The sequence below is a fragment of the Saccostrea echinata genome, unplaced genomic scaffold (assembly GCF_033153115.1).
Source record: "Saccostrea echinata isolate AGI-Se365-2 ecotype Australia unplaced genomic scaffold, CSIRO_AGI_Sech_v1 ptg000054l, whole genome shotgun sequence".
Classification (NCBI taxonomy): Eukaryota; Metazoa; Mollusca; class Bivalvia; order Ostreida; family Ostreidae; genus Saccostrea; species Saccostrea echinata.
The window spans coordinates 55749744-56324891 of record NW_026889803.1 but is presented as its reverse complement, the minus strand read 5'-3'; the positions used below and the strand labels follow the sequence as shown (position 1 = coordinate 56324891).

Below are 575148 nucleotides of genomic sequence, written 5' to 3'. Positions count from 1 at the left end.
AATATTATTTTTATGACAGAGCAGACTTTGTACCTGGAGAATTGAATGATTTTTAAACGCTATGAGAAAATCAATGGGCGAGTCTTTAACATTCATATGTCGCCATACATTAGAGCAGTGGGATAAGAGACGAGGGGCCATCAGTGAATCTCTACTGACGAGAAGTCATATAGTGACCACTACAGAAGGGAAAATTACTTAGCTAGTCTTGTGACTTGTTAAGCTTAGAACCCTCTCGCAAAAAAGTAAATGCACGTGTAATAAATTTTGAAATTTTTAAAATAGACACTCAAATTACCATACAGTTTGAGATAAAGGTAACTTTAGTTCATTTCGATGCAGGTATCATACAAAAATATTTTAGGAAATAGACTTCCAGGATATGCCTGATAAGCGTACAACAAAGGAGAAGTTTATAATGAATGTAAATAAGACCCAGTCGACAGGGCACTAAACCATCAAATCGTGTACATGAAGAATGGCTCCTTGGAATGGATGACATTTCTATAGTTTGTACTCCAAAATTTCACACACATTCATAGCGTTCTCACAGGAAAATAAAACAAAATGTAAGCATTGGTACAGTCGTTATGTACAGGGGGATTAACAGAATGAATAAATTCACAAATTCGCCATTATTTCCATGCAACGGTAAATTCGCCGCCACACATCTGAGGGAAAGCGATCCCCCACATCAGACTTACCTTCTTTGACAAACTTCATCTGGGGAAATGATCTTACGGCAAATATATACATGATAAATATGACTCTGCTAGGAAGAAAAGCCAATTGGGAGCACTTCAGATCACTAGAGAATGAATTACGGACCATAAGCGCTACCTCTCACTATTCATTTTCCCGCGTTTTCATATTGCTTCGGTGTCAATTGCCAGGGTCATTGAATACCCCCATCTTCAAAGGCGTCTGGGTAGATCAGTTATTGACTGATTTTACCAAAATAGCTCCCTGTCCTACCTCTCCTGATTTATGATTCTATTAAGCAATAAAGCACCAGCGACGACCTGACATTAGGTTGGACAGTCAATTTTTTTAGCTGATAGAAATTTCAGTTCTTGAAAAATTTATTTAACGATAATTTCGGAAACAGGCATAGATCAATTACATAGAACTATTGACAACGAGGAGAAATATAAGAGAAAATAGTGATTTTTTCAATCATTTTTAATTTCAAAAAGTTTAACACTAAAACTAATTGTCAGGGTATGGAATTTTTTTTTCAACATGTCTGTATAGAATTAGACACATCTTCGACAAGGATTCCATGCGAAGGTCGAAGATCGCGAAGATTAACCAACTTCCTGAATAATTAATGATGGACAAATAGAAATTACAATGATGTGTTTTTTATGTCTTGTGTAGCAGCATGGATAAAATAATCTGTAGAGTGTCTATTTACAGAAATCCACAAAATCTAAGATAATGAAGGGCATTTAACAAAAATCATTACTTTTAACAAATACAAATGAATCTTATTAAAATGCGAAAAATCATATTTCATTTTTCATATTAGATCAGGGAAACACCGCAAGTACTAGTAGCATCTAAAAAAATGTTAATAAGAAATCAAATCACATTCAATAACTGACCTTCTTGGTGATTCGTTGGCGCTACATATTGTCCACGTCCTGTTTCTATACTGTTTATGATGCTTCCATGAATGTTCCATAATTTCTTATATTAGATCTAACTTAATTGAACACGCACAGTGTATTTTTTTTTTCATTGCACACATGCACTTGAACTGTTAAGCAACTGGGTTTATAACAAAGGGTTCCGTGGGAAAACGGAATAGAATACATGGCTGTCTTAATCAAATTAAAGTTCATGACCATATAAAAGCATCGTGTTTCAATTATGAAAACATAGGATTATTCTAAACAATAGATTTTAAATGGCTCATTGTTCTTGTTAGTTAGTTTATGGGAAATTGCACAACATTAATTCTTAGGTTGAATTGGCTTAAAATTGGAACATTTAAGGCAATATCAAAATCTTATTTCGTGTGAGGGGATGGGGATTGGGGGAGACAATTCAATAAAGATTATTTACTTTCGGTACAAAATATTAATTAAAACCCTCAAAATCACATCGCCTCTTATTGTCATAGTACCTTTGCCGGGTACAGAAGCTGGATTCAGAGAAAGGGCACAGCAGGTCTAACCCCCCCCCCCCCCCCCCGTGCTTTATTTTAGCAGACAAAAAGATTAAATAACACGTTTATCAGAGATAACAAATTATTAGCTCAGACTGAAGAAGCAAAGTACATGTACCATTTCTTTTGATATTGCAATATAAATATTACTATTCATGTCCTAGTGGGCTACGGCCGGATACGTTTCTAGATATTTTTGAGCTAAAATTGGTTTAAATTGCATAATACTTATTGATTATACTCTTTATTTAGAGACTAAGGGTTTACTTACTCCCATCTTTTTTTTTTCAAGCAAAAACCCTTTTCGTGATCCAAAACAAGTGACCCCATAAAACACACAAAAAGCTGATGCATACTTTTTTTTTAATCTGAAAAAAAAAGAGCTCAACCTGGAGAAAATTAATCATTAGGACTACATTTATTATCAAAAGGATCAGCTACCTTTTTATTTTATAATTAATTAATAACCTTTAGAATATACCAGGAAAGGAAGCAGTCCACTAAGACTAGAGGTACTGTGAGCACTGGGCTCATGAAATGATACCCCACACCAATATGAGTATAATCTTTTTCTATGGAAAACCCAAAATATCTGTTCGATAAAAGCGTAAAATAGGAGGTACACAATGGCACTATCTGATAAAGATTCTGTGAAAGTGTCATTAAATTTCATTCAGTGGTATTATATAGAGGAGTTGCGAATAAGGGATGGCTAAACAACCCCCCCCCCCCATTCCCCAAGTCTGACGGATACGGAAAGACGTAAGAACGGACACCCACATCACTATGTAAAACCCCCCTTTTCAAGCTGGGAAATAATATTTCCTAAAATAATATAAGTGGGTCACCTGATATGTACCGTTTGGCCGAGAGCAGATTCATATTCTTAAGAGTTATCTCCCGTTGTCGGCGTATCACTCATTTTTCTCACTATATCCCTTGTAACTTATCTGAAAATATTTTCAATCTTCAAACGCTGTCGGACAATTTTGACCCGTTCCTGTATTGCCATAGTATGGGGCAACATAAAAAAACCATAATGAACATATTCATGCAGATTAAAATTGTAAGGCATTGTCCCATAAACTTGGTAATGTTATAGATTGTAAATTTCATATGTCAGCATTATTGTTAAATTTTTAGTCATTTCTTTTTTATATGCCCCCGTAAACGAAGATTCGGGGGCATATAGTTTTTGCCCTGATCGTCCGTCTGTCTGTTTGTCCGCAAAAACTTTAACCTTGCCCATAACTTTTGATTAGTTGGAGCTATGGCTTTCATATTTCACATGTGTATTCCTTGTGACAAGACCTTTCTTTAGGTACCATCATATATTTGACCTTGACCTTGAAGTTTGACCCACTTTTGCAAAATTTTATGAGACTTTAACCTTGGCCATAACTTTTTGAACACTTGGAGCTTGGGCTTTCAAATTCACAAGTGTATTCCTTGTGAGAAGGCCTTCCTTTGGATACCACCATCTTTGACCCTTTGACCTTGACCTTGGAGTTTGACCGACTGTTGAAAAAACTTTTACCTTGGCTATAACGTTTGAACAGCTTGAGCTAGGTCTTTCATATTTCGCATGTGTACTCCTTGTGACAAGACCTTTCTTTGCATACCAACAGCTTTGACCTTTTGACCTTGGAGTTTGACCTATTTCAATTTTGAAAAAAATTACCCTTGGCCTTAACTTTTGAACAGTTAGTGCTAGGGTTTTCATACTTCACATATGCATTCCTTGTAAGAAGAACTTCCTTTAGATACCAACAACTTTGACCCTTTGACCTTTACCTTGGATTTTGACCTACTTTCGAAAAACTTTAACCTTGGCCATTACTTTTGAACAGTTGGTGTTAGGGCTTTCATACTTCACATGTATATTCCTTGTGACAAGACCTTCCTTTGAAAACCAACAATTTTGGCATTGACGTTGACCTTGAAGTTTGACACTTTTAAAAAAAATTAACATTGGCAATAACATTTGAACATTTGGTTCTAGGGCTTTCACATTTCACCTTCATGTGTATCACTTGTGACAAGAACTTCCCTTGGGCACCATTTGACCTTGACCTTGCCGTTTTACTTACTTTAAAAAACTTTAACCTTCGCCATAACTTTTCAACGGTTTGTACTAGGGCTTTCATATTTCACAGGTATATTCCTTGAGACAAGACTTTTCTTTGGGTACCAGCATTTTTGATTTCTTGTCCTGGAGTTTGACTTGCATTTAAGAAACTTTAACCTTCGCCATAAGCTGCCATACGGGGGTTTCAGTGTTTCACAAACACATCTTGTTTTTATGCCCCCGTATCGGAGATTCGGGGGTATATAGTTTTTGATCTGTCCGTCCGTCTGTCTGTCTAGCTGTCTGTTTGTCCACAAAAACTTTGAAATTGCCCATAACTTTTGATTGGATGGAGCTATGGCTGTCATATTTCACATGTGTATTCCTTGTGACAAGACCTTTCTTTGGATACCATTATATTTGACCTTGACCTGGGAGTTTGAATCAGTTTTGCAAAATTTTACCGAACTTTAACCTTAGCCATAACTTTGGAACGGTTTGTGTTAGGGCTTTCATACTAAGATATGTAATCCTAGTGACGAGGATTCCTTTGGATACCAACAACTTTGACCCTTTGACCTTGGAGTTTGACCTACTTTAAGAAAACTTTAACCTTGGCCATTATTTTTGAACAATTAGTGCTAGGGCTTTCATATTTAACATGTCTATTCCTTCCGACAAGACCTTCTTTTGGATACCAACAATTGTAATCCATTGATCTTGACCTTGAAGTTTGGCATACTTTTGAAAAACTTTAACCTTGGCCATAACTTTTAAATGATTGGTGCTACGGCTTTCGTATATCACATGTGTATTTCTTGTGAGAAGGCCTTTCCTTAAGCACCATTAATTTTGACCATTTGGCCTTGACCTTGATGTTTGACATACTTTTGAAAAAACTTTAACTTTTTCCATATCTATTCAATTGTTGCTGCTAGGGCTTTCATATTTCACATGTATATTCCTCGAGACAAGACCTTACTTTGGGTACCAACATATTTGATAATTTGCATTTGAGAAAGTTTAACCTTTGCTATAAGTTGCCATACGGGGGCATCAGTGTTTCACAAACACATCCTGTTTCAGGATGCTTTTTATAATAAGTATTATTCAAACTATTTTATTTACATAAAATAAGATTACCCTGTATATTTATTGCCATGATTACATCTAGTAAAATATGATAAAGCCTAAAGTGATAAGGTTAAAAGAAACAATTTAAGTGCAGAAAGGTCAAGTTAATTGAACTGTTGCTCAGTAAGATGCACACTGACCCCCATTTTCTTTGTGACTTTGAGTCATGCTATATGAGTAGATATTTATAATATACTTCTCAAAAAAATCCTTGATATACCTTTTGTCAGGATTGACATAATATAAGGGAATTCCTCCTTGTTCAGCAAGAATTAAGGAAGAAATCTGAGAAAACAGTAAAAATTGTCACAGACAGAAAATGTTTCAGTCAATAGTGTCACTATACACCTGTCCACCTTCATTTACCAAAAAATTGTGAAGCCCACAGGATTCTGTGACCTCCACTCCCCCTCCCTCCCTCACTCCTCCCCTTCCTTACACACACCAGATGGCAAGTCAGATTTCATCATATCAGTATGTATGCCATTCTAAATCCGAAACATCAGGATTCATTTTGTTAATCATTATAATGTTCAAAAGACTTGGTAAAATGTTTAAATATGTCAGGCACATATTTGATTGCTTCACAACTTTAAGGAAAATATTAATGTAGTTCAGCAGGTCAACAGTTAGTCTTTAGTTTTCTGGAGTAGAGTACAAATCACATTAGTTAAATTTTTCAAGAAAAAATTAACAAAAATTGTTTTTTTCATGCACACACACACACACAAATCTTATTTGCCCCACTTTTGTGAAAGGAACATGAAATCTCATTTGTCTGTCCCATAGGCACTCCCCAGCTTAATATTTAAAAATATATATCTACTATACAATAAATATTATATTTATAGGTTAGTAGATATATATATTTTTAACAATTAAGCTGGGGATTGCCTATGGTTTGTCTGTCCATCTGTCACACAAAGTTTAACCTTGGTCATAACTTTTGAATGAGAAAAAAATTTCCCACCTGCATTACTTGTGACAAGAACTTTCCTAATATACTATAATTTTTGATCCCAAGACCTTGACCTTGAAGTTTGACCTACTTTTAAAAAAAATATATAACATTGGTAATATTTTTTGAATGAGCATCCTCACATCATCAGGGATTCTGATTTCACTCGTGGCTGTGGGACCCCTGAAAAACTTCATTTGTTTTTTTTTTTTTTCCAGACTTGCTTTTCTCATTCAGAAGTACCAATCAAATTTGGGCTTTTATAAATAGACAGAAAACGTATACAGAAAGTACACAGTTGAAATATCAATGCAGGTTTTTTGTCAATACAAGGCTAATGTGATTGGTCAATAGATAAGAAATACAATCACGATTTGTAATTTTTCCGACCAAAAGATGTCGCTGCAGTCAGCCTGTAAAATATGAAGTTGTCAGGGGTGTCACGGCCACAAGTGGACTCAAAACCCCTGACGTTACGGCTTGTGAGGCATGTTGAACGAGAGACGATAAGCTTGGTCATAACTTTTGAATGAGAGAAGATAATGCTTCCATATTTCACATGTGTATTACCTCATTTATCTGTGACAAGATCTTTCTGAATGTACTATAATATTTTATCCCATGACCTTGAAGTTTGACCTACGGTACTTTTCACATTGGTTAAACTTTTGAAAGAGAAAAGATAGGGCTCTTATATTTCACTCATGAATTACCTGTGACAAGAGACCTTTACTATTGTTTTTGACCTCGTGACCATTACCCTAAAGTTTAACCTACTTTTCAGAAATTTTAACGTTGTAATAGTTTTTGATTGAGAAATTATCATTTTTGACCTCATTACCTCTAAGTTTGACCTATTTTTAATGAATAAAAAACTTTGGTTATAGCTTTGTTCTTGAAGAAACAGGACATCATATTTTTATGTGCATAACCTTGACCTTTTCCAATATACGATTTTTGACCCCATTTCCTTGACCTTGCAGTTTGACCTAATTTTCCCAAAAAAAAAATTACCTTGGCACAAGTAGATGGGCCTTTAATTCTTATTTCTTAAATATATGTATTACTTGTGACAAGATTTTTCAGAATGTAAAATGATTTTTGATCTCATGTCCTAGACCAGTTTTACTTTCAAGAATTCCAAAATTTTGCACCAAAACATATTGCTTCCAAAATATAAAACATATTGTTTTTTTTTGCATGGTGGACAAACAAGCCAGGACAGACAAGATAGTTAATATTGTAATATGTCTTAAATCATAGCAACCCAACCAATAAACCAACTAAAAGTGGGGAACCACAATTCTCTGAATTTGTTTGTTTCACATTACACTAAAAAATCAAATGAGAAAAAAAACCCTGCTATTTTCATTACTTTTATTTTACAATTTATAATATTATAATTCTACAAGTCCTTTCCCATTCTGTCACCAACTAAATCATCCTTTGACCATATTGATTCTCCGAGCCTATAAAATCTTCTGTGTTTAAAATCCTGGTAAACAAAATTCTTATACTTTCCTTCAGTTAGATCATCCTTAAATCGACGACTTTTCCCAACAATTTGAAACTGCCTATGTCTTTTTTTACTTGTACACTCAACAAATAGTTGACCATGTCTGGTAACAAAATAGCAATGTCTGCATCTTAACTTTGGAACACCTCTTGGTTGATATGCTCGTGTTTGCTCTAGTTTAATGATGGATGGCATTAATAAATGTTGTGTGGAGGTAAACTGTGTTATATAGGAACTGATAGAACATTTCTGGTACACCGTGGAGAAGCTTCTACTAATGCTGCTGGTTTGTAGCAAGGGGGGAAGAAGGACTCTGGTTGCTCTCAAGAAAGAGGATAAGGAATTCATCATAACTGTTCACTTGTACTTCAAGGCTACAAAAGAAAATACATTCTAATATTCAAAATTTAAAAAAAAAATTCCTTTTCACCATCAATGAAAACTACCATTATTCGCTGTTGCTTTCTGAATTTGCACATCTGAAGGAGACATTAACTAGGACCATGAGACATTAGAGATGAATATAGAACAAATAGTTATAGAGCGTTGGTCATGTTGGAAGGTTGGCGAGTATGTAGATAAGTCCGAATTTCCTCTAATGAAACTATTTTATTACACAAAGTATAACGAGGCGTTGAAACGCATTAACAACTAGGAACATATTTCTTTTTGTATAATAAACTTTTTAACGTGTACCTCAAGAGTCTGATTCATTGTCAATAATACCTGAATTAACAAAACATAATGGTCATAAATTCACGCATATGCAGGTCACTCACTGGTTCCGGAAAACACAAATTGAAATCGGTTTGGCTTTTACTAAATACTAATAGTACGTACGAAAAATGATTCGGATTTGATGTCTGTGTTATAATCCAATGATACATGTAAATGTGAAAGTACGTTCAAGTTTTTCACAGATAAATATTAAAGGGGGTGCTGGTCGCTAAGAGATTATCTACATAATATTCTTTGCTTTGAAGTCACTGAACATAAATGGGGGAAGGGGGGGGGTGATAAGTATCTAGCGTAAAAGCCTAAGAAAAAAGAAATTGACAATCCCCCCCCCCCAAAAAAAGAAGATTATTCATTACTTGCAAATGCACTGAAAGAAAACATGTATCATAACAGTGAAAAGAACTGAAACAAATTAGGAATATCCTGTGATAATATATTTTCAAAAAAACAAAACTACAATCAGAAGTATATCAGTGATAAGGCGAAAAAAGAGTTAAAGATAAAGTAAAAACTTGCCAGAGAATGTGCTATTATTTGGAAAGGTAAATTACGAACATGTGCTTTATTTAAACCAACACTAAGTAGAGAGGAATATTTTTCAACACAGTTCAATTTTACATGATGTTACAAGATGTACTCATTCAGGTGCTGAACAAATTTTCATGTAACTTCTCATAAATTTAGTAATTGAATTGACAGATATAGAAATACATGTATTCCTGTCGAAGATGGAAAATGTAGAAATTGCAACTCAAACTCGATAGAGGACGAAAATCATTTTACATTTGAATAGCTGTTGAATGTCCTAGATTTGAACCACAAAGAAAAGAACTTGTTAGAATACATTCAAAATCAAAATGAAATTTCCTCCACTTTATCAACTTAGAATAAATTATGTGGCTCATGACAAGTGAAAATAGTGAAATAGTAATTAAATCGTTTACAGAATATATATTGAAATGTTTTCAAACAAGAAACAATATTATCACAGGATGAATATACATGTTTAGCCATTATATAAAATTTATCTGAATTATTTGGAGATGTATTTCAACATTTATATAATTTCTGTCTCATTGTTTGTTTGTTTCTTCTGTTATCTAGTTTGATGTTATTCTTATATGCCCTCAATGGGCTCAAAATTGGAAATAAATATAGTTAGCTTACTTACGAACAATATTTACCAGCTTATCGGGGACCTACTATCTAGTATATAAATTCCCTGGTACTTACTTATAATAATATACGTTCCTGTCATAATCAGGGACCTATGGGTCCCTGAAAACACTTGCTATGTTACTAATGTCTCTGATATCACTTATTTTATAAAAAAAATAAATGGTAAAAGTCCAAAGAGGAAATAATTACTCTCCCCCCCTCTCTCTCTCTCTTTCTCTCTAACTCTCTAGTGCGCGCGATTCCTTATCATTTTTAACCAATCAGAAACCTGATTTTATTCCATGTGTGACAGGGGAAAGTGTCGGCTTTTGTTTTGCAGTCGAACGCGACAGTGAAAGTAGAGAGCTTCTAGCACTATTATTTGGGTATGTTTTGGAAAAATGTACATGTATGATGTATTCAGTATCACGTTCCCTTATATGCAAGAAAGGAACTGCAGACTGACCTATATTGTAGGATCTCAGCTGTTCATGCCGTTTCACAAATTCACGGCGTAGATTACATTTGAGCAGCACAGTTTATCAGTTCATGAGACATGTGCTGATGTGTGGTGTATGGCATTGAATAGTTGAATTCTTTCTGATTACAACAAACTTTATAATTGGATGCATATTATTTAGAGCTAATGAATCCCAATGATCTAAGAACAATATCGGAGCACAGGTACTTGGGTCTTTGTTTATAAATATGTACCTTATTGGTATGTAAATAAAAAAAAATAATAAATACTTTTTTTACATACCAATAAGGTACATACATGTTTATAAACCAAGACCCAAGTACCTGTGTATCAGAGTGTTATATTATGTGAGATATAGTATTGAAGGAAATTTAAATCATGCTTGAAACTGGGTAGATGTTACTTCACCGGTCCCCAATCTGTAAGATCCACACGCTCATTGAACTATGACATATGATTTACGTTACTCAACTGATAAGAGTTTGTCTTGCACACCACTCCTCTGACGAGGGTTAGTCTTGCACCCCCTAAGAGGTGGTTGTATCTTCGTTCGCCCTATAACTTGTTCGCCCTTGATGCTGTTCGCCCTCATTCCTGTTTGCCCAGAGTTCGATCGCCCTAAAACTTGTTCGCACAGGGTCCGTTCGCCTTATTTATATTGCAGAAAGTTGAATAATGAACCAATGGATTTTTAAAATAAATTATATGTACATTGGTACATAAATTGCACACAGGAGACAACAGACGTATGCATGTGGTCACACTATAAATACCTGTACTATCAAAGACCCGCAGACCAACAGAAATTAACGTCTCAGTCCTTTAATTGTTTTCAAAACATAATGGAAATTGTATGATCCCCTAAATTACAGTGACATTATTAAGTATAATTAAATCAATTAAGCATGTAAAGAGCATAAATATCAAATTTGAATTATTTAAATAAGATTACGGTAATTAAATAAAAAAATACTGTAGCAACATTTAAAAAAAAAACACCAAGTCGCAAAATATTGAATATAATTAATAATAAATGTTGATATTTACTATATACTGTATATATAATAGGGCAAACGAGATATAGGGCGAACAAGAATAATGGTGAACGGACTCATGCGAACAGGTAGATAGGGCGAACAAACCTGATACCGTAAGAGGTTAGGGTTAGTTCTAGCACAAGTATTCCACTGATTAGGGTTAGTTTCGCACCCATCCAAGAAATTAGGGTTAGTCTAGCATTCACCTGGGAGATTTGGGTTAGTCCTCTCATACCACCCCAGAGATTAGGGTTAGTGTCTTGTTCTTTCAGATAAATGAAGAAATTCTGGTGCATCTGTAATTTTTTGCAAGATCTTTCACATCTCCTTCATGGCTTGGTTTGCTTACATGATAAAATGGCCAAGTACAAAAGAAACAACATTAAGCATGCACCCAAGGCTCTAGATTCTCTATAATTGGGGCCTTCGAATGGCCCCGTTCCCAATGCAAAAAAGGTACCTTATTTCCCAAAAGAAAGGTGTAAAAATCTCAATTTTCTGTAGCAAAATATTTTTCAAAAAATCAAATTCAGTGAAACTTGTTCGCCCAAAAACAAACACTTAGAAGTGAAAGTGAAACAAATAGGTTCTATGTACGACTGTATTAATTAGTTCACGTCATACATATTTGTAAACTGGTTCAGGGAACCAGGTTATTGTTATTACGGACTAAAGTAACAATGAGTCATAATGTGAAGAATTTTGTCTGACTCAATAAAATTTACAAGAAAACATCATCTAGGTGCCATAAAATAGACATTTTATTTCAACAAGAGTAAGCTGCGCCTAGCACCACGTGCGCCAGTCAGTTTCACGCTTAATCTGAAAACCACGATGACCATATGATCGAGGAAATTTGAGAGGATGTGACTAGCGACTGTTACTCAGAGACAAATAACCACAATTTCAACACTAAAATTTAGTAATGAGCAAAGCCAATGTACTTCCATAAATATCCTATCCATATTTCTTCTGTGTAACAATTTATTCAAAACCAGAATTGATGACAAAATGCTAGAAAAGCAAAATTTGAGGGTTTTTTTTAATGAATGTTGGATTTCCCAATTTTCCCAAAATGATGGTAATTTTTCAATTTGAACAGCCCCGGCCCCAGTCCCAAAAAGTGGTGTGAGAGCCCTGGCACCACACAGGTCCTGACAAATTTTCATGGAATAAGCAGAAATATTTATTGAGTGTTTTAGAGAACAGGTTAAAAACTTTGTTTAAAAACAGAGTTTTAAACTAAATTTTTAACCATAGAATTCAATTTTGGAGTCAGAAAGACCTTAAATTTCATACTTTAATTTTTTTTTAATTGCTCAAGAGATCTCATATATATTGAAGTTGCCAACAGCAACACTGTATTCTAGTGAGTTTTTCTGGGGACTGGTAAAATCGTTCCGAAATACTAATTATTGACAATCATTTGTTTTATGTGTGTCAATACATGCAAATTTGTTTGCCCACTGCAAAATTTATGCTTCTTGGGCGGTCAGGTGCACGGTTATTTCAAACACTGCAATAACATCACATATCAATCAAGCACATGTTATGGACTTCATTTTAGTTTTCAATAGGGCTGTCATGGTTCCCCGAAATAACCGAAAACCGCGGACCAAGTTGTTCGGTTCGGTTTCAGTTCCATTTTTTCGGATTTTGGTTTGGGTCAGATTTATATTTTAGAATCTGTTTTATACGAAAAATGGTGTCGAAATTAAAAGAATGATAACGATAACAGTGATAAGTAAATATCACAACTGAAATATACTTCATCCATGACAAAATTCTTGTAACGAAAGGATGGGATTATTATCAAACGGGCAAGAATGGTCATGTATTAGCTAATCGTCGGCTTCGTAGTCCCAAACACAGATATAAAGACGTTAACATGGTTAAGACTATTTTTCGTGGTGAATTTAATGTAACAAATAAAGATTTCTTAAGTTTTATTCTTGAAATTAAGGTTTAAAATAGAAGTAAATAACCGAACCGAAAACGAACTGAAAATTTACAGAACAGACCCGACCCGAAAAATTCTGGAACCGCGACAGCCCTAGTTTTCAAGTTAACAGAATAAGAAGTTCGGTTAAGTAAATGTCTTGGTCACTTATCCGAATAGACAAGTAGGAAAAAAAGTTAATATAGAGCCCTGAGTCATTATAGCTAGTTGGGCTAGTTATCATGAGGTCCAGTTGTGGTGAGTTAGTAGGTGTCTGAGGTACTTTTGTGATGGCAGTCATTATACTTATAGCTAGTTGGGCTGGATATCATGAGGTCCCATTATAGTGAGATAGTAGGTATCTGAGGTAGTCTTGTTATGGCAGCCATTATACCGTATATACTCGCCTATAAGTCGGTTTTTTGGGAGTTAACTTTTGGTCCAAAACTCTATGTCCGACTTATAGGCGAGTCATCAAAAGCTTGGTATTTTTCTAGACGATGAAATGTAGTATTTTTAACATAACTCTAGTGTTTAATCTAAAGCAAACTAGCATGGCGCGGCGCCATGCCCTTTTCTCTCGGCGCCATGCCCTTTTTTCCAGCGCCATGCCCTTTTTTCCTTGCAAAAATATATAAATATGCCTAGCAGAGGCAAGATGGACTAGCGGCTTTGTTTATTCAGTGCATGCTGATTAGCCCCTTTGTTTATTTAATGCACGCAAAGGTGTGAATTCAGGACAGGAAATCACTTCTCGCTTGAACAGGTCTAGGCGGCCTCTGTTTTTGGAGGATAGATTTTATCCTCTGAAAACAGAGGATAGCGGTCTTGCCACCTACCGGAATTTTCAAAACTAAGGGCAGTTAACTCCTAAGTAAACAAATAACAGCAACTCTTGCATTTATGAACCGTACGCTGATTTTGAAATCAAAACAAATAAAAGGTACAATTTTATATGATTATGGATAATTCCAGATATTAAATCAATATAACTATATTTTTTAATTGCCGTCAATCAGTTATTCGGTATACAGCTTGGAAAACAAATATTGCACTTAGCCACTTACCTGCCTGTGACTGAGGTTAATTATAACCACGCTGATTTTACAGTACCGTAATTATGTGATAAGCAGTTTAGAAATTTTGATAAACAATTTTTTTGAAAAATTAAGTTCAATAATTTATTATTTCTTTCATTTAATAATTCTTAAGCACATCACTTTGTAATATTTTATTTGTTTGTGTGTACACATGGCTGTATGAATATATGTTAATTTCTTAGTAAACATGTCAAATTATTTATTTTATTTACTTATGCTATTCAAATTATTTATTTATTTTTTATAATTATTCTTTCAATCCATTTGTACTTTTATTTGCGTAAATTATAAGGCAGAGTATATTTTGCTTTTAAATATGCTTAAAATGTGTTTCCTTTTGTGTTTCCTTTTTTTGAATTAAAAGAAAATATAAAAGAAATATTAAAGTCCTTTTTCATTTGTCTAAATGGGGAAAAATCATAAAAAATAAAACAAAATAACAAGAAATATTCAGTAATAATGGAGCGCAAAAAGTGCTAACTTTGAAAATAAATTGCAAAATATCTAGACATAGAATCTCAAATCGCCACATACAATCCATAGTTTAATGTTTGAACTTTTATTTGCATGTACTCTGGTGCTTGCACTTTTTGATTAAAGGTAGGCACGAGGTGTTTGAAAATTACCTGTGTTATCCTCTTAAATCGGAGGATAAACTATCCCACAATGCAACGCGGTTTCCATATATGGTAAAAATTTTGGCCGCCATATTGAATTTAGCTATCCTCCAAAAACGGAGTCCGCCCAGACCTGTTGAACGCACACAGCCACCTGGCCAGGTAACATGCCTCAGGCAGTTAGGGTATAAGAGATAACACGAGAAAATATCATTTGATTGCATTGATTATGCAAGAATTAGTCCAATGTCAAACGTAGATTAATTTGTAATTTAAAATGTTACACATTTTAAATCAGGATCGTTTTTTTTAAATTGATAGTAGAAAAAACAGAGTTGATGAAGAAATGTGAAAAATAAATCTGCTGGTGAATTAAGTCAACTTACAATGTACAGTACCAAAAAAAACTGAATATTATGTGTGAAATGGGCTAGGAAACAACGAAGTATGAAGTTAGTTTCTTTCAACATGTTCAGTGATTCTGTGTTCTAACTTTTTGGGTTGACACCCAGAGGCTCAATGTTTCTAAGCCAGAAAAAAAAGTTTTAACCAATTTTTATATTATTTCAAGTTTAATTTTTTGGTATGATCAGTTTTCACTTGATTTTGTTGGTAGATTATTTTCAAAATAAAGAGAATGCCCTCTACATTTATTATCCAAGTAGCCCCCCCCCCCCCCCCTTTGCAATTTTGTTCTGTTATTTACCTCATACACAAATAACAATATTAAAGCAAGAAAAAAATTCATACCCCAAACTAAAATAATTCTTGAGCAAGTGACAAAAAGATAAAAGATTCACACCTATTACTTTTTAAGCATAACCTTGATAACCATACTAATTTCTTGATTAAAAAAATTTGAATTTAAATTTTGGCAATAATTGCCCTCTCAGTGTGTATTAAATGAATTAAGCTGACAGATTTATAATTTTTTCTTTTAGATACTTGTATAACTAAAGATTTCAGTATTAAATAATAATTTAAGTACATAAACATGATAAAGAAAATATTTTATAATTTCAAAGACGTTAAAAAAGTGCCTTCATGAAAACTTGTCGTGGTGTAAAGTGCCCTTTTGATTATTGGATTACCATGCCCTTTTTAGGGTCTGGATTTAACACTATAACTCCGACGATTATCGTTGAGAAATGTCTGGATGTATTATATTATTTATGTATTCTAAGATTATATATAAAGTACAAATATTTACATGTTTTAATGATTTTATTTTGATCTTAAGTGTATATTATTTATTTGATTAATTATAAACAAAAATATTTCTTTAATTAACTTGTGACTTACTGTAAATCTATTGTCTGTCGGTAAAATTGAATTGCGAACCCGATATACTGGTAATACGTTCAGCATTAATGTATAATTATATGTACTGTGCAATGTTTTTGACAACAGAAATAATATTCTTTAAAAATAATTCAGAATATTATTCTGGGGATATTAAAACTCGATTGTTTATGAAAATGCTTCCCATGTGTAGTACATGATTTTCTCAGGGCGCATGCCACTAAATAAACACAGTGTCAGGTAAGGGATACAGGTAATTAAGAGACAATAATTGCTAATAAAAGATTAAACATAGCTTTATTAAAAACTATAGATATGGCTTGGACATTGAGCACCTCCTAATTAAATATCATCAAAATGTTACTAGCCTCGTTACATAGTTCTTCACCATGCCAAAGAGACCGAGATCCGCCTATGATCGAGATCGGTGTATAAAATATACAAGACAAGGAATTTAACGCTTAAACAAAACAGTTTAATTATAAAAAAGAAAACTAAAATGGTAGTGGTTTGGTTTGTTGAAAAATAAAAATATTAATTACCGATGTCATATCCTAACATATTATTTGAACACAGGTAAATACATTAGAGTATTGATATGGAATTTATAAGAGAAGACAAAAGAGAGATAAAATATCGGCGTAAATTCTCAAAATATTATTTGAAACACATGTTAAAACATTAGAGCATTGATTTGAAATTGTCCACCGATCCTGGCAAAAAGTTGTACCGACTTATAGGCGGGTCAATGGCAAATACCTCCAAAATAACCTCAAAAATCACAACTGACTTATAGGCGGACCGACTTATAGGAGAGTATATACGGTACTTACAGCTAATTGGATTGGATATTCTGAGAGCTATTGGATACCATTAACATTGACAGCAGAGTGATCAGAAACTTTCTGGAGCAGGTTCATTTAACTATAAGCCCTAAATGGACCAAACTTGCATTTATGATACATCTAGTGATGCACACTACTACACTTGCTTTGGAAGCTGGATCTGGCTCAGGGGTCATTATACTTTTGATCTTGTATCACTTTTACAAATACATTCCTATTGTATAAGTGAGACTGATATCAAAAAGTAAGCTCATATATGTTTTACATGATGAGCTTGATCTAGAGCATAACTATAAGCCTTATGTTGACTTAACTTGCATGGATGATGTATCTAGGAATACACGCTACCAGACTTGTTTAGGATGTTGGACCTGACCTACATTTTCCAGATGAGTGAATAGGTTAAAGCTTTTTGAGCAGGTCAATTCCCAAGTAACTATAAGCCCTACTTAGACAAATATACATGGATGATTCATCTAGGGATGACAGCTACCAGACTTTCTTTGATTCTGGATCTGACCTAGATTTTCTGATGAAGTTTTTTATACCCCCACGCAACAAGTTGCTGGGGGTATAATGTTTTTGACCCGTCCGTCAGTCAGTCCATCCGTCAGTCCTGTTTTTTTGTCAGCGCAACTCCTCAAAAACCTCTGCACAGAATTTCATCAAACTTTACAGATATTTAGGACACAATCATCTTCGCTAGCCAAGAGTTTCTGATTCGCTACTCTCCTCATAAGCCCTTGGCATACGGTGTTAAAAAAAGTTGGGATTTTTTTCTCAAGTTGTGATTGGAGTTGATCGACATCGTTCGACCAATCAGCAATTGTTTTTTGTAAATGACGATATTTGCGTTTGGGATATATCTTGACTCTTTAATATCGGTAATGTAAAACGCAAGTAAACAATAGTCCGTAAGATAACATGCCATTCTATGAATAGCTATATGGTGTCATCCGTGCAAAATATGTGATTAAGAATCTATACTGAAGATGTAGATTTGCATTTTTACATGTTTAGATAACAAATTAACATAACTTGATACCTTCTTGTTTATTATTCTTTAAAAACAATTTTTTTTTTAAATACGCTTTTTATTTCTTTCGATGACGCAATCTGTGCGTACCTGGTAAGAATCATGATCACGTGACAAAAACAATCCCGTCTTTTGTCAGCACCGTATGCCAAGGGTTTATGAGGAGAGTAGCGTATCAGAAACCCTTGGCTAGCGAAGATGGGACACAATGTGTAGATGTGCATATTACCAGGAAATTCTGATTCCCTTATTTTTCTAGGAATTTCGGCACTTTTCAACTTAGATTTTCGGCCATATCTTGAATATAGAGATGAACAGTTTGTCAGTGCAACTCTCTTAAACCGCTGCACAGAATTTGGTCAGACTTTGCAGATATTTTGTACACAGTGTGTAGATGTGCATATTACCAGGAAATTCCGATTCCATTATTTTTTCCCTAAGAGTTTTCCCTATTATTGAAGAAACTTTCCAGCTAGGTAATAAGGAAATCCACTGGAATCAGCTTTTGTAATGAAATTTTATGCGAAATATTTTATGAGTTTAAAAGACCCCTATTGATTTTGAGATCAGAATAACCCCCCCCCCCCCCCCCCTCAAATTGGTGCTTTGCCTTAAATAATTTCATAAGTACAGTATATAAACAAATTCATATGACTACATCATAACTTTGTTTCCATCAATTATTTAAATGTGTAAATTGTCATGTGTTGAAAATGGACTTACACTCATTAACAAATCGAAATCACTGAGGAATTTAAATAACAGTTTGTCAGGATAACTCCTGCACTGAATTTCCTGAAACTTTGTAGGTATTCCAAACATAATATATAGATTTGTATATTACCAAGAAATTTTTATTCCATTATTTATCTAGAAAATTCAGCCCAGTTAAAGAGCAATATATGATAAGTGTCTCAAATGTCCCCTTAAAATGATTATCTCAATTTTACTTTGTACATAGCTTTACCGGGTACTTTGAACAGCTATACACGTAACCTTTATTCGTAATTTTCAATATGATTAAAATGCCATTAATTTAGAAATATGACCTCAGAAAGTTCACCTTTTCCCGCCATATTAGCATATTTTGTATAAAACTGCTTATTTTAAGTAGTTTTTCTTTCAGAAAATATTAATCCTTTGTAGCATACAAAAGATTTGAATGTTCTTATATATGCAAGAAGTTTTGATGTGATGATTTTTTGCAAGTTATGCCCCTTTTTGAATAATACTGTGTATTTAAAATGCACTGTGCCATTCATTACCTGTTGCATTGTCGAGTTTTGCGGGAGCGTGGGGTATGTGAGCTTGCTCACTTTTTCTTTTATTTTAAAGAGATTTATTCCCAGGTTACTGTATGCCCTTTGCTGACCAAACTTCCATCTAGGAATGCACACTGCCAGACTTGCTTCAGATGCTGAATCTTACTAAATTTTCTAGGTGATTGAACAAAAAAAGTATTTTGAGCAATTTCATTCCCAAGTAACTAAAAATCCTACTCACACCAAACTTGCATTAATGTTGCATCTAGGGATTTTCACTATCAGACCATTTGTTGGGTGTGAGACTTTGCTTACTATTTCTTATTGAAGCGAGCTTTGTAATTTTTTGATTACTTTTGTTTTCCAAATCCTTACAGTTATTCTTTTTTTTTTTTAATTTTAGAATCATCCTAATGTGAAAGCAAGCTGCAGTTAATCTGTAAGTAAAGTTCATAGCAATATAAGGATAGGAATTCAGTGATATTTGTATAATGGTAAACATGGTAAAGACATAGTTATAACATGTATAAATACAGTTGATATGGACTGAATGTATTCTTATTGCCACTTTCTTGAAAGTGCTGGGACATTAAATCCCATTTATCCATCTGTCTTACCTTCTGTCTGTCAGTCTGAGTGTCAAAAGGTCATATTAACTTAGAGGAGAGATAATGCTTTCATATTTCACAGGCTAAGCTATGACATTTCTGAATATACTATAATTTTTAGCCCACCTGAGCTGAAAACTCATGACCCCTGGGGGTAGGGTGGGGCCACAATAGGGAATCCAAGTTTTACATTGAAATATATTGGAAAAATCTTAAAAAATATTCTTCTCAAGAACCACCGGGCCAGAAAAGCTGAAACTTCTGTGGAAACATCTTTGGTTAGTGTAGATCCTAATTAAATTGTCAAAATCATGACCCCTGGGGGTAGGGTGGGGTCACAGTAGGTAATACAAGGGGGGAAGCATGGCTGAAGTTATTCAGGTGAGTGATGTGGCCCATGGGTCTCTTGTTTACCCATTCCTGTATTTATTTTTGTAAATGGGGCAAACCATTGCTTTAAAATAAGACTCATTTACATAGTTAGCTCACCTGAGCCAAAGCTTAGAGGCATATTTCAACCAAGTATACCACAAAGCATCCATGGGTAAAGAGACTAAAGTTTCCTATGCCTCCTTTCAGTGGGAAATTTAAAAAAAAAATGGTGAAAATTCAGTAGCATCATTTAAAAAATCTCAAGACTCACTGGGCCAGAAAAGAAATCTTATGTGAATTCTTCATTTCTTCATTATATGGGTATATTCATGTTTGTTCAAATACTCTCTCCCCCCCCCCCCCCCCAAGGCTCAAGTGAGATTTTTTGATTGAAATTTTTTTTGCAATTGTTTTCATCGGTGTAATAAACTTTTCACATTTTCATTCTCTTAAGAATCACTGGGCCATTTTCAACTAAACTTGCCACAAAACATCCTCCTTGGATTAGGGAATTCAAGTTTGTTTAAATGAAGGGCCATGCCCTATTTTGAGCGGAGATAATTACGAATTAGGGAAAATTTAATGGCATCTTTTAAAAATCTTCCTCTCAAGAACCACTGGCCCAGAAAAGCTTCATTACATAGTGTAGATTCAAGTTTGTTCAAATCATGTTCCCCAGGGGTAGGGTGGGGCCACAATGAGCAAAAGTTTTACATAGGAAAATAACACGAAATACACACGAAAATTTAGGAAAAATCTTTCACAATAATCTTCTCAAGAATAACAGAGCGATAATTATTAATATTTATGAGGAAACATCCTTAGATATGTAGATTCAAGATTGCTCGAACCATGAGGTAGGATGGGGCCATAATGGGTGATCAAAGTTTAACACAGGAATATATAGGATTTTTAAAAAAAAAAAAAAAATCTTCTTCTCAAGAAGAGCAAAGCTGTGGTTACCAGTAGTCATATTTATACAGAAGCATCCTCAGGTAGTGTAGACTAATGTTTGTTCAAATCATGACCCCAGGGGGTAGGATGCAGCCACAAGGTGTGATCAAAGTTTTACATAGGAGTATATAGGAAAATCAAAATTTTCTTTTCAAGAACAGCAAAGCTATGATTAGTCATATTAATACAGAATCTTCCTGGGGTAGTGTAGATTCAAGTTTATTCAAATTTTGACTTTGGGGGTAGGGTGGGGTCACAAAGTATATGGTCTAAGTTTTACATAGGAATATATATAGGGGGAGGGGGTGTGCTGATGCAGACCATACAGCAGGACCATAGTGACTCAGGTGAGCATTGTGGCTCATTGGCCTCTTAAAGTATGAATATTGCATGCAAAATTGAAGGCAAACACTGGGAAAGAAGGCTTCATTTTTAATTCATTCAATATTACACTATTAGAATACTGTACTTGTTCTTGAGTCATCCTTTAAAATCTTCATTTCCAATTCTAAAAAAATTGCACTCTTCTGATAATCAATATAACAAATTAGATATAAATAGATTCAGCTTTTGCTGATAGTACTGAAACTAATATGTTAAAGAGGAAAATCATTGCACAAAAATGGGTATACTTTTGTAATCTTCAATTTCTTTTATTGAAAACCACACCTTATTAAGCGCACATTGTATTTACTTGAATTACTCAAAGGTAGTTAAAGCCAACCTTCCACCCTAACCCCCCTCCTCCCTAATAGGGTACTTACTAGGGCAAATATGTGGCAAGATATACTAGTGCTTGTTACTGTAAATAGTAACATGTTAAAACTATGTACAGACATCCTTATATTATGGTTAATTGGTAAGGAAGAATGGTATCAATGTAGAACATAACCTCTCTTTGTGTAGTCTATGTAATAATGAATCAATAACAAACATGTCCCATTATCTCAGCTGCTGCTCTACTTTCAGAATTTTATGTTTATCTCGGTCAAATAGAAATCATTAGTGCACTTAAGTCCAGCTCAGTGCAGACTTGGTACACATTAGTGCAGATTGTATGCTCAGAGTTCATGAAAACTCGACCATTTGAGTGCAAGTAAAGTGCATGAGGGACATGTTTAGGCAGATAGGGTAATGACTGTAAACTGAGAGGAGAAATAATAATAGACAGATCAAATCAATACCTGTCATTAGTTTGTAATAACATGTAGAAGTAAATAGGTTTTTAAGCATTGAAAAAATTGTGTGTGTTGTTTTTATTTTTCAATTACATTTTGCTATAACCTAGATAGCATAAGATTTTATGGGAAAATAGTGAAAAAAAAAGAAACTTAAGACATTCAAACCTGACACAGAGAAAATAATTTATTTTGGAATTGATTTCAGCATATCTCCGGAATTATATGGAATTTCAGAATGAACTTTAGTATTTATGTAGATTGTTTATATACACTAGACAAAATTGCTAATGCACCACTTATTATTCTTATTTGTGAATTGATCATTATCCTGATTGGTACTAGTATATAAAATATGCCATCTTTTCCAAAACAGTTGGATTGACAAATGTCTTGGTGTCATGTCAAGACCCTTAAAGGACCTTCTTGTCCGAAAACCAATTTCCCGATGTGCACTGCGCACCGTTTTTGCCAAGATATGAAGTTGTTGATTACCGATGGTGGTCCGTGACGTTGCGACGGGAGCAGTCTCCCACTTAAAAATCAAATGATATACCCTGATTGACTACCATATCGCTTAGTAGTCACCCAGTGCCTTGGTGTCCCTACCAAATCCACCCAACTTCCAGTTGCCCCAATTTTGTGGAACAATCTTGATATTATTGTGTAGTGCTCACTTAATGCCTTCGATATCTATTATAAACATTTTTATGATGGTTAATTCATTTTCAACAATTTTTCACCTGAGAAATTCATAATCATTTAATTCTTTTAATTTCTTACAAATTTCTTCAAAGGAACCCCCTGTAGACACCATACTGGCTGCCTTAGCACGCTCTTCTAGAGTCAAACGCCGCATACGGTGTAACTTTTTTTCTGAGTTTTTAATAAGTACAAACATAAAGAACACAACCACAAAGAAAAAATTAGAAATTAATTCCACCAAAAAAGTATAAATGTGATTTTAATTTTTCCTATGAAGTGGTTACACTTCAGTAAACATTGTTGTTATTTATCAGTTAAAGCATTAAAAAGTCTCATTTTATACTAAAGTAACATAATTACATATCAAAAACATCATAAACAAGTTTTGAAAAGAAAAATGTTAATTTATTTAGGTGGTGCATTAGCAATTTTGTCTAGTGTATGAATAGATATGAATAGAAAGTAAAATTTAAGTACATTTGATTTAAAAGTATTTCATTGGCAAAAGTGGGTACCCCCTGTAAGGAGTTCCATACCTTAATGGTCTAAATTTTTTGTAAGTCGGATTAAAGTGATCTAAAGGCCTGTTTGAAATATGCCTGAAATTCATAGTTTTGTTTTTTTTTTTTATAATATTCAGATAAGTTTCTAAACAGATTTTTATAATAAATTGGTCTGAAAGGCTCTTGCAAAATACCGGAATATAAGACACAAAATTCTACTGAAAAAATTGAAGATTATATATTGACTTCAGAACTGTGTCCATGCCCATTTAGTAGTCATTTTTCACCTTTGTGCAATTCATGTTTTACAAATTTATAAAACTGAAGACACTGCTGATAAAAACATACAATCAAGCAGAAAGATTTCAGCAGCTTCAAACCAGAAAAGTACCTACTTCTACTTTATTTGTCCCAACAAGTGTTCATGCTGATTGCTATTGCCCTTTACGTTCTTTATATATGTCAATAAGTGCTTATGTCCTATAAGTGCTCATGTCCTATATGTTCCAATAAGTAATGTCCCAATAAGTGTTCATCTTCCAGTGTCCTTACAAGTGCTTGTATCTTGTCTAGGGTGCAATGATAATATTGGTATACCACAATACACAAAAAAATTGTACCATATTGTGGTACTAAAACTATATACTTGTGTATTATGATATACATGACGTATAACATTTAAAGCAGTTTATACTTTTTGTTTTTAGTCTTACCTAATACAAGTGATTTCCTTTATTTACTTGTGCTGTTTTTATTGTGTTCACAGCTTTTTAAATGTTACATAATGTTTTTGTGAACTCAAGGTATAATCTAAAACTTCTATCTTTTCACATTGTGTTAGAGAATTTCTCATTTCAGAACAGAGATTCACAAATTAAATTAAAAATTATGAAGGGTGTAATAATTTCATAGGTTTTACCTACAGTTTTTTTTTATAATCATCTTATAGAAAAGTTATGCATGTTACTTAGGAAAGAATCTCTTCACGATTATGTTTTCTCTGATGTGTGTTAATGTTAAGCAAGTATTCCTTTTTGGACATTTTAAAGGACAAGGAAGGATAAGAGAGCCAAATTTGGCCTTATAGATGTAAAAATTAGAACACCCTTAAAATTCTTATAGGTTTTGTTTGAAAACACTAACATAAAGCTTGGTCAAAAGCTAATAATGATTTTTATCCATGGATTTAAAATCAATTATATTGATTTTTAAGCATGCATATTGCATAGTCACATTTGTTATTGTGAACTACGGCATATCTGCCCATCATCCAAAAGGGGATGGCCAAAATGGATTCTTATTCTACCTTGTTCTAATGTCTAACAAGTCCCATTTTCTATTCCCAACCCTTAAGGTATGTCACTCGTCAGCCTTTTAGAAAATTTCAGTCAGAACCTCTTACTTAAAAACTATTTATTACAATTCAATCTTTATAACATATTTATATTAAACAATGTAAAATGTTCAACATTCAATTAAAAAACTGCTCAAAAATTCACAAAGAAATAAGATTTATAAGGGACTATTTCTTGTGGCGGAAGGATATTTAGCAGAAAATTCTGCAAATATACACATTTATTAAATTTAATATCTTGGAACTTTAGCCTCACATACTTTTACTCAGAGAATATTTTCCGTTATGATATGCCTGGAATATTAAATATAGGTCTCAATTTATATTTTTATAACAAAATTTACACCTTCGCTCAACAAACATTGCCAAGCAATGAAGATATATTAAGGAAGTCGAGATAAAATTTACACAGTTTTTTGCCTGAAAATCGCATATTTTGACCAATATTTCAAAATTTACATCACTGACCCCAACTTTTTCTTTCATTATTTTAAACTACTCGATACTTTTGACCAATCAGCACTTAAGTCGTAAAAAGTTTGATACAAGAAAATATTTTATTGCCTATTTAGATTTTTAATAAACCAAATATGAGACTTTTTTAGTGCAAAAAGGTCACACAATAATTTACGCGCATTAATTTGCATGATTTGTTCAATGATAAATATTATTCAAACTATTTTACGTAAAATAAGATTATGTTTATTGCCATGGTTACATCTTATAAAATATGATAACGGTTAAAGTGATTAACCAAAGAGTTACAATTTAAGTGCAAAAAGGTCAACTTAATTGTACTGTAGCTCAGTTAGATGCACACTGACCCCCCATTTTTTCTGCGATTTTGAGTCATACTATATGAGTACTTATCCAAAATATACTTCTCAAAAAATCCTTGATATAACAAATTTCACGAGTGACATACCTTAACACCCTTACTGGATTGTAGGGCTGTCACGGTTCCAAAATTTTTCGGGTCGGGTCGGTTCCGTAAATTTTCGGTTCGGTTTCGGGTTTTTCGGGTCGGGTATTTACATCTATTTTAACCCTTAATTTCATGAATTTAACTTGAAAAATCTTTATTTGTTACATTAAATTTACATTGGAAACAAGTCTGAACCATGCGAACGTCTAGACATCGGTGACTTGGCCTACTATTAGCCACAACCTGACCATTCCTGCTCATTTTGATAATTATCTAATACTTCTGTGACAAGTGTTTTGTCATGGAATGAAGTAGATTTCAGTTGTGATGTTTATTTAGCACTGTTATCGTCATCATTACTTTGATTTCGACTCCATTTTTTGTATTGAACAGACTCTAATATATAAACCAGACCCAAACCAAAATCCGAAAAAATGGAACCGGAACCGAACCGAACAACTTGGACCGCGGTTCTCTGTTATTTCGGGTACTCGTGACAGCCCTACTGGATTGAGTACAGAACTGTTACATTCCTAACTATTGGTGTATTCATTTTGGTTGTGAACATTATCCATCCCATATCAAGGAAGACTGAAATGGAAGCCAGTGGACACACCAGCTACTAATTTCTTTCTGCAGTTTATTGACACATCTTGTTGTTTTGGGTTTGAAAATGTTGATAATCGATATTCATTTACAGATACCATCAAGTTCATTGTTGAGAGATAACTCCATATTAGATTGCTTTAATTTGTATGCCAAGGATATTTTCCATGTAACTCACCTTCGATGATCCTTTTCTAGCTTACCTGAGATCAAAATTTGTCTGTTGTCTGTTATTGTTGTAAACTTTTCATATTTTCAACTTCTTCTCCAGAACCAATGGGCCAATTTCAACCAAACTTGGCACAAATCATCCTTGGGTGAAGGGAAGTCAAATATGTTCAAATGAAGGGCCACACCCTCTTTCAAGGGGAGTTAGGCCAGCATTTTTTTATTTTTAGGTTTACAAACCTGCTGCTCAAGTTTTTGAGTTTTCAGAAAAAAAAATAAAATTGAGAAAAATGGGATTTTTTTCTTTGCGATGTCAAATTTGAGTCAGGATAGAGATTTCAAATTTACTAACTCGTACTTCCGGTTTAAGATAAACATGGCGGGTAAATTGAGTAGATCTGCAGAGTCTATAGCAGCATCACAGCTTGGTTTAGGGTAAAATTTATCAATAGGAGTGCCATTCAAAACGTTTCACCTGTTCAGAGGACAAATAAAATAATGACGACTTTGTTGCACAATGACATGTTGGTGAGATAATTATATATTGGTATTCAAAAGTATCTGCATGTAAATTAATTTCCTTCCACAAGTTAAAAACTGCCCCTGGTAGCTATAACCAGAGACATTGTTCAGGTCTCTGCTATAGCTTACAGTCCAAGCAACATTCTTCATAAAAGGATCACTTATGCATAAGATGTAATGAATAAAACTATGGGAGAAGTTAAGTCCATTGAGGGTGAAATAAGATATAGCCTAAAGAAATGAATAGGGCTGTGCTGTGCACTGAAAATTTCGGTGCACCGCGGTTCATTCTGTTCGATTCGGTGCACCGATCCAGAATTCCGGAATTCGGTTGGTTCAAAATTTACATAACACGTATAAACAAAAATGGCCGCCAATTGGAGATCAGAAGTGTTTGAAACTGTTTGTTTTCATGATTTTAATACTTTTTATAATGATTGTGCCAGTTTGAAATCAGTGATTTAGTTTTTTTTAATTCCACAAACGTCTTTTCCTTTTTCAATAGGGGCTAGTTTACATTGGTATGGGCTAGTAAATAGCCCAACGGGCTAGTGAAAAAGTAGCAGGTATTTTCCAAGTTTTGCTTTTAAATCCCAAATCAGTGAAAAAAAAAATCAAAGAAGTGTGGTTCTCTTGTTCATAAACCTCATCTATCTAATTCTTTTAGCACTTCTACATTATTTATTTCTAAAGACCATGAAAAAGATCGTCTTTTTTTACTAATCTGAATTTCCTCCATCCCGATTTTATGGAAAATACATAAAGGTATCACATTTATTGATTAAATTATTTCCAACTACTCAACTGGTTAACTGAAGAGTAAATATTTACAAGGGTTATAAAAATATTTTAACATTGTATTTGATAATATGAATTAAAAAAATTAAATCACTAGCTTTCACTTCATTTTGGAAGAGAAGTGCAATGATCAGAAAAAAATGTATACTACTATGTTAGAAGGTATCCAAAACATGATTGTTCATTCTATTAAGTTCAGCATTAAATAATTTCTCTGATTATTTATTTATTAATGACTCAAAAGAAAAATGTAAATAGAGAAAATAAGCAGAAGAAAAATGAAAAGATTGATTGATTGATTGTATGTTGTTTAATTCCCTCTGGAGAATTTTTCACTCATATGGAGACGCCACCACTTGCCGGTGGAGAGCTGCAAATTTTGTCCTATACTCGGCACTTACGGCCTTTGAGCAGTGAGGGATCTTTTTCGTGCCAGCACCTACTGCGACACGGGACCTCGGTTTATACGGTCTCATCCAAAGGACCGGTCTTCACGTCCCACAGTGGAATTCGAACCAGCAACCTAAGGATCAACTCCTTACTTCGCGACTCTAGAGCAGACGCTCTGACCAATGCGCCACGCCGGCGACCAAAAAAAATGAAAAAAAGAGTAATTCATTATGAAATGTAAATGGAATAAAATAATACAACAAAAGTTTCAAATTTTATTATGTTTCTGGGTTAGTAGAAATTTTACTTTTGCCAGTAAAAATATCAAATCCACTAGCCCCGCTTGTTAGTGTCTCAGAAAAATTTTTGTGAGGACTGAAGTAAAGGAGTTTTAATCAGTTTATAAAGCAGAGATTATTATTTTTCATTAATGATGAGAAATATTTGGACTGTTTAAGGTTAAATTGAACGGAATCGAAAAAAACTGAACCGTATCATTCTGAACCGAAACCGAACCGAATCGATTGAACCCTGAATCGTCCCAGCCCTAGAAATGAAATATTTCAACTATTAAAGAAAACAAGTATATGCAAATATATACAGGCATGTAGTATTGTTTTTCAGTGTGGCAGCCAGAAAAATTATTTTACACTTAATTGAAAAAATTTAACCCCCCTCCCCAATACTCCCTGTCTGTTATATGATATGAATTTTTACTTAGGTCTCAAGTATATTTTAAGAACAATTTCTACAAAATCATTTCACACATATTTAGAAAAAATGAAGATATATTGAAAGAGTTAATTTTTTTTTTTAATTTGTATTTTGACCAACATCTCAAAATTTATATCACTGTTCCCAACTGGCAGACAATGAAATAAACAATTAAAGGTTCTACCTTCCTATTGTAAGCATTGTGTTGCCAGTGGCAAGGAGTCCTTTAAAAGAGCATCAAAAAAGAAGCAAAAATGAATGTACAAAAGTCAATAATTTATCCAAAAAAATAATTTTTTTTTAAATTTCCTCCTCCTACAGAACTTTTTCATTCTGGTGTTGGTATACCTAAAAATAAAAAAAAAAAATGCTGGCCTTATTTAAGAAATAGTGAAAATTTGGTGGTGTCATTTAAAAATCTTTTCTAGAACCACTGGACCAGAAAAGATGAAACATGTGGAAGCTAAACCTGACATAGTTTAGATTCAACTTTATACAAATCATGGTTTAATAGTGTTTGGGAAAAAATGTTTTTTAAAATCTTCTCAAGGACAGCATGGCTATGATTATGCATTATATTAATATGCAATCATCTTCAGATAGTGCAGATACAAGTTTGTTCAAATCATGGCCCCGAGGGGTAGGGTAGAGTAAAATAAGGGGATCAAAGATTTATGTTGGAATATATAGGGAAAACATTTATAAAATTTCTTCTCAAGAACAGCAGGGCCAGAAAAAAATAAAACTTAAGTGAAAGCTTTCGTACATAGTGTAGATTCCAAGTTTGCTCATATCATGGCCCCCAAGTTTAGGGTGGAACTACATTAGGGGATCAAACTTTTAAATGGGAATATGTAGGAAGAACTGTTTAAAAAAAAACCTTCTTCTCAAGAATAGCAGGGCAATGAACACTCTCTACCATTGGCTCATTAATTCAACTCTTGGCTTGCTTATATCATGATTACGATTAGCACAGTATAGTGCATCTGTTTTTAATTCATTATATTTCAATATTTTTTTAATCCATTATACACTGTATTTCAATATTTGCATAAATTTTTGTCTTTTAAGGCACATATTTACTTAGTTTATCTAGAATTATAATTTGAATTTGAATTGATCCTTGGAATATTCTTTTTACTCCCTGTCAAAAATCTTGATGTTAGTCCATTGCAAAGGTGTCTGAGCTAGGAATGTACAACTGAGCCATAAGTGATATTAATATTCAAGCATCCTTAGGTGAGTTCAGATTCAAGTTTGTTCCAAGTCATCCCAGTGTTTTGTAGATTCAAGTTCAGTTTAATAATATTAACCCTTGGAGCTAAAAGTGGTGCCAAAATATGGCTTTAAAAATTTTTCATTGGAATAAAGAGGGAAATTATCTCTCAAAATCTTCAGATCACCAGGGCCAAGGTGACTCAGGTGAGCCTTGTGGCCCATGGGTCTCTTATTGTTATTTGTTGAAACATGGACTTGGTTTCAATGGCAGAAAGCATTTATGGATAAAATTTTTATACACAACACTCTGTCTTTGTAGTTGAATAAAGACGTCAGATTGTTGAGAATTGGTAGGTATATATATAAACAAAACTGTATACCAACTCTTATTTGTTGATACATGCCACATTTTATAACTATGGTATTAAATTTTGTTAAATATTAATTCATGAAATTTATAAATACCATTCAATTGAACTCAGTTTCTTAATTTATCTTCCATAGATAAAAAAATGCAAATAGATGTTGGTGCACAGTATTTTTAATTATTAGATGTAGTTCCAACAATCTCATAAGAAACACAGTTACAATGAATACCTGATCATACATAATATGGTAATTAATATAAATTGGCATTTCTCTGGCACTGGGCTTTCAATAAAGGGTGGCTGGAGTTTCAATGATGATTAGAATTCTACGCTTCAAATTTCATAACTGGCAAAATGAACTATTTGTAATAATTCTTCTTCAAATTGATAAATTCGCCTATTTACTTCAAAATTATTGAAAGCCTTTCTAGCAGGTCAAATTAATATTACAAAAATTATACAAATGCATATTGTGATAATTAATTATAACAAACAATTCAGACTCCCTTTTCAGAGTTTTCATTGCAGCTATGTTTTACTACATGTATATTGGCAACCCAAAAGTAAATAAATGGTTATATAAGCTGCATATAACTTTCATGCTTTTCAAAATTGATAGATCTAAAATTACCGGTATCTGAGGCATTTCTTATGGCTTCCAAGATTATCAAAGGATATATTATGTTATAATCCTATTTTATTTATCTGAAAGGGTCCAGAAGGATTTAATGTGAAGGCATTTTATTTTATTTAGATTCTGAGTTCACTTCTGCATTTCTGTCTTGTAGACTCATGGAAATTTTCAATTCAAAAAATATTTTATTGTTATACCTTTAAAAAAATTTTCCTGTATAAATCTATACTTAAAAAAGGTCTAACATTTCCAATGTTTTACTGAGCAGTTCAAACAAAATCAATGTTGGAGCACTGAGTGAGATATTGGACCTGTTGATGAGATATTGGACTGCTATGATGTTTTTTATGTCACTGTAAATGTTACATGTATTTGCATTCATTGATGTTCGACAGATACGAAATTAAAACATAATATCGCAAACATGGAAGCCAGTGCAAAATATGTCAAAATAAAAATTAGAAGGTAATATAACAAAACATTTATTAAGTAGGATCTCTGACAAAATGTGTTTTGTTGACCCTTTGAACCAAACTATTTGCCTTCGGCCTAATAGCCCCATGCAGGCAAACAGTTTGGTTCTTGGGTCCGACAAAACATGTTGCCCTCTAACCCCGTCAATAAATGTATATTCCTTTCTTTTTATGTTTCTTATATTGACCTTGTGGTAAAATGAATATTTCAGATGTAGATGAGGTATAAATTATTGCTTTTATTATTACCATAAGTCCATAACACTTTTTTTATATAACTTCCCATCTATTTTTATGATGTTTTATTTGTCAGATGAAATGTTCAATTTACTTGTGTGTAAGAATAAATTTACTTTAAGAGTGCATACAATTTATTTTCCATATGAAAAAATTCCAGTGTAACGTTAATTTCAATGTTTCAGAGAATGAACTTTTATGGAGCCCCCACAGTAGACAAGAGCAGTCTTTATGGACAGCATGGGTACCCAGGATCTGGATATCCCCCCTCCCAGCAAGGTCTGCTGCCAGGGTTCTCATCTGGACCTTCTCTAACCCAGCCTAGGTACGCCAGCCCAGCAGGAGCCATGGGCCAGCAGTACATTGGGAACCCTATGTCTACAACAGCTCCAGCCATGCAGGGCTTCAGTACTATGTCTGGATACCCTGCTGGTAACTTTTCATAGTAACTTTTCCTATAATGATAAAATCAGATGAAATAAAAATAATAAATTCATTTGTACATGTAATGCGTATGTAGGTTTCTCTGCCAGAAATAAATTGCATATGACCATCATGAAGCTAGATTACTCAGCTTATTTGTCTAATAAGCTTTTACTATTTTATCCTCAGTTTATTAGTCTAAGCTTGTAGATATTTCATACAACTTATTTCAGGGATTCCTTATCCCAGCAGCACTTTAGCATCTTCAGCTGGGCCTTACAGACCCTCCCAGCCTGTACCTCACCCCTCGCTGTCGACCATGCCTCCTTCCACCCTAGCCTATCCTGCCACAGCCCAGTATCCTTCCATGACCCCCACATACCTCAACAGTCCCCACCCTCTACAACAGAGCTCCAACTATCCTACTGCTAATCCAGTGATATCCATCCCAAGTGCTCTTACACATCAAGGGGCTTACCAAGGATTGCCTGTAACCAGTGTTCCCAGAGGATATCCTGTGGGAGCCCCAAATACCATTCCGACTGGCCTTCCCAGCTCTATACCTGGAGGAGTATCCCCTTTGGGGTATCCCAGTGGTTACCATGGACAGGGACCTGCTTATCCTTCAGCCAGTCTTTATGGGGGTGGTCAATATCCAGGGATGTAAAATGTAGTGCCACTGACCAGGAAGCAAGATCTGATAACTGAAAGATATATTGGAAAATTAACAGGGTTGAGAAAGCTGTCATAAGGAGGAATATGATCTCTTGCTTCAATTTTTCTACAGTTGATTTGTCTTTGGCATATGAATAATAGTAACTCTCACTACAGTTGATAAAACAATACAATACCCATTATATTGTTTAACCATAATTGAAAAATACTTTATATTGATGTACATATCATGTGATACTATTACGAAAACATGCAAAATAGTGCAAGAAAGCATACAAAAGAAATTTTAAAGGTCACTATATGTATTGTACAAAAGGGTATGTGAAATTACATATGTATGCATATGATATTTATGGGGTTTTTTGGCATTCCTTAAAGAAATGCAAGCAAATGTGCTTAAAATCCTGAGATGGCTTTAGCAAATTTGACTTTAAAAGTTTTTATAAGAAAAAGTTTCCTTTATAATGTTGAAATGTTGCTCAGCAATACATTGTTATGGAAATGAGATGTATATGAGATGCAGGACTCGCACTGATAATTTATCCAGCCATGACTTCATAGCACAAAGGTGCAACATTTCTGTTCAGTGTGTTAACTTTGGTTCTGAAAAATCTTATTGTAAACTAAATCATAAAACACAAAAATTAAGAGTTACTGAAGTATTTGGAACATCTATTTGTCTGATTTTAAGAAAATTCCTTGTGAACAAGAGTTTGAATTTTTTTGTGCCAACTAAAAATCAGCTTCATTTTCTGTCAGCAACAAAATTTTGTGCTTTGGCACAAATTAGATTGACTTTGGTTCTTCTGTGAAGAACATTTGTTAAGATCAATATTTATTGTCATTAAGTTTTAACTTAATGCATGTTTTGTGAATCTTTGAGCATAGCTCACTATATGTTCAATGAGTTGTATGCAGGTTTATTTTATACCTGCAAGTTAGATTTTCCTCATTCTAAAAAATGCAACCTGTTCTTTCACAAATCAGCATAACTGATCATATGATAATTTTTTGTTTTTATTTTTCCATTTTCTTCCAATCATGTATTCTTGACTCAATCTTTACATCAGGACACTTATTGATAATTTTACCAAAGAAAGTGTAATTGTATTACCCAGAACCACAAACTATGTATTTCTTCCACAGGACAGTTCATATGTACACAAAATTCAATGTAAGGTAGCCATTTTGTATTCCTGTAGAAAACAGGTGTAATAATTTTCTGTGCCAGCGATGTGTTTTCCTCAGCAAGATATACCATGTATGTCATGATTTTTGGATGCAAACATTGTACAGCTTTTTTATTTTTATATCATTTTTTTTCCAGTTTTCTTTACATGACCTTTTGAAACCTGTCAGCTTTTTAAACTTAAGGCCATTTTTATACAGCAATTTTTAATTTAGACTGGTTGTTTTTCCCAGTATACAGCACTTTATGTTATTATAACAATGTTGTATCAATAAAAGTTATTTCGGATTAATTGAATATTTTTTCGTGAATTTGAAATAAAGGAAACCTGTTGGACTGTCATTTATTCCAAGACATAAACTGGGTTCTCGACTTGCTTTACATTCAAACCTCATTATCTTGAACTCAATGGGACCAAGAAAAAACTTTGAGATATATCCAAGATTTTGAAATATGGAGTGTAAAATACTTAAAGAATAAGTGGTTGGGATTTCTAAATCACTTAAACATATCCAAGGTACATATATTGGTTATTACGATACCGAAGTTGAACTGTATATCTTATCAAAATGATATACAGTATAAAAATATATTAATTAGTATAATATAATGACACTACATGTATTAGCAAGAAAATGTGAAGTACTAAACTCTGAAATAATTTGGATAATGAAATCAAAATTTTCAATGTGTTTGAATTTGTGTATTATAAAAATCTGTCAGATTTTATGCATATATGTTAAATGGAACTAGAAATATTTAAAATCAAAATTTTGACTTAAGTCTATTATCAATTTATGGTCTTTAGGCCTGGTCACCTTTAAATTAAGTATTACATGTATTATTATTATTAGTAGTAGTAGTAGTATATTGCAATATGATATTCACAGTCGGGTAAAGGTGGGGGGGGGGTTATTTGCTGAGCATTTGAAGATTGTACAATAGTACTTCAGAGCAAGATGAGAAAAGTGAAGTAATCGTGAATTAAATACAAATGTACTTAATTGCCTTCAGTATCAAGTAGCCGACCCTATTTCCGAGGGAAAAAAATCTCTGCAGTTTGCAGCAGGCTATGCTTAATGTAGTAAGACAAGTAAAAGGTTCTGAAACCCAACTATGCAGTTGTACAATCTTTTAGGATACAAACCGAACCAAAGTATTCATCCCTGATTAATTAAATGTCCAATATGTATCAATTTTTTCACTTAATGACTTGCAGTGAAACGTCCATCCACATTAATGTGGTAGTGTACTTGTAAAAACAGAACACAACAATTTATATGTCATTTATTCTTCAGAGGTGAACCGAACACCACTAAAAAGAAAAGTTTATGGTCACATCAAAGATATAGCAGTCTACATTATTGGTAGAATGTGTATCAATAAAAACAAAGTAATGATAGGTACATGGTATTTCAGCCAATATTTAAATACATGTATCAATAAATAAACTGGTGATAACTTAAAAGCATTCCATAATTTACTCTCAGTTTCATTTTACAAAAAACAAGAAGTCTGTGAGCAAATGCTCACTAGTAATACCCCGGCTCTGTTGTGAATATACCCTCTCATGTTGACATTGAATTCATACAAAAATGAATCCCATCATATGGCATGCCTAAACAAAGAATGTGCTAAAATTTTAAGCATCTGTGATGAATAGTTGCTGAGAAAACTGTGATGGAAATTTGATACCGACATACACACTGACACACAGACAGCTAGACACACAAGGGTAAAACAGTATATCCCCCTCTCCTTCGGAGCGGGGGTAAAAAAAAAACATAAACAAAATTGTAAATTCATGATTAACATAATAAATTAAAAAATGTATGCATGAAAAAAATATATATGAACTGTAAAGAAAAAGAACGATATTGTCTAGTAAAATTCGCCATTACTCGTATATTGATTGTACAAGTGGATTTAACCTCTTTGAGAAAAAATAGCATCAAAGGTAATATTTGAATTTGCTGTTACAGGCCTTACATGAAGAATATACATAGCACTGGGAATATTGAGATTACTTGTAATGAATTACAGATAAAATGTAATCTACAGTCATACAGACACTAGAGTACTGTAATGAATTATAGATCGTATTTTACAAGCATAGAGAGGAATGCTATCACACAGCCAAATAGGATGGAATTCAAGTATGTCTAAAAAAAGTAAATGAAATTGCACAAATATTCCTATGTACTGATGGTTTTCTTGTTCATTGATTCAGAGACACTTCTTGTAAGAAATAGTTTTCCAAAATGATCCAGACCCTGTTATTCCTTTCTCTATAGCACATAGTCTCAAGTAAGCTTGGCATTCTATAGCACACAATCTCAAGTAAGCTTGGCATAGACTGGTGGAGAGAATTTCTTTCGTATGTATTTTAGGATATACAAGGGTATACAGCTGACTGACGTGATGACCACTACCTTCCAGATAAAATCCCATGTCCTCAAGAACGTCCCATCTAAAATGAAAACAATTAATATACAATGAATCTTTTTTTTAGGTTGGAAAATGAATATAACACTTACTCCATACAGGTATATCACATCGATACAAGTATACACATATATACAAAATGAATGAGATATATTTTTGTAGAGCACGTATCAATCATATTGAAAAATTTACAAAATGAGCTTTAAGATACATATTTTAAAGCCCCCCCCCCCCCCAATAAGATTGTTTTTTTTGCCTGCATAACCTAAACAATACTCTCTCCAGGGAAAAGAAACTTACCAAAGTAATTACGCAGTACGACAAGTGATAAAATATAAATGGCTAAACTGAATACTTCAGCAACAACCATTGCCCAGTGCCATGTTCTTATTGTCAACGCCACCATGAGCAGCTCAGTCAAAATGAGGGAGGTAAATGTAATGGACACAACATGAACGAAGTCTTCATCAAACAGCCACAGAGCACCGTAAATAATGATACCACCTGTAATCAGATGTGGATCAGGTCAAAATATTTTACACTCATTTCCCCAAATCACTGTACATGTTTGATTTACCTTCTAGTGAATAATGTAAAGATATTTTAAATTCCATGCATATTTCATGTGCTATAGATAATGAAGAGATTTTAGCATAATATTTAATAATAATCTACAAATGTATTTTTACACCTCCATATGTACTGTAAGATATTTTTACAAGGTAAACTTCTGCAATGTCTACGGAAAAAAAAGCATATGCGTAGGGACTATTTTTGTGGAAGTTAATTAAGAATATACAAATTGTGTACGTTTGTTGTTTAGTATGGTTCCTTATATGAAACCGTTCAAATGCCGATAGATTTTGTGAAACTTTACTAATCGCAGAATTGGCAAAAATTTCCCACAAGCAAACATTTACACATTGACAGTATGTGAACAATCACTGAAAAGGTTGATTATTCAAAGAGTATCTGATATAATACTTCATAACTTACCTTGATAAATACTTATAAGAACCCACAGGAAAAATGTTTTAAATGAAAGTGATCTCCCCTGAAACAAAGCATACAAACATTAATGAAGCACTCAGGATTACTGCCAAAAACTTCCAAAACATTCGATTAAAAAGATAGAATCAAAATATGAGAAGGAACAGTAGAGTATTCTGTTACCTTGACCAGTTCCTTGTACAGTTCAGGATAGGTCATGGCCGTCTCCGCGGAAACATCCTTATCCAGCACCAGAGAAAACACGGGGTACATTGTATATACTGTAGCATAACTGTAACAATTAGAAGTCTCTGATGAGACTGGAGCTCTACTGGTTTCAACTGAGAGAAAAGTGACACTTGGACACTCACATTTCATATTTTTAAAGTTTTAGATTTTTTTGTTTTATATCAGATGACTTGAACTTAAGGTTTTAATTGAATCAAATGAAAACTTTAGGAGTACCTACAGTTTATCCTATTTACTATAGTAACTATGGCAACATCACACATTGAAAGAAAAAAAAAACTTTGAAATTAAAACATACAGTTAAATTTCAGTGTATCTCGAACACTGATATATCGAATACCATGGATATGTCGAAGTGATGTGGAAGTCCCAAGCACTTTTTCTTTAAGTATTTTACCCTCAATATCTCTTACCCTTGGATATCTCGAAGTTTTTTCTTGGTGCCATTGAGTTCGAGATAACGAGGTTTGACTGTATATGGTGATATAATCTACTTGTTTTTTACCTGACTCAAACCATAACTGTAAGAATTCTTTTTTTTTTGAATAGTTTAATGATGATTATCTTGTAAATAGCCATGGCAATATCCTCAGGGAAATTAAAAATTTGAAGGTAGAATTTTGTACCTTGATGTAATCTACATGTGTACCAAGTTGTACTGATATTGAAATTTGGCTAAAACTGAGGAGTAGCATTTTGGATAAATTCAACTGACCATTTTTCTAAGAAACCAAGGGAACACTGTTCCAAATTCAAATTTGATAAAAAGAATTACAATATGTATCTTTCAGTATCGGAAATAAAGTATCAAACTGCACTTAAAATCAAGCCTAAACTATAAGAAAAGTAGCAATTTGAAAATACATGTAATATACATGTAGAATATTCTTGTATTTTAGCATCCAATGCAATATTGTTAAAAATTAAAAATTGACAAATTGAATAACATATGTACCGGTATGTATCTTTTTGTAGTCTACTTGTATACTTACCCAGAATTTTGGAAGGAGTATCATTTTGATTTTGTTTTTTTTTCCCAGATGCCTGACAGACAGATGATAAACATTTAACCAATGCATAAACTCCTCTTGTTATCAACACAGTAGAGCTTATAAAATTGAAATAGGATGTTCAGTATAACTGCAGCATTTAATAGTATACTCCTGCTGAACAAGGAATTTCTGGAGAATATGGATTTTAGAATAATTTAAAGATCCTGATTAAAGAACATTCTTCATTAAAATGGGAGTTCAAAATGTGAAACAGATTTTTCTCTCTTTATACAGTTTCTAACACATACATTTATATTTTTGTCAGATATGAAATGTGATATTTAATAATAATACAGTCAAACCTGTATTAAGCAGTCACCTGCGGGAACCATTAAAAGTGACCTTTATAGAGAGGTGACCTTTGAAAAGAGGTTCATCTTTTTTCATGAAAAATTCTTTTGTAATTTATGTAAGTTCTGAGTTTTGAAACACTACATCATAGAATATTAAAGAAAGATGTGTTTTGGACATCAATGGTCTCAGTTAGATTTTTTTTAGAAATTTAAATAGTCTCAAGGTTAAGTTCAAGCTAAGTTTGATGACTCCAACAAAAATATATTGAGTCTAATACAGTAGGGCATTGCATTATCCTCCCTCCAAACAACAACAAAACTTTCTTTTATTATAAGATTACATTATCATGTTGTGCCATGAATAAAATATAATGTATTTTTTATCTAAACTGCCTCTAAAAACAAGTTTAGTTAGTTCTGATAATTGTATGTTTAACAATACATAAATAGTAGCGTAATAAACAGACAAGTCATAATATTCTCAGTTTATCAAAGCAGTGCATAATACAAACTGATATCAAATTCACAGGTGTTGTGAGCAATGAAGCGTGACTAATCCTAACGGTCGTCTTACCTAATTGAAAATCACGAGATAATCAGGACACATTGAGTATACAAAACCATTAATTAGGGCTTCTACAAATAATATGTTTCCTATGTGTTAAAATCGGCCTGTCATGCGTTTACACAATTACACCTATCGTAGTTGAGCATGCCAAACGTAAACTAATAATTAGGAAACACCTAATTATTGTATCCATTAATAGATAAATAAGGATGCCTTGTGTATTATTCAGAATTTTTTAAACTATATTCCAATTAAATAAGATTAAGATTCTCGTAAGTCCGTTTTCCTGATAATTTAACCTTTTCAGTCACAAGCACCCTTGTTTAGTTTTGTTAAAAAAAATAAATAGATTATCCAATATTTTAAATGGTTTTAATAAGGCCAATTATTTTTTCCATGATTTCACTCCACACAAGACCAATTATTTACATTAGTGACAAAAATTGGGAGTCACCTGACTTTAGATCTGGTCATGTGATTGGACAAAATTGCCGCTATATACGAGGTAAAAAGGCGATTTTACATGAAATTTGATGACCGCGTTACGCAGGTGACTGCTAAATAGAGTTACATTATATAGGAAAATTCATTGGGAGGAAATAAAATGACCGCATAGGACAGGTGACCGCTGGATAAAGGTGACCGCTATGACAAGTTTGACTGTAATTACCCAATCATAAGGAAACCAGGAAATAAAGCAATGGAAGCAAAGTAGAAAACAGAGCTGAATACAGCCTGCATTGTGGAGATGATGAGGCCTCGATGCATGACAAACTGACTGAGGGAGGCTGAACGCTTGTAGCTGAAAATAAAAGAGGCTCTCATAAAATGAAGGCAAACACAAAATACTCATTGTTTGTCAATAATCAGGTTCCTCATGTCAAGAAATTAAATAACTGATTTGAAGTTATTCAACCAGAAGAATTCTCTGCCATTTTTTACAAAATTGATTTCCCCCTAGTTTCTGACCTGTTTCTGCCATGCACCATTAAAAGCCTCCCGATATGACTAAACTGAGTGATAGAGAAATCAGCAGCTAGTGAGGCCTGTTTTCCTTCCTACAACATAATACAAGAAAATAATCACATCTTCCACTATAATTACATCACTTGGATAAGAGGCATCATACAGAATTCAATAAAATTTTACCATGACAGACATTAGGATTTGAATTTTTAAAAAAATTAAAAATACAGTTTGTTTTTGTGAATACATAACACATTAGCTGACTTTGAAGTGACAGAGATGTGTTTACTTACTTTACCCACAATTCCAACACCAACATTAGCTGCCTGGATCATACTGACATCATTTCCTCCATCCCCTATAAATTAAAAGGTTTACATTTTATTAACTATAGTACAACATGGTATGAAATCTGTTGCAGATATTTTTCAATCAACTTTCTACACAGGGGCAAATAATCAGAAATACTGTATACAGGTTTATTTTCACCCCATGTTATTTTTGCCCTTTCACACGTGCAAGCAATTTTGCTCCATTTTAAATTCGCCCAGTCACAGTTCTGTTTAAGAAATATATATGTTCTTTGAATTTGTCCCGTTTCAAATTCACCCACCTGTGAGTAGGGCAAAAGGGGCAAAAATAAAATGGGGGTGAAAATTTCCCTGTATACAGTAGTCTGCTTAATTAGACAATAACAATAACCTATGAACCATGTGCATTTCCCATTGCAATTCTGTGGGAGTTTGATCTATGGAACATGTGTGTTTCCCAAGGTGGTTCTGTAGGAATTTTGTTTCTTCTTAATTATCCAATCAATAATCATTACCAATGGAATGTACATTTCCCTGAGTGGTTCTGTAGATGTTTGTACTAAATTAAAATACCTACACATGTATGAAATGTGCAGGTGTGGTTCTGTAGGAGTTTCTACTTAATCAATTACCTATGGAACATGTGTGTTTCTTGGTGTGGTTTTGTAGGATTTTCATTTTAGTTAATTACCTATGGAACATGTGCGTTTCCCGGTGTGGTTCTGTAAGAGTTTCACAATGTCTGCTTTCTGAGTTGGTGAACATCGACAAACAACAACAGATGGACACTGACAGGCTAGCTCGACAAACTCATGCTCATAGTATTTCAGACACACCTGTCAATCAAATACCCGGTAACCAATGTCCTTTTACAACACAAAATTATAAGAAGAAAAAACAACTAAAACTATGCAAAGTTTTCTCATAAAGTCTGATGTTAAACTTAAAATGTGACAACACTTAATGAAGATTTGATGAAAATTACAGTTGTTTGGTATCTCAAACACCAATATCTCTAATACTATGGATATGCCAAATTAAGTTGGAAGTCCCAATCACTATTTCTTTATCTATTTAACATGGATGTCTTGAATCCTTGGATATCTCTTGAATTTCCTCTGCCCCATAGAGTTCGAGATAATGAGATGTATTTTTAGAATACTGAGGTCATTACCTGTAGTGAGTTTCCTGTGATTATTAAGGCATTGTCCTGCTTTCTCCTCAGTGCGTTCAGCTGTAAATGAGCCTCGGTCCGGCCACTGACCACTCCAAAGATGTGAATGTCCTGTGTCCTGGACACAAGCTTAGAACTCTTAGCGATACAAATAGCAGTTTCTAGTTTATCTCCTGTCAACATCCACACCTACAAAGGCATAAAGTCATTAACCAAGTTGTATTATGAAATTAAAGGTAAACTTTGGTATTGAGATATCGGTGGGACTATTGGAAAATGTGGAGATATCAGAGTAGAGTCTCAACATCCAAGATTTCATTGCATAGCAAAACAATGATTACTTTATTACGTAAATGAATTCAATAATTCATCTTATTTTCAGCAATTCCTCCTGTCATTTATTACAAAATCTATGAAGTCATTAAAAAAAATATTATTGATAAAATGTTTTCTTTCTCCATAGCAAAAGCTTTCTAAATTTACTAAATTTTCCATCAGAGATTTCACATGTAACTTCAAATCATAGTCGGCACACAAGAGAAGAAAAAAAAACACCAAATGTATATTTTTAAAATGCTATTTCAGAAAGAAAACTTGTTAAAAACCTCCCAAAGTTTTAAAACATTTTGTATACTTGAACTAATTCAAACTAAACTAAATAGATTTTTGAAGATTGCATTAATTTTGATGGTTTTGGCCCCATCCTTCAGGCCCTGGGGAGGGCAGGGAGGCAAGGGCCATGAATGCATACTTTTTGTCCCCCTTTGACATGATGCTATATGCCAAAATTGGTTAAGCACTTCCAGAGAAGAAGCTGAAAATGTTCAAATGTTCACGGATGCCTGACAATGCACAAAAACAGACAAAAACCAGAGTGACTCAGGTGACCTAAAAACATACCCTATACATGTATCTATCAATTTCTGAAGTTCCGTTTGTTGTACTTTGGTCCTTTGATAGGCCATTGAATATTTTCTGTCTTCCAAAAAAAAATTCTGTTTTAATTCAGTCCTACACTGCACCTAACAACTGTCCTGGAATGTTTGCATTTTGATTCCTTCTACCAAAGACTCCAACAACTCTAGAAATCTCCCCATTTCATGATTAAATTGGTTGGCTTGAGATACAATTGTTACCGACATTGATCCTTGCATAACCATTATACAGGGAAATGTACCTGATAATGGATTCAAATATTTTGTGCATTTCCTTTTCCTTTGCAAATTTAAGTTGAACTTTAAAAATTCAATAATCTTAGATATACCATAGAAGTGGAAATTTTAGCAAGACACAAATTTAGTGATTTGTTCTTAAAAATAAGTTTTAAATTTTAGTAATTTTAGGATTTAATAATGCCTAAAAAGACTACGGTAACCTTCAATGCAGAATAAATTGTTAGCAATATTCAATTTTAGCGATCTCAACACCTTTGCTAAAAATACCAAAATAAAGTCCTAATTAAAATTTCTACTTATACGGTATATTATGAATTGGTGACTCTATTTGCAGTGTTGAAATACTAGTATTATACATCTATCTACCTTAATGCCAGCATTTTTCAGCATTTCCAGTGTAGGTCTAACACCTTCCTGTAGTTTATCCTCCACACCAGTCAGACATAACAACTCCATGTCCCTCTCTAAACTCTCAATCACTCCCTGTATTTTAACATTTCTGTCCTGAATGCTCATTTTGGCTTGATGATAGCGAGTCTGTAATACATCACAGAGGAATTAAATTTTCAACAAAAAAAAAAAAAATTAGCTTAAAACAAAATATTTTGTTTTTCACAAGATCTTTAAAAATATTGTTTTTTTTTTTTTTGTTTTTTTTTTACATACGGTATATACTCGCCTATAAGTCGGTTTTTTAGGAGTTAAACTTTGGTCCAAAACTCTGTATCCGACTTATACATAAGTTATAAAAAGATTGGTATTTTAACAGGTCAATCCCTCTAATTTAAGCTTAAAAAATACAACCGACTTATAGGCGGATCAACTTATAGGTGAGTATATAAGGTACAAGAAAACTCTTGCATCAATTTAATTAATAATAAAGAGACTTACATCAAATTCTTGGTACTGATCTTCTGTCAATATTTTTTTAGCAACAACAAGAGTTCTGAGTCCCTCTCTTGCCATATTTCCACACTGTTTTAAAAAAATGCCATGTTGTACCAATAATTATATCAAAATGTTGCACTACTGGGATGACTGCATAAATACATCTTATGATATGCTTTTATCATGCTACAATTCATCATTAGGGCAGTTAATATCATTATTGTAACTTTGATCTTAATGATGGGAAAACATTAAAGAAAAAGTTTAATGAAGCACACAATAATATATATAACATAGGTGTCCTACCTCTTCTTCTAACCAATCATTATATTGCACAATTGTCTGCATTACAACATCAGCACCTTTCATGTAAAAAGAAATCTCTCCTGTTTTCTCTTCCTGATAAATAAAAAAAATTATTATAATACAGATTTTTCGAAGATTTGAAAATTTAGTTAATATATATAATCATTGTATAAATTTTAAGTTTAAAAAAGACACACCAGAATACATGGTACCTTAACTATAAATGACAATATCAATGAAAAAAGAAGAACATACTTTAACAATGATCCCCATTCTCTTGGTCTCTGATGTGAAGGGGAAGATGTGGAGAATATGGTAGGTAATGACTGAACCATTAGGAGCTCTCAGCTGCATGGAATTCAGATCTCTCTTCAGTAAAGTCAGACCAACACTCTCTGTCCAGGTAACCAAAGCAACCTATAATGAACACTGAGAATACAACAAGATTTCCAGAGGCTTAGAATACTCTTCTGATAAAATGCAAAACAAGCAAAAAATTCAAAGTGTTTTAGTTTCCAAGGTGCATCAAATGACATGGTTGATCCAAGACCTCATAGTGTGCATAGTGTGTGGGTGTGTAGGGGAGGGGGGGGGGGGGGAGGGGAGGACTTCAGATTTAAAATATCGGAGAGGATTAAATTATTGCTGGTAGACTTAAGAGATACATTTACATGTATAATGTATCTATTACAAAAAAATAACATTTAAGAAATGAATTTAATTTTTGAAGATTCATGAGGACATGAACTACGACACTTCACACTGGCATATTTCATGAAGCGCGTCAGCGCTTCATGATAAATATGCCAGCGTGAAGCGTCGTAGTTCATGTACCTCATGAATCTTCAAAAATTAAATTCATTTCTTATATTTACATTATTTTTCTGATGAGTTGCCACAATTCAACTGTCATTTTTAAAACAAAACAGTTTGCACTATAGTTTTGATGTCAAGTATGGTATTATGATGAAACAATAGAGATATTCATGCTCACCCATTGTAGTTCATGAGAAAATGAACAGTCTTCTAATTTGCAAAGAATCTTAAGGAAAATGTATTGGAAATGTAAATATTTGAAAATGAATAGCTGAAAATTCCAAAAGCAGGTCACTGTGACCTGTATTTTGGATGACACACCTTGAGACCTGATGATGATTATATTGCAAGATTTCATGACACTATCCATCACAGTGTTCAACATATGCATAAAACTGAAAGTAGACAACTGCAAAATTCTAAATGTATGTCAGAATGACCTTCATTGTACTTTTGGGTTGTTACACACAGAGACCCCAAGATGCATCACCTGATAAAATTTGATGATCTTATCATTTTATGTCAATTTAGAGTGATCTTGAAATCACATCCTTTCCCCTAGTTAATGCCTTGAACAAATTCACAATAAAGCCTCATCCTTCTGTACAAGTTTGGCATAAATCTGCCCTAGACACTGTTTCTTCAGAAGATTTTAGAGTAACTACCTGGTACTCCTTTTTTAAAACATTTATTCCCAAATTACCTCTTCTTGTTTAATGGTCATATTCCTTTGTATAATATTGATAAAAGCCCTTGACCCGAGCCTACTTTGTGATAAATATGATAAATGCCAATTATTCTTGAGATATGGCCCATATTCCAAAGAGTTTTCATACATCTCACAAATGGCTATTGTCTCAGCTCCTTCAGCCATTAAAATACAGAAAGTAAACAGCATCCTCTAAGAAATGAAGGAAGGGGTAAAAATCTACACACATTTGTACATGTACTAGTATCACAAACATCAAGGAAGTAATAATACAAAAAAGTCACCAGAGGAACCTATATCAAACATCAAGGAAATACTAACACAGGAAAGAAATTGTGATTGTTCAGTGATAATGCTAGATTTTACAAGATTTACATGTATTTTAGAAAAACATACAATTTTTGTAGGAATTTCATTTTTGACCACTCACCATAAAAACTAAATCTTAAACAAATAACCAAATGTAATCTTCATATTTTTTACATTCTTTTGTCATGTCTGGAGTGAAATATTTATGATCAGGTTGTGGACAGATAAACAGACAAGAAGAAAAAGACAACACCATCCCATTTTTTACATACTCAGCTATATGGATACTTATGCGAATCCCATCAATAATCAGGCATTTTTTAAATTCAAAACTTTATGCTGACTGTGTTTGACAGTTGCAATATTTACTAACTTAACATCAAGCCACTATTACAATCAGCATTCTATCAGCCTCTCTTTGGTACTGACCTCATCAGGACTGGAAGCCTGGTACACCACCTGTTGCTGACTCTGTTGATCAGCCTCAGTTTCGTATCCAACATCACTATTCTCACTCTCCTCATACACTGGAGTCACGTTGTGACACAGAGCAAGTGCCCTGACTGCCTCAAACACTCGGGTGATCACTGTCCTTCGTACGGGACCACCACTACGAGAGGGGGTCATGGAGGGACCTAAGAAAGGTTGCTGGGATGGTTGTGCCTCCTTTTGTTGTTGAGCAAATGTGGTTCTCAAATGGGACTGTACCTACATGTGCAGGTATTTCAGTATAAATTTATTTCAAATAACAAATTCTTCAATTAATTGCTGGAGTATCAATATCAAATATTGAAATAACCTCTGTATTTGAGCGATAAATTATACTTCTGATAAACAATGTGAACAAAATGAATTTTTACCTCATCCATTGTTTCAGGGGTAAATGACACAGTTCCCAGATGTAGTTTCTTGAAAACCTATCAAAACACAGAAAATTAATCTTTATTTCTAAACATTAGCAGGCAATTATCTCAATGAGCAAACTACAGCACCGTATTTATGCAAGTGAGTTGTACACATTTCAGTGGAAGAGATGAGTTGTACTCAGGTCAATTACCATTTCATTTTGTGTGAGTGTGCCAGTTTTGTCAGACATGAGGTAGCTAACACGGCCTAATTCCTCTGGAATCGTGGTGCTACGAGCAATGGTTTCTGGGATTGATTTATCTCGCTGGATCATGAATGAGTATGCTGCCTTCCCCATGTCCAGATTGATTCGCAAACTAGACAAAAAATTGAAAGACACGAAGCTATTGGCATAAAGTGCAAATGTATACATATAACAAAAACTATGACTATTTTCAGATTTTTGTACTACCTGATAGGAATAATGTAAGAGAAGAGAAGTATAAATCTGAAGAGATATCTGTACCAGGGGCCATCAAATCCCTGAAATTAAAAACATAACATCAGATACTCATACATACTGTATTTATATCTCAGATATTTCTTTCACTCAAACAAAATTTAACACTATAGTAAACTATACAAAGTTTTAACAAATTCCTTTACTGATTACAATCGCATAAAAATACATGTACTCTACAGAACTGTGAAATTAAACTCTTTCCTTTATAAATCTTTGAGTTTAGGACAGTCTTTGAATCTCCATACATGTACTTTTGTATTTAAATGATGCCTTACTGAATTTAAATGAAGACTTACACATGCAACATTTACAAACTTGTGAGTTTAAATGAAGTCTTACCTTTAGAGCTAACATAACCACAGACAAAATTATTACAGCAAAAAACAACAGCTTAGTCAGTGTGTTGACTTCTAGATCCAGGAGACCAACCTACAGAACAAGAGAGATATTCCCATTAACATAAACATATTCCCATTATTAACAGGTACCAGTAGTTTGTGTACTTGTATTTAAAATAGTTAATTAGTCACATGATTTTACATTCTGAAGGGAAAAATTAAATTTTTCAAAATTTAGAACTGATCCTGAGAGAATTATTCATGAAACAAAACTGTACAAGGTGTAAAATTATACAGTGTTATGATTTTTTGTAAACAAAATAACTGGTCAAGTTAGATTTTAAATAAATCCTGATGAGGCATACTATGACTTGTACCTTGGATGGTGGCTGGGAGGTGTTCATTACACTACGAGTCTCTGACCCTGTGTATATCACCACCCCCAGGGCTGACCCTGAGGCTACTACAGTATTGGACCAGAGAGTATTCTCAACACTGAGTGAGTCTTCTACAGGTTCATCATACTGTAACAATACAAACACACGTCTGTGGTACAATCTTAATTAGTGAGCTTCTGTGAGTTCCTAGTTTCTGACTTTTGAATAAAAGTTTGTCATTGACAATGATAAGTATGATAAGTATTGTATATAGATGAAATACTTTATACTCAGTTACAATATTACTTTGGTATCAGTCACTATATTATCATCACATTTAGATCGATGAGAAATCAATAACTATCAACATGAGACTTAGGATATAAAAAGTAGATATAAACATATTTCACTGATAAAGTATCCTTAAACTATCCCTATACCTAAAATGAAATTATATATTAATGAAGTGATGAATAACAAACACAAAACAAGAAAGATGACAATACTCACCCGTTTAAATGTACCAACAAAACTGTGAATGTCTTTCTGAGGAGCCTCAGCATACACCTCTGCTGTTATATCCAAAATATCCTGCAAAGGAGTGGTTTTTGGAGATGTCATTCATATACATTTGTTTATCTTAATACCACAGTTCTGACAAAAGTTACAACTCACCACATTGACATGAAGTTTCTGGGTGCTTTGTACTGCTAGCTTTAGTTTCCAGTCTGTCTCTCCATCCAGCTGATCTGTTCTGATGAAACAAGCACCTGTCTTCTCTGTGGTCCTCAAGAAAACCATGTCAGCTGGCACTCGCTGATCCTAAAAATAAAACAAGAAAACCATGTCAGTCGACACTCACTGATCCTAAAAATAAAACATGAAAATCCTGTTAGCCAGCACTCACCGATTCTAAAAAAGAAAATAAGAAAATTATGTCAGCCTGCACTCGCTGATCCTAAAAATAAAACAAGAAAATCACGTCAGCCTCCATTTGCTGATCCTAAAAAAATAAAACAAGAAAATCATGATAGTCGGCACTCATTAATCCTAAAAATCAAGAAAACTATGTCAGCTTGAACTTGCTGATTCCTAAAAATCAAGAAAACCATGTCAGCTGGCACTGGCTGATCTTAAAAAAAAACAAGAAAACCATGTCAGTTGGCACTACTTGATCCTTGATATCAGAGAATTTTGTTGACTGGCATAGGCTAATCCAAAACAAAATGGAAACAAGAAAACTAGGTCAACTGACACATACTGATCCGAGACAACAACAATCTGAATAAGAGTCATCATAAGAAAGTATCCAAAAATGTCAACAAATACAGATCAATATATATCACAGGTAATAAAATCCAAAAATGTCAACAAATACAGATCAATATATATCACAGGTAATAAAATCAATATGATACCTTATCGACCACAATAAGATCGCCCACTCTGATGTTACTGCTGGGAACTGGTACCATGCCATCTCGTGTTAGCTTACGGAATTTCTGCGAGTTGGCTTCTTTGTCACGTCTGTATCTTCTGTAATCATCGAGGGCCTCACGGCACATCGTAACAAAAATCACAAAACCCTAAAATGTGACAAGAATTATATTGCAGGTCATCTAGACAAGTGTTTATATATTGTGCTTGTTATTATCAGATTAAGACTTGAGCCTTGCTCAAATTCTTGAATTAAAAAGATTTCATTTCTAACAAAGCAACAAACTAGAGCTGTCCTAGCAGAACTAATTCCTCTTTCCAAAAATCAATTTATTCAAGTTCTTTTTCACTTCACAGTCACTGAAGTGTAAACCATAGGTCAGATGCATCATTAAAAAGCATGTATCAAACTCTACATTATTTAACTAAATAAATTAACAATGATTTTATTATAATTAAGAACATTTCTAAATGACATTAATGTCAATTTACGTCTATATCTAGGTAATGATTTTTTTTAACCATTTATTAAGACTGTTCTGAAATTTAAATGAAATTTATGAGTTAGGCATTTAAAATTATATTCATCAGAAAAGCATAGCATAGAAAAAGGCAACCTAGTTGTAAGTATAGGTTTATATGTCATTCTGTGGTTATCAATAACTGAACGCGAAAGGTAATGAAACAGAGGCAACATCTGCCAAGAAGGATACTTGTTTAAGTAACAGCTGGGCAGGGTAAACAAATATATATAGACTCTATTTATTTCCTTATAATGAGAACTTGGTGGTATAACAATGTTACATACTATTCCTATATAAACTAGATAAGCTGTAATTCACATACAATTGTCAGGGATTCTAGTATTTTAACACAAACCACAAATAAAAATCATCAAAGTTGACATTCTAATAAACATAGCTAAACTTACTTTAGATTCATGTAATGTTGAGTTACTTTAGATATGCCGGTAACTATTAATGTATAAAGTATTTGAAACATTGACTATTTTCTTTCAAAGGTTAGGAACAATTCTGTGTGTGTGTCGTATTACCAGAGGTAACCAGTATGTATAGAGGTAGCCACTGCATGTGTGTGGTACTTACCAGAGGTCCCCAGTACATGTTAAGGTAGCCATTGTGTGTGTGGTACTTAACAGGTACCCAGTATGTGTAGAGGTAGCCACTGTGTGTATGGTACTTACCAGGTACCCAGTATGTGTAGAGGTAGCCACTCTGTGTATGGTACTTACCAGGTATCCAGTATGTGTAGAGGTAGCCACTCTGTATGGTACTTACCAGGTATCCAGTATGTGTAGAGGTAGCCACTCTGTGTATGGTACTTACCAGGTACCCAGTTTGTGTTGAGGTAGCCACTGTGTGTATGGTACTTACCAGGTGCCCAGTATGTGTAGAGGTAGCCACTGTGTGTATGGTACTTACCAGGTACCCAGTATGTGTAGAGGTAGCAACTATGTGTATGGTACTTACCAGGTACCCAGTATGTGTAGAGGTAGTCACTGTGTGTGTGATACTTACCAGGTACCCAGTATGTGTAGAGGTAGCCACTGTGTGTGTGTGGTACTTACCAAAGGTCCCCAGTACATGTAGAGGTAACCACATGTGTGTGTTTGGTACTTACTAGAGGTCCCCAGTACGTGTAGAGGTAGCCACTGTGTGTGTTTTACTTACCAGAGGTCCCCAGTATGTGTAGAGATAGCCACTGTGTGTTTGATACTTACCAGAGGTCCCCAGTATGTGTAGAGGTAGCCACTTGTATGCATGGTACTTACAAGTGGTCCCCAGTATGTGTACAGGTAACTAATTGTGTGTGTGGTACTTACCAAAGGTCACCATTATGTGTTGAGTATGTGTGGTACTTACAAGAGGCCCCCAGTATGTGTAGAGGTAGCCAATTCTTATCTCAGGTATAAACTGGGACAACGCCATCACCAGAAAGTACAGATTTAAGAAGAACTTGAACTGTTCAAATAAGACCTGAAAATGACAAATAATTCACTTACAGAATATATTCTGGAGAAAAAAATCTTGTACATTATGTAAGTTTAAACATTGTCTTGAAAATTTGTTACATGCATAGTAAAGTACATGTACAGGTATATATTTTCATGCACAAAATTATCAGGGTAATTTGTAATTTTTTCTAAATAAAACAAACAAAAGCATATCATAAAAGTTTAGGAAAATTACAAAATCATATTCTCCTACCTTTGGTATAATAATAATGTTGTATGTACCTGCCTACCTTTGGTTTAATGTACTGAAGCTATATAACAGCCTTACCTTGGTATACATGTAATGATCTGGTATACATGCCTACTTGTACATGTATTATGAATGTACATGTATACCGTATATTATAATTAGGCTATGTAATAGGAAAGTAGAAAATTATGGCTGGACTGGGAATCTAGGCTATGTAATATGACTGGACAGGGAATCTAGGCTATGTAATAGGAAAGTTAGAAAATTATGGCTGGACTGGGAATCCCTGCATTACTACTCAGGTGCTCTAACCATTAAGATATCCAAGCTTGTGTCCAAGGTCCATATAATGCAGAGCACTACCTTCATCCCTCCTTACATTATCATCCAATGGACTGGCCCAGGAATTGAACCCCAGGCCCCTGCATTACTTTACTATTCTGGTGCTCTATCTACTGAGCCATCCAGACTGACATCCCCCTCCACACAACACAAACCACTACATTTTCGAATTATATGTATACAGCATCAAATGTAACAGGAAAGGAGAAAATTATGGCTTCACTGCAGGGATTGTGAATCAAACCAGGATCAAATCATAGTTACATGACATCAAAATGTAACAGGAAAGGAGAAAATTATGGCTCAATTGAGATTGGGAATACCTGCTTCAATGGCTATGTGTTCTAATCACTATGCTATCCAGGCCAATATCCACAGTCCATATAACCCAGTTCACTACAGCTGTTTACTTGCCTAATTTGGGTATAAATGTGATGACAGTACACGTATCTACCTACCTTTGGTATAAATGTAATGACGCTGTATTTCTGATTGCGAATGACATTCTTTGGATATTTTTCATCTGATGATCTTTGAAGTCCTATAGGTACAGTCCTTGCATGATACTCCTTCCTCCTGTTGCACAGCTTCTCCCAACACCTACCCACACACAATGATCATAAAATTGATTCATTATAATGTTGATGTTTCCAAGGGTCTCTTTTATGAAAGAAATAAAAACAACAATATCCACTTTTTAAATGTTGAATTTTTCAGTGTAAAATATTACCTTCCACATGACCTAGCCCATCCTTCATTAATGTAGTATCCTATCCTGGACTGATTAAAACCTCTGTTTCGTCGTCTGTTGACGAGAGAATCACTCTCATCCATTTTGAAACTTACTTCATTACTATACATTAGTGGCATATCATCCATACAAGTCCCATCTTCATCTTCAGTGTCATCATCACTTGATTGCTGTCTAAAATCAAATGGGGAATAAGTAACAGACAATTTCTCTATGGGTAATCGGTCAACAGAATTATTGAAATAACATTCTCAACTAGGAGAATTATCAGGAACTTAGATCAATCACATGATACATCATACAATACCCTCCAATAATAAAATTGCCATTATGACTCAGGGTCATGAAAAGATACTACAGTACAGTATTTCTAAACCCTTCTGTCCCCCGTCAGAAAAAAATGACCATTAAAAATATATTTTAAAATAATCAAAGTACAATAAAGACCTTGTTCGCCTTTTACCGCGTAGAGATCGTTTAGCAGTGCCGTAGAAGTTCCTAAAACTCATTCGCGTTCAATATTTTTCTAGCCATTCTAGTCCCATAAATCAATGATCATAAGATTGCCGGTAATTAACGAAATCAAACATTAAATGAGTATTACGAATCATGATTTTTTTAATCAATAAATTTTATGGCTGAAAAAAAAGAATAAAGCTGGTCAAAGTTAAAAAAAACTGTCTGTAGTATTTTTATCATCATTATTTTTACGGGCTATAAGGGATATAACCGGAAGTGCAGCAGGTGCTATGGTGCCTAACAACCAGGACGCAATGAGATAAAATTATGTGATCCATTTTTACTTTCCCCCATTGTGTCTCGTCTGTATTAATGTAGTTTTGTGTAAATATGTCTATCCAAGATCACAAGGTAAATATTTTTTACCTATTCCAGGTTCTCTTAAGATTTTATTTATTCATGGGATCACAAAGTGATGGAGATCGAACAGTCTTTGATTTAAATACCACTTTTGTTTTGCATGATGTTTAGTCATGGTCGATTTATCTGAACTACATAATTCCTCATTTTTCAACAGTAAACTGCTTTGTTTGTTGATTTAAACGATATAAAGCTGAAACTTGGTTCCTCTACTTTTGTCACAATAAGCTACTTGTTTGTAACTTGATGAAACATACTACAGTTATAAAGGGGATCTCTGTTCTTGGAAGAAATAATTTTACAAACATAGTAACCAGTAGAAACTAAATTCCGTAAAATTTAGCTTTCATTGAGGATGGACATTGTAAATGATGTATTCACATGAATTATCACTTTACTGACAAAAACTTGGAGTTATTAATTTTATTTGGGACATGTTATATGTGGCATTTTCTTTGTTTTAAATTAAATTAAATGGCTCTTATTCCAAGGTATCGCTTAGTAAGTATGACATTTTTTTTTTACAATACAGGAATATGATCATTTCTTCATGTATTTGTCATGTGTGTTATTCTTCAAATTTAGACATATTTTTTATTTGTTGTAAATTAATTATTTTGTCCCTTATTTTTGTTTTAATGGACACACCCCTTTCTTTTTTAGTCTGATGTAGATCCGTTTATGTGTACATGTGGTCCCTGTAAGAAATTTTGGAAGGACAATTTCAATGATGCCTCAGACTTGCTTCGTGAATCCTCTTTAAGCAGAGCACAGAACACTGCACCTGTGTCCTCTAAATCCAGCATCGTTAAAGTGGGAGACAGGGTGGAAGTATATGGCAAATATCCAGGTAAATAAATTCATGATGATTTAGGCTGTTTCATTGACTTAGCATGTATATATCTGAGCATTTCAAAACAAAATTCTTTTGCCTTTCTTAATTTATTTATTTTTAATATTGACTTCATGTGACATTCTAGTACATGGACATCTTGCTACAGCAGGTACATTGTAAATGCCACAAATCAATAACATCACTGTTGTGCATTGACTGTTTAAAAAATTAATTTTTGGTAAAGTGAATACATTATTGCTTTATAGACATGAACATGTTCGATAACAGTCACTTTTTTGTGTACTGTGTAAAATATAATCCACAATCTAATCAAGCTTACTATATGTATTTGTGTAACCCCACATATTAAGGCTTGTACCAAAGTAAAGTGTTATTATACATATGACTTCACTTGTGTTTTAAGAATTGTTATAATTACTTTTTTACATGGTATTTGAATTACTAGCACAAATAAAATATATTAAGGACGATTGTCATGAATGTACCACTGTATTTTTAGCTGTTGACCTCTATAAAATCTACGCTGAATCAGAGGTCTGTAAAAAAAATCCGGGTAAGTGTGTACAGGTGTAACAAGTAGGAAATCTGTAGGAAAGCACTGCTATTTTTATTGTAGCCTTGTTTGTTGATCAATCTTATATTTTTGTAGATGTTTTTAAAAAGTGTAACATAGTTTTATCCTAAAAAATTATTTTTTTGGTTTTGATTCTAGTACAGTCAAATTAGTGTGTATGATTTTCATGAATGTAGGTTGGCATGCCCCCTCCCAATAATTTTGCCCCCGCCCCCCAAAAAATTTTTGCCGATATATAGAATACTATAGAAAACATAGCTACTATATGCTTGTGCTCCCTCAATAATAATGTCTGATGACCTTTTTTTTTGCTTCAATGTCAAGGAATTTTTGGTAGTGCCCCCCCCCCCAACTGAAAATGTTTGGTGTGCCCCCCCCCCCCCCCCCAACTGAAATTGCTTCCTAAGGGCTGGAAAGAGTCCTATAGACACATCTGTAATTATAAACATGAACTTAACTTGAGAGAGTAAAATTTTTTCAAGGCAACTTTGTATATCCTCAAGCTTTTATTGATTGCATATCTTAGTATAAAATAAAATGATATAGTTATATGTACAATTAAACCAATTTGAGTATTGGTCTGAATGGTGGTGTAATTTCAAGAGTAATCTTATTATTTACTTTTTTTTATGTCTCTTGATGTTTTAAGTTGTTTGTTTGTAGCATTTGATGATTTTTTAAACATTGAATCACCGTGGTTCAACAGTAGCTCCATCAGTAGTACATGTATAAAGTTGCTGATTGTACCATATTAAGTGTGTACGGTATATACTAGTAACATGAGGAATGTATCTATACAGAACATGTTTTGTGCACTCCTATTTCTGCTTCTTAGGGACACCTTATCAAGCATTTAAAAAGTTACTGATTTCCAATCTAACTTGTTTGATTTATAGATTAAGAGTTTAAAAGTATTCCAATTTAAACATGAATTGATTGACATGCCAAGCCTCAAGCAGGTAATAAAGTAGCCTTATTTTGTAACAGGAGCAGTAGGTGAAATTAATGAAACATTTGAAATCTGTACCTTCTGCTTCCTCTACTACAACCCAGGCAGCAAATGAAGTTTCTTATCCTGGTATTTGATTGTATTTATAGATTTGGACCAATTTAAGTTACATGAAGGCTTGGTACTTTAATTTAAACTTTTGTTAAAACATAAAGTGTCAAATGAATTTTAAGATATGTGTGTGTGTGTAATATTATCATATAGCTATGAGATCAATAATTCTGTGAAAATTAGTCTGCTTTGCTAAAACAGGGGTTTTTTAGGTCTTAAAATCAAGGGCCTGGGCCTTTCCATTTGGGAAAAATAGTGACATGTGGTTGAAATTGGAGAAAATATCATATTTAACATTTTTCTAAATAATTTTTTTTTGATTTGCAAGGTATTTATTGACTTATTTTACATTCAGTCAATCAGTTTTTGGAGCATGCCTTTTAGATTTTTTTAACACTTTCCTGATATATACATGTTACTGAGTCCGGACGTTTTTTTAACCAAATTTATTTATTTCAATTGCCCTTTGGGAATTTTTTTTATGAAATTGGGAAACACACACTTTTTACCATTGGATATGGGGCAGAATACAGGTCCCTATGACCCCTAAAAAGTCCTGTAAAGAGAAAAAATGACTTTATAATTAGCTACAATGTACCATAGGCAAAAGTAATAGCTAGTGGACTTTAATAACACCATTACTAAATGTATGTAGCAAGGTGTTATCTGTGCTTTTCAACATTTCATTTCATTTCAACGTCGACTACATTATTACAGAATGAGTGGACTTAAGAGTCCTCAAATTAAGTGTAGTTGAAGTTTTATAAAATATTTATTTCTTTCCGTATATCACCAATATCTTAACTCACAGTGAATTCTCGATACATATATGGATTTAAAACAATCCTTCAAAGGAAAACCAAATTAAGCAAATCTGTTTTGATTACCCGGTACTCTGTTATAATTTTTTTGTGTTCTCACAATATTAACTACAGAAATATTGACATCTCAGTTAAATGTTAAAAACTGATACCATACACATTTTCAAATTTCTAGAGAGAAAGTGAGAGATATATGCTGAAATGATGATGATCGATAGCCCTGCCACCTATTAATATTAAATAGGTGACCTAAAAACCATTCTGGGTATCTTGTGAAATTGCGGATAGTGACACTAATGTATCATTATTTACTTCAGTTTTGCTTCATGACACCAAGACATTGCTTTTGTTCAAATGCTCTGCCTATTATAATTATGTTTATGTTGAACTCGCCATTGCTAATGTTAAATATTTTGGCTTCACTTCATTTACAGCTTGGTAGAGAAAATGCATAAAAGACCCAAATTATGGCATTAAGGCCACTCATTCTTTGAAAACTTCTTCTTGATTTTGCAGGTACTGTAAAGTTTGTTGGGGTTATTGATGATAATGCCATTGCCCCAAACCTGTATGTGGGAGTAAAGTTGGATGAAAATGGTATGTTGTTATTAAATATATATATATATATATATATATATATATATATATATATATATATATATATATATTCAAAATAAGAAAAATAAATAAATAATGGTGAAGAGAACCAGCGTGAACTGAGAACCTGATTCAACACATAATTTCAGCTTCTCACTTAAATTAGATGATTATCTATCACCACATTGGCACAATTCATTAAGGTAGTTCGATCCTCATGCAGGTTCTGAAAATCAGCTTTTCAGTACATGTAATTGAAAATGCTCACAAAAATGTCTCTGCATGATTTCTTAAGTAATGTGTATTAATTTGCCCAAAGTATTTCTAAAAGTTCATCATTAAAGTTAATCATATTATATAGGGAAAATCATAAAATTTTAAATATATTTTGAGTAAATGTGAATAAAAGCACTAAATCATCTTCGCTAGCCAAGGGTTTCTGATACGCTACTCTCCTCATACGAGACATACAAATGTCAACTTTTTGCAATACCATTTCTGAGACTTCAAAGAACCTTGAATCATACTGAGATACATAAAAATGAAAACTGTTGCAAGAAAATATTTCAATTTCAAGCTTCATTTTGAGATTTTTTAAATTAAATGATAGTTTTAAGAGTTATTGTTCCTAGCTGAGGATCGAATATCCTTAAATGAAGATAGATTAAAAATCACATTCACATTTTTTTAAAAAAGAATCTGAATTAACAATTTTTGGTATAAAATAATAGGTTTTAGATGCCTTAAAGTGGCTTTTGCATTCAAATTTTCATATATTCAGATAAATTTTTACCTCTCTTTCAGTGAATTCTGTGCACAATGGTTTATATAAGGGTAAGCGGTACTTCCACTGTACCCCTGGTCATGGTGCTATGGTTAAGTATACAGAGGTCAAACCCCTGAAACCTCCCAGCAAAACTCCACCAATAAAAAATAACTACATGTTCCCCAGCTGGGACGAGGTCAAAAAACGTAGGAAGGAAAGGAATGAGAAGTGAGTTATTTGACTTTTTTTCTTTGTTTTATGTCCTTTGACAAAGATTTAATTATTCTAAGTTATAGTTACACTATAGATATTAATTGGCTATCGGTAAATACACTCACAGTTTTTCATTCACGAGGGGCGGAGCCCCGAGTGAATAAAAACTGTGAGTGTATTTACCGATAGCCAATTAATGTCTATTGTGTAAGTTACTTGTACCAGAGGACCAATGAGAGAAAAGCAAGTTGATAATTAGTACCACCTACTACATGGTGTCAAGCCACGGTCCGGAGTCTGTAGTATAAATAGCCGTCTCCATCTGCTAGTATCATATTTTGCTACGGTGCTGCTTCAAATCACTGATAAAAATTCGGAATGGGTGCATGTCATGATGTTGTACTTTCGAAATGTTGAAGACACAGAAGACATGATTTTTTGGTCAGGTACAGGGGTAAGGATTGTAAACTTAACATGTATTATACTGACGCCGTCAACTCTAAAAGAAAATTCATCTTTCGAGATCGTTATTTTTAAAGGGGGGGGGGGGTCAATGGAAAACATCGCCGTTGAAATTTTTATATCTGGCAATCGACGTATAGAAACAGGGACATATATACTGTCTAGTATATAGGTCCCTGATAGACACTATGAAATAATTTCTGACATTTTAATGAAAGTTTGAAATGCTTTATGAAGTAAAAAAAAAAAGCAGGGACTTCTGATGTTAAATTGCTACATGTACTTGGAGAAAGAAAATAGAAAGACGAGAATTCGAGATAGAACGTATCATTTACTAAATAAACGCATAGAAAAAATACGGAAAAAGATTACGAGGCGAATTTTGGCAAGTTAATGTTAGTATTTTTTAAATTAAAAATGTTGACTTCATTGATTCATCAGCCATTGCCAAGGTCTGGAAATTAACATCATTCATTCATCAGTCAAGGTCTTGTCACAGTATGGCTTGATGCCAAAAGGTGGGCGTGACTTAAAAAAACTGTGATTCTTCTGGCAAATACACCACAGCAACATCAAAGCAAAATCTAAATTTACCGCCAGTCCTATGGTACAATCAAAGAGACAATATTTGTAGGATCTCTATATATTCTTGAGGGGTTTCCTCATTTGATACAGACTGAGATATTGTTTTACCTATTTGATACAGACAAACTGAGATAATTGCTGAGATAATGTTTGATCTACTTGATACAGACTAGCTGAGATAATTGTTGAGATATTGTTTGATGTATTTGATACAGACTAGCTGAGATAATGCATGATCTATTTGATACAGACTGAGATAATGCATGATCTATTTGATACAGACAAGCTGAGATATTGTTTGATCTGAGATAATTGTTGAGATATTGTTTGATCTATTTGATACAGACTAGCTGAGATTTATGCCAAAGCCGGGGTATCTCCCACTCCCTCCATGCTCAGTGAAACTTCCTTACACAATTCCAAGACGGAACCCATCATCAACATTAATGATCCAAATGATATTGCCATAAAGGTCTGTATTACAAAATTATGAAAAACTGGTATTTAAGCCAGCTTGTATTATTGCATATTTTACTGCATGTCTGACCACTTTATTAGAAATTTTTCATGTGTGTATAGTAAACTATTTCTACATTTTTAATGGCATATCCTTTGTGCCACAAAAGTGATATTTTGATCATCCAAATGCTGCACATGTCTTCTCTGGCCTGGGTTAACAGAGGTAGAAAATTTCAAAATCAAAAACATTCTCTTCATAATTAGGCCCTTGTAGTTTAAGTAAGCAAATTTAGTGGTGACTGGAGTCCAAAGTTTTACATGGAAATTGATGAGAAAAAAATATTAATTTCTAGTAATATTGCAAGCATTTCAATGTAACATCAAATTGTTAAAATAAAGGGGGGGGAGCTAAAATTAAATAATTCATGCAGTTTGTCTCCATTATGCATATGGGTACCCAACTGAATGTCATGGCTCTTGGGCCTCTTGTAAATTATATCTGGGCAAAGTTTTGTATGTAGTTTCAAAAGAAGATGGGTGAACAAGGCGTGCCGAATGCCTATAGCTTCCGATATTAATAAAATCATATTCAATTTATGAATTAAGTCTTTAAAATAAAGTTCTCATTATTCAAATTTATTAAATTATGATCAACAAAACTTTTCTGAGAAAAGAAATCTCGGAAAAAATTATTCTTTTATTAAAATAATAAAATGGTATTCGTGGGATTCGAACCCCTAACAATAAAAATCCGGAGTATCATATTGTATTGAGACTAACACGCTAACCACTACGCCACGCAGCTCCTGACGAATAGTGGCATTTAAATCATGTTTGTGATATGACCCTTGACTTAATGGACTTCAAGTATTTCTCGGAAAGATGCGAATGCTTTGTCATAAAAGTGTACTTTTAAGGTATAATGGGTCTTTGCTCCATGTTTTTGTAAACCAAACAATGTATATTTTTATGCAAACTTTTAGGATCAACTTTCAAAAAAATGGAGCGAAGACCCACTCATATCGAAAAATTTTGTTAAAGTGTGAGAAAATGATCCTTTTTGTCCTCTTAAGTGTGTGTATGCTATTTCGTAGGCAAATAATTTCAGTCTTTGTGAGATTTTTGTAAATTGTAGAGATTTAGCATAAAATATACTTTAATGTTAGATGAAATATCAAAGAAAATTTTTATAAAATTGGGATTTTATTTTTCACTTCATGTCTGTCGCACTATAGGCACTTCGCCCGCCTTGTTCACCCATCTTCTTTGTTTAACTGATTGAATGCAGTAATACAATGTAGAAAAAAAAACATATTCAGGATCAAGAAAGAAAACGAAGAGCTGAACTCCGCAAGCAGAAAGTTCAGGAGGAAGATCATGAGAAAAATGAGCTTCGCAGATTACGACAACAGTTTGGTGGTGGGCAAGATGCAGATCGTATGGCACACACATTACTCAAGCTACAGCGAGCTTACCAGGAAGGTCTGCAACTGACCAATCGGAGAGGGACACATCACGAACTGCACAACTCAGAAGATGATTACTGATACCATTTACTTGCTAGAAATTGAATTTTTAATTTATGTCAATTTCTGTAATTAATTGAACCATAAGAAACCTTGATTTAAAAATTGTTGAGATGGATTAAATTTTAGATAAACATAGTGAAGATCCCACATTCTAATTTATTTCTGTTTATTATGATGACTTCATTCACACCATACGAACTGTTATTTTACCAACAGTTTTTTGCGAATAAATTGAATAAGAAATAAGCAGCATCCTGTATAGTGAATATGAAGTTTATCATTTTATTGATTGTTTATCAGTATTAACATTGGTCTGGCTTGAGCTAGTTTTTTAGTGCAAGCAACCACTTGTACATATGACTGATGTATTTACTGGTATGTTGATTTAAAGTTTTGCATTTTACTAAAACTGTATTTTGAAGATACATGATATGATGATAACGATACTAATGTTCAATAAAAAGATAAGTGTTGTTATTTGTACAAAGCTACAAAAACTTAATTTTTGGTATCATAATTTTCTCCAGAAATTTTTCATATTATTTTACTTGCAGAGCATTTTTATTTGTGAAACTGCAGCCTTTGAATTTTATCACAAACACTTTTATCAAATACTGTATATTTTTCATCAAAGATTTGAAAGCCATATAGGAATCAGTATTGTAGAAACAAAACATGTAATAATCTTTACTCAATCAAAAATATTTAATGCGATTTAATCCAGTTCACATACATCTTTGTAATGGTACCTGCCAGCAAAGAATTGACAGGGTAGGGTAATTATGATCATAAATAATGTTGTAAGTAATTAATTATAACCCTTTTTTACTCTGCATACTTCAGTAATATTTGAATGAAGTGTACTGAAAATGGAAAGTACCCATAAATGGAAAGAAATACCATGGGAAACTGAGGTTCATTAAAATACAGGGAAATAGCTGATTTCAATCCTGCATGTCCTCTGTGTATGTATTATACATGTACGATGTAATCATTACTAAATGATTAATATTCTTAGCTCACCTGAGCCAAAGGCTCAAGTGAGCTTTTCTGACCAGAAATTTTCCATTGTCTGTCATTGTCATGGTTGTTAACTTTCATCTTCTTCTCTAGAACAACTGGGCCATTTTCAATCAAATTAGGTACAGAGCATCCTTGGCTGAATGGAATTCAAGTTTGTTCAAATGAGGGCACACCCTCTTTCAAGGGGAGATAATTAAGAATTAGTGAAAATTAAATGGCATCTTTCAAAAATCTTCTCAAGAATCACTTGGTCGAAAAGATGAAACTTCCATGAAAGTTTCATTTAATGGTGTAGATTCATGTTTGTCCAAATAATGACCCCCAGAGGTAGGATGGTGCCAGAATGGGCAATTAAAGTTTTACATAAGACTATATGGAAAAAATCTTTGAAAAAAAAAACAAAGCCATGATTAGTCTTATTTATATGGAAGCATACTTAGTGTAGATTCAAGTTCAAATCATAATCCCTGCGGGTACAGTGGGCCACAATCAGAGATCACAGTTTTACATACAAATATAAAGGGGAAAATATCTGCTTAGGAAAAGCAGGGCCATAGTTTCTCAGGTGAGTGTTGTGGCCCTTGGGCCTTATGTTAATGATATTGTACTAAAAATCAAACTTAGAATATGCAGAATGCACTTTTTTCAACTGCTTCTGTTATAGCTCTAATAGTTAAATGTTGAGATTTTTTCAATTTTGTGCATTTTTGGTAGTTTTGATGGCAAACATGCATTTGTTTTGTATGAATCTTTGACTTTAGTTAGTGTTTTATGTTTTTGTTTAGTTCAGTTTTATTTTGCTTGTTTTGTAATTGAATTATATTCAGCAATTTTTGCCCATCTGTGATAAAGAACAAAAAACACACACAAATTACACTTTATACAGAGAATTGATACACTGTTGATGCATAAAGAATATTGTACAAGTAAGCTAATTTTTTTAATAAATGAGAATAAACATGCTTTTAAATATAAATTGAATAATGTGAGACAGGAAGCCATAGTCAGTATACACATATATCTATATATACTTTGATCAGTGTAAAGAAAATATCACACAGTACAACTCTGCTGTTTTCTAAAATGTATTTTTATTATTAAGTTATTTAACTATGTGTACAAACTTTTACTGTACTCTTTATATTTGCATGTAAATGGTTACATATACATGGTAATAAAATCTTTGAATATTGAATTTCTGCTTTGATATCTGACAAATGAGCTTATATCAATGCCTGATGCAGTGTTAATATGAAACCAATTAATTTAGTTTTATTTTGCATTACGAAGTATTGGCTTTGCAGAGAAAAGCAATGTTCAACCTTAACACCTGTCCATCGGCCTAAGATTGACAAATATTTGGGAGGATTAATAAATTAAAAAATTTAATAATTTTTCAATAAATTGAATACATCTATGGTCTTTTGTGTATTCCTACTATTATATCAATAAAGATGAAAAAATATTATAAATAAATGAAAAGCAAATATTAATACAGACAAAAAGTAGAGCACATGTATATGGAAAATTATGAAAATAAGAATTATTAAACCAGGCTTTAGAAGCTTGATATTTTATAATTAGACCTCGATGAAATTAATCGGCATTTGCAAATTATATATCTTGAGAACTGAATCATAATTTCAACATCTTTTTGCCTAATGACCTTGACCTTTGAGATATGATCTGAAGTAATGACAAGGACTCGTATCTCGGTCAACAAAAACAATTTTGCAATCTCATTGTCAGTGACCTTGACCTTTGAGATATGACCTTGAGAACATGACCTACCTTTAGGTCATCAGTAACAATATACTCAAAAGTTCGAATGAATTCCAGACAAAGTTCCAGAATTACAACCCAGACTCAATTTAGCAACCTTATCCACCAGTTATCTCAATCACCGAGGAATGACCTTGCAATATCATTTTCAACTTTTGAATGCATTCAGAGTTATCATCAGGACATTAAAAAAAATTTAAGTGACCCATTGTGATTACTTCATTTATAGCTTGACTATTCATTCGCTAGTTGTTGAATAGTTAACTATTCAACTGCAATTGAATAGCTGGATAGGTATCCAACTGCTGTTCTCTATTCATATTTGAAATGATCATCCAAATGATTCACATGAAAAAAGTGCAAATGAAAATTTATTGGAAAACAAGTTAAACTCCATCGATAATTCACCTTCCTTGATTTTGGTACACTTCACATCTTCAAACTTTTAATGATCGGAAGATTCACATGATAATTTTTCACTTTTGTGCACTTTCACACACCTTTTAATCCCTTGAATAATGTCTCCTCCTTTATGACCTTGAGTTAAAGGACAACAGCATCAGAAAGATTCAGTTAAACCAAAACAAAACTTTCATAAGCACAAGGTCAGAATCATATCCTTTTTTGAATTACTAGTATTCCTTTATTTATTCTGGTTTGCTCAGTTTCCAATATTTTATGACATGTGGCAAAAATTTAATTAAAAATCCTTTCTATGAAAACATATTTTCCTCCTGCTAATGGGTTTATATATATTTAACTTAATTAAATTTCTTTCTGCAAACTATCATCACAATATTGTGTTAGATGTTTAAAAAAAAATTTTCTTGGCCCTCTTTCAGTCTTGCTCATAGTTTCCAAACACACACCATAGCCTAGGATTTCTGATGTAGTGAATTCTCTGTACTTAGATCTTCATTTCTAAAAAGAATTCCAAATACTGGAGATGCCCTGGAAAAAAAATGAAGTACTCTAGAGCTGAACATTTCATAAGAATAGCTGATGCACTAGTTTTGAAGATAATGTGCATTAATACATTAATTATTATATACAGAAAGTGAATAAGATAAATCTAAAACAAGAGTTTTCTCCCCTTACCCTTAATAGTCTGCAGCAGAGTTGTATCCTCTGTGGACCACTGTTTGTACAGGACTGATTCCTGATCTCTATCTGACAGAGAAAACTTGTCTAACAAATGTTTCCTGATCAAGTATCTGGCAGTGTCAAAGAAAAGTTAAATGTAACAAATATCCACTATCTTCTTTGTCTCATGTAATCTATGTTTCCCCTCCCCATTTCAAAAACAAAGGTCATAAAAGATTTTGAAGCTCACCTCGATGAATATTAAACTGAAGTAAGGCATACTCTCACACTAAATGAAAGTCTGGTAATGTGCATTCAAGTTTGCTTTTGGGTAGGACTTATACTTAATAATTTGAAATGGAATGCTCCAAAAACTTTTAACTATTCAATCATCCAAAAATGTAGGTCATATCCAGCATCTGAAGCAAGCCTGATAGTGTGCATCCCTAGATGTATCATCCATGCAAGATCCTTCACCAAAAGGTTGATTGCTTCTTGGAAATGTACTTGCCCCAAAAACTTTAACCTGGTCACTCATCCTGAAAATCTGAGCAAATCCAGCATGAAGCAAGCCATCTGTGTGCATCCCTTGATGCATAATCCATGCAAATTTGGTCACCACAGGGCTTATGTTTGGGAGTGGACTTGCTCCAAAAACATTCGAAGCAAGTCTATTAGTATGCATCTCTAGATGCATCGTCCATCCAAGTTTGGTCCAGGTAAAGCGCATAGTTAATGGACTTGCTACTAAAAATTTAACCGGGATGCCGATGCCAATACTGAGGTATAGCATAAACTCATCTTAACTTCATGGAGGTGAGCTAAAAAATGATGGCAACCAGATGCCAAATCACTCCCATGATTTAATTTCCTTTTCCATAAAGCAAAAAATATTCATTAAGAGATATCTTGTTTGCTTTTATTTTAGCTTTTTACTGTTTCAATACCAAGTACATGAGTGCTAGTAAAACAAGAAATCACCTTGATCAATAGTCTGAAAAGGATACTGATTCATCATTAAGTATTCACTATCTTGCAACCATTCAAGCATTTCTACAGCAGATGGGCAAGTGGGTGACCTTCGGGTTAGCATGTTAAGGTCTTCGTTGGTTTTGTTGTAGACTACCTGGCATCTTGTACACTGCTTTGAAACTTTGTCACATACTTCTTTACAAACATCACTATAAAAGTAAATTAAATTTTTGTATTATGAAAATGTCAATAAATTCTATAACATAGATTTGAAAAAACTCTAATTATGTAAAATATTTAATATATTTGTGCAATGTCAACTGAATTATATGTAATATCATGCTTATGTACACAATAATGAACATACACAGCTTTGTAAAGATTAGCCATATTGTTGTCGATTTCCTTGTTGATTTTGTACAGAAGTTTTTCCCTGACGTCAGGAAACCTTTGCACTATCTCTCCTAACCCCTGAGCCTGTACACAGCAATGATGTTGCTCTGACAAGTTCTGTACACTTTTCAAATGTGGCTGAGACTTTGCTATAGCTTCTTCCCAGATACTTAGACCTGATTTCACGACTGAAAATGCTTTATGTAGCTGTTGGAGCAAATGCACGAATCTTGGATCCTTCCCAGTTTCCGGAAAAATATATTCCATGTCAAAATGTCAAAGCTCGTAACACTGACACTGAAATCCAGGTTAAACCACATGTTCTTGTACATCAAATAATATATCTACCGGCCATATAAGTTCTATTGATTTATAATATTCATGTTAAGAGTAACAACTTCTAAACTGCAAGCACGTGGCGAAAATGAAAGTAGAATATTAGGATGTCGATCCCGATGTTAAAAATTTTAATAAATCCACTGTAGCTACAAACCAATCTTCCACAAATTTATGTTATTATTATGTTTTGGTCTGCTTGAGGTATTTCAGGATCAGTACTTTTTCATTTTTTGTTCAATTCTGCATAGCCCCACTTCAAATAAACATCCTCTTACACCACATTGTGTTTTATAAAGCCCATTGTTTAAATCAAGTCTGTGTGTAGGCTATATTTAAATTCTGAAAACTTAAAAAATTTTAAAAAACTTTTTATTATGCTATAACCAAAATCATTTCCCTTTTGGGATAAATATAAATTACCAGGGTATATTTTATTATGTTAGTGAAATTAATGTAAGAGAAAGGAGCTAGTTTGAATAACAACATGCAAATGGTACTTTAGTAAAACATCCTTTAATGATGAAAATTCAGTCTTATGATATGACACTAATACCAAGCAAAGGCTAACTTTCATAAATATCAACAAGTATGCATGCTTTTTGGGAATGAACATGACATTATCTATGTAATTGTTAATTACATAATGCTAGTCAGATCGAACTGTCAAATGAACTGGTAAAAGCAATTTCTCATTCACACACACACACACACACACAGATGGATGGAGGTCTGCCTATATCATTCACACATGGTATGTACTGCTAATACAGATGGCGCTTGCTTGTCAACTCCAAACTTTTTCCCATTTACAACTAGCACCAATGGTGAGTTAACACGAATGCTGCTGAATTCAAACTTCTGAAAGAGAAATAATTACTTCCTTACGTATAATACAAATATATTCATTGAGGCTTACTTGTCTTTGAATGAACAAAGTACCTCCATGAAATTGCCAAATAAAAATAATCATTAACTGTACAAATAACACATATACAGTATTCTAAAGTTATACAGTAAGAGGTTGACCTTTTTCACATTTAACTGACCTGATTTTTGTGGTTGACCTTGACATCTTGAAGGTAGGGTTCAGGGATAGCCACACTGTCACCAATTTTAACACCACATCCCTGGGCCATGTTGTACACTGTGACTGGGAGGCAAGTCTCTTCTTCATCCACCATACAAAAGGAGCTGAAATAATCAGACAAACAAAATCTTTAACAATATTGCAGATATTGTTATTTGACTGCATGCAAGTTTACTGATATCTAGCTTTTGTAACCATAATTCCCTTAAAGATTCTTCTATTCACAGAAATATGAATAACCCCCCCCCCCCCAAAAAAAAAAAAATGATAACAATGCTTTAATAGTTTTGTTTCTGTGAAAATAAAATGTTAGCAACTGTCTTTTACTAATATGTCTTGTAAGAATTGGTCCTATGCTTATAAAACTATATACAAGAAAGAAATTTTCGTGAACAGACTGTCTTGCATAATTATGTGAAAATAAAATTCTCAGGAATAAAAAGTGATGTAAAGTACTTAGTATCTGATAATTATTGAATTTTATGGTTTCTTACAATGGCACCGGTTGACTGGTGGTTATGGTACAAACCACCTTGCCCAGAATGACTTTGTTTTGGTTGACTTCTGGCTTTAGGTCACTGAATTTACACTTCACTAAATCCACTGATTTCCCGAGAGGACTAGTGTATGTTCCTCCTCCATAAGGTCCAAGGTCGGAGGGTTTAATGCTCTCTATCATGGACTGCAACTTTTTTGGCTTAATTTTTCCCTAAAATTATATATATTCACTTGCAAAAATCGTCTATTTTGTTTGTGTTGAACTCCATTTGCTCTTCAGAATTTTCATTTCTGTTTAAGTTTTTTATTCAGTAACGAAATATAATATCTCTTGGTCATTTATTAAATTTGAAAATCGTTAAATGTTTTAAACACACTCCAAAACCTCATCGTAGCTGTAAATATTATTTTTTTAGGGACAGATTCCTAATTAATTTCTTTCTTTTAAAATTAATATGTTTGAATAATTAGACACTGTATTTGTTAATTTCAAATGTTATAATGAATATTTGACCAAAATCTTTCTGTCGTTATGGTCGTTGTAAACTAGTGACACAAAGGGAAGTAATTCGAATTCCACATCGTGCATGCAAAACGAAAGAGTCATGAATAAGTCTACAATGATTTTTACAGACATGCTAAACGCAAACATCACTATCACTCGTTCTTTTCGAGTTTCCTCGCCTTACTTGAGCCATAAATGATTTTTTTTAAATCACGTTTGTTAAAATCTAAACTTTCGATACAGGATAGATCATTAACGGGACAATAATTACCCCACGCGATACTTCTCTAATGACCAGCTGGCACAGGTAAAAATAATTGGCCGGATTAGAGGAGATAATTTGTACTAAATATGAGCAGTTTGTTCTTTAAATAGCGGCCGGTTTACAGAATAGGCAAGATCCGGATTGAACAACATTTATTGAACATAAATTATAAAGAAAATTCAAGGGACTAAAATATTAAGCTGGACTGAACAACATGCCGGAATGCACAACATCCGGATTCAACAAGTTTTACTGTATAAGACTTCTCAGGATATGACATATGACAGAAAACTTTTACACAAAACATGAATATTAATTTACTTGATAAGATTTCCAGTCCTTTGACAGTAAGCATTACACATTGCAACAGTAATCATCTGATGGATGCTTCTTATTTCATTATCTAATTTCTATTCTAAAATGTTATAGTTAAAATACATCTCATATCAATTCTTCAAAATATAAGAAAACATGTTGTTAAATCAATTCATGTAATATACTTGGATGAAAAAAAAGGCATTTCAAGGGCAATAATTCCAACTCATTACAAATAAATCATCCATGCACCTTATGCAAAATCAGTTCAGTCACTTGTTGGAATTTTTTAAAAATCTTCTCTAAAGGTAATTTGGACAGAACTTTACCTTGGATTGTGTCAGTTCTGTGACGTTGGAAAGGAAAGTCAAAAGGTGTGATTCATGAGTCTGGGGGTCAGGCCAGCTGGGATCCAACTGAGAAGCTCTGGAAAACCCAGACAAGGCAGCGGTGTAATTTTCCTCATATTTGTAGGCCTGCAACAGAACACATCACAACAATTCAAGTATGATATCATATTGATAAAATGAGCACTACAAAGCATTCATGCACATAGTAAAACTTTCCTTACAAAAGGTCAGATATATGCCATCTCTGACAACTTTAATTCAACCAAAATTTTAATGAACTGGTTACATATTATGATATACTGTACAGCAGGAAATTAACTCATGGAGTTAATATTCGCTATATTCGCGGTAATAAAAATTCCGCGAATTCAACATAGAGTGAATAATTCTTCAAAAATTGATAAAGATAAATTAAAATATTACCGATATCTGTGATTAGATTCGTTAACTCTATTTGTGTTCCTTGCAAACCTTAAAAGCAGTAATTGATATATAGAGGAGATGTAGACGGTCTTCCTAATTATGCGGGTGTACGGATTAATTACTTACACATAGTTGTTGATTTTTTTAAAACTTAATTGATAAATAAACATCTATAACTAACAATTAATTCTCCCACCCAGTAGAGGTGCGATGTAATTATCTATAAAACATGTATTGTTAGATTTCACCCGTGCATATCACTCATCTTATTATCTTTAATCAAGGCACATAGTAAAGACAACACTGTTACACATTAATTAAATTTAATTAACAGTTCAACATTTTGACTATCAGTACTGACAACTGATTTAGATTCAGAGGGATTTAAACATACTGCAGTAAATACTACTCTGTACTCTACTTAAAACGTACCTATGAACGAACACCTGCCAAAGGGCTTCTTTTTTTTTTAAATGAATGTTTTGGATACGACTTGAAATCACTTGAATAAATCACTCGAGTATATAGACTAAGTATTTCAAAAATATTCAATAAAAAGAAAGAAAGAAAACACGAGAAAGAAAGAAGAGAATTTATCTGAATGCATAACATTGTAAATCGTACGAATTTTGTCTTCTAATCCAATCAGGATCAGTACGGTGTTTCGTTCTATTTAATCGGGTTCAGAATAGACACAATATACGCAAGGAAAATATTTGCAGTGCTGAAAAAGTTTTTGTATAATTTTTCCTTTCCGCGAATTCAAACGACCGCGATTTGCTGCAAGTTGAACAAATCGCGATCTTTTCCGACCGCGATTTTAACCTGCTGTACAGTACCATGTATTCCTAGCAAATTAAATATATTATATGAACCCACAACTGCTCTGTTAAAATGTAGGTCAGGATTGTCTCGTGCCACTGGATCCTTCTCCTGTAAAATAAATAATACCAATGTTCTAGTGGTGAAAGTCACTCTGATTCAGAATCAACTACTTGTAACTTTATGAACTTAAGTTAAAAATATCTTTATAAATTAAGGAAATTTCAAAATCATAATACTCACTGCTTGTGCATACGCCTTCATGCTCTGGTCCAGAGCTTGTGATGCTTGACCAACAGCAAAGAACAGGGACATATACGCATTACCCAAAATCACTGTGAAAAACAAAACTCCTAGGTAAATAATTACATAAATATAGGTACACTGTAATCAAAAATTACAAAGCTCACCTCAACAAACATTATTTAGAAGTAAGGCAAAGTCTCACACGAAATGAATGTTCTGGTAGTGTGCACCTGTAGATGAACAATCATGCAAATTTGGTCTGGGTAAGATATATAATTACTTTGGAATGGACCTGCTCAAAACTTCAATTTGGTCAATCTTCTGGAAAATGTAGGTCTGATCCAGCACATGAAGCAAGCCTGCTAGAAGTGTGCATCCTTAGATGTATTATCCATGCAAGTTTAGTCAAGATAGGGCTTCCAGTTACCTGGGAATGAGACCTATTCCAAAAACTTTAACCTGCTCAAAAAAACTTCAACCTGCTACAAAAACATCAACCTGGTGATTCTTCTGGAAATAATGGCTGAAAATGGTGCACACTTGATGGATCATCCATTTAAGTCTGAACAATATAGCACAGAGAGTTACTTGGAAATAAATCTGCTCCAAAAACTTGAATCTGAGATGCTGACACCACGCCCACTACTTCTTCAAGATGAGCTTTTCTTTTTTAAAAATGAATTAATATATAAGGCTAGGGCTGAATACTCTGTTAGATGAAAGGATATGATCCATACATATAGAGTTGCTAGTCCCATTAGTATTTACTGGTGCAATGCAATAGACTCCAGTGAAACATCATTTGGAAGGATAAATAAATGTTAATACATGTAGGTATCCCTTTTATAATGCAACACCACTGTACAAATTAATTTAAATGGAAACAGGTAATCAGAGATTACAGAGCTCACCTCAACGAATGTTGTCTTTAAGTAAGGCAAAGTCCCACACTAAACTAATAATCTAGTAGTGTGCATCCCTAGATGCAACATCTATGCAGTTTTGGTCTGATAGGGCTTGCAGTTACTTGGGAATGGACTTATCTAAAAATTTTAAACTAGTCACTCATCCAGAAAATGTAAGTCAAATTCAGCATCTGAAGCAAGTTTGAGAGTGTTCGTCCATGCTAGTTTGGTTGAGATAGGCCTTATAGTTACTTGGAAATGAGATCTGCTCTAAAAACTTTAACCTGGTCACTCATCTGGAAAATGTAGGTCAGATCCAGCATCCGAAGCAAGTTCAGTAGTGTGCATCCTTAGATGTATCATCCATGCAAGTTTGGTCAATATAGGGCCTATAGTTACTTGGAAATGAGACCTGCTCCAAAAACTTTAACCTGCTCCAAAAACGTTAACCTGGTCATTCTTTAGCTGAAATTGCAGCATCTGAAACCTTGACTGGTACAATGAAACACACTAGAAGCATCCTACATGCATCTCTGATTAACATAGGGCATAGAAGTACTTGAAAAGAAAACTGCTCCAAAAACTTTAACCTGGGACACCGACCCCGAGGGTATTACATAAGCTCCCCCAACTTCGTTGAGGTGAGCTAAAAATTAATATCTTATAGATGACTTATGTATGTTAATTGTTATGTACATACACCATGAGGTTCCATCCTGTATGTCGAGCTGTACAGCTTCCTTAGCTTTTTCCACACTCTCCTCTACAAGTTTAGCACGCTCCGATGGATTACCACCAATCTGCCGCAGCACCATTGACAAATTACGTAATGATATTTTATTCTTTGCCTGGAAAAAAAAACAGAGTGAGGTCAATATTTATAATGAATGATAAAAAAACATTTTTGTGTTTCCAAGAAAATTATTATACATACATGTATTTATTTATGGCATATTTTTTAACAAAGTACTCACATGATTTAAGGCCCCTGTGAAGCAGTTTTTAGCCAAGGGGACATCACCTTTCTTCCAGTAATTTTCTCCAAGCTGGTTCCATGCCTCCACAAGCTTGGGATCAAGCTTGACAGCTTTAGACAGAATTTCTTCAGATTGTGGACTATGAGTTGGGAGAACATTAAGGGTTTTACCTTGTAACATATAAAACACTGCCTTGTCCTTGATGTTGTCTGCAATACAAGGAAAAGTAAATATAATACATGTAATATAGAGACATTGTTTTAAAACAAATAACATTTTAAGGCTTGTAAAAGTTGAGTTCTAAATGTCTGGGGATCTTTCCTAAGATGGGTTGAAATTTGTTTTTTTTTTTCTCAAAAGTGAGATATTTGTATGTATTACTGCAATCTCTCTAAAAGTCTCAGAAGTGGGGAAAAAATACTCCGGAGTCTAAAATCATTTTAAGAATACATGTACAGTATTACAATAAACTGACAACCTTTATGGGTTTCTAATGTCTTCAGAGTTTCATTCATGAGCTTGCTGACTTCCTCCGTCTTTTGAGCTGCCTTCTCAATCCCATGATTCTCCACAAAATGATCTCGAAAACTGTACAGGTCATCCACTGCTTTCTGTGATAGCCAATCATAAAGTTATACTTAAAAAATGTTGTTTTTTTTTCTGAAACTCACATGACTTTACCACGATTTATTAAATATTTTCTTCTTTTATCTTTTAAATTTTTGATATCAATGAGTTAGGTTTAACCATTCTTCAAATTGTCAGAAATTAACTTCAATCAATATTTTGAAAGTTCTTGTGAAGTGTGCCATGTTTGGATGTTTTGTATGGTCAAGTGATGTTGCCATTTCTTTTTACTCTGTGTTTCTAGTTAAGATGACCTGACTGACTGAAGACAGACAGTTTTTATCCAATTAATATATGCCAATTGTAATTTTTGTACACAGTGCAAAAAACACAAATCCCCTTTTATATTCCTATTTTTCAGAACATTTTCCTACAGGAAATACAACAAAACCAAGGATACAATTGAAGTACTGATCACTTATGTGTGATGTCCCATGCCTCTTTCCTCTCACTATTGTTTCACAGATAAAAAATTGAATTCTCCAGATTCCTTGTAAGTTTTCCATTAAATTACAAATATCTTATTTGTATCATATTGGTGTTGATTACATGTTCAACATATGTGGTTATGACTCAAGTGGTTTCAGCCCACTTATATATATAGAAACACATTAAGCATCAGTATACAGTAGCTGTCCACACATGTATATAATAAATGGCTTCAGAGATATACTTGTCAGCTGGTCATTTCTTTCGGTGTAAACAGTTAGAAGCATTCTGACCACTCGGGTCAAACACTCAGGTCGGAACATTACCACCCACATTCATCTTATTCATATTAATAAATTGTGTGACTCACTAACAAACAATTATATAATTTAATTGCTGTTTGTCTTACTTTGAATGTAAAGTATTGTCTTATGTGTGACTGCACCTTCTGAAAATATCACAAAAACTAAATAAATCTACTGGGGTTCTGTGATTTCCCTCATTTTGATAGTGTTAGAAAATACATATGGCACGCCAAATTCACAAAAATGAGCTAATCATAGTTTCACAGTTGATAAAGTAGGTTTATCGATCGTAAACTATAGTTTATGAACTGTAAACTATAGTTAACGATTCGTTAACTGTAGTTTGCATTTGTAAAACTATATTTAACAGTTGTATAGTGTAGTTTACGAATGCTAATCTATGTTTATCTGTCTGTATATAAACGTTAACAATAGATTTTGCTGATAAATATAGATTCTCATATGTAAACTATAATTTACATTCGTTAACCATAGTTAAGAGTTGTTAATCAAAGTTTTACAAATCGTGAAACTATATTCATCAGATAAAATATGTTTTACATTCGTTAACTTTAGTTTCCGGTCGTAAACTATAGTTAACTGTCATTTATACTCACACACTATATTTAACAGACGTAAACTATACTTATCGATCGTAAACAATAGTTTTGAGAGCTAAACTATGATTCACATTTGCTAATCATAGTTTATCGTCATAAACTATAATTCACACTCGTAAACTATAGATAAGAGTTGTTAAATATAGTTTATGAATCTAAACACCTGTTAACGATAGTTTTTAATTCAAAATTTTGCGGCACCAATCGCGAGAAGGAATAATGGGATCAGTGCAGAGAATATTAAGGACACGTGTTGGGCATTATCTAAAGCAAAGACTGAGTTATATATAATCAATATTACTTTCTATATTTAAACAGGATTAATTGTATTTGTTTTAAAATGTCGTGTATATATACATTTCCTATCGGAAATTTTTAAAATTATGATAAAATTTTTATTTCTTAAAAGACAGAATATTACGAGATTTTTGCTCAAGCAGGAGGGTGAAGCGCGTTTTACAATGTGCCAAGCATTTTCCCGCCACATCTTATAACCAAAACAAAGAACTGAAGGAGAGGAAATGTAGTGGCGGATCTAGATGGGGTTGTGTGGGTTTCAACGTCCTCCTTTGAATTTGAGAGAGAGAGAGAAGTCCCAAATATTTGTTGTGTTTTACTAAAGTAAATGTTCCGTAAAAGGCCACTTTTATTTATGTTAGAAGAAAATTCGGTTGTTGAAAGATAAATTCCGCGCCTGCAATGTTACATATGCACTGGGTATGTCTATATTTACAGATTAATATAAGATATACATGCATTTTATTAATAACAGCTCACGCATTTCAATTTGTTGCCTCATAAAAGGAACAATTGGCCGATTTGTGGCCGATTTTTGACGCTTGCGTCAATATGTTTCTTGTTCATTAATTATTGTTTGATCAGCACAGAAGGTTGGAAAGACGGCAAGGATAGATATCAGCGATTTCTTCCGTTGCTGAAGACAAATTTGGTTACAGACCGTTAACATGCATTTCCCTCTATTTTTTTTCTCTTTTGAATTAAAAAAAAAATTTAATCAATAATTTTCCTGTCATTTTTCTTTTTATTTCCAACTAGATTTGCTTTAAAATAATTGAACATTTACTTTTAATGCCAACAAGAAATATACATGCATATAAATTTAACAACAATTGTCGTTACATAGCTAAATCTTATAATGCAGTAACTAGGCTTAGCCGATATATAATTTACTAAAAAAAACTATTGTTAACTATAGTTTTGATCGTAAACTATAGTTTAGAGTCATGAAATCTAGTTTCACAGAAAATTGTGCATCTGCGATACAAAATAAGAGATTCTGTTCTTAAACTGTGTTTCTCAAATGTAAAACTATGTTTATCGCATTTTTGTGAATTTGGCGCTTTGTATGTCTGTAAAGTATACTTTACAAACCCTCAACTATAATTTACATTTGTTAAGTATAGTTTAGAGTTGTAAATCATAGTTTACAAATCGTGAAACTATATTTATCAGATAAACTATATTTTGCAGTAGCAAATGATTGTTTTCCGTGTTAATTATAGTTTACGATTGTGAAACAAAGATTATCGTGTAAACTATAGTTTACAGATGTGAAATATAGATTATCATCGTTAACTGTAGTTTACGGTCCGTAAACTATAGTTTACAGTCGATAAACTTAGTTTATCAACTGTGAAACTGTGATTAGCTCATTTTTGTGAATTTGGCGTGACATAAATACAGGTTAAATAGGAGACCAAACAAATTGTGATATTATATTTTGCTGCACTTTAGACTATTGCATAACTAAAACATTTACTTCATACAATTTAAATCATTCTGTAGCATTTTTTCATTGTCTTTCATTTTGAACTGATGATAAATAACAGTTTTAGCCTGAGTTTGCTATAAAGTATCACCAGATTCATTGAAGAAAAAAAAGTTTTAGTTGTAGGATTTTCAAAATGTTGTCATTAAGGTTTGAGTGTCATTACCATAATAATGTCTAAGCTCGTCATTTTGCTGGGTATTCCTGATTTTCTAAACCCATGTACCGTGTTTCTGTCATAACTTGTTTACCATTCTGAAAGAGTAACCAGGCATGAGCAAGTTTTGATGAGCTGAATTAATTGAATATCGAACCCGATGAAGATCAAAAATACTAATATTTATTCTGAATAAATTGGTGATCTGTTTTATTCATGCTTTAACAATTTATATAAAAAAGAATTTGTTTTCAATCAAACTCATCTAAATTAGATGAAAATGTTGACATTCTTTTTTACGGATTTGTAACCCATGTTCAACTCGTCTACAATTTTCAATGTTTTGAAAACATGGCGCTCACATTGTCAGAAGAAGTCGTTCGAAACCGGGTGAATCTACAGCACGACAATTTAGGTGAGACTAATACAGTTTTGAGATGCAAACGTACCTTACATTCAAAGATGCTAGGTTTTTTATATTTACTAAACTTCCAACTGTTTATGCAGTGGTTTAAAAGCATGTGCTACAGAACTATGTCCGATGTCGGGTCTCTGTCAACACTCATCATCTTTCATAAAAGATTTTACTTCTTAACACTTTAAAAATTAGAGTATGATTTTTTTTTCGTTTTGCAAAAACAATGACTTTTGTAACATATGCATATCATTACTGAAGGATATTCTGATCGTCATTCATTGATTTAAGTTTGGAAGTGGGCGTGTCGAAACATGTTCGGCGGTGGTCAACATTCTTACTGTTTGAAGATAGCATTGATTCTTATCAGAAGTTGTAAACAACAGATGATTGTTTTCAACTTCAAAATGTTAAATTAGAGGAGAATTATTAGCATTTTAAATGGTAGTAAACTACCAATAAACTGATAAAAGTTGACATTCAAGCTGTATTTCAATCCTTAAAAAGGGTTTAGCAAATATTGTGCCTGGTTCAAATGGACATTCATTCATTGAAGGTCTTCAAATACCCGTAGATCTTCAATTAGGTATTCCCCATTCATTTGAGGCCTAAGAAAAAAATATGTTTGTTTAAGGATGTACAACACACCTACCCCAAAAATTTCCTGTTGTTTAATTTTCTCTATTTCTGTATATCTTATACATGACCATATCTACTATGTGTATGTACATTTTGGTCAAAATCGTTCAAGCCGAATTTGGACAGGAAGTTCCTAAAGTTACCCCCCTTTGGCTGATCACGAGTACAAAAAAAATTCAACAAACTAACTATAAAATCCCTTATTTTAAAATATTTAAGGTTAGCCTAGCTGTCAAAATTTGCTGAATCGTTCGTTTAACTATTAAACACACAAACAAAGTGAATTTGTAGAGGTACACTTCGAGAAAAACGATTTTGAAGAATTTAAACTGAAAAACTATGGTTCATTTTTGCATTGAAAAATGCGTGATTTTCAAATGAAATATTTTTTTATGAAAAAATCTGTCGTTTAATTTTGAAAAAAATTATTACTTCTTGTAACTGATGATCAAAATGTTCTTGATAATTTTTTGAAAATTTTTTAAACGACGCGTTTTGAATTTATAGAGGAAAATCTACCCTCCCCTCTCTCCGTAAGTTACATTTCTCACAGCGTCTTTCAGACTTGGGACGAAAACAATGCTATGATTCTACAAATACAAATAAAAATTCCTAGCTGGAAAGTATATTTTACTTAAAAAATGTAATGCACATTATATTTATCACAAATATAAAACTTTACATCTGCATTTAAATGAAGATGAATAAGCAATTTCTGCAAATTTAAGACCCCCCCCCCCTCCCCTCCATTCTTCTCTGCAATGCAGTACATTCGATCTTGAAAAAAAAAAAAGCATCGGTTACGTCTGCATGATAAATATAATTGGCATATTGAACTCCTAAAGTAATGTCCTTCATTCGTGTATACAGATTAGATATTGACTACTAATATTTTTTGTTATTCTAAATACTATTTTTTTTTTTTGTATTTATATTTAGTAAAACCATTTTTCTAAGGATTTTATGACCACGTGTCCGGTTTGGAGTTCATGCACACAGGTGCAGTTTCAAACCTTTATATGACCTACTTGCATTGAATATTATTTTTTAAGTGAACCAACAGTGGTGTATGTACAACTCTCTTGTGATGAAAATGGAATATATGTACATTTAGGTTTTAAATTATTTCTGTTTTCAAACGAGAGGGGTTGCCCCCCCCCCCCCCCCCCCCCCCCCCGGGGTTTTGTATCCCTCTGTTGTTTCAATGAATGGAAATGATGTTTTCGTCCATGTTAACTTCAATCGTACCAAATTGTAAATTATTTATCAGTATTAAAATTATTCATGTTAATCATCTACAATGGTATCATCTACATTGGTATCAATCGTTTTGTTTTTATTCGAGGAAATGCGAACTGATTCTGTTTACAGTAAAAGATTTTCTCAGTGGGATGCAACCGTTGTATTAATTTCAGTAAATAATTTTAAACTGTTGATACTTACTTTAATTTGTATAAACTTTGGCTTTTAGTTCTTGTGTTCATTGCAACATACTGTAAAATCTTTAATGTATCTGTGTATTTGTGAGGGAAAAAACTCATAATTCGTCGGAAAACAGGAGGAATAACTCAGCTAAGGGGAGGAAAGACATACACCTCCACATTTTTAGAGTTGTTTCTCTTTGATCAGTGACCCTCTGAAAACGGTTACTCTTTTTCATTTTTTTTTCAAAGAAAAGAAAAGAAAGAAAATGTTTATTTTCGTAATATGATAATATTTAAACATACCAGTAATATTTATTCTCAATGTTATGCGGCCGATTGCAACGGGAAAAAGCAATGTAGAGTACCATTAACATTTTTAGATTTAAAAAATGCCTTAGTGTATATCATAAATACAATATTAAAGAATTAATTAACTAAATTTAAATTAAAGAAGTTTAGGGAACCTGTCCTTTTTTTCTTTTTTTATGGAGTGGGGAGATTTATTGCAATTGCGCAAATGATCAAGGATAGGATTTGGTATTCCTAAAGAAACCACAATAAAAAAACCTCTATTCTATTTTTTGTTTTTTACATTAATTACATCGGGTTCGTATCGCTCGTCATTTTGACGCTTCGTAATTAACGTCAAATTTAACGTTATGTTAAACGTTTTATTGAAATCGCAAGAGTTATCTCCCCCAGTGTGTTGTACGTCTTTAAGTTACCTGGCTGACCCTGAATTTTTGCACCAACCCAATTTTTTTTCAGTGACTTTTTCTAAAATAAAAAGTAGCCTAATGTTCAACTGAAGATTCTTAGTGCAACATTTAGAAGAAATATCAAAGCATTTTACAACTTGTGATAGGTGGTAAAACAAAAAAGAATTTGCCGCAAGAAAAAGTAGACTTCAGACATTGGTGACACTGGTCCAAATATTTGTATTTCTACTTCACTTTCAAATGTAAAAAAAAAATAATAAAGAAAAAAGAAAAGAAATCATACCTACCAACTTTATTTTTTAGCTCACCAGAGCAGAAGATTCAAGTGAGTGTTTCCGATTGAAGAGTGTCTGGCATCAGTTTCAGTGTCTATAATCCATCATCTGAAAACTTTCACATTTTCGACTTCTTCAGAACCACTGGACCAATTTCACCTTAACTTGCTACAAAGCATCCTTTGGTGAAGGAGATTTAAGTTGTTCAAATGAGGGGCCATGCCCTTTTTCAAGGGGAGAAAATTTTTAAAGAAAAAAGTGAAAATTTGGTGACTCATTTAAAAAAAAACTTCTCAAGAACAACTGAACCAGAAAAGAAACTTATATGACGGCCTGACATAATGTCTAGTTTGTTTAAATCATGGCCTCTCAAAGTAGGTTGGGGCCTTAATTAGGGATCAAATTTTTACATATACACATGTAGATAAATAGAAAGTATAAATGTATTAAAAATGTTTAAAAATTCTCCTCTCATGAACCACTAGACCAGAAATGATAAAATCTATATGAAAGCATCCTGACATAGGGTAGATTCAAATTTTTTCAACATCATGGCCCCTGGGGGTGGGATGGGCCACATAGGGCATCAGATTTTTACATGAATTATATGGGAAAAAATATTTCAAAATCTTCTTCTCAAGATCTACAGGACCAGAAAATTTTAACATTATATGACAGCTACCTGACATAGTGTAAATTTAAGTTTGTTTAAAACAGGGCCATTTGAGATAGGATTTACTTCTGCTGGGAACTATTTTTATACTCAGTATTCTTTTTGACTTCTGATAACAGGGCCTAGGTGATTAAGTAAGCGTTATGGCCCATGGGCCTCTTGTTATTTATATGTAATAGTAAACAAACATATTTTTTTCTTAGGCCTAATGTGTTATGCATGTAGTTCATTTAAATTGCCTTGAAAAGCCAAAGGTCATTTACATACAGTTGAAAAGGTTTGGGCCATGGATATCTGGGTAGCAAAGTTAGTGGAGCATCTGACTAGTGATACAGGGGTCCTGGGTTTGATCCCTGGTCCAGCCATACATTTTATCCTTTCCTGTTACATAGTGAAGGAAAAATCAAATTGGCTCAACTAGATAAACTGTAGGCATATTGTTTGTTTAATTACACATACTGCATACAGTCTGAACATGTAAGAAAAGGCAAGAAAATCTGTTCCTTATATGATTCTTTGTTTTTCATATCAGTAGATCTGATTCATTTAAAATATTTCAGAGGATGTTAAAGCTTTGTCACTACCAGGCACCTATCATGAGAAGGTTGTTTGTCTGGGAAATTCTCTTCGGAAGTTTTCCAGATTAAAATCCCTAGATCTCTCAAGGAATTCCATAGCTAGCCTACAGGTAAATCTCAAATTCTGAAGATGATTTCTGTTTTAGCTTACCACAATGAAGTTGGGGCTCATATGATACCCTTTACATTGGTATCCCCATCCTCACAATGTCAAGTTTTTGTGATTTCAGAACTCCGAAAGTTCTGGAGTTCCGAAATCACAAAACCTTGACATTGTGAGGATGTGGTATCCCATGTTAAAGTTTTTGGAACTGTGAACAGAATTCTTTTTATTTTATGCTATACGCATGTGAGTTAAGGCTAGGTATAGGCGTTTCTATGCAAATGAGCTAATAAAAACAGGTAAGAGGTATTATTTATTATTCAAAGAATGTTTTGATTTATTTTCTTATGCATACTTAGTACCCATGGTATGTTATAGCCAGTACACATTATGACGTCATATTATGACGTCACTGATCTTACCTACTGAAGGTAATAAAACACATCAACAAAACAGCTTCGGCGCAAGGGATTACCCGATTTATTTTAACATAAAAATTGTATAATGCTAAGAAGAATTTTCTATAGATTAATAAAACTGCTGCACAAATCTTAGGTATTTTCGCATTTGATTGGAATTTGAGGAAACTTATACGTACTGTACATTTTTACCCTGATTCAACTTAAAACTTTACAAATAGAAATTATACAACTTAGCTGTTGAAATTTGTGCAGCAATACCAGCAAATGTTGGAATTTTTTGCTTCTTAATATACCTTGTTTCAGTTCAATAAAATAGAGCATGCCCTTGCGCCGAAGCATTTTTGTTGATTTCCATTATAATTTTGTGTAGTAAAGAACAATGACGTCATAATATGACGTCATAATGTGTACTGGCTATCTCATGTCGTGGGTACCAAGTATGTATTAGACAATAAGTTTTAAATTTCTCTGTATAATAGATATAGTCCTTGGGCATTTTAATCAGTTAATTGCATTGAAATGCCTATACCTAGCCTTAACTTACCTGCATATATTGATAAGGGGTGCATGGATGATGCTTTAAGTATGTTTCATTGTATCAGTCAGGTTTCAGATGCTGCATTTTTAGCCAAAAAGTGACCAGGTTAATGTTTTTTAGAGCAGGTTAAAGTTTGAAGCAGGTGTCATTTTCAAGTAACTATAAGCCCTATATAGACCAAACTTGTAAGGATGATACATCAAAGGATTCACACTACCAGACTTCAGATGCTGGATATGACCTACATTTTCTGGATGAGTGACCAGGTTCAAGTTTTTGTAGCAGGTTCATTCTAAAGTAATTGTAAATCTTATGTTGACCAAACTTGCATGGATAATATATCTAAGGATGCACACTACCAGACTTATTTCATATGCTTGATTTAACCTAGATTTTCCGAATGAGTGACCAGGTTAGTGTTTTTGGTGCAGGTTCATTCTTAATTAAATATAAGCCAGGCAGTATGCTGACTAATCTTGCAAAGATGATACCGGTACATCTGTTGATGCACACTACAGGACTTGCTTTAGATACTGGATAATCAAGTTTATTGCTAAAACTCTTGTGTTTGCTTATTCACAAAAAGGACACTCAAAAAGTGCTTAATGAAATCTTTGCTAACTTGTTTAGAGATCAATTTCCACCAATACCGTACACGCCAAATAACATACATTTAGGTGTTCTCAACTTTTCCATCATCAACATCCCTAGTAATATTTCAACATCACCTGCATATATAGTGTTCATGAATGTTTCCAACTGTCAAATTCGGTACGCAAGAACATGTTCTGAACACAATCAATTTTAAATGAGGCAGACTAATGACAAATAAGTTGATGTCAACCTAAATTTATGGAATGAGAGACCAGGTAAAAAATTATGGAGCAGGTCCATTACCAAGAAACTATAAGGCCTACATGAACAAATCTGCATGGATGATGCATCATGATGCATCAACATGATCAAGGGATGTATACAACTAGATTTGCTTTGAATGTTGGATTCACCTATAATTTTAGGATGAGTGATTAGTTTAAATTTTTGGAGAAAGTTCATTCCATTTTAATTTTAAGCCCTCCTAGAGCAGACTTGCATGGATGATTCATCTAGGGATGCCAGGGATTTTTTTAAGGTCTCTCCGGGGCCGAAAACAACCTCGAATGTTTTAACATCACACATTAAAAAAATATACAAGATGGAGTTGCTTCCTATTTATTATAGAAGTGGAAAGACAGAGTTAAAAGTCACTCTTGTAGTACATTTTAGGTAATATCTTTACATTCAATAAAGTTGAGCTCCAAACTCTACAGATAAGAAGTCTCCCTACATTTATTTCAAAGTTTATGAAAAGGGGGGTTGTCATGGTGTGTACGTAATACATTCGAGGTTGTTTTTTTGCTTGTCGGAAAGGCCCGAGAAGTTGCAATTGGGGATGCACACTGATGAAATTGATTCAGATGCTGAATCTGACCTACATTTTTAGGATGAGTGACCAGTTTAAAGTTTTTTGAGGAGGTTCATTCCCAAGTACATGTAAATGCAAGCCCTACCTGGGCAAACTTGTAAATGTTGCATCTAGGGATGCACACTACTAGATTTGTTTAGTTGGGACTTTTCCTTACTTAAAGATAACATGCATTGAGGTGAGCTATGTAATCTTTTACGTATATTCTACATCTAGTTTAATTTAATTTGTGTCTTATTTATATAAGAAATATGATATGGAATGTTACTGACCAATATAACTTTAAAATGTCTTTTTGATGTCTCAGAATATTATATTTGCAGGGTCTGGAACATTTAAAGTTGCTGGAGAAACTCAATCTGTATCTTTTTTTCGCAGTATTTATTCAAACTTAACTTTTTGTTTGCTTTGTCCCATGTATACCGTATATACTTGCCTATAAGTCGGTTGTATTTTTTAAGCTTCAGTTAGAGGGATTGACCCGCTAAAATACCAATCATTTTATAACTCACGTATAAGTCAGATAAAGAGCTTTGGACCAAAGTTTAACTCCAAAAAACTGACTTAAAGGCGAGTATATACGGTACTTTCTATAATTTTAAAACAAAATTAATTTGCTGTCCCTTTTCAATATATTTTCTCAAATTGTGAATAAATAATAGATTTATGGGTCCAAAGTCTGGGGTGATTCAGTGTTTTGTTGAAATACTTTTGGTTTTGAGTTGTTTATGTACCAGGTATTTAGAAAATAATATTTCTTCAGTTTACTTTGAATACAATGTATTAAAATTTTCATCTTTTTAAATGTACAAACACCTACATGTACATATTTTTTCCATCACACAAATCCTTAATATGTGTTCAGATACTACAACAATATAGAGACAATGGATGAGTTGAAGAGGTTGCGATTTAACACTAGCCTAAAGGATCTAGATCTGCGACTGAACCCCATCACCCGAACAGAACCTGATTACAGACTCTACATGATTCACATGCTACCAAACTTACAAAAACTGGGTAAGATATTTTAGTGTGAAAACTTAATGATATTGGATGATATGTAAAATGGCAGATTTTAAGGAGGTGAAGGACCTTTGGGCTAAAAAAAATCCCGTCATTCATTTTTTTTCATATTTTGTATATTTCTAATTAAGTATGTCCCACACATCTTAAAGCAATTAAATCATTAGGTTTCTTACCTTATTTTAGAGATATTGATTGACAAATACTATGCCTTCGAGTATCTAAGTGGAGTTTTAATTCTCCATGTTTCCCGGTCCATTACTCTGTCCATGATTGGATTTTTTAAGCATAGATAAAATATATTTAAGGGGACATGTATCTTTTAAAATATTTCAGAGTATGGATAGGGTTTAAAATTTGAAAAAGCAAATTTCTTCTGTCACACTGCATCTAGATAGGGAAAATTCGTACTTTTTAAGACAACTTAAACAACAAAAAACTAGATTTGCAAAATATTCTATCATTCAATATTTTTAAATTTACGTTGAAATGCAAGTCCTTCACATTATTGATTAACTGTAAAAATTTCAAATGGTGAAGCTGACCTCAATATTGCACAGGACATCGTTAAAGAAGACATAAGCATGACAAAAACGTGTCATTTTTACATTTCTCGAGTACGGGAAAAACCAACTATGACGTCACACGTAAGCTGAATAAGCAAAATTAGATATACCTACATAAGATTTCCGTCATCAGCCATGCAAAAATAATTTTTGTGTTCCCCATTTCTCAAAATATTTCATCATATACTGATTATGATTATTTTTACATAATAATACCGCCCCTGTATTCACCGAGTATGATCTTGCTGTACTAACAGATCGTGTATGACGTCACCGACATGTTGGATGTGCAGTTTAGAGAAACAGAGGAGTGGATCAAACAATTTCATAATTTGTTAATGTTTACAAGAATGTTAATTTTTTTTTTATTTTTCTATATAGGTTGGTAATTAAAGTAAAAACAAATTGTCAAAAATTATACAAGAACTTATGGTTTACACGTTTTGCACTTATATAAACAGAGACTATGACGTAGTTAAACAGTCATGTGACCATGTGTCCTTCATCCCCTTAAATCTCAGAAGTACATTGTGATACCAGACATGAAGTGTAAAACATATTTTGTGACTAGTTATAACCAATTCCATTTTGTAATGGAATGAGATGTATTCAGCAAAAGGGAAAAATATGACTACATGTATTTTTATATTAGGGATACGGGTGAACATAGATAGAATGTTCTATCGTTAAAATGATAAATGTCAAACGGACCCAGTTTAACTGTGGTGAGGGCCTGTCCCAAGACACAGTTAGATTATTCTAACTAGGGTGAACACAGTGAGCAAAATATTTATAGCTTAAAATGTATAAAAGTTATATTCAATTTGTGAATTTTAGTTTTTAGAGAAAGTTCTTTTCATTGAAAGGTATGAAATTATGACAAACAAAACTTTTCTGTAGAGAATTCTTTGGCAAAATCATTATTGATTTTAAAAATTCTGGTTATCTTCAGCTTCAGTCATTTTTGCCCGTTTTATATGTGGATTCTGTTTCATAGACATATAAATTCAATCTTTTTGAGACTTTGCAAATTTTGGAGATGAAGTATACATTAATGTTAACTTAAATATTAAAGAAAATTTTGCCATAATTGAGAAAAAAATTTTCACTATCTTTAATATTTGTCACACAATAGGCATTTTGTTTGCATTGTTTGCCTATATTATCTTTAATCAATTTCAAGAGTAAAAATACTGTTATTTTGAATTTTTTTATAAAGAATAATTCTGTTTGATTAAATCTGTGATTACTTTTTTCTGTAATTGTAGAATAGATAACAGATAATTCTGACTTACATTGAAATATATTTACATGTAGTGGACCATATTACATGTACTAAACAACATTCAAGTTTCAACTTAGAAAAGTTAAAAAATATTATGATGTCAGTCATATGCTTAAAAACAAATATGAAAATGCATTTGAATCTTTTTTCAAAACATTATTTTTAAAAAAAATCTTTAAAAAAAAATTTTGGCAAAAAAAGCGGTATTTTTATTTTTTAAGCTGATCATATAAAAGATATACCATGGCTACTGACAAAAACTAAATGTATTCAGTTACATGTATCTTAGTACCTGCTAAGTTTTTATAAATTCTTGTATGAAAATTTTCTATTGTGCTTTAGATGACAGAGGAGTGAGGGACAGAGAAAGACAGGCAGCGCTGGTCCACTTCAGTTCTAGCCAGGCCACAGAGATGACCCATCACCCCCATCAAGAGGAGCCTGAACACAAAGCATCCAACCCACGGGCAGAGATGGTCAGGGGGGTTGGCAAGGGGGTCAGCGGTAAGTGTCATTATTTAAATAAGTAATGAAAGGTCAACAAATGCTAATGTCAGTGGTGAGATTAAAGGTGCTTAGACACAGATTTTAAGTTAATATTTACTCAAATTTTCTGTATAATTTCATGACTTATATGTTTCTATAGCATTTCATACGAAAATTTGATAAAAATCTTATTTTATCTGGAAGTTATTGAAACTTCCAATTTCGGGATGCGTTTGATAGACACATTCTTGCACTTTCACAAATTTTAACTTTATCCTTATTACTTTAAAAAAGTAGCAATTGTGTTGTTTATTAATGAAAATTATTAAAACTATAATGCAGAAATTTCAGAGTAGAAATGTAGAAAGCAAACTCCTCTCACCAGTATTGTCAGTCCGTGCTCAGTGGTGTGTGCAGAGTTTAACAATTGAACACACCAGGTGAAACGTAAACATTAACAACAACAGAGCTCGTGCCCTGTTTACAAAAACAGTTTACGTTTCACAGGTGTATTCAATTTGTTAAACTCTGTACACAACTACAAAACACTAAGCACGGGCTGACAATACTTAAGTGAGTCGGTTTTGCTTTCACACATGTTTACTCTGAATTTTCTGGATTATAGATGTAATATTATTCATTAATACACAACAAAATTGCTACTTTTCTTAAGTATTAAGGATAAAGTTAAAAATTGTGAAAGTGCAAGGATGTGTTAATCAAACGCCTCCCAAAATTCTTAGTTTCAATAATTTCCAGATTAAATAAGTTTTTTATTTTATTTTCGTGTGAAATGCTATAGCAACATATAAGTTGTGATATTATACTGAAAATTTGAGAAAATATAAACTTCAAATCTGTGTCTATGCACCTTTAAAACTTAAGGTGTAGTTTGGAGATGTCATGGATTTGACATGGGAAGTAGAGATCAGGTTGGGAATCTGCAGAGTATTGTGTAAGTAGTGGTCAAAACGACAGAGGAAGCTTAATTATAAAAACTTAAGATTAAGTTATAAACACTTCAGTAGTACGACTTGCTTTGAGGGAAGTATTTTTGATTTGACAGATTACTTGTAAAATAAGTGTTGAGTATTTGTTTACAGTTGAATTGAAATAATAATATATGCATTGTATTCTTAGCCCTTGATGATGATGATGTAGCTGTCCTTGACCTAATAGCAAGGTCAGGTGGTGACCTTAGTCGACCTCGTCCAATAACTGGGTCATCTGCAAAGGAAGACCAGGCACAGGAGTACTCATTGGATGGTAAATATCTCAACTGATCTCACCTGCTTAGTGTACAGTACAATATATATAGGGAACAAGCTTATAATGATTACCTACTTGTAATAGTATTTTTAATATCAGGAAAAAGAATAAGTGATATAACAAAGTAATTTTAACTTACTGCAGAGGTTTATTGATTTAATGATATACTGTACCTGTGTAATCATTTAAGGATGATATACTGTACATGTGTAATCATTTAAGGATGATTTACTATACCTGTGTAATCATTTAAGGATGATTTACTATACATGTGTAATCATTTAAGGATGATATACTGTACCTGTGTAATCATTTAAGGATGATTTACTGTACCTGTGTAATCATTTAAGGATGATTTACTATACATGTGTAATCATTTAAGGATGATATACTGTACCTGTGTAATCATTTAAGGATGATATACTGTACATGTGTAATCATTTAAGGATGATTTACTGTACCTGTGTAATCAACTAAACATATGTAATCACTGAAATGTGTGAGAATACAGGGTAAAGGGTTATCACAATTATAGAAGGTGATAGTTCCTGATCTTACCGAGAGTCTTAAATCAAGACCAAAAAGAACAATGTATGTATAAACATAATGTTTTACATGACCTTCAAGTACTATGGTTTATATGAATTTGAATGTATAATCATAAAAGATTTATGCATTTTACCATTAGTGTTGAAAAGCCTGGATACAGAACAAACAGATAGCCCAAGGGAGGTAAGAATTAGGGACTAGCTATAGTATTGATATGCAAAAAATGTATCGTAATTTATCAATATTTTTACTAATATATCATGATAGGTATTGATACGTATCACTTTTCATTTTTGTTCTATAAAAAGTTATAAAAAATATTTTCTTAAAAGTTATCATTATAATATTGTTGGGATTTATATATATGACTTCAAGCAAAACATATCACATTATACTGGTATATCATTACACCCATAGAGAGAATCATTGTGTCTGACCTCAAATGACTTTTTAATTCCTGGCCTTCACTTGCACTAAATTTTAGATTCAGTGAAAAAAGTGAACATACTTGTAATACAGCTTGCTGATTGAATTTTTACTGAAATTTATACAGTGAAATTTGTTGTAATAGAGACCCACTAGTCCAACACCTGCAGTTATAATGGATGAAAGGTTAAAAGGTTATGCAGAGAAATATCCCAACATTCCTGTGGTGAATGTTACGTCTTACGATGATCCTCAGTCACGGTAAGGTCTTATCATTGTATCTGACTTGGATAAATACTTAATTTATAACAATTATGTACATGAAATTTCATATTTAAAAAAGATAAGCATTGGAATTAATTTTTGTTATTAGGAAGCTCTAGAAACAACCAATTAAGCTTACATTTATATACATCAAGCTACATGTATTTTATTGATTTGACAAAATATAACTCTAAGAATATCATCTATAGACTATTATCATGGATTCACCACTGGTATTTGTACGTTTAGTTACAAACTTAACACAAAGAAGTGGTTTGAATAAGTAGGAAAGGTTAAGATTAATATTTACATATTTAAGAATAATTTTACTCTGTGAAGTAAGTAAGAAATTTAATGAAACTTGATATTTTTTCGCAGGAGGATAAAACATATGCTCAACTAGGACCTCGGGTCACCCACAAATAGTTCGTCATTTTGCTTAGTAATAAAACATTATATGAACTCTTCAGGCATTAAAGGCACAAAAGTAAATTCATCTATATCAATATGGTGACCTCGGGTCACCCTATATTTTGATTGAATTTTATTTAAAAAAACAGTTTTCTCTGTCTTACTCCAATACAATTATATAAATAACTTTATATAGATCTTTCTAATAGATTAACAGAGACGTGAAGGTATGGTTTTAAACATTTAAACATGACAACAAGTTGATGTCATAATTAAGGCTCGGTGTCTGACGTCCCCCCCCCAGCCCCCCCTTTCACAAATGTTTCACTGGTTAACTGTATCAAACAATACATGTATTATTATCAGCAGTTTGAGAACCAATGTCTTTGTTACTGTGTTAAAAATTACACACAGGGAAATTGAGACTTTTTCTTCATTCGTTCAGTCATAGACCTAAAGTGTTCAATTTAGGTCAATGGTTCAGTATTATCATCAGTCATCTACGATACTTAACTCTGCTTAACTAAAAGACAAGCTTAACTAAAAGGCAACGAAAAAAAAAAAATAAAGGCAAAAAGAATGAAAATATTTCTTTCACTCTATAATTTATCCTATCTTACATCTGTTCCTATAGAAAAAGGAAAATCCACAGACTTTGAGAACTTTAAATGAGAATAAAATTAAGTCCAAATTTAGTTTTAATATCCTGAATTTGTTTTCAAATTAACTGATTTTCAACTACAAATTCAAATAAAAAGGTTGAGATACCAAACAGAGATTGATCTCAAAAATCCTATTAACAAAGGAATTTGAAAACAGAGTATAAAACATGGATTCCTAAATTCCTGAGATAGGATCAGATGCATGGGAGGGATCATCCCTGGTCACATCAAATTTATTGTCACAAGCCTGCTTTGAGCAATATCTTGCACATGGAATGATAAAATAATGTGTCATATCAATGCGGAGAATGGAGGTCATCAGGTATTGTATATCAATAAGGAGACAAGAGTGTGCAAAACAGTCACCAGATACCACCAATGTGGAGACTAGTGGTAAACTAATGTTTGAAATCAAAACGGAGACTAGAGGTCACCTTATATTGTACCTCAGTAGGGAGACCAGAGGTCACCTTCTATTGCACATCAAAACGGAGACCAGAGGCCACCTTATATTGTACATCAATAGGGAGACCAGTGGACACCTTATTTTGTACATAATTAGGGAGACCAGAGATCACCTAATATTGTATATTGTACATGAATAGGGAGACCAGAGATTACTTTATATTAAACAACTTGTTTCCCTATTAATGTACTTTATAAGTTGATCTCTGGTCTCCATGATGATATCTCTCAGTTGATGCAATACGGAAGAGCATGTTCTACGTATGAACAATTTTTAAAACGAGGTGAGTTATTGACAAAGAAGTTGATGAAGCAAGAATATCAGTAGTCTCGTTTAAAGTTATCATTTCGTAAGTTCTATGGTCGATACAATGACCTTGTTGGCAATTAAGTCAAATGCTGACTGACTTTTTTCAAACTGATTGTTAGTCCATTATTCACACACTGAGTTGTCCACGGATTTTTCCGTTTTTTCCGGAACATGATAAGGAGCACACGGCGGTTGTGACCGGTCGGCATGGGATGCTCACTCCTCCATGGCACCTGATCCCACCTCTGATATTTAGGAGGTCTGTGTTTGCTCCGCTCCTATTTTGTAATGTTTAATAAACTTTTGAGCTCGAATACTGTTCGTTATCTCCACATATTTCATAATCTTTATTTGTGTTATGATATAAAAGAACTGTTGCAATCTTTGTTTATGTAAGATATGAGAAATTATGGAGTGAAAGAAGTAATTTTTTCTTCACATAATTAAATGTTCAGAAGCTTATTTCCATAATTATTGCCTTTATTTTGTTTTTGAGTTGTCTTTTAGTTAAACAGAGTCTAGTATCATAGAAGCCTGATCTCTGCATCCATATAACTTATGATATCTGGTCTCCCTAGAACACTGTAATGTACAATATATGGAGACCTCTGGTCTCCGTATTCATATACAACTTTACGTGACCTCTGCATTGTCTCCCTAATTATGTTTTATATAAGAGGACCTCTGGTCTTGGCATTTGTATAAACTCTATGTGACCTCTGGTCTCTCTAATGATCAACATGAGGTAACCTTTGGTCTCCACAATGAAGTACAACATAAGCCTACTGATATACAACATAAGGTGACCTCTGGTTTCCCTGTTGATGTAAAATAGAAGATGTCCTCTGGTTTCCATATTGATGTACAATATAAGGTGTCCTCTGGTCTCCCAACTAATGATGATATAAGGGGACCTTTGGTCTCCCTACTAATGTACAATGTAAGGTGACCTCTGGTCTCCCTATTGATGTCAAATATAAGGTGTCCTCTGGTTTCCCTACTGATGTACAATATAAAGTGTCCTCTGGTCTCCCTACTGATGAAGGATATAAGGGGACCTTTGGTCTCCCTATTGATGTACAATATAAGTGATCTCTGGTTTCCCCATTGATGTACAATATAAGGTGTCTTCTGGTCTCCCTACTGATGTAGGATATATGGGGACCTCTGATCTCCCTAATGATGTACAATATAAGGTATCCTCTGGTCTCCCTAGAGATGTAGGATATAAGGGGATCTCTGGTCTCCCTACTGATGTAAGATACAAAGGGACCTTTGGTGTTCCTATTGATGTACAATATAAGGTGATCTCTGCTCTCCCTATTGATGTACAAAATAAGTTACCTTTGGTCTCCCTAATTATGTACAATATACAGTGTCCTCTGGTCTCCCTATTGATGTACAATATAAGGTGACCTCTGGTCCCCCTAATTATGTACAATATAAGGTGTCCTCTGGTCTCCCTATCGATGTACAAAATAAGTTACCTCTGGTCTCCCTAATTCTTTACAATATAAGGTGTCCTCTGGTCTCCATATTTATGTACAATATAAGGTGTCCTCTGGTCTCCATATTCATGTACAATATAAGGTGACCTCTAGTCTCCCTTTTGATGTACAAAATAAGTGACTGTCCCTATTGATGTACAATATAAGGTCCCTATTGATGTACAATATAAGGGGACCTCTGGTCACCCTAATGAAGTACACCATATGGGGACCTCTGGTCTCCGTATTCATGTTATACACAGCCTTATGTGACCAGTGGTCTACAAATGATGAACAATATAGGGTGTCCTCTGGTCTTCATATTCATACACAACTTTATGTGACCTCTTGAATAATGTACAACATAAGATGCGATCTGGTCTCCGTATTTATAAACACTTTTATATGAAATATGGTCATTCCAATGATTAATAAAATAAGGGGACCCCAGGTCTCCGTATTCATGTACAATATAATGTGACTTCTGGCCTCTCTATTAATGTACAATATAAGGTGACCTCTGGTCTCCCTATTGATGGTAAATATAAGGTATCCTTTGGTCTCCCTACTGATGTAGGATATAAGGGGATCTTTGGTCTTCCTATTGATGTACAATATAAGAGATCTCTGGTCTCCCTTTTGATGTACAATATAAGGTGTCCTCTGGTCTCCCTATGGATGTAGGATATAAGGGGACCTCTGGTCTCCCTGTTGATGTAGGATATAGGGGACCTCTGGTCTCCCTATTGATGTAATATATAAAGTGTCCTCTTGTCTCCCTACAGATGTAGGATATAAGGGGACCTTTGGTCTCCCTATTGATGTACAAATGAACCCTGGTTTCCCTATTGATGTACAATACAAGGTGTCCTCTGGTCTCCCTAAAGATGTAGGATATGAGGGGACCTCTGGTCTCCCTATTAATGTTGGATATAAGGTGACTTCTGGTCCCCCTAATTATGTACAATATAAGGTGTCCTCTGGTCTCCCTATAGATGTAGGATATAAGGGGACCTCTGGTCTCCCTATAGATGTAGGATATAAGGGGACCTTTTGTCTTTCTTTGATGTACAATACAATGTGATCTTTGGTCCTCCTAATGATGTACAATATAAGGGGACCTATGGTCTGCCTATTCATATAAACTTTATGATTCCTCTGCTCCCCACATAAAAAATATGGAAACATGAGTTTGTCTTATATTGTACATCAATAAGGATATCAGAGGTCAGACGAAGTGGTATATGAATCAGAAGACCAGAGGTAATCTTGTATTGTTCATTATTAGGAAAACATGAGGTCACTTGAAGTTATAAGAAGACAATTTAAAAAATGTGGCATGTGAAGAATTATTTTTCAAATTCACTCCAAACAAAAATTGAGACCCTGATTTTTTTTACAAGCAAACAATTTCACAATTTCTCCAAATTAATTCTCTAAATTTATGTAATTGGATGGGGGATGACATTAGACAACTTTTCCTTCATATACAGTATATGTATCCCACAAGCAATTGACAATGGGTCCATGTTTTTTAAGTTTATTATTTTGGAAAATATACTAGTAGTTTTGATTCGTTTATGAATTTGATAAGTGTAAATTCCAAGGAAAGGGGAGGAGAACTGCAGCCTCCATCCTTGCAAGACTGGGCATACATCTACTCTGTAAGTTTAATATTAACCAGAGGTTTACTAGAGTGTTAAACTGATAAGGTCGCCTATTGAGGTATGACCTCAAAAGGGAGACCAAAGGACACCTAATATAATTTATTACCAAATAATTATTCCATTATCTTTAAGGATCAGTGAAGAGTCCGAGCGTGGTGGGGGGCAAGACCTACAATGTACCTCCTCCCCCTGCCTGTTAGATCTGCGAATGCAGAGACAGGAGGTTGCCTACCCTGATATATTAATAAGGAGATCAGAGGTTAGGTACTGTGTTAAATAGATACTGTTGCCTTACATGGAATAATAATATCATTAGGGAGACCACAGGTCACCCTACGTAATCCATTGCTGTATAACTTATGTTTCATAATATATTGCAGTCAATGTTGCTCCCCCCTGTATCTTTTCTCATATCAGATGATTATTCCTTTGACAAAAATAGATTTTCTGTTTGTTGTTTTACACTGTAAAGGCTTCACAGTAGTGCGATTTATTCTATTTTCACTTTACGGTTGCAATGCACTACATTTTGTCGCGGAGTAAACAGGTTTGATAGTTGTGAACTGAGCCAGTGACCTAAGGTCCTAGTTGAGCGTACGTTTTATCCTTCTGCTATTTTTTCAGACATGATGCAAATCTTCAGTATGAGGATGAGGCAGAGGCTTACAATAAGTTTAAGAGTCACGGCTACTTTACCCCCCACCCTAATGCAGGTCAGTATCATAGATAAAATTATAGTCAAATCAAGATATTGTTTGTTCTTAGTATTTGTAATATTTTCTTTTCATATTATTTAGTGGTTATTTATCACAACATTTGTAAAATTTTGCATATTATGTAAAAATGAATAAAAGTGTCAAATTGTGAGTGATTTGAAAAGTTAGCTGCATTAATTTTGTCTTGGTTTTCTAGAATTCGAGCACAACTTGAATCAGAGGGAAATAACCCAGGATCCCCCTCGTGTACCGACACAGAGAAGGAGATCGTTTGGTGAGGATGAGGACATGCATCAACGATCAAACAGTGCTCCTTCAAAAAAAGTAGAGGTAACATTATATATATGTAACATTTCTGACCTCACATTTCAATACACTTCGAACAGCTGGAAGTCATCATCAAAATCTAAGGATTTTAGATTCTTAGTTTACTTTAAATATTTTTGAAAAAGAGATAAAATTCAAATTAAATTGCGAGATAAAAGTAATTGAAAATCTAGCTTATATAACCTTTACTCATTTAAGATTATGAGTACTACATGCAAATTCATTTGAAAATAATTGTTTAAAGAATTACTTGGTAGTAAATTAGTTATAATATTCTGTTATAAGGATGACTTTGGGATCCACAGAGTGAATGGAACTGACCATCCGAACTCTCCAGATGATTCTAAAATTACCAGTGGAAGTATAAGGGGCATGGCTCCTGAAACACCTGAAAACAGGGCCTTCCTTTTCAAAATCCTTGATTTAGTTGATAGATATTGGAATGGTTCAAAGTCCCTACATAAGCATGCCAAGTTCAAAGGTAATTTTTCATTTTACTGAATATGCATTAGACTGTTCTCTAAAAAAAAAAAAGCAAAAAGATGGTCAAATAGAGTAAGCAGCCCCAAAGAGCAAATATAGAACAATAGAAAAGATATGCAGTGTTTGAATTTAAATTGCAAAAAATAGGAATAAATGATATCAATACAGTACATGTACTGTTGTTTTATTTCTATTGATTTGAATTCATTACAGCTCTTGCCTATGGTGTAATTGAAAACTTCATGAAATCAGACAATGAAACAGAAAAACGACATCATCTAGAGGGTCATCTAAAAACTCTCCAAGATGAGAACTATCGTCTAAGGAAGTACGAAGAAGCCGCCAAAGCAAACTTAGCTGATAGCTCTGTCAATGAGACACAACTGAAAAACTCACTCACAAAGGCTTATAAAGATGTGGTATGTCATTGTCAAGGTTAAATGCTATATAGTCAGTCTATTAAAAGTTCTGTGTTTAATTTTGTTGGTGAAGCTTTGAAGCATTTCTTATGTATTTTGCAATAATTGCTAGTGTTATTATTAGCATCATTTTCTGAAAAGTGTATGTGTTAAAAATCTTTTTGAGTTCTTAATGAAAAAATAGAAAATCAACACTAAGTTTAGATTTTTTTTTGTTGAACAGGAACAATTAAAAGACAAGTTACAAAAGTATATGAATGAAAATAGAAAGCTGTCATTTCAACTCAAAGAAGTGGAGGATTCAAAGCACAATACAGTCTCAAGTCTCAATCCGGCACAACTTGGTATATTTTACATTTCTTTTTACTGTGGAATCATCACTGTTTGTGGGGAACCAATGCTCATGGATTTCAAGGGACACCTTTACCCCTAAATTTACATCGAGCGAACAATAAGTTTGTCAGCATATTGCTTCTATTTATGAGTTACCACCGAATTTAGGTTCCCACAAACCAACAGAATTTAGGTTACCCACAAACTTTAACCCCAACCCCACCCACACCCCCACACACCATAATTATTTTTATAAAAATTGTTTATTAATTATTATTTTTAAATGGGTCTGTTAGTCTTTATGCCCCCACCATAAAATGGCCAGGGCATATAGTGTTACCCTTTTCCATCATTCTGTCATTCCATCATCATTGTATCATCTCAGCAACAGTTGCACACATTCAACGCAAATTTGACATATGGATACATCATAGGAATATGCAGGTCAAGTTCGAATTTGGTTTACCGATGATTTTTGACAATTATCCCTCTTGAACTTAGAAAAAAATAAGAAATTTTCAGTTTCCGCTCTCGAACTTTTGTAGGGATGTATGTATAAGGTTGAAATTGCGCATGCAGGTATTTTACCAGAAAATAGAGGTCAAGTTCTTATTTGGTCCTGGTTCGATGAATTTTGACAGTTATCCTACTTGAACTTGGGAAAGATTTAAAAATGGCTACCTGCGGGGGGCATTCGTGGCATTACAACACATATAGTTTATGTAGATAATAATAGTACTGTTTTAGTTCATGTACAATTTTATTATTATTTTGGAATTTCACTTAGCAGTAGATATTCAAACTCTCTTCACATTAAGGACCCTCTCTACACTGCACCCTATTTTCAGGGTACTTTTGTGTAATTATGCTGACTCACCATTTGACATATCAGTAGAATAAATTGCAATCTGAACTGTATCACATAATTTAAAATAAATCCAAGTATTCTAAACATTAGACCAAGATTTGAAAACTTTATTTGCATGTATTTTATCCATTTGAATAAGCGAAGGTAATTTTTCTTTTCTATTACTTCATTGTCTTTGAAGATTTTTCCTGAATAAAAAAAAATAATAATAAAAAAGGCAGACTCCCAATATTAAAATGAGTTAGTTAATTTCAATATATCCTCCTTTATGCTATATAATTTTCTCAAAGTCCAAAAAACATTTTTCATCAGTGTATAGAGGGTCCTTAAGTTGCATATTTCATAAAAAAGCATGTTATGTACATGTATCATTTGTAAAAGTCAGGTAAATTTCATAGGGTTAATTTGATGCATGGATCTGATGAACAAAACGGTGAAGTTAACATCATCTCATTGTTGGCAACAAATCAAATTGAAATTGCCCTTATGCCCCTATATATGAGAAAAAATCCCATATTAGTGTATTTGCACAACATTTGGAAAATCTTAAGTTCTGCATTGAATTGTAAATTTTGGACATTCAGCATGTCCCAACATGGACAGCTGGGTTGACAAATTGAATAAGGCAAGTTAGCTTTTTAATTAGGATGACCTCTCTGTCTGTGTTATGGTGATTTGAATGATGAAGCTTTCAACACACTTTACAAGGAAAATACATATGGAATGTAGATATTAATCCATGAACATGATAGTAACTAAACTGAGAAATACTGTTAAAGAACTAAGAATGAACTGAATTGGAATTAATTGCGTTTTACAGATGATTTACAAAGACAGAATGAGATACTTAAGTCTGAGGTGGAGATGTTACAGATCCGACTGAAACAGTTTGGTCAGGTCCAGGAACTGGCCAGCATGTTACAGGAGAGTCACAAGTAAGTCATGGTGGAAATAAATTATTATTTATATGCCTAATGCAATTAGCATACAAGTGCATGAGTAGTATTCAACTAAGAACTACTATGCAGTACAGTTTTACTGTATTATTGTAGTGCTTGTGCAAATTTTGAAAAGGAAATATTCCAAGTACAAGTTGTCTTGCATCTTCCCTAGCCAAGGGTTTCTGATACGCTACTCTTCTCATAAACGCCAAGGGTTTATGAGGAGAGTAGCGTATCAGAAACCCTTGGCTAGCGAAGATGGTTGTCTTGAAGAATTGGCATTGCATGGTATCGAATATATTGTTTTGTAAGAAAAAGAGAGAGAAAGATATTCCACGTTTATTTTTAGATATTTATTACAAATGGCAGATCATATTTTAGAATACAGTACCTGTCATTTAGAGAGCTTGCTTTGGTAGTTTTTGTGGATGACCTTGATTGGTCGGCCTCTCCACTAATTCTGTGAAACTTTCTGTAGATCGTTAGTGAATACAAATGATCATCTGCTGAAGGAAATGGAGGACACAAAACGTCGTCATCACAATGAAATTCAGCAGATGAATTGGAGTTATGAACAGCTGAAGAAATCTATGAACCTGTCTCGAGAGAATGCCAGCTTGGTTAGGGAGGGACTTTCTCGGGGTCAGGCAAGGCAGGACTATAACAGTACAGATAAACTGTCTGGATCAGCGCTGTTTTACAGGGATACAGAATCATAGCTCTTTGTTCCTTATTTTATGATGACATACTGATCAGATAGGGTTCCGTAAACAGTATCAATATTAAAGCATTTATTTACAGTAAAGCCATTGTTTCAGTCTTCAATGATGATGAGAAACATTTGAGTTATTTTAAACTTTGCATGCAAGGTAATTAAGCAACACATTCTAATGCAATTGTTTTGTAATCTGCATTTTGATTGGCCAATACACTGATTTTTGATGGAGTTAAATGAGCATTAACAAGAATGAAAGGTTTTGACTGTGACATCATAGAACGATACAAAAACTCAACGTTTTGTGATGTACCTCATTTAAAAAAACTGAACAAAATAATACATCAACACCAAACAAAATGCATGAATTGCATTAGAATGGGAAAAACATCCTTTTTACCCCTGATGTGTTGCTGGTAAAACTCAATTTGCGACCATTAAATCTGCATTAAGGGTCACAAATAACAAATGAGAAGGTCATTATTTCCTAAATGAATAGACCCTTTGGATGTAATAAAAACAGGAAAAAAAATCGCAAACTTTCAAAATAATGAAAATATGGTTAAAAACATCTCTTTTTTTCAACTTTAAAAAATGTTTATTAGAGGATGCAAACAAAATAAACATGCAAAAATATTTTAAAGAAATTTTTTATTTTTTTATTCAGGAAGTAAAAGAAAATGGATTTTTAAAATATCTATGATAAATACTGAAAAATGCATGTTTTTAAGTCACTGTATGGATCATTTTTATGTTTTGTTATTGACAAATAATTTTGACATGAATTGCTTTCCAGTCATTGTATAAGTACATGTATGTACAATGTATTACTTTCTGATGATCTGAGAATTGTACATAAGTTTCGTCATTTTTATTTAGCGTGTATCTGGTAATCAAACACCGAATACTAAGTATTGTTTTACATTATACCTTTCATTTAGTGTTTTGGTCTACGTATTTTGTGCAATTTGGGGTTAATTTGACATCTCAGTGTAAATGTCCATTAGAAATAGTAATCTCTGTGTAACATATGATATTACTTTTTTATTTGCCGTCCAGACATACGTATATTTAATGATAAGTCTTTACTGTAGAGGTTGTAGATTGATTCTACAGTAAGATTACAGTTATGTGCCTTGCATTTTATTTTGGTGCAGAAACATTTTGTAGACAAATGCCTGATACATTGAATTCCGTCCATGAATTTCTCATTTATTGTACATTTTAAGATTGTAATTTAAAGATTTTTTGACCTATAAGTCACCTCATATGTATATCAGGTACTTGATCTTGATAACATTTACAGAATAAAATGCATTATTACACACTGATTATTAATTCTTTAGTTTACCAAGACACATGTGAATGTTGCTGGTAAGATTTGCTTGTACATATAATATTAAATGTGGAGGTATACCAAAATATTATCAATAATATTTTTAAGTCAATCTTTAAAAAAGGGGGGGGGGGGTCATATGCATATGCTCCATTCAGACAGCAAAAGTAAACACGTACTTTTGCCAGGAAACTGAGGGGTAAAAGGACGTCCAAAGCACACAAGAAATTTTCAACAATTATCTTTGGCAATCTTATGGAACATATTCTCTGAATGAGATTTATTTTGCAAAATACTAAAAAGAATTTTATGTCTGTATAAATTTTAAGTTTCAGGAGATTCTTCCCAGGTGGCCAAAATTTTAAAATTTCACCAGTGGCCTGATTTTGGCTAGATGAGAGTGGTGTACATGTAGTGGGAGGGAGAGGACAAATTCTACAAAAGAAATTAATTATAGTTATTGATTAGGTACATGTACGAATGGTTTACATGTAATGGGGGGGGGGGGGGAGATCAAAAGAAATGAATTATAGGTTATTAATTAGATGAGGAATGGTGTACATGTAAGGGGAGGGGGAGAAAAAGGAAATTAATTAAAGGTTATTATAATTAAAGATTGTCCATTTTAGATTGTTTTAAAAATGTGATGAAAGTTGATGATGCAATGAATTATAAATAACAATTTGTCTCTTAGCTCACCTGAGCTGAAGGCTCTAGTGAGTTTTCTGATCACATTAATTTTTATCAGTCTTCCATCCATCCGTTTGTCTGTCTAAAAACTTCTCACATTTTTGACTTCTTCTCGAGAACCACTGGGTCAATTTCAACCAAACTTGCCACAATGTATCCTTGGGTAAAGGTGATTCAAGTTTATTCAAATGAAGGGCTACTCTTTTTTCCAAGGGGAGATATATTAATTATAAATAAGTGAAGAATTAATGACATCTTTTAAAAATCTTCTTGTCAAGAACCACTTATTTGGAATAATCCTCGGGTAGTGTAGATTCAAGTTTGTGCAAATCTTGACCCCTGGAGATAGGTGGGGCTACAATGCTCGATCAAAGTTTTACATTGGCAAAACCATGATTGGTCATATTTATATGGAAGCATCCCCAGGTAGTGAAGAATCCAGTTTGTTCAAATCATGCCCCTGGGGATAGGACAGTGCCACAATAGAAAATCAAACGTATAGGAAAAATTCTTGAAAAATCTACTTAAGCTATGATTAGTCAAAGAAATATGAAAGCATCCTCAGGTAATGTAGATCTAAGTTTTTCAACCCCTCACCACCCCCTTCCCCAGGACCATATTTATATTTAAACTTTTCAATACTGAACTTTTTTCTGCTTTTTCCTACAAAAGTGCTCCTGTGAGCGATGTGGCCCATGGACCTCTTGTTTTAATTAATTGCATAAAAAATTTATTTTTAAAATGTTAATTTAAGCAGTGATTTACTTTAACTCAATGTCAACTCTGTTTACTAGTAATCACATACATACTTGTAAGTATTGTAATCAATTCTTTTGAAATCTTGAATATACACTTCTGTTCCTGATTCTTGTATTTGGATGAAAATGAGACTAAAAACTGAATATATTTGTTATATATCTTTTTTCATATCGCACAAAGAGACAACAATGAACACAGTAACATATTACTATCTTTAATAATGGAGTAAGATGACTTATGCATAAATGTGCTTTCCACCTAAGTCTTTGTAACATATCTGTGAAACACGGGACATACTGGCCAAAGTCTTCATTGCTCTCTAACATCCTCCACTTAATATTCTTAAAGTATATGTTGGTAAACTTTTCCCGAGCACCATGAGATTTGGTGCCGCGCGAAGCGAGGGACCAAATCGAATGGTGAGGGGAAAGTTTAACATACTTAGTACATGTTTTACACGAGAAATTATACTCTTTGTGTCTCTATCTATTTCATTACAAATCTTTGCGAGTTTCTCGTTATCTAATCAAAATAATGATGCATGATTTATTCTGACTGGTGCCATTTTGTACAGGCTCAGATGTGATAATTATACCCTCAGGGGTATATATCTACCTAACTGCAACAGGTCAGTTGACGATCCACAGTGAGTAGTTTTCAAAACATAATTAGGTTCAGCTGCATATTCAAAATCTCTGTATGAAGATAGTCATGTCTTTTTGTCAGGAGCTTAGGTGCCTTATGGACATTATAGTACATGTAAAGATTTGTTTTTGGATGTAAAATGATCATGTTGATTCAGATCGAAATGCAAAGAATTCCACAGAAAATGCGACCAAAAATCTGTATATGTTGGATTGTCTTAGTTTATAACATGAAAAATTTACACACTATTTGAGCAATATATGAAAGTCCCTGTGTATTTGAAATTTGTAATTAATCATAATTTGACTTCTTGCTGTGACCTCTTGGAATCGAAGACAAGATGATGAGTATCTTTTATTTTTTGCACTTATTGATGGGATATAATTCAGACTGAAGTATTAGTGACACTACGGAAGTATGTAGGTGCAAGGTTTTGTTTGTTGTTTAACGTCCCTCTCGAGAATTTTTCACTCATATGGAGACGCCACCCTTTGCCGGTGGAGAGCTGCATATTTTGACCTATACTGGACACTTAGGGCCATTAAGTAGTGAGGGATCTTTTTGGTGCCAGCACCTACTGCGACACGGGACCTCGGTTTATACGGTCTCATCTGAAGGACCGTTCTCCGTGTCTCACAGTGGGATTCGAACCCACGACGGAAGGATCATATCCTAACTTCGCGACTCTAAAGCAGACGCTCTATCCACTGCGCCATGCGGGCGACTATGTGCAACGTAGAAAAAATATTTTATCTGGCGGCCGCCAGATGTGTTTCTTGCGGCCGCCACATAAATAACTGGCGGCCGCCAGATAATTTTCTGGCGGCTGTCAGATCTATTTATTTGGCGGCCGACAGAAAATTATATGGCAGTCGCCAGATAATTTTCTGGCGGCCGCTGGTTATTTATGTGGCGGCCGCCAGTTAATTTTTTTTTCTACCCGGTACCTACCGGTTTTCGTATGACGCAGCATAAATCCTCAGTCAATTAAACCTTGCTTTTTCTGTTTTAATTAAGGAAAATTTCCCTCTAAGCGGGGCACCCTGTGCGTTAACAAGATTTTGTTTCTTACCGTTAGTATTTTTATATACCGTAAAGAGCTAATCTCTAAAACTGAACAAAAAAGAAAAATGATATCAGATATCGAAATATAGGAATGATAGACTAGGAATCCATGTATTTTTAATAAGTTTTTGTGTCTTATGAATATTCTCAGAAGCCTTGAGGAGGGAAGGGGGGGGGGGGTTACACCATCCATTCGTCGGGTGCCTGCACTAACTCTCCAGAATGTTGTTCATGATCTGCATTCTTCAGAAGGCTAATCAGAAGGAAAATACAATTTTGGCTAGATGGGAATAAACATGTCCTGGAAAGGTTTATTTCCTTTTTACAAAGGATCATCTGATTATCTAGTAGAGGAATTAGTGTGCGCATAAATTCTTTTAGAGTAACAATTCAACTAAAGAGATCATTATTTGAATTATTGGTATGCTGAATTGAAGATCTATATCACATATAAATAGTTGCTTCCCCTAAAAGAATTGCTGCACGCATTAATTGAATTAATGATATCATTTATTTAATTGAAGAGAGGAATAATTCAATTAATGCACGCATTACAGCGTTGTAATTGAATTCATGCGTGCAATAATTCGTTGAAGAGAGCAACAATTCAATATTACCGGTATTGCTCGAATTAATTGAATTGTTTCGCTCTTCAACTGAATCATCACTATTCAACTGAAACATCACTATTCAATTGTTGATAAAATTAATTCCTTTCAAAAGAGCAACGATTCAATTATTGCAAGTTAGCAAATGAAATGACTGATGATATCAACAATTGAAATTATTCGCTAAATCAGAATTGAAAATATCTTGAATTGTTGCGCGAATCAAATGAATTAAAGATATCTTCAAAAAGTAAGCGATCTCTTTAGTTATTACTGATACATTTAGGAATATGCTTGTTTAGTTATACTTCAGATGCTGTATTTCAGCTACAATTTCTGGATACGAGGTGTAGGTTTTTGTAGTCATGTATAAAACATATTTTCATTGCTTTTTATCTTGTCTCCTTTTCAAGTGTATTTTGATTTACCATTTTAGGGTACACAGTAAATTCCAATCCGAAATCACAAAATATGTGACATTGCACAATCATTGTGCCAATGCTGAAACTATTTGAAATTTCAGTGTTTCTGTTTCATATAATTTGGACGAAATATATAATTTCTTGTGACATAACAGGTTCGTCACTTATAAAATATATACGATTTTCATGAGTTGTTCATTTTTTCTGCTGAATTATATTGCCTCATAAAATGTCTAACTATGCTAGAAAAAAATCAAAATTAACAGTACGAATAGTATTCCAAAATTATACTTCACATGATAATATTATTATTTCTTTCGCTCAGTTTCTAAACTATCTTTAATAAGGTACGTAGATTTTGTTAAACAAATCGCGCATGTGTGTGTGTTTTTCACACACGTCTTTAATTCTCTGAAACTGGAAAGAGTAAAGTCCCCGAAAAAGTAGACTGGAAGCTGTTGTCCAGCCCAAGGGTATTTCCGTGCACTTCATGTCCAGAACCACAGCAGGTTTGTATCCAAACATGTTCCCCCTTCTGAACATGAACAATCACCAAAGCGGATCCTGAATTATAACTACTAGTAACAGAGGTTGTAGTTGTAGACATGACTTTACCTCCTACCAAAATGTTTGTATACGCAAGATCTCCATAGTTATTGATGGTCCAGTGGAAGAGGTATACACCTGACACCGGGGCGATAAATATCCCGTCCTCTGGGTGGTAGTGATTTCCCAGGTTCAGTATCGTCTTCTCAAACTTGATGATGTGTCTCTTGTTAAGTCCACCCTGACTTTGGTTCTTGTAGGCCGAAAAGGAAACGTGTTCGTTTCTTCCTGTGGACGCTGTACAAGAATCAAAATTGCAATTCTTTTAGCTGTAAATTTGTTAAGTTGAGGGAGAAGTAGTCAATGGGCCATAAGTTTACTACTTTGTTTAACTTTATCATCAACGTCTCCCATAAACTGAAACATTTTCGTTGTGAAAGACGGACAGACTAATCTGCATTTGATTCTTGTATTCAAGTAAACCACTCCTCAGGAGGTACAGTGTAACAAAAAAGTTATCTTAAAAATCATCATCTGACATTAGCATTTTAACTTCTTTATTTCAAGTTTTAACAGATGATAATTAAGTAGTCATAAATAATACGTAAAGAGAAAGGTCCTTGGTATTTAAAAAATGATTTTGACACGAATACACGCGTGAAATATGACAGCCAAAGCACCAACTGTTCAAAAGTTATGACCAAAGTTAAAGTATTTCAGAAGTAGGTCAAAATCCAAGGTCAAGGTCGAAAGATAAAAAATTAGTGGTACCCTAGGAAAGGTCTTGTCACATGGAATACACATATGAAATATGAAAGCCCTAGCTCCAACCATTCAAAAGTTATGGCCAAGGTTAAAGTTTTTCAAAAGTGGGTCAAACTCCAAGAGGAAGGTCTTGACTTGAGGAATACATATGTGGATTATGGAAGTCCTAACACCAGTTGTTCAAATGTTATGGCCAAGGTTAAAGTTTTTTAAAAAGTATGCTAAACTCCAAGGTCAAAATTGTTGGTACCCAAGAAAATGTCTTGTTACAAAAAACACATTTGAAATATGAAAGTCCTCTCACCAACTGTTCAGAAGTTAAAGTTTGATAATATTTTTGCAAAAAGTTGGTCAAATTCCAAGGTCAAATATGTTGGTACCTTAAGAAAAGTCTTGTCACAAGGAATACACTAGAGTAAAATATGAAAGTCCTAGCTTTAACCAATCAAAAATTATGTCGAAGGTTAAAGTTTTTGCGGACAGACCGACAGACAATTAGAAGGACGGACAGACCAAAAAATATATGTCCCGAATCTCCGATTACGGGGGCATAAAAATTGATAAAAAATCTTACCAAGAAATTTTAAAACATCCACAGATGAATTACCGGTGACCAGTTGTCCAATCACCTGTTCAAGGTGTCCTAGTCTTTTTTTTATTTCGGCTATCTCATCATTCTGTTTCATCTTATCGGTTGTTGAAAGTGCGCATACACAGTTTAAAACACACAAGAAAAATACAACTGTTGTGCTGAGCTTCATAATGAATTGTTATATCCGAAGAAAGAAATGTTTTGCTGTTTTATACCAGACTAAGTCCTCCAAAGCAATGTAAGGGTCGAAGATTCCAAAACCGTAGAGGTGGTTAGAAACAGAGACGCTATATTCTATTTTGCAGTTTATAATGAGGGATGATCAAACCCAAACCCCCTTCCGACTTTTGTAGCCCTGTTATTTACACATCTGGAGCTTAGATGTTTTGAAGCGAGGCCAGGTTATATAAAAATTTTGAAAACAGAGCAGTTGTATTGTTTGTTATAATATAAACAAGGAACAACAAACAGGGCTTTTCTTTTGTATGAACAGTACTGGTATTCCTGACATAAAACATAAAGTACTTTTTAATTTGAAAACTGTAGTAGGTGACATCCCGACAATATTAATGTACCCGATGAACATATTTTACAAAGTAAAAAAAAACTAAATTCAGAAAGTGTTATAGTGTTATTTTCCCCATAAATGATAAAAAAATAGATTCCTTTCTGATATATGAACAATTGATCTTCACAATAAAATCTTCCCATCTTTAAAACTGTGGTAGGATTAATATGGACAAATAATGTACACTAATATAAGCAATATTTTGCACAAAAGTGACGAAGTTTAACAATTGGTTAATCAAAATCCAAGTATCATGCTGCTTGCACATCTCTGATACATGTACAATAGATCTGCAAAATTAACAACACTGTAGGAGGATTGATACGTACAAATGATGTATTATTTTTGTCAGCCGCCAGCTTCCTGTGCGCCACTTTTACCATATTTCAGTAACCGGAATTTTCCAATGAAAACCCGGTTATTACAGCATCAAATATCTGCATTTTTTAGGCAATAGCTCTACTGAAAATTTAAAGTGTCTGTCTTCCTGTCTGTAACCATTTTTTTTAAAACTCTACTCCTCCTCTTCTTTTGGCTCTATTTCAGAAATATTGGTACCCAAGTAGAATACACTGAAATGTAGTATTCTGTTTATATATGTTTTGTTTCGATTTATGGGGGGTAATCGTGTTCAAAAATCCTGGCTTGTAACTTTGTTAATCCAAACTTGCAATCGCATCAGTACCTACTTAAATATGTAACCTATGAAACTGATACGATTGCAAGTTTGGATTTACAAACTTACAAGTCTAGATTTTTGAACACGATTAACCTCCATATTCGATTAAGTGGCTCCACGAATTGATTGTTTGCAGAACGAAATTGAACCACGTTCGTAAAAAAAAATAATAATTTGTCCATAACGGGTTGATATTAGGTTTGTGTCCTGCAGGTAAGGAAGATCTCTTAAATTTTCCTAACACAATACATGTATTCCCGGAGGAAAAAAGAATCTATATCAAGAGTCCAGGAAAGAATGGAATTTTTTTAAAATTTACATTCATTATTATACATGTATGTACAAATTGATTGGTGAGGCCAAACTCCATTTTGCTCACGATTGTTGATACATGAAATGTGAAGATGTGTCAGTTTTCGCCCCTAAAACTCATGACTTTTTGCTGAACATGACCATGTGATATATGGCTTTATTGTCAATGAGAGTGACCAATTGATTCCCTGATAAATCAAAGGATGTGTGCACGTAAGGACATGTGAAATTTGAGACAAAATAAACTTTCAAAAAAAGCATTTTTCTTTAAATTGCAAGGATGATCAACATCCAATCTACAACTTTATGTAATTAGCTTTAATAAAAGTGTGTATTTACGAAGTTCGAACCTGTTTTCATAGGCAGGGGTCATCACAATTTCTTGATTCTCTGTTCGATGATGAGGAAGCCCAATTTTTTACATTAATAACGATGTGTCAAAAGGAGATTGATAGACAAATATTCGCTCATTGTTAAAAAAAAAGGGAAAAAAATGTTTCTTTTTACATTCGCTCTCTCTGATATAATCAGGGTTGTGACTTGTTGAATATTATAATTCATCTCGTGATTTATTACCTCAGGTAACCAGGCGCGTAGCCAGAATAAAAATGATGTGTACGCAGAGAACGGCAGGGGTTGGGTAGGTGGGGGGGGGGGGTCCTGACCCCCCCCCCCCATCAGTGTTTAAGGGCTCTGGTCAGGCACGTAATATAGTTTTTGCCAGCCAGAAAAAAATTACAACTTTAAAAATTTTGACAAGCAAGGACGAAAAAGGAAGATTGTCAAAATTCGAAATCCTATTTCTTGGGTGTGTGTTTGTTGGGGGGGGGGTCTATCTTTCACAAACCAAATTTTTATTAATACATTACAAATTACCATGATTTAACAACGGTGCAACAAACAGTGGGGGTTCACCCTTTCAATGCACATTTTCAATAGTAAAAGGTTAGGTTTTGGGAATAAGTAGGGGGAGGCTCCCTTGATACTACATGCCTGCTGGTGAGGACTCAGAAGCTCCGGAGTTTTACGAAATATTTCATTCATTTTCTTGAAATATAAAAATTATGCCATTTAGCTTTTGTTTAGGAAATAAAAGACATAGTAATATTGATAGTTTTAACGAAAATTAATATTCCATGGAAACTTATTGTACATATAATTGAGGCTAAAAATTTAAGCGATATATTAATTCGTATCATATAATCATTCTTAACGTTTAAAAACACGTATACAAAATTTTAATTATGAACAAAAAAATATCGTATTGTAAATCATACTAGTAGATCATAGCATACAACGATGTGGCTGAAATTTAATTTTTCAAAGATCTTTAAAAAAAATATCAATGTATGATAGAACAATGACAAAATAATGAATGATTTATTTGGATTTGGCAGTTATTAAATAAAAGATTTCAAATTTTATCATACAGCCATGATGATTTAAAATTTAATCGACACAGTATGACACAAAATAATTTGAAACACAATTTTTTTTTTTTTTTTTTTTTTTTTTTTTTGCAAATAATGTGTACGCACTTGCATATTTGCGTATAGGCAGCTACGCGCCTGGTTAGTAACTTTGTGAATATTAAATTCCGTCACGTGACTTGTAACGTAGCATGTTTTGTGCTAACTAGGACAATGTTTTCGAACACGTTAAAAATCTGGCATTGATTTAAAGGTGCTTAGACACAGATTTATAGTTTATATAAATTTTCTGTATAATATCACAACTTATATGTTGCTATAGCATTTCACACGAAAATAAAATTAAAAACTTATTTAATCTGGAAATTATTGAAACTACGAATTTCGGGAGACGTTTGATTAACACATCCTTGCACTTTCACAAATTTTAACTCTATCCTTAATACTTAAGAAAGTAGCAATTTCGGTGTGTATTAATGAATAATATTACATCTATAATTCAGAAAATTCAGAGTAAATATGTGCGAAAGCAAAACCCACTCACTTAAGTATTGTCAGCCTGTGATTAGTGTTGTGTAGTTGTGTACAGAGTTTAACAAATTGAATACACCCGCAAAACGTAAACTGTTTTTGTAAACAGGGCACGAGCTCTGTTGTTGTTAATGTTTACGTTTCCCCGGGTGTGTTCAATTGTTAAACTCTGCACACACCACTGAGCACGGACTGACAATACTGGTGAGAGGATTTTGCTTTCTACATTTCTACTCTGGAATTTCTGCATTATAGTTTTAATATTTTTCATTAATAAACAACAAAATTGCTACTTTTCTAAAGTAATAAGGATAAAGATAAAATTTGTGAAAGTGCAAGAATGTGTCTATCAAACGCGTCCAGAAATTCGAAGTTTCAATAACTTCCAGATAAAATAAGATTTTTATCAAATTTTCGTATGAAATGCTATAGAAACATATAAGTCATGAAATTATACAGAAAATTTGAGTAAATATTAACTTCAAATCTGTGTCTAAGCACCTTTAAAATCTTTAATTACATAGACGTGCTCATATTGTTAATTTCGTTTTGAAACCTTTGTCAGTAGTTTACTTGTGCCATAGAGAATTGAGAGGGAGATAGGAAAGAGTGATCACTTTTTTCATACATGTCATTGTTATTTATTTCATCTAATTCTTACAATGTTAGCTCCACCTCTCATACAAACCTAATGTTCAATCAAGGGCAGGTAAATGTAAATTCTGCATATCTGGAAAACAGTAAGGAAAAAAAAAATATAGAATCACTTTATTGTATCACAGTCTAAAATTATTTTAACATTGAAATTCGGTTCCATATTGACAGGATTCTTTCATAAATATACCAAAGTGAAATAAGGTTAAGATATAAAAGCAACAGAAGCGACCGAAAGAGACCCAAAAGCCAGTGTTATGTGCAGTCATCCTTTGCGAATTATATATACATGTAGTGTTCCCAGAAATTTTTGAGAATTTTTTAAGATACATTTATCTAAAATGTTTGATTAATTACAATATAATTTAACATTACTATTTTATTTAATGACAGTACCCACACTTTCTTATGATACATGCAGTTTTCATTGATAACCTCCCATTTCTTTTATATACATGTACTTCCTGTTGTCAGATGATGCTCAAAATTACTGCTATGTATTAGTAATTGATTGTTAAATATGGTGATATTTCTGAAATACCGAGTATTTCACCGTCTACTTTGTATTGTGTGGATAAAAAGATATTTAAAAAGAAATTTTTAAAAAGGAATTCAGTAAAGAAGAAGAGATTGTAGGCCTAGTAAACCAACATTCACATGTCAAATAAGGCTTGGATATTTGTTCAGTAAAAATAACATCCAGTGTAGAAAATTTGGGTTTCATTTCTAGCCCTACCAGCTCTTTCCCTCTGCCGAATTCCTTTCCATTTTTCAATATTTTGTCCCACGTGAATCATTAATAGACAGTGGAATACTCAGTGTTTCAGAGATATCGTTAGTTTTGCAGTTCTTTGATACTAAACATCTATAATAGGCTTTCTTTTTTCAAAAGCGCTCATATTGAAGATTAGCAATCAACCGGAAGTATACAAAGAAAACGATAAGTTATTCATGAAAACTACATAAAATAATTAAGTAGCAAGTATTGTCGTTTTATTTTAAAAAACTGATTCCAAACTACAAATATTTTTAAAGTATTTTGAAAAAACATTTCACGAGAAAATTCTCGATAATTTCTGGTAACTCTATATAAAGAATATTACATATATGATATTTTAACCAATTGCAGTTTAAGAAAAAAAAGTCCGTAATATTGTAGATTTATATGTATTGATAGTCTTACAAAAATGATGTGTAAAATAAAATCTTAATGAAGATCAACTTGAAATTCAACAACAGAGGAGTACATATTTAAAAAATGTATACATAACTCCCCGGTAATTTCAATTGACGCTATTATTTAATTTATAATCCTAGTGAACACATATTTATCTAGAACGCTTGCATACAATAAAAAACATGCATATTCATGAAGCAACAATTATAATTATGATATCAAGTTTTCTTGATTCCCCCGTCATCGGAAGATTCAAGGGTATAACTGTTATAGTTTTTTATCTGTCCGTACGTCTGTCTCTCTGGCTGTTAATCTGTATGCGCGAGGGTTGATCCAAAAAATGTCAAAAATGCTGTATAATCTTTAATAATCGAATTTTATCCACAAAATTTTACATACTAATACCCTTATCTATTTTGATTTTTGCATTAAAATTTCATTTAGTTATATGAAATACTTTTTAAAATATTTAGATAAACACAGCATTAGGTTTTGTCTATCGCCGCATGACAAGAATGTATAAGAATGTTATAAATGTGTTTTTACGTTTCTTTTTGGCAATTATTTTCAGTTTATCCGCATATCTTATTTAACCTCTCATGTGCTTTAACAATAGTAATGACCATTTTGCCATAAAGCATCTTGTTTTGAGTTGTGGTATTAAAATCATATGAACTTTGTAAAATTATTATTTCTAAATATATTACTTAGTGCCAGGGCTTTCATATTTCACAAGTGTATTTCTTGTGACAAGATTTTTCTTTCGATTTCATTAGTTTTTACCTTCTTCTCTGGACCTTAGAATTTGACTCCTTTTGAAAAACTTTAACCTTGACCAAAATTTCTGAACGCTCCTATTTCACTTGTATATTTCTAGTGATAGCATCTTTCTTTAGGAACAAATATTTTTGACCTCGTGTCCTTGACCTTGGAGTTTGACCTACTTTTGAAAAACAAACCTTGGCCATAACTTCTGAATGGTTGGTGCAAGGGCTTTCATTTTTCTTTTGTTTATCCCTTGTAACAACACCTTTCTTTTGTACCATTATTTTTTACCTCATGACCTTAACCTTGGAGGTTGACCTCCTTTTACAAAAACTTTCACCTTGGCCATTATCTGCCATAGGGGGGGGGGGGTGTTAATTGGTCCACAAACAAATCTTGTTGGATTTGGTTATACCTTCTACAATTAACTGCTTTTTTCATCTTTCATCCTTATTTCTTACCACCCCAGAGATTAGGGCTATTGCTATGTTTGACTAAGTCCCAGTAGTGGTTTTAAAGGGGGTTGAAATTAACGTTTACTATATTCCTGCTTCCTGTTGGTTCATGTGCCGTTCTGGAAAGATCGCAGTTTAAGAACGTTTTAAAATACTGCTGTCATACAGTGCGGACTAATAATAATAAGGTTGTGAGTGATTGTCTATCGGTTTGTAAAGTGATTGTTTCTTGTTTTGCAGGAACGAGGACCACTGTACTGGTATAAAAATAGCAAGATATTTCTTCTGTTGATGTACTTTTTTTTTATAATGAAGCCCAAAACAACAATTGTATTTATCTTCTGCGCTTTAAACTTTGTAAGCGCACTTTCAACAACAGATGAGATGAGATAGAGGAGATCAAAAACAGACTAGGACACCTGGAACAGATAATTGGACAACTGATAATTTATTTTGGATGCTCTTAAATTCCTTGGCAAGAATTCAACAGAAAAATGTGTTTTTGGTTCACGTTCATTTGATTTCAAACCGATAGTTGGATTTTTCTGTTGAAATTAACTTAATTAATATTAGTGAACATATTAATCGCATCATGTTACATAGCTGATAGATTTCCATATCTATGTTGTATGTCAGGTGCTTGTTCATTAAACCGAGGAAATTTTATCCATCTTGAATTATTGTAAATTATGAATTATCTCCGTATACATACCATAAATCCAACGATTAAAGCGATCGGGTCTTTAAGGTTTACTTTAAAATTATTTTTTAAAAAGTGTTTTATTTGCAATATATTTAACGTGACAAACAAACAGCATGGATTAGTATATGAGATTCCATAAAATGGTGGTGTATTCTAAAGATTTTACGTTCTAATTGCTGATAATGTTTTCCAAACACTTAAAATTCAAAAAATGTTATTTTAACTCTTGAAAATCACTTAAACTGCTTGTATAGTCAGAAGATAATAGTTTTATGAACATAAACTAAGTTTGCTATATTCTGCAGCCTTGGAATATCTATATAACAAGAACCGAATTATGCAGATTAGTCTATAAATCTTTTGTGATGCATATGTTTGAATTTATACCAGATCTGGAGACAAATTTCACTTTGCTGATTACATAATATGAATATTATAGGATCATGAATTAATGGCTTTTTTCTCTTTCAATGTAAGTTTAAAGAATCGCGATTTGGTTTTTTTCCTACAGCGTCCACTGGAAGAAACGAACATATTTCCTTCTCGGCCTACAAGAACCATTCCCAAATTGGACTCCGTAAGAGACACACCATCGAGGTCGAGAAGACAATACTGAACATTGGTCACCATTAACACCCAGAGGATAAGATATTTATAGCCATATATTTATAAATATTTATTTATTTTGGTGATTGTTCATGTTCAGAAAGGGGTGCATGTTTGGATACAGACCTGCTGTGGTTCTGGACATGGATGAATTGGACGGAAATACCCTGGGACTGGATGGTGCTTTCCAGTCTACTTTTCTGGAACCTTACTCTTTCAAGTTTCAAAAGATTAAGATTAATTGCCATTTTAATATTTTGAATAAAAATTATCAATAATTTCCATTAATTATCTAATAATGTAAATGAGTGCATAATTTTACAAAATCTCAATTCCGGAACCTTTCATTGGTGTGAATTATGTTTTTGTTCTTGGTTTTCAAAAATGACCAGTAGTTGCTGTACCTTGATTCTATCGACGAACGACGTTTGCAGTCTTAGACACGGTAACATCATTGTACAGTTTTCTTTATTGCAGTGGTAACAATAAACAAAATATCTTAATTACCACATTTCATTGGCTCATCTTTGGGATTGCTTATATCTTGGAAACGAATCATTGACCACTACATTGTCACTAGTTTTTTGGAATTTCTTGACGAATTACAACCAAGTTATAGGAACAACTAGATCTCCTCTTGTAATTGGAACACCGTCTATGTCGTTTGGTACCATAGACTATGAATTGTGTTTTTCGGCATTTGAACTTCTCGATTTGCATAGATTTGACGCATTAAATATTCTTTTCCTTGGTGGTATATAAACAGAAAATATAAGTTAGTTCAAGTGCAGGCAATAGTTAACAGCATGAAGTTCGTCGTGATGCTCGTATATTTCTTGTATTCAGTAGAATGTGTTCGTTCACTTTTAACTACAGATAAAAAGGACCAGAAAGATGTTATAGTGGACATGCAAACCAGACTGGGAATTTTAGAACAAATGGTGGGACAACTCTTCACAAATACTTCCTCTCCAGATGTTTCAGATGTTCTTAAATTCCGCATTGGAAGTAGTTCTATTTCAACACAATCAAGTAAGGAGAGATGATTTGCTCTTGCTGATTAATTGAACTCGACTGGGAATAATATTTTACATAAATTATATAATAAGATAATAAGGATGGATTTTTTTTCACTGCTAGATGATAAGAATTTATATAAATAGATCGTAAGGTATTTCAATTTTTATTGCTTCTTAATTATTTTGTATTTACTGTACATGCAGAAAAATTTAATGATGATTTACTGTACATGTGTAATCTTTTAATATGTGAGAGTACAGTGTACTAATGTGTAGCGCGATGTAATTGTTGTAAAGGGTTATCACAGTAATAGAGGTTGATAGAATCTGATCTTACTGACAGTATAGAGACAAAAAAAGAACAATGTATATACTGTATAAACATAATGTTTTACTTTACTTTCAAGTACTCAACTTTGGTTTATATGAATTTGAATGCACAATTATAAAAGATGTATGCATTTTTAGATTTATTTTTACCATTTAGTGTTGAAAAGCCTTGATACATAACAAACAGATAGCCCAAGGGAGGTAGAATTTTAAAAATAGCTTTTTAGTTCCTTTGTTTGCAAAAAAAAAATTAATTCAAGGGGGAAAAAAATAGAATATTATTTTTTGTTCTTTAAATACATGCACTTTCTACTTCTTGAAAGACCCAAGACAGTCCTTTAACAGTCCAATGAGTTTTAAAAATCTGCCCAATTTGTAAAATAAAGGACAGTATTTTAAAAACTTATTGGATGGCTACAGGTAAATTATTGGATTTAAATCATCAACAACAACAACGACACATATAAATATTAAACATATAAATATTTTTAAGCAATGAATTCAACATGTTTCACAATATAATGAAATATATATTCCAGGTCACAGAAACAAAAACTAAAACTAAAATTCCAACTCACAAAAACACGAAAATAAATGTGTACTTGAATGACAATACTTAAATTTGAATGAAGTACCTCCGAATCCTGTTTGAATCTCACTTGCACCTACCACATGTTCGGGGATATTACTTCTCCTTTTTAATGCTTTCCTCCAGGAATTAATCAATTAGGTTTTTCTCACTCTAAATAATTTTGCTCATTTTCTGCTGGAGCACATTATTTCTTCTTTTGTAGGAATGCAAAGATATTTGGTCAATAGTCTTTGCACAATTTGTTTCTAACTTCAGTTACAAAGAAGCTAATAATTTTGTTGATTTCTTTATCACCCATCATCATGATGTCCTTAAGCATGAAAACATCAATGTTGGGTACGGTTTTACATACACATGTATTATTACTAGATTGCTCATCATATCTGATTTATTTTTTTTGGCATAAGAAATATGCTCCCTCCCTCAGAAGAAGACGTGCTTTCAACAAGAAAATGGTGTTTGAATCCCAAATCTTGTGTCAAATATTCTTTGTTCAGTCACCGGTATATAAAAATAGCACATACAATGCTTGATATACAGCTTGCTGCTTGAATTTGTACTTAGATTTACCAGTGAAATTTGTTGTAATAGAGACCCACTAATCCAACACCTGCAGTTGTAATGGACGAAAGGTTAAAAGGTTATCGGAAAAATATCCCAACATTCCTGTGGTGAATGTTACGTCTTAGGATGATCCTCAGTCACGGTAAGTTCTGGTCATGGTATCTGATTTAGATACTTCATTTATAACAACTAAGTATATGAAATTTAATATTTAAATATGGATAAGCATTGAAATTATTTTTTGTTATTAGGAAGCTCTAGAAACAGCCACTTTAGCTTACATATATATATCAAGCTACATGTGGTACTCTAGTACTTTATTGATGTTACAAAATATGACTCTAGGAATATCACCTATAAACCATTAAAATGGGTTCACTATTTGTATGATTCCCTACAAGCTTAAAAAAGTGTTTTGATTAAAGCAGGAATGTTCAGCATTTATATTCACATACATACTTAAGAATAACTTTCACTCTCTGAATTAGGAAATTTAATGAAACTTGATATCTTTAGAGACATGATGCCAATCTACAGTACGAGGATGAGGCAGAAGCCTACAGTAAGTTTAAGAGTCACGGCTACCTTACCCTCACCCCCACCCCACCCTAGTGCAGGTCAGTATCATAAACAAAATTATAGTCAAATCAAGATAATGGTTGTTCTTAGTATTTGTAACATTATCTGTTTCATACTATTTAGTGGAAATTTATCACAGCATCTGTAAATATTTCTCATAATCTAATGATATATTGGAAATCTTTTTATGTAAAGATGATTAAAATTTTTAAATTTCGAATGATTTAAGAAGTTATCTGCATTATTGTTGTCTTGGTTTTCTAGAATTGCAGCACAACTTGAATCAAAGTGAAATAACCCAGGACCCCCCTCGTGTACCAACACAGAGGAGGAGATCATTCGGTGAGGATGAGGACATGCATCAACGATCAAACAGTGCTCCTTCCAAAAAAGTAGAGGTAACATTATCTATATGTAACATTTCTGACCTCACATTTCAATACACTTCGAACAGCTGCAAGTCATCATCAAAATCTAAGGATTTTAGATTCTAGCAGTTTACTTTAAATATTTTGAAAAAGAGATAAAATTTAAATTAACTTGCGAGATAAAAGTACATGTAATTTAAAATCTAGCTCATATAACCTTTACTCATTTAAGATCATGAGTACTACATGCAAATCCATTCGAAAATAATTGTTTAAAGAATTACTTGGTAGTAAATAAGGTATAATATTCTGTTTTAAGGATGACTTTGGGATCCACAGAGTGAATGGAACTGACCATCCAAACTCTCCAGATGATTCTAAAATTACCAGTGGAAGCATGATGGGTATGGCTCCTGAAACACCTGAAAACAGGGCCTTCCTTTTCAAAATACTTGATTTAGTCGACATATTGGAATGGTTCAAGGTCCCTACATAAGCATGCCAAGTTCAAAGGTAATTTTTCATTTTACTGAATATGCATTAGACTGTTCTCTAAATAAAAAAGCAAGAAGATGGTCAAATAGAGTAAGCAGCCCCAAAGAGCAATTATAGAACAATAGAAAAGATATGGAGTGTTTGAATTTAAATTGCAAAAAATAGAAATAAATGATTTCAATACAGTACTGCTGTTTTATTTCAGTTGATTTTAATTCATTACAGCTCTTGCCTATAGAGCAATTGAGAACTTCATGAAATCAGACAATGAAACAGAAAAACGGCATCAACTAGAAGGTCATCTAAAAACTCTCCAGGACGAGAACTATCGTCTAAGGAAGTACGAAGAAGCCACCAAAGCAAACTTAGCTGATAGCTCTGTCAATGAGACACAACTGAAAAACTCGCTCACAAAGGCCTATAAAGATGTGGTATGTCATTGTCAAGGTTAAATGCTATATAGTCAGTCTATTAAAAGTTCTGTGTTTAATTTTGTTGGTGAAGCTTTGAAGCATTTCTTATGTATTTTGCAATAATTGCTAGTGTTATTATTAGCATCATTTTCTGAAAAGTGTATGTGTTAAAAATCTTTTTGAGTTCTTAATGAAAAAATAGAAAATCAACACTAAGTTTAGATTTTTTTTTGTTGAACAGGAACAATTAAAAGACAAGTTACAAAAGTATATGAATGAAAATAGAAAGCTGTCATTTCAACTCAAAGAAGTGGAGGATTCAAAGCACAATACAGTCTCAAGTCTCAATCCGGCACAACTTGGTATATTTTACATTTCTTTTTACTGTGGAATCATCACTGTTTGTGGGGAACCAATGCTCATGGATTTCAAGGGACACCTTTACCCCCAAATTTACATCGAGCGAACAATAAGTTTGTCAGCATATTGCTTCTATTTATGAGTTACCACCGAATTTAGATTCCCACAAACCAACAGAATTTAGGTTACCCACAAACTTTAACCCCAACCCCACCCACACACCATAATTATTTTTCAAAAATTGTTTATTAATTATTATTTTTAAATGGGTCTGTTAGTCTTTATGCCCCCACCATAAAATGGCCAGGGCATATAGTGTTACCCTTTTCCATCATTCTGTCATTCCATCATCATTATTCATCATCTCAGCAACAGTTGCACACATTCAACCCAAATTTGACATATGGATACATCATAGGAATATGCAGGTCAAGTTCGAATTTGGTTTACCGATGATTTTTGACAATTATCCCTCTTGAACTTAGAAAAAAATAAGAAATTTTCAGTTTCCGCTCTCGAACTTTTGTAGGGATGTATGTATAAGGTTAAAATTGCGCATGCAGGTATTTTACCAGAAAATAGAGGTCAAGTTCTTATTTGGTCCTGGTTCGATGAATTTTGACAGTTATCCTACTTGAACTTGGGAAGATTTAAAAATGGCTACCTGCGGGGGGCATTCGTGGCATTACAACACATATAGTTTATGTAGATAATAATAATACTGTTTTAGTTCATGTACAATTTTATTATTATTTTGGAATTTCACTTAGCAGTAGATATTCAAACTCTCTTCACATTAAGGACCCTCTCTACACTGCACCCTATTTTCAGGGTACTTTTGTGTAATTATGCTGACTCACCATTTGACATATCAGTAGAATAAATTGCAATCTGAACTGTATCACATAATTTAAAATAAATCCAAGTATTCTAAACATTAGACCAAGATAGAGTACTTGAAAACTTTATTTGCATGTATTTTATCCATTTGAATAAGCGAAGGCAATTTTTCTTTTCTATTACTTCATTGTCTTTGAAGATTTTTCCTGAATAAAAAAAAATAATAATAAAAAAGGCACACTCCCTATATTAAAATGAGTTAGTTAATTTCAATATATCCTCCTTTATATTATATAATTTTCTCAAAGTCCAAAAAACATTTTTCATCAGTGTATAGAGGGTCCTTAAGTTGCATATTTCATTAAAAAAAAAGCATGTTATACATGTATCATTTGTAAAAGTCAGGTATATTTCATAGGGTTAATTTGATGCATGGATCTGATGAACAAAACAGTGAAGTTAACATCATCTCATTGTTGGCAACAAATCAAATTGAAATTGCCCTTATGCCCCTATATATGAGAAAAAATCCCATATTAGTGTATTTGGACAACATTTGGAAAATCTTAAGTTCTGCATTGAATTGTAAATTTTGGACATTCAGCATGTCACAACATGGACAGCTGGGCTGACAAATTGAATAAGGCAAGTTAGCTTTTTAATTAGGATGACCTCTCTGTCTGTGTGATGGTGATTTGAATGATGAAGCTTTCAACACACTTTATAAGGAAAATACAAATGGAATGTAGATATTAATCCATGAACATGATAGTAACTAAACTGAGAAATACTGTTAAAGAACTAAGAATGAACTGAATTGTAAATAATTGCGTTTTACGGATGACTTACAAAGACAGAATGAGATACTTAAGTCGGAGGTGGAGATGTTACAGATCCGACTGAAACAGTTTGGTCAGGTCCAGGAACTGGCCAGCATGTTACAGGAGAGTCACAAGTAAGTCATGGTGGAAATAAATTATTATTTATATGCCTAATGCAATTAGCATACAAGTGCATGAGTAGTATTCAACTAAGAACTACTATGCAGTACAGTATTATTGTAGTACTTGTGCAAATTTTGAAAAGGAAATATTCCAAGTACAAGTTGTCTTGCATCTTCGCTAGCCAAAGGTTTCTGATACACTACTCTCCTCATAAACGCCAAGGGTTTATGAGGAGAGTAGCATATCAGAAACCCTTGGCTAGCGAAGATGGTTGTCTTGAAGAATTGGCATTGCATGGTATAGAATATATTGTTTTGTAAGAAAAAGAGAGAGAAAGATATTCCACATTTATTTTTAGATATTTATTACAAATGGCAGATCATATTTTAGAATACAGTACCTGTCATTTAGAGAGCTTGCTTTGGTAGTTTGTGTGGATGACCTTCATTGGTCGGCCTCTCTACTAATTCTGTAAAACTTTCTGTAGATCATTAGTGAATACAAATGATCATCTGCTGAAGGAAATGGAGGACACAAAACGTCGTCATCACAATGAAACTCAGCAGATGAATTGGAGTTATGAACAGCTGAAGAAATCTATAAACCTGTCTCGAGAGAATGCCAGCTTGGTTCGAGAGGGATTTTCCCGAGGTCAGGCGAGGCAGGACTATAACAGTACAGATAAACTGTCTGGATCAGCGCTGTTTTACAGGGATACTGAATCATAACCTTTTGTTCCTTATTTTGTAATAAAAAATACTGATCAGATAGGGTTTCATGAACAGTATCAATATTAAAGCATTTATTTACAGTAAAGTTATTGTTTCAGTCTTCAATGATGATGAGAAACATTTGAGTTATTTTATACTTTGCATGCAAAGTAATAAAGTAACACATTCTAATGCAATTGTTTTGTAATCTGCATTTTGATTGGCCAATGCACTGATTTTTTAAGGCAGTTAAACGAGCATTAATAACGAGAATGAAAGGTTTTGATTGTGACATCATAATAGAATGATACAAAATCTCAACATTTTGTGACGTACCTCGTGTAATAAAACTGAACAAAATATTAGTTATACATCAACACCAAACAAAATGCATAAATTGCATTAGAATGGGAAAAATATCTTTTTTTACCCTCGATGTGTTGCTGGTAAAACTCAGTTTGCGACCATTAAATCAGCATTAAGGGTCACAAATAACAAATGAGAAGGTCATTATTTCCTAAATGAATAGACTCTTTGGATAAAACAAAAATACAAAATAAATCACAAACTTTCAGAATATTGTTAAAAACATCTCTTTTTTCTACCTCAAAAATGTTTGTTAGAGGATGCAAACAAAAAAAACAGGGATCGACATTAACGGTTGTCCGATTGCCCGGGACAAGTAAATCGACAGTTCGGGCAAGTGAAATTGTCAATGTACTTGTCCGATAAGGCAAGTGATTTCTTTTTCATTCATATGTACATATTTATTTAGTTTACATTAATTTATAAATAAAACAATAAATTGAACACTTTATTTCTGTAACGTACCTGACTGACAATGTTTTTGCATTCGGAATCCCTTGCTAGATTTTCAGTATTATACCGTTCATTTAAAAATCTGGTTCGTTATTTTCTTTCGTAGTAAATACACTCTACGTCTAACAAAATTTTGTTAACTTCTTATTAGGAAATTAGATTATTTATTCACGCACAAAATATAAGGACAGTGTAACAGGATGTATCCTGATCAAGATAAGATGTATGTTTCGTAGCAACTATCTTCCTTTAGCGTTGCTTCACAGTTATCTCTGAAAAATCACGATTCACAAAAGGATCCTACCAAAAAAAAATTTTAATGAATTTTATTAAAGGGAAACGGAGGGTTAATTCTGCATGGCAATGTGTGCTAAGGTTAAATTTACAAGTACAGTGGTATACATTTATGTACAAATGCAGCTCAACTTGCCAAATTGACAGAAGTGTACTTGGTCACATTTTTCTTATCATAACGTTTACAGTAATTAATTATTTTCTTCTTATAAGTTCTTTCCTAATTTGGGCAACCAAGTTTTGCATTCGGACAAGTCAAAGTTTGAGATCACTTGCCCGAAGGGCAAGTAAATCTGAAAGTTAATGTCTATCCCTGAAAAACATGCAAAAATATCTTAAAGAAAAAAATCATTTATTTTTTTAATCAAGAAATGAAAAGAAAATGGCACCTTTCCATGAAATTTTTAAATATCAATAGTATTTACTGAAAAATCCATGTTTTTTAGTCATTATATAGATCATTTTTATGTTTTGTATTGTTATTGATGAATAATTTTGACATGAATTGTTTTCCAGTCATTGTATAAGTACATGTATGTACAATGTATTACTTTCTGATGATCTGAGAATTGTACATAAGTTTGGTCATTTTTATTTAGCTTGTATCTGGTAATGAAACACTGAATACTAAGTATTGTTTTATATTATACCTTTCATTTAGTGTTTTGGTCTACATATTTTGTGCAATTTGGGGTTAGTTTGACATCTCAGTGTAAATGTCCATTAGAACAAGTAATCTCTGTAAAATGATATTACTTTTTTATTTGCCATCCAGACATACGTATATTTAATGATAAGTTTTTACTGTAGAGGTTGTAGATTGATTCTGCAGTAAGATTACAGTTATGTGCCTTGCATTTTATTTTGGTGCAGAAACATTTTGTAGGCAATTTAAATGCCTGATACATTGAATTCCGTCCATGAATTTCTCATTTATTGTACATTTTAAAATTGTAATTTAAAGATGTTTTACCTATAAGCCACCTCATATGTATATCAGGTAATTGATCTTGATAACATTTACAGAATAAAATGCATTATTACACACTGATTATTAATTCTTTAGTTTACCAAGACACGTGTGAATGTTGCTGGTAAAATTTGCTTGTACATGTAATATCAAGTGTGGAGGTCTACCAAAATATTATCAATAATATTTTTAAGTCAAACTTTAAAAGGGGGGGGGGATCATATGCTCAATTCAGACAGCAAAAGTAAACACGTACTTTTGCCAGGAAACTGAGGGGGAAGAGGACATCCAAGACACACAAGAAATTTTCAACAATTATCATTGGCAATCTTATGGAACATATTCTCTGAATGAGATTTATTTTTCAAAATACTAAAAAGAATTTTCAATCTGTATAAATTTTAAGTTTCAGGAGATGTCTTCCCAGGTGGCCAAAATTTTAAAATTTCACCAGTGGCCTGATTTGGCTATTCCTTCATGTAAGAAGTCACGAAAGATTACTTTTAGTTTATAGAATACCACAAGTACTAAGTAATATCATGGGTAAGATGTTTTAAAAAACTTTTCTATTTAAAGAGTCAAAACATGGTATTTGTCCAACACAGTGCTTCTGATAAAGTCAGCGGCATTGAGCGTCATTTGTCCAAAACAGAGCTTCTGGTAAAGTCAGCGGCATTGAGCGGCAATTGTCCAAGACAGAGCTTCTGGTAACTTCAGCGGCATTGAGCAGCATTTGTTCAAGACAGAGTTTCTGGTGAAGTCAGCGGCATTGAGCGGCATTTGTCCAAGACAGTGCCTCTGGTAAAGTCAGCGGCATTGAGCGGCATTTGTCCAACACAGAGTTTCTTGTGAGGTCAGCGGCATTGAGTGGCATTTGTCCAAGACAGAGTTTCTGGTGAGGTCAGCGCATTGAGCGGCATTTGTCCAAGACAGTGCCTCTGGTAAAGTCAGCGGCATTGAGCGGCATTTGTCCAACACAGAGTTTCTTGTGAGGTCAGCGGCATTGAGCGGCATTTGTCCAACACAGAGCTTCTGGTGAGGTCAGCGGCATTGAGCGGCATTTGTCCAACACAGAGCTTCTGGTGAGGTCAGCGGCATTGAGCGGCATTTGTTCCACACAGAGCTTCTGGTAACTTCAGCTGCATTGAGCGGCATTTGTCCAACACAGAGCATCTGGTAAAGTCAGCGGCATTGAGCGGCATTTGTCCAACACAGAGCTTCTGGTAACTTCAGCGGCATTGAGCGGCATTTGTCGGTCCAAGACAGAGCTTCTGGTCACTTCAGCAGCATTTGTCCAAGACAGAGCTTCTGGTCACTTCAGCGGCATTGAGCGGCATTTGTCCAGGAGAGAGTTTCTGGTGAGGTCAGCGGCATTGAGCGGCATTTGTTCCACACAGAGCTTCTGGTAACTTCAGCTGCATTGAGCGGCATTTGTCCAACACAGAGCATCTGGTAAAGTCAGCGGCATTGAGCGGCATTTGTCCAACACAGAGCTTCTGGTAACTTCAGCGGCATTGAGCGGCATTTGTCGGTCCAAGACAGAGCTTCTGGTCACTTCAGCAGCATTTGTCCAAGACAGAGCTTCTGGTCACTTCAGCGGCATTGAGCGGCATTTGTCCAGGAGAGAGTTTCTGGTGAGGTCAGCAGCATTGAGCGGCATTTGTCCAACACAGTGCCTCTGGTAAAGTCCAACACAGAACTAGCAGCATTCTTCATCTAATATACTGAATAAGCAGTATTCTTCATGTTGTGACCATAAACAGAATGAGCAAGTTTTTCATGTAATTAGCATATACAGAATAAGCAGCATTCTTCATGTAGTGACCTTATACGGAATAAGTGGCATTCTCCTTGTAGAGACCTTATACGAAATAGGCAGCATTCTTCATGTAGTGACCTTTTACCGAATAAGCAGCATTCTTCATGTAGTGACCTTATACCGAATAAGCAGCATTCTTCATGTAGTGACCTTATACGAAATAGGCAGCATTCTTCATGTAGTGACCTTATATGGAATAAGCAGCATTCTTCATGTTGTGACCTTATACGAAATAGGCAGCATTCTTCATGTAGTGACCTTATACGGAATAAGCAGCATTCTTCATGTAGTGACCTTATACCGAATAAGCAGCATTCTTCATGTAGTGACCTTTTACGGAATAAGCGGCATTCTTCATGTAGTGACCTTATATTGAATGAGCTGCATTCTTCATGTACTGACCTTATACAGAATAAGCAGCATTCTTCATGTAATGACCTTATACGGAATAAGCTGCATTGTTTATGAAGTGACTTAATATAAATTGAGTGGTATTCCTCATGTAGTGACCTTATATGGAAGGGGCATTCTTTCTTGTGGTTTAACTTGTATTGAATGGGGGACATTAATTAGTCCTTAGACTCTAAGTTAGACATCTATTTTGTGATAATTTTGAAACAAATCTCATTGTTAAGCTTTTTCTAATGTACCTCAATTTATGGACTCTTTACATATTTTCCTTAATTTTAAAATTAAAGATCAAAGATATATTTTTGCTACTTATGCATGGGATGCCCTTAAGTTAATATTAATAATCAAGCAATATCAATGATTACATTTCTTAGAAAATTAGAATATTGAAGCCAGATGATTAACAGTATGTGCCTAATCATCTTTGGGTTTTAAACACTTGCTAAGATTTTGGGACAGAATCACACATTGGTGATAAGTATGTATCTGACTGTCATTACTGTAATGCTTAATTAGCATGCTTCTTCGGTGATAACAGGCCAGGATTATGCTATTTAGTGAAGTCAATTTAATCAATATTATTGTATTATCTATGTACTAATGAAAATATGATCAAAAGAAAGGGAGAAAACATAAATGCTAATTAATGATCAAATCCTTGCCATTTAAGAAAAACAAATATCTTTACAGTACCTTTCATAGATAGAATGGTAAACCTTATCTTAATTATAAGTAATTCTGTCAGTAGAAAAAGAATCAATTGTATTTCAGATTCTTCTATCCTTGGTCTAAACAAAACATTATTTATGCACATATTAATTTTTCAGGCCTTCTGTGACTCTTTTTAAGGCAAAAGAATTTTCATTGTACAAAAGTGAATAAAACATTTTTTTTTTTTGAGAAAAGTTCAACTTTTCATATAACTTATTTAAACTTTGCAACTAACTTTAGCAGAAGTACCATGTTGGACTTAACTAGACGCTGTGTGTTGGACAATGCCGCTCAATGCCGCTGACTTCACCAGAAGCTCTGTCTTGGACAAATGCCGCTCAATGCCGCTGACTTCACCAGAAACTGTGTTGGACAAATGCCGCTCAATGCCACTGACTTCACCAGAAACTCTGTCTTGGACAAATGCCGCTCAATGCCGCTGACTTCACCAGAAACTCTGTCTTGGACAAATGCCGCTCAATGCCGCTGAAGTTACCAGAAGCTCTGTCTTGGACAAATGCCACTCAATGCCGCTGACTTTACCAGAGACATTGTGTTGGACAAATGCCGCTCAATGCCACTGACTTCACCAGAAGGTCTGTCTTGGACAAATGCCGTTCAATGCCGCTGACTTTACCAGAAGCTCTGTCTTGGACAAATGCCGCTTAATGCCGCTGACTTTAACAGAGGCACTGTCTTGGACAAATGCCGCTCAATTCACCAGAAACTGTCTTGGACAAATGCCGCTCAATGCCGCTGACTTTACCAGAAACTCTGTCTTGGACAAATGCCGCTCAATGCCGCTGACTTCACCAGAAGCTCTGTGTTGGACAAATGCCGCTCAATGCTGCTGACTTCATCAGAAGCTCTGTGTTAGACAAATGCCGCTCAACGCTGCTGACTTTACCAGAAGCTCTGTTTTAGACAAATACCGCTCAATGCCCCTGGCTTTACCAGAAGCTCTATCTTGGACAAAGACCAAACACCAACCCATTTCTTTTGATTTTCGTGACTTCTTACATGAAGTATGAACCCCTGATTTTTGCTAGATGAGAGTGGTGTACATGTAACGGGAGGGAAAAAACAAATTTTTCAAAGGAAATTAATTATAGTTATTGATTAGGTACATGTACATGTAAGAATGGGGGGGGGAGATCAAAAGAAATGAATTATAGGTTATTAATTAGATGAGGAATGGTGTACATGTAATGGCAGGGGTAGAAAAAAGAAATTAATTAAAGGTTATTATATCTAAAGATTGTCCATTTTAGATTGTTTTAAAAATGTGACTAAAGTTGATGATGCAGTGAATTATAAATAACAATTGTCTCTTAGCTCACCTGAGCCGAAGGCTCTAGTGAGTTTTCTGATCACATTTTTTTTGTCACTCTTTCATCCATCCGTTTGTCTGTCTGAAAACCTCACATTTTTGACTTCTTCTCAAGAACCACTGGGTCAATTTCAACCAAACTTGCCACAATGTATCCTTGGGTAAAGGTGATTCAAGTTTATTCAAATGAAGGACTACACTTTTTTCCAAGGGAAGATGATTACAAATAAGTGAAGAATTAATGGCATCTTTTAAAAATCTTTTTGTCAAGAAACACTGGGCTAGAAAATATGAAATTTAGTTAGAATAATCCTCGGGTAGTGTAGATTCAAGTTTGTTCATATCTTGACCTCTGAAGGTAGGGTGGGGCTACAATGCTCGATCAAAGTTTTACATTGGCAAAGTTATGATTGGTCATATTTATATGAAAGCATCCCCAGGTAGTGAAGAATCAAGTTTGTACAAATCGTGTCCCCGGGGATAGGGCAGTGCCACAATAGAAAATCAAATGTTTAGGAAAAATTCTTGAAAAATCTACTTAAGCTATGATTAGTCAAAGAAATATGAAAGCATCCTCAGGTAATGTAGATCTAAGTCCCCCCCCACCCCCACCCATCACCAACCCCTTCTGCTTATATTTAAACTTTTCAATACTGAACTTTTTTCTGCTTTTTCCTACAAAAATGCTCCTGTGAGCGATGTGGCCCATAGACCTCTTATTTTAATTAATTGCATAAAAATTTACTTTTAAAATGTTAATTCAAGCAGTGATTTACTTTAACTCAATGTCAACTCTGTTTACTAGTAATCACATATCACATACATACTTATAAGTATTGAAATCAATTCTTTTGAAATCTTGAATACACTTCTGTTCCTGGTTCTTGTATTTGGATGAAAATGAGACTAAAACCAGAATATATTTGTTATATATCTTTTTTCATATCGCACAAAGAGACAACTATGAACACAGTAACATATTATACTATCTTTAATAATGGAGTAAGATGACATGCATAAATGTGCGTTCCATCTAATCTGTGAAACACGGGACATCCTGGCCAAAGTCTTCATTGCTCTCTAACATCCTCCACTTAATATTCTGAAAGTATATGTTGGTAAACTTTTCCAGAGTACCATGAGATTTCGAGCGAAGCGAGGGACCAAATCGAATGGTGAGGGAAGTTTAACAACATACTTAGTACATGTTTCACAGGAGAAATTAAACTCCTTGTGTTTCTACCTATTTAATTACAAATCTTTGCGTGTTTCTTGTTATCTAATCAAAATAATGATGCATGATTTATTCTAACTGGTGCCGTTTTGTACAGACTCAGATGTGATAATTATACCCTAACTGCAACAGGTCAGTTGACGATCCACAGTGAGTAGTTTTCAAAACATAATTAGGTTCAGTTGCATATTCAAAATCTCTGTATGAAGATTGTCATGTCTTTTTTAAATGGATTTAAGTCAAGAGCTTAGGTGTCTTGTGGACATTAGTAAAGATTTGTTTTTGGATGTAAAATGATCATGTTGATCCAGATCGAAAAGTAAAGAATTCCACAGAAAATGCGACCAAAAAATCTGTATATGTTTGGATTGTCCTAGTTTAATTATAACAGGAAAATTTACACACTGAATTTGTAATAAATCAAAATTTGACTTCTTGCTGTGACCTCTTGGAATCGAAGACAAGATGATGCGTATCTTTTATTTTTTGCACTATTTGATGGGATATAATTCAGACTGAAGTATTAGTGACACTACAAAAGTCAGTAGTAGGTTTTGTTTGTTGTTTAACGTCCCTCTCTAGAATTTTTCACTCATATGGAGACGCCACCGCTTGCCGGTGGAGAGCTGCATAATTTGACCTATACTCGACAGTTAGGGCCATTGAGCAGTGAGGGATCTCTTTCGTGCCAGCACTTACTGCGACACGGGACCTCGGTTTATACGGTCTCATCCGAAGGACCGGTCTCCATGTCCCACAGTGGGATTCGACCCACGACGTAAGGATCAGCTCCTTACCCCGCGACTCTAAAGCAGCTAACCACTGCGCCATCCGGGCGACTAGGTGCAAGGTAGAAAAAATATTTTATCTGGCCAGATGTGTTTCTAGCGGCCGCCAGAAGCTTAACTGGCGGCTGCCAGATCTATTTATTTGGCAGCCGCCAGAAAATTATATGGCAGTCGCCAGATAATTTTCTGGCGGCCGCTAGTTATTTATATGTGGCGGCCGCCAGATAAAACAAAAATTCTACCTGGGCCGGGTTTCACAAAACTATCCTAAGTCTTAAACGGCTGTTTCACAAAACTATCTTAAATATAAGAGAACTTGAGACAAGTCTTAAGGCAATTTTTTTTTGCTTCAATATTACAGGGAAATTTATATATATATATATATATATATATATATATATATATATATATATATATATATATATATATATATATATATATATATATATATATATATATATATATAAATGTCTGCTCAAAGTTTAGTGGTCTTTCTTTAATTTCCTTTTAAATATTGAAGTAATGGTGTGTCTCATATATTTCTTTTGCAGTTATACTCTCGAGAAAAAAACAACAAACGTTTTATTGCATCAACTTCATTGTACTTGGTTGGGGGGGGGGGGTCAGAATAACTTAATTTGAATAAATTTCAATTCAACAAATTTATTGAATAAAATTTGCGTAAATGTCTTCTTGCTCAGAAAATAGTAGTTGCTAACAAAATGTATGTGATACTACTTAAAATTAAATCCACTACTGCATTTGTGCCTTTGCAAATAATGAATGATTTTCCACTAAATTCAGTTGAAACACAAAATCATGTTCAAAATCCCCGGGGTAAAAATCTATGAAGGTATCTCTGAAACGTTGAACTACCGCAACGAAATAACAGTGGTAACATACGAAGTAGAGAAACTAAAGCAGAATTTAACAGTTTCAAATTATACGAAGAAAACATTTAGCATCAAATATTACAGCAGTGTTTAATTTTGTAAGACTGAAAGACATGTTTAGCTTCAAGAAAAAAAAATCACCACAATGTAATAAAATACTTTAATAAAAAAACGTCTTAAAAATGCAGTGTGGCTACACCAAAGTTCGATTTTTTACTTCTATGGAAGAGACTAGTCCAAACCATAAAAAATTCAAATATTTCGTATTTTATTTATCTAAAATGTATTTACTTACCATATCAATAAATCATCTACGTTTATCTCGAATTGCGTTAGATAGCCATTTTCAAAATTGCATAAGTTAACATTGATTCGTCATAAATAAAACGCTGTTCCTGCGGGGAATTAAATTCAAAATTAAATAATTTTGATTAAATATGTAAATAATATCTGGATCTTGATAACATGTTCATAAAAAGCAATTTCTGGGGGAGGGGGATAACTTCAGTTGGGGACACAACCAAACAAAAATTCGTCGAAAAGAATAATGGGGCACAACCATGAAGTAGCTACATTTTATGTTTTCTATCATATTGTATTTACTGGCAAAATTGTTACATGTACCCGGAGAGGGGGGGGGGGGGTCATTGTTCCGATTGGCTTGATCTAGTGCAAAGGATTAATTGTTTATCTCTAAAAACTGTTATCTTAAAAAAAATCCTTCAGTTTTTATCCAAAAATATACCGTCGCATTGTTCACTTTAGACTTAAGACAGGTATCAAGTTGTCTTAAGATTAAGATAGATCTTAAAATTTTCGTAAGATATGACAGTCTTGTGAAACACCTATGGTGTAATCTTACGATAATTTTCGGTCTTAAGACATATCTTAGTCATAAGATAGTTTTGTGAAACGGGCCCCTGGTACCTACCGGTTTCCGTATGACGCAGCATAAAAACCTTCCTTAAATTTCTGTTTTAATTAAGGAAAATCTCCCTCGAAGCGGGGCACCCTCTGTGTTTACAAGGTTTTGTTTCTTACCTGTGGTATGGGGGGGGGGGGGGGGGAGGGGGTTACACCATCCATTCGTCGGGTGCCTTAGGTGAAACATGTACTAACTAGAGAAAGAACAGCTGCTTCTCTCCTGAATGTCGTTCATGATCTGTATCAATCAGAAGGAAAATGCAATTTTAGCTAGATGGGAAAAAACCTGACCTGGCCAAGGTTTATTTCCTTTTTACAGAGGAGCACCTGATTATCTGTAAGAGGAATTAGTGTGCGCATAAGTTCTGTTAGAGTAATAATTCAGTTAAAGAGATCATTATTTAAATTATTGATATTATTGAAGATCTATATCACACAAAATAGTTGCTTCCCCTGAAAGAATTGCTGAACACTTTAATTGAAATAATGATATCTTTAATTGAAGAGAGGAATAATTCAATTAATGCAGGCATCTGAAGTTTTATATACTAGTATTTCAGATGTTGTATTTCAGCTACAATTTCTGGATACGAGGCGGAGGTCTGTGTACAGTCATGTATAAAACATATTTTCATTGGGGTTTTTTCCTGGTCTCCTTTTCAAGTCTATTTTTATTTACCATTTTAGGGTACAAAGTAAATTCCAAGCCAAAATCACAAAATATGTGACATTGCACAATCATTGTGCCAATGCTGAAACTATTTGAACTTTCAGCGTTTCTGTTTCATATAATTTGCACGAAATATATAATTTCTTGTGACATAACAGGTTCGTCACTTATAAAATATATATTTTCATGAGTTGTTCATCTTTTCTGCCGAATTATATTGCCTCATAAAATGTCTAACTATGCTAGAAACAAATTAAAATTAACAGTACGAATAGTATTCAAAAATTATATTTAACATGATAAAATGAGTATTTCTTTCGCTCAGTTTCTACACTAGTCTTTAATAAGGTATGTCAATTTGTTAAAGAAATCGCGTGTGTGTATGTGTTTCACACACATCTTTAATTTTCTGAAACTGGAAAGAGTAACGTCCCCGAAAAAGTAGACTGGAAATTGTTGTCCAGTCCCAGGGTAGTTCCGTACACTTCATGTCCAGAACCACAGCAGATCTGTATCCAAACATGCTCCCCCTTCTGAACATGAACAATCACCAAAGCGGATCCGGAATTATAATGTCCAGATACCACCGAGGTGGTAGTGGTAGACATAACTTTACCTCCTACCAAAATGTTTGTATGTGCATAATCTCCATAGTTAATCATGGTCCAGTGGAAGAGGTATACACCTGACACCGGGGCGATAAATATCCCGTCCTCTGGGTGGTAGTGATTTCCCAGGTTCAGTATCGTCTTCTCAAACTTGATGATGTGTCTCTGGTTCAGTCCAGACTGGGTTTGGTTCTTGTAGGCCGAGAAGGAAACGTGCTCGTTTCTTCCTGTGGACGCTGTACAAGAATCAAAATTGCAATTCTTTTAGCTGTAAATTTGTTAAGTTGAAGAAGTAGTCAATAGACCATAAGTTTACTACTTTGTTTAACTTTATCATCAACATCTTTCATAAACTGAAACATTTTCGTTTTGAAAGATCCACAGACTATTCTGCATTTGGGTGTTGTATTCAAGTACACCACGCAGGAGGTACAGTATAACAAGAAATTGGTCTTAAATATAAAATCATCATCTGACATTAGCACTTTTAACTGATTTCGATTTTTTAAAATCTATTTCTAATTCTAAAAGTTTTAACAGCTGATAAGTAAAGTCATAAATAATACGTAAAGAGAAAGGTCATTACCACTGTTTGGGGGATCTGGGAAGGAATGAAAAGAAGCAGCATCGGTGTTATCATTTCCTTCCCTCAAAAATTTAGACAATTTCTTTAGTCATTTACATGAAAGTTTAGTGAAACTCGTGGTATTGGTTCCCAAAAATATGTAAAAGCTGAAAAAAAAATTAAGATTTGGCACAAATAGGATCGATTAAATTTTGACATTTATGTATATGTAGTTAATTAACAGGAAAGAAAATATACGCACCGAAGTAATGAAAATGTAATGTAACTTCAAAAAAATTACAGTAAGAGGTACAAATGTAAATATTTTCATAAGTAAAGATTTTTTTCCTTCAAAAATAAAAAAAAAATCGTTATGAAATCATCCAAACCTTAGCATTAGTTGACATTATAATTATGTACTCTGTATAAATATAAGTTAAAATATGAGTAGATGTGTATGACATATTCAACATATATGTGACCCCCCTTTAAAAAAAACAAGATGTGTTTGTAAAACACTAATGCCCCCGTATGGCAGCTCATGGCGAAGGTTAAAGTTTCTCAATACAAATCAACTCCAAGGTCAAGGTAAGGTCATGATAAAAAAAAGTTGGTACCCAAAGAAAGGTCAAAAGGTCAAAATTAGTGGTACCATAGGAAAGTTTTGTCACAAGTAATACACCTGTGAAATATAAAAGACATAGCTCAAATCATTCAAAATTAATAAGGTTAATTTTTTTCAAAAGTAGGTCAAACTCCAAGGTCAAAATTGTTGGTACCCAAGAGAAGATCCTGTCACATGGAATACACATCTAAAGTATGAAAACCATCTTACCAACCATTCAAGAGTTATGATTAAGGTAAAGCTTCGGTAAAATTTTGCAAAAATTGATCAAAGTCCAAGGTCAAATATGCTGGTACCTAAAGAAAAGTCATGTCACAAGGAATATACTCGTGAAATATGAAAGTCTTAGCTTTAATCAATCAAAAGTTATGCCCAAGGCTTAAGTTTTTTCGGACAGACGGACGGACAGGACAAAAACTCCGATTACGAGGGCATAAAAATTGATAAAAATCTTACCAAGAAATTTTAGAACATCCAAAGATGAATTACCGGTGACCAGTTGTCCAATCACCTGTTCAAGGTGTCCTAGTCTGTTTTTTATGTCGGCTATCTCATCATTCTGTTTCATCTTATCGGTTGTTGAAAGTGCGCACATACAGTGTAAAACACACAAGAAAAATACAGTTGTGTTGAGCTTCATAATGAATTGATGATTATCCGTACCAAGAAATGCTTTACTGTTTTATACTCCTAAGCAATTAAAAGGATCGAAGATTCCAAAACCACAGGGGATGGATAGGAACAGAGACGCTATATTCTATTTTGCAGTTTATGATAAGGAGGTATGATCAAACCCAAACCTCCTTCCGACTTTTGTAGCCCTGTTATTTACATTCCTGGAGCTTAAATGTTTTGTAGTGAGGCCAAGTTATATAGAACTTTTTGATTTTGAAAATAAAGCAGTTGTATTATAAACAAGGAACAACAAACAGGGTTTTTCTTTTGTATGAACAGTACTTATATTTCTGACATAAAACATAAAATTCTTTTTAATCTGAAAACTGTAGGAGGTGACATCCCGACAATATTAATGTATCCGATGAAAATATTTTGCATAAAAAATACTAAATTCAGAAAGTGTTATTTTCCCCGTAAATGATCAAAAATGAAATTCCAGGTACATTGTACCATGCACATTTCTCATATATGTACAATTGATCTGCAAAATAAAAACTTCCCATCTTTAAAACTGAAAGAGGATTAATACGGACAAACAATGTACATGTACACTAATATAAGCAATTTTTGCACAAAAATGACTAAGTTCAACAATTGGTATTTTTCTCATTAATAATCAAAATCCAAGTATTATGCTGCTTGTACATATACCTTATATGGCAATTGTTATTATGGAACACAGCGAGCTTGCCGTGAACAATTGTCCAATAGCAAAGCATGATGATCTACTACATGTTTACATTTTACTGCAAACACGTGGTTCGGGTCTATTTATGAGGTTATGTTAATGAAATGAGGGAAATACAATTGGAACTCATTTTCATTGCTTTTCTAAAAAATACAATGATCAGGTACTACTAAAGATGTTGAATGCTCACATGAAGAAACGAAATTGTTTTCCTGAGTTAATACACTGAAATTCCTTTACAAAACCATCAAAATACTAGCATTTATAACTTGAAATGGCCAACACATGATAATACGTGTGGGCATCTTAGTGACTGTAATCTTGGTCCAGGGATTCCACGGGAAATTTGTATTCACTGAAGCTACAAAACGGGAATACAGACAATCGCCCACAAGTCGCCTTAGATAATAGAATGGAGAAAACTAGAATTCTACGTTTATAAACCAATTGTTTGTAAATGAGAGCATGAAAACAGTAGACAATAATGTACATATTGAATTTAATCTGTGAAATGCAGGAAAAAATTATGATGTATTTCCTAAAACTAGTAGAAACACTGGCATAAAATTTTAGACGTATTCTTGTATAGTAACCCATAATTTAGAGTATTGGTCAGTGTGTAAGTCACGCCGGTACCTCATTTAATATGTAAATTTATTTTGACGTCAATGAATATACTTATAAACAGGTCCTGTTTATCAGTCAATAAACACCGCTAAACATGTACAGATTTCTTAAACAGTGGCTCTTCCATCAATGAAACGTAAAATGATGTTCATATCAAGTAAGACAATATTTAATCTATTTAATCCTACTTTATTTGTACAGATATAAATATAATCGATAAAATGTCTTTCTTTGTTAGTATGGGCATTAACGTTGCAGCTGTTGCAGAAAAAATACATAACCCGCTAACACAGGTTATGCATTTTTTCATTAATTCCCATACTTATAACTAATGAAAGCCTTTTAGTGTTTAATAAAAGCTAATGTAAATATGTAAGCTTTTTGCTTTATAAAATGTTTGTTTATATTGTGAACATGTATTTTTTTAATTTACATATGATTATGTACGTTTCGTTAGTTTATTAAATCATAAATCCTTGCATGCCATTGGTGTTATAAATTGACCAATTGCATTGTATTACACAAGAAAACAACTACTGTAGATCACTAAATTTTCGCGACACCTTATTTTCGCGAGATAGTCATTAACTCATTATTAAAGAGAGAAAATTTTCACGAATTGTGGTTATTGCTCTATATAATCTTAAGAAATTCTAATATACGCGAGAATGAAATTTTCGCGGGCTCATTGTCTCGGGTAATTACGCGAAAATAAAGTTCTCGCAAATAAAAAGTTGTTTACAGTTTGCTCATTGTATCAAAGTATGGGATTGTGTTAGTTTTCGTCCTAAAACCTATGATTTTTTGGTGAACATAACCTCGGATATATGGCTTTATTGTCAATGAGGGTAACAAACTGATTCCCTGATAAATCAAATTTGCAAAATAAGATATAAAGAATGATACATATATAATATTTTAACCAATTGCAATTTAAGCAAAAAGAAAAAAGGGGTACTTATTTACAGAAATGTATACAAATCCCCCAGTAATATCAATTGACTCTAGTATATAATTCATAAACCTAGTAAACACGCATTTTGTAGAACGCTTGCATAATTGATATAATGAAGCAACAATTCTAATTAAATATCATGTTTTCATAATTAATCGGAAGATTCGGGGGTATAAATGTTATAGTTTTAAATCTGTCCGTCTGTCTGCTTCTTTGGCTGTTAATCTGTTTGTCCGCACAAAAACTTTAACCTTGTCAGCAACTTTTGAATGGTTGATGCTAGGACTTTCACATTTCAAATATGTATTTCTTGTGATAAGAACTTTCTTAAGGCACCAACATTTTAGACCTGGTGACCTTGACCTATGAGTTTGATCTATTTTTGTAAAACTTTTACCAACTTTCACCATTACCATAACTTCTGAACAATTGATGCTAGGACTTTCAAATTTCAAATATGTGTTTCTTGAGATAAGAACTTTCTTTAGGCACCAACATTTTTTACCTCGCTACCATAACTTCCAAATGGTTGGTGCTGGGACCTTCATATGTCACATGTGTATTCCTTAAAAGATCTCTGTCTTTGAGCATCATTATTTTTGACCTCGTGTCCTTGACCCTAGAATCTGACCAACTTTTGAAAAATTTTAACCTTGGCCACAACCTCTGAACAGTTAGTGCTAGGATTTTATCCTTATTTCTTACCACCTCAGAGATAAGGGCTATTGCTATGTTAGACTAAATCCCGGTAGTGGTTGTGGGGGTTGAAATTAACATTTACTATATGCCTGCTTCCTGCGGGTTCAGTTTGAGTACTGCGGTCATACAGTGCGGACTTTGTATAATAATGTAGATTGTGAGTGTTTGTTTGTTGTTTTATAAAGTGATTGTTTCTTGTTTTGCAGCCACGAGATTCACTGTGCTGGCATAAAAACAGCAAAACATGTCTTTCTTTTGATATACTTTTTATAATGAAGCCCAAAACAGCAATTGTTACTGTATAATTTTGTCTTGTGTGTTTAAACTTTGTAAGCGCACTGAGATAGATTTCCATTACCATGTTGTATGTCAAGTGCTGGTTCATTAAACTGAGGAAATTATATTTTCTTTAATTTTTGTGGAATCTAAATTGTAAATTATGAATTATCTCCGTATACATAACATAAAACCAACGATTAAAAGCTATCGGATTTTATGGCGAGTCTTCAAGGTGTACTTTAAAATTATTTTTTAAATTAAAGTGTTTTATTTCTAATATATTTAAACACACAGCATGGGCTTCACCAAGCTTTTAGTTTATGAGATTCTGCAAAATAATGGTGTATTTTTAAAGATTTCACGTTCTAGTTGCTGATAACTTTTTCTAAACACTTTAATGTTTAATATTTTATCTCTTTAAAAATCCCTTCAACTGCTTGTGTGTCATTAGATAACGATTTTACGAACACAAACTTAAGTTTGCTACATTCCACAGCCTTGGAATATATATATATATACAAGAACCAAGTTGTGCAGATTAATCTATAAATCTTTTGCGATAAATATTCTTCAATTTATACCAGATCTGGAGAATAATTTCATTTTGCACACAGAATACTTGTTATGAATATTGTAGGATCAGTGACTTATTGGTCTTTTCTCTTTCAATGTAAGAAATTTTAAGTTTTAAGAATCGCAATATGTTTGTTTGTTTTTATTTTTGTTTTTGTACAACGCTCACTGGAAGAAACGAACATATTTCCTTCTAGGCCTAACGTCATGTCCACCACTACCACCTCGGTGGTATCTGGACATTATATAATTCAGGATCCGCTTTGGTGATTGTTCACGTTCAGATGGGGGGGGGGGTGTTTGGATACAGATCTGCTGTGGTACTGGACATGAAGTGTACGGAAGTACTCTGGGACTGGATGGTGCTTTCCAGCCTACTTTTCTGGGACGTTACTCTTTCAAAAGATTAAAATGTGATATTCATTTGATTTCTGTTTTCAAAAACCAAATCTCGTAAAAGAATTATCTTAAGAGAGATAAGATTAATAATTGCCATATAAATGCTTTGAATAAAAATTATCAATAAATCCCATTAATTATATAATAATGTAAATGAGTACATAATTTCACAAAATTTATTATGGTCTGAATCCGTAAGCCAAGAATAAAAAGGGTTGTACCTGTATAAGGCAGAGGGAGGGTGGAGGTGGATTAAAACCGTTTTCAATTTCCGGTAAGTGTTAAGCAACCAGCATCCTGAAAGAAAGACCCGAGTGACGCATCCACAATTTTCCTACGAAATAAGTTCAATGGTTCTTTGCAACACAGTTATATGTAACTGGCCCGATATAACGATATGAAGATCCTTGAGGCTTGGTCGAGTAAAGCAAGAAAGAAAACTCTTGCAAACCTGATAAATACATTATCAATATCAATTAACATCAAGCATTAATTGTCAGAAACCTTAAAATTCTTTTATCATTAATTGATAATGTTCAAATCTGTAACGACCAATTCAAAAGCGAACTGAATTCTTCCAATTCACTTTAAAATTTAACCTTTTGGAAATCTACATTCCATCTTCATTGAATCCATTTCATAATCCAGGTATGTTATAACTTGCCTGGAAATGGAAACCTATTTTGCTTCATCCATAGATTAAATACCCTTAACATTTGATTGATTGATTGTGTGTTGTTTTACGTCCCGTTCGAGAATTTTTCACTCATATAGAGACGTCATCATAAACCGGTGAAAGACTTCAAATTTAGACCTTTCATCGACACTAAGGGTCATTGAGCAGTGAGGGTTCTTTATCGTGCCACGGGACCTCGGTTTTCAAGGTCTCATCCGAAAGACCCGCATTTTTCACTCCAAAGTGCCGAGCGCTTGGCAAAGTAATAGTTGCTACCTATTTTTTATCGACTTAAGTTAGTTGCGGCCGTGATCCGCACCCACGACCTACCATTCATACCATTCACGGAGAGAGCGCTCTACCGACTGATCTACCGTGGCGGTTCATAACATGTGAAAACAGAAACACTGTTACAAATGTAGAGTAATTATTTCAGCAGAGGCATAAAAGTATCTCTTACAAACTGTCTTGACGATATTGAGGAATTAAATCATTTAACTGGTTTCGTTTGACTTTCATCAGACTACATTAACAAATGAGCTTTCAACTTGAAAGTATACAGTGATAAATGATTTAAAGTGATCTTTAGCAACGAATGATGAATAGGTGAGAATTATTTATTATTTTTTTAATCAAAATGAATCTGCCGCAAATTGAAATGTTGACAAATTGTTACCAGTCACGACATGTGGATGTGGAGTTAACAGACTGGTATTGTCACTGTTTAAAATCATCATTGCGCAATTATTATTTTTTATGATTACAATGTATATGTGTTTGCTAAAAATACTGTTTCCCCACTTTCTTTTAGATATATTGGTATGCTATTTTTTAATTAAGTGCATGTACATGTAGATCTCAATTCTGGAATGAGTTATGTTTTTGGTCTTGATTTAAAAAAAGACCAGGTCGCCCGCGTGGCGCAGAGCGTCTGCTCTAGAGTCGCGGAGTAAGGAGTTGATCCTTACGTCGCGGGTTCGAATCCCAATGTGGGACGTGGAGACCGGTCCTTCGGATGAGACCGTATAAACCGAGGTCCCGTGTTGCAGTAGGTGCTGGCACGAAAAAGATCCCTCACTACTAAATGGCCGTAAGTGCCGAGTATAGGACAAAATTTGCAGCTCTCCACCGGCAAGTGGTGGCGTCTCCATATGAGTGAAAAATTCTCGAGAGGGATGTTAAACAACATACAAACAAACAAACAAACAAACAAACAAACAAAAAAGACCAGTAGTTGCTGTACTTTGATTCTATCGACGAACAGCGTTTGCAGTCTTAGACACGGTGACATGATTGTATAGTTTTCTTCATTGAAATCAAAACAATAAACAAAAGTATCTTAATTACCACATTTCATTGGCTCATCTTCGCATTGGGATTGCTTATATCTTGGAAATGAATCATTGACCACTACATTGTCACTAGCTTTTTGGAATTTCTGAACGAATTACAACCAAGTTATAGGAACAACTAGATCTCGTCTTGTAATTTTTAGAACATTGTCTCTATCGTTTGGTACCATAGACTATGAATTGCGTTTTTCGGCATTTGAACTTCTCGATTTGCATAGATTTGACACATTACTGTGGAATCATTTTAATTCGTGGGGGTTAATGTTCGTGGGTAAGCAAAATTTTGTTGGTTCGTGGGGACGTAATTTCGTGGGTAACTCGTATATACGGAAGATTCAATGAATAAATATGCTGACAAAATAATTGTTCGTTGGGATGTAAATTCGTGGATAAGGATGACCCCCGAAATCCACGAACATTGGTCCCCCACGAACATTGATGATTCCACAGTAAGCATTCCCCTCCTCGATGGTATATAAACAGAAAATATACAGTAAGTTCAAGTAGCAATAGTTAACAACATGAAGTTCGTCGTGGTGGTCGTATATTTCTTGTATTCAGTAGAATGTGTTTGTTCACTTTTAACTACAGATTGATTGATTGATTGATTGTATGTTGTTTTACGTCCCATTCGAGAATTTTTCACTCATATAGAGACGTCACCATATACCGGTGAAGGGCTTCAAATTTAGACCTTTACTCGGCACTCAGGGCCATTGAGTAGTGAGGGATCTTTATCGTGCCAACGCCTGCCGTAACACGTGGCCTCGGTTTTTAAGGTCTCATCCGAAGGACCCGCAACTTTCACTTCAAAGTGCCGAGCGCATGGCGAAGGAACAGTTGCTACCTATTTTTTATCGACTTAGGTCTGTCGCGGCCGAGATTCGAACTCACGACCTTCCGATCACAGAGCGAGCGCTTCTACCGACTGAGCTACCGTGAACGGTTTTTAACTACAGATAAAAAGGACCAGAGAGATGTTATTGTAGACATGCAAACCAGACTGGGACAACTCTTCACAAATACGTCCTCTCCAGATGTTCCAAGTATTCTTAAATTTTCAGGTAAGATTCCGTAGTGGACGTGGTTCCATGTCAACCCATTCAAGTGAATGCTCTTTCCTTTTAACTTTGAGTTTAATAGGTGATTCAACTTCTTGTAATAAGTGCAGGAAAACATATCACTCTGTATACAAGTCAGAAGTCAACAAAGATAGTCTTTATGACATAAGTTCTGTCCAACTTTACATATAATTGTTTTTGTTTGACCAACTGCAATCTGAACTTTGATTTTTTTTTTGAAGCGTCCACTACATACCGAGAACACAGAATAGCTTTTTTCTGCGTACAAGAACCAATCCCAGTCTGGACTGAACCGGAGACACATCATCAAGTTTGAGAAGACGATACTGAACCTGGGGGATCACTACCACCCAAAGGGCGGGATATTTATCGCCCCGGTGTCAGGTGTATACCTCTTCCACTGGAGCATGATTAATAATGCAGATTATACACATACAAACATTTTGGTAGGAGGTAAAGTTATGTCTACAACTACCACCTCGGTGGTATCTGGAAGTTATAATTCAGGATCCGCTTTGGTGATTGTTCAAGTACAGAAGGGGGAGCATGTTTGGATTCAAACCTGCTGTGGTTCTACAAATGAAGTGAATGGAAACAGACTAGGATTGGAGAGCTATTTCCAGTCTACATTTTCTGGAGTACTACTTTTTCTTGTTTCTTAAATTTATACCCTGGTTAATAATATAATTTTATGACCTACACATATAACACTGTTTGCCTGCTTTCCATTTCCAGCTACATATTTATATAAGATACTCAGACAATATTGGATCTACTTTATTCCGTCAACTGGCACTAGAAGCTGTATTTTCCGTTATGATACTAATACATGTTATATTGCTTAATTAAAGTAATTCCTTTTAACGATCAAATTAGACATCAGAGTGACATCTTCTTCAGAGTCATCGTTCATACGTATGTAGACACAGTTTTTAAAGTGTTTTTTTTTTTAAGGTAAGAGCAGAAATAAAACAGATGCAAAGATTTCCCGCTAAATCATTTTCTTCATTCTTCAGTGGCATTAAAAATTTTACAGTTGACTGCCTTATACATGTATGAAATTCCATACATTAATTACTGTAAAAGGATGCGAAATTAAATAATGAATTCGAAAGGATATTAAATATTTTGTTCTCGCAGTTTGATATAGAATCTTTTTCACAAGTGGTAAAGCATTTGTTTCATATTCCTCGAGTGAAAATATTAAAATAAAAACTTTCTCACTCGTGAAATAAATTGCATATCCAGAAAACATTGGATTTTTTTGTTTTTGCAATTTTTTGGATTTCCCTTTTTGATTTTATTAGTTTTGTTAGAGTTGTTATTTTCACACTGTGAAAATGATACTTGTTATTATCCTATTGAGAATATAAACCATGTCTGTGAAAATATTTATTTTATTCTAATAGATGAAATATGGAGATGACGAACAGTATTCAAACTCAAAGTCCATTAAAACAATACAAATCGGGAGCAGGGCAAACACGGACCTCCAAAAACATCAGAGGTGGGATCGGGTGCCATGGAGGAGTGAACATCCCCTGCCGACCGGTCACACCCGCCGTGTATTCCTTGTCATGATCGGTAAATAAAAATCTGTCGACAATTCAATGTGTAAATAATGGCCTGACAATTAGTATGAAAAACGTCAGTCAGCATATGACTTAATGATAGATTGTATTTGCTGACAAGGTAATTGTATCGACCATAGAGCTTACGAAATGATGACTTTAAACGAGACTGTTGATATTCTTGTTTCATCAACTTGTTTGTCAATAACTTACCTTGTTTTAGAAATTGTGCATACGTAGAGCATGATCTAGCGTATCGAATCAACTGAGAGATATACACCCCACATGCAGGTGATAAGGGTATATTGCTGCATAAGTAAGGGAAGTTGACGATTGAGAAGTTGAAGCATCATAAAGCTTTGTTGTTAGATTAACGTCTTTTTCTAGGAAATTATCCAAATATGAAACAGATGTGTCAGACTCTGTGGTATCTTTTATTTCAAGCTCACTGGAAGATATCGTGTCGACACATGAATGGAAGTAACTATTGTTAATTGATAATACCGGTACGTCGTCGATATATCTAAATTTCGAGTTGAAGGCCACAGCAAGAGATTCCTTTTTCTCATGTGTGAGATTCTGAATAAATTCTGCTTCATATGAATACAAAAATAGGTCTGCTAACAACGGGGGCGAAATTGGTTCTCATGGGAATTCCAATAGATTGTTGGAAGACCTGGGCTCCAAAAACCACATAGATATTGTCAATCAGAAACTCAAGCATCTTTTTAATATCAACTTCAAGGTACTTTTTTTTTAACAAAATAATTTTGCAAATGACCAATGACAAGGTAAGTAAATTTACGAGTTTTATTTTTATCAAAAAAGCGGCTGTCAATGATGTCAAAAAGCCTGGAATTTAGTTTATCGTGGGGAATGGTTGTATAAAGTGTTGAAAAGTCGTACGTTTTGATATTATTGATTTTGTTAAAATTTTGTGGTTTCAAATTTTCTAAAAGTTCCTTGGAGTTTTTAAGTATCCACATCTGATTTGCACCACTTCCCCAATATACTGTTGTACACTGCTCCTGAAGTTTCTCCTTCACTGCTGTAAATATTTTAGTGAGGAGTAAAGAAAGAGGCTTGGAAGAACATTTACTGGAACCCGCTATGTATCTTTGTTTGTAATGACTTTTATGAAGTTTCAGAATCCAATATAAATATGGTAATTCAAATTCATTTTGGTTGTTGGGAATATTAAAAATATTTAAAACTGACATATGGTTTTGAAGAAATTCATCCTTAGAAAGGGAGCTATGGGTATAAGTTGGATTACCACTTGCAGAATGAAATCCTAGTTCCTCTTAAACACAATTCAAATAATGAAATATAATTCATATAAGGTTTAATTAAAATTCATAAATAGTTTCTTTAAAACTGAGCTTAATACCATTTTAAAGTAAGTGAGGTCAAGGTCAAATGAAAGGCCAAGATCAAAAATAAAATGTTGATGCAGTTGAAAAATTCTGATAAATATGAATAAGCATATAAGGTTTGATAAAAATATCTTAAGTTTCTTTGAAATTGAGATAATCACTAATTTAAGAAGTGAGGTCAAGGTCAAAGAAAAGGTCAAGATTAAAAATGTTTATGCACTTGAATGAATTTCATCAATATAAATATGCATATGAAATTTGATTAAATATCTTGAATAGTTTCTTTGAAACTGAGCTACACGCAAAGTGTTACGGAAGGACAGACGGAAGGACAGAGGGACGGAAGACGGACATGACAAACACTATATGCCCCGGCCATGTTCATGGCGGGGCATAAAATATTTCGATACATTGAATAAAGATAAAGAACTTTCCTCTAACATTGAGTTAAATTTTAAATAGCGTGCATTTATCATTCACATCGATTTATCTATATTACTGTCTTCAGTGTGCCTCATTTTTTTCGCAAGTTTCCTGCGTCACGTAAGCATAGACTACTTTTATCGTTATCTTTTCCTTTAAATATTTGAAATATCATTAATTCCTATTCAAAGGTCGCCATGCACAGGAAGAAAATCATGTTCCTGACCGTCAAACTGGCTAAAGAACTAGATTTATTTTTAAAGAGTGGGTATACTACATGTAGTGCTCATATCTTATGATAAGGGATTGCTAGAGTATGCTTTTTTTCCCCTTTTCATTTTTGATTTTTATTTCTGAATCATTTCTTTCATCCTGCGAATCTCAATTATGTACCTGAAATTGGAAACATTAATCATACAGGTTAGTTCAATATATTACATATAATCATGCTATGAAGATGTATATTTTCTAAACATGCATTATTTTGAACTGTCTACGTGTGCAAGTGTCAATAAGTATTAACTTACTATTTCAACCACCAAATGTGTCCTGTATAGCAAAAATGATGAAAAGACAGAAAAAATTATCCATATTAAAAATTCGAGCATTCTTACTGTATTACAGCTATAAATAATGTAGAAAATTTCAAAATACCTCAAGTTTTGAATATGAAAATAAGTTGAACAGATAAGAAGTCTCTTGCTGTGACCTTCAATTCGACATTCAGATATATCGACGACGTTTTAACAATAAGCAATATTCTTTTTCATGCTTACGGTCATTCGATTTATCCCATTGAACTCGAAATAAAAGAAGGGGAAGACTGGACATTGTCAAAATGGGTTAATTGAATGGATTTTAAAGGAAGTATGCCAAACATCAATCCCTCCGTTTTCACCAAATTGGAGGTGATAAAAGAATGAGAAAGACTACATGAGCGATATGTTACGTTTCCAGCAGATAAGGCTTGTAACAATTTAGCGTCTTTGTTTGTGAGGCTCATAATTATAACTGCATTTTAAAAGAACTGGTTTTAATATCTTACATATACCCACAGTTCACTTTCTAAGGACGAAATTCTTCAAAATCACATTTCAGTCTTTCATACTTTTTACATTCCAGTCAACAAAGGTCAGTTCGATATCTGTACTGGATTCCTAAACTTCATAAAAAAATCCTTACAAAGAAAGTTACATTGCCGGATCCAGCAAGTGCTCAACCAAGCCAGGGCTATCTTCACTCCTTGAGCACAAAGTATTAACTGCTCTAAAGGAGAAACTTCAGACGTACTGTGCTACAGCATATTCTTGAAGTAGTGGATTCTCAAAATCTCCTAAGAACTTTTAAAAAAATTAAATTACAAAATTTTTCAAAAGCATGTAACATTAAATACTTTTCTACAATTTATACAACCATTCCTCACGATAAATTATAAACTGGGCTTTTTAATATCATAGACAACTGCTTCAATAAAAATGGAACTCGATAATTTTCAAATCTTGTGATTGGTTATCAACAAAATTACTTTGTTAAAAATTACTCAGATTCTTTACCTTTACATGAGAAGAAGACAACACTTGCTGTGGCCTTCAGCTCGACATTCAGATTATCGACGACGTTTTATTAATAAGCAATTCATCTGTCGACTCGATATATCCTAGTGACGTCGAAATAAAAGACACTACAGAGTCTGATACCCCATCATACTTGATATTTGGATGTTTTACCGACTATAGACGATAAAGGCCAACTGTCAACTAAACTGTATGACAAATGAGATGACTTCAGCTTTTCCATCGTCAACTTTCCCTTTCTAAGTAGAAACATTCCACTATCACCTTCGTATTGTGTTTATGTCTCCAACTTATTCGATAATCAAGGACATGCTCTTTTGACTGACATATTTCACACCAATTGTTAGGTCCTTGTTTTTATACTTAATTAAAGGCAGAGAATTTTTGTCGGGTGGTAAATCTCGGGTACAGGGAGGGGCTTAATTTTACAGGTGTGAATATTCCGTCTACCTTATCAATACATAGCGCTCACGGCAGGTGTGACCAGTCGACACCTCTGGAATTCCGGGGGTCCGTGTTTTATGCCCTGTTCATAGATTTGTATTGTTTGTAGCCTTTTTTTAAAGACTATCACTGTTCGTTTTCTTCACCTTTTTCATGTATAAGTGTTTGAAGTCCTTTAAATTTTTTTGTGGATACAGAACTTTAAAAAATGGGGGGGGGGGGGAATTCAAATGTCAAGATATGACGGAACGTCGGAAAAAATTAATCACATTGGAATTGCTCTCATCAATACAATTCACTGTCTGGATTTCAATGAAAATATTTAGCATACTTTATTTGAAAGTCAGCTAAATGCAAAATAGGATAGGGTGAAGAGTGAAGTCAATGTCAAAAGGAAAACATAACAACTAGTACTGGGTAGAGTCCACTAAATAATTTCTCGTAGGCAGCAAACTTTAAGTCAGATAGCAATTTCTCTACATGTATTTGTTTAGCAATCAGTGACGGCATCAAATTATCTTTCCTGGTTAAAATTTTGTATTGGCAATAAAGATTTAGTCTAATAAAACCTATCAAATGAAAGGAAAAGTACAACAGGGAAATCCATAATCCGCACTAAGATGCAGGTGATCTTTTTAAATATCGGTAAGAAGCTCTGTCTTTGCTGACTCACCGGAAGCAAAATCTCACAATCTTAAGTGTTTTCGATTTCATATGTGTTAGTCAATGTGATTTTAATAAAGTCTTGAATTAATTTTGAAATACTTTGTCAATATGTCATAGAAAAATAATTTATGAAAAATAAGTTGAACTGAGAGGGTAAAGGGCCGGGAGAGGTTGTTCGTCCCACAGTACATGTGCTATATGCAAGGTTTTTTCTTTTCTCAGAATTATTTGATCAATAATTCAGTCAACACACAACATATTTATACTAATGCACTAACATGCAAAATAATTATTTCTAACAATCAAAATAGCATGTAAAATATTTTCAAAGGAAAAATACAGAAAATAAATGTCATTCTAAATTATGTTTTATCGTGACACCTTACTTCCTAGGTGGTAATTTTCTCAAAATATAAGAAATTTTGTTTAGTAAACATACTTATTAGACAAGCGCCTTAACTAGTCAACATGAAAACTGATGGCAAACAAAATAGTTATGTGACATCGCAGATGACCCAGATTTTTGTTGATTTTAGAAAAGTACAATTTCTTAATTTTAGTGGAATTTTAATTAAACCAACTCTGTTTTGTTAAAATGTGTAAACTTCAAATTACTGAAAATATCAAGTACGAAATGCAGCAATCTATTTCCCACATATTTATGCGGTACTATCAATTTTGATTAAATTTAATAATTACAAATACATGTATTTTACTTGAATGTAAAAGAGACTGATTTTTTTCGTCCATTAAGCAAAATACGCAGTATCTTGTAGGCTAGTAGGAAGTAATTTAAGTTTGGGGTTCACAACCTTAGGAAAGTATATACTAGCAATATAAAGGGACACGCCTTCCCCCGGTCCTATCGTGCAATAAATCCTTGTTGACAAAGATAGGTTGATGTTGACATCTTTGATATAGAAGTAATACATGCATGGGATACAGATATGCAACAACACACTACAAACCTGGACCTCTAGGATAATATGAAATCCTGTCCCATGCTTTTGAAATTCTAATAATAAGTCCTACATCATGTAATTTCAACTATGGGCCAACGAAACAGAGCAGATCATTGTAGTCATTTTAGTGCAACAGACGTGTTTCAAATAATTTTGTTTGAATGTATCGTTATAGGTGAGTTTACCTATTTTGTAGAATATCGTTGTTAATAGTATCGGAAAAGCCAGGAGCTTATTGTCCTTTCTGGCATATTTTATTTTGTGAAATAACATATGCAAGATGCAGATTTTAGTTGACAACAAATAAATATTTCAGAAAGGAAACTATGAAAGTATTTAATGAAATAGCTTCTCAGAAACCAAGGAGTGAGACTAGTGGCTACCTATGACGTTGTAATCTATTATAAAAAATTATTTTGTCAACTTGTCACATATCAATCCAATTTTAAATAATCAAGCTTTTTTAAAATGAGTTTTAATTATTTTGTCTTAATAAAAATGTTCCTAATTTAGTCTGTCTCAAATTTTGTTCCGTATGATAAGCTAAAGTTGCTTATCTCCAACTTAATATAAAAAGTTTTAATTACAGATCTTATTAACTTAATAAAATATGGTCAGTAACTTTACATTCATTTGTATATATCGATATGAAAAAGTACTTAGCAGACATTTCTCATATGCCAAAGTTGTGGCGATTCTGAAAATTGCAAATAATCAAAGCCGCAAATCTTGTGGTGAAAAAGCAGTTTGGCGACCTCATAAACTTAGCCTTAACTATATTCTCTGTATAAGAGCTAAAAATATACGTGAATATGAACAGAATTCTATTTTAACAAGTTTTACACCACACAAAGATTGTAAGGACCGATTTAAAACTAAACTTTATGATAAACAAGAAGCCTTCAGCTTTTCCATAGTTATTTTCCTTATTTATATAGTAATATTTCGCTAACACCTGTATATGGTGTTATTTCTCTCAACGACATGCTCTGAGTAAGGTCAATATTTAAACTGAGGCAAGCTACTGAGAGATGGTTGATGTAACAGGAATTTCAACATCCTTGTTTAAAGTCAGCATTTCGTAAATTCTATGGTCGTTATAATGATCAAGTTAGCAAATATATAACCTATTATTGGGTTGTATTTTGACCGACATACATGTATTTCAAACCAATTGTGAGGCCTTTATTTTATACTAAATTTGAATACGGCATATTTCGTCTATCTGATCAGTACATGGGGCTCACGGCGGGTGTGACCGGTGTCGCATAATATTTGGTCCGCCTCGTTTAAAGGTCCGGGGGGACCTAATACGATAACATATAAGGTCCGCCTTTTATAAGAAAAGGTCCGGCCCGTATAAGAAAAGGTCCGCCAAAGTTTAAAGGTCCGGGTGGTGCAAAATGTTTTAATCTTGACTTAAACACATAAAATTAAAGAGAGTTTGTTTACATCATATGAAGAAAGATAAAGGATTTACCCTAGCTGTTGTCTTTATTTTTTTGTACAATATATCTCTTAGGGCAGGAATTGCTACTCCATGTTTAGTGTGCTTTTAGCAATACCGTTTAGGGCAATGATTTAAAAAAAAAATGTCGCATTTATTGGGCTTGTGTTTGTTTTTCCCCAGCATTTGCTTTTTGTAAATTAGGACGATTAAAGGTGTGAAATCTGCCGGTGTGTATAGGCAATAAAACAATGGGGGTGTGAAGTATTCGTATACCTGACAGGTACCCGCAGGTAGAGCCCGCGGCAGATAGCAATGACAATGTAATGGTCATGTGTTTGCTTTAAACCAATAGATATGAATTCTCTATTTTAATGAATTATGCTGAAGAACAAATTATAATACTGTTATGATATTCATGCGTACACATCAAAATTGTGTTATAATTATATAATAATATATAGTCTATTTTTATTACAATATTTAAAGAAATTTCTTATTCCAAGTGTAGAGTTTAATACTAAGACCGATAAAAAAAATAAAAGTATGTATATGCTTCCCTTTAGTTTTAACAATTAACTTGTTTTCAGTTTATAATAATATTTTGCCCTTTATTTGTGGATAGGGTAATATATAGCCTAATGTTGTATTTGATCTGTATTTACTGCAGAAACAAAATACATGTAATGTTAAACTTAAAACAGGTAATTCAATATTGAAAACATATACATCAGATTTAAAGTATAATCATGGTTTGGATTTAATTCTTTCTTATAAAAATATCACTCTTCCTCGTCATAATGAACTACATATGAAATAATATTTCGTTTTTGTATTTTTTTTTTTTTTTTTTTTTTTTGCCAAAAGAAAAAGAAAGAAATTACACATTTTACTGTGACTATAATAGACAGACTGTGTGATAATCTATCAGGCTGTATTGCATGACCGATTAAAATTTGAAATCATTATTGTAAAATATTTTCTTTTATTAACGACATGAAGCATTTTGGGCAAAGTTGAATGTCCAGTTCTATATACAAGTTATTTATGTATCTCACGTCTGTATGAACGGGGGAAGGGGGAGGGAACATCAGTTGATCCTCTTCCTTTTTTTGCGTATCAAGGAATTTCTATTTTCTACATTAATTTGTGCTATAACCCCCCCCCCCCCAAATGCACCCAGAAATATACTGATGTTTCTGGGGACGTTGTCAAGCGTGCGTCATATTTCCCATTTCAAGCTACATGATATGTACATTTTCGTGATGTCGACTAGAAGCGTTTCAGTCTAATTTTAAATCAAAAATATATTTCTTTTACAAAACGCTGATTATTTATGATTATTTATTTTATTCATTTATGGAAAGTGGCAACTCACGGCTATCCGGAGAAAAAAGGTAATTCATGGGGTTTTCCATCATGAGAGTCCAAGTTGCAGACAGCTCAGTATTACGTTACGCTACAACTCCATACCAAGTATTCTCGGAGAATTGACACTGTATGGAGTATGACTGAGAGTCATACTCCATACTCTCCGGGACTTCTTTCCCTATGAATAATGATATGGAGTAATACTGAGCTGTCTGGAGCTTGATTGAGAGTGATCTCCCGTGTAGAATTTTCTACGCGGTGAAAACCAGTAAAGTGTATTGTTTGGTACCACTACACCTGCTCAAGAGTTTTTTAAAAATTCTTTACGAAAGCTAGGAACTTTGCCAATCTCCTTTAATTATCCTTTTCGAAGTTCTCAGTCATTCTCCATGGTAACCATGGAGGAAATAATACAATCGGTCTCATGTAGTCATGACAGAATTTTTGAAGTTCGATTTTCATAAATGCTTTACATTGCACATATGTCGTTTCGGATATTACCTAACAATTTTGAATAATGATTATACAGGCGCGGATCAAGAATTTTTCCGGGGGGGGGGGGGGGGGCATCCCAGTCAAAAAAATTTCTAACCCAAAAATTTCTTGACAAGGAAGAAAAAAACGTAAAATCCAATTCCATTTCTAAAACTGGAAAAACATCTATTTCGTGGTGGTGATGGTAGGTTCCATGTTTTCTAAGGGGGCCCAAAGTAATTTTTTATTTACTTCAGTATATACATTTAATAACTCTGCAAATTCCAGATGGGGGGGGGGGCCCAACTCCCCCCCCCCCCCCCCGAGATCTGCGCATGTTATATGAATAATTTCGGTAGTGGCTGGAGAAATTTCCGGTAATACATTGCATCTCAGGTGAGGAAGAGAGGGGGAGGGGTGGCAATAACACCTTCTTTAAATTTCCATCTGCTCCTTGCGTATCAAGTACGTAGAAAATAAACACCATCTGGTGTATTAAAGATTTCTTTTTACTTGTCACACAAGGCATTTACCACATACATTATGTACGTAGTGTTGATGAACCCCTTTCTTATTTTTAAGGTGATTATTTTCCCAATTCATTGTATGAATACAGAAACAAATACTCCCTCTTTTTCATGCTATATTAATCAAAGTCTATAGATACGGATACAGTACAACTAATGATCATTCTAACATAACATTTTTGTGATATACATGGATAATAAATCTGAACATATCTTTTGATTGTATGTGGTGAATATATTCTAGATAAATATACATTGTACAACCATTATACATTCAGATTCGTCACTGCCTTTTATAAAAGAATCGTCCTACGATTTTCCAAGACCTTGACATAAAATAAGAGGCCCATGGGCCACAACGCTCACCTGAGTCAATAAGGCCCTGCTGTTTTTCATCAGCAAATTTATTCTAACATATCTTCCAATGTAAAACATTAATCACTATTGTGACCCCACCCTACCCCAGGTGTCATGATTTTTTATAGATATAGCGCTAGCCCCACCCTACCCCTCGGGGTCATGATTTAAACAAACTTGAATTTACACTACCTCAAGATACTTCTATATCAATGTGACTAAACATGGCTTTGTTGTTCCTGAAAAAAAGGTGTTAGAATTTTTTTCCTATACATTCACATGCTAAACTCTGATAGTGCATTCTGGCCCATCCTACCCCTAGGGGGTCATGGTTTGATTGATTGATTGATTAGGGTTTAACGCCGAGTCGGCTATATTTCAGCCATATTCCGGCGGAAAATTAATTTTATATGACCTGTTATCATGGTTTAAACAAATTTGAATCTACAATACCTGAGGATGTTTCCATATCAATCTGACTAAAGATGACTTTGCTGTTCTTGTGGAGAAGATTTTTCGATATATATATCCTATGTAAAACTTTGATCCCCCATTGTGACCCCACCCTACCCCGGGGTCATGATTTGAACAAACGTACATCTACACTAACTGATGATGCTTCCATATTAATATGACTAATCATGACATTGTTGTTCTTAAGAAGAAGATTTTTGAAGACTATTTCCTAGATATTCCTATGTAAAACCTTAATCCCCCGTTTAGATCTATCTATTACAAAGAGAAAATTATAGACAGGGTTTTTTTCTGTAGCATGAAAAATAGAGAAAGGGGCAGGGCGGACCTTAAAACGCAGTATAATAAAAGCCCCGCCTTCTGTATTTCAGATATCGTACTATTACAAGGCGAAAACTTTGAACAGGGTTTATTTTCGTAGCATAAAAACTAGAGAAAGAGGCAGGGCGGACCTTAAAACGCAGTAAAATAAAAGGTCCGCCCTATGTTTTTCAGATATTTTACCATTAGAAAGCAAACATTTTGGACAGGGTTTATTTCCGTAACATAAAAACTAGTCAAAATGACAGGGCGGACCTTAAAACGCAGTATAATAAAAGGTCCGCCCTCTGTTTTTCAGATATCGTACTGTTAGAAGGCGAAAAATTTTGAACAGGGTTTATTTTCGTAGCATGCAAACTAGAGAAAGAGACAGGGCGGACCTTAAAACGCAGTATAATAAAAGGTCCGCCCTCTATATTTCAGATATCTTACTATTACAAGGCGAAAATTTTGAACAGGGTTTATTTTCGTAGCATAAAAACTAGAGAAAGAAGCAGGGCGGACCTTAAAACGCAGTATAATAAAAGGTCTGTCCTCTATAATTTATAATTAGATGTCTTACTGTTAGAAAGCAAACATTTTGGACAAGGTTTTATTTCCGTAACATAAAAACTAGACAAAACGGCATGGCGGATCTTGAAACGCAATATAAAAAAAAGGTCCGCCCTCTATATTTCAGATATCTAACTATTACAAGGCGAAAATTTTGAACAGGGTTTATTTTCGTAGCATAAAAATTAGAGAAAGATGCAGGGCGGACCTTAAAACGCAGTATAATAAAAGCCCCGCCTTCTGTATTTATGATATCGTACTATTACAAGGCGAAAACTTTGAACAGGTTTATTTTCGTAGCATACAAACTAGAGAAAGAAACAGGCGGACCTTAAAACGCAATATAAAAAAAAGTCCGCCATCTATATTTCAGATATCTTACTATTACAAGGCGAAAATTTTGAACAGGGTTTATTTTCGTAGCATAAAATCTAGAGAAAGAGGCAGGGCGGACCTTAAAACGCAGTATATTTAAAGGTCCGCCATCTATAATTCAGATGTCTTACTGTTAGAAAGAAAACATTTTGGACAGGGTTTATTACCGTAACATAAAAACTAGTCAAAATGGCAGGGCGAACCTTAAAACGCAGTATAATAAAAGGTCTGCCCTCTGTTTTTCAGATATCGTAGTATTACAAGGCGGGAATTTTGAACAAGGTTTATTTTCTTAGCATACAAACTAGAGATAGGGCGGACCTTAAAACGCAGTACATGTATCTTACTATTACAAGGCGAAAATTTTGAATAGGGTTTATTTTCGTAGCATAAGAATTAGAGAAAGAGACAGGGCGGACCTTAAAACGCAGTATAATAAAAGGTCCGCCCTCTATATTTCAGATATCTTACTATTACAAGGCGAAAATTTTGAACAGGGTTGATTTTCGTAGCATACAAACTAGAGAAAGAGACAGGGCGGACCTTAAATATCGCAATATAATAAAAGGTCCGCCCTCTATATTTCAGATATCTTACTATTACAAGGCGAAAATTTTGAACAGGGTTTATTTTCGTAGCATAAAAATTAGAGAAAGAGACAGGGCGGACCTTAAAACGCAGTATAATAAAAGAATATTAATGTGGGAGGAAAGTCTACAACATCAGTACTTTTTAAACTATTTGACATGTATCAGCATAATTTTGCTATACCTCACCCACCAAAAATACAACAACACCATTTATAATCTTTTCCTTTTTTGGGGGAGGGGTGTTTTATTGCTTAAAATGTTCAACTCGATTGACTTTGGTTTGATTTTGCCAATTAATGCACATCTTCCTTAACCAGTGTTAACCCCGGGATAATATCAAGTAGAATGAAATAATCGTTAGTCTTTAACTGGATAAGAAACGATGGTTATAAAAACACGGGGGATATGCGACTTCGTCAGGTGAGACAATAGGCCTACCCCCCCCCCCCCAAAGCACAGACAACGGGATAGGCTAGTACGCCGTAACACAAGTCCCTGTCAAAGTGACCCTCCAATTATTTTATAGTTAGGTACAATATGAATCGTAAGAATTATGCATAATTATTATTAATGATATAATGAAATATCTTTCGAAAGATATGAAAATTCTTTTTGGGAAGTGGAAGTCGAACGTTGTTAGGAAAGAGACTGTAATGAAATGATCATTGTTGGACTTACGAACACCATATACTGAACAATGTGCCAGTGAAGGTATGCGTATTATATATATATGTATTTTTTTTTATTTTGCAATGATAATATTGATATCACTTAAACTATAAAAGACACATGTCGTACATGATTTTCCCATAAGGTAACTCGATCAACAGATCTTTGCATCTTTATATTTTTTGTTTTGTGCACTACCTGGGAGGTATGTACTACGATAAGGAGCTAACAGTTAATCAGTGCTAACATCAAATTTTGAATAATTTTTTGATAGATAATTTGAGGTTTTGTACTGAGATATATCATAGTATTAGAAATATAATTAATTAAAATAGGCTAACGAAATCCAGCAACTAGCGAGATATCGCAAGACTTGATCCTTTTAGTATATATACAATGTACATACATGTACGTCCCTGGAACTCCATTTTGCTGAGAGGGACACTTTTATAACAACTATACCTTAAATGATTTAAAAAGATTAATAAAGCAAATTCATTTCGAATCAATAAAGGAGAAAAATCTGCATATTAAACCGAAGGCGGACCTTTTATTATAGAGGCAGGCCGGACCTTATATGTTATCGTATTAGGTCCCCCCGGACCTTTAAACGAGGCGGACCAAATATTATGCGACACCGGCCAACAGGAGATGCTTACTCCTCGTAGGCACGTGATTCCAACTCTGGAAATCCAAGGGGTCCGCGTTATATGCCCTTTTTAAAAATTTTAGTGTTTGTAGTTTTTTTTTTTACAGATCTATCACTGTTCATTATTTTTACCTTTTTCACAAAGTCGCGTTTTTTTTCCAGAAGATTTTTTCTTTGGTAGACTGATAAAGCAACTTCAACATGCAACTTATCTTTACTTTACAAGCACCTTAACTAGGTTAAACATATTATGTATATCAATATTACATGCAATTTAAATATGTTGAAATGCTACTATGTTGCTGGTTATGTGATATCTCAAATGTCTAAGAGTTTTTATGATTTTGAGACAGTGAAAATTTTGCTAAAAAAAAACCATAATCTTTGCGAAATTTGAATTATGACAATTTTGTACTGTTAAACTGAAAAGCGTAAACTTATCGTGCACAACACAAGTACATGAAATACAGCAGCCAATTTCACATTATACTTATGTTGTATTCTCTATTTTGATGTTATTTAATGATTTCAAAATTCCTTACTTTGGAGCATCAAGTACTCAATTTTTTATCTATTAACAAAGTAGGAAGTATTTGGCATTCTTTCCTCTGTTAACATTCATTGATGTCGACATGTTATCTTCCATCTTCGACATTATCTAGCATCCATGTCAACATATTCAATAGAAAATAAATGTGTAGATATGGGGCAAAAAAATGCCAACATAGATACCCTGCCAATTCAGGGACAATATCAAGTTTTCAGCGTTCTGCTTAATTTTGAAACTCTCGCATCAAGTGATTTTATTTCATAAAACTGAAGTAAGGTGTGAAAGCTTCCAGAGAGATGTTTTACCTTATTCCAGTTTTATTCAAAAATCTAAGCGCACCTTAAAAAAAATCCAGTTTCAGTTTCATAGAAAGGGCACTCGAAATATTGGCCAATGAAACAGCACAATATAAAGATCAGATAATTTTAGTCACACACCCTCTTACATTTTCTACAATCTGCAAGGACATACTTGTACATCTAAACGTAAGTTTACCTTTTTTATAGCAAATAAAGTAGTGGGAAACCAGAGTTCTGGACAAGTATCCTCAGAGTATTTAAATGGAAAAGCCTCGATCGTTCTAGTCTCCAAATGAGTGAGGCCACCGAAAATGTCATATATAACCAATGTTTAATCTATTAGCAAAAATGATAAATCTAATTTGTCATCATTAATCAAACCATATTTTAATTAGCGAAAGTAAAATTATTATTATTTGGATGAGTTATGTTTCACGTCAATGGGTTCCTTTCTGAGAGACAGAGACACAACTTTAAAATTGATAAATCTTTTTTCTTTATGCTAAAGTTGCTTTAATTTCTGCATATTGATCTTCTGTTGAACTATATTTTTATTGTAATCTCGTCCGTAACAGGTTATTGGTCCCCTACCGGTGAAACCGGAGGGGACTGTAGGTTTCCATCTCGTCTGTCCGTCTAGCTGTCCCTCCGTCTATCTGTCAGTCTGTCCCACTTAGTTTTCCGCAGTTTTTTTTCTGAATGCCTGCAGATATTGAGCTGATTTTTGGTATCTGACTTTATCTTAATTAGTTACAGATCAAGTTTGGGTTTCGATCCTCTTCAATGATTATTGAGAGAATAACGTACGGTCTTTTTAATTTTTAAGGCTTTCCGCACTTTTTCCTAAATGCTTGCAGATAGATATCAAGCTGATGTATGGTGAGGCTACCTTGATGAGTTTTAGATCAAATTTGCATTATGTTCCGCTTCAATGATTTTTGACGGAATTACGGCATTTTCAATTTTTAATAGGAACCAGATTACACTTGCCGGTAGAGCACTAATATTGCTATTGCAATACTCCCAGAATGTTTGTTTTGATAGAAAGTAATTCTTAACAGACGAGTGTCTTCCCTTACCAAATTACGACGATTCTGAAATTTGCAAAATTGAAACCCTCAGATCTCATGAAATTTTAATTAAATGAATGCAGTTTGACGACCTTGTAAACCATGTACTTGTGCCATGTGTATACAATACATGAAATAAGGATTGCCCCGTTTACAAAAATTCAGTCTGAATTGTAAACAGGAAATGGTTGCATATCTCACCTATTCCTGGAAAAGGCGCCACGAGTGGATATTCCAATCTTTCGATAGATTTTTTATCTTTATGTAACCGATATGATCGTCCACGGACGTAACTCGATTGATATCGCATCGAAATTTTTCAACCAACCTGAACCATGTTATGTACTTACACCAAAATAGCCAAGATAGTACAAGAGTTTTAATCATGAAGCTTTCGCATGATATCGAAGTATTGATTTTTTTTTTAAAACCAGTTGAAAACTTTTCACTCATGAAACTTATCAAATATCCTATGGAAAGCCAACGGGCTCAAAATTCCAACTCGGTAATTCTTAAAATGTACCGTCCACCAAACTCAAACATTGATTTTTGGGAAAAATTTTCATGGTCCATAGAAAGAATAAGTGATGTGTTTATTAATATTATTATACTCGGAGATATTAATGTTGATTTTCTTCAAATAAATCCAAATCATGAAATTTATAATATTATGAATACTGCTGGGCTTTCAAATGTAATAAATGAGTCTACGAGAGAAACACAAGATAACAAAACGTTAATAGACCCTATTCTTATAAGTCAAGAAAATTTTTTGTACGATTCAGGTATACTAATGGTTGACAAATATTAGTGACCACAAAGGTACGTAATATATATACAACAAAATTATTGTAATAGTTCTTCGTATAAACGAAAAATATGGAGCTATAAAGAAGCAAATTTAGAAGAACTTAATATACTGTTAAGAGACTTTGATTGGGAAAGTATTATTTCACAACCTGTTGATATCGAAACCGCAACAACAAACTTTACGCAACAATTTATGGTGATTATACGCAAATGTGTACCTGAAAAAACTGTTACGATAAGACCCAACGACAAACCATGGATGGATTCTTTGTGAAGAAGAAATATGCGACTACCCAATAGGTTAAGAAAAAAAGCACAAAAGACCAAAAAAGAATCAGATAAAGAGAAATTCCGGGAAATTAGAAACAAAGTAAATAATATAAAGAAATATGCAATAGCAAATTATTATGACAACATCGATTCACATCTGGCGGCCGCCAGATAAAATATTTTTTCTACCTGGCACCAACCGGCTTCCGTAACATCTAAATGACACAAATAAAATTAATAATAAATTATACTGGAAATTATTAAAAGATGTCTTTCACGCTAAAATTACATGCGAAATACCCCCTATTCAACAAATGAATGGTAACGGTGATCCTATATATGCATTTTCCGATAGAGAGAAAAAATTGAATTGCTTAATAATTTTTTTTACATCGATCTCTGATATAAAAGATGAAGAATATGAGTTATCAGCTTTCGAATCCAAAGATGTTAAAAGATTTAGTGACTTGTATATACAAGAAAGTGAGATTATTGATATTATCTGTATCCTTCCCCTAAATAAAGCTGTAGGCCCTGATTGTATTAGTTACAAAATGTTAAAATCTTGTAAAGAAACAATAGCTAAGCCACTTTATTTATTATTTAATAAATCCCTAAGACTCAAAATTTATCCTGAAAGTTGGAAACTAGCACATGTGCTACCTTTATTTCAAAAAGATGACCCATCAGTGACTTCAAATTATAGACCTGTATCTCTTTTGAGTTGTGTGAGTAAAATATTTGAAAGAGTTATTTTTAAACATGTATATAATTTTTTTCATACAAATAATTTGTTCTACAGGTGTCTTCCCACTTAGCCAACATTTTGAAAAAGTACAGGTAAAACACAGGTAAATCTGTGTTGGCTAAGTGGGAATGGGGTGCAGATTGAGAACAAAAGAAATAAATTACAGGTAGGCTATAGTCTGTTTTAAGCTACATGTATAAGCCGAATAAAATAATTTATTTAATTTGTAATAAGAACACCATGAAGATGTAATATTTTTGTGATAAATTGAGTTTCAGTGCAAGTACAAAAATATCTTTTTTAAAAAATATAATAATAAATGATATATTAATTACAGTATGATTTAATTAATTATTTTTAATAATTAACGGTTTTATTCTTCTTTATTGCTGTGTTGTATCACAATTTGATTTTTTTTTAAATTTTCTTTGTCACATTTGTAACATCTTTGGCGAGAAATGTTTTTAAATATATTTATTATAAAATAAATATTCAAAAGTCATTCATTGAATATATTTAAATTATTAATAATTATATCCTTCTTTTTTTAAAATAAATTATTATAATAGCTCAACTTGAATCAAGCCTAAAATTTTAAAGTTTAAATGAAAAACACATAATATGCTGCAACATAGAAATTAATATTCAAACTGTATATGAAATTCTTTTTAAAAAAATGTACAAACATTAATTCTTTAGTAAATTTGTAGTTTTTTTTAACATTTTCCATGGCAGAGTAAAAATAAAACAAAATGACAGGAATCCCCCCCCCCCCAAATGTTTCATTTTTATAATATAAAATAATACTAAGTATATAGGCCCTAATAGAATCATATATAATTAAATAAGACAGGGTTGTGAATATCAAGTATGAAATGATTTTCTAAGTTGATTTTTTAAATCAGATAATGAATCAGTTTGTATCAAAAGATTCTATTACTGTGTTCATTATCACGATCGAATATTACATACTCAGATCTATATTTTTAATCACAACTGATAAATATATTTTAGAATATTCAAAATTGTTTCTACATTGTAATATACACTTTTTTGGTATCATTTAAAATACTTTATTTCTTAATCAATTTTCAATATTTTCTTTCAACAATATTCAATTTTTAATTTAAAAAAATTTCAGATTTATATTTATTTTGTACTACTAAATTAATTCTTTTTTCTAGAACTTCAATTTTTTTTAAATTTAAATTTTATGTTTTGACTGAAGTTTTCATTTTTATTTTTTCATTATTTTTTTCAAAGGTAGCAATTCTCAGGTAAAGCACATATACCTGAAAACAGACTATAGCCTGTTGATCACTCAGTTGTAAAAATCAAAATGTTGGCTATGTGGGAATAGGATTTTTCAAAATGTTGGCTAAGTGGCAGGCAGGTTTTTTGCCTGGTCACTCAACTGTGTACCAACTTTTAGAGACTTATCATACTATTGTAAAAAGCATTAATGAAGGGAAACATTGTTGTATGGTTTTTTGTGATTTATCTAAAGCTTTTGATAGAGTTTGGTATAGGGGATTGATTTATAAACTGAAAATGTATGGTATCTCAGGTAATATGTTAGAATGGTTGGAAAGCTACCTTATCAATAGAAAACAAAAAGTCATGTATAAAAAATTTATTTTCTTCCGTGAAAAACGTGCATGCTGGGGTTCCCCAGGGCTCTGTCCTAGGTCCTCTTTTATTTCTAATATACGTGAATGATGTTGCCGAAAATATGATATCCGTTTTGCAGACTATTTGCAGACGATAACTCTTTACAAGAAAGCTCAAATGACGTGCGCATTACTGAACATAACCTAAACCATGATTTAAAAATTCTGGATGAGTGGTCCAAAAAATGGCTATTAAAATTTAATCCAAGTAAAACAAAAGTAGTTTTTTCAGCTTAAAAAATACAAATCAATTACCTGCATTATTTTTTGGGAGCTGTCGGCTAGAATATGTAACACAACATAAACATCTTGGTGTTATTTTCTCATCTAAGTTAGGCTGGACTGATTACATTGATAGTATTGTCAGTAAAGGCTACAAAAAACTTGGACTTCTCAAGAAACTTAAATTTTCAGTGTCTAGAGATACTTTATCCAAAATTTACGTTTCCTTTATTCGACCACAACTTGAGTATGCATCTGAAGTTTGGTCAGGCTGTTCGTTTGCAGATATTGAAAAACTTGAAAAGGTTCAGTTGAACGCTGCAAGAATGTGACAGGTCTGTCAGTATTAGCGTCAAGAAACTCGTTGTATGTTGAAACAGGATGGGAACCTCTTATAATAAGAAGGGACAAAGCTAAACTTTTAACAATGTTCAAGTTAAAATCCACAATAACCTAGTTCCTGGTTATTTAAAAAATATAGTACCAGTAGTTAGAAACAGTGTTTCAAATTATAATACTCGTAATTCAAGTAATTATTTTTTTACCGAAGTGCAGGCTTGAATTTCTAAATAAGTCATTTGTCCCTGATACTATTCGCAAATGGAATTCATTGAGTAACGAAATAAGGGAAATAACTTCAATAGGAATTTTTAAAAGAAAATTAAATAATAATAATGACAAGCCTCCCAAGTATCTATCATACGGCAAAAGGTATTTGAACATTTTACATACAAGATTAAGGCACAATTGTATTTTAAATCATGACTTGTATAGATGTAACATTATAACGAATCCAAATTGTTCTTGTGGATATAAGGAGGATAGTCATCATTATTTCTTTGTATGTAGAAAATATCTTGAAGCTAGACGTTTAATGTTGAATGCATTACTTGTAATTAATAATGTAAAAATGTTAAATGTGCATAAACTGCTATGGGGAGATGAATCATTATCTTTGCAGGAAAATGAAAAAAATATTTGGTATTGTTCAAAAATTTATTCAGGATACTGGTCGTTTCAATTAACACTTACATGTACTTGTATTTACTACCTTTTGAAACTATTTAAATATGGTTATTGACGCCATTGTAATCATCATTATATAAAATGATATTCCTTAGCAATAATAACTGTTGTCTTTGTTCTTCTACGTTCATGTATAATATTGTAAAATTGTAAATCTTTGTAAATGTTGCATGTATGGGAGAGGACTATCTAAGTTTTTAGAACTTGTGTCCAATCCCTTTGACACATTGTCAATAAAATATGTTCAAAACAAAATGTACCCACGTAAACCTTAATTTGTAAATTGTAAATAATAATTTCAGAATTTATCACAATTTGTTAATTGCAACTATTCTTCACAACTTATCAAATGTAAAATATAACACAGGTTATATCAATGCTAACGCATACGCAAATTGTAGCAAAATTTCTGCTTTGCACACGATACAGACGAAAACTTGACCAGTGAAGTCCTTCGTAACGAAACAAATAAACAATGAAATAATACAAATGAAAAATTATCGAAGACAAATAAGAAATTATACAATACAAATAAGAATTATACAATACAAATAAGAAATTATACGATGCAAATGGAAAATATAGAATACAAATAAAAAATTATAACATTACAAATGGAAATTTTTAGAATACAAATGGAAAATTATAGAGTACAAATTAAAGAATATACAATACAAATGGAAAATTTTAGAATACAAATAAAAATTACACAATACAAATGGAAAATTATAGAACACAAATAAGAAAATATACAGTATAAATGGAAAAGATCAAATATTGCAACGTTTGACGTGCCATATATATGTAGCATTGTTTTTCATAGGGGACAACTAGAAATATAATTGACACCTTTATCTGAAAAATCGGAGGGGGGGGGGGTCTTTACGCTACTTTATAAAGCTGAAAAGTTTCTCAGGTTCTATTTCCCCACCCCTCGTAAATATGAAGAGTGGAACTTTGTCTTTAGATAGGAATATCAACTTCTTTTTTCTGTATTCAACCATCTTATTTGTAAACAGCTAAAGAGATCGTTTAAAGGCATAATATGCATGTATATTACAAAACTCTATTCAGTTGAGGATCTTTTTTTTTTTTTAGCTATGAGGCAAAGTAACTTGCCATCCCTATAGCGCCCTCTTTCGTGTTAATAGGCGTTAGCATAATGTAATCTCGCATAATTTACAAATCACGAAAGAGTACAATCTACATTTCACAAGTTGACAACTCGCAAGTCTACCGTGACGAATTATACGTTTTACACTTGTCAAGTTATGTTGGATAGTTGCAATTAACAAATTGTGATAGAAAATTGACAAATTATGAAATAATGATTTACAATTTACAAATTAAGGTTTACGTACATGGGTACATTTTAAGAATTACAGAGCTGGAATTTTGAACCCGTTGAATTTCCATAAATATCCGACATGTGTTTTGAGACATGTTCGTAACACAAGCATTTTGATAGAAAAATTTCATGTACATAGTGTTTAATAAAGTTCTGATCTATCATTATGGAAATCTATCTGATTCAATAAATGATGAATAATTAACTTCTTATGTAATACTTTGGAAGTAGAATTTATTTTATTTGGGTCAATCATCATCATTAATATAATAATAAGATTATAAAGAGATACTACAGGATCAAAAAAAAACTCTCACGAAATACATGTATTATTATTCCAGTAAACATCAATCTTTCACGGTTATCAAAATATTTCTTTGTATTACAGAATTTCATTTGAATAAATTTGTATTCCTATAATTAATGACATTTAGTTCAATCAATTTTCGTAAATAAAGAAAGTCTTGTACTAAAAAAAAAACCGGTTTCCAAATGAATCTGTGAAGCCAGAAATGTTTATAACTCAGATATTGGATGCTTATGAAATACTGGTCGATTTCTACTATGGAGCAATATATATATATTTATATATATATATATATATATATATATATATATATATATATATATATATATATATATATATATATATATATATATATATATATATATATATATATTATTGACCATTAATACACTGTATCTGGGAAACGAAGAATATTATAAAATGAGTTTTAATTTTGTCGTCTCCTGTGAATGAACAATGAACTTCTCGAAAGATGATAGCGTGGATAATGGAATAGCTTTATTATATATCTTATCATTATAAGTCAAATCACTGCTTTATTACTGACTGATGTAAATCAATGTATAAATCATTTTTGCCAACATTTTAAACTAGCATACAGTTTCTTATATAATATTCATATACCTTTTTTTTCAAACAATAAAACTTTAGGTTCAAAGCTTCAAGCATGCACATGAAGACCAAAGAAACACACAATCTAACGCCAAAGAAGATTCTACTGCTTATGATTACTGTCTTTCTAATCAAAGAATCAAGGGCTTTAGAAGGTAAGATTTAAGTATCAAAACTAATCTCGGAGAGAAGAATGATATACTTAGTATTTTGAGTAAAAAGGAACAGAACATATGAATTTCATGCTTTCACGCCTAGGGATATAAAGATTGAACGAAAACCTCTAGCCTTAACAAAAAAAGTCCGTTACACTATAAAAATGTTGATATTTAATTAGCTGAAGTGAGTGAGTAAGAAAGCAGGTAGATTAATTCTTTCCAATTTTGGGCCCATTAAGGGCATACTTTATAAGAACATCAAACTACAAACAAACAATAAAGAGGGCAAGAGATCCAAACGATAGATAACAAAGTTTGAGACAGCAATCACAAAGGTAGCAACAATATCCTTCTCTACATAGTCTTATTTAAATAAAGCATATTTTGACAAATTTTTACTCCATATTTATTTAAAAAGATATTTAGCAAATCATTAACTAATAAAGCATATTTTGACAAATTTTTACTCCATAATTTATTTTAAAAAAGACATTTAGCAAGTCATAAATTTCTGATTGTAGGTTTTTTGAAAATATATTATCACAAGATTTCAGTAAGAAATAAACATTACCCAAACAACAATTCCTGTTATGACATATAAATACATTTATTGACTGGGTTCGAAGGCAACATGTGTTTTGTCGGATACAAAAACCAAACGAAGGCTAGCAGTTTGGTTCGATGGATGGACACTATTCTAGTGTTATAGACTTGCATTGATTAAAACTCTGTATTTTGTGGCTTTAACTGTGTTGGATTAGAGATAAAACATAATTCTGTGCATAGCAGAGTTACAGATAAATTTGATTTTATTAGTATTTGACTTTATTCGTGGGAGTAATGGGCCTAGCTGCAGCTATAATGGGCCTTTCTTGACTCAAAAAAAATCGACGGCAATTTTAGACCTTTTCAGTCAATCTTTGGTATAAAAGTAGGATAATAAAACCAATATCTGGTACAAACTGGTATGCATAGCAGAGTTAGAGATTAGTCCGAGTTGTCCTGTTTCAAAGATTCTTTTTTGCGAGAGTATTTTAGAATGTTATATGTTCTATATATATATATATTTTAGGGGAGTATTAAGTCCTTAAAGTTGTTTGAATTTTGATATATTTTTTACTTTAAAAAATGATTTAAATTGATGAATGTTTAAAGAACCAATGTCTTACATGTATTTATAGAATTCTTTAAAATTTCAAAAATGTCACCGCATTTACGGATATCGATTCTACATTTTGGGGGAGGGGAGGGGGTTCACCAATTTTTATACTATGATTCACATTATGAGTGATTATTGAAAGTAGTATATTTATGAACTGCCAATCCTTACAACGAAAATCATTGTATCAGCCTTATGTTAAATTACATAGAAATTTTCATCCATAAAAAATGAAAATTAATTTGTAAAATAATGTCAATTTATATTCAACTTTTTATTTGCGTATCCATGACTGATGATTTTTCTTAAAGTTTCAGGAAATTTTCACGCCAAGTACGAATCATGGATAGAAAAATATAAAACAAGTAATGATCCTCCTCGATACTGCGAAGGCTGTTTAGAGTCAGCTGAGGAAAAGGCCCATTCGTTTTCATATTACAACCAGGTGGAAAGGGATGCGGTTGCTCTTATTAATCTATACACACAGGATATGGATTATGATGACGAAAAAATTTACCTGCACCTGAATTCTCAATTACGAAGCGGTCATCTTACACAATTGATGAGAGAATATAGGGAACTTTTAGAAATTTCAATAACAATGCTGTCTTCAAAGTCAGGAAAATGCTTCGATACTGTATTCAGAGGCACTGATTGTCAAACTATAAGCAAAGCGGAACAGTATCATGTCTTCCCACAATTCCTTAGTACAACTACTGAGGCTAGTATTGCTTTTGATTTTGGTCGCCCAGCTGACTCACCTACCTGCAAAGAACTCATTGTTATTAAAAATGTTATGCATAAGCATGGTCTTTTTGTCGAACCATACTCTGATTTTCCGGATGAGGGTGAAGTTTTGCTAAGAAGTAGCTCTACGATCAGAATTACCAAATACTATAATGGCAAATCAAGCGTACTTGACAAAATTCGCATTGAAAATGTAACTATGCATCTAGGTTTAACCAATGATGTTCAAGTTTATGTTGAAGGATTCGTAGTAGATAAAACAAGAAGAAAAAGAAGCATTACATGTTTAACAGGTTCATCAGATACACCGCATCCCTCAATATTAACGTTCATAATGATGATTGCAATATTAATGACCCACACACGAACGTAAAATCTCTAAGATATATAAATCCTATTTCGGGGGGGGGGGTCTCCTACTTTTCGGTGATTTTTTCTTTTCTTTCACACTGTGTAGCAATAAAAAGTTGGGTGGAGTGCAAGCAGCATCCAAATCAAAATTTACTTATTAAAATTACAGCAAAGACTATTCTCAGAGAGGGGGGTGGCTATTAGGGGTCTGTGATATCTATACCAGTAAGCGGCATAAATCCAGAAGTATATCATGCAGTATAAAGATGACTACATATAGCTGTAGTCTTCGATTCCTGTTGCAAGTTTTCAAATATTTAGTCCCCTACCAATGAAAACAGATGGCCGGGGACTATGCATGGTTTCCTCTTGTCTGTCTGTCTGTCCCACATCGTTTTTCTTGACTTTTTTCATACGCTTGCATTGATCTAATTTTTTACTGCGTAAGTCGAACTTTCTGGTTTGCATTTTGCCTCGATGATTTTTGTTGTACGTCTTTTAGACTTTGACTTTAATTTTTTAGGGGAACCAGACAAACATACCGGAATTTGTCTGGTATATTGCATATGTTATACTCTCAGAATGATTTTTCATGTATTTTTTATCTTAAAAATCAGTTATTTCAATATGCGAAGTATTTAATTCAAATTCTAATCATACTATGTTCCAAGTGTGACTTTACTAATTATATCATAATATTCCACGTGTATATTTCAATAACTTCGTTCTGATCTTTTTGATATATAGTTTTTTTTGGTTTGGTTTGTGAAATACTATTGTGTATATGTGAGCTTTGAATTAAATCAACTCTTCTGCTTTGGAATGTTTTTGAAACATTCAGCAATCTTTATCATTGTAGAAATATTTCCTGATTATTTTGAAGTCAATGAGTAGAATGATTATCAATATTATATTCAAAACCGAATAACTCTTTTTATTATATTTTCTACTGTGAAATACTGTAAACTTATCTGTTAATAACATATCGATAGTCACAGGTGTTTCTTCACACTGTAACTGTTATTTAACTTAGTTGACAAATGAAATATGGAGATAACGAACAGTATTCAAGCTCAAAGTCCATTTAGACAATACAAATCGGGAGCAGAGCAAATACGGAGCTCCAAAAACATACAAAAGGTGGGATCAGGTGCCATGGAGGAGTGAGCATTCCTTGTCGACCGGTCACACCCGCCGTGTGCTCCTTGTCATGATCGGCAAAAACGGAAAAATCCGTAGACAATTCATTGTGTAAATAAAGGCCTAACAATTAGTATGAAAAACGTCAGTCATCATACGACTTAATGACAGGTTGTATTTGCTGACAAGGTCATTGTATCGATCATAAAAGTGGTGACTTCGAACGAGACTGTTGATATCCTTGTTTCATCAACTTGTTTGTCAATAGCTTACCTCGTTTTAGAAATTGTTCATGCGTAGAGCATACTTTTGCGTATCAAATCAACTGAGAGACAAAAACCCCATATGCAGGTGATAAGGGTATATTGCTACATAAGTAAGGGAAGTTGAGGATTGAAAAATTGAAGTCATCAATTTAATCATAAGCTTTGTTCTTAGGATACCATTAAAGTCTTTTTCTTATAAATTATCCAAATAATATGAAACAAATGTGTCAGACTCTGTAGTATCTTTTATTTCAAGCTCACTGGGATATATCGAGTCGACATATGAATGAAAGTAACTATTGTTAATTGATAATACGTCGTCGATATATCAAAATGTCGAGTTGAAGGCCACAGCAAGTGTTTTCTTCTTCTCATCTAGATTGATTGATTGTATGTTGTTTTACGCCCCGTTCGACAATTTTTCACTCATATGAAGACGTCACCATATACCGGTGAAGGGCTTCAAATTTAGACCTATACTCGGCACTTAGGGCCATTGAGCAGTGAGGGTTCTTTTTCGTGCCAACGCCTACCTTGACAAGGGGCCTTGGTTTTTGTTTGTTTGTTGTTGTTTAACGTCCCTCTCGAGAATTTTTCATTCATATGGAGACGCTACCACTTGCCGATGGAGAGCTGTAAATTTTGTCCTATACTCGGCACTTAGGGCCATTGAGTAGTGAGGGATCTTTTTCGTGCCAGCATCTACTGCGACACGGGACCTCGGTTTATACGGACTCATCCGAAGGACCGGTATCCATATCCCACAGTGGGATTCGAACCCGCGACATAAGGATCAACTCCTTACTCCGCGAGTCTAGAGCAAACGCTCTAACCACTGCGCTATGCGGGCGTCACCTCGGTTTTTAAGGTCTCATCCGAAAGACCCGCAACTTTCACTTCAAAGTGCCAAGCGCTTGGCGAAGGAATAGTCGCTACCTATTTTTTATCGACTTAGGTCAGTCGCGGCCGTGATTCGAACACTCGACCTTCCGATCACGGAGCGAGCGCTCTACCATCTGAGCTACCTTGACGACTCTTCTCATTTAGAAGTTTCTGAATAAATTCTGCTTCATATGAATACGAAAATAGGTCTGCTAACGAGGGGCACAATTGGTACCCGTGGGAATTCTAAGAGATTGTTGAAAGACCTGATCTCCAAAACTACATATATATTGTCAATTAGAAACTCAAGCATCTTTTTAATATCAACTTCAGAGTACCTGTGTGTACAATCAGAATGCTTTTTAACAAAATAATTTTGCAAATGACCAATGACAAGTATATTTACGAGTTCCATTTTTATTGAAAAAGCAGCTGTCTATGATGTCAAAAAGCCTGGACTTTAATTCATCGTGGGGAATGGTTGTATAAAGTGTTGAAAAGTCATACGTTTTGATGTTATTGATTTTGTTAAAATTTTGTGATTTCAAATTTTCTAAAAGTTCCTTGAAGTTTTTAAGTATCCACATCTGATTTACACCACTTCTTCAATATACTGTTGTACACTACTCCTGAAGTTTCTCATTCACTGCTGTAAATATTCTAGTGAGGAGTAAAAAAAGAGGCTTGGTAGAACATTTACTGGAACCCGCTATGTATATTTGTTTGTAAGGATTTTTATGAAGTTTCGGAATCCAATATAGATATGGTAATTCAAATTCATTTTGGTTGCTGGGAATATTACAAATATTTAAAACTGACATATGGTTATGAAGAATTTCATCCTAAGAAAGGGAGCTATGGGTATAAGTTGGATGTCCACCTGCAGAATTAAATCCTAGTTCCTCAGAAATACAATTCAAATAATGAGCCTTACAAACAAAGACAATGTTGTTACATTTAATCGTATCAAAGTCTTCTTTTTCATATTTAGCCCATCTTCTGGTGTGATCTTCTACTGAATTCATAATATTTATGAAATTATGACGCCAGTTGAAAGATAGGGGTTCCCTAAACTTTGGCCCTCTTATAGTAAGTTATTTGGGGTTCTCATTATTAATTATATTACGTCACCAGTAATAACGTGTCCAGCAAGAGTATAGTTGTTGGGTGAAGAAGGACATGAACACGTAGGAGGATTACGTATCAGATGTCCGATATCTGGGCATTGTAGAGTTTTTTTTGTAATTAAAAAGTTTTGGAAGCAATTGTCGATGTATATTTGTAAGAAATACAAGGTATGGACTTCAACTTGAAATATAGAGGAATATACAAGACTGGACCTTTTTGTGATGAAGAATATTACTTGTATAAACTGCGTCAATTCCTTTGTTGGTATATTGAAGTTAAAGAAACAAACAGGTTGTTTGAGAGGTATTTTCTTCCGCGAAACGTGGCAGTTTAAAGGTGCTTAGACACAGATTTGAAGTTAATATTTACTCAAATTTTCAGTATAATTTCATGACTTATATATTGCTATAGCATTTCATACGAATATTTGATAAAAATCTTATTTTATCTGGAAGTTATTGAAACTTCGAATTTTGCGTTTGATAGACGCATCCTTACACTTTCACAAATTTTAACTTTATGATTTATCCTTATTACTTTAGAAAAGTAGCAATTTTGTTGTTTATTAATGAAAAATATTAAAACTATAATGCAGAAATTTCATAGTAGAAATGTAGAAAGCAAAATCCTCTCACCAGTATTGTCAGTCCGTGCTCAGTGGTGTGTGCAGAGTTTAACAATTGAACACACCCGGTGAATCGAAAACATTAACAACAACAGAGCTCGTGCCCTGTTTACAAAAACAGTTTACGTTTCACGGGTGTATTCAATTTGTTAAGCTCTGTACACAACACTGAGCACGGGCTGACAATATTTAAGTGAGTGGGTTTTGCTTTTGCACATTTTTACTCTGAATTTTCTGGATTATAGATGTAATATTATTCATTGATACACAACAGAATTGCTCCTTTTCTTAAGTATTAAGGATAAACTTAAGAATTGTGAAAGTGCAAGAATGTGTTAATCAAACGCCTTCCGAAATTCAAAGTTTCAATAATTTCCAGATTGAACAAGTTTATAATTTTATTTTCGTGTGAAATGCTATAGTAACATATAAGTTGTGATATTATACAGAAAATTCGAGAAAATATAAACTTCAAATCTGTGTCTATGCACCTTTAAAGAGCCTATGATTTGCAATATCCATTATCACAGATCCGAGCCTGTCTTCTGGTGTCGAAGAATCCAAATATGGACTTTCCTTGACATTAACGATAGACTATTCAAAACTTTCAAAGGTACAGAGTAAAGTTTGGTGCGAATGTGATAAAGGCCTAACTTTTTATTTACATAAGGAAATAGTGAATCAAAGGAGACATCGTGTATAATAGGTTTATTGTTAGACCGATTTCCATGACTACGCTTACGTCTCTGTGTATTGTTAAAAAGTCCATCAATCCACATTGCTACACTGGGGGATTGAAAGATTATCAACACTATAGACATTGTCAGTGCTACCATATGGAAAGGCCGTGCCTTGTTTTCTTATCCAATATTCTTCTCGCTGTCTACAGAAAGGTGTACTCAGTGATGGACTATTAGTGATGGTAAATCTTTTTTTTAGAATTCTAACTTTCATTGACAAAATAGAATGATCAGGTAAATTAAAATGCTTGTATAGAAGCTGCTCGCCCCCGCTGTTAATTTGAAATATATCCCCGATATTCTTTTATTAAGTGAACCCTTGGTTTTACCAACATAAATAAGCCCACAAACGGTACATTCTATTCCGTAGACAACATTAGAAGAATTGCAATTCAGATTTTCCCAAGTTTTGGTATAGAAGCTCTGTTCAGTAAGATTACTAGTAAACGAAGATCTAGTAATCAAAATATCACAAGTTTTACAGTTTTTGACAGAACATTTTGAAATAGAACACATGGGATCGGAAAAGACATCGTCAAATATATCTCTAATAGAAACTTTACATTCCTTCAATTTTTTTGTATGAACTGTTGGTTCTACACCAAAACTGGAAATCTGAAGATTGCACATATATGGAATGGGAAAATAACAACTGGAACACAATTTCGTGACAAAAAGTGCAATTTTCCCCAATAAACGAAAAAGTTATAAGAGAACACTCCTTATGGTTATAGCGACTATGAACATACCATCCTAGATCCGACTTAAACAGCCAGAATTTCCTCAAGTTGTTGCTAAAAACAATGTTTACGGTTTTCGACATCCACTTCGAATTTTCGGTTAGTAAATCGCCCAGAATATTAATCCGTGATAAATGTTATCAAATTACAAAAAAATATTAAATTGATTCCGTCAAATTTTTACTTTGAATTTCCCATAATAAGGTTGATTTAAAGTTGTCTAAATGTAGTTGTTTAAATTCATTGAGTTTTCTTTAAAACTTGCATCATTCTTATGGAATTGCATTGTTTTGAATTTCAAGTAAAAAAAAATCACACGGGGAAAAGGAAAGCCAAAGAAAATATCATAGATAAGCAGTGTAAAGTTTTGTAGTAGGTCGTGGAATTTATTTTACATGTGAAAAAGACATTTTTGATATTTTACGCCCTGCTTTGCACTCATGCAAATATTGGAAAATCCTGTCCAACTCGTGATCCAAATAAATTTCATATCCAACTACAAATTACTGAATATCATTTATGCATTTACTCAAATTCAAGATCAAAAAAAGCATAATTGCGCATTTACTACATGTCTTAATCAAAATAATGCAAAGATCTCAAATTAATTCCCTTTTGTATAAACTTAATTTAGACTAGAAGTGCTAAAATACATAAAATGCTTTATAAACCCATTTTCATGAGAGGTTGTTTTCTGCGAACTTGAAAATTGGATAAACTGTATAATGCATCGTCAAGAATCAAGCCATAACAATGCAATTATTCTAAAATCGTGGTTGATTATTCCTTGTAATAAAATATCTAGATAGAAAAGTTATGAATTTCTTTATTCATTCAATCTTGCATCAAATAATTGTAATTTCGCGCTTGTAACACTTTAAAGGAGAAAAATATTTATACAATTAAAATAAAATACATAAAATCCCTGTATTTAAAAACATCAAAATTTTACAACAAAAAAAAAATTCTATCAAAATCAAAAGAACAAATCAAAATGAATGTTATAAATGACCTCATGAGTATAACACAACACTAGGCTGAACATGAATTATGACTATTTGCTTTGGAAATACGCTTTTTTTTTATTGATTAAAAACAATCACATATAAAATTTACACCATTGTTTTTATTCATAAGTTTTTTTTCTAGTGTTCTTTTTGTAAATATTCAGTCAGAAGATTTTACCTGGTAGAAACCTACGGATTCCGTGTTATTCACCAAGTAATCATCTGCGAAACGAAGAATTTGACGTAAAGACAGTAGACTAAGAATTGAAACATTTTGATTTAAATCCATTTCACACTCGTAGTTTTTCAGTGGCATCACGTGAGAGCGAGGTATACCAGTCAGTTTCGCTACATCGTCCACGAGCTCCTGGATAACTCTATTGGAGAAGGTTTTTGTTAAATCATTCTCAACAACCTCGCTTACTTTGTCGATCTTGGTCAAGAGAACAACTTGTGGAATGTCTGAAAATAATGATTACTGAATAATTATCATTTAATGGCGTACAAAGAGTGTCTGATGAAGAAAATAACAAAATAATCGCTTACCTGAGCACTTTGGCTAGAGAAAAGCAGAAATCAGCTCAGTATTGAAAAATTTAAATGTATGTGGTCCCCCTTAACCCCCTGGGAGGGGCAGAGGAGGAGGCATGATTCAAACAAACTTGAATCTATACTACCTGATCTCGAGGATGCTTCCATATTAATGTGAAATAATCATGGCTTTGTTGTTTTTGAGAAGATTTTTAAAAGAGTTTTTTCCCTATATATTCCTATGCAAAACTTTAATTGCCTATTGGGGTCCTACTGTGGCCCATACCTCGAAGGTCATGATTTGAAAAAAATTGAATCTATACTGTATAATGAAGCTTACACATAAGTTTAATCCTTCCTGCCCCAGTGGATATTGAGAAGATTTTAAAAGATGTCATCAAATTTTCACTAATACTTAATAATATCCCCTTGAAAGAGGGCGTGTCCCTTCATTTGAATAAACTTAAATCCCCTTCAGCCAAGGATGCTTTGTAGCAAATTTGGTTGAAATTGGCCCAGTGGTTCTTGAGAAGAAGTCGAAAATGTGCACGTGACAAGTTTACGAACGACAGACAAACGCCGGACACCTGTCGATCAGAAAAGCTCTCTTGGGCTTCAGTGCAGGTGAGCTAAAAATCATTAAAATGTTTTGATGCGTACCTCTCTGGTTCATTTTTGTGCGAAGATTCTTCAGTTTAGATATAATTTCATCTGATAAGGTGTTATATGTACTTGCATCAACCACAAATGCGACAACATGGATCTTTTCTTTCATTTCAGGGTTCTTGTTGAATCCTGGAATATCGGGTCTGGCTTGACAGGATGGATTGAACTAACATAATCAAATTAATTGAATTACGATGTATATACCTACATCTAATCAAATTATTAATTACTAGCTTTAACAATTTTTGAATTGTGTAATGGACCGTTGTTTACTGCATACAAAATTTAAGTCCGCTACAAGTAATAGCTTTTCAAAAAGCTTGCCTGACTAATCAATCAATAGCTATGGAACGTATATGCAAGAGAGGTGCTAAACGTTTCCGTCATCAATGAGCGACATAGTTGCGATACTTCATTACACAAGATGTACAATTGACTTTCTCAAATGTAATAACCAAATACTACAGATTAACGAATATCTAAGACATGCCACTATTTGGTCATTTATTACTTAGCCCACGGGCTGACTAGTTACGTTGGGATGAAACTGCAAGTTCGCTAGCGTAGATTATAATCAAAGGCGAATCCAGCACCGGCGCGCCGGGCGTGCGTCCCCCCCCCCCTCCAAACCCCCGTTTGAATTTTTTGTACATAGAACTTATATGTTCATTTTCCTAAAATCAACGAAAAAAAAAACATCTTATTTGTAAGAATTCGTCAGCTTCCGGGGTCTTCGCTCCGAACCCCCATCAGGGCTTTGCCCTGGACCCACTGTTGTTTCAATACAGCCCCCAGACCCTCTGCCTTTTACTGCGCCTTTCCGTTATGAAATTCCTGGATCCGCCTCTGATAATTCTGGGAAAAATAGTTAGATGATTCGTTTTAAAGAAATTCATATTACATGTACTCTCTTACTAGAGAGCGCGCTTCTTCATGCACACTCCCTGGTCAGTGATAGATTGATGAGACGGCCTCTATTTATAGACTGGTCTGTTTTCCGTCGTTCTCGACGACGAAGTAAATTATGAATAATTTTAACTGGGAAAGTTGTCTTGAAGTGTTTGAGACAAAAATGCTTCAATGCTGTTCTAAAAATCAAAATAAATGACCTGTACACTTTATAGCTAGCGCAAAACAAGATACATGTACTAATAACCCCCACCCCCCACCCCAACTCCCGGACAAAACTCACGCGATGATGGTCTTACCATATACATGTACATGTTTTATAGATGAGTTTAAAATACATTTATACAGTTTTGAAATGGTTTAGTTTTTCTTTTCAATCGATTTCAGGACCTTTCTCATATTCATAATAACGTGCTTTTTATGAAATGAAAACCAGTACAGATCATGTCTTCTTCATTTTGCCGATTCTTTACTTAGAACCTTACGGGAGTGAAGACCATTCCTCTACTACTGACCTACACTCTTGTCACTGTATTAAAAGGAAACCCTTGTTCATCACAAAGCATGAAGTAATATGGTACTCGCTGACTTTCTAAGCTTTTTTAAAAACCTAACCTTGTAACGTACATTATTTATAAATGTAATATTGAAAGAAAGGCTAGGTGGAAAACAGACTGAATCAAGAAGGGATGTCCCATTTACTAGGTGGAGGGAGTTTGTTTATGATAAGACTAGTCCATTTATGGGATAAATAGTAAGAATAACCAGCAGATCCATTGCTTTAGTGTTGCCTGTCCATATTCAATGTGTTCTCTTAAAAAAAATGATATAAAATTTACTGTCAATAAAAAATCTGGAGCTTAAGAACATGTTAAAAGATAAACTTTATTTATTTCCTTAGAAGTTATCACACCCATTCAATAGAACAACCCAAGAAAAAGGCGCGAAGATAATTTACATGTGACATTTGGCGCGAAATGATTGTGTCACCCCTTTCGTAGAAGGCAAATGGACTGATCTAGTAGTTTAGAAACGCAGAAAAAATGTTACACGGACATGTCTGTACAAAGAATCGCAAAGAATAAACATGTGCATCCAAAAAAACTGAAGGAATTAAACACATCATTATTTTGCATCAGTTATATGATTCTTTCTTCTGCAAACTGTATTTGTTTAAATGCAGGTAACAAATTCTGATGTAAATCAGCTTGCATAAAATCTAGTTCATTAAGAATGATCGCTTAGTTTCGGATACCTGAAATATTAATCCTTATACTGCCTGACGCACGTGGCGTCAGGCAACAAAATTACCGTATATCTATCTGGTAAATTCCCGTCCAAAATGTAGCAGAGTTCTTGTGAGTCGATTCCTTGATCTTCCTCTAGTCCACGGGTGTCATACAAATGAAAATTAAGTGGTTTTCTTGATATCTGACTCCTTACTTGGTAAATCTTCAGCTATGAAATACAGGTGTTTACTGTTACATGTATCATTAAATCGTTATCAGCAATTAGTAAATATCTCACTATAATAAATAAGAAAATTATCATAATCAATAAATGTAAATAATATGAGTTAGGTCTTATTATCTTTAGATTGTGATAGTTTGAAATACTTTGAAAGAAAATAATCAAGATAAATTCCTTGCATTCTTTACCAATTTTTACAAATTACGAATTCTTCCGTACAACAATTAAGCCAGAATGCATTCCGTCTAGATCGAATTCACTGACCCATAAGGATTTTTTTTTATTGTCCAAGTTCTTTTACATAAACGAAAGAGTTTGGCTTTCTTGCGCACAAATTACCACACATTACTTTGAACAAGAATATTTTCATCGTACATTCGATTTTTCTTTTGAGTAAGGGACGAGATTTCAAATCATTTAATATTTATAAATAATGAACAAGTCTTCTCGCCACTATACATATTTTTTGAATGTGTACTTTTTAAAGCATTATTATTTCTAGTGGTTTTTCTAGATATTGTGAAACTTGTCTAATCCGGATGTTGTGTGTTCCGAAATCTTGCTTAATATGATGTAAACTAAAATAATGGAAATACCTTTAATTTTTACATTAATTTGTAAAAGATTTAGTCTTTTTCAAAATAACTTGGAAAGATATTTTCCTGCAAGCAATTTTGCTCACAGAATCATTGATTATGCAAGGTTTTACAATCAACTGAAGTGTTTGATCTTAATCGTAAGTTCTTTTGTAAAACGGGCACCAATAGTGTCCGGATAAGACAAGGTTTACTATATTAAAGATACGCATAACATAAATATTTATTTAGTATTTATTTACTACTGACAAAGCCTTCAAAACCCCTTTAAAACATAATATCAGAAGATGATTATAACAATTTCATTTTCTGTATGGAAGGATTTATGATGCAATTTCTTTTGAACACTCGAAAATCCCATGTACTATTTGATATTTTTACCATTCATCGCATGCTTTTATTCCTTCATTTTTCAAAATGTAGTTTACCTTTAAATCATACTACTACAACTTATAATAATATATTGAAAGCAGAAATAATCTAGGTTTTGAACATTTTTTTTCTAAACAATACAAACAGAGTTTGTGAGGCTGTGGTCTGATATCCCTGTAATGGCAGGGCTGGTGATGTTTCCTCTGAAAATCGAGTTGATTGTGTTGATGAAGCTTGACTTCCCGGCTCCGATTTTTCCAATCAACAGAATGTTTGCCATTGGAATATTTGTCTCCTCCAATGGTCTGTAATTCTCCACTTCATCTTTCAACTCTTCCAGTGTCTGAATCAAAGATTTTTGAATTAAACAACCAACTAAATGACTTTGGTGATGATGATATAACTAATCACATGGCCTTGAAAAATAACAATAAGATAGTTTTCAATAAACACGAGTCTTTCTTACGAATGTATACATGTACTGATAATCTTTTTTTTTCAAAACAAGATATTGCCTCTCTATATGCCTTATCATTTTCTTTTATTCCTTTCAAAGAGGTTCGATCCTGAGTTTTCGAGCAGATTTTTGTCTGGACTTCTATTTTAAAAATTCTGCATCATATTTTAGTTCTTCAATAAAGTTGGATTATAGAATGCCAATTAACTACATACATATTCAATTTAAATCCCAGGATTAAATTTCATACAAAAGCATTAAGTGAGGAACTATGTCTTGTAGCGGAAGGGTTTCTATTAGGGATATCAACGGTGTTTTTCAGATTTCACAAAAAAGGTAATAAATTTTAATTAGAACAGTGATGGAATTATCCACGTTTTATTGACTAGCGATCCCCTGATATCCCCTGATATCTTTCGCTACTTTCTTATCTGCTAGATCTTCTAAATTACCAGGGGTATTTCATTTTGAGTAAGGTATAAAAGAAATAAACAAGAATTATTAATGTGTTATACAAAAAGAACTTTCAATAGTTTAATATGATCGGATCTAGAATCGAGGACAATGAAATAAAACCTTCTTGAATGTCTAAGAGACGTGAAGAGTTTAGTTATGAAAAATAAATTTTATTGATCATTGAATTACATCTTTGATAGAATCAGCCTGTAATATTGTAAAGGGCTCGATTTCAGAAAAAAAACCTTTTATGCTCCCGTATCGAAGATTCGGGGGTATATAGTTTTTGCCCTGTCCGTCTGTCTGTTTGTCCGCAAAAACTAACCTTGCCCATAACTTTTGATTTGTTGGATCTATGGCTTTCATATTTCACATGTGTATTCCTTGTGACAAGACCTTTCTGTGGGTACCACCATATTTGACCTTTTGACCTTGGAGTTTGACCCAGTTTTGCAAAATTCTACCAAACTTTAACCTTGGCCACAACTTTTGAACAATTGGTGCTAGGGCTTTCATACTTCACATGTGTAATCCTTGTGACAAGACCTTCCTTTGGATACCAAAAACTTTGACGTTTTGACTTGACCTTGGATTTTGACCTACTTTTGAAAAACTTTAACCTTAGTCATAACTTTTGAACGGTTGGTGCTAGGGCTTTCATACTTCACACGTGTAATCCTTGTGAAAAGACCTTTCTTTGGATACCAACAACTTTGACCCTTTGACCTTGACCTTGGAGTTTGACCTACTTTTGAAAAACTTTAACCTTGGCCATAACTTTTGAACAATTGGTGCTAGGGCATTCATATTTCACATGTGTAATCCTTGTGAGAAGACCTTTCTTTGGATACCAACAACTTTGACCCTTTGACCTTGACCTTGGAGTTTGACCTACTTTTGGAAATTTAACCTTGGTCATAACTTTTGAACGATTGGCGCTTCGGCTTTCATATTTCACCTGTGTGTTTCTTGGGAGAAGAATGAATGCAATTTTGTTTGGATTTGGATTCCTATTTTCCACGCAGGCTGAAAACAGTTACTTTGTGCAGTGAAATGTTTTGCACTGGTCCTAAATTATCTATTGAATTAACTGCCATGAATGTAATTAACATATTATGACAAAATTTGAAAGTCCAGAAAAAAAGTCCCAGTTTAAGCTTAAAATAAACACTATTTTAGTAGTATCTAAAAATTATACCCTCACTTTTAATTTCGTTTTTATACCCCGCCATAAAATGGCCGGGGCATATAGTGTTACCCTATTTCGTCATCATTGACTCTCGGCAACAGTTACACACATTATATGGATACGTCATAGGAATACGCAGGTCAAGTTCTAATTTGGTCATGGTCCGATGATTTTTGACAGAGTTATCCTCTTGAACTTAGAAAGAACAAGAAATTTTCAGTTTCCGCTCTCTTAATATACTTAATATGTAGGGATGTATGTTTAAGATTGGAGTTGCATATGCAGAAATACAGGTCAAGTTTGAATTTAGTCGTGGTCCTGTAACAGAGACATTAATGTGCCTCTGCTGGGGATTGAACCCGGAGCATCTGACTTGCCAGTCCAGTGCTCTACCGATTGAGCTAAAGCCACTAGCCGAAGTAAGTAGTATTTTACACTACCACATTGCCCCCTCCAGAAAATGAGATGTCCTCATCTCTTTTGGAGTGCCGACGCCTGTAGATTGTTCTGGAGACAATTACTCTCACCCGCCAGAGAATACCCGGGTTTAATCCCCAGCAGAGGCACATAAATGTCTCTGCATGATGAATGATGGTCTACATCAACCTTTCTCCTTGTGAGAGCTATAGTGAACAGTAAAAGTTTTGTGCTGGCTGACTTTAGCCTACATACATTAGTGATTAACACTGTGAACTTTGACTTTATACTGTGACTAATCTGTGCATTAACTCTGTGGTGATTCAATTAGAATTATTCCACCAGTGGTTAGTAAGACAGTCTACCTTAATACAACACTTGTTTACCTAACCAGTATATACTTAAGATTATTTGTGTTATTATCTGCTATTTATAGCCATGCATTAGAAATAACTATACTGAGAACAAAGCATTTGTGCCCTATCCGTATTGTACTGGTAACTAATACATGTATATACTATATAGTTTCATATTGAAATTCTTTCAAAATAGCTCTTTTACTAACAACTTTGCATTGCACTGCATGCTTTATATTTGACAATTGCTGACTGCTGACTGGACTGAACTGATGTTGTTAGAGCTGTGGTAGCTGTGGCAGATGTACATACAAGGTACAGGTAAGGTCCGGTCCCAACTTGGGCGGCAAATGTAACAGAGACATTTATGTGCCTTTGCTGGGGATTGAACCCGGGGCCTCTGGCTTGCCAGTCCAGTGCTCTACCGATTGAGCTAAAGGGTTAACCCACTAGCCGAAGCTGGTCGGATGCCGTGTATTTTACACTACACAGTCCGATAATTTTTGACAGAGTTATTGTCCTCCGCTTTCACTGAAAATGGGGGGTATTAATTTCGGTCTGTCTGTCCGTCCGTCTGTATTTCTGTCTGACTGTAGCACTTTCGTTGCGCGATATCTCGAGAAGCTTTTTAACTCACCTGAGCCGAAGGCTCAAGTGAGCTTTTCTGATCAAAATTTCTCCGTTGTCTGTCGTCGTCGTCGTCAGCGTCGTTGTTGTCGTAAACTTTTCACATTTTCATCTTCTCCTCCAGAACTACTGGGCCAATTTCAATCAAACTTGGCACAAAGTATCCTTGGGTGAAGGGGTTTCAAGTTTGTTCAAATGAAGGGCCACGCCCTCCTCCAAGGGGAGATAATTATGAAATAGCAAAAAATTAATGGCATTATTGAAAAATCTTCTTCTCAAGAACCAGTGGGCCAGGAAAGATGAAACTCATGTGGAATTATTGTCAGGTAGTGTAGATTCAAGTTTGTTCAAATCATGAATATATAGGAAAAATCTTCAAAAATCTTCTTCTCAAGAACAGCAAAGCTATGATTGGTCATATTTATTTGGAAGCATCCTCAGGTGGTGTAGATTCAAGTTTGTACAAATCATGACCTCCGGGGGTAGGGTGGGGACACATTGGACGATCAAAATTTTACATAGGAATATATAGGAAAAATCTTCAAAAATCTTCTTCTCAAGAACAGCAAAGCTATGATTGGTCATATTTATGTGGAAGCATCCTCAGGTGGTGTAGATTCAAGTTTGTACAAATCATGACCCCCGGAGGTAGGGTGGGGCCACAATGGACGATCAAAGTTTTACATAGGAATATATAGGAAAAATCTTCAAAAATCTTCTTCTCAAGAACAGCAAAGCTATGATTGGTAATATTTATGTGGAAGCATCCTCAGGTGGTGTAGATTCAAATTTTTCAAATCATGACCCCCGGGGGTAGGGTGGGGCCACAATGAAGGATCAAATTTTTACATAGGAATGTATAGGAAAAATCTTTAAAAATCTCAAGAACAGCAAAGCCACGGTTTGTCATATTTATACGGAAGCATCCTTAGATAGTGTAGATTCAAGTTTGTTGAAATCATGACCCCCTCCCCCCCCCCCCACTCCCTTTTTAGGGGTAGGTTGGGACCACTTATGCATTTAAGCTTTTCAATACTAAACTTATTTTTCCTTTTTTCCTAGCCACAGTGCTCAGGTGAGCGATGTGGCCCTTGGGCCTCTTGTTAGCTTTGGCAATGAAATTTTACACAATAAACTCCCTATGGCCTAAGAAAGATCCCTATTTATTTTGAGGTCAAAGGTCAAGGTCATAAATTATCTGCGCGATATCTCGAGAAGCCTTTGAGCAATTGCAGTGAAAATTTATACCACAACTCCCTATGGCCTAAGGAAGACCCCTATTTATTTTGAGGTCAAAGGTCAAGGTCGTAAATTCATGCATTCTGTGTGTGTGTAAAACTTATTTCCGGGCGATATCTCACGAAAGAAAATTTTAAGTTTTTATAATGAAATTTATACCATAACACCCTATGGCCCTTCTAAAAGTGCCCCCCTTTTCGACCCCTCCCTCTAGATCCGCGCATGTTTTTCTTTTTTCCTTAAGCGGGGGACACAGATTCTCTGAATTAGCTTGTCCCTCTTGAATTAAGAAAAAAAATTAATTTTCAGTTTCCGCTCTCGATAACTTTTGTAGAGATGTATGTATGAGGTTGAAATTGCATACGCAGGTATTTTACTAGAAAATGCAGGTCAAGTTCGAATTTGGTCGTGGTCCGATGATTTTTGTCGGTTATCCTCCTTGAACTTGGAAAAAATTTAAAAATTCACGATTTCTAATCATTATTTCGGCTACAAATGTGTAACTTACAATTTGAAATTTGAAATTTTGGCTGTCTGCGGGGGCAGTCGTGGCGTTACGACACATCTAGTTGAATAAATAAAATATCTTTAACCATTCTGCTTAAATTCACTAAAATCTTTAGACTTTAAGATTATTTATTGCTTGTTAATTCTTTAATGCCAGATAATTGACTTTTTTAGTGCAGAAAGGTCAACAGATTGACTATGCGAAGTAGCTTCAAACTTTTTCGTTGTCACAAATTTTAATGTCTATTCAAGATAAAATAAGACTGTATTTTGATCCATGGTTTATTTGGATAAAAATATTGGAGGAAAAAAAGATTTGTATGTTGGAAACAATTACAGTGCGGAAAGATCATATTGAATGCTCCGTATTATACAGCATAGTGCATATCAAAATTATCTCGTTAATTTTTAAAAAAGGCTGCATTTTTTTAAACCAAGGAAAATCGCTTTTGTTTACTCCAATTGAAATTTAAACGCAAATAAAGTTTTCAATTACTCTATCTCGGTCTCATATAATGTTTAGAATACTTGAATTAATTACAATTTTAGTAATACAGTGCAAATTGCAATTAATTCTTTTTCATATTAAATGATGAATCAATTTAAATAAAAAAAATATTTGATATATACTCTTTAAACAAATGTACCTTTGAATCCCATTCAGGACATTGTCTCCAGTTTGACTCCATTTCCTCCCAATCAGACAACACTGAAAATCAAAACGAGAGTCATTAAAGATATACCTAGACAATAACACTATACAATAACATACTATTTTTCAGAAATTCAAAATCAACACATTACTAGTATCATATATAATATTTTCCATATAAAACATTTACTTTGTCGATGTGTGTAGATTCATTCCATTTGATCAAATGGAACTCATGTTACTTTTATTTAAAATCAACGTGTTTTGTCACCACAGAGCACTTTTGACAACATTTTAACGTCAAAACCATGACGTCATGGTACTAGTAGTTTCTCAAAAATACCCCCTCCATATTTTTTTGCTTTTTGATGATGTGATGTAAATGAAAATTTGGTTTGGTTCGTTAAAACATTACCTTCTCCTAAAAACTATTAATTATTTCAACACATATGTTGGTAAACAAAAATTTCATGCATATAATTTTATCAATAATGGAATACACGTACATCATTTCGAAAAATATGTGTGATGTTGTCCTTGTGTTGTATCGCTAACATAAATGACTCGACCCTACAACATCGCCAGGCTGTACTTTTATTTTAATTATAATTTGCAATTTTCAAACTCATCATTACTTTGGATAAGAAAAATATTACACTAGTCTGCCAGGTACTAGTATTTTTCTCGAGCGAAATGCATTTAGTTACAAAGGACAGTGTGCAGCACTTCAGGAAAACTGATTTTTCTTTTCAATCCCAACTCTTCGATCAGGAATGATCGGGAAGCGATATCATATACCTTTTTCGGAAGGGGGGGGGGCACTTCTATATATAATGTTTGCATTATAAATTCTCACCATTAAACTGGTAAACTTCTAAATCAGAAACGTTCATATGACCATCTGCAAAGTCTGAAAAGTTGTTTCCATTTGCATCGTAAGAATTTCCAAGGTTGCATGCTCCGCCCAAGCTGAATACAGTTTGTTCATATATATCTCCGTTTCCCTGAAAAGTCTGTAAATCGGGACCTGATCCAAAAGTCGGTCCTTTATTATTTATGCATTGGATGGCATTATTCCCCTTATTTAAAACTGGATACTTTCTAAAAGAACAATTTCCGCTTTTACGAAGTTGGAATAGAAATGCTTTAGGGTCATTGCCGTAGTAACCGCTTCCCGTAGGACTTGTCCAGCTTTGAGATGTGTATCCCCCATACACGGTACCGTTGGTGTTGTAGAGAACAGTAACAGTGGGACCTTTACAGTCACATTTTGTATGAAAAGTTGTAGCATTCCATCCATCTCGGCTCATTTTGTAAAGAAGGGTGAATTTTCCCTTCTTTCTCTGACAGATCCATTCCTGAAGCTTGTTTTTTTCCTCACATGAAAGTTTGATGTCGTCCCCCATTTTGTTATCGCACTTGTGACATATTTTATCAATCTTAGATAACAAATTTATCATTTAACGTCAGTAAATAAACCGCCAGATCATATTACGGGAAGACCATTCGATTTTGCCAGCCCCCCCCCCCCTTTCCTTCTGTGTGCCAAAAAAGAAATCTTATGGCGAATCTTCAGTTTATTTCATCAATCAATGCCGAAATACAAGAGGATGTGACTCAAATTATGTTTAACAAGTCCAGGAAGTTTTGTATCATCTTTTCAAAAAGTTTGTTAACGAGTAAGGAAATAAATACCATCGTTTTTTAATTAATGCTAAGAAAAAAAGTTCACCGAAAGCTTTTAAAATTCCATCCTTTACTTTGCATTGATGCTACAATGTATTGAAGAAGGAACCATTTATTATTTGATGTACTAAGAATTTTAAATCGGTGATATCACTCATTCGAATAAGTACGGAAGCCCATTTAGGACCTATCAAAAAATATTTTCAAATTCGATATAACGAATTGTAGAATTTTGATAGGTCCTAAATGGGCTTCCGTATCCGTAAATAAGTGATATCACCAATTTAAAACGAAAAATTCAAGTGAGTGATTTTCTGGTTTTAATCCTTTGCCAGAAAAATGGAGGGACAATACAGTTACACAGTCATAATTGACCGTCCATTTTTTTTCTTCTGTCATGTTCTAAATTTTGACATTTTTTTTATGTGTTTAGATATATGTATAACTTTAATAATAATAATGCACGTCTGCACATTAAAAATGCAGAATGATATATCTTAAATTAAAACAGCCTACCGGTATGTCTACATATGAAACTCTAAATACCACCATTGGGCCCTGATTTGGTAATAAATCCTTTTAGACGGACAGACAGCTAGACAGACTTACAAGGGTAAAACAGTATCCCCCCTCTCCTTTGGAGCGGGGGTATAATATTAAAAAAAACTTACATGCAGTACACAAAATATGCACTATTTCTTACCTGTGCAAGAATATCCAACATTCACCATGCTTAAAAATTGATGAGGGAATGCCAACATATGCGAAGTTGATGGGAGCAAATTGTAGCTAAACCAAAACAAAATGATAAATGAACAGCATCCTCTTGTAAATATCTTTTATGCATTGATTTATTATCAGTCATGTCATCCTTACAATGTCAAGGGACCTGGGTCTGATAGACGTCAGATGAACGAAAGACAAGTTTTTACCCGAAAAGCTAATATTCATCTCAGGTGAGCTAAAATAATCTGAGAATTTTATTAACACTTGGTGCATTTATCATTATCTGAACCTTAACCATAGAAACTTTATTGTGTGAAAATCAAAGCAGAGAAGTGTCATGTTCTAAATTTTGAATTTACCGGGTGGGAGTAAATACAAAATTTACTCCCACCCGGTAAATTCAAAATGTCTGATACATCAACAAGAGGCAGCAAGAGTCGGTGCTAAAGGATATACAGAAATCCACTTCTGCCTCATGTAGAATAAACAGATACATAATCTATGGAGAAGAGTATAAAAAATTGTATGTTGAAAGGCATATATTTCCATTTCTATTTGTTTTCTCTGTGATAACTCTTTGAAAGTTAGTTGAGTTGATTTCTTGATCATTCTACCGGAATGCAGAGAACTAAGTACGTTACGTATTATCAGGGACCTATATACTAGTATATAGGTCCCTAGTATTATTCGAAGGCCCACAATTTTTCGTATTTTTATATACATGTTTGAAAAAATATTACTACTTTGTACATTTAGATGAAGATTGGAAGTTTTGATATACGCATAACAAAATTTCGCAAGTACGTTGATTAGAGGTATTCACAGGATTTAAACATCCGTTCTTTCCGGAAATTGCTATTTTTTCCACTATTTTTACAACAAATTCCCAAAATTGAAGTATTGCAAACCTCTCGAGCAAAATAAAACATATATATTTGAAAATAATTTGTTAAAAGACAAGCAAAAATAATGGTAAGAATTTGCTCGAGGAATGTGCAGTATGTTAATTTTGACATTTCATGACTATTTCCGGTGGCGGATACAAAGTTAGTGGAGAGGCGATTTCTTATCTAGGAGTAATAGTAATAGTGTATTTCGTGTAATAATGTTAGAAAATAAATTTATCATTGATTGACCATATCTATATTGCTTATACAAATATATTTGTAATGAAAATAGCATATAAACTAAAAAAAAATATTTTATAGAAATGACAAACTGCGATAATATTTTATACAAATAAGCCTTACACTTGATAAATGTTGCAAGTAAGAAGGGAAGAGATCAATTTAATATACTAAAGCAATAAATAAAAATGTTCAGCTGACAAATGAAATCACTAAAAGTATTATTGCAGAAAAGAAAATGCTTAAATCCTAGCCTTTATTTTATTTTGCTACTGAAACGGCCTAGTTGACGTCTGCACGCATTTATGTAAATAAATTACGCAATAAACTCAAAGATGACGTCACAATAGGTCCCCTTGCAACACATTTTTTTTTTTGATTGGGGGGGGGGGATAAATTCCCAATCTTTTGGATGCCGTTGGTTAGGACTGATCAGATTAATTAATATTCTGAAGTCTTGTATTTTCAGTCATTTATACAAGTGCTCGGTTGATGTTTCAATATATTTTCAGATTTTATAATTCCACGCACAATATAACCGTGTTGCATCTGCATAAGTTCATACTGTAGACATTGTCCATAATATTAACTATGCATATAAAAACGAAGGCTCATAATTCACCTTGTAAAATTTATTTTTTACCCGTATATTCTACTTAAGATCATTCCAAATATACCAGAGTTGTAATTTCTTATCTGGTGAGGATCCAGTGAAGTTAAAATAAGACTGGAATGAGAAAGCGACAGAAAGGTGCAAAAAATAATTTGGGACAAAAAATAAAATAAAAATCTGTATCGGATGAGGGGTTCACTTTTCAGCAAGGTTACCTGTCACTAAATTCTTTCACCCCATTACGGCGGTGTATGTGTATCACACAATTTAAATATAAGAATATACTGTGGAACAAAATTATCTGTCAGTGTGGACAAGTCTGAAAAAAGTTATTTATCAGGCACGAAGAATCAGGGACGCAGGGCCACTTCCCACTTTTTTCCAAACTTTGAAAATGTTCATTGACAGACTGCCCTTCCCCCTCTGTTTGCTGTAGCATAGGTAAAGTTTAGGAATTTAGTCAATCTGATTAAAATCAGATCTTTGTTACGCTCCGAAATTCAGACCATCAGAATTTCGGAGCGTAACAAAGATTTTAATCAGATTGGGAATTTAGTGTATTGGGGGAAAAATTGGTTGTGAAAAAAAATTGTGGAAAAAGTTTGAACCTACCGAGACACGGGGCCTCGGTTTTTAAGGTCTCATCCGAAAGATCCGCATCTTTCACTTCAAAGTGCCGAGCGCTTGACGAAGGAACAGTTGCTACCTATTTTTTATCCACTTAGGTCGGTCGCGGCCGTGATTCGAACACACGTCCTTCCGATCATGGAGCGAGCGCTCTACCTGAAATGGATTGAAAAGCAGGCATAAATGCCTGTGATCCTTCTCTCCATAGATTTGGTATCGAAGGCTTACAATCTATACTTATAAATTAACAAATTTTGCAAATAAACTCCGAAACGGGTGCACCAGAGGTCTTACTTACTCCCCTAACAATACACTATATACAAGATGATGTCCGTAAACTACATTTGGATTTCACTCGCATAGTAAGTATCGTACATTAAATTAAAAGTCTACTTTCATTTTCGATAAACAGCCATGAAATAGGAAAAAAGAGAGTACGGTGGCGTTTCCGGTTGGCGGATCTAAGTTACTGGCAATTTTTAATGAAACTGATAACATGCAATCGTTTATTTATATCATAGAACTTCATCACTGAATTATTCAATCAAAACTTGATTTAAATGATATAAAAGAAATAAGTTGTGATAATTGATTAAAAAGGGAAATGTGCAAATTACTTTCGTCATTCACCGATCTTCATATTGACGGAAGCTTCTAGAACGGGAAAATCTATAAGCCCGTTATCTGAAACAACCGGAAGCCCGTGAAGTCAAGTACACAAAAAATGCATACGTCATTTTTACTTTCGCTTTTAACTTGCAGCCGAGCTATCGACAATCATTCATTTGAAAGTGATCAGGCTATGTGTAAATATCTTCAATGGCAGAATCGGTAACAGGGTTTAGATTAGAAAGTAGAGACGAAAAGTGTATACGAGGTTGGGTTTTGTCAGAGGAAATCCTTCAGCAATTCATTGAAGTACATTCAATCAGCACGGGATGTCAATTTGTGTCGTAGTAAGTATAAGATTTGTTTTAAAAGATTAGTATTTTTTCGGTCGGAAATGTTAATTTTATGAAATATGCCCATATCTTCGAAACATGTAATCTATTTAATAGACTAATTTATAGTTACATGTTATCAATAAATGACATTTTCATTAGATCTATTTAAACTTTCTAAGCCCGTTGCAAATTTACGAATTATTTTCTTTTAAGAAAATTAATTACGGAGAGGAAATATAGACATAAAAAAGTTCCGTGGAAAGTTTTTAACTTTAAAAACTAATTTATAATTCAGTTTTAAAAAAGTGACCTTTATAAAAAAATTAAACAGACATAAAAAATGCACATACTATTTTTTCAGAAATTCATATCCAAATAAGGGGGATGTATCATATTCTATCAGAAAGATAGATTCCTTACTTCTAAATCAGGGCCCGTTCAGGCATCACAAACAACAAGCATTCATGATTTATACATGTACAATTACAAACAGCACAGACTAATTTTATGTATACTTAATAATATAAACTCAAAGGAAAAAAGGGGGAGGGTTGAGAGTCACCCAAAAAATTCTTGAAATCACCTACTGATTTCAAAGAAAATAGTTCATATTACCCTATGTATGCATGGCATTGTTCAAACCAGAAATATGACAATCTTGTTAAATCAAGATCCAGTACGGAGTAAGAGGCCCCTGATTTCAATGAAGCCGTATATAGAACTGAGTCTGAGACCCGTGACTTCACCAACTCCCTATACATGTATAGAACTGAGTCTGAGGCCCGTGACTTCACCGACGACCTATATCGAACTGAGTCTGAGGCCCGTGACTTCACCGACACCCTATATCGAACTGAGTCTGAGGCCCGTGACTTCACCGACACCCTATATAGAACTGAGTCTGAGGCCCGTGACTTCACCGACACCTTATATAGAACTGAGTCTGAGGCCCGTGACTTCACCGACACCCTATATAGAACTGAGTCTGAGGCCTGTGACTTCACCGACACCCTATATAGAACTGAGTCTGAGGCCCGTGACTTCACCGACACCCTATATAGAAGTATAATAGAACTGAGTCTGAGGCCCTTGACTTCAATGACACCCTATATAGAACTGAGTCTGAGGCCCGTGACTTCACCGACACCCTATATAGAAGTATAATAGAACTGAGTCTGAGGCCCTTGACTTCAATGACACCCTATATAGAACTGAGTCTGAGGCCCGTGACTTCACAGACACCTTATATAGAACTGAGTCTGAGGCCCGTGACTTCACCGACACCTTATATAGAACTGAGTCTGAGGCCCGTGACTTCACCGACACCCTATATAGAACTGAGTCTGAGGCCCGTGACTTCACCGACACCTTATATAGAACTGAGTCTGAGGCCCGTGACTTCACCAACACCCTATATTGAACTGAGTCTGAGGCCCGTGACTTCACCGACACCCTATATAGAAGTATAATAGAACTGAGTCTGAGGCCCTTGACTTCAATGACACCCTATATAGAACTGAGTCTGAGGCCCGTGACTTCACCGACACCCTATATCGAACTGAGTCTGAGGCCCGTGACTTCACCGACACCCTATATAGAACTGAGTCTGAGGCCCGTGACTTCACCGACACCTTATATAGAACTGAGTCTGAGGCCCGTGACTTCACCGACACCCTATATAGAACTGAGTCTGAGGCCTGTGACTTCATCGACACCCTATATAGAACTGAGTCTGAGGCCCGTGACTTCACCAACACCCTATATAGAAGTATAATAGAACTGAGTCTGAGGCCCTCGACTTCAATGACACCCTATATAGAACTGAGTCTGAGGCCCGTGACTTCACCGACACCCTATATAGAAGTATAATAGAACTGAGTCTGAGGCCCTTGACTTCAATGACACCCTATATAGAACTGAGTCTGAGGCCCGTGACTTCACAGACACCTTATATAGAACTGAGTCTGAGGCCCGTGACTTCACCGACACCTTATATAGAACTGAGTCTGAGGCCCGTGACTTCACCGACACCCTATATAGAACTGAGTCTGAGGCCCGTGACTTCACCGACACCTTATATAGAACTGAGTCTGAGGCCCGTGACTTCACCGACACCCTATATTGAACTGAGTCTGAGGCCCGTGACTTCACCGACACCCTATATAGAAGTATAATAGAACTGAGTCTGAGGCCCTTGACTTCAATGACACCCTATATAGAACTGAGTCTGAGGCCCGTGACTTCACAGACACCTTATATAGAACTGAGTCTGAGGCCCGTGACTTCACCGACACCTTATATAGAACTGAGTCTGAGGCCTGTGACTTCACCGACACCCTATATAGAACTGAGTCTGAGGCCCGTGACTTCACCGACACCCTATATAGAACTGAGTATGAGGCCCGTGACTTCATCGACACCCTATATAGAACTGAGTATGAGGCCCGTGACTTCATCGACACCCTATGTAGAAGTATAATAGAACTGAGTCTGAGGCCCGTGACTTCTATGACACCCTATATAGAACTGAGTCTGAGGCCCGTGACTTCACTGACACCCTATATAGTACTGAGTATGAGGCCCTTGACTTCATCGACACCCCTTATAGTATCGAGTCTGAGGCCCATGACTTCACCGACACCCTATATAGAACTCAGTATGAGGCCCGTGACTTCATAGACACCCCATATAGTACTGAATCTGAGGCCCAAGACTTCACCGACACCCTATATAGAATTCAGTATGAGGCCCTTGACTTCACGGACACCCTATAGAGTACTGAGTATGAGGCCCGTGACTTCACCAACACCTTATATAGAAATGAGTCTGTGGCCCGTGACTTCACTGACACCCTATATAGAACTGAGTCTGAGCCCAGTGACTTCACCGATACCCTAAGAACTGAGTATGAGGCCCGTGACTTCACCGACACCCTATATAAAAGTATAATAGAACTGAGTCTGAGGCCCGTGACTTCTATGACACCCTATATAGAACTGAGTCTGAGACCCGTGACTTCACCGACACCCTATATAATACTAAGTATGAGGCCCGTGACTTCATCGACACCCCATATAGTATTGAGTCTGAGGCCTGTGACTTCACCGACACCTAGTATATAGAACTGAGTATGAGGCCCGTGACTTCACCGACACCCTATATAGAACTGAGTCTGAGGCCCGTCATTTCACCAACACCCTATATAGAAGTATAATAGAACTGAGTCTAAGGCCCGTGACTTCAACGACACCCTATTTAGAACTGAGTCTGAGGCCCGTGACTTCACCGACACCCTAAGAACTGAGTATGAGGCCCGTGACTTCACCGACACCCTATATAAAAGTATAAGAGAACTGAGTCTGAGGCCCATGACTTCACCGACACCCTATATAGAAGTATAATAGAACTGAGTCTGAGGCCCGTGACTTCATCGACACCCCATATAGTATTGAGTCTGAGGCCCATGACTTCACCGACACCCTATATAGAACTGAGTATGAGGCCCGTGACTTCACCGACACCCTATATAGAAGTATAATAGAACTGAGTCTGAGGCCCATGACTTCACCAACACCCTATATAGAACTGAGTCTGAGGCCTGTGACTTCACCGACACCCTATATAGAACTGAGTCTGAGGCCCGTGACTTCACCGACACCCTATATAGAACTGAGTCTAAGGCCTGTGACTTTAGCAACACCCTATATAGAACTGAGTCTGAGGCTCTTGACTTAACTGACACCCTATAGAACCACTATGGACCGTCAAAGTTGTGCATAGGAATATTTAGGAAAAATCTTCTTCTCAAGAACAGCAAAGCCATTGGTTGGTCATATTTATATGGAAGCATCCTCAGATAGTTTCGAGTCATGTTTGTTCAAAGTATGACCCCCGGGGGTAGGGTGTGGCCACAATGAAAGTTGAAATTTGTAGGCAAAAAGTCACAGTTAGTCAAAAAAAATATGTATGCATCCTTAATGACTGTAGATTCAATTTTGTAAAAATCATTCCCCGGCCCGCCCTCATCCCTGATAGGGGTAGGTCGAGGCCACTTATACATTTAAGCTTTTTAATAATAAACTGATGTTTGCTTTTTTCCTGGCCACAGTGTTCAGGTGTGCGATGTGGCCCCTGGGTCCCTTGTTATCATTTTTAGCTCACATGAGCCAAATGCTCAAGTGAGCTTTTCTGATCACTTTTTGTCCGGCGTCTGTCTGTCTGTAAACTTTTAACATTTTTGACTTCTTCTCAAGAACCACTGGGCCAACCAAACTTGATACAGAGTATCCTTGGGTGAAGGGATTCAAGTTTGTTCAAATGAAGGGCCACACCCTCTTTCAAGGGGAGATAATAAAGAATTAGTGAAAAATTAATAGCATCTTTTGAAAATCTTCTTCTCATGAACCACAGGGCCAGGAAAGATGAAACTCATGTGGAAGCATCCTCAGATAGTGTAGATTCAAGTTTGTTCAAATCATGACCCCCGAGGGTAGGGTGGAGACAAAATGGAGGATCAGAGAATTACATAGAAATATATAGGAAAAATCTTTCAAAATATTTTTCTCAAGGACAGCAAAGCCATGGTGAGTTATATTTATATGGAAACATCCTCAGGTAGTGTAGATTCAAGTTTGTTCAAATCATGACCCCTGGGGGTAGGGTGGGGCCACAATGGAGGATCAAAGTTTTACATAGAAATATATAGGAAAAACCTTTAAAAATTTTCTTCTCAAGAACAGCAAAGCCCTGATTGGTCATATTTATATGGAAGCATCCTCAGGTAGTGTAGATTCAAGTTTGTTCAAATCATGACCCCCGGGAGTAGGACGGGGCCACAAAGGAGGATCAAAGTTATACATTGAAATATATAGGAAAAGTCTTCTTCTCAAGAACAGCAAAGCCATGATGAGTCATATTAATATGGAAGCATCCTCAGATAGTGTAAATTCAGGTTTGTTCAAATCATGACCCCCGGGGGTAGGGCAGGGCCACAGTGGAGGATCAAAGTTTTACTGAGAAATACAAAGGAAAAATCTTTATAAATCTTCTTCTCAAGAACAGCAAAGCCACGATGAGTCATATTTATATGGAAGCATCCTCAGGTAGGGTAGATTCAAGTTTGTTCAAAACATGACCCCCGGGGGTAGGGTGGGGGCACTATGGACTATCAAAGTTTTACATAGAAATATATAGGAAACATCTTTAAAAATCTTCTTCTCAAGAACAGCAAAGCCCTGATTGATCATATTTATGTGGAAGCATCCTCAGGTAGTGTAGATTCTATTTTGTTCAAATCATGACCACCGGTGGTTGGGTGGGGCCACAATGGAGGATCAAAGTCTTAAATAGAAATATATAGAGGAAAATATCTACTGAAGAAGAACTGTAAAGTCATGATTAGTCATTTTGATATGGAAGCATCCTCAGGTAGTGTAGATTCAAGTTTGTTAAAATGATGACCCCCGGGGGTTAGAGTCAGGCCATAATGGGGGATCGTAAATTTTACATAGGAACATATAGGAAAATTTCTTCTCAAGAACTGAAAATCATGTTTAGTGATTTTGATATGAAAGCATCCTTAGGTAGTGTAAATTCAATTTTGTTCAAATGATAACCTCTGGGGGGTAGGGTGGGGCCCAATGGGGTGTCAAAAGTTTTACATAAGAACATATAGAAAAAATATTTCTTCTCAAGAACAGAAAAGCTATGTTTAGTGATATTGATATGGAAGCATCCTCAGGTAGTGTAGATTTAAGTTTGTTCAAATGATGACCCCTGGGATAGGGAGGAGCCACAGTGGGAGATCAAATTTTTACAAAGGAATATATAGGAAAAATATTTTAAAATCTTTTCAAGTACAACAAGCCATTTGTTATATTGACATGACATCAGGTAGTTTAAAATTCAAGCCCCCCGTAATCTTTTCAATACTGAACTGATTTGTGCTTTTGCCTAGCCAATGTGCTCAGGTGAGCAATGTGGCCCATGGGCCTCTTGTTTTTTTTGGTCATGGAGGCCTTGATTTTGCATTAGAAAGAAAGAGGAATCCTTCATTTAGGAGTATTTAATGAGTTTTCTAATACAGTATTTGAACACCCTTTCAGGTCAATATATACCAGATACCACACTTTTACAGTTCTTGAGAATAACATACTAATGAGAACCTGTTGAGAGAATATCCAGTGTAAGTGTTTCTTTTTCTTTATTTGTCTATCACCATCCCCCTGGGTAAAGAATATGGTAGTTATTGGGGTCTGTTTGTCTGTCCTATCATGAGCCTGAATTATGTAATCTCCAGCAGCTTGATTTTGTAATATTAGTTTAAAACTCAGCATTGGTATTTCTTATCACTAGTAGATGACTTAAAGTGCTTTTTGTGCAAAAATGAAAGTTCATTCTCAAAGAATTAATATTGAAAGTAAGCTCAGGTCATTAATAATTGTCATATTGGAAATATATGTTGGGTCCACAATTGGTGATCAAAGTCACATGGGAATAATGAAAAAAATCTGCTGATGAAGAACAGCAATGCCATACTGACTCAGGTGAGAGTTTGGCCCATGGGCCTCTAGTTATAATGTTAACAATGTAATTATTCAGATGTCAATTTGAAAAAAAATTTGCAGAAAAATTTATTTATACCAGATATTTAATTTAATTTAATATTTACATGTATTGCACATTTTTATAAACATTTTCAGTTTAGGCATGCACATCTTAAATCATGCAACGTCTTGATGAAGGAGGCCATATTCCTTGATCTGTGTTTGGGAACTGGAATGTCAATTAATAGAAGAGGCAGAGAAAAGATCAGACAACAAACAGAAATGTTTATGAAGAAGGCCAAAAGAAAACAAAACAATTGAAATGCATACATGTATTACATGCTGGTATTACTGTATCAGTACTAATTATCCGCAATCTTAATGTCACATTTAATGCATTGCTGATGCATGTAGATACAATAAACATTTATAACTGGTGTTATATTTGAAATTTAAGAATTTGTTTAATTGTTACCATATGTGCAAGTTAAAGTGAATTCTATTTAACTATAAATTTGAAAGAATTTAAATGACAATTAATCGATAATCATTTCTTATATATTTTTAAGTCACCTGAGTTACTCAGGTGACCTATTGCTATCTCTTTCTGTCCGTCGTCGTGCGTCATCCGTCGGTCGTAAACTTTTGAACATTTTCAGCTTCTTCTCTGGAACCAGTGAACCAATTTCAACCAATTTTGGCATATAGCATCTATGGGTGAAGGGGAACAAAAATTGTGAAATTTGTGGCTCCTGCCCCCCTGGGGCCTGAGGGGTGGAGCCAAAACCATCAAAATTAATGCAATCTTTAGAAATCTTCTTCTTTACTCCTGAACATCAAGCAGTCAAACTATTGGCATGATTGTAATAAGCATTGAGCCCTTTACCAAAATTGTGAAATTCATGGCCCCAGAGTCAGGGGTTCTGGTTCTAGGGTGGGGCTATATAGATCATATAGTGAAAGTGCATTATTTCTTTGAAAATCTTCTTCTGTACTCCTGGGTATTATTGAAACAAATTAAATACATAGTTATGATAAGCAAGGGTGACTCTACCAAAATTGTGAAATTCATGGCCCCAGGGTCAGGGGTTCTGGTGCGAGGGCGGGGCTTTTTGTAGATCATATAGTGAAAGTGCATTATTTATTTCTTTGAAAATCTTCTTCTCTACACCTGGGTATTATTTACCAAATTAAATACATAGTAATGATTAGTAAAGGTGACTCTACCAAAATTGTGAAATTCATGGCCCCAGGGTCAGGGGTTCTGGTGCTAAGGCGGGGCTATATAGATCATATATAGTGAAAGTGCATTATTTCTTTGAAAATCTTCTCTACTCCTGGGTATGATTTGAACAAATTAAATACATAGTTATGATAAGCAAGGTTGCCTCTTCCAAAATCGTGAAATTCATGGCCCCTGGATCAGGGGTTATGGTGTTAGGGCGGGGCTCTATTGATTATAAAGTAAAATTGTTTTAATTCTTTAAAGATCTTCTTCTCTACACCTGGGTATTATTTAAACAAACTAAGTACATTGTTATGATAAGCAAGGATGCCTCTTCCAATATTGTGAAATTCATGGCCCCGGGGACAGGGGTTCTAGTGCTAGGGCGGGGCTATATAGATCCTATAGTGAAGGTGAATTATTTCTTTGAAAATCTTTTTTTCTGCCCCTCTGTATTATTTAAACAAACTAAGTACATTGTTATGATATGCAAGGATGCCTCTTCCAAAATTGTGAATTTTATTACCCCAGGTTCAAGGGTTCTGGTGAGGAGGGGGAGGGGTTTCTTTTGATTATAAAGTGAAAAAGCAAAATTTCTTTGAAAATATTCTTTTCTGCTTAAAAAGCAAAGAAGCCAAGTGTATAGTTATAATGAGCAAGAGTGCTTCTTCCAGAGTAATGAATTTCATGACCCCAGTGGGTCAGATGTGCTGGTGTAAGGTGGGGCTGTTGATAATATAGTGAAAATGCATTAATTCTATTAAATAATCCTGTTTTGCTACTTAATGTTAAACAGATAAGCAAAGTATAAAAAAAAAATCTTCTCTGCACCTAGGCATATCTGAGGCAAACAGAGTAAAGTTTTTATAAAGAAGGGTATTTTTACCAGATTTTTGAACATCTGGACCATTTGGTCAAATGTTCTGGTCCAGGCCAGGGCTCTATTGATTTGTATTCTACTTAGAGGAGTTATTCCCTTTTGCCATTTACTTTTGATAATTAATCACTGTAAATAATGTACTTGAAAGGTAAATAGGATAAGAGAATTATGCAAGAAATTCAATTTTTATTGTCTCAAAAAGTACTTTCATAGTTTTAATGATCAGGTTGTAAGTAGTAGATAAATAAAAATGAGACAAAAATAACTTGTCTTATTAAATGTTCATCAAAGACCAAGAGAGGCCAATGTAAGAGATATCAACAAGGGATTAAAATAGTTCAGAAGCATTGATAATTTGTTAATATACTGTATGGTGATATTGATAAATGGGGAACAGATTAGGACCTAATTTATGAACTGTTAATGAAAAGTAAGACTAATTATTTTGTTTATCCTGATCACCCTATTTTTCTTGCTTTTGGGCAACAAAGCTTTACCTTTCAGTTCATTTTATACTCGATGCATCCTTTAAATTGTTGTATTACACTCAGGTGACCGTTAAGGCCCTTGGGCCTCTTGTTTTTTTAATAATGGGTAATTTTATTATACATAGATGAACATGATGAAACTGCATTGTTGTACGTTAAAAACAAAGTAAAGGACTACAAACTGACAAAAAAGTGTGAATTTGTGTGTACATTTGTTCACTATTGTAATGAATATTTCTGCTCTTATAATGTAGATTGTTATGTTTATTTCATGGAATACAGTGTAAATGAAGTCACAGGCATATTTCTTAGTACTAGTACTATATATATATATAGGGATGTCAATGAAGTCACGGGCCTCAAACTTAGTGGTAAATAGGGTGTCGGTGAAGTCACAGGCCTCAGACTCAGTTCTATATAAGATGTTGGTGAAATCATGGGCCTCATACTCAGTACTCTGTACGGTGTCGGTGAAGTCACGGGCCTCATACTTAGTGCTTTATAGGGTGTTGGTGAAATCACCTCATACTCAGTTAAACACAGGGTGTCGGTGAAGTCACAGGCCTCAGACTCAATACTGTATAGGGTGTCGGTGAAGTCACAGACCTCATACTCGGTTCTATATAGGGTGTTGGTGAAGTCACAGGCCTCAGACTCAATACTGTATAGGGTGTCGGTGAAGTCACAGGCCTCAGACTCAATACTGTATAGGGTGTCGGTGAAGTCACAGGCCTCAGACTCAGTTCTAGATAGGGTGTCGGTGAAGTCACGGGCCTCAGACTCAGTTCTATATAGGGTGTCGGTGAAGTCACGGGCCTCAGACTCAGTTCTAGATAGGGTGTCGGTGAAGTCACGGGCCTCAGACTCAGTTCTAGATAGGGTGTTGGTGAAGTCACAGGCCTCAGACTCAGTTCTATATAGGGTGTGGGTGAAGTCACGAGCCTCATACTTAGTGCTTTATAGGGTGTTGGTGAAATCACCTCATACTCAGTTAAACACAGGGTGTTGGTGAAGTCACAGGCCTCAGACTCAATACTGTATAGGGTGTCGGTGAAGTCACAGACCTCATACTCAGTTCTATATAGGGTGTTGGTGAAGTCACAGGCCTCAGACTCAATACTGTATAGGGTGTCGGTGAAGTCACAGGCCTCAGACTCAGTTCTAGATAGGGTGCCGGTGATGTCACGGGCCTCAGACTCAGTTCTAGATAGGGTGTTGGTGAAGTCACAGGCCTCAGACTCAGTTCTATATAGGGTGTCGGTGAAGTCGCGGGCCTCAGATTCAGTTCTAGATAGGGTGTTGGTGAAGTCACAGGCCTCAGACTCAATACTGTATAGGGTGTTGGTGAAGTCACGGGCCTCAGACTCAGTTCTAGATAGAATGTCGGTGAAGTTACGGGCCTCAGACTCAGTTCTAGATAGGGTGTTGGTGAAGTCACGGGCCTCAGACTCAATACTTTATAGGTGTCGGTGAAGTCACGGGCCTCAGAATCAATACTGTAATAGGGTGTTGGTGAAGTCACGGGCCTCAGACTCAGTTCTATATAGGGTGTCGGTGAAGTCACGGGCCTCAGACTCAGTTCTAGATAGGGTGTCGTGAAGTCACGGGCCTCAGACTCAATACTGTATAGGGTGTCGGTGAAGTCACGGGCCTCAGACTCAGTTATACATAGGGTGTTGGTGAAGTCATGGGCCTCAGACTCAATACTGTATAGGGTGTCGGTGAAGTCACGGGCCTCATACTCAGTTCTATATAGGGTGTCGGTGAAGTCACGGACCTCAGACTCAGTTTTATATAGGGTGTCGGTGAAGTCACGGGCCTCAGACTCAATACTGTATAGGGTGTCGGTGAGGTCACGGGCCTCATACTTACCTTACAAAATCGAGTTTACTATAAATATATACGTTCATTATTTTTGTGAATGTCAAAATTCATTAAATTCTTAAAAAAGACAGTAAGTTGGGCTAATGTTTTGACTGTTTATCAATACGTCAAGAAAATACACGTAAACGGCTTACGTATCAAAATGTGTGTTTGCAATCGAAATCACGGGCTTCCAACATTGAGTTCACGGGCTTATAGACTCTCCCTTCTAGAACATCATATAGCATCGAGCCCGATGTTAAAAAGAAAAACGAGGCGATTTTGCTGCATGAATATAAAAAAAGCTTTTGTGTGTATGGTCATTGAAATAATAGTAAATCATTGATAACACTATAAGTTGTGAATAATTTATATATCGAAACACTATTACATATATATATAGTAGGTTTTCCTAATAAATTTATCGGTAAAATTTGTATATATTCCTTACTTAGAGCATGACGGCAACGAACCCGACGTACAATATTTGTACTTCGTTATAAACTTGCTCACATGTAAAGAGAAAATTAATGAATAAGGTATTGTTCAAATACAATTAAAGCTGTAAAATTTTGTGCTTTAATCAAAACATTTCTTTTTTTTTCTCTGAATACAGTCTTTTGTATCAAATACTCGGTCTATTCATAGGGCGTTAAAAGCTAATTTTGTATGAACCTTATTGATATGTAAAAAATGCAATTAACTTTTTTTTTACATATCAATTAGGTAAATGCATGTTTATAAACCAAGATCCAACTACCTTTGAATTTTTAACCCCCCCCCCCCAAAAAAAATCAATTTATCAGTAAAATGTGCATATTCGCTGCTTTTATTCTTGATAATTAAATAAGAGGATCTAATCAAAGTACAATATCCGTTACATAGTATAACAGGTTTCACAATAAACGTCGATTAATGAAATTGTTATTTTTCAAGTTTTTACAAAAGGAGGTCGGATGGGGGTGGAGACGTACACCTACTTCATGCAGGATTTTGAAAAAGTATTTCTTCCTGCTATAAGCCTGTAGGCCATCAGTAGAAACTACAATATACGTTCTGTCTTCTTCAAGCGACAGTATTTATCTATAAATATATGTACGTATTTAAAAAAAAAGATCGTAAAAGTGTTCTTCAAAGAAAGTAAATGTTTACACATGTTTATTTTTATTTTATTTTTTATTTATTTATTTTTTTTTTTTTTGGGGGGGGGGGGAAGCTATACTGAATCGGTGAAAAAAGCCTCAATAAGTTGCTAAAGAAAATGCGATAGAAAGTTGCCTATGCCAACTATCCAAGAGAAGTGCTGCATCTCTACCAGCTTGTAAAGGGGGGAGGGGGGGTGTGATACTTGATTCGTGCATTTGAGAAGGACCATCCGGTGACATATAGAATTATTAATCGAATGACAGTACTTTTGCAGGTTTTTTTTTTTTTGGGGGGGGGGGGACTTTTTCAGATGACAGAAACGTTTTAAACACATTTTGTTTAGATAAATTCGTGTATGACGCCGCGACTCGTTGGAAAGGATGGGCTGGGGACTTTGCCCTTTCGATGTTATCTATTAATTAAAATTTCAAATACTTTTTCGAAAATATCTTTAATGCTTTCTCATAAAATTTTATAGGGAATCTGACATTCTATAAAATAGCGTTAAAAGTTTTAATGCAATCTTAAAAACAAACCAAGGAATTCGCATAAAAAATAGTCTAGCTTTTGAAAATTAAACTCTTGCTTGAATTGAATATTAATCGGATACTTATAATAAAAGTACTATTAAATATGCGTTACGCATCTCTCTCTTTCCCTCCCCCTTCTCTCTCTCGTTTTAAAATCATATAAATTAATCTTTCATTTGTATGTATACTGTCGTACCCCAAAACCAAACTGTTTGTGAGGCCGTTATTTAACCGATCGATGGGTCGAAAAAACGCATTTTGCCCGAGAACAGAACATATAGTCAATAAATGTTTTGTTATACCTTTGTATCTTGTGCTAGATTCCATGATGTAAATTTACTTAAACCACTGCGGTTAAAATTGGTCAATTTCGTCACTGTCGAACACCGAACACCAACGAATGCAAATGAGATTTAGCTGATCCCGGCCACAATTTTGACGTAAGCGGTCCAGTTTCTCATCGACAGGTCAAATATCTTACTCCGCGGCCAAACATCAATTTTTTTATGACCGCTCAGTACAACATTGGGAAAGTGTATAGATTTATATAGAAACAAATTTTTAAAGGTATAACAAAATTTTGTGTTGTACTCTGGAAATCTATAGAATAAACTCTGAAAATATTGTAGGGAGCAAATGTCAAAAGCGATTTGTGCATATGTGTATAAATGATAGAGGCTGTATTCGAATGATTAAAACTCTGTATCAGACAAGGGCGGTCTGTGAGAAAATGGATAATCTGTGAAAAAAAAATCTGAACAGAAACTTTGAGTTGGTAAAGTCATGGAAAGAGAAAGGCGCTTCACAGTTGCTGATCTTGTAAATGCACAGTTAAGCTGTGGAATAAAAAAAAAATAAAACATGGACACACAAATTTAAATTATGCTACATGTACTTGTACGATTGTTAGCAAAATAAATTAAATTTGATATAGAGAAATGTTTTTTGATAATTGGCTATTGGACTAAACTGTGTGATATGTAAAGGGGGATTTTTTTATGAAAACACCATGACGCAATGTTTTTGACGCTGTAATGCAGCTCCGTGGTTACCAAACATGTTGATTTTAAAATTAAGTAAATTGATTTCTGTTAAATCGAATGGAATGAAACTTCACATATCAACAAAATAAATATTTTTATATAAGAAAATGTGTTCTTTTTTAATGTTTCTTGAGAGTAATATAAAGAACTTTCCAATAACCCTCGTACTTGCGTAGCGTCGCTAGATTGACATCATAACGTCATAGTGTTATTTTCCAAAGAAACTATCTATATTCAGATAGCTTTATAGAAAAATTGATTTGAGATAATTACAACCAAGCCTCTGTTCTGTTCACAAGATGAAACACTTCCTTTAAGTTTGGCTTAATGGTGGCTTATAGGTCCTTAATGATGGTTTAATGGTTGTCTTTAAGTCACCATTAAGCACCTTTAACCTACATTTAAGTAATAAATACACCACCATTAAGTAACCATTAAGCCATCTCAAAGTCCTTAATGGATGCTTAAAGGTAGCTTAATGGTGGCTTAATGGTGGCTTATAGGTGCTTAATGGTAGCTTCTAGACAATCATTAAGTCACCATTAAGCCACCATTAAGCCAGACTTATAGGTGCTTAATGTCCAAACTCCATTAAGCTACCATTAAACAACCTTTAAGCCACCATTAAGTCACCATTACGCAGTCGATAAAACTGCTTTTACGGGTTAAATATTATTTTAATAATGATTTCTTCACAAAAAATTATAAATGTCGAGTTTATACATTTGTTAATTCAGCGAAAATAATGTAAAAGAAAGAAAATTAAAAAAAAAAATGAAAAAAAAGCATTCCCAACAGGACTCGATCCCACGACCTTTAGATTGGAGGGCGAACACTTTAACTTCTGAGCTACCGAAGCTGTTGAAATAGCAGTGAAATATAAAACCTTTATTTTTAACAAAACTTGTTTGGAATGGTTACAGGTACCGTACATGTATTTTTTTCTGATGTTTATATTTATCAATCAATAATACGAATAATTATATTTATATATATGTATATATTTTAAAAAAGAAATTTTGATAAAGTTTTATATTACGTTAATATTTCTTAACCGTGGACCGGAGTTCGGTATGATGGTGTGAAACAACTTTTTGATTTTAAGTAACTGAATTCCTCGTTCTGTTATTCGCCGATTTATAAGCATGAAAAGATTGAAATTCCACAGATATAACAAAATTTTGTTATTAAAAAGAAATATATCATCGAAAGAGAACGATTGGAAAAAAAACAGATTATAGTTCTTATAAATATGCTGCGGATATTTACGATTTTTGACAGTCTTTGCGTAACAATTAAGTTATAAAATATTTTTGTAACATATCTTCAGTTTTAATTCTTTTTATATCATTATGGGTATCAAAATAATTGTCTTTTTGTGTACAATCATAATTTCTAATTTGTTATATGCTTGCGTAAATTTTAAGTTTTGTAAAAAATAGATCATCAAAATCTATCACTGTACGTTCCCGTGTATAGTTTCCTGTTAATTGACCTGGGACTGGTGGGGACACCTAATTAAGGTCTATTGTCTAACTAGTCGATATACTGTACACTGATTATTTTACCCCGCTTCTCAGTGTGTATAAATCTGGTCGGATACCCTGTTTAATCTGATCGGCTGTTCTTCTGAAAATTGATTTTGAAATAACAATCATTGAAGACCGACTATATTTTGATCAATTCTTACTTCTGCATTATTTTAAATAAATTCTTACTTCTGCATTATTTTAAATAAATTCTTACTTCTGCAGTATTTTAAAAGAAAGGAAAAAATAATGGCACTTAACCACGAATTAATTCAAATTATTCATGAATTAATTCAAAGATTGGCAATATAATCTATACCTTTATATATTTTTCATATCTTAAACTTTTCTCTACCCAAAGAAAAAATAAGAGACAGAGAAATTCCAGAAGAAAATGACTCTAATTACATTTCCTATGAATTCGGCAGTGGAACGTGGCTCTCCAAACACGAAAGAAAAATATGTGATTTTTTTTTTTAAATTAATATATATAATGTATTTATGGATAAAAAAAATTTTAGAACAAGTATTCAAACAAACTGATTTTAGGGAGCGAAAATTTTAAGGCATTTGATGAAGCTGTTCTCAGTTCCCGAGTTTATACGCATTGACAAAGATGTTAGAAATAGCGAGAAAAAAATTATGAATTGAATAAGTATTTGTGGAAATGATACTGAAACAACTTCAAACTTAACAAGTTAGTTTAAAGACTTGATACTGGATGCGTTAAGGTGGTTTAATTAAGTTTGGACATTAAGTCACCATTAAGCTGCAGCTTAAAGGTGGCTTAATGGTAGCTTAATGAAGTTTGGACATTAAGCACCTAGAAGCTGCAGCTTAATGGTGGCTTAATGGTGGCTTAAAGGAATTAACTTCTATAAGCCACCATTAAGCTACCATTAAGCCACCATTAAGCGATTGCTTAAAGATGGTCTTTCGTCCTGTGGTTACAATTACGACCGAGACAAAAATTTAGCTGAATTAAAAAGAGGACATCTTAGACATCCTTCAAAAAAATCTTCGACAGATTTGGGGACAGGGCCGATTTTGGTACATACATGTAACGTACTTTCTTCTTTCGCCAAGCGAAAGGTCAGGAGTGTAATTCTCGTGCGGCTGCCTTTGTGTTTGATGTCAGTGGGAGGGGACTATTGAAATTGACATGTGAGGCCTCGTGTAATTTAAATCCATTAGTCTACATTTTTAAAATCTAAATTTACAATTCTATTTCACAATGAAATGGAAATATAAGGCATCACTGTCTAGTTAGTAGAGTATGCCAGGGCATCAACGATAGTTGGAAACGTGGGATAATTTGCATAACGGACTTCGCCCGTTATGCAAATTATCCCACGTTTCCAACTATCGTTGATCTACTAACTAGACAGTGATTCCTTAAGTGTAAATTATATTAAATTGCAATGGGCAGCAAGAGTCAGTGCTGAAGGATAGTATATTATTTATTTTAATTAATCCACTTCTGCTCAATGCAGAGTATACAACAACACATGCATATTAACAACATAACATACTGTAACATAAGTTGTGAATAAAAGTACATGTAAATGAAAGTTGATATCAATATGGGACTTTGAATTTATCTATGGCTACATATGACTTATAAATTCACACAAATTGCACAGCACATCAACATCTTCACATTTCATTAACCATAAAAATTGGTTACTTTTAGACAAACTATTAAAAAGATGAGATCTCAGAGATATTGTGGAGAGAAATTAATTATTGATAGACTATGGCATGAACAACCTAAAAGAAAATGTATTTTCATCTTCTACCTCTTTTAATTTACAATTGGGGCATATTCTCTCTTCTCTTGGTATACCACAATGTCAACCTTTTTCAATCATCAGATTGTGAGAAGAGATTCAAAATTTTGTTAAAATCTTTCTTTTCTCAAATTTTCTTAAGATTAATAAGTAAGGTTCTAGCCCAAAGTTTTGTTTGATTGTGCTGTATGTGTCTAATTTCCCACAAGTACTTAACTGTTCCTTTTTTGATACCACTTTTCAAGAAAATATGAATTAGGAATGCATTTACAATATATAAGGCTGATGTAGATGATTTCAGATCAGAAACTGTAACTGTAACTGATGAAGAAGTTGTTTGAATATATCAGTAGAACCAAACCATGATAATTTGTTTTTGTTGAAATTGGATATTGAGGCAGTGTATGCAGCTTTTAATAGGGGATATGTGTCATCCAAATTTTCTAAACTATGCCAGTAATTCAAAATATGCTGAACAATACTGAAACTCATAGGGTGTCTACCTACTTAGTAATTCCGAAAGAACAGCAAATTTTGTACTTTTGTTATTTACGCCCAATAGAAATCTACTGCAAAAAAGTTGAACATACTATAGAGAATGTACATGACACATGACTTAATTTACCTCTTCCAGCTAGATTTTATATTACACTTTGAATATTTTAGACAAATACCTGTAAATATATGCTAAAATCCTGATTTTGCTTGCAAAATTGTTTTTATTGACCATCTATAAACTTGTATTCATAATGATTTTCTGTCCAAACATACACTTGTAATGTATTTGAAAATTGTAAAAACATTCCTCTACATTTAAAAATCAAATCACTGAAAAAAGCTGATTATTGCACCTATCAATGCACTTGTAACTTTAACCAAATCAATATGAGAATGCCAAAGAATTTTATAATTTTAATTCATAGACATACTCGAAATGGAAAAATATCTACAAAGGATGAGATAAAAACAACATTTGGCACCAAATTTGACATGATATTATCCACACAAATAAAACTATTATACAAGTGGTTTGAATTCAGGACCTTAAGTCACACTTTATTAAATTTCATAATAATTTTGTCAATAGTGAGACATGATACTGTGGTGCAAACATCTTAAAATCTGTTAATCTTTCTAAGACTTTTAGCTCATCTGAGCTGAAAGCTCAAATGAGCTTTTCTGATCACCCGTTGTCTGTCGTCCATCCGTTTGTCTGTCCGTCTGTAAACTTTTCACATTTTCAACTTCTTCTCAAGAACCACTGAGCCAATTTTAACCAAACTTGGTACAAAGCATTCTTGGGTAAAGAGGAGTTTAAATTTTAAAAATAAAGGGTAGATAATCAAGAAAAGACAAAAATTGGGTGGGGTCATTATAAAATCTTCTTCTCAAGAACCAGTGGGCCAGAAAAGCTGAAACTTAGGTGGAAGCATTCTGGAGTAGTGTACATTCTAAATTGTTCAAATCATGACCCACGGGGGTAGGTTGGGGCCACAATAGGGAATCCAAGTTTTACATTGAAATATGTAGTTATAATCTTTAAAAATCTTCTTCTCAAGAACCACTGGACCAGAAAAGCTGAACTTATGTGGAAGCATTCTGGAGTAGTGTACATTCTCAACTGTTTAAATCATGACCCACGGGGGCAGGGTGGGGACACACTAGGGAATCCAAGTTTTACATTGAAATATGCAGAAAAAATCTTAAAAAATCTTCTCAAGAACCACTGGGCCAGAAAGGCTGAAAGTTATGTGAAAGTATCCTGGGGTAGTGTAGATTCTAAATTATTCAAATCATGACCCCCTCAGGTAGGGCAGGGCCACAGTAGGGAATCCAAGTTTTACATTGAAATATGTAGTAAAAATCTTTAAAAATCTTCTTCTCAAGAACTTAAGTGGCAGTATCCTTGGGTAGTGTAGATTTTAAATTGTTCAAATCATGACCCCTGGGGGTAGGGCGTTGCCAAAATAAGTGCTACAAGGGGGAAAATCAGGTGGAAAAACAGCAAGGCCAGTTACTTAGGTGAGCATTGTGGCCTATGGGCCTCTTGTCATACTTCTACACATGTCAAAAGAAATGTTAACTTATGCTTTATGTTTCTGTTTTCTGATGGAAAATGTTGCCAAATTCTGAAAATTCAATAAAATGAGAAAGAGGTTTGTGACTTACAAATGAACTTGAAGTATAACTTGAATCAGACATAAGGCTGTAGTAAATAATAACTTTGTTTTACGTCTCTTAATTCTTTGATAGGGTATACCCTCTAGTCAGACCAAAAAACAAACATATTTTTATAAAACATAACAGGATTTTCAATAATTAGAAAAAAATATTGATTCAAAAATCGCACATTAACATCAATCAATATGAAAGAAAACATTTGAACTTCTTTAATTTCTCCTGAATTTTTGATTTGTTCTATTTTTTCTCTCTCAAATGTTAATAATACTGTTGCCTTAAAAATGTACTGGAATACAATAATTCTGTAAAATAAAGAAGGTATAATTGTTACAAATATGACAAACTTGTGGGTTTTTTTAAACTGGATTTTCCTGAAAACCTACCCACCCGGGATTGTAAAACAAAAAATTAAATTACTGTGGCCTTAACCAGGTTTTCTTTCTTTCTTTTTGAGTCATCATGATAAGAGAAAAGGAAAAAAACTGCTAATTTATATTACCATTCAACTTTTATATGTTTGGTGCAATAAATAGTTAATCAGGAAGTTGACATGAAATGCAAACTTTTATATGTACAATACATTTGTACTTTCTTTACAACAAACAATCATGAAAAATGAAGCACATTCTTCAAAACTCAATGAAAAGGCAGTTTAATTCAACATTACAACTTGAATTTAGAGTATAAATATTGCAAACATATCAAATATGTCATAAAATAAAATGAAAGTTTTAAAACTTTGATGAATATCATCCCATGAAAAGGTGAAAATGTGGAACAAAATTTGATTATCTTGAAACTAAAGGGAATGAACTGTTGAACAGTGTAAACAATAAATTAATGTCTTAGAGCTACAGATCTGTCAGTGCCTCTTCATTCTGCGCTCCATTTTCTTCTGTTTTTTCTCATCTACTTCTGGAGCTGGAGCAAATATCCACGGTGCCAGAATGTTGACCCACAGCATGTAAAAGGCTCGGATTGGAGCCTGCAAAAGAATCACATGATCAACAACTATGAGAATATATATTACATAGACAATATGAAAATAAGGTATTGTCTAGCTAAAAGGATTTTGTAAATATAAATTAAACAGACCACAGGGGCTTGTCACAATCAACTCGTCTTCTTTCTTTTTGACCACCCGTTCACTATAGTGTAGGGTAAGATTAATATATTGTGACAAGCCCCTGTGAGCAGACTTGTGAGAAGTCATTTCCCATGAAACATTAAAAATACACTGTACTGAAGTGGTTTTCCTTTATGCTCATAAAGAAAAGATATTATTGGTTGTTTAGTATTTGTAAAATAGCCTTTTATTTCACATGTAAATCCCATCAGCACTGGTAATTAATATATGAAAATTTTGAATTGTATACAAATAGAAACGAAATGAAACAACAGTTAACTGTTAAGCTGATAATCAGCATTGATATACCCACTACAAATATCTCTCTGTTCTCTGCCAGTCCCTCCCCTAAAACTGAACATTGCTTTCCAAAAAAAAAAAAAGAAAAAAAAAAAAAATTGGGCCATAAATCTTGGACATTTAGACTTCAATTTAAACATGTCTCTGGATATTAAGCTTTGACTATACTTAAAAATATTTCTGTCAATTCACTGACTGGTATGGGATGCACTGAAATACAAGACGTGTTAAAAATATCATGTACGGGTACTAAATTCTTAATCCACAGACTGGTATATGTATCAATGTTGTATATGTATTACTTACCAGCAGCCATAATATCCAGAAGAAATTGGACAACAAGCTGAGACACATTACAATGCTTGTAAGCAGGAGTAGATCTTTAGCATGCCTGAAACAAATAATGTAGACATTACAATGCTTGTAAGCAGGAGTAGATCTTAAGCATGCCTGAAACAAATAATGTAGACATTACAATGCTTGTAAGCAGGAGTAGATCTTTAGCATGCCTGAAACAAACTAGAAAACTGACCAGTCAGCAAGGGCCCTGCCGAGGGGTAGAAATATAAGTGTGAAGCTTACAGAATGAGAATTTTAATTGATTACAAAAACTTAAAAATAAATGAAGAAGAATATGCAATAACAACTGTATTTATAAAATTTCAAGATAATTCCTAAATACCCAACAACCTGTTAAGAGTATCCCTGTATTTACATAAGGCAGTAAAAAACATCACATCTATAATAACTCAATTAAATGTATATTCAAACAAGAATAAAGCATGTGTTTTCTAAAATGCCAGCCTTCAGTGAATGCAAATATCACCCAAGCTTGACCTTAACTTCAAAACAAACATCAGTTGCAGACAAAGGTTAATCTATCTTAAAGTGACAAATAAAGATAAGCCTGGAAAGTTTTCTGCCCCATACAAGATAATTAATCCCAGGGGATTAATTGTACTGCTCTCTCATCCTTTTCTTCCAAGTTTACAATAAGAACTTTTTCAGTAATGATAGAATGAGTTTATTATCGGTACTACCTGTTAAAATTAATAGAATTCTTGAATTTACATACGGCAGCAAGAAAAAAAAAATGAATAAATAAATAAATTAAATAAATAAATAAAAACAAAAAAAATATCTTTATGTATATCTTGTTTTTAGAATTCAATAAAATCATAACTCATTGTGTATTTTACCAAAATAAAGTATGAACATTATTTAAGTCCACATTTCAGAAAATGTAAACATCATTCAGAATTGACCTTAACTTCAAAACAAACTTCATTTGCAGACAGAGGTGTAAATTAATCTCAATTTGACAGAAACAGATAATGCTTTGGATTTTCTTCCAAAGGAAAGTTAATTAATCCCATGGGACTGGTTGCAGCTTTCATAGTTTACAATAGTAACATTTTCAGCAGTTATCTCTCTTTGTCCTGGCATTCATTCTAATGTAAAGTTAAGGAATCTACCCCACCACCCCAGCTCCAAACTGGATGACAAAGAGAACCAAACTTAGCATCAAAATACATCTTACTGCCTCCTCAACCAACATACTAAATTTGAACTTAATTGGTCAACTACAAAAAAAGTAATTAGAAAAAAAACGAAAAATTTGTGGACAGAAGAATGACAGACAGACAGACAGACGGACAGACAGACAGACAGACAGAGTGATTACTATAGGGCACCTGCAAATCCTTGCGGGGCCCTAATAATGTAGACATTACAATGCTTGTAAGCAGGAGTAGATCTTTAGCATGCCTGAAACAAATAATGTAGACATTACAATGCTTGTAAGCAGGAGTAGATCTTTAGCATGCCTGAAACAAATAATGTAGACATTACAATGCTTGTAAGCAGGAGTAGATCTTTAGCATGCCTGAAACACAAAATGTAGATCTTTTTTTTTGTCAAATAGCAACATGGTAGACCTATGAAACTTTATTATAGAAGGAAAAAAAGAATTACCTGTCACTTATACTAAGGTGTCATGTTGGTCAAAATCTCACAACTAGTTTACAGGTATTTGTAAAAGCATTGCTTCATTGTAGGAAAAATTAAAATTGATGAAAATGTACTAGAATTTATAAACAAATGACTAGGCAGTCTTGATCAACTAAAGAGTTTTCAATGGATGTAATGTTTATTTTGAGCATCAAAGAGTATTCAATTTTAATGTCAATAATTATTAGAAATAAAGTTGTTTACACAGTTAATCAAACTGTTGTATCTTGTTTTCCAGTTTGCTGAATAACAGGGCTATGTTCACATATCAAGTTAATATCTCCAATCTTTAAAATATCTAAGTTTTTTTTTCAATCCCTATGGATTTGGGGTGCCCAGATTTTACTGTACAACACATATGCATATAATCATATTATATTGAAAGTTTACAGAAAAATGATTTATATTTACCAGGCACTAAGCAGACCTCTTAAAGAGCTACTATTTGACACCCTGATATATTTATCTGTAAAAGGTCAGTTTGTTATCACGACTTACTCTGCCATCCCCGACTCCATGTTTAAGTCAATGCCGCTGTCTAGCAAGGCCCCATCTGTGGAATATTTAGCTCGGCCCATACTGGCCATGAATTGATAGCTACCTAGGCACACAGCTACAGCTGACAACCACAGAAACTGTACAGAATTAAATGAAATATATACATCAATGAAAGATTCATGGATCTGCCCTTGCACTTGGGCATGAATTTCTGACAATTTTGAATGTACCAATGTGTTATTCATCAAACAGTGACTAATTAAAGAATATGGTGTAGTTTCAGTGATATGAAATCAGAACTCCAAGGCACAATTATCAGATCTGTAACCTTGCTACTTCAGAAAATTGTTCAGAAAGTACTAAAAGTGAATGCAGGTACAAATATAAATTTGCTTTGTATACAAAGAGAAAGTTTGAACTGAGTAAGACCATCTTAGCTGGCTAAACGGTCTGCTCAGTCTCCCTATAAATGAGTAACACAATTTCTATAGTTAATTTAATAGGAAACAGAACTTTACATAATTCTTAGATATTTTGTTTAAATAAACCAAATTATCTGACATGTCTGATGAACAAACAAAGGTGCTATTTTAACTTATTTACTCGATATCCTTTTATCAGTTGCATGTACTGGTACAAGCATTAGAGAACTGCATTGCTTACCACATAAAATGCTGTGAAAAATTCCCAGAAGAGAAAGTACTGTATCAGAAAAAATGCAACCTGAAAATATCAGATTAATCCATCATTAAAGTCATATATGGCATATTTTTATAAGTTCAGACTAACTAAAATTAAAAAGATCTTTCTGTTTGTTTTATTACTTTATATAAAGATAGGAATTTCCTGTAAAATACACAATATACATGTAAATTAGGGATGTCAATTTTGTCCATAATTCATATTCGAATATTCAATGAAAGTATTCGAATATATTCGAATATTCGATAAAATAAATAAATCTGTTTTATTTTAAATATGCATCATCCTACTCTCATAAAAGGTTTAGCGTAGGTATACTTATATTGGAAGTAAAATTGTATGGAGACATTTGTAGGTGAATAATAAGAAATCCCATTTGATATTTGTCAATGTTTGAAATAAATAATTGATTTAAATGTAGAAAAGTATAATTTAAACAAATGAATCGTGTATTCATAGTTGCTCCAACTGAGGAACCAGTCGTCTTACAAAAGGCAAGATAGTCGTAACGGTATACTGTTCAGATTTCAATACGTGTAGTAAATTACAATTATCTGCCTAATAAGAGATATGATTATAATCTTTGATACAATGTAAACAAATATTTCCATAGACAATTTTCCTAGGTAATTAACTAATTTCCCGATAATGAATATAAAATTCAGGATTATGTACAACCCGATATAATCAAGTAATTTACACATTTATTCTGAAATTAAACCCTTTACAATATTAATTACAGATTAATTCTATCGGACATTGATTCAATGATCAATTAATTTTATTTTGATAAGTATACTCTTTACGCCTTTTAGACATTCTTAGATTTCATTTTTGTCCTCGATTCTAGATCCGATCGTATCTAACTAATAAAAATTATGAAAGTACGTTTTGTATTATACATAAAGCATTTTTGTACAATTCTTTAACACCTTACTCATACATGTAATTTAGTAAATCTATAAGAAAGTAGTGAAAGAAATCAGGCGATCGAAATTGATCTCTAGTAAATTAAACAGGGATAATTCCAGCACTGTTCTAATCAAAATTTATTAATCACAGTACTTCTAGATCTTTTTATGAAATCTGAAAAACACCGAATATTCGAATCTTAAATTCATATTCGAATATCAACTCATCGAATGAATATTCGAATGTTCGAATATTCGTTGCCATCCCTAATGTAAATCAATCACGTTTCAAAGATATTAAAAAATTAAAACAATAAGCGATTTATTTACTGACTCTGCATTTAAATAACAGACAGTTTAAAGTCAATATAACTATAGAAACATGAGATTGTTCAAGTTCAAAATCGGTGAAAATTTTAATTCAAACATAAATAATATATATCATGTTTATCTACACTCAATCTTGTATTTTTATTTTTTAGCTTAGATATGCCATATATAGCTTTAATTTTTTGGTTTGATACCCATTTCTCAAGGTGGGTAGGTAGATATATTTTTTTATATTATTATTTACACATTGATAAACCTCATAAAAATCACAAACTTAGGAAATTATTGATGTTTAATTATACACCAGACAAGACCGATTTAATATTCATTACTGTAAAAACTTTCCACTTAAAAATGTCTTAGAGAAATGAAAAATCCTTAACTAAAAAAAACCCCGGATGATCTTGGGGGGAGGGGGGGGTTCCCTATAAAAAAAATTGAAGTACTAAAGAATTCATTAGGTATGGGCAAATTTAATGGTAGGTCGGAATATATCAAACAGATCATTTTTTATTGTTGGTTTATACACAAATAACTCAGCATCACTTTCAAATTGTATATAATATATATCTATGTTTTTTTAAGATTAGGTAAATGCAGATATAAAGATACTTACATTTACTCCTCCAATAACATACTGATAAAACTGCAGTGTTGCCTTGTTCTCCTCAACAATCTGTTTAGCACCTTTAGTGCCCTGCTTCCCTTTTGGCTTCATAGGAGTAAAATAAATAGAGTTTTATATTATGTCAGTTGAATACATCAAATATCTATAACCAAATTAAAAAAAAAAATACAGATACATATGTATATTCATAGCTCGCAGGATGTTATCAATTTCAGTATTTTGTGCATTAGGCTAGTCAAATAAGCCACTGAGATTGGAAAATTAGAGTAACTACGTCAGAAATGATAAAACTATTTAAAGAAGGGGTTTTTTTAAAATTAAATTTACCTTTAAAAAAATTCTATAGCAAAACTGAAATTTTGAGAAAAAAAAAGTGTTTGACACGTATCACAATCATTACCATATGTTTGTACATGATCACTGATGATTGTTCTCACTTTACCAATCCCTCCGTGCTCATCTAAGCACCCCCTTAATAATTCTTGTATGTGTTGCTTGAAAACAAACTTACCGGCATGGTTCCTCAAATCTAAGACACAAGCAGAAATATTTTTGTTCTACACGAAACACTCAAACAGCATTCCGACGTTTTCTACAGAAAGTGAAACTTGTTCATTGTTTAGACGAAAGTTGATGGTTTTATTTTCAGATACGTTGTTTAAAACGTTTGATTGACTTAGATTTTGAAACTATTTAGTTTGAAAACCTTATCAAATGGCTATTTTATTTCCGGCTGATACAGGTATAGTCAGTTGACGCGATGTTATGGTTAAAAATAATTGCATTTTAGAATGTTACATTGAGTAGCATATTTTTGGATATAAATAGTTACATTGAGTTACATATTTCTGGATATAAATAGTGTAATTTTTGTATATTTACTTTACATTTTTGTAAAACAAAGAAATCATTTTTTTTGTAACACTACTTCTGTTGATCAATGTTTTATATTTTGTATTGAAGCTTGATCTCTAGACGAATCCTATTGTCTTTCTCTGTTGAATAATTAAATAAAATAGAGTAAATTAGCTGCCGATGGGGCTCAGCACTATTTTACATGAGATTCTAATCGATCATCACTAAACGCTGGAGAGACGTCAAATGCAGTCCGCCAAAATGGTAAGCTTCCCTCTTATATTTCATCAGGTTTTTTTAATTACACAATATTATAAATACATACTGATTGATAATAAGGAAAACAAAGTCTTTAGATAATTCTGAGCGGAAACATTAATTTTACAATTTGCATTGTTACAAGTTTTATTGTTTTATAGGGTGTTTACTTGCAATTTTAACTGTTTAAAAAAAATCTTGGTATTATTTGAAACACGGTAAATTTACTTCTTGGATATTTTAACAGATATATAACAGTAACTTTTTTTTCCGATTAAAATTTATTCCGACAAATGGAATATATTGTTTGATTAACCTATATGGTTGATATGTCTTTTAACAATATTACTTCTTTAAATGTATTGGTTACAATTAACTTTGCAAACGCTGTAAAAAATTTTTTAATTTTTTTATTTCTTCATCAGACTATCTAACATCTGTTACAGTAGGATCCTATTTGTAATTACTATGATAAAATATCTTTGTACATTTTTTTCAATAAGTATATAATTAACCTACAGATGTACATGTATAGATTAGTTTTAACATGGTATGCACTAGTAATGTAATCACACGTTCTTATCATTTTGATGACACGTGTATATAAAAAGAAAATTATAGCAGAAATCTTATGACATGTTTTAAGTTTCAAACTATCGATAATTCCAGTCCTTAATTCGCACAGTTCATATACCATCTGTTTCTGGTGAACAATTGTTTTTTTGTTGTTTTTTTTTTGAATTTTGATTTATTTATTTATTTATTATTATTATTATTTTTTTTAATCCTGAATGAATTTTTATGGGTAATCGTAACATAACTGCAAATAATAATAATAATTTTAAAAAAAACTCGTATAAATATAAGAAATACTTGTTAAATTCACAGACAGACAGACAATATTGTCAATGATGAAAGCCATATTCCGTCTATATTTTACAAGTAAAATAGATCCTTGGGTGAGTAAACTTTTGAACAGAAAGAGGGAGAAAATACACTTCGTTCCTGTGTTTGCATTTCATTAATACTGGAGACTAAAGATGTTTCACACAACGTTAGTTTTATCCGATCTTCCTTAACGATGCGCTGCTACACTGGAATAGGACAATGGAGGACTCCAACAAATATCCGTCAGTAATGATCAGACCTGCCTGGAATTTTCACTGGAAGTGAACCTAATTATCCGCATCTCGCTCTTAATCACGAAGCTGTTTCCGGTTACACAGCGTGGAATTATAGAATTTTCTATCTTGAAAATGATATTGTCCTCGGGCCCCTGGGAGGACATGTTCCATGCAAGACACCGATTATTTTAACTAAAATTAACTATAAAACTAAACAAGAAGTCTTACACGAGACTTGTTGCTTTACTGCTTTGAATTGATAGTAGTTAGAAGTTGCACTTAAACATTTTACTTTTCGGAGTTTTACATTCACAGAGTTATCAGGGGCTTTTCGGTATTTTTGAGGTATTATATCTGATGTAAAAAAAATAATCTTGATTTGAATAATTAATTCGCGATATCAAGAAATAAAAACTGATTTTTGAATATATATATATATATATAGAGAGAGAGAGAGAGAGAGGATATTCAATGTTTTTGTAGATGAATATGGAATTTATTTCACGAGTGGGACAGGATTTTTTGATATTTTCACGAGTGCGAAGCACGAGTGAAAATATCAAAAATCCTGTCTCACGAGTGAAATAAATTCCATATTCATCTACAAAACATTGAATTTTCTGTTTATTACATTTTCTTTGATTTTCCCTTTGTCTTTTCTTAACACAGTGTCATAGCTATGCTTGACGTCATAGTTGAGCGGTTGAGACGTCATAGCTTAGCAGTTGTGAGATTGAAAACATTACATAGCATGGATTTTAGCAACATATTTGGGAAGAAAATTGCAGTTTTAGCTCTATCAAGATGTTTAGTTACTATCTTTATCTTATGACAGGCCAGAAATTATTTTTTACTTACTTTGATATCCTTTCACACTGTGAGAGAATATCATTTTGGTATTCTTTCACACTGTGAGAGAATATCATTTTTTTCAATAAATAAATCACAGTATTTCACTGTTGAAAATGTAATATATATATATATATATATATATATATATATATATATATATATATATATATATATATATATATATATATATATATATATATATATATATATTCACGAATGAATTTTTGATATCAGAAAGACACGTTCTGTTAAAAATAATAATAATAATAATAATAATAATTATTATTATTATTTTGATACCGCAAATTTATTCTCTTATACGACAGCCAACTGCAAAAGAAAGAAAAAGACAAACAAAAACAAAATAATAATTTTCTAATATATCAGAAAACTGATTTATTTTTCTCTGAAAAACGATTTTTTGATATAAAAAATGCTCAACTTTTTTTCTTAAGATTTTTTAGTATCAGAAGATATGAATAATATGATTAGATCTTACTTTAATAAATGCTCTGATTCGTCTCATCTCCCAGTCTTTTATTCATTTTAATCCGAGTAAATTTACTTTGCTGACAAGTAACTAAAGTCTATAATTTCCAAATAAGTTTTTGAAGCCTCCTCAGATTGAATTGTGCATTGATGTATGACATTCCATACGGACAAACACTTCTTGTTCTGTAATTAATAAATCACACACATCATTAGTTATATACTAATACCTACATACATGGTGGACCAGATCCACCAAGCTGTGAATCTGCTTCCTCAGTGTTACTCAGTGTTATATAGGATATTTGTTAAACATTTGCTACTGTTAGTTAAACAATAGTTTGTGTAAACCACTTTCTCTTGATTTGCTTACATGCAGTTCGTCACTAACTGTATGATTGTCAGTGCTGCTGATTGTATATTTGGATCTGTTATCTCTGTTGGACATTCTGGTCCTTATCTCCCCCCCCCCCCCTTCAAAAAAAACTTTTTGTAGCAATTTTTTTTCTCTCTGGGCGGCCTAATAATTGAAACTGTCTTCTTTAGTAAATGTTTTTCAATAATTTAGTTAACTTATCAAGTTTTAATAATAATGTTTAGCACTGTGGGACACTGTGAAGCATTTTATTCTTTCTTTAACTGTTTTCTTTAGTATGCGTTTTTCAATCTACATTGAAAAGTTCTTCCGAGTCAGTATCTAACAAATTATTTATTATAGCTCTTCATAACTTGCCTGTTAATAATTTCTCTCTCTCTTTTTTTTTTTTTTTTACAACTATAGATAATTTTTCTGGTGTTGACGATTTCACATCTTCCCGAAAGCTGGTGTTTGGTTGGTCTGATTGGTGTACGTCGTACTTCCGGAGTACATCACCTTCATCCTCAAGAAAAAGAACATCCAGTCAAAGCTGGTCATTCGTAATGAAACACTTTCTTTTTTACCAGAAATATCTATAATTTGGTTTGGCTGGTCATCTTGACTTGATGATATATATATATATACATTTATTTGCATTTTTCATATTCTGCTACGTTTTTCATTAACACCAGATTGATGTAAGCAATGTTATTACCAATAGCCATTAGACACTTCCATTGCGTGACTATTGTTTTATAGTCAGAGACAAGTACGTTTCTCTAAATCATCAACAAAAGCTTCAGAGAGAAGCCTGTCCTGTGTACATCCATTGATTATCCCCCAGAGAGCTTAGATACCTTTACAGAATACTTAGAAACCTTTGTTAGGAACTCGTGCTTAACATATTCACATGGCGACATGAAGTCCATATAAAACCCAAAGATGTATAGGGAATTTACTTCATATCTGGCATTAGATGCCTTCTAGATCCACGCAGACCAATAATGGTCTAAGATGAATACAGTATCAAGGGAATAGGGGAGGGGAGACGTGATGTATAAGTCCTCTCTCTCTTCGAACTATATATGCATGTCTTGACGATTAATTGGTAGAACTTGTTTGATCTTCTTTTTTTTTTTTTTTTTACTAAAAAAGATGACAATTCACTTTGTTTATTTTCAAATTACCTCATTTGGTTTCTTTCCAGAGCACCAATGATTCTCACGCGATCGGAAATAAAAATACCACGTACGTTACTTTCTTTTTACTCATTTAATTCCTATAAATAATAAGTAAAGTTAATAATTATTGACTATACCAGTTATGGGTTAGGGCATCAATTATTTTATGCTGTTGATCACCTCGCAATTTACCACCTTTCAACCCTCATTCGGAGAATTTAACGAGCTGAATGCATAAACAAATAGAGTTCTGCATTTTGATAGACTGGACTATTGCTAATGTTTTAACAAAATCGTAGATAACCATGAATTTATTGGCCATATATTGAAATAGTTTAAATAGACAATAAAGACAACACTCATAGAGGGACCAAAGAAGAATCGATGAAATATCTATTAAACTAGGGTATATGTAATGATGTGTGACGTGTATCCAAGACTATGTTCCCACTGGATCTGATTGACCATAAATTCGTAGCTGATCTCGGAACTTCACTGAAATTTAGGTATGGATACGAGGTGAAGAGAGTCGATACGTTCTTATATATACGATTTCTTGCGATTTGATGCGATACGGTCACGACTACTCAATTTCAGATCACATACCTGATACGGGATTGTCCGAACGATTCGATCTCGATCTGACACGATCAGCATGATTAGGGACGACGGTCTACTTTACAGATGCATTCGTATACTTTAGGATACCGATGCGCTATGCTGTGATAGGATACGATTGTGGTCTCGACGATTGAATCCCGACAGGTACAGAGTACATGTATGTATATAAAATCTGACCATAGACAGTTCAACAGATTAAACACAAGAAATATTGCTTGTAAAAGCAGATTGTCGGTTAAAAGCAAGTGTAGTTCGCTGAATGCGGTGCATTAAACCTTTTCTGGAATACAGATGCAGGGGCTCGCAACAAATTGTGAGTGTCCGTGACAAAGCATCAATATTCCTATAGACTCGCATCTATCTGGATCAACTCGTATCTGCTGGTAAGTCATCCGTGCCAGGTCGTCAGCATTTTGAAGACAGAGCGTCAGATCGTAACACATTGCAGGTGTTTGTTGATTGATTCCGATCATCACGATTTGGTAACACGATTAGATACGATATGTTGTGCGTTGTTACGATGCAATAAGATCTGATGCATTAATCACGATTGAACTGCATGTCAAAAAAATTCTACGATCGCGATTGCGACGACTGACCTCAATGTTTGATAGAATTGCCTCGATTAAGATAGCAATCTCACAAATCATGACAGTGGGATCATAGTTAAAGGAGCATCGATAGCTGGAATAAATCTGAGGTTTTTATTTTAGATATTTGATATCTAGATTTTTCACATACGTGAAACAGATTTTCTCAATCATACATTCATTCGACTTCGACAAAGGGAGACCTATACCACAGCATCTCTAATAATCAATAAGTGCCCCATTAGATTACATTAAGAAGTTATATTTAAGTAGGTAACCATTATGATTTTAAACTTTCTCTGTTTCAGGAGAACACAAGACCCTACTTCACAGTTTTAGGTGTGAGATCCACGTTTTGAAATCAACAATAAGAGACCCCAGTATCAGCTTGTCCGAAGCTAGAAATTTGGTAATTTTTCTTAAACTTACATGTGTCATATTCTATTTCCAATTTAATATGTGTTTATGACAAAATTTAATTATGTATAGGATCTTCCGAATAAAGACAGTGATTGTAGGCCGAAAATGACGACTGAAGATGTTTTTTTTTCTAACCAAAAAAATGCAAAAAATAATTATTCATATATCTGAAATATTTCATAAAATGGGGGAATAGCAAAAGCGTTTCATTTTTTAAGTAGCCTAAATAAAAAAAATTACAAATACATTGCAGATTCTTTTGTGCTCACATGGTTCAAGTGAAGAGAATTTCTCACGTGAGTGTGCTTAGTTTATATTGTGAAACGTGGGTATTGAGTGCATAGGAACATGTGAAATGAGGAAAAATGAATATCATCAGATACATGATAACTTGTAGAAGAATGCAGTCAGTCAGTACGGAAGTGTACCACAATGACAGCGAGAGACCTCGTTTTGGAATCCGGATGTTCCCCGATAGCCCGGATGTTGTATTGTCTGGGTAAAACAGAAGTTTCCAGTTGTTTTAAAAGCTTCAAGTCGGTGAAGTTCGTCGTCAGACATCTCCAGAGTGTATGTTCTAGACACAGAGAAGACCAATAAAGCATCCAGAATCCTTAAAAACGGCTTGAGATATATTATTGTAACTTAGATTCGAAAGAAACTGTGAAAGGAATTTAATTTTATTCCTCAGAGAATGTTTTTCTCACTTAAAAAAAAGTCGGAACTGATTCACAAGGAGGGGGGAGGGGGGTCACAATTATTTAACATATATACATGTACAAATATACTTTGTGTTTTGAAATACGGATCTATTCCAACAGAACTTCTGAAAACACCTGTATGTATTTAGCCAGGGTGTGCCCCCTATCACCACAGGGGGTCTGGTTTATAGTAAAATAACATCCAAATTCAGCGTTCCTTTTGCAAGGTGAAGTACCTTTAAACGGTTGCTATCGGGACAAAAACGTGTTCAATTGTATCTTCTCGGACCTTTCTGACAAGTTTGGAAAAACATCCCGCTTGTCGGAAAGGCCCGAGATGTTGCGATTGAAACGCGTTCGTGTTTGTATGGTTGCTAGCTGAAATAAATGCGTTAAGAAAAATGGAAAAAGTCAAAAAGTACCCAAAAATCTAGGAAGTTTCTGAAAAATCCTTGTGTTAATATGTATGATACTAAATTTAATTTACAAAATAACCTAAAGATAACAACCCCACACACTTACACACACCCTCTCTCTCTCTCACACACACATATACACACACACACACACCACGAAATTGGTTTTTTAAGGTTTGGACAAGTTCCTCAGTTTTTCTTTTGCTTGTCAATTTTTTCCCTCTGTTGAATGGGTGTGGACATCCCCCATCCCCGGAAAAAATTCTGGATCCGCACATGCAAAGGGCTGTCTATCGTTCTAGCTGGTAAATAATATATTTCTACGCTTAAATCCAAAAATATTACAATCAATACCAGACGCATATTATCGTTTTTCAAAGTAGAGGGGGGTGAGGGTAGCGAAAGAAAAAATTGGGGGGCAATTCCATTTTCATTTTAAACTTTTGTTGATATGTGGTGGTGTTCAAGATACTGCAATAAAAACTGAGGGACCAACCCGCTCTAGAATAAGAACAAGAATATTCATATATGATAACAGCAAAAGATCCTTCTAAAAAAAAAGGCTTAATTTGATTTAGCAGAAATGGTCGGACGTTATATAAAGCCTTCTAATACGCTCAGTACAGTATATAATATACGGCAATTCGGCATTGAGATCTTTGATGCAAGCAAGCCCTACTTTGATGATGTATCTAACGGTGCATCCTATACCAGAGTTGAATAGGATGCTGATCTGGCGTACATTTTTTTGGATGAGTGACAGGGTTAAAGCTTTTGGAGCAGTCCATTCTCAAGAAACTATCAACCATATCGTGACCAAGCTTGTATGAACGATTCACCGGTAGGGATGCGCTGTAGCAACCGCTCAGTAATGATAAAACGCCGCTTAACGCAAGAAATATCATGAAATATCATTTTACCATGATTTTAACTTTAACAAAAAGGGAGGGGGGCAGACTCAATGAGCATTTTCAATAGTAAAATGTTATATTTGAAATTGGAAAAAAGTTGGGGGGCCAGCTCCACCCCCCCCCCCCCCGATATGATATGCCTGTAGATTAAGGATGTTATTTGTGGAACTTGAAAACTTTTTAAAGACATTTCCAACAGAAACCGGTATTTGTCGTCTAATAGTAGCGTATCATATGTTTCTTCGAAATAGGCCCCAAATAGTTTTTAAGCAATTTTAAAACATGTAAATGTGCAAGAAGCTTTGGACATTTTTTCGTCTTATTAAACAACAATTCTTAAATTCATTTAAGTTTAGTTTCAAAATGTATGCTACGTTCCGTAAGGGTTAAACACTATGCAGCTAAACTTTTTTAAAAAATGAATTATTGACCATTTTGTTGAACCAGTGATGAAAACACTTACCATTTCATCCATTGTTTTTGTCCATTTTATCCAGCAGCCAAATAATTTTCGAATAGCAGTAATGTACGCTCATTTTTTTCTGATAACATCCATTTAGGTACAATACAGGACTGTGAAACTCATCCAAATAATTTTTTTCTTTTTCTCTCTCTGCATAATTTGTTATACATTGAAGTTTCCAGTTTTACTTTACAGAGATTTTTTTCTTTTTACATACATCTTATACTTATAAATTAATAAATTTTGCAAATAAACTCCGAAACGGATGCACCAGAGTGTTCACTTACTCCTCTGAGAATATACTAGATACAATATGATGTCCGTTAACTATATTTAGATTTCACTCGCATTGTAAGTATCGTACATTAAATTAAAAGTCTACTTTTATTTTCTATAAGCAGCCATGAAATAGCAAAAACGTGAGTATGGTGGCGTTTCCGGTTGGCGGATCTAAGTTTCAGGCAATTTTTTATGAAACTGACAACAATCAATCGCGTATTTATTTCATAAAACGTCATCACTGAATTATTCAATCAAAACTTGATTTAAATGACATAAAAGAAATAAGTTGTGATAACCGATTAAAAAGGAAAATGTGCAAATTATTTTTGTCATTCACCGATCTTGATATTGACGGAAGCTTCTAGAACATCATATAGCATCGAGCCCGATGTTAAAAAGAAAAACGAGACAATTATAGCTGTAGGAACATAAAAAAAGCTAATGTGTGAATGGTCATTGAAAAAATGGTAAATCATTGATAACACTATAAGTTGTGAATATATTTATATATCGAAAGACTATTATACATATATGTAGTAGGTTTTCCTAATAAATTTATCGGTAAAATGTGTATATATTCCTCACTGCTTACATGAAAAGAGCAAATTAATGAATAAGATATTGTTCAAATACAATTGAAGCTGTAAAATTTTGTGCTTTAATCAATACATTTCAGTTTTGTTTTGTTTTGTTTTGTTTTGTTTGTTTTTTGGGGGGTTTTTTTTTTTTGGTTTTTTTTTTTTTTTTTTTTGAATACTCGGCCTATTCATAGGGCGTTAAGGACATACGCAATGTAGATTGAACTTTATTGTCTTTTTCCCTGGAGTTGAAGGGTTCTAATACTTAAAGGAACTGTGTGCTTCATTTTAATGTCTATATATGCTGTTGTACACTTCTTTTAAAACAAATTTGGATAAACAAAACAATTAGAATATATGTATTAGTAATTTTTGTATATTTTTCTTTGAATTTTACAAGAATTTTCATCAGCTGATATCTTTTCAAAACCCCTGGTAATGCAAGCTGCTTTTTTGTTTATGAACATCTGATGGCACTTTAATCTTAAATTAAGAATATCTTGAAAAATTATCAGTAGGTAAGGTACGTTGCGTATGTCCTTAATAATTAAAAGCTAATTTTTACACAGATACTTGCGTCTTGGTTTATATATATGTATGAACCTTATTGATATGTAAAAAAGGTAAAGTACATTTTTTACATATCAATAAGGTACATACATATTTATAAACCAAGACACGAGTACCTGTGAATTTTTACCCCCCCCCCCCCCCAAAAAAATTAATTTATCGGCAGTAAAATGTGCATATTCGCTGCTTTTAATTTATCCTTGACGGAAATGAAATAAGAGCATACAATATATCCATAACATAGTATGACAGGTTTCATAATAAACATCAAGTAATGAAATTGTGTGTCAAGTTTTTGCAAAAGGGGGGGGGGGGGGAGGGGGGTGGAGACGCACATGAGGGATTTTGAACAAAGCATTTCTTCCTGCTATAACCCTGTAGGCTGTCAGTAGAAACTACAATATATTTTCTGTCGGTAGTGGTATAAATTCAATTCCCCGCGCTTGCGCGGGATTTCATCTAGTGAACGTTTATTTTTTTTCCTTGCTTAATGATTTTGTATTGCATTCTTTTGGTTTGAACATATTTTATTGTAATTTCTTATTACAAAGGGATTGGGAAATAAGTTATATATAGTTATAACGCCCTCTCCCCCATTCCTTTCGTACATATATTTAAATTTAATATCAAAAACTATAATTGAAAAAAAAATTGAACTAAATTTTAAACATCTATCATTTACTGATTATTGCTCTTTTCACATGAAATTGCTAGAAATGCAAAATATATTAAAAGACGATTACTTGAGGAAATGTTTGACAACAAATTTAAGTATGGAAATGAATGTATTTATTATCATTATTATTATTTTTTTTTTTAGCTTTTGGATCATCTCTGATATTCTTAAAATATCCATTGTGTATTGAATTGTAATAAAAGGAATATACTCATAGTTATTCATGAGTATCCAACTCGGGATAATATATAACCCTGCTCCACTTACATATGTATGCAAAATCCAAAGATTGAGCTGTATTTATGAAACGAAAGAGGCTCATGAGCATAGTCCTCATGCAAACAGTTTGGTTCGAGAGTTCGGTAAAACGCATTTTGCACGAAGAATCCAGTTAATAATTGTTTGTCAAACCGTTTACTTTTTATTTTTATTCCTCCCTGCTTCCATGTTTATAATGAATATGACTAAATTTTGATATAATTTCGCTTACCCGCACTGCAGATATAACTCAGTCATTTCTGTATCTGTTGAACACCAACGATTGCAAATCTGCCCGCTACGTTAAGGAATATAGTGTGACGTAAAAACGCCATAGCGGTCCAACATCTCATCGCCCGGTCCATTATCTCACCGAGCAGTTCAACATTAACCTTTTCCATAAAACGTTATACTTTATTTATAGGAAACAATTTTAAAAGGTAAAACAAAAGATTTTTTCCCTCTTTATTCCCATGCAAAATTTTGGCCCAAGATTGAGATCCAAACCTAGCCTCAAGTGGTTTTAATTTAACCAAACTTTGATCCACACATTAGGATACTTCATTATCAGTATAACTAATATGGTCCTGCTGTTCTACATGGAGAAGAATAATTAAAGATCTTCCCCCCAATACACATCCACCCCATAACCCAGGGTCCAGAATTTAAAAGAAAAAAGGTCCATCAAACTTAGGAATGTTTGCATATTTTGATGTTGAAATATGAATTAGTGTTGCCCTGCTACTCTTGAAAAGATTTTTTCCTGTAAAGTTTGTACAAATTATGCCCCCTGGGGGTAGGATGGTGCCAAAACAGGGAATATAAGTTTTACATGAGAATATATGTATGTAGGAAAATAATCTTTAAGGGTCTTCTCAAGAACAGCAGGGCCATGATTAGTCATAAAAATATGCAAACGTCCTCACCTAGTGTAGATTCAAGTTTCTTCAAACCATAGCCCCGGCCACAATTGGGGATTAAACTATTACATGGGAATACATAAAAAAAACTTTTTCTCAGTAAGCATTGGGCCATGATTTGTCATACATGTATTAATATGCCAAGCATTGTAATATAATGCACATTCATATTTTTTAAAATCATGATCCCTGGAACTCCAAAATAGTGACTAAAGATTTAAAATTAGAAGGGCCACACTAAATCACATTGATATGCAAACACTCTCTTGTCCTTCATATTAATATTTTTCTCCAAATTATTAACCTTGGGTTAGATTGGGGCTAACATTGGGGATCAAATTTTACATAATTCAGTATTCAAGAATTTTTAAAATTGTATCTTCTTCTCCCAAAAAGTAGACCATGTTAGTCATATTGAAATGGAAGCATCCCCATTTTGTGTGGGTTCAAGTTCAGTTAAGTAATGACCCTTTTTTCCAAAATTTTTCATGGAAATAAAGAGGGGAAACTTTTAAAAATATTCTTTCTGAAGAATAGCTGGGCCAGTGATTCAGGTGAGTATTATGGCCCATGTGCTCTTGTCATGGCCTTGCTGTTCTAATAAAAATATTTTTAAAGATTTTTTTCTAAATATTAATTTCAATGTAAAACTTTGTGCCCCCCCCCCCCCCTACCCCCGGGACCATGATTTGAATAAACTTGAATCTACACTAGCTACGGATGCTTCTATATTTTGACTACTCATGGCCCTGCTTTCTTGAAAAGATTTTTAATTCTTTTTTAAATATACCTGTTAAACTTTGATTTGTCTATTGTGGCACCAACCTACCTCATGGGTCATGATTTGAACAAACTATTATTTACACTTTGTCAGGAAGCTTTCAAATAAGTTTCATTTTTTTCTAGCTGAGTGGTTCTTGAAAAGATTTTTAAAAGAGGCCACCAAATTATCACCAATTTTTAATTAACTCCCCTAGAGCCACAGATTCAGGTAGCTCAGTTGGTAGAGCACCTGACTGGAGATTCAAGGGGCCCGGGTTCAAATCCTGGTCTGGTCCGTCGCATTTTTCTCCTCTCCTGTTACATTTGGTGCCGTGCCTACTCCAGCATGCTAGAGGTTCACAGCGAGATACTTTTGACTTGGCGCCGAGGTATATAACGAGCGTAGGGACATTAACCGAGGCTCTTACTTGTAGGAGTAGTGCCGTGCCATGCCCTGGAAGTGACAGGTGAAAGACCTGCCAGGGAAGAGCCTGGGTTGGTGTCTTCGGGAGACGAGAACCTTTAAGGAGGGAGAAATATGGCAGTCAGATGGATTCAATAGCCGGTGGCTAGACAGCTCACTCGGAAGACCACCTGACTGGAGATTCTGAGGGCCCAGGTTCAAATCCCTTACTGGTCTGCACATTTTTCTCCTCTCCTGTTACATAATAAAGGTAAAATTACAGTCATTTATGTACTAAAATGAGGTTCTCTAAATTGCCGATTCTCAGGAGCATAGGGGGGTTTGATCCCAGACCCCCAGCTGTAGTACACTGTCCTTGACTTGCTGAAGACCTCGGCAGTACTCATGCCCTACGTTATCTAATAGCACCCACTCTAATGAAAAATCCTGGATCCACACCTGTTAAAAAAGGATGTGGCTTTTTATATAAACAAAATAGAATCCTGCTTACCAAAGGTTGCCTTTGCAGCAAATTTGATTGAAATTGGCCCAGTGGATCTTGGGATAGAAGTCAAAAATGTAAAATTTGTATACATATTGTTACTACTGAATATTCTTGAACATATTTCTCTTTAAGAATTACTTTGACAGAATCTATATGATAAGGAGAATTATATTAACTTTTTCCAAGATTGATATTTGGACATACATCAGTTACCGATATTATTGAGTTTTATAGTCGAAGTTTGTTTCTTTATTAAACATCATCATCTTGTATAGTAAACCCTGTCTAAACAAATTTAGCCATTAATGTTCCTTGAAATTATGCAGATTTGATAACATCCAGATTAGAGAATATTTTAAAAATGTTTGGAGACTAAATTAATTTGCCGGGATGCAATGTTTACAGTCTGAACTTTTTTTTAGAGTCTATCAATGGTCTTAAGTATTAGCCTAATTGAATCTATTTTTTTTTTAATTGTTATTTCATTTTATTGGCTGGACAAAATAAATCTTAAATTAGCATGTGTCTTCATCCCCTCACATAGACCTTTTGTGTCAGTAACACATGAAAATAAACAATAAGGAAGAAAGAGCTTTTTGTAATTTAATTACTTTTTTCTCATCATAATGATACATGACATCATGGACAATCTGTTTTAAAGTCTGATTTCAAAGGAAAAAAAAAAACATTATCATTCAAATGCTTGATGTAAATTAAAATACTGAAGAATATTTCACTCTACAAATAAAATGTTACCAAGTAGAAATATATGACATAACCTTCAAGATAAAGGAGGCACAAACTTGTACAGCATTGAGAATAAGACTTTCCTGCAAGCTACATGTATATCTTATAATGTATGAAAAGCATAAAATAAAGTTGTTTTTTTTTTTAAATGTCCCCCTTTCACCTGGTAAGTGAACACAGGTGTATTTCTCTAACTTTGAAGAGGAGAGACATGCACAGGTACCATTAAACATGTAAGATAAAACGACACAGTCTATGTCACATTTTAATAGGATTCATATGTACATAATTATAGATTAATAAATTAAATTCAAAAGAGAAAAAAAATTTACTTGAAAGATATTTTTTCTCATTTTAATATTCTAACTAACTACTTCATTTTTTCTTGCTTTTATCAGTGTTTTCCCAATGTAAAAGAAAATTCTACACCTGCTAAGACCTATCTGGAATTTTTTTTTATGTTCAAACTGCTGTTTCGAATAACAATCTCTACAAAATATAATCTGATATATCAGTGTACATTTTCTGTTCATTACACAAAAAACTTGATTTCAGGACAGAAGGTCTCCAGCTCAGTTATAAACACATCATCATGAATAAATGCTTGCATAATATTCAGCAATGGACAAAGTTATATCAAAAATCTGGAAACACAAAAGAATCCTTAACAAGAGTATACATGACCCAGTAAAAGGATGCAGTGTACAGCAAACATTACATAAGTAACAGGCAAAAAAATTTAATACACATGATGATACTTATATCAATTATTCTTCTTAATTCTTTGCATATAATTAAAGTCAGTGCTGTGAAAGCAAGAAACTGCATATATCAAGCTTGAATTATTGGCTTCAGTTCATACAGCACACTATATTTATGACAAATAGAACTATATGCATATAATTACACCAAATTTAGAAAAAAATCATGATTGCCTTGAAAACAATGCAAAGAGAACACATTTCTCTATTAACAATAATAACATGATTCAGTAGTCAAATAGATATTCATCAAGGCCACTTGCAACAAGAGATCCTTTCTCACATAACAAGTTTCCAACTTCCAGTTCACAATATTCTATAAGAAGAATGAACCTGAGAACCAGTTTTCTCCCTTTGACTGGTTGACTTTGTTCAGCTTTTTCATTTGATGATGAACTGGTTTGAGTTCTCTCCCTTTGACTGGAGCTCTTCACTTCACAGTGAACTGGTTGGAGCCTTGTCTTGATGACACCCATGCTGTAAATACATCCCTGCAAGAGAATTAAGTAACAATGATACCTGTATAACATATGAAGAAAACATTAAAAGGCTAAAAGCTTACTAAACAAGCCTCTTAATAAAATTTTCATCAAACTATATCCACAATATGAAAACACACTTGAACACCAAAAAAAAAAATTAACTCTTCCATACATCCCATACTTTTTTGTTTAAAAAATTAATGTATAATGCATATCACACATGAAGCCAGACTTGAAATGTTCTCTCTCTCTCAGTATTTGCCCCAATTGAGTAACACTCACCTGCAATGATTGACAACACACTCATTTGAGCAGTACTCATTGTCCCAGCCTGGGCTCTCTATAGTTGGATTAGTACAACCATTTCTGATACACATTGACTGCATCAAGTCTCCCCCATCTAAACATATGTTTGCTTCCTCCTGAAAGATGTAATAGAGACTAGGTATTTCTATGCAGAATATAAAACATATGTTGGCATGTTTTCAAATTAAGAGTAATTTAAAAATGAATATTAAACAATATTTGGATTCAAAATCAGAGAGTATAATATAAAAAGCTAACCATCAACTGTCCTAAGACTGGTTGTCTTGGAGCGATAGGTTGAACAGGGCGTGGAGGAGATGGCACAATTTGCTGAGGGCTGACGTGTTGATGCTGGGGGCTGTATCCCATTTGTGGGGGGCTATTGGAGGGGGGTCCCATCAACATATCCCCCATGATAGGTGACATATTGGGTCCCTGGTGAAGGGGAGAAATTCCTGTGCCTTGGGGTGACATGCCGTGACTGTCCGGAGATTGTCCTGGTGGGGACATTCCATGAAGACCCAGGGGTGACTGGTTCTGCATGGGCATGGAGGACATGGGCCAGACTCCTTGAGGTGGGGATACATTGGGAGATCCATGCATGGGAGAGGTCTGTGGCCCCCTTGTCAAGTGACTTTTATCCATGACATTTCCAAATGGACTGTTATCATCCATTGGTAACTGAAAATGAATCGCAAAAGTTTAAATTTCCAGCAATATATTTTTTGGTACCAATACAACAATTACCAATTAAGTAATTGTTAATTAAACAAAAGATCCTCATTCTCTGTTGATGTTCTGTCTCAGAGATTAACTATGTCGAACAAATTAGTAATTACAATGTTAATAACATTTAGAATTTTTTTAATGTAATTTTTTCAGACAAAAGTTTTAACACTACGTGCAGATTATCCCAAAAATAAAGACAGAAATAATGGGTTTTTAGGATAATTGCAAATCAATCTTATAATTCAGTGCTTTTTATAGAGGACAGGTGCAGAGATCATTGTGTGTGATTTGTTGAGTCTCATTTAATGACTGATGACTGGGTCCCATGGTAACCAAAAACCACCAATCAAACAAGAGTTTTCCTGACTCAGACCTATTGTATTACTCTTTCTTCTTTGTTGTTATGGTGGCTTTAATTCCCTTATAATTATCTTGATCTTTTTATTTGTATAAAATGTAGCAGTAAGAATAGTAAAGCTTACTGTTGCTAAGTACAATTATCTCTGGGAGATTTTCAGTTTTTAGCTGTTTCTGCAACTGAATGTGACATTTTTTTTCATAAAAGCCACAAATAATATCAAAAATTATAAATTCCTTCTTCTAGATCAAATCATTTCTTAAATCCTGTACAGAGCCAACTTCTGGGCTTTTGTTTGTTTGTTTTTTCATGAAAAAGATATAACAATCCTATCATAAATTAATCAGTGTGCAATTCAAAAAAAAAAAAAAAAAAAAAAAGGAATTTCCTTTTGAAAATCGAATGCCTTCTTTTTATTGACCTATATTATGCAACCCCACCTGCTTCATTAAACAAATATCAAACAAAAGCAGAAGGACTCCATTTGCATTTTAAGCCAGCTGATTTTAACAGCATTGACACTAATGCATATGCACCTTTAAACATTCAAAGTACAGGTCATATAAATCATGTTATTTTCCAACTGACAAATTTTCACATTGAAATACACAGGTATTACCCAAACTTTCTCATTACACCTCCTTTAGTAATTGTTTTAAGATAGGAAAAATTACTTGGTGTGTCGATTTATAATTATGTATGTTATTTCTAAGAAAAAAGTATTAATTTGCATACATTTTTCCTTTCATTGAATTTTGCATGATTGCATGGTTTTTTCTGAATTACCTTATTTGAATAGTCATTTAAATGTATTTCTTGTTTTGTTCATGGATGCACATTTAGGATTTATACCCCAATAAACTGGCGATTATCTAATCTGACAACAGATGGTATTCAAGAGGAGTTTGTCAAGTCTTTTTTTTTTCTTATCCGAATTCCATTAAAAATAATTTATAAATTCTAGTTTCTTTCACAACTTAATAAAGACTTGATAAAGACTTAATACAAGACTTGGCAAAAGCAAATCCTTTCTCTGAGGGGAACTAACCTGTGATACCAGGCTAGCTCTGTAGGCTGCTAGCTGTTTCAGATACTCCTTCTTTGCTAACTCAGTTCTCTTTTTATAAAGCTAAAAAAGAAATGAAATAAATAGGTAATATAAGAAGAAATTTGAAAAGTAAAATGTTAATGTTTCTAAAATGTGAAACAAAATTTAGAATGTTGCAATGTCTAATACAGTGTATACATATCTAAAGTTGAAGTGTTAAAAAGATCATCAAATACCATCTAGAATTAATTATCCACAAAATGGAGCATAACTGTTAAGAGCCAACTGGATCAAATAGGCATTGAGTACAAAAGGACTCCTAGCTGGCCTATGTAGTTGGTTTTGGTGGACATTAGAGGCTATTAAAGTTCACATGATGACCAGAACTTGTCCCTTAATGGTTGAGATCAAAGGACACACTATCAGATGAGATTTTAAGTAGATAGGGCATTATGATCGAGGTATTTAGATTTGTCTGTGGTATTGAAAAAAAAAACTTTTGTGTTCAGTATGGGTTATTCTCTATAATGTAACCTTAGACAATCTGTCACATGTTAGGACTGGCAATTTACAGCAGTCAATCAGATCTTAAAGTCAAGACCGTTCATCTTTCAAAAATAATTTAGCAAATGAAAAATAGTCTCCAAAATATTTTGGCCAGTTAACTTTAATTATTAATAATTAAAAATCAGAAATAGTTTAGGATAGACAGTTTTAGAACTGAATATGCAGCTTGTGCAGATTTTAATTCTAGAATGTTAACGTATTTGGAAACTGTGCCTTTTACTCTATGGTACTGTTTTTTGGTTTATGTACTAGACAGTTATTTTTGTAAAGCTTCACTCATTTAAATTCAGCATCAACTTACAATGTCTGACAGTCACATAAAAAAATGTGGAAAAAATTGTCAATCCCCTGCATTCTCAGACAGAGAATGTCAAGTCAGTGTGTCAGTGCAAGTCATAAATAAAATATGGACAATATTCAAATGATGGGGGAAAATATCTACAAATTATTATATTATTAGAACAGGAATGAATCTACACTACTCTTTTTGCAATTTTTATAAACCTATTGTTATTCAAAATAACTACATTTATGGCTCATTATAACTTGATAGGATAATGAAAAAAAAAATTCCATACCATTTTAAGATAATAATAAAAAAATAAATGGTAATAACTTTGGTTTGTTATCATGCAAACAAGGGCCTCACTAATTGATATTCCATTATTGTGGGATTTTTATCCGACCAATCATAAGATAAATCTGATCGTTGTTTTCAGGCTTTAGAGGGGTCCATCAATCTTATGCTATCTGATGGTCTCCTAATGGCTACTTCTGCGAAAATGGTCACAAATTATCCTCAGCTATTACAGTAGCTTTTAGTGAGGAGAATATAATGTTCCTCGACAAGGGAAGTGTCAATCAGTTTAATAATATTTTTTGCTAGATCTAAACATGTACTAATTTTACAGTATATTGATTATTCATCTCAGTTTTAAAACATATAACTTGACCATTGCTTATCCAAACTTTTTTTTTTTTTAAGTTAGTTGTATTTCTTTCAAACTTTTCATATGCCAAAATGAAGAACTTGAAGAATTTTCATTTTCTTTTAAATACTGTACAAAATTAGTGAAGGGAAAAAAATCCCTCCTCTGATAAAATTTTGTTCAGTTTACAAAGCAAAGACTACAGACCACTGAGCTTCTCTGATCAATAAAAATAAACAGGACAAATATTGAATTCAGAATGTGACATTTTCTGTTCAAAATATTATCATGATGTGCTAGTCCTTCATAATTAAGGGAGATTACAAGCTTTTAGTGTGAATGCACTTACATTTTTTCTCTCCGGTTCCAGACTATCCCACATGGATGCCACGATTTTGGAAACCTCTCCGAAACTGGCGGAGGGATTACCTCCCTTTATAGCTGCTTGAGTATCTCGGAAGAACAAAGCGTATGCTGAAACTGGTCTGAAATTAAAAAAAAATCAATTAAAGTGCCTTCAAATACTGCAATCCAACTTTTATTAGCGAGCGAGAAATATTCGCGAGTTTTGTGATCTTCCTTTACTCTCAAATATTTCTAGCTGCAAACCATTATTTTAGTTGTGTGTTAATGTAGAACATTTCCTTAGTCGCAAAAATTAATTGTAGCAGATGGATTTCAAACTGAGGAGTTGTGAATAAAAAATGTCGCGAATAATAGTTGGTTTACAGTACAAATGTATTTCATAAAAATATTATTATTAATCTAGCTCATATAAAGATTTGTAATATATCTCGAAGTCATTGACTTTGGATGGATAAAATCTGTAATTCATGTATTCTGTTAATGTATTATCATTTTGCATGTCCTGGTGATAAATTAAGACTGTTATATTTCCAATGTTTACAATAAACAAGTTTTACTGAAATGAAATCTGTTCACTGAAACTTTAAAAGGGCTGCAATATTGATACTATTAGATTTTCCCTGAGCACTTTTTTTTCTAGATAAAATGATATAAAAGGTGGATATTGAAGGATAAAATAATTACTTCTGGGGCTCGTTGGGATCCTTCTTCTTTTTCTTTTTGGGTGTTTTTCTGGTTTTAGTGACCCCGGCTGGTGGGGGTGAAGGCTCTTTTTCCACCACTGTTGATTTGGCTGCTGCTTGTCTTTTCATTAGCTGTTCAATTCAAAGCACAGTACATCATTGCTATGTGGCTCATACACTTTTACCACTTCATCTAAGATTTTGTACCACACATGTATCTACATTTTGTACCAGCTAATTCCTCTTTGAATTTACATACAATATTCTCAAAACAAAAATATACATAATACTAGATGCATTAAAGATTTTGTATCAGGAGCTAGGGTAATGTTAAAATATCTAAAAGTTTTGAACTCTAACAAATATATCATATTAATGGATTTAATTCACAAAATATTAAATAACATCTCTATTATAGAGAGATGAATCTAAAGATTAACCCCCCCCCCCCTAAAAAAAAAATAAAAGTGCAATATCTGGTACATTCAAAAAAGATTCAGTGTAATTTTTCTTTCTTTTTTTTGTAATCTGATCAGTCATAATAACAAGAGGCCCATGGGCCACATCGCTCACCTGAGTAACTTTGGCCATGCTGTTCTTTACCAGATTTCCCCCCTTTTAATATACCTATTGTGGCCCCGCCCTACCCCAGGGGAACAAAATTTGAACAATTTAGAATCTACACTACCTCTGGATGCTTCCAAATATGTCTCAGCTTTATTGGTCCAGTGGTTCTTGAAAAGAAGATTTTTTAAGATTTTTCTTATATATTTCAATGTAAAACTTGGATTCCCTATTGTGTCCCGCCCTACCCCCGGGGGTCAAGATTTGAATAATTTAGAATCTACACTACCCCAGGATGCTTCCTTATAAGTTTCAGCTTTTCTGGCCCAGTGGTTCTTGAGAAGAAGATTTTTAAAGATTTTTCTTCTGTATATCAATGTAAAACTTGAATTCCCTATTATGTCCCCGCCCTACCCCCGGGGGTCATGATTTAAACAATTTAGAATCTACACTACCTCAGGATGCTTCCATATAAGTTTCAGCTTTTCTGGCCCAGTGGTTCTTGAGAAGAAGATTTTTTAAGATTTTTCCTATATATTTCAATGTAAAACTTGGATTCCCTACTGTGGCCCCGCCCTACCCCCGGGGGTCATGATTTGAACTATTTAGATTCTACACTACCTCAGGATGCTTCCATATAAGTTTCAGTATTTCTGGCCCAGTGGTTCTTGAGAAGAAGATTTTTTAAGATTTTTCCTATATATTTCAATATCAAACTTGGATTCCCTATTGTGGCCCCGCCCTACCCCCGGGGGTCATGATTTGAACAATTTAGATTCTACACTACCCCAGAATGCTTCCATATAAGTTTAAGTATTTCTGGCCCAGTGGTTCTTGAGAAGAAGATTTTTTAAGATTTTCCGATATATTTCAATGTCAAACTTGGATTCCCTATTGTGGCCCCGCCCTACCCCCGGGGGTCATGATTTGAACAATTTAGATTCTACACTACCTCAGGATGCTTCCATTTAAGTTTCAGCTTTTCTGGCCCAGTGGTTCTTGAGAAGAAGATTTTTTAAGATTTTTCCTATATATTTCAATGTCAAACTTGGATTCCCTATTGTGGCCCCGCCCTTCCCCCGGGGGTCATGATTTGAACAATTTAGAATCTACACTACCCCAGGATGCTTCCATATAAGTTTCAGCTTTTCTGGCCCAGTGGTTCTTGAGAAGAAGATTTTTAAAGATTTTTCTTATGTATTTCAATGTAAAACTTGGATTCCCTATTGTGGCCCCGCCCTACCCCCGGGGGTCATGATTTTAACAATTTAAAATCTACACTACCCCAGGATGTTTCCACATAAGTTTCAGCTTTTCTGGCCCAGTGGTTCTTGAGAAGAAGATTTTTTAATGACCCCACCCTATTTTTGTCTTTTCTTGATTATCTCCCCTTGTAAGGGGACTTGGCCCTTTATTTTAACAATTTACACTTCCCTTCACCAAAGGATACTTTGTACCAAGTTTGGTTAAAATTGGCCCAGTGGTTCTTGAGAAGAAGTTGAAAATGTGAAAAGTTTACAGACGGACGGACAGACGGACAGACGGACGGACGGACAGACGGACAGACGGACGGACGACGGACAACAGGTGATCAGAAAAGCTCACTTGAGCTTTCAGCTCAGGTGAGCTAAAAATGGATGTTAAAAGTGAACTTCTAAATTCTTTACAATTAAATCAAACTTTTCAATCAACTTTTAAAAAATTAAATTTTTTTGCATAAATTTATCTGGCATCCTATTAATTTTTGGTATAACACATTATACAATCTGGCATCATATTTATTTTTTGTTTTACACGCGAATATAAAATAATATCTAGTAAAGGTGAGCGTTGAATGACAAAAATTTGAAAAACCTGTGTTTACTACGACAGGTGTGACTAGAATGGAAAGAGAAAAATATTAAAAAGATTAATGGAGCCAAAAAAGGCAAACACAAAAGATAAGAAGTCACTGACAAACAGGATTTATTGTAAATATGCCTCGCAAAGATAAAAATGTGCAATATCATGAAATAAAAAAGGTTATATAAAACACTGAGGTCAGAAACTTGTCAATGACAGATGGTCTATGGCATTTTAAGTAATGATGTAAAACTGTGAGTTTATTATCAGCTGAAAGCACAATGCTGCACATGTTGAAAAGCTTCAAAGAAAGGCAGCACATTACAACTTCTCAAGGGGTAATGAGTAATAGCTTGTGCAGTTTATTATTAATTTTGCTTTCAGGGATTACTTTTTTAAGCATACATTGTACTTGTACAATAAAAAGTGCAAAAATCATACATAATTTTCCCCCCTTTTCCCCAAAAGCTACTGAAAAAACTGAAAATCCTGAAACAATGTATTTTCTCACCTGGGCCAAAGGGAGACAATCATCACTGCTATCCTCACTACTCTCCCTTTGTGGAGACACTGAATTTGTGCTTTGGGAAGGTGAAGTCTCTCTGTTAGGCTCCAGAAAGTTGTTGTCCATTTTAATGACTGAGATCTGAGCATTGTTGGTCATAGTAGGAACTGTTGAAGCCATGGTAGTCTGGGAAAAAGGTGAATTCTGATTTCCATTGTCTATAGAGCTGGTCATCATGGCCATAGATGTCAGAGAACTAACACTGGGATTCAAATTATTGGTAAAAGAAATATCTGGGATATCAAAGTTCTGTGGGGGGAAGATTGGGGTAAATGCTGCAGTGTTTAAAGGACTGACACTAGATACTGGGGTAGTGCTCTGCTGAGAGTAAACATTGTACTGCACAGGGAGAAAGTCTGAGTACTGGGGTGCTGGGAAGCTCGTCTGGGGGTGGGGCTGTGGGTGTGATACACTGTCTGTTACTGGAGGGAGATTCAAAGATGTGATGTCAAAATCGTCATCAAAACTTGGAGTGTGGAATGTCTGAAAATAATTTTAGAAATATTAAAAGAATTGTACGTATCATATGAGTAATTTGCTTAAATTACTGTTAAAGAGAAAATTTATCATGATTGACTTCTCACTTGAGATTTTGTGACCATGTACTTTTTAGCATTCATAATAATTTCAATTCCCTTTTTTTCATATATCAATTATTTTAAAACTGTCCTTTAAGAAATCATCAAATTATACCAAGAAAATGAATTTTTCTTTTTGCAGTTAAAAAAAAAAATTAAATCCAGTACCTGCAAAGTAATTTATCACCTTTTATCATTACTATATATATCTACACCTGTACTTCTTATATATTTTTCCTAATCATGTATTTATAAAGTAAACTAAATACAGAGATTTAATGCATGTGAAGCATGTTATATACATACTAACATTGCAATATCACATATAACAAAGGTTTGGTGTTAAGTTATGAAAACAGAAAAAAAAATCCTCTGAGTTATATCTAAGCTTTGATGCATTATATTAGTTATGGTTATGAACTTAAGGTGTGGTGCTGATTGTCTAGATGACACTGACAAAGAGCTGGGTACTTTAAGACCGATTTACGGCCCTGTAAAATCGGCAAAAATTAAATGCACGATTACATTCTATCAATTGTATCAATTAACTGTTAGGGTTTCCCTGTGTGTGAAATTTGAACAAATTTTTCTCAACTCACGTGCCCTTTCATTTATATAACGTTCAAAACCGGTCTAATATTCCGGAATTCCCCCATTTTGGACGTTTTCCTCCTCTTCAAGTCTATATTTCGATATGGCCGCATCCGAGTATGTATGCGAAACTTTACAGAAAGAACAAATACACTACGATTTTTAATATTAAAGAGAAAAAATAACCTTACAAAAGTGCGGCCACATCCGTTTTTCAAAAAAATTGAAGTAAAAAATGCTGCATTTTTGGATAGACGTCACCTTTTCTCCACAATAAAATCTATATTTTTAAAGAAATTAATTGTTTAATTCTATATCTGAAGGCTTCATTATTTTTTTTATTGTCTTTTAAATTCAATTCTGCATTTGAAAAAAAAATTAATTTAATACAATTATTTAGGCAAATGAAAACCATATGAACCTTTCTCAGTGAAATTTTACTATGGGACATTACATGTAAATTAGTGACGCAATGCATTGAAAAAATGACGTCACAAAGAGCAATCATGTTGAAAATATGTCCTTGAAACAATTTCTTCAGTCTTCGCAACTATGATAACTATTCAATCAATATTTACAGCGTGAAAAAGTAATTTAACGACATAAGTTGGGATGGTTCACACAATCAATTTACATTTAATCCTACATGTACAATGTACCTCCAATTAAAACGCGCGTCTCTTTCATAGTAGACATTGACTTTATTTGACTTCAAGAAAAGATTATTTTTAACATTTTTATTGAAAATCATCAGCTTTTTAAGCATGTTTTATTCGTTTTCAATTGATATATGACTGGGGTTCATGAATGTCAAAAGACAAGGGGGGGGGGGGGGGGGGGGGAGAGATTGGAAGCTTGGCTTACATGTATAGCAGTCACCATTTGAACATTTCTTTTCAAAACTTGTTATCCTTGTCAGTGTATTGTTGCAGATTTTTATTTGACAAAATTGATTATGTCAGAAAGGATTCTAGTGTTTTATCGCATTGTTTTATATATGACAAAATACTTCTAAATCTGCCACTGCCTGTCTACATTTACTTATTGAAGGTCAGCAGCTGGGAATGGAAAAGTTCTTACATGTATTTACACTTATTAATTATATATACATTTATCATGCTGATCGGAATATTGACATCAGTGTTTTCAAGTAAAATTGGGTTTAATTTATAATTTACAAGGAATTTTAGATAATTCTGTTGACCAAGTCTATAAGGCTTAAAAAACGTATACAGTGGTGTACGCTTTCGGAATTTTCTATGAAAATTTAAGTGAAACATGATACAATCAACCTTTTTTATTGTCTATAAATAAAGATTATCTGTTCCCATGAAGTTCTGTAAGAAATACAAACACGATCTTGCATTACTTGTGGACAAGACACCTCCTTTCCGCTCCATAATCGATGGTTTAACTCGTTTTTTTTTTTCAGAAATTGTATTCCTAATACATTTTAAGGCATTCCAAGTCTTGAAATGAAAAAAAAAAGAAGAAAAAAAAGATTACTCTATAGATATTTATCTGTATAAAAAACGAATGTACATATTAACTACATGTACACTATTGTTAATCTTGAAGTAAGCGAGTATTTTTAAAAGGATTTTATCCAGATTATCCATAAAATAATAGTAATATATTTCATAGGAATTATGTTTAGTATTCCAATAGATGTTCATCGGGGCTGGAGGAGCGTCCTGTCCAATATCACCTAGTGCTGTGAAAACGGCGGTGCACATTATCACTAAATTTTAAAGATTTAACGTCCGTCTGTGATGATAATCCGTTCCAGAAAAAAAAAAACGAATTAAAGTATTTTATCGTTACTACAAGGACAAATGCACAAGGAAATGCCCCAGAGAGTTAATGTATCCAAAGGAAGTGATAAAATTATCATTGTCACCGAAATAATAATTTATCAAATGTGTATCTTACCTACGGCTGTGTAACATGTACACATAGGGAGGAGTTCTAAAGAAAATCTTTATCTATTTTAATGCAGTTTTTGTCTTAGTAGATGACGTGATGTATCGTCTTGCAATTCATGTCAGCAGTTTGTTAGGTATATTTTTAAAGATTTTTTAAAAATTTATCAGACACTTACATGAAAAAGAAACATAATCAAGCTAGTGATATAATCCGGGAATTAATGGCAAGGATAACTCTATAAAGAAGTACTGTGACGTGTTTTGCGTATTGTTCCCACAAGTAACAAAATAACATTAAGATTTCGTATAATTTGATAACTGAACTAGAAATAAAATCTCTATGTAGCTTATAAAAAGGGACGTGAAAGTGAATTTTGATTCTTCTATGTGAGTGTTCTGTTATTCTGCATTTCAATTATTTGTATTTTGTCTCATGTAAATAGAAGGGGGGGGGGGGGGCTTACTGATAATCTAATTATACATGTACTGTAATGAGTACCAATAAAAAAATTATATCAAGAATTTGATTTAAAACTAAATACATCCCTTTCCAGTTTCCTTTGGCTCCCCACTGGACTGTGACCATTGATCGATCTTTTACTGATCGATATCAATGCAAGTGCCTGCCGTTTCATGCTGCATTGCTTTGACATGCGCATATTTTCATAGCTGACGCGGATAAACTCTACATGCAAATCATACATATAATATTATATTCTTATTTTTATAGCTTTTAGTTTTAGGGAATTATGCCCGTCAGAGTGTACTACAGGCTTCTGAATCCCTTCCCGAGAATTCGTGTGCATTTCCTGTCGTATTCACTACGCAGATTTAGGCATATAATTTTCGAATTTGTGAATCAAGTAATGATTATGTACATGCAAAGTAATGTGTTTGTCTCTAAAATTAAATTATTAGCATTGGCTATATAAAATATTTTGTTCATCGAAAAATTGATCTAAACAAATCGCACACCCTTTTTTAAGCCTTCGGAGATTCACGGTTTTTATTTGAAGCAAAATTTTTCAAGGTCTGTAACGCAAGTTATGATAAGGCCATTCCAAGTTTTTTTTTATGTGCAGTGTACGCGGACGAATTGGTTTTGAGGTTATGAAATTAAAAACAAACACAAATTAAAATTGATAAATAAAAAGCTTTGAAACGCAAACACAAAGTTAACTCAAATTAAAATCAACAAATACGAATCTCTGAAATTTATGCATTTTACTCTTTTGGGATTGTCATCTCTCTTTTTTAAGTGGTGTATTAATTTTTTTTTATTTCAATAAACTAGTAGTTTAACTAAGTTTTATGGCGAGGAGAGGTCTAAAATGATAACAAGAAATTCTATAACTGTTCAATGCTGCGTTTTTCCCCCTTTGGTTTGTGTGTTTTCTCGGATAGGAAGATAGGCTAGGATGGACGCTAAACAAAGAAAAAACTTGGAATGGCCTCATCAATCAGGACTCTTATAACCGGTCTCCTTTTGTGGTTTAACATAGAAAGTGATTGAGTGTAAGTATACTGGGGATTGTTCCTGGTAAGGGTATTTTACATGAACCGTGCAGTAAAGCGGATCCACTGGAATGAATAAATAACGATCTATAAAAGAAATCATAACATCAGAGAAAATTTTTTTTAACGCAGTTTAAGACACCTCGTAACCCCGTAGTAGTGAGTAATTTATACCAAAAAAAAAAAAAAAAAAAAAAAAAAAATAGAAAATACGAAATTAATAGCGCTGCCATTTGTTGGAATGGAAAAGGGGAGTGATGTTGATGGCTTTTTCATTGCCAAAAATCCAATTTTGACAACTTTATATGGGACGTTCTAATTTTCTTTTTAATACTGGTTCATGTATCTTTAAAAATTTTAATGTAACTTCATAGACAATGCGGAAAATGATTGAAGAAATCATTAGGACATTTTTACATAAAAAAAAATGATAAATTTGATACGAGCGCAATTTTAAAAGAAGTACTACCTTGTCTCATCTGTATGGATAAATCAAGCTTCATTACTTGTCTGATGAAATCGTTTGTAATAAAATTATATTTCCTTTAAATTATTTTACTCCTTCCAGCTATCAAAGATACATTACGATGAATTGAAATAAAAGTTCAAAATTGTTTTCTGGAACATAAGGCAGGTTAAAGTAAATAGTTTCCGGTTCAGAGAATTTACAGATTTCTTTTAACGTAACGTTGAAATCAGTAACGCCGTGATGACGTTATCACGTCAAAATTTGTAATTTCTAAAGAAAACTCCCCATTTTTCGAGACCTCTGATGGAAAAACGGTTTGTGATAATTAAAAAAAATAAAATGATTTTGAAAGGACAAATCGTAGGCATGTTTGTAAAAAACTGAAATCAAATTTGGAGACAGGGCCGCTCTGTTATACTTACGTACCCAGTTCTTTGATACAAGAGCCCCCTGACCTACTTAAGAATGTCCAGAATTAAAACAGCCCTTACCCACTTAGAAACAGTCATCCATTCCGAGAAGTTTAAAAGATCACTTCAATTACAAACTTTCAGTCTTGCGGGCGACGGGGAATACAGCATATGGTAAGGAGGGAAAAAGATAATTGTCAATTTTCATTAATTATTCAGAGAAATAATAATCTTAGCTGTGATCGCCGATTTTATTTGCAGAAATTATGTCAGTTGTGTTCAAAACATATCAATATGTCAGAAAGGGTGAATTAGGTTTGCTGTAAATTCCCGCAATATGATATTGTACTTCATTAAGGTTTTAAAAAAATTTATGTATAATCATTGTGATTTGAATCTCAAATAAAACCCATAATTAACATGTATACTATTACACTTTATTTATCGTATAAGGCCATTCATTATGCATGTAACTTGCTTGTATCTTCAAATAAATTAATGCAAACATACATGGACCCATATGTACTTTGGTTGAATTTGCATCTCTAAAAAATAAAAATTGATTTAAAAATTAGTCATATACAAAATTTAGATTTTCTACATACAACAGAGTAAATGTATGTTGTATCTGTCACGTCTTAGCAAATTGCTGTCCAATAAAGTTCTTTTCTTAGCAAACAGTACTTAAATATTCATGGATCAGTTGTAAAATCAGAGGAGGCTTGCTGATTCAAATCAATGATCCATAATTATCTAAAAATGATCTTGGAAATATTTGCTGTAAAATTGAGATTTTGACATGTTGACAGTTGGCCATTTTGAAAGATTTGCCTGAAATTCCGGAGAGAAAAAAGATGTAGCAGTAATTACGTCTCCATACCCATGACGATGGGAAAGACTAAATACCCAAACAAAGGCTTGACTCTGAGTCGATCACCACCTGTTATCTTCAGAAAACTAATGCCCTTATAATACACTTTTGATATTCGAAAAACGAGTCTCCAGGTAGATTGTCTGACCTTGTTTAAACATTAAGTCAGCATTATTATCGTAATTTGTCACAATGTATTACCAGAATAAAAGTACTCTCTGATTACAAACATATCTTGATGCCTATCAGTCTGCAAACTCAATATATCATCTTCTTTCTTGGAACAGAATCTCAAACACCATGTTTGTATAGTGAGGACACAAAAGTTTTACAAATTAATGTCTCTTGTAACAGCTTAATCTTTACAAAAATATGTCTTGTATTTGAATTACTTCCTTATGAAATCTGAAACTACTGACTGTACAACAGGTGCCCCTTAAATATTTCTGCCCTGCACTTCTTCTATTGGTGTAGTTATTGTACAACCAGATCATTTATTTGGGTTTACTTCCAGGTAAGACAAATTCAGCATGATTTAGAAAACAACTTGTTCTACCATTACCATGACAGATGGTTGGTGAGTAAGAGCTGGTGTTAAATAACATCTTATTAATGATCTTTTTTTTCTATGAGGTTTTTTTTTATTTATATGGTTAAAATTTCTGTAATTCCTTTACTTGTTCCACATTATTGACATCTTACAACATGCTTGTTTTATGTCTGCAGACTATCATTTTTAATAAGGAAGAAAATTTTAAAAAGTCATTAAAAAACATTCAAAAACTCATAAAGCTGACATAATTCTGACACTGTTCTTCTGAGAGATGTTGTTAACTAAAGGTTCTTCAATCTCTAGGTGGTTTTATTTATTACTTGAGTATGTGTTTATTTAACTCTATATTGCACCTTTACAGTATATAAGCTTTTAATTTTTAAAACTATTGCAGATCTTTCCTGCAGTTGGACCATTTTAATTTTTACCTTTATAAAAAAAATCAAAGTATTAAATATAGATGCCATATCATAAAGTTTTCCTCTGTTGTCTTCTGTTTGTTTTCATTTTTTTTTTTTTTGTAGTTAATTTCAGGACCACAGAATGTAGTATTTCTCACCTCTGTTGTTTTAATGCATCTGAGCAAAGATGAACTACATGTTTGCAGAAAATGGCATTTTTATGATGACAGGTGAACTTGGGGTCAACATGAATACATAATGTAACCTAATGGGTGACCTTAGTGCAGTTCATGACATTAATGTACTATTACATAGTCAATTAATTGGACATAGAGTATAACATATATAGATAATAACCCTTTATGCATAATGTGTATTTCTATCAATATTTCTACTCTATACTGGCCATAAACAGAAGGAAATGGACATGTCAAAGAACATTTCAATGCAGTATTTCTCATGATTTGAAGTTTTATCTTTTAGCATGCATAAACACTTCAATATTTCATGATTAATAAAAAATCATCTGATTATGCACTTTTGAATACCTATACCTGTACTTAACCCCCCCAAAAAATAAAACAATAAAATATTCACATTGAAAGAGAATCCTAAAAACTAAAGTGTATAATGCAGCTTATTGTGTGGGATGCTAATTTTGGTCACTGATCAACATAATAAAGGCTTAGTACATATAGTTTGTACAGGTATGTGTTGTCATTGCTTGGTTTAGCAATTGCCTGCTGAATTTCAGGAATTTTTAGCATCTAAATTCTATAAAGTTGCTATAAATTAGTTTCCTTTCATACCATTTCATTCCTTAAAGGACTAGAACTTGTTTTACATATATATTTAATATACAATACTTAAACTTTCAAACATAATAACACCACTATGTTTGCCTAAAATCAGTGAAAACACACCTTAGGGAATTTAATCAGTTTCTTTTCAGTGCATGTATTAATGAGCACAAATTCAGATTTCAACTTTAAGCTGTAAATTCACAAATTCACGCATATTCATACAGTTGCAAAGATGCAAAGTATAGCCCCCACAAGAAAAAAACTAGTGTGATAAAGAATATGTTTGACTACAATTATGCTCCCTCCATCCCCCCTCTCCAAATCAAAGTTTGAAACAAAAATTAGGCTATAAATTTAAAGGTAAAATTAAATTTCAGGCAAGATTGTGTGCTTCATTTTTAAGCAAAATTTGTGATCAATTTGTGCCAACATCCCCCCCAAAAAAATTCTTAGAAATATCAGTTTTGTTGAGTCATAGACTCTTATATAATAATGGCTTTTATGAATAGCTATGTAAATTTGATAAGTATTTATTTTCAAAGCAAATTATGAATACATTCGATCATTTTTTTCAAATTCCATTTTGGGACAATACAATGTATTAGAGTCTTAAAATACACAATGTTTGGCAAACTCCTCTTTCCATTCCTTTTTCTCTGTGTAAAAAAGATCTATATTTATTTTGGTTGCTAACATTAAATAAAATATAGTAACAAGTTGTTTTTCTTATCCAATATAGATATTTTTACTGATATGTTATGTCATCTTATTGCTGAATAATTGCATACTATTCAAATGAACCTTTACTCACGAAAAATATGTAGTCCAACTACAAATATTCTGATTTCATGTACAAAGGTATTTTGTCAAGAGAGCTAGACCTCTGTCTTTCTCCTTCATTAAAGATCATTATGTTGCTACTTAATATTTGTAATATCACTTATTTTTGTGGGATCAAATTTTCCTGGTTTGAGGAAAAAATATTGATTTGAGGGGATTTGATTTCATGGGTTAAGGATAGACTTTATACTGTTAAATAGAATTTTAACATTTTGTGGGGGACATGAATTTGTGGGTCTTTTTATACTATGAAATCAATGAAAATTAAACCCTCATGAAAATTAGTGATTTCACAGTAATCATTTTGTGAACATTGAATGTGTGTGTGTGTGTGGGGGGGGGGGGGATTCTTCCTTCTTTCTTAAATTATCGAATGTTAATGACAACAACATACAATAGCCATGTCAGCCTGATAGAATTAGTGTAATACATGACAGAATAAATCAGAACCAATGTTGTACAGTAAAACACATTTATCACAAAAATGCTTGATCATGAACTCTTTTTTATATAAGATTTCAAATAGGCTTAGCCTCCTTGTTCAAAGTATATTTTTACTTTTACTAATGAACAATACATTGTTAAAATTAGTCAATGAATAAAAATTTAGTTTAAGAATTCATGTTATGCTGTAACATTTTGTAAGTTGTATAAACTAAAGAACTGCTAAGTACATAAATTACAAATCACCGATTACAAAGTGATTACATCTGTTGCTGCAATTCTGCCATAATTGTGCTTTACTGTAGTTTTTTTAGTAGGGAGTGTGTTACCTCACTAGTCAAGTAGCTGGCTTCTGGTCCATAGACATCCCCCATCACCGAAGACAAGAGATTGGGGATACCACTGGAAATGGCTGGGCTCTGAAAAAATTAAAAAAATCTTTAAATACAGTCAAACCTCATTATCTTGAACTCAATGGGGCTAAGATTTAACTTTGAGATATCCGATGATATGATATAACCTGGGTAAAAAGAACAAAAGAATAAGTGATTGGGACTGCCAACTCACTACCATATATTCCTGGTATTTGAGATATCAGTGTTGGAGATAACTCATTTTTCCTTGAACAAAAGTGAATGAGAGAAAATGAAAACATTTTTAATGAAATCAATAATTAATCATGTCAAGTGATTCATTTTCTTTCAATCATGGCAAATAAAATTTGAATACCATCACCATTATAATCTAGAATAAGCTCTGGCTATTTTTTCTTGGAAATGTAAATTCAAAGTATTAATTAAGTCCCTTACATCTATTATATTGAAAGAGTCCTCAAAAAAAAGATAATCATATACAGAGAAGCATGGATTTGATTAACACATAGCCATCCAAATCATTCATTTTCCTCCTAAGATTATTAAATTGACAAATACAACTCTACAAATTTGTTTCTTTTCATTTTTTCACAGATCTGCTTGATTAATTATATTAATGTTCCTCTTAATCAAAAAAACAAAAACAAAAACAAACAACACCAAAAAACTGCAATTCTTTTGTCGGATAAAAAAGGTAACAGAAGACATATACTGTGCAGGCATCATCATTATAAACCTATAATAACCATCATTTAATTTCTTTATGAGAAAAGGTATAGTTCTGTCTTAATACATCTGCTACAGAATGACCATCAGATCTTGAACAAGTAACTGAAGTAATACATAAAAGAACAACAGAGCCATTCACTCCATCTTGTCATATAAAGAAAACAGCAAATCGTTACAGAGTTACTATGATAAAATTTAAACTTAAAACCTTGATGAAGCTCACTTATTTGGAATACACTTTCATCCATTTAGAAATATGCACAAAATCCACCTATTCAGACCTTACATGATACAAATAAGACATCCAACTTAATGAAAACTGACATCTCCTGTTTCATTTAAATTCTCCCAGGCATCAGTCCTAGTCCATTCTAGAAGATGTGCCGTAAAACAGTCCACCTGTTATAGGTGAATCCATGCATTAGAAAAGTTTTATTTTAACAAAGCTACAATTACCATACCAAGATCAATGTATCACAGAGGCTTAATGACCGTGTTCTACACCTGTACCCCAGGCTATTTACTTATATGAAAGAACTAGCTCCAATCAGGTACTTAACCTGGTCAGATCAACTCAATGTTGTAATACACCATAACCTAATGGACAGTCCATCGAGGCTCTCAACAGATTGAAACAAATATTCTCAGCGTGCTCTAGATAAGTCCAATCTATGATACCTTTCCAGTCTTAATATTAGCTTAGGGATACAGGTAAATCCATCAAGGGGTGATAAAATATTAAAGAGATTCTTGTGGATAAATAAATATAGAGAACATGTACCTCAATATCCAACATTGCTATACATATAATATCAAATCACAATAGTCCATTTCAAGCTGATAAAAGTCTCCCCAAAAAGTACCACGGTTTTGTTATCCTGCAATTGTGTAACTGCTGATTGAGCAAACACAGCGCTACTCTCATGTTAGAAATCCATCCACTGACTGATAGCTCACCTGTGTATTAATGTGCCATCTTAATTATAACACCTGTCATTCTGGTCACATGACCTCCTAAGAATTGGTCACATGATCCATTTTATGGAGAATGGGAAAAAATTGTTATCGAAAGTGTTGATGAATTAAAAGAATTTGTTTTTAAATTAATATATCTCATTTTTATTTTAATATATTTTGAATAATGATTGATGTGCTATTTCAAGAAAAGGCATCTTTAAATAGTTGCTAAATGAGCCTTAATTCTTGGAAACTTTCTTATCTATAAATACAATCTTGTGTAGTACAATATGTACTGGCAATTTAAACCAGCCAGTCAAAAAAGTTATGTCTAAAATGGTTTCTTTAATCCTTCTACTCAAAAGCTATTTTTACAAATTTTCTTCATCCCTTGAGGGTTTTGATGAAAAGATATGAAGTATTACAGTGCATGATTATCGATGCATAAATCTGCATTTCTTTGTCAATTATCAATCTTCACTACAAAAAAGGGTGATCCATCAAGTTGAAAATTTGCATTTCTGCAGAAAAAGATTTACCTTTAAATTTTCCCTTATCTTTAAGTTAAATTTGTCCTACTGACCTACTGCTATTAACATATATTTCTGTATTTCATTTATTTTAGATCATTATTGGATCAGTTCCATGATAGATGTTATATTTGACCACTTTTTGTCAACTTAAAAATCAAACAAGCAATGAATATGACAAGTAAATGAGTAATAGATAAAGAGGTTTGTCATGTCAGTGCACAGTATTTGTTGTCCGTTTAATCATCACAGATCTTTCCTTAGCATACTTTTACATTTTGTTTGCAGTGTAAATACCTGTAAAGTCCAGCATTCAGACTGGAACTGTGAAGTGACATTGAGTGGCACTTTACGACAAAATGACCACCATCATATCACCTGTCCAACGGTAATGGACACATAAATTACGGACCTTAATTCATCAACCATGTAGCAATTAATATGGTTTAAAATATAAAAGTTGAATACTAGTCCTGCACTTTAGAGGCAGCATCAATTATTACTATATTTTAATTTTTGAATGATCATGATCTATTGTTCATCATGTTGGGTTTTTTTTCTATAAGTGATGTTTCAGCAAATCAGCAAAAAAATTTCTCTTCTCTGTAGTCTACCTGTATCCAATCAAAGTAAAATTTACAATCATTGTGATCATGGATCTCGATCAATCCCTCTTTCTCTCTCTCTCTCTCTCTGTAGAGTATGTAGCTGCATCACCATGACAGTTCAACAACATATTAAAAGAAGAATACAAGGGGAAAGACTAATCATTACTTGATTACACAGTAATTACATTACCAGTGGATTCAATTAACATTTGTTCAAGTAAATCATGAAATAATTAAGCCTTATGGGCCTGCCATGTGTTGTTATGTGAATAAGAAAACTTTTGAAAAAATCTTAAACTTGATTACATGCAAGGAAAAAGAAATTCAATTCAATCAGCAGCAACGATCAACTTTATTCCTCATCAAGTACTCTTTGTTATAAAATCAATACCCAGGCTAATCACAGCTCTCCCATCAATAACAATATTCAAATTATCTGTCACTTTGATCACACTTTATGTCTGACAAAATGTTTCTGCTTCAAAAAAATACACTCAGTCAGTCAAAAGAAAGAGAAATCTCCATATATCACCTCAAAGATGACATAGAAGATGGCATTTCTCTTGTAAAACACGGCTATGTTCCCTCCCTTCTCTTGGTTTATTTCTAGGTAGCTATACTGGTTTTCATAATTTACACTACATTTAACAATTGGTACACTAAAAGGCTGTGACTGAAAGTATTTCTTCATTTCTTAAATGAGAGCTCAGGAAGAACCCAATGTCATTACAATGTCTAATCAATTCATATATCTAATGTACTAAAGAAAAAATGCTTTTGTTGAGGGATAACAATTAATGATAATATGACCTTGACTCAAATTATCTGCACTAAAAAACAAGGTCATAATTGGTAGTGTTGTTTTCAATTTGTATGATTTTTTTTCTCTGAAATTTGAAACATGTCACATAAATTTTATCTATCACAAAAACTTAATCCAATGAAGTCTTTTATATCAATAGCAGTCCACAATGTGCAGTGAATAGACTCCACAATTTGCAACTGCAGACCACAAATTCTAATGGATTCCACACAAAAGTCAACAGAAAATTATTCCCAGGAAAATCTAATTACTGCTTCCAAGGGCATTAATCATTTCCCCTCTATTAGTTTTAATTACCAGATGAATCCTATTGTTGTAGCTCTACAATATGGAAATATTAATGGCAACAGAAATTTATACATCCATGTTTTATTGGATACCAGACAACATTATATGGAGCCATTAATTTGATGGGGAAAGTGTATTTGAAAGGAAAGTCATGAAAATATTTAAGCAGGTTGTGGAGAAATACAAAATGCACTGTTGATTTCTAGCTAAGATTAAAGTTATCTGTTATTTTTTTTTCAAGTATTTTCTAAAAAAAAGTTTTTCTCTTGGTGCAAAAGTGGAAAATCATCACCATTTAGTGGAAATATCCGTACCTTTAATAAAAAGTACCACTATAAGTATATATACTGGAACCATTATTATGTGAAATGATTGCAATATTAACAAAATATCACATAAGATATAGTTAACAAAACCACAAGTACATCAGGTACTCATGTTAGAGATCCGTACCAAGTGCACTCATTAGATTAGAAGTCAAAATTAACATATTATCTAAAATATCTTGAAAATCCACATGCACGTGTCATACATTGTAAGAGTCACTGACTGTCCTCTCTTAATTGAAGTTTAACTTTTCTGGTACTTTTGACTAATTTTAAAATTTTGTGGTTATAAAAACCCTTTATTTGACATTTTTATTTTTAAAATATTTCCACAACAGAAAATTTTCTCTAGCATGATAATGGGGTATTCACCATTTTTTCTGAAAAGAGCATTTAGAGCAAATATATTTCTTATCATCCGTAAGGAAAAAAAGGCTTTCACAAAGCCGGCATATCGTGCATTTGAGTAAAAGTCAAAACAAATGACAATCAAATATTACAAAATACATAAATATCTCTTGATTAAAAGAATTTTTTCATGATTAAGTTGTATACCTCTAAATATCTTGTAACTTCACTGTATAAATGGGGTTTGTTTTTTTTAATTTCAAAAATCATGGGTTGAACATTTTCTACTCTCTACCACTAAAAAGTGAAAAAGATTTTTTTAAATGAATAAATAGGATTAATTTTTTTTTTTACCTTATTCAATTTGCAGTGGAAGCTGACTTATCAAAGTAAATTCATTTTTTTTTTTAAAGTTTAAAATGGCTACTGTGATTTCAGACTATAAACTAACCAAAAATCTTTAAGTATATGAATACTGTCTTCACAAAATTTAATTAACTATATACACAGAAACTGGCAACATAAAATTCAAGATCTTGAAGTATGCAGTGCTCCATTGAACTTAACTCCCCTCCCCCCAAAAAATCTTATAACAAAGCTACTGTAAATGTTAAGCTAATAATACGCAAAATTTGGAATGATGGACATGGATTTCAGATCAAAACTGACATGAATGAATATAATTATCTGAATTGGGCTCATTGACTAAAAGCAAAGTAGTCAATATCTAACTGAAGACCCTAATTACCATTTTACAAAGTGAATACCTTTAATGACCATGTATATCTGAATACATGTATTGGTAATCCATATGTCTCTTTCTTATACAAAAACCTTACATCTTACTCCTAAAATAGTCCACATATTTGCATATATTTTAAAGAAAAACATGAATGACTATTCATGTTTAAGCTGAACTTATTGTGATTTTGAAAGTTGTACAATTTTTAATCTTGAATTCTAAGAGAAAGGGGGGAAGGGGGGGGGGGGTAGTAAATTAAAATGTGTTTTGTGACCCCAATATCTGTTTCCATAATAAATTAACATATCAAATCAATGCATCAGCAAAACAGTATACATGCATGAAAAGATAAATTAAAATTAATAGTGATCCAATGAAAATATATGATTTTACAGTACCTGTTTACACCACAAAGACTCCAAGGTCAAATTAATGAGGTCAAAAATACTGGTATTTAAGAAAAGGACTTGTCACAAGGAAAATACTCATGAAAAATAAAAACTCTTGCACCAAGCATTCAAAAATTATAGCCAAGGTTAAAGTTTTTCAAAAGTAGGTCAAACTCCAAGGTCAAGTCAAAAGGTCAAAATTGTTGCTACCTTAAGAAAGTTCTTGTCACAAAGAAAACACGTGTGAAATATGAAAGCCTTACCACCAACCATTAAAAAGTTATGGCAAAAGTTTAAGTTTTTCGAAGTAGGTCAATGTCCAAAGTCAAAATTTTTGGTATCCAAGGGAAGGTCTTATCACAAGGAATACACATGTGAAATATGAAAGCCCTAGCTTCAAACATTCAAAACATGGCCGAGTTTAAAGTTTTTTAAAAGTAGGTCAAATCCAAAGGTCAAAGTCAAAAGGTCAAATATATTTGTACCCAAGGGAAGGTCTTATCACAAAGAATATACATGTGAAAATGAAATGAAAGCCCTAGCATCAACCATCCAAAAGCTATGGTCAAGGTTTTAGTTTGGTAAAATTCTGCAAAAGTGAGTAAAACTCCAAGGTCAAGATGTCAAATATGTTGGTACCCAAAGAAAGATATAAACTTGAAGTATGAAATCCCTAGCACCAACCAATCAAAAGTTGTGGGCAAGTTTAAAGTTTTTATAAGCAAACAGACAGACAGATGGACGAACTGAGCAAAAAATTTATGCCGTCGAATCTTCGATTATGTGGGCATATAAAGAAAAGGCTACAAAGAGACTGCAATCAAGTTGATAAGCTTAGAAAAATGTTCATACATGTAAATAATTACCTAAATTGTCCAGAATTGGCTTATCCATTTCGGAGGAGCAAAGAATGCTCATTAAAGAGATGTTTCTTAATTTCAGGTGATATTTCTTGTTTAGAAGATATTATTTTACAAAGAGATACAATGTATCTATTAGACTTAAAAAGATATTTCTATCAAAAAGAGATATTTTTTCTCTGAGAGATATCTGGGGAGTTTTTGTTTTGTTTTTTGTTTTTTTTTTTAGAAAAATGTATCTTCAAAATAGTGATCTTATATATATGTTTAAGAGACATCTGTCTAAGAAAAAATACATCTCCATTACAAAAAAAGATAGTCATTGTATCTCTATTGCTAAGAGAAATATCTCTTCTAAAATAAAGATATCTTTTAAGCAAAAAGAGATATTTCTTAAATATTGAAAGTAAGAGATATCTTTTTCTGCCAAGAAGATACATGCATCTCTTTTAGAATAAGTAAAAAAGAGATATCTCCTTCTGCAATGGAAATTTTTGTTTCAAAGAGATATCTCTTTGAGCAATTCAACAGCATATCACACACAAGACCAAGAGTATCTTTCAATTTCATTTTATTTTTGGAATTTTTTTTTTTTTATATATAAAACTAACAACCCAAAATATTACAGATAAAAAATCTGTTTTAATTTCAATTGTTTATTGCCTAGCTGAAGCTATTGATACTTATTAATATCTCTTACAGGTCTATCTCTTTGGGTCTGAATTTGAGGAAACTCAATCAATTGAAAATAACAAACAGCTGACTTTTGTTTTAGTCTCCGTATATTATCAGTTGATTGAATTCGCTATGCTGTTGTCCATTTATGCAAACTGGCTAGTGTGTGAAGTACCTGAAAGAAGTAGACTTCTCAAAGAGGTGGCTCTATTACTTAAAAAAAAGAGAATTCTCTTTCTAGAATTCATGAAGATATATCATACGGTTAAAAGAGATATCTCTTTAATGTGAAAAGGAGATCTCCTGAGAAGAAATAGAGGATATTCAATGTTTTGTAGATGAATATGGAATTTATTTCACGAGTGGGACAGGATTTTTTGATATTTTGACGAGTGCAGAGCACGAGTGAAAATATAAAAAAATTCTGTCTCACAAGTGAAATAAATTCCATATTCATCTACAAAACATTGAATTTTCTGTTTATTACATTTTCTTTGATTTTCCCTTTGCCTCAGTCTTTTTGTAAAACAGTGTCATTGGCTGTGATGTCATAGTTAAGCGGTTGAGACGTCATAGCTAAGCGATTGAGAGACTGAGAAATGTTATAAACATGGACTTTTATCAACATGTTTGGAGAAGCTTTGGCAGTTTTAGTCTCTGTCAGGATGGTTCATTTACTTTCTCTAGCTTATGACAGGCAAGGTTTTTTTTTTTTTTTTTTTGAAAAAAAAAAAAACTCTTCGTGAAGGGAAGGAAAATGGAGAGTTTTGCCACACTTCTGATATTCTCACACTGTGAGTATACCAGTATACCATTTTGATACCCTTTCACACTGTGTCAGAATATCACTTTTTTCAATAAATAAATTAAAGTATTTCACTGTTGAAAATGTAATAATAGGTTATCTCTGTATAAAAAAGTGATATCTCTATAGGAAAAATTATATCTCTTAGACTAAATGAGATATATCTCTCTCTGTTTGAGATATCTCTCTTAATAAGGCAGATATTAATAAATAGTATTATGATAAAATGGCTGTAATGATGAAAAAGGTGAAGACAACGAACAGTGATCGATCTCAGAAAAAAAATCTATAAACAATACAAATCTGTAAAGAGTGCATAAAACACCGACCCCTGGAAATTCCAGAGGTGGGATCAGGTGTCTAGAAGGAGTAAGCATCCCCTGTTGACTGGTCACACCTGCTGTGAGCCCAGTGTATGATCAGGTAGATGGGACATTCTGTAGTTAAATTCAGTATAAAAACAGATGCCTAACAATTGGTATGAAACATGTCTGCCAAGTGATCTATAAATGCACAATATCGAAGAACTAACATCTAGTTGATGAGTGTCCTTGTGGGTGTATATGTGGGTGGATGCATGCATAGCAACTAAATGCAAGGAGACACATTTCATTGACAAATCAGATATGCCTTTATTAATATCCACCGACAATCTTAAAATCGGTTAAAGGCTATAATGAAGGTAGCATTCTATTCAAAATTACAACTTATTACTTTATTGCAAACATCTTCCTTTAGTACACAGAAAATTTCCGTGAATTTTCCAAGTAAGAATTGAAAGCACAAAAAATTTGAATAATTCAGAAAATTGTATCCAGTACATCAATATTAAAGCATTATAAAGTTTCTCTTTTTCATCACATACATATTCCAAGAATTTCAGCATACAGTAAAACAAACTTATAATGAAGTGTCAGAGATGGACAATTTTGCTTTAATATAAACAAAATTTGTTAATATCCATTAATTTCACAATATATTAAAGCCATGAGGAATAAAAATCACTTCACTGTAAGCATCAATTCATTATAAGCATTTTCGCTATAAGCATGTTTTACTGTATTACATTTTCTACAAGATATCAACTACAAACACATTTTTTAGTCATCAGAATTCCCTTGATTACTAAGCTTTACTTGTACCTTGAATGTAGTTCCATGATGATAGTACTTGGGATTAAATCCATACGGAGATAAAGTCTTCATGATCTGAAGCACTTAGGAAGGAATAAGTAGAGTCCAGTCATCAGTAATATGTCATATAATGTCATAATAAACAGCAATATCAACCAATCAATATCAACATTTATTTATCCTCTGCATCCATCAGGGTTCATTCCAGATGCATTATCCTCAATAATCGTCCCCTCATTACAAACAAATTGCTCAATATTATATTGCACTCAAAAAGGGATTAATATTCTCCTAATCTCCTGCTAAAACGATGGATCTGAATGCACTCACTATGGAGAATAGAAATCTGCCTCTTTATGTGCAGTACAAGGACACAGACAACGTTTGGCTGTATGGTCACCAACATTCAAATTTATCATCCGGCAAATTAAAATGAGTTCATAATAACAAAAACAAGCTCTTCCACGTTATTCTTACAGGCAACCTTACGCAGACATTACAAAGAGATGCACCTAACAATTTTCAAACTGAAAATCTTATCAATTTCACACTTGGAGAATTTGGTCCTGTGATGTAGAACTATGAAAATGCTAATCCTGCTGGTCATATCTGAGTTTTAATGAGTGTCCCCTCCAAGGAAATAATTGTATTGGGGGCGCGTGCTCGGTATTAAGGCTCTCATTGTCAACAAATTTCAATGAACTGCTCAGGGACTGGTCCACTACACCGAGGTTTCTGAGCTTATGAGCAGATGTGTGGATAAATCAGGGAATCGGAGAGAGCACCTGCCAAGCACAATTCAGAACAGAATATTGAGTTTTATTTTTTCAACAGATAAAGCTGAAATTGTATTGCAAATATAACAGAATCTGCAATGATCTGCCATAAATAATATATTGATTCACGTCAAAGCAACTTCATGAATTGTTCATGGAGGCGTGATTGTTACAGTACCAAGAGAACAATGTCATTTGATTCAATTCAATTTAGATTTATTTGACAAAAAGTGATGCTTATTCTTTTTCAGTAATAACTGCAATAATGAACTCATACAATAGTAATGGAATAAAACCTCAGATGTCAGCTCATCATTTTGTTACGTAGAAATTTGCAAAGTCCTTTTGACCCAAATAGCCTCTCTGGAGTAAAGTACTTTTACTTAATATAATTCAAATATTTGCATGCAAATTGTTAACTAACTGCATGAATATGTCTACAATAATACACTGAGAGTGAATTCTGTCTCCAAACTTTTCATTGATTATAAATAGCAGTCCACAAACTGGTTCTTATTTCTGTTGCAATTTATATTCCAGGAAAGGGGCAATTTCGTACCTAGCAATACAGGTAAAAACATGCAGTTATATTTATAAAATCATCATATATATCTATACTATAAATAAATATTGCAGTTTTCTGTAAGGTTGGCTGAACTTATACTTTCATGGGTTGAAGGAGGGAAGGGCAGGGAAGGAGAAATTATAAGATATGAGAAAAGTGTAGGAAAGAAGTTTGAGATCAGGGAAAGTGGAGATAAATGTGGATAAAATTGATATATCAAATACTTTACCAAGAATGAGAGGAGAAATGGGGGAATAAACAACAGTAAGACTTAACAAAGAATCAGAGGAAAATTGAGGAACAAACACAGTAATTAAGACTTAATTAACAAAAAATCAGAGGAAAAATGGTGGAACAAGCAACAGTAAGACTTAACAACAAATCAAATGAAAAATGGTGGAACAAACAACAGTAAGACTTAACAAAGAATCAGAGGAGAAATGGGGAACTAAACAACAGTACAACTTAACAAAGAATCACAGGAAAAATGGGGGAACAAACGCAGTAATTAAGACATTACAAAGAATCAGAGGAAAAATGGAGGAACAAGCAACAGTAAGACTTTACAAAGAATCAAATGAAAAATGGGGAAACAAGCAACATTACAACTTAACAAAGAATCAAAGGAGAAATGGGGGAACAAGGAACAGCACAACTTAGCAAAGAATCAGAGGAAAAAATGGGGGAACAAATGCAGTAATTAAGACTTCACAAAGAAACAGAGGAAAAATGGGGGAACAAGCAACAGTAAGACTTTACAAAGAATCAAGGGAAAAATGGGGGAACAAACAACAGTAAGACTTAAAGAATCAGAGGAAAAATGGGGGAACAAGGTGGCAGGGGATAGTTTTTTTTAATGCCAAACATGTGCCGAGTGGGTACACATATACAACATGGGGAGAGCTTCCTAGGGGACTAATTAATTACTTCATATGCCCACAGCTCACAAAGTATGTTAACATGAAAAAGCAATCTACCCTTTAGAGTGCACATGTACCAAAAAATGCACTTGGGGACCCCAAATTTTGGCTTGTTTTTCCCAGATTTGGGCCTCGGTCGCACCCATACAGTCCACTCCCACTCCTGAACTAGGAGGATATTAACCATCCTGTATGCTGTACATCAATGCATGCCCTGATGATTGATTGATTGTATGTTGTTTTATGTCCCATTCAAGAATTTTTCACTCATATAGAGATGTCACCATATACCGGTGAAGGGCTTCAAATTTTGACCTTTATTCAGCACTCAGGGCCATTGAGCAGTGAGGGATCTTTATTGTGCCAATGCCTGCATCCGAAGGACCCGCAACTTTCACTTCAAAGTGCCGAGCGCATGGCAAAGTGCATGCCCTAATGAAAATTCACCAATTGATCTGGGGCCATTCACCTTCCCTCCGAGATACACACCTTCTTCTAACCCTACTGCTTTCCAGCTGAATTTCCTCTACAACTGACTAATGTCTAAGTTTCTCATTTACAACTCTGTTTATGCTAAGCATCACAGTGACACCTACATGTTGCACATCATTTTTTTCAGCAAGCACTCTGCTACACTTCAAATGTATCCCATAATTATTCTTATCATTTTTCTACATAAAATATCACATCAAACAGGGGATATCTCAGTTTTTTAAAGGAATTTGACCGGGTCTTTAGTACGAAACTATCCCCTGCCATCCTGTGAAGCAACAGTAAGACTTAACAAAGAATCAGAGGAACCAACAACAGTAAGACTTAACAATCAGAGGAACCAACAATAGTAAGACTTTACAATCAGAGGAACCAACAACAGTAAGACTTTACAATCAGACGAATCAACAACAGTAAAACTTTACAATCAGACGAATCAACAACAGTAAGACTTTACAATCAGACGAATCAACAACAGTAAGACTTTACAATCAGAGGAATCAACAACAGTAAGACTTTACAATCAGAGGAACCAACAACAGTAAGACTTTACAATCAGAGGAATCAACAAAAGTAAGACTTTACAATCAGAGGAATCAACAACAGTAAGACTTTACAATCAGAGGAACCAACAACAGTAAGACTTTACAATCAGAGGAATCAACAACAGTAAGACTTTACAATCAGAGGAACCAACAACAGTTTAAACAAAGAATCAGAGGAGAAATGGAGGAACCAACAACAGTAAGACTTTACAATCAGACGAATCAACAACAGTAAGACTTTACAATCAGACGAATCAACAACAGTAAGACTTTACAATCAGACGAATCAACAATAGTAAGACTTTACAATCAGAGGAACAAAGAACAGTAAGACTTTACAATCAGAGGAACCAACAACAGTAAGACTTTACAATTAGAGGAACCAACAACAGTAAGACTTTACAATTAGAGGAACAAAGAACAGTTTAAACAAAGAATCAGAGGAGAAATGGAGGAACAGAACCAACAACAATTAGACTTAATAACAAAGGGTGAGAAGAGAAATGGGGGTGAAAATCTAAGGGGAGGAAAGTAAATGAGCAAAGGGACATGAGGAAATGCTTAGATCATTGAAAAAAATTGAGGAGACTAGGCAAATAATGAAAATGCCAAGACATGGAAAAAAGAGACAAGGAGCGTGTTTTAAACACTGTAAATGAAATACATTTCATGATTTTGAATTCATGGGTGTGGTAAAAAAAAAAAGCTCAAAAAGCTCAAAAGTCTATTCAAACAATACAAATTGGGAGCAGAACAAACACAGACCTCTAAAATCATCAGAGGTGGGATCAAGTGCCATGGAGGAGTAAACATCCCCTGTCAACTGGTAACTCCCACCATGTGCTCTTTCTCATGACAGAAAAATCCATAGAAAATCCAGTATGTTATGATACTTCTGCATATAAATCATAAAATTCCCCTACTTTCACAGTCAATTTTAGGGGGTTAACAGGTACATTTACATGAAAAGGAATCTGACAAGCCACCAAGAAATTTTAAACAAAAAAGATCACTTGATGCGCTCTCATTTGAGGGGCTTATGATTGCTGGAAAATTAGGGAATTTACTATGTGATGTGATGTAATTCAGTTAGTGGACTACACCCAAATAAAAATATTTTGCATTGATTTCATTTATATCTATTGAAGTGGAAACAGTTATGTGAAATGTGCTGAGTATTTCTTTACAGTTTATCTGATTAATGAAAATGAACTTCTCTTTGGGTGTGAATAATACACTCTAAAATGCCAAACCTCCAAAATATACATAAGGAGATCAACTTTAACTAGTTTAGACAGCTAGCATTAATTATAAATTGTGGTTCATTGAACATTCAGTTCTTGGTTTTCTGTCATTTAGAATTCTCAGTATATAAAGTACATCCTTTATTGTATACTATTCTGAAGAGCTCTCTTCTACCAATGGGATGAAGTTTTACATTCCTACTGGAACTTGATTTTTGTATTAAGAAATAAGGATGGGTATCGCCAAAAATTTCGTATCGTGATATATCACGATTTTTTTCTCCAAAATATCACGATAATATCGGGATTTTTTTACACGGAATTTTTACTACAATTTCTAATGAATTTCTATATTTTTTTTACAAATACGCTGTAAAAACATAACTTCAGTTTTCTCCATTTTAATTTATATAATAAAAATCATGTTTGGATGCCGTAGTTTAACATTTTTCAACATTTTTTAGACTCTCTGTAATTTTTATTTAATAGTTCGAAGATATAAATAAATAATTTCTGGAATTTTTAATTATGTACCAAATACCGGTATTTTAGTCTCCATATTACGATACGTATCACGCAATAAAAAATGACGATATACCGGTATACCAATAAAATCGCGCATCCCTATTAAGAAAACTCTGAATCTGAAGAAAATGATATGGCAATCATTTCTTCAAAGATGTATAATCAATTACAAAATTTCTGCAGATTAATTCAAGGTATAAAAATCTATATGTCCAGTTGAATTTTGCCTATACTTCATAATCTAAGATAAAGACCAAGTTAAAAATAACTGTTCATGAATTTGATATTATGTAAAGAACACCATGTCTTTTAATTATTTATAAAGTTTTTCTCTTTATATATTTTTTACTTAAGAAAATTCTTCTTCTTTTTTTTTTACATCAATTAAAAAAAGAAATAAATATGCCCATTTACATCATAAACCATTGCAATGTGGGTATTAATGTGTCTTTGTGCCATTCCAACTCCATTCTTCATTGTTTAATGATGCTTTTATATAAATAATTTTAATTAAAATAATTTTTTTGTTTCAAAGCATCTCCCATAAAATACACACTTTAAGTGATGATTCTAAGCCATGTGCAGCCATATTTAACAATATCATTAGATAAACAATACTGGTTTATGAAATAATTGTCAAGAGATAGATTACCAAATCAGGCACTCGCAACCTTGTTTGACCCTTATTGTGCGAGAGGTGAAAGGTTAACAAGGGTCACAAATTTCCAACACTAAATCTCTGAATAATGGATTTTTAATTGTTGTGTGCTTTTTGATAGAAAATTGTTAGTTTTCTCTGATTTAAACAAAAAGAAAATTAAAACAAAACTAAACAATTAAATCTCAAGTTTTCTTTGTTATTTATGATTGGATGGAAACTTTTCTTCATTAGGGGTCAACAGGGGTCACGAAGGTTGTCTAATATGTTGACAGATATGTCCATATGATGGATCATAATAAGGGAACTCTAGTAATTCATGTTGGTAGTGTCCCACAACTGTCCAGTCTGACACCTAGAATGATGGATCTTTTGACAGTATCAACCAAAGCCAGCTTTTATGATCACATGTTTCTGTGTATTGCATAACTTGTTTCAACATGAATCATAGCACCACCTCCTTAAAATAACTATAGATAATGGCTTCAGATTTTATAACTCTCTCCTGCAATATTTATAAGATATGTATGAAGATCTGTTAGTATTGACGTAGTAGATAATAGTTTTCATAATAACGTCAAGATTCCATAATTTAATATTACTCAAAAATATAGGCTCAATTTGACAGTAATTTTAAATTAATTAACCATTGCAGTACTTCAGCTATCATTATTTCCAGATTAAGGGTATAAATAAACCAACAAATAAAATCATTGGACAGCATGTCTCCAAATCTGACACGTTCACTTATGATACAGTGTCATGCAATACACAGAATTATAAAACATGTCCCTCTGGCTACAAAATTACATAAATATATAAATATAACAAAGAAAGTTGTGTAAGAATGACCATACACCACCAAATACCAGTAGGTCAAAAAGGGTCATGACCCTATAATCATCATAATAAAAAGGTCACTTAATTTTTCTTACAGAAAGATCAAAGGACTATCTGAGAAACACAAAGATTTGAGATCAAAGTGGAGAGGGAGGGGTTGACAAATTTTTTATAAAGATGCAAAAAAGTTTCATATATTTTAAACGTAGAAAAATAATTCCTCATGTCAATTGATGTCTTAATACTTAAAATATATGTATGATTCTGCACTTTATTGAAAAATTATCAACCTTTCATTAAATCTGGAACTGCAAATACTAAATTTAGATGACATCAAAGAGTGTGTATAGCCCTGCTAACCCAGCTTTGAACAACTTGCTTCAATTATTGATCCTTCAACAAAACCAATATGAACAAACATTCACAATGCAATTTTATTACAATTTTTAAAAAAAATTCTGAATACACATCCTGAACTGCATCACAATCTAATTATTCTGGCTTTACCCCTTGACTTTTAAATCATTTAAAATTTGTCCACAATTTTGAGAAAATTTTGAAAAATAGGCAAAACATATCATTGCCTTCCAAAATAACAGGTGAAGATTAAAAAAAACTATTCTTAAAAATCTGAGGAGGTCATGCAGACAAATCAATCAGTTCTAATGTTTTCAAAATATCTTTGGTTTAGTTAAGTTAATTGGTTGAGTATACATGTATAAGGTTCCATTTTAGCCAGAAACTAAAGGATATGTTCTATCCATGTAAAATTGCCAAATGAGGAAGAACCTATAAAAATTAATGTCTCTTAATCCTTTACTAAAAATACTTTTTATAGTGTGCTCGTAGGTGTTAATCTTTTGTCACATTACACTGTATACATTGTGTTTTGTACAGTGGCTTATTGTAAGCAGTAAGCTATATGATATGAGTTCTTTAGAGTCACATGTTATTACCAATAATCAATGACTACCTCTGCCCTGTTGACTTACCTAACAAGTCCAATTGTCTTATGTAAATCTCCAATCAATCACTCTGTGTGACTATAACATTGTACAAAGGTCATCTCTGAGTTAGCATGATCTGGTCATACATAAAGTACAGAAATGGTCCCAGGCAAGATTGACAGTACAGATTAATTCATACATGTATTCTGAGACCAAAATTCCTCCTAATCAACACTATTTCATCTGCATACTATTGTAACTCATAAATGAAACATATTCTTACTAGATACTTGTATATCGGTTTGGCCATTAATTTTGTTAGACTCTTGAGTTACTTTAGATTATTTTGACCATGCACTTTTAGAAAATGCAATTTTACAATTTCTATTATTAGTGTTGTTGGTCATTTGGTCATTTTAAGTAATTTGTGTGTGTGTGTATATATATATGGTATATATGTATATAATAAAGATACAGAAACACGCAGAATGAGTAAAACATTAGCACTCTCATTCTTTGTAAAACATCTGAAGTAAAATGAAGGTGCTTATATTTTACCTGTTCTTCTTGTTTTTGTATATTTGAATATTATACAATTATGGACTTCAGTGTAGGTCGATATGTGGTTATAAGGACTCATGTCAAGTGATATTGACCAAAGACACAGAAAGTGATAGCGACCGAGCTTGAGAGGTCACTAATATTTTCTGTGTCTGAGGTCAATATCACTTGACATGGGTCCTTATAACCACATATTGTCCATTCACTGAAGTCCATAATAGTTATATAATCACTCAAAATGAATAATCAAACACAGTCCCGAACAGACTTGTCATTACGTCACAAAGGTAAAAACATTCCTCTTATGATGTCATGTTATAGGTAACTTTGGTGCAGCCAAACGGTGAGTCATGCGATATCATATTCCATGGACGCGCTTTCGTGTCAATATTACTAAAGTGCAAATATCATGTGACGTCCTTTCAGGCAATGAAAATTGCCAAAATTATTTAAATCTTCTTAAATAATATTGCAATTTATATACATGTTGTATTCAAATATATACTTTAGCATATTGCAACTTAACCTTGACCTTTTAACTAACAGCTCACCTCTCCATGGTTCAATGAAAGTGAAGATGCCCTAATTATATTTCAACTGTGTTCTTCCACAAGGCTTACAAATAGGCTGATGACAATGTCAAATGTGAGAAAAAGGCCTCAGAAGCATCTGTTTCTGTAAAGCTACCAAAAAAAAAAATCAGAAATTCAATTACGCAAAATGACAAAAAGAAATGCACAGAGTCACAAAGCACTAATTAACATCAAAATCACATATCACATTTATTAAGTGCACACTAATTTGATTTTTAATACCATAAAGAATTATTATGTAAATAAGATGTTTGCTTGGGACATCTGCAGTTTCCAGCTGTTCTCCAGACAGACAAGACAACAAAGACTACATTCTCCTTAGAAATTCTATAAAGAAACTTCAGTAGCTAAAGAAAAAATTGACTTCTCTTAATCTGATCGTAAAATAGAAAAAAGATTTTTAAAAAATGTATATCAATGTAAGGCAATCATTATACACAATTCTGTATCAACATGGGGAAAAATTCTCAAGAAAAAGGATTTCAATTCAAAACAGGGAAGAAAACTGACAGCTGCCATATAAATTTTCAAGGAGATGCAAATGTGCATGTAAATCAAAACAAAATTTCTTAGTAGACATCTTTTGTTATTTCCTACTTAGAAAAGAAACCCGGAACCTCTGAGTGCAAGGCGACCAAAGTTAACTGTCCGACTGCTAGATAAGCTTTATGAGACCAGTCCTAAAGATTGATAATGAGTTCACAAAAGTACATAGAACAGAAAATATTCTAATTCATTTATACACTACTGCTAAGATACACGCTATTGAAACTTTCTGAAACTTAAATTTTGAATACCATTTATAATTAATAAGACATCAAAAGTACTTGTGGACTAATGTAAGCTGTATATTTTAATTAAAATACAGGAAAGGTTTTTTTTTTCCATTTGAGTATGAAGAATATCTATATACTTATATACAGGAAAATTCAATGGCCTGTCCTTAATTAGAAACAACAAAATGTATATTAAGTGTACTTTTCAAAATCTCTTGAAGGTACCTGTGGCTTGCTACTGCTCAATTAAAATGAATGTAATTTCTCAAAAAAAATCTATAAATTTAATTTCCTTTTCAAGAATTCCCTCTGTCAACTTGTAAATACTCTCAGGGAAATTTTGTTTGTAACTGAAATTCCTGCAAAATAATGAATTGTTTAGTAATTACATAAGGTCATAACATTTCTATTTAGCATGCATTGTTTTCCTTTCAGCACATATATCTTCAAGAATGAAGATGGATGAAAGTAAAAGTGTATTTCCCCTTTTGTGAAGCCCTTATATTTTAAAAATACATATAACTTTATAAATTTAAACATGCAACTTCAAAATTTAAAAAAAAAAATCCAACTCTTATTCCAACATCACTTAGATTTAGGCATGACACTTCATAATTCATACATAATGAAATTTAGCATATTGTAAACAATTACATAAAGCCTAACAATAGAGATATATTTTACTCAGGAGAAAACCCAAAATTATTAAGTGTGATCTTTACGTTTGATGAATAAATTTAAACAGTAAGTTAAGAAACATTTTTAACATGTTTGAAATGTAAACAAATGTCAGATCAGTTGAATAAATCATGAAAATCTTAAAAATGCATTATTATCAGTACAAGGTCACAAAAAGGGAAAGAACTCTAAAATAATGCACACATCAGGCGTTATATTGAGTTATCTGCCCTTGATTACTCTCTTCATTCAACTGAGTTTAAAATTATACATACTTATACTAAGTGCAAGGAATTCCAAAAACAACCAAATTAGAAAATAATAAATCAGAGCTCTGATTTGAAAATTATTTTCACTTTCAACAGATATAAATCAAAGTGCAGAATTCAAATTAGGAGCTTTGAGTTTGTGGGAAGATGGCCTGGTGATGCAGACAAAGTGAAGAATCCGTTACCAAAATTTAAGTCTCTGATAGTACTTATTTAAGATACTGGTATGTACTTAATATAACATAAGAGGAAAACTTGCTGTTGGACATTTAATTTTTTTTTTTAACAAAATTAAGAATCTGGATGATTTCATACTTTGTACCAAGCTTTATGGAAAAAAAAAAATGAAACCAAAAGGTTGATAAGCATTTTAAGTGAATTTTACAACTCTGTTTTTAATAATCAACACCAAAACTATATCATAAAATGCATGCATATATTTTATGATCATTGTATGAATATTATATGCATATGCTCCAATGTTACATATGCATAAAAACAACATGTAATGTAAATATAGTTGAAATCGAAGCCTTTTTGGACATGCTACTAATACTAAATGGATAAAACAAGAAAAATATATTCAATATATTATTTGAATGATATTGGCCAGGGGTCCCACGGCAACATGTTGACTCAGGACCCCTAGCTGGCATTGCAAGGATGGAGATAATCAAGCCACATTGTGATTACATGCAGTAATTTATATGGTCTCAATATAAAATGCATGATTCAAAAGTGTTAAGAAAAGAAAAAGCTACCATCTGTTGTTTACAGCTATTGGAGTTTGGACTAATAATCTTGAAATATAATCAGTCATATCCATATTTAAAATATATAAATAGGTACATGTACAAGAAATGTATTTGGAGTGAATTTCAAAGCTTTTGCTTTTGTGTTGCATCATTTAAATTTATTTAACAGCTTCATCTTAAAATATTCCTGTAAAAGTAAGGAACAGTAAGTTGATTTAATCATAAACATAGTATTCATGTACCTACAAATGGCCACAGTTTTAAGGAAAAATAATACTAGTCATTGACATTTGAGCAGGGGAGAAGTTTACAGAAGGTGAGACCTTTCAAGTGAAAGAGAGTAAGGAAGGGAATTGGTGTATTCCAAGGAGTGAAGAATCCTGTCATGTGTTTGGAAATCAAGGTAAAATAATCTAAACAGCTAAAGTGGTACATGAAACAAATATTGTATTTAAACTTTCAAAACCAAATGCTAACACTATGAGAAAAAAAAAATTTCATAGTTCAATTTCAAGATATTTCAATAAAGAATGTATTAAATGTTGTCATCATGATTTTAATTGCAGATATTGATCAACTATTTCCACGAGAAGAAGCATTTCCGTACAGGGTACCATGTATGTGGTGATATAAATCCAATGGACAAAATTACTACTAAGCCTAGTTACAAGCCACACTTCTGCACATTCTGTCTACACTGCTTCCTCACAAAAGGAATCAAACCAATATGCATTATTAAGGAAAAATTCTCTGTTTGGGAAATTAGACTTAGATATCAAATCAAATACTCTTAATGCCCATTAGTGTTTTTTATGTACTGAATAAGTTGATTTGAATAAATTCACAGTTGTTTAAAATTTTTGTTTGTTTATTTTTTTCCTCCCTCCCTCGTAGGTTTAGAGGTGACGTTAAACGTAAAATTAACTTTGGACAGCCTAAACTGTGTACATATAGCGTAAATTTATAACATGCAAACAAATTAAATCTTCAGTATTCAATTAAAAAGCACATGAAAAGAAGAATTGATACGATCTGATAAAAATAACTAGTTTTACCCAACTCAAATCTAATTTCTTTTAAAGACGCTCATTGGTCAATTTGTTTAATACATCCAATCAAAATGCAGGAAAGATATAAAAGTTAATGCAAATGCATAAACCAAGAAACATTATCTCAACTTCTTGGGCCTTTCGACAAGTGGGGAAAAAAATGTGTGTTTTTCCGTCCTTGTCGGAAAGGTCTGAGAAGATGCAAACAACGTTATCTTGTTTCCCGGCAAATCATCATCAACCCAAAATTATTTCAAGGACCCAAATAGTCATATTCTGTTTGTACATCGGCGCAGGACTGATGCTAATTTTGAACACTGATGATACCCCTCCTCCTTTCATCACGTTGGGAACAGCCAACAAAACGGTCATTTTACTCCCGTTTGGTGGTCAATCTCCCATATGGGAGATGAATTTTACTGACCAAATGGTGGTCTTTTTTATTCTATTCCAAATTCCAATTTTTATTAAAATAAAGCAAAAGTGCATTTGCACAGGAATCGGGGAATTCTAGTGAACACATTCCTTGCACAATTAACATAGTTCAGTCAATTTTAAAATTTCTATTTTATCCAGTGGTTTAACTCTTGAGAAGTCAATTTTTAATTGCTCTTTGGATCTTCATCAATATTTATCTCCATAAAATCCCACTGAACATGAGCTCCTCACACTTTACTGGTATGGTGGGCACTTATTGCTATAAAATTCAATTTTTATTAGACTTGAATGTAATACTTGTTGTTATTTTTCTTTTAGAATGAAATTGCAAATTCCATGCGACCATTTGTAGTTTAATATGCATATTACTGATGAATTTAATATATTTGATAAATAAAAGATTTACAAAGTGGCAGTTGCAATTATGCTTGTTTTTATTCCAAGTACATTGTTTTAAAACAATAATTAGGTATATCATAATCTCACTGTATACTTATCGCAAATCTTGCTTGAATGTATACACTACAACCGAAATAGTGATGTGTGTTGAGTGACGACACTACTGAATTTGACTGAAATACAATTAAATCTGACTGACATACAACTGCGAAATCCAAGAAAGAATCTGATTGGTGCATTTTTTATAGGTCCGCCACATTCTCAAAATGTATTGCCGAAAACGTGGAATGTTTCCAAGAAAGATAGAAAACGGGCAAAAAAGTTGTGCTTTAATACTGAGGTATTTTCTTTTGGTGAAGAAGTGGGATGATGCAATACCTTATTATAAAATTGTGATTGTTGGTAAACTGTAAAATTGTCTTGCAAATAAAATCTGTGCCAGGGCTGGCAGGAATTGACTTGATACACATGTACCCCGGGCAGCGATCGAAAAACATAGCCGTTTTCCCCATTTTCTTCTTCAGTACATCAGTTCATCAATAAAATTAAACGTACTTAGATTCAGTGAATATTGTTTTATTATTTATTTTTTAACATGCAAGTGTAGGCCTATAAGATTTTTATTATTTTATAATGAATATATAAATAATATTCGTTGTTAAAGTAAAAATTGCACTGAAAATAAAACAGGGATTTCGATTTTTTTTAAGTGGCCTGTTTATTGCCATGACGGCCGTTAAAATGGGTATGCAGTAGCACAGAAACATTTGAAATATGGTATTTTTTGACATTTGTGGCAATAAAACAGTAAACTTTAGAATAATAAAATATTTTTTTCAATAACATGTGCTCTGGTATCCGCTGGGTATGCTTTACAATAATACCAGAGTTTTCAATTTGCTTGGGTTTGCCTAACCAATGTAATAGTTTACTTGTTTACAATCCCTAAGGACTAAACCAGAGAGTGATTTTAAGTGCGCTGAAAAGTCGCACAGACTATTCAATTTAACGAAAACTGAAAATGGAAAATGCCACCGAATGTCAATTTATTGCAGAGGAAATCGGCAAATATATAAATGTGTGTGTCACTGAAGAATATGCATGTACCATCTGTGAAAGGAATGTCACATGCTGAAATAGGATTTCATGGTTTGTTTCTTTTATTTAGTTCAAAAAAGTCAACATCTCTTTTTGACCATCAAACATGGCTATTTGCTAGGCTGTTGAATGCTTTCCAACTATATACAGGCAAAAGATACCACACAAGAGTGGCGGGTCTTAATCAACCAATTAAAACGCATATTTTATAGAATGTAACCCGTGATACAAATTGTTCAATTGTCAAATCCAATAGTGTCATCATTCAATGCAACGCTATTTCTGTCGTAGTCTATACTTTCAAGTGAGATTTGCGATAAGTCTATTTTTGTAAAGAACAAAGCCATTGCGTACAAAATGAAATGAAAAAAAAAACGAAAACTTATTTTTCTTTTTATTTCCTAATTTTAAAATCAATGTGCCTCCGTAGTTAAATCCGACTTTTGACCAGGTTAAAAAAAGATCATATGGTTTACATTATTGATTGGTTGTCCGGATAATCAAAGTAGAAAGTAAGGAACATGTTTCACAGGCGCAACATCGTTGAGGATTTGGCGGGAATTTTTCTTTATAAGTAAAAGCGGAGAAACGTTGCACTTGTTTACGTATGTGACGATTTTGTCAAATTTTTGAACGACTGCGCAAAAAATTGCACATTGAATTTCCGATTTTTTTCATTCAGAACACCGATCAATATCTATATTTTATTCCACATTGTTTAAAATTATGCGCCATTCTATTGAATTGAACACAAACATTTTTCTCTCCCAAATGGTCAGTAAATATCGACTCCGATATGGGAGATTGACCACCAAACGGGAGTAAAATGACCGTTTGGTGGGCTGTGCCCAACCTGTTTATATTAAAGAACACAAATATGAGATTTGAGATACGAGATTTACACACGAGTGTAAATATAGTTTAGCATTAACTCATCATAGCATTAAATTGTTGAGAAAGAATAAATCATACAATAAGTATGCCACATCTAGAAGACCAAGTGTGCTGGATTCAAAGTATGAGGAAATTCGAACGGCAGGTGCACGTTATCCAGCAATATCGTTTAAAGGGGGAAATCATGGAATTCTAAACATTCTAAAAAAGAAAACAATGATTTTTTTTTAAATAAAAATTACTTGTGTAATGGACTCTCTTGCTTTACATCAACGGTCTCAAAAGTGCATGCACTGGACAATCTGCAACAGCGGAGAAGTTCAATAACTAGCAAACTGCTTCCGGTTTCAATTTCTATTTTCATGTTAGGTATCTAGGCTTATTTATGATTCATATAATATTGGTTACAAATAAAACTGTCTGAGTTTTAAAGGGAGAGAAAGAAACAACTAACAGGAAATCCGAATAATTGACGTAAACAAGAAATTTCAACATATTCTTAGAAGTTTTGCACACTAATTTGAGGAGTGGAAAACAAGTGCCGTGTGACAAGATCCTGAAGTGTGTGTTACGTGAATCCGATCACCTTATCTGCCATGAGAATCAGACAAACGACGAGGTGAAAGGATAGTCATGGGCGAAATCACGGGTAATCGATAAAACTATAAATGTTGACGCTTTTAATTTGTTATAATTAGATCTATATTTCTGGTAAATATATGTGAAATACCATGACATGTAAATTATAAAGTAAATGCTAACGTTATATAGAACAATTTAAATAACGTGTTATTGATTCTTCTGATCAGATTATGTTCAGTATTATTCTTTTGTTTATTGGAAAAACCTACATTTTGAAGGAAAGTTTTAAAATAATAACTTATTTAGTTAATTCAATTATAATGATTAAACCTAGCTTGATACCGAGACAAATGAATCAACTAGCCCTAGCTTTCACAACAACTGTGGTACTACACTTTTGCAGATCTGCAAATTAATTAATAACTTTGACAAAGTTTTTATTGGCAAATAATTAAATGACAATTATTTAGCAATTGCCATCATGTCATATTTCATAAAACTATATCAATTTGCTGGCTGCTAGTCACTGTGCCCCAAAACCAGAATGTTCCATGTGAGAGCACCCCAAATTTTTTACAGGTGCCCAATTTTGCATATGAGAACCCCAAAACATTCATTGATTATGTTTGAAAGAATATGTTGTTACCTTTATAAACAATTGCACAGCTTTCATGAGTATTGATGGCAGCATATATATGAAAGAACATGTGAAGGAAAATAAAATATAATTTGTCAATGTTTAGTTCATAAAGTGTTCAATTATTTGAAAAGCTGCATATTTTGGGGTGCTCTTGAAATGGATTTGGGGCGCTCATGAATTGAATTTGGAGCACTCATGCATGTACTTGGGTGCCCATAAAGGTCTTAGGGGCACTCATATATGGGGTGTTCTGGTTTTGGGAAAAATTACAGTAACCCCAATTTGCCCTGAAAATGAGAAGTACCACAGACATGTGAAACAGTTTATATATGTGATGTAACTATGCTTGTTGTTTTTCAATTATTAAGGATTGGCAGATTAATCACATTTGTAAATATTTTTTCCTGTGAAGAGAAAGTTGTGTAAAGAAATATGCCTAATTTCCTCAATTGTGATGCATTCTTTGTATTTCAGATGATTCCAATGACTACCTTACATGTGGAAAATGTTTATCAGAATTCCCTCTGAAGAACATAGTAACATTTATTGAGCACAAGAAGAAAGACTGTGATGTCATCTCCTGTGATGAAACAGAACCAGGTGAAAATACATTTTACACCACACAATTTTAAATATTTAAGCCAGTGGTATTTTAATGTATTATATTTAACATTAATATAATTACATAGACAACTGAGAGTAAGACCATATAAATGTTTAGATTCCTTTCAATAAACCATGAAGCAATTATGTTAAAAAAAATAGAAATAATACTCTAAAACATTTCAGTATATTTGAAAATTGTTGTAGCCTTTTGACCCCTTTTTGAATGATATGAAGGAGAAAGAGTTTCACTTTTAAAGAATAGCATTTTCCTAGATTAGTTTGAGTGTAAACCATTAGTCTAACAAGAGCTACTGTCTCATCAGAACAGATATCTTTTACACTAGGTTTGCTGTGTTCCACTTGTTCTAAAGGATTTATGACAGCTGTAGGACTTCTGAAGCATGCGAGAATCTCCCACAATCTGCAGCTTTTCCTGGAGAATGGATCATACAGGAATGGAATCCTTTCATCCCGGTCAAGGGATGATGACTTTTTGGATTTGAACGATGATGTCCCAGTAAATCTAGTTACAAGGTCCAGTGGAGTATCACCGGATAGTATAGAGATAAACTCTGTTGAAGAGAAGCCCCTCCTCCCTGGACAAGTAACCACACAAGAAATGTCAGAATGCTGTCTTAGTGGTCTCTGTTCAACTATTGATAATCCTGCAGTTCCTATACTTAACATATCTCCAAACAGTTCACAAATTGAATCTCAGACAATAACAAGAGAAAACCCAGCACAATTCAGCATTGAAAATCCCCCACCAAGTGTTATGGTAAATCCAGTTCAGTTTAATTCAAACAATTTTAATGAAACTAACATAAGAAATCCTGAATCCTCATACCCTGAGAGCTGTAGTGATAGTATAGTGGAAGAGGCAGGCTCTGAGGACAGAGAAAACATGTCAGAAGAGGTTGTACAGAGAGAAGATGCTTGTTGTTCCAGTCAGAAATGTGGGGTCACAGTCATTCCTGGGACCCATGAGAGTCTCAAAAAGTGCTGCTATGCTGTGGCTCCTAAGAAGCGTAAAAGACACATGGAGACTAAACACATGCCCTCATACTGGCGGACAAGATTTAACAGGAGGCGGATGATGAGCAGTAGGGATGCCTCTTTTAGGAGGCCTGCCAGTAGAAAACAAGGCACAATCTACATTGATTTGAAGCCAGAAAGTGGAGTTGTCACTGCAACCCACTCTGAAAATGAATCCTCTTCAGAAACAAGGACTTCAAACTTTGACAACAGTTCTGGAGAAAGTTTAGGGATACATGTAACAGGCATGACAAGGGACTCAACATCCAAGGCAAATTCCCAGAAACCTAATCGAGGCAGTTTCTTCATTAAGCCAAGACAAGTCTTCTCCATTCCTATATCTTACACTATTCCTGCACAGAGTATGGATACAAACAAGACAGCTAGATATGAAACCAAATCAGTCTCCTCTGAAGAACTTGAACATTCCAGTGATAGGTTGACACAAAAGGACCAGAACTCTTCCATATCTTCAGCTCAGAGTGATTATCTCCCTTCTAACTTAGGCAATACCTCTACTTATGTGACATCAGAATCGCAAGTTTTTGGTATTGATCTTCCATCCATTATCTCCCAGGCCACAAGACAATTTAATCTAGTTCCCAGCTCCTCAGATTGCTGTGAGATGAGTGAAAAAGACACACAGTACAATGAGGATGGAGATGGAAAACTGGGACGGAAGAGAAGATACCCTACCACCAAGCCATACAAGTGTGATCAATGTGACAATGCCTTCAATCAGAGAATCCACCTGAAGAAACACATGAGTAAACACACAGGTAAGAACTGTTTTCTTTGTTACTGATTGTTCTGGTGGCATTAAGCACTGCTTTCTTTGGCTCTATGTTGTTGCTGGACTTGCAATTTTCTCACTGATTTTAGGGATCAAGCCTTTTAAGTGTCAGCAGTGTGATTATTCAACAGTAGAGAGGAGTCACCTGAAAGTTCACATCAGGATTCACACAGGTAACAACAGCTTTCAGTGATAAAATGTTGTCACAAAGGTAACAACAGATTTCAGTGATAAAAGGTTGTCACACAGGTAATGACAGCTTTCAGTGATAAAAGGTTGTCACACAGGTAATGACAGCTTTCAGTGATAAAAGGTTGTCATACTCATACTTGAGGAGTTGTTTGGAGATTTAATTCAGAACTTTTCTTGGTATGATTGATAAAAGTGGATCCAATTTTTCTCAACCTTTTTCTTGCATGTACGTTTATATTTACATTTGCTGTGTTTTTCTACTAAGCTAACTGTGAAATTGATTTGAAAACCATTTTTGTGTATACTCCCGCATAGAAATATACATGGAGAACCTTGCGCTAAAGTGACGTCACAATGAGGCTACAGAGACGTTATATAAATATGACGATATAGGGCAGCAAGAAATTCAAACATTGAGTATATTTTTGGCACATTTAAACATGTAAAGTGTAAATATGAGGAATGTTTTTAAGTGTAGTGTGAATTATTGGTGTGTAAATCACACAGACTTGAACGTTGGCATATTTTTCATGAAGCGCTAGTTTGCTTCATGAAATATGCCTGTGTGACAAGTCTGTGTGATTTACACACCAATAACTCACACAAAACTTAAAAACATTCCTTAAGTATATACATTTTTTTCAAGTATATTATTAATTTCCTTTAGGAGAGAAGCCTTTCAAATGCACATTTTGTGAATATGCAACAGCACAAAACAGCACTCTAAAAATTCACCTTAAACGTCACCATGGCCGCCAAGGATCTGGTGACAAAGAAGGAGGGCATTCCCCTAAAGCCCAACAGTCTGCAGCCAATCAGAGCAGTGTTACCATGGAAATGAGTCAAGATGGTTGCTTTATTGGCGATTCAAATAAAGAATCAATGCAAAAATCTTAGACCAGAAACCTGTTGGTGAAAAGGCTACCAAAAAAAATAAAAAATACATTGGACCACCATTTTTCATATATTATTTGTTACTCAAACAATAAGAGATTTTTCAAGTAACTTATTATTGTAGGTTATTGTTCAGATATGAGAATTTTTAAAACATAATATATTGTGTAAGTCATATATAGTTGCATTTTTAAAATCTTAATTTAAACATAGATATGTTGAATGCTGTGATTTGATTCTGTTAAATGCTCTAAATAACATCATTGAAAATGTGATAGAGAACTGAGTGCTACTGTAAAATATCTAACATTGTAACAATCCATTGTAAATGTTCACTTTGTGTTTTAATAAGACTAGGTTATTCAATCAAAATGCATCAGAACATAGTATTACAATCATTTCTCTAGAAAGAATGATATGTCCATTGATTGAAAATAGGTGTTTTCTAATCTATGATAAAGACAACATTATACCACATTTTTTTTTTTGGGGGGGGGGGGGGGATTGCTGGGTTACATCTAGGGCCTGACAGATCTTTGTGTGTGCATGCCTTATCACAGGTAATTTGGAAGTTGTATGTATTATTTGTAGGGCATGCTCAAGTCATGACCAGGATAATATGCCCGAATTATTCTATAAATATAATCTGTGATAGAAATTTTTAACAATTGTCCCAAGTGTAACATTCCAGACAGGTATTCAAAATGTTCTCAAGTTCTAAAGTTTTTTTCACTGAATCTGAAAATACTTCACCAATATAATATTTTCTACAGGTATTGAGTATTTTTCACCACATTTTTATTTAGTTCCTTAATATTCTTTAGAAAACTATGCTTTACTTAAAAATAGAATCACTGTAAAATGCCTTGATCTTACAGATCTTGTAATATCAGTATATATACTCAGGATTGTTTGTCATGTATTATAATTTAACACATTACATGAAGAGGTTCTTTTCATTGAGTTTTAGCATTGTGTTAATTGTTGAGTTCATGAAAAAATTATCATCTGGTTCATTGGCTGCCATTATTGTGTACATTGTTTGTTTGTACTCTATTAGTTATTTTTTTTTGTTACTCAATATATTTTGAAAGGAATATTCTGTATAAATTAAACAGTTGTTTTATTTTTTCAAGTTCATATTGAAATACATGTGTGATGGTGAGGAAGTATTAAAAATGTTGTTTATCTGTATTGTTTATTATTCACTTACATCATTATGAAAGACAAAATAACAGCTTTAATTTCCAGGAATATAGAAAGTGCATAGAAATTAAATTCAAGTGTTCTGATATCACAATATTATAAATCCCACAATGTCAAAGGCTTAGAACATTACTCCTCCAATCCATCACTGTTGGCATGGTGATGATTAGTCACTGTTGGCATGGTGATGGTAAGTCACTGTTGGCATAGTGATGATTAATCTTCATCCACTTGTACAGAATTCATAATGGCAATCATTTCCTGCTCCCGATTTTGGAGACGACAGAAGACGCAGATTGTGTTGTCTCGGAAACTGTCCATTTGAGAAATGGAAAATGGTTTCCCACAGTTTGAACACTGAAAATAAACCAATTTTCAAAACTACGGAAGGTTGTAATATTGCAATTGGAAGGAAATCTCACTCAATTCTATACATATAGAACTTCCCCAAATACTGAGTCAAATGTGTTTCACAATTCACAGCAGTATTATGATGAAGGACAATAATGTAATAAACTGAAACATAGTCTGTGTGGTTCAATTTTTCTAGAAGTATGCTTACTATTTAAAACTGTCAAAAATAGAATTGCTTATCATTTTTAAAATAACATCTTTAATGTACGGTAGCTATTGAATTTCTTTTTCTGTGAAATAGAAACAAATACTGGGATTTGGTTGGAAATGCAGCAAAGTTCAAAAGACACTTATATTCTTCATCTGTATTGTCATTTATAGCTATTTTATAATATGATTGTTTTTCAGTTTTTAAGAATATCAGAGAATTTACCTTCATAATACTTAGTCCCATGGCTTTCTTTCTTTCCAAGACAACAGGAATTTTCTCGGTATCCTTCACATTCCACATACGTACTGTTTTATCCTACATGCAACATGAAAAAAATGTTACTGTTCTATTCTATAAAATCTCTGTTTTAGCTCAACCCGAGCAAAGCTCAGCTTAGCTTTTCTGATCAAAGCTTGTCTGTCATCCATCTGTCTAGCTGTCTGATTTGGGATCAAAATTTTTAAAAAAATACTTGGAAAATGTTTTAATATTTTCTTTTGAAGAACACTAGGATCACAATTAGAGTTATACAGGTACAACCATTCCCTTGTAGTGAAATAGACCTATTTGTTATTGCCCCTGGGCAATAAAAAGGTGGACCATAATAGGGTCAAAGTTTTTCATAGACATATATATGAATTCTTTGAAAATACAAGAAATCAATATCTGATGAAAACTGCAGCACTTCATTTCCTTAAACACCACTGGAGCTTAGAATTACTTGGTAAGATCTGCATTTTCAAAAATAATTCAGATGGAATCATTTATATTATGTACTTCAAAATATACTGTAAATCACTTTTACATGTGAGAACTTTATTATACCCGCACTTTCTAAAGAAAGTTCAGGTATATTGTTGTTACTCATGTCTGTCCGTCCGTCCGTCCGTCCGTCCGTCCGTCTGTCACACTTTTCTTTCTCAAACTACTCTTACATTTTACAGAGTAGCCTAATCATCTTTTGGGAAATGGTTGGTGGTGTCATGTAGATGTGCAGTAAGGTTTCGGAATTTTCTTTTTCACCCTGGGGGTCAAATGGGGGTCGAAAAATGACGTTTTTTATGCAAAAAGCCCCTGGTTCCCTGAACTCCTCTTACATTTTACACAGTAGCCTAATCATCTTTTGGGAGTTGGTTGGTGGTGTCATGTAGATGTGCAGTAAGGTTTCGGAATTTTCATTTTCACCCTTGGGGTCAAATGGGGGTCGAAAAATGACGTTTTTTATGCATAAAGCCCCTGGTTCCCTGAACTCCTCTTACATTTTACATAGTAGCCTAATCATCTTTTGACAGATGGTTGGTGGTGTCATGTAGATGTGCAGTAAGGTTTCAGAATTTTCATTTTCACCCTTGGGGTCAAATGGGGGTCAAAAAATGACGTTTTTTATGCAAAAAGCCCCTGGTTCCCTGAACTCCTCTTACATTTTACACAGTAGCCTAATCATCTTTTGACAGATGGTTGGTGGTGTCATGTAGATGTGCAGTAAGGTTTCGGAATTTTCATTTTCACCCTTGGGGTCAAATGGGGGTCAAAAAATGACGTTTTTTATGCAAAAAGCCCCTGGTTCCCTGAACTCCTCTTACATTTTACACAGTAGCCTAATCATCTTTTGACAGATGGTTGGTGGTGTCATGTAGATGTGCAGTAAGGTTTTGGAATTTTCATTTTCACCCTGGGGGTCAAATGGGGGTAAAAAAAAAGACGTTTTTTATACAAAAAGACCCTGGTTCCCAGAACTCCTCCTACATTTTACACAAGAGGCCCATTGGCCACAACACTCACCGAGTCAATATGGCTCTGCTGTTCTTCATCAGCAGATTTCTTCTCCTACATATTCAAATATAAAGCTTTGATTGCCTGTTCTAGGCATACCCTACCCCCAGGTGCCATGTTTTGAATGAAATTGAATATAAACCTTCTGAGGATGCTGCTTTATTCATATAACCAATCATGGTTTTGCTGTTCTTTAAAATGGAATTTTAAATATGTTTGAAACCCTACCCTGGGGGGGGGGGGGGGGGGGGTCCATGATTTGAACAAACTTGTTTGTACACTACCTGAGGATACTTCCATATCAAAATGACTAATCATGGCTTTGTTTTTCTTGAGAAGATTTATTTCCTATATAATTCCTTTCATAAAACTTATTGATCCCCCATTATGGCCACAACCTACTACTGGAGGATGCCTTCAACAAACTTGAATCTACAATACTTGGGGATGCTTCCATATCAATATGATTAATCATGGCTTTCCTGTTCTTGAAAAGATTTTTAAAGATTTTTCCTATATATTCCTATGTAAAACTTTGATTCCCCATTGTAGCCCCACCCTACTCCCAGGGGTCATGATTTGAACAAACTTGAATCTACACTACCTGAGGATGATTCCATATCAATATGACTAATTGCAGCTTTGTTGTTCTTGAGAAGAAGATATTTAAAGAATTTTTTCTATATATTCCTATGTAAAACTTTGATCCCCCATTGTGGCCCCACCCTACCCCAGGGGTAATGATTTGAACAAATTGAATCTACACTACCTAAGGATGATTCCATATCAATATGACTAAGTGGCTTTGTTGTTCTTGAGAAGAAGATTTTTAAAGAATTTTCCTATGTATTCCTATGTAAAACTTTGACCCCTTATTGTGGCCCCACCCTACCCCCAGGGGGTCATGATTTGAACAAATTTGAATCTACACTACCTGGGGATGATTCCATATCAATATGACTAATTGTGGCTTTGTTGTTCTTGAGAGGAAGATATTTAAAGAATTTTTTCTATATATTCCTATGTAAAACTTTGATCCCCCATTGTGGCCCCACCCTACCCCAGGGGTAATGATTTGAACAAATTGAATCTACACTACCTAAGGATGATTCCATATCAATATGACTAAGTGGCTTTGTTGTTCTTGAGAAGAAGATTTTTAAAGAATTTTCCTATGTATTCCTATGTAAAACTTTGACCCCTTATTGTGGCCCCACCCTACCCCCAGGGGGTCATGATTTGAACAAATTTGAATCTACACTACCTGGGGATGATTCCATATCAATATGACTAATTGTGGCTTTGTTGTTCTTGAGAGGAAGATTTTTAAAGAATTTTCCTATATATTCCTATGTAAAACTTGGACCCCCATTGTGGCCCCACCCTACCCCCAGGGGTCATGATTTGAACAAATTTTAATCTACACTATGTAACAAAGGTTTCACAAAAGTTTCAACTTTTCTGGCCCAATGGTTCTTGAGAAGAAGATTTTTAAAAGATGACACCAAATTTTCACCAATTCCTTATTATCTCCCCTTGGAAAAGGGCGTGGCCCTTCATTTGAACAAACTTGAACCCCCTTTACCCAATTATGCTTTATGGCAAGTTTGTTTGAAATTGGCCCAGTGGTTCTGGAGAAGTGTATATTCCCATTTATGAATTTTGACACAAATTTAAGAAAAGTGAGGTCAAGTCAAAGGAAAGGTCAAGGTAAAAAAATATTGATAAAAATGTACATTAAAAAAAAGTATGATTAAATAGCTAAATCAAGTGTTTTGAATAGCAAAACCAAGCTATACCAGTATAGCTAATTCAACTGCAGAGCTTAATCAATTTTAAGAGATTGTGCAAGACCTGTTTTAATTCTTAATCATTCTTAAAATATTTATATCACCATTCCTGATTCAAGGGAGAGCTAGGCATATGACCAAAAAAGTCTATGATCTATTGATTCAATAAAGACACATGTATGTTGTGAGAAGATTAGTAAATAATGATGACAAGTGGGAAACGGCCGGGTTAATATTCACAAATTTTAGGAGTTTTCAACATTTAAGACCATGCAGACATAACCCCTTCCCCTTTTCCAGCTTCCCAGCCCCAGGCTCGTTTATTTATACAGATTATTTATAACTTGTTTTGGTATAAAATAAACTGTGAATAATACAAAAATGTACATGTACACAAAGTATAATGGTCTCTGAATGATTTTCATCTTCTAATTCTAGGAGGGTGGACTGACCCTAGGGGGTCCTGAATAAAATGTCAAGCAGATTATCACTAACACACTTTTGACGCAGGTCATATTGTGATCATTTCCAGTTTCAGGGTGAGGATGACTTCAAGGGTCATAACCTTTATACCATTTAAAATGCATAATGACTCGAGGGACAATATTACATATGGTTAAGGGAAGAGTTTTCAACCATTTTCAAGATACAGTGTATATGATCATTTGAAGTTTTAGGGGTTGGGAATGACCTCTGGGGGGTCATGACCCCATATATCCTATTTAGTGTGTTTAGACTCTCTGAATATGTTAAGAGTGGAAGATAGAGTTAAACAATTAAGATTAAGGACATTGGCAAGGTTCCTGGTTATTGTATAGAATTTTTCAAGAACTTTTGAGTAGGTTTAAATGTACTAAATATGCTATATTCTGGATCGTTTTACCTACCAATCCAGCATTCTTTTTTAGATTTTGTCAAATTAGTGTTTTTACAATTCTTAATGCATTTTCCTATGTAAAATGTTGATAAAAGGGACCTACATAATTTTTCACCATAATATTTCTTCAAATCCCATTTATTTCATACAGTTTTTGTATTATATACATTATTGTAACTTCATTTCCTATGACTTCTAGATATTTTGGTTGAAAATATATATATAGAAAAAAGACATGGATATACCGGCACCGATCATCATTTTTCAGTTGCGTCCCTTAACAGCTAAAATTGGTCAAGTGACCGGTTGATTGTTTTTATCATGTAATTGACTGAATTGATTGAAATACATTGTCATAAAAATATTGGCATGGATTTATTTTTAACTTTTATTCGTAATTACGAAATGCTGATTCGTTCACACGACCTAAGAACTGTTCTCAGTCGGCATGGTCGACCTACCTTTCAGCATATGTCACATCTTTGCCCTTCCCAGCATACTGAGCAAAACTATGGTAAATGACGACCTGTTTGCTCTTTGTCCCTGAATACAATGTACAACAAAGCCATTACTACTTTTCTTTCTTGCTGTATAGATGATTCTACCCGTTGAAGGAAGTACACGTGCTTTTGTTTACCTCTATAACATACGCTTTACTGGTTTTCACCGCTTAGAGAATTCTACACGGGAGATCACTCTCAATCACTATTTTACAAGTGAAAAAACCCATGTATTAAACCTTTTTTCTCCGGAAGGCCCTGACTTGCCAATGTCCTTAAACCATGTTTTTAATACATGTATATATCATTTTATTTCTATTTAATTTTATTTTAGTTTTATAAGCATTATTGTGATAATTTTTAAGGTAAATGTGTAATGAGAAACATGTCATTTTTCAAAGCATTATGCTATATTCATTCAAGTACCCTGCCTAAATTCCATTATTAATATTAATGTAATTTTTTTGTTACTAACATATTTGTAATTTAAGGACCCCACTGGAAATAAGATTTTAAAAAAAGCTTTTATGGGCTATCCTTAGGTAATACCTATCATCTGTATGTCATGTAACTAATATAATAATACATGTATATGCTCAATTAGATCTTTATTAAGTAGCATAGTGCTGAGATAATGTCTGTTGGTTTGGTTTTTTTTTCTATTAGTAGGCTAATCTGTAATGTTTTAAATGTGTGTAATCATGACATTCTGTGATATTTGTACCTGAATAAAATGAAATGAAATGAAATAATACAAAGATGACTTAGGGGCTTTTGCTCTAATGAAAGCTATTTTATTGTTTCCGGTTCCATAGAACGAGAGGAATGACCCCAGGAACTTGCCTCATTGTATAATTGTTGCATTCCAATGATCTTTGACCCTTTTCCACCTATAGGCCCCTAACCATTTTCATTTCCGATTATTTTACCCCGTTCTAGTCACCTGTGTGGAGCATCGAGCAGTGGTTAGAACGTCTGCTCTAGACTGACTAGAGTCATGGAGTAAGGAGTTGATCCTTACGTCGCGGGTTCGAATTCACTGCGGGACGTGGAGACCAGTTCTTCGGATGAGACTGTATAAACCGAGGTCCGGTGGTTAAAATTTGCAGCCCTCCACCGGCAAGTGGTGGAGTCTCCATATGAGTGAAAAATTCTCGAGGAGGACGTTAAACAACAAACAAACCCCGTTCTTTACTAAACCTTTAAAATAATATATTCATAATGTACTTACCGCCTGTTATAGGTACTGTTAACTTGATAGAGTAATAAATCCATTTAAAACACACACTAAATATTAATAATCCCAGTGATAATAATGATGAACATACACCATGTGCAAAACAATAATGATAACGGTAAAAGTAGTGCTCGCAGTGTGACGTATGCACTAGTCTAGAAATTTTCCAAAAAGGTGTACATTTGTAAAATTTATATTATAATTACATACAATTTTTTTTCATAAGTTTGTGTCATCTATTCTAAATATGACAGGAAAACAGGTGAATCGTGGGTGGGGGTTGATTTTTGATTGGGTCAAGATTTGGAAAGGGGTTCTCCGAGTCCTACCCAAATACTGATAAAAATTTGCGTAATTTGTCATTTTGGCATCTAATTTTTTTTTAAGTTCATCAAAAAAGCTATGCACTAAAATAATAATATTTGTTGTTTTGACAATGAATTCAAGAAGTTCCAATGATGGGTAGAAAATTAACCACCCCCCCTTTTTTTACACAAATCTTTCAAAAATTCTCTCTTTATCAGAATTTACATTATTAGGTAATATCAGACTGGTAATGAAATATTTACATGCGCAGAACTAGAGGGGGAGGGGGTCCGGAACCTTTATACGAAATCTATATACGAAAGCAACTAAAAGTGACCTTGGAACACCCCCCCCTTCCTTCCTAGAAAACACGGACCCCTGTTAAGTTGGTATGAAAAGTTATACATATGAAGCTTAAAAAGTGAACGGCTAAACCCCTCCCCCCCCCCCCCCCCCACACACACACACACGACCATGAAATAGGTTTTCACATTTGGGAGAGGAGTTTAAGTGTTTTTTGTTTTTTTGTTTTGTTTTTTTGTTTTTTTTGTTTTTTGGTTTTGTTTTGTTTTTTTTGGCTTGTCAAGAAATTTCTGGGTTGGATCCCCCTGGAAAAAATTCCTGGATCCGCACCTGATTTACATAAGAGGCCCATATGGGTTGAATGTTCACCTGAGCATTTTATGCTCGATTTAAATGTGTGCTTCTTCCCTGGTTACCAGAATTTGAAGGAGAGCAGTCAGAGCACATTTCAGGGACGTAGCAACATTTTTAAAAGGGGGGGGGGGGGGCAGCTAGAGAAAAAAAAATCAACTCACCTGAAAAAACTTGACAAGCCAAAAAATTTTTTTTTCAAAACTCAACTTGAAAATCCTATTTCGTGGGGTGGGTTCCAACTTCTTTCAGTACCCCAATTTTATATAAACACTACTACATTACCTTTATTTGACTATAATGCAACAAAAAGTGGGGGGGGGGGGGAGAGACAACCATCCTTTCATGAACATTTTCCATAGTAAAAAGTTATGTTTTGAAAAAAGAGGGGGGGGGGGGACAGGCCCTGATGCTACGTGCCTGCATTTAGAGGCAAACACATTAGTGCGGGTATTACTGTCTTATGACAGCATCTAGTTTTCCTGTTATTATGCAGGACCTTCTGCTAGCAAAAATTTATAAAACAATAGTCTAAATTCATGGGTTTTTTTTAGTCACTTATGAAAACCAAATACTAGCTCTTGCAAAAAAAGGTGTAGTTAAAATTCATTGAATTTTTTTGCTTTTTCAATTTTAAGAATTAAAATAAATAGCTCTTGCAAAATTAAATGAAGTGAAAATTTGGTCATCCTCAGCACATTATTTTGTTCCACAGGAACAGCTGGTATTAATAACTTTCCTTCAAATTGATTAAAAGTGATTCATAAAGTCATTGTATTTAGTGCATTTTCAATTTTAAGAATAAAAAATATTATTGTTTAGTGCTTACAACTGTAAAGGAGCTTAATGATGTAAATATCTTAACATCAATTAAAATATCAACTTCATTTAACTTATTGTGAAACATTTTCTGTTAATGAGATAAGAATAATTTTAATGTTATAAATATAAAAACATAAATACTTTGGAGGCTGAGAGAATGTTGTTTTGGTCCATACTGAAGCAGACATCTTGTACCCAGTCTTCATGACCCTGAAAAAAAAATGTAATTGTAATTTGTAATTTTAATTCGTAATTTTAAATTATTAAAAAAATCAATTTAAAATTGTAATTTTAGCTCTGATTTATTTATGCAAATGAGTAATTACATGAAAGTTTTATTGTACATCGTTATTGACATTAATGCTGCATCTTTGCTAGCCAAGGGTTTCTGATCCGCACCGCTTCTCAAACATAGTGTGGATCAGAAACCCTTGGCTAGCGAAGATAATAATACTGTAATCGTACATAAATTAGCACAATAAAAATTTAGTGCAATATTCTTCAGCAGCTGATTAACTATTTTGAACTGATAAAGTTAGTGCAGTATTTGTTTAATCATTTATTAATGTGTACTTAAATTAGTGGACAGAAGGCAGTGTACAGAAAATTAAGATATGATTACCACTACAGCATAACTACAGTATCTCTAAAATTTGGACCAAAAATGACAGCAATTTATAGCTACTTTGTTGGCATTAGGTTGGTACCATATTTAAGATCATATATTTATTTATTGCTGACCATCTTTTGTTCGTGTCATCTGCTAATGTGACGCGAGAGAGAGAGAGAGAGATTGTTTAAGAGGACACTAGAATAGCTACAAAGGGAAATAACTTGTTAACTTTTGTCAGACTATGTGACAAAATATCAGGTGATTTTACCTGCAGTTGAAGTTTCTGCATCTCATTATCAACATCCCAGACAACCAAAGTGTTGTCATAGGAACCAGATACCAGCATTAGACCTAACAACAAAAAATAGCTAATTTTAAAACCATTTAGTACATTTTCAAGGTAATGATTATTATATAATATGATTAAATATGCTGCATTAATTTCCTTTTTTCCTTTAATCTACAGAAATGACAAAAGACTTCTTTAGTAAACAATCAATATATAAATATATATGTACAAATTTTGATGTTGTGGAAGCACATTTATCACTGATGCAATGAAATACAAGTTATTCAAGTCCTCACACTTACCACCTCTACTGAACCAACTGCAACTAACTGTTCTCTCAATTAATTACCATCTCTACTGAACTGACAGCAACTAACTGATCTCTTACCATCCATACTGATCTGATAGCAACTAATTGTTCCCTCACTACCATCTCTACTGAACTGATGCAAATAACTGCTCCCTCACTTACCATCTCTACTGAACTGACAGCAACTAACTGTTCTCTCATTTACCCTCTCTACAGAACTGACAGCAACTAATTGTTCCCTCACTTAATCTCTACTGAACTGACAGCAACTAACTGTTCCCTCACTTAATCTCTACTGAACTGACAGCAACTAACTGTTCCTCACTAACCATTTCTACTGAATTGACAACAACTAACCATTCCATCACTTAACATCTCTATTTAACTGACACAACTACCTGTTCCCTCGCTTACCATTTCTACTGAACTGACAGTAGCTAACTGTTCTCTCACTTACATCTCTACTGAACTGACAGCAACTAATTGTTCCCTCACTTACATCTCTACTGAACCAACAGCCACTAACTATTCCCTGACTTACCATCTCTACTGAACTGACAGCAACTGACTGTTCCCTCATGGGATCCCTGGAGAGAACCTGGACCCCGAGACCTGGAAAAAGGAAAATTCTTTGCCTTAATTGTCTAAAAGAATAAACATAGGTAAATATATATATGACAGAGCTCACCTCAATGAATATTGTCTTTAAGTAAGACAAAATCACACACTTAACTAATAATCTAGTAGTGTGCATCCCTAGATGCAACATTTATGTAATTTTGGTCTGATAGCACTTGTGGTTACTTGGGAATGGACTTTTTCTAAAAACTACTTTAAACTAGTCACTCATCCACATCCAGAAAATTTAGGTCAAACTCAGCATCTGAAGCAAGTTTTGAGAGTGTTAATCCCTTGATGCATCATCCATGCAAGTTTGGTCTAGGTACACTGGAATGGGTATACTAAAAAAAATTTAACTTGGTCACTCATCTGGAAAATGTAGGTCAAATCCTGAATCCAAAGCAACTCTGGTAGTGTGCATCAATAAATGTATCTTCAATGCAAAGTTGGTTAACATAGGGCTTATACTCACTTTAGAATGAACCTGATCCAAAAACTTAAATCTGGCCACTCAACCAAAAATACAGGTTAAATCCAGCATTTGAAGCAAGTCCAGTAGTGTGCATCCTTAGATGTATCATCCATGCAAGTCTAGTCCATATAGGGCTTATACATGTAGTTACTTGGAAATGAGACCTGCTCCAAGAAAACTTTAACCTGATCCAAAATCTTTAACCTGCTCCAAAAACATTAATAAACCTAGTCATTCTTTAACTGAAATTGCAGCATCTGAAACATCAACTGGTACATGGAAACATACTAAAAGCATCATCCATGCATAACTGATTAATATTGAGCATAGAAGTACTTGAAAAGAAACCTGCTCCAAAAACTTTAACTTGGGATGCTGATGCTGAGGGTATTACATAAGCTCCCCCCAACTTCATTGAGGTGAGCTAAAAATTCCATAAATAGTGATCGAAGCATTTAAGAAATAATTACAATGTATATTGCTATGTTTCAAAACTACTTATCAGCTAATTCATATACAAGTGAATTCAAAGAATTGTGGTCCCAGTCTTTTGGTGTCTTAGTGTTTAGGATGCAATTATTTATGGCATATTGTAACTGTCTTGTTTGTATGTCCTGTCTTGCCCATCATACAAAAAAGATACAAATTATCAAATTAATAAAATTTATAGCCAAGACTAAAGCTTCTCAAAACTGCATCAAACTTCAAGGTCATGAGGTGAAATATCATAACACAATCTGAAAATTCTTGTCACATGCAATGCACATGTGAAAAAAATGAAAGCCCTGTCTCTTCTGAATCAAACATTATGGCCAAAGTTAAAAATTGATAAGTAGGTCAAACTTCTAGGTCAAGGTAATGAAGTGATATGATCGATATATCCTTCTGAGAGTTGTTGTCATAGGTAATATACATGTAAAATATGAAAGCCCTGTCTTCTATCATTGAAAAGTTATTACCAATGTCAAAAAAAAAAAACATTGAAAAAGACTGAAGATTAAACTTTAAGGTCAAAGCCAGGAGGTCAAAAACCAGAGTACACTTGGAAAGGTCTTGAAACAGGTAATGCACATGTCAAATATATGTGCCAAATCTTCATTACACTCAAAAATTATCAGCAATTTTAAATTTTTTTTTAAAATTAGGTCAAACTTCAAGGTCCTATTGTTAAAAATCAGAGTATATTTAGAAACATCTTGTCACAGGTAATGCACATGTCAAATATGAATGTCCTATCTTCTCTCCTTCAAAAGTTAGCAGCAATGATAACATTTTTGAAAATTATAGGTCAAACTTCAAGGTCAGGTCAGGGGTCAAATATCATTAAACATGCGGAAACTTCTTATCACAGGTAATGCGCTTGTCAAAGATGAACACCCTATCTTTTCTCATTAAAAAATTATACCAATATTAAAAAATTTTGAAAAGTAGGTTAAAGTTCAAGGTCAAGGTCACAGGGTCAAAAATCATGGCATAATTGGAACATTCTTATCACAGGTAATGTACATGCGAAATATGAACACTCTATCTCTTCTCATTCAAAAGTTATGACTAAGGTAAAAGTAACATTTAAATTTTTGAAAAGTAGGTCAAACTTCAAGGTAATGGGGTCAAAAATCATAGTATATTTGGAAAAGTCTTGTCACAGATATTGTACATGTGAAATATGAAAGCCCTATCATTTCTCATTCAAAAGTTATAACCAAGGTTAATGTTGCGATAAAAACAGACTGACAGATCGAGATTTAATGTCTTCTTGCTTTCACTAAAGTGGGAAAGTGAGGGACAATAAGAAATTATGCTTTATCCTGTACCATAGACAAAGTATTTATTAGTTTTTTACGGTGTTTAACAGGTGCAACACGATGAAATAATTCTGACCTGTAGGCTCCAGTGGCCACATCCCAAATCTTAATGGTTTTATCCCAGGAGGCTGTGGCAAATTTCCTCTCATCAAACGAGATGTCACAATCAGCTATAATGTTGATATGTCCTCTAAAATTGTTATAATTTTTAATTAATGATGGACAGTAAGACCACATGAAGCAAAATTATTTCTTTGTATTAAAACAAGCATTTTTTAAAGAAAACATAGTTTCATAATATGTTATTTAATGAAATAAATGCAGATTTCCTTTAAAAAATTTTGAACTTCAAAAGAACTATTTTTTTTTTATTTTTGTTATATTCTTTAAGCATTTGATCAACATACTCTAACTGTATTGTAACTTTATGTGTTCGCAGATCATAAAACTTAGAGGTTCGATCCATTGATGTTGTTATAACTTTGTCATCTCCTGGTGCAAAAATACAGCTTGTTATGGTGCTGTCATGATGATCTGTAATAAAAATAAAATTGCATAAACACTTGTACCAGAGAGTGGAAAAATGCAAAGGACCAGACTCAGATTCAAACCTGGGCCCTTCCCTGGCAGGTCTCTTCCAGTTCATGGTCATGGCACCTAATGTACCAGGTAACTGGCAAGGAAGAAAATGTGAGAGACCAGACCAGGAATTAAATCCAGGCCCCCTGAATAACTAGTCAGGTGCTCTACCAACTGAACTATCTGGCCACTGGTGAACTGGTGATGGAACATGCCTGATCACCACATTCCTCCCTCCTTTAAGGATTTTGCCCCTGAAGACACAAAACCAGGCTCTTCCCTGGCAGGTCTTTCACCTGTCACTCCCAGGGCATGGTCATTGCATGAAAATTAACTGGCAAGGAAGAAAAATGTGACAAACTAGACCAGGAATCAAACCCAGGTCCTCTGAATCACTTGTCAGGTGCTCTAACAACTGAGCTATCTTGCCACCAGTGATTGAATCCGCCTGGCCAACACACGCTATTTGTGCAAAAGGATTCCTTTAGACTAAGTATGATATAATCCATAGTATGATATTTTGACATTGAATCATTGATGATTTCAACATACCCTCAAGATATGTAATGAGTTCTCCAGAGTTAGCATCCCAGATTTTTAGTGTGTTGTCTAAATCTGAGCCAGAGATAACTAATTTTCCATCATGGGAAAACTTGCAGCAAGTGACAATTCCTCCGTGTCTACCAGTCCACTGCAATAATTACAACAAGCAAATTACATGTACTAGTATGTCATAAATGAATGAGAAAGAGACATTTATAATTCAGTATTAAAATCCCTCTTCTTACCAAGATGTTTCCAGATTCTATGTCCCACACCTGGACTTTCTTATCCCAGCCCGAGCTCACAAACCTGTTAACATGCAACATACAACTTAATAAAATATATTTATATAATGTTCAATGATGACTTAACAAATATTTATTATCTTGAAGAGATAATTATGAAAATTAATGTAATAACCTCCGACTATTGTCATTGATACTTGTTTCTGATATAGCTGCCTCGTGTCCTCCAGTGTAATGATGTTTTAACTCTCCCGAGTCAATATCCCATATACGGGCTGTTTTATCTGAGGACCCAGAGAGGATTTTTGAGTCATTGTCAATGTATGTACAGGAATTAACTGCATCTGTATGACCTCGAAAAACCCTTATCTTTACCTGGAAAATTCAATTTAATGTAAACAATGTAAAATTTGTATTACATGTTCAATGTTGTTCATCTTGTGAAAGCACACAAACAGGTATACATGATTTATATATTCTCACTACATGTACAGTATGTCCAAGAACAGACCCCATATACTTTGACCTGCCATTAGATCTAGTATTATTATAATAGAAAATTTAATTTTAAGATTTCATTTATATACCTGTATTTTTTCAACATTGATTTTTTTTCTCTTAAAAACTACAGAGACAAACTTTATATAACTTTTGAACGATAAACTTCGAGCTTGAACGAAGTCAAACAATATCAATATTTATAAAAGACAAGACTGAATAAAGCTGTCTCCTCTCTCACTTGTGCCAGATCTTCATGTTCCCATGTCGCAGCGCTTAATCGGCCGTCATTACTTTCAGATTTAGTTTCAATTGCCAAATAATCGTTGTCTTCACTTAAAGTTGTCATTTTAACATTCCTGAATGTTTACAATATATTTTCCCAATGTTTATCACCGAGCCATTTCGGACTAAAGCTAATACAAGCGTCCCTGGTTTCCGAAGCAAGTGCTACCGTAAAGAGGTTGCAAAAGTAAGTCGTAAAAATAAACACTCAAGCAAAAATGATAAGAAGAATATACTGCATAATCGATTTGTTTGTTTTCCATTTTGTTAAGTGATATGAACTACATTGATCTTAAATCAATACTGTTTCGTTTTATATTTTTTTTTATTTTACGACAACCGAAAGTACCAATATTGCCCAAGATGGAGGAATCAGAAGTTCATACAGGTATTATTTGTTCTCTTTTATTTTGTAGATGAACCTCTTCATATCAGCATTTTAAATTTTACTTTTTTGATTCTGTAGTGTATTAATTTCGTCAATATCCAGGTGTAGTTTACTAATATGAAACAGAGGCATATTCTACACCTTTCCTTTCATCATCCAATTAGTCCATCTGTGCATATTTATTTCACTTTAAAAAATTAAGACAGCTTTAGACAGTGACTAGACTCTTTGATTTCATTGTATTTTGTGTGTTGTCAAATGAATAATATTTTTTGTAAACAGAGAGGTCATGTGAAGTGGTTTAAACCTGTATGTAACAGAAAAGGGGAAAATCAATGTATGGCTAGACCAGGAATCAAACCCGGGACCCCTGCATCTCTAGTCAGGCGCTCTACCAACTGAGCTACCCAGAATGATATCCACAGCCCAAACCATTACATGCCTCTCTCCTTTTGTCTTCGCTCTTGAAGACATAACCCAAGTTCCTTTTTTGCCCCTGTGGCGGGACTTTAACCTGCAAGTCCAGGGGGTGGTCAACAGCCCCAAATTACGTAACAAGAAAGGAGAGAATGTATGGCTGGACCAGTAATTGAACCCAGACCCCCTGCATCACTAGTCAGGCGCTCTACCAACTGAGCTACCCATGCTAATATCCACAGCCCAAACAGTTACAATATTGTATCCTCGATACTTCGCCTAGATATTCTACCACAGAGTCTTGTAGAAATGTAATTTTTTTCTTGTGTAGAAAAAAAAATTAGCATCCTAATATGTTAGATGGTGGAACTATCAGAATGAGTGCAGTAAGCTTTGTTACTGATGCAATCAACTTCTCTAAAATAACAGCAGAGACATGATAATAAATTAAGATTTGCAACTGTTCGAAATCTTGGGATTTCTCGTATGCCAGGCATCATTATTTTTTTTTCTTCAAATATCGCACCATTTAAATCGCAGGAATCCTTAAAATTACCAAGGATAATGAAGTAGAACCTATTTCATATCAAAAAATGATACAGGATTTATTTCATACAATAACAAGGGAGAAATCTGAAATAGCAACAGGAAACCCATGGTCGACCATATCTCTGAGATTTTGCCAACTTTTGATCATTGACTTTTTATTACGGCTAGTTTTCTGTAATATTTAATTCTTAGTTTTAAAACTTTACTATTGTTACACCCATATATCATGTATATAATAAAATTAATATTAATTTAACTTTAGACTGAAAAACAAAATTGATGAATTTAAAAGTAATTTTTAGGACCATCACATATTTCAGTAAATACACGTTATGGCAGAGTTGTGAATATCTGTTATGTCTCCGTCTTAATAATAGATCTGCTTATATTTTGCATATTGCTGCCTAAGACAGTGAAGGTCATAATTTTCAGTAAACTTTGTAGACTGTATTTATTGTGTCCCATATCATTTTCTTTGTATGATTTTTATGTCTCAAAAAAGATATATATTTTATTTTAGACTTATATGGCTACTCTCTGTAACTTGAAGATTGAAAGATAAAAAGATTCAGGACTGCTAATATATTTCTGACAAAATCGGGAAAAAAAATTATTACATCCTTGTTACACTATGCTACATTGTTGCTTCATGTGCAAAGAGGATAGAAAGTTTTAGAATTTTTTCACATAGACTTCTAAGAAGTTCCTTGAAAAATGGTCAGTAGAGCTTGTTACATGAGCAGTGCTTTGCACTTATAAAGCTCCCGGTGCTGGCTATAAGTCAAGTTGGAATGGTTGGAGCAAAGAATTAATTACTTTCATTTCTTTGCATTTTTCAAATTAGGGATAAGCCGAGTCAGATCATTGTCTAACAAAAACTTGAATACTGGGCAAGACTTAATAAGCCATCTTACAGTTTATGATTTTGACTACAGTCATTATATTGCAATACATATGTGCATGTCTTGTATTTTTAAAGAGGGCATTTTTGCATGACTTGGAGTTCAGCATCTAACCCTTAATGATGTTTCTTCTATTTCAAAGGGCTATATGTATAATCATAGGTATATATGGAGTTTATTGTTGAAATATTTAAACTTTCAGACATATGTCGTGTCTGTCGCTGTGAGAGTACTCCAGACAAACCTTTATATCACCCTTGTGTATGTACAGGAAGTATACGATACATACATCAAGACTGGTAAGTAATATCTGTATCATCAGTGATTTTATTAAGAATTTGTATCTCGAGATTACTCAGTTCTGGTTTGTAGGATGTTTGTATCTGTAGTTTCCTTCCCATCTTTATTATACAAAGATGTACAAAACTACAATATAAATTTGACAGAAAATTGCAGTCAAAACCCACAATGACATGAAGAAATTAAAAAATAAATATGTTTGCAATGCTAATATTAATTTACTAAATATTTCTATTAGAAAATTTAAATGCGTGCTATTTTAAGTAAATACAGTTGAATTTCTGTGTATCAACATAGATATCTCAAAAACCATGGATGCTAAAGTCATTTGGAGGTCCCAACCACTTTTTCTTTATGTGTTTTACCCTCAATGTCTCAAACCCTCTGATATCTTGAAGTCTTTTCTCAGTCCATTTGAGTTCTTGATAACAAGATTTGACTGTACATGTATTTCTAATAATCTATATGCTTATTATTAATTAAACCTTATTAGCTCACTATTGGTATTAACTTTTTTGATTAAATATCTATTGTCTCTCCATCATCTGGTTTCTGTTGACAGTTGTAAATTTTGTACAATTTCAAGAACTATTTACCTGGTAACCAATTTAAATTTAGCAGAAAAATTTCTTGGGTAAAGGGATTCCATTTTTATGAACATAAAGGGACAAATTAATATAAAATTTAGATAAAAACTTACTCAGATCATAACCTTTGAGTATTTGCTGGGCCACAATAGGGAAGACGTGTACAGTGAACTTTGTTATCTTTAACACCAATATCTTGAATACCAGGGATATGTTGAAGTCTGTTGGAAGTCCCAAACTGTTTTTGTTTATTTTTTTACCCTCATTTTCTTGAATCTTGGATATCTCAGAGTTTAATCTCGGTCCTGTCAAGTTCAAGATAGCAAGGTTTGACTAAGTATTTTTTAATAAGAATATATCAGAATTTTTTAAAAAACCATTTTTCTTGAGAACAGTAGGGCAATTATTAGTGAAATTGTTATGCAAGCATCCCCACGTAGTGCAGATTAAAATTTGATAAGTTTTAATTATAAGGGCAAGGGTGGTCTGCAATAGGGGGTTTAAACTTTTACCATATTTAAGGAAAATTCTTTAAAATCTTTCTTCTTTAGAATAGCCAGGCTTTAAATACTCAAATTTACATGAAAACATCCAATTGTAGTGGTCCTTCAAGGTTGTGCAAGTCATACACCTTGGGTCTAGGGTGATTTCTCAAGAACAACAATATTGTAATTAAGTAAATTGATAGGCAAGCATCCTCAGGTATTGCAAATATAAGTTTTATCCATTCTCTTTTGACTATAGTTGGGGTTCACAGTTAAACATAGGAATATATAGGTCAATAAAAATGCTATTAAGAAGTCTTACTGGAACAAAAGTGCCTAAATCACCAAATTTATATGCAGACAATCTTATCCAGTAATACAGAGTCAGTTTTGTGCAAATTCTGGTTCCTGAGGTTAATGGGATTGGGGGAGGAGACAATGTAGATTTCCTTTACATAATTGTTTATGTGTTTACTAGTATCTGTATATTTGGCATCTGACCTAGTTTGGGTCCAGAAGAAGGGATCTCATATGCATGTATTAATTTTTCAGAGAGGATGTCATTTGACTTTGTTACCCATGTGACATCTGTTTTTGTTCATTTTCAGCTTGGTGCAATGGCTTAAATACAGTAGAAAAGAATATTGTGAATTATGTAAACACAGATTTGCATTCACTCCAAGTAAGTGGCCATACAGAAATTCTCTGACAACGATTTTTAAATATTTTCTTTGAATCCAGAATGATCCTAATAAATTTTATTTTCCCTTGAACTGAAATCTCACACTTTCATTGGTTTAATATGACACCTGACTGTTGGCTATTTTTCAATGTGTGGCAGGTAAGTATTTATATATGGCAACATGGCTAATGCCTAACCATCTTGATATTTTTTATCATCAGTACTTGTGTACATGTCTGTCAAATCATGGTCTTTGAGAAAATAAACCATTTATTAGTTTATGACTTACTATATACATTTGTATGGAAATAACCATCTTATTGATCAATGGCATAGACACTGAGGCAAAACTGGGCCCTCTGTGAGACTGATCAACCTGATATATTTCTGTAGACAGAAATAAACTCTATAATTAAGTAATAATATTTAAAGGTAATTTAGTATCTACAATATTAAATATCAGTGAATTGCATTTATTCCAAAGAATCCAGGACTGGATATGCTTTAGGAATAATTTTTCTTTTCAGTTTATTCCCCTGATATGCCAAAGAGATTGCCAATTAAGGACATATTTGGGGGATTATTGTCCAGTATTGGGAGAGCAGTAAGGTACTGGTTTCACTATACACTGGTGGCATTTGCCTGGCTGGGAGTTGTTCCCCTTACTGCCTGTAAGTATAGAAAAATCCTGTGAAGAATACTAAAAGAGCAAAGAACTGTAGAACTGTATGCAATCACATATCTGCATGAGCTTTTCTGACTGCTAGCCCCCCCCCCCCCCCCCCCCATTGGCAGATTACACCATTAAATCTGTGGCCAACAATTAGCAAAATCTTTGTGTCCAAAATATATCCGTAGATTCTGCCCAACCAGGCAACAGTTTCCTTATTGTAGACAACTATCTATTGTGAGCAAGATCTATAGATGTACACGAAAGATAAAAGTAAAGGTAAATTAACAGCAGGGCCTGGGAAGGGGCTGCGGCATGCGCCATATGCGCATACTCTTGAAAATGGCGCAATGAAATAATGGTGCGCAGCGGCATGCGGCGCACCCCGCAAAAATGCGGTTATGCATGTTTTATTACTTTGTAAGTTCATCGCAGTCCGCGCTATCTGTATTCTTCATCGAAGTTATACAGAATCTGTGATGTATTATAATGATATAATCGGAACCATTATTCGGCATATTGACATCCACTGGCAAAGAAACAGTTTTTTTTCATGTCGTTCGATTCGTAAGTGTCAAGTCTTTTTCGATGGTTGACCACAGCTTTACGAAAGTCACGGACATGGAAAATTTATATACCTTACAATGAAAAACCTTTTCAACGAAGTCCACTTATTTTGGCCTGTTCTGTGATCTCTAAATCAGCATCGTAAAAAAATGGTGCTTTTGGTTTTATAAAATATAATTTTTCTAAATACTAGTTGGTAGAATGTAGATGACGATTGACTGATTCAATTTCTTAGAAATGGAAAAATCATTTGCACCAGTCAATGTCATATGACATGTCAATTCCTATCGCATTTTTCTTTTGAATTTTCCTGGATTTTGTTGTCAGAGATAAATGCATTATCATATAGCATCATACTATGATTTATTTTAGAATGGCTCCAATATATTTCCCCTCGGCCCCTTAAATTTCAAAATGGCCCCATCATTTTATGAACAGTGGGGCCATTGGCCCCACCTGTTGCTTGACCTTCCCAGGCACAGTAACAGCAGGCTAATTTGGGGCAAATAGAATTGTAGCAAGAACAGAATGTATATATGGACACATGAACAGAGAGTGGTAAATTGCTTTTATATAAATATTGTCTGTTTTTTCCTACATTTACATGGCTAAATGAGACAGCAGTCTTTTCAGTGATTTGAAGGGTATAGCTTCAAATAAATAAAATACATGTACATGTGTTTCATCCACAATTTTAATAGTGTGAACTGCCAAGGGTTTTAAGTGAGTGTAGTGGACCAAAAAGTCTTGGTTTCCAATGACAATATTTATGATTATCGGCCTTCCAAAACCAAACTTTATTTGGAAAATCTGTATATTCTAAACCAGGGCAATATTTGTAGACTTCAAATCATTAAAAATTTACATCAACTCTGATGTCATTAGTCAGATATTATGACAAGAAAATACAAATTACAGATGTCACTGATTTTGAAAGGAAAAACTCTTCATATTTGATGAATTTTTAGTACAAATTAAACCTTTTTTTTTTTTGCTTTAAACCCTCAGCTGTAAAAATTGAGGGAAATCCCTTTGGGCCATTATAAGACATATATAGTCAGCCATTTTTTTTTCTGAGTATACAGTTTTATTAGTTTTTAGTGCACCTGAGCCGAAGGCTCAAGTGAGCTTTTCTGATCAAAATTTATCAGTTGTCTTTTGTCATTGTTGTTGCCGTTGTTGTTGTTGTAATCGTTAACTTTTTACAATTTCATCATCTTCTCCAGAACCACTGGGCCAGTTTTAACCAAACTTGCTACAAAGTATCCTTTGCTAAAGGGAATTCAAGTTTGTTCAAATGAAGGGCCACACCTTCTTCCAAGGGGAGATAATTATGAATTAGTGAAAATTTTATGGCATGGTTTAAAAATCTTCTTAAAAGCCAGTGGGCCAGAAAATATAAATGAAAGATAAAACTTATAGGAATATAATCTTTAAAAATCTTTTAAAACCATTACTAGTCAAAGAAATATTGAAGCATCCTCAGTTAGTGTAAATTTAAGTTTATTCAAATCATACCCCCCCCCCCCCCATCCCTTCCTTATTAGGTTGGGACCACTTATATATTTAAACTTTTCAATACTGAACTGATTTCTGCTTTTTCCTAGCCAAAGTGCTCAGATGAGTGTTGTGGCTCATGGGCCTCTTGTTAGAATTTTCTTTTTGTGTGATATATGCAGAAGAAGAATTAAATTGTAAAATGTTGTATATCATCATTTCTCTTGTGAACTGTTTTTATTGTCCCTTTTATACAACATTAATTGAACTTTCATACTTGTATTTTCATACAAAACTATAAATTTTCTTTTTTAGGTCGTATATACAGATGTCTATTCACAGGATCTGTCAGTTCATTGCTAACCTTACCTCTAGATATGCTATCCACGTATGTACAACATTTTGAGTATCTAGGAGTCATCTGACAAAATTCAAATGACAACACACAACAACTAAATCTCATTTTATTCATGAATGCCTTATAACTAAAGTTCTTGTTAAACCCAAATCATTAGGGCCCCGCAAGGATTTGCGGGTGCCCTATAGTAATCACTCTGTCTGTCTGTCTGTCTGTCCATCCGTCTGTCTGTCCGTCTGTCATTCTTCCACAAACTTTCTGTTTTTTACTAAAAACTTTTTTTGTAGTTGACCAATTAAGTTCAAATTTGGTATGTTGGTTGAAGAGGCAGTAAGACATATTTTGATGCTAAGTCTTGTTCTCTATGTCATCCAGTTTGGAGCTGGGGTGGTGGGGTAGATTCCTTAACTTTACATTAGAATGAATGCCAGAGCAATGAGAGATAACTGCTGAGAATGTTCCTATTGTAAACTATGAAAGCTGCAACTAGTCCCATCTGATTAATTAACTTTCCTCTTAAAGAAAATCCAAAGCATTGTCTGTTTCTGTCAAATTGAGATAATTAACACCTCTGTCTGCAAATGAAGTTTGTTTTTAAGTTAAGGTCAGTTCTGAATGGTGACCTTCTGAATGATGTTTACATTCTCTGAAATGTGGATTTAAATAATGTTCATACTTTGTTTTGGTAAAATACACAATGAGTTATGATTTTATTGAATTCTAAAAACAAGATATACATAACGATATGGGTTTTTTTTTTTTTTTTTTTTTTTTTATTTATTTTGTTTATTAATTTATTTATTCATTTTTTTTTTTTTTTTGCTGCCTTATGTAAATTCAAGAACACTATTAATTTTAACAGGTAGTCCAATAATAAACTCATTCTATCATTACTGAAAAAGTTCTTATTGTAAACTTGGAAGAAAAGGATGAGAGAGCAGTACAACAAATCCCCAGGGATTAATTATCATGTCTGGGGCAGAAATTTTTCCAGGTTTATCTTTATTTGTCACTTTAAGATAAATTAACCTTTGTCTGCAATTGATGTTAGTTTTGAAGTTAAGGTCAAGTCTGGGTGATAATTGCATTCACTGAAGGCTGGCATTTTATAAAACACATGCTTTATTCTTGTTTAAATATACATTTAATTGAGTTATTATAGATATGATGTTTTTTACTGCCTTATGTAAATACAGGGATACTCTTCTTCATACCGGTATATTTTTAAATTTTTGTATTAAAATTCTCATTCTGTAAGCTGCACCTTATATTTCTACCCCTCAGTGGGGCCCTTGCTGACTGGTCAGTTTTCTAGTTGCAAATAAAGAATGGTTTGCATTGCAAAATAAAGTCATACAAATATAAGTGATTTACAGTATAATGGCCCTAAATTCAGAAATGTTCCCAGTAGCTGATACTTGTGTTAGCATGCTTTATTACTCTGCTTTATTTGTATACTCTTCTAGTGAGAACTTAGCCTCAGACTGTTTCCATGGGTGTTTTGTGGTGACGTGTACATTGTGTGCTTTCATCAGCCTGGTGTGGTTAAGAGAGCAGATTTTACATGGAGGAGGCCCAGACTGGCTGGAACAGGACAATCAACGAAGAAATAATAATAGGGTAATTAACAAAATTTCAGACCATACAGGGAAGTAGGTGGAGTATTAAAACAAGCCATCAACTTCTCAATAGAGAATAATACTGACACATTTTATTCGAACTTTTACTGCAAATTTAATTCAGGGTGCATCAGAGCAAGTCATGATAAGTGCTACTTATGGCTGGGTATCGGCTGGAAATTTTGTATTGCGATATATTGTGATATTTTAACTGTATTGCGATATGTATTGCAATATTTTCAATGACAGTTAAAATGCTCTTTTTCTTATTTTATTAAACTCCATCTATAAGCAACGTGAGTAAAACTATTATGAATACATTGTTGCAAAAAAAATTTTTTGTTGATTTCACTACTGTTTTGGAACGAAATGCAACCATACAACAGCAACCTTACCATTTGGTACTGTTTGGCACGATTGAAAACGTTTCTGACATTTTAAATTTAATTTTTACTTAAGAAATCTAAAGCCCAAGCAGTTTGCTGGTATACTGGTATTTGAAAAGTGTATCGCAATACCATATTTTTTGTTAATGAATTGCAATATACCGGAATATCAATATTATTGCACAGCCCTAGTGCTACTTCTACTAAGAGGTTAATTTTTTTAGTTAAATATAGTTTAATGGGCTCAGGCATCGATGTACATGTTACTCTAAGATAAACACAATGAGAGCACAATGGAGAAAAAACATACAGTAAAAGTGGAAACTTTTTGATGATGTAGAAACATTGAAGAAATTGACAAATTTCTATAAATCATCAAAGTTTCCATTGGTCAACTTTCACATTCCTTTGAGAGCACTGCTAAAAACTAGTAGATTGTCCACACACCATTTTTCTAATATACCAAAATCATCAAACTTTATCTCTTCATTATCACTTTTACAGTAATACACATGTACAATGTGACACATTTGTGCCTGTATCTTTATCAGAATCCTCTGGATGGGGGTGTTGTCAATAACCTTGTTGGATTAGGAGGAGGTGGAGTTAGGGCACCTGCAGCCAATCAGAATGAGGCTAACAATGGAGGAGGAGAGGAAGGGGGAGGAGATGTAGGCCAGGCAGCAGCCAATGAGGAGGAGCAAGAGGAAGATGGGGCTGAGGGAGTGGATGGGGCAAACAATGGAAATAATGGGGCACAAGGTAGGGCAAATACAGTGATAAAATTGAGAGAAATGTAGAAGCAGCTTGAAAGATATTCAGTAAAACACAGTTACAGTGAACACGCTTATGATGAATTCACACTTACAGCAAAGTGATTTTCATTCCCCATGGTTTAAAAACCTATTGTGAACCTAAGGGATATAACAAATTACGTTTAAAACAAATAAAATTGTCCATTCCTGGCACTTTGCTATAAACGTGTTTTACTGTACTTATTATGAGCCAAATCTTTTTAAGGCAAACAGTTCCACAGTTAGTCATAATAAGCATCGCCTTTTAATGCAAATTCAAATTTGTTTTCATGGGGCCAAGGAGGGGCACAGTAAGTTTTACATGGGAGTATATAGGAAAAAATCTTTTTAAATCTGCTTCATAAAATGAGCACAGTCAAGGTGATTTAGATGACCACATTGACTCATGGACATCTTTTTATTAGTACACATATATAATTAATTTTACTTAAGCATGTATTAAAGCAAAAGAACACCCAATACACTTTATTGTTTTTGGATAAGATGTCTGCTAACCGGTAAAAAAACATGGTTAGCATTTCTCTACTTTGAGCTACTGGTATATATGACAGCATGTCAAAAATGTCACATCAAAAACCCCTTTGCTGGGAAAGGTTAGTAAAAACACTGCAGACTTATCCTTTATGCTTATCTGAATTTTAGATACAATGTATGAATTATACCACTGATCTTTGGTATCTTGAACACAGATATCTTGAATACATTGGGTATGTCATAGCGATTTGGAAGTCCCACGCACTTTATTTTCAAGTACATGTATTTTACCCTCAATATCTCAAACCCTCAGATATCTCAAAGTTTTTTCTCGGTCCTATCCAGTTCAAGATAATGAGGTTTGACTGTAGTTAATTTTCATTATAGATGACAATAATTGGAATCCTATTGAGTGGGATAGAGCAGCTGAAGAACTGACATGGGAGAGACTTCTGGGATTGGATGGCTCACTTGTTTTTCTGGTACATAATTATTATAAACTACCGGTACAATGTATATTTCACTTTTTAACATATTCTGAGATTTTGTTTGTTGATTGCTGTATGGTGTCTGTTTGCAGGAACATGTTTTCTGGGTGGTGTCTTTGAATACCTTATTTATACTGGTATTTGGTGAGTAGATATTAAATCAGCAGCCAGTCATTATACTAAAACAATTTTATTCACTTACAAGATGTACATGATTTTTATCTTATTTATAAAAACTACCTTAGTAGATTTTTTTTTTTTTCATTTTGTTTATTTTTTGAAAACATTGACAACATTGATTGTTCATGTCTGTGTCAGCTGTATTTGTTTTGTTTTTTGTTTTTTTTTCAATGTACATATACATTTATTTTTAGCTTTTTGTCCCTACCATATTGGACATTTCACCATGGTTGGAATGAAGATGGATGACATGGTATGCACTCCATCAGAATGGATTTTTTCTCCTCTTACAATATACGCTTGTAGGTACATACTAATGGACTGCTTTGCCTCACCTGAGTTCTCTGTTACAGGTGGAATCCACCCACTTTGAAGGCCTCCTGACTACCATGATAGGATACATTGTAATCTCAGCTTCTCTTATCATTCTCTACATGATGTGTTCCATAGCCAAACTTAGAAAGTAAGCTCTTATCATGACGTGTTCCATAGCCAAACTTAGAAAGTAAGCTCTTATCATTCTCTACATGATGTGTTCCATAGCCAGACTTAGAAAGTAAGCTCTCATCATTCTCTACATGATGTGTTCCATAGCCAAACTTAGAAAGTAAGCTCTTATCATGATGTTTTCCATAGCCAAACTTAGAAAGTAAGCTCTTATCATTCTCTACATGATGTGTTCCATAGTCAAACTTAGAAAGTAAGCTCTCATCATTCTCTACATGATGTGTTCCATAGCCAAACTTAGAAAGTAAGCTCTTATCATTCTCTACATGATGTGTTCCATAGCCAAACTTAGAAAGTAAGCTCTTATCATGATGTGTTCCATAGCCAAACTTAGAAAGTAAGTTTTTATCATTCTCTACATGATGTGTTCCATAGCCAAACTTAGAAAGTAAGCTCTTATCATGATGTGTTCCATAGCCAAACTTAGAAAGTAAGTTTTTATCATTGTCTACATGATGTGTTCCATAGCCAGACTTAGAAACTAAGCTCTTATCATTCTCTACATGATGTGTTCCATAGCCAGACTTAGAAAGTAAGCTCTTATCATTCTCTACATGTTATGTTCCATAGCCAAACTTAGAAAGTAAGCTGTAAAAATTACAAACTTAAAATCACATTAATAATTAACATTTTCAAAACGTAGTTCAAATTGTTTCTTCAGAATTTTCACACTACTGTCTTTATGGCATCAAAAGAAATTCATAATATTATGGAACCAATGCCAAATTTACTGTTTACATGTATAACTTAGGTACTTATGATTGAAAGAGAAAAATGCCAATCAAAAACTATTGCAAGCACACGAAAATGCTGCTGGATGAAAAAAAAATGTAATTATTTGTTGCAATGAATATATCATGACTAAAACTGGTCAATAAATGTATTAAACTCTAGTCATAATTCTTATTACACAGGTTCCGCAGAGTGCTGGGCCTTTGTTATGTTGTTGTCAAGGTGATGCTGCTAGTTGTTATAGAAGTGGGTGTGTTTCCTGTCATTTGTGGCTGGTGGCTTGATATTTGTTCCTTGGTAAGATTCAAAAGTAAATGCAAAATTTAAGGTACATGTGTATTACTGCAGCTTAATACATATAGAAAATTATCACCATCTCAAATATTTGTTAAGAATAGGAGCAGAACTGCCATGTTAATGTTTCTTTGTATTTTGCAGTCAATGTTTGATGCTACCTTGAAGGACAGGAAAAACAGCTTCCATGCAGCACCAGGGACCTCCATGTTTATCCACTGGTTGGTGGGGATGGTATATGTCTTCTACTTTGCCTCCTTCATTCTCCTCCTTAGAGAGGTCCTCAGACCAGGGGTCCTCTGGTTCCTCAGAAATCTGAATGACCCAGAATTCAATCCCATACAGGAGGTAGGAAATCAACATTATCCTTAAAACTCTGAGTAAATAATACATTTGTAAGAACTAAATAGCATGTACACACATTCCTCATTGGTAGTGAAGCTGGACTTTCAGTTGCAAAGTTTATGGTCTTATCATCTGTCATGGACAGAGTAAGGGCATGGACATGTGCCAAAAATTGATTATGATAACTTTTTTTGTTCAGAGATATCATAACTTAAATCTTTGTATGAACTTATGATCAGCCAAAAAGTACATTTTCAACTCAGCATTTCTTTGCTCAAATGTATTGAATGGTTTACTCTTATGAAAGAGTAATGAAATTCTGAGAAAAGTATTTGATAATTTTGATTATCTGCTTGTAGATGATACACCTACCAGTGTACAGACATGCCAGGAGATTTTTGGCTTCTGTTGTAAGTACTCTAGTGAGCAGTGGATATTGTGTCTCACCTCAAGCCTTTTATTCCAGCAATTTTTCTAGTTGCACATTATTTTCTCTGTTTTCAGGTGATTTTTGGAAGCACAGTTTTATTAATGTTATGGTTGCCAGCCCGTGTCATTAGAAAAGTCTTGACATCATTTCTACCTTACCATGTTATGTTGTCAAGGTACACACTGAGACATTATTTGATTTGGATGGTCATTATTTACTTTTAGACTGAATTTTTAAGTACCTGTGTGGACAATTATTGTTGATAACCTGTAACAAGTTTACAGAGTATCTGTTTTGTTTCAGTGATGCCCCTGTTAGTGAACTCTCCCTAGAGCTTCTTCTGTTACAAGTGGTACTGCCTGCATTACTGGAGCAGGGACACACTCGCATGTGGCTGAAGGGGTTGATACGTGGCTGGACGGTGGGCGTGGCTTATTTTCTGGGTTTGAGGTCATATCTATTGGGAGATGCACCATTACACGATGGGGTAAATATGATTGTTCTGTTTTCATCATATTGAAATGGAAAGTGGATTTCACAGTTATAGAGACATACAGGTAGAATTATATGTTTATACTTAAGTTATTCAATTGTAATTGTGCAGTAAATATGCTATGGTGCAGTGTTGTGGCTGTTGTTAAAGTAAAGCAAGAATATTGCAATATACTGTAAACCAACTTTTATTTGCGTGCGAGAAATATTCGCGAGTTTCGCGACCTACTCTAACTCGCGAATATTTATCGCCGTGAACCATTTATTTTGCTTTGTTTTTGTAGAGAATGTTTCCTCAGTCGCGAAAATTAATCGTCGCGGATTGATTTCAAACCGATGAATCGCAAATAAAAGTTGACGCGAATAATAGTTGGTTTACAGTAGACACTCTTTCACATATGCTGTGAACTGTTTCCATTTGTAAGCCAGTGATACTGACAGACTGTAAATATCAGTCATTGATAAGTATTAACAATAATTTTCATTGTAAATTTTAGGACAATGTGGTAGAGGGTGAACCAGCTGTTCAGGCCCAGCCGGCTCCACCCAATAACCCAGCTCCACCCCCTGCAGGTGGGGGACTGAGAGCTGCCCATGTTGCCATGTTACAGGGTGGGGGACCAACAGGATTCCAGTCTTACAAAAGACCACCACTTTTCCCACTCAGAGTGAGATTTTTGCTATGAAAATTTTTTTAAAAATTAGAAATTTTATTTCATACAACATATGTCTCAGCAGAATTTATAATTTCTTATATTTTTGCAAGACACAACTGTAGATATTTAAAACGATGACAACTAAATGACGACATATTGGCAGATTTTCTAATATACAATGTTTTTATTGCTTTAGATTGTGCTCCTTGTCCTCTGTCTGTGTTTTACTTTGTTTGCTATGAGTTTGGTTTCCTTAGTATTGCCAGGTAAGTATACATATATTTGGTATGTGTAAGAATTTATTATTCAGTACTTAATTCAGCACTTCAGTGTTTGAATGTCCTGTTCATCACTTGTGATATATTTCTCTGGCAGTGTTCGTTGGTCGTAAGCTGATGTCCCTGTGGATGGGAGATGCTAAGATCCACGAGCTTTACACGGCAGCCTGTGGTCTTTATGTCTGTTGGGTGGTGTTAAGGATAGGGACAGTTTTATATAACTGGATCCCTCAGGGCACCTCAGTTATCCTCAACAAGGTCAAGGAGTGGGTCTTCCTGGTATGTTATTACCCAGTATATGTATTCAACAATACATGTAAATGTCTTCATTGAGAGTGAACCATTAAGAAACTCCATGTACATTAGCAACTATTACAGAAAGATTTATCTGAGAGGGGTTGAAACACTGATTTCTTTCTTCCTTGTTTTTATCAGTATGGGAGGAGGGTTTTTTTTTCTTATGTCAGAAAGTTGGGATGGATGATAAATTATTACTGGGTTTTTGAAACTAGTGGCTTCCCCTTTTTGTACTGTATTTTTGTTTTATATAGGCTTCTAAATGTATTCTTGTGGCTTTTCTGTTGATTGGAATGGTGCCATTATTACTGGGCCTATTGTTTGAACTGGTAGTGGTTGCACCACTTCGAGTGCCTCTGGACCAAACTCCCATATTTTTTCCATGGCAGGTATGAATGATTGTTGTTTTAAAAATATTACACTCACAAATTGCTTTTTATGTCACATCTTAAAGACCAACTTTTAATTCAATCCTGTTTTGTATGCCTATAAATTTTGTAATAACTTTCTCAACATTTTATAGGACTGGGCACTTGGTGTACTACATGCCAAAATTGTAACTGCTGTTACAATGATGGGGCCCCAGTGGTGGCTCAAAAGGGTCATAGAACAGGTTAGTGGACAGTGCATCAATCAAATGTCATGTGAGATGACATCTTCAGTGACTTGGAATATATAAATGTGAATGTGTGTTCATATGTTCTGTTTCAGGTGTATAATGATGGCATTCGCAACATGAACCTTCGTTTTATTCTGACAAAGTTATGTGCCCCTGTCATTGGGGTACTAGGAATGTCAATATCTGTTCCATATGTGGTAGCCAGGAGTATTGTCCCTTTTCTAGGTAAGATACATGTAGCTGTTTGCTTTGAACAGTATGTCTACATTTGATTAACTCTAAATCATTATTGACAGGAAACATTCATTATGAAATCATCTAGGAGAAAAATAAATCAAGCTGTTTTATTATAATTTTTTTCAGGTTTTCCATTTGAAGTTGAAAATTTGGTTTTAAGAAGAATTTACCCATTCCTTCTTGCCTGCATAATAGGTGTACTGATACTTATATTCCAAATCCGCCAATTTAAAAGACTTTATGAACACATCAAAAATGACAAGTAAGATTTTGATAATTTTACATAGAGTTCCAGCTGACAAGTAAGACAATTTGATTATGCTTTGTTCCACAATGTTTATACCACAAATGTTAAAGCAGTTTTTAACTTCACCTTTATAGCTTTGTAAATTGATGCATGGAAACTTACTGTTGTAAAGAAAAAATGATTTTTTTTCTTTAAAGTTCACCTAATATTTAAGTACATGAATTCACATTTTCAACCCCTACACTAGAATCAGGTGGCCAGTTGTTAAAAAAGGAAATTTAAGTTTTCGCATTCAAGGGGCCATGCTTTTTTCCAAGGGGAAATAATATAAAATACAAATAATTTAAACCATTGCACTAAAAATGATGGTGGGGCCAAAATTTGAAGTCACAATGTATAGACCTGTGCTAGAACACAATAAGGCTAAAGTCTTTTCAAAACTTCTCAAAGAAGGGCAGGTCCACAATCAACTGATTTAATGTAGATAGTCAGTTTTTTTCAAAGTGCAAGCAGGTCTGTTTATCTGTTATTTGTGTATTTGTAGATATCTGGTGGGTCAGAGACTAGTCAATTATGAACCACATACAACTGCCAATGTTGTGCCACAGATGCCATCTTCATAAGTACATGTAGTCCCCCTACTTGTATTAGACAATTAAAGAGAGTGAAAAACTGATGGACAGTAACCAATACTGAAAAAACGTCAGTTTATATTTTATGTTGAAGTCAGTGGTATGCAGAATCGCCAGCTTATCTTAATGATTTTCAGTGATTACAAACCCTTTCAAACAGTGATAGACTTGTAATTTATGTTGCTGTTTCACATACTGAAGTGCTGAATTATTTATTTTGTGATTTACTTGAACTTCCTTCAGAATTTTTTTTTTTACCTAACCGTAGCCAAAGGCTGATTTTTTTTTCTGATAGGAAAATAGGGTGCAGTCATTTACTCTACTGTTACTGTAAACATATTATTATGGCTGGCTGCATATTCTATTAGGGCCTTTTGGGAAAGCAGCTTCTGCTATTAATTAAATACATCACTAGATTCTTGTATAAACATAAACTGGGTACTAACACATACATTTAGAAATATGCTAATTCATATCAATGCTAAAAAAAATCATTTCTGCTAAAAAATACAATGTACCCTGTAGTACATAAACAGCAATATTTTTCCAATAGCCTCTGGGCCAGAAAAGACTAGATTTAATCAAAAGCTTTCATACATAGTATAGAATCAAGTGCGTGTTCAAACCAGAGTCCCCATGGCTAGGGTGGGGGCCACTAAAGGAGGGAGGGGTGTCAAATTATTATATAGGAAGATATACATTGTAGCACAAATCTATAAAATAATCTCAAGAACAACAGGGACACAGACCTCAGAATCATATTTTCAGATTTGTTAAATCATGTTCCCTTGCACCGGGATTGAGCCACAAAAGGAGGTTAAAAAATTTTAATGGCACCTAAGTGTGTTTCAGGTGAGCATTATGGTCATAAGGACTTTTGACAGTAAATTTCTTACGAATGTCTTAATTGTTATTTTTCAGTATTCATGTTTTCAATGATTTACAATTGATGTGTTTTCTGTATAGTGTGTATAGATAAAATTTGTTCATGTATTTGTTTAAGATGTTCAGTGTTGTGCGGAGTATGTGTTTATGAGATATTGTAAGACTTGCAGAAGTATGTTTGATCTGTGATGAAGAGTTGAAAATTTTATCATGAATGTTGAGATATGTGGATATGTGAGATCATGTGTTCCATTAATGAGATGAATGCTGTGTCTATGTGCTGACATCATCAGTTTTTGTGATGATGTCACAATAATCTGAGGTGATCTCAGGCTTGTTAATTTTGTATTGTTGATTTTCCCTGTGTGGTGTTTCATCAGTGGTTTATTAAGTCTCTCTTGAAAGTGTAATTGATTTTTGAAATTAAATGAAAATTTATGTACCTGTTACATGAATGTATTCTTAAACTTAAAGACATTTACATTTGGCTTTTCGTAAGTAATTTAAAAACTTCCAATTTAATGCATAAGTGTTTTACAGTGTTCACATATTATTTATCTGAAAATATATGGCATGTAGAGTGTAGGTTAATGTATTATAACTGTACTAGATGATTATTTCTGAAAACCTGGACCAAAAATCTTTACTTCATAGTTACTTTATTAAATAAATGAAGTATGCATTATTATTATTTATGATAGACAGAAAAGTCTAAGAGTATTTATTTACATTTATTCAGAAAATGCAATGTACATTCAAAGTAAGGTTGACAGATTTATTCTCATTTTACAAGGGTGCAAAATTATGAGACATTGTAAATTGTAAATTTGAAAAGCAAGATGAAAGCAGATTAATTGTTCATATATGCATGTACTAGAGCATAATGTATTAATTACTCTGGACACGTAAACATCAATGTCTAAAGCACTATCTGGGTGTATTTTTAAGGTATAAATGATCCCTGGTACCCAGAAAATGATGAAGCAGATAGCTGTTTAAATCTGTGTCATCTCTGGTTTCTCCTTATTTTCCTGTCAAGCTTCATATATTTTTAACTTTTTTGTACTAGAGTTTGTATGCTTGCACTAGCGATAATTGAATGTAGAGGCTAAAAGACATTCCTTTTGTTAACTGCATAAATTCAGAGCAGTAGTGTGACAAACCAATGCAAAGATAGTGTTTTTTCCATTAGTGCTTATTCAGTGGAGGGGTTTTAAGTCTTTATTGAGCTTCTATGTACCAGTAACTTGATTGAAGTTGTGCCAAATACTGCTTAGTCTTCTTACTGAATTTTGTTTCCCAGCTTCTTTTAAAATATATGAGAAACAATTTTCACATTGTCAGTACATGTAACATAATTAACACACTTTAATTTAAACTTTTAGGAATGGTCATCCATCAAGTTCATTTCAACATTTGGTGTTTCCCCTAGTGATTATAAAATACCTTGTTTCTACAAAGTACAGGTGGAAAGTTTCTTGTGTATTAATGATGAATAAAAAAAAAATAATAAGTCACATCTCAGCAGGTGTTTAGTGATTTATTTTTTGCACAATTATGTATTGATATAAACAGTGATGATTTTGATGTAAAAGTATACATATATACTGGTACTATATAGAGATGATTTCCAGAACTAGGATTAACAGTACAGGTATTTAATTATTGAGCTAATGGAAAATATTTCAACATCAGAAGTGTTATTTGCTCATGCTTACAAATGTAGACATACTCTTTTCTCTTTCTCAGATACATTCATACACATACAAAAATATTCAGCACAAATTCACAGAACTGGTCTAAAATCCCGAGAGAGATGCATGCCTACAAAGAATGCTAAAATTTAATAAAAATTGAAAGAACATGTTTACACCTTTAAAATAGCATACATATACTTATTATTATACCCTGCACTTAAAAAGCGGGTGGTGGGGTGTCCGCTCATACATCTGTAAAGCTTGGGGGTACCCATCTCTTATCTGGAACTACTCCTGTACCACTAAATAAATTTAAGGAGACTCTTACAGAATCTTTATTACATAGTGCCATTATGCACCTTCTATTTTACGTTTTGATTGGACAGGTATTTGGGATTTCCCATAGAAAAACATGGATTTTGCCATTATATAGGACCAGGGGCATCATTTTGTGAGCTCATTGCTTACAGTACCTTTAGTTTAAAATTGATATCCACATGCAATAATACATTTTCAGTTAATCTCGGCTGAGATTTGGCTCAATATGGATATTTGGACTGATGCCTTCATTTTTGGTAAAGGCATCAGTCCAATTATCCAGCTAATCCAAAGCTCAGCCGAGATAAATTTATGAAAGCACCTTGCACAAGAAATCTATACAGGTGGCCTAATTAATTGAATCAGTTTACTGATTGATGAACAAAGTGGTTTCATAAGAAATAAGAAAGTCTACAGTGGATTTAAATATAAAAATAACTGCACTGCAGAATCTTGATACAAAATGTACTAGTATGTTAAAAGTCAGATTTTGACATTGACAAAACTATTCGCACTGTATTATGCAAAATGTGAAGTCAGTTTACTCAAGGTTCATATCACAAGCATTTATAACTTCTTACTTATATTGAAGCATCCTCATGGAGTGTAGATTCAAGTTTGTTCAAATCATGACCCCCGGGGGTAGGGTGGGCCACAATGAGGGATCAAAGTTTTACATAGGAATAGATAGGAAAAAATCTTTCATTTTTCAATGGTTTTGTACTGTAACCTTTTTGTAACCTTATTGCTAAAGGATAAATAGGGGATGTACCCTAGGGTACAAAAGTATGACCTCAAAACACAGTACCAATTTCTTGCCATATATGAAAATACATGTACAGATACTACCACGGAACTAGAACTCTTCAGTGAGCAGTGTTTAAAGTTTCCTTAAAACTTTTGTTCAGTTTCTTTTTTCTTTTTTTCTTTTTCTTCTTTTTTTTTTTTTTTTTTTTTTTTTTTTTTTTTGGTTTAGTCAATATCGACAAGAATAGCATAAATGCTCTTTGAAGATCCCAGCTCAGTATCTATCGAAGAAGAAGAAGACTTTACATTCTTCGAGACCCGCCCCTTTCAACGTCGGGAAAGTGAAAGTAGATTGGAGTTATCGATCGTGAATTCTCAACCAATAGGATTTGTCGTTTCTCATATTGCAACGACTGTACCTTTATTGATTAACGACTCTAATATATTGTTCGAAGGGAATAAAATAGTAAGTTTTATTTAAAAACAATTATCTGAAAATTGATTAAGTTAAGTAAAACACAATACTGAAGAGCGTTACGAGTGGAAATAACTCCTTTTTCTGGTCAACTGTGGTCAGGGTTGTTGACACTTGTCATGGCCACTGCACTGTAAAGTCCAGCGTGGCGATTATGGGTCGCTCTTATCTAAAAGAGGTGTAACCTGACTGATTTGACTTGGGATATAGTTGTGATTATCAGTAAAAATATGGGTAAAACAAAAATATTTTGTTAAAGTGTTCTGCATCTATTCATATAACATTAACGTTTTGACTGTTATGTTCTCTTTAAGATTTTTTAATTTACTATTTGTCATTTATTGTACATGTACTAGGCCCTATTGTAGCAATTTTTTTCTTGTTTCAGGGAAATGTAACAATAGAAGAAATAATTCAGAAACTGTCCTCCCATCCTTGGGAAATCCATTGCCATGCCAACCCCAGATTATATGATTCCAGCAGTTCTTCTGGAGCCATTTAGTGGAATTACAATGCCTAACATCATAGAAATCATCAGCATTGGCTGCCAGGGGGCCATGATATTTGGCGGAGTGATTCCATTCATACCACAGTACTTAGACATAAAGAAGTCAGGAAATGCTGACGGATTCTCCACATTTGTTTGCCTTAACCTCCTCATTGCCAACATTCTCCGAATTTTGTTTTGGTTAGTTTGTTTGGTTTATATATATATATATATATATATATATATATATATATATATATATATATATATATATATATATATATATATATATACAGTTGATCTTCAGTATCTCAAACACGGATATCTCGAATACCATGGATACGTCGAAGTCATTTTGAAGTCCCAACTGCTTATTCCTTAAGTATTTCACCCTAGATATCTTGAATCCTCGGTTATCTCTAAGTATTTTCTTGGTCCCTTCAAGTTCAAGATAACAAGGTTTGACTATATATAATTTGACAAAAAGACTAAGACTTATATCAGAGTTTCCAACTTTGATACAACAGTATTTAGAATCCATGTCTGCCTGACCCAAAGACTAGAAACTTTTTTACATTTCTAAAAAAAATTACTAATTTGTTAATTTTGAAAAATTATAATTACTGGCAAGCAAGTTTTACAAACGTTTTCTACACTGGACTTCGATAGTTTTAAGATACTGAATAAATTCCTTAATTGAATTTAAATATATATAAGTGAGGATTTTTCAGAGGTACAGTACCTGGCCATAAGTGAGTCATAATTTTATTTTTCTACTATGATATATTTCATTGAAAAATGCATTTTTCTAAAATATTATTGCAGTGTTATTTGTTGATCATTTTTTATGACTAAAACACCATAAAATGCAGAATTCTTTGCAGTTTTTTTTTCTGATATAATCTCAAAATAATTTTATCTGTAGGCACTGCGGTAATATCACACGGCAAATGCAAATTCAAAATTTTACGACTGTAATTTGTTAAGAAATCATAGTAATTTGAGATTAGAAATTTTTGTCTTGACGATTTAATAAATCATTCTCAATGATTAGTGTATCATTTTGTTTAGCATTATAAGACAAGAAAATTTGAACAATTCTTCATGATTTAATGAAAAAAATCATGGAAATTGGGCTAAAATTGACCTCACAATAAGTTTTTATAAAAATTGGCTTTTCAGTGAAATATATAATAGTGTAAAAATGCAATTATGACTCACTTATGGCCATATACTGTAGATTGATATGTATGTGGGTCGCTAGTATAACAGAGGGTATGTTGCATGGTTCTACTCTGCTGACCACATATTTCCATTTAATTGCCCTTGGAAAAACACTGATGTCTGCATGGGTCATTTTGATTGGAAGCTGAAAATTGCATGTTTAATCATTAATCCAATCAATGAATAATAGGAAAATGTTCACTTAGGCCATCCTTAAAAAATTGTTTGTTTGGAATTGCTGCCTGGGTTGATACCGGCCCAGCAGGGAGGGAGGGATTTTTTTTTAATTGAAGTTAAATTATTATAATTTTTTTTTTTTAATAAAAATCCCAATAAACTGTGAACAAATTTTCTGACTTTTAAAAATATTAAAAGAAGGTAGGATGCATTCTGACAGTGTAACTAACTTACAGTCTAACTTTACCTGACAGAAAAATGTGTCAAAAAGGTACGATACGGTGTATTATATACACCACTTTCTCAAAAATGAATTGTCTTAGGAAAAAAGTTTGTATTATAATAGGCAAAATATGGTAGTCTTGCAGTTAAATGTATTTGAATCATTTATGATTCTGGAATTTTTGGCTTTTAAATAAAGTGCTTATTAATGAACTATTACAGGTTTGGTCGTCATTTTGAGTTGCCTTTGTTAGCCCAGAGCATCATTATGGTGTTTACTATGTTAGCTTTGACCGAGCTGTGTGTCCGAGTCAAACACAAAGGAGAGCTCATAGCTTCTAAAGAGCATAAGTTCACCGGTAAGTTCTTTGTTTTCATCTGTTAACTTTCAGAAAACATAAGAATGATATTTCTTTTCTAGAATTAACTCCACGTTTTGGGTGTAAATATTTTAATTATCCTGTTTGGTCTGTTGTGTTGTCCTCAGTTTCTCTGTCCATATTGATTTACCACTGCAAAAACATCATTTCTTCTTTTCTTTAATGTAAAAATTTCAGTTTCAAATAAACATTTTATTAATTTATAAGAAATCCTAAATCTTGTCAAAATTTGTTCAGATTCATTTTCTGCTCATCCAAATAATGGTGAAGTAAGTCCACGATTAAATCGTACTGTCATACCTGTGAGAACATTTCTTGGTAGGTAGCATTTATATGTGTTACTGCTTGCTCAAGAATTGTATTCAACAGTCTCTTGCATATGTTTCAGCGCAGACTGGATTGCATTCTAAATATTTTGATACTAACTAACAGTTCTTGTGTAAACTTTAATAACAGTTGTTGCTTTCTCTGTTGTTCTGACATATGCTTGGTTTAATATTGATGTTGACATTTTTGATTTTGACCTGTATCTATGTAACTTGTTTCTACAAAAATTCACAAGATGATACAAGTGTAAAAATTTACACATGTACACATTCAAAAATTTTCCACAGGAATTTATCATAGCACACTGAAAGTGCATATACATGTAAGACATACTAAGGCAATCCAAGAAATCTGCAAAATTTTCTACCAGCAGATTGAACAGAAATTGTGAATTCACAGAATTATGAACCAACGGAAAAAGTACGTTTACAGTATATTGAATTAAGAAATATTATTTTAAAATATTTATTATTATTAGCTGCTTGTTTAGTTCCTAATGATAGGAATATAAGATACAAGTATTAATACATATTTCAAATCAAAAATAAATAGAAAAACAAAAACATACACATGTAATAATGTATGCAAGAGTCTGCTCTGATACAGCCCAGAACCTTTAAAGCTTGAATTAACTGCATGACAAATTTTTATAGTATAGAATTTCCTCCCCTTTTGGATTCACTATGCATGACACTTATCATCCATGAGAAAATCCTTATATCTTGTCACTGTCAAAGTGCATGATTTCAGGATTCTATATAGCACAATTCTGAATCCCCAGTCCAGCCTTATTTTCAAGAAAGCACAAGTGTTAGTATATATTTGTCCATAATTTGATTTTTAAGTTTAATGTTTTTGCACAAGGTGTTTTTAGTCTGATTTGTATGTGTAAAATTAAAAAGAAAGGGTTTGGGCTTTGTTATTACAGGTGTGTCATCTTGTGACATATGTTGATTTTTTTTGTACCTCAGGTACTGTAGACCTGGATATTTAGGCTGTTAATCATTACATGTAGTAGAAATCATCCACTTAAAGATGTTTCTGCAATATAAGCTCATGTATACCGGTAGTAAATGAAAGTAAAGTATAAAGGCATCGGCATGTAGGTTTATATACATACTGTTTACATGTATATGTGTATATGTGAAAGATCTTCTTCTTGGGTACTAAGAATAATTTACTCCCATGAGTATTTTCAGGTTTACAGTATTATTGATGGTATCAGTTGCTGGTTTGCTTCACAGTTGAAAAAAATGTAAAAATCAGTAATGTTAAATCTTCTTGAATTAATGCTCTAGGCTTCATATAATATACAAAATAATAGGCAAGGGCTAATTGCTTTAGCTTTTCATGTTGTGATATTCTACAATGCACTACACAGTGTGCTAGCAGTGCTAGATTTTTCATGCACATACATGTCTGAAACTTTTGATATGTGATTTCAGATTTTGACAGAGGCCACTTCTGGAAATGGACTTACTTTAGCAGCTATCTGCAGTTCACAGTAGCCTTTACAGCTGTAGTGGGACTACTAACATGGATATTTCTAGACAATGTGTACTTTGTAGAGACAATTGGCTTCCTTGCCGTATTTGCTGAAGCAATGTTAGGTGCTCCCCAATTCTACAGGAACTTCGTAAACAAGTCTACACATGGTATGAGGTAAGTTAATTGCTGTATATGTACAAACACCAGTGTTCATGCTAAATTTTTTATTTAAAAAAATGCTTTTGACTAGGAAAAAAAATTTCATGGTAAATCTTATGATAATTGAATAAACTAAGAAAAGTAAGTGAGAATTTTAATAAAAATAAGTATCAGTATAAAAAAATAGTCTCCCAAATGGAAACGTCTGTCAGACTACCTCTTTGTTTGAAACTAAATATCTTTCGTGACTCGGTCCATTGAAGACAAATTTTATTCTGGAAGTCATTGTAGTTTTATGACTGCTCAATAAATTCCACAAACATCTTACATGCATAAACATAAAAGATTTTGCATGTAATGCAATCCATTATTTTTGGGGACTTTTGACATTTTTATTCTCTTCTCCTGAACTACTAGGCCAATTTCAACCAAAGATTGGCACAAAATGTTTTTGGGTAAAGGGGATTCAAGTTTGAGCAGATGAGGGGCCATGCCTCTTTCCAAAGGGAGATAATAAATAAATAGGTAAATACAGGGTGGGGTTATATGAGAAAAAATTAAATGACGAACTTTATGTGAAAGTTTCTAGACATAGTGTGGATTCATGCAAGTATATTCAAACCGTAGCCCCCAGGGGTAGGATGGGGTAATGGTAGCGAATCAAAGTTTTACATAATTCTGTATAGGAAAAAATCTGTAAAAAAAATCTTCCAAGAACAGCATGCCTATGATTAAATAGTCAACATCCTCAAATAGTAGGGATTCAAGTTTGTTCTAGGATGTAGCCTCATTTGGGGATCAAAATAAATTTTATATAGGAATATATAGGGAAAAAAATCTGTAAAATTTTTCTTCTCAAGAACAGCAGGCCATGATTAGTCATGTTTTATAATATGCAAACATCTTCAGGTAGTGAAGATTCGTTTGTTCAAAACAGGGCCTATGGGAAAAGGATGGGGACCAATTTGGGGATCAAAATTTTACAGAAGAATATGCAAATATTCTCAATTAGTGCAGTTTGAAGTTGTTCAAAACATTGCCCTTGGGAGGGGGCCACAAACCATGGCTTGAGGGTTTCGGTTGGGCTACAATAATGGATCAAATATTCACTTGGAATATGTAGGAAAAAACTTAAGTGCAGATACATATTTGATAAATTCAAGGCCCATGGGGTTAGAAACAGACTGGCATTTTACATGGGAATCTATAAGACTTTTTTCTTCTAAATTTGAGAGTAGCAGGGTGACACTTAATTGGGGATCAAATTTTTACATGTATGGGGGGGGGGCTTTAAAACTCTTCTTGTCCAGAACTGCAAGGCCAAATTTGTAACGTTGATTTACTGTGGATTCAACTTTGGTGATCATTTAGCCATAACCATTTGAGGCTAAGATGGGGACATATGGTGTCAACATTTTTCATTGGATTATAGAGGGGATGAAATCTTTGAAAAATCTGAAGAACAGAAGAGCCAAGGTGATTCAGGTGAGTATTGTGGCCCATGGGCCTCTTGTTGGGATTCATTTAACAAGAGATTCTCTCATTTTTTTTGCAGTAAAAAGATGGTAGCTATGTGGACCTGTGGAGATTGCTTTAAGACAGGATATTTCATCGTCCGTCAAGCTCCAGCCCAATTCTGGATCTGTGGGATGTTACAAGTGGGAATTGACATTTCCATCTTCTTACAGGTCTACTGTTACAGGAACAAGGCAGCCATTAGTTGACGGGAATAAAACTTTAGGATGCTTTATCACAATGAATCCATGTATCACAAGTGAACAATCATATGACTCGAGATCACAAGTATTTGAAAGCATGTATATATGTTATTTTACATTTTATTTTACGTCTTTATGTTCCTATTGATGTTCTTACTTAAAACCATTTTACATTGTTTATAAATCCTTGTTGTAAAGTCCACATTGTTTTTGGACTTTGGTACATAACTATGCATTTAATCCCATCCAAAATTTCTTCAGTGTATGCAGAAGGAAACCCAAAATTAAATCTCAATTGAATATGGATGTGTATTTTCATGTATTCATATTGTTCTTTTTTATTTTATGAATATACAGATGTATTAGTTTCAAATTCCAATTTTTGATAAGTGCTTTTGACTTTCCAGTGCATATGTAAATTGTTTAGTGTCAAATTGTCAGAAGTTTACAAGGTGGAGTAGTGAATAGTCTGCAAAGATGGAGAGTCCAAACACATATCAAGTACATGTATGTAAATACATGTAGTACTGGAATGTTTATTATTTTTTGGAGGAAATGTAGCCTCTGTTTTATTTTTACTCCTTTCTATGTTCATGTGTTATATTTCATTTATATTTTAATGAGTATAAGAATAAAATTCATTCATGAACACATCCTATTAAGAAATAAAAGCAGTGTCAAAGTTGAGATAGTTTATGAAATTTCTAATGCCCTTTGCTCCTCATTCCCTATGGTTTCAGAAAGAGAAGGACTTTAAGGGGATATCATTTTAAATTGCTTGATTTTAAATGCTTGGAAGGTTGTTTGGTGCAGTATCGTAAAGCTTCTGTAGTTGTGAATAAAAAAGATTTGTTAGGGACAGATGGTACAAACGAAAAAATGGATGCCTGGATTGGTATATATTTTTTTACCTATTCTGCATGGTTCTAAATGATTAGAATATTAAATTTCTAAAATATTAAGAAATTGTAAACTTTCTACGATGTTCAAAATCCACCTTTTTGCAGCTATCTTTATTAATCTATACAAATTTTTGTCACTTTAAATCCAATTATTGTGAAATTTTAAAAGAAAAATAAAAATATATGCGGTTAAACTTATTCAATTTACTTATATAAAGTACATGACTTTAGTTGTTATTTTCAAGATTTTTGATAAAAATTTGTTTGTATCATTTGTCCTTAACAAATAGTAGTGTAAAAATTCAGGTTTTGGTGAAGTACTGTATATGCTAATAAATTTTTAGGATCCACTGACTGTTATCCAGATATTTTTATATGAAAAAGGCATTTAATTTTTTTTTTTAAATCGAAATCAGTTGGAATAAATCTTGCTAAATTGATGTATATTATGATTTTAAGAAATCAAAAATTAAATACATTCTAATAGACACGTACAGACACATTAAGTAAGGAGTTTTATAATTTATATTGATGTTGAAAATCTTTTTTCACCTATGGATCCCTTCTAAATAAAGCAATGTAATAATAAAAGATTATCATACCATTTTCAACAGAATTCTGCCTCTAAAAATTTAAAATACATGTACATGATTTTGTTTAAAGTTTTAATACATTAAGCAGATGTTCATTTTTATGAAAGATTGTTGATTTGTTACAATAAAAGTTTGAGCATTTTGCATTAGCTCATTGATATGATTTTAATACATAAAAAATGCTTTGCAGACTTGATGACCTGTTTAAGAGTCTGAGAGGGGATGTATTTTTTTCAACATTATGCATTAAAAATATTAAATAAAATATTTTAATTGAACTTATTTTTATGTTTTATTTTTTATAAAGTCGATTATTTCAGTATATTTCACTGGTTAAACAAAAACAATAACATATGGATATTGCCAAAGCATGAATACCGGAACGATTTCTGTTTTCGTCGGGTTCGAGATCCCCAATTACGAAAAAAAAATGTAAACAAGGAAGTAGAGAAAGTCAGTTTCTTCCTGGTTACTGGTATGAATTTTAGCACTTTCCTTTAGCAAAATGACAGCCATTTACGAAACATTTAAGGAATTTATAAATGGTAAGCAATGTGATTTATTCCACAACGAAATAACTGAGTTAAGTTTTACATGTAACGATTGCACGTGGTAAAAATTGTTTAGATTATCGAGGATTTTCGAGAGTAAAATCAAAAGGCTATATTGTCTGCATTGAATTCGATTAATACAGGCGAGTGGGGATAACTTCATTCAGTAATGAAAATTATTATAATATGATTGAATTAATCCTATCTCTCTGATTGGCTGACATCCAACATTGTAGAAAAAATACCACGTTATATTCACCTGCACGTGACCTTCCAGGTGAATATAAGGATTTATTTTTTTCTACATTGGACTAAAAATAGATTTGGAAATTCCATATTGATACAAATAGTACTGGAAAGTTATTTCACTTGCATCCGACTTCTACTCAGGTGACCATAACATTCAGGCACATAGAATCGAGAGTGGTAGTGAGAGGTGCCGTGGTCTGCGCCCTTCGCCATACTTTTTATTGAAATTTTTACTTTTAATTTAGTATAAAATGTTCATTGAAAGGCTGGTCTCCCTATTAATTGACCTTGACATCCCCCAAATAAAATTTGGAGGTTGGAGAATTATCCTCTTTTGAGGGGACTAGTTGACTATATTTTTTTTTTTTAGGTAAAAATGTTTTTTATTTCCCTTATAATGCTGACCTACCCCCACCCCCTCTTTTTATTTTTTAAATTTGATCCTTTAAACCTGTATGACATTTATTTTCTTTTACATCACATCTAAAATAGATTTTAAAATTCAAAATTAATACATCTGGTTATGTGTATTTTAACCCCCTTTGGCTAGGACTGTACTACAGCTAAATGGCATTGTAAGCAAGTAAGTTGGAATGGACTGTTTAATGTGTTTTATCATCTAATCTTTGAATCATATAATAAAACAATTATTGTTGTTATTTCGGTCAATATGATGATTTAGCCACCTTCGAAGTACAGTATTCACCTCGGCCTTCGGGCTCGGTGAATATTGTACTCCTCAGGTGTCTAAATCATTTTATTATATGATTCATAATTGAATAATTCCCATCTTTCTGATTGGCTGAGATCCAACAATGTTAGAAAAATACTATGTTATATTGACCTGCACATGACCTTCCAGGTCAATATAAGGAATTATTTATTCTACATTGGACCAAAAATAGATAGGGAAATTCCAAATCGATGCAAATAGTTTTGGAAAGTTATTTCACTCGCACCTGACTTCCACTCATATGAACATAACATTAACTTAAGGTAGATGGAATCTTGGATGAGGGTTGGGGGGGGGGGGGACTGCAGAAGGCCTGCCCCTCTCCCTACCTTTTGAGAATGTAAAGTTTTAATTTAGATTTTAAGGATAAAAAAAAATCAATGAAATCCCCCTTCACTCTTTTATGGATCTTTACATACCACCAAATAAAATTTTGAGTTGGGAGAATTCTTTTCCCTTTTTTTTGCGGGGGAGAGGGGGGGGCTAGTCAAAGATTTGTTTTCAGGTAAGTTGTCATTTTTCCCTTTTAATATCCCTTTTCCAAAATCAATCCTCTATATATTCCTGACATTTTTTTCTACATTGGACCTAAACTAGAATTAAAAATTCCAAAATAATACAACTGGTTGTTTTTAACCCCGTTTCTCTCATTATGTTCGGCTAGTACTTCAGTAGATGTGAACAAGTAAGATGGCATGGCTTACTTAATGAGTGTGTGTCATTTATTACAATCATTGAATCATATAATAAAACAATTATTGCTGTTTTTTCGGTCAATACGATGATTTAGCCACCTTCGAAGTACAATATTCACCTCGCCCACCTCAAAAACCAGCAATAATTGTATATTATTGGCCTAAAAACAGCAATAATTGTATCAAATATTTGTTAAAATACATTTCATATAATATGAAAATTTCGTGGCAACTAATGATAACCCCGTTGGAAATAAGTTACTACGGCTTTATTGGGTCATCCTCGGGTAAAAGGCTTCATATAGGGGCTCGGTTTCAGGATGGTGTATTTTTGTGTATTGTGTGTTTTTTCTATGTCTATCTAATTATGCTGATTGTAATAAAAATTGAAAATCGCTGAAATTTGCAAATTAAAAAAATTGTATTTCTTGTACATTAAAAATCTTCTCTTTTTTTTAGGTACGAGAAATACGATTTTGTTTATTTATAAATGACATTACATGTGTTCACACGGGCTTAATTGACCCGTTTTTAATGTGTACTTTCCTAAAAGAATATATACCTCATAATATCATCATGATTCATTGTGTCTGAGAAGAAACAATATATCTATAGATTTTGGAAAGCAAGCATATAAAGTATATTTAACTTTCGTAGGCCTATAGGAACCGAACAGATATTCCATGACCAAAAATGACACAATCGTAACGACTTCGCGCACGATGTTGGTGTCAATTATTAAAATGGGTTACCATAGTTATTTTAATATTTTTCATATTATCATTATAGTATTGTCATATTTTTGTATTTCGTATTAAAAAGTATCAGTCAATCTGTCCATTCCAAATTCTCTACGCGTTCTCCTTTCAAACCCTCGTGATTTAATTAAAAAGGACTGATGATACAACCCCCCCCCCCCCAAAAAAATGGATGCCTGGATTGGTGTATATTTTTGGACCTACTTTAGTGGTAAATGATGCAAATATCAAATTTCGAAAATATTGAGAAATTGTAAACTTTCTCTGATGTTCTTTCTGCTATCTTCCTTATAATCTTTACATTCCCAGGGTTTTTTTTTTTAATCATTTATAGGACATTATTGTGAAATTTGGAATGTAAAATTAAAATCAGATTATCCATGCCGTTAAACTTTTTTATCATTTTACTTATGTGAACATGACTAAAGTTGTTATTTTCTTGGTTTTGTATCATCTGTCCGTAAAGGGGTGTAATGATTTACCGATATATCGTGATGCGTTTTACTTGAAGTCGGTAATCTGGAATACAGTTTTTTTCATACACTTAAAAAAAAATACGCTATTTAACTGCTTTACAAAATGTAATACATGTATTATTTTCTTGAGAAATAGAATTTTGTATATTTTTTCCTTATAGGCTAAAGATTTTATTTGTAGATTGAAGAATACATTTATTCCTGTCAATATTGCATGAAAACTTTTGAAAAGATATTTTAAAAAAAAAACTTTTATAGAACGAAAATGAGAAGTGATACATATCAGTTCGTATCTTAATACACAAGTCGATACTCATCCCGAGTTTACACGGTTAACCAGTTTACACCCTACCCATGGACACATTGTGCCGAGGCGTTCGGGGCTTTTCTCAGGTTTCAGAAAAGGCTATACGAGGGAGAGTATAGAAGGACTACTCCTTCCCTAAACCAGATGTTTTATAAAATAAAAGAGCAATACCATTTCTGTCAGTTCTGGTGCATTTTGAAGCTTTTTCTTAATACTTAAGAAAACGATCTAGAAACAGTACTTCAAACAGATTAATGGTGCAAATATTTTGTTGCAAAATATTTTTTTGGTTTTTTTAAAGGGGTGTTACTTATATATATATATATATATATATATATATATATATATATATATATATATATATATATATATATATATATAATTTTAATAAAATACACAAAGACAAAGCTTTATAGTTGAAAGCAAGAGCATATATCACCCCGAACTCACCTACCTCTGTTTCCATGACAATAGCAGTCATTTTGAAAGTTGTATGCATAACTACATTTCATTCACGGAGACATAAAAATATAATTTTGTTTTATTTCAAACAATGCTTTAAGGTTGATGACGAAAAAAAGTCATCTGAAATTCAAGTCAAATCAGGTCCGACCCCCTCCCCCATTTCTGATTCCCCACAGCCCTGACCAATAACTCATAACAATACTGTACCTAATATTTATCAGTCAGGTACGTTCAAATAATTAAGACTTTTGTGCCGTGTACTTTTGAATTGAATTCGAATGATAACTGTTAGTTACTGCAATTGAATCATTGAAAGTGAAACAAGCCTCTCTCTCTCTCTCTCTCTCTCATTACCATCTTTGTATAGCATGATAACTACTGCATTTAAATTATTAAAAATTAAACTGAACCCCCCCCCCCTCTCAATAATATTAAAATCAGATATGATTTCTTGATTACAGATGTGGAAAAGTTTCTGGTAGAAACTATAAAGAAAGAAGCCTTATCAAAGTCCTCCAAGGACCACAAACAGACAATCCTTGACAAGATTGGGAGACTGCGGGAGGAATTCACCCAGTTAGCCCCGGAGAAACCAACTGAAGACACAAAAGCAGGTAAACCTTTCACACACAACACAATATTCACTTCATTAAAAAAAATTGTGCAACTTTAATTACAGATTTGGTTTGAATTTTTCCCCAGTTTGACTTTCGGGGTAACTTTCATTCATAAGCTTATTTTTCAAGCGCATTATATCGTGCACACAATTTTAACTTACATGTAACTATTTAAAAAAAAATAAGACAAAGTGGCACTTACAGATGTTGTGTATCGTAAGTTGTATTAGGCGTTTAAAATTGTATGCTTTTGTTTGTAAGATAAGTGTATGTCTTGATGACTTTGAGGAGTGAAATAAAATGCTTATTTCTACAAAGTACGAGATGTTTATACTGGTTTGCACTTTATGATGTACATATGATGTACTTTATGATGTATACACATATAAAGCTATAGAAAGGGATATACTACATACGAAGAGAATAAATGGAGTTATTTTATAAGGAGAGAGAGAGCTAGATATCAGTGTAGTGAACCTTTTACGTGCGTGTATAAGTACTATTGGTCTCTAATAAGCACAAGAGGTAAAAATTTCACTCAGCAAAATACAAAATAATGGTAGGAAAGTATAACTTTTAAAAATGTATTTATTATTAAAAATCAACACACGTGTATTCTATTTCAATTGATAAAAATTAAATTATTTCTGTATTTTCGGGATAGAATATTAGAAATGCATCTTGCATTTGATAAAACCCTAGCTTACTTGTAATTTTTATATCACCGCGTAGAAGTACTTACTGTAAATTAATAGGTGAACTCGAAATAGATAGGTACAATATATACACACAATCAACACACCTGTAAGGTTCCGAAATAACCAGCCAATCACGGGGCATTTAAATTTGGAATACTAAATATAGAACAGGGCAACACAGGTATATAAAAAACACAGCCTAACAGCGGTTAGCAATTGCATAAACAAACAGCAGATGTCTTTGTGTTGTATGCGACCCAAGAAAGAATTCTCTGAAGTTGGAATGGCGGAAGTCAGGAAGAAATTGGTGATAGTTGGGGATGGATCTACGGGGAAAACGTGTTTATTGATGGTGTTCAGTCGAGACCAGTTCCCCGATGTGTACATTCCTACAGTGTTTGAGACTTATGTTGCGGACATTGAAGTTGATAATAAACAAGTAGAACTGGCCCTGTGGGACACGGCAGGTCAGGAGGACTACGACAGACTCCGCCCATTATCTTATCCCGACACTGACGTTATTCTTATGTGTTACTCTATAGACAACCCCGACAGTCTGGTCAATATCAGGGAGAAGTGGACCCCCGAGGTCAAGCATTTCTGTCCCAACGTACCCATCGTTCTGGTAGGAAATAAAAAAGACACCCGAACTGACCCGGAAGTGATTAAAGAACTGGAGCAGGAGAAGAAGGAGCCAGTGAAAGCTCAGGAAGGACAGGCTATTGCGGAACAAATTCGCGCTTTTGCGTTTATCGAGTGTTCCGCGAAAACACAGGAAGGTGTTCGAAAAGTGTTCGAGACTGCCACACGAGCGGCTTTACAAGTCAAGAAGAAAAGAAGTATTAAAAAGTGTAAAATCTTTTGACGAGATGTATTTAAATATTTCTTTAAAACCTTCCGACTGTGATAGAATATGCAGCAATTCTGTGATATTTTTGCATATATATTTAACATTGTTGTTAAACATGAATGTGTTCATTGAAGTTGATAACGAAATTCATAAAAAGTGGTGCAATGTAGTAAAATCATTTTCATGTATTATTTTCCATTAAATGATGGAATATATGATAATATAATATTTAATTTTTATTATTATTATTTATTTATTTGTGTGTGTGTATGACTTGAGTGACTTGTGCATGTATTTGTAAAACTAGTGTGCAAGTTCAATTGCATATTAACACATGTCTAAATTTTACTACATTTGCAGTATTGTAAAATGTGTAACATTTTATTTTTCCAGGAATGATAGATTAATTTCTATGCCAATTTTAATAAAATAATAGACTGGGAAAAGTGTTGATGTTTTTATTTTCATTTCAATAGTGGCAACAAGAAAATATTAATTTCTTTTTAGATTAAACCTAAATGTTGATATTACTGATATAAGTTTAATTAAACATGATGTGTAATATCTAAAGATACTGCTGTTCATGGCACCTTAAGAAAACGATGGATGTACAGATTGTCTTTCTTGGGTAAGCTGTGAAGCTGAAGGACATGGGTTACTTATTTTTCCTATTTTAATTTTAAAGGAATTAAGTCTTACAATGCTTGGCTTATTTTTTATTAAAGAAATTGAGGAACATTGAAATAAAAGGCCTGAGTAATTGGGTATTAATTTAATAGAAAGGAGTCAAGAAGTTTTTTTTTTTTAATTTCTATAGGCCTAATGTATTCCCACTCTGAAGCCTTAATCTAGCTGCACCCAGGGGTCATAAATTTTATATGGTTGGAAGAGGGCTCATTACCCTATGCAAACTGTTATCCAGTTCTTCAATTTGAATGAATTGCTTTATAAAATTATATATTAAGTTTATACAATTGGTAATATTTTTTTTAATGCCATTATGATACTTATTCAAAGTTTGCACGTTTTAAATATGTGTTTATCTTCTTAACATGGGGCATAACATTTATACTTTAAGTATATGATTACACTGCATGTTTTTTTTTCCTTTGTATGGGTTATAGTTTATGGATCTTAATTAAAATAAATTTAAGGTCATTGGGAGAGAATAGATTGTGACATGTTGAGTTTTCTCACATTCTTTAAGGAGGAGTGGAGATAACTTTATAATTAAAAGTCAATTTGTTTCTACATGTATTATAAAATTTTTACCTTCAGTTATGACTTAATTCAAATACTGTTCCATATCTCTACCTTCTGTTAGAAAATTGAATTGGCATCATTTCAGAAAAATCTGAAAGCTGTTTCTAGTGCATATGTCTCACATTGTAACTAGAGGTCCACTGGTACAGTTCTACTCAGAGTTAGGCAATCATTATTTCTCAAAACTCATAATATTTCAGATAATTAAAAAAAAGTGTGGCTTTCTTAAAAAAGTTTTATTAATTGCAAAGAATTTATCTATATCAAGGAAATATTCTTGGTGAGACATTAAGCAACAATTTAACTTCAAATCAGTTGCACTGTTAAATATAGATATATTTTAATGCATGATATGAATCCATGCAGCAGCAGATTTGCATCAATGTTGTACTGCAAAATTATTAATTTTTTTTTCAATTCCCTTTCAAAACAGAGACGGCCACTAGAAATTTATGTACATTTAACTAACATGTTTGTATTTACAGGTGACCTAAGTTTTACTGATGAATCAACAAGGACAGGAGGTAGTTCAAATGCTGATGATGATGACCAGTATGGAGATGCCAGTAAGAATGCATGCTTTGTGACTTTGATTGTGGATGGAGAAGTTTTAAATTAGTGCACTTCAGACTTATAATGGAAGGAATCACTAGTGCTTGCATGAAGATGCATGTATTTAGCCCCCCCCCCCCCCCCCCCCCAAAAAAAAAAAAAGTTCAGGAGAGTTTATTTTTTACTGAAGAAGTGAGTATTATCCTATGTTAGACATTTATGAAGCAGGAGAAATCATATGTGGCAACTAAGTCCTGACCACTGCTGATAAATCAGGGTATAAAACTATCAGTCATGTTTTATGCTGCTATGAACCATATTTCCTAGCCTGTAATTACTGTATTTGCCAAATGTACATGATGTTGCCTTTAGAAAGATACGTTGTGAGTTATATGATTTGAATAGTGTGACAGCTGTTTTCCCTGTTGTCTGACTTAAGGTGACTTAAAAAATATAAAATGTCAGACTGAGCTTTTTTTATTTTTGAATCTTAAGTTGGTCTATTGACTTGGTTTTGGTGTATTTAGTCTTTGACTATGGTTTTGTTATTCCAGATATCCCAGCTATTCCTGCTCAGGAGCTAACAGACACATTCAAATGTGGATTCCTGGAGAAAAAACAAAAGAAAGGTAAACTGCTTCATCTTTCTTACATCAAATCTGAACATGGCTATGATACATTGTTTTGTTTTTAACGTGATCATTCTCTATGACCAGGAAAACTGTTATTTAGTGGTCCAAAACTACAGAAGCGATGGTGTGCCATCAAGAACAACATTTTCTATTATTATGAATCTGCCAAGGAACGTAAACAGCACGGAGCATTTTACTTGAATGGATATACTGTGGAGGATGCTCCTGATGTCGTGGATAAAAAGGACACTGCTCGACGGGAGCTGGGATTTCAACTAGTCTGTCCTGCAAAAAGAACGTACCAGGTAAAAGTTTTGATTTTAATCCCAGATATATTTGTACATTTTCATTAGCTTTACTGGAAAAGAGCTTATTCATTAGTAAGGCATCTGTCATTCATCTGTCTAACAAGCTGTTTGTCTGTCTGTAAATCACTCTTCAAAGTGCTACTCCCAGTACAGTTTTGGTCCTATTTCAATAAAGTCTAGGTACTGAAGAAGACTATACTAAGATACATAATTCTGTATATCAGTTTTTGATTTTGATGAATAGTGTTACCATGATAATTAAAAATAGAAATTTCTGTGAAATTCTTTCAAAATGCTACTCCTCCTACAAGTTTTGGTTTGGATTTCAGTAAGACTTTGTATGTTAAAGTTTATACTATGATACAAAATTCTGTATATCTGATTCAGTTTTTGATTTCAATGAACGGTGTTGCCATGATTACTAATAATTGAAATTTCTGTGAAATTCTTTCAAAAAGCTACTCTTCCTACAGTTTTGGTCTAATTTTGATATATAATTTAGTACACAAGTAGACTACTCTAAGATACATACTGTAGATTCCTTATTTTAATGCGAGTACCTGTATTTAATATTGGGAAATGTCTCATACACTTCAAATCCTGAGAACAACAATTTGTGATTGGGCAGATGATCAAGAGATTTTACATGGATTTAAGTGCCATGAAAATAAAAGTGAGTAATTTTATATCCCAAGTGAATAGGAGTGATGCTTCTCCTGAAATTAAGCGATAATTTATTCCTCATGTATATTAAGGAATCTACAGTAGTTCTGTTAATTGGGTTTTGATTTAGATGAAAAATTTTGCAACTTGCAATATTTAGTAAAAATAAGATAATGTTGGAATTTGTTAAAACTTTTACTTCTCCAATGTTTTTGGTTTGAATTTAATGAAATTTGGTTCACAAGTGAACTTAACCTCTTATTCATTGGTGTTGCCATTGCTACTAAGTTTCAAGTCCATGTGCTCAGCTGCTTTTCTCTTATTATAAGTACAAACCAGTAGAGCTGCAGTCTCATCAGAGACTTCTGGTTTGATTTAAATGCACTTAAAAAATTTCTGTGACTGTTTCTGAGATTCATGCTTGATTAATTAAATGCTTCTTTTTTTTATTAGTTTGTTGCTCAGTCTAAGGAAGACTATGAAGACTGGAAGGTTGCCATAATGAAAGGAGCTCTCAGTGCTTCCTCCAAGGATAACATACTAAGTAAGATACAGAGTTCATCTGAAGTTAAAGCATTACTCCAGGTTTTAGAAGTTTACAACAAATGGCTACCCGAAAAACTAATATGATAATTATATAACCTTTTATTGTCAGTAAACAAAAAACAACCTAAAGTGATTAAAAAAACATTTGCATAACAAATATTGTAAGACAATTGTTTTGTCAAATTGAATTCAGTGGATTAATTTTTTTTAAGAATTCCATTCATATAATACAATCTTCTGTTAATTTTATTAATTACTAACAGATGATGATGAACCAGGAGAGGTTTATGAAGATGTGGACAATGCAGACAATGCAGCTCCAGAGGAACTGTATGATGACACACTTGAAGAGCCAGAACCTCCCCCCAAACCTGTCAACAAAGGCCCCCCCTCCATTCCCCGCCCACCTCCCCCAGACGAGCCCACCTGTGACGAGATTTATGATGATACTGTCAACCCAGATGATGTTCAAGAGGAATATGATGATTGTATGACAGGTCAACAGCCACCACCCCCCACACCACCACCCCCCACTCCTTCTAGATCCTTACCTGAAATACCTGGATCCAAGAAGCCTCTCCCTGCTGTTCCTCCTACCCCACCACCATCCACACACAAGCCTCTTCCAAGCATTCCAGCACCAAGTATTCCTCCTCCAGAAGTGCCAATAGAGACCAAGCCCGAGAAAAACGCCGAGCCCCAGATTCCACCTGATCAGGATTACGAAAACATGTTCTTGGGTAAATATGACTGCAGGGCTGATCGCAATAATGAACTGGCCTTCAAACGTGGTGATAAACTGTACATCATTAGCCGAAAGTTTGATGACAAAAGCTGGTGGGTGGCAGAACTCAATGGAAAATTTGGTCTGGTGCCAAAAAATTATCTTACCCCCGCTTATGAACTGGCAAGATAAAATGTTTAAGAGATTCTGACATTTGAGGAGAAGAATTTTTTATTCACATGTTGTTGATTTCATGACTTGTTCTTTGCTTGCTTTATTTATATGTACTTGTGCAATACTGTTCTAATAGTCATTTGAAATAATATGATAATAATGATTTTTATGCCCCCCTTCGAAGAAGGGAGGGCATATTGCTTTGCTGCTGTCTGTTGGTCAGTCTGTCTGTCTGTCGGTCCACCAACAGTTTCCGTTCATTTTCTTCGCAGAGGTTGCTCATATTGAAATGAAATTTTGTATGGAGATTTATCATAAGAATATCTAGGTCAAGTTCTGTTTTGGGTACAATCAAGCAATTATTGACAGAGTTATGCCCCTTGGACTTAGAAAAATTCCAATTATTTGCAGTTTCCGTTCATTTTCTTTGCAGAGGTTGCTTATACTGAAATGAAATTTAATTTACAGATTTATCATATGAATATCTAGGTCAAGTTTTGTTTTGGGTACGATCAAGCAATTTTTGACAGAATTATGCGCCTTAGACTTTGAAAAATTCCAATTATTTGCAGTTTCCGTTCATTTTCTTCACAGAGGTTGGACATAATGAAATGAAATTTTGTTTTACAGATGTATCATATGAATATCTAGATCAAGTTCTATCGAGCAATTTTTGACAGAGTTATGTCTCTTGGACTTAGAAAAATTCAATTATTTGTGGGGGGGGGGGGGCATAAGTGTTTCATAAACATCTCTTGTTGAATCATGTATCTATATACACAAAAAATATTTTGTATAGATTTTATCATTTAATTAAAAAGTGTGATTTTTTTGGTTTTGTTTTGCTAATTTGTTTTTGTTGGCATATTAAGATGTCAGTTAATCAACTGGAGGACAAAGAAATATGTGATTACTTCCAACTTTTCTATTATCAACTTCCCTTAATTAACCATTATCACCTGCATATGGAGTTTATGTCTCCCAGTTGATTTGATATGCAAGAGCATGCTCTACATACGAGCAATTTCTAAAATGAGGCAAACTATTGACAAATAAGTTGATGAAACAAGAATATCAACAGTCTTGTTTAAAGTCAACATTTTGCAAATTCTATGGTTGATACAATGACCTTATCAGCAAAGTGCAATCTATCATTAAGTTAATTGTTGACTGACCCTTTTCATATAAATTGTTAGGCCATTATTTTCAGACTGGATTGTCTATGGATTGATTTTTTAGTTTGCCTGATCATGGCAGGGAGCATGCGGTGGGGGTGGGGGGGTTTGCTCTTCTATGGCGCCTGATCCCCCTTCAGGATCTGGGGCCATAAAACTTAGAAGAGCTCACTTTTGATCTCAATCTCAATTTTACCGAAGGAATTTATAGTGGAAAAGTGAGACTGAGATCAAAACTGAGCTTGACTAAGTTTTATGGCCCCAGGGTCTGATGTTTTTAGAGGTCCACGTTTGCTTTGCTCCAAATTTGTATTGTTTCAATGGACCTTGAGCTTGATTGCTATTCATTATCTTCTTATTTCATTAATATAACTTGTGTTGGATTGTCCCTCTGCCTGACAAACCACCAGTGTCAATTTCAAAAACTGTTAAAAGACAAAGTGTATGTCCGCAGTCAATAAATACCACATCAATGTCTTAATCAGAAGTAATAATCAGGCTAATATAATGAGTCGAAGCATATGAGCCACAACATACATCTGTGTCACACCAGCAAATGCTATTGCATTAAAAATGGTTTGGAACTAACATTTAAATGTTGAATTCTGTATGCAGTAATTATAGTGTGTATCCTGAAGAAAAAGTTAAAAAGTCATTCATCTTGACATGAAATGGAAATTTTACTAAGAAATTGTTGTAATTTAAAAATTCATCATTCATTTACCCTCTTCCTGCTTGAAATATATGCCATAAACAACTCATGTGCATTCACCTTGGGTTATAAATACCCTGGAAATTGACTTCAAATAGATGTGACATTAAGCAGGCCAATAATTTTAATGTTGGACTGGTATCAGTTTAATAGCAGTTCAATATCAAAATAGACTAATACCCTTAACATTTTGCAGAATGATGTGAATACATCTCTGGGACGTTGACAAATATCTGCAAAGTTGAGTTGATATCTAATAGATTCAAAAATACTATAAGAACCAAGCGTATCCCTGAAAATAAATATACATGTTTTAAAATTCCAAATCTCTAATTTCTAAGGGAGTAAACAAATTATGAAACTGAAAATCAAAATACACGTACATGTATACTCTAATATTTTGTTTCCCCTAGATTGAAACTTGATCATAGATGAAACATCATGCAGCTATTTTGAAGGAACAAAAAATTACTCTAAACTAAACTTTGTTTCCTGCAAATTTGCATATGTACAGCAATTGAAACCAATTAACAAGAGGCCCAGGGGCCACATCGCTCACCTGAGCACTATGGCTAGGAAAAAGCAGAAATCAGTTCAGTCTTGAAAGGTTGAAAAGTTTAAATAAAAAAGTGGGGGTTTTTTTTTGGGGGGGGGGGGGGGGTCATGATTTGAACAAACTTGAATCTACACTATCTGAGGATGCTACCATATAAATATGACCAATCATGGCTTTGCTGTTCTTGAGAAGAAGATTTTTAAAGATTATTCTTATATATTCCTATGTAAAACTTTGATCGCCCATTGTGGCCCCACCCGACCCCCGGGGGTCATAATTTGAACAAATTTGAATATACACTACCTGAGGATGCTTCCATGTAAATATGACTAATCATGGCTTTGCTGTTCTTGAGAAGAAGATTTTTCCTATATATTCCTATGTATAAATTTGATCGCCCATTGTGGCCCCACCCAACCCCCGGGGGTCATGATTTGAACAAACTTGAATCCACACTATCTGAGGATGCTACCATATAAATATGACCAATCATGGCTTTGCTGTTCTTGAGTAGAAGATTTTTTAAAGATTTTTCCTTTATATTCCTATGTAAAACTTTGATCGCCCATTGTGGCCCCACCCGACCCCCGGAGGTCATGATTTGAACAAACTTGAATCTACACTACCTGAGAATGCTTCCATGTAAATATGACCAATCATGGCTTTGCTGTTCTTGAGTAGAAGATTTTTAAAGATTTTTCCTATTTATTCCTATGTAAAACTTTGATCGCCCATTGTGGCCCCACCCGACCCCCAGGGGTCATGATTTGAACAAACTTGAATCTACACTATCTGAGGATGCTACCATATAAATATGACCAATCATGGCTTTGCTGTTCTTGAGAAGAAGATTTTTAAAGATTATTCCAATATATTCCTATGTAAAACTTTGATCGCCCATTGTGGCCCCACCCGACCCCCAGGGGTCATGATTTGTACAAACTTGAATCTACACTATCTGAGGATGCTACCACATAAATATGACCAATCATGGCTTTGCTGTTCTTGAGAAGAAGATTTTTAAAGATTTTTCCTATATATTCCTATGGAAGAAGGCGTGGCCCTTCATTTGAAAAAAACTTGAATCCCCTTTACCCAATGATACTTTGTGGCAAGTTTGGTTGAAATTGGCCCAGTGGTTCTTGAGAAGAAGATGAAAATGTGAAAAGTTTACAACAACAACGACAACGACGACAGACAACGGACAAATTTTGATCAGAAAAGCTCACTTGAGCCTTTGGCTCAGGTGAGCTAAAAATCAGAAACCTTGGAATATTTAATGTAATTGCTACCATCAACAATTTTAGGTCATTCCAAACCTTCAAACATAACAGAAACTAAACTTTCATTCTAAGAACTTTATTTAATACACAGTTTCAGGTAAAATAACAATCTTTCCGATTCTTCATCTATGTATTGCTGCTGTTAATTATTCTTAAAAACATGAATTGTACTTACTGTGACATAGCACTGAATATGTATTTACCTTGACCTTCTCAACAAAATGTGACACTTTTGCTGTACAGATTGCTAATAGCATAATGGGTTTGCTGAGTATATCATACAGTATATGCAACAGAGAGATTAAAATCTACACATTTGACATGGCACACAAATTCTTCCTGCCAATGACTAGAAACTTAAGAAATATCTGTGGAATGTAATGATTATATATGTATAAATTTTCAATGAAAAAGATAACTGTGTGCTTGTTTAATTAAAATATTAAGCACAAAAAATATTCTAAAGCTTAATTTAAAGAAATTTTTTATAGTATAAAAAAATTAAAAATAAATAAAATATATACCCAGGCTATTATTTACATGACAGGAAGCACCGCTATATGTCAAAACAGAAGTCTCTGGAGAGGTCACTTTATAGTCTCATACATGTATATTCACCAGCTCAATATTCAATAAAGTTTCATGAATTAATGGACTATCATCCTTAAAAACAAGAGGTCCATGGGCCACAACACTCACCTGAGTCAATACGGCCCTGCTGTTCTTCAGCAGCAGATTTTTATCTATTATATATTCCTATGTACAACTTTTATCCCTATTGTGATCCCCTACCCCCTATCTCCAAGGGGTCATGATTTGAACAAATCTGAATCTAAACTATCTGAGGATGCTTCCATATCAATATGACTAACCATGGCTTTGCTGTTCTTGAGAAGATTTTTTCTTACAAGAATCTATGTAAAACTTTGATCCCCCATTGAGGCCCAACCCTACCCCCCAGAGTCAAGATTTGAACAAACTTCAATCTACAATACTTGAGGATGCTTCCATATCAATATGACTAATCATGGCTTTGCTGTTCTTGAAAAGAGATTTTTTTCCTGTATATTCCTATGTAAAACTTTGATCCCCCATTGTGGCCCAATCCCCAGGGGTCATGATTTGAACAAACTTGAATCTACACTACCTGAGTATGCTTCCATATCAATATGACTCATCATTGCTTTGCTGTTCTTAAGAAGATTTTTGAAGATTTTTCCCTATATATTCCTATGTAAAACTTTGATCCCTACCCTACCCCTGGGGGTCATGATTTGAACAAAATTGAATCTTCACTACCTGAGGATGTTTTCATATTAAATTTGACTAATCATGGCTTTGCTGTTCTTGATAAGATTTTTCCTACATATTCCTATGTAAAACTTTGATCCTCCATTGTGGCCCCACCCTACCCCCGGGGGTCATGATTTGTATAAATTTAAATCTACACTATGTAAAGAAGGTTTCATATGTTTCAACTTTTTTGGCCCAGTGGTTCTTGAGAAGAAGATTTTTAAAAGATACCACCAAATTTTCACTCATTCTTAATTATCTCCCCTTGAAAGAGGGTGTGTGACCCTTTATTGGAACAAACTTGAATTCACACTCAAGGATACTTTGTGGCAAGTTTGGTTGAAATTGGCCCAGTGGTTCTGGAGAAGAAGTCGAAAATGGGAAAAGTTTACAGACGGACGGACAGATGGACGACAGACAAAAATGTGATCAGAAAAGCTCACTTGAGCTTTCAGCTCAGGTGAGCTAAAAAAATGAAAGAGAAACATGATATTCCCAGCAATGACAAATTATGTACTATGAGCCTGACCTTCGGCATATAAGAAACTTTGATGTTTAACAAATATAAGGCCTTTGTTCATCATACAATAGCTTTGTTACAGTAGTGAAATCAATATTAGAATTGCGGATCAACAGACCAAATATTTTTGTTTTAGGAACATAAAAATCTCAAATCTTTATTACAGATATGTTAAACTCAAGATGAGGAGGAAACTCCAAAAGAGTTCACTAATAACACAGTTTTGAATGTAAAACACAGTTTTGCTGTAATAAAATCGACTTTAATTTAAAAGATTACAAGTTAAAAAGAAATACATATATTCCTAAAGTTAATACCTGAATTAGCATGCCAAAATAATTCTAAACATTGTACAGAATGTGTGTGCTATTAACAAAGATGCACTGTAAATTAATGCCATATACAATAAAGAAAGCAAATTTTTTCATACTGAAGGCAATTACAAAATTGTATTTTAAGGTTATATAATATACTCTGTTTACTTCTATGGAAAGAATTCTTAAAAAAATTCCTTTTCCTACTTGTTGGAAAGGGGGAGAGGACAATGCAGGCCTCTAAGTGGCCTCTTAAATTTAGGCACCAGCTGGCGCCTTATCAAAAAAATTTAGTCGCCATTGCAAATTTTTAGTCGCCAGGCAATATTTTTAAGGCGCCAACTTTAAAAGTTAATGGAATATAGGGCCCCATGACGTGCCTAAGAAAACATGACATGTCTATTGCTAAAAATAATTTCCTGTTCTTCTAAATTTCTTTTCGCTTTTTCAGAAAAATTGTTAAAATTGTGAAAATTTCCGAAATTTGACGATTGCCAAGACAATTTAAAATGGTCACCAATTTATCGACTTATGGAAAATTTTAGGCGCCAATCAAAAATTTTAGGCGCCATGGCGACTAAATTAGTCGCCAATTAGAACCTTGCAATGGACCTTAAAATAAATCTAAAATAGAACATGTAGTACCATAATTAATGCCATTTAATATTCTTGGCATTATTGTCTGTAAATTCTTAAAAGCTTAATGCAGATTTATTATTCCGCCAATCAGTACATGATTAGCAAGTGCACTAAAAAAGTAAAACGCTAACCGTGCACTAAAAAAAGTAAAACGCTAACTGTGCACTAAAAAAAGTAAAAAGCTAACCAAAAAAGGAGTGTATAAAAGAGTCCTCATACACAGAATTCCCAGCTTCAGCTAGGTGTTTATGATAAGACTATAGCTCAACTAGTATGTAAATAGTATAAGAGAAAAGCACTGCATTTCTTTTCTTTTTAGTTTCACATTTACAGAATTACATTTAAATGTACCTTGATGTTTTCTACACTTGTACAGACACAGACACATAAGACACACAGACACTGCAGACACATAAGGTTTTGTAGTCTGAGACCAGTAGACTTAACAATAACTGCAAGGACATATTGTATATGGAATGAGGCACATAGCAGTTACTTGATTAATCAATTCTTTATCAAAATAAATAGAGGGCAGTATCTGAACAATACAATGTAATTGATGAGGTACACACTGTACAGACAACATGATTTCAAATTGCAAATCTAGAACATCTAGAACATAAAGATTTTGACTTCAGCTTAAGAAGTTTCATGATCCCTGGCCTAAGCACTTTGGTTAAAGAAGAACAGAAATCAGTTCTCAATCAGTGTTGAAAAGTTTAAATATTTAAATATTTAAGTGGTTCCACCCTACCCCAGCAGGGCAGGGAAGGGGATCATGATTTGAACAAACTTGAATCTAAACTAACTGAAGATGCTTCCATATTAATCATTGCTAATCATTGCTTTAATAGATTTTTACTGATTTTCTCCTATATATTCTCCTATGTAGAAGTTTGATCTCCTATTGTGGCCCACCCTACCCCAAGGGGTCAAGATTTGAACAATTTTGAATATACACTACCTGAGGATGCTACCATATTAATATGGCTAATCATGGCTTTGCTGTTCTTGAGAAGAAGATTATTAAAGATTCTTCCTATATATTCCTATGTAAAACTTTGATAACCCATAGTGGCCCCATCCCACCCCTTTTGGGTCATGATTTGAACAAACTTGAATCTACACTACCTAAGGATGTTTCAATATAAATATGACCAATTATGGTTTTGCTATTCTTGAGAGGAAGATTTTTAAACATTTTTTCCTGTATATTCCTGTGTAATACTGTGATTGTCAAATGATTTTTTTCTATATATACATGCACCACTGTAAAACTTTGATCATCTAATGGGGCACCATCCTATCCAAAGGAGTCAAGATTTGAACAAACTTGAATCTACACTACTTGAGGTTGCTTCCATATAAATATGGGTATTTACGACTTTGCTGTCCTTGAAAAAAGATTTTTAAAGATTTTTTCCTATACATTCCTATGATAAATTTTAATTGCCTGTTGAGGTCAGGCCCTAGCCCAAAGGGTCATGATTTGAACAAATTTAATCTATTCTTTGTAATGAAGCTTCCATGTAAGTCTTTCTGGCCCAGTGGTTATTGAGAAGAAGATGTTTAAACAAGAGGCCCATGGGCCACATCGCTCACCTGAGTAACTTTGGCATGCTGTTCTTTACCAGATTTCCCCCCCCCTTGTAATATCTATTGTGGCCCCTCCCTACCCCGGGGGGTCCTGTTTGAACAATTTAGAATCTACACTACCAAAGGATGCTTCCACATACGTTTCAGCTTTTCTGGCCCAGTGGTTCTTGAGAAGAAGATTTTTAAAGATTTTTCCTATATATTTCAATGTAAAACTTGGATTCCCTATTGTGGCCCCGCCCTACCCCCGGGGGTCATGATTTTAACAATTTAGAATCTACACTACCCAAGGATGCTTCCACATAAATTTCAACTTTTCTGGCCCAGTGGTTCTTGAGAAGAAGATTTTTAAAGATTTTTCCTTTATATTTCAATGTAAAACTTGGATTCCCTATTGTGGCCCCGCCCTACCCCCTGGGGTCATGATTTTAACAATTTAGAATCTACACTATCCCAGGATGCTTCCATATAAGTTTCAGCTTTTCTGGCCCAGTGGTTCTTGAGAAGAATATTTTTAAAGATTTTTCCTATATATTTCAATGTAAAACTTGGATTCCCTATTGTGGCCCCGCCCTACCCCCGGGGGTCATGATTTTAACAATTTAGAATCTACACTACCCAAGGATGCTTCCACATAAATTTCAACTTTTCTGGCCCAGTGGTTCTTGAGAAGAAGATTTTTAAAGATTTTTCCTATATATTTCAATGTAAAACTTGGATTCCCTATTGTGGCCCCGCCCTACCCCCTGGGGTCATGATTTTAACAATTTAGAATCTACACTATCCCAGGATGCTTCCATATAAGTTTCAGCTTTTCTGGCCCAGTGGTTCTTGAGAAGAAGATTTTTAAAGATTTATTCCTCTATATGTCAATGTAAAACTTGGATTCCCTATTGTGGCCCCGCCCTACCCCCGGGGGTCATGATTTTAACAATTTAGAATCTACACTACCCCAGGATGCTTCCATATAAGTTTCAGCTTTACTGGCCCTGTGGTTCTTGAGAAGAAGATTTTTTAATGACCCCACCCTATTTTTGTCTTCTCTTGATTATCTCCCCTTGTGAGGGGACTTGGCCCTTCATTTTAACAATTTAAATTCCCCTTCACCCAAGGATGCTTTGTACCAAGTTTGGTCAAAATTGGCCCTGTGGTTCTTGAGAAGAAGTCAAAAATGTGAAAAGTTTACAGACGGACGGACAGACAGACGGACAGACAGACGGACAGACGGACGGACGACGGACAAAATGTGATCAGAAAAGCTCACTTGAGCCTTCGGCTCAGGTGAGCTAAAAATGCCATTAAATTTCACTAATTCTTAATAATCTCCCCTTGAAAGAGGGCATGGCCCTTCATCTGAACAGACATAAATTCCCTTCACCCAAGGATGCTTTGAGGCAAGTGTGGCTCTTGAGAAGAAGTCAAAAATGTGAAAAAATTACAGACAACACACAAAAGACGATAGACGGAAGCTCTTCGATCAGAAAAGCTCACCTGAGTCTTCGGCTAAGGTGAGTTAATAAAAAACTAAAACCATATATTACAACTTCAATAAAAATACATTGACATGGACATTGGCTATACAATGCATGATGCTGCCATATGATAATATGTATTGCTCTCTTTAACTATTGCCATTTTTTTTAAACATATTTTTAAGGAGGAATGCTACACCAAGATTTTATTTCAGGGATCTTTAAAACATTTCTTCTGAAATATGATTTCAACATGGAAAAATCGCTATTAGCTCTTCATTATTTTATTTAATTTTATTGTATTTTTTCTGAGTTCGAGAAAATGTGAAAAAAATGTTATATTTGCAAATATTAGAGTGAAGTTCAGTAGTGCACTGTGTGTAGTAATTTCATTACCTGTTTCTCATAAATTCTAAATATACCTTCATTTTACACATATTTTCACATTTTACACATATTACTTATTTGAAGATGCAGAAAATATTTATTTTAGCAAAGTTAATTCAAGCAAACAAGATGTGTTTGTGAAACACTGATGCCCCCATATGGCAGCTCATGGTGAAGGTTATAATTTTTCAAATGCAAGTCAAACTCCAAGGTCGAGCTTAAGGTCAAGAAATCAAAAATGTTGGTATCCAAAGAAAGGTCATAAGGAATACACCTGTGAAATATGAAAGCCCTTGCAATATATGTTCAAAAGTTATGGCCAATGTTAAAGTTTTTCAAAAGTAAGTCAAACTCCAAGGTCAAAAGGACAAAATTAATGGTGCCTAAGGGAAAGTCTTATCAAAAGGAATACACAAGTGAAATATGAAAGCATTCAAAGTTATGGCCAAGTTTACACTTTTCAAAAGTAGGTCAAACTCCAAGGTCAAAGAAAAAAGGTCAAAACTGTTGGTACCCAAGGGAAGGTCTTGTCACAAGAAATAACATGTGAAATATAGACTCTAGTACCATACTTCAAAAGTTATAGCCAAGGTTAAAGTTTTTCAAAGTAAGTCAAACTCCAAGGTCAAGGTTAAGGGCTAAAAAATGTTGGTACTCAAGGGAAGGTCTTGTCACAATGAATACACAAGTGAAATATGAAAATCCTAGAACCAACTTTTCAAAACTAAAGTTTTCAAAAGTAAGTCAAACTAAAATGTCAAGGTCAAAGGGTCAAATTGTTGGTACCCAAGGGAAGGTCTCGTCACAATGAATACACTTGTGAAATATAAGAGCCCTAGCATTAATTTATCAAAAGTTATGGTCAATGTTAACATTTTTCAAAAGTAGGTCAAACTCAAAGGTCAAGGGTCAAAATTGTTCATACCCAATGGAGGGTCTTGTCACAAAAATACACATGTATAATATGAAAGCCCTAGCACTAACTGTTGAAAAGGTATGGCTAAAGTTAAAGTTTGGTAAAATTTAGAACAGTGGGTCAAACTCCAAGGTCAAGAGGTCAAATATGTTGGTACCCAAAGAAAGGTCTTGTCACAAGAAAAAAAAACCCTAGTAATCTTCTGAAATTGTTTCACATTTCCATTTTCTATAATTGTGGTAATGGGATCAATTTAATGTTAATCTAGGATTGTCCAAATTTGAAAAATAGCAATTTTCCCTAGGAATTTTGTTTCAATTTCTTTACAAAATATATTTGCCTGATATTTCTTTTCTATATTTTCTTTTATTTCTAGGAGACTTTTTCCATAGATTAAAAAAATATTAACAAATAATTTTTTTTGTAAGTACAATCATAAATTATTTTTCAGCAAAAAAGAGCTAGGTTCACTTTATGCATAAAATGGCCCTGTTGATATACCAATTTATTGACTAACACCTTATGTTCCATTTTAAACATCAAGATAAAGTAGAGACTTAGTGCTTTCATTTCCTATTAATATGTTTCTCCTTAAAGTCCAGGTCTTGGAAAACAAGCTTTATGGAATTGCAATGTTCTTGATTTTAAGGAAAACAGGTATATTTAAGTACTTTCAGACAAGAAAAATAATATGAGCGCACCCTCTGATCTAAAAAATAAACCATATTTTGTAATCCTCAGAAACGGTTCTATCAGTAAATAATTGCATATTTTAGATCAGAGACTGCGCTCTACATTAAATATCGTAAAATAGCTTTAAAAATATGCTGTTTTTGTAGAATTGTACAGGATATGAGGAAAATGACGCATTTCATGACGTCATAATGCATGACTAGCCAGAAAATTACGTCATTTTTGGTAGATTTGCAATCGCCAAAAGTCTGAATGAAATTTAATGCATTGTCGAATAAAACTAAGCAGTTTCAGTTTTTCAGAAATTCACAGGGCCAAAAAAGGCTCTAAGTGAACCTTGTTCTTTACAAAAGTCTATCTGACTCTTTTTGACATGTTTTATTAGATATTTATATTATGCTTTTTTAATATGGCAAATTAAAAAAAAAACTCTAAAGGATCTCAAATAAAACAATTTTTAAATTTAGCTGGAAAAATAGAGAAAAAAAATCATGTGAAATAATCAAAAAACTTATATTGGTCTTTCATTGCTGAAATCATATAAGATACATTAGAGAACAAAAACTGATGTAGCATTCCTCCTTAAAAGAGGATTAATATACACATGTACATGGTTTCATTTAAGAAATAACAAAGTTGTCATTTTGAATATCTCTTAAAATTAAACTGCTGTTACACTTTTGTTTGTATAATTTGCATAACAAATAAAAATTCATATTGGTAATTCACTGCCTTTAAAAATAAGGCTAAATCCATATTTTTAACAAATTAATAAATTCTATAACTGACTGTTGATATGGATGAATGCACTGTCAAAATAACAACACAACATTTTTGTAACAATATTTTGATTTTTGTCAAAAGGCAATTTATACACATACACGTAAAAGATTTCAGTGGGCTTAAAAAATGGTTGTCAGCTATGGACCATGAATTTTTTAAAGAAAATCTGTTCTATAAACTTAGCAAGTGTTTACAGCTATGAGCACTGTGCATAGCTTGTATTGGAAACTAGATAGCCTTAAAACTCAGGCTCCACATTTAATCACATTTGTTGCACATCTGCAGCAGCTGAATCACTGTTGCTAAGTAGCAATTATTGCAATTCTAATGGCATGGTTTCTTTTCCATTAATTACTTTTGCCTAATGACAATTGTTACAGTTCTCATGGCACGGTTTCCCTTCCACTCGACACCTACATCCACCACTGATGTCCCCCACACCCTACAGTAAACAGTTCATTTTTCAACACTTTTTACCTTTAATAAATATTAAGGCCAAATAAAAAAATATGTGTGGTTCCGGTTACCCGACCTTCCCTAGTTTATACCCCCGACCCTAAACTTTTTTTTTGGCAATTTTCATATTTTTTCCGGAATTTTCCCCGATTTCCATCAATGGCAGTTTCAGCAATGACGGTCTCCTTGCAAAACATAGTTTAATAGTGTTAAATCCAAAGCAAACTAGCATGTAGGTGTCCCCTACCAATATTGACTAGTATATTATCACACCACATCTAAATGCCATTTGCAAAGCAGTGATAGGTATTATTTCTAAAGAAAAAAATTAAGAAAATCATTTTGTTAAAAAAAAAAAAAAAAAAAAAAAAAAAAAAAAATCCCTACCTACCTACCCTAATTTTTATGGAGGTGTAACCGGAACCAGACATATTTTTTTGTTTGGCCTAAGGATTTTTTGTCTTCAATATTTTGCAACTAATTCATACCTTTTAATACTAGTATTTTATTACATGTACCAGAGAAATTTGCACCTTAAACTTCAATGAAGAATTTAAATAAATGCTACAAAAAGAGAGGATTCCTACCAGAGGTCCCCATCTTGGCCCCTTTGTGACCCAGCAGATTTCAGTTTTACAGATGGAACACTTAATCCAATCACATCCGTCCTTCTTCTGTACCACCACTTCACATTTAGGGCACTTCATGGCATCTCCTTTCTTCAGCAAATCCTACAACAGAATCATGGTCCTGTGAAATCATTAATTTTAGTGGGGATTTATTTTTGTTGTTTTTGTGGCATGAAGAGACCCACGAATTCCACAACCATGTAAAATTTCAAAATAAATAACAACTTAGCACTTTTTCATCCACAAAATCAAATCCCCAGAAATCAATATTTTTTCCTCAAACCATGAAAATTTGACCCCACAAGAATATATGATTTTACAGTAAACTAGCCATTTTTTTAAATGGCCCAGAAAAATACATAATATTTTTTGAATTTTATATATATGATGCGAGTGTTATAACTCTGTTTTATTTCTAAGACATGGGGTGTTTAATGCATAACTCATCAGGAAATGACAAATATACAAAGAAGATAAATTGCTGGCAGGCATTACCTTGAGCATTTTATTGGTTTGCTTGGCTGCCTTGTCATTGGAGGAGCGGATTCTCAGGTCCTCCTGATACTCTTTACAGTTCATGCCCTCATGTATTGCCTTACAGGTTAGACAGTTCTCCTTGTTACAAACTGGACACTTGAAGAAGTTGACCAGGTCCTCATAGATACACCAGCCATGACAGTCGTTTGTTTTACAGTGGAAACTGTTTTGCTCCTGACTCTCGGCCGTCACCAGACTCCGCTGAAGGTGCTTCTCATACACGCTGACCTCCACCAACTGTCAAGGTCAAACAAACAAAAATATTCCTGTTCTTAGTGTCGTCAAATAGAAATACGTACAATGTAATTTCCAATTTTTCATTTAGCCCTATGCTTCTCATCAAAATGCTAAAGCTTTTTACTTATTTATACTTTCCTTTTGTAGAAGATCTATAAACCAAAGCATTTAGTGATTTTCTAATTAGCTATACAGGTACATGTACATGTATATATAGAATGTGACTTTTGTAACAGATACTGACTGCTTTAATTTCTCTGTCCTGAAGGGAGGCGTTACAAGCGTAGTGATCATCCTGATACGGACAGCGAAGATCTGCCTCCTCACTGTGGACCACTGCCCCCTGTAGGCAGTCCCTGTATCACCAAATATAGAAACACATTAAAATATGGTCAAAGATAGTACCATGTATATACAGTGAAACTTGTCTTATCTGGATGTTGTGTAATCCGAAATCGTGTCTAATACGGTGTAAACTTTAAGTCCCTTGCTGTAAATTCAATTGTTTTAAATGTTGTCTAATCCAAGATGTTGCCTTATCCAGCCAATTTCTTTGGAACCAGTGGTGTCCGGATTAGACAAGTTTTACTGTACAACACTTTATTCCTCAGTTAATGGAGATATTGTGGTACTTACTTGAGTAATTCTCAGACACAATGTGAGGAGTATTTTACCTGCAGAATGAGTGAAGACACTCCCTGAGAACGACCCCATTTCCAGGTGAGATGTCATCAAAACAGATGGGGCACTGGAAGGACTGAGAATTACCAATTAAACTGCTGTCTTCAGCTTTCATTAAAATCTCAAAATTCTCCTGTCTGAGCCTCCTCTCCTGGTCCTCCCGCTCTTGTTCCAGCTAAATAGAGACATTACATACAAGTTCAGTGTACAGTACAACTCGGTTATAAGGAAGTCATTTAGTCAGTAATTCAATTATAAGGAAGTCATTTAGTCAGTTAATTCAGTTATAAGGAAGTCATTTAGTCAGTAATTCAATTATAAGGAAGTCATTTAGTCAGTTAATTCTGTTATAAGGCAATCATTTAGTCAGTAATTCAGTTATAAGGAAGTCATTTAGTCAGTTAATTCGGTTATAAGGCGTCATTTAGTCAGTAATTCGGTTATAAGGAAGTCATTTAGTCAGTTAATTCTGCTATAAGGCAGTCATTTAGTCAGTTAATCTGTTATAAGGCAGTCATTTAGTCAGTAATTCAGTTACCGTATATACTCGCTTCTAAGTCGGATTTTTAGGAGTTAAACTTTGGTCCAAAAACCCCTCTCCGACTTATAGGCGAGTTATAAAAATACTGGTATTATATCGGGTCAATCCCCTTAATGTAAGCTTAAAAAATACAACTGACTTATAGGCAGACCGACCTATAGGCGGACCAACCTATAGGCGAGTATATACGGTATAAGGAAGTCATTTAGTCAGTAATTCTTTTATAAGGAAGTCATTTAGTCAGTAATTCTGTTATAAGGAAGTCATTTAATCAGAAATTCAGTTATAAGGAAGTCAGTGGGACTTCAAATTTTACTTCCTTATGATAGAGATTCCCTAAATCCGTATCAGGAATACACTAGTAGTGAAAAGTCCCCTAAGAAATTCATTAAAAATTCCTTACAACCCAAGATTTTTTTCGAACCAAGTTTTACTGTAAATGATCGGAAGACCAAGCTTTACATATTCTTGAACAAATTACTGGATATTAATGATCACATTTTAAAAATTATTTTGCAAAATAAAACCCCACATGAGATATTCTTTAGATTGCTTAGAATTATTACAAACTATATTGTACACAATCTTTGTTTTCTTTATTTCACAAAAATAATCCAGGAGTAAGACATGGTACACAAAAACTCCCAATTTAGGCTATGTACAGGATAAGACCTTTGTTTTAAATAAACAAACATTTTCATCATGAACTCCCTGGGCATCATGAAATGCTCATTTTCTAGGAATTAACCTCATGCAGGATTCATCACAAAAATAAAGATATATGTAAGCTTTACAACCATGCATTTAACATTCTCACTTGTCATTTCCAAATGAAAAAATCTCTGCATTCTGTTTTTGGGTCACCTGAGTCACTAAGTTGACCTATTGCTATCTGATTTTGTCCATCATCATTCGTCATGCAAATTTTCTTCTCCCCTTGTGTATATTGTGCAGACAAACTAAGTTCATAGTTATGATGAGCAAGGGTGCATCTACTCAAATTGTAAAATTTTTGGCCCCCAGGTTAGGTTTCTGGTGTTAGGGTGCGGCTCTATTGATCATTTTGTGAACATGGATTGTTTTGCTCCTGGGTACTAAGCAGACAAACATAAAGTATGGTAATGACGGGGCCTCTTCCAAAATTGTGAATTTCATGGCCCCAGGGTCAGGGGTTCTGGTGTTAGGGCGGGGCTCTATTGATTATATAGTGAAAATGCATTTATTCTTTGAAAATCTTCTCTGCTCCCGGGTATTACTTAAACAAACTAAGTGCATGGTTATGATGCACAAGGATGCCTTTTACAGAATTGTGAATTTCATGGCCCCTGGTCAGGGGTTCTGGTGTTAGGTTTGAGCTCTATTGATCATATAGTGGAAATGCATTTATATTTTGAAAATCTTTTCTGCTTCTGGGTAATGGCCAGGCAAACCAGGTACAAACATGTAGTTGTAATGAACAAGGGTGTTTTTACCAGATTTGTTAAAGCAATATGAGCTGCAACTTTGATGTCGGAAATTTTTTGTTGCAAAATTGTACTTACCAGTAATTTTTTCAATGACAGAAAAAAAGAATGTTTATAAACTTCCATTGTTCATATTTATGATGGAAGAACTATCTATAGGCTTTGACTGAAGCAAAATTACATTATTGTTGTCCTGTACGATATTGATTTTTTATATAATACTATATATTCCATTGTACAGAAATCTTTCTTCTGAAACAATTTAACACTTTATTTTAGTCCAATTGATCATGAAAGTTTAAGTCACATACAGATTTATCATAACAGCACATTTCAACAGAAAACAAAATTTTAAAAAAATGCATCTCATATTGCTTTTAGTTCATTGTCCCTGGGTCAGGGGTTCTGATGCTAGGGCAGGATATATCCAATGCTCATCTTCATCACAAAAATATCCCTAATCTCCCTTTGATATGAAGAATACAACTAGTTCTTCTGTTTTCAGTATGTGGATCCAATATACAGAATGGTACTCTTCTTTTACAAGTAACATTCAGCCAAATCAATATGTCTGTCTTTTACAATCAATGGAAATATTGAATAACAGTTACTTTTTGAAATCCCACTCTTTCTGAATAGGTGGCAAACCATACATGGGTTAAAATTCCCACAAGTATATTCTCTGTTATTTTCAGAGAATAAAATTTACAAAGAAAAAAAATAGATTTTTTAATGTTGCACTGTAGATCTTTGCTATGACAGAAAACATTTTTTGAAGATACCAGTACATTACTGTTATGTATTCATAAAATATAGAACATACATGAAAATTCTGTATAATGTGTAATTTTATGTTAGGGTAGTGATTTCATTCAATCTGCAATTCAAATGATATACCGGTAGTATTGAAATATTAATTTTTTTTTATTTCTTCTTCTTATTTTTTTTAACAAAACTTGACTTGCAATTGGGCACTTGCAAAAATTACCTTCTTATACATTAACTACAAAACTACAATAACAAATCTAACACTAGACTATCAACATCAACCAAAAAAATATGTATAGAAATGATACATCATGTATAGAAATGATACATCACCAAGTGTAAAAATCCATATACAGTGTAATATTTTCTTTGGAAGGCAATAATATAATGCATATTCAGTAAGCTTTCATGCCTACTAAAAAATATGACCTCTGCTTGCAATAAAAACACAGAAAATATCTCGGAATTTCGGCAAATCAGAGTTTGATTTAAAATTGGCAGTATCATTGCAAAAAATAAAAACATAAGGCCAAAAAAAAAATCATATATCCCCCATCATCCTAGATATTTGTCTTATATATGTTCTTCATTCCAGTCTATATGTCTATTGTCCAGAGGAAATTGTAAATTGTCCATTGATCCTCTATGGACATTTCCCAGTTCCATCATATAAGGGTCAGGGGGTGGCCCGTGGGGTGGGGTGAGGGCATTCTCTGTCGGGGATCTAATTCTGGCAGCCCTGTTTAAATTATCATTCAATTCCAAGATGGCTGCCAGGTCCTGATCCTCAAGGTCACCATAATACTCCTCGTCAGTATTTTCTCTTGGACCCCTCTCCTGACCTCTGTTCACGCTGGCCTGGAAAAGTGTCAAAGAGAAAAGCCTGAACAAGGTGTATGATAACTACATGATACAGAAATGGCACAGAAAATCTGTGTTTTATACAACACCAATTCCTTAAATAAGCATATACTTCTGTGCAATAAAAAAGATACTTTTATGCATTTTCTGCAAGTAAACCTCAAGCTTAAGACTTTGTCACCTAATTAAAATTATCCCCCACAGAATATTTTTTGAGTCAAGTTCCTGAAATTAAGGAATTCATGAATTTTGCTACCCAGTACATAATTAAAACCTTTCTCTTAAAGACCTACCCTTTGAGTCTGTTCCTCTTGCTCACGCTCCCTCTGGATCCTCTCCTCTTCTTCTTTGGTCATTCTATATCCTTCAGGAACTTGATAGTCCAGTGGTCTGTTTGTAGCACAAATCTCACAACCTGGTCGTGTTGGCTGGTTAATGTAAGTACAGGCAGGGCAAACCCAGCCAGCCTAATTCAGAAAGCAAGAAATAGGGGACATGACAAATAGATATGTGCACATAACATTCAAAGCAGTCAAGGAATCCTTAATTCTTAAAAGTTTTCAACTTCATAAACACACAAGCTATCTGGTTCATTATAAATTTGCACTAGATACTGTAAACAGTCTTTATTATCCCCTAGCAATGAAGTTGGCAGGAATATAGAAATGCACTTGTGTGAATGTGGGTGAATATGTACATAATAATTTATATAGGGATTGATATGTGTTTTTGCGTGGGAATGCTCATGTTGTGGTGCCCTTTTTTAATGTAGTTTAACTTTCACTGTAAATGACACTGCTATATAATCGGTCCTATGGAAAAAAAATGTCTGACTCAAAATGGAGCTTAAAAGATTTTCCAAACAAAATGCAAGAATAATCTTGAGCATAACCATGGATTATACAGTACTTTTTAAAAACATGGCAAACATAAACAATACAAACATTAGGAAATGTCTCTGCTAATACTGGAAGTACCTGAATTTTGGTCTCCTGTTTGTTCTGAGGTTGGGGGATATCTCTGAGGACAGCGGTCGGGGGAATCACTTCAAACCCTTCCACTGACCCCTCTCTGATGACCTGTGGAGGAGCCTTTGGTTTATTCTGACCATCCCTGGACTTCTGTTGCTGTATCTGACCTTGTTGGCAAGGGTTTGGGGTTAAGCCTCCCCCTGTAGAACTGCTGCTGTAGGGCTCAGATCTCTGTCGGGCACTGAGAGGGGTCTGGGGAGTCACAGGAGTACCCATTGGAATGTAAGCTGCACATAAAATGAATTTTTCATAACTGTTGTCTTTACATTGGGGGTTAGGACTCTTCGATTTGGTTTTTAAGCAATAAGGGCAAACACACAGATAGCTAGAGTCATACAGGGTTCCATTGTAATATGATGTATCAATAAATCTAGACCTTTATACATGTATCCTGTACATTTCATAAGTGGTATTAAAATCTCTTGGGGTCTATTTTAATTCAGTAGTGATTAAGAAGGCTGCATGTTGAAGTATGCTCATTTTTTTTGTACCAAATAAAAGTGTGATGCTGTAAAAATGTACCATTTTGAAATTACACTCATTTTTTGTACCATATAAAACGTGCAAAATTATGATGCTTTAAAATACTATTTTGACCTTAAGGATACACCAAAGACTTTCTTCAAGATTTTCAACAATTTTGAGATTTTTGGCTAAGAAAAAGAAGTTAATCACTGCTTTATAATGCATGTAAAATTCTTGGTAATTATGAAATGGTTTTCTAATTATTTAACAATAATGAAACATAAACACTACCACATGTGAATGTTCCCTTATTGAAGCTTCTGATTTGATCTGTGACTGTCTGCTCATGAGAGATGCAATAAATTACTGTGACCACTTGGGGAATTCTTCCCTAGCCACACAGCAGTTATCAGTAATTAAACTACAGGGACTCTAGATTTCAAGAGAAAGAGATCTAACAGATCACTGATGACCATAAAATAGGAGGTGGAGCTTAGCTCTTGCCATTTTGCCGGGAAATCTTTCTGATTCAGAATTGAACCTATTTTACTTAATTAAAAGCATCTAAATACAGAAAAGAACCTCCATTCTTGTCAAATATGCATAGGAAATATGGCTAAGTGACAGGTATCCAAAGCTGAATCTCCAAGGTGTCATATATTCCTAGCTTTGGCAGATTTTGTTGTGTAATGGGTTTTTGCCCTCTACTGTAATGTAAGATCAGACAAGTTTGTGGTATAATTTCAAAGGATTCAGCTCCCTTATTTATTGACCAATTCCTCTGAAAATTGGATGGGTTGCTTCTCAAATGTGTGTTCACAAAACCGTATCTCAGATTTTTGATATCTAGCTTAGTTTTGGAATTATTGAGGGAAATGTTAAATTAGGCTAATAAATTTGTACCATTGAAGTGCAAATGGCTGTATCTTTTTAATTAAAAGATCTATCAAAAATCTGAGATACAGTTTTTAAGTTCAATCTTTAATCTACCTTGAGGCAAAATGATAACTTTAAGGGGTTAAACACCTTGATTTATAAAATATTTATGCACTAAAATTTACATTAATATTTAAATAATTTTTAAATAAGTTATTGATTAAAGTATAAATTAGGATAATTAAATAGTAAATTTAACAAGCTTTCAAATGATATATACTTTTATTATGTTATCAATAATAATGAAAGAATTACATGTAAATTAAATTCTGGCATTCGGAAACCTTTGGTGTATCCTTAACCTTTGAATGAATTACCTCAAAAGCTGTTGGTGTCTTAATTTCCTCTAACAATTATTCACCTAGTTGTAGGGGAAATGTTCTTTTTTTTTTTTTAATATATACCTGAGTAACTGGTACTGCATCATTTAAATACTGTAAATAATTTTCATGGTTTGAGAAAAAAAAATATGGTTTGAGAGGATTTGATTTTTTGGTTGAAGAAGTGTTGATTGTCACACATTTGAAACTTTACATTTCGTGGGGGACACAAATTCTTGGGTCTCTTAATACCACAAAAACAACGAAAATTACCCTCAATGAAAATTAGTGATTTCACAGCAAGTAACATCCATATCAATAGTCTTAACCCTTACACCTTGATCTTTACTCAAAAAAGTCTTCTTCCTAACAAATCTTATCTGTGTAGAAAGATAAAATAACATTGTATCCAAAAAAAAAAATTAATAGCCAAAATAATGTATCACAATGGTCCTTTATACAACATTGACCTCTGACTTTTGGTATTTAGCCAATAATTTTACAAACTAAAGGTATTACTAAGTATTCTCCACTACAAAGTAAATATGAAGTTTACAACTTGTTCTCATTAATGCTTCAGAATTTGTCATATCAATTATCTCTCTGTTTGAGTGACCAACTGACCCCCAAATCAGTAGATATCCTCATTTATTCATTCTCTACCTACATACTACAAATGAATTCTGTAGATTACAAAAATGCTTCAGTTATTGCATCATAATGGTCATATAAATAATTGAAAGCTTTTACCATGACCTTTGAACAAGTGACCTTAAAAAATGTATGGGTATCTTTTTTTCATCTATGTAATAAAATGAAGCCTGTATGTTGAAAGTTGTCATGTCACTTAAAGTGTTGATAGATAGACTGGTGAATACTATAGGGCACCTGCATCATGATGTGGGGCCCTAAATAAATCAATTTATTACATTTAAGTAGTGATATACTGTAATTAATCCACTGAATAAAAGTGATATGTTTCTCCGTGAAAAATATCAACAGTAACATTTTTCACTTTCAAAAACATCAAACTCTTGATTTTCAAGCCCTTCATTAAGATTGTTATCAAGAAAATACTCCCTGTTCTACGACAGCATGAGTTAATAAACCATCCTGACATGGTCTAAAACTGTCAAAGTTTCTCCAAATTGTTGTTAATATCCATATTAGTTTTACAATTTTCAATCTCACAATCGCTTAGCTATGTTGTCTCACAACCGCTCAACTTTGACATCCCAGTCCATGACACTGGGTAACCATAAGACAGAGAGAAAAGGAAAGTCAAAGAAAATGTAATAAAAAGAAAATATTCAATGTTTTTTCAGTTGGATATGGAATTTACTTCATTCGTGAAACAGAATTCTTTCGCACTCATGAAAACATCAAAAAGTCCTGTCCACTCATAAAAAAAAAAACAAAATTCATATCTAAGGATTAAACATTGAATATCCTCTGTATATTCTTACGTCCACTCTCAGCAAAGTTTGTGGGTCCCTGCTTTTGATACTGAACACTTGGAGCTGCAAAATGAAAAATACCAAAACCTTCAAGCCTTCAAAAATACATTTGTGTTCCAAGCATTGAAAATTTTCCAAAGAAATCAGAAGCACTAAGATAATCCTTTAATTAAATAATTACAAAATATACAATGCATAATAAACTATAGCTCTTTAAAGTAATCACACATAATTTTAAAGCACATCTATGTACCCCTGATTCTGTACTAAAACACGACTCACGCTGGTTATGAAGCATTTTTTGCCTGTCCTCCATGAACTTCTCCTTGGTCAGTCCAACAGATTTCGGTGAGATAAGGTATAAATAAACCGCCTGACCTTGGCTTACTCGAGCCTTCTGGAGTGTTTCAGTGTCCGGGGGAATACGCTTCCCTATGATCCATTTTTGGACCTCCATTGGAAAACTGTGCTTCAAACACATCTGTTCAAAGAGGGAAATTTTACTTTAATTTCAAGCTAGCTTACAGCTGTGAATTTGCATGTTCCTTAAATCTTAAATCTAAACAAAAAACTAGAAATATGTCCATAGGACATGAATGTCCCACCCAGAGTTCATTAATAATGCAACATGAAAATTTGTGTTAGTGTATGAAGTTTCATGAAAACATCTTGAATAGTTTCTTTAAAACTAAGTTTTATACACAATAAATAGTAAAGTCAAAGGTCACTGGGAGGTCAAGGTAAAAAAAAAAATTGGACACAGTTGTTAAATTCTCACCAAATAATGTATCAGTTCATAAGCTTACATAGAAAAAATCTTGAATAGTTTCTTTCAACTGAGCTACACACAAATTTAAGAAAACTGAGGTCAAGGTCAAAGTAAAGGTCAAGGTAAAAAATACTGATGCAATTAAATAGCCCTCATCAATATATGATATACAATGCATAAGCAAATGATAATAATATCTTAAATAGTTTCTTTGAAATTAAGCTATACAAAAATTTGAAGTCAAGGTAAAGAATGTTGATGCTATGAATAGCTTTCATCAATATGTATAAGCATATAAAGATTGATAAAAGTGTATTGAATAGTTTCTTTGAAATTTAGCTGAACACAAATTTGAAGTCAAGGTCAAAATGTTGCTGCAGTTGAATAGCTCGCACCAATATGTATCAACATATTAGATTTGATTAAAATATCTTCATCAGATTCTTTGAAACTGAGCTAAACACTATTTTGAGAAAAGTGAGGTCAAGGTCAAGAAATGTTGATGCAGTTAAACAGCTCTCATCAACATGCATAAGGATATAAGGTTTGATAAAAATATCTTAAGTTTCTTTGAAATCGAGATAATCACTAATTTAAGAAAGTACGGTCGAGGTCAAAGGAAAGGTTAAGGTGAAAAATTTTGATGCAATTGAATAGTTCTCATTAATATGTATCAGCATGCATAGTTTGATTAAAATATTTTGAATAATTTTTTGAAACTTAGCTGAACATAAATTTAGGAAAAGTGAAGTCAAGGTCAAAGGAAAGGTCAAAGTAAAAAAAGGTTGATAAAGTTGAATAGTTCTCATCAGTATGTATCAGCATATAAGGTTTGATAAAAATATCTTGAAAACTTTCTTTGAAACTGAGCTAACACTAATTTAAGAAAAGTGAGGTCAAGGTAAAAAAATTTTGATGCAGTTGAATAGCTTCCATCAATGTGTCAGCATATGAAGTTTGATTTTAAAAAATCTTGAATAGTTTCTTTGAAACTGAGCTAAATGCAAAATGTGACAGAAGGACAGAAGGCCAGAAAGACGGATGATGGAAGGACGGAAGATGGACATGACAAACACTATATGCCTTGGCCATATTCATGGAGGAGTCATAAAAAAATGCTAAAGACAATGACTTTTTTTTAGTGTACCTATACATTTTTTAAACTGTTTTATAGATTAAGAACAGTATGTGAGTACTTGTATTACCAACCCTTAGTTTGAGATCCTTGACTGTGTCGGAGGGTTTGACATTCAGAGTAATACACCCTCCAGAAGCTTCCCTGTCCTCTACATACACTTTAATACTGTAAAATGTAAAGTAAGCATACATCTCAATCAAAAAAAAGAGTACCAAAATTATACACCTATTTACTGTCTTTTGGACAATAGCAAGTTTATTGTCCCCCAAGAAAGCAACTTTTTCTTGGGGCGCAACTTTGTTTTCAAATCTTAATTAAGGTGATTTGAATTTATTTAGGTGAACATATACATAAAAATGGAGATCGTTGTGTGGGTGTCATTTATCAGGAAAAGGAAGTACACCTGAATGTGAGCAGGAAGGAGTTTTGCAAACATGATGATTTCAATGTCTAAAGCAATTAAACGCCAAAAATTATACAGAAATGAAAATATTTCATAATATACCGATAGACTAAATAATATTTGCATGAATTAATTACATTTATATGCCATTTTTTTTAAACACGTCACCTGAATACAAAATTTCCTTCTTTCATAGCTGTACACAAATACTATCTGCATGCATGCATTTTCCCCCTTCTTAACAGACTGGTTCTTGCTCCTTCACTTTTGCATGCCTCATGTTATTACTTTTAAGGAGTTTAAAGTTCATCTTATGCTACATCATTTATATCATTATTGGTTATCACAGTGTGAGTCAATAAATCTGCCTAGTTACCTGAATTCTTTGTCTTTAGGGTTCTTCAGGCTACTGCTATCTAATGTAATGGTCACCTTGGCAGCACTGACTGCTAAACTCCCAGCATGCTTTGCTGCGGCTTCTTTATCATTTGAATTAATGGCTGCCTGCAGCATCTCTACCAGTCTCTGAATGGCTTTTTCTTGGTCCATCATATCTTCATAATCACCGCTATCACTTTCATAAAAACTGGAATCTCTTTCTATCTCTGCCTTTAGAGATTGAGGAGAAAGCACATGTTGAGGCTGAAAAACACTCAAGTATTTGGCAGCTTCAATGCTGTATGGTTTTATTGTTAGTTCTAAATCATTGCTCTTTGATTCTGATTTATTTGCTTGCACAACATCGCCAAATAATTTTGATTTAGTGTCAATCAATTTAAAATTGGCAGGAGAAAATGGAGGTTCAAACACATCTGATTCTGATTCACTTCTTTTTACAGGACGAGAGACTAGATTTTCTTGAGTATTTACAGTTGGAATGTTAGAACTATCCTTCTCTGGGATTTCCCCCTGGGACTGTGTTCTTTGAAGACTTTTATCTTCCTTGTTCTTCTGGTATAAATCACTGTCAGTATGTTTTATAAATATATCTCCTACACCTCTTTCCTCAGACTTTAATGCCTCTGTGTCTTGTCTCTTTTCTTGTGGTGATTCACTTTTATTAGACTCTAGCTCAGATTTATTGCTTGCAGTCCTCTTAGACTGAAATGCAACAAGTTCATACACTACAAAAGAAAAAAAAATCTTAATTTCTGTTTAACTTCAGGGTACTTAAAATTATGGAATCTCTAATAAATCACCATACTTCATTCAATATGTTATTTACAGACCTTTTGAATGCACTAAACTTTACTGAACAAGTAGTTGTAAGCCAAGGACTATATAATAATGGAATTTATTACACATATCCTTCTGTTTGTCAAATTACAAAAAGGTGGTCTTTATTTTGTTACTTAACTTTACCTGTAGCATGCTCTGCTACTCAAGCAATCCAACTTACCTTTGAAAAATCTAGAACTATTTTTTTACTTACATGTAACTCTAGATCTGACAAAATCTAACTTTCTAATTGAAGAGTTAATTTGTAAATAAATATTTTAGTGTATTTAGAACATGATGTAACTGATTTAAGGAAGAATGTCCCTGTGTTTGTGATACACACCTTGATAAAGATTTTCCTTGGTTCTGAGACACTCTTTGAGGAAGGTGACCCGTTCCTTTAGAAGAGAGGAGAACTCCTTCCAATGTTTGTCATCCTGGCACAACTTAATTGTTGTATTGTGATTCCGATTACCAAGGTGACTCCAAAACTCAAACCACGAGTCACTTTTCACAAACACCCTTAGAGTATCTTTAGTGATGTTGTTCAATGTGATAGACAGTTTAATCTGAAAAATACAATTGTTCCTGGTGAAAATTTTTGCTTAAAATAAACATTGCAAAAAATTTTTAATAGCACTTATTTTGGGGGGTACCGATTGCTCAGAACTATAAAAGTCCATGGCCAGAGATTTTCTCTTGGAATCTTGTGGAGATGTCAGCAGGTACAAGTCACATAGACCCCCATGTGGGTGGAGAAGCTGATCCCTCTTTCTAACCCTCTCCAGAGTTCCGTGCCCCATCTGATTCACCTCTGGGAGGGGAACATAAATCTCACAGGTAGTCACACAAAGAATCTCTCTACCACTTAACTGTCCATGGCTCAGGTGAGTTTGTGTATCCACCTGTCCAGTGGGTGATTGCTCCATGATATGCGTATTTCTAAATCAAGACATATCTCTTGAGTAGTCACACTACCTATTTATGTGTTTAGTAAAACAAGTGCTGGATTTCCATTTAAAGCCAAGGAATAGCTCAATCAAAATCACCCCATCATTCTGTCCTTTAAAAACTCCTAACATCATATAGCATCAAAAAGTAAACAACATTTTAACTTCCTGGATTAAAAATAGCTAACACTTAATTTAAATATATACTGTATATTTATATATATATCTGATCGAAAAATTCCGTCCTGACATAAAAAGAACATGATAAGACTTGGACATCAAATTTTATTATACAAAAAATTTCATATGTGGTCTAGATTCATTTTACAACACCTGGCAAGAGATCAAAGTATACATTATTTATACTCCTTTCTTGCAATAATTTTTTCATCTGAAAGAGCAGAAACTTTACCCTAAAGATTTTAACAGCTCAGCAAAAGAGCAAGAAATACAATAGATTTTAATCAACAAAAGCTAAAAAAAAAAATACAAAACCCCCAGTACCTGAAATTGGTCTGGTCTTATTTCTGACTAATTCACACCCAGCATGTTTGAAAATATATACAAGATACTTCAATGTACAATTTCCACTTGAATTCCTTGCTTACAAACTCATTTCAGTATGTGCAACCTCTACGAAGAAAATGAACGGAAACTGTTGGTAAACCGACATACAGACAGACAGACATTTTTCTAAGTCCAAGGGGCATAACTCTGTCAAAAATTGCTCGATCGTACTCAAAACAGAACTTGACCTAGATATTCTTATGATAAATCTGTATATCAAATTTCATTTCAGTATGTTCAACCTCTGCGAAGAAAATGAACGGAAACTGTGGACCGACAAACCGACCGACCGACAGACAGCAGCAAAGCAATATGCCCTTCCTTCTTCGAAAGGGGGAATAATAACCAGAACAATGTGTCCAGCAACTTTGAACCTGATCTCATTATCAGAGGCTATAGACTCAATCATTGTCATTAGGAAATCAGGCCTCCATTTTGGCAAAATGATGATTTTTCTCAGTGGATATTAGGTACATAATGTTTTGATGCCAATTTTAAGAAATGAGAAACCTAGATAGGTACCATTTTAATTTGGTAACAAAAATGGTTCATTGACATCATGAATATTTGTAAATTTCAAATCATTGCACACTTATTCCCATATTAAATGAATGTAGAATCAAAATCATAGGTAGCATTAAATTTTGTAAATTTAAATCATATTATCATGTAGTATTAAATTTTGTATCATTGTATCTTAATTCTTGTAATTTTTTAAGTTCAACTCCAGTGGATCTGGAGAAGAAGATGAAAACATGAAAAGTTATGACAGACAATGGACAGCCTTCAGCTCAGGTAAGCTAATAAGCATTGCATTCTCAGTGGTATAGCTATTAAGCTAAAGTGCAAAGTTTATTGACATGAATCATCAGGTCTGCTAGGGTCTCCTAATGGGTCTAGGTAAAGCCTTGGTGGGGGTCCAGGAGGCTAAGCCCCTGGGAGCTTCTGGGTTCTGGCAATTTGAAAGTAGGACTTTTTTTTTTTTTGCTATAAAAAACATAATTTCAAAATTGTATCAGAGTATTTCAGCATTGTTATAACAATTAGATCACAACCATGATAGTAATATTACAATTTGGGATATCCAGGGAAATAAATGAACTGTACACTATTATATAATTTCAAACAAACAACCTCATGTTCACCAATGCAATGTTTTAAAAATTATGCAACATTTTGTTTTAGCATTGATTTTAATATATTTTAGATTATCTAAAAAAAAAAAAATGGATTAAAAATCTATGATAAGTGTTTCTTTTCAAATTGTAATTTAATCGAGATAACTACTAAATTCAGCTTAGTCTTAAATTTATACATCTATTTTTAAATGGATTTTTGCATTTTTTTTTTTTTCATATTCTTGATGAAGAGCCCTAATATACATAGGAATGACATAAATCACATAACAATTTTTTTTTTTAATTTCTTACAGAAAGCTGAAACTCCACCCAACAATCCATTGGTCATTGGTGTCAGACATATTTTTCTGATTGCTAGACTCACGAAGCTTCATCGACCCTCTTTTTCCCATTTCATTAAAAATCAATCTTTTCATGCTCCCATTAATATTCTCAAAATTCAATTTTTTCCAAGCCCCCCATATTTGATACAAAGAACATATGAAATGCTGAGAAGGTTTTTCAAACACCAAGGGAGTAGTAGAGTATTCTTTAATGTCAATTAAATCTCCAGACTTTAACCATGATGAGAATTGCTTTTTCGTTTTTACAAATAAAATGCAGTTGTCACACGAATGATTTCATTATTAACTATCAATCTAAAATTATTACATTATTTTCTAATAGAGATGTCATATTAATCAAATAAAATGTATACTTTAAAAAGAAAATGGATATTAAGAAATTTTTATCCCAGTACTTTTCAAGCCATTTTTTATTGGCTATTTGTTACATCATGTTGATGGATGGAGCTTCACCTTTCAACAAGAAGCAAATTAGAAATAATTTGTTACATCACTCCATATGACACAAACTAATAACCTGATAAAATTCTTACAAAAATCATAAGGCCTTAAAGAGGGAAGGGGGTGTTTAACCCCCCTCTGGATCCTCCACTGCACTGGTGTAGCTATTCTTCTAATCATATAAGTGGACAATCTTTAGCCTACATCCACAAAAGTGGAGGTAGGGTATGTTCATCTTCTTCTCTACCGAGGTTATGGTGTAGCATACTTGAATAACCATTAAGTTTTATTGAACTCAGACCAAAACTGTATAACTCCAAGATAAAGCGTTTTGAAAAATTGTTTACAGATGGACAGATAGAAAGCTTGCATCATTGGATTTCATAGATTAGAACATCCTAGACTATTATTAAAATGATATTGTCCTTCAAACCTGGTTTAATGATAGAATTTGTTATAATATAATATAATAATATATAATAATAATAATAAATAATTTCTATAGCACCCTATATAATAAAACTATAACCCTAAGGCGCTTTACATAAAATGTACATAAAACATTACACAGATTGCTTTAAAAATAAAATTAGCCTAATATTGAAACTACTGAAAAAAAAATACGGTTGATTAAAAGTTAGTAGTAAAAATATTTTTAAAAATCACAAAAAAAGAAGATAAATCTAAAAAGTTAATCAAAAGCTAATTTATAAAAATAGGTCTTCAGTTGTCTTTTAAAACACTGAATGGATTTGGCTTGTCGAATGAAAAAAAAAAAAAAAACTTCTACATGAGAATTTGTTCCATTTGTTAGCAATGTACATGTAGCAAAATAAAGAGGGCAGATCACCCTAATCTACACTTTTACTACAAATAATCCAGAGAGTTCCAAATGTCAACATGGCATGTAATTTCAAAGCCAGAAAAAACATTGAGAAGATGAGTTGAATTTTTGTCTTAATATGGATCATTTTTTTTATGGTAAAAGGCATAAACAAGCTTAAAAGGGTTTGTTGTGTTTAATTTGGCAGTTAGGCCATCCTTAAAAAAATGTTGGTTTGGAATTGCCACCTGGGGGTTTTCAGACCAAGAAGAGAGGGATTTTTTGTTTCAATTTTTTTTTTATTTATTTATTTTTTTGTTTACTTATTGAAGTTAAATTAAAAATTGATAAAAAATCTCAATGGACAGTACAGACTTTAATTTCTTTTCCTCTTTCTTTCATTTTATTAGTTATTTATTTGTTTTTTATTTATTTTTTTTTTAATTTTAAAATAAACACACACAAGGGTACTATAAATTACAAAACCCAACATTTAATAAAAGTCAAATTTCACTCAAACTTTGAATTTTTTATATATTTAAATAATTTTATCAGTCTATTTCATGGGATTTCTCTATGGAATCTCTTATAATTTCTTTAGAAGAGTTGGGTTGTTTTGTGGAAAAGGGGGAGGGGGTGTTTTAATGTGATATAGTGTGTTTACCATGCTGAATTAATTTTAAATGTTACATTCAAAGACTTGTCAAACTGACGGACAACATTTATTTCATCTTCAATGTCGGGACAAAATCTTTCTGATCCATGTAATTTGGATGATATAACTGAACTGCTATAAAGATCTATAATGATTTCAAATATGACGAACCTGTCCAATTCAATTGCAATCTCTGCCAGTATCTCTTTCCAGGTATCATGTTTACTAAAACTGTATATCCTTTTATTTATTTTTACTTCACCATTCATTTGTATGGTGATGCATAAAGGAATGCTCAACTCTTCAGCGCTTGTACGTTTTCCACCTCCAGCCTGGTCTGACATTTTTTTGGCTTTCATTTGTCAAGGATCTTCTAAATAATCTTCTATTATAAATACTATGAAGAAAGCATTTTATTGATCGGTGTTGTTAAATTAATGAAGAAATCTAACCCGATTTAAAAAGGCTATTTTGACGAGTGAACTAACTCCTAAAAACCGTAGACATTCCAAATGTCTCATGCGGTTTGAAGAGGCGGATCTTAAAATTAAGTGAGCAATGTGCTCGCCCCAACGGTCGCACCATCAACATATTAGAGATGTCAGAAAATACTACTTCACAAACAGAGTAGTTGACTTGTGGAATAGTTTACCAGACTCTGTCATAACAGGAAATACTGTACATCAATTTGAAAATACATCAGACCAATACCTGAATACTCAAATACGATTTTACACAGGATTACGGACCATTTACCGGAAAAGGAATAGTGGAAACGATCCAAAACATACCACGATGAGAAAGAGCTGCCTATAGAGCACCAAAAGTTGCTACAGGCAGAATCAACATACGGTAACATAATGTAAGGTAGAAAATTCGGATGCAATGAGTCATAGGAGAAAAAATTTTCAGGCTTCTATTTCTATAAGTGTCATGACATACTGCTTCAATGTTGGCCAACAATTTGTAATGGTGTATTTATTACTTATTAATATAAATACATCATACCAACCTTTACATGAAGGCCATTATTCCCACCAGGAAAATGTATTTAATTCTTGTCACGTCTCTTTGCTCTTCAATCGGAACTCTTCGATGTTTGGAGATTCATTAGGTGTCATGCAAGAAGTGCGATCTATAGTCTGCATCTTACTTGAAACCGAATTCATTATTCTGTTCAATCATTAAAAAACTTTGTTTTAAAAAAAGAAATGATATTGATTACTTAGAAGATAAATCACAAAATTTTGCAATACATAACGTTACAATTTTAGCATACACCACTACTGTAGTGCAAAATTTGACAGAATCGATATTTTTTATAGGGAATTAAGCCATTGAATCCCAAACCATTAATCCATAAGAGATTTATATCGCTTATCAGTTGGTAAATGAACCTTAAACCAGTTCTCTGCATCATTGAAAAAAATACGAGAAATTCATTGTGGTATTATCAGATGTTGATTTGGGATGTGAATTTATTTCTACAGGCATCAGTATTTCAGATCTTCGGTGAGTTTGGCCTTGGATCGTTCGACTATGCACATGCGGCTATGATGCATGCTATTCTATTGCAGAGCAGAAAAAATATGCTGGTACCATGGGACTACTTGAAACCCATGTCTTTGTTTGAGAATTCCATTGGTGTCTAACTGATTGTCAAATAAGTGAGAGGTCAACTGACTTGCAAAAATAGTTCACGTAGGCCCTAACTGGCTGCTAGTTAACAGCTATAGTTAATCAGTTAATGGACACTCTCTATTGAAGCAGTCAACTAACAAATCGTCAATTATTTACTCAAGTCGTCGTGTTTGTAACATACACTTGTACAAAAGTATTTCTTAAGAAACCATCAAACACAGTATATCATTTGATCATATTGTCATGCTCTCAAAGGCCCTTGATTGGTAAATAAATGCATGTATATATATATATATATATATATATATATATATATATATATACACACAGTGTATTTATAGACTATAGTAAATCAGTTTCTTTTAAAACATACACCTAAAGCAAACCAGATAGAAAGTGATTACTCTAGTCAAAACTTTAAGAATTCCCACATCAATTTTTCTACAAGCAATAAAATTTTCTCTTAATGAGAAATCACCCGCTTTTTCTTGATTGTTTTAAATATTCAAAGAGCACACAACAATTAAATTATGAAAGCTTCATTTTTATGATTTATAATTTTATCTATGGTATATAAGGGATGGCTTGCACCTATTTAAGGAGGCCTATCCCCCCCACCACCACCACCACCACCCACCCACCCCCACCCCCACCCCCGCCTTAATTGTTTCAATTCCCCCGATAAAGTAAAATTCTTCGAGGAAAATTCTTCGGATTTTCTCCGGTGTAGCTTTAGACTGAACTCAATCAAAGATCCAAAACTTTTACATATTTAAAATTTGAACTAGAAACGTTATTTATGAAAAATATTTCATTCTTGTTTAAAAAAATTTATTTATGAGGGGAAGTGTAAGTGTGAGAGAATGTTAACAAAAATTGCATTATGTAACTTGATGTATTTTTCTTTGAACAGTTGAAATAAAAAAAAAAAATCTCAGCTGAGAACAATATGAAACCTTTCAACTTGGGGAGGGGGGTCAATATCGTACGTGCTAAATAAGATATTGAATAATAAATAAATTATATGTATAATAAAAAAAAAACGAGTAAATAATAAACAAAGTAAAAAAAAAAGAAAAATTAGAATAAATGTTCAAAACTGTAACCCCTAAATTGATGTTAGAAAGCAAATGTTTATTAAAGGCATACATTTAAAAATATATAGGTTTTTTTTTTCTATAAAAAATGACTGGGATGTATACTGGGTAGAATGGACTGCTTATATGGCATAGATGGGAAGGAGAGTGCATGTCTGAAGAAATATATGTTAATTTAAATTATTGAGAAATATTGTCTTTGAATGCAAAGTAAGAAGATTGTAGAGAGATCGACCGTGTTTACCTTCTTCTCAAGGGGTAAGTAAAATATGCCGGTTAGGGGTAACTTGCGGTGTCTTACATAGCAGGACTTGCACACTATGAATTCTCCTTAGATTCAGAAATATATTTACACCTGAATCAAAAATCGCTATTTTCCTAGATTAATTTAATTACTTCTAAATAAAATTAAAAATAAAGTTTATTTTCTTCTCTCCAAGCTTCTGCCATCCATTGTCTGGATTCACTCCAAGGAATATCAGTGTTTAGCGTTTATCACTTTTAATGAGCATGATGAGTTCAGCCTAAAGCTAAAGCGGCAAGGAATTCTTGGGATGCTAAAATAATATTTTTCACAACCTCTTAACTGCTTATTTAAATCCCTACCCATTTCAAGCGAAACATACAATGCATCTTTAGATTTTTAATATAATTTTTAATGCTCACTGGAATTTGTTCCAAGTATAACTTTCTTATATAAATATTTGAAACAAACTAGAAACACGACAGATTTTTGAGTATAATTGTACAATTAAATATAACATCTTGTACTAGCAGGACAATACTAGCAATAAAACACATATATATTGGGTAGTATCATTTATTTTTGTAGTCATTGACTTTGTAATTGCAAATATGAACATGATGAACAGATAAAGGCAAAAATGTTATTTTCTACCCCAAGGGTAAATATTATAGTCTTGCTACTTGGCTGTCATAAAACACCAGATGCTAGGACTTAATTAGCATAAACATTATGTAAAAAAAAGTGTTATCAACAAAACAAATCTGTTGATTAAGTCTTTAAAAATTCTTACTAATTTGAAAAACACGTCGAAGCATGCTGCAGTGTATGAACACAATCTTCGCTTTGTAGAAACGGATTATAGAATTGTTGCATTGCATTGTGGGAGCGTTTTTTTTTTAGGTCAAGTTTACAAATAGTTTTTTCAAGGAAGAAGAAAGAAGTAGATTAAAACGGAGATTTTCGGGTTTGAATTCTGTATAAGTGAGTCAGATATTGTGGTTTGCTGAAAAGGGAAAGAAAATCCAACACTATTATCACTGTTTGATCGTGTGATTTATGCGTTTTGATTTTGTTTTTCGATAATTCAACCATCAATGGAGGATTTGGAGATCTGTGATTTTCATGAAATGAAAGTTGAAAATTTCTCATCAAGCGAAAGAGACTCACAGAAGAGGATTTCTTTTTATTCACACCCTAAAAGTTTTCTCAAAAACTTTAGACTTCCGAGTCGTTCCGTAACCTTGTTTTAATTTGTTATTTCCCCTTTGTTTACGTTATACTTTATTTTTTGATATTAACACTCTACAATCAAAATGAAGCTCTTGGAAAATTCAAGATTTGAACAAATTAATAGTGCTCTTAACATGCAGCTGGAAACTTCCAGGATAGAAGGGAGGTATGACATATATATGGCTGATTTGGAGGTTTAGTTAACCTTCTTCATCATGTTCATACCATTGTTTCATTGGCAAGTTTCACTGTGTTCAGTGACAATGTGTTGATTTAGGTTACCCATTATGATAGGCAATCCCCATCTTTTAAAGTTGAATAGTATAATAATATTTCTACTAGTAGATATGTATGTAATATTAGATATATCATGTATATAATATAAAGAAAGCCCATTTTTACTTGCCAATGGATGTTCCCAATGGGAATGCAAAAATACAGTACCTGGCCATAAGTGAGTCATAATTTTATTTTTCCACTATATATTTCATTGAAAAATGCACTTTTGGGAAATATTATTGTAGTGTTATGACTATTACCTGTTGCTTGTTTTTTTTACGACTAAAACACCATAAAATGTAGAATTCTTTGCAGTTTCTTCACATAATTTTAAAATAATTTTATTTAGTACGTAGGTTTTGTGGTGATATCACCCGTCAACTGCAAAATAAAAATTTTAAGACTTTAATTTTTTAAGAAATCATAGTAATTTGAGGTTAGAAATTTTTGTCTCGGCAGTTTCATAAATTATTCTCAGTGATTAGGGGCTGGTGATTAGTGCATATTTTGTTTTGATCTGCATGATTCATTGAAAAAAATCATGGAAATTGGGCTAAAATTGAGCTCACAGTAAGATTTTATAAATTTAAAATAGATTTTTCAATGAAATATATAGTGTGAAAATGCAATAATTATTATGATTTATGACTCATGGCCATATACTACATAGGTTGAACTGAAACATCACAATAAGTTCACTTAATAAAAGTAACAATTTGTATCAAACATCAGCATGATTATGTTTACAAAAAATAGCCAGTTTATTTGAGAAAAAAATTATAATAATATCAGGGTTCCAAATTCACTACATACAACTCGCAAAATGCGAGTTAGAATATCCAAATTGCGAGATAAAAATTTTGTTACTCGCACAAAAAAATGTGAGTTGATTTTTTTTCAATGTAAATTTTTCCCGGGAAAAAAATATCCATTTCAATCCAGTTTTAATCTTTCTCTTTTTAGTTACTGTTTATATCCGTCATTTTAAAATGAACGACCATGTGCCATGTCTGATGATCATGTCGAAAATTACAAAGTATTTTAGAAGATGGATAGATGGCCGCATTGGCATTTTTTAAAAAAAAAAAATTCATTTTAAAATTGAGAGTTGTCTTTTGAAATTGCGAGTTCATTTTTTTGGTACTCGGAATTATTTGCAAGTTGGAATTTTAGGGAGTTTCTACCCCTGAATATGCTCAAATTACAGGCACTAATTTCCCTCTTAGTATGAATAATAATAACACAATTTGGGAAACTTTTAATTTATTACAGAGACAAGTGCCCAAATCTAATAGGAGACTATAGTATATATACATATAAATAATAAAATACAACAGTAATTTAAAACTTTATAAAAGCACCGTAATCATGATAATGTTACATGTATGTTGGTATTAAGATAATGTGTATTTAAATTGTGTTTTACCTCATACATGTTTTAATATTTCTTTTTCAGAATTGAGAGCTACTCTTGCAAGATGGCTGGAAACGATAAGAAGCTTTTTAAGCTGATCAGTCAGGAGGGGGGTGTAGGACCACTGGACCTCCAAGCTCTGTCCCCTCCCCAGACAGTTCTGTCCCACAGCCCAACCAAGTAGGCTTAACATTTCTTACAGAAAACACATGCTTTTAAAACCATTAAAAACTAATAAACTTATCTAAAGCAGTCTAAGATTTCATGTTTAAATTTTCATATTGCACATACATTTACAAGTATTGTTTAATAGAGAAAGACTTTAAAATAGAAACTTTTGATTTACAAAGCTGATAAGGACTGTGATGGATTATATGATACAAATTCATACAAGTACTCTGGTAGTAGACAAAACCAGTATTTTTAAAATGGGGAGAATACAAAGTGACCAGGAAATACATTAACCAAACAATCAATGTTTACGTGACTATTAGCAACTGCAAGGACACATCCTATGAGTCTAGTTATTGATGTAGATGGCAATTGTCCAGATCTAATAGAGAAACGAGAGAACATAATGAGATAAATATGTACATGCATGAAATTAGCAGATTAACTATTATTTTTAACATAATTCACTTAATAACATGAGAGCTGATGTAATATAGTACACTGTTTTGTAGCTACAGTTAGAGTTTTGATGTAATTCACTTAATTACATGTGACCTGATGTAATATATTACACTGTTTTGTAGGCCCTACAGTAAGAGTTTTGGCTCTGTGGAGAGTGAAGGATACCTGTGTGACACCATTCCCACCAAAACATTATTCTATCTGATTTCTACCCTGAATGCCTCCTTCAATCCAGATTATGACTTCAGCAATGCCAAGAGTGAGGAATTTAGCAAGGAGCCAAGCATCGAAGTGAGTTGTCCATGTTTTTCATGACCCAAAAACACAACTAAATAGAGGCGATTTCCCCAGGAAGTGTGGTTATTTTTTCCCAATAAACTATATTTTTCCAATCGTTTTTTAGATTTCACTGTAATTAAAGTTTTCCCCAAAATGGATGGAAAAAGGTGCTTATAAAATTGTAAAAAATCTATTAAACATGTTAAATATGCATAAATGTCATTTGTTTTCTACAGTAAATTTTTGCAAGAAATTATGTCTTTCAAGGAAACACATAGCAGCAGTGAATTTTTTTTATTTATCTTATGTTAAGCATTAATTCTTTGTTCTTTTTGTAGTGGGTAGTAAACACAGTGGACACAGAACTGAACGCTGCTGCTGGAGAATTATTCGCTGGGTTGAAACAAACTCTGTGGGCAGCAATTGATGAGGAAATCAATCTCCAGGATTGTGAAATCTACAGGTAAATAATACATGTACTTGCTAACTTGATGAACATTGTATGCAATTTTATTTCAACTTAATGCATATTTTGGCACCTTTGCGCTGCCTGTAGCACACTTAATCATAAACACAGAAAAAAATATCAATTCCAGCACATAATGTACATTATCTACATATTATGTTGAATGTGAACAAAAACACTATTTTATTAAAGCACCAATTGGTCAATGTTTGAAAGGTGCACTAAATTTTGAATTGAATACAATTTTTAAAAAATTGTACTAATATCACTTAAATTTAGATGATGAGTGTAGAGTACTCTTTAAAGAAGGATTGATCTTTCCAAAGAAAAGGGACCTTGAAACTACTTTTTTTCCAGAAATGTATACATGTTATATTGTATCACATGTACCAGTATTTTGGTTTTAGTAAATAAATTGAACTTGGAACATGAAACAGTTGCAGCTTATTAGCCACCTGAGCCAAAGACTCAAGTGAGCTTTTCTGATCGAAATTTGTCTGTCATTGTTGTTAATTTTTCACATTTTTCATCTTCTTCTCCAGAACCACTGGGCCAATTGCAACCAAACTTGCCACAAATTATCCTTGGATAAAGGGGATTCAGATTTATTCAAATGAAGGTCACATCTTCTTTCAAGGGGAGATAATTGAAAATTAGTGAAGATTTAATGTCATCTTTAAAAAATCTGATGAAGAACCACTCGGCCAGAAAAGATAATTACATGATGTAGATTCATTGTTCTTCTCATACTTGGGAGGGGGGTTGGGGGTTGGGGGCCACAATGGGTGATCAAACAGAGGTTAACAGGAATATATAGGAAAAATCTTCTTCTTAAGGACAACAAAGCTATGATTAGTCATATTTATGTGGAAGCATCCTCAGGTAGTGTAGATTCAAGTTTGATCAAATCTTGACCCCTGGGCGTAGGATGTGGCTAAAATGGACGGTCAATTGTTAACATAGGAATATATTGGAAAAATCTATAAAAATATTCTTCTAAAGAACAGCAAAGCCATGATTAGTCATATTTATATGGGAGCATTTTTAAGTAGTGTAGGTTCAAGTTTGTTTAAATTATGACCCTTGGGATAGGGTGAGGCTACAATTTGTGATCAAAGTTTTACATAAGAATATGGGGAAATCTCTGCTGATGAAGAATGCAGGGCCATAGTCACTCATGTGAGCTTTGTGGCCCTTGGTCCACTTGTCTTATAATGTGTTTCATTTCTAACAGCTACAATCCTGACCTGATCTCAGACCCATTTGGGGAAGAAGGCAGCATTTGGTCATTTAACTACTTTTTCTACAACAAGAAGCTCAAGAGAATTGTTTTCTTCACCTGCAGGGCATACAGGTATGTTGATACAATCTGCTAATTTACTAGAGGTTTTAGCTGATGTTGTGATTTATATCATATGTACGTTTTGCTGTGCACTCAAACTCATTATGATGTTGTATAGATAATACTCTCAGTACATCTTGAATTTTTTTTCTGTTTGTTTGGACATAATTTCCACAAGATGGCAGTTTGACTTTTGCCATAACTGGGCTGCTTGTCTTGTTTGGTGGCATTAAATTGCAGGTGGATGCTGGAAACAGCTCAGCTTTTCTATAGCTCTGTCTGTTTATCCCTCTTTCTGCAAACAGTTATAAAATACTGGTTATAAATATATACTTGTACTTTTTCATTTTGAGTTTTCTATACATGTAGCATTTCCTTGATTCTCAAATCCATTATTCATGGGGTAATTTTAAAGATGTGCAATTTCTCATAGGACAATTACTACAAAAATATTGGAGCAGTGTATTTTCTTGCTTAAATGTCTTTTAAAATGCTAGAATTCCAACTTTTTGAAAAAAGAGAAAGACAAAAACATACATCACAAACATTTGGTATACTTCCATGTTCACTGGCATAATTCTCTAGAATTGCACATATTAAAAGGCAAAAAACCAAACTGTCTGAAACAGAAGATAATGACTTGTCTACTGTTACATATGGCCCTTCCCCATCACTGTGGGTCCTGTGGCTGGGACATTTCTGACTGCCCCTATATGTTGTTTGATTGTAGTGTGTCCGCCCCCTATAATTGTGACTCCGGAATTGGCCAGGACAGTGAGATGTTTGATTATTCTGACAACATGGAGTTTTCCCAGGAGTGAGTGCCCACTTCGTCTGGTGGTTTGTGTGTATGTGTCTTTGTCCTGGAGTGGTCTTAATGTTTTGTCTCATCACCTTTTCTTTCTCTTTTCACCCCACTTTGAAAAAGTCTTCTTTGTATAAATATCTAAACATAAACTGCTATATATATATATATATATATATATATATATATATATATATATATATATATATATATATATATATATATATATATATATATATAAGATGAAAGAAAAAAAAACAGAGAAATTTTAATGTGCTTTATAAGAACAGAAATCATTTATTGTAAAAGAATTTTTTCATATAATAAGTCTTAATATTTATCTAATACATTTTTTTTCTAGGGACCTCTCGATGGAATGATGATAGTGCGACATACCTGTCCTGTTTTCTGAAGCACGAGAGTTGTCTGTCCTTTACTACCATTCTCATCACATTGAGGAGATTCAGTTGTGTTATTTTATTTTTATTTACTTGCCATGTAATTTAGAATTTTATTGCCTCCCTGTGTGGGTTGGGATGTTTTAATGTAAATTTATCAACATTTTTATGTTCTCTGTCATTATTTCTGTATTTTTATTCATTATCTCATACTGTATATATCTGTACTCAATCTTTTTTTTCCTTCCAACTTTGATTAAATGTAAATACTGGTGTTTTATTAGAAGAATTCTTGTATGTAAACAAGTAAATAAGGAAAGTTTGTTTGTTGTTGTTGCATTCAAATTTAATTTTTGTAGAACTATAGCTTTTATACTCGAATCTATTTTTTCTATTCTTAGCCATTTATTATTTTGTTTAGTTGTAGACAGTTTATCAGTTGTTGTTATTGTTGACTTTTTTTTTTTTTTTTGTACATACTCTCAGAAATCCAACTTCAGCATTCTTTCTGACTGAATGTAGAAAACAAGTGGGGTTAATAGTCTTAGATACTTAAGATAATTTTTAAGGAAATGAAGTACATTGCATACACATGATCAGCTACTTTCCGGTGATTGTGAGGGATACAAAGGCAGAAACAGCAGAAAGTTCTACAAAGTAGAAATTAAAGACTGCAATCTTCTTAAAAGTACCTACATAATTTAGTGGATGTTGCAAGGAGGACATTGTGCATGCCCCAGGCAACTGGTTGCTACAGGCCGCGTAAAGTGAAAGCTTTCAAGAAGTGTAAATGCATGTGGATTATTAGTAAAGGTACGACATATGACACTGAAGAGGCACCACAGTTAATGTTAGAGAAAATTCCATGATAGACACATATTGTGATATGAACACAGTGGAATGATCGGTTGTGGATAACAATGTCCACATAGGTGATTGTTTAAAGGTGTTAAAGAGGTGTATGCAAAACTTGTCAGAAACAAACAAAAATCAAGCAAGGAGTCTTGTGAAGAAGATACAAAACCCCACCCGTTCAACACAAAGTGATACCACGCTATGAAATATGAACCAGTAGTTTTCTGCATATTGAAGTTTAAATTCAGCTTTTATAACGTTGGATCTTGTTCTGAAAAGTGTTTTCTAGTGTTTGTACAGTTCACTCAACATTTACACCATGCAACATCAATCATTAAATTGTTTTTATTTCAAAGTATGAGACTCAGTGATGTTTGATTTCAAAAGGCAGGGGACTAATTTTATCTGGTAGCTTGTTTTAAAAAGAGAAGAGCACTTATCAAACAAAAGGTGACTATTGATCCAAGAGCTTACAAGCTTACAAGGTGCTAGGTATATATTATACACTACATGTATCATAAGAGGCATAGCCATAGAACTCCCAAGATCAAGTTATCATAACCTTTTTGGGGTTAACAAACCCTACCTCCAAGATGCATCACCTGACAAGGTTTGATGACTGTATGTTTGTACAGAGCAACATGTAAATATGCTGTTTCAAAACAGGTCAATGAGGCTTACTTTTAAGACATGGGCAGGTGCAAGATATCAGTTTAAACAACCTTTGAAAAAGATGAGCCACAAATTCCAAAAGTAGGTCTAAGTGACCTACATTTGGGTTATCACTCCCAGAAACCCTAAGATGCATCTACTGACAAAAATTGATAAACTACATCTTCAGAGGCTCAAGATATCAAGTTAACACAACTTGGAAAATAAATAGCTTTAAAATTTGAAAAATAGTTCAATACAAGTGGGGATTAACTGTATGAGCTTTAAATGTTTCTCTGTACAAGGGCATAGTCAGGACAGAAATTATACATTTTTCTGAAAATGACCTTAAACTTACCCAAGTGACTCTAGATTAAGATCATGACACCCCATTGGGTTATACCTAATCATTATATAATATGAAGTATAAACGTCCAATGTTTCTCCATTTGAAAGTTGCGGACCGACACAGATGAACACTAGTTCTGAAAGTGACCCTGAATTTGCCCAAATGACTATTGGCCAAGGTCACAATAACCCATAGATCATAAGCAGTTTCTGTGCAAATAATGAGCTCCAATGTTTCTCCACCATCCTTACAATTTTGTGTGGAGTTCTGAAATCCTCTGGCATTGTGAGGATGTTTCTCCATTAGAAAGTTATAGACTGGACAAATACATTAATGGTGTATTCAATTTCAAACAATTTGATAAAATTTTTTAGACTGGTACAGAAGTGCATCTGACTAACTTTTGCATTTGACTTTAACTATTATCAAAAAAAGCGTAATGTAGTTTAGATAGATATGATAGATTGAAGTGGTTGATTCACTTACAGCACATTTACTTTCTGTACCCAGATCATCCAGTCTGCCACAATCTGTCAATCACGATCAGATTCATTGTCTCTACTTTTATTGACAAATGGTATTTTTTATCTAAAGCAAGGAGAATTTTAGGGACAGGACATGTTTGGTGTTTATAATAGTTTTAAATACATGTATGTGCAACTTTGTAAATACATTCAACTACAAATGTATAGGCCTAGTAAAATCACTAAAATCGGGGGAGAAAAATTTCTTAGGGGGTCTACATGGTGGAGGTTTATACCATAAGTAATGTGTAAACATATGATTTCCATTAGATAATCATTTTTGTGATAATATTTTGTAAAAAGAAAGCAATTTCTTGAAGTTGGAGTCATAGGAATATTGAACCAGAAGTCTCTGACGAGACTGTAGCTCTACTGGTTTGTACTTATAACAAAGGAGTAGAAAAGTAGCACTTGGACTTTAAACTTTGCAACAGCAATACATAGAATAATGATTCTTGGTTTAGTCTCTTTTTGTGGCAAGATTTGTTGTAATCAGACCAAAACTGTAGGAGGTCGTAGCATTTTAGAAGAATTTTACAGAAATTTCAATTTTAGTAACCTTGGCAACATCATTCATCAAAATCAAAAACTGATACATAGAATTATGAAACTTAAGAGGCAGTCCACCAAAAAACCAGGCAATGGGTGGTACATCGCATGTCATGGATTTTAATTATTTTTTGCATGTAGACTAATTAAAGCAAGTGTTTACACATGGCAGCATCAGAATTTCTTTTAGTGTTCCTCTAGTCTTATTTTTGGTAAGTGTTTAATTTTAACTGCAAAAAGGTCAACATGATGTTTAAAAATTTCTGGACTACATTAATATCATTTTAAATTTAATATCAAATATTCGTCACATTCGATGTGCCGCCTATTAATACAATACTGCCTGGTTTTCTGGTTCACTGCCTCTTAATGTTATCTACTTGTGTGACAAGTTATATTGAAATCAGATCAAAACTGTAGAAGAAGCATTTTGAAAGTATTTCACAGAAATTTCTATTTTTAGTAACCATAGCAACACCGTTCATCGAAATCAAAAACTGATAAAGAGAATTATGTATCTTAGTGTATTTTACTTGTGTGCCAAGTAATACTGAAGTCAGACCAAAACTGTAGGAGGAGTAGCGTTTTGAAGATATTTCACAGATATTTCTATTTTTAGTAACCATGGCAACACTGTTCAAAGAAATCAAAAAACTGATACATAGAATTATGCATCTAAATGTAGTCTACTTGTGTGCCAAGTAACATTGAAATCAAACTAAAACTGTAGGAGGAGTAGCGTTTGTGAAAGTATTTCACAAATTTCTATTTTTAGTAACCATGGCAACACCGTTCATCAAAATCAAAAACTGATACACAGAATTAAGTATCTTAGTATAGTCTACTTATGTGCCAAGTTATATTGAAATCAGATCAAAACTGTATGAGAAGTAGTGTTTTGAAAACTTGTTTAAAGATGGTCAGACAGACAGCTAGACGGATGGGCGGCAGAAACCTAACTATATCGCATAAGCTCCTCTGGTTTCTGACCAGTAGAACTAAAAATGACCTAGATGGACTTATGCAGCATATTATTTCCTGTTGCATTTTGATTTGTTTGCCTAACAAAGTGCACATATTTAATAATAATTCACGCAAAATAATGATTATATATGGTTTAACAACATGTTTTTATTATATTTTGTGTATTATGGTTTGATTGACTAATTTTTAATTCTTCTTTATGGAAAGAATCAAGGATGTGTACATTTTCATAATTGTCAGCATTTGGGGTTATGTACTGCCAAGAGGAAATAGCAGAAAAATAAGTATGTTGTCATGTATCTCCATTGTCCCGGTACATCTTTATAATTGTCAGTTTTTGGCGTTTGGGGGTATACACTGCCGAGAGGTAATAGCAGAATTTCTAAAGTTCATGGTAAAGTTATATTTTTTAAAATGATGTTCCCAGTACATGTAATGCCATCTTTAACACAGTTGATTCATTTATTTAATTGAATAATTTATTGATTGATAATTTGTTCTCTAGGTTGACATTTAAGCTTACAATGAAGCGTATTGAAGTGGTAAAATTTTCAGTTTGAATGGAATGTTTTAGGCTTTCTTTAGAACGTTGATTGTCATATAATGACACACCTATTTCTTTAATTTTAAAGGTAAAAGCGGTCAAATGGTTCATTTGAATACCTGTGAAACAAGACCCAAACTTTCCATTCAAATGCAAAATTTTACCACTTCAATGCGATTCATTGTATTTATTGGAAAATAGGTCTATTGGAGCCATAAAAAAATGCTTTTTGAATATGAATGGGTCAAGTCTCCAATTTACATTAATGTTTAAAATGACGGAGAAATGAATGTAAATTCTATTTTATTTTTTAAGAAAATGGAGTCTGAACCCATTCTATATGAATATTGAACATTTCTGAAAAAATCACATGCTTCAACTAACTTGTTTGTTTAAACCATACTAACACTTCAGTTGTTAGAAGACTTTGTAGCATAGTGGTTAGTGATACCAATATGCATTACAGCTAGCTTCAGAGAGAGTTCGAATCAAGTTTCATGTCACATACATGTACCTTGTAAACAACTGGTAAATAAATAATCAATAATTAATTCAAGGAATTAAATGTGACAAAAGATGAAAATGACAACAAAATTTTTGAAAAATATAAATTTTCCTCGAGTGACGACTTTTAGAACTGAGAAATACCTTCTCTCAGAGTGGAGGAGTGTCCTTGCCTTGTATGCCTTTATTAGTTATCACTAAACCTATCATGCATAATTCTTAAAGATTAAAATGCAATACTTTCCTGTATGCGTAAATTATTTGAGATAAGAAATGCATACAATTATTTAGAATTTCTAATCAATGATAAATACATGTTTTAAAAGCAAATTTTCCTCCTGAATACCTGCATGCCATCTTTTGGGAAACCTCAAAAAATGTTAAATTTGAAAATCAGAATAAGTGTCATGGTTTCCTTCATTTCTTAACCTTGACAAGGGTTAGAATTGCTGGAAATCATTTGAAGACAAAGTTATTCTTTGTGAGTTGTATTCTTTATTTCATATATAAATTATGTATTAGAGATAATTATAATAAAATCAAGTCACATACAACATAGAGCAGAAATTCAGAATAGGTCAAGCAGAAACCCTAAAAGTGGACGGAAAATGAAACAATCAAACACTACATTAATAGAGGTTAAAAATCTTCAGTTGTGAAACAGAGCAGAATTAATACTGTTTCCTTTAAATAGAACAATTAATACTTAAGGACTTTACATGTAAAGTATTCCTTAAAATATGCCTGTATTCAAAGATTATCATACATATACCTGGATTAGTAGATTTTAAATGGCTGTGCTTTAATTCTGAAATTTATTTCATATGTCAAACTGACAGTACTTGTACTATTAATTCTGGCCATGACCTTTTGACTCCTAAAATCAATAGGCCAAATAAAAGTCCGACTTTCAACATCTGAATATGGTCAAGTAATCAACTCTGTTTATAACCTTAATAATAATAAGCATCTTCTTCTGTCCTACTTGCATCCCTGTATTAAGTATAACTGTATATCATCAAACACCTAACCTTATAGGATGCTTAAAATCTGAATTTGGTCTTGAATGTTTAATATCGAAAGCAATAGGCTTTTTACTCTAAACATCTTGATATAGATGAAAGAACTTAATTGACAAAAAGCTGCACCTTTTATTGATAGTATCTAAACACTGTCAAACCTACTATCTGCTGAACTTCAGATTTACAGATCTTTCTCTGGCAACAAAAAAAGTACACACTGTATAAAAGAATTCTTTATCAGCCAGGTGTTCTGGAAACACACAATGTCTTAGTTACTAATTATAAAGCTTTGATGAGATTGGAAAACAAATTGGTGGAGAATTTGTCACAAACATAATAAACCATTTTCCTTTTCCCACAAATATTCAAGAATGGTTTGCAATAAATAAGATGATGGGTGCATTTTCTTCACAGAAGCTGAGTTGATAATGCTGCATACTTGAACACCATGGACACCAAACATGTCTATAATGCATTACTAGCAAACCCTGCAAGCCTGGGAACAGAATATTGATGCAGCACAGCACTCTGTTTTTATATCACAATGCTCTTTCATCGGACCATGGAGACTTCAGGACTCTGATACATGCACATGTAAGCATCACAAAGCAGACGACGAATATGTTCTGGGAGTTCTTTATCGTCACCTCTACGCATGATCTCTTCCTGGTAGTCGTCCGACAGCCATTTTGATAAATCAGGACAGAGTTTGACCTCTGGGATATTGTATCCACTCTGTTCACCTAAAACATAAATGCTCACTGTCATTAAGTTACGAATTATAATATAGAATTTACACTTCATCATTCATTTTTATTTTAAATTCGTTCATACACTGACTTCAAAATCATTTCGATATCAAGTTCTGAAAGAAACTAATAGCAATTAAAAGACAATTTTACTTGCATTCATGCATTACATTCGAGTTTTACTAGAAATGAAATAATTAAGATACCCATTCGATCAGCCATTGAATCAAAGAAGATCCACTGGGCATCCTTGCCTTTCCCACACTTAACAAAGGACACATAATGACTGGTCTGGATACAGACAACGGCAAACAGTTCCATTTTCTCACGAGGTATGCTGGGATTCTGCTTCTGAATATTCTTCTGTTCACTATGAATGACTTTATAGTCCTGGGGTACAGTAATGGCCTGACATTTATGGTTTATCCTAACCTTGTGTTTGTGACTCTGTCAAAATTCACCGAAAGAGATTATAATTTATACGCACATTGATTACAAATATATGTATTTTTTTCTTTATAAGGAGTTATGGTTATATTCATGTACTGATATGCTATAAATCTTCATTCTAATTTTTTTAATTCCTGGCCACTTAATAACATAAATTACAACCTGTAACAGCAATAATGCTTGCACCAATTATGTGGCCTCTGTAATTTTAAAAACCCTGAGAAGTTTGAATACTACAGAACATTGATGGATATCTTACCATTTCTTTACAGCCTTCACAGAAAGCAATTGTGTTCAATCCTGCTCCATGCTGGTTGTAACACTCCTTACATTCAAATGCAGCCAGATCACCACATATTATACACTCCCTCGGAGCTGTAAAAACAACCCACACACATATTATACGCTCCCTTGGAGCTGTGAAAACAACCCATACACATATTAAACATTCCCCCGGAGCTGTAAAAACAACCCATACACATATTATACGCTCCCTTGGAGCTGTAAAAACAACCCATACACATATTATACATTCCCTCGGAGCTGTAAAAATTACCCATACACATATTATACACTCCCTGGCAGCTGTAAAAACAACCCATACACATATTATATACTCCCTGGGAGCTGTAAAAACAACCCATACACATATTATACACTCCCTCTGAGCTGCAAACTAGAAATATGTCCACAGGACATGAATGCCCCGCCCAGGGTGTATATAGGGTCAAAGGAAAGGTCAAGGTGAAAAAACATTGATGCAGTTGAATAGCTTACATCAGTATGTATCAGCACATGAAGTTTGACACTAATTTAAGAAAAGTGAGGTCAAGGTCAAAGGAAAGGTCAAGGTAAAAAATTGTTGATGCAATTGAAAAGGTTACATCAGTATGTATTAGCATATGAAGTTTGATAAAAATATTATGAATGGTTTCTTTAAAACTGAGCTAAACACTAATTTAAGAAAAGTGAGGTCAAGGTCAAAGGAAAGGTCAAGGTAAAAAAATATTGATGCAGTTGAATAGCTCTCATCAGTATGTATCAGCATATGAAGTTTGACACTAATTAAAGAAAAGTGGGGTCAAGGTCAAAGGAAAGATCAAGGTCAAAAATGTTGATGCAGTTGAATAGCTCTCATCAGTATGTATCAACATATGAAGTTTGATTAAACTATCTTGAATGGTATCTTTAAAACTGAGCTAAACACTAATTTAAGAAAAGTGAGGTCAAGGTCAAAGGAAAGGTCAAGGTCAAAAATTTTGATGCAGTTCAGAGCTCTCATCAGTATCTATCAGCATATGAAGTTTGATAAAAATATCTTGTATAGTTTCTTTGAAACTGAGCTTTGAAAGAGCTAAACGCAAAGTGTGACGGAAGGACAGATGGAAGGACAGAAGGACGGAAGACAGACATGACAAACACTATATGCCCCGGCCATATTCATGGCGGGGCATAAAAACAACCCATACACATACATGTATTATACACTCCCTCAGAGCTGTAAAAAACAACCCATACACGTATTATACACTCCCTCAGAGCTGTAAAAACAACCCATACACATATTATACACTCCCTCAGAGCTTTAAAAACAACCCATACACATATTATACACTCCCTCTGAGCGGTAAAAACAACCCATACACATATTATACACTCCCTCAGAGCTATAAAAAACAACCCATACACATATTATACACTCCCTTGGAGCTGTAAAAACAACCCATACACATATTATACATTCCTTGGAGCTGTAAAAACAACCCATACACATATTATACACTCCCTCAGAGCTGTAAAAAACAACCCATACACATATTATACACTCCCTGGAAGCTGTAAAAACAACCCATACACATATCATACACTCCCTCAAAGCTGTAAAAACAACCCATACACATATTATACACTCCCTCGGAGCTGTAAAAATTACCCATACACATATTATACACTCCCTCTGAGCTGTAAAAACAACCCATACACATATTATACACTCCCTCGGAGCTGTAAAAATTACCCATACACTTATTATACACTCCCTTGGAGCTGTAAAAACAACCCATGCACTTATTATACACTCCCTCGGAGCTGTAAAAATTACCCATACATCATATTATACTCTCCCTCTGAGCTGTAAAAACAACCCATACACATATTATACACTCCACTGGAGCTGTAAAAAACAACCCATATATCATGTTTCTGCCCAAGAATGAAAGAATTCCAAGCAAAATATCATTAATTTTACTACTAAACAATATATGAAAAGTTTAATCACGAGTTTTGTTTAATATATGTAGCTTTTATTGTGATTTAGCTTTGCTATAATGTCAAAAGTTAATGATATATGTGATATATGTGTCATTTGATGAAAATTTCAAAACATAGACTACTAAATTTCAAATAACTAACCATTCTGTAAGACATCAGTAATGTCCAACTCTAAGCTAGGAACAATACGACGGTACATCTTGTAATCTTTGCCAAATCGAGGCATCTGGAGAATCAAACATGGAGGTCTCTGAAAAAGTAATGAGTGTCAAATTCTGAAAATTTATCCCTTTTACCTAGTTAGGAAACACATTGTGTCAATAAAATTTAGAGCAAAGGGGAAAAAACATAGAAAAGGTTTTATAAATGTGAAGGTGAAACACTAGGCCTCGGTAGAAAGAGTTCTGTCTGGCCTTTGATGTATGACCTTGACCTGAAATAATGCTCTGACTTTGACCTACAACTTGGCCAAATACATCAATTTGTCTAAGCTTTGGTCAGAGGTAATATCAAGGGTTAAAAGTTGTGAACTAAATGCAATATGTCCAATAACATAAAAGAGATTTTTCAAATGAAGTCCAGAAAAATTAACTTTGTGCTAGATGAAGCAATTTTTGTGTCTGTTTCAAACCTCCTCTAGTTTCACTTTCATCTGAAGGAAGGATAATTCAAATAGTTGCTGAGTTGTAGGAAGCACTAATCTCTCATCCTTCTCCATAATCAGCTGATACAGAAATGAATGCTGGCTACCAGCCCCATTATCTGATCTGTAAAAGACACAAGAAATTAAAATAACCTTGTCTCAGGAGACTGTTTGCCCATGAAATATAATTATCCTCTAGATAAGAAATCATCCTTGCAAGCCAGTTTTCAATTTGATCTGGCTTATTTGTAGGAATGATAGTGCATAAAACTAGTGCTTACAATGATGGTATGAAATTTTAAAAGATAGTAAATGTACATATAAAGACAGTACAGTAACAGTGTGTAGCATGTATTTATGACCTATATAATACTGTATAATGCTATCTATCTTTCATTGCAATGCCAATCTGTTAAAATGCTATTCCCTCCTATTTTAATGGTATTCTGCCTGAATATAATACAGGTAATGCTATTTATGTCTTGATCTTATTTTATCTTGTCTTAAATTGTGCTTACTCTGCTTTTTTTCTTGAGCAAATTTACAGATTATTTATTTACCTTATATGTAAAAAAGGATCTGCTTTTGTTATCTGGTTCAAAAGTAAATTTAGAAACTCCTCTGGATCTAAAAAGAAAATAAAATAAATTATTTTTATGATTCACAGTGGTATATACATGACCCATTTCTTGAGGAATATGCAGATTGAATAAAAAATTGTGAAGATTTGAATGAATCATAATTCAAGAAAATGGCCTTAATGTTATTGTAAAAGTAAAGCTGTTGATACATAGATTCAGAATCTGTTTATTTAAAAACACCATGACAACCCCACCTTTTTCTTCACTCATCATGCCAGGAATATTTCCTAATTTATCAAGTAAATGACGTAATTTCATTACTTTATCAGCACGTACATAATTATGTCTGAAATTAAAAAAAAATCTTTATCAATCAACCCCTAAAATTAAAGATATTGCTACAAAATTATGCAAAAACATTAAAACATACTTACTTATAATTAAAGCATTTGTTTCTTATTATTATAGCACAAATATTCTTATAAAAATTGAAATAGAGAAAAAAAAGCAACCAAAAATTGTTTTGTTGTCAGGAAGAATAATTTTTTTCCTTCCACTCAACCATTTTCCTTCTCTCCATATTAAATAACTTACTTCCTTAGTGGATTAACAATGCCCTCTTTTATCACTTGTTTTACTTCATCATATTCATATAAGTCATCACTGCGTTTAGGTCTATACAAAATTCCATCAAATACTGTAGTAAAATAAAACATAGCAAGTAGTGTAGCGTCTAAGTAACAAGAGTTATGGTGACCCTGAATGCCTTTCTGTTTGCCACACACATCAAGTTCTATTTGTTTAATATCCAAAGAATCTGGTGGAGATATATTTCCCATGACGTCTGGCGTCTCCATGCTACCAAAATTATTTGAAACTCCACTATTACGACGAACACTGTCTACAAAACGTTTGTCCTTGCGACATTTATATAGAGGTACAAAAAAGGCTTTCTTTGGGGGACATGAAAAGAATCGATGCTTTCCAAAACTTCCATCTGTTCCTGCTGATATTTCCTCTTCCTATTTGAAATAAATACAATTTTGGAAAAAAAATCTTTTTCATTTGGAGAAAATGATTGAATGCAATATTTCTGAGTGTTTTTAAAATCTGATATAGTTCAAAAAAATTTCATCAAACTAAACAAACATTTAATCTGTATTTTTAATATCAGTTATCATAAAGTAAGTTAAATATTTTTATTTCATGAAATTATCAATGGAGCTCAAATGGTGCACAAATCATTAAATGACAAAAATCTTAGTACATGAATTTGACTAATAAATTACAAGTGGTTCTAATATTTACTATAAACAAAGTATCACTGTTTAAAAGTAACCCTACCATTTCCAGTCCTGCTATAGGTTTAACAGGTTCTTTCTGGTCAGGAAGATATCCCATCCATCGAATGACCCCATACAGAGGAGGGTTTGACATGACCTCCACCATTGACCCCACTTCAAGGTCAGGATCAGCTGGAAGCAATGATCGAGAGCTTGGGTTACTGCGCCGACTGTTTGGTTGTTCTAATGACTCAGACTTCATTTCACTTTGTTGATCTACACATGAAAGTTACAAAAACAAATATATTTTTTTACCAATAAAATACAGGTAAATTTTTTTATATATGTCTGTTACACTTTTATTAGGAATTAATTTAAGTCAAAAAGCTTATGATGCACATAATGATACAAATACCAGGTATTACTGTAGTTTCATTTATGCTGAACACCAATTTTGTTGTTTTTTATGGTAGAAATAGAGGATAGAATAAAAGGATCAAAGAACCACACATTTTCCTAATGATAGAACATGAATTACCATATTATCAACAGAAATGTATGGTACTTATTTGACTAAACCACAAAATATAAATCTCCATGAAAATTACCGTAACAAAACCACAGTTACTGTAGTTAGTTACGATAAGGTCTTGAAGTCCAAGGCAAGGTTTCACCAACTTTAATTTATAGAATATTGAGGCTGTGATATGAACTTTACAAATTTTACTTTTTTATTCTTCTGGATGTTTAATATATATTTCTGTTCCCTAAATGGGACCCCAACCTAGTCCTTATGTCCTTTCTTTCAACTTAACTTGAATCTACTGTTGATCACCTAATTTTCAAGAGATTTTTGTTTGGTATTTATAAACAAAACAAAATTTCCATGAATTTTGGTTATTGCTCTTTACAATCTTTTATAGCAGAATTATATGTGAGAATGAAATTTTCATGAGCAAGCAGTCTTGAATAATTATGCCAAAATAAAGTTTTCAGGAATAAAAAGTGATTTACAGTATATACCATGTAGGCTTAATTACATATTAATCATGACTAACTGTAGCAATTAATGCTCTCTTGAGAAGTTGAATTAAAAGATTTTTCCCTTTATAATCTCATGCAAAACTCTGACTCCCATTCTGACTCTAGGACCTCAGTTTGAGCAAATCTGTATTTACACCACATGAAGATGCTTTACTTCTTAATTCAGATTCAATTAAACTAATTTAGTTAAATGAAAAAAAACAAGCATCCTTATGTTGTGTAGATATGAATTTGTTTAAAGTCATGGTCCTCAGTCAGGGTCTGCCCACAAAGATCAGATTACTGTAAACATGTATACATAAATAAACCCATTTAAAATTTAGCACAATCGTCCTCTTTAGCTGATTAGCGCAGACATGAATTAGCACACTACAGTTTTAACAACACCATGTATAAGCTTTAATCATATATTAGCATGAACATAAATTAGCAGAAAGAAGCAGCATAAAAGGCACTAAATATTAATACCGCTATTGAGTACATTTACAATATTTCACACATGTAGGATGCATAAAAAATATTTTTTGAATTTTTTTTCTAAGGAATAGCATAGTGTCAATTTATCATCTTAAATTGCAATCATTTGAATTACATTCAAGTTTGTGTCATTCATTGTCTCTAGAGTCAGAATAGGGCCACGCTTGTCGTATAGGATTTTACAAAGGAATATATAAACTTTTTCAAGAACAACAAGGCTACAATCAATAATCACTGTAACGATATAGTACATTAAATTCACTGAAATGTTACAGTAGATTAAAATTCTATAAAACAAGTGCTATAAGTTTAGGGCAAAAATACTGGGTTCATTCTCAATCATTTGACAGGCTCAAGTGAAAAAATATGTGCCCATAATCTCCTGTTTTTCAATGTTATTCATGCACAAGATGGGTAAATAAACAGTAGAGTGCAAATGAAACTTATTGCCACCCAGTTACATAGTGGATGAAGTGTGTAGTTTGGATGATATTAAAAATTTGACCCCAAAAAGGTTGGGTGGAAAACATATAATGGAAATACATCCTAACAAAATGTGTATAAAGTGAATACAAGATCACTTCTAGACAAGAACTGAATAGACGAATGCAGTTAATCATCTTAGGTAACTATTATAAATTGACACTTACCTTGTGCCTTGGTGTATTCATACAATGGATTGGGCCCTCCCAAATCAGCAGCCTTATCCTCCTTCTTCTGCCTGACAGGAAGACCTGAGTCCTGTGGAGAGGGGGGTAACTTTTCCTTTAGGGGTGCCGGGGGAAGATGTACCTGGAGTTGATCTTTTGAGAGCACCTGTTGATAGGATGGAGTAGAGGCATTGCTGGAGTAACTTCCCCTCTCTTTGCTCTGTACAGGCTGTGACAAAACCTCTCTTTGGACTTGACTGTATCCTGCTGATGTATTCTGGTGACCAGTCCATGCTGAGTTGTATCCTGACACTGTACTCTGTTGACCAGTCCGAGACTGTGATGGTCGTGGGGAGTTGATTTGTTCCGATTCCTGCAGAAAACCATACTCTGGCTGATGTGGGTAATAAGAACTGGAGGACCCTGAAGCCTGGTTCATTTGCATGTATTCCTCCGCTTTCATTAAACCCATGATAGGTACTAATGATGCATGCTGAGCTTTAGCATAGAACAGTCTGTGATTTTTATATTTCCCTGTACCAGATCCAACAGGGTTGTCCTGTAAAATATTGAAAATAAACATAGTTATTTTTTATGATCTTGATGATAGACAAAAATGAACAGACAGATGGAAAGGCAATTCCTTTACACTCCAGTTACTTTTCTTACATTTTGATTTCTTGAGTCAATTTCTTGATATTTCTTGTTGCTCTTTTTAATGTTCTTTACAGTATATTTAGGACAACTTTGTGCAACAAATGGTTAAATTCTATTTTCAAATAAAATTGAACAGTTATCCTTTCAAATTTCTTTTTTACGACAACCACACACACATATCTAAAATTCATTCTGTACATTTTCAAATGCATAAACTTACGAATTCTACTCCAACTGTTATATCCCTCCTGTTGCTATCAGGGAGGATCCCAACCCACTTCACCTCCCCAAACTCTGGACCATTATCACTAATCCAGACAATACGATCCTTCTCCTTAAGATTGGAGTTTTCTATCATTTCTCTTTCCTCTCGATACATGGGTGAGTCATCATGAATTGGGATTGATCGGTCTATATACCGACGCTGATACGGAGCATCCTGGTCTCGACGCACTTTGTGTATAGCAGCGAAAATCCCACAGTTCTGTTCACAAGTGAAGAATCGCTTTTTTCTGAACACACCATCACAGGTTCCTTTGCCTTTGCTCTCCTGTAATAATTTGAATTTAGTTTAATACCCAATATTAAATATTGAAATCTACAAGAAATGAAATAAAATTGACTAGAAATATGTCCATAGGACATGAATGCCCCGCCAAGGGTATATTAGTAATGCAACATGAACATTTGTATTAGTGTATGAAATTTGATGAGAATATCTTGAATAGTTTCTTTAAAATTGAAATTGAAATCTAAAAAGTTGGATACAGATGATAAATTCTCACCAAATTATGTATAAGTGCATAAGCTTACATAAATATATCTTAAATGGTTTCTTTAAAATTAAGCAAAATGCAAATTTAAGAAAAGTGAGGTCAAGGTCACATGAAATTTCAAGGTCAAACGTTTTTGATGCAGTTGAATAGTTCTCACAAATGCATATCAGCATATTAAGTTTGATAAAAATATTTTGAATGGTTTATTTAAAACTGAGCTAAACATTAATTTAAAATAAATGAAGTTAAGGTCAAAGGAAAGGTCAAGGTCAAAAAATGTTGATGCAGTTGTAACATTTTGGGTTTTATAAATAAATATAAATAAATTCGCTGCCACCAATTGTAACGTGTAATTTTGCATCAACTCAGTACCTATGAGGCACGTTACAATAGTTGGGTTCGAAGGTACCTAGTTTAATAAAGAAAAGAAATATATATAAACAGTTGATACATATATATTTATTATAGCATCAGTACATATATTTATTATAGCATCAAAGACAATAAAGTTCAATAAATGTTTAAAATGTCTCTTCAATATTAAGTATACTGCCGAAATTCCACGGAGCTCGGTGTTCGGTGATACTAGGTGTTCTGTACTACTTCTCCATTTCAGGAGCTTCAAGATGTTCGGTGCTATCTGCTGCTACTACTAAGTATAACTATACAGGCACAATCAGGAACTCTGATACTGTAATCAGAACTATATCTGAAATCCAAATATCTATTTCTTAATAACAAAAAGTCCACCCCCCATCCTATGCTAGCATGTCATGCGTAGATAGGAAAGTTCTTGTGCTAATGCCAACCATCATTTATAACCTATGCAACTTAGAATGGTCTAATATATACTGCTCGGTGCTCGGGACTACTCGGTGCTCGGTGCAACCAGGTTCACGGTGCTACCCGGTGCTCGGTGCCGCCAGTGCCAAACTGCACCGTAAATTAAATTTAGCTAAATCTCAATAAAAACGGAATTAATCATTCTAAACTTGCACAGTCAATAATACTAAAATTTATTCTAATAATTTAAGAAACAAACTTTGGCTCAGAATCTCACACTGAGTAGTCAATATCTGAATACTTTAAACTAACGAAAATTCTCAAATATTTTCTAAAGAATTTACATTTTAATATTATACTATATCTTAATAGGCTAAGAAGGTTTTAACTTTTTCTAACTTATCTAAAATATGAATTTACCTTAAACTTTACTGGCACCGACCAACACCGACTTTTGCTTTATTTTTCTGGAGGAGATCTGACAACGCTGCTTCGAGTTTGCTGCTTTTATACTGTGACGCAGTGATGCAGCGACTACGTCATATGTAAAATGTAAAACTCCAAAAACAATACTTTTATCAATAAACTAGGATAAACCAACCTACTAATAATACTCCAAAAGATCTATTATATATATCTATAATTTTATAATTATTTTAAGCTTATCATTTCTAGAGTTATATATTCAGAAACTATTCGTCTGCTAACAATCCGGATATATTCATCTCTACCATAAAGTTTCCGCAATTACTGAATCTTATGCATTTCCAGTTGTCATATAACGAAATCCCGGTAATAAATAAATCTTTTAATGTTGAGTACTACAAGACTTCTAATTAATCATAATAAGTCTAAAGACACGAGAAAGGAACATATGCTTAAATATGCACTGAAGGTAAACGTAATCCACGTAATAAAAATTAAGCACAGACGTTTGTTGTACCAAGGGTAAACATGCATCTTAGTTCTATAGCGAAAACATAACTATGAAACATACATTCTAAACAACACATTAAAGGTTTGCTATGCAGGCGCAACACAGTTGAAAAGGTTACATCAGTATGTATTAGCATATGAAGTTTGATAAAAATATTATAAATAGTTTCTTTAAAACTGAATTAGACACAAATTGAGAAAAGTGAGGTCATGGTCAAAGGAAAGGCAGGGTTGTGGATAACCACTCGCCCACTCGCAAATGCGAGTAAAATTTGGGGTGGGCGACTAGATATTAAAAATCTGGTCGCCCACATGGCGAACGATTTTTTTACCGGAACATAATCACATTTCAGTTTTATTTTATGTACTTTCAGTTTTTTTAAGAAAACGCTCTACTAACTTAGATTATTTGTGTTGCGTACAAGCATATTACTCAAACATGTACCTGACTGAGATCAAAAATGGCGATTTATCGAAGCGGTTAAATCTCCGTTAAATCTGATGATATGAGAGCAAATGTTTGAGATTGTTCTAATAGAAATATTGTAACAATCGGCTATGGTTGTCACACTCGCCATTCGACTAGTTATTCACTGATAGAATTTGAATTACCATGTCAAATGCAGACAATAAAAGATCGGGATCAAACTTAATCACAGGTTGTAATTTATTATTTAATATGCCCCTTGTTAAAACCATAGATGCTTCAGTTGTATAAGTTAAGGTTAAATACTACAAAATGTAATGAACATATTATCGGATCAAAGTTTTTAGAAAAGAGAAAACGTGACAAAAATCCATATTCTGCGAACATATAGATACTACGAAAAAAAAAAAAAATTAGGATTTTTGTGTTCTTATTTTTAATTTACATATAATGAGGGCCCGTGGATCACATTGTGGGCCCGTAAAATTTGAAAAGTTAGGAGCCCACATGGCCCCTAAGGTTTCAAAAGTTAACCACTGTGATATCTGCAAAGGATAGAAAAATAAAGATTGACTGAATCTTGTACATGTAAAAGATGCTAATAAATGCCTTGCAATTGATGAAATTATTCTTATTTAACATTATTTAGAAAAATGTTAAGTATGACATTTTTTCCCAATTTCAACCAAATGTCGCTATTTTTTCCCAATTGGAAAGGCCCAGGCCCTTGTTTTTAAGACCTAAAAAAAACCCTGCCACAACCCTGAAAGGTCATGGTCAAAAAATATATGGTCATAAAATATCGATGCAGTTGAATAGCTTACATCAGTATGTATCAGCATATGACGTTTGACACTAATTAAGGAAAAGTGAGGTCAAGATCAAAGGAAAGGTCAAGGTCAAAAAATGTCGATGCTGTTGAATAGCTCTCATCAGTATGTATCGGCATATGAAGTTTGATAACACTATATTGAATGGTTTCTTTAAAACTGAGCTAAACACTAATTTAAGAAAAGTGAGGTCAAGGTCAAAAAATGTTGATGCAGTTGTATAGCTCACATCAGTATGTATCAAAATATGAAGTTTGATTACACTACATGTATCCTGAATGGTATTTTTAAAACTGAGCTTTGAACAGAGCTAAACGCAAAGTGTGACGGAAGGACAGATGGAAAGACGGAAGATGGACATGACAAACACTATATGCCCTGGCCATATTCATGGCGGGGCATAAAAATGATATTTTTTGAAATTCATGCCATATATATAACTTTGAGATTTTTACTCCAAAATCTTTGAATTTTGTAAGATTATCATCAATGACATGATCATATTGTCACAGTATTGTAAAAACCTTGTATGCCTTCTGGGCCCAAAATTGTACATGCATTACATTTGGCTGTGTATTTTATTAAGGACCTTTCGCAGAAAGCAGCTTCCATAGAAAGCAGCTTCCGCTAAATCTAGAACATCATAAAATGTCGTGATTAACTATATATTTATATCTCGCACATTTAGAACATGTAGAAAGGGCTAAATCAAATTGTCACTAGTTGAAAAATCAATTTCTGCCAAAGGTCAAACATGCTAAATGCAATACATTAACAGTATTTTCTCAGCCTTGTGGTATTCAATTGTATCTCCATAATGCATAATGTCATACATCAAAGTAGCCACAGGTCTACATTTATCTGGACAATAAAATCTATCACTGTCTCCTTTTTAAATCAGCTAGCTGTATTATTGTACTGTACTACTGTTATCATTATAATGTCATACATCACAGTAGCCACAGGTCTACATTTATCTGGACAATAAAATTGATGATTCAGCTAGCTGTATTACTGCACAGTTAACAACATCATCTTTCTGAGAATCACTAGAAATCAGGTAATACGAAAATAATATTAAATATTTACATTTCCAATGTCTTTGTCCGAGATAAAATTACAAATTGTAAAAATACTTTATTTCTACATAAATCTACTGGTTCATCGATAGGCGCGGTTAAAAAAAATCACGTGCAGGGCGGGACAAATAGAGACAGAAGCGGGGCTATTAGCACGGGAATTTGCAGAATCAGGAGCATGTAAATATAAGGAATAACTGTCAGATTTTTTGGATTCATGACGATGATCAATCGATTGGCTTGCGTGATAATTTTATGCATAAACGCCTTCGGCGTTTATGCAAATTATCACGCAAGCCACTCGATTGATCACATCATGAATCCAAAAAATAAGACAGTTATTCCTTAAATCAATATATGAAAATATTTTTCAAAGAAAGTAAGGTAGGGATTTTTAATCATTTGTTCCAGATGAAAACATATATACATCCTAAATCGAGGCAAAACAACGGTATTCCTTCATAATTGACTGAAACATTCCTGCACCACCCAGACTTAGTAGTACTTGGTAATTGACTGAAACATTCCTGCACCACCCAGACTTAGTGAATCCTTGGTAATTGACTAAAACATTCCTGCACCACCCAGACTTAGTGAATCCTTGGTACTTGCCTTCCTCATTTAATTCCAACCCAGGCCCCCTGAATCTCTAGTCAGGTGCTCTACCAGCTGAGCTATCTGGCCACCAGCGATCGAACCTCCCTCCTTAAAGGTCTTCAGCCCCCCAAGACACCAACCCAGGGGCCCGTTTCATCAAAGGCCGTACGCCCAGTCGTAGCGCTATGCCAGCATAAAGTCGGGACTGGCACAAAGATTTGTGTTTCATTAAATAGCGTAACTTTACACTGGACTAAAGTTAGGCCAAAATTTTACGGCTACTCATGGGTAGGCGTAAGTTCGGATGTAAACATAAAATAAAGCGACTTTACTGATTTGAAAACGATTTAGCAATTCTTTAAGGAGAATTACGGTTCTAAGAAGTCTTTTTAATACAAATGAAGCATAATTTAATATCACAAACTATGAAGATTTCGGGGAGTGGAAATGGGGGAGGGGGTACACCCACTCGGGGAAGTAGTTGACATCCAATATTTACATAATTACTTTAATAAATATCTTCGTAAAAGATAGGGATTCATTTTAACACTATCTCTTAAGTTTTGACAACCCTGCATATATACGCATTTGATTGTTGTATTTTGAGTATGAGGATGTATTGTAAATCCACTACACGGTAAACATTTTGTGTCATTCACTGAAAAGTAACCTAAAAATGTTTATTTTGAAAAAAAAGCTACTTTTCCCAACATATATTTATTTTTTTTTTTGGAAAAAAGTTATTTTACCACAAAAGCACAGTTATCTTCTATAGCTTTGCATGGTTAATACGTATAATTAAAAAAAAACCCAATTTATTAACTTATCTTAAAACCAAGTAGGATTTTTAAAAAAATTATCATGCTTGAAAACTCCATATCTTATTTAGTCCACGTTTACACGCATGGATTAAGAGGGGGTTCAGGGAGCTAGGGTCCAGTCCTCTTCGCGGCAATTTGCGGAGTTATTTATATACGTACAAATCGAAGATAATGTAAGTGTGAAATGAAACGACCTTGGACCACTGTTTAAGTTTTCAGTTAGTACGTTGGTAGGAAGACCAGGCATATTTATGAAGTTTAGGAATTGAAGGGAGCCCCCCCCCCCCCCCCGCAATAATATTTTCGGGTTTGGGAAAGAAAATTACGATATTTAGCTTGTCAATAAGTTTTTCAGATTTTCAGATGGAATTTTTGGTTACTGATGACAGTGCTCCCTCCCCCCTCTCCTTCCAAAAAAATCACGGACCCGCACCTGCCTCCAGAAAAAGTTGTTAACGTTCAAAAGACGAAAAAGATTCCAGTTGCTTGAAAGTCACTTTTTCCTGATATTGAATACAAATTAGAGAGGATTTTACCTAAGGGACAAGGGACAACAAAGTCACTCGGTAGATTCTGAGAATCAGCTTTGACTGTAATTTTACAATTATTACTCCCATGTAGGACAATATATTCATGTTGAAACAATGAATGATAAATTTCTGAAAATGTCAAAATGAATATCCATGGTACTTGCCTTTCTTTATCGGGAAAAATAAAAAGAATCCGCATTTTAAAAAAAGAAATACTACAATTTTTAGGAACAAACGGAATGGTGTACAGCTGTACAAGGTAATGTCATAGAAGAAATAAAAAAAAAGTCTTTATTTTTTCCTGATGATGCATATTTGTATTATTTTATCGATTCTTAATCATATGCCCAGTTACATATATTTACAAGTATATACAATTGTAACAGAATCTCTCTCTCTCTGTATCAAAATCGTGGGGGGGGGGGGGGGGGGCAAATATTCCAAAATAAATATTAATACATTTACAAGAACATTTATTTCGTTTCTTAGACCTTTAATTTTGGAGTTTAATCATACATGGTATGTTGTAAGTAGTTAATATTTTATAATAAGTAGATTTAAAATGCATGTTTTTTATAAGGTCCCTAAAAGTTCATGTAATTTTTCATTTAAGCTAATGTACATATGACCGTATTGTGTGCAATGTATGTAGAACAACACTATATGTTGAATTGTAGACAATGCGGACGTTCATGTTTTTTGCGCATGTGCATTGCAGTGTTGTCAAGGGCTTAGTCCTGAGACTAAGCGTATTGTTTACGACTAGTCTTACGCTACTTCGTGAAATGCAAATTACGCCCGACTAAATTTTGGCGTAAGCCCTGGAAGTACACCCAAGTTAGGTCTTAAATTTACGACTTTTGATGAAACGGGCCCCAGGCTCTTCCCTGAAAGGTCTTTCACATGTCACTTCCAAGACATGGCATGGCACCAAATGTAACAGGAGAGGAGAAAAATGTGACGGACCAGACCGGGATTTGAACCCAGGTCCCCCCCCCCCCTCCCCAAATTTCTAGTCAGTTGCTCTACCGAGCTATCTGGCCACCGGCGATTGAACCCATCTGACTGCCACACCTGATTGAAATATGTTACCCTGATCGAATTTTTTTTTTAATTAACACAACAAGAGCAATTTCAAGTCATTGAATTCAAAATCAAACATTTTTCTAGGAATCAAGTTACACCTAATTTACACATGCACATACCCCTAATAATTCAATCCCAAACTGAATTCCTTTCACCCCCGGTAGCTCGCCCTTGTACTTGATGATTCCTTTTAGATATGGTTGTCCTTTGACAGCCACAGTGACTGGGTCCTCTACTTGAAGTTGCGCCCCTTCCTTCAACCATTCCTGATCCTGGAATATAGACAGACGTTCTTGACAGACAGGGATGGGCTGTAGTAAGGCAAATTCTATTTTAGTTAGCTGACCAGTGTCCGTGGGCTGACATTCAATTTCAATGTTCTCTGGTTCAAGTGTTTCTAATATCCACGAGAGGGTGGTTCTCTGTTTATCGTAGCGCTCCTCCACCAACAGCAAGAGAGTTCCGGGTAACACGTCAACTTTTGAAGATGTCGTTCGTAGTATTCCTCTCTCTTTCTTCTTTCCTATTTTATCAGCAAGAAGAATATAGTAAACGTTGTCATTTTGGTCGGACATATCAATATTTAACAAAATACTTTCTATTTAGGCTTAGCTAAAACATGGCTGCCTCATTGGAAATTCCAAAGTGTGTTCCGAATGTCAAGGAAGTCCTTGTGGGAATTCCTTGCGTGAATGATCTAAAAATATCTGATAACGTAAAATCAGCTGGCTTCGGTCACCTTATTCATTGCTAATAAGCCGTAAAAATAAAAAAAATCAACCTGACAATATACCCATGCACGTGATAACCAGCGAAAGATTTAAATTATTTATAAATCTATGAATAGGCCTATAGGAATTTAAAGATTAGAAAAGATTTCAAAGGAACCCATATCCCATCCTTTTTATAAACATGATAAAACAGGGACGGAGATCATCTGTGTGTGTGTAGGGGGTTGGGGGTGTTTGCAGTGTTAAAAAAAAAATTATAACAGAATGTCCAAATAAATTGTAATAGAACAATTTTTCGCAAGGTTTTATTAATTGGCGTGCCACCCCCCCCCCCCCCTTTAAACCCGCCAGTGGAAAAACGTGCACAGATTGACATTTCTTGACATTTACTATAGACTTTTATCTGACTTTTCTTGACATGTTTCATTAGATTTTTATGGCCCCATAATCGAAGATTCGGTGGCATATAGTTCTTGCTCTGTCTGTCACTCTGTCTGTCTGTCCGCAAAAACTTTCACTTTGCCCATAACTTTTGATTGGTTGGAGCTATTGCTTTCATATTTCACATGTGTATTCCTTGTGACAAAGCCTTTCTTTGGGCACCAACATATGTGACCTTGGAGTTTGACCCACTTTTGCCAAATTTTACCAAACTTAACCTTGGTCATAACTTTTCAACGGTTGGAACTAGGGCTTTAATTCATATTTCACTTGTGTATTCCTTTTGATAAGATTTTTTCTGGGGTACAAATATTTTTTAACCTTTTGACCTTGGAGTTTGACCTACTTAAAAAACTTTAACCTTGGCAATAAGTTTTGAATGGTTGGAGCCAGGGCTTTCATATTATACATGCGTATTCCTTGTGACAAGATCTTCCCTTCTGTACCAACAATTTTGACCTTTTGACCTTGACTTGGAGTCTGACCGACTTTTGAAAAACTTAAACCTTGGCCATAACTTTTGGACAGTTGTTACTAGGGCTTTCATATTTCGTAGATGTATTCCATGTGACAAGACCTTCCCTTTTGACCAAAATTTTTACCCTTTTTCCTTGAACTTTGAGTTTGACTTAACTGTTTGAAAACTTCAACCTCCATAACATTTAAACGATTAGTTCTAAGACTTTCATATTTCACATGTGCATTCCTTGTGACAAGACCTTCGATCCCTAGGGTATCACCCATTTTGACCCTTTGACCTTGACCTTTGAGTGTGACCTACTTTTGAAATTTTGTTAACCTTTTTAACAGTGGACCATAACTTTTGAACAGTTGTTGCTAGGGCTTTCGTATTTCACATGCATATTCCTTGTGACAAGACCTTTCCTTAAGTACCATTAATTTTGACCTTGACCTTTGAGTTTGACCTACATTTGAAAAACATTGGGCATAACTTTTGAGCGGTTGGTGTTAGAGCTTTTATATTTCACAGGTGTATTCCTTGCGACAAGACCTTTCTTTGGGTGCCAACATTTTGATCTTTTGACCTTGACCTTGGAGTTTGACTTGAATTTGAGAACTTTAACCTTCGCCATGAGCAGTCATATAGGGACATCAGTGCTTCGTAAACACATCTTGTTATATTACGCATTTATTAATATATATATATATATATATATATATATATATATATATATAAGCAGTAAAAACCAGCAACACTGTATATCCTAAGTGTCGGATCTACTAAGTAGATACAAGGTCACAGATGGAAATTCATATAAAGCACTAAAAATGACCAACGACACGAACAATAAAAATTGTCAAATTTTCGGGACGACCTGTCCCTTCCTCAGGACAAAGAAAAACGTTAAAAAGTCATAAAAACAAAGGAAACAGAGAAACAAAAAGAAACAGAGAAACAAAAAACAAAAACTAAATTTAGAATTCATTCGAATTTTAATTCGTTTTCTATAAACAGCCGTGAAATAGCAAAAGAGAAAGTAAGGTGGTAGTTACAGTTAGCGGATCAAAGTTACTTGCAATTTTTAATGAAACTGACAACAAGCAATCGTTTAATTATTTGACAAAACGTCATTAGTGAACTACAGGCCCGTAGAACGCGGGTAGAACTCTCCCCACTTTTTTCGGAGTATAGTACTTTGCTATAGTAAAGTTTCATTTAGATGCCCCCGCCTCCCGCCACCATCACCACCACCACTTTTTGTTTCTGTAAGGTCGAGGACTAGCAAAATCCAGGATTAGAAAAAATGTACGAAAAAGTAAGAGAAAGGTACAACCCCCAACCAACCCAAAAACCACACGAAATAGGATTTTCAAGTATGGACAGACAAGTTTTTTTTCTTGTCAGATTTTTTCGGAGGTTGCACCCCCCTTCCACATTTAAAACCGTTGCCTACGGGCCTGAACTTTTCACTAAAAACTTGTTTAAGTGATACAGAAGAAATAAGTTGTGATTAAAAAACAAAATGTGCAAATTGTTTTCGTCAGTCCCCGATCTTAGTCTTGAAGGAAATTTCTTTAGCGTCATATGGCACCGAACCCGATGTCGAAAGCCACGAAAGTGGTGCATGATTTCTAACTAAGTAAAGTGTAAAGGCGTTCCAGAATTGCACGGAAAGTCTAGAAAGAACAAGTTTGGCGCGGTTTCTGACCTCTCTAGAGGCAATGAATTTGAAGATAAAGAAAGTAATCAAGCTCAAAAGTCCATTGAAACAATACAAATCGGGAGCAGAGCAAACACTGCATGAACTCTAAAAGCATCAGAGGTGCATGGGATCGAGTGCCATATAGGAGTAAGCATCCCCTGTCAACCGGTCACACCCGCCGTGTGCTCCTTGTCATGATCGGGCAAACGGAAAAATCCATAGAAATTTGGTGTGTAAATGATGGCCTAACAAATTAGTATGAAAAACTTCAGTCAGCATTCGTCTTAATGAGATCGACCATAGAAATTGCGAAATTTTGACTTCAAACGAGATTGTTGATATCATTGTTTCATCAACTTGTTTGTCACTAACTTGCCTCGTTTTAGAAATTGTTCGTATGTAGAGCATTCTCTTGCGTATCGAATCAACTGAGAGAATAACTGCAGAACTGTAGTGTCATGATTTTATATTTTAGTCTTTGACCATAACGCTACAGATCCCGTAATGTAGATAAAGTGCAATATGGGATGTATTTCGCCACTTTCCAGCATTGGTCGATCAACGACCTTTCATTAATTCCGAAATTCTAGACATATTCTATAACCAACCTGTATAATTCATCCACCTCCTAACCCTTCATAGTCGTCTCTACAGACCAATAAACTTGCTTGTTGTGAATTTGTTGTCGGGTGGCATAAAATTATGTGTCAGCGCGACAGCGTGTTGTGTATAGTTGCGTTAGCGTGACCGAATGTTTTGTGTTAGCGCGACGGCGTGTTGAATAAAATTGCGTTTGTGTGACGGCGTGTTGTGAACAACGCGCTAGCGCGTTGTAACGCAGTACATTTAAGGTGCCAAATGGAAACATCGGCGAACTTTTTAGATAGAAAATACATTCTTTACAAGGATGGGCGTTTCTTTTTAGGACTTTACTATTATCGGACAAATGCAATGTGGTTGAAAACTACATGTTGAGGACTATTTAGACTTGTCACGTGATGTGGCAGTCACGTGATTTTAGCAAATGAGGTCATCTATAAATTCTAATATTGCAAGGACATAACCAACTTAAAAATCTAAGTTTAACATATAATTATTTTCAACACTCTTTGTAGTTTGTGAAAAGTGCTGCGAACCTATATAGATTCTACTATCTAATTGCTAAAATTACATTTGTTAGTCCGTATGTTTAATATTTTGCTGGTCAAGTACATTAAATATAGATATAATTAATTCATTTGCAAGATTTCAACAGGTTCGCAGCACTTTTCAAATATCTTCATACTTCTTGAGTTTATGTGTAAAAGCTTGTCATAATTCATTTGAGGGTATGCCCTTGCAATATATCGATTTATTACGACCCTTCTATTACCCTTCAATGAATCTGCATACAAATATACGACAGTATCGCTTGTCTAGGGAATATGTACGGGAAGTATATGAATAAAATCATAAAAAAGACATCGCATCCAAGTTAATGGCCTCTTATATATCTACAATTTATATTTTATTTAATAACAAAATACATTTTTCATTGTATAAATATAACTTGATCCGCCTCTCACTGCATACAAACTGCGTCAAATTTTACGATATGACGTCACATTGACAAGTGCGTTGCGATCAGTGAATTGTTTAAATATTGCTGTGTGGGATTTAACTAACGACAATAATGCATGCACTACTTAATTAGTATTGATGTAGTTTAAATAAAGCTATTCAACAGTTTAAAATAGCAAATCATTTCATTTTATAGTAATTTAAAGAACTTATATTTTTGTGTGATGTCATAGTAAGCATTTCCCGTATAAATTAGGCCCCGCCTAAGTACAGATTCCGGGGGGAAAGCTGGGGTGGGCTGGGGGTGAAGGTCATAGTTTTCGTAGTTTTGCGATAAAAATGTTTATAATTTTCTACTTCGGAGATCCTGGGTTTTCTTGACTCTCTTGTGACAATACTTTAATGCTTATTTTTTCGGGCGATTTGGTGCATTGCATTAATCTTGTTATTATTTTTTCTTCGAATTGAAAAAAAATAACTCGATTACCATCGGGATCGTGATGACACATTTTCCAAACACGTAAACAAGTCAGCGTGACATCGGAAACTGACGGGAGAAATCAGGAATGGGAGGTTCAGAAAGCAAGGAATCTGCTCCCCCGCAATTATTTACCCAGGGGGATGTCTTGTGTATTCATTCAAAATTCGATAAGCTGTTTAAATCCACACATTCTTTTCAGGTAAATGGGGTACAGTGTTAAAAGGGAAAGGAAGGTGATGAACATCTGAATTTGTTCTTGCATACACATTTGCGACATTTGATTGTTTACAGTATGCTGTATACATAATTAAGGTCTTTGCAAAGCTTTGTGAGTGCCCTATAGTAATCACTCTGTCTGACTGTCCGTCTTCCGTTCACCATGTTCACAATTTTTGTTGTTTTTTGAAAAAAAAATTGTTGGTTGTCTTCTTTTAGTTCAATTTTGATATGATGTGTAACAGAGTTAAAGTGGATATGTGTTGTTTATAGTGAGGCCAGAGTTAAAGTGAATATGTGTTGTTTATAGTGAGGCCATGTTCCTGCTAGAACTAGCCATGCGATGGGTTTAATCCTTTAGCTCAGTGGGTAGAGCATTGGATTTTAAGTCTGGGGTTGTAGGTTTAAGCCACAATGTGGACACCCCATAGGTAATCAGTCATTGATGGTTGAATAGACAGAAAGACATATTTTGATATCAATTATGATTAATCTGGTTGGAAGCTGGGGATGGCAGAGTAGTTTCCTAACATTGGTGATAACTTTTGAATGAGAGAAGACAGGTTGTTTATATTTGACATGTACATTACCAGTGACTATTACCTGTGACTACGCCTTTCAGAAAGAAATTTGATTTTTGACTTCATGACCTTGACCTAGAAGTTTGACCTTAATACTTATGAAAAATATAAGCTTTGGCCGTAACTTTTGCACGGGAAGAGACAGGGGTTTCACATTTTTTTTCACATGTACATTACTTGTGAAGAGATCTTTATGAATGTATTATGAAATTTGACGCTAGGACTTTGACGTTTGATGCAGGTTTCAGACACTTTAATCTTAAAATAACAAAAAAGTTGCTGTGAAGTTAATGTATTTAGTTTTAGAGGCAAAAACCAGTGCTCATATATTGTTTGCTGAATTCTTATCAGAAATATACTGGTATCTATCATGGACATGCTATGCTTCAAGACATTGTTTATTCATTTTATGTTCCTAGAAGACATACACTCTATTTAACAAAAACTTTCGTTGTTAAACATTTCAAAACATGTTGATCCATTTGTATAGAAACACAGCCCATCAGAAATGTAGGTTTGTTTACTTATAGCCTCAGAGCAGCAGAAATTAGAAATAAATTTCAAGTCCACAATGAAAGTTTATTTTCTAGTGAAAGTTTTTAAGTGAATAATTGTGACAAATGTTTACCAAAAATAAACAAAACTAGCAACCTGGTGCCAAAATGTTCATAAATGTATGTTGGGAAATTTTCCACCAATTCTTTTGTGTGAAAATTATGACGCAAAAATGTAGCAATTGACAGTGGTAGCTAGGGTCCTAATTTTTAAAGGATAAGAAATTATTAAGATTTTCATCCTCAAATTTCTAGCAATGTTTATAAGTGAAATGACTTGGTCATGTTTTTAATTCATTAATTTTATCCAATGATTGTAGAATTAATGAATATTAAAAAAAAAAGAAAGCCAAACTGACTGCTGCTCACATATTTTATGAAACTTTTGAAACAGGAAGGACTTGTGCCTTTGAACAAGGAGTTAAGCAGGAATCTATATCAGTACATCAGTCACATTCAGACACATCATCATAGTCACCAGAAACACAAACAAGGAGTGACAGTCCAGCAGTTTCAAGTGTTTGTCTCACATGCATTGAAGGGCACCTATGAAGAAAAGGCAGCCATCTTCTGTGGAATGAAAAATTCAACACAGATTAGTGCAACTGATGTCTCGGATGTAAATGACTAAAATTTTAATTAAAAAGAATAATAAATAAAACATAATCTACATGTTATTTCTTTTAAATAGATAACCTTGAAAGATTCCATACTTTCTTGCAACATTATCAAACATAAATATGTATTTTTTTAATTGTTTACCAAGTACAATTAAAGGTGTCCAGTTTTCACAGGTGACAATAAGTCTACTGGAGGTGTACAAACATTAAAGGTGTCAGTTTTACAGGTGACAATAAGTCTACTGGAGGTGTACAAACATTACTTGATCCAGCTTCCTCACTGGAGAGGTATCCATGCCCTGAATACTGGAGTAAAGGGAGATAAGCAGTTTGTTTCCTACCTTACAAAGGGATTAACAGGTTAGTCCAAAAAAATCAAAAGGTCATAGTTAGTACAAAGTTACATGTAGCTTACATCAGTTAGAAATAGAGGGTGTAATAACCTCAAATTATGGTCATGAAAAAAGCCAAGGTCACACAAATTGGAAGTGAAAAAAATGTTCTTGGTCTAAAGGCTTGTAAGTTAGGAAGAAACATAAAGTTCTGAAGAAGTCTATAACTAGTTTGCAGAAACTTGAACCAGCTTTATGGGGACAAGGACATCAAAAGATCAAGGTTATGGGGATCAGAAGTATAAACTTAATGTCTAGTTTAGTAACAGAGGAATGTTCAAAGGTCATTCTGTTACATTTTGGTAAACATTTTTTTATGATCAGAGGATGTCATCACCATGAATCAAGGTTATCTAAATATCACAGAAATTTACAGTGTAAAAATTTTGTGATTAAATACACTTGAGCTTCAGTATCTCGAACGCTGATGTCTCGAATACCATGGATATCGAAGTGATTTGGAAGTCCCAACCACTTATTCTTTAAGTATTCTACCCTCGATATCTCGAATCCTTGGATATCTCGAGGTTTTTTGTGATTCCATCGAGTTTGAGATAACGAGGTTTGACTGTAATTGTACGCATTTTCAAATACACATGAACTCTGTAAGGATGCCCTGCATGGGCTTTTTCATGATTTGATGTTTATCTTACCATAAAATTTCATTACATGTTTGAATATTTCTTACAGCCAGTGGTGAGAATTGGAATATGTGTATCAGTGACATAGAAACCTGGATGTCCAAAACACCACATTTTATGAACATCTTTGATACTGTGTGCAGTATTTTGTTCCAGTTCGAGAATGTAAGAAATTCAGATTTGTCTTTTTTGCTACTAAGCTTTTCTATAAATTAGTCAAATTTTGAAACAATAATCAAAATTTTAGAAAAAAGAGATATTGGAGAATATCTCAGCAATGGTACCAATCCCAGTATTTGTGGGTCATCGTAATGAGGCAGTCCGGAGTGTTCTCGACCACAATTCTGTGTTGTTTTTGAACTATAACCTTCCCATCATGCACCAGTCACATTGGCGGTTCCTGTTCAGCAACTCTGTTTTTGGAGACAGCTTCTCTCAGCTTTTGTCACAAATTATAAATAAAGGTCCCACCCTACTTGTGATCAGGGACAAGAAGGGACACCTGTTTGGAGGAATGGCTGCTGACAGCTGGGAGTGTAGGGCTAAATTTTATGGTAAGACTTTTATAGTAGGGGGCAAACCTCATTTTCGTGTGCATCTATCTATATACTGTATACAGGGTTATTTTCACCCTTTACGCTTGCAAACAATTTTGCCCCATTTTAAATTTGCTCAGTCACAGTTCTGTTTAAGAAATTCTACTGTGTTCATTGAATTAGCCCCATTTTAAATTCACCCACCTGTGAGTAGGATGAAAGTGGCAAAAATAAAACGACAGCTAAAATTTCCCTGTGTACAGTATCCAATGCTGTATTTATGCCTCAAGATTGAAGATCACGAGTCGTATTGTTTCCAGTTTGCCTTCTTTCTGTTTGTCTATTGTCTACTGTAAATCACTTTTTATTCACCAGAACTTTATTTAGCATAATTTCAAGAGACCCTCTGCTCATAAAATTTTATTCTTCTGTATAACTTCTTATGAAAGACTACATGCAGCAAAAACGAGAATTCTGAAAATATTGTCTCACTTATAAATACCAAATAACTACCTCGATTTACTTTGATCTTACAAAAAAGAACACTGAGATTTCAGATGGTAACTTTTTGGCTGGTGGGTATTTGATAACCTTGAACCAAGGTCATTGTGAACAAACTATGATATGGAAAAACATTCAGTGAAAGCTCAGCACAATGGAAACATGTCATTATTGTGGCAGATTTGTCATCAAAAGAGAGTGTTATAAATAAAGGTCAGAGAGTGTTATAAATAAAGGTCAGGGTCACAGAGATTAGAAGTTTGAAATTCTTGTACAACCCATAATTTTGTAATGGAAAAACTTTAGAAGTTCCTACTCAGTGAAAAAGGAAGCTAATGATCATGGGGTATGTACATGTACTTATCATGATACTGACCAAACATCATTTGGACAGGCAGGGTCAAGGTTATCCAAAATTGAAACTGAACCAGTTAATGAATTTGTTCACATTACAAATGGCATGCTTTTAGGCATTCTTATTTCAAACGTTGTTTTACAGACCAAGACTGCTAAATCCTGCATATTTACATGTACATATAAGAAAAAGTTCACTAGCTAGTCAAAACTGATGAAAATTTGACAACAGTTTTACAGATATAGTAATGTATAATCATATCCCAATATATTATTATTTCTGTAGGTTCTTCATCATGTTTTCTTTTTACTCTGAGTCCACAGTATGGGATCTACACACCAACCATGTACAATGAAAACTTCATGTACCTCAACCAAGGACAGGCCACACTTCTTAATGGACTGGTATAATATTTCACAGAGTAGAAAAAAATCAACTCTCTACTTTTATACTTGCTTAAAAGATTTTTGCTGAAGATTTCTACTAATCTTTTAATCATATACCTGACAAAAAGCTGGTGCTAATATAGCCATTTTGTTTGATGCTGTTTAAGTATATGTATTTCAAATGTTCATTTCATTTCTATTCTTCTTTGACTTTCCTTTATAAAGGGTATGGGGGGACAGATGGACTATTTTGGTTTGTGGATAGACAGCAGCTTTAATCATGGCCACAGTAAAGCCAAACCTAAGTGTACGACGTACGGCAGTCCTCAGCTATCAGCTGACCCCGAGTTTGAGGTGGACGTTATTGAAGTCTGGGCCCTGGGTCCAGAGAAGAAGAACGAGGATAGTGATGATGAAGGGGAGCAGACTGTGAGTACAATAGTTGCTGTTTTGGAGGAGGTTATGGGGCAATAACTTACCTCGGTGAACGTGATATTTATAAAAGTTGTAAAGTTGCTTATCATCATCATTAACATGGAAAACTAGAAATTTACCCCTAATATTTACATTTTAAAACTTTTTATTCTCAAGGGAACAAAGAAGAGCATCTTACAAAGTGATCCAGAATCCAAGGCTATGCTGGAGTTACTGGGGAAGACTCAGGCTAGCGAAGGATTCCGGGAACATGATGAAGATGATGATCAATCCGAGGAGATGAAGAGAAAAATGAACACCATTCCGAAACTTCTATAGGTGTCCATTTTATTTAGCCAATACATGTATACTAGTAAACCTTTCTGAAATTAAAAGGCCAAATATATACAAAATTATGTATTTTAGACCATATATTGAATTATTTTTAAAATAAGGTCTGAGGCAGGTGGATGTTTTTAGGAATTTCTGAGAGTATTGCCATGTTTTACATCCATCTACCGGTAATTGTTTGTACATGTATGTATGTTATGTATCAGGTATGTATACATTGATGGACGAGACTCTTACATGTATGTCAGGTATAAATGCATTGATCAGTATTGCATCTCCAAATTTAATTTTGAAAATTGTTATAACTTTATTTGGTTGAACAAAAAAACTGTTACTTGAAAAAGTTCATTAAATATCTTAGTCAAAAAAAAAAACTTTGATTCTGTGCATTGAAATCTGTATGTCATTTTACCAGTTGTAGAATTTTAGCTTAAGTTTGTATTTTATTATCAAGATTCTAAATGCAATACTGATCTAATGATCAAATATTACAATTAAAATTGAAATTATATATTATCTAAGGTACATGTAATGTCATTTTCTAATTGTAAAATTAGTGCAATATTTTAATGTGTAGTTATGTTTCCCCTCCATGTTCACATTAACTTGTTCATGAGGAGAATGTACTAGTCTTATGATGAAAATTATGTTCTACAGAACTAATGGTATGGTGTTTCTCTTGTAAAATGTTCAATTTGTACATAATTATCACTTTGCTATTTGTGATAATCTGAAATTTTTAATTTCCAAAATAGAAAAGGAAGCAGAATCCTATTGTAACACAGTTAACCAAACATTTGTAACAAATCATTGAAAAAAAAAGACCAGTGATATGATTCTTCTTGTAAACATGTGACATTTTTAGCATTCATTTACTTTGTAAAATGAAGAAGCATTTTAATTCAATTTTTAAATTTATATTATAATTGAAAGTATTTCAAGTATGTAAAATATGCTAAAGAAATATCATCATATAAAGTTCTTATAGTTGAAATTAAAAGGAAATAACTGTACCTAAGCCAGTTAGATTTACAGTTTAATAATTAATTAAATAATAGTAGTTGGTCTGGCAGCCCATTATCACACCTGTGTAGGACCAGCACAAACACCTTTTGACCTCAGTCAATTACCCGTAATTAGGCCTGCCTATCAGTGTCTCCTATCATTACTGTGTCATCATTTGATTGGTCCACTGTTTAATTGAGATAGTATCTGTACTCCATGTGAAAGAGAGTAAGACTTACTGAGTGGAAGAGTATTATTGTAAGGTGTGGTGTATATACATATCCTCAGGACAGTTTACAGACAGTGTCTTCTAAATTCCTTAATCTGAATCATTCAACAGGAAGTATACAAATGTGATAGGTTGTTATAGCTTTATATGAAAATCCAGTGATCAGTGTGTAACTGTTTTTATAGTTTTTGTAATTGTGATTTTAATTTGTGAATGACATAAATGAAAAGTGCAATGGAGGCTGGTGAAAGTGGACTTTATAATGGATGTTCTGATAATCCTTCAACCCATAATGGACATCTAACATCAATGAGTAATACTGCATTGACATCACAGTCAAGGATGTACCCACAGACCTGCCAGTCATTCTCAGGGGGGCTGTACCCAACTTCCAGTCAGTCACACGAAGGTGTGTATTCATCTGCCAGTATCCAGTCTCACAGTGGATTCCCGCCCCAATATCCCCCCACCAGCCAGGGGGTGGAGTATCCGTTCTTTCCACCTCCATTCCTTATTTCACAACCTCCAGGAATGGAGAGATACCCGAGCCAGCATTCTCAGTATAATGGAGAACAATACCCTCCAATAAACTTCTACCAATCACAGCAGACCGATTATCCTTCACACAGCTTGAATGGAATCCAAGAGTTCAAGCCAGAACCTAGTACCTACCTGAGAGATGACATAGAAAATCTTCCCGTCATGTATAGTGAGCCAAATCAGCAACCAGATAATCTGCACACGTCCGAGTCTTCTTATAGTGGTTCTCCAAATAGCAATGATTCTCCAGTTCAGGATACAAGTTATGTTCCAAGGGAAATCTCCAACCAGATGGAGTTTCAGAGAGCACTTTTACCTCACAAGGAATCTAGATCACATGACATGCCTCTGTCTAGTTCAACTGGTCCAGCTGATGTTTTCTGTCTCGTGGATGGACGTCTTTCTCTACTTAGCAGTACCTCAAAATACAAAGTCACAGTCGCAGAGATCCAAAGAAGGTTATCAGCACCAGAGTGTCTCAATGCATCACTTCTGGGAGGTGTTCTCAGAAGGGCAAAGTCCAAAGATGGTGGCAAGAACCTACGAGAGAAGCTGGATAAGATTGGCTTGGCTCTACCAGCAGGGAGAAGAAAGTCAGCACCGGTGACACTTCTGACATCTGTAGTGGAGGGGGAAGCCATTCGCCTAGCTCGTGATTTTGGATATTTATGTGAAACCGAATTTCCGTCAAGACAATGTGCCAAGTATAATGTTCAAAAGTATCATAGCAACATTCCTGAAGAACAGATGGCAAGAAAAAACATGATCATTGCCTCAAAACAGATTTTAAAAGAATTCATGGACATTTTGAATCAAGATCGTTCCCCTATTGGGAACTCCAGACCCCAGAATATTTTGGACCCAGAAATCCAGAATCCTCTGACCCGTTTCAGTATGATTTGTCACGGATTTGGGTCTCCTGCTATTGTGGCGTCACTGGCTACTGTACAAACTTATCTCACAGAAATGCTGAAACACATGGATAAAGACTTCCCAACAGGGACAAAGGAATAATGACAGTAACAAAGAATTAAGTGCTTAATATTTGTTTTCTCAATATCTGTTGATTTTTTTTAACAATGGAGAATTTAAAATTCTTATCTACCTTAATGCTGCATATGTAACATAAGCATTCAGTGATATTTTACCAATATTACTTGTATTGTACACTGATTCTGACTGATGGTGAATTATATTTTTTGTACCTAGTTACAGTAAGTGTGGCCAAAGATTGATGTTACAAAATATAGAATGCTGTTTAGAATGTGTTTAAAGCTTGACAATATGTTTTTGCACAATGATTGATATTTATTTCTTATTTTAAAATGATCTGTTATATGAATAAAAAGACATACCATATTCAGAATCAGAAGTTAATTAAAAAAAAAAATTAGTACAAATCTTTATCATAAGTTTACATTGTAACTGTTGGAAGATTTATTTTAATGCATTTTGATCAGAAGTTGATTTATCAAAGCTTTCATGGAATGTACAGCAGTACTACTGAAAATTGTACCAATTTGAAATATTCACAGCAAAGCCATGTATCATTGAAAAGAAATTTTATCTGTGTTTTGGTATAAGTCACCCAACTTTGAAAATTATTAGCTGTCCCAAGACCTTGGAAATTAATAGGGACCTTCTCATATTTGTGTTTAATTGATTTACAGTGTCTTATATCAACAACAAGTCAACATTTATATTCAAGAATTATAGTCTGTAAAGAAGACATGCTTCTGCCTGCCAATCGAAGTTCAAAGATAATTATAACATTAAAAATGCATTTTAGACATGTCTTTATTTCCTTTTCTTGTCCACATTATTTCAGATTACATACCCTGGTATGTACTAAGCTTCTTGCATTAATTGATAATTAAGCTCTTAATTAAATTTCCACATATATCAGCACAGCTGATAAGAACTGAACAGAATAGAAATCAACTTCTTTGTATATTCTTTTATACTACCTGTATCTATGTTTTTGATACATCATTAGAAGCACAAGCAGTGAAACTGTATTTTATTCTGATCTATAACATACGAAACTACTAACAAATAAATAATTAGAAATGTTTATATTTTCAAATATTTTCCCAAAGATCCTTTGCAAATTAGAAAATGGTTCATCTTCTGATGAACTACCATGGATGCAGGAGCATGAATATCTTCATTCTGACATCATAATACCGGCATGCTTTACATCAAAACTATAGTGCAAACAGTTTTGCTTCAAAAATGATAGTTGATTGACATAATTTTTAGTAATTCCTCAGAAAAATAATGTAAATATAAGATAGGAATTTAATTGTAATGATGCATAGCAAGCAAATTATCCTTTCAAGTTTGGGTTGATCTATCTCTCCCACCAATGATCAAATACTTCATTGGTTTTGAAAATATCTTCCAGAAGCAATTTACATGTAACAAGCACTGCTTTATTGATTTCTAGATACATGTATGTATAAAAAATAACAATTGGAAACCAAATTAATCACAAGTAATAATAAATAAACAGACAAGCACACAAATCAATTTTCCCGTTTTTCCCTCGGTGGAGAATAATAAAAATTTAAAAAATTGAAATGAAAAATAAATTTAAATATGCTGTACAGTATATATTTATCTCATACATAAAACTGATCATCTACATACAAAGAGGAGTATATACATTTGTACCACACAATTCTGACATTTGTCACTGAACTGGAGGTTTAGAATTAGGTAATTTTCTTAAGACTTGTTTAGGTATGTGTAACATACAGCATGGGTATCCACGTAGGTTTGGTGGACCACTCACAGAAACAGTTCTCCATATCCTGCTACAGACATTAAAAGCTCTGATGCATTCAAACCTTCCACCCATTTCTAGGTCCCCAATGACCCAGATCTCATCTCCGTTTTTCACCACAGAAAATATTTGGGAGGAGTCATTCATTGTGCATAGAAACTCCTGTTGTCTGGGAACCTGCTGCCAGCTGTCTTGACAGGTGTTGTAAATTTCTGTCCCACAGAACTTGATGTTGTTTCCTCCATGCATTGCACTTGGACATTCATACCTCCTAACACCCCCAAACACAAAAATATTCTCCCTACAAGCTACAGCCCTAGCATCACATCTCCTCTCCCTCATTGGACAGACAGATGACCAGGTCATAGTACAAGTATCAAAACATTCTACTGACTCGTACAACTTCCCAATCATTCCCCCAGCTATAACATAGATCTTCTTGCCCACTACTGCATAGGCCGACCACACCCTTCTCAGGTTCATTTCTGGTAAAGGTGTCCATTTATGGCTAAAAATGTTGTATGCTTCCATAGAAGTGGTGGGTTCTCTAATATCATTACTGCCTCCAATAGCATAAATATTATCTTCAACGGCAACCAGACCAAATCCAAACCTTGCATGGTTCATCAGACTAATTTGAGTCCACTGGTTGACCTTGGGGTCAAACTTTTCACCTGTGGCCAGTATTCTGTCCTCTATATCCTTACCCCCAATAGCATATAGACACCCTCCTACAAATATAAAGTGCAATGTAACAAACATCTTTGTGAAGATGAACATCTAATTGATCAATAATTACCCCATTAATTACATACAGTTGAACTTTGATATCTCCAACTCTGATATCTTGAATACCATGGGTATGTCTAAGTAATTTGGAAGTTCCAACCACTTATTCTCTAAGTATTTTACCCCTGATATCTTGAATCCTTGGATATCTTGAAGTTTTTTCTCGGTCCCATCGAGTTTGAGATAACAAGGTTTGACTGTATTTGAAAGTTTTCACGCTAATAAAAATACATGTACAAAGATACATGTACAAGTGCTTTATTTGTTTCTTTTGAGTAATCAAATTTTTCCTAAAATGGTGATTGATAAACAATCCTATTTACATGTGCATTTAGATTACAATTTCTCTGGTCTGAACATTTTCCTTTTAAAGTAAATATTTAATTCAATCTAAAGATGAATAATACTATCTAGAAGAGATAATGAATTACAGAACCTGTAGGACTTGGTGCTATATTACATGTTTTGAGTACCTGCTTCAACTACACTGTGAGCACTTCGACTCTGCATCATGGGAGGTAACTCTAGCCATTTGTTACCAGTGGGTGTGGCAGAAAAACAGTAAACATCCCTCCTCACTCCACTCTCTTTCTCATAATTGCTACAACATAAATTTAATTTATATGTTATTTTGCTAAATGTTTTAATTTTTGGAAATTTTCAATAAAGGATATCACTTCACATAATTACTGGATAACTCTGGAATCTCCTCCAGCACACACAAGCACATTGATTATCCCCCTTGGTTGGTCTGTATGCCCATTCTGACTTTGTAATTTGTCCTGAATCATTTTGTGAATCCCAAGGTTGTGTATATCTGGATATATCTCTGTTAACCTTTGGATAGCGTCTTCACTGAGGAGCTGAACCCTGAGACATTTATTAATCAGATCTGACAGGTGCCCTTTCCTGTTCTCCTCATCATGTTTCATCCATCGTATAATGCTGTTTAGGATGTCCCCCTCAGTCCTGACCTGGAGTGTGTCAGTAGACAAAAGGGTGGTCAGCATGTCATGGGGAAGTTGTAGAAACTCTCCATAGTTGATAATATTTCTAAAAATATATATAATTCAATGGCAAAAACCAAAATATAGATGCTGAAAAATCACTAAACTCACCTCAATGAAAGTTACCTAAGTAAAGATAATTAAGTCTCGGCAAATAAGATAGGGATTAATTACCATATCTTTGGAATGGACCTGCTCAAAACCTTTAACCAGGTCACTCAGCAGAAAATGTCAGTAAGGTGCATCATCCAAAGCAAGCCTAGTATTGTGCATCACTAGATGTATCATCCATGCAGGATACATCATCCAAAGAATGTCAGATCCTTGATGCATAATCCATGCAAATTTGGTTCAAGTTAAGTATACAGTATCTATGCTGGACCTAATCCATACACTTCAACCTGTTCAATCATCCAGGAAAATAAGTCAGATGCAAAATTCAAAGCATGACTGGTAGTATAGTATATATCCCTAGATACATCATCATTGCAATATTAGTCAAGGTAGTCTTATAGTTGCTTGACAACAGACTTGCTTCTTAGACTTTGACCAGGACACTGACATGAACATTTGGGGGATAGCAAAAGTTCATCTTGACTCTTCATAGTGGATTTATCTTTGTCTATCCTTCATTTGAAATAAACAAAGAGCACAAATGCATCTGATTTATGATGTTCACAATCCCAAAGTGAGTTTACAGTCATTATATATATATATATATATATATATATATATATATGTATATATATATATATACATATACATACATATATATATATATATATATATATATATATATATATATATATATATATATATATATATATATATAATGACTGTAAATTAGGGTTAGTTTTCGCATAATGATATATATATATATATATACACACAAGAAAGCTTTACAAGTAGAGAAGTATCCACCTGTGGATGAAAATACTGGCATTTTCAAAAGATTTCACAATAGCAATGTTTCACTGACCTGAAGTTGTTCTCAAGAAACTGTGTAGCTTTTAAATGGACCCAAGAACAGTTGAATCTTGAGGCAAAATCCCAGATTCCTAGACAATTTTGTGGTGTTATGCATTTCAGAAGATATTCACAACATGCCTGTTTCAAATCTGTTAATAAAAGAAGGTCAGCAGCCTGGAGAATGTTCTGTATATTTTCCTCATCCAAAACAATTTCTGATGTATACAAATAATCCAAGATTATTTCAAATGTGTCTGCTGTGATCTGTAAAGGAGACAAATCCACAACTCCAGAATTAAGACCTGCCACAGACATTGTAGAATCAGGCAGTGCACCAATATAGCTGCTGCAATCATTAGCTTTATCAAATACCAATCTAAAAAGAGGAAGACTTATGGTTATATGACATCTGGTAGAATTTCATTTTTTTTTTTAAATATGAAAACTTAAAAGTGATAAATTATAATATAGATTAGAAAAACATAAGTTCTCTGGGTTTTTGCAATGAAATATTATATTATAACTTCCTACGACTTGAAGACTCCTATTCATTTTGAGATCAAAAGGTCAAGGTCAGAAATTCATACATTGCATAAAATTGTTTCCGGACAATAACTTAAGTTACTGTATTTTTTTTTTAGCTTTTGGTATGAAATTTTATATAATAACTTCCTCTGTTGATTTTGAAGTCAGAAAGTCAACTTAAGTGAAGAATCAACTAAAGAAAGTCGATTTAATTCAAGCTCAAAAGGTGAAAGTCATTCTTTCTTTTCTTTTTCCATTTCCATTATTTAGGTCTCCCACCCTCTTATTTTGTCACTTGGCAAGGGACGTAAATTGAACAAATTCCTTACATTAGCTTGATTGGATTGTCATTTTAAGAAAAATGAATATTCTAATAACATGCATTTGCAAAGAAAGTCTCTTGCCTGAAGTAATGACTAGCTGCTGCCAAAATTCCCTTTTGAACAGGTATTTCTTTTCCATCGATGAATACACATCCATCACAGAAATGTCTCTTCTTTCTGATGCTGTTCAAAGCACATAGAAGTTTACTGGCGTGCCTTTCAAATGTAAATGTTTGTGGCCTATTGAGGTCCGAATCAGTTCCATCAACGATATACGACATTGTGATCTCTTATAAATCATTTATGCAAAAATTGGCTGATTGTAACAAATTTGATCAGCTGTGGAGTCGCCGGTGTGCATTAATGTGTTCCATGATTTAGTCGTATAGTTGGGAAATAAGAATATTCTAGATTTTTCCTTATTTTTACAACCAGTAGATAATAAGCATGAAATTTTTTTACATTGTTTATTGTTTGGTGTTTTTTATGATCGGGTTACATATACGAATTTTTGAAGGTACGATCAGAGACATGTATAAAAATATTTATGTCTCTGGTACGATTTACTTTTAAAATTCCAAGTATTCTGCTTGTCACTGTTTGCGGTGCAACCCACCCGCCCCGGTTTTTCCTGAATCAGTCACAACAGGTAAGAAAAAATAAGGATGTTCTAGACTGAATGTCAATCCAAGTATTGTCATTTACTTTTGATAATTAAAAATCAGGATACTAAATGGAGACATTTTCCAGAATTTCCTCAGCTGAAGCTGGCAATGGGAGTATTTTAATCAATATATACACTGCCCCTTTTATAGGAAAAAAATTATTTTAGACTTATATGTACCCCCTTTCAAGACACAGTACCTGCATGATTGCTTAACTACAAGTTCCTCATCCATTACAAAGATCTGTGAACTTGCTGAATCTCTTACCTGTAGAACAGCCCCTTCTTATGTGCTTACATACTTGCCAACCTCTTGTACTGAAAGCACATCCCTCTTCCTACTAAAGAAGAAAATGGAGGATATTCCGTAGTTTAAGAAAAACAAAATTTGAAACAGTTTCATCCATATTATCTATTACATGTACCTTTGATGCATGAAAAATTATAATATGTTGACAGTGCTACCGTTGGGGCGAGTGCATTGTTCACTTGATTTTAAGATCCACCTCTTCAAATTGCATGAGACATTTGGAACGTCTAGACTGTGATGCCACATGACGTCATATGTTAGCTGCATTTCCATAAACGAAGTTTGAAAAGTGCAAAAATTTTAACAAAGAACATTTAATCTAGTATCTGTATGTAATATCCCTTTAAATTAAGGTCATTTGGCAAACCTCGGCTGATTCCGTCACCTTCATCAAACCTCAGCTGTATGAGGAAACTTCATATGCGTCTCCGCTTAACATTTGTGATAAGGCTGTCTGTTTACTGCTTACTAAGCGACGCTTAGGGAAAATGTAACACTTTGAAAATGATAACAAACATGCATCTGACATGTGATAAAAAATTTCAAAAGCATTTAGGTAACACTAAGAATAACACTTACCAAGAAAAATGAACCTAGTATCTTTACATAATCACATGTTTGTTAACGGATCGAATTCAGCACACCGTGCACGTGTTATTATAGGATGCAGCCATATTGCATATAAATAGCTCCGGTTCAAAGGAAGTTTACGTGATACAGCTGAGGTTAGATGAGGTACGAATCGGCCCAGGTGTGCTGAGTGAAATTAAGGTGAGTTAATTTTTTATGAATATTTAGTTGTTGTTACCGCGTGAATGAAGTTAGCAGTGAGAACAACAAGTGATGCATTGTGGGTCCAGAATTACTGCGAAAAAATTCTATTGAATGAATTATTGTGCAGTAATCCGAATTTTCTCTTCACCCAGGCATTGTTGTTAGAGCTCACAGTGACGAGCGGAGCATCGAGCCGCTTGCTGCGCTCACTATAATTCTTTTCCACAAAGAAATCCATATAAGTGCCTAGTGCCATTGATTTCTCACTTATGTGGAATTCTTTTCTTTTGTGATACTTTATTTGATATAATTTCTGCAGTAAAAAAAATATATATAAATTAAAAATTATCAAAATTAGATTGTTGTAAGGTCCACAGAGATTTGTCATAAACTTTAACCCAAAGCCTGTTACAATTGATCTCTAATCTTTTCAGGCCCGTAGGAAGCAATTTCAGTTTGGGGGGGCACAGCCATACATTTTCAGTTTAGGGGGCACTATCAACTACCAGAAATTCCTTGACAAGCAAAAAAGAAAAAAAAAAAGGTCATCAGACGTTTTTATTGAGGGGGCACAAGCATATAGTATCTATGTTTTCTATAGTACTTTATATATTGGCAAAATTATTGGGGGGGGATGCCCCCCCCCCCCCCCCAGTTCCTACGGCCATGCTTTTACTTTGAAATAAAAGGAAAACACTGAAATTTCTTCTATGTTATTCATTCACAACAGATGTCTGGCATCTCTCTTTAATAGTTCATAAATGGATAGTTATAACTGGGTCTTTATTGCCTTTTTTAAATGTTGATTTATAAATTATTGAAGAAGGTAAATTCTTCCCTCTTCCTACATATCATATATCTCATATATATAGTGATATACTGCTTCAGCTTGTAAGAATATTTTTAGCTCACCTGAGTCAAAGGCTCAAGTGAGCTTTATTACTTACTTACTGCCCGTGTCACCTTTGGCATATATCTTTATTGAGCTTTATTGATCAACATTAATTGAATTTAATTCTGTCTATCATCCATCTGTCATATTTAAACTTCTCACATATTTGTCTTCTTCTCCAGGACCACTGGACCAATTTCAGCCAAACTTGCCACAACACATCCTTGGGAAAAGGAAATTCAGTTATTTCAAATAAAGAGTCACACCATCTTTCAAGGGGAGATAATAATTGTGAAATGGCAGAAAAAAACTAACTAAATTTCAATCAATTGCTCTCACCCAGTCCCTGACTTTAATTTACTTGATTAATGGGGGTTCACATACAAGGTAAATTTGAAGGAAGTTTTTATTTTTTCTACTTTAAGATCGAGAGGGTTATGATTGATCATATTAAGGTTCACCGATACTCTGATAAGAGAGATAACTCTAACTGCATGGTACAAATGACTTTTATTCCTTTATAAAATTGTCAAGTTTACAGGCCATTTCTGTCAAATTTAGCCCTGCAAGGTATGCTGAAATGGTGTGAATTTTAATTATAAATTAGATTTCTTTTGGATAATCATAAGCTTGAAGGAAAGTCTAAGGTTTTGTATGAGTGAGCAGAGGGTTGATGAACTTTAATATGCAACCATCCTTAGGAAGTGCAGATTAAGAGATTGGAATTGGGCTTCTGAGGATGGTCTAAAAATTCTGCAAAGAAATACATGTATGTAGGAAAAAAACTTTCAATTTTTTTCCCTCAAGAACTGCACAGGCATGATTATTTAATATTAGATGACTTTATCATAAAAATAAAAGATTCCAATTTTTGCTATGAATGAATTCCTTCTGATGAGATACAATGGGAAAGAAAATGAAAGTAATAAATAAATAGCAATTATTTGGTCTGAAATTTGAATCTTACACTATGCATATTTCAAGAGATATCGCGTGCCATGGTCTGTGAAGTCATATGCGCAACTACTTGGAACTTGGAAGGAAACTGGAATTGGGGTGTTTTCATATGAATTTTCTTCACATTTCAGCTTGCTTAAATGTTATATATTTTTGCAATGATAATTATCTAATTAATAATAAATATCAAGTAATTATAAATTGTAAATCATGAAATCTAATTTACCTATGATTTTAAATGTACCGGTAATTGTGTTGTTTAAATTTTTGTAACAACACCACAGTATCGATTCAAAATTACATTTTTAATATGTGTCCAGCTTGTAAAAACACCTGATTTTTCATCGTCACAGATATTTAAGAAGGGTTACATAATTAAAAGTGCACATGCATTTTCATTCTTTGATGGAAAATAAATTATAAAAACAGCCATATTATGTAAAAACACATTCATTTCTAGGTCACTGTAGTCACTACCCTTTGCCACCTGTCAAAATGTTTGCTGCTATTTTTACAATTTGATGTTGCTGTTTATAAATGATAATCCAGGAATTTATTTTGCTGAATTTTTTTTTAATTTAATTACAAAATCCCACTGTTGCCTCATATTTTTAAATTTTTTTGGGCAACTGTTTTTGTTATATTTACATAGAGAAGCTTGGAAGTCATCGTGCATATGGCGTCCAGTACCATTGGTGACTATCAAATTAATTAACTCAAAACTCATCGATCGCAAGCAAAAATTAGATGCAGTTTACTGGTAAAACTCCTTAATTATACAAAATAAGTGCAAATGGTGAATGTTTCCATTAAAGTCAGTACATAAGCATTCATAGGAAGCGCATATTCAAATTTGTTCAAATCATGGCCCCATGAGATAGGGTGAGGCAACAATGTAACAATGTCAAAAAAAAATTATATTCATAATGGAGACAAAAAAATCTAAAGAAAAGCAGGCCTCTCAGGTGTAACTCCAGTGAGCATTGTGGCCCATGGGCCCCTTGTTTTGAAAATCATCTTCTTTTTTACATGAGGGTATGTTCACTTTTTTCACATTAACTGATGCAGCTGCCAGACTGAAAGAGGTAATCAATGCAATTCTACCCCATGAGCCTACTACTGCTTTAGTAAAAAAAAAAAAAAACAACAAATAAAAAAAACAAACAATCAAACAAAAAACTTTGATTTTTGCTGCATGAAATAAAAATAATTTTAAAATTTTATTAAAAAAACTGTTTTTATATTTTGCATCTAAAATGATCATTATTCCTTATGATCTGAGTCACTGAATAGAATAGCCATTAATATATATGCTGAAAAGATAATAAGTCTTATTGAATTGTATTGTTATCTTATTTCATAGCAGAGATCCTTTACAACTCTGATCTTTCTTTATGCAGGCTGTATTTGTAGCAGGATTGTGACTGCCACAGAGAGAGAAGATGCCTGTAAAGCTTGTGTATGGGGGTAAACTGACTGAGTCAGACCCCAAGGATTTCCCCGTGGTCATTGTAGGTCAGCTGCCTCATCTTACCAGTATCACTTTTGATGACATCAAAGTTAAGCTGGAACCTAGAGTCAACAAAGAAGTAAGTAGTGTTGTCAAATCGGTTGAAAATCAGAATCGATTAATCGGCAGCATCAGTTGACTCTAACCAACTGATCATCGGCCAATAATCGAATCGGTAACCATTTGTATGAAATAGGCACTAAATTTTACATAAAATGTATAAGTATAATTTTATAATAATGTAAGTAAAGGTGTATTATACAGATTAAAATTCTAAATACAGTTTGCAGTTTGATTAACAATTTCAGTAATACAGAGTTTTGCCTGATTAGGATTTACTTTACCTGGGTAAAAGAAAAATTGACAGAGTTTTAATTAACATGATCATCTAAAATATGGAATTTAATTTTTAGCTCACCTGAGCCGAAGGCTCAAGTGAGCTTTTCTGATCACATTTTGTCTGTAGTCCGTCTGTCTGTCCGTCTGTAAACTTTTCACATTTTCGACTTCTTCTCAAGAACCACTGGGCCAATTTCAACCAAACTTGCCACAAAGTATCCTTGGGTGAAGGGGATTCAAGTTTGTTCAAATGAAGGGCCACACCTTCTTCCAAGGGGAGATAATTTAGAATTCGTGAAAAATTAATGGCATCATTAAAAAATCTTCTTCTCAAGAACCACTGTGCTTGAAAACATGAAACTTATGTGGAAGCATCCTCAGGTAGTGTAGATTCAAGTTTGTTCAAATCATGACCCCCGGGGGTAGGGTGGGGCCGCAATGGGCGATCAAAATTTTACATAGGAAATATACAGGAAAAATCTTTAAAAATCTTCTTCTCAAGAACAGCAAAACCATAATTGGTCATATTTATATGGTAGCATCGTCAGATAGTGTAGATTCAAGTTTGTTCAAATCATGACCCCCGGGGGTCGGGTGGGGCCACAATGGGCGATCAAAGTTTTACATAGGAATATATAGGAAAAATCTTCAAAAATCTTCTTCTCAAGAACAGCAAAGCCATGATTGGTCATATTTACTTGGAAGCATCCTCAGGTAGTGTAGATTCAAGTTTGTTCGAATCATGACCCCCGGGGGTAGGGTGGGGCCACAATGGGCGATCAAAGTTTTACATAGGAATATATTGGAAAAATCTTTAAAAATCTTCTTCTCAAGAACAGCAAAGCCATGATTGGTCATATTTACTTGGAAGCATCCTCAGGTAGTGTAGATTCAAGTTTGTTCAACTCATGACCCCCGGGGGTCGGGTGGGGCCACAATGGGCAATCAAAGTTTTGCATAGGAATATATAGGAAAAATCTTTAAAAATCTTCTTCTCAAGAACAACAAAGCCATCATTGGTCATATTTATATGGTAGCATCCTCAGGTAGTGTAGATTCAAGTTTGTTCAACTCATGACCCCCGGGGTTCGGGTGGGACCACAATGGGCGATCAAAGTTTTACATAGGAATATATAGGAAAAATCTTTAAAAATCTTCTTCTCAAGAACAGCAAAGCCATGATTGGTCATATTTACATGGAAGGATCCTCAGATAGTGTACATTCAAATTTATTCAACTCATGACCCCCGGGGGTCGGGTGGGGCCACAATGGGCGATCAAAGTTTTACATAGGAACACATAGTAAAAATCTTCTTCTCAAGAACAGCAAAACCATGATTGGTCATATTTATATGGTAGCATCCTCAGGTAGTGTAGATTCAAGTTTGTTCAACTCATGACCCCCGGGGGACGGGTGGGACCACAATGGGCGATCAAAGTTTTACATAGGAATATATAGGAAAAATCTTTAAAAATCTTCTTCTCAAGAACAGCAAAGCCATGATTGGTCATATTTACATGGAAGTATCCTCAGATAGTGTACATTCAAATTTATTCAACTCATGACCCCCGGGGGTAGGGTGGGGCCACAATGGGCAATCAAAGTTTTACATAGGAACACATAGTAAAAATCTTCTTCTCAAGAACAGCAAAGCCATGATTGGTCATATCTATATGGTAGCATCCTCAGATAGTGTACATTCAAATTTGTTCAAATCATGACCCCCAGGGGTCGGGTGGGGCCACAATGGGCGATCAAAGTTTTACATAGGAACACATAGTAAAAATTCTATAAAAAAAAAAACAATTTGTTAAGAATAGCAAAGCCATGATTGGTCATATTTATATGGTAGCATCCTCAGATAGTGTACATACAAATTTGTTCGAATCATGACCCCTGGGGGACGGGTGGGGCCACAATGGGCAATCAACGTTTTACATTGGAACACATAGTAAAAATCTTTAAAAAAAAAAAACTATTTGTTAAGAATAGCAAAGCCATGATTGGTCATATTTATATGGAAGCATTCTTAGATAGTGTACATTCAAGTTTGTTCAAACATGACCCCTGGGGGTCGGGTGGGGCCACAATGGGTGATCAAAGTTTTACATAGGAATACATAGGTTAAATCTTTAAAAATCTTCTACTCAAGAACAGCAAAGCCATGATTGGTCATATTTAACTGGAAGCATCCTCAGATAATGTAGATTCAAATTTGTTCAATTCATGACACCCCCTCCCCCCCCCCCCCCCCCAACCACTTTTATATTTAAACTTTTCAACCTTTCAAGATTGAAGTGATTTCTGCTTTTTCCTAGCCATAGTGCTCAGGTGAGCAATGTGGCCCCTGGGCCTCTTGTTTTTAACTGTTATTAGACAGTTAATATTCCAAATCCATGTGATTCCATATGAAATGAAAAGTGAATTTCCCCCAAACACTGATAACCAACATATTTTATTTATACAAACAGTTTTTTTTATATGATTCAAGCATAGTTGTACTTATCTGTACGGAAACCAAATTTTCATTTTAAACCAGATTTTTAGTATGTTAAAATGGTAAATGACAACACTTGGAAGATATATATGGAAGATATATATTGATAACAATAGCTTTTTCTTGAAATAAAAGTGAGAAAACAATAAAGAGATAAGTGTTGTAATATACCAATTATAATCGATTGTTAAATCTCTAATCGATTGTCTAAAATCGACAGCCTTTCCGATCGATTATCGATTATAAATCGATCATCGTGACAACACTAGAAGTAAGTATAAGCTGTTTTTAATACTTTGTTTGAATAGGGTGTCAGCAGAAATAAGAATATTTGCCAGATGACTCTGTATATTTCAGACATTTAGTCTAGCTGTGAGTAGCCTGCGACCATCACCAACTGACACATGTCCACTCTGGCTTAGGAATGCTACCATAGCTGCCCTGCCCCTGAAGAGTAGTCGGCACAATACCCCGTCTCGTGCCCATTCTTTATCTAAACTTGTAAAAGGCTGTCTTTCTGGCCAGGATGAATTTGTTGTGGTAATGAAATTGTATAGCATTCTATACTTATATTAAGATATTTTTATTATACATGTACTTTAAGTTTCAAAGTTTTTTTGGCTTCCTGTACTTTAAATCATTCAACTTACTGAGTATTCTATATAACAGTGAATCATTTTTAGATATGAAGAAATTTAGTACTGATTACAATTTCTTTTTTGTCACAATGTTACATCATTTTGTAGATTGTGTGTGAGAGAAAGGATGTGTATGCCTTAGGATGTGCTGTAGCCAGAATTCTACCACTGTACTCGGGGAAGTCTGGACAGAACTCTGTAGATTACACCCTGACAGTGGACTTTCTGTTGGTGGGGGCGGACAAGGATAAGCCTCTTTCTAAGGATGATCTTCACTGTTTGTCTGCCTCAGCCCATGGCATCAGACTTGCTGCAGAAATTGTGGATAAGCCATGTTCTCATATGAACACAGATGACTTTGTGAAGGTATAATACACCTTGTTCTCATTTGAATACATGTACATGAGATTTTGTAAGATTTTTTTTTATTTTTGTGGTTAGAGTTACTGAATACATTTTATGTATTAACATTAAAATTGCAGTGAAAAATAACATTTTATTATTCTTTTAGTTAATGACTTATTCTTTTAGATATATATGTTAACAAATACAGAAGTATTTGATAAAACACCACCTACCTACATGTACATTGTACTTTTAGCTCTTTGATAAACATTGATTTGTGAACATTTTGATATTCATAGTTACTTAAATTTTACTCTTTTGCAATGATTTGTTGCTTTCTTTCCAATATTTTGTATGTATTTCGCTTTTGTAATTGTAAATTCACCTTCTACATTTCTATCTCTGCAATTTCATTCTGAATTATTTCAGATAAACCTTTATTAAATTTATTAATCTTCCTAGTAAAATGTGTTACTTTTTAAATGATTAAACATATTGATTATTCCAATTTTCACTAGTGACCTAGTTTACCAATGACCATTCATATCTGTATGATCCTTTATTTCCAGGAGGCAGAGACTGTTGCTAGGGAGCTTCAGATCACCCCCTATATTGTACGGGGGGAGGAGCTAAAGGAAAAAGGATTTGGAGGTTTGTGATTACCTAATTTTCTGTTAAGGTCTGTAAATATACCAGGTACCTCATTTTACTGGAATATGTGCACCTGTACCTCTTTTTTGTGTAGATTTTCTAATGGATATATCTTGCTGCATTAAGTTACTTGTACAGATACTTGAAAATAACTTGAAGATGTACGGTTTTGGGATGTTTTAAAAAGAGAATTATTACCAGTGATGCTGTAAATATGATTACAAATTCCTTTCCATTTTTAAACTGTACATAATTCAAATAAGCTACATACACTATATATTTAGGTCACCTGAGTCACTCAGGTGACCTATTGCTATCCGTTCTCGTCCGTCGGCGTGCAGTGTGCGTCGTGCGTCGTATGTTAACATTTGAACATTTTTAGCTTCTTCTCTGAAACCACTAAACCAATTTCAACCAAATTTGGCATATAGCATCTATGGGTGAAGGGGAACAAAAATTGTGAATTTCATGGTCCCTGCCCCCCTGGGGCCTGAGGGGTGGGGGTAAAACCACCAAAATTAATGCAATCTTTAAAAATCTTCTTCTTTACTCCTGGACATCAAGCAGTCAAACTGTTGGCATCATTTTAATAAGCATTGAGCCCTCTACCAAAATTGTGAAATTCATGGCCCCAGGGTCAGGGGTTCTGGTGCTAGGGTGGGGCTATATAGATCATATAGTGAAAGTGCATATTTCTTTGAAAATCTTCTTCTCTGCTCCTGGGTATTAAATAAAGTAACTAATTACATAGTTATGATGAGCAAGAGTGCCTCTTCCAAAATTGTGAATTTCATGTCCCCAGGGTCAGGGGTTCTGGTGTTAGTGTGGGGCTCTATTGATTATATAGTGAAAATGCATGAATTCTTTGAAAATCTTTTTCTCTGCTCCTGGGTATTAAATAAACTAACTGAGAACATAGTTATGGTGAGCATGGCTGCCTTTTTAGAAATTGTGAATTTCATGGCCCTTGGGTCAGGGGTCCTGGTGTTAGGGCTGGGCTCTATTGATTATATAGGGAAAAGGCATGAATTCTTTCAAAATCTTCTTCTCTGCTCCTGGGTATTTTTCAAACAAAGGAAGTGCATGGTTATGATAAAGAAGAATGCCTCTTCCAAAATTGTAAAATTCATGGCCCCTTGGTCAGGGGTTCTGGTGAAGGGGGGGGGGAGAGAGAGAGAGAGAGAGAGAGAAAGAGAGAGAGAGAGAGAGCTCTATTGATTATATAGTGAAAATGCATAATTTCTTTCAAAATATTTTTTCTACTACTGGTTATAAAGTAAAGAAACAAATGTATAGTTATAATGAGAAAGGGTGCTTCTTCCAGAATTGTGAGTTTGTGGCCAATGGGTCAGATGTTCTGGTGTAAGGATGGGGCTTTATTTATTTAATAATATGGTGAAAATGCATTTCTTTGAAAATCTTCTATGCTTCTGGGGATGTTCAAGGCAAACAGAGTAAAAGTTTTAATATGCAAGGGTATTTTTACCAGAATTTTGAACACCTGGACCATTTAGTCAAGTGTTCTGGTCCTGGCCAGGGATCTATTAACTTGTATTCTGCTGAGCAAAGTTATTCCCCTTTGCCACTCATCTTTGATAATTAATCACTGTAAATAATGTATTTGAAAGCTTAATAGAATAAGAGAATTATGCAAGAAAAATTTATTGTAAAATAAAAAAAGTACTTTCATAGTTTCAATGACTTGGAAATAATAGATGAATAAAAATGAGACAAAAGTAACTCATCTTTTTAAATGTTCTTCAAAGGCCAAGAGAGGCCATTGTGAGAAGTAATAATATGGGGTTAAATAATAGACATTTTGTTAATAGTCTGCATCGGAATAGTGATAAATGGGGGGGGGGGGGGGGGGGGCAGATAGATACTAGACCAATTATTTTGTTGATGCTAATCATACTATTTTTCTTCCTTTTGGGCAACAAAGCTTCATTTATCAGTTTATGGGTCCTCTAAATTGTTGTATTGTACTCAGGTGACTGTTAAGGCCTTTGGGCCTCTTGTTTCTTTGACCAGGTATTTATAATGTTGGAAGGGCTGCAGAACACCCACCAGCTCTAGTGGTTCTGAGCCACAGGCCAGAGGGAGCCACCAAAAATATCGCTTGGGTTGGTAAGGGGATTGTTTTTGATACTGGTGGACTCTGCATTAAAGCTAGGGTAAGGTTGCTTCAAAAGAAAAATCAAAATATAACCTTCCAGAGTGTCATTAATTACTTGTATGTATATCATAAATTTGAAGAAAAATTGTACATCTATGTAAAAGAAGACTAAGTAGAACTGCATAAATGAAAAAAAATTGATGTAATAGATTAGTGATAGTACTAAATTATCATCATTTTTAGTGCCGATTGATTTGCATTCTGTAGAAGAATTTTTTCAGCATGGTTTTTTATTTACGCTATGTACATGGTCATATATTTTCCACGGAAGTTTGTCCCAGCACACCTGAAATACATTTAAGGCATATAGTGGCAATCTAAGAAATTTGTATAATTTATTACCTGCGGATTGAACAGAAATTGAGATTCTGCAGAATTATGACCCCCTTAAGGCAAAGCAATTCTGTTTGTTTTCACCAAGTAGATCTAATATAAAATTCTTAAGAAATTTCCTCTAACTTCCTGACATAAAAACAATTTACTTAAGAGAAACATTTTTTTTATTTTACTCAGAATCTAAGCCTTATACATGTACATGTAATCATTTTAGTCCTTGTTAGGAGGGAAAATGAATGTTTAACAGTATATATTTACATTTTCAAAAGATTCTTTGCAAATTAGAAGACTGTTCATTTTCTCATGAATTACCATGGATGAACAAGGATATCTCCATTGTGACATCATACTTGATGTAAATCTATATAGTGCAAACTGTTTTGTTTTAAAAATGAGCTTTGAATGACATAAATTGTGGCAAATTGTCAGACAAATAATGTGAATATTAGAAATGAATTTAATTTTTGAGAATTCATGAGGCACATGAACTGTGACGCTTCACGCCTGCATGCACATTTATCATGAAGGGCTAAAGCGCTTCATGAAATATGGCGGCATGAAGCATCGTAGTTCATGTCCTCATGAATTCTCAAAATTAAATTCACTATTTAATCATAGTGCATGTTAAGCTCAATTTTCTTTCAGTTTTCTTAATAGAGAAGGTGAAATGATTTTTACACATGCAAAATCAAAATGTGGAGGATGTAGCTTTTAGGATCATGGGTCAAAAGGGTAGATTTGGTTGCTAAAAATAGATTTTGGGATTTCAATGCAATACCATTGTAAAAATGATTCAAATAAGAATATTCATGTATGCATGAGGGTTGATCTTATGAAGAACTTGGCTGGGATCACTTAGGGTCATGGAATGAAGTGGCCTGGCTCATATAGAAAATAGTGTTTTGGTTTCCATACAGGCACTTGAGAATAACACATACTGATATGTTCATATTTCAATCATATATTGGTCTGATGAAGAGCTCAGATGAGATTGTTTTTGGGTTCATTGGGTCAAAGGGCAAGGCTTCTGCTGCTAAAATAGAGATTTTGGATTCTTTACAGTAACTTAAGGTTTGTTATGGATGTTCATACTGAACAGAAAATTATCTCACCTGTTGTAAGGTTGCTGGGACACAGATATTGGATTGTATTTAGAACAGTTTTGATGCCAGTTCAGTGCAATTACGTGTACCTTTGAGCAATTTGGGCCAAAGTCTTAGTACATGCATATACAAATGTGGTCCAGTGTTAGACACTAGTCCAATTCATTTTGCTTGAATTATTCCTATTTAAATGTTTAAAAGTAGTAAAAAGTGTACAATGGAAGCACTTATACCGTATGGACTTACTGTATTTAATTTTTTCTGAGATTTTTGACTGAAACACATGTGTTTTTCTAATAGCAAGGTATGTGTGGAATGAAGCGTGACTGTGGAGGAGCGGCCGGTATACTGGGAGCTTTCTATGGTGCTGTCAAACTGGTGTGTATACTTGTATCATAAAACTATATTTTATTTATTTATTCCAGAAAAAAAATATCCAAAAAAGATTTTCTTCTCATCACATTGACAGACATTTACATCACATTCTGACAATTTTATCTTGAAATAAAATTCAGTCTGATGACATTCTTGTCAAAATGAGCTTTAATAGTTAATTCATAATTCAGAGTTATGATTTCTCCTTGTGCATTTTTTTTATTATACTTGTTAATCCTTCAAATTGAAAATAACTACAACTTGTGATAAAACTTTACATTTAATTTTTTTTATCCACGGCTTTGACTAGGATAGTGCTTTTATTTTTTATCCACTGGCTTTGAGTAGGATAGCGCTTTTATCAAACCAGCAGCAGGAACTATTTTCCCTGATTCATAGTACATTGTACAGGAAATCAAATTAGACATCAAAATTTGTATGAAATTTTTCTGAGGGTTGGACAACACAGGGTATAGCTTTGCTATATGTGAAAATTTGCAGTTTATGAAAAATAGTTATTTTACTTGCTAAACTTTATGTAGGAAACATTTTAAAGAAGTACTCGGTATAATAAGTGTAACTATTGCATTATGCAGTTATTACTTGTTTATTTTATAATTAATTGGGGAAATTAAAAATGAATTGATTGAACAGAAAAAGATTCTGTTCAAAGCACAGTTACAAACTTTATTTTTATTTTGATTTTTTTTCTTGCCTGTCTGAAAAATTTGTAAGTTTATATTAACTTCATAATATCCTTTACATATCATATCCCATGCAATTTCATTCTTCTTTCCATCATCCTCTGATCCAAAATAAATGAGTTTCAAAGTTGATATGTTATAAGTGTGATTGAAGGAAAAGGGTATATTATTTTCGGTTATCATAATTTCAGGGTTTTAGTGAGAATTTACATGCTGTGTTCTGTGTGGCTGAGAATGCTGTAGGACCACTGGCCACTCGGACTGATGATGTCTACACACACTACTCAGGAAGGTAATGTCAAGATTTCATAAAGGGATAAAACTTTACCAAATTTTATGTAGTCAAAGTAGTGTTTATACATTGAACCATTTTGCAGTTTAAATCTAGTTAACTAGCATCAATATTTTACATATTTTACAGAACTGTGGAAGTAAATAACACAGATGCAGAAGGAAGACTTGTTCTGGCTGATGGGGTGTGTTCTTTAATAGCTTAGATTCAAACTTTGTAATACATCTGAAAATTTTCCTCTAATTTGCTCATATGATAAATCTACTCTCTGTCCAAAGGTTGCTTATGCTAGGAAAGATTTGAAAGCTGATGTTGTTGTTGACATGGCAACTTTAACTGGTGCCCAAGGAATTGCTACTGGTAAGTAAAAGGAAAATGAATGATTTTCTTGACCCCTTTTCAAATGTTTTATTTTCTGGTTGACATTAAGATTTTTTTTGTGATTAGGTAAATACCATGGCAGTATTGTCACCAATGATGAAAACATGGAGCTGTGGTGTGTGAAGGCAGGACAAAATTCAGCAGATCTTGTACATGCCATGCCGTACTCCCCCGAGCTTCATTTCCCAGAATTCAGTAGTGCAATAGCAGATGCCAAAAACTCAGTGGCAGTAAGTGAGGCTGAATTTTAACCATGTAATTTATTATCAGTATCATATACAAAGTAAGGAAATCTAAAGCACAGTTCAGTCAATTTATTCCTCTTTCATGGTACTGGCATGGCATTCGTAAGAGAATATCAAGATTTTGGCAGAGCTTGCACTTATTGTCCGATTAAAAAAGGCTATAATATAATTCTTTGACTTCATTTCTTAGGATCTACAGTAAAACATGGTTATAGCAAACATGCTTATTATGAATTCATGCTTACTGTGAAGTGATTTTCATTCTTTATGGTTTTAAAACATATTGTGAACTTAATGGATATAAGGAATCAAAATTGTTCATCCATGGCACATGGCTATATTTAGCATGTTTTACTGTAGTTGTTTTTTCCTGTTCTCTAACAGTAGAAATATAGATGAATACAAATTGACATTACTCTATAGTAAGATTGGCATGTCTCTTCAGATTTACATTGTTTAGATTAATTCCTGTTAAGATTGTGCCTTTGAATGATTGACAGGACAGGAGCAATGCCCAGGTATCCTGTGCTGGCCTCTACATAGCATCTAACCTTGGTTTTGACTATCCCGGAATATGGCTCCATATTGATATGGCTGCCCCTGTTCACAATGTAGGTCACTGCAAATTAAAAAATATATTTTATTTATTGCAAGGTGCTTCTTCAGCGCATCTTTCATTCTGAAGATAGACGACTTTTTAAAGATATACACGCTATATAAACACGATTTTTTATGTGAAACAAAATGACTAAATGATTTGAGAAACATGATGTGTAATAAAAAATAATTTACTAAATAAGTGGTTGTAATTACAAAACAATTTAGCAAGATCTGGAATTAAGAATTCAGCCTATTCACGAATATTGATGAAGGAAGTGCGTAAACAGTATAATAGACACGCATGTCCACGGGAAATCATAGACAACGAGGTACGTTGCATTTTGACTGCGATTTTGAATAAAAGTTAATATCTGTCATTACAGAGTAGATGGTTAATACTGGTTGTTTTCAAAGATAAGTATCTTTAAGCATAAACCGTATGCCATCCATGTCAAAAAGTATTTTGTATACCAAACGACCTACCTCGTTTTCTTGATGCCATTTTTGTTTATCAATCTAAAAGTAGCGACGGTGTCACATGATGCATGAATTTAAATAGAGGCATTACTTTCCTAGTAGGATAATAAACAATTATAATTTGAGATCTTTATAATGTGTTCATTTCCAATTGTGTAATTTACAATATTTTCGTTACTTTATTTGGTAAACAAAATAAATAAATTTCCAACTTTATTTTTAACTGAGGAAAGTTATAGCCTGTATATCTTTAATGCTCAAATGGCTTTTAAATACATTGTATATATACAGTTGAGCTTCATTATCTGGAACATTGATATCCCCAATACATGGATATGTTGAAATGATTTGGAAGTCCCAACCACATTTTCTTTAAATATTTTACCCTCAATATCTCAAATTTCCAGATATCTTGAAGTTTTTTCCAGGTCCCATCTAGTTCAAGATAATGAGGTTTGACTGTATATTTACACAAAACTTCAAGCTAAGTAACGTAAATTTGCTGATAAAAAATACATGTATGTGCCTTTATATCAAAGAAATTGATAGTTAATTATTAAAGATAATTTTTTGTTTGGTACAGTATGTATATTTTTGTTTCTTGTCCAGGGAGAAAGAGCTACAGGCTATGGTGTGGCATTGCTGACCAGCTTGTTTGGTCAGATGTCCAATAATTCCCTTCTGAATTACATAGCGCCCCCTATGTCTATACAGGAAACCATGGAGGTAGAGAGTGAAGATTCCTCTAAGAAGATTCGTCGCTACTGACCTTTGACTGATTTGTTGCATTAAACAGTGATGTTGTGCAGATTATAGTTTGTTTTGTATTTTTGACACCTTGTACATGTAGGTAATATTAGCTTTTTAATGAAAGCAGTCATAAGCTTAAGTATATCTAAGTTTTGCTTGATTATTTAGGTTTTTTTTTTTTTTGGTTGAACATTTAAGTTTCTATTTATTAATTAGTTTTATATATATAAATTTACACAAATTACCATTCTTACATAGCATTTTATGACATCATTAATTTGTTTTTGATTTTCCCTCAGGTAGTAAAATTAAGAATTACATCCCAATCCAAAACAGATCCTAACACAAGTTAACTGCATTAAAGTTCTTACACTCAGAACTTACAAGAACTACAAGACATAAATGCCAAATTAGTCACAAAAATAGTGTTTCCTTAAAAGTTTATTTTGGTACGTTGATAAGTACTCAAAAGTTCCAAACATATATGAGTGTGGGAATTTTGTCTCAAGAGTGCAATAAATGTAAATCATCATATGTCTAAATAAATACCCTTTGATGAAAGTGGAGATGTACTAAAAGTTTTGAGATTTACAGAAAGGTAACTTTTATAACATAAAATATACATTTATAATGTGATTTTAAAAAAAAAATGACATCCAGGTGACTGTTTAGGTTCATGGGCCTCTAAGATTATTTAAATCATGATTTATAGTCTTATGAAAATTAAAAGACAGCATATCTTGTCTTTAAGAAAAATATTTTGTTTTACTTTCTGTAAAATCACATATTTTCTTGGGGTCAAATTTTTGTGGTTATACACTAGACAAAATTGCTAACGCAACACTTATTATTCTTATTTGTGAATTGGTCATTTTTCTGATTGGTACTAGTATATAAAATATGCCATCTTTTCCAAAACAGTTGGATTGACAAATGTCTTGGTGTCATGTCAAGACCCTTAAAGGACCTTGTCCGAAATCCAATGTCCCAACGTGCACTGCGCACCGTTTTTGCCAAGATATGAAGTTGGTGATTGCCGAAGGTGGTCCGTGAGGTTGCGACGGGAGCAGTCTCCTACTTAAAAATCAAATGCTATACCCTGATTGACTACCATATTGCTTAATAGTCACCCAGTGCCTTGGTGTCCCTACCAAATCCACCCAACTTCCGGTTGCCCCAGTTTTGTGGAACAATCTTGAAGTTATTGTGTGGTGCTTACTTAATGCCGTCGATATCTATTGTAAATATTTTTATGATCGTTAATTCATTTTCAACAATTTTTCACCAGAGAAATGCATAATCTTTGAATTGTTTTAATTTTTCACAAATTTCTTCAAAGGAACCCCCTGTAGATACCATACTGGCTGCCTTAGCGGTCTCTTCTAGAGTCAAACGCTGCATACGGTGTAACTTTTTTTCTGAGTTTTTAATTAGTACAAACATAAAGAACACAACCACAAAGAAAAAATTAGAAATTTATTCCACCAAAAAAGTATGGATATGATTTTAATTTTTTCAATGAAGTGGTTACGCTTCAGTAAACATTGCTATTATTTATCAGTTAAAACATTTAAATGACCCATTTTTTAATGAAGTAACATAATTATATATCAAACACATCATAAACAAGTTTTGAAAAGAAAAATGTTAATCTATTTAGGTGGTGCGTTAGCAATTTTGTCTAGTGTATGGGAATCAATATAATTTTTTTTTTTTGAGAGACGCTCATTTATATTTATATGTGATCATGTGATATTTCATGTTCAAGTGCTGAATGCTAATGTTTGATTGTATTGTTATTTAGTTAACATGCGTTGATACAGGGAGTAGAAATAAAACACCAAATAAAAGACTAATTATAAATAATAGACAAGTATATGTATGTTTATTCCAACAAGCTAAATTAGGGAATTTATGTCCCATGCTGAAAGAATAAGAGAATGGAAACCTAACAAATCAGATGAAGAAAGAAAAAAAGGATTGACCTTGACCTTTCACCTTTTGGTCTTAAGATCATAAGGGTCTTTCTTGAGTTTGAATCATCACCTTAAGTTTCATTGCAAAGCTCAAAGAGAACTAAAGTTATCAGCTGGAAACCCATTTTAGGGCTTAGGCAATGTACCAATATGAGTTTCTGACCTCAACCATTTGACCTTGAAATCAAAAGAGATTTTATTTAAGTCTAAATTGTATTGCAAAAGCTCAAAGAAAGCTAAAGTTATTAACTGCATGGAAAATATTTTATGCAATATATAAAGAATGAGGGTGTATTTGATTGGATTCGGCTTGAAAAGTTAATTGATCGTCACATGATATTTTAGCATGCAATTGATGTATTGGGTTCCTTTGATATAGACAATGGAAATATTTTTGCAATATTGTTTTTTGGTTTGCTAAAATATGATATGAAATGTGGCTAGATGAGTCATTTTCATTTGGTACAAAATGTTAAACTTCTTATGGAAACCCATTTAGGACCCATCAAAAAAAATTATTGAATTTGATATAACAACACTGTAAAAATTGTGTTTAGGAAATAAACACTTCTATTACATGTTTAGATCTAAACGTGTATAGTATTGTGTTTAACAAATAAACACGTACGTCTGAACATGTTTTATATCTAAACGCGTTTAGAAATTAAACACGTTTTACTGTAAAGTGCAGAGTTATCTTCCCGGAAATGACACACATATATTTGAACGTTAATTTGAGCGGCTATGTAAACAAAGAAAACGCAACAAGCTAAGGTGATGTATCAATGAGAGTTATGACAACCCAATTCAAGGGATAACCATGACGAAATAGTGAAATACGTGAAAGGGCATCTTGTTGCTGCAATACATTAAAGGTTTGTTTTCTTCTTCTTTGCATTAATTAACCACGATGAGCAACGTAAGTAAAGTTGACTTGGGATATCTTGAATTCGTTCATAGACTTGCAGAAGAAATAATGTTAAAAAAACATCTATATTTATATCTGTGTAGTTTCACTAAAATTTGAACAATTTTAAAAAATTGTTTTTCTAAGTAATGTAAAATATCAGTGATAGTGTACTTTTTCTAAAATCTGGCTTTCTTTCCTACAGGCACCGTACGTAGTCAATATCGAACTCAAAATACACGTATCAGAGTACCTGGTGTCATCTTCAAGTGCAATGTTGTTGTTCTATACTCAACACTTTGAAACTTCATTTGTTGAAGACTACAGTGTTAATTTGACAGTGTTTACAATTATCCCCGTGTATTTGGAATGGGTTATTTTCTGGCAGTTACTGATGGGATATAGATGATAATACATGGTGCTTTGGGACTTGCTGAAAGTTCATAAAATTTGATATTTTGTGATTGACATGGGGAAAACTCTGCAGCCGATTCAAAATATAATGATTATAATAAATATATATATAAATATACATTTTGTATTTTTAGTTTAACAATTCTTTAATAAAGCCTTTTAGAAATATTCAATGAAGTTTTGATATTAAATTGTCAGCTTAATATTATTTTCTTAATAATTTTGAAGATTAAAAGTTTGTTATCTATGTGTACGTTATAAATTATGTGTCATTCTGATTGAATTGTTGAGATTATTCAAATCTATTCAGTTCTATCTCCTACATTATTTGTGTAAATTGAGTACATGTACATCGCACAGTGACCATTACATTGTATAATTAAATACATATCCCAACGTTCAGTGGCTTTATGGAAAATAATTAATATTGGTTACATATTTTGAAAATTTTGACAATTATGCGCATTTAAAAACCATATACTTTTTGTGCCTAAATTTACGAGAGTGTTTTGTTTTTCTGCAGGTACAAATTAAACTTATGATGTGTTTAGATTTTAAACACATCTGCTGTTATGTGTTTAGAACTTAAACACTTGTGTTTATGTGTTTAGATATGTTTAATTTCTAAGCACACAAGTGTTTAAATTCTAAACACTTTCTAAGACATGTTTAGGAATTTTACATGTTTAGAAATTAAACATATAAAAAAGGAGGTGACAAGAAAGTGTTTAGAAAAGTGTTTGAATTGTAAACACATTTTTTACAGTGAAAGTGTCGAATTTGTTAGAACGAAATTAATTTGTTATAACAAATTTGTTGAATTCATTATAACGAATTCAAAAATTTGTTATAACAGATTAAATTCATTTAAATGAATTCTAAAATTTGTAATAGCAAATTAAAGTCGTTTAATCAAATTCGACAATTCGGGCTTATAGAAAAGTATGATTTCAATATAACGAATTGTCAAATTCGTTTAAATGAATTTAATTCGTTATAACAAATTTAAGAATTTGTTTCATCGAATTTAATTCATTAAAGCACATTTTAGAATACCTTTAAACGAATTAAATTCGTTACAATTTTTTTTAATTCGTTATAAGCACTCGGAGCTCCTCGGGTGGCTTGTTCCTCGCACACTTAAGTTTGTATAGAGCGTAGCGGAATCAGCCGAGGATAGCCGATTTCTTCGAGAGCATACGTATGCCCCGTTCACAACAGAGTACACGTATACACCCCGCAAGTTGGAGTATATATGGTGATGTAAGTTGGAAAATTATGAGTTAAAAAGGGAGCATGCATCCGTTGGGAAGTAGAAGATGTTAGAAAACATATGACAAAGGTGACAATAACAAGGAATGATCGATCTCATGAAACCTACAAACAATATAAATATATGAACAGGGCAGAAAAACACGAACCCCTTGAAATTCAAGAGGTGGGATCAGGCGCCTATGAGGAGTAGGCATCCCCTGTCGACTGATCACACCCGCTGTGAGCCCTTATAATCAAATTTAGTTTCAAAAACAATGGCCTAGCAATTGGTATGAACTATGTCAGTCATAATACTAATACGACCCGGTGATAGGTTGTATTTGCAGACAAGGTCATTATAACGAACATAGAATTTACGAAATGCTGACATTAAATGAGGTTGATATCCTTGTAACATCAACTTGTTTGTCAGTAGCCTGCCTCGGTTTAAAATTTGTCGTACTCTAAGCATGCTCTTGAAAATCGAATAAGCTGGGAGATATAAACACCATATGCAGGTGACAGTGGAATATTACTACATAAATAAGGAAAGTTGACGATGGAAAAGCCGAAGTCATCATGTTTGTCATAGTTATTAGTTGGCCCTTATCGTCTATAGTCAGTAAAACATCCAAAAATTAAAAAGATGTGGCATGCAGAATCGGTGGGTAAGTTATGTTAATTGATAAAACGTCGTCGATATATCTAAATGTTAAGTGGAAGCTAGGTCACAACATGAAAAAAGTTTTTGAATAAAGTTTGCTTCATAAAACAAGGCGGCTAATAATGAACCGCAATTAGTGCCCATCGGAATTCCAGAAAATTGCATTGTTGGAAGACCTGTCTCCAAAGACTATACATATCGGTAGATGTTATCAATGAGGAACTCCAGCACCTTTTAATATGAACTAGACTACCTGTGCGTAGAATCAGAGTGTTTCTACAAAGTAATTTTGAAGATGACTAATCAAAAGATCTATAGGAAAATACGAGTTCCATTTTATTGAAGAAGCAGTTGTCCATGATATCAAAAAGCTTAGTTAATTTTTAATTTATCGTGAGGATTGGTTGTATAAAGTGTAGAAAAGTCTTTTTTTTTTTATGTTACCGACCTTTGGAAAAAAAAACAAACAGTGATTTTAGATTTTCTGAAAGATCTTTGGAGTTTGATTTACACTATTCTCCGATATAGCATAGTACGTCTGAATTTTCTCCTGATCGATTTGGTAGAGCAGTTAATTGCTGGACCAAGCAATGTATCTTTGTAAGGATTTTTTATAAAGTTATGGAACCCAGTATAGATAAGGTAGATCGACATCACTTTCGATGGCTGGAATGTTAAAAGTATTAATGACTAAAATGTGATTTTGAAGAATTTCATCCTTAGAAAGTGAACTGTGGTACAGGTTGGATTTCCAGATGTAGAATTTATGAGTAGATTAATAAAGCTATGTCTCAGTTGTCATGTAAAGGGTGAATGGTCATAAGCAGTAAAGTTTTACAAAAAAAAAAAATGAAGATTCAATTAGGGTACATATAATAATTTTTAATACACACATGTTAAAACATATACTCGGAGCACAACAACAACCATCATTAACTTTTCAAGAATACGTGTAAATTAAATTTAACTCAATTTTATTAAAATTAGATCCTAGCTTTAATCCGCTCACATACAACCGCAACACAAAGGATTTAACAAGTTTTAGTAACGGTCGTATGTGAGCGGATCAAAGGATTTAACTTTAATTAGATTGATTTTAGCTTTATAGATATGAAGAATAAATATTATACTGGCATATCTTTACTATTTACAAGATATAAATACAGCCTAAAGGAATATCGAATTCTTTGAATTAACATGGACGGAAAGTTTACCATATTTCATCTCTAACATATATGAAATGATAAAAATGCCCAATAAAGTTTGAATTCTTTCCTGTAAATGATTCAAATGACTAATGACAGTAAATGTATCACAGGTCTAATTCATCAGGCGATACATGGAGATATGTCGTGGAAGACATTTTGGACGGAACACCGTCTTCCTCTGTTGACGTTCTCTTCCGCTTTTTTGAGGTAGAATTGCAATGTATAGCACTGTCTGTTGTTTGGTTGTCTTGGACTTTAGGACTTCTGGGTTGGGAAGCTATTGCACTGTTGAAGGATTCAGAAATATCTGACTGATGAGAGGTATCGTTATTCAGGGCCTGGTATTTAGCCGTTTGACACAGTTTACTGTCTTCGTCACAGAAATTCCCGCGAAGCCACACGTGATGCTTGCCGTCAACGTAATGACGAAAATGCCGTACAACACGACTTCCTAATGAATCGTAACTCTCTCCCATGACCTGTGAAGAAATTGTAGTTATTTTGTTATTTTACGTAGTACGTGTACCTTGAAGTATTTTGATTCTTATATTGCGCTGTATTAAAATTTAGCTTAGATATCATTATGATAATTGTCCAATATATGCACAAAACGTCTTTTATTTTGTGTCTTCCCTGTACCTCTATTTCCATCTCCTGATTTCCTATGAGTATTTTCGCCTTGTACAGGGTCGTGGTTTTGGAACCGTGAACACCTTTACTGTGTATTCGCCCCAGAATTTCTAGGTCTAGTTCATCTAAAACTTCTTGTCGAATCGTGGTCACGTCACTGCCCGTGTCCACCATGAACTCTGAAAAAGAACAAGTGTAAAATGGGTTACATTGAAAAAAGAAACAACAACAAATAGTGCGTCATTCAAATCAAAATTACACAATCATCCTGTAACGGATTCGGAACATCTATTTTTAGTTTGATTGACATTGCAAAAGGGTAATGTGAGCACTTTTTCTACAGCAAGAATTCACGCAAAAAAATCTGACAAAATGTTGACTGAATTATTAATTCAGTTGACCTCTCGCTGACATGAGTCTGTTTTGGGTGAGAAAAACACCCCCTCCCCATCCACAAAAACCACGTAGGTAAATTATTGACACAAATCCCTTTCATTTCAGAGTCCTTGAGTTATACAATCAACGTTCTTATATACAATAATCCCTCCCCTAACATATACTGATCACACCTTACCTATTCTACGGTATTTTGAGGATTCCTTAGTTGAGTAAATACTGGCATCAACTACAAGAAAATCAAACTTGGCGTCGCTGAGTGTTGCCGGTTTTTTCCACCGACCACATGCTAACACATCCTCCGTGGGACAGTCTCCTACCTGCTCCTTCTGTAACTGGGTCACTGGCAAAAAAAAAGTTTGACCATAACAGTCGAAGTGTTTGATACATGATTGTTTTAAATACGTTGAAAATTATAGGAATATATGCACTGAAAATATAGCAGCTCTTTATTTCAAAGTCCCTCATATAAGAACATTTAAATTTCAATTGCGTATACACATGTAAAATAATGTGCTCCCATCCCAAAATCTTCAAGTTCCGTTACAATCTACTTCGTTAATTTTTTCACCAAAATCGGTTAAATGTAAACTGATTTAGCTTAAAGTTTCCAATGTCGATATATTACAATGGAATTATTTAGTAATGAGTCTTCGGTTACTCCACTAACCATAGCGCACCTGTCTTTTTTAGCCTGGTATTGAACTATTCAATTTCTAAATCAAAGAACTAAAATACCAGGATGAAATCGATCCAGCATCAGTTGCAGTCAAAGTATGACTGGCGGCAGACTCGAGGGGATATTGATATCAGGTAAAATATTAAAACTCTACTGGTATGACTTATACAGTACGGTTATCAATTAATTAATTGGATTTACAGAATCATAAGGAAATGCTCTTATAGGGAAACAGAATTAACTGTCAACCAAACAACGAATCGTTGATTTTGGATCAATGCCACAGAGGTTGTTACATGTATGATACGAAAAGTAATCCCCCCCCCCTCCGGCCTTTCCATAAAAAGAAAGAAAAAAAGGTCTTACATTGGAGACTGGGTGCAAAAATCATGTTTTCTGTTAACTGTTTTATTTTAAAAAGAATCCTCTATTTAATTAAATTGGAGTATGATACAACGTATTTGCTTTACATTCTAAATTCAATATGGCTGAGATACATTGTGTTGTGAAGTATCTTCCTATCTACCTGCTCTTTTACATTCTATAATAAATATGGCTGAGATACATTGTGTTGTGAAGTATCTTCCTATCTACCTGCTCTTTTCAGTCTCTTTTTGTGTCCAGGAAGTGTTATTTCAAGTTCATCAAACAGATTCTCATCTACTTTCATATTTTTTACATCGTTCATTGACGTAATTTCACTCTGTATGAAACCGACGTAATAATGTTCCAAACCATTACGCTGTAACCATTCAAGAACTCGAAAACTTCCAGGAGACCGATACTGGGCCGCTGAAAATAGAGAGTTAGGCAATGCTATAATTAATTGTAGTTAATGTCAAGAAGACATATAGATTCGAATTGGGTTTCATGATTGAAAATTCAAAAAATGTAATATGAATATATCTTTTTTTTTTAAACTCGAATTCAAATTTCGTGCAAATTCAAGAACTACAGAAACATTTGAAATTTAGAACTATGTTTAAAGGTATACTGGCCTACTTAAAATGTACAGATACGCACAGAATGTCCAACTTTCTTAAACTAATTGCCGTTTGGGAATATACAACATAAAAGGAATCTGTACCAGTATATAAAGTTAGTACACTGATTAAATATTTGATCTTCTTATAGAAAGACATAGTGACTTAAAAACGCGGGAAAATTGGGGGGGGGGGGGGGGTAACAAGGGTAATCGAATTTCTACATTGTTTATGCAAATTTTGTTCAATTCTTGACCGCATTATTTAAAAAATTGCAGTTTTTAGAACCTTAAAAAATCTAAATTTTATATGGGAAAAAATTATTCTCTGCCAGGCCCAGCGGACAATTACAAATGACACGGCAGATACAACCTAACTTAAACATTTCACTCTTTGCTTGCTTTAGGGATGTGGTGCAAATGAGTTTGTCAAAACTTCGCTAGACGTACTCATATTGTTGATAAATCTGTTCATCGTTGCGGTTTAAGTCTTTGCGAATACAGTAGATCAATACTACAGCAAACTGCAGCAATACTCTGTAATTGCCTGTTAAAATATCACCTTTAAATGCTTTCATTTATCAGTTTCCCACCGTTGCCACAGATTCTGAAATCGATACACTATTTTCATTTCACTTCGATTATCGCTTTCCCTGCGGAGGGATGCAAAATTAATGTGAAACATGAAAGGACAGGTGCGTGACAGGTACTATACACACACCGTTATTACAAGGCTACATCTCAACCGATTCAAATCTAATAATAAATTAGTGCAATCTTTACATAAATACACAATGAAAATTTGTCTTATGAGAAGTTTATGACATATACTGATTCAGTTATTCAGTTAAGTTTTCGTCTAGACAACCGCCTCCAGGAATTGTAGTAGAAGTCATCAATGATATTTTCGCCGCATTATTTCTTGAACTGTGGAACTTGAATACATGTAGGTTAATTCTAATTTCTTGTTTGTAAATTCAATTAAAGGCTAGATCATATAATAACTTTCGATACTGTCAGCTAGTTCATGTCGTGTCACATTGTACTGCGCATGTACAAGCATACATGTATAAAAAAAAATAGTTGTCATCATCTTCAGCTTCACTAGCCAGGGTTTTCGGACCACTCTAGAGTCTGTTCCCGTGCATGCCCTTAGGAAGCAAATTCAATTGGGCGGGGGGGGGGGGGGGTTAGTATTGATCCTAAATTAAAAATTCTTGACAAGCAAATCTAGAACAAAAATCGGGCGTTATTATTGAGGGACACATCCGTAAATTAGATTTGTTTTCTGATTTGTGTATGTTTACAAAATTATTGGCCGAGGGGGGGGGGGGGGGCACGCCCCCCCCCCCCTCTAAAGATCTGGCATACCCCCGAAAACCCATGGCTAGCGAAGATAATCTGTTATCTAATTATCATGGGAGATTAAAGAATTTATATAATGTAATTTATCAGTTAATTAACGTAATTTGTCAATTTTTGAGATTTTCTAAGTCTTACCACGAATCATGACCGGAAGTATACTTACCAGCCTGTAATATTTGGTGCCTGTGATCAGGATCCGAGATCAACATTGTGTCTAAATCATTCTCATCTAGAGAAGTAATGTCAGTTTCTCTGTCATAGCCTCTTATCAAAAACATGTCCAAGTATTGCACTAGTCCCATATTCTCTAAAAATTTTCGTATTGGAAGCGTCTGCACCCGTTCTGTCATTGTACCTTTGTTTAATTGTATTCCACAAACTCATGATAATTAAAACATAAATCAATATATTTATGCTATAAGTGCATTTTTAGTTTGTTGTCAGCACTCTCCCTGCATGTGATCTCAAGAATGTCAACACATGCTTTGAAACCTAAACGGTCTGATTTGAAGCTTTTGATTGGATATCATTTTATGGGACGCTTTAATGTATCCAATGACAATATCGATTATAAAAGCCTCGGTACTGTTAGAAAGGGGGTTTCCGTCCATAATTATTTATAGAATTCTTACGCCAATGATGTATTTCTCTTTGCATCACGTGGTTACAGGATTCCGTCTAACCACGTTGACACACAACAAAGATGGCGACTAGTTCAACGAGTCAGAAAATTGCTCTTATAACCGGTATTACAGGACAGGTAAAGACACAGCAAAAACTGATTGAATGTTTTTGTGTAGATTTATTTTTATTTGAAATATATTTACCAGTAAGTAGAATATTTCAGATCTATTAGCTTTATGATGATTTTTGTACTTTCACTAAACACACCCTGTTTAACCCCTCCCCCTTTTCCCCACTTGTTATGTAGTGTTTTTACTTTTACTATTTTTTAAATTTAACTCCTTATTGATAATGTACTGTCTTTGTCTACTAATGTATCTTTCATGCCTTTCTGGGGGCCCTTGATTGGAAGTAAATATTGTTTATTGTATATAACGGATAACACCCTTTCAAAATATATCCCCAGTGTAATTATGATCATCAAATTAGAATTTCTATTTCTTCATTTTTATTAATAAGACGAGGTTTGAAAATTGAACAAGGGTTTACACATGTAAAAGCATTATAAGTTATACTATAATACAATGTTTCAGGCATTAAAATCATAATATTAAACAGGTCTAGGAAAATCACTATATTTAGCTATATAGCTAAATCTACCTATATAGCTTTATTTACCTATATAATATAGCTTTATTTAGCTATTTCAGAGTAAATTTCTGTTTTATGAAAAGCAGACAAAAATTCGCATAATGAGGCAGTATTAGTTTTCAACTTTGAAATGGACTGAAAACAATTCACCAAAAACCCACTTTTAAAAATGTTTCTCCTTTTGTGCAATTGCAATCAAAGATCTAAAAGTTTTGGGGCTATGTATAACAGTTAATCTGTGAATAAGCAGCTACTTTAACAAAAAAAAAGCAGTTTTGGTCAACAAGATAATTGATTGGTAATAATTCAGCACAATGCAAGGCAATCACACTTAATCATGCCTCATCGCACTTCCAGTAATGGACAGCTATCCAAACAATAGAGATGCATTTTTTGGTTAAAAAGTGTTTAAAAGAGGCAATGTTTTTACTATCTATGCCCTAGGTTGTTTTTATCAAACCTTTTTAAAAAAATATCAGCCATAATTTTCATGCGACTTTTTGTTTGCTTTTCATAAAACAGAAACTTATTGTAAAATAGCTTAATAAAGCTATATTATATAGGTAAATAAAGCTATATAGGTAAATTAAGCTACTAGTATATAGCTAAATATAGTGATTTTCCTGGACCTGTTAAAGATATTTGTTTGCAGTGTAGGGATTATGTATCTTGAAATATTAAATACAAGGTCAAATAATTACACCATGATTTATTTCATTTTATTATTGATAAATGTATTCTGATTGTACGAACAAATGATATATATGTTTTAAATATTTCGTTGTATCAGGTGCTCTGTAGTATCAGGTCCGTTCACCCTATCTACCTGTTCGCATGAGTCCGTTCGAGCAGGGTCCGTTCACCATAATTCTTGTTCACCTTGCACCTATTGATGATATGTCATCATAATCGTAGAATTTTAAGAAATTTCTATTTTTAAAATTTTGTTATTAGATAGAACTATTATAGTAAAATTTTTAATATATTTCCTTTCCATTAGATGAGTATTGACTTAATTTCCAATTTTAATGTTAATCAAAGACGTAATTGGTTTAATTGCTGTTAATTTAGTACTGTAAACTATGGATCACTTTGGTTTGTATTTTGTTTAAAAGGGGCGTATTACAGGCATGTTTTGAAAATAGTTTTAAGAAAATTGAGAGTGACCTTAATCAGGTTCATAGACCATTTTAATTGGGAATGAGCAGCGTCTGTGGAGCAACGGGTTTATTTTATTTTTTTTAAAGAATCTTTTATTCTCAACTTAATAGAACATTATAAAACATTACTTATAAATTAACGAGTGTCACATTGATTACTTAACAGTTTCTTTTTATTTCTTCATCATTCTATATATACTGAAAGTTCAAGTAAAATAAATTATAATCGAAACAGAAAATTCATGAAATTAAATAAAATCAAAGGAAATTACGAAAAATTAACCAACTAACATATAGAAGATGAACGGACTTTGGGTGAACGAGTTTGAGAGCGAACAGACTCTGGGCGAATGAGAATTACGGCGAACGGCATCAAGGGCAAACCCACAAACATACATTCATGCATAGGCGTTAGATCTGCTAAACTAAAAAAAAATTGGTGTTCTGAAATGAGTCTTTTTACGTTGCGCATATGGTGAGGAAACAAGAATTCCAGGGAGGGGAGTTAATAGGGGAGAACACAACCTTGCAACTTCACCAATGCTCCTTCATGTAGTTTTCCTTAGTGGTCCTAGTTTTTCATGTCCTCTTTCACATTGCCAAAGTCACATTCTAGCCCCATTACTGGAGTATCTTGTTCCCTCCCTTTGCTGTTCTTGTATGTTGCATCCTCTGTTGGTTGCCCAGCTTGTATTCTTGATCGCACACCCTAATTAATAGAGGAAAAAGAGAGGGCAAGGGAAATGAATTTCCGTAAATATTTTGCACAGTTTTCAATGAATTGATTTATATTGGCTTCAAAACAAAACAAAAATGAAAACTGTTTTCAATTGCAAAAGGGGAGCAATTAAGAAATATTCATTTTATTCAAATAATAACATAATTATTCAGATCGAGACTCAGAGAACGTTCTGAAATCAAAAAAGTTCAAAATCAATAAATTTTGCTGAGAGATAGTACATGTATAATAATTTTCCTGATGAGTTTGAGATTAAGATGAGTTTAATTGTAGACATTTCTTCATGATACATATAACAATTTGCAGATTTCATAGGAATTGTTTGTTTTTTTTAAATGGAAATATATACAAAGGGATTTCCAGAAAAAACATGGTCAAGTTGTCTAGAGTGAGAAATAATCCATACTGGGTTCTTAAATTTTCATGACTCTTTAGTACATTTTCATCAATATGCATAACAAATTTGAAATAGATGCATAAACATGATAAACAAAATATGACATTTTATATTATGTATGGTATCGGCTTAGTTAAGGTGCATATGATAACATCAAGCTGTCTAAAGCAATGTCATATTTCATCTTTGCTAAAAAAAGAAGTTGAATAAGTTATCTCCACTTAAATTTGGGAATTTCACTGATGCACACACTCTTAGTTCATCTTTATTCCTACATACACAGAAGAAAGACCAGTCTCGCACACACAGGGGACCTTCTGAACATTAGTAAGGACAGTCCTCTTACTACATTCAAATACATATAGGCCATTTTTTTTCAATGGTCTGCATTGTTATTGCCAGTATTCATTAGTCTGAATGTTTTTGTTTGTTTCTACCCAGAGACATGGTGAAAAAGCTTTAGTTTAAAAAATGGCCGTTCCACTTGACTACTAAAGATCTAGTGATATTTTTATACTTTTTTAATTTTAAATGTTCTGTTTTTGTTTAAGTCTGTAAAGGCATCATTTCTAAAACTTCATGAAACTGAACTGCTTTCTGCTGTGCTGTAAGTCATCAAAGTCGCCATTTTTCGTGTGTTGTTTTTACCACTTTCAAATTTCAAATACCTAAGAAACTGCTAAAAATTAAGCAATTGTCTTGAAATATTTCAAATGACGACGTAATAGATAGTGACTTTAAAATATGATTTTTCCCCCAACCATATCTAATTATACTTTTATTTCAAAATTATGCTTGCATATTCTCTGATTGATTTTTTTTGGTCCTGCGTCTTCGGACCATACCCTGCCCAAATTCAATTATAATAAAATCTCTTTTGTCTTTTATACTGAAAACGAAAATCAGAGGCACTTAAATATGATTAATAAACATATGAGCTTAGTGTGCACATTATTAGCTCACCTGAGCCGAAGGCTCAAGTGAGCTTTTCTGATCACATTTTGTCCGTCGTCCGTCCGTCCGTCTGTCCGTCTGTCCGTCTGTCTGTCTGTCTGTCCGTCCGTCTGTAAACTTTTCACATTTTTGACTTCTTCTCAAGAACCACTGGGCCAATTTTGACCAAACTTGGTACAAAGCATCCTTGGGTGAAGGGGAATTTAAATTGTTAAAATGAAGGGCCAAGTCCCCTCACAAGGGGAGATAATCAAGAGAAGACAAAAATAGGGTGGGGTCATTAAAAAATCTTCTTCTCAAGAACCACAGGGCCAGTAAAGCTGAAACTTATATGGAAGCATCCTGGGGTAGTGTAGATTCTAAATTGTAAAAATCATGACCCCCGGGGGTAGGGCGGGGCCACAATAGGGAATCAATGTTTTACATAGAAATATATAGGAAAAATCTTTAAAAATCTTCTTCTCAAGAACCACTGGGCCAGAAAAGCTGAAACTTATGTGGAAGCATCCTGGGGTAGTGTAGATTCTAAATTGTAAAAATCATGACCCCCGGGGGTAGGGCGGGGCCACAATAGGGAATCCAAGTTTTACATTGAAATATATAGGAAAAATCTTTAAAAATCTTCTTCTCAAGAACCACTGGGCCAGAAAAGCTGAAACTTATGTGGAAGCATCCTGGGATAGTGTAGATTCTAAATTGTAAAAATCATGACCCCTGGGGGTAGGGCGGGGCCACAATAGGGAATCCAAGTTTTACATTGAAATATATAGGAAAAATCTTTAAAAATCTTCTTCTCAAGAACCACTGGGCCAGAAAAGCTGAAACTTATGTGGAAGCATCCTGGGATAGTGTAGATTCTAAATTGTAAAAATCATGACCCCCGGGGGAAGGGCGGGGCCACAATAGGGAATCCAAGTTTTACATTGAAATATATAGGAAAAATCTTTAAAAATCTTCTTCTCAAGAACCACTGGGCCAGAAAAACTGAAACTTATGTGGAAGCATCCTGGGGTAGTGTAGATTCTAAATTGTTCAAATCATGACCCGGGGGTAGGGCGGGGCCACAATAGGAAATACAAGTTTTACATTGAAATATATAGGAAAAATCTTTAAAAAACTTCTTCTCAAGAACCACTGGGCCAGAAAAGCTGAAACTTATGTGGAAGCATCCTGGGGTAGTGTAGATTCTAAATTGTTTAAATCATGACCCCCGGGGGTAGGGCGGGGCCACAATAGGAAATACAAGTTTTACATTGAAATATATAGGAAAAATCTTTAAAAATCTTCTTCTCAAGAACCATTGGGCCAGAAAAGCTGAAACTTATGTGGAAGCATCCTGGGGTAGTGTAGATTCTAAATTGTTCAAATCATGACCCCCGGGGGTAGGGCGGGGCCACAATAGGAAATACAAGTCTTACATTGAAATATATAGGAAAAATCTTTAAAAATCTTCTTCTCAAGAACCACTGGGCCAGAAAAGCTGAAACTTATGTGGAAGCATCCTCAAGTAGTGTACACTCTAAATTATTCAAATCATGACCCAGGGGATAGGGCGGGGCCACAATAGGGGGAATCCCAAGTTTTACATTGAAATATATAGGAAAAATCTTTAAAAATCTTCTCAAGAACCACTGGACCAGAAAAACTGAAACTTATGTGGAAGCATCCTGGGATAGTGTAGATTCTAAATTGTAAAAATCATGGCCCCTGGGGATAGGGCGGGGCCACAATAGGGAATCCAAGTTTTACATTGAAATATATAGGAAAAATCTTTAAAAATCTTCTTCTCAAGAACCACTGGGCCAGAAAAGCTGAAACTTATGTGGAAGCATCCTGGGATAGTGTAGATTCTAAATTGTTCAAATCATGACCCCCGGGGGAAGGGCGGGGCCACAATAGGGAATCCAAGTTTTACATTGAAATATATAGGAAAAATCTTTAAAAATCTTCTTCTCAAGAACCACTGGGCCAGAAAAACTGAAACTTATGTGGAAGCATCCTGGGGTAGTGTAGATTCTAAATTGTTCAAATCATGACCCCGGGGGTAGGGCGGGGCCACAATAGGAAATACAAGTTTTACATTGAAATATATAGGAAAAATCTTTAAAAAACTTCTTCTCAAGAACCACTGGGCCAGAAAAGCTGAAACTTATGTGGAAGCATCCTGGGGTAGTGTAGATTCAAAATTGTTTAAATCATGACCCCCGGGGGTAGGGCGGGGCCACAATAGGAAATACAAGTTTTACATTGAAATATATAGGAAAAATCTTTAAAAATCTTCTTCTCAAGAACCATTGGGCCAGAAAAGCTGAAACTTATGTGGAAGCATCCTGGGGTAGTGTAGATTCTAAATTGTTCAAATCATGACCCCCGGGGGTAGGGCGGGGCCACAATAGGAAATACAAGTCTTACATTGAAATATATAGGAAAAATCTTTAAAAATCTTCTTCTCAAGAACCACTGGGCCAGAAAAGCTGAAACTTATGTGGAAGCATCCTCAAGTAGTGTACACTCTAAATTATTCAAATCATGACCCAGGGGATAGGGCCGGGCCACAATAGGGGGAATCCCAAGTTTTACATTGAAATATATAGGAAAAATCTTTAAAAATCTTCTCAAGAACCACTGGACCAGAAAAACTGAAACTTATGTGGAAGCATCCTGGGGTAGTGTAGATTCTAAATTGTTCAAATCATGGCCCCTGGGGGAGGGTGGGGCCACAATAGGTATTACAAGGGGGGAGTCTGGTAATGAACAGCATGGCCAAAGTTACTCAGGTGAGCGATGTGGCCCATGGGCCTCTTGTTTTTCAATAAAACCGCAATGTCCACAATTTTAGTAGATAACCCTCATAATCTTTGGATCAACTTAACCCAAAATATTTTAACTCACACTACAGTTTTAATTGTGGGTTAATTCAACTTTAGTGTGTGATGTTACTTTGAAATAATAAATTAATAATCATATCAAAATACATTTCTTGTTTACATGAGTTGACATTATTTACCCGAGTTATCCAGGTAAAGAAAGTCAGTTGTACCTGGGTATATATTGAAGATGTATGTGCAAACTGCACAAAATGCATGATGAAAACCTGTATGGAATGCTAGTTATTAAATAAAAAGTTTTTATTGACAACAGTTTTTGTGATGAATACCATTACTGACTTTAATATCTGTTTCCTTTATTTGCTGTGCAAGATTTGATAGATGTAAACATTATTTAATGGCAAAATATCAGTAATTTTCCTAATTTAAGGGGTTCTGCCCCAGGACTAAAAGTCCTTTGACAGCCTTGATATTAAATGAAAAAATGTTATTTGTTTGTAGGATGGTTCGTACCTGGCAGAATTCTTACTGGCCAAAGGATATCAGGTGAGTTACACAGACTAAAGCACTACTCACATATAGGCTGAGGCCAGTAAAGAAGGGACATAGATCAGGTGTTTAAATGATATATGATATACTGTATACACTAATTGTATTTACAGGTATAAAAGCTTGCATTGCATGCGAGGTACCCTTCCTGAATCACCGTGCAAATTAAAGCTGTTTAAACTTGTTCAAGGTTATATATATGCACTCATTTAATTGATTTCTTGAAAGAACAAAAAGTACAGTGTTAAATTTCCTGGTCTCCCACCCTATCTTTTTATTTGACTCCCTCACCTGAAATACAAAGCTGCACAGAAACAATGGTTATGTGTCATACTTTTGTCTGACTGCAGACAATGAAGGAATCAATAACATCAACAGCTTGCTCATTCTCCTGTTCAGGATATTTATATACACTTTTTAGAGTGACTTTTTCAGAGAGAAGGGTGTATTTTCCATAAGTTGTTTCAGAAAGTCATAGTGCCAGTGTTTGAATGCTATGTCTTGAATTGATCAGGATCCTTGCAGCTTGCTATCCAAATAACATCATATAACACAACAAAGTCACAGACCCACTGGGAGGGTATATATGTTTCTCAAATATTTCTTGTTGATACAAAGTTTGATTCTGGATGTCATATGAATGGGGGCTGAGGTGGTGGGGTTATATGTACTCCTGAATTTGTATGAGGCACAGAGGAATCAGGGCTCGACATTAACTTTTTTTCCTACTTGTCCATTCGGACAAGTGACCAAAACATTTACTTTTCCGAACTTCAATTTCACTTGTCTGAAAAATTTTCAATAAAGATCTATTACTGTTAACTGAAAAACTAAAAATAAAGTCCATTACATGTGCATGATGTTATTTATAAATACAACAAACACATAAAACAAAATTTTATCTAGACTTTCTGTCCTGACAACATAAATGCTGTCAACATAAAACAGAATACAAACTTCGTCAGTTCCATGCCTTTCCAGTAGTATGCAATTAGTGAACTTCGATCCCGATCGAGTGTACTCAATTACATAGCAATCTATATCGGGATTGAAGTTCAGTTTTTATGTACTGTTTCCGTCTTAAAGTACCTGTAAACTTTCAACAGTCGTTCTTTTAAATATTTAGAGACTTATTTACATAAAAATGCACTTGTCCAATCGGACAAGTGCCCAGCAATATTCACTTGTCCGTATTTTTTTTCACTGGTACCGGACAAGCAGACAAGCGTTAATGTCGAGCCCTGGGAATAACCTAAAAATTTTACAAACTCAGTAGAAAAGGATAAAGTTGAACTCAAATGAGTTGCAAGAGAGCATTATCATCTTTGCTGGAGAAAATCCAGAGTCTAATCTTAAAGCTTTTGGAACAGATCCATTCCCAGATACAATCCCTACCGGAGCAAGCTTGTATGAATGATATATGTATATCACAAGATGTCTTTTATATGATAATACAAATGATGCATATTTTGTAGGTATTTAGTAAGAGAAGTATAATGATTAATGATATCCTAAGTACATATATACCTGATTTATAGAGCATTCATTTTTTGCTTCCCTTGATATTTGTCAAGGTGAGACCAGTAACCTTTATATGCCTATGTACATGTATTTGATTACCAAAGTTTTTGTAATTTATGATTTAGTTTTGTTAGAGGGGTATAATTAATGGAGTAAAGAAGAAAAACATTGATATATTACCCCAATACACTATTTGTAATAATAATTGTACAAAATACTGTTATTGCCTCCCTAACAGTCCAACAGGAAGGGAAAAAAAACAATTACCCTATCTGACTGTTTTAGGTTCATGGCATCATCAGGAGATCCAGTTCTTTCAACACTTCAAGGATAGAGCACCTGTATGCAGACCCAAAGTCTCACACAGAAGGATGTATGTATTTCATCACTCTCCCATCTCTACTGTGCCATTTTAAGGGATCAGTCCCCAAATTTACTCGTCTTGTCACTTTCTAGATATTTGTCATTGTCATAATTTGTGAAATGTCAGTGTTACAAATTGAGTCAAACTGCACAAAATCATGAGCAATTAAAATGTAAAAGAAAATCAACTACCTAATGATAAGTGAAGGTAGACATGGACCAAAAAAATTCATGTTGATCAATATACATACAGTTGAACTTCAGTATCTCGAAATTGGATATCTCGAATACCATGGATATGTCGAAGTGATTTTGAAGTCCCAAGCACTTATTTCTTAAGTATATCTCGAATCCTATTTTCTTGGTAAGATAAGTGAGATAAGGAGTTTTGACTGTATATGTATAATTATATTCCAGTAACTGACTGGTGCCTCTGTGCTTAGCTAGTTACACTACTTAGCTAGTTACACTACTTAGCTACATTAACATGATTAAGTAAGGCCAGAGTCATTGTCGCAAACCACATCCAGAATGTAAAATCCTCTCCCATTCTGGGCGTGGTAGAATAAGAAGAGAATATTTTGTAGCTCATTAAAATATTGACCAATGCGAGTAAAGCATAGTCGGATAATGAACTTTGACGCGACCTTTCGATACCCAATCGCAGTATACGAAACATTTCTTGTATACTGTTAATGTCAATTTGTTGATTTCAATTGCGATGGAAACAAATATTGTCATTGGCTGAATATGACGTCACAATACAGAAATGTGAATATTCAAAACAATTCAAAGATTATTCATTCCTCTAATGAAAAATTGTTGCAAATGAATTAACAATCATAAAAATGTTTACTATAGATAGCGATGGCATTAAGTAAGCACCACACAATAATTTTAAGATTGTTCCACAAAATTGGGGAAACCGGAAGTTGGGTGGATTTGGTAAGGACACCAATGCACTGGATGACTACTAAGCAATATGGTAGCCAATCAGGGTATATTATTTGATTTTTAAGTAGGAGACTGCTCCCGTCGCAACCTCACTGACCTCCATCTGTAATCACAAACTTCATATCTTGGCAAAAACGGTGCGCAGTGCACGTCAGGAAATTGGTTTTAAGGCAAGAAGGTCCTTTAAGGGTCTTGTCATGACACTAAGACATTTGTCAATCTAACTGTTTTGGAAAAGATGGCATATTTTATATACTAGTACCGATCAGACAAATGATCAATTCACAAATAAGAATAAAAAGTGGTGCGTTAGCAATTTTGTCTAATGTACATGTATTCGCTTGTAAAATTATTTAGAATTTATATCCAGAAAATTATTGTTCATCTTTGGTATTTTAATCAGCTCATTTGATGTTATTAATAATTATTAAGCTTTAATTTATTGCCAAGTTGAAGTTCAATTTTTTTCATTCAGACCTAAATATTGGTACATGAGGTACTATATTAATATTATATACATTATATACAATATTCAGAGATTAATTTTAAATCAGCATGTTTTGAATTCAAAATCCGTCAATCTTATTCATTTGTCTAAGTATCTAATACACATTTAAACAAATGTTTGACTAAAATTGTCCCTTTTAGTAATTTACAGCTTCATATGAAGCATGAGTGTATATGGAAAATCCTGAAAATAATTCAATCATCATAAGATGTAAAAGCAATGCCAGTTAAAATTTTATAAGCTATGTATTTAAGATTCAGACTTTTTTTTTTACATAATATTAAATGCGTCATTCTTTAAATATCATAGATATTTCTTCAGTTTGTAATCTTTGATTGTGGTGAGCAGTGGCAATGTACTTATCATACAATATTTTTGTTTTGTTTTGTTTTTTTTTTCAAATACCCTTTTATTTTTTGTACTTGACAATTTTTGCCAGACAAGTGTAAGTACCAGAGGGATGTATATAATTTTGGATTTTTTTTTAAAGACACAAGCTTTACCACTGTATCTTATTCCTTAATTTAATACTCATATGCTTGAATTGTACAAAGCCAAATTTACCAATGCATTCAGTACAATGATATGGTATAGGGACCATTTCCTGTCACACAGATCAGAATCAGCATAAAAATCAGCATGTAAAACCACCTGCATAGTACTGTAAATGTTGAAAACACCTGCATACTGTAAATGTTGAAAACACCTGTATACTGTAAATGTTGAAAATACTGCTTGGGTAATCTTAGCAATTTTTGTTTAGAAGAATTTCCAAATAGGGATTATTTCCACATTTACAGTAAGCACCAGCATTCCATAAGCATAACCCCGAAGCATAGCTAGCATACAAACATTAGCAGCATTTGATCAATACAGTTTTTTGAAATATGAGTAATATCTGCATGAATATGAGTACTGGTATTATGTTTAGTTTATATATATATATATATATATATATATATATATATATATATATATATATATATATATATATATATATATATATTAGATGCATATTAGTACATGTATAGATTTATCATTTAGAATTCAGATGCTAAAATTGTAGTTCATAGATTTTGTATATACTTCCTGCAGCATACATTTGTAAATTGATGGAGAGGCACTTTGATTAATGAACTGAAATGTATGCTGTCCAAGAGTTTCATCATCAGTTTTGTTAAAATTCAGAGTAGCACTACTATTTTCAGAACTGCATAGCTTTTGGCACTAGGAAGCGTATTATGAAAGAAGATAGGCCTTTAAAAATAAATCTGTGAGTAGCATCATAGATTGAAATGTAAAGTTCACGGGATTATATTTACATCCACTAAATATTATCTCCTTTATTTTTTAAGAAAACTGTTGCCATTTATCAGTACACCACTAAGCATATCACCTCTACAGATTTCCTGAGCAGTGGCTGTTCCATCAATGAAACGTACAATGACGTACATGTCAATAATACACTATTTCATCTACTAAATCTTACTTTAATGATTATTCATAAACAATAGAATTTCTTTCTTTGTTTATTAGTACAGGAATTAACGTTGCAGCTATTGGAGAAAAAAATTACATAATTTACGCAGGTTATGCATTTTTTCTGCAATAGCTGCAACATTAATTCCTGTACTAACAACCAAAGAAAGCATTTTATTGTTTAAACTGAATACATATCAATGCTCTTTAATAGTTATAAAACCCAACCTTCAACAGAGCCATCTGTTTTATTTCTTTTTAGCTCACCTGAGCTGAAAGCTCAAGTGAGCTTTCTGATCCCCCCCCCCCCCCCCCCCCCCCAGTAAGAAGTCAAAGTTGTACATTAGAATAAATATAGAGAAAAAAAAAATCTTCTTCTCAAGAATCACTGGAGTTGAAAAGATGAAACTATGTGCAAGCTACCAAACAATGGGGTAGTGTGGGGCCTCAAATGGGGATCAATTTGAATATAAAGGAATAAATCTATAAGAAATCTCAGGGATTGACATTAATGGCTGTCCGATTGCCCGGGACAAGTAAATTCTCAGTTTGGGCAAGTGAAACTGTCAACTTACTTGTCTGATCGGGCAAGTGAATTTTTCTGATAGAAATGTATATTGGTATCTATTTTACATTAATTATAAATAAAACGATAGATTGAACACTTGATTTCTGCCAGATACGTGACTGACATTGCTCCCTTGGATTTCTAGATTATATCGTTCATTAAAAATCAGGTTATTTATTCTTTTTTATTTCATGTTGAATACGCTCTACGTATTACAACTTTGTTAACTACTTAATTCATTCACACTGACAGAATATAACATGACCTATCCTGATCAAGATATGTATGTTTCATAGCAACTATCTTCCTTAGCGTTGCATCAATCAAAATTCACAAAACAAAACGATCCTACCCAAAATGATTTTTTTATTAAAAAGGAAACGGATGGTTATTGATGCATTGCACTGTGTGTTTACAGATGAAATCGACAAGGAAAGTGGTAGTATACATTTAATATGTCCAAACGTACCATCTAAATTTTTTCAGGTACCTCAACTTGCCAGATTTATAGTAGTGTATCTGTTCACACTTTTTCTTATCATAATATTTATGGCAATAAATCATTTTCCTATTTGGGCAACCAAGTTTTGCATTCGGACAAGTCAAAATTTGAGATCACTTGGCCAAAGGGCAACTGAATCTGAAAGTTAACATCTATCCCAGAATCTTTTCAAGAAATCAAGAAAAAAACTTCTTAATTTAGCAACCAACAACACACTTTATACACCTAGAAAATTGTGTTTTTGCAGAAGATATCAGCTCAGTTTATAGAATTTTGGGAAAACCATCATACTCAATCATATTTATAGCTGTGAAGGTATAGCAATTGGTGTCTCTATTTCAACCCTCATACACAATCATGTTTATAACTGTGAAGGTATAGCAATTGGTGTCTCTATTTCAACCCTCGTACACAATCATGTTTATAGCTATGAAGGTATAGCAATTGGTGTCTCTATTTCAACCTCATACAACATGGTTATAACTGTGAAGGTATAGCAATTGGTGTCTCTATTTCAACCCTCGTACACAATCATATTTATAACTGTGAAGGTATAGCAATTGGTGTCTCTATTTCAACCCTTGTACACAATCATATTTATAACTGTGAAGGTATAGCAATTGGTGTCTCTATTTTAACCCTCATACATCATGTTTATAGCTGTGAAGGTATAGCAATTGGTGTCTCTATTTCATAAGTCATAAATATTACCAAGAGTGTAATTGTTGACATTTTTGCAGAATTCATGTATACATTTTAACATGTTTCATTTTCTGCTTATTTCATGTTTAAGTGCACTGGTCCTCAGACAGGCCAGACCTTGCAATCTAAATACAGAATATTATGCATGGGTGTTTGTGCATGGATTAGAGCTAGAGTTCCCCTGTGTATTCTTTCAATATTCTTTTTTGTTTTAGAATTTTTTTTTTTGGTCTTATTACACTGGGATTTTTCTTCAAGTAATCATGATTGTACATGCGAATTTATATTATGATAACAATGAATTGGGCAGAAATTACTGTAGTTCTGGCAAACTCATTGATGTGGACATTCTGATCAATGGATCCTGTGCTTCTTTTCAGCCATGCATCTTCACTATGGTGACCTCACAGACAGCACCTGTTTAGTTAAAATTATCAGTCAAGTCCGTCCAAATGAAATCTACAATTTGGGAGCCCAAAGCCATGTCAAGGTGAGTCAAAGAATATTGTCTTCTTCAACTTAACAAGTAAAAGACTTGGTAACAAGTTATTAGTAATAAGTTGGGTAATATCATCATCTCACAGGTAGGTCGGTTAATATTTGTTTGTGCAGGATAAAATGTGACCGGTTGTTGGTAACTAAGGCAGGTAGAATTTATACTGTGCTTTACTTTTTGATGTTCTCCCCATTTATTGATATTGTATAACAGTTAATTTTTGAGTTTTGTTTCATTTTCCATTGGAATTATAAAAACCAAAAAGCAATCCCTATAAATGTACAAAAATGAGAATGCCTCCTTTGAATGACCAAATTGTCAAAACAATTTAAATTAGGGATGTCAACGAATATTCGAGTACTCGACTATCGTTCGATTATACCGACTATCGACTAAAATTTCTTTGGTCGGTTATTCGTTAGAAATGTGTTACCTGAAAGTAATTTTAAATTCAAGGTAATTTACTTGGATCCGCCTATTTCATTTATATACAGATCAATGTTCTCGTAAGTAAAACTCGGGGTATGGTTTTAGTGTTCAAAGGAAATTATTTGTATGTCAATTTATGTTCGGCAAATATGCCTCCAAAATCTACAGTTTTGAATACTTTAAAAGATGTCAGGATTGAAAAACAGTTAAAAGTATGTTATCAAGGTTATGTGAAACTGAACTTGTATTCTGCAGTGGAACATCAAATTTGATGTATCATATGCCGAATCCGTCAAACATACATGTAGTAATCAGTCTTCAAGTGAAATTTTCTTTAAAAAAGTTCTCCGCATAATGCCCCCCACCCCCACCCCCCACCCCCACCCCCTCCAAAAAAAAAAAAGCAGAACCGGAAAGAAAAATGTTGCTATCACAAACATGATTATCAAGGATTGTCTACCACTTTTTATTGTAAATGGAGAGGATGTTCAAGAATTGTTTGGTTTTGTAGATTCAAATTATGAAGTTTCAACCTGCAATTCCATAAGATCTGACGTAATGCAACTATTCATAAAGAATAAACAGCTGTTGCAAAGTTGTAAATACATGTAAATTGGGGGACAGTTATGAGCATAATTAAATGGTGTTTCTTTCTGATATTAATATCATGCAGTCTTTTTAAGATTGTATTGATTATTTGCGCAAAATCTCATAATTAAAATTTATCCCAAGCTCTCTGTTTTTACAAGAGGCACATTTTACACGTTTACCAGTCAAAGGTCACTGACACGACACGTAAAAATGGCTTCAATTAACGGGTACATGTACTATCATTATGAAAAGAAAGGACAAATGCAAGCGTCTGATATCCTACATTTAGATAAAATGTGCAGTAAATATATTAATTTTGAAATCAAGTGCATTGGGTAAATGTAGATGTACAGTATTTATTGTACTACGTAAATGTTTACGATTCAGAAATTCGTTGTATAATGGTGATAGCGTAGGTTAAACATTGTACAACTAGTCTATAAAAGACAAATAGTGAAAATGACATGGAATATTAATTGAAATTTCAACGAATATTCGACTATCGTTCGACTTAAGCCTCCGACTATTCGACTAAGCTGTCCGAATAAAATTGACATCCCTAATTTTAATTATAAAATTAAAGAAAAATAAACAAAACAATTTTAATTATAAAATTAAAGAAAAATAAACAAAACCTTTATGCATTATATGTCACTTGATTGGCTTTTGATTCCAAAGCAGAGATGTAAATCATGTAAGTTACTGTGGAATCTTTAGATTTCGTGTTGGCTCAATATTTGCGGAAATCATGGGTACCCTGCATGCACAAATTCAAATCTTCAATAAATTAATAATTGAGTTTTTAAAAGTCATCTTTTCTTTCGTAGATATGAGGGAATAAATGAAATTATGTCCGTCGAACCTGTGAAATTTAGGCAATCCACGAAAATTGACCCCCACGAATTTTAATGATTCCACAGTATGACATTAAATTGTAGTCAAGCTTCTTACAAAAGGTCACGATTTAACAAGTAATTAATGTCTTGTATTACATACATTAAAACCTGTCTTAGACTTAATGCTGAAGATATCCTAGCTGGTTCAAGATAGTAAAGTGAAAACTAATGTTCATACAAGTATATGTAATGTATATGCCCTGTAAATTCATGCTGACAATTCCTTGGCCTGCATTTATTTTAAGATGATATTATTAGCAGCTAGGCTAGATACCTAGGTCTCTTCAATGCACTTTATGAATTAACATCTGTTCCTACATAGCAGCTAGGCTAGCATATTGTTCAAGATCATGGCTATGTATAGCCACTACAATCTTGAATACATCCCTTGAATTCAATCAATTTATTGAAAATTTCAAAGGAATTATACTATACATCTTGATCATGTACACAAAGGATTTGGAAGTTTAAATTATACAGTTACTTTATAAAATAAATAGTGAATCAATTTTTATATGCAGTAAAACCTTGCTATCTCAAGATTTTATATTGAAATTCATAAAGAAAAAGTTATTGGGACTTTCAACTCACTTTGACACATCCCTGGTAGATATCAATGATAGAGATACCAGTTTGTACATGTAAATGTTAATTAACAGTGTGAGGTTAAAAATGCATGACAAGGTACATGGCATCTTCAATTTCATCTTCAGGTTGATGATTGATAAATAACAATAGTATACAGTACAAATTTCTGTCCTGGCCTCCTAGGAGTATGATATATATAAGTAGTGTATCCTGGTTTAAGGATACACCAAAGGTTTCCAAATGCCAGAATTTAATTTGCATGTAATTCTTTCATTATCAAAGATAACGTAATAAAAGTATATATCATTTGAAAGCTTAATTGTTAAATTTACTATTTAATTATCCTAATTTAAACTTTAATTAATAACTTCTTCAAAAATTATTTAAATATTAATGTAAATCTTAGTGCTTAAATATTTTATAAATCAACTTTTTTGTATTTAACCCCTCAAAGTGGTCATTTTACCTCAAGGTAGATTAAAGATTGAATTTAAAAACCGTATCTCAGATTTTTGTTAAATCTTCTAACTCAAAAGTTACAGCCATTTGCCCTTCAATGTTACCAATTTATTAGCCTAATTTAACATTTCCCTCAATAATTCTCCTACTTGAAGGCAATTAAAATGGTGTTTCCTTATGTCTTGGTCAGTTTCATTAACATTTGAGTCAACTTGCTTTAGTAATATGAAGAGCATCTTATTGATAAATATGTGGTATCAGTTTGCTAATTATGAATAGATCATGATACAAATGTACTGTATGAAAACATTAAAGGTTTACACACCCACACAAGAATTGTTATCCTATAGAAGGGCCATTCCAAGTTTTTAGCTCTACTGGTCAGAAACCAGAAGAGATTATGCGATAGTAAGGTTTCCGTTGTCCATCTAGCTGTCTTTAAACAATATTTCAAAATGCCACTCCTCCTACAGTTTTGGTCCAATTTCAATATTACTTGGTAGAGAAGTAGACCTTACTAAGATACATAATTCTATATATCGGTCTTTGATTTCGAAGAACCTTATTGCCATGGTTACTAAAAATAGAAATTTCTATGAAATTCTTTCAAACGCTATTCCTCCTACAGTTTCAGTCTGATTTCAATATAACTGTGTACACAAGTAAAATACGCAATTCTGTTTATTGGTTTTAAGAAAATTAAAAAAAAAACAAACCAAACTAGATGCTGTCATGAGACAGTAATACCCGCACTAAGGTGTTTGCCTCTAAATGCACACTCCTTCATATTGGGCTTACCAAGGAAAAAGTCCAAATAATTCTATAATTTACACAGTACATGTATTCGTCAAATCGAGCATAAAATGCTCAGGTGACCATGTGACCCATGAACCTCTTATACGCATTTCATATACTTAATTCATTACCAGTCTGAAATATCAGAATTTAATTAATGTTGTAAATTAGGTTTTAATAAAAAGGGGGGGGGATAAAAATTTTTGGCCCATAATTGGAACTTTTTAAATTTATCTTCTCAACAACAAATAATATTATTTTAGTACAAAGCGTTTTTGATGAATTTATCAAAATGTGCAAACTTTTTTTAGTATTTGATTAGGCAAAAACCTCCTTGAAAAGCCATACCCAATCAAGTTATATGTGCCCCCCCCCCCCCCCCCAATACACACACACACAATTTGCCTGTTTTTGGAAATAGGCCTAGATGGCAAAGTTATGTTAAAACATCGTTTGTTATGATAATTTAAAATTTGTACTGTACATGTATGTGAACACCTTTTTGAAAATTTCTACATCACATTGGGCTTGCGTCACCCTACCAGTACTAGTACTAGTTTTACCATTATCATTTTTAGATTGCACATGCCATGTGACATGGTGCAGTGTTACATGTATATCAGTGGAAATTAATTCATTTTGTGTTTTAATTGGATTATATTTCATGAAGTTGACAGGACCTATGACAGTCGGTAAGTACAAGTTTAAGTATAGATTGGGGTAAAATAAACCGAAATGCAAATGGTTAGGTTAAAGTTTAAAAAGGATCAAAGATCATCGGCAATCTCCTATGCAGAGTTGTCGTTCGTTTCTCTCTCAGACACTGAATGTATGAGCCGATTGTAGAGAGTGGATCATCGATGCCACAATAGACGAATTTCACATTCTGAAGAGTTATCTCCCGTTGTCGACATTACATTCAGTTACAGGCATAGATCCGGGAATTTTTTTTCCAGGGGGGGGGGGGGGGAGGGGGGTCCACACCTCGGTCCAAAAAAATTCCAGCCCAGAATTTCCTGAGGAGCAAAAAAAAAAAACAAACAAACAAACAAACAAAATAAAAACAATGATGGTGGGGTCCATGTTTTTAAAGGGGGAGGGCATCCAAAGTCATTTTTTATTTGCTTCTGTAAATCAGTATATAGTCCTATTTAAATAACTCTGCAAATTCCAAGGGGGGGGGGGGGGGTCCAATCTCCCTAGCCGCTCCCTGTCCCTGAAATGACAAATGATCATGCGACTCCTAAATAGTAGAAAATTTTTCCATTTGACTAGACATAATTTTGTTTCTTGTGTTATTATGTTATGTACATCTAATGGTTTAAGGTTATGAACCCTTGAGGTCATCCCCACTCTCTTGTTCATAATATGACTACATCAAATTAAATAGAAGTGCATCAATGATAAGATTACTTGACATTTAATTCATTCATGAATTTGGGTCAACCTAGAATTAGGAATGAAAATCATTCAAAGAGATGGACCATTAAACTATTTGTATGTATTCACATTTTTTTTATGTCAAACCAAAGTATTAGACTAGTTTGCATACATGAACAAACTGGGAAGGGGAAGGGGCAAGGGGAAGGAGTTATCTCTTTACGTCTTAATTAATTGTTGAAAATTCCTAAAATGAATGTTAACCTTAAATCCGACTTGTACGTCTTCATTATTTTTAAGTGGTGGTGTCTCCGTATGAGTGAAAAATTCCCAAGAGGGACATTTAACAACAAACAAACATTAATGACTTAAAAAACACAATATACATGTACATGTTTATTAGTCAATGGATATACTTCTGATCATATCTCTAGTTCTCCCTTGAATCAGAAATGATGATATAAATATTTTAAGAATGATTAAGAGTTGAAAAGGTTGTGCATTTTAAAATTCACTAAGCTCTGTGGTTGAATTAGCTATACCAGTTTAGCTTATTTTGCTACTCAAAGCACCTTGATTAACTATTTTAAATCATACTGTTTTCTGAAATGTGAAGTTTTTTCAACATGGATACAAGTCATACCTTTTCAGCTTCTGAAAACAATTAATGCATGAAAAAAAAACTGCTTTTCAAATACTGTAACTCTTTCCAAGTACTTGTGATCATCAGTTTTTAGCTCACTTGAGTTTTTCTGGTTTTCTGATCACATTTTGTTTGTCATTCATCTGTCCGCCTGTAAACTTTTCACATTTTTGTCTTCTTCACTAGAACCGCCGGGCCAATTTCAACCAACCCAGCCACAAAGCATCTTTGGGTAAAGGGGATTCAAGTTTGTTCAAGTGAAGGGTCACACCCTCTTTCAAGGGGGGATAATCAAGAATTAGTGAAAATTTGGTGGTATCATTTTAAAAAAGTCTTATCAAGAACCACTGACTGGGCCCAAAAAGTTGAAACTTTCTTTACATAGACAGTGTAGCTTCAAATTTGTTAAAATTATGACCCACTGGGGTAGGATGGGGCCACATATGGGGATCCAATGATTTACATAGAAAAATGCAGGGGATTTTTTCCATCATAAATCTTCTTCTCATGAATAGCAAGGGCATTATTGTCGTCTGTTTTCACAAAAGGGACCTAGGGGACATTAAATCTCATTTGTCTGTCAGTCTGTCCGTCTGTCACAATAAATTTAACCTTGGTCATAACTTCTGAATAATAAGAGATAGGGATTTCATATTTCACATGTACATTACCTACAAGAACTTTCTAAACATACCATGATTTTTGAACCCATGACCTTGACCTTGAAGTTTGACCTACTTTTCAAAAAATTTAACATTATTTCAAATGATCATTTTGAAAGAGAAAAGATAGGGCGTTCATATTATACATGTATATTACCTGTGACAAGACCTTTCTAAATATATCATGACTTTTGACTCTGTGACATTGACCTTGAAGTTTAACCTACTTTTCAAAAATGTTTTATTTCCTTATAACTTTTGATTGAGAAGAGATAGGACTTTTATATTTGACATGTACATTACCTGTAACAAGATGTTTCCAAGCATGCTATGATTTTTTACCCCTTGACCTTGATGTTTTACCTAATTTTCAAAAATTTTAACTTTGGTGATTACTTTTGAATGACATATGATAGGGCGTGCATATTTGAAACAATATGTCATAAATAATGGCATCCCATCCACTAGGACAAGGAAAGCAGGGGACCACAATTCTTTGAATTTGCTTGTTAGTCATTTTGATATGGAAACATCCTCATATAGTGTAGATTCAAGTTTTTTATGCCCTGCCATGAATATGACCGAGGCATATAGTGTTTGTCATGTCCGACTTCAATAAAACGTCATATGCTGATACATACTGATGTAAGCTTTTCAACTGCATCAAAATTTTTGACCTTGAATTTTCCTTTGACCTTGACCTTACTTTTCTTAAATTAGTGTCTAGATCAGTTTTGAATAAACAATTCAAGATATATTTATCAAACTTCATATGCTGATATAATTATACTGCTGAGAGATATCAATTGCATCAACTTTTTTGACCTTGACTTTTCCTTTGACCTTGACCTCACTTTTTTAAATTAGTGTTTAGGCCAAACAAAAAAACATGTGTGGTTCCGGTTACACTTCCAAAAAAATTAGGGTAGGTAGGTAGGGATTTTTATTTTTTTTTTTATTTTTTTTTATTTTTTTTTTTAACAAAATGATTTTCTTAATTTTTTTTTCTAAATAATACCTATCACTGCTTTGCAAATGGCATTTAGATGTGGTGTGATAATATACTAGTCAATATTGGTAGGGGACACCTACATGCTAGCTTGCTTTGGATTTAACACTATTAAACACTTGCACTATGTTTTGCAAGGAGGCCGTCATTGCTGAAACTAAAACTTAAACTGGAGCCATTGATGGAAATTGGGGGAAATTCCGGAAAAATATGAAAATTGCCAAAAAAAAGTTTAGGGTCGGGGGTATAAAATAGGGAAGGTCGGGTAACCCGAACCACACATATTTTTTTTATTTGGCCTTATCTACATTTTAAATAAACCATTTCTGATATTTTTGTTGAACTTCTATGCTAATAGTAAATACATACTGATATAAGTTTTTCAACTGCATCAACATTTTGACCTCAACCTTTCCATTGACCTTGACCTCTCTTTTCTCAAATAAGTGTTAAGCTCAGTTTTAAATAAATCATTCAAGATATTTTTATCAAACCTATTATGCTGATATGTATTAGTGAGAGCTCTTCCACTGCATCAAAAACTTGAAAATGAAAATTCCGAAACCTTACTGCACATCAACATGACACCACCAACCATCTCCCAAAAGACGATTAGGCTACTGTGTAAAATGTAAGAGGAGTTCTGGGAACCAGGGGTTTTTTGCATAAAAAACATCATATTTCGACTCTCATTTGACCCCCAGGGTGAAAATGAAAATTCCAAAACCTTACTGCACATCTATAGGACACCACCAACCACCTCCCAGAAGACGATTAGGCTACTGTGTAAAATGTAAGAGGAGTTCTGGGAACCAGGGGCTTTTTGCTTAAAAAACGTCATTTTTTGACCCCCATTTGACCCCCAGGGTGAAAATGAAAATTCCGAAACCTTACTGCACATCTGCAGGACACCACTAACCATCCCCCAAAAGATGATTAGGCTACTGTGTAAAATGTAAGAGGAGTTCAGGGAACCAGGGGCTTTATGCATAAAAAACGTCATTTTTCGACCCCCATTTGACCCCCAGGGTGAAAATGAAAATTCCGAAACCTTACTGCACATCTACAGGACACCACCAACCATCTCCCAAAAGACGATTAGGCTACTGTGTAAAATGTAAGAGGAGTTCAGGGAACCAGGGGCTTTTTGCATAAAAAACGTCATTTTTCGACCCCCATTTGACCCCCAGGGTGAAAATGAAAATTCCGAAACCTTACTGCACATCTACAGGACACCACCAACCATCTCCCAAAAGATGATTAGGCTACTGTGTAAAATGTAAGAGGAGTTCAGGGAACCAGGGGCTTTTTGCATAAAAAACGTCATTTTTTGACCCCCATTTGACCCCCAGGGTGAAAATGAAAATTCCGAAACCTTACTGCACATCTGCAGGACACCACCAACCATCTCCCAAAAGACGATTAGGCTACTGTGTAAAATGTAAGAGGAGTTCAGGGAACCAGGGGCTTTTTGCATAAAAAACGTCATTTTTCGACCCCCATTTGACCCCCAGGGTGAACATGAAAATTCCGAAACTTTACTGCACATCTACAGGACACCACCAAACACCTCCCAAAAGATGATTAGGCTACTGTGTAAAATGTAAGAGGAGTTTGAGAAATAAGAGTGTGACAGACGGACGGACGGACGGACAGACATGAGTAACAACAATATACCCGAACTTTCTTTAGAAAGTGCGGGTATAAAAATAAATCTAGACTTACAAAAAATTAGGATCACATTTAAATCTATTGGGATCTACTTATTCTTATTATTTTGCGTTCATTTGAAGTTTTGGATCAGAGAATGAGATTTGTATATGTATATATGCTATTAATTATTTTTAGCTCACCTTGACAGAGTCCTTGGGTGAAGGGGATTTAAGTTTGTTCACAGGAATTGCCATGCCCTCTTTCAAAGGGAGATAATTAAGAATTCGTAAAAATTTGGTGGCATCATTTAAAAACCTTCTCAAGAACCACTGGGCAAAAAAAGATGAAACTAAATTGAAAGCTTCATTACATACTCTAGATTCAAATTTGTTGTATCATATCCCCCGGGCATAGGGCGGGGCCACAAGAGGGGGTCGAAGTTTTACATAGGAATATATTGGAAATGTCTTTAAAAATCCTTTTCTCGAGAACAGTAAAGCCATTATCAGTGACAGTCATATTATTATAGAAGTATCTTCAGGTAGTGTAGATTCAAGTTTGTTCAAATCATGACCCCTGGGGGTTGGGCGCAGACACAACAGGGGTCCAAAGTTTTACATAGGAATATATAGGAAATATCATTAAAAATTTTCTTCTCAAGAACAGCTAAGCCATTATTAGTCATATTAATACAGAAGTATCCTTAGGTAGTGTAGATTCAAGTTTGTTGTTGAGGTGGTGAAAATTCATGTTTGCTGAAGGTGTGTGGGAGACCCTAGAGAATACTGTGCATCTTCACTAAAATACATGTACACAGAAATTTGTGTTAATTGATTAAAGTAGTGCAAATAACAGCCATGATTCACTGTACAATTATTGTTTATTATTATGTCTTTAAAATAATCTTAAAGTTCAATTTCAAGATGAGCTTCCCATCTCCAGAAAATTTATATTCATTTAATTCTTGTTCATGTTGAAATACCATGAAAATCTATCACTTACGGACACACACAACATAGTTTTGAGCTTTATTTACTCATTCGATGTATAATTTAAAAATGTCAATAATTGATAGACTTTGATGTGACTATAAATTATTCCTAATGATGCTGTGCACCTCTTTTAAATCAAATTGTAAAGAAAAAGAACATACAATTATATTTTGTTAATTTTTAAAAAAAAAAAAAAAAATACAAGGATTTTTATCATTTGATATCTCATCAGAACCCCTGGTAATGTATGCTGATTTTTGTCTATGAACTTTAAATGGTACTATGATTTTAAATTAAGAATATCTTGAAAAATTAATAGTAGGTATACATGTTGTAAGGTATATACCTACATTGTGTATGTCCTTAAATTCAAGCTAGGGATAGAGTTTATGTAACTTTAAAAAATGGGGGGGGGGGGGAACCAACCAACAAACACATCAATTCTGTTCTTACTTGATTTTGTTGCAGGTAAAATTCAAGTAAAAATGCAATAGTTTTTTGCCTCAACTTTGTCACTCCATAATTAAGGTTCCAGAAACCAGTTTGAGTTATCCCTCTTTGTATGTGTTAATATTGTCCTTGCATATTCATTCCAGCTGGGTTAACAAGACCATATGCCATGAACAATTTAATCAACAGCGTAAATTGAAAATGTCATCTGCTTATTTATAAGAAACATTCGGTTTGCTTTTTAAAACAGTTGACATACACATTACTTACATCTCGTCGTCTTTTTCATCTGAGTGACTGTTGACTAAATTAGATATGTCAAAATGTGCGCATTAAGCTAACAGAAATAAAGGATATTCTAATTAATACATAGAAAGCATCAGCTGTTTTTATTTGTTGATATTATTTAGAACATTATTTTGGTGAACATGATGTAGAAATTTAATTGTAAAAGGAAAAATTAAGGCTTTTAATCATGTTGAGGTAATTACCATAAAAAATTCATGTACATTGTACTTTATTGTATTCATTGGTTTAGTCTGAATTTGAAAGGAATGAAAAAAAGATCTTTATTTTCCACATGAGTTTTGTAATAAGAAAATATGACAAAAGGTGGGGGGAATGCATGGACTCTTCTTATCAGGTTATCTGACATGGATACTCCCACTTTTCTTCACTCCTGTGTTGAATTCAGCAAAACTGACATGAAAGAAGTGGGACTGATGGTGTTAATTTCAGATTTAATTGACCTCTTTACCCTGGATATGGAAGCTTAATTCAGTAGTGTTATTTCATCTGTCCCTAACACTGCCCCCTGGTGGGTAACCTTGTCCTTAGCAGTCTTGTATAGAGGGAGGATGTTTCTGATGTATTCTTTAGCTTGTCCCCCACTTAGTGCATCTAATTGAATGCAATATCATATTTCTTGTACCTCAGTCTAAATTGTGAAGTATGATAAAGGAAAAGTTATGGAATATAATCAAATCTAAAATATGAAAAGAAAAAAAAAATTGCCATATATGTGTCTTAGATTCTACAGCTAGGACCATTAGGACTTAAAACAGAAACAAATAAACTTGAAATTAATATTGTAGCATTAAAAAATAATTGAAAAATAACTAGGATTATGATTTAAAAAAGTGAAAATTCTACATTGAGCAAAAACAGATGTTTAGAATATAAAAATATACTATATAAAATTATATAGTATATATATATATATATATTTATACTATATAACCATGAGTGAATTCTAAGGTAATTTCAATGTACTAGCTGTTACAAAATTTATGCTAAGTTCATTTTTAGCAGCTTCATTAGGAATTTCAGACTTCTATTTACTTCCATCAAATCCACTTAACAAAACTTTATTGTAATTGATGTATAGTAATTACCGGTAAACAGTGTTTTAGTAATGGAATAATGCTTTAATTGTTGTATACTATTGTAATGTTTTAGTAATGATAATTATAACGCTTTGTGTAGGTGTCCTTTGAATTAGCCGAGTACACAGCTAATGTTGATGCCGTGGGAACGTTACGTTTGTTGGACGCCATCAGAACATGCGGACTAGCGGACCAGGTCAAATTCTACCAGGCATCCACCAGTGAAATGTTTGGAAAGGTTCAGGAAATCCCCCAAAAAGAGACCACGCCCTTCTATCCAAGGTCTCCGTATGGTAAGAAATCCATAGGAGAAAATTCCATTGCAAATTCCATTGTATGTACCATTAATGTCTAAATAGAGTATTGTTCTATTTGATATTGACTGGTGCATTAGAGGAACAAAATCTGTCATAATTGATCTAAATAAAGTTTATTTAGTTTGTATCTTCAAATTTTAAATATCTTACTTTCACTAATATGGAAATATATCTTAATATTTTATTACTTTGAAAATTGTGGATAATACAGTATTACTTTAAAACAACAGAAACTGAGAATGGATGCCTACCATAACAGTATACATAAAAATCTTGGGAACATTTTCTGAGTTGATTATTGGCCCATAATAAAAAAAAAATTGGTAGGATGTGAAGGAAATTTAACTTTTTGCTTGAGAAGTGTTGTTCAGTAAATATGAGTTAATGACTTTGATATATAATTGAATTACTCTATCGGTATTGTTTTGTGTTACAGTGTTGCTAAGCTTTATGCCTATTAGATTGTTAATATATTATTAAATTAATCTATCAGTATTGTTTTGTGTTACAGGTGTTGCCAAGCTTTATGCCTATTAGATTGTTAATATATAATTGAATTACTCTATCAGTATTATTTTGTGTTACAGGTGTTGCTAAGCTTTATGCCTATTGGATCGTTGTGAACTACAGAGAGGCTTATGATATGTTTGCCTGTAATGGAATCTTATTTAACCACGAAAGTCCCAGAAGAGGTGAGAGGTCATGAACATGTCCACAGGGTCAAATCTTAATAGAAATATTCACATCAGTAACGAAGTATATTTATAATAACTCAGTAAGAATTATAGCACTGTGAATATAAGCTGAGAATATTAAAATACTAGTAAAAGAGAAGTATGTGTGTGTTCCCAACACATTAAATCATCCTGCTAATTATTTACAGAGCAAATGTCATTAGTGTAGAAAAAATTCCATGTTTAAGAATTTAGAAAGGAAATTAAATTTGATCATTTGGGTCACTGAAGGATTTATATTGTTTAAAAAACAACCTGTCATGCTCAAATCTTAAATTTGAAAGAGCATTTGTGACAGGCCAATGTTTATCAACATTGTACTTGCTGCAGGCAGTGCACAAATTGACACTTACCCCATCCCCAAACAAATATCATCTGAGGTCACAGTCAGCAACCTACTCAGCCAGAAAAACCTTCCCATCAGCCCCAGGCATCTCCCACATCTGTCCCAGTATTACAAAATGTCAAGATGTTTTCTTAGTATTGGATTTTTGTTATGGTTTGTAACTTGATAACACTTGCACTCAGTGGGAGAAAATGAATTAAAAATGAAAACCCCGCCCTTAAACATGTCAAAATTTTGCTGAGACAGAGAGGTTTTATTCCTTTTTCAAACAAAGTGAGATTATCAAACTTTATTGAACTTATGTCTGCATGTCATGATTATAGACGGTGCGGTTTTTAGAAATGTTTTACAATAATATCTTAATTTATCTGGATATTTCTCATTAACTGTCTGATATAACACTAAGCAAACATCAATTCCAACTGGAGTAAATTATCCGGAGATTTATTGTAAAGATGATTGACAACCAGATCAGATTCCCCTGAATGTTTTCTTACATGGGGTCATGTTCAATCACTTCAAGAGTTACTTTGAATCTGACAATAACTAATTTATCCCACGTCAATCCTTACAGAAAAATAAAGTTGCATGAAGTGGAATTTGCATGATTGGAAAGGAAAGAATGGGCTGAATCTTCATCTCACTCTGACATTATCAAAACAAAGCATCCCCTGATCTTCAGAAGGGGGACTTTGTAAAATTGCAGTCAATTAGATGATGACAAGAGAATGATGTCTTACAGTCATTCTGGAAATGAGATTTAAGAATGTGTTTTATATCAAGAAGAAAACTCTAGGACAAAAATCATAGATATATATTGTAAAAAATGGTGCACTTATGATATATAAGAGAAAATTTAGCATATGAGTAGGACTACTGGAGGATCATGTGACATTTTGCTGATCATATTAAGTATTTAATTGAATTGTTGAACGAAAAAATGGAATTTTCAAAAAATACTTACAAACTGTGATGTAGGTATAGACTAAGCTGTAGGTAAAATATATAAGCTATAGGTATAATATAAGTGTAGGTATAATCTAAGCTTAGTATAGATATAAGTTGTAGGACTGGTATAGACTAAGTTGTAGATATTGACTAAGTCGTAGATATTGACTAAGCTGTAGGTATAATCTAAGATGTAGGTGTAATCTAAGATGTTGGTATAAGTTGCTTTTATAAGTACTATATTTTTCTGTAGGTGAGACTTTTGTGACGAGGAAGATTACACGAGCTGTTGCTAAAATTACATTAGGACAACAGGAGAATGTTCAGCTAGGAAACCTGGATGCTAAGAGAGATTGGGGACATGCCAAGGACTATGTAGAGGTAAAGACTACACGCAGAGCCATTATAAGACTGTGTAGAGGTAAATACTACACGCAGAGTCAATATAAGACTATGTAGAGGTATAGGCTACACACAGAACCAATATAAGACTGTGTAGAGGTATAGGCTACACACAGAACCAATATAAGACCGTGTAGAGGTAAATACTACACACAGAGTCAATATAAGACTTTGTAGAGGTAAATACTACACGCAGAGCCATTATAAGACTGTGTAGAGGTATAGGCTACACACAGAACCATTATAAGACTGTGTAGAGGTATAGGCTACACACAGAGCCATTATAAGACTATGTAGAGGTATAGGCTACACACAGAGCCATTATAAGACTGTGTAGAGGTATAGGCTACACACAGAGCCATTATAAGACTGTGTAGAGGTAAATACTACACACAGAGTCAATATAAGACTTTGTAGAGGTAAATACTACACGCAGAGCCATTATAAGACTGTGTAGAGGTAAATACTACACGCAGAGCCATTATAAGACTGTGTAGAGGTAAATACTACACGCAGAGTCAATATAAGACTATGTAGAGGTATAGGCTACACACAGAACCAATATAAGACTGTGTAGAGGTATAGGCTACACACAGAACCAATATAAGACCGTGTAGAGGTAAATACTACACACAGAGTCAATATAAGACTTTGTAGAGGTAAATACTACACGCAGAGCCATTATAAGACTGTGTAGAGGTATAGGCTACACACAGAGCCATTATAAGACTATGTAGAGGTAAATACTTCACACAGAGCCATTATAAGACTATGTAGAGGTATAGGCTACACGCAGAGTCATTATAAGACTGTGTAGAGGTAAATACTACACGCAGAGTCATTATAAGACTGTGTAGAGGTAAATACTACACGCAGAGCCATTATAAGACTGTGTAGAGGTATAGGCTACACACAGAGTCATTATAAGACTGTGTAGAGGTAAATACTACACGCAGAGCCATTATAAGACTGTGTAGAGGTATAGGCTACACACAGAACCAATATAAGACTATTTAGAGGTATAGGCTACACACAGAGCCATTATAAGACTGTGTAGAGGTATAGGCTACACACAGAACCAATATAAGACTATTTAGAGGTATAGGCTACACACAGAGCCATTATAAGACTGTGTAGAGGTATAGGCTACACACAGAGTCAATATAAGACTGTGTAGAGGTAAATACTACAGGCAGAGCCATTATAAGACTGTGTAGAGGTATAGGCTACACGCAGAGCCATTATAAGACTGTGTAGAGGTATAGGCTACACACAGAGCCATTATAAGACTGTGTAGAGGTATAGGCTACACACAGAACCATTATAAGACTGTGTAGAGGTAAATACTACACGCAGAGCCATTATAAGACTGTGTAGAGGTATAGGCTACACGCAGAACCAATATAAGACTATTTAGAGGTATAGGCTACACACAGAGCCATTATAAGACTGTGTAGAGGTATAGGCTACACGCAGAACCAATATAAGACTGTGTAGAGGTAAATACTACACGCAGAGCCATTATAAGACTGTGTAGAGGTATAGGCTACACGCAGAACCAATATAAGACTATTTAGAGGTATAGGCTACACACAGAACCAATATAAGACTATTTAGAGGTATAGGCTACACGCAGAACCAATATAAGACTGTGTAGAGGTATAGGCTACACACAGAACCAATATAAGACTATTTAGAGGTATAGGCTACACACAGAGCCATTATAAGACTGTGTAGAGGTATAGGCTACACACAGAACCAATATAAGACTATTTAGAGGTATAGGCTACACACAGAGTCAATATAAGACTGTGTAGAGGTAAATACTACACGCAGAGCCATTATAAGACTGTGTAGAGGTATAGGCTGCACGCAGAACCAATATAAGACTGTGTAGAGGTATAGGCTACACACAGAACCAATATAAGACTATTTAGAGGTATAGGCTACACACAGAACCAATATAAGACTATTTAGAGGTATAGGCTACACACAGAGCCATTATAAGACTGTGTAGAGGTATAGGCTACACACAGAACCAATATAAGACTATTTAGAGGTATAGGCTACACACAGAGTCAATATAAGACTGTGTAGAGGTAAATACTACACGCAGAGCCATTATAAGACTGTGTAGAGGTATAGGCTACACGCAGAACCAATATAAGACTGTGTAGAGGCATAGGCTACACACAGAACCAATATAAGACTATTTAGAGGTATAGGCTACACACAGAACCAATATAAGACTATTTAGAGGTATAGGCTACACACAGAGTCAATATAAGACTGTGTAGAGGTAAATACTACACGCAGAGCCATTATAAGACTGTGTAGAGGTATAGGCTACACGCAGAACCAATATAAGACTGTGTAGAGGTATAGGCTACACACAGAACCAATATAAGACTGTGTAGAGGTATAGGCTACACACAGAACCAATATAAGACTGTGTAGAGGTATAGGCTACACACAGAACCAATATAAGACTATTTAGAGGTATAGGCTACACACAGAGCCATTATAAGACTGTGTAGAGGTATAGGCTACACACAGAACCAATATAAGACTATTTAGAGGTATAGGCTACACACAGAGTCAATATAAGACTGTGTAGAGGTAAATACTACACGCAGAGCCATTATAAGACTGTGTAGAGGTATAGGCTACACGCAGAACCAATATAAGACTGTGTAGAGGTATAGGCTACACACAGAACCAATATAAGACTGTGTAGAGGTATAGGCTACACACAGAACCAATATAAGACTGTGTAGAGGTATAGGCTACACACAGAACCAATATAAGACTATTTAGAGGTATAGGCTACACACAGAGCCATTATAAGACTGTGTAGAGGTATAGGCTACACACAGAACCAATATAAGACTATTTAGAGGTATAGGCTACACACAGAGTCAATATAAGACTTTGTAGAGGTAAAGGCTACATGCAGAGCCAATATAAGATTATGTAGAGGTATAGGCTATACACAGAGCCATTATAAGACTATGTAGAGGTATAGGCTACACACAGAGTCAATATAAGACTTTTTAGAGGTATATAGGCTACACACAGAGTAAATATAAACTTTGTAGGGGTATAGGCTACACAGAGAGCCAATATAAGACTATATAGAGGTATAGGCTACACACAGAGCCAAAATATGTCATATAATTCCAACTCACATTTTAGATTAAAGCTAAACACCATTCCCTTTTTTAAATGTTGCAGTATACATGTGAAAGGAGACAAGATTGAAAAAAAATGGATATAAAATTAAAAAAAGTATGAAGAGGAGTGAATAGAGATTTTTGTATTACTGATTTAGTTTTCCACAAAATGATTTCTGAGTATAAGAGGATAAAGCTAAAGTTTCCTGTTTTTAGATTAAATTAAAATACAGAACATCACTGTGAAAGAACATTTAGTTTGCATCCCTCTCTTCAAGTGTTGTGAGAAATAACACAAGATTGTCTTCAGAAAATTAAACAAACAAAAATGGTTCCTAAAGCAAACTTTTGTCAGAAAAAAATCCCTGCAATAATATTTTTTCATCCTCAACTTTACAAAAAGTGAATGTCAATTTGGCTTTGTACATTGGCGAATTGACACTTTGAAGCAGCAGTTCAATTTTCATGAGTAAACACTGCAAACCTATAAAATGTGATTTGCAGAATCTCCAACTTTAAATGGGTTTCTGTGCTTTTAGATCTCTGAATCTTCTGGATTTCATCACTTGATAAATGGATTTAACATTCTAATGTTAGGATAATTTTAAATGAAGTGGATGTTCTTGAATATCTGAGTTCATTGTTACTGGAATACTACAGCATTTGTCCACGTCAGTGTTCTAAGTATAGGAACACTTGTTCAACTACGTAATGGACATATACTAAATCAAATTACAAATTGTTAACGTACAAAATTTCATTTAAATTCATCATTGATTTAGGCAGTGTTGTTTTTTTCTTTAAAATATTATTTTATTAAATTAAATGTTTATTATGATGGAAAAATAATGGAATGATATCAGATGAGATAAATATGGCACAAAATTTTAAAGATGAAAAATCTAAAGACAAAATTACAAAAATATACAATATACAATGATGCATGGTTACCACATGTAACTGGTATACATCCATGCATGTTTATAAATGATAAAAAGCTGTTTTCAGTCTTTTTCTTTAAAATAAAAATGTTAGAAACAAAAGATCATTGTTTCAAAACCAGGGGTTACAGAGTGATTGAAAATTTGAGTGTAAATAATTTCTGTTCACACAGGCAATGTGGAGAATGTTACAGCATGAGAAGCCAGAGGATTTTGTCATTTCTATGGGAGAAGCTCACAGTGTCAGGGAATTTGTGGAAAAGGCTTTTAAAGTTGTGAATGTGGATATAGTGTAAGTATTTTGAAAAGGTTAAGATGATTTGTTTGTGGATACAGTGTGGCTGTACAGTTTAAAAATGAAGAATTTGATGTTTGATGTTTGAAGAAGTTTGATGTGGAGATAGTGTTATATTGTGGACATCTTGTGTAAGTGATGTGGATAAAGAGAGTAGATTTGTGGAATGTGGATACAGTGAAAATGTGTAAAGAACAATAAAGTGGATCAGAGAAATTATGAATATAGATCAAGTATGGCATAATGGATGGAGTGAAAGTTTGGTACATGTATTATGTTTACAGTGTACAGGTTGCAGCATTAAAAATGAAAGGAGAGTCCTGATGAATGTGGAAGTACTGGGAAAATTGTCATTTTATCTTTATGAAATGATAATGAACACAGCAGATTGATTAAAAAGAATAGTTAGTAGAGAGAGCATATGCTCTGAATAGAAGGAAGTAACATTGTATGGATGCTAAATATATATGTATTTTTTTCCGGAGTGCAGATTTTTACAGTCTGTAAACACAAGCACTCATGTTTTTAAATTTTTTTTTTTTCCTTTTTGCATTTTTATTTTTACCAGGTTTGAAAATTAAAATATTTTACAATATTGAAAAAAGCAACAGCATTGCTGAAAAGTTTCAGTATTTTTGCATATGATTCATCACTTTTTCATCATATTTTGTAACTTTTCTTTGGAACATAAATTAGAGACCAGCAACATGCTTTTGTCTCCTATTAATGTAATTTTGGTTAACAGACCACAATCCAAAATGTTTGCATCTGGTCATTTAACATACATTGTAATACATGTACTAGTAATTAGGTGCTTCATGAAGAGATACGAGAAAATTTATGACCGAGTATGAAGGGACACCAGCACACAGTATGGAAATTGAAACTTTAAAGCATTATTTTTTGCAAGTGAATGTTTGTTTCAATTTTTTTTTAAATTTTATTTTGATTTGTTTTGTTGAAAAAATACTGCAAAATTTTGCAATAATAGCTATATCCACAGAAATAAAAACAGTTAAATATATCACATGTATAGTAAGATTGGGGGGATTGATTTTATTTTTTAAATGGGAGGAAGCTGTGATTATGAATATTATGAAAAAATGAAAATGCATGTATAAATGATTTAAATGAAAGTACATGTATTAATAATTCAAAAGTTTTATATAATGTTCACAATATTGTAAATTCATTCCTCCTCCCCCTCCCAAAAAAATAAATAACGGTCTTGTAAATGTAAGTCTCAATCAGAGGAGTCGATTCATACAATAAATGTCCCTAAATACATCATGATAAATGATATACAAAAAAGGAATCTGTTGTAAAACCACCTTATTTTATATATAGTACAAACAATAAAAATATACCTGAAGCAGAAAACTTTTCTTACTTAGAAATATATATAATAAGAACATGACAAACATCACGTACATATCAGGGAGATTATAAATCACAAAAAGGAAAATAATTTTTTTTTTCTTCTAATATTTGCCTTAAGTGAAATGGCTCATAATTTCGTTTGTTTAATTTATTGTCAGTGATTAACAGAATCTTGTACAGCCCCTAAGAATTTAAACATCTGTGGTATATTGGCATTATTCTTTTTGATGTTGAAGCTTTCAGAATGAGACAACTAGACAGTTTAATTTTTGTTGATGAAAAACTGCACTTGCAAACACTTGAACACTAAAATAATTTTTCACCATGAAACCTGGACAGAGAAACGCACTTTGCAGATTTATTTGTGTCAGTATTTTAATTCTTTTTTAAATATTTTTAAAGTGTTTAGTTGAGTTGTGACAAAATAAATGCACATGTCATACACCAAACTACAGGTGCCGTGTGTTTTTAACAGAATTGGGTTGAATTATGGAGTGTTTCATATCAAAGTATGGCAATATTTAAATGTGCAGGTAAAGGTAGCATATTAAACTTCACAGAACTTTAGACATATCAATAAATAAATTCATGGTAAAGTAAGGCAAAATAGAACATTGCTGCTCTCAGAAATTTTTATTAGTTTTTTAATGCTTGATGATGATTTTTCTATTTTCTTCTTTTTCTTTTTTACAGTATTATACTACAATATTTACATAATCTGCATGTGCTTGATGCTTAGATTGAATACAAATAAACTTAACCTTTTTTTCTGTAGATGGGAAGGAGAGGGGGTTAATGAAGTGGGCAAAGACAAAGCCACAGGCGTAGTGAGGGTGAAAGTCAACCCCAAGTTTTACCGTCCCACTGAAGTGGTAAGAGTTATCATTCCTTGTTCATTTTATAGTGGGGAAATTTTTTTGTAGGTCTTCTAAGCTACATCATTGATGTAGTCCTATCTAGAACTGAAATTACATTCTGTAATGTACTGAATGTTGTAAAAGTTATCCTCTAATAGCCTAAAACACAATATGAATTTGGTAATTGTCAAATGGTCATATGTCTGTCGGGACTGTAAGGGTGGTTATTCCCCTTTGCTTGCACAGCAGAATTTTGTATTTAACTGAATGTAACTTTTTTGTTTAGTGAATGTGTGATTTGTGTTTGTTGAAACATAAGTTGTTTTTTAATGAGAGTTTGGCATTTTTGACTAAGTACGCATCATATTTTACTTGCTATTTACACGTAAGTGTGATGGTAGATGTGTATGCAACAAATTAGAAAGTATAGTTAATGTGTCACTACAATACTGAAAACAGTAAATGACAAGGAGAGAAAAATGGAGCTCTATAAGCAAGTAAAAAAGGGAGATTTATGTAAAGATATAATTTTTTTGTGTTTAGATAATTTTTTTCTTGTGTTATTTACTTCCTTGGAGTTTAATAAAGCAACTAGTAACAAAAAAATAAAAAGATATTTATTTTAATGCAGAAGTTGCTTGCAGAAAAATAGTTGATAAGGTTTTAGAATGTGTAGTAACATTTCATTTTTGAATTGAATTGAACATATTTTATTGACAAAAAGTCAAAAGAATTAGACACAAGTTCAGAAACTTAGATAGTTATTTTTTCTCCTAATACAGAATTTAGTAAAAGATACATTTATATGGTTTATTTTTATCAATCAGTAGCATCAAAAATGGCAATTTAATGAAATTAAATTTTTAATATACAAAAAAAAAAAAAAAATACAATTTTTTTCTAAGAAAAAAAAAAGATTTTAAGAAATATCACATTTATTTAGAAAAGCTTGAATAACTTGGAAAGTTCAGCATTTTGTGTATCCGAGAAGAAATAATTTTTAGGTCACCTGAGTCACTCTGAGGGGTTCTGTTGTTAGGGCAGGGCTCTAGTCATTATAGAGTGAAAATTCATTATTTCTTTGGAAATCTTCATCTCTGCTATGAAATTCATAAATTGAAACAGAATCATATGTTAATATATATCTAAGTAAAAAAAAAAAATGCATGATTTGAGACTGTTTATGTAATTGTGAATCTGGCCTGAAATCAGCCTGTTCATTATTGTTTTATTGTAGAACTACTTAATTTATTTATTTATTTTCATCACAGACTGATGGTTTTATGACCCCTTTAAGCTATAAAAAGCCCCATTAAATTTCAGATTTCTTACCAAAAAATGCGACAGGCAAGAGCCATCATAAGCCACAGTTTGACACTGAAATCTTGTCACCACTGTTATTTGTAATAAATCATAAAAAATGATGCCTAAAAATTTCTTACACACAAAAACGTTTTTGACATTAAAAGTGGCTTAGTTAGGCCTGTAACTGATGAGTGGGGTTTAATGGCTAGATGATACAAATATCTGTTCTGTGTGTTAAGTGATGGTCTTTGACCCGTTTTTGTAGTGAGACCACTTGGTCTGCTCTTTGCTGGGTTTCAGACTAAATATCTATAAATAATACCTTTAATCTGTTTGCATTGTTTGTTAATAAGAGATTATTGTTATAATCAAGACAAGGAATAATTTCATAGTGTCTGACAATAATAATTCAGACTTATGACAGAATCACATATTTATTAAGGAATGTCAAAGAAATTATAGATATGATAACCAATGAAATATTTATATCCAGTAAAAGATATGAGTCTGTAGTTTTAATTGAGACCTGAAATGAAAATGGAAATGATTGCAATACTTGATTTGATATACTATTATAAATAAATTCAGATGTTTCAAAAATTTGAATACTACTTTATAACTTCCTTTGGATTTCAACTGTAATTTTAAAATTGCCAAAACTAAATATACAGTCAAACCTAATTATCTCAAACTCGATGGGACCAAGAAAAAACTTCCAGATATCCAAGGTTTCCAGATATCAAGGGTAAAATACTGAAAGAATAAGGGTTGGGACTTCCAAATCAGTCCAACATATTATGGTTTTCGAGATATCAGTGTTTGAGATAACCAAAGTTGAATTGCTGTTGAAATGTGTTTAATGCCTTTATGCATTTGGACTTAATTGAAATAGTGAAAGTGGTATGAAAGAATGTATAGCAGTGAGGATTGAGGGATACCTGTATTAATTTAATTAAGATAGGTCAAGTATTATGTGTGGTTCAGCTATTTCTAATTTCCAATATATAACTAAAATGGTCTACTTTTAGGAATTTCTACTGGGAGACTGTACCAAAGCAAAAACAGACTTGAAATGGCAGCCAAATTACTCCTTTGATGTGAGTAGATTTTGTAATCAAATATGAGAGTAAGAAGACCTATCTGAAATAGATTTGATTGGACAAAAAGATTTAAAATAAGGGTTGATGATGCCAAGTAGTGGCATAATTCTAGACCCAAATACAACTTTATGTGCACAATGAATATACCGGTACATTTTTTCTTTGTGAGTGGCACTGTAGCTCTCCAGTCTATCAATATATTTTTTTTTTTTTCGGAGAGCTACAGTACTGCATTTTGTCTTGCATAGATACGGATAACCTAGTAATGAAAATGTTTACAAATATGATACAAGACAAGTTGTTATCCTGTATTTTGTTTTCATAGGCACTGGTCAAAGAAATGGTAGAAGGTGATATTGCGCTAATGAAAACTAATCCTCTGGCATAATACAATCTCAAGGTTTGTACAGTATTGTATATAGTTTGTATATTGTTTCTGTTATAAATTTTAGAGAAACCAAAAACTTCTGTATTTTTCATTTTTGGAAATATATGCACTAAACTAAAAATGCAATTTCCGGAACTGTAATGGGTTACTTGCAAGCAACACTTTCCTTCAGTGCTCTTAGTTAATATTGTTACGGATGCTTGTGTTTTTGTTTCATACAGAATATATCCAGGTTTTTTTTTCTTTTTCAGGTTCTTTCCTTAGTCATACATTTTGTGGGTGGACATGTATTTATGTGGGATCAAATTTTGCTTTTATATTAATATTCATGAAATATCGAAATCTTTATTTATTGTCGATCAAACTATGTGAAATAAATTTCTAAGATGTATTACAAATATATTAATTGACGCTTTATATAATAAATTACTATAAATTATTTATCAAATAGCAGAGACTAATTCATTATTACTAGCTTTCTTCTGAAGTATGTACTCAGAGTGGTTTATAAACTTCATTAGAAGAGGTCATTTTTGGTAACACAGGTTTTACACATTTTTGTATGTACATGTATATATGGTATATCTGTACAATCAAGCATTTTCTTAGGGGTCATTATACACAAAAGCACTTGTATATATTTAATAGAGGGCCTACAGAGGTAATTTGTTTTACAGTAAAGCAATGTTAAGTTCAACATCTTTAGTCCCAGTCATGACTAGCCAATATTTATTATACAAGATTTAAAAAATAAAACTGATCAAATTCTCAACATTCTTGTAACCTGTTTAGATGTGATAAACTGATGTAATTAAAATTGTTGAAGAAGGTTGAATACCTTTCAATAGTTCTGGATTCTTTGGTATCGTACTTTTTTGGAATTTTTTATGTGAATTTTTCAATTTTTTTTTTAATTTCTGTGGAGGTCTGTTAATCAAAAATATGCATTCTGGTTTTTTGTTTTTTTTTAATTTGTTTATTGGTATTTAATTTTTAAAATTGTCACAAAATGATGAAATTTTGATAATTTTTTTTTTATTTTGTGATTCATACATGTATTTACAAATTTTATTTAGCCAGCACTTGGATGTCAATTTTCCTTCTAAACTAAATGACTGTAAAACACCTATTGTTAGTGACCAATGAAATGAATATGTGACAGTATTATGTGTATACATAGTATTTAATACAAAGAATGAATCTCAAGAATCAGTTATTATTTCTGTGGGTTATACTTTGTATGTCATTTGTATTTTAACTTTCCAGATAGTTATGCAATGTATCTGTATTGTGTTTTTGACACTATGTTTGAAATCCAGCCACAACATTTTTACTGTTATGTACATTTGTTTACTAGAACGATCTCTGAGCAGTAATGATAGGAAATGTCGTGTGTCTTTTCTGGTACATTCCATTGCCTCAGTAGAGATTTTGCTTTATTTATGTTTCTAATTTAATTGGATAGAAAAAAAAATGAGGTTGTGTGTATTGGTTCTAACTTAACAATCATAAACCAATTGTGTTCCTCAACGAATAAAAATCCTCACAGACATCCATGGACATAACCAGAGGAAATGTGAAATCCATGTCAATTATCACTTAATGGAAATAAAATGATTAATATCTGATTTTATGTCTTGATTTACATGTATTTTTAAATATACTCACAAATAGAGAGAACTATCTTTCTTACGAATGGGGGGGGGGGGGGGGGTGGATGGTAAAAATCTTGCCTTATGCACTCCACCCCCACACTCAAATAATTCAAAATACATGTATATTTTTGTTTCTTCTTTTAAGACAACATGTATCTAGTATCTAAAGTTGCATTTAAATCTTTAAAAAAGCGATATTTGGATAAAATATTTAATTTGTTGCAAATTTCAGATTTAGAATTTTAAAATGCCAACTTTCTCAAAATGGACCCTACAAAAAAAGGTTTCCCACCATTTACTTTCTGTGATCTTTTATAATTAATTTATGTTTACTTACAATATTAACTTAACTCTTTTCTCACCAATCAAATGATTCAACTCAACTTTTTTGTACAATGTAGCAAACACTCTTCAGGAAAGCAAAGAGGCCCTTAGCGGAAAGAGATTAATTTCTCCACATTCAAAAAGAATTCTTAAGATAAATAGGCAAATTTATTTCATTTTGAATTTTCTTTAGGGATAAACAAACTACAATTTTTAAAGACTAAAGCATGAATTTTGTATTTATTTAAAATGAAATAAAACAACGATTAAGTTAAAGTTTGGCCTATTTGGTGTCATTTTAAAGATGAAAGTACCGCAAGAAAAATAATGCTCTTGGTCAACTCTTGAGAGAAGGGATTATGAATTTGTTGTGTGTACAAATCCAGAACTTGAGCTTTTACTTCAACAGAGTGACCAAAAAAGAAAAATATGAAGGAGTTTCTGTTTTAAGGCGTTGTATCTGGCGTGGGAGCATTTTGTCATCACCTTTCTAAGAAGAACGTCACGAATATATAAGAAATTCACTTAAAATTCATTACATCTGTATTTATTTGGGTCTAAAATGAATGATAAGAAATGATTTTGTTACAATTCTTCTTTTATCACACAACTGGGAATAAGTTTCTCAAGGGGGTATGCTGTGTATAAATTGTATGTAAATAATGCAAATATCATGAAATAATTTCCTACAAACCCAAGACGAATTGGGAAAATGAAATACATAATTGAAGTAAAGTGGAACATGGAAAATAAAAGTACTTACATACTTTATTTATTAAAATATCAAGGTGGCTAAATCACGTATGTAGAATTAAGAAATAAAGTACTAATAAAAGTAAAGCAAATATTCTTAATTATCTCAAACTTTGATAAAGGGGAAAAATGTAATTTGGGGAGGGGGTGGGACATCGTACTCTGACGGACAGAACAATAATATTATCCTGGATTGAGCGAAACATTCAGGTGATTATATTTTTTATAAGTTTGGTATATTGATTATTAATGTACCTTTTTTCTCGGTCTTTATTAGGCATAGTTTTCTACGCGATGCCCATTTATGTATTTTATATAATTTAAATAAAATATCGTAAAACTTATGTATTCAGCTAACAAAGAATCTTTTAATAAGAAAATGGCATCTTCATGAATTTGACTATATCTTTGATTGTTCTCACAAAAGATCTTTCAGGCCAGCAGGAGGTTTATTTATTTATTTATTTATTTATTTATTGCTCCCTTATTGCGACAGCTTTCCGTTTGAAAGCAGTTTTTTTCGAAAAATAATCCCCTGGGCCACAACGATCACCTGATGAGTCCTTGTAATTCTCTTCCTGACAGATAAGTATGTATTAGGGATGTCAAAATATTTATTTTCCTTAGTCGATTATTCGATTGCATTATTCGAACGATAGTCGAATATTCGGAACATTTTCTGAAAATTTTTTTTTTCAAACTTCACTGCTACTTGACGTATTTATAACTCAAAAACCCTTTTACTTAAATATATTTAAAAAGTACCATCAAAAGTAATACAACGTAACGCGTGGATAGCATGATTATATGAAATAAATTTAGAAACCTAATTCTCCAAAATGTATGATTTCAGCAGAAATCAGTAATCGGTCTGTACAGTCATGCAGTCACTTTTTATTTTAGTAAGCATTAAAAAATTGACAGCCGATATTTTTTAAAGCTTATTTTGAAATAAATGGGGGGGGGGGGGTTAACCTCACACTTTTTACACGTCAGGTGCCTATGAAATTGTTAAACAGTTAGATACTGCTTATTCAATTATTCATTGCTCTGGTTATCAAAATGTCCTTAAACAGTTTAAAATGTAAGCGAGTTGTTTTAATAATAATTGTAATAATTATCGAAGTGTCAAAACATGTCACAGCTATGGTTTGTTCCTTGCATTTGAGCAATCTTAAGATAACAAAAGATAATTAGTACATGGTATACGTCCATTTAATATTCTTACAAACAAAGCCCAGTATATTAGTAATTTATTACAAAAACAGCACAGGCCGTTACTGGCAAATACTTCTCGCATTAGTGAAGCACTTATAAGTACATAACAGTATTTCTATACGTACAGGGAAAATCAACCGCTTTTTTGTTTAGAAAAATTATCTTATCGCCTGTCTCTGAGGAAAGACATTTTCTCAGTTTTGTGATGAGAATTCCATCTTGTTATTACTCATTTATTGCATTTATTGCTAGCGCTCGAGAGCGCTAGCAACTACGTTAGTCTATATTTCTGAAATACGCATGCTCGACTTCACGGGCATTCTGGGAAAACTACTATAGATAGACTGTACGATAACAATTTCGTTTTGTCATACAAAAATAGAAATGATCCGAATTTACACTGGCCTTTCCTGTCTGATATGCGCGATATACATTTCGTAGGTTAGAGACAGTCAATACCAGTCTAGATCCGGATTCTCATTTTTTTTTAAATTTATTGTCTAACCTATTCATAAAAGTACAAGAAAAAATTTGGCCATATAATGCCAAGATTCTAGACATCTAGCTTTCCTTACAGTTTTACCATCTTAGTGGATAATACCGGCAAGCTCGGAAAAAACAACAACAAAAACAAAAATCTTTTTCAGAGTATGTCGGAAAGACATGGCAATTTAGTGTTTATCATCTGAAAATACATATGATCTGAAGTTTCGTGTTCTGACAGTAAATTGAAATCACTGAATCATAGAGTTGCATTTGGTGATCGCAATAAATATATAGTAGTATGTATATATAATTATTGCGATCACCAAATGCAACTCTATGATTCAGTGATTTCAATTTACAGTACATAGAGGTTTAATGTCAACTTATAAAACTGTGGTCTTCTTGTTTTAGCGAATATCAATATAGTTGTGTATAAAACTTCTGGCTTGAAGGATATATTCTCTTGGTCCCCTTTTGCAGCTACTTGACATGGGAATCTTGTATATCAATACGACTTATTGCGATCCTGTTGTTCTTGAAAAGAATACTTTTAACATATTTTCCCTTTTTATTCCAATGTAAACTTTGACCCCTTTTGCAGCCACACGATAGTTCCTGTGTTTATGATTTAAACAGTACTCATTCTACACTCTATGGAAATACTTGCATATCAATACCTGCTGTTCTTGAGAAGATTTTTTTTCTCATATATTATTTTATAACACTTTGGTCCTCTGTTGTGTCCCGTTCCTAGTCCGTGAGGGTTTTGGGGGTATGATTGAATGAATCAACACAACATTTTTAAGTGTTTTTTCTCCAATACATTCCCATATAAAACTTTTATCCCTATTCTGACCTCATCCTAATTCCAGGAGCCCTGATTTGAACAAACCTGATTGTACGCTTCATGGGATAGTTTTTATTTTATACAAGCTTATCCTTTAAAAAGTTAGGTGAGCTAGCGCTGTAGCCATCATGAAACACAGAAGTAGATATCTTAACTATTGCTTCAAGCCCAATGGATATAACTGTGTTTTAAGCATTCTGTTGTTTACTGTAATTTCGATTTTGAGGTGAAAAATAAGAGATCAGTAGAACCAATGAGTACCTAGTTTAATATGTACTGTTAGACAATAAAACACGAAACTTAATTCAGATCACATGTATTTTCAGATGATAAAACGAAATTGACACAGTACAGTTTATCTATAGTTGTATTCCCAGAATACCCTACCGTGAAGTCGAGCACGCGTATTCCAGTCAAAAAAGATTAATGTTACTTTGAAGTCGAGCATGCGTGTTCCAGTAAAAAAGACTAACGTAGCAGTAACACCAACTGTGACCCTGTCTCTCTTGAGAGACGAACTATGAAGATTTTTCCTATATAGTACTTTATATAAAAACAATTACATTTGTCCCTCTTTTGTGGCCCCAACCTAGGCCTGATTTCATGATCTGAACAATTTTTATTATATATAACAGGAGTATGCTTGTATATTAATTGAATTAATTATGATCCTTCTATTCTCCATAAAAAAATTCTCCATATAAACTTTGAACCCTGTTTTGCAAACCCATCCTAGCCTCAAGGGTTAAGATTCAAGCTTGAAACTGCGCTATCTGGGAAGCTTTCAACATTTCTGGCCCATGGTTTTCGAGAAGATTTTCGTTTGAACAAACTTAAATTTCCTTTACCCATGGATACAAATTTGGTTAAAATTTGCTGCTTTGAAAATGTTTCAAGTTTACAGATGACACACGATAGACAGCCACAAGACGTACAGACAGACGGACACTAGACACATTTCAATCAAAATCGAAGACATAAAACTCGCAATTTCTGTGATAAAAGTAGACGAAGTACACACACTGACCATATGGAAAGAAATAACATCTACTGGAGTTAAATTCTCTAACATTACAGAGCAATTAGAATATCAAGTAAAATAATTGCTCTTTGTTTCAACAATCAAGTTATTTTTCGGCAAAAATTTCCATGTATTTAAACTATTTACAAATTCATTTACGAGGAAAAAGTATAATACACACGAACATTTGAATTAAAACAAAAGCCCTGTTAATTATTGCTTAATATCAATGGAGGAAATCAGTAAGAGGTAAACCCACGCTCTAGAAGGGAATGTTATAAGTTCGTAAAATGGAGCATGGTATAAGTGGCCCTCCTCTCCATCTTTCGGTTACAGATTTAAAAATATTCAATATCAGTGATAATTTCTATTTGAACACGTGTTGGGATCCAAACCGAGAAATCGATAACGGAAAAGAATTGTCAGCCCAGGTGCAAGCCATGAAAGACTGGTTTGTTTAAAGAAAAGGTGAAAAAATTCTTTCTTTAGCTGCATTGCTCGAAGTAGCAGAAAAAGAACGGGGGCAGACTCCCCCTCTACAATGAGCTGTTGACATGATCATGGCAGTTATTGTAAAAACAAGATATATACACATATGTGGTTTATATACAACAAATTCAAAAGAAATATAAACTTTTATTAATTTCCCTGGGAGGGAATTCGTCACTTTTCTTACTATTGAGAAGTTTGTTTTTCTGAATGGAAAATTGTGTCTATTGGGTCCGGTATGAAAGGTCTGTTTGCTGGTCAAACGCAGATGTTTGCGGGCCAAATTTTGGTAAATGGAATAAACAAATAAGAAAAGTATTTAAGCCAAGATGAACAATATCTCTTTGAAAGAAAATTCGATTTTAATGAAAAGTTTATTGAAATCAAATCTAAAATTGTTTCTTTCTCTGTCAACATGTCAAAACTTTGTCAATAATTGCTCTGTTGCTGTATAAGACTCCCTCTTTGAATAATAAACATGTCCAGTATTGACGAACTTGCAGAAATGCCAATTATTCCATTATTATTTGGAATTCAAGGAAATCTCATTGTGTGTTTTTTCTAAACTTGTTCACATTATTTGCCATATTTTTTTTTTATTTCTGGTGAACCAGCATGCACAATTTAAGGACTGAAATTTAACTTACAAAATGTCTTCTCTTGAATAGTTTCCGAGAGAACATCGCCTACTTTGTATCTTTTATAGATCTTTCTTCTATTCCTTTGCAAAAATGTTTACATATACTTATATTCGTTTGAGCTCAAACTTATACGAGTATGCTTAAAGAATGTCTTTAAAAAGGGAGGGGTGTGACCCCCTCTCCCCCCCCCCCCCCCACATACACACACATACACACACCCTTGTACCTTTTAAGGTTAAGGGTTTTTCTCATCGGAAATAAAATGTTTTATTTCAATTTTAGGCAAGAAAATATTTTGAGATTTTTTCTTTACGACAACAGCCAGAGAATCAATATTGTAAATGATATATATGCGCTCATTTGAAAATAAGTCTGAGAACGCTCTATTAGTCATTGCTCAAATATGATTTGGAGTTATCCGAAAAAAATAATTGTTTTTCTTTTTACTTTTTGTAAACTTCCTTTGAAGTTATTTAAATTCGAGTTGGTTATCGAAATATAAATAAGAAGAAACCAAATACATATATTTAAAGTCTTATGCCGGCACCTTTTAGCGAATAATATCAAAGAAAATAGACTGAGGAAATACTGAATCAGGCGAAACAACAAAATAATAAGTATCAGTTTATTCCATGTTTTATAAATCCACAAGCATAATGATCACGGCTGTTTATCAAAATAATTTCTAAATTCTATACTATTTTAGCCAAATATACTCCAAAGGGCTTTCTGATAAGAACAAATATTATAACGGTGAAGGTCTAATTCACAGCTCATTCATGGCTATTAGATATCAATTAATCTGTTGCTACCTGCGGTCAGATTTAAATGATTGCAGTAGATATACTTTACACAGCTAAACAAACGCTGTAATAACGTTCGGATCTGATCCTCTGTTCTCAGAGGAGGATAAGACTAAAATCCCCGGCAGATCTTTTTATTCTGTAATTTCATTCCATGTATAAGGAGACCCCAGCTATCTTTAATATCCTAATCCTCTCCATTTCTCCCTGATTTACCGATAAGAATTTATTGTTACGTCACACATTTAATAAAAAGATTAATTTTCATAGTAAAATGAGAGATATTCTGAAAACTCAATACAAATTCCAAAAAGGGAGGGGGGTCTTACAAAACAGTTTGGAAAACAATTGACTGTATTTTATTGGTATATTATTCGTTTACTGAGTTGTCTAGAGAAATCATAATACATATTTGGACACAATGTAAGTTTTCTACGATATAATACACTTTTTTGTTTTTATATCCACAGATCGAAAATGATGGCATTTAGTTTTTATTCTGCCTTCTCTCTGTTAATATTAGCTTAAATTTAAACAAAATTTTCCAAATGTTTTATAAATGATTTTTTTAAAGCTAATATATATACATATATATACGCTAAAAGCGTATAACCGAAAAAAAAGACCTTTTTGATATTATAGAAATGAAAATTTACAAATGAAGTCCAATATTTATCAAGTTACGCACTCCCCCCTCCCCCAAAAAGGTTAGGAGAGGTGATACATTATCAGAGAGTTATGTACATCAGTTTTTAACATGTTAATTTTGTGGGTTTTATCCCTGTTTAATTTCCCGTCGGTTGCCTGCTATCCAACGTCAACCATTTTACGCCGCTGGAAATAACTCGGATTTTTTTAAAAGGATCTTTTAATGATGGACTCTGGCCAGGTTTCTAATTAATGAAATTATTTAAACAATAAAATGCTTTCTTTGGTTGTTAGTACGGGAATTAATGTTGCAGCTATTGCAGAAAAATGCACACAACTCACTGGATAAAAATGATATCCAATTATAAACCATGGGAGATTATAGATTTTAAAAAAATATGAAAAGAAAACACGAAAATTACGTACAGCTTAAACGATTTCATTTTATCTTCAGAATCAAACTATATGTACATATTTTTTATTTTATATAAAGAAATACATATTCTTGCATTTATAAATATGGAAGATCGAAGCGGAATTTCAAATAACTCATTTAATAAAATCTTTGAAAATACAAATCTTGTTTTTTCAAAAGGCATTCATTTTTGAAGGCGTAATATTGTTGACGTTGTTATCAGTGCAGCATCAGACAGCCGACGGAAAAGCAAAAAAGAGAGTAAAACCCATATAAAAATTACCCAGGGTTTGCAATTGCGATTCGCTGTGTGTTTCTATCACAAGAATAATATCAATACTGTGAGTAAGTTGTTGCATCACTAAGTACTGTCCGAGACTTTTTCCTTTCTTTGGTGGAAGTACCCTATCACATCCGTTTGTGAAGGCCTTCGATGGTGGGAAATGATTGGAGTATAGACAAGAAATAATTGGATTTACTTTCCTGACGTAACTGTGAGATCGTTTGTGTTTCTTTTTGGAATCTTTATAAACATATATAGCGAACAGAGCTACCAATACTGGGTATTAGCTTTAAATCAAATATTTAAAACCAATTCTCGAGTTCAATTTCCGGCGCGAGATCTGTTGCTAGGACCACACGTGAAACCCTAGGCTTCATCTGTCAGCAAGGAGCTGGGAATGATATCTCCTTGCTCGACAGACCCAGGAAAAAATCAACACTCACTATAAGTTTTTCCACAAAATCAGAGCGAGATATATATCGGTAACTGTTGAAAAATAAACACAACTCTCCATACCTTGTTAAAAACAGATCTCTTCGAACAGAGTGGATATTTTCACAATAAACAATACTTCTCCATATGCCGATTGTCACTCTAGATTACGAGCATGACGAGATGCTAGCAAAATGTTTTTTGATTATCTAGTAAGACCAACATCTAAGTTTATATTTTGGGAAGTGCCTTGTTGATTTTGTGACTTTTCTTATCATGGTTACATAAGACGTAAAGTACCACCATAGTCACACATCTCGTAGAATTCTCGCGAGATCTTATCTGTTAATCACAATAATGTTAGGAATGATATTTTGAAAAAAGTAAATAAAAAGTGTTTAAAAATACGTGGTCTTATAACAGCTTTTTAAAATTCAGATAATGGAAAAGTATCAGTTTTCAATGTTAGGGGTGTTTAAAATCGAAAAATTAGGGGGGGGGGGGGGGGAGACCTGTTTAAGGACATACGCAACGTAGTTTGAACTTTATTGTCTTTTTCCCTGGAGTTGAAGAGTTCCAATACTTAAAGGAATTGTGTGCTACATTTGTATGTCTATATATGCTGTTGTACACTTCTTCTAAAACAAGTTTGGATAAACAAAACATCTAGAATATGTGTTTAGTAATTTTTGTGTATTTTTCTTTGAATTATACAAGAATTTTCATCAATTGATATCTTTTCAAAACCCCTGGTAATGCATGCTGATTTTTTGTTGACGAACATCTGATGGCACTATAATCTTAAATTAAGAATATCTTAAAAAATTATCAGTTGGTAAGGTACATTGCGTATGTCCTTAATCTAAGATATATCTGTTTAATTTAGGGATATATCTCTAAAGCTGATGTCGAAATTAAATTAAGCAAATTAGGGCAGTGTCTTTCTAGTGAATGCAGTGTATAATGCGAAGTGACTGTCCCGCCTCTCCTGTCACTTTGTTTAATTTCTGTGCGGTTTAATTGGATAATAATTGTCCATTGTTTCGCGTCCGTGATGACCCGTACCGCCCACCATGACCAATGAATCAATCAAATGTCGTAAAAAAGAAACAGTTTATTTATTTCATATTCCACGACAACCTGAAATATTTTATGTGTACATGTATTGTCCTATCCATTTAAAAAGAGTGTACATGTACTTATTAAGTTGCCAGACTTCTATTTGTTTAAGAAAAAAAAAATATATTAATGGAATAAATTTCAATCATATAGAAAAGACTTCCAACAGATATTGTCATATTTTCTTCAATCAGCCTTTGAATTTGTGTTAAAGATTATCTGTGTGTATTTGTTCAGTTTCAGAATATTCTTGTATTGTTTTGTTCAGTTTCAGAGTATTCTGGTATTTTGTTCACTTTCAGAGTATTCTGGCATTGTTTTGTTTAGTTTCATAGTGTTCTGGTATTTTTTTTTTCAGTTTCAGAGTATTCTTGTATTGTTTTGTTCAGTTTTAGGTTATTCTGGTATTGATTTGTTCAGTTTCAGTTTTCTGACATTTGTTCAGCTTCAGAGTATTCTGGTACTATTTTGTTCAGTTTCAAGGTATTCTGGCATTTGTTCAGTTACAGATTATTCTGGTATTATTTTGTTCAGTTACAGAGTATTCTGGTATTGTTTTGTTCAGTTTCGGAGTATTCTGGTATTGTTTTGTTCAGTTATAGAGCATTCTGGTATTATTTGTTCAGTTACAGAGTATATTGGTATTATTTTGTTCCGTTGCAGAGCATATTCTGATTTTGTTTCGGATAAATGGTCATACAGAGATTAAAAGCTTTTAGAAGTTGAACAAGTTGAACAAGTTAAGATAGTCAGGATTTCTACAAACTCCTCTCGTTCAATTTTATTAATATTAGATAACAGTATTTATTAAGTACAAGGAAATAGAAATATTCAGGGAATATTCACGTACAATATAATATCATTTTACAAAATGGCTATGTAATACCTACGAGAACTGTTTGCTTCATGTGATCCATTCGCGTTACTTATAATTCTAGAAATTTTGAGAAATTATAGATCTGAATGTCTTTTTTTGAATAGTTTTCTCTCTCATTAACTGTAAACCTTTGGAATGACATCAGTGATTATGTTAGAAGTGCTCAGCGTATTCTTCTTTTAAAAAAATAATAATAAACCAAAACAAACTATTTTTATAAAGATTGTACTGGACTTTCTCACTTAAAAATTAGAAAACACATTGCATTGGAAAACTCGGAAATATGCATGTAATCCTAATTCAGATCTCTATTCCAGAAATGCATCAGATACAGTAGTATGATGAAATGTATCAAATACAGTAGTATGTTGAAATGTATCAGATACGATAGTATTCTACGATAGTATTCTGCTTTTGGAATCCTCTTCTGCATGTTCTAAAAGGTTGTTTTTGCTTGTTTGTTTTTGTTTTGTCCCCCGCGAAAGCGAGGGAACATTAAATCTCATTCGTCTGTCTGTCAGTCTGTCCGTCTGTCTGTCGCAAAGACTTTAACCTTGGTCATAAGTTTTGAATGAGGAGAGATAAGGCTTTCATATTTCATATGCTCATTACCTGTAACAAGACCTTTCCAAATATACTATGATTTTTGACCCCGTGACCTTGACCTTGAAGTTTGACCTACTTTAAAAAAAATGAATATTACGTTAAATTGTTCATAACTTTTAAATGAGAAAAGATAGGGCTTCCATATTACATACGTAGATTACCTGATACAAAACCTTTCCAAATATACTGTGGTATCTAACCTCGTGACCCTGACCTTGAAGTTTGACCTTCTTTTCAAAAAAATTTTCTTTGCTTACAACTTTTGATTTAGAAAAAATAGGGTTTTCATATTTGACATATGCATTACCTGTGACAAGACCTTACCAAACATACTATGGCTTTTGACCCCGTGACCTTGAAGTTTGACCTACCTTTCAAAAATTTTATCTTTGCTTATAACTTTTGATTGAGAATAGATAGGGCTTTCATATTTGACATTTGCATTACCTGTGACAAGGTGTTTCAGAGCATGCTATGATTTTTTTACCCTTTGACCTTAACCTTCATGTTTGACCTAATTTTCAAAAATTTTAACTTTAGTGATTACTTTTGAATGACATATGATAGGGCGTTCGTATTTGACAAGTGCATTACTTGTGTCAAAATGATTCCGAATGTACTGTGATATTTCACCCCGTGACGTTGACCTTCAAGTTTGACCTAATTTTCAAACAGTTTATCATTGTTGCTAACTTTTGAAGGAGCGAAGATAGGGCATTCAAATTTGGCACGTGCATTACCTTTGACAAACATTTACAAATGTACTATGATTACTATGATTTTTAACCCCATGACCTTGAAGTTTGACCTAATTTTCAAACATTTTAGCATTGCTGATAACTTTTGATTGAGAGAAGATATGGCATTTACATTTGACATGTGCATTTCCTGTTTCAAGACCTTTCCGATTGTGTACTCGGGTTTTTTAAAATATTTTTTTCACATGTGCATTACTTGTGACAAGACCTTTCGGGTTATATTTTGATACATGACCTTATGACCTTGATCTTGATGTTTGATATAGTTTTGAGAAGCTATAATCTTTGCCATAACTGTTATTAATACAATAATTTATATCTTTTTCGTATAATGCACAGACAAGACATGACACACGAACAAGACAGTTACAATATGCCATAAATAATGGCATCCCATCCACTAAAACACCGAAAGCGGGGGATCACAATTCTTTGAATTTGCTTGTTTTGTTTTGTTTTACACGGAAATGAATTATCCAAAGTGTCCCAATGCAAGATTCGAAGGTACCAAATATATTTGAATTTCTTCCAAAGTTCAAGAGAAAGCAAAAAGAAAAAAAATTGCTTTAAGAATAAAGTATCATGCACAAATTATGCTTTTAGAACCGAACAATTAGGACAGAGCAAAATGCATTGCATGGCATCTAAGATAAAAGAAATTTTTACATTTTTTAAATCGGAAAGGTCAGGTTAGTGTTTCTAAGAATTGTATATTTTTATCTATTTAGTCATCTAGTATTGACAAACTTTACATTTAAAAATCAACAACTTTTAAGCGAAAGGGATAAAATTTTTACAATATATTTTTATATACATGTACATGTATGTAACAATAACTTACAGAAATATTAAGAAACGTTAATTGTCATATTACTTTTTTAAAGCTTGATGATAGTAAATACAGAGATCAGAACATGACAATGTGAAAAAACAAGAAATATACAAAGTAAGTATTTCGGTTCCTGATTATTTATTCCCTTTAAATATTGCACCGATTTCAAGACAATGTATACCTGTAAATCAAAACACTCTAAATTCTTTTGATAGTTTGTGACTGGAACTCTAAAATTGTTTTTGGCTCAAAATCAATCAAACATTCATCTTGAAAATCCTTTATTTCCTAGGCGGAGATAAAATCAAAATTCATGATAGTTTTCCACATTTCTAACTAGTTTACATCATAACACTTTTTTTTCACTTTGAAAAAACAAAGTTCAAGCGAGGCTATAGATAGTTTTGTTTTGTGTATAATATGTATATGATATTAGCGCATAAAATATGTTAATTTGCAGAAAGGCTTCCGCACTCTGTGTTTTCTGAGGCAATATTGATAAATTAGGAAATAAACATAAACATACAACGAAAAGAATGAAATTTGGAGTAAGTCGAGATTACGATGAACTTTGCGTGTGTTATGATTTAAAGTTTTAAACATTATCATTTTTAAACAAGACATCGATTATTATATAGTGTTCACTCTTCCAGTAAAGGGAAGTCAAAATGGCCTTTTAACAACCTTATATTTTCTGCTATATTATAGTGCTCCTTAATTTAAAAGTGAATACAGTTTTCTCCAGTACAATTTATACAGTCGCCCGCGTGGCGCAGTGGTTAGAGCGTCTGCTCTAGAGTCGCGGAGTAAGGAGTTGACCCTTACGTCGCGGGTTCGAATCCACTGTGGGACGTGGAGACCGGTCCTTCGGATGAGACCGTATAAACCGAGGTCCAGTAGGTGTTGGCACGAAAAAGATCCCTCACTGCTCAATGGCCGTAAGTGTAGGTATAAATTTGCAGCCCTCCATCGGCAAGTGGTGGCGTCTCCATATGAATGAAAAATTCTCGAGAGGGACGTTAAACAAGAAACAAACAATTTATACAGGCCCGATATATATGAGAGTTATTAAAAAACCAACAACGCACATTGCAAAGGATTTCTAGTCATCTATAAGACAACTTCAACTTTTCTTACTTTTCAAAAAGTTCAAAGTAAGAGTATGCTTGGACATACTTATAATTTACATCTATACTATTAGAAGTATTTTGTGCCAATATTGACAAAATCATCATGCACTAATAGCAAATCGAGTTTTATGAGCTTATAATGCATACTTTAAGACTCAGTGAAATCAAATCAGCATTAATTTCGAACTAATTTGAAAATAAAAAAGAATTTTCTTAATGTGTTTGTTTTTGAAAAATAAACAAAAATGCAAGTTTTTAAACTTATTTGTTAAATAAAAATCAAGATATTCAAATCTATCATCTCTCAGTTTATAGTCTTGCGGCCATATCACAAAATGCAAATATAATATACATACTCATTGCATTTTTATACGAAGTTTTATGGAAAAGGAAAAAAAAAATAAACACGGAATGTATAAATGACTCATTCTCAGGGAGATGGTGCTGTAGATTAGCAGAAGAGCCATGTAATCCAGTGTAATCACTGAAGAATGATTCCATGTCAGCCTTCTTTTAATCTCAGAGTAAATTCAATTCAAAATGCGAGGGTTTCAATTAAGAATTGTTATTGTTCAAGGGTAATCTTTTCCTTTTTGTTTAATTTCAAAACTGCGATCAGGTGTATCAATTTGAAGGTGAGAAACAATTATTTTAATTATTTCCAAGTGTTTCCAAATACATTCTGCATGGTGTGCAGATTCTGGCAAACTCTGGATGGAAACTGATGAAAATAAATTAAGTTTACACACGAGTTTCCTGTTTTACGTCTAAGAATACACCTCCTGTATACGTACTTCTAGGACAATCGGACAAAAATTTTCTGCTTTCATTCATGATTTGACACTTAAAAATCAATTTATAAATGTTGATGTTTGGAGTTCACTTCGGTATGTCACGGGCTTGTTCTCGCGCACCCGCAGATCAGATAACGCGAGAATTGCAATTGGGCGTGATTTTGTTCGTGATTTCATTCATGACGTAACGCAATCACTCTTTTTTCAAAAATTCGAATTAATTATTGTGACATTTGGCATTTAAAGTAAGCACTCGTGTATTTATTTTCGAAAATAACTATTTGTTTATTTTACAAGATCTTAAAAGACAACTGTGAATCGTCAGTGAGATTTGGGTTGTACAACATGACACAAAGAAGCATGGAAATTTATCTCGTTTGGAGCACTCTTGGTGATGAGAATTAACACGAATAGTGCATTTTGCTGGCTGTTTTTGAAACAAACAGGACCGAAATTGTTGAAAATTAGTGTTTTGTCTCAGATTACTAGTTGAAATGTTTATACTTATTCCCAACACACTTGACAAAAATTATATATATTAAAGAGTGACTGCATGATACATGGATATATAAATTTGACAACGACATCTTAAATGTTCAAAATTGGCAAAACCATGAAGATTTTACGTAAACACTTGTAAATAAAGGATGTATCAACTTCCAGATTTCATTAGTGTAAAGCTATAAAAAATAAAATTTTAAAAAGTTATGTAAAAAATATCGCATGGCATACGCGTCGAAATCGTGGTTTAGGGAGAAGATATCCTAATATCTGTGAAAACATAAATTTGCTTGTACATAAGGAATGTTCATTCCTTCTAAATAAAACAAACAGAATCACGCTTGGACATCTGTTTATTGGATATTATTTTCAGAGAACTGAAATGATATTGTTTAACTATAAACACATACTATAGAGATCTGTCTGGCTAATATTTATTTTGACATCACGCATGTCAGATCTGGATGGACGATCTTTGGCGTGGTAAGCACGAAGTGTTTTCAGTATTGTCTTTCAAGGGTGAAATTTCAAATAAAAAGACAATTATTTTCCTTGTTGCATCAATATTTTATAAATATATTAAACCCCTTAAATTCAATTTAAATAATTGCAATTTTTTTTTGTTAAGAAAGCGTGCATAGATTTTCGAGAACACGGTTGAATGCTCGATTCCCATTTTGACAGCTTTCTCTTCAATGTACACGACCACACGGAAACTAAATACCCCATTAAAAAACTCCACACGTGTCAAAAGGTCATGTCGTTCATTAAAACTGTTGACCTTCTCCCGGTATGCTTGAGAGTGCTCACGCAACGTACACATACACGAAATGTGCGTTCGGTTTGTTGAAAATGAGATTTTAATGTAGCAATCCGTTTATTGTTACTTATTACTCCATAGGAATTGACAGTTAAACATTATAAGGGACACCGTGCGAGAGAAGAAAACATCAGCAATTAAGGTCCGAAAGGAGATTCCCACTAGTATCAAATTTACTCCATATGTTTACATAAAATTGTCAATTACAAAAGTTCAGTACTTCTTTAGCGGGTTGTAATACATTAAACTGATTGTCCCCTGCTCTGAAACAGACCACATAAACATGGCGGTGTTGCTCACATGTCACTCACGTTTGAGAAATTGATTATGTCACTCGAAGTTAGTGTACTTAAACAGCAGTCGACAGGAGACATGGGACAGAGACGACCATACTGTAAGGTACACTCGTACGCAAATAATAAACATATTTTCAATCAAAATCGCTCCCAAGACATAACATTTTACCACTCTTTTTCTAAAATTCTGTGTTTGTGCTTTGGACATAGAAAAATGACTAAATACTTTTACTTTTTGATAACCAACAGTGCTAGTACATTGTATTTTTTCCCTTACAATTTATGCACAGTTTAATATGACTCTACATGATCATTTCTGAATGATCCTAAAGATTTTTGGAAGAATACTCGAGATCGGTTCTACCTCTATTACAAGTACAAAACACAAGTATATATCCTGTACATAGCATGCAATAGAAAATAAAAGAAAACTCAGAGTCGGTTTAAAAAGGTTCAACTTGCCGTCGTATCGACTTTTTGCTTATAAAGTAAACCTGGTGAATTTGCTTTCAACAAGGGGCCCTTTTGACCCAGTCTCCTGTCCAAATGGTTTGGGATGACTGTTAAGGAGAGATGATACAAACAGAAAAATGGATGTCTGAAATGGTATATTTTTGGACCTTTTTGGTTGTAAATGATGCAAATAATAAATTTTTAAAATATTAAGAAATTGTAAACTTTTTATGATACCCAAAATTCTACCTTTCTGCAATTATCCTTATTAATCTATACAATTTTTTGTCACTTAAAATCCCATTATTGTGAAACTCTGAATGAAAAATTAAAATCTTCGCGGTCAAATTTACTCATTTTAATTTTATAAACATGACTTAAGTTGTTATTTTAAAAAAATTTTGATAAAAGTTTATATCATCTGTCCTTAAATACAAAACCATGCAGGGAAAGCTTAAATAAAAATGGAAAGTGTATTTTAACAGTCTCTCCGAGTGGTTCAGGTAGGGGATGCAAGCTATATCGGAGACCCGCTTCCCCCTGCCCAGGTTAACAAAATTTATGTCATGTTGCAGTTTTGTCAGAAAGGACTCTATCCCTTTTATGCACGTTTCCCTGCTACTTGTATATCAATATGTGGACCATGTATATATATTATTTAAAGAGACTAAATGTGATAAAGAAAATTAATGGATTTTTTTTCTGCATAAATACATGAAAAAAAAAAACAAAGAAAAAACCTAAGACATGTAGTACAAAAACACCGATATTTAACATTAAAAAAGACTTGCTAACTATTGAAATACGTTCTAAATATATAATAAATATTTATGTTTATTGGTTTAAATGCAGGCCAATGTTCCAAATGAAATTAGTTTGGAAATCTTTTTGTTGAATATTAATAAATCTTAATATAGGATTCTTAAATAATGTTGATGGTGATAATAATAATAAAAATAAAATGTGTATTAAAATTAAAATCTTTGCGCAAAATAAGGTTTTCGACACTCACTGTCTGTTGGGACTAAAATTTCTTCATAATAACTTTTGTTTACTTCCTTTCTAATTTATGTTTTCTTTCTCATATATTAAATTCATTCATTCCATATAGTATATATTTCTTATTTAACATGAAAATATGAAGCAAAAACTCATGTTGCTACACAATATGTAACGTAAGTCGATTCTTAATTTTCTTGTTAAAGACCTTTGCTTCAGTTTTACATCCTATTCATAGATCATTTGAATATGTTTTGATTAAAAAAAAACAAAGAAAAAAAAAAAAACAACTAAATATCAATGGAATAGTATACGTGTAATCGGACCAAAATATGGATAGGCTGAGTTAGCAGATGAAATGGACGAAAGACTGAAACAGACCGACATTTCCCCGGAAAGTAGAAGATTAAGGGAAATATCAATTTAATCAAATAGGTGTTTCCCTAAATGTCATTATAAATATTTACTCAACGCTTGCAATCAGTTTCCGATGCATACAACACATAAGAAATGCATGATAGTCTGACAGAACTCCCAGGAAATGATCGTATTTCTTGAGAAAATAATCTAAGAACATCAATTGATTACATATCTCATAGGACGTTCGATGTCATTAATACATACAGCGATGTCTTCTACTTGTAAAATATTAACTTATTCAGTATAATACGGATGCAATCTCTGATGAAATCTTATTTTCTACAGCTTCTGATTTAGAGTAATTTTACAAAGTTTTTGATGTAGAATTACCCTGATTTATAATCAAGACGATTTAATAAATTATTTAACAAATGTACTATTTACACTTCATCACATTGTTATTTTTCTGGCATAGGATTAAGAATTAGAATGACACAGATGTGCGTAAAGACGAGTACTATTTATTTAATAAAATATATACAAATAATAATTAACAACATCTGTTTTTAACAATAAAAAAAGTCTAGACCGTTGATCTCCTTTTTCCATATCGTGCACATGAGATTTATCTTAAAAATAAAAACTTTATGAGAAAATGCTGAAAAATAAATTCTTATGGACAATCTTATTCACTGTCGGCTTCACTCGTGGTTTTTGGTAATTAAAAATGTCATTTATCCAAAAAAGTAATATTTCACAATTAAAGTCCACTATCCTTGTCAAATACATCGACAGAAGTGATGAAAAAATTGACAGATTTGTACATTAATATAAACAATTGTAGAATTTTTGACACTGATTATTAAACACGGTTCTCCGAGTACAAAACAGCAAAACTCTCATTCAGTCATTTCAAAATTAATAAGCACAACATTATTTAGTCAGATATCATCATCTTAGTCCAGCCTGTGAGGTCCGAGTTGTCCAATCCCGATCACTGGTTCCAGCATTTAGAAAATGTCCCAGACCTTGTGCTCTCATTATAAACTCCTGTGGGTTATTAATTGGTAAGGAAAATCCCCCGAAAGGAGGATAGCTTGCGTAGGCCCCCATAGGTGGTGACAAACCGTGTGGATGATTCCGAAGGAAACCGTTGCTGTACAGTCCAGAAGCGAGAGAAATCTGAAATGAAGTTGGCGATTGTCCCTTCAAGTCGATGATTTTTGGAGGAGGACTGGGGATTTTGTCAAAAATGTCATATTTTTTCTTTTTTTCATTTGTAATTTTTTCATAGTTTTCCAATTTGCGTTTTCCGTTTGTGTCCGTCTGGAAATGAACTGGCGAATCATCTCCAATCAAGCTGTCGATCGTAAAAAGTCGTTTACGGATTGCTGGAGTTTCGGGAGAATTGGAAATCACCTCTTCGTTGCAAAAACGATTTTCTGTTCCATCCTTGGAATTTTCCTCGTCTGAGCATGCGACATTAATTCCGCTGTCATTCTCATCTGGACCGGCTAGTTCTTCGTCGGTACGATCTTCAGCGTCCGAATGATTGTCTGCTTCGTAGCTACCCTCAATTTGGTCTCCGTCCTCTTTGCCTGATCCCTTTACCCTCCTCTTCCTTCTGCGATAATTACCATTCTCAAACATCTCCTCACAGTTCGGGTCCAGAGTCCAATAATTTCCTTTCCCCGGCTTACCCTTTTCCCTGGCTACTTTTACAAAACAGTCATTGAGACTCAAATTATGCCGGATAGAGTTCTGCCATCCTTGCTTATTATCGTGGTAATAAGGAAATCTTTCCATGATGAATTGGTAGATTCCGTTAAGGGTAATCTTTCTGTCCGGAGCATTCTTGATGGCCATGGCTATCAGAGCAATGTAAGAATACGGGGGTTTTTGAGGCTGGTCCCTCCGATGCATCTCCTCTATCATCCTCAGAGCGTAAGCTCGGTTAAAATCTAAAGAGGGACAATACAGTCCCGCCGGGTAGGGATACGGGGGCATCCCAGGTCCCAGATTTCCATATTGAGGATACAGCCCACTAGAGGAATTTCCAACCATTGCCAATTGCTGCGCGCGAACAAGTTCATTTGGGGAAGACATACTTCTAACAAAGTTAAGATTATAACTTCAATCACTTATTGTAGAATTGCTTGTTCAAAATGCCCAGAGTCAGAGTTCCATCCTATTACTTTCAGGTTCTGCTCTTCACTGGCTTGTTGGCCACCGGTGAAACAATTTTAAATCCCTGTTTATCCACCGTGCTGATAGCATATATTGTTCTATCTAATTGTTTTCATAAAGCACGTTGACTTTCGATGCTAAAATAAATGCCAAAACCCATAAATATTTGTAGAGTAGCTTTTTTCTCCTGTTCACTTTTGCCCTGTCAGTTAGACATACGTTAACACTTCGCTGCGTATGTCAGCCAATCAAATTGCACGATGTAACTGTAAGCGTTTTACAAACACCGACTGTCGTTATCTCGACGCCCACCCATGCTGTATTAAAAGTGTTTATTTAAAATTTCAAATCGAGAAATTGACCACCCTTCGCATAAACAGGTATTAAGTGATATTTTTACAAACAGTTGTACAGTTTCTCTCGTTTAATTAACTGCTTTTTAACTGTTCAGATCGCTATCAGTTTGTAGACCCGGTGTAATCCGAGTGTAAACGGTACAAACATGCAAAGAGGCAACCGAATACCCCTGCTAGTTCACTAAATTACAAAAACCCTGTGTTGGCATTACATATCATCTTGTTTTATGGAATTTGGCAAAATTTTTACTTATATTTGATATCATTAAGTGTTGTGTAATATTACTTATGTGGTATTGATTTGTTTTGAATTATGCAGTCACCTGCATGCAGTAGATCTAAGGATAAGTAAATTATTTATTGCCCTGTTGTATAAGCACTACATTTTTGGGAGTCATATTCAATTTGATAAATAGAACCTATTCAAAAAATAAAATTTATCCTTGATATAAAACAAAAACAAAATAATTGAAAAATATTTTTTGCTATTGAACAAAGACAAACTATTCCAATATTCCACCAGAACCATGAAATTGTATGAATACATGTACATACTTCTAATCGACTCAAGGTCAAAATTTTGGAATGAATTGTATTTATTTCATCATTCAGTGAAATATTTCAATTTAATGAAAAGAATACGAAAAGAAGTTTCTTTCGTACAATCCCTTACCCTTTTGATAGATTGTTCAAACTATAGTTAAACTTAACGATAGATATATTAGAATTTATATCTTTATTTCCACTACCATTTATTTTTTTATCTGAGTTGATCTTCGGCTAAAATGAAATGTTCAGGCATCTCTGATATATAGGTTGTGAATTAAAACAAACTGAACGATACATGTACATATTAATAACACCTCTTTCTTGCCTCCGGTTAATTTCAATTTGATAAATGATGAAAGCAAGGAATAAATTGGAATAGAAAGCAACTTTAAAAGCTTAAAAAAATCTTAAGCAATTTATTATGTTCTGTTGATTTTTTTTCAGCTTTATAAATCGCCAGTCCTGCATTAAGTTCAGAAATGCAAAGAAAAGGATTTCAGTAGATCAGAGATACTCAAATATGAATTTATTTTTTACCCATTATTTCAAGACATTATTTCAAAAATCATTTAAAGCCATTTTTTTTATTATTTAAAAATAAGTTTGGAGTTTGGACATATTTGTTTTTAATTTGTATTTTTTTTTTACAAAAATTTCCAAAAACATCTATGATCAACTTTAGAAAAACAGAAGCTAAAAAGCAAAATCAAGCCAAAAATGATTGAACATATTTCTAACCATTGATTTTTTCTCTTTATTTCGCAAATTCTTACTTAAAATTATTGTCAGGGTAAACGTTAAAATATTTTTTAAAATATATTTCCTTCCCTTTAGAAAATAAATTACCAAATAGTCAAAACACTATTTGCAGGCAAAATTCGTGACATATGTTCTTTTATAGAAATATATAGAAATAGCTGGTGTGAACTTAAATATTGATGTTGGAGAATTTCAAACAGAAGTTGAAACAGCGAGTGTATATGACGCAGGCAATGGAAACTCGTCCATGAACAGCCACAATATTTTCCAAAAACATCGAAGAAAACCGAACAAAATATTCAAAATTTAGTTAACAAGAAAAACACAGTAGATTGCTTTAAAGTTAAATAAATGGATTTAGCTTTTAAAGTTATGGCTGAAAAAACAGTCATTACAAAGGTCATGAAATTACTTCACTAGAAAAACCATTAGACAAGTCTTATTGAAACGTTTTGTCAATCAATCAGTTTTCTTAACCGCGTGTTAATCGTTTCAACACCTCCCCGGTTTCTTCATTAAATACAACAAAAAGCAGTACTCCATTATAAACTCAGTGAAATCAAAATATTATCCCTATCGGCAGGTAGTGTCTAATGGACCAGCGCCGACTCCATTCAACAAATCGCGTCTTCCTGTCGTTTGAATAAAACGATTTATTGTTTAATTATTAACTGACAATTAAAATATATCGATACACCGTTGAAGGAAACTGATTACTCCGTTTTAATTGACAGGGAGTTGTGCTTGATTTTTTTAAAAATCAAATTGTAAAAAAAATAATAATATTAATAATATTTAAGAAAAACTCTGAGAAAAATGCGAAAATAAACGTATTAATCGCAATTATTAAAAATCAATTCTATAGAAAGTAGATAATCGGGGGGAAATATTTCATTTTCTCAGATAAAGAAGTTATTTGTTGCAAAAAAAAAAAAAGACCTGCACCAAAAGAAAAAAAAAATTGACCAATGTTATGAAAATTAAAAACAACTAGTTTTAATTTTTTTACCATCGCCTCTGTTTAATTTTTTATCATACAATTACACACATTATGCACTTCTTTATTTCGATCCGTGAAGTAATAACATGTAAATCTCTCCTGATAAACAAATGAACTTGTCAGATTCGGGAGCCAGTCATATCATAATGTACCTAAATTGTTGCCCTCTTCACCTTACAAAAACTGTCGTTTGTTTTTTGCTATTTGTATCCGGGCCCTCTGTCAGCCAGAAGAATACAGAAATCTACAGCCAGTGGCACTGAGTCTCGTAAAGAGGTTTTCTGTGTTAGACCTGATTCACCTCCGTAAAATTTATCTTATTGTTCATGAACCTAGAACCCCTGTATCCAAAAAGATTTTGACATGTAAATAAATAAAAAAAAAGTGGCAAGTAAAATTCAAATACTCTAACGTACTATTACTTTTTAGTGCAAGATTTGTTAGTAGTTTATGCAATCAAATTTTATATAAAAAGAGAAAGAGAGAGAGTTCGAGAGTTCTCAAGGTTTATAAATTAAAATAAAAAGACTTGATTTCTGTACTGTTTGCTATTTTTTTTTTTAAATTTTATTTATTAATTTAATTTATTTATTTTGCAAAAGTATTTCTTTACATTCATAAGCAGGTTGAGCTTTTAGAAGATGACAACGTTTCCTGACAACAGAAAAATGAGAAAATAACCGAGAGAGACATTTATACTTATTTCAGAACATTAAAAGCGCAAGTTATCAACCTGACCGCGGCGACATCCAAACAGAGCGATGTCTATATTGTCAGGTGAACCACATGCACAATGTTAGAAGGCAGGGATCTAATGCCATGTACTCGTCAATGTGACTTAAAAATTTACCTCAAAATGAATAAAATAAAATAAAAATTTCAAAGGGTGTGTCTGATATTATGGACAGAGAACTTCACATTTTTTGGTTAATTTTTCACTTTTTGGATAAATTTAATATTTATTTTTTATCATTTTAAAGTGGTGCATTGCCACTAAGAGGAAAAAGAGCTGTTATTAATTTTATTACACGTATTTCATATTTTTGTCCTTGAGGGCAAAAGAAGAGAGAAGGAAAAAGTAAAGATGTGTAAATTATTTGCATTGTCAAAATAAACGGAGTGTTTCCAAACAAATAATCACAAAAGGGAGATAAAATCCCGTGTAAAAGTCATTAATCGGTAGATTAGTGGGCTAATTGTCAGTAAGTATTTTATCGACACCAAATCATAATTCACTACCACCTCCGTATCGCAACAACCAGGGGCATCTTAAAGAAGTATGGAACACCTCTCAATGGTGAAGATTTTGTCAATCTGTTTGTTCAGTAATCAAACGCACCCGTTTCACACCCACCTTCGCAAGGTACCGACTTTGATCTGGTTGAAATCGAGCCGGAAACCGGTGAGTATACCTGTGAAAGAAAATATCTCTAAGAAACATTTCCCCGAAAAGTATAAAAAAGGGTGTGCGGATTAAAATGGATTAATTAGTAATAATTTTATGTATGCTTGTAAGCCGATAAAAAATATCTCATATTAGAGATAAAGAAAACCACTTGTAGGATAGTTTTTTTTTTAAGTCTTGATAAAATATCAGAAATTTCATTTACTAGGTTACTAAAGATCAATATAGATCATCAGCATTACGCACCAAAAAACATAGAAGAATTAATGGATATCTTAAAAATAATATCATTTCCCCAAGTTTATATTACTTCAACCTATAGCAAGAATTATTTAATCAATATTTCCTCCAGTTCATTACGTGCAGTTACAAAAAAAAAACAACAAACAAACAAACAGCAAAAATTCATTTTTCTGACTATTTCAAACAAAAGTACATGTATAATGCCATGACGTTTTAAGCAACATGAGCTGCATCTCTGATGTCGGAAGTTTTTGTGGCAAATTGTAATTAACTATTTCATTGACATAAAAAAGAATGTTTATACATATCTATTGCTCATATTTGTGGTGGAATGACTATTTATATATAAGCTTTAATTAAAGCCAAATACATTATTGTCGTCCTGTACAATATTGATTTCTTATATAATACTTTACATTCCATTGTAAAGAAATCTTTCTTCTGAAAAAAAAAATCATATTTATTTTTAGTCTAATTAATCATAAAGGTTTGAATTACATGCAGATTTATCATAACAGCACATTTTAACAGCAAAATTAAAATTTTTAAAAAATGCAGCTCATATTGCTATAATAGAGATTTTAACATTTTGATTAAAATGTAAATACTATTATAAATGATACTATACTCAGTATCGGCATAATTTTCAATATCTAAAATGGCGTTTGAATTATTCGAGAACTCAATATGGGTTGGCTTCAGGATATGTAGAATATTGCAGATACCAAATATGATGTGCGAAAGCTTATGTTTAAACAACATCAAGAGGCATTAGAGAAAATAATACAACGTTCATATAAATAAACAAGCGCAATCAATCACAGACAAATCAACTAAAACAAATATTGGGAGATGGTAAAAGCGATTAAGAAGGTCACTCCATCGCCCGGGGGTGTCAGAGAAAGCCTTATCCCCAAACAAAACAGGATTCAGTCTGTAGACAGAGGCGAGGAAATCCTGGCGAGAATGTTTGTCCTTCACACTCTTGCTCGGATACATAGCCCACAAAACCTAGAGGGAAGTTCACTGTTTTCTTCCTTGCAAACATTCCAAGCATAGGATTAACGAATTTCTATTCACATTTCACCCAAACCGATGATTTTATTTTTTCAAAGTAAACTTCGATTCAACTTAACGTTACGATTCAAATAAAAAAGCTCTATAGCTCTTTTACAGCATTCCATTTTACTAATTAAAATACATATTTTTTACACATATGTTTTCTACATGTAATTGCTGAAATTAAGTGATTCTCTACATTCATAAGCGGCAACTGTCAGGAATTTTTACGAACTCTTCATTCGTTTTCTTGTCCAAAATTTTCATAATCAGATATTTAAAATTTTGTATATTAAGATCTTATTCCCAAAGAAATATTTCCAGTAATTTTATTGACTTCCTATGTATACTAAAATTTAATAACAAAATAACTTTAAATCATCAATCTGATTTTAAAAATTTGGATACTGAAATAAAAAAAGTTTCTGGAGAACAATTTTAAAGGCCTTTTCTTGCCCTGACCTCTCGTATAATGGAATTTTAAAATGTGTAGTTGGATTAAGAAAATTTATGTCCTGTTTTATTTTATTTTGAAAATTTGTAAGCAAACGAATGTAATTTAAAGCATGTCAAATTTTCACCCATTCCCCAAGAAATGGTTATCATAGACCATTGTTTCTGAGGAGTGATGTGACACTGTTTGACCAATGGCCTGCTGCCCAGCATCTTACAATTTGATGGACGTCCACGCTATGACAGGGTGGTGACAGTCTCTTATTTACACATACTGACAGTAACGCAACCCAATATGTTACTGGTTACACAAACAAGATTAATGAGTGAGTCTATTTGATCAGAAATTTTAGTTACATCAATGTCTTGTGAACGCTTTGTCAAACACAGGTGTTCATGTTTAACCAAGAGCAAATCCGACCTGACTGGACAATTCCACTGCTATGCCCTCTGCTGATTTCTGTTTGAAAATCATTTAGTGGTCACCGAAGCCACAAGGAAAATGTTTAATCTCATTTCATTTGAAGAAGAAACTCAGGTTAATTCTATTGTCCATTGGGCAAGGTTTAGGAATGAATCGTGTTATTGGAATGGTTAAATGTTTAAACTACCATCATCAAAAGAATATTTGGGTATTCTTTTCTGGTATTAATATCTGTCAATATTGAGATTTTAGCAACTGTTGCTTTTCACTGATCATGATTAAACAATTTCAAATACGGACTTTTGAAAATAAAATTTCTACAGGCAAAATACCTTACTTTGATAAACAAAGTGATAAAATTAATTTTGAGGGGATCATTTTTTGATTTGTATTTATGTATGAAAAAGATTTAAGTGGGAGGAGGGGTGGGTTGAAAAATCATTTTCAATTTACCTGCTGCCTACTAACATTATCCTCTGTTTTTGCAGCAAGGTGTAAACAAACCAAGCTCATTTAACAGAGAACAAGATATTAACGCATAAATCGGATGGTGCCTGGCAAGGAGACCGTTTTGTATTTTTCAACTCTCAAGCACTTCAGTTGTGTCGACAAACACAGACCAGACTCTGATTATGGGTACTTGACTGATGTTCTTGTGGAGATCACCAGAGAAGATGCGAGGAACTGTTAAGTGTTAATATCCTCAGTATACACGTGTTCCTATCATTATAAATTATCAATATACAAATTGTCTGTATTTCCTGTTCCGTGTGATATATATACCAAACAAAGTCAAAATTAGGCATGTTGAATTAGACGATAGATAGCATGTCTGCCTAGGAATTCCTACTTATAACGACGAACTTGCTGAAGAAATAGACTGCGTAAAGTTTTCTTCAAAAACATAAACTTTATGTATTATTAAATGCATTAATTGCACAGTATCATTTACTGTCTTACTAAAAGATTCCCAATTTCCAAAAATGACACCCTAAGTTCCTCTCTGTTCCGCAGATAAAAAAAAAATGGTAAGTTAAAAAAAAATTATTGTGGGACCGACAGCTGATGTTGCGCATGCGTACTCTCTAGTTTCGCTTCATTTTTTGCGAGTGCAAAACTTGTGACAAGCCGGGTGATTTTCAGGGAATCGGGACACAAGAGAAGAGCAGCGGTCAAACAGTGTATTCCACTGAATAAACAACATGCTTGAACATGAACATGAAGTAAGAAGATGTAAACAAAATCTATGTATTCCCTTGTCATACTTTCGAATTAGCTTTTGTTTGTAAGCAAGAATTAATTCTTTGAGTCTTTAATAACAATTAAGGCAGCAAAGGGTAAGTGGAAAGGAAGTTTTTGTCGTCTGTGCATGTAGTTTTGTTTGTTTGTTTGTTGTTTAACGTCCCTCTCGAGAATTTTTCAATCAATTTTTCACTCGTATAAGGACGCCTCCACTTGCCGGTGGAGGGCTGCAAATTTATCCCTATACTCGGCACTTAGGGCCATTGAGAAGTAAAGGATCTTTTTCGTGCCAACACCTACTGTGACAAGGGACCTCGGTTTATACGGTCTCATCAGAAGGACCGGTCTCCACGTCCCGCAGTGGATTCGAACCTGCGACGTAAGGATCAACTTCTTACTCCGCGATTCTAGAACAGACGGTCTAACCACTGCACCACGTAGACATGTAGATGAGCATGCCGTAAACAATTTTAAACATCATATGCAGAATATGATGATTATGGGTAAAATGTTGTGAACACTTGCGGACCATATCAGTACACACATATGGGTAAAATATCGTTAAAAAGACAAAGAAATATAGTTAAATGTACAATAATACATCCAGTCAAAGTAACCTCTTTTAAAATATTATATGTAGCCCCAGAAATTGACAGATGAACGTTGCCAAATTCCTTTTTTACTCCTTTTCAACAAGACCAGAGTCATTCTAGTCTAAAATTAAATAAGTAAAGTCAACCCTTATATTTCTAAGCTATTTGTACAATGATAAAATTTTAAAATCAAAATTACAACCATACATGTACTTTATTTCTTTGGAATGCAGCTAGACAATTTTCGGAAAAAATATATCGTGCTTAGAAAAGAAGTTTAGTTGCTTAACTGTTACCAAACTGTTTGTTTATTACTTTCAGACACTACAATGGTATACGAGGTACATATAAACAAAATACAAAGTCAGGTAAGGAAGAGTAGTATAAAATAATAGAATATCACTGAAAACAGGCCAATATTTTTTTTTAACGAACAAAGACAACTTTATCAGTGAATCGACATAACTGCGAATTCAGAAGTATCAGGCATAAAGTCATATTATGTGTTGCATGAAATACGATAAAAAAAAATTCCGCAAGGAATATATAGATTATGTCAAGCTTACCAGATGACAGTTGGAATAATGCTGTATCGAGGTACAAAAACTGGGTACCCCCGCAGTCCGTCAGGCAGAGAGTCATTTTCTTTAATAGCTTTCTCATAGTCAGTTATGGAAACTTGAAGCCCGTCGTAACTGTGTCTTTGACTTGCTTTTGAGCAACTGTTACCATGGGGTATATAGGTAATAATTTACAAGATCAATTCCCACTAGAGGCAAGATAGACTGAAATAGTTTCTATATATTATTGAATGAATGCGCCTGAATTTCTCTGCTCTTGCAGTTTTCTCAAAGATTCAGTAAATCTTCAGCAATATCTTATTTATAAAGGTGTGACAACTTTATCGTGTGTTGTTATCTTTCTCGTATCACCAAGGTGCTGCATTAGGAAAATTTTCATCCAATTTAATACGATGGTAAAATAATATCCTAGAATTAAAAGACTTCTACTAAAGTTCCTTCCTCGATATAGGTACATGTAAGCATAGCAGACAGATATTTAACCCTCTTGTGTGGCAGATCAGCTCCTCCCTTTCTCGCTAATTTCTCGATAATGTGTTTGTGTTTTACTTGTTTATTTTAAATAATTATTAAAGACCGCTTTCAATATAAATATAAACAAACTACATCTGGATGAAATTGTGTATAAACATTTCGGCTCCATCATCACTAACCTTCGCAGTAAAAAGCCCGCCAAATATTTTGATATGCATCGATTTCCATACCAAATCTACATCGATAACATAAATATTCCTTCTGGCATGCAACCTTATAAATTAAACAAGATAAATCTTGAGATATTTTGATTTTTTTTCCACGCACTGTTCATTTCTATCTTGGATTAAAAGTTTTGTATTGTTTTATCATCATTAACCACAAATTAAAATTTGTCAGTTTGTTAAAAGTTGTTACATGAAAGATTTTGTAATTCAAAACTATCTATAACAATCTTTGTTATGGATAGTTTTGAATTCTTTGAATCATAAAACTTTCAATCACGTAACAAAAGGCCTTAGTTTAATACATGTACATGTATTTGTTTCTTTTCCAAAACAAGAATTCGGTAAAACATCCCAAGTCTAAAACGTATAGTCGTACTTTTAAGCGTTGAATGATCCCATATATCACCATTAAGTATGTTAACCATTTGACATTGTGTCATAGGAATGGTTATCTCTTTTTCTTGGGATATTTTCGCATATTGTTTTGTCAGAATTCGTCACACTGGGACCTCTCCAATGTCAAATTAATCACGGAATAAATTCTTACATTCAGTTTATATAAATGGTTCTTATCTTTATAGAAGCCTCCAAAGCCTGCAGAACAGCCAGTATGTCTGTTAATGGAAGCAAAGAGACATACTTTATTATGCAGAGTAAATCATTACCCCGAATTCTCAAAAATCACATTTCCTTCTATGAAACATTCTTAAGAAAATAATGTTAACAACTCGCTTCACGGTTCAGACTATCCCCCCCCCCCCAAAAAAAAATTAGACCCTCCCTCCCCAGAGTTGATGAGCACAAGACTATGGGATTTCTACCCAGAGTGACCTCACACTCCTTTTCACTGAATCGAAATCGAAATTTTCTGTTTAAAACCGCATCCCAAACAAAATTTGGCTAAATAAAATAAACCTAGAAAGATGTTGCCCACAACACTCGCCTGAGTTGCAGAATATACATGTACCAGGACTTAGATTTTACTAGCAGGCAAGATTTTGCATTGGCGTTTTACTAAGCACCTGATCTCACTTCTGGTTCGTGAATTTGTCCTGTTCACGATTGGTAGTCTTGAATGGATTTGAAATTGATCACTGTTTGATATTTTCACCTTTAACATTTAGCAACACCAGCAAGCATTTCAATAGAACTCCTGGAAAAGGAATGAATATTTTGTAAGTATTACGGTATGCTTTTTATTCATTTCCTATATAAAGGAATTTTGTCTCTTTCGAATAAGATGGATGCATTTAAAAAAATAGAGAACGCCCATTGGGAGGGATCTTTATTGTGCCAACGCCTGCCGTGACACGGGGCCTCGGTTTTTAGGTCTCATCCGAAGGACCCGCAACTTTCACTTCAAAGTGCCGAGCGCATGGCGAAGGATCAGTTGCTACCCATTTTCTATCGACTTAGGTCTGTCGCGGCCGAGATTCGAACTCACGACCTCCCGATCACGGACCGAGCGCTCTACCGACTGAACTACCGTGAACAGTCAGATTTGTTAGAAGGGGAAAAGGGGTGCTGTCATTTATGAAGAATTCCACTGGGGCAGATTTTCGATGGGGGAAAATGATCCCGCATTGATTCTTCCTCTGGGAAGTTCCATGTCTAGTCCATTTTTATGACGTCGAGCTCTTGGAGCTCGAACGTCATCTAGCAAGCGCCCAGTTGACATCGCGACCGGATATGTACGCGACCGAATGTGTCAGTCAATGCATCCGCAATAGCAATAGCTCTAAACCAATTTCTTTGAAAACGCTCAAAATGAATAATAGTTTGAAAATAAAATTGCATCAACTATAAATGCAATTAATTCTACTGCAAAACAACAATATTATGTTTTATTCTCACACAAGAAAAATGTGATGGTTGTTGCGGATGAATTTCTACAGAAAGGGTGCGTTGAATGACACGAATAACATTTCGGAACGATAACCGTGTAACATAACACAACAGGAGGTAAAATAATTACAAAATTACATAAACACGAATACTACAAGACTAAAAAGATTGAATTTCTAAATCTTAGCTTTACTTATAAAATCTTCTAACCAACTCTATCCTAAAAGCCGATGATATTGACCAGTATTACTGTATTTCTCCATTTCCTCCATTTCCCAGTATACCGTATACCACGCCCGATCGTAACTCGATCGTAATTGTAACAGAACAGAGTCTTGGTTGTAGTTTAGATGCAATCACTAATACAACGCTTTGACATTTGCAATTAGAAAAAATATTATATAAATTCATGAAATCCTTCATAGTTCTTCAACTGACTGAAAAGAATTTAGCATGAACATGTTCAACGGTGTCTGGTCAATTCGAACCCTGCTCCATTCGGACCATGACATAAGGCCCCAGACTGTAATTGTGATATTTTGTTTAAAACTATTTTTTTTATTATGTCTCCTGAGTCACTCACTTGACTTATTGCTATCTTCAAATTCAAAATGATCTTTTGAAATTGTTTTTCTTCTTCGACGTCATTGAAGCCTTTCAGGCTTTTAATTTTTTTTTTTGCATTGAGGGATTCTCTAACCTAGGTACGTTTTTCCTGGGGAAAACCTACACCGGAGGAAAGTCTATGCTACAACAACGGATGACGCACATCGGACAAAATGATCATATAGTTATTGATACCTGAGTGGCATATGCAAGTGATAATGGAATACTGTATACAGGATTATTCTCACCCTATCATGATGGCAAGCGATTGAAAGAACTATATGCAGTATATGCTTATAATTGCCCTCATACAAGAGGCCCAAGGGCCTTAACGGTCACCTGAGTATAACGTAGGTAACGATCCTTAGATGAAAACAAAACAAGAAGTCTGTGAGCCAATGCTCACTTATAATACCCCCGCTCTGATGTGAATATACAAGTTCAGTTATGGACAGACACAGTGATAATCAGGAAGTGGACATTTACAAAAATGAAATCCCAACATATGGCATGCTTAAACAAAGGGTGTGCTAAAATTTCAAGCATCTGTGATGAGTAGTTGCTGAGAAAACTGCGACCAAAATTTGTTATGTATGGTACGGACAGACACACGGATAAACAGGAAGTTGACATCGGATTCGTACAAAGATGAATCCCAACATATGGCATGCCTAAACAAAGAGTGTGCTAAAATTTCAAGCTACTGCGATGAGTAGTTGCTGAGAAAACTGCGACCAAAATTTATGTTTGGTTCGGACAGACACACGGATAAACAGGAATTTGACATCGGATTCGTACAAAAATGAATCCCACCATATGGCATGCCTAAACAATGAGTGTGCTAAAATTTCAAGCATCTGCGATGAGTAGTTGCTGAGAAAACTGCGACCAAAATTTGTTATGTATGGAACGGACAGACGCACTGATAAACAGGAAGTTGACATCGGATTCGTACAAAAATGTCTCCCAACATATGGCATGCCTAAACAAAGAGTGTGCTAAAATTTCAAGCATCTGCGATGAGTAGTTGCTGAGAAAACTGTGACCAAAATTTGTTACGGACAGACACACAGACGGACAGACACACAAGGGTAAAACAGTATACCCCCCTCTCCTTCGGAGCTGGGGTATAATAGGCTGATAAATAAATCTATGTTGCCCAAAAGCACGAGAAATAGGATGATCAGGGATCAGCAAAATATTAACGTAGTACTCAATAACAAATCTTAAAGTTGATCTATTTATTGCCTATACTTTCCCCCATTTGTCACTATCCTCGTACGAACTAAACAAAACAAAAGTTCTAGAGCACTATTAGTTAACACATTTCATTCCCCCTCACATTGGCCTCCTAGTCTTTGAAGATTAGATATTGTACAAAGATATGTTATTTTTGTCCCATTTTCATTTATCTATTAGTTTACCTGACCAATAAAATTATGAAAATAGTTTTGTATTAATTATTATAAAATTTCTTGTTCAATTTTGTTATTCAATTGACCTTTTAAGTTACATTATTTACAGTAATTAACTAATATTGGTGAATAACAAAGGGGAATAACTTTTTCAGTACAAATTAAAGAACCAGAAGTCTCTGACGAGACTGGTTGTATTTATAAAGGAAGATAAAAGTAGCACTTGGACTTGAAACTTTGCAACAGCAATAAACAGAATAATGATCCTTGGTTTAGTCTCTTTTGTGGCAAGATTTATTATAATATCAGACTAAAACTGTAGGAGGAGTAGCCTTTTAAAACAATTTTACAGAAATTTTGATTTAAGTTACCATGGCAACATCATTCAACAAAATCAAAAAACAATAACACCAATTATGTATCTCTGTAGTCTACTTGTATGCCACATTATACTGAAATCAGACAAAAAGTGTAGGAGGAGTAGCGTTTTGAAAGTATTTCAAGAAAATTTCTATTTTTAGTAACCATGGCAACACTGTTCATCGAAATCCGAAACTGGTACAGAGAATTATGTATCTCAGTGTAGTCTACTTGTGTGCTAATTAGTATTACTAAAATCAGACCAGAACTGTAGGGGTAGCATTTTGAAGGTATTTCAAGGAAATTTCTATTTTTAGTAACCATGGCAACAATGTTCATCGAAATCAGAAAATCAATATAAAGAATTATGTATCTTAGTGTAGTCTACTTGTGTGCCAAGTTATATTGAAATCAGATCAAAACTGTAGGAGGAGTAGCATTTTGAAAGTATTTCACAGAAATTTCTATTTTTAGTAACCATGGCAACAACGTTCATCGAAATCAAAAACCGATACACAGAAATATGTATCTTAGTATAGTCTACTTGTGTGCCAAGTTATATTGAAATCAGATCAAAACTGTAGGAGGAGTAGCATTTTGAATGTTTTTCACAGAAATTTCTATTTTTAGTAACCATGGCAACACCGTTCATCGAAATCAAAAACCGATACACAGAATTATGTATCTTAGTGTAGTCTACTTGTGTGCCAAGTTATACTGAAATCAAATCAAAACTGTAGGAGGAGTAGCATTTTGAAAGTATTTCATAGAAATTTCTATTTTTAGTAACCATGGCAAACACCGTTCATCGAAATCAAAAACCGATACACAGAAATATGTATCTTAGTATAGTCTACTTGTGTGCCAAGTTATATTGAAATCAGATCAAAACTGTAGGAGGAGTAGCATTTTGAATGTTTCTCACAGAAATTTCTATTTTTAGTAACCATGGCAACACCGTTCATCGAAATCAAAAACCGATACACAGAAATATGTATCTTAGTATAGTCTACTTCTGTGCCAAGTTATACTGAAATCAGACCAAAGCTGTAGGAGGAGTAGCATTTTGAAAAATTGTTTACAGACGGACAGACAGACAGACAGACGGACGGACACCTTACTATCGCATAAGCTCTTCTGGTCTCTGACCAGTAGAGCTAAAAACTGACCAAAAGGTACAGAATTTCAAATCTGGTAAAACACACTTACTTATTACAACTTTACATACTCTATTTGCCTCCTAGATGCCCAGGAGCAGAGAAGATTTTCCAGAAAATAATCCATTTTCACTATTTAGTAAAAGGCACTCTCGCTCATCATAACCATGCACTTGGTATGTTTCCTTAAGAACAATGTAGTAGAGAAGAAGATTTTCCAAGAAATAATGCATTTGTACTAAATATTCAAAAGAGCCTCACCCAAACACCAAAATCTCTGTCCTCGGGGTTATGAATTTCAAACTTTTCGAAAAAATTTCCTAGCTTGTCATAACCATGCAGTTAGTTTTTTCTGTTAAATACCCAAATGAAGAGAAGAACATTTTCAAAAAAAAAAAAAAATGAATTTCGACTATATATTAAATAGACCCCCCCCCCCCCGATATGAACCCCTGACCTGGGGCCACAAATTTCACAATTTTGGAAGAGGCACGGTTGATCATCATAACCATGAACTAAGTATATCTGCAAAATACCAAGGAGCAGAGAAGATTTTCAAAGAATTAATGCACATTTCAGTATGAAATATAGTCGCCCGCGTGGCGCAATGGTTAGAGCGTCTGCTCTAGAGTCGCGGAGTAAGGAGTTGATCATTACGTCGTGGGTTCGAATCCCATTGCGGGACGTGGACACCGGTCCTTCGAATGAGACCGTATAAACCGAGGTCCCGTGTTGCAGAAAGTGCGAAAAAGATCACTCACTGCTCAATGACCCTGAGTGCCGAGTATAGGCCAAAATTTGTAGCCCTCCACCGGCAAGTGCTGGCTTCTCCATATGAGTGAAAAATTCTCGAGAGGGACGCTAAACAACGAACTATGAAATATATGGAGATAACGAACAGTATTCAAGCTCAAAAGTCCATTAAACATTACAAAATAGGAGCAGAGCAACCACGGACCTCCAAAACATTAGAGGTGGGATCAGGTGCCATGGAGGAGTGAGCATCCCCTGCAACCGGTCACATCCGCCGTGTGCTCCTCGTCATGATCGGGAAATAACGGAAAAAATCCGCCGACAATTCAGTGTGTAAATAATGGCCTAACAATTAGTATGAAAAACGTCAGTCAGCATATGACTCAATGATAAATTGAATTTGCTGACAAGGTCATCGTAACGACCATAGAACTTACGAAATGATGACTTTAAACGAGACTGTTGATATTCTTGTTTTATCAACTTGTTTGTCAATAATTTACCTCGTTTTAGAAATTGTACATACGTAGAGCACGCTCTTGCGTATCGAATCAACTGAGAGATATAAACCCCGTATACAGGTGATGAAGGTATATTTTACTGCATAAGTAAGAGAAGTTGACGATTGAAAAGTTAAAGTCATCAAATTTATCATAAAGCTTGGTTGTTAGGTTACCATTAACGTCTTTTTCAAGTAAAATATCCAAATATGAAACATATGTGTCAAACTCTGTGGTATCTTTTATCTCAAGCTCACCGGGATATATCGTATCGACATAAGAATGTAAATAACCATTGTTAATTGACAATACCTCGTCGATATATCTAAATGTCGAGTTGAAGGCCACAGCAACTAAGTGTTTTCTTCCTTTCACGAGTAAGATTTTGGACAAATTCTGCTTCATATGAATACAAAAAAAGGTCTGCTAATAACGGGGCGCAATTGATACCCCTGGAAATTCCAATAAATTGTTGGAAGACCTGGTCTCCAAAAACCACATAGATATTGTCATTCAGAAAATTCAAGCATCTTTTTAATATCAACTTCAGAGTACTTGTGTACAATCAGAATGTTTTTTAACAAAATAATTTTGCAAATGACCAATGACACGGTAAGTAAATTTACGAGTTCCATTTTTATTGAACTATATAATCAATATAGCCCCCCTCCCCTCTCCTGCAGAACCCCCACCCTTGGGCCACAAATTTTACAGTTTTGAAAGCTAGAGGCACCCTTGATCATCATAACCAGGCACTAAGTTTATCTTCTTCATATACAGGAGAGAGAAGAATTTCAACAAATTTAAGCATTTTCACATGATGAATAGAGCCACGCCCTAACATCAGAACCCCTGACCCAGGGGCCAAGATATTCATAATTTTAGAAGAGGTGTCCTTGCTCATCATAACTATATACTTAGTTTATTTGCTATTAGCTAGGGGCAGAAAAAAAAAATCAAAGAAATAATGCACTTTCACTATATAATCAAAAGGACCTCTCACCCTTGGGCCACAAATTTAACAATTTTGGAAGAGGCAACCTTGATCATAATAACCATGCACCTTGTTTATCTGCTTCATATATAGGGAGGGAAAAGTTTTTTAAAAGAATTTATGCATCTTCACTAAATGATCAACACAGTTCACCCTAATTAAAGAACCCCTAACCCTGGGGCCATGAATTTCACAATTTCGGAAGAGAGCTCAATGCTTATTACAATCATGCCAACAGTTTGACTGCTTGATGTCCGGGAGTAAAGGAGAAGATTTTTAAAGATAGTACTAATTTTGATGGTGTTTGTCCCATTCCTCAGGCCCCGGGGAAGGGGACAGAGACCATGAAATTCACAAATTTTGTTCCCCTTCACCTTTATGCAAAGTTGAATAACTCTCCTCAATATGTATCTGCATATGAGGTGTGATATGAGCAATGAGGGTTCTTTATCGTGCCAACGCCTACCGTGACCTCGGTTTTTAAGGTCTCAACCGAGGGAATGTGACTTTCACTTCTAGTGCCGGGCGCCTGGCGAAGAACAGTCACTACCTGTGTCTTACGTTTGACGCGGCGCGACGAACGATAATTGAATCCAGGCCTTTCCTTCCCATCACGAAGCCCTACCACTAGACTACCCTGACCGATGTGTCTACTTTTGTTTGTTTAACATCCCTTCGAGAATTTTTCACTCATATTGAAACGCCGTCACTTGCCAGTGGAAGGTTGCAAATTTAGACCTGTACTCGGTACTTACAACCTTAAAGCAGTGAGGGATCTTTTACGTGCCAGCACCTACTGCTTCGGAGACACACTACCAATATTTCAAAAGATCCAAATTCGTAATAAAATGATTTCCCTTTTTATTCGCTTTATTATCTTTCAATTTTGTTTTTCATCATTTAAAATATTATTTTTAAGTAAAAAATAAATAAAAATGCAATAAATGAATGGGAAGAACCCTTTATTTATTTTTTGTAATTAATTTAGGGACAGGGATTGAAAGATGAAAATAACATGACATTTACCATTAAACTGTATTGAAGTTATTTTCAGAACACATTTTTAAAATTATTTTTTTATGCAGATGGTAGTTTATTTTTCTCGAACGAAGCCCAAGAAAATCCACACAAACCAATAAAAAAAAGCGCAATTTTGCTGCTAAGAAAAAACACACAAGTTTTTTAAACAAGTATTATACATGTAGTGGGCAATTCAAAGGTGCTGGGATTATTCCACTAGATAGATATGCTGTGTCTTACTCTGTAAGCTCAGTAAATTCTCTTACTTTCATAAGCTCTCCAGTCAAGGACAATGTACCAAACTCTGACTTTGGCAAGGTGCATGTTAATGAAGATAAAAGGTGTCAGATTGCTTCTGATGCTTATAACTTTGCAATTTCAACACCCGTTAGAGATAATTGTGAGAGAAGAGAAGCAGAAGGATATGACATTGAGGGGGTGTCTCCTGGGTATGATGTATACAAGAAATTAAAGAGAAATCAAATTTTGAGAAAGTTTATGTGCATCATAAGGGTTCTATGGAAACAAAAGATGATACTGGGCCAAAGAGTATCATGAGATATAATCAGCATCACGAGGACCAGGAAATATCCTAACGTCGCGGGCTCGAATCCCACTGCGGGACGTAGACATCAGTCCTTCGAATAAGACCGTATAAACTAAGGTCCCGTGTCGCAGTAGGTGAAGGCATAAAACGATGCCTCACAGCTCAATGCCCCGAGTACCGAGTATAGGTCTAAATTTGAAGCCCCCCACCGGCAAGTTGTGGCGTCTCCATGTGAATGAAAAAATATCGAGAGGAACGTTCAACAACAAACAGACCAGGAAATATCTGGTCTGTAGATTTTAGCAGATGCAGCTGCTTCGCAGTTTGAGAAGTGTTGATACATCGACAAAAATTGCTGGGACCAGTACAGGTGTTCATGGTCTCTCATCATATCTCTTACAGGGGCGTAGCTGCCTATACGCCAGCACGGCATGGCGTGCACATCTTTTAGTCCAAAAAAAAATTACTGTGCATTTTTATAAAATTTATTATTAAAAAAATGATTATATCGTCATATAAAAAATTAAATTCCTAAAAGATTCCGTGTAAACTTACTATGCCTGCAGGCCTAACGTTATATATGTAATACCTATAGTTAATCCGGATTTACAAACTCTTTTCATAAAAATTCCAATTTAAATGCGCGTAACTGTATTTCCGATAATGAAATGACTGGCATGGTACGTATTATACAAACTAATCAATAATGTCAAAAACACCCGAAACGAAACCCAAATCAAAGCAGTCGAATCAAACTATAGACCGGTTTTTCAGTAAGGTTACGAAACCGGTTTCAACACCAGACAAATCTGAGCAAAATACATGTATCCCCGATAATGATTCAGGGGCATCAACCCCTTCGAAGGAATCACCTCCATCATGTTCATCTTCGACGATTTCTGCAAGCCTCCCACCCTACCCAGATATTGCCACGTTAGACGACCCCGAACTGCTTGTGAAGGAAACAAAAATGAATATTTTGACATGTAAATGGGAAAATCCCCACACTTTCGACTTTCCTGCAAGGTAAATATTAAACAAATAATGAAAGAGATTTCTTGACAGTTGTAGGGAAATAAAAAGGAAATTAAAGATTGTTGACATTATAGTACATGTAACCTGAATATCTTCGTCATTCATTTTTATGACATTTCTAAAATAAGCATCTACGTTATGGTACTAAGAAATCCAATGCCAGTGTGATTTTTTGTTATTGCTTCCATATAGGGACTTTGGAAATCGTCGACGCCGTTTATCTGCTAAATGGCTTCTAGATCACCCTTGGTTACGATACAGCATTCAAGATGATGCCCTATACTGTGGTCCATGTGTTTTGTTTGGCCGAAAAGAATGCAAAGAAAAACTTTTCATAAATAAAGTTACAGATTGGTCAAACTTACCTGGTTTCATCAAACGTCACCTTAGGGAAAATTCACCACATTACACATACCAAACAATGGCCGAGGAATTCATACGAATTTACTCTAAAGATGGCGATGAAGAGCCCATCTTGTATAAATTATCAACATTTAGAAAGGCCCAAGTTTCAAAAAATCGTCATATTTTGAAGAAAATTATGGAAGTACTTCTGCTTTGTGGAAAGCAAAATATACCCATCCGTGGACACGTTCCGGAACGCAGTAATTTCATAGCAATATTGCATTCTATTGCGCAGGGAGATGAAATACTTGCTGAACATCTTTCAGGGAATCGCAAAACTCTCTACACATCCCCTGACATTCAAAATGAAATTATAAATTTGCTAGCAAACCAAATCCGAACTGCCATTGTTGCTGATTGCAACAAGAGTAAATGTTTTGCGCTCATAGCTGATGAAACCACAGATACTGCGACTCGAGAACAGCTTTCTGTTTGCCTACGTTACTTGGTTCGGGATCAAGTGAGCAATGAAATATCTATTAAAGAGGATTTTTTTGACTTTGTTATGGCACGTAGCACAAAAGGTGAACATCTAGCCGAACGTTTGATTCAAACTCTTCAAGGGCTGGTATAGATATTGCAAAAATGAGAGCTCAGGGGTATGATGGAGCAGCAAATATGTCTGGAAAGTACAGTGGGGTACAGGCAAGAATACGGCAGGTTGTACCAGGTGCGCTATATGTACATTGCAAATCCCACTGTCTGAACTTAGCCGTTGTGCACAGTTGCAGTAACAAGTCGATTCGCAGCGTAATGACCACCGTTCAAGAAATTGCATTTTCTTTTGATTATTCATCAAAGAAGCTACAGGCTTTCTTTGATGAATTGGAAGCAGACGAGGCAACGAAAGAAAAAATGGAAAAGAGAACTAAGCTTCGGACTTTATGTGAGACAAGATGGACAAGTCGTGCGGATGCTTTGTTCACTTTAAAGACATCTTTTCCGGTAGTTGTACATGCGCTTGAGAGTTTGCACGACCAAGGTGATGATAAAGCAGGACAGCAGGTTAACGCAGTTACGAGATTTGATTTTATCATTGGTCTAGTTGTTGCCGAGCACGTCCTACAAAGCACTGTTCACCTTTCTCTTTTCTTACAGGGAGTCGAATGCGATCTACTTGAGGCAGTCAAGGAGTGTAGAGTTGTTGTTGAGATGCTGAGGCAGGAAAGGGAAGATGATTCAGTTTGGGACGAGTTGTATCAGGTGGCATTAGATTTAGCTGCACCGCTACAAGTGGATGAAAGTATGCCAAGACGGTGTGGAAGACAGACAGGGAGAGCCAATCACCCAGCTGATACTCCCCGACAGTATTGGCGCATTTCATTGTATTATCCATTTGTGGATCACGTTATTATGGAACTCGATTCGCGACTACTTAAATCCGAGGATCGTTTCATGGCGCAACACCTTCTTCCCATATATTTAGAAAATATTACCAATGAACATATTGCAGCCATATACAATGCCTTTCAGGACGATATCATATTGTCTTTGGAAGAGTTTAGGAGAGAAGTTGCCCGTTGGCGCACAAGATGGAGATTGACGGCGCAAGATGAGAAACCGCGCACACTTTGCAGTACATTAGATTCTATTAATTCAGCGCTATATCCAACAATAGAGTCCATTTTATTCATATTGCTAACCATGCCGGTAGCAAGCGCAACTGCAGAGAGGTCCTTCAGCGTTTTGCGGCGACTGAAAACGTACGTCCGTTCCACTATGAGAAATGACAGATTGTCATCGCTTGGACTTCTACATATTCACAGAGATTTTAAAATTGATATAGAAAAAGCAATGGAACAATTTGTTAATGCTAAATCCAGAAAAATGGATTTTGGAGAATTTTAGGTAAAGGCTAAACGATAAAACACGAAACATGACGCCGCACGTTTTGGGGAAATTAAATTTGCTGGATTGAAATTGTTTTGTTTTATTTTCATTATTTAAAAATTAGACAAAAAATGGAACTAAAAATACCTTTTTAAAAGTAATCACAAAAATTCAGACAATGCACTTGATTTTATAAAAAAAAAAAAAAAAAACAAATATTTTTTAAATATTAATAGATCTATTATTTTTTGGTGTCATAAATCAAAATATCGCGAAGTTGACTTCATCTCGTAGCATACGTTATATATTTAAAAATACCGTAAATTTTGTTCAGTCTAAACGTGAAAACCCAGGAGTTTCCGGGGGCTTCGCCCCTTGGGCCCCCATCAGGGCTTCGCCCTGGACCCACTGGGGGCCTCAAGGCGGCCCCCAGACCCCCTGCCTTTTTTGGCGTGCACATCATTTTCGTCTAGCTACGCCCCTGTCTTAAGCTTCCTTCAGCCACCAAAGGTCCAACTAGCCAAAGGAAAGTTAATTAGATCATCAGTCCGCAGTAAGGCACTTAACCAGCTGAAGTTTGCCAGACAGTAAGCATAGAGAAAAATTAAAGCTAAAGCCAAATTTCAGTTAAAACACGAGAAATCTTAGACATCATTGGTACCAGACATCGACAAAAGAGAAAAAAAAATTCCCCTGCTGAAACCCTCTGCTTTGTTTGTCTGGGCTCTTTTGAAGAGGAGGCAGCGAATTCAATCAATACCACATACAATGGATTCATAGAGATTGTATTCCTCTAAAATTTATATTCTGATGTTTTTTGAAAGATGATGACATTCAATACCTTTGCCTTATCTGCTCATATCTGTTACAAGAAATGATTAATATCAATCTATACTTATAAATAAATTTTGCAAACAAACTCCGAACGGGTTGCACCAGAGTTCTTATTAATTCCTCTAAGAATACACTAGATACAAGATGATGTCCGTAAACTATATTCAGATTTCACTCGCATGGTAAGTATCGTACATTAAATTAAAGGTCTACTTTCATTTTCTATAAACAGGCATGAAATTTCAAAATCGTGAGTACGGAGGCGGTTCCGGTTGGCGGATCTAAGTTACTGGCGATTTTTAATGAAACTGACAACAAGCAATCGTTTATTTATTTCATAAAATGTCATCACTGAATTATTCAATCAAAATTTGATTCCAATGATATACAAGAAGTAAGTTGTGATAACCGATTAAAAAGGAAAATGGGAAAATTATTTTCGTCATTCAACGATCTTAATATTGAAGGAAACTTCTAGAACATCATAAAGCATCGAGCCCGATGTTAAAAAGAAAAACGAGGCGATTACAGCTGCATGAACATAAAAAAGCTTTTGTGTGTTTTCCTAATAAATTTATCGGTAAAATTTGTATATTCTTCACTGAGAGCGACAAGTGCGCAAGTGCGAGAGCGAGAGTGGCAACGAACCCGAAATACAATTTGTACTTCGAAAAAAATTGCTTACATGAAAAACCCGAAGTACAGTTTGTACTTCGTAATAAATTTGCTTACATGAAAACAGAAAATTAATGAATAAGGTATTGTTCAAATACATAAAAAGCTGTCAAAATGTTGTGCTTTAATCAGTACATTTCATTTTTTTCCCTGATAACAGTCTTTTGTATGAAATACTTGGCCTATTAATAGGGCGTTAAAAGCTAATGTTTACAAAACCAAAAGTCTCTGATGAGACTGTAGCTCTACTGGTTATACTTATGAAGGAAGATAAAAGTAGCACTGGGACTTGAAACTTTGCAACAACAATAAATAGAATAATGATCCTTGGTTTTGTTTCATTTTTGTGGCAAGATTTATTGCAATCAGACTAAAACTTTAGGATGGGTAGCCTTTTAAAACAATTTTACAGAAATTTTGATTTAAGTTACCATGGTAACATCATTCAACAAAATCAAAAAAAAAAAAAAAAAAAAAAAAAACAACAACAATTATGTATCTCAGTGTGGTCTACTTGTATGCCAAGTTACAATGAAATCAGACAAAAAGTGTAGGAGGAGTAGCGTTTTGAAAGTATTTCAAGAAAATTTCTATTTTTAGTAACAATGGCAACACTATTTACCGAAATCCAAAACTGGTATAGAGAATTATGTATTTTAGTGTAGTCTTCTTGTGTGCCAAGTTATACTAAAATCAGACCAAAACTGTAGGAAGAATAGCGTTTTGAAAGTATTTCAAGGAAATTTATATTTTTAGAAACCATGGCAACACCGTTCATTGAAATCAAAAACAGATATACATAATTATGTATCTTATTATAGTCTACTTGTGTGCCAAGTTATATTGAAATCAGATCAAAACTGTAGGAGGAGTTTTTCACAGAAATTTCTATTTTTAGTAACCAAGGCAACACCGTTCATTAAAATCAAAAACCGATACACAGACTTTTGTACCTTTGTATAGTCTACTTGTGTGCCAAGTTATATTGAAATCGGACCAAATCAGTAGGAGGAGTAGCGTTTTGAAAGTATTTCATAGAAATTGCTATTTTTAGTAACCATGGCAACACCGTTCATTGAAATCAAAAACCGATAAGCAGAATTATGTATCTTAGTGTAGTCTACTTGTGTGAAATCAGACCAATACTGTAGGAGGAGTAGCGTTTTGAGAAATTGTTTACAGACAGGCGAACAGACCGACCGACGGACACCATGTTAATTAAAAACTCTACGTGATCGGAAGGTCGTGAGTTCGAATCACGGCCGCGACTGACCCAAGTCGATAAAAAATAGGTAGCAACTGTTCCTTCACCAAGCGCTCGTCATTTGAAGTAAAGTTGTGGGTTCTTCAGATGAGACCTTAAAAACAGAGGCCCCGTGTCACGATAGGCGTTGGCACAATAAAGAAACCTCACTACTCAATGGCCCCGAGTGCCGAGTAAAGGTCTATATTTGAAGCCCTTCACCGGTATATGGTGACGTCTCTATATTAGTGAAAAATTCTCGAACGGGATGTAAAACAACATTCAATCAATCAATTATAAATTCAGTGGTACATACACCTTTCATCAGTTTTTGGTTAAAGAATATCATATTTCATGCGAACCTATACGAATGCCATATCCTAGCTTTTCCCCATGTACCCCAGTACAAGAAAAATGGCAGTGATGTTCTTTTGTAAAGGAAACGTTGCATTTGGCACTTAGCCAAATGAACTAAAAATACTGGTATATATTGAGTTGACATAGGGCCGTCAATAAATATTGTTAATCGATAAAACGTTGTCTATATCGAAATATTGAATTACTGGCTCGGACTATTTTCTCCATTCCCATCTTTCCGACCGAAATTCCTCCAACTTTTTTAATCAAACATCGGACATGTTTCTTGTGCTTTTTCAACATCTTTTGAGCTCGAATACTGTTCGTTATCCCCACATATTTCACCTAAAAATATGCCCTTGGATGTAGCTTATGTACCGTGCTCTTGAACACCGAGGTGTAAACTCTACTAAATTGAGCTTATACCGATGTTAAAATAGTAGCAAACTAGTGGGTATTCGTTTTTTTTACAAAAAAAACCATGTCTCCCCTTCTTTACCAACATTAACGAATGCAAATATATGATCAGGGTCAAAAATAATAATGCAGTGCATCTCAACTCAAATTCTGTGTACAAAATCTCAAGTCTTCATGTCAAACGGATCTCAAGTAATGCTCTGGTCGTGTTTTTCTTAAGTTGACCTTGAAGAAAGTGGTCAAGGTCAAATATTTTGATGCAGTGCATTTAGTCTCAATGTTGTCTTTCCTTGTTCCAAGTTTGAAACCCTAACGTTAAAAAGTTGTCAAGTTATGACCTAGACTATATTTTCATGTAAACGATTGACCTTGAATTTATTAATAGGTCAAGGTGAAAAAAAATGTTGGCATTCACCCTTCCTCTATACCACCTCTCCATGTTCCAAGTTTGAAGTCTTAATGACAGGGTTCTCAAGTTATGGTCTAGTCATGTTTTCTCTATTTGACCTTGCAGAAAGGGGTCAAGGTCAAAATTTTGAAGCGCTGCATCTTGTAACAATGTCTTTTTTCTATATTACAAGTTTGAAGTCCTAATATCAAAGAGTACTCAAGCTAAGGCCTGGACTCTATTTTGATGTAAAAGATTGACCTTGACATTATAATAATTGGATCAAGGTCAAAAATTTTGGTGGCATGCATCCCTCCTTCATACCACTTCTGCATGTTCCATGTCTGAAGTCTTTATAACAAAAGATTCCTAAGTAATGGTCTAATCAAGTTTTTTTCCCTATTTGACCTTGAGGAAGAAAAGAGGTCAAGGTCAAAAATTATGGTGTGTTGCATCTTGAATCAATTTCTTCTTTCTCTGTTACAAGTTTGAAGTCCTAATATCAAAAGGTACTCAAGCTATGGCTTGGACTATATTTTGATGTAAAAGATTGACCTTGACCTTATAATAAGTGAATCAAGGTCAAAAATTTTGGTGGCATGCATCCCTCCTTTATGCCACCTCTACATGTTCAAAGTTTGAAGTCTTAATGTCAAAAGGTTCTCAAAATATGGTCAGATCGTGTTTTTTTCCCTATTTGACCTTGAAAGCAGAAAGGGGTCAAGGTCAAAATTCTAATGCAGTGCATTTTATCTTAAGGTCTTCTTCCTATGTTACAAGTTTGAAGTCTTAATATCAAAGGGATCTCAAGTTATGGGCTGAACTCTATTTTGATGTAAAAGATTGACCTTGACCTTATATATAAGTCAAGGTCAAAAATGTTGGTGGCGTGCACTCCTTCTCAATGTCATCTATCTATGTTCCAAGTTTGAAGTCTTAATGTCAAAGGGTATTTAAGTTACGGCCTGGACAAAATTTGGATGAAGAAGAAGAAGAAGAAAATCGACAAAAACAATATGTCTCCCCTGGAAGGGGAGACATAATAAATATTGCCTAGAATACCGGCCGTGCCAAGCACTCCACCAAACCACACTCCTTAAGGTCCTATGAAAAAATATGTAGTTCTCCCTAGACTTTGTAAGGAAAATTTCCTTGGGTAGAACTCATAGTGTCGAAAATATCGGTCTTGCATTGTAGATTTATTCACTAAATGGATACACTGATGCTTTTGCTGTACCAAATACTGTGGCAAAAACAGAACCGAAAATATTTCTCTATGAATTCATTCGTAGGTTCTGGTATTTCCCTTCAAGTTAATACTGACCAACGTTAAACAATTTTGGCGAAAGTTAATTTAAGAGATAAAAATAGAAATCGAAAAAGTGGTAATTATCTACTTAAACGAGTGAGGAAGCTTATATCTTAATTCATTCATTTAGCGAACCGGTGTACAAAATACAAAGCAATCACAATAATCTCATGAATGCAGGACCGATGGTTTCGGAAGGAAGTTTGATACTAGTACACATTGCTAAATACATTATTCCAAAAGAGCAGACCTTATCAGCTTCGTAACTATCTTCGAACATTTCTCATGATCCATGGCGTTCCAGGCACAAAGTCAGCAATATGCCTCCTCTTTTTCACAGGCTTCTAACTTCACGCCGCTCTAAGAGGAAGATCCTACGCCACTGACACCCAAAAGTGCGGATGTCTTTCTACAACCTGTTGAAATTACCACCTGTACATGTCCAAGAATTCAAGATCGTTGAACCTCTAAGGAAGGTGATAGCAAAGGATAGAAAACTTAAACCTCCACCTCTGAATGTAGGAGTTCGGCGCTCCAAAGACATGGACCGGTGGAATTCCAGACTCAAACAGTGTTAAATACAATTTTAATTTCCAGTTTTCTACTAAATTATGATATTCACGGAGTAAGGAGTTGATTATTACGTCGCAAGTTCGAAACTCACTGTGGGACGTGGACACAGGTCCTTCGGATGAGACCGTATAAACCGAGGTCCCGTGTCGCAGTAGGTACTGGCACGAAAAAGATCCCTCACTGCTCAATGCCCCGAGTGCCGAGCATAGGTCAAAATTTGCCGCTCTCCACCGGCAAGTGGTTGCGTCTCCATATGAGTGAAAAATTCTCGAGAGGGACATTAAACAACAAAAAAATGAACCCATTCATTAAACAAATCCCATCTTCTGGGTTCGCTGGGACTGGTTTTTTTTTTGTCTTTTTTTTTTGAAGTTACCTAGATTGTGATAAAATCTGTGATTGCTCTTGAATGCGAAATTTTCACTTACTAAATTTTCTGTTGCCCTTGTGGCGCAGTGGTTAAAGCTGAGGTCTTGCTTCGCTTTAGATCAGTTAATCTTAAAATGCGGCCTTCCACTGGCAATGGGAGGCGTCCTCAGATGAGAGCATGTTCTCGAAAGAAAGAAAGCAAGCAAACAAACAAAAATACAAATTTTCCGAGTATATTACCAATAGCATTTTGAAATTCTTTCTATAACATGTATTAGTAAGTACGTGTATATAAAAATAACTAAGCAGTTTGTGTCATTTTGTCTGCGCTTGTAGGAGAAAAGAATTTCAATAAGGTTGTGCATTTTAGTATATGATCAATTAAACCGTGGCCCGAATCCAGTAGGCATCCAGTAGACAAGGATATTTGAAAGAGGTGTCATTTTTGTTTTCATGAGGCAAAAGCTCTAATAAGTAGATTTTAAATTATATGAATTTGCTGCTTTTGACCTCACCAGGCCTCAGTTTACTGGAATCCATGACACACCTCCCAACTTCTCCTGGATGCTTCATTCCAAATTTGGTAACAATAATTAGCAGTTTTATAAAAAAAAAACTGTTAAAAAGCTGAAAAAGTTCAATAAATTACGGCCAAATTTTCCCCCTATGTTTACATATAAACTAATAACAGTAAAAAGTAAACATAAGCATGTATCAGTTTATCTTCCAGCCAGCAAAGGATGACTTTCCGTGATAATCACTGCCGATGTTTCCGATATTAGCGTCACCCTGAGTGCGTACAAACACGTCATCACCCTGATTGGCGTGAGCGACAACTACTCCCGTAACACTGTGGTCGTCAGTCACGGCATGCAAGAATACCGAACCCAAACTGATTTTGTTTACCATCAGTTCCGTGCCGTGTGTCGCATGATTCCACAACCTCATAACCCATGTAAAGACGTAGAGACCAGACTCTGGGACGATAAAAACTCCTGTATTTGGATGGTAACCATTGCCATCGTTTGTGATGACCGTGTCAAAGATCAGGGTGTGATAACTGCTAGGATTTACCAGGCTGGTGGACATGTAGGCATAGAAAGCGACATTACCCTCCGATGGAGCTTGTGTTGGTCCAAGTAATCTCTCTTTGAAGAAAGAAAACGAAATTCTTATTTAAATTATCCTTTTGTATGGGTTTTGGTAATGAATGCAAATAGATGTTGTACTATGAATTCAAATTGAATGTCTAGTGAATTCAGATTCTAAAATATAAATTTGTAGCTAGTGAATGATTTCACGCAGAATAAGTAAAGTCTGGAAAGAACAACATCAAAGCTTAATCAATGCTTTACATTAACATAAAAAAACATATTCAGTTGTATTACTCCGCCACTTTATAGACCGGAATTAAAAGGCCATTTACAATTTTACATGCATCACATCCTCTTGAGGGAAGGTTTTGTCTACCTTAATTTTCATTTTGACAACGCAAAGATTTCTGAATTTAATATGCCTACTTCTTAAAACAGATGTGCCGTCTTGTAGTGTTCTGTTGTACTGAATCTTTTGAATTGCGTCCTCAAGACTTTTAATCCGCGCGGTATCCTCTTTTTGAAGCTCCAAGCAGGAGACAACTGTTCGCTTCAGTTCCGAAATGTTAGTGATATATTCAAGATTAGCATGTTCTAGTTTGAAGGTCCTTTTTTCCATTTCTTCAATGCGATCATTTTGGATACGGATGACTTCACGAAGCTCGTCAACTAAGTTATGAAAAGATTTCAGATCTTCTTCTAGCTTCAGGATCCTTTTGTCTTCTGTTGATTGTCCATTTATTGAAAGAAAACGAAAGGACAGAGTCAATAAACAATAAAGAGTCCACATAGTAAAGAATCTACATGTATATGGTTCTGTGATCTGTAGTCCTCAATTAAAATTGATAAGACGAGTCAATGCGCAATAAGTGGTTGTTTATCAGAACATTTTCCGGTCAGTTAGATGTTAACTGGGTTATCAATAAATACATACCTAACATTCTATAAAGCACTATCGTGCTGTAAACTGACCGAACACTAGAGGAAAGACTTTTCATCAAATTGCTATACTGAGTGTATTGAAAATATAGTTCCGTTTCCGTAGCAGGTACATGCTTACGTTGCTGGTTTCAACTAAACTAGCAATTGCAAAGCTTGCCAAAACAGGTCCCCAAATCATATTAGTCCAGCACATTTTTTATGCAGACTGATCAAGGTTTAATGATGAAAAGGTTTATGAACAATGATGTAAATAATATAGATCGTGAATGGAGCAAAACACAGATCCATGAAAACACCAGACGTGGGACCAAATGCCTAAGAGGAGCGTGCATCCCATGTCGATGGTCACAATCGCCTTGAGCCTTCTGTATTGATCAGGTTAACAGGGTAATTCACAGTCTAAATGAGTTTGAAAGATTAGTTAGATTGGAAAGATTAATTCGATTTTGATTAGTTTGATTACAATGGCCTAGCAATTGGTATGAAACGTGCGTGTCAAATTCAACACAAAGATAGGTTGTATTTGCAAACAAGATCATTATAACGATTACGAATTTGCAAAATGTTGACTTTAATTTATGCTAGCTGTTGGAAGCTCTGTAACATTGGATTATCAACTTATTTGTCATTAGCCTGTGTCAATTTATTAATTGGTCGTACTCAGAACATAATCTTGTATACCAAATCAGTTGGGAGACATAAACAAGCATATGCAGGTGATAGTGGAATATTACTACAAAACTGAGAAAGTTGACGATGGAAAATCGGGAGTCATCTCCTTTGTTATATAGTTTGTCATTAATGTCTTTATTAAGTAAAACATGAATACGAGGGGTGATCAAAAAGTTCGCGAACTATCTCTATATTTAAAAAACCACAATTCAGATCAGAATGAAATTAGGCACATACATAGTCATACACATGTTCTATAAATAGCAGATGTTAAATATTGGGCGCGTTTGATTTACTTACACCGCTTACACCGTGTACATCTTTCTTAATCAAGTGCATGGGTGTAGACTTTTAGTGTACACTTTCTTACACCAAATTTAGGGCATGTGTTGAAAAGTGTACACTGAATCCAATATGGCGGAGAATGGTACTATTGAAAATTTAAGAAATGATTTTATGTAATATAAAGGATAAGAAATCACATTCAAGTTGTCTTTTGTGTGTAAGTGATGACATTGAAATTATTTTTTAATCATTTTATATCATTTAGTCAATTCTTATTGTATTTTAATTTTCTTTTCACTTTAAACCAAAACGTTTTAGCCCCACACTGGCGAGATGCAAAACATATACTACACCATATACACTACACTTCGTAAAATGCACTTGATTATACACCACCACCTTTCACACCGGTGTACACCAAGTTAAGTTAAATCAAGCACGCCCAATGTTTTGCTTCATGTTTGTGACGTCAGTATGTAGGTCACTTGTGACAAAAAAATGGTTGACTCAGTCGTACTCGAGCAACGAACGACTGTAAAGTTTAACATATATCTCGGAATTCCTTTGCAGTAGAATATGATAATTTGTACAAGGTTTATGAAGACAAAAGACTTACCAGAAGTTCAATCATTAATTGGATTGAATTTTTTAGTGAAGGCAGGGATATGGTTAAAAATGATGTTTATTCTGTTGCCCAGCGAAAGCAAGACGGTAAAAAGATATGTCCTTAGATGAGCAATTTGTTTTAAAAGATCGACGAGTTACAGTAAGAAAAATAGTTGAATATCTGAGCAATAATATACAGGTAAACTTCGTTATCTCGACATCGACGGGACCATCGGAAAATGTCGAGATATCCGAGGTGTCGAGATATCAGAGTTGAGACTTGACGTCCAAGATTTCACTGCATAACCAAACACATACATGTGTATAAGCTTATACGTACATGACTTCAATATAGACTGTAGGTCAACTTATTTCAGCAATCCCTCTATTTTTATTAAAAATCTAAGAAGTTATTTTTAAAAATCTTATTTATAAAATTTGTTCTTTCTCTTTATCGAAATCGTTCTAAATTTTTGTAGTTTTCCTTCCAACATTCGCGTGTTACTTGCTTTTTTGTCAGAACAGGATACGAAATGCGCTCTATAAACTTCGAACCGAACCGTATAAACATGATAAAGTCGACATCTGAGATTCGAAAACATATTAAATGCGTAATTTTTTTTTCTTATTTCATTCAGGAGAATGTGCATTAATATTTTTTAAGAGATTTGTGTATCTAAAGTAACGTAGTGATATTACAGATGCATGAATTACGGATGATTCGGTTAATCGTGTCGTTAATCGGATTATTTCCTGTTGAATGCATTTTAACTACAAAATATTATTAGAACATCGTTTAATTCTTTAGTTTGAATTTATTCAATATGTTTATTAGTCTTTGTAATTTAGTAATCTTTTTCAATTTTAAAAGTTATGTTAGGTTTCGACATAAATAAACACCTGTAAATTTAAGCAGAATCGTGTAGATTTATCAGTGATATTACCCAAGCTAAATATTAAGCAATTAACGTTTCAAAGACGCCGAGGGGGCTTTGGATTCACCTACAAACACAGTCTATAGAATTAATTAAGCAGCGTGCAGTCAAAACATGGGTGTGAAAGGTGTGAATTTTTGACGACGTCGAGATACCCGAAGCCGTCCGTGCGTGACGAGCGACCCTATCTGACAAACAGTTACGTTCAGTGGAGCAGAAAATTGCTGATGTCGACATATACCAGGTAAATTTTGCTCTTGGGACTGTGAATATACGTCGAGATAACCAGGGTTGTCGAGATTACCGATGTCGACATATCAGAGTTTTTGCAAATCATTTATATAGTAAATACTGCCGGGACCGCGGACGGACGTCGACATATCCCAAGTTGTCGACATATCCGATGTCGAGATACCGAAGTTTACCTGTAGTTATCATATCCCTAAATTTATCGTTTACTTTAGACATTAAACATATGAGATATGAAAAAAGAAGACGCCGATACTTTTTCCACATTGGATAAACGACGCTCCCGAGACAGAGGACTCGGGTTGTGATGGTCACCATGCTAATTCTTGGAAGGGATATCTTTATCCACCTATCATATTGCCGAGATTTGGCCATTTCTGACAGATGGTCTGCTCTTGTTATAAAAGATTACTTGCATGGTAAGAAATATAAGATTCGGAAAAATCTCTTAGCTTCTGTGAACAGACCGCTATGAAGCATGTCACGTGACCGCCTGGATCACGTGATTCGCGCATGGGCAGGACAATGGCAGATGTGCATTAAAATCGGAGAGGACAACTTTAAAAAATAATGAACACTGAAACCTCATTTCATTTCTTTTAAGGAAGTAATTTAATTAGTTCGCGAACTTTTTGATCACCCCTCGTATATGAAAAATATGAAATATATTTGGCAAATCATGTGATGTCTGTTATTTCAGCAGAAGATCTCCGCAGAAGAATCAATAATCAGCGTTCGACCATTTAGACAAAGAAAGTTAATTAACAGTTGGAGAACATTTCAACCTCGAAGATCACAAGGGGAAACATGACAGTATTGGTTATTGTTCATAACCCAAGATGTACAGACGCTCAGAGAAAAAAAACAAAGAAAAGTTCGGGATGCCCAGAATGAATTCATTCCGTCCTAATGGATATACAAACTACTTTATAAATGACTTCACCAGGATGAACGTCAACTAGACCTAATTCCTGATTTTGACAAACAAGACTATTCTCTCTAAATAGTTTTAACGAAAATTCCCGAGTTCCATTTCTAATGAAGAAGCAGTTGTCTATAAATAAAAAAGGACAAGTTTTAATTTTTTCGTTAGAAATGCTTATAAACTCTTTAAAAATTTTACGTTTTGATGCTAGGGATTTTCCAAACTTTTTATGATTTAAAATTTTCTAAAAATTCTATGGAGTTTTTTTTGAGAATCTACATTTGATTTTCACCACTTCTTTAGTTTGTAGCGTATGCTCTTGCTCCAATGCAAGCTCCTAGCATTTGTCTTCAGTTCACGTGCCTAGTGTATTTTTGGTCACATCCTCTTTCTTAAAACTTGGGACTTCCATGACTGGCTTGGCTAGTGATGTTACTATGAAGTGTGCCGATAGTATGTCTAAATCATCCAAATGATATTAATTATCTGCGATCTAAGATTTATGTTGCTCAAATTTGAACTCAGGTATGTTGTTTGAATGTGTGTCATTCAAGAGAAAGACTAATTTCACTTGCCGACACTAAGTACAGAACCATTTGCTAAATTGGGGTATGTACTTGAAAGGTATATTCTATACTTGTGGCCTTTGTAATGAGACAGAATGTACACAACAGTCGATTACCGAATAAAATTTATTGATGAACGAATAAACTTTACTCTGAAGGAAAAGGGGTGCACTTCTGTTTCGGAAGTAAATTAAATTCTTGCGCATATAGAGAAAACTCAAGTCTATTCACAATTTAACTGTATAAATGTTTGCATCTCAAAGTAAATGCATTAAAAACCTTCTTAGTACTTAATATGTTATGATAAATTTACATAAAGCTGTCAGTGCATAGTAAGACATACATGTAGTTAACAAAGTAGTCATGTGTGCGCACAAGGTTACATTTGCCGGATGCCTCACATGAAATCAACTGTGATCGGCCGAAGCCGGTCACAATAATCTTATGAGCTAGTTAAACACTGCATTAAATACTCCTTGTTTCATAGTCCATGTTATTACCTTACCTACTATATAAATTATATTTAGGCATTTTGAACTGTTTCCTGATTCATTTTAACTTTTTTGCACATCATGAAAAATTTACCCGGTCACAGAATGAATTGATACACCCCTACTAAACAGTCCCTATATAATTTCGTACTTAAAAAAGTCAAACAGTTCCAAGTGTTTTCGCCGACTGTCGGTCCAGGAACTGTTAAAATACACTGTTAAAAAAGACTGTTGCCCGCTGACGTCAAATGGCGCTAAATTGAGTTATCAACACCTCATTCGGCATACCTCGGCCGATTCGAGTAACCGTGAGTTAAATGTAATCAGTCGAGGAGTGCCGAGTAATTAAAACCTGTCGTTAAAATAAACAGAAATGGCCGATGCTCGTTTTGCTGCGGCGAACGAGGATGAAATTCAGGCGATACTTGAAAGTAGGGACAGTACAAATACGAAAAATGTTGTGAAAACGGCTGAAAATATTCTCAGCGAACATCTGGTGACTCTGGACTTATCGCTACCTCTTCTTCGAGATAAATCGTGCGAAGAATTGATTTAGTCCTGTATACAAGAATGATTTAAAGTTTTTATTATATGGGTATTACAAAACAGTTGTTAGTGAAAACTGTATACTGTTGCATGGCTGAACTAATTCATTATGACGTCATTATTAATTTCCTGTACTTTACAGCTATAATATTGAATTATGTATAATTAAATTGAAGCATTTTCATAACAATAAATTTGAAATTTTCATTTGAAGAGTAATCCTGATACCCATATAAATGTATATTCAATTTAATATCATTTGAAAGAAGAGAGGCCAAGAACACCTTTTCTGAGAGTAATTTTTGGAAAAATGTAGGCCCCCTTCTTTTAAAACGCCCGACTCAGCGTGTTATATTCAAACCTTTAAGTCATCTTATGTTTTTATTAAATAATACATGTATACTTCAATATTTATTAGGGCATGATACATGTAGCACTAAGAAATAATGCAAATTTTTGTCGATGTGTCTATATCATTACTTTAAGAAATATACTAAGTTAGGTAATAAAACACTTACTTCATGAAAACTCAGGAAACAGTCGAACTGTTGTCCCTCGATAATGGGAAAGACCTGTGAAACTGTTGCCCTCAGCCTTCGGCCTCGGGCAACAGTTTCCCAGGTCTTCCCCATTACTCGGGACAACAGTTTGATTGTTCCCCTCGTAGTCATGAAATAAATGTATACTGATCTAATTTTCATAGTTCCGTTTTACATGTATCTAGGAATGGAATTCAAAGAAACGGGGGGGGGGGGGGGGGGGGTATCCGTGCCAGATGCTCCCGTCTGTATTGTGGCTTTGCTAGTATATTAGAAATTTTATAGTCCTAAGATTTACTCAGGCATTTAAGCTGTGTACAGTACTGTCCAAATCTACATTACGAACTTACCTTTATTGTTACAATATGTTTAACGGATAGCGCCTTTCATATTGTATATTGAGTGTATCGAGTTTACTGTATTGTGCAGATTTTTTATATGTGCTTGTATATATTCAAGGAAATTAGAACGCATTTGGTGCTAAAGCACTTGCAATAAATATAATTAAAATTGGAATATGTGTATTTCAATATTTATTTATCTTGTACAGGTCATTCTCCTAAGAAATTATAATTATGCACGTATATAAAGTTCAAGACAGACTGAGTGGGTACTGCGCTGGATAAAGCTAGCTCTTCCATGGGCTACAGCTTGGTCATGAACCTTTAGCGAGTTGTCAGACTGAGAGTTGACTGCAGAGTAGTAGTTGCCTGATTAACTAATTGGAGCTGGTGATTATGGTCTGGCTGGGTTAATTGCTGTGTTTGAGCCGTTGGCTGTTGGGTTAATGCTAATTGCTGCGATTGAGTCCCTTCCTGCACTGATGCTACCAGCTGCTGCTGGTGGTAGACCCCCATTTGCACTGGTGCTTGATGATGCATGTGGACAAATTGCTGCACTTGTGCATCTCGCTGCTGTGCTAGTAATGGGGCAGGGACTGACTGTTGTCTTGACCCTTGGGCTGTGATTGCTGTTTGGATGTAGCATAGGTTTACCTTCCTGGACCTGTTGACCTAGATCTAGCAGGAGCTTCCCTTGGTTCATACCTCTTTGGGATATTGGTTTCTCTTTTGGCGCGAGGCATCTCCGGAAAATAATTATTAAAAACCGAAAGTAGAGCTTTAGCAACAATAACACCACACAACAAAAGGATGCTTACTACAATAGCGCCCCCTCTTATTCTGGTCAAGGAAGATCACTCTCTGAATGCGAAAGCAGTGTTTACAAGCAGCCTAGAGTGCATTCCCTTCGGGAAAAAAACATTTAATACATAATGCATTAGCTGCTAAAATATGATTATTACCACATGGAATAATTATCTTGTATATATATATATATATATATATATATATATATATATATATATATATATATATACATGTATATATATATATATATATATATATATATATATATATATATATATATATATATACTAAGTCAAGAACTGTAGCATGTTTTGTTTATTTTCTTCTGAATCATCATCATTGCCCTTCTGGTATTCTCCAGCACCATCAGCGTTTGATAGATATCTTTCCTTCTCGATTTTGTTGCTTTGGTGACTATAACAACCCAAATACCAGATTACATTGCAGACATGTGCACAATACCCCAAATTTCGAGCACCACACTTACACCAAGAGTACCAATATGTCACAGCGATGATACTGTGAACGATGATACTGTGAACCTAATCCAAAAGTTTTAAGGAGTGCTGTTGGTGTTTCTGGACTGTATTCTGCAGTGAGTCAAGTCAGATTCCACCTGTGACATATCAATTGCGTATCGGCCAGTTTCGTCAATATTTTCTCTAATATAAAAATTAGATTGACGGATTAAGAAGGATATGTTCCAAATGTTAGCTACCTAAGATCTTCCTCGTAGAGGACGGGGAAGTCGATCGCAACATCATGTGCGTCAATATCCTTCCAGAATTTGTCCTGTTTCTGCAAATGAATTCTTTTGTACAAAGATATTTCAAGACACTTATATTCTTTTTGGCCGTCATAAACATATTGAAACCATTGCCGAAATCGTTCACATCATTCGTCTTTAAAAGATGGTCGGTATTTGTTTATCAAATAGTAAACGATTCTTATATAGTCACCTACATAATTGAAGGAATGTGTGGGTTGCAAACCACATTATCGAAAAATCGCCATTTTTTAAGTCTGTCGTTTGCAGCTTCGACTACCCATCGAACTTTAGAAACCATTCTTGATGTATTTGCTTCGATAATACGTGTTGTTTGCAATATTTTGGAAGAACGACTGGCATCTGTGTTTGAAATTTGCATTCATTTAGAAAATCTATCGAGTCACAAAATCCTGTCTATCACAATTAAGCAGCACATCATTCGTTTTTTGGTGAGAAAATGCATAATATTGCCTTTGGTTTCATTAAAGTCTTTTACATGCAGGCGTCATTCGATCTTTGCTAATTAAGGTCCAAAGACCTCTACAATGAGCCACTGACGGCCCATACATCATAAATGTATTTACCAAAGGTATCCCTTTGTCTGTAGAATATGGGAGTCGTTGGTATTTGTACGACGAACTTTTCTATATATATGTGCAAGTACCATCTAGTACCAAGATGATAGTATTTAAAATAGGATCGGAAAAGAGCTGTTGTGAGATATCTGTCGTTTGATTTAATTTCTATGATACTTTCTCCGGATATATGGTCAAAACCAAAATTACAGGGTTCGAAATCTTTCACGGCTGCTATTTGAGCACTTTCAACGATTTCAGCCACTTGTCGCCTGCATCTAAATTCACAGAGTAGCTAGCAATTCATTTTGATAATCTAGATTTCAACTTGAATAGGACACCAACTTTATTTCTTATTGTTCAGATTTTCTTATTTCTGATAGATGTTACATTTGTGACCAAGTCATCGAAATTGGCTGTAGAAATTCCTACTAGTGAATAATAATCTTCATCATTGGAGAGTTTATCAAAATTAGATATAAGACTTACCGTCAAAAGAATTCAACGCTTTTAAACAAATTCGTTCAAGCAAATTTACTTAATTTTTGTGATAATAACTCTGAATATTGTCTCTTATATCAGTACTTATGTTACATTAAAAGTTTAAATCTGAAATTGAAATAAAATTATAACTATCTAGTTAAAGATAAGTTTAAACTTCAGATTTGAACTTTTAATGTAACACTTGGACGTTTCCTAAGTAAATGCTTACGACAGCATCTGAATCCGACAGGTACCAGTAATCGGAAATGAATGAAGGCATCTGTCCTGGTCTCTTTTGGTACAACTACTATGCCTTTTCTTGCATTACCAAATACATACATTCAGTCACCCGCGTGGCGCAGTGGTTAGAGCGTTTGTTCTAGAGTCGCGGAGTAAGGAGTTGATCCTTACGTCGCGGGTTCGAATCCCACTGTAGAACGTGAAGACCGGTCCTTCGGATGAGGCCGTATAAACCGAGGTCCCGTGTCGCAGTAGGTGCCGGCACGAAAAAGGTCCCTCACTGCTTAATGGCCGTTAAGTGCCGAGTATAGGTCAAAATTTGCATCTCTCCACCGGTAAGTGGTGGCCACTCCATATGAGTGAAAAATTCTAGAGAGGGACGTTATTAAACCACCAAATACATATTGATAATGCAATTCCTGTCGATTCAAATGGAAGTGATATACATGTGGATCTACTTGTAGAATTATCTTTAAGTGCACATTTTTCTTTACTTTGCAGTATTTCTGTATTTGGTACAGATTTGACTTTTTTCCATCTAATTTACATCCCTGTTGTAATGAAGAGATTTTCAAGGATTTGGAGATGGAGCGTTTTGCCTTGCCTTTTAGCTATTTCTTGCATAAAGAACAGGCATCTCGTGAAGGTCGGCCCATGATTGTTTACATATAAATCTTGTTCTGGAACAGAATATGTACATTTAAAAAAATATTTTAAAAACATCCATGTAACGAGAAGCATACCGGGTATTAAGTAATTAAATGAGTTCTTTATGGCTTTCATATTTCTCACGAGTTTGACACATTTGACCTTTTGATCTTGGAGTTAGACCCACTATTGCCAATTTTACCAAACTATAACCTTGACATAACTTTTGAACAAACGGTGCTAGGGCATTCAAACGTGTCTTCCTCGTGACAAGACCTTTCCTTGGATACCAATCCTTTTTATCTCTTGACCTTGGAGATAGACCTACTTTGAAAACTTGAACCTTGGCATAACTTTTGAAAAGTTGGTTTTGTATGTAGTTTAACGTCCCTCTCGAGAATTTTTCACTCATATGGAGACGCCAAACTTGCCGGTGGAGAGCTGCAAATTTTGTCCTAAACTCGGCACTTACGGCAATTGAGCAGTGAGGGATCTTTTTCGTGCCAGCACCTACTGCGACACGGGACCTCGGTTTATACAGTCTCATCCGAAGGACCGGTCTCCACGTCCCACAGTGGGATTGGAACCCGCGACGTAAGGGTCAACTCCTTACTTCGCGACTCTTAGAGCAGACGCTCTAACCACTGCGCCACGCGAGCGACTTGAAAGGTTCGTAAAAGGGCTTTCATATTTCATATGTGTATTCCTTTTGACATGTGTTTCCCTTTTGTACCAACATTTGTGATCACCTTTTGACCTTGGAGTTTGAAAAACTTTAACCTTGGCCCTGGTTGGTGCTATGGCTGTCATATTTCACATGTATCTTCCTTGTGTCCTCGTGACAAGAACTTCCTTCGGGTACCAACATTTTTTACCTCTTGACTTGACCTTGGAGTTTGACTTGAATTTGAGAATTTTTAACCTTGGCCATATCTGTCATACGGGGGCATCAGTGTTTCACAAACATCTTGTTGGTAAAATGTTATAAGATTTAACCTTCTATTACTTTCATTATGCGTTTACAAAAAATGGAGTGATTACCCACTCTATTATAAAAAAAAATTAGTGTTAACACTCTATTTAAGATAATTTTAGTGTTACTTTTCCGTGTTGTCATTTTGATGGGTTATTTACAATAAATTTCTTAGTCACTATTCAGTTATTGTCAACATTGTATGCATATGACTGTAAATATTTCATTTATTTTATAAGAAGTGGAATTTGTGAGAAATTTCTTTCTTTGATTTTTATCTGTCATTACATAGGCATGTGACTCGGCTTATTCCCCCAGTTTCTTTGACTCAAAAAAGTTTCTTGTGAGACTTAAGGTCAGCTTCTCTTAACTTAATAATGATGTTCATGCAGGAAAAAATTGCACTTAAAGTTGAAACATTTATTTATGGATTTTTTTAGAATAGAATAATATATACCGGGTATTGAGGGACGGTTTCCTTTAAGGAAAGGGGTGCAAAAAAGTGCCTACAATTAACTTTGACAAGCTAAAATAACATAACAAAAATAAGTAGACAAAACAACAATAAAAAAGTAGAACGTATACTATTATCTTGTATTGAAAACCCTTGGAGGAGCAGCATTTTGAAACTTAAATAATTTTAGTTTTTTACAAATTCTGACAGCACCTTAATCGACACTAAAAACCGATGTACAGAATTACATGTATTTATTTAATGGAGTTTACATATATACCATGCTTAATTTAAATATCTAAGTTTTGAAGGTGGAATATTTTAGAATTCTAACACAGCATAAAAGACATTACGGAGATGGCAAACTGTGAAGAAAAACCCCTTTTTGAAAAGTCCAAAGACAGTGTGGCAAACCAACAAACAAGAGACAATGTTTCTGAATTATCGGCAAAGAATATCCCAAGTTATAAATTGAATCACACCCGCAGAAGGTAATGGAGGTGGAACTTGCACACAAAAAGCGCGTTGTCCATTCCCGAAAAATTATGAAACTCGATCAAAAGTGTGACCCACAAGTGGATTTTGAACCATACAGCTGGTGATTGCAAATCAACATCCGAAATTAAGACATATTCATTATTGAATAAAACCCACAAAGAATCTTAAAATACTAAAACATCTAAAAAGCAAAACAATTACATGTAAGCATCTTAGATCGAGGATCTCAAAGCCATCATCCGTTTGGTTTTGTTTGTTTGTTTATTGTTTAACTTCCCTCTCGATAGTTTTTCACTCATATGGAGACGCCTCATCTGTTTGGTAATATCACGTGAAAATTATTATACTTCAGCACTCTCAAATTGATCAATGGGATCTTTTCTCCTGTTTAAATGAGAAATACCTATATATTCACACATATGTTCTTGGGCAAAGTGTGTGCTAGAAACTTATAAATCACGAGTTTTTACTTTTAAATAAATCCAGGTCAAAACAGGTTAAATCCTTGTTCAAAGCATATTCTTTCTTTCGTCCCAAGGTAGCTGAGTAGGTAGAGCACTCGCTCCTTGATCGGAAGGTTGTGGGCCCGATCCCCGGCCGCGACTGACCTAAGTCGACAAAAAATAGGTAGCAACTGTTCCGTTCAACTTTACAGCCGTACAGTTCTCCAGTACGACTGAGTCAGCCATTTTTTGTCCCAAGTCACGTACATATTGACATCATTTTCACCTTGTGACGTCACACACATAGAGAAAAACATTACATAACAGATGATATTTATAGAACATGGGTATGACTATATGTGTGCCAAATTGCATTCTTATCTGAATTGTGGTTTTGTAAATAAAGAAATAGTTTGCGAACCTTTTGATCACCCTTCGTATACAGAAAAATGTATATCTTTGCGTATTCTACTATTGTACCGAATCCTTAATCCAAATTACTCTACGCGTAAAATGTGAGCCTCACTTGTTCAAAGGCGAAAATGATACACTTCAGACAAGTTTTTTTTTAAATAAAGATATACTTCGATCTAAAACTTTGCTTTAGATCTCTGCTTGCACGTCTTTAATCAAAAGCACTCGTCAAAGCTAGGTTGGACCAAGGGAAGAGAATATATTCTTTACAAGGAGTATAAGCCAAGCTGGTTCGAGAATATAAAATATGTACTTCTGACAAGGATTGAAATAGAAGTGCTCAACATGGATCTCTGACCTTGAAATTATTACAAGGTCAATAAAGGGGACTTAATAGCGTAAGTATAAGCTACATTGGAACGATTATTTGATTGTATGTTGTTTTACGTCCCATTCGAGAATTTTTTTTCACTCATATACCAGTGAAGAGCTTCAAATTTATACCTTTACTCGGCACTTAGGGTCATTGAGCAGTAAGGGATCAACGCCTGCCGTGACACGGGACCTCGGTTTTAAGGTCTCCTCTGAAGGACCCCCCCCCCCCCCACCTTCACTTAAAAGTGCCGAGCGCTTGGCGAAGGAACAGTTGCTACCTATTTTTTTTTTTATCGACTTAGGTCAGTCGCGGCCGTAATTCGAAAACACGACCTTCCGATCATGGAGCGAGCGCTCTGCCGACTGAGCTACCGTGACGGCTTACGTTTGTTTGATAGCATAGAGGGTACACCTATTTATCATTTCATCATTTACGAAATTAGATTTTGGTCATCTATGATGTCACTAATAATTTCTTCAGTTTTTTTTAGTCCTATTTCAACTCATCTTAGTAAATACGTAAGTAGACTTCACCAAAATACATAAAACTTTGTAAGAAACCAACATCGAGAAATGTATTTGAATGCTACATGTATTACTATTGTTACTAAAAATAGAACTGAAATTATTTCAATGTGAAGATTGAAGATAACGAACAGTGATCAATCTCATCAATCCAATAAACAAAACGAATCGTGAACAGGGCAAAAACACGGAACCCTGGAAACACCACAGGCACCTGAATTTTCATCAATCAGTCGCTCAATAAGCCAAATATTCTACCCTCTCTATATATAAATACAAGTACACAAGGTTTGCAACGCCAGTTTCAGTTTGACCCCCTCGTCGATTCAGGCTTCAATTTACCACTTAAATCGGATATGCCTACCATTTTTCGTGTAGCATTGGGTTCAAATATGATATTTCTCACTATACATTTCCTCCTAAAGTTTAAATCCAACGCATTGATAATGCTATCAACTAAATTCATGTAAACTTCGAATTTCGTCCCGAGGCTTGATCGCCATTAGCTGATGTCACGAAATCTCCGCACTGAATTCTTTCATAAAAATGAAACCGAAAGTTAGAGATAGCAAATTCCGGAATATTTCGCGGCATATGCCAAGATGGAGAATTTGGCGGAAAACGGACACAGTTGACTATTAACTGGACAATGTGGAACAGGGAAGACATATGTGATGAGGTATAATTTTGTTGTAACCACTACATTTAATATTCATTGATTTCTATCAACAAACAAGGCATAGATGTAACGTGGGGAGGGGGACTTTTTTGGGCATATACCAGTAGTACTTTTTACCCAACACCCACCCTCACCCTCACTTTTGAAATATTCAAGCTTGCAACAGTTCCCCCCTGTAAATAATAATGAATTTCTGCAAGCCCCCCCCCCCCCACTACTACATCTCTGCCTAGCACAGTTATTTCTTGTTAAGATAACACATGCTTTTATGAAGATGAGAACCCAAGGTAGCTGATTCTTCCCATTTAAATAGAAATATTTAAGAAATTCCTAACAGTGAGGAATCCTGAAATTTCAGAAAGGTACAAGGTCTTGGGTCTATGGGCTGCATTGAAGTCCCCACTGGCTTGGAGTGAAAGTTGAAAAAAAAAATCAAATGGAGGGGGGAGGTAGGGGTGTCCACGCCTGATGCACAGATTATCATATATAAATATTAACTAAGTTTGCATGCAGATTATGATTACCTCAGGCTCTTGAAGCTATATTCTCATTCCCTTCATCTTCTTTGACTTGTTACGAGTAGGGTTCATCTCTCTTGCTCGTCGCCGTGAAGTAGGTAGCTGAATTTTCAGAGTTGGACTTGCTGGACACAGTAGATTGGCCAAGAATGATAGATGTGTTAACAGGTCCATACTGAGACAAGGTTGGATTTGTGTTCAGGCCATTCCTCTCTACTGACAGAAGAAATTTTCGACTAATGTCAGAATTGATATACCCCGGATTAATGCTGTTTCTTGAGGTAAGGTGCAGCTGACACAGCGATAAAACTCCTACTAGGGATGACTGTAAGTCTTCCACTGTTTCTCGAGTCAGGAAATGTTTGCTGGTCACCTGGAAAGGGGATTCTTCCATAGTTCTCTTCCAGGATCCAAAGAACTGGTTAGCTGCCCTTTTTCTCAGCAAGTCTTGGGTCGGTCAGCTTTGAAATGGGCCCATTTCTGTTGCTAAATACATCTTTCAGCACCAATGTATGTTTGAGCAGCACAATGGAAGAAGCCAGAGAGTCAGGGTTCTCCAATGTCTGCTGGTATGCCTTCAGAAGGTAAAACATGTCTTTACCCAATATTTCGGTGGCTAACTTGTTTCTCATGTTTGATACAGGAGTTAGCTCTAGATGTTCCTTAGTGAAATGGCGATGTATTCTGAAACCACTCTGGCAACTGAAGCGAAAGCAAGCCTTCCAGTGATCCCATATAATGGGTCTCTCATTCAGTGTCAGATATCTTTTTGGGGCCGCCTGTGCTCATCTTTGCTGGACTCGATGTTATTTCGCAGTTTTTTCATGCAATGCATAATGTCTTGGATAGCACACATGTGGTGATGTCTGTCAAAAACATCATGGAATTTCCAGTAACTCTCAGCAGGATGACTATCGAAGAACATGCCGGTGAATGTTCGGTTGGTAGAGGCACCATCCAATATAACATAGTTTATGGTAAAACCCCTTTCACAATAGCACAACCTCACATTTCCAAAATGTTGTATAGAGTTGGTGAGCCGTGGCAGGGTTCGAACCAAAATATGCAACAGGCCATCTGCAAAATAAATGTTTCCATTCTTATACATGCACTCGTGTATTGCAAATGAATATAGAACAAATAACTAAATTAAACTTATTTGTATATATATTCCATAACTGCCTGAAGAGCCAGGAATGGCGAAAACGTTTGCAGTGAATATGATTGAATTGTATTTTATTTTGGATATTTACTTTTTTAAAATTATTTTCTTATTTTTTTGTTTTAATGGAAAAATATTCTATAGGATTTATGCAATATTAAAAAACCATTATTCTTTAATAAGACAAGAACTTGGTTTCATTTTATAATTTTTCTTTTACAGCTTTGATACAGGTAGTTAGACACTCACCTTAACCCGGTAAAGCCATGGAAGACAAACTGTAGCGCATGGGTCTACTTTCTTATCTTTCTTGCCTATAACTGAGATGTTGTTTTTAGTTTCGCCCATGTCTACCATTCTAACTAGCTTCCATGCGCCCCCTGCTTTCTCTGTTACTAGGTCATCTTGTATGGCCATCTCATCAATGATCAGACCACCACGTTTCCCAAAGTCTGGAACGGATTGTCTGCTACACTCCATTTCCATCCACTGTAGGTTATCAGCACTGATGCCAACGGGTTGCTTCACTGAATTCTTATAATACTGCAGCTATCTCTTTGATGGGAGGACGAGGATGTTCGTTTTCTTTAGCATTTCATATGCACTTGGTGACTTTAGATACAAGCCTAAGGCAACACTTATATGATTTCCGGGTCCCATCTTCTTTGGTGAACATCCATGTTTTGCGAGTCTCTTAATTGGTTCTCCATTAAAACATGAAGGTGAGCAGGAACTTCATTTAAAATGGCTTTCATGTCAGTCTAATCGGATTTGTCAAGAGCTATGGACATATCTTGAGATTTTCCGTTATGTGTTTGGGCACTGTCGCCGTGAGGGTCAGTATCCAACTTTTTGTCCTTTGCTGTATCGAGATACTTTTTCTTTGCTTTTTTATTTGCAGTGGTTGAGTTGGAAATCTTTCCCTTGTTCCTTTACAAAATGGTAAGACTTAGAAAATTTAGGACACTGTCAATGCTGTGCTGTGTAACAGGAACAAAAAATCCACTCCTCAAGGCAAGTCCCATAATTGAGAGTTCAAAATAATTCTGTAAGAACTTAACATTACAATATACTTGTTTCCCATTAATGCAGGTTGTTAGTTGGCACTTCAACTGTAACTCCGGTGAAACAGTGTAAGAAATGGCACAGTAAGGTGGAATTTCTAGGTTCGTACTCTGTGTTGGAAGATCCACTTTAGTTTCCTCAAGGTTTTCAAATGCTGTGTACTGCAGACTTTGTTCATACACAAATTACCTGCTGGTCTGAAACAGACCTGGTACGAGTTTTGAAATAACTGCTTTGTTAGGCACCGGAATGTAATGCTCATTAAAAAAAACACTTAATTTGCGGCAGATGCTGTCCAGTTTTATACGACCCGTAGGAGAGTGTCTGTAGTTAAGGGAGAGCCTGAAATAAAAAAAAAAGTTATGACCATATTATTCAAGAACTGTTGTAAACACATGTATAGTAAAAAATATTGTATTATCAATTTTCAGGAAATTCATAAAGTTTATGTCTACAAGAAAGAACATTGCTGTGACAGCAACAACGGGTATGGCAAGCACCCAGCTGGGGATGTGGGCCACCACTCTACACACCTGGTGTGGTATAATGGATTGTAGGTACAGTCATGAGAGGCTTCATGAACCTGTGAGAAGTGACGACCAATTTGCATCAGCCAAAGGTAGAATACAGAAGGCAAAAGTTCTTTTCATTGACGAAATTGGTATGCTGTCGAAGAAAGTGTTTGAAGCTGTTGAATCTGTTTGCAGATTTGTTCGTGGGAATGCCTACACATTTAGTGCATTGCAGGTTATTAGCGTATATCTTTCTTTTTTTTTTAAATATAATGTATGTTATTGTGATATAATTTGTGCTTTGCAAATTAGTACATAAAAATTCAATATACATGTATTTTAAGGTTATAGCAAGTGGTGATTTCAAGCAGCTACCCCCTGTTCCAAATCATCTATATGGGACGAAGGATCATACTGCTTCACAAGTCCAATTTTTCAGACTTTTCCACATCAGATTAACTTGAAAGAGGTAAGTAATGCTTCACAGTGTTAAAGATTATACTGAGTATATATACAGTATGTTTGCAATGTGTCTTACACTTTGGTCCATGTAAATGTCGCCATGACATGTAATACTCATGCTTGATTACCCGGTAAATGTGTGAAAAATAGAAATAATTATATTGCATTTTCTGTGTTGAACATGGATACTATTTTTTGTAGGTTATCAGGCAGTCTGTGCCTGATTTGATATTAGCAGTAAATGAGTTGTGTGAGTTGTGTGCTGGATCGCATTCAGCAGAGACTGTAGCCCTTATGAGAAGTTTGGACAGGCCTCTTCCATACAATTCTTCTCAACTTTCCTGTTTGGCACAAGATTTGATGTTGCCTTCATTAACCAGGAAATGATAGAAGACATGTGCAGTGTGCTTTAAAGGACTTATCGCATGTTTCTAAATTATCTAAATTAAAAGCGTAAAACGTTCCTTATGACCACAGTTTATAAATTTTGTGTTTTTACTGCGGATAAACCGCGGTAATTAACCAATTATTGATTCAAATGAAAACCCTTGAATTAAAAATCTAAGTTAATTAGATAGCGATCACGTGACCCTGTGACGTCAAAGGCGACAGTGGCTGATCAGCTCTTCGCGTAAATCTTACTAAAATATGCGCGATACAATCTGAATTTTCTGCGTTATGGACGACCAAATCACTGATTTTATCGATATGAAATTTAATATCCAACCTTATATTTTAGAATTGTCAGCAAGAAATAATCTGAAAAATCCGTTAATATTGTAAAAATAGAAGCGACAAAGAAGACAAAGAAACTCGCCATAACAATACAATTTGATTTGTCATTTTATCACATGTATTAACTTATTTGATTCACAAATTTAAATTACATAACTTTGTTATTTTTCGTTTTTAACATAAAATTTAATTTATGCAAGTATGCCTTCATATGTTTTGTAAAGGATCGCGGTCTTGGAAAAATAATTTTCCGATCACGAAACATTGCCTTAATCAGACCTACAGATTCTAAATGTTTCGAATAAAAAACGAAAATATCTCAATATTCTTACACCTTAGAACTAGTTAATGTTTCTATAGTAATTGAAAATCACATTAGGAATTAATTTTTTCAGCATTTTTCATAATTAAGCTGCATTTGTCGTTGATAACTCCGTAAATAGTGTGCAACTTCTCATCTCTCTATCACTGAATCGTCGCCTATGACGTCAGAGCAGTATTTCGCCGAAATCCGACTGAAATATGCATATTGCCGTATTTGAATTTCAACTCTCAATATCTCTTAAAATACGCTTTCAACAACGTTTATTGTATTCAGAATTTTAATAAACAAGGTTGTAGATAATATTTTTCATAAAATTAAGATTTTTAAAAAAAATCATGCGATAAGTCCTTTAAGTCCAAAGATGAAGGTATAACAATGCTTATCATTTATATACTTTGTTCAACGCTAATTTTCATAAAACATTTTCCCCGAGATATTTAACAGAGGTTAATTTTTTTCTATAACTTTCAATAGTGATATATATTGTAAATGCAAAACTTCTGCTCTTCTCTTAAAAGCAAGGTGCTCAGGTTAGGGATGTGGCCCATGGACCTTATAGTGTATATTTGTATATATAGTGTATATTTGCTATTCAAACTAAAATGATGTTTTATAGGTGACAAAAGGCATCTATTCCGATGTGATGCACCCAAGGTCCTTATTTTAAAAGAAGGGGCTCCTGTTATCATCACCATGAACCTTTGCGGAGGAGTCTTCAATGGGACAAGGGGCACAGTTCTTTCGGACGAGACCTTAAAATCCGAGGACCCGTGTCACGGTGGGCGTTGGCACGATAAAGAACCCTCGCTGTTCAATGGCCCTGAGTGCAGAGTATAGGTCTAAATTTGAAACTCTTCGCCGGCATACGGTGACGTCTTTCTATGAGTGAAAAATTCTCGAATGAGACGTTAAACATACAATCAATCATTTACTCTTTCTTTACATGTAATGAAAGCGGTACCCTTTAAGATGGTCACCATCTCCATGATATCTAGTTAAGCATGATGTAAGCTTATTCTGTATCAAGATAATAAAGAAGGTGAAATGTGCAGGATAAGGAACACTAGTAAGAATCAAATGGAAAATATTTTCTAAAGTATTACCAAAATTCAACAAAAGTGAAGGAGAAACATTTGGAAGAATTAGTTCAGAGAGTGACAGATAGACGGACGGTCAAAGGACACATCTTTGACCCGTGGAGCGATTTTTTTATATGCAATTTTAAGTCAGTAAATATTGGTTTGCTTCTCAGTCTGTTGATAGATTGTCTTTTGTTTTCTATCTGTTTATCTCAGAGTTAATGGACCATATTCTGGCACTGCTGCCATAACAAATTCTTCCTCTGTCCGTATGTATAGAATATGTGCTTCTTTCTATACACATTACTGTTTCTTTTTGTTTTGAATATTTTCTTGTTTTCTCCAAACTCATGTAACTTCGCAGATTTTTGCAAAATCTTTTATTAATCAAATCATGACACGTAGAATTATATTTTTCTTTCAAATGAAAAAAAAAAAGTTTAATTGCGTATTAATGGTGAAAAGGGCAATAACTTTCTTTTTTCCTTTATATTATATTTTCATTTATAATGGTTTCCCTGAAAATATACGGGAATATATATATATATATATATATATATATATATATATATATATATATAAATAAATATATATATATATATATATATATATATATATATATATATATATATATATATATATATATATATATATATAAAACTTATTCAAATCACGTCATGTTTACCAATTTTTGTTTTTTGGGTGCCTTTTTGAAAATACCAAAGATGTGATTTTTTTTTTTTGGACGATTACATGCGTATTCTGACATCTTTAAAAAAGTACAAAAATATATATTTCTATGATTATTCATGATATCAACTGTATTAAGTGGAAATTGAAGCATGAAAGTGTGAGAGTGAAGGCACCTTAAATGCTTATTGTCATGATAGCTGCACGAGATTAGTTTCCAATGAAGAAAGAGAGGTAACTTTTACTGAAAAAAATGTGCTTTACGAATTATACTTTCATCATTCAATACTTAAAGGAAAAAATAAAATTGATATGCACATGAGGAATGTATCGACGAGTATTTGATTAGGACATTTCAACTTCAAGGAACGTCAAAATTTAAGTATTTAAAGGTTTTAAAATTTATGCATGGATAAGAATATATTTTTGGACTTTTAACTGATTATATGACTATATTGTTTATTTCTCCTTTCATTTTTCTTTAAAATACTTGTCTAATTTTTGACCCTTGACTATAATTTTTGTGTTTATATATGTACCTCTTGTACCAGTGATCTGGTTTAGAGAGAAATAAAGAACTGACTTATTTTGGTTGTAATTGATGTTTATATCAACAAATGATGTTAGTATCAACATTTACATTATTAGATTCAATTAAAAATGATTATTTGTAGCAAGTTTTAATTTTTATACATTTATCTAAAATATTGAATTAATAACTTTCTAATGATACATGTAGTTTTCATAGATAACCTCCCATTTCTTTTATATACTTTCTGTTGTCTGCTGATGTTCAAAGTTACTGCTATTAAATACAGAAAGCCCATTTTAGCTTTGTATAAGTAAGGGATTGTCAAATCTGGTAATGTTTCTGAAACACCGAGTATTTCACCATATACTTTGAATTGTGTGGTACAAAATATTAAAAGAAGAGGAATTCAGTTAAAAGAGTTTGCCAAAAATTCCTTTCCATTTTTCAATATTTTTTCCCACGTGAATCAATAGTAGACAGTGAAATACTTAGTGTTTCAGAAGTATCTAGTTTTGCATTTTTTAAATGATAAATATCTACAATAGGCATTATTTTTTTCACAAAAGCACTCATTTTGAACATTGACAATCGATCGGAAGTATACTGCATATAAAATAAGAAAGTAGCAAGTATAGTCATTTGATAAAAAACTGATTTCAAAATACATGTAGAAATATTTTATTTTATATATATATATATATATATATATATATATATATATATATATATATATATATATATATATATATATATATATATATATTAAACATACCTTGATTATTATTTGTGAACGGTGGATAGGAATTAAAAATGTTAACTACTGTTTTACTGCTACAAGGAAAGCACACTTCAAACTAACTGCCGGTATCTGAGAACGAGATTAATCATCTTTTAACATATTAAACAATAAGTTAACTAGCAATAATTCTCTTGATAAAGAAAAGCAATGGCGCATAAAAAGTAGAGGAACCAGTCAGCATAACCTGCTGAGAAGGCACGTATACGTAAGGGTAGCTTTTAAGAACTGATTATACAAACTTAAAAAAAAAACCCTGAAAATAACAACTAAATATATGTTTATAGAAGTAAAGTGCATAAGTGTAGCGGCATAAAGTTTCATTTTTCATTCAAAGTTTCTCAATAATACCCAATGAAGTGATTTAAAAAAAAATGTATATAGATTTATGAAGGTGATGACAAAAAGGAAAAAATTGAACATCATAGAAAATTTACAATTTCTTTATATTTTTGAAATTTGATATATATGTATCATTAACCACCAAAACAAGGCTGTATATATATTTCATTTGTATCATGTGTCACTAAACTTAATTATTCGACAGATCGCCGTGAGTTTCTTCTGTCGAGATCAATCCTATTTAGAACCGTTCTAAAACAACAATCTTTGATTTCAATGAATACACACCAAGTATGATGCTAATATCTAGTGGGTATGAATGTTGAATAACATAACGGATTTTGGATTTTATATATTTTTTGTGAAATGATTCCGGAAAGCTTCGCTACAAATATTGCAATACAGTTTCCAGATCTCATTATGATCACAAAAACTTTCTCTTTTGACTGTATAGGAATTTGATATCATTCATGTATACCAAATCTAAACCACAACCAAACTACAGATGACACTTCTATAAGTTTGCAAATGTATGATATCAATGATTTAGGCATTACATTATATTTTGAAATGCAATGAGTGACGTTTTAAATCCCTGGGAAGGATCTAACGAAGCGACAGATGTCAAACAAGGTAACCACTGCGTGAATCTCTGCGAAGAATCAGCGAGAATGGCAGGGATGTATACAAGATTATACTAAAAGTGTTCGCCACCGAAAAACGTCAAATTAATCGAAATCCGATCATCTCCTGTCGGTTCTCATTAAGATTCCGAACTCGGGGAAGATGAGGCCAACGTTTTTGTCTGTAATTAACACGTCTTAGCGGCAAAGACTGCGAGGATTCTGGCGAACTCTGAAGATGAGGGTGTAATGTAAGCCAGGCCTTTGGTGGCGGGGAAGATGGGGAAATGTATCGGGTCCGGGGATTGAGTGACGGCCTTTTCTGTAGGTGATGACGTGTGAATTAGGGAAAGTCAGCGGGACCTCGACAGACTACCATTGCAGCCCTAAGAGGAAAATAAGCCGTCATGTTAAAAAGTAAATCATCTGTTGAAACTTCTAGATGAAAACGTGTACGTATTAGAGGGATGATAGTTTACTTCGTGTTTTGCATTGTTTTCTATGCTAGTTCTAGCACGGTACGGTCGCAAACGGATACAGAAGTTGTTTATTTAAACTCTATCAGACAGTCAAGTACAGGATAACCGAAGGCCACACAAAGCCAAAACTCGCACCTGTCGGAGAGGCTTCCGTGACGTTTCTGCCGGTGTTTCCTCGTGGATCCCTTAAGAGTTGTTCACTGTTTGGGTGGTATTTAACTTTCGTATTTATCTGCGCTAAATCTTTTTATCTATCCGTAATTGCCCTGTTCTTTTTGAAAGATGAATGATGTTTCAAATATTTAGCTATTTGGCGACTTGATTTCAAAGTTATCTCGCTTTAAACGAGCTAGTTTCCAAATTTTGTTAGAAAGGCAATGCAGAATTCTTATCACATTTGATTAGCAAAGCGCCGTAAGTTAGGTCCGAATGTCATTGCTCCGACGATATCAAGTTTACCTCTCTTTATCAAAACCAATGAAGCTCTTTGCCGCTTTATATTTTATGCACGTGCATGTACCAATGGCTTGATTAATCCAATTTACTTCTTCCCTCAGAAGCTGTGGCATGTCTTGATCAGAGGTAGTCAGCAACTGTTCACATGTATTTTAAGATTCAAAAATGATAACATGTGTTACTTAATACGCTAATCAAAGGCCCCTCTCTGAGCTCAGGGCTCACAAGCGCACAGACCGTTCTCCCGTTTGAGGCTAATTTGGATTATGGTTATAATTTTTCAATAAAAATGTATAGATATCTTTTTGACAGTTGATGGTTTAGACTGGAATTATCAGTGAATTGGAAACCTGACAGTTTGTTAAATTCAGCACGTGACGCCACGAAATTAGCTGAAGAAACGGTTCTTTTCAGAATATATACAACGACGTATCTACATTTTATGTCATGCTCGTAACACTAATACCAAACTCTCTAATAATAAACAATATATAGGGATTATTTTGTCAAAGTTCTGGCAGCATTAACGAGAGACATGACTAGTGTCAATATGATTATTACAAGTAGACGTCTAGAAATAAGAACTGTTTGTTAATGAGTGATAGAAAATTCTGTTCTGATAGGCAAAGATGAATAAAAGAAATAAATCTGATTATTTGAAAAGATCCCCATTGTTAAAGGTGTTTACGTGTATGAAAACAAAATGGATGCATCTGTTCTTTGAAAACTAGGTTTTTGTAAGGTTAGACTTTCTATTTCTACCGCAATAAATAATTACAGGTTTTTATTAGTGATGATATAATTGGAAAGAGTAGGAATTTCTTTAAGGGATGTGAATAAATATATATTTACACTGGTACTCTCATGAACAAAAAAGGAAGAACTTTTAAATACATGTCAATACAAAGGAAACTCGATGTTGTACATTATCATGATAATACATAGATTATAGAATAAGCAAATTAAAGTTATTTGTGTGGGAAAAGAAGCCTTTTTCTTCAGAATATTATTTACATCAAAGAAAAGGCAGAGGAATCCGTTGAGTGATAGGTAGACGATTCAGAAGGGGGATCAACCTGAAATAATGTAATGTTGATGTGACAGGTTTTCAAAACATTGCAAACTGCCATCAGCGCGAAAGGAATAGCTAATTTTACCTTGAGTAACACCGAGCTAAAGGTCTGCATATAGAATATCAAAAACTATTGGCAGACCCCAGGGGTGCTGCTGGGAAATCTCTCTCTCTCTCTCTCTCTCTCTCCACAAAATAGAAGTGCTACATATTTTCAATAATGTACAAATATTATTAATCGACACAAAACTGTCATTTTGGAACTTTTCTGGTGGGGACGCATTACCTGTGTTGCGGGGACACATTGCCTGTGTCCAATTTCTTTTCAGAGACTTCTCCTCATTTAATTAAATTCAGCCGAATTACGATTATTTTAATGGTACTCATGTAATGTTCTTTGTGTGTTTAACCAGTGTTAAAAAATACATTTAAAAAGATAAAAATAATTATAAGTAAATAAAAATAAAATCACGAAATATAGAATTTATAACTTTTACCGATCATTTTGCCAAAGATAGTCTTATTTTTGTTATGAAGCTGTTGAAGATGAGCGTTTTTGAGCCGTCATTTGGGTGGCACTACAATTAGCTTTTATAGACTTTATCGACAATCCAACTTTAAAGCAAAGCGATTTTTATTCGAGGTGTGTTTTCAAAATAAACTCTTAAAGTTATTGTTAGATATAATGAACATATTAAACAGAGTTTAAGTTTCCTTAAAGTCAACAAACTCGTCGCAATAGATCTTTGAAAGAACATTAAATGTACAAGCTTTCTTGTGTTCTGTAACATTTAGTAGCATTACGCGCATGTAAAACAGATTTTTTCCCCAAATAATATAAAATGCAGTGCTTACCAGTGTAAATGCAATAAGAAATGTCAGGGAAAAAACTAATGGAAAGAGAGAAGAGTGCTAAATATAGACAAGCCTCATTGTAAAAATTTATGATGCAGTAATATTCGTTCTCTAATTTATGAAAAATTATATATGATGGTACTAGACACAGTATCGGAGCTTTCAATATCAACAAGAAAAATTTAAGTGCAGTCCAAGAATGTGAAGGGATTGACCAGTGGAAAGTACATTATTCCCTTATCTGATCAATGTCAATTACCCCAAAATTATAAAGTACATTAATTTAGTAGATCCTGGGAAAATAACATTTGTCCTCGCGCACCTGGTAAGGATATTTGTGGTAGTTTGTTTCAAATTATTTTTGGTATGTAAAATTTGATTAAAGTTATACAGAAACTTGTGTGGATTTCGGGATGAGGGGGTTCGGGCGATGATTAAACTTTTTAAATTGTTTAATGACCCTTCCTACACAGTTATACTTCATGAGCTGATTACGATGTGTATGAATGAACAACCATCGTATCATTTTCGAGCCTGAAGGCGGAGTACTACACACTGACACAGCCCGGAGAAAAATAGTTCGTATTGTCCAGCGATCAAGTCCAATCGGGATGTATTACACGGACAAGAGGGTTTGAGTCTGGACTTTATACTGTAACAAAAGATGTTATTACTGACCACTGAAATCTGGGGTTTGCTGTCAGTGTCACTCAGGCCTCCATTACGCTCACCGGAACCTCGCACCATGGCGGTGAGATACACAATGTCGCCCACCGTGGTCCGATCCCGATGTGAGATAATTTAATTTGTGTCACCCTTTGATACATTGTAAGAATTTTAATAATTTTATTTGCGGGTCACGGTTTAAATTTGTAAGTGGTGACCCGCAGCATGAATTGACAAGATTTAACTGGATACGGTGTAACGGTTGTTTAAACCCGAGAAAATATACAAATTGCTTTATATTTAGTTAATTGACAAAAGAATATAAATTGTGTTGTAATGAATTATATGAAGTTAACTCGAATACTTAAAATTTACATATCCTCCCGAGACCAAAAAAAAAAATAGAATAGTTAATTACATGTAATATGAATGAAATGACGATCAAATGCTGGGGTATACAATTAAATTTATTTATTGCTAAGGATAACAATCTTATGGCTTACTAGTATTACAATTTGTACAATTATATATATACATAAGAAAGGAACGGTTGCACATATATTATAAAACTTATAAAACAACAATATATATATATATATATATATATATATATATATATATATATATATATATATATATATATATATATATATATATATATATATATATATATATATAGTAATATTAATTACAAATATACTTGGTAAAATATACCGTATATATTGTAGACATTTTTATTGTTGACATTTCACATTTCGAAGACTTTTCAAATTTATTTTGGTAAAATACATTTTTTTTTACATCATGAACACTGAGAAACTGTATAAATTTAAATACAGAAGAGTTGCTCCAATAATATTTCCTGAAAAATTTCTTTCTTGTTATTGAACACAGGGCATATAAGTATAAAGTGGTCCTGATCTTCATGTCTGTGTGTGATTTATAGATTGGACAGAACCTTTGACCTCTTGGGATATTTTTGTACCTGCCAGTGTCAATTAAAACTGTGTGAGGATATACGAAATATAGATAGATATCTTATACATTTTTGGAATCGGATTCTGTATATGTAGTGTTGTAAAAAGAAGTTACTTACCAAATATGCAGTAACATTTAAGCAATTTCCCCTTATTATTTTTTTCTGTTGAAATCCTATCATCAAATGAAACAGAATATTCATGCCATTTTTGATAAATTTTACAAAATCTTTTAAGTCGGATGATCCAACAGCGACGATTCTTAATGTATATTCTTGTATATAGGCTTCTTAATATAAATTTTTAATAATTAGGTTTGGATGTGAACCCACACAATATACATATACATGTAGTTACTAGTATATATACTGTATTCCTCGGTATAAAAAAGTTTGACATGCTCTAAACATATTTTCTGTACGGCAAATTTTAGAATGAATGAATGAATAAATAAATAAATAAATAAAATAATGAAAATTCAATGGCTATGGATAATCATATAATAAATTTCTTGTAAGAGTATTACGTTTTCAGTATCATCTCATTCGACCGAAAAGAAAAGAAAATTTAAAAGCGAAATTGTCCTTAAAATTTGTTAATGCTGATTTCTGATATAATTATATATGATGTAATTCTGGTGAATATGTAAATCTGATGTAATTCTGGTGAGATTAAAATAAAATAAAATGAAATTAAACAACCAAACATACCTGTATTTTGAAGAAATAAATTGAGGACCAAATTAGGATTGGAAGCACTAACTATATGAAATTGCAGAAGCTTAATTGAAGTTTTGCGAAAATGTAGCCTTTGAATGCGAAAACGTGAAACACCAACAAATCTCGATTTTTTTTTCCAGTCTTAAGAATTATCTGTAACTGTGATGTTTGAAATGATACAAAATTGCACTGAGAGCAGATTCTTTGATTTCTCTCACCTTGTGTTCCTGAAAAGTTCTGCCAAATTATACTTTCTTTCACGTGTTAGCAAGAGGGTAAGGGTATACAAAAAATCTGACAAGTGGTAGAAATTAAGTGAAATGTAAGAAAAGCCGTCGTAAATCAAGGCTTGATCACCCTGAGAGCTACACTGCAGTGATTGTCTTTGAAATCTATCAAATAAAAGAATTTTCAAGAATTGCCACACACGATTGCGCCATTTGTCAGCAGACCAAATTACACTCCATTCCGTCAAATCAGGAACGTATCAGCACTAGTTCTGCTTTCTTCCACACATTTTTGCAAGTTCTCAACTTCCTTCCGAGAAACTGACAATCATCCTGAAACTAACAAAAGTCAGATGTTCCCTAAAACAGGTGGGCTAAGTCACGGCCATCATCACTCAACCAAAATGCAATGACATTGCTGAGTTTTTTTCTTCTCCAACCTTTTTTGTTGACTCTATAATGAACATCATGCTGCATTCAAAAGAGTTACAGATATTAAATTTTAAATCTTATTTTATGAAAGCAAGCTTATATTATAATCTTTTTTTCTCACAACTATTCAATGAAAGTGACAATTATTCAAAAGTTGTTTTTTTTTCCTAATTACCCAAATGATAATTATTCCCTCTCCACACCCTCTCGATATCTTGTGAATTATATGCGGTTCTATTTGTTTTCCTTTCGTGTCTAATGGGACGAGAACATTGAAATCTTCATTGGGCGCTTACCTCTTGATTTACCGTTTATTTTCTCGCTGATAACACGCCTTTTGATATCATCCCTAGGGAACTATAGATGCTGATAGCAGAGAGAGAAGGGGAGAAACTCTAAAAGAAATTGTGACGTTTTGGTTGACAGTTTAGACCGCATGCTGCTCCCTCGGGATCGTGTAAAATCATTCTGCTCGTTAGATTACATGTTGTAATTATTAGGGAGCAACGTCGTGAAATTGTAGCGCGGAAAATCTCCTTATTTTTTCCCCATTGTATTATCTCTGTTGAAATAAAAAAAAAATTAAATTAAATACTGCTCATGAAGAGGATATTTTTCGGGTTATATATATATATATATATATATATATATATATATATATATATATATATATATATATATATATATATATATATATATATATATATATATCTTACGTTAAAGAAAATTATTACATATCAAATGATTATTTATTGTAGATGTTTATCTATTTAAAAAAAAAAACTAATCTAAATAACATTTTTGAATTTAAATAATGTCTATTTAGAAGATTTAATTCGAATAGCTTATAACATTTAGAATTTAAGCTGAAATGTATTTACGAATATAATTTTGGGGGGAAGCAAGTGACATTTTCTTTTTTAATGTTTAATGAGAGAAGTATAATGATTCCGAATCCAATGAAAAAAATAAATAAATAAAAAAGAAGGGGAAAAAAGAAAGAAAAAAAATTACGATATTATTATACGATATTAAATTACGATAAAAAATATTTTTTTAAACTTACAAATATATTAGAATATATAAGTATGCCCCTTGTTACTTTTGAAATTCACCATATATAGCAACATTTATACTTAAATAAATGAGTAAATCGTTAAAAGAAATGAAACATCGACATTCAAACAAAATTTGAAATCTGAAGGCGAATTTACCTTAACATGTCGATGACAATCTTAAATCAGAGATTTGTACGAATCTGTTTTCAAGTGTTTTTAATATTTATCTAATTTATGGAGAACCAGATGGCAGGGAGGGGAAAAATTGAATCCACTATGAACCAAGAGAAAGGCTATTTATTTTAGATTATGAACATCGGGAAAACGTCTTAAACGTTTATACATGTATGAATTACATGAATTCCTGAATTGAAAAAATAGTTTACTCAGCAAGACACAATGAAACATTGGATGAAAAACGCACTTTGAAATTAAGTCATACAAGAAATCTTTCGCGTCTCTCGCTCGTGCGTGGCAGAATCCGGGAAAAAGAAAATATTTACTCTCATATCAGTGACTATCTTTGTACATACAAACAGAGAAAATTGAAACATATGTTTTGTTGTATTTATTTGTTTTTGACTTAGGCGCAGTGAGAATAGAACCGATGTCTTAAACAGTTGTAATTTAAGTCTGATATAATGAATTTTTATTTCGGTTCACTAACTAACAAGAACGTAGGACCAAGGAATAATCGCGTTCCCAGACCCCAAATCCTCATCTCAAATTCTTAAATCAATAGAGGACCTTTACTGATGGAATTCGTTTGAAAATCCAAAGGACTATTGGGAACATAACGTTCATGATCTGTCGATCTACAGTCTAGCTATAGCAGTTTTTTTTTTCGTCTTGGTATTAGATATAAAGTGTTACGTTTTTTTTTCTTTTCATAGAACCTATAATAATCACAAGAAATTATCTCTTTTTTCCGAAATTTTATTGCATATTTTTGCTTGCATCGAGTGTATTCCTGAAGTATATTTCTCATTTTAATACATATATGCAACATGCCACAAAATTTCCATCTCTTTCGATGATTAATCTTCCCTTATCTGCTAAGATTTTTTTTTTTTTTACTTCCGTCGAGATTTCATTTAAATGGACAACGTCCACCCAATACCCCACAACTCCAAGCCCATACGAAAATGATTAATAGTTTCTTTACTTTCTTATGGTTTTAGTGTCATGATTCTTGAATTATAAAATTTTCCAAGGTTTCTCTCAAAATAAGACAATCTGTTTACGATATTTAGAAAAGAAACATGGGTGAAATATAAGACAGAGCTAGATAATGAAACAGGGCTATCGCCGTCTGTATTATTTGTCAACAGTAATGCAGGTTTGATATGCCCCATCAACTCCGAGCTGTTTCTACAATACTCTGTGATTCGATAATATCTGAACTAATAACGGTCACACAATAACCCCATCCCTTCGGCTCCGAGTCGTCCCACCCGCCATTCTTACTTTTACCAGTTCTAATGTATCAAAATGTGATTTTATCGTGTTGGATTGAAAATTCATGTTCTCTTTTGTGTGGGTTGATCAGTTATGCTTGTTTTCATTAAAATATTTATCTGTATCCTCGATATATTTCCAAGAAACTTTCCTGATCGACTCTAAATATTTTATATTTATGGGGTTTGAGTATAATTTATTTTTTAAAAAATATGAATATTATACAGAAGGAATTGGGGTGGGGTGTCTCTCAACCATCAATTTTCTCTCAAATGTATTTTAACCCATATTCAAGTATTTTTAATTTTTTTTTTTTTTTTTTTTTACATATGTACATAAAAAATGTGTGTGAAATATATAATTATAATTTGAACATACTTTACTGTGATACACAAAAGGACTAGAAACAAGTTCTGACAACTCACAAGTTTCTCTTCTCGTATTAGTTAATACAGTTAATACAATTGTTATGATAATATTTACATAATAATATTTGTAAATGGTATTCAATAAATTGACATATTAATCAAATCTTTCAGATTCATTTATAAATTTATGAACTGCTGAAAAAAATAAAGCAGTTTATAGCATAATTCAAATTTAACTACCCCAAAGCAACAGATGTATGTATATTTCAGATTGTTTCTTCCAGTCTAAAAAGTTTGTCAAAAAATTAAAGATTTTATCTTGCATTTATTTATCTCTTACATACAAAAAAAAAAGATAAATCTCCTCATTCTGACCACAAGTACAATCAGGAGAAGCAATAACATTATAAAAGACCGACATCTTACGAACAGAGTTAAAAATCAAATAAAAGTGAATACTGGTAGTCCATGGATTTCAGTTTCGTCAAAGCACATAAAGATATTTCTGAATTTCATTATCTTATTTATTTTTGGTAGCTTTTATCTTTTATCCTTTTGAAAAAATATGTTTTCCTTCCATTGTTTGAAGAAGACGAAAACTCTTTATGGCTAGTGCTCTTCTACACTTTAGCAAATTCAATTGAAAAATAATTCATATTACCCTAACACATTCAATTTAATTTGTTTAATTACATGAATAGAAAAAAATCTGCGACATTTTATACGTTGAGCGTTTTCATTCTTATCCGCATACTATTTTTTCTTAACTGGGTTTTCTGCGTATAAAAGATCTTCTAAAACTGAAACGTCTTTTACGCATAAAGTAATGTATTACCAATGATGGCTAATTAAAAATAATGGAAAAGTACAATTAGTTCCACATCTCTAACTACTGTCTTTATGTGCGTGTTTAAATAAACTTCACATATGTACTTTTTTTTTCAAAATAAATCTAAATTAAAAGGAAGAAAGTGAACATTGCCATTCACTATCGTGTATATAACCTTATGTCTATATCTCATTTTATAGTAAACCCATTTCAAAAAATATTAATATGTTTTTTCTACATGTTTCCTCAGTTAGTAATTATTTGCCACGTGTGTCAGATGAAGAAACCTACAGCGTCCTATAATTCATAACTAAGGTGTCAAGCCGCATAACTGAGGAGCGTGAAATACGAACATAGAAAAGACGTGGAGTCCGGGTATATAGGCTCCGATGATATCACGTTAACATAATAAAAGGCGGGTGTAGCCCCCAGCGGAAATCGGAGTGACAAGACCTGCATTTACACTGTCCCCAGATGGTCAGAGTCGGGTTACAGCCTTCAGCGTAAGGAATGTAACAAGATAGTGTAATAAACATTTCACAGTGGTCAAGGTTTCCCTTAAAAATATATAAACAAAATGTTAAAGTGAGTGTCCTTTCCTAATTCATTTCTCTGACAAATAGCTACTAAATTGCAATTCATTCTTTACCAATGAATATTAATTTCTTTGTTATCTTTGACTTATTGCACTTATTGCACAAACATATAGATATATTTTGAACAAACAAAGTTTGTAAAATTGGTCAACACAAAGGAAAAATATTGAAATAATATTCTGTACACTGGCACATGTGTTTACAAGCAAACCATACAATAAATTTGCATTGAAAATTACGCCAATGGTCCGTAAAACAGTGACTGTCGTGTTTACCGTCAATTTGCATTCATAACGAAAGTGCTGACGTTTAAAAAAAATGTAATAAATTGTAATTCCTTGTGGCATCCTGATCGCCGATGTAAGCTTGATAAATGGAAACAATTTCTTGATCAGAAAAGCGCACGTGCTTTGGCTCTTGCCCCACCTCAAACATGTACTGGCATACTTTTTTGAAATAATGGAAACACGATTTCTCTCGTGAGATTTGGCGGATTCCGGACAACATATAGGAATGTAGTAAATTAATGCACTAATTGTTCCGTGCAGACAGAAATCATTTCACATTTGTATGTAATCAGCCTCTCTATCCAAGACTGGCATTGCAGTACACAAAAATTCTCCCCATTCCTCGTCAAATGACCATCCAGTTGTCAACCAATTTCTTAACGAACTTTCCAGATCCGACATCGTTAAACTCATCTGACCACTTGCTTCAAGAAATTTGTACTTGAAACCATCCGCAAATTATTCTTTCTTGTCCGAAAGAGATGTTTTTTAAATGATAAGCATAAAAGACATGGTTTTACGTTTTCACTTTCTCTATGATGTTAGAGTACATGCAGAGCTGCTCTTTTAAAATAGTTAAACAGGCCGTTATAGATATGTTTAGCTCTCCCGTCGATTCGAGAAAACATTTTCATTGTATTTTAATGACTACTACCGAGCTGGGTAAATAGATCTGTAGCAGGAATATTTTCTGAAACAGCACAGAAATCACAACAAAAATACCTTTGAACAAACACCTTTGTTGTGAGAAAACATAATCTTTATTTGTATCGCTCGGAATGATTCCCGAAAGTTGGTAAAGGATCACAGTGATCGATACACAATCACTAATTGTGATTATGGGGAGTCAATTAGCGCGGGAATGTCAATATTGCCCCTGGGGAGAGGTAAGAACCCTTGTTGGTGTTCCCGCACACCGATTATATCGGTTAAATCGCGGTCTTCTTCTCGTGGCTCTAGACTTCTTTGCCAAATTCCCCGCTAAGATGTTCAGACGGTTATCGCAGGTTTACAAAGTCAAAATTATCTGTCGATATCCTTACGGGTTCTTCCCAGAACTAATTAACATATCAGTTTAATAGAATGGCAGGCTTATTAGTGCATGTCCAGTCTTCTGATTTAGACTGTCGGTATTGTGGAATTGTACATTCCTGAAACTTTGAGAGCTCGAAGACGAACGGCAGCAAAACTCTTCCAGTATAATCTCTGTTACCCATTGGCCTTCCCAACCCTGCTTCCCTCTCTTCTCCTTCAATCGTCTGTCATTTCATCTACCAAATTTAACAAACTCGATTGCATAATACAATATAGTTAACTGTGATTGGAGTATATAACTAATTAAACTTTCTGCCGACGTATTTTACTTCCGTTGTTGAGTGAAAATAATTGTTTCAAAAAATGCAGAACACATCTAAACATTTCCCCTTTATTCTACAGTGTTCTGGAGACATGGACTTCTTCCAATATGTCAGTGGTATCGGTTTAGATTAATTTAATTAATAAATTGAATTAATACGTAAGTGCAAGACAATTAAGACCGCGGAACATTAACTGGCAAAATTGGAAATATACAGCTTACGTCTTTTCCATCTGTAACAGTCGTGTCCTCGCAATTTTTTTTATAGGGGAATTTTGTATTTCTTGGCAATGGTAATTGCAGATCACGTTGCAATAGTAATATTTTGACCCATGAGAAACACCCCACCCACCCCAAATCAGAAGTTACACACCTAACAGCTAATTATGCATCCGTCAATGAAGTAAGAAAGGTGATAATTTTTCATAACGTGGATTAATTAATGAAGACATTGTTGCAACAATTCACCGTTTTCTTGATTAGAATGTATTACATCTTTCATCCTTCACGCAGACAACCCGATGTTTGGATGACCGTTATATGAGTTCACATCGACCTTCACTCTCTCTCTCTCTATGTACGTCTTACTTGGAAATATGTATACAATGATAGTTACATTACAAAACAAAATGAAATTGCTTTGATTATAAGACGCTAGTTCTTCTCTGTCCTTAAGGATGTGGGTCCCTCAGCCAGGAAAAAAAATCTCTTAAAATTATCATTTATTTGAAAAAGTTTCAAAAAATGAAGCTTGAAATTGTTTTTTTTTATGTCAAGTTTCTTAATTTGGTCCAAGGTACTTTGAAGTCTTTGAAACGGTACTGTGAAAAGTAGATATATGTACCTTATAAAAGGACAAACAATATGCATTTTAGAGAAACTGGCCTAATAAAATAAAATGAAATTCAAAGTAATTTGTGATATCCTGCAATTATATCAATATGCCCGCGTAAGGCGGGTTATGTAAATTTTTCTACAATGGTTGCAACCATTAATTCAAACAATTGTATTTTATTGTTTATGTCCGTATAAACAATCCTATAAAGTACATGTAGGTTCAGTATGTACAATATTTAATTATTGATCTGTACATCATGGCATGTTTCATTGATGGAAGAGCCCTCTTCTGAAAGGTAAATATGGGCTAAAAATAAAAGTACGAATTTAATGCAGATATTTGCTATATATATGTTAAAATTAGATTTTTCACCAATTTTGAACTCCAATTACCTCACGTTTCTTTAGTTAAATTGACTTTATTGCTGTAATTCTGTTGAATATTAACAAGATCCGCCAAGTGCATGACTGTGGGAAAATACAGGTGGAAGAAGAGGTACAT

General features: G+C 33.7%; 31 protein-coding genes and 1 long non-coding RNA gene across 44 annotated transcripts; 16 read left to right on the top strand and 16 right to left on the bottom strand.

The window, feature by feature from the left end:
* Positions 1-7695: 7695 nt before the first annotated feature.
* Positions 7696-8639, bottom strand: LOC133205821 (uncharacterized). The gene is made up of 2 exons (XR_009723666.1): positions 8576-8639; positions 7696-8223 (listed from the first exon to the last, which is right to left on the bottom strand). It is a non-coding gene; the product is annotated as an uncharacterized LOC133205821 (long non-coding RNA).
* Positions 8640-10069: 1430 nt separating this feature from the next.
* Positions 10070-34670, top strand: LOC133205746 (soluble scavenger receptor cysteine-rich domain-containing protein SSC5D-like). 2 transcript variants are annotated; one of them, XM_061341616.1, is made up of 5 exons: positions 10082-10131; positions 19768-19803; positions 30699-30729; positions 32277-32523; positions 32748-34670. In XM_061341616.1, exons 4-5 carry the CDS (start codon positions 32280-32282, stop codon positions 33179-33181), a joined length of 678 nt encoding a protein of 225 aa, XP_061197600.1. In that variant the 5' UTR covers positions 10082-10131; positions 19768-19803; positions 30699-30729; positions 32277-32279; the 3' UTR covers positions 33182-34670. The 2 variants fall into 2 exon arrangements, with proteins under 2 accessions (XP_061197599.1, XP_061197600.1); XM_061341615.1 differs by lacking the exon at positions 30699-30729 and having other exon boundaries at positions 10070-10131.
* A 979-nt stretch (positions 34671-35649) lies between these two features.
* Positions 35650-54013, bottom strand: LOC133205372 (probable phospholipid-transporting ATPase IIB). The gene is made up of 26 exons (XM_061341171.1): positions 53916-54013; positions 53448-53642; positions 53176-53317; positions 52034-52147; positions 50132-50299; positions 49389-49535; positions 49224-49304; positions 48714-48860; positions 48338-48427; positions 47948-48018; positions 47687-47852; positions 47490-47546; positions 47059-47337; positions 45051-45212; positions 44796-44888; positions 44493-44576; positions 43968-44138; positions 42427-42615; positions 41944-42088; positions 41235-41299; positions 40945-41033; positions 40646-40777; positions 37997-38105; positions 37820-37877; positions 37124-37327; positions 35650-36848 (listed from the first exon to the last, which is right to left on the bottom strand). Exons 1-26 carry the CDS (start codon positions 53975-53977, stop codon positions 36715-36717), a joined length of 3354 nt encoding a protein of 1117 aa, XP_061197155.1. The 5' UTR covers positions 53978-54013; the 3' UTR covers positions 35650-36714.
* Positions 54014-54203: 190 nt separating this feature from the next.
* LOC133205375 (dynactin subunit 1-like) lies at positions 54204-64591 on the top strand. Of its 2 annotated transcripts, XM_061341175.1 has the most exons (7): positions 54204-54338; positions 55011-55197; positions 55703-55756; positions 58175-58255; positions 59060-59249; positions 60627-60753; positions 62060-64591. In XM_061341175.1, exons 1-7 carry the CDS (start codon positions 54318-54320, stop codon positions 62285-62287), a joined length of 888 nt encoding a protein of 295 aa, XP_061197159.1. In that variant the 5' UTR covers positions 54204-54317; the 3' UTR covers positions 62288-64591. The 2 variants fall into 2 exon arrangements, with proteins under 2 accessions (XP_061197159.1, XP_061197160.1); XM_061341176.1 differs by lacking the exon at positions 55703-55756 and having other exon boundaries at positions 62060-64588.
* Positions 64592-65427: 836 nt separating this feature from the next.
* On the bottom strand, positions 65428-68115 carry LOC133205377 (AFG2-interacting ribosome maturation factor-like). The gene is made up of 4 exons (XM_061341178.1): positions 67497-68115; positions 67165-67338; positions 66173-66288; positions 65428-66025 (listed from the first exon to the last, which is right to left on the bottom strand). Exons 1-4 carry the CDS (start codon positions 67787-67789, stop codon positions 65982-65984), a joined length of 627 nt encoding a protein of 208 aa, XP_061197162.1. The 5' UTR covers positions 67790-68115; the 3' UTR covers positions 65428-65981.
* Positions 68116-68358: 243 nt separating this feature from the next.
* Positions 68359-78324, bottom strand: LOC133205374 (tetratricopeptide repeat protein 5-like). The gene is made up of 10 exons (XM_061341174.1): positions 78191-78324; positions 74733-74865; positions 74252-74463; positions 73978-74125; positions 72370-72461; positions 72184-72237; positions 70861-71007; positions 69443-69657; positions 68908-69052; positions 68359-68719 (listed from the first exon to the last, which is right to left on the bottom strand). The coding sequence occupies exons 1-10, from the start codon at positions 78212-78214 to the stop codon at positions 68600-68602; spliced, it is 1290 nt and encodes a 429-aa protein (XP_061197158.1). The 5' UTR covers positions 78215-78324; the 3' UTR covers positions 68359-68599.
* Positions 78325-78501: 177 nt separating this feature from the next.
* On the top strand, positions 78502-101781 carry LOC133205373 (centrosomal protein of 72 kDa-like). The gene is made up of 15 exons (XM_061341173.1): positions 78502-78596; positions 82887-83014; positions 85756-85793; positions 86298-86452; positions 88652-88813; positions 89936-90061; positions 90753-90796; positions 91185-91300; positions 96930-97018; positions 97218-97351; positions 97634-97829; positions 98045-98250; positions 98474-98594; positions 100272-100386; positions 100871-101781. The coding sequence occupies exons 1-15, from the start codon at positions 78533-78535 to the stop codon at positions 101109-101111; spliced, it is 1935 nt and encodes a 644-aa protein (XP_061197157.1). The 5' UTR covers positions 78502-78532; the 3' UTR covers positions 101112-101781.
* Positions 101782-106904: 5123 nt separating this feature from the next.
* LOC133205378 (complement C1q-like protein 2) lies at positions 106905-108699 on the bottom strand. The gene is made up of 2 exons (XM_061341179.1): positions 108518-108699; positions 106905-107475 (listed from the first exon to the last, which is right to left on the bottom strand). Exons 1-2 carry the CDS (start codon positions 108627-108629, stop codon positions 107036-107038), a joined length of 552 nt encoding a protein of 183 aa, XP_061197163.1. The 5' UTR covers positions 108630-108699; the 3' UTR covers positions 106905-107035.
* Positions 108700-122820: 14121 nt separating this feature from the next.
* On the top strand, positions 122821-123697 carry LOC133205380 (centrosomal protein of 72 kDa-like). The gene is made up of 2 exons (XM_061341180.1): positions 122821-122930; positions 123407-123697. Exons 1-2 carry the CDS (start codon positions 122860-122862, stop codon positions 123645-123647), a joined length of 312 nt encoding a protein of 103 aa, XP_061197164.1. The 5' UTR covers positions 122821-122859; the 3' UTR covers positions 123648-123697.
* An 11067-nt stretch (positions 123698-134764) lies between these two features.
* LOC133205376 (complement C1q-like protein 2) lies at positions 134765-137015 on the bottom strand. Its single transcript, XM_061341177.1, has 2 exons — positions 136747-137015; positions 134765-135336 (listed from the first exon to the last, which is right to left on the bottom strand). The coding sequence occupies exons 1-2, from the start codon at positions 136928-136930 to the stop codon at positions 134894-134896; spliced, it is 627 nt and encodes a 208-aa protein (XP_061197161.1). The 5' UTR covers positions 136931-137015; the 3' UTR covers positions 134765-134893.
* Positions 137016-176859: 39844 nt separating this feature from the next.
* Positions 176860-192318, bottom strand: LOC133205810 (interferon-induced protein 44-like). Of its 2 annotated transcripts, XM_061341693.1 has the most exons (7): positions 192204-192318; positions 189829-189914; positions 187435-187496; positions 181685-181882; positions 180413-180559; positions 178187-178358; positions 176868-177457 (listed from the first exon to the last, which is right to left on the bottom strand). In XM_061341693.1, exons 2-7 carry the CDS (start codon positions 189884-189886, stop codon positions 177156-177158), a joined length of 939 nt encoding a protein of 312 aa, XP_061197677.1. In that variant the 5' UTR covers positions 189887-189914; positions 192204-192318; the 3' UTR covers positions 176868-177155. The 2 variants fall into 2 exon arrangements, with proteins under 2 accessions (XP_061197676.1, XP_061197677.1); XM_061341692.1 differs by lacking the exons at positions 189829-189914; positions 192204-192318 and adding an exon at positions 188296-188834 and having other exon boundaries at positions 176860-177457.
* Positions 192319-209853: 17535 nt separating this feature from the next.
* On the bottom strand, positions 209854-219489 carry LOC133172530 (transmembrane protein 208-like). The gene is made up of 6 exons (XM_061307438.1): positions 219399-219489; positions 218876-218971; positions 216980-217039; positions 216317-216453; positions 214115-214199; positions 209854-213367 (listed from the first exon to the last, which is right to left on the bottom strand). Exons 1-6 carry the CDS (start codon positions 219402-219404, stop codon positions 213245-213247), a joined length of 507 nt encoding a protein of 168 aa, XP_061163422.1. The 5' UTR covers positions 219405-219489; the 3' UTR covers positions 209854-213244.
* A 3769-nt stretch (positions 219490-223258) lies between these two features.
* Positions 223259-226264, top strand: LOC133205401 (uncharacterized). Its single transcript, XM_061341206.1, has 5 exons — positions 223259-223383; positions 224031-224071; positions 225524-225624; positions 225889-225931; positions 226033-226264. The coding sequence occupies exons 2-5, from the start codon at positions 224038-224040 to the stop codon at positions 226233-226235; spliced, it is 381 nt and encodes a 126-aa protein (XP_061197190.1). The 5' UTR covers positions 223259-223383; positions 224031-224037; the 3' UTR covers positions 226236-226264.
* A 7405-nt stretch (positions 226265-233669) lies between these two features.
* LOC133205400 (TOX high mobility group box family member 4-like) lies at positions 233670-277346 on the bottom strand. 3 transcript variants are annotated; one of them, XM_061341205.1, is made up of 10 exons: positions 277279-277346; positions 270639-270770; positions 252757-252846; positions 242974-243510; positions 240058-240188; positions 239357-239492; positions 237512-237592; positions 235635-236057; positions 235353-235492; positions 233670-235079 (listed from the first exon to the last, which is right to left on the bottom strand). In XM_061341205.1, exons 3-10 carry the CDS (start codon positions 252799-252801, stop codon positions 235019-235021), a joined length of 1554 nt encoding a protein of 517 aa, XP_061197189.1. In that variant the 5' UTR covers positions 252802-252846; positions 270639-270770; positions 277279-277346; the 3' UTR covers positions 233670-235018. The 3 variants fall into 3 exon arrangements, with proteins under 3 accessions (XP_061197189.1, XP_061197187.1, XP_061197188.1); XM_061341203.1 differs by lacking the exons at positions 270639-270770; positions 277279-277346 and adding an exon at positions 262024-262365; XM_061341204.1 differs by lacking the exons at positions 270639-270770; positions 277279-277346 and adding an exon at positions 254312-254470.
* A 123-nt stretch (positions 277347-277469) lies between these two features.
* Positions 277470-393728, top strand: LOC133172291 (uncharacterized). 2 transcript variants are annotated; one of them, XM_061307150.1, is made up of 6 exons: positions 277470-277685; positions 278733-278858; positions 279209-280678; positions 280782-280865; positions 281552-281796; positions 393716-393728. In XM_061307150.1, exons 1-5 carry the CDS (start codon positions 277670-277672, stop codon positions 281779-281781), a joined length of 1926 nt encoding a protein of 641 aa, XP_061163134.1. In that variant the 5' UTR covers positions 277470-277669; the 3' UTR covers positions 281782-281796; positions 393716-393728. The 2 variants fall into 2 exon arrangements, with proteins under 2 accessions (XP_061163134.1, XP_061163133.1); XM_061307149.1 differs by lacking the exon at positions 393716-393728 and having other exon boundaries at positions 281552-281806.
* Positions 282931-297938, bottom strand: LOC133172292 (WD repeat-containing protein 88-like). Its single transcript, XM_061307152.1, has 11 exons — positions 297725-297938; positions 297161-297360; positions 296986-297049; positions 296750-296888; positions 296026-296152; positions 295695-295808; positions 293262-293332; positions 292390-292472; positions 291650-291718; positions 283772-283864; positions 282931-283341 (listed from the first exon to the last, which is right to left on the bottom strand). Exons 1-11 carry the CDS (start codon positions 297830-297832, stop codon positions 283201-283203), a joined length of 1209 nt encoding a protein of 402 aa, XP_061163136.1. The 5' UTR covers positions 297833-297938; the 3' UTR covers positions 282931-283200.
* LOC133171772 (E3 ubiquitin-protein ligase MARCHF6-like) lies at positions 298102-317307 on the top strand. The gene is made up of 24 exons (XM_061306570.1): positions 298102-298156; positions 300227-300323; positions 302005-302078; positions 302606-302749; positions 305128-305200; positions 306637-306790; positions 307727-307937; positions 308852-308946; positions 309045-309096; positions 309327-309385; positions 309486-309595; positions 310554-310668; positions 310810-311013; positions 311370-311420; positions 311515-311615; positions 311744-311927; positions 312430-312600; positions 312785-312854; positions 312964-313145; positions 313418-313552; positions 313687-313776; positions 313875-314007; positions 314146-314281; positions 314811-317307. The coding sequence occupies exons 1-24, from the start codon at positions 298132-298134 to the stop codon at positions 314887-314889; spliced, it is 2745 nt and encodes a 914-aa protein (XP_061162554.1). The 5' UTR covers positions 298102-298131; the 3' UTR covers positions 314890-317307.
* Positions 318955-325277, top strand: LOC133171773 (solute carrier family 66 member 2-like). Of its 2 annotated transcripts, XM_061306571.1 has the most exons (6): positions 318957-319011; positions 319409-319708; positions 321353-321489; positions 321748-321828; positions 323283-323499; positions 325040-325277. In XM_061306571.1, the coding sequence occupies exons 2-6, from the start codon at positions 319473-319475 to the stop codon at positions 325206-325208; spliced, it is 840 nt and encodes a 279-aa protein (XP_061162555.1). In that variant the 5' UTR covers positions 318957-319011; positions 319409-319472; the 3' UTR covers positions 325209-325277. The 2 variants fall into 2 exon arrangements, with proteins under 2 accessions (XP_061162556.1, XP_061162555.1); XM_061306572.1 differs by lacking the exon at positions 321748-321828 and having other exon boundaries at positions 318955-319011.
* Positions 327124-338796, top strand: LOC133172434 (src kinase-associated phosphoprotein 2-like). The gene is made up of 7 exons (XM_061307316.1): positions 327124-327242; positions 331393-331545; positions 334845-334925; positions 335466-335540; positions 335628-335848; positions 336968-337058; positions 337324-338796. Exons 1-7 carry the CDS (start codon positions 327203-327205, stop codon positions 337974-337976), a joined length of 1314 nt encoding a protein of 437 aa, XP_061163300.1. The 5' UTR covers positions 327124-327202; the 3' UTR covers positions 337977-338796.
* LOC133172435 (ras-like GTP-binding protein rhoA) lies at positions 332311-333362 on the top strand. The gene has a single exon (XM_061307317.1). The coding sequence runs from the start codon at positions 332482-332484 to the stop codon at positions 333109-333111; it is 630 nt and encodes a 209-aa protein (XP_061163301.1). The 5' UTR covers positions 332311-332481; the 3' UTR covers positions 333112-333362.
* LOC133172289 (ranBP-type and C3HC4-type zinc finger-containing protein 1-like) lies at positions 350646-365221 on the bottom strand. 3 transcript variants are annotated; one of them, XM_061307147.1, is made up of 13 exons: positions 365113-365221; positions 364551-364776; positions 363366-364113; positions 362658-362751; positions 360962-361160; positions 360689-360742; positions 357448-357728; positions 356764-356937; positions 352831-353012; positions 352401-352512; positions 351878-352156; positions 351341-351484; positions 350646-350739 (listed from the first exon to the last, which is right to left on the bottom strand). In XM_061307147.1, exons 1-13 carry the CDS (start codon positions 365134-365136, stop codon positions 350659-350661), a joined length of 2598 nt encoding a protein of 865 aa, XP_061163131.1. In that variant the 5' UTR covers positions 365137-365221; the 3' UTR covers positions 350646-350658. The 3 variants fall into 3 exon arrangements, with proteins under 3 accessions (XP_061163131.1, XP_061163130.1, XP_061163132.1); XM_061307146.1 differs by lacking the exon at positions 365113-365221 and adding an exon at positions 364864-365093; XM_061307148.1 differs by lacking the exons at positions 350646-350739; positions 351341-351484; positions 351878-352156; ... (1 more) ...; positions 352831-353012; positions 365113-365221 and adding exons at positions 355558-356467; positions 364864-365089.
* LOC133205162 (repressor of RNA polymerase III transcription MAF1 homolog) lies at positions 373057-380168 on the top strand. 3 transcript variants are annotated; one of them, XM_061340907.1, is made up of 7 exons: positions 373057-373507; positions 375077-375214; positions 375790-375958; positions 376285-376409; positions 377647-377766; positions 378485-378571; positions 378921-380168. In XM_061340907.1, the coding sequence occupies exons 1-7, from the start codon at positions 373425-373427 to the stop codon at positions 378937-378939; spliced, it is 741 nt and encodes a 246-aa protein (XP_061196891.1). In that variant the 5' UTR covers positions 373057-373424; the 3' UTR covers positions 378940-380168. The 3 variants fall into 3 exon arrangements, with proteins under 3 accessions (XP_061196891.1, XP_061196892.1, XP_061196893.1); XM_061340908.1 differs by having other exon boundaries at positions 373058-373507; positions 378485-378602; XM_061340909.1 differs by lacking the exon at positions 378485-378571 and having other exon boundaries at positions 373058-373507.
* On the bottom strand, positions 385049-402236 carry LOC133172288 (ubiquitin carboxyl-terminal hydrolase CYLD-like). The gene is made up of 12 exons (XM_061307145.1): positions 401729-402236; positions 393965-394294; positions 393088-393646; positions 390978-391192; positions 390228-390655; positions 389888-389979; positions 389613-389679; positions 389041-389176; positions 388551-388659; positions 386398-386513; positions 385895-386135; positions 385049-385682 (listed from the first exon to the last, which is right to left on the bottom strand). Exons 1-12 carry the CDS (start codon positions 402182-402184, stop codon positions 385492-385494), a joined length of 2940 nt encoding a protein of 979 aa, XP_061163129.1. The 5' UTR covers positions 402185-402236; the 3' UTR covers positions 385049-385491.
* Positions 402237-406986: 4750 nt separating this feature from the next.
* On the top strand, positions 406987-412779 carry LOC133205033 (MTOR-associated protein MEAK7-like). Its single transcript, XM_061340776.1, has 8 exons — positions 406987-407186; positions 408733-408957; positions 409186-409318; positions 410041-410156; positions 410239-410545; positions 411669-411787; positions 411995-412198; positions 412361-412779. Exons 1-8 carry the CDS (start codon positions 407073-407075, stop codon positions 412520-412522), a joined length of 1380 nt encoding a protein of 459 aa, XP_061196760.1. The 5' UTR covers positions 406987-407072; the 3' UTR covers positions 412523-412779.
* A 303-nt stretch (positions 412780-413082) lies between these two features.
* Positions 413083-415650, top strand: LOC133206285 (transcription factor AP-2-epsilon-like). Its single transcript, XM_061342235.1, has one exon. The coding sequence runs from the start codon at positions 413991-413993 to the stop codon at positions 415320-415322; it is 1332 nt and encodes a 443-aa protein (XP_061198219.1). The 5' UTR covers positions 413083-413990; the 3' UTR covers positions 415323-415650.
* Positions 415651-416087: 437 nt separating this feature from the next.
* LOC133206056 (gigaxonin-like) lies at positions 416088-421015 on the bottom strand. Its single transcript, XM_061341962.1, has 5 exons — positions 420791-421015; positions 419872-420237; positions 418576-418938; positions 418359-418486; positions 416088-417827 (listed from the first exon to the last, which is right to left on the bottom strand). The coding sequence occupies exons 1-5, from the start codon at positions 420988-420990 to the stop codon at positions 417004-417006; spliced, it is 1881 nt and encodes a 626-aa protein (XP_061197946.1). The 5' UTR covers positions 420991-421015; the 3' UTR covers positions 416088-417003.
* A 268-nt stretch (positions 421016-421283) lies between these two features.
* LOC133172704 (probable aminopeptidase NPEPL1) lies at positions 421284-439599 on the top strand. The gene is made up of 13 exons (XM_061307655.1): positions 421284-421358; positions 425707-425895; positions 429011-429193; positions 429400-429657; positions 430206-430287; positions 432319-432461; positions 434203-434280; positions 435173-435273; positions 435403-435457; positions 435552-435633; positions 435721-435884; positions 436400-436510; positions 437586-439599. Exons 2-13 carry the CDS (start codon positions 425749-425751, stop codon positions 437742-437744), a joined length of 1563 nt encoding a protein of 520 aa, XP_061163639.1. The 5' UTR covers positions 421284-421358; positions 425707-425748; the 3' UTR covers positions 437745-439599.
* Positions 439600-443802: 4203 nt separating this feature from the next.
* Positions 443803-448742, bottom strand: LOC133172293 (uncharacterized). 2 transcript variants are annotated; one of them, XM_061307153.1, is made up of 5 exons: positions 448365-448742; positions 446449-446646; positions 445354-445518; positions 444789-444958; positions 443803-444628 (listed from the first exon to the last, which is right to left on the bottom strand). In XM_061307153.1, exons 1-5 carry the CDS (start codon positions 448549-448551, stop codon positions 444254-444256), a joined length of 1095 nt encoding a protein of 364 aa, XP_061163137.1. In that variant the 5' UTR covers positions 448552-448742; the 3' UTR covers positions 443803-444253. The 2 variants fall into 2 exon arrangements, with proteins under 2 accessions (XP_061163137.1, XP_061163138.1); XM_061307154.1 differs by lacking the exon at positions 446449-446646.
* A 75-nt stretch (positions 448743-448817) lies between these two features.
* LOC133172294 (GDP-mannose 4,6 dehydratase-like) lies at positions 448818-488942 on the top strand. The gene is made up of 12 exons (XM_061307155.1): positions 448818-448961; positions 456056-456100; positions 457910-457997; positions 463081-463190; positions 475229-475421; positions 476033-476137; positions 477727-477854; positions 482163-482281; positions 484440-484536; positions 486855-486923; positions 487252-487326; positions 487566-488942. Exons 1-11 carry the CDS (start codon positions 448905-448907, stop codon positions 487312-487314), a joined length of 1074 nt encoding a protein of 357 aa, XP_061163139.1. The 5' UTR covers positions 448818-448904; the 3' UTR covers positions 487315-487326; positions 487566-488942.
* An 18433-nt stretch (positions 488943-507375) lies between these two features.
* On the bottom strand, positions 507376-509242 carry LOC133205734 (forkhead box C1-A-like). Its single transcript, XM_061341600.1, has one exon. The coding sequence runs from the start codon at positions 508978-508980 to the stop codon at positions 507826-507828; it is 1155 nt and encodes a 384-aa protein (XP_061197584.1). The 5' UTR covers positions 508981-509242; the 3' UTR covers positions 507376-507825.
* Positions 509243-529648: 20406 nt separating this feature from the next.
* Positions 529649-530911, top strand: LOC133205032 (zinc finger MYM-type protein 1-like). Its single transcript, XM_061340774.1, has one exon. It carries the CDS (start codon positions 529649-529651, stop codon positions 530909-530911), a length of 1263 nt encoding a protein of 420 aa, XP_061196758.1.
* A 6821-nt stretch (positions 530912-537732) lies between these two features.
* LOC133172047 (complement C1q-like protein 2) lies at positions 537733-538213 on the bottom strand. Its single transcript, XM_061306851.1, has one exon. The coding sequence runs from the start codon at positions 538145-538147 to the stop codon at positions 537773-537775; it is 375 nt and encodes a 124-aa protein (XP_061162835.1). The 5' UTR covers positions 538148-538213; the 3' UTR covers positions 537733-537772.
* Between the last annotated feature and the right edge of the window lie 36935 nt (positions 538214-575148).

Bases quoted from the DNA above. Each gene is read 5' to 3' on its own strand.
- LOC133205746 (XM_061341615.1), top strand. From the start codon at position 32,280: ATGAACTTTTATGGAGCCCCCACAGTAGACAAGAGCAGTCTTTATGGA. The intron at 32,524-32,747 runs GTAACTTTTCAT...AACTTATTTCAG, and splicing joins TATGTCTGGATACCCTGCTG to GGATTCCTTATCCCAGCAGC.
- LOC133205372 (XM_061341171.1), bottom strand. From the start codon at position 53,977: ATGAGTTTTAGGAACTTCTACGGCACTGCTAAACGATCTCTACGCGGT. The intron at 44,889-45,050 runs GTATGTTCTTCT...TTTATTTATCAG, and splicing joins GAATGGGGATCATTGTTAAA to GAAGAGAAAACAGGAGAGAT. The intron at 42,089-42,426 runs GTAATGACCTCA...TTTGATTGACAG, and splicing joins TCACAGGAAACTCACTACAG to GTGTGTCTGAAATACTATGA.
- LOC133205375 (XM_061341175.1), top strand. From the start codon at position 54,318: ATGTCTATCCAAGATCACAAG. The intron at 59,250-60,626 runs GTGAGTTATTTG...TATTTGATACAG, and splicing joins AGGAAGGAAAGGAATGAGAA to ACTAGCTGAGATTTATGCCA. The intron at 60,754-62,059 runs GTCTGTATTACA...AAACATATTCAG, and splicing joins CAAATGATATTGCCATAAAG to GATCAAGAAAGAAAACGAAG.
- LOC133205377 (XM_061341178.1), bottom strand. From the start codon at position 67,789: ATGGAATATATTTTTCCGGAAACTGGGAAGGATCCAAGATTCGTGCAT. The intron at 67,339-67,496 runs GTATGTTCATTA...TTACTTTTATAG, and splicing joins GCTAATCTTTACAAAGCTGT to TGATGTTTGTAAAGAAGTAT. The intron at 66,289-67,164 runs GTATCCTTTTCA...TGACACTGCCAG, and splicing joins GAATACTTAATGATGAATCA to ATACTTGATCAGGAAACATT.
- LOC133205374 (XM_061341174.1), bottom strand. From the start codon at position 78,214: ATGACGAGCTTAGACATTATTATG. The intron at 74,866-78,190 runs GTAATGACACTC...TGGCTATCACAG, and splicing joins CGAGCTTAGACATTATTATG to AAAGCAGTGGATGACCTGTA. The intron at 69,053-69,442 runs GTAAGAAACCAT...TGATTATTTCAG, and splicing joins ACCAGTCAACCGGTGCCATT to CTCCTTTTGTATGGTGGATG.
- LOC133205373 (XM_061341173.1), top strand. From the start codon at position 78,533: ATGGCGCTCACATTGTCAGAAGAAGTCGTTCGAAACCGGGTGAATCTA. The intron at 83,015-85,755 runs GTAAATCTCAAA...TTATATTTGCAG, and splicing joins ATTCCATAGCTAGCCTACAG to GGTCTGGAACATTTAAAGTT. The intron at 98,251-98,473 runs GTATGTCATTGT...TTTGTTGAACAG, and splicing joins CAAAGGCTTATAAAGATGTG to GAACAATTAAAAGACAAGTT.
- LOC133205378 (XM_061341179.1), bottom strand. From the start codon at position 108,629: ATGAAACAGAATGATGAGATAGCCGAAATAAAAAAAAGACTAGGACAC. The intron at 107,476-108,517 runs GTAAGATTTTTT...ATTCTTGTACAG, and splicing joins GGATGTTTTAAAATTTCTTG to CGTCCACAGGAAGAAACGAA.
- LOC133205380 (XM_061341180.1), top strand. From the start codon at position 122,860: ATGTTACAGATCCGACTGAAACAGTTTGGTCAGGTCCAGGAACTGGCC. The intron at 122,931-123,406 runs GTAAGTCATGGT...AACTTTCTGTAG, and splicing joins ATGTTACAGGAGAGTCACAA to ATCATTAGTGAATACAAATG.
- LOC133205376 (XM_061341177.1), bottom strand. From the start codon at position 136,930: ATGAAGCTCAACACAACTGTATTTTTCTTGTGTGTTTTACACTGTATG. The intron at 135,337-136,746 runs GTAAGATTTTTA...ATTCTTGTACAG, and splicing joins GGATGTTCTAAAATTTCTTG to CGTCCACAGGAAGAAACGAG.
- LOC133205810 (XM_061341692.1), bottom strand. From the start codon at position 188,749: ATGAGCCGAGATGGATGGAATGCTACAACTTTTCATACAAAATGTGAC. The intron at 187,497-188,295 runs GTGAGAATTTAT...TTTGATTTTCAG, and splicing joins AGAAGTTTACCAGTTTAATG to TGTTGTCTGATTGGGAGGAA. The intron at 178,359-180,412 runs GTAATTTTGTTG...TGATTATGTTAG, and splicing joins ATTTACCAGATAGATATACG to TTCAATCCATCCTGTCAAGC.
- LOC133172530 (XM_061307438.1), bottom strand. The intron at 216,454-216,979 runs GTAAGCAATGCA...AATTCTGTACAG, and splicing joins TTTTCACAGCATTTTATGTG to TTTCTGTGGTTGTCAGCTGT. The intron at 213,368-214,114 runs GTAAGTAATACA...ATTCTTTTGCAG, and splicing joins TCTGGATATTATGGCTGCTG to GCTCCAATCCGAGCCTTTTA.
- LOC133205401 (XM_061341206.1), top strand. From the start codon at position 224,038: ATGATTCTCACGCGATCGGAAATAAAAATACCAC. The intron at 224,072-225,523 runs GTACGTTACTTT...TCTCTGTTTCAG, and splicing joins ATCGGAAATAAAAATACCAC to GAGAACACAAGACCCTACTT. The intron at 225,625-225,888 runs GTAATTTTTCTT...AATACATTGCAG, and splicing joins TGTCCGAAGCTAGAAATTTG to ATTCTTTTGTGCTCACATGG.
- LOC133205400 (XM_061341203.1), bottom strand. From the start codon at position 262,086: ATGAAGACTTTATCTCCGTATGGATTTAATCCCAAGTACTATCATCAT. The intron at 240,189-242,973 runs GTGAGAAAATAC...TGAATTGAACAG, and splicing joins ATTGTCTCCCTTTGGCCCAG to CTAATGAAAAGACAAGCAGC. The intron at 236,058-237,511 runs GTTAGTTCCCCT...ATTCATTTTCAG, and splicing joins GAGCTAGCCTGGTATCACAG to TTACCAATGGATGATAACAG.
- LOC133172291 (XM_061307150.1), top strand. The intron at 280,679-280,781 runs GTAAGAACTGTT...CACTGATTTTAG, and splicing joins ACACATGAGTAAACACACAG to GGATCAAGCCTTTTAAGTGT. The intron at 280,866-281,551 runs GTAACAACAGCT...AATTTCCTTTAG, and splicing joins TCACATCAGGATTCACACAG to GAGAGAAGCCTTTCAAATGC.
- LOC133172292 (XM_061307152.1), bottom strand. From the start codon at position 297,832: ATGACAACTTTAAGTGAAGACAACGATTATTTGGCAATTGAAACTAAA. The intron at 292,473-293,261 runs GTAAGTCAGGGA...TTTTGTTGTTAG, and splicing joins CTGTCAGTTCAGTAGAGATG to GTCTAATGCTGGTATCTGGT. The intron at 283,865-291,649 runs GTATTTATGTTT...TGTTGCATGTAG, and splicing joins ACATTCTCTCAGCCTCCAAA to GATAAAACAGTACGTATGTG.
- LOC133171772 (XM_061306570.1), top strand. From the start codon at position 298,132: ATGGAGGAATCAGAAGTTCATACAG. The intron at 302,079-302,605 runs GTAAGTGGCCAT...TTTTCTTTTCAG, and splicing joins CAGATTTGCATTCACTCCAA to TTTATTCCCCTGATATGCCA. The intron at 310,669-310,809 runs GTAAGATTCAAA...TGTATTTTGCAG, and splicing joins GGCTTGATATTTGTTCCTTG to TCAATGTTTGATGCTACCTT.
- LOC133171773 (XM_061306571.1), top strand. From the start codon at position 319,473: ATGCCAACCCCAGATTATATGATTCCAGCAGTTCTTCTGGAGCCATTT. The intron at 321,490-321,747 runs GTAAGTTCTTTG...AAATTTGTTCAG, and splicing joins TAAAGAGCATAAGTTCACCG to ATTCATTTTCTGCTCATCCA. The intron at 321,829-323,282 runs GTAGGTAGCATT...ATGTGATTTCAG, and splicing joins ACCTGTGAGAACATTTCTTG to ATTTTGACAGAGGCCACTTC.
- LOC133172434 (XM_061307316.1), top strand. From the start codon at position 327,203: ATGACAGCCATTTACGAAACATTTAAGGAATTTATAAATG. The intron at 335,849-336,967 runs GTAAAAGTTTTG...TTTTTTTATTAG, and splicing joins CTGCAAAAAGAACGTACCAG to TTTGTTGCTCAGTCTAAGGA. The intron at 337,059-337,323 runs GTAAGATACAGA...AATTACTAACAG, and splicing joins CTCCAAGGATAACATACTAA to ATGATGATGAACCAGGAGAG.
- LOC133172435 (XM_061307317.1), top strand. From the start codon at position 332,482: ATGTCTTTGTGTTGTATGCGACCCAAGAAAGAATTCTCTGAAGTTGGA.
- LOC133172289 (XM_061307146.1), bottom strand. From the start codon at position 365,010: ATGGGGCACGGAACTCTGGAGAGGGTTAGAAAGAGGGATCAGCTTCTC. The intron at 364,114-364,550 runs GTGTGTATCACA...TTTCTTTTGTAG, and splicing joins CAAGGAAAATCTTTATCAAG to TGTATGAACTTGTTGCATTT. The intron at 361,161-362,657 runs GTTGGTAATACA...CTCTTTGAACAG, and splicing joins TCAAGGATCTCAAACTAAGG to ATGTGTTTGAAGCACAGTTT.
- LOC133205162 (XM_061340907.1), top strand. From the start codon at position 373,425: ATGAAGCTCTTGGAAAATTCAAGATTTGAACAAATTAATAGTGCTCTT. The intron at 375,215-375,789 runs GTAGGCTTAACA...ACTGTTTTGTAG, and splicing joins CTGTCCCACAGCCCAACCAA to GCCCTACAGTAAGAGTTTTG. The intron at 375,959-376,284 runs GTGAGTTGTCCA...TTCTTTTTGTAG, and splicing joins GCAAGGAGCCAAGCATCGAA to TGGGTAGTAAACACAGTGGA.
- LOC133172288 (XM_061307145.1), bottom strand. From the start codon at position 402,184: ATGTCCGACCAAAATGACAACGTTTACTATATTCTTCTTGCTGATAAA. The intron at 386,514-388,550 runs GTTAGTTATTTG...TTGTTTTTACAG, and splicing joins TACTGATGTCTTACAGAATG to CTCCGAGGGAGTGTATAATA. The intron at 386,136-386,397 runs GTAAGATATCCA...GAATTTTGACAG, and splicing joins GTGAAGGCTGTAAAGAAATG to AGTCACAAACACAAGGTTAG.
- LOC133205033 (XM_061340776.1), top strand. From the start codon at position 407,073: ATGGGAGGTTCAGAAAGCAAGGAATCTGCTCCCCCGCAATTATTTACC. The intron at 407,187-408,732 runs GTAAATGGGGTA...CTTTTGAAACAG, and splicing joins AATCCACACATTCTTTTCAG to GAAGGACTTGTGCCTTTGAA. The intron at 408,958-409,185 runs GTAAATGACTAA...TCAGTTTTACAG, and splicing joins GTGCAACTGATGTCTCGGAT to GTGACAATAAGTCTACTGGA.
- LOC133206285 (XM_061342235.1), top strand. From the start codon at position 413,991: ATGAAAAGTGCAATGGAGGCTGGTGAAAGTGGACTTTATAATGGATGT.
- LOC133206056 (XM_061341962.1), bottom strand. From the start codon at position 420,990: ATGTCGTATATCGTTGATGGAACTGATTCGGACCTCAATAGGCCACAA. The intron at 418,487-418,575 runs GTAATTATGTGA...TTTATGTTGTAG, and splicing joins GGAGATTCCAGAGTTATCCA to CAATTATGAGAAAGAGAGTG. The intron at 417,828-418,358 runs GTACTCAAAACA...TTATATTTGTAG, and splicing joins TCACAGTGTAGTTGAAGCAG to GAGGGTGTCTATATGCTATT.
- LOC133172704 (XM_061307655.1), top strand. From the start codon at position 425,749: ATGCCTGTAAAGCTTGTGTATGGGGGTAAACTGACTGAGTCAGACCCC. The intron at 435,274-435,402 runs GTAATGTCAAGA...CATATTTTACAG, and splicing joins TACACACACTACTCAGGAAG to AACTGTGGAAGTAAATAACA. The intron at 435,458-435,551 runs GTGTGTTCTTTA...CTCTGTCCAAAG, and splicing joins GACTTGTTCTGGCTGATGGG to GTTGCTTATGCTAGGAAAGA.
- LOC133172293 (XM_061307153.1), bottom strand. From the start codon at position 448,551: ATGACAGAACGGGTGCAGACGCTTCCAATACGAAAATTTTTAGAGAAT. The intron at 446,647-448,364 runs GTAAGTATACTT...CTCTATTTTCAG, and splicing joins GCACCAAATATTACAGGCTG to CGGCCCAGTATCGGTCTCCT. The intron at 445,519-446,448 runs GTAGATAGGAAG...TTTTTTTGCCAG, and splicing joins AAAGAGACTGAAAAGAGCAG to TGACCCAGTTACAGAAGGAG.
- LOC133172294 (XM_061307155.1), top strand. From the start codon at position 448,905: ATGGCGACTAGTTCAACGAGTCAGAAAATTGCTCTTATAACCGGTATT. The intron at 448,962-456,055 runs GTAAAGACACAG...ATTTGTTTGTAG, and splicing joins TAACCGGTATTACAGGACAG to GATGGTTCGTACCTGGCAGA. The intron at 475,422-476,032 runs GTAAGAAATCCA...TTTGTGTTACAG, and splicing joins CTATCCAAGGTCTCCGTATG to GTGTTGCTAAGCTTTATGCC.
- LOC133205734 (XM_061341600.1), bottom strand. From the start codon at position 508,980: ATGTCTTCCCCAAATGAACTTGTTCGCGCGCAGCAATTGGCAATGGTT.
- LOC133205032 (XM_061340774.1), top strand. From the start codon at position 529,649: ATGAGAGCTCAGGGGTATGATGGAGCAGCAAATATGTCTGGAAAGTAC.
- LOC133172047 (XM_061306851.1), bottom strand. From the start codon at position 538,147: ATGTCCACCAGCCTGGTAAATCCTAGCAGTTATCACACCCTGATCTTT.